At 40.5% G+C, this 498,903-nt stretch overlaps 6 protein-coding genes and 3 long non-coding RNA genes across 9 annotated transcripts; 6 read left to right on the forward strand and 3 right to left on the reverse strand.

Annotated features, from left to right (window-relative positions):
* Positions 1–953: 953 nt before the first annotated feature.
* On the forward strand, positions 954–83,615 carry LOC146374562 (gamma-aminobutyric acid receptor subunit pi). The gene is made up of 10 exons (XM_084947753.1): positions 954–1,362; positions 14,163–14,252; positions 54,444–54,556; positions 61,462–61,529; positions 64,894–65,111; positions 67,168–67,250; positions 75,716–75,853; positions 75,986–76,138; positions 78,020–78,210; positions 78,422–83,615. The coding sequence occupies exons 2-10, from the start codon at positions 14,200–14,202 to the stop codon at positions 78,785–78,787; spliced, it is 1,383 nt and encodes a 460-aa protein (XP_084803879.1). The 5' UTR covers positions 954–1,362; positions 14,163–14,199; the 3' UTR covers positions 78,788–83,615.
* A 47,837-nt stretch (positions 83,616–131,452) lies between these two features.
* Positions 131,453–304,832, forward strand: adgra1b (adhesion G protein-coupled receptor A1b). The gene is made up of 19 exons (XM_084948189.1): positions 131,453–132,209; positions 151,009–151,080; positions 166,881–166,952; positions 169,236–169,307; positions 169,488–169,559; positions 169,895–170,058; positions 179,308–179,521; positions 192,873–193,037; positions 196,151–196,370; positions 196,802–196,951; positions 198,677–198,838; positions 199,173–199,406; positions 246,653–246,863; positions 247,392–247,600; positions 274,934–275,061; positions 282,275–282,398; positions 290,631–290,776; positions 299,838–299,933; positions 300,292–304,832. The coding sequence occupies exons 1-19, from the start codon at positions 131,992–131,994 to the stop codon at positions 301,703–301,705; spliced, it is 4,143 nt and encodes a 1,380-aa protein (XP_084804315.1). The 5' UTR covers positions 131,453–131,991; the 3' UTR covers positions 301,706–304,832.
* LOC146374564 (uncharacterized) lies at positions 303,146–332,715 on the reverse strand. The gene is made up of 2 exons (XR_014801923.1): positions 332,637–332,715; positions 303,146–307,556 (listed from the first exon to the last, which is right to left on the reverse strand). It is a non-coding gene; the product is annotated as an uncharacterized LOC146374564 (long non-coding RNA).
* Positions 332,706–382,155, forward strand: kndc1 (kinase non-catalytic C-lobe domain containing 1). The gene is made up of 31 exons (XM_084948188.1): positions 332,706–333,145; positions 338,337–338,535; positions 341,643–341,701; positions 344,868–345,014; positions 346,167–346,284; positions 346,379–346,515; positions 348,015–348,644; positions 349,374–349,488; positions 349,692–349,763; positions 349,928–349,989; positions 350,099–350,257; positions 353,031–353,108; positions 353,262–353,349; positions 353,586–353,778; positions 360,706–361,409; positions 365,614–365,752; positions 367,229–367,488; positions 368,541–368,902; positions 369,748–369,841; positions 369,955–370,052; positions 370,139–370,323; positions 372,048–372,158; positions 372,304–372,451; positions 372,548–372,706; positions 372,856–373,062; positions 373,195–373,277; positions 374,965–375,118; positions 375,838–375,960; positions 376,333–376,392; positions 376,832–376,989; positions 378,909–382,155. Exons 1-31 carry the CDS (start codon positions 333,047–333,049, stop codon positions 379,135–379,137), a joined length of 5,430 nt encoding a protein of 1,809 aa, XP_084804314.1. The 5' UTR covers positions 332,706–333,046; the 3' UTR covers positions 379,138–382,155.
* Positions 356,178–357,617, reverse strand: LOC146374566 (uncharacterized). The gene is made up of 2 exons (XR_014801922.1): positions 357,070–357,617; positions 356,178–356,526 (listed from the first exon to the last, which is right to left on the reverse strand). It is a non-coding gene; the product is annotated as an uncharacterized LOC146374566 (long non-coding RNA).
* Positions 382,156–382,251: 96 nt separating the features above from the next.
* Positions 382,252–386,507, forward strand: vox (ventral homeobox). The gene is made up of 3 exons (XM_084948191.1): positions 382,252–385,492; positions 385,578–385,813; positions 385,927–386,507. Exons 1-3 carry the CDS (start codon positions 385,225–385,227, stop codon positions 386,179–386,181), a joined length of 759 nt encoding a protein of 252 aa, XP_084804317.1. The 5' UTR covers positions 382,252–385,224; the 3' UTR covers positions 386,182–386,507.
* A 1,292-nt stretch (positions 386,508–387,799) lies between these two features.
* ventx (VENT homeobox) lies at positions 387,800–388,743 on the forward strand. The gene is made up of 3 exons (XM_084949205.1): positions 387,800–387,953; positions 388,072–388,271; positions 388,507–388,743. The coding sequence occupies exons 1-3, from the start codon at positions 387,800–387,802 to the stop codon at positions 388,741–388,743; spliced, it is 591 nt and encodes a 196-aa protein (XP_084805331.1).
* A 32,925-nt stretch (positions 388,744–421,668) lies between these two features.
* On the reverse strand, positions 421,669–446,981 carry hs3st1l1 (heparan sulfate (glucosamine) 3-O-sulfotransferase 1-like1). Its single transcript, XM_084948827.1, has 2 exons — positions 446,672–446,981; positions 421,669–423,157 (listed from the first exon to the last, which is right to left on the reverse strand). The coding sequence occupies exon 2, from the start codon at positions 422,989–422,991 to the stop codon at positions 422,059–422,061; it is 933 nt and encodes a 310-aa protein (XP_084804953.1). The 5' UTR covers positions 422,992–423,157; positions 446,672–446,981; the 3' UTR covers positions 421,669–422,058.
* On the forward strand, positions 446,950–451,827 carry LOC146374570 (uncharacterized). Its single transcript, XR_014801981.1, has 2 exons — positions 446,950–447,035; positions 448,642–451,827. It is a non-coding gene; the product is annotated as an uncharacterized LOC146374570 (long non-coding RNA).
* The last annotated feature ends 47,076 nt before the right edge of the window (positions 451,828–498,903 follow it).

Genomic DNA, 498,903 nt, shown 5'->3' on the forward strand with positions numbered 1-498,903 from the left:
TTCATGTGTAGGTGCTGTCCATGGTACTGATTCAGTTGTCTCGGTGTTACTGTATTAAGACCTTGGACTGTTTGTGTTTAACAGTGAGGTGAGTGGTGTTAGTGACATCCATTAGAAGAATACACGCTATAAAAAAAAAACAAATTTTTTTGTAGTGTTTAAACATAAAAATTTAATTATTCAAAATGAATCCACTGTTGAGTTAAAAGTGCCCCCTATACCACTACCAAAACAATTGAATAAATACATGAACGTATCATGTTGTCTAGTCAGAGATCAGTCTCCCTGGAGGTGGAAGCCAACGATACAGCCACAGATGGAAGGGATTCACCGTCCTGCTTTTGCTTCAGCTGAATGGCTGTTTGCCAACAGAGGGGCTTAACCCTCTAACGCTTTGATGGTGGTCTTTGTCCTACTGCTATGGCACGCTGCTCTACCAAACACTGACCGAAGTTCAACAGTAATGGCGCACATGTGGGCTAAAATCGGATCAGTTGCTGCCTGACTGACCACCCCTCACTCCCCTTGGGGTGTTGTGGATGGAAGTGCTCCTGGGACACCCACGCTAAGCAAAGAGTTGCAGCCTGCGGGGTGGTTTTCCAGCTCCATCCATCAGAGGCCAACACCTTGGGACAACCTCCTCCATCTTCACTTGCAGCCTGCCAGCCTTCCATCCTAAATTCCGACAAGAGCTCATTTCCTTTGCCAGAAGCTGATTAGAAATAGTAACGACTGCACATGCTGCTAAAGCGCTTAACACACACTGACACTGTTATTGTCGCACGATTTCCTCAAAGTGCCACAACAGAAATAGAACTATATCTGAAATTGTGCATACAGTGTGCCAGTTCCATTTTTGGGCTATGATCTTTTTTCAACGATCTATAAATGCCTGGAGTTAATCTTGTGTCACGTCATAGCAAAAAAGCAAAACAAACAAACAAAAACCCCCACAAAGCGTTCAGTGTTTTAGTTGAGCCATACAATATCGCCTCCCCTTCATACACTACATGAAGGGCAACGCACAGCCGACAGCATCACGACCGGTCTTCTGGGATTCATCTTGGGCATCTTTGGAGACTCCAAATCAACTGCGAGTTCTTGGTGTGCGTCATTGCGCAGCAGCGCGTCCAGCCCATAGTTGGGAATCCGCTGACAGAGCACTACCAGTTGTTTGTGCGGGCATATGTACGCGCGGATCAGCAGGTGTTGTCTTTAAAAAAAAGAAAAGAAAAGAAAGAAATCTGGATGGAAGTCGCTGTTACAGCAACGCCAGTCTGAGGGGAAACTCGACCATTGCGGACCCTTATTCCCAGGATGCGCGGACATGCGTGAAATGCTCGCGGCCATCGGCAGGTGCAGGTAAAGTTCGAGCTGAACAATTTTTGTGTTTCTTTTCCTTAAAATGTTGTGGTTTAAAAAAAGAAAAATCTTTGTCTCGCCTGCATTTCGGGTGACGTCTCTTGTTTCGTTCCGTGCGTTTTTTCCCCTCACCAGCGCACCTCTGAATGGAGCGTGCCGAATAAAAGGCAGGCTGAGCACCAAAGTATGCTGACGATTTAAACTTTGATGTGCCGAGCGACCTCTTTACGCTCAGATGATATCTTAAACTATAAAGAAATTTCATCGATTCCACGCTTATCGCCAACAATGTTAGTTAACAGTCAAAAATATGGGCTGCCCGTGTATTTGTGTGTGTGTGTGAGTGTGTGTGTGCGCGCGTCTATATTCGTAAGCCTCTGGGCGTGTGTGCGTCTCCTTCCTAAATTATGGCGCTTTAAATTAATTCCGTCTGTATGCGCTCCTGGTGCACCAGTGCGCAAAGGATTCTCTTCCTTGATGTGGATGAGGGTTGAGAGGTTAACAAGTTTTTGTTTAACCACACGAACCTCTTAATCGTTCATTGATTTTTTTTGTTTGTTTATTTACCCCCTCCCCCCTTTAATTGTGTTCTGTTTTTATTAATAGAACAAACTGTAATCAAGCTCAACAGCCAAATGAGTTGAAGTTATCACAGTGACAAGAAGGTGAAGGGCCAGAAACATGAATGAATAACAGACACCTCAGGTAATGTAGCTGTGTCCTTAAATAAAGAGAGAGATGCTGGTAAATAGAAATGGTAAGAATTTATCAGCCACTGTGTACATCCATATCCCGGACGCACATTAGACACATCTTATCGAAATGGGTGTCTAATTTGGCCAGTCCTTAGCCAACAGCCTTCTGTTAGACAGAAACACTTAAGCTGTCAAGTCAAAAAAAAAAGAAAAAAGAAAAAGAAAAAAACCTTCCAGCAATGATATGATTCCACTGCGATAAAACGGTAATTAAAATCATGTTAATGCTCCATGAAGCCTTATGGTGAGTTTCCTCGAGTCCGCCTCTTAATTTCTCAAACTATATTTACCACAGTGATAATGTCTGTAATCAGAGGAACAAGCACAGATTGTACGGCACACTTAATTGGTATTTTTATTTATTTATTTTATTTCTTTGTCTATAAACTGCCAGCTGCCTTTTAGATTCAGCACTCACGTTGAAGGCCGGCCATCACAACAAGGCAGGGAAGGGAATGAGAGAGGAATGAGATTTACATAAACAGACTTGTGTAGAGATAATGGAAAGGCTCTCTGTTATCAACAAAACTCCAGAGCAGTGAAGTGGTATTTTCATTCCCTCTCAGATGGACAACTTGGAAGATTTTTTTTTTTTAAACTGCAGTCTCAAAACAGCAGTTTGAAGTGCTGGAGCTGATGTGCCTTATTGAGCATGTGACAGCAGGGTTTTTGTTTTCAGTTCTCTTTCGCTGTATTGATTTCCCCCGGCCTCTGTTTTTTTCTTTTACCTGATTATTGACTTCTTTCTGTGCTCTAGCAAGCTAAATGAGAGCATTACTGGAACTGGCGTGCTGTGATTCATCTCAATCATTTGGAGTACATCTCTCATACCAGGTGCAGACCGGATGATCCCATTTTTTCTTTTTTCCTCCTTTTTTTGGCACTGAGTTCAAAGCAACACTTTAGATTTTCCAGGTTCGTTTGCACCGCAGCTGTGCCACTCTCTGGTTCTCGTCTTATGGGAGTTTGCTTTGTGTCATCGTGTGTCATAAGTAATGTCATTAGTACTACAATAGACTTTCATGGCGTGCGTCACTCTGGTATTCTTGTGCTGTCACATTGTCTCGATGACTCGTCAGATCAGCTGGTTTCTTTCCTTCAGGGTTTTCTTTGTCTACACTTGACAGAAACAGGAGTAAACACCAGGGGTGGGGTCTGGGTAGAGCAGAAGCTCTCCAGCAGTCACACGCAGCACGTTTCAGTGGACTGTGACAGAGTCCAGCTCATTATAACTTGTCGGCATATCTTAGATTTAATCCATTGCTCTCTGTGCTCAACGTCAGCCGAAGGTTGTCTGCAGGTACCTGCATTCTGAAATATATTCTTTAAAACAGCTCATCCTTGAAATGAACTTTTAAACACTTATCTCAGGAGCCTGGTACACTAAAAGAAGCACAAAAGACACGAGTTGATAGAGGATGTAGAATACACAATTTTCTAAACACAACTGAGAGTCTTAAGTGTGATTTTAACTTTGAAGAAAAGATTTTTGTTTTTTAAAAAACAGCTCATACATTCTACCATCAGCGTTAGGGATTATATTACCTACAGATGTACTTGATACAGTGTGGACAGTGGCTCTGTTTTAAATGGTGTACTCACATACTTACAGCTCCTATTATGAGTGCATAAGTGCAGCCGCTCTATCAAGTATGACTACATGAAGTGCCTTAGGAGTACCAGGATGGTGTACTCACAATGGTAAAGAAATGAAGCGTGAAACACGCCCTCAGTGTTTGCTATATTGGTTATGTAGTGGAAAGGGAGGGGCCACCAACCAGTTTTTAGCCAGTGGAAGCAGTACGTGTGATTACTCGCTAGCTAGCTAATAGCTAGCACTGACATGTTTTTCAGGATTTGCAGACTAAAATCACACGTTCTGGTGTTTTCTATGTGTTAAATTGTCACTTTTTCATAGGATTTACTATGTGCATTAGAGGCACCAGTGTCATCCATCCTCTCTCTGCTGCTTATCTGCTCAGTGCAGAATTCACAGATACTCTGCAGTAAGTGCTCACCTCACCACTATGATTAATCAGGCAGTGAAATTCATATGCAGTGTACTAATGAAAGTATGTACATATATGTATGGTCTTTGTGTACTAGCATATTGTGCTGAAAGTGGATGGTGTACTTTTGAAAAACATCTTATTTAATTTTGTTTGTTTTAATTTTGTGAATGCAGGCACAGGCGTTTGAAAGCTCTTCTTCTTTTCATCAGAAGAAAACATTTTGTATTTCATTTTATCTCAAAAGTTTTATGAGTTTTTATAGTTAGATTTCAGTATTTCCAAATCAGTTCATATAGTTTTTTTTCATATAGCTTCATTGCTGGTTCTCTTTCCAAAAACACTTTTAGCAATACACACTCACCTGACATTTTATTAGGTACCCCTTGCTAGTACTGGCTTGGACCCTCGTTAACCTTCAGTCACTAGTTGCTGGAGATTTGTTGGCTGCACATCCATGACATGACTCCCCCATCCCACCGTGTCCCAAAGGTGCTCTATTGCATTGCATCTAGCAAATTTGGAGGTGATTTTAGGGCAGCGAACTCACTGTCATGTTCGAGAAACCAGTTAGAAATGATTTGAGCTTTAATATATGTGATACTCAGGTAGGCTGTGTCATATCAACAATGCTCAGCTGGACGTAAGGGCTTTAAAGTGTGCTAAGAAAATATCCCCCACACCATAACACCACCAGTAGCATATCAGAGCAGGCATTAGCAGCATTTTAGCTGTTCTTAGCTGACAGGAGTTGCACCTGGTGTGGTCTTCTGCTGCTTCAAAGTTTGATACAGTATGTTCTGCATTCAGAGAAGCTTTTCTGATTGTTGTTATTAAGTTACTTTTGCCTTCCTATGAACTTAAAGCAATCTGACCATTCTTCTGTGACCTCTGACATCAGCAAGGCTTTTTTGCTCATAAAACTGCCACACACGAGATATTTTCTCTTTTTCAGACCGTTCTCTGTAAAACCTAGATCAGCATGTCTACTTGTCTAAATGCACTGAGTTGATTCCATGTGATTAGTTGATCAGCTATTTGCATCAGTTGGATGGGTGTACATAATAAAGTAGTTGTTGAACGTATATTGAACAGCACTTTGTATTTTTTGAATGTATAGCATGTTTTTGGTGAAGACCTCTATCATTAACGGGTGGATATCTCTCCACTTGTTCTGTTTATGGACTAAAGATGGTGTTACTCAGTCACTGGCTGGAAACCAAACTTAGCCTAGCTGTTTATGAATACCTAATTGCTTATGCCCATGTATACGATTGGTGTACTACATTTTGGTTTCGTACTTATTCAGATATTCTTTTTCATTTTTTTAATGATGATCATACAAGTTTAAACCACACATTATTTATCACGTTTTTGTTCAACATCAACTTCCATTTTTAATGACTTCATCGTCCCTTCCCACTCTTCTTCATCATCCACACCTCTGTCATCACTGCTGTATTCGCAAGCCTGCACATTTCTCTCCATAGTGTGTGTTTAAGCAGCAATGTTGCTAGCTCAGCCTAATAATAATGCAGATTGAAGGACACAAGAGACCTCTATGGTATGATGAGAAGTAGAAGTCAAAACTTCTAAACCTGCAGATGAAAGGGGGGAGGAGAAGCTTCCACCTGGATAAAGTCCAAAGTCCCTAATGTTTCTCTGCGACATTGCCTTTCTGCATTTGAAATAGACAGAGGAGAAAATGAGACTGAGGGAATATCTTTTAGGAGGTCAGAAGTCCCTTTTTATGTAATGAAAGATGTTAGTTAAATTGTGGTAGGCACCTACAGTGACAACATCACTAAGACACTTTGATGAGAGATGAAACTGTTCCACCACACAGTGAAATGTTTTATCACTCTGCTCCATCACTCAGACATTAGCGATTCTTTTAGAGCTATTTTTGTTTTAATGTACTTGTGGAATCTGATTTTAAAAAGTGAGGCTCTGAAAAACATGGAGCTGGAGTCTGTGTGAGGACAGCACACTCTTTATTAGACTTTTGTTTCTAGAGTCGTAACGTAAGAGCTTGACGTGCCCAGCACATTGGATTCATGTTGGAGCAGCATTACATACATTTGACTTTAAATGTTCTCTTTTTTGCACCTAATCTTATGTATCATCTTGAAAGCTGTTGTTGTAGAGATAAAGCAGAAGTCCTTGATCTCTAGGGTACTGCCTATTGGCAACTTAAGGTGCTCATAAGCTGCCAAATTCATGAAGATTTTTGACCTTTTTAATTTCTTAGCAAATATATGTATGGTTATTGCAGGTTGAGATATATATCTGTCTGAACCTGTGATGAACTTTGCAGTTTGGGCATTTTGTCCTGCTTTTTTCAGCAGCGACTCATCCTGAAATGAAAAATGTGCCTGGCTATAACCTTCTCTGCAGCTTCCGTGAACTTCTAAAAACTTGGTTTGTTTTCTTCTGGTACATTGCTATTCCTGCATGAACCCCAACTTGCTCTGTCATATGTACCCAGGTGCTTAAGCAGGGCTGAGATTTATAAAACACATGTGCTTAAGCTACAAATGGGATTCTTGGAAAATGCATAAGCACGTATTTTAGTTTTATGTTTCTTAATAAATAGCTAGAGGAGCAAGTGTGACTGTATATTGGAAATTATTACAAATTTCCTACAACCCTGGTTTCAAAAATGTTGGGACACTGTGCAAAATGTATATAAAACATTGACTTTTATTGATTTCTATGTGTAATTAGCATTGACAAGGTGTAATGAATTGAGTTATTGGGATACATGTCAACACATAAAACAGCCAGTGACAAAAAAGGAGCATAAACACAGTATGACTTTTTAATTTTATAACCCTGCACGGTACACATACTCTCCATCATTTTTTAGGGGAATGAAATCAAGTTATGTTTTCAGAATTTTTATACTGGTTACTGCACTGTGTAAAATAAAATGGAGAATAAGGAAATATATATCCATGTAACTTAACATAGCCCACGACTTTATTTTTACTGTGTATATTGGTCTTTTTATAGGAAAAGAGTCTGAATTGTCATAGTAAAAAGGTACATGGCTTCATTGTTTACAAGTCTTTGCACTTAACAGCTCCCTTGATAACCAGTAACCAGTCAAGTTTTATAATAGTTACTTCAAATGCTTAGTGTCTTTGCCCCAGAAAAGGTTTTCAAAGCTCATAAAGAGGTCACAATCCTGCTGTTTTTGACCAAAGTTAAACAAGACATTACAGCTTCCCTGTCAACAGCTCGTCCCACCAGAGCACTAAAGAAATACCGTGCTAATTAATGTTGTAGATGCAGTAATGAGTAGAAATGCCTGCCACCACACAGTTAAAGTTGTACATTCATGACCCTGACCTTAACCCTAACCCAGTCCACTGATGCAGTGTACTACCAAAAAAATGTATTTTATTAAATGAATTGTTGGTAAGTTTCCTCACTAATGTTAAGAGCACTGCAAGAATTAAAAAGTGGGATTTCCTATATAGAGCAGTGCGCTATGAAAAGTTTGACATGTGACAGTAAAAATCAGTCGTATCAGTTCTTCTCACTGTCTCCTACTAAAGCACAGAAGTGATTTTAATACGCTTGCTGCTGTGCTTAGCTTTTTGTATAGTTGTCATGCTCACTACATTTCAGAAAGCTTTTAGATCATCAAGTACACTTCAATACATCCTAAATCACCTTATTGAGCCTTCAGTCATTATAGTCCCAACCTAGAAACTGTCGTCTGCTGCGCTGCCTTCCTCTTTTTTGAAGAACTTTCTGTGGGTGTCTTGAAGTGTGATACACATACAATAAACACAATAAACACAAAGCCTGCTCACATCCTAATAATGGCACTGTACCAAAATTGGCTATTCACATAGAGAGTGCTTACAGAACGGTCCACAGTGAATAAGAGTGAGTAATCAGTTTGCCGTTTAAAGTTGTCTGATAGGATAGACTACCTTGTTGGCGTAGATTTTTAATTCTCAGCCAACACCATCACATGCTTCACACACTTATAGTTAAGTTTTGTGAGCTAGCTTTCTTGTTTTGATGCACGTGTAGCATTTGCTCCATCCACAGTGAACAAGAAAGTGACGACTAGTTAGTGCAACATTATTTATACCAGATAGTGACTCTTTTATACTCTTGCAACTTTGATATTTATTGCAATTTAGTGCAACAACGAGGTGAAGCAAAATGTAAAATTAGAACAAGCAACACTGCCATGATTCACTAAATCACAGCTTTGAAGGATATAAATGAGAATAACTGGAGGAAGAGGAGAATTCGGTATAGACTAACAGCTTGGAGGCCACAAAGGTTGACATGCTATTGACTCATTCACTATGCCTGGAATAAGTACCTTGAAGAGCAACAAAGGAGAGAAAACCCTTGAATTAGATAAAGTGACTCAGTTCTGCCTGACTTATCTTCTTTTATTTGCTGCTGCCCTTTTCAAGTCGGCTCAAAATCAAATTGCAAACAGTCGGAGTCAGAGATGAAAGACAGGCATCACTTTGGGAAGCTGTTACCCATCATCCCACGTTAGGGTGTCCTTTATCATAGTAGTGACTGAGTTAAGGCCGATGTCAGACCAGTCTGATGGACAAACAGGCTGAAGAATTGCCATAACTGATTTGAGATGTGGGGCCAGGTCTACCTAACTTAAGGCATCAAGAACTCTTTGTCTTGTCTCTTAAAATAACAGGTAGGGAGATCTTTAGTACTTAAAGTGGCAGCCCTGTATGTTCACAGTTTCACATCTGTATGTGTTTTGGTACGAGGTTTTGTACTGTGTTGTTGCTGTGAAATAAGACTACAAACAGCCTGTCTGACAGTGTTGTGTCATTTGTTTACATTTGCCCAAAGATAAAAAAGTTATCCCCAGACAGTGACAGATGAGTCCAAATACACCTGCTGAGAAAACCAAAACAAATCATTCTGCAGTCGTATCATTTTCTGTCTGACCCAATACTTCTCCTCACTGAGTACGTGTGTGTGTAGAGCCACAGACAAAGTAAATCTCAGAAACATTTCATGATACACAAGTATAAACATTTGACATGACTGTTGTCGAAAATCTGACATTCATTTATTGTAATTCTTAAATCTGTTCTGGTAATAGGCAATGATCCTCATGTTGTTAGATGAGAAATGATGTCATTACATTAAACCACAGTCATTTCTACAGCAAAAAAGCTATTTTGTAACATTTTTAAATCTTTTATATAATAATGTGATTATCCTTTTATTGTAAGCTGAAATATTCAAAACCTCCAAGGCACTCTCTTTTCATTTATATTTAAAATGCCTTTATTCTCATGACATAACTATATTTAACCTATAAGTCCAACGTGTTCATCCGAAGCCTTCATCAGGGACAAGACAAGTGTCCATGAACATATTGAATTCTTTTCTATAGGTGTTTCACCAATAGAGGTAAATCCACCTTCAACTTCCACACAGGATGTGAGGTTTTTTTTTTTTTTTTTTTTTTACCAGTAAAAGGTCTTTATAAACAGGGGTGCACATAAGTGGTCATTCGCTGTCAAAATAAAAGACGCGTACCAGATAAGAAGTTGCAACGCGCGTTTGCGTCCATATAAAAGGCACTGTTTTTGTCTGCTAGAGTGGGATTTTCACGGCATATTCTGCACCACATCTCTGTGCGTTCATCATTTGTTTGACGCCAGCTCACCTCCTGCAACCACTTTTCCGAGAATACGCGCTTCTTTTGCGGTTCGGACTCCTTCTGACATTTCTTTGGAGGTGGAGGAACACCAAGTAATTGCTTAAAGGAACTTGCTTCTTCGACACCTTTAAGAGTTCTAAACAAGTATCTGTCCTCCTCCAGAAAATCTTATGTACGCAAACGCGCGTTGCAACTTCTTATCTGGTGCGCGTCTTTTATTTTGACAGCGAATGCACACCTTATGTGCACCCCTGTTTATAAAGGTCATTTCTACTGTAGGCCCTTTACCTTACAAGCTCAACACCTGTTGTTGTTGTTTGGTTATATAAAGAAATGAAATGTGAATGAATTGAATTAAAACGCCACCAGCAGGAGGACTCTTCCAAAAACCTGGACAAATTCAGTCAAAATCAGACAAGAAAATGATTTCCTTTACTGACCTATAATTTATAAATCCAAATTTCTTCCTTTTGGCTAAGGCTCGTTTGTATTTCCTTGTAGTCAGGGCTGGACTGGTAATCTGGCATTTTCAAGATGTAACGACGCACTTTGGGGCGATGAGCCGTCTTGAAGGGCTTCTATACAAGCACTTACAGAGGCCCATTTTAATTACTGACACTGGATTACCCAAATCAGACCTCTTAACTCAACCGCCCCGCTGTGCTCTCACGCACCTTTTGGAAAAAGTTTAGTGAGGAAGAAGTGGCTAAAAGGTGGAGCTGAAAAGCTGAGAGAAAACAATAAAAAACAAACTAATAATAGAATCCTCTCAAATGAGCTGACACGTTAACTGTCGGTGCTGCTGCACCAACAGTAGCACCAGCATCCAGAGGTGGGAAGTAAGTACAAATGCTTTGTTACTGTACTTAAGTAGAATTTTCAGCTATCTGTACTTTACTTATTTTTTATGTTTCTCCACGACATAACGTTTCAACAGCATTTCTATCATCTCAACAAACATCAGCACACACACAAACCCATCGTGTGTAGTCACACAGTGTGTTGTTACAGCTGCTGTGTTACTCAGGCAGAGAAACAAAAGAGAGGTAACTGCACTCAGAGATGGAGAAAGACAGGACAGGAAAGGAAGAAGAGAGGTTACATTTAAAGGTAATGACTGCTCAGTGATACCTGATAAACTGCAGATTTAAATGTGTGATGTCATAATTTATATAAATACATTTTTGTGTCATATTCATATAACAGAAGGTCCAGTTACCTGTGCATAAAAATGGATGGTAGAATTGTCCTTCAGGGAGCTACTTTTTACTTTCTTACTTTGAGTGCATTTCAGAGCCTGTACTTTTTCACTTTTACTTGAGTAAAGAAATTGATCAATACTTTTACTGGATTTTTTTTAACACACGTATCTGTACTTGTATCCTTTCCAAAGAGTACATCAAATGGAAGCGCTTCTTAAAACAACTTGAAGTGATCCTCTTTTGAAACAGTCCTATTTTTATAGAGTTCACTGCAAACAGGTTTCAAATAGGTATTCCTGGTTGGCTGAATAGCTTTCCAGGGTACAGTAAAGTACTCTAAGATACAGGCTGAACTGCTGTCAGGTGAGTGGGTATAATTTTGTATTTCAGTCTTCTATTATGTTGAAATTACTCTCCCACTAAGTCCACCAACTCTAATGGGCAGTAGTAGTTTGATTTGCAGCAATGTATATATTGTTTATTGCTGTGTAACAGTACACTGGTCCAAAACCGAGACACTCATATATCTGCGTATTATTTTTCTTTTAGCATAAATCAAAACTGTAATGATTTGACTTTATTATTATTGAATGGGGTTTCATAACTACCACATATAGAAAAAATCATTACATTTCAGTAAAATCATTACATTAAAATAATTGGTAAATTAAGATAATGTTTAACCTACTAATATATGGGAGAGAGAGAGAGAGAGAGAGAGAGAGAGAGACCAGAACAGAATGTGATAATTCAGCCCTTCAGCCATGACAAATGCATAACATATAACTATAAAATATGAAAACCAGCTCGAGGCAGATGGCTATCCCTCCTTGAACCCTGTTTTACCAGAATAATAATAATAATAATGGATTGTATTTATATAGCACTTTTCGAGACCCTCAAAGCGCTTTACAATTCCACTATTCATTCATTCTCACATTCACACACTGGTGGAGGCAAGCTACAGTCAAACCCGCAACCTTCCGATTACAAGACAAACTGCCAACTCTTGATCTTTTACTTTATGACCCTATTGTGTATATTTCTGTGTATTTATTGTTCATCTGCGATAGAACTTGAATAAATGGCAGTCTGTCAGAATCAGAAACCAAAAAACATTGAATGCTGAATGGGAATAGTAGGCGATAGCTGTAAAAAGGAAGTTCTGGACTGGAAATAGGGGGAAAGTTAACAGAATTTTTCTGTCATTTTTTTGAGGTTCTTTAATAGAAAAAATGTTTTAATCATAAATATACGTTGATTAGTATGCAATTATGTTTTTCAACAAATTGATGCATTCTCATGAACTTCGAGTTAATCCATTAAAAATACACAGGAGCAGCACCGGTTTGTCACGTCATCTTGAATACAGATGGATTGCCATTCTGTGTGTGTGTGGCTAGAGATAGTCTGCATATGAAGTACACCTCATGTTACACATGAAAATGTGCATAAACATAATTACACACATTATTACTCATTGTCAGCAAATTAGACATGTTTTCACACAGCTGACAATAATCTGGTTAAACAACAACAACAGCTGGTTATAAGCTTTTATTATGCCAGCTAATGGCTGAGAGCAGCTTGAATATATTTTCACATCATATGAGACTTTATTCGATAACAGTTCAACAATACTCGATCCACTTCCAAGAAGGTTTCACGAACAGCAGCTAACAGTTGCTAACAGCAACAAAAACAGCAGCTCCAACAGAAAAGTTCACGGGTATCAGACAGAAGTGAGCGTCACTGACTCGTTGACTCGTATTGATCTTTCCAAAGTTTTACAGCTTCCTCCTGAGTAAATAGATGTGAACAGATAAAAACGTTGGACAACGCGTTTAGTCATTTTAAAGCAAAAATCGAACTTGTTTTAATCATCACAATGACAATCAAATCTCAGTTTAATATTGCAAGATAGTTTAACTGCGTGCAAAGACAAGAAAGAAGATTTAAGTTCTAAAAATATATGTATGCCCACTTCAGAGCACATGCATTTTTACATCAACAGACCAGACTTATGTATGAGTCATAATGGAAAGAAGTGAGAGAGAATTTTAAACTTCACTGCATTTCTGTCAGCTTCAGTCGTGTCATCGAGAGCAGAGACAGGAAGTCGGCCATACTGTGTCTTCACCATGCTTTCTGCATTTATGACCAAAATTGCTGAATAAGTACACCTGTCCTCAGTGTCACTATGTGTGCAGAGAATAGGAGAAACCTAGTGCTCAATAATGTATCTCTGGATTCCCAGTTTCATATATTCATGTAGTATTCCCTTACTGTGTATGCATTATACATGTTTCACTGTAAAGCCTGTTGGGACTGAAGCATTTCTTACCTGCTTTAGAACTGTGTACCCTCTGCTATGCAATCCCTTACCTAAAAATGTAATGTTACCATCAACAGGATTTACTGTAGTTCAAGCTTGGACCAAAGTAAAGACACTTTTAACACCATAGCCACAGAAGTTTGCTTTCAACTTTACATTAAATATTTCCTTAGACCAACTTGCCATCTATGGCAAGTTGGGTCTCAGTTTTTTCTGGTCTCTGAAGGGTTTCTGTGCGCTTTTATCTTAAGAGAGAGAGAGAGGGAGTGCAGGAGGATATAAGAAATGAGAGGACATTGGAAATTGCTTTATTACTTTTCACCCAAGCTCAGCGCCAGACTTGGAGGTGAGGTGAAATCATTAACAGGAGGCCATTATGCTGCCGAGAGAATATCCGTAAGGCAGACCAGCACAGTTATTCACTACTGTGTGATTTAGAAATACATCAGGAAAGAGTGTCTTACATTTCAGTGTTTGAGGGAATCTATTAAAGATAACCAAGTGGCACAGAGAAACCACCGTTACCTGGGTGATAAAAACATGTGAGTAAAGAGAATATATGTATTTTTGGAACCTCAGACTTTAAACACTTGGAACAGGAAAAAGGGGCCACACATGTGCCCCTCTGTGCTGCCTGCCAGCTGGAAAGCAAAGCTCTAGAAGTCACTGATTCTGCACAAGTCCTGCCCTGCATCCTTGTTGAAATGCATAAAACTGTTTGGTCTTCAAAGCGCAGCACAATCTATATTTCCTGACTGCTATCATTACTTGCATCCCATTAAACGGCATGTTATTCTCCATTGTGTGCCCCTTTTCCAGATAAACTCCACTTGGCGTCTTCACTCCTCCAGCAGCCATGGCTCTCTCTGTATCTGGAGGAACCGTGTTCACTGTACTCCTCATTAGCAGGTAAGAAAGGACAACCACTGGGATCTACAGCCACAAAGTCATCAGCCATGTCAGATTCTAATTTCTAACAACACCAACGCTTTGTAGTCAATGAGCTCAGGAGGAGATACTTAGTCGCATCATTTTTGTGTAAACCATCAATACTCAATAACAACTCTTCATGCATCAGGCAAAAAGCATTGAAACTCCATGCCTACACTGATGACACTGCTGAGCAGAATCGATGAGGCAGCATCCAGCACCACATGGATGCAATTGGTGTTAAAATCCCTGCAGAGGTCATATGGTGAGAATGATGGGATGCTTTGGTGCACATTTGTATGCTGTTGGGAACCAAAGCCTCTGCTCTTCTTGCAGTTTATTCTCAAATTATGGAGTGCACTATGCACATTCTAGATAAGACAAACCCTCTGGCTCATACTGAAAACAGCTATAAGATATGCTCTGTATAGTGCAGCACTTCTTTTCACAAAAAGCTATGGGATTTTTGTGTTGTGGCAGGTTCCCGCCACCTAAGGGCCTCATTTATTAAACACTTCTAAAATATACATTTATATTAAAAATATAAGTCTGCTCAAAAGTCATAAATGGTGCACATAAAATAAAATAAATCAGATTTATACTATAAGACTACGAAGGCACTGTTCACTTGAGAAATCCCAGTATACCTGGAAGTGAAGTCCAGCTTTCTACACAACCTATCTAACCATAAAGAGCCAATGACAAGCCTATGTCATAGACTGTATATAAAAGATTGACTTGACTATGCTGAAATCACTGACTGGATTTGGATCGTTAGCATACTATGTTTATTTATTTATTTGTGTATTTGTAAGAGTAGTCAAAGTGCTAAGTTATAAGCTAATGCTAGTGTAAGCTAATGCTAGCAAACAAACTTCTTTTTAGCAAGGTACTATGAACTCTGTGGGGGCAACATGCACATACAGATACCTGCTAATTAATTTCAAGTAACACACTAGAACAATAGTAGAATGTCACTCACCAAAATGATCCAACGCAGGTTGAGAGGTCCAGTTCAATAACTCAACAGAAGTGAGGCCTAGCAGACAGCTGCTGGCTACATGTCAGTCTCCACCCTGTTTTTATGAAGAGGGAAATTACCATCTGATACTAAAATAACTCTTCCAGGTTGTAAATATGTCGGTTTAGTGGTGTGCAGATCGGATTCTTCTTCTGCCTGTCATAGTGGTACGAAATACGGCTGTATAAATGGCTCGCTCACTTGTGGAGTCATGTGTGGAGCTATTTCAGCTCCACAAACAGCCAAGACATGGTTTGTGACACATGCGGCAAGGCCACAAATCTTGTGAAACACAAACAAAAGTCAATTATAACACAGAATTTGGTGATGACTTGAGGAGGAGAGGGACAGGTACTACTAGGGTGAGATTAACATACACTATGGTGATGCATACACTACTTTTTAGTATGATTTTCCAAACACATTAAGTTTTCTACAAAGTATCGGTGTCGGATCAGTATTGCTGATTCAAAGCTGAAATGTACTTGGTATTGGATGAGAAAAGAAATCAGTGGTATCACACATCACTAGTTTCTTAGTTTAAGTTTGGCCTTTTAAGATGGCATTTCCACAGTGGCTTCATTTTAAGCCTTGGTGGATGCCGGCTGATATGCGCAGAAATGAGCTTATCAATGGTTCTTATAATCATTACTTTCTCTGGCAGTATCTGCGCATTAATCATGCAGCGTTATGCACAGTTGGTATCGCAACATTTACACATTCACAGCAATGAGGCTGATTGATTCACAATTTGACAGAACGATCTCTATAGTTAATGGTAGCCTGCTGGAATCTGCAAGTAAAAGTCTTGAGAGACACTCAGAATAAGAACAAGCCCGTTCGGTTTACATGAAAAGGAGGTGAAAGAGACTGAACCTATATTCATCTATACACTTCGATATTGATACAGTCGATGTCAAAGAAAGAGTTTCTTGAATCCACTTCGCTCATCCTGCATTTCAACAGCTGGACTGTGGACCCCCTCTACTCTCCTCTCTGGGGGCTATGAATGGGATGGTGAGACACCACTGGAAACTGGAAACTGTGCTACTGTTGGCTTAAGACAAAAAGAATAGGAAAGAGTGAAGACGTGTTAGGAGGCAGCGGGAGAAAAGGAAAAGCAGATGTGGAAATGAGAGTAGTGATTTTAAATGTAGTATAGTAGTAATATAACTGGTAAACGGAGAGAGGAGGCTGGTATTTTGGCAAAAAGGAAAGTAGAAATAATGTTTGCAGGGGATGTGGAAAAGGAAGCAAGGCCAGGAGCACTCAAGGTGGATCGAAGCTGTTCTACCATGGTGTAGATAAAAAGAGAAATGGAGTAGGAGGGATCTTGCAGGAAGAGTATATAAACAGCGTTGTGGAGGTGGAGAGTGTCAGACAGGATCATGAGTTTGAAGCTGGAAATCGAAGGGGTGATGTTTAATGCTGGCAGTATGTATGCCCAACAGGTTGGATGTCAGTTAGAAGAGAAAGAGGAATTTTGGAGGAAGTTAGGTGAAGTGTAGAAAGTGTCCCCAGGGGGGAAAGAGTGGCAATTGGAGGTGATTTCAATGGACATGTAGGTGAAAGGAACAGAGGTGACGATCACTGAGCGGCAGTATGGCTTCATGCCAGAGAAAGAGCGCTACAGATGTGATCTTTGTTTTGAAAATGATGATGGAGAAGTACAGGGGAGGTCAGGAGGAGCTTCAATGTATATGATAGGGTGCCAAAAGAGGATCTGTGATCACGTATATATGAGTCAGGAGTGGCTGAGAAGTATATGAGGTTGGCGTAGGACATGTATGATGACAGTGGTGAGGTGTGCAGTACCAGTGACAGATGGGTTTAAGGTGGGGCTGGGATTACATCAGGGATCAGCTTTGAGCATCTTCTTGTTTGCAGTGGTGATGGACAGGCTGGCAGATGAGGTCTGGCAGGAGTCTCTAAGGACTAAGGTGTAAGCAGATGATGTGATCTGTAATGCAAGTAGGGAGCAGGTGGGAGAAAGCCTGGAGAGGTGGAGGTATGCAGTGGAAAGAATAATGAAAATCAGAATGCATGCAAGGCAGGTGGAAAAGGAAACGTAGAAGCAGAAATATTGAAGGTTAATGAGTTTAAATAAGAGCAATGTTGTTGGACATGAGAGGTGAAGAAAAGTGTGCAGGGTGGAGCGGGTGGAAACAAGTGTCAGGGGTGATTTGTGACAGAAGGATAGTGGCAAGAGTGAAATGGATTTAGATGAAGGATGGTAGTAAGTCCTGCTATGATGGTTTGTAGATAGTGGCACTGACAAAAACACAGGAGGCAGAACTGAAGGTGGCAGAGGTGAAGGGAGGAAGAAAGTGACAAGATTTTTTTACCAGGAGTGACTAAAATGGACAGGATTAGAAATGAGTATATCAGAGGGGCAGCTCAGGTTGAGCAGCTTGGAGACAAAGTTGGAACCCTGAGATGGTTTGGACATGTGCAGAGGAGGGATAGTGCATATATTGGACACAGGATGCTGAAGAGGAAGGCCTCAGAGATGATTCACTGATGTAAAGAGGATGCTAGGGGTAAGGTGAGATGGAGCAAGGTGATCAGCTCTGAGGACCCTTAAAGGGAGCAGAAATTCAACAGGTGGGACAACCCTAAGTACAGTTGCAGTGGCTCAGTGTGGGGAAAAGAATCCCAACTCCAAAATTCCTAGCGTGAGCTCCAGTAGATTTTATAGTGTACAGGCTGTGATCAGCTGACCTGCTGCTCTTTGTGGATTTACAAAACTTAATGAACAACATGTCAACAATTTCACAAGCTGTCTTGGCTGGCTTCCATTTCCTACACTAGTAGTGTACTGTATATTGTCTCATACTAGACCGACAGCTGGTATAAAGGTTGAATTCAGTGAATTAATCTATCCGTAAGTACTAAAGCCACTATGCACCAGTCTGACGCAGTGCTTTATTATATATTCGTCACAGTACAGCAATCTAATCTCTTTATTCCATCCAAATACTGTATATTTTCTTGCAACATTTAAATAACACAATTATTAAATAATTATTAAATAATATTAAATAACACACTGGAAATACAGCAGCTGGATCTTAGACTAACAACACACTGTGCGACAAACTGCACTCAGTTTGTGTGTTTGTGTGTTTGCTGATAGAAACGCTACATTTGAAATTACCTGATGGTTAAAAAAACTTCCTTTATGCTCACACCTCTTCTGTAGTGCTAGCTAAATGCTAAATGGCCTGTATTTGTATAGCGCTTTACTAGTCCCTAAGGACCCCAAAGCGCTTTACACATTCAGTCATCCACCCATTCACACACTGGTGATGGCAAGCTACATTGTAGCCACAGCCGCCTTGGGGCGCACTGACAGAGGCGAGGCTGCTGGACACTGGTGCCACCGGACCCTCTGACCACCACCAGTAGGGACCGGGTTAAGTGTCTTGCCCAAGGACACAACGACCAAGACTGTCGGAGCCGGGGCTCGAACCGGCAACCTTACGATTACAAGATGAACTGCCAACTCTTGAGCCACAATCGCCAAGTACTGAAGCAACAACTTACAGACACCTGCACTCGTCCCTGCTTACTTTAACCGCTGAGTACTATAAATGATACAGATGAGTCAGAAGTAATAAGCCTGTATTAAAAATGTGAGGGGTAGAAAGTGCAGATATTTATGGAGTAATATATGGAGTAAAAGTAAAAAGTTGTCAGAAAAATAAATACTCAAGTAAAGTCCAGATACCTGAAAATTCTACTTTAGTACAGTAACAAAGTGTTTTTACTCACTTTCAGATCAGGTTTTATTTATTTTTTACGTTAACATAGCTAAACAAAGACAGTGACCATGTAAAATTAATGTGGTATCATGGCCACTGTGAACATGTAAACATGTGAGCCAAAGTACAGTCTCAACTTGGCTAACACTGAGTATACCAGAGAAGGCAGCTGCTGTAGCCTGACCTCTGGTGCAGAGCTTTGATGTTGAAACACACTATAAAAAGAGTCAGCCATCACTGACACCCATTCGAAACAATGAGAACGAGCTCAGCAAGCAGCTTTGTCCTGCTTTGGCTTGTGTTTGTGTTTGCAGAGGTGTTTCAGTGGAACAATGTGCTTCCCAAAATGAAACGATGGGCTGAAATTTCAGGCGTTTGATTTGTGTTTTGCAGCATTGTGTTTGCAAGACATATATGTAGGACAGTCGGCTCAGAGTACCAAAATGATGAACGATTCTTGTGTGTTAGTGTGGCTCTTGCTTTTAGAGGGAAAGTGCTGTGGGTCTGTTAGGTTGTTGCAGTTCCATCTCTTCTTTTTGATCATTTGGCAGACCTTTGCATTACTCGAGTGACAAATCCAACCTCTCTTTTTTGTTTTTAACTGCATTCATCTTGTGCTTCAGAGGCAAAGTTGTGTGAGTAATTTAACGATGAATAAAATTAATTTTGTTAAGAAAAGTACAAAATAAATACATCAGATAATATAAATTTACTTGATTATTATTTATTATTAAAACAATCAAAGATGTTCGCATGTCAGCTTATCTGCTAGCAATGGGTGCTCATGGGTGGGATGGTATGCCGATCAACTGATTGTCTCGTTGTCCCAAAAACCTGATCCAACTTTCTGAGTCAGGATCTAAACAAGATCCAGTCCAAATTTTAGATTGATGTTTTCCTAGTATGGACAACATGGAAGCTCAGCGTCCCATCAGCAAATCCTTTTAGTGCTCAGCTCTCACGGTTTAATAGACAAAGCAAAACCTCTTAAGACCCACAACTGAAGGCAAACCTTTATTACAGGTAACAAGCTGAAGCAGTTTGAGTCATGTAGGTCATACCGTCAGTTGGAATGATCTGTTTAGAGTCTAGAACATTTGGTGTTTTGCTTGTTGTTGAGGATGTGGTACACCACCAATGTAGCTGAGCCATAAGAGACATGCTTATTAATGCTTTACTGTCAGTCATGCCTCCTTTCATGTCCGTGTGGCACTTGGTGAAAATCCCGGCAGCGCTGGAGCATTGTTTTTCTCCTGAAGTAAAAAGAACAAAAGGAGGAATTGAAGAGGAGAGACTGAAGATCACAGCTGATCACAGCTGAACTTGTTATGAGTAGAAATAAATACAGATTGTGATCTGAGGCAGTCATCTGTAGCTTTGTTTGGCAAATTTACTGATTGTTAGTTAACTGTTGCAATGCTGCAGACAGCATATACATATGTAGAAGATGATCAGCATGCTACGTATAACATAGCCACCCCAGTTGAGAACAATTGTTTTCTTTTAAATTGCAGTTATTAGAGGGCTTAAGTTAGCACAAGAAACAAAACATTATCTTTTTAAGTTAAGCTTCTGAAATGGTTTACCCAACACAATGCCAAGCTCTTTAACTGAAACGAGTTTTTAAATGCAGAAATCTAATTTTTGTTGTTATCAACAAATTTTTAAATTACCTGTTTTAAAAAGCACCCTAGGAAAAACTGTAAAGCTAATCGTGATTTTTTGATTAAGATGTCAAATTACAGTGATTTACTTACAGCCCTGAACAGAAACATTAGTTTTAGTGGTTGAGGTTGATTCATTTCTGTCTTCTCAGGCAAACCTGAGAGCTTAAAATGGTATGAGCACTTGCTATTCATGTGGAAGGGTTTAGTCTAATAAGGACTGCAATCCACGGTAAAGCCAGTCCTTTATTTGATGAAGCAGCTTTAGATTAAAGGTTATATTTTTGATTTTGTAACCAGACGTAAATGTATTCCTCTGCAAGTCATTCAGCAACCCACATGTGCAAACACGAGCTCCAGCATCAAAGCGGCCAGGCTTGATTTCTCATTTAATCTGTTTCAATAGAGGCTTAATAATTTAAAGTAGCACCATAATACTGCATATAGGCACCAATGGTTTCTGTGCAATGGTTACAGAAAGGATGGCTAGAATTTTACTGAAACCTATTACAAGCAGATTAAAAGCTTACACTATGCTTTTCTTGCTTTAACTGGAGAGACATGACTTACTCCTGTATAGAAATCCATTCTATGTCAGCTTTATTGATTATGACTCGAGAGATTAGTGTATCCCTATGCTTGGATAATTACAGCACTGGACTGTCTCAAGGAAGACGCCACAAAAAGATACAGTGGTGAAGAAGTAATTGGCTTAAAGGAACATTGTATCATATATTTTGTTTTTCATTCACTGGAGAAACAAAGTATCATCCATTGAAAGAACTATATCATGTCTACTGTCAGAGGAGCTTTTGAGGTTGTGGATTAGAAGAAAAGTTGAATTGCAAAGGTTTGACTTGAGATTATCTCAGATCCAGGGACTGGACCTCAACAAGTGGGAAGAGTGATCTGTAGCTGTGCTGCCTCTGACAAGTTGATGCTCGAGGCTGCTCACTGATGTCACTTCATTGATGTCAAGAGTTACCAAAATATAACACCACTGATGTTTCAGAGCTGATGCCACGGCCGATTAGAGCTTGACTGAAAGACAACAAACACATATGGGCAGACCTTAGCTTTTATACCAAGTGTCTTAAAACTACAAGCAGAATGCTTAAACCTGAGCTGTTTCCTTGTTTTGTAATCAAAGAATTGGTAAAAGCAGAATCCGTCTGCAATTAGTGCAAACATTTCTTGTCCACAAATAAAAGGTGGCAGGTTTTCAAATAATAGGCTCATTTGCTAAATGGTGAGATTGCATGGCTTTGAAATATGCTCACTGATGTGAATTCTTTGCTCTATTTCAACTCAGCTATGTAAGTAAGGGTGTACTCACACTAGGTAATCTGTACCACGCCTGAGCACATTTGACCCCCAAGGGCCATTCGCTTTTACTAGTGCGATCTCAGCGTACCGTATGTGGGCACAGTTAGGAAAAGCTTGGCTACTTGGACAGGCCAGCCCAGGCGTGGTGGTTCAGTTGTACTCGAGCGTAGTACACAGCGTGTGACAGCTAACCATGCCCAAGCAAGGAGCTCATGCACTTCCTCGACAGCTGCCTCCAAGAAAATCACTGTGTTAAGTAATTAACAAATCTATAAAGCATGTGAGAGGACAGCATGTTGCCGTTTCCAAAAGTGGCCCTATTTAAGCAACAAAATTCATAAAATGAACCCCATTGTGCCCTCCAGAGAGCTTTTCAGAAGTGTGTGTGTGTGTGTGTGTATGTGTGCGTGACAGTGAGAGAGAGGAGTTGAAACCCTGAGACAAACTGAAGCATATTCAGGACTGGATCGTTAAGCACAGCGTTAGTGCAGAAGTGGAGAGGAGGGACAGTCATGCTCAGACATGGCAACTATTATTTTTGTGTGTGTGCATGTATATGTGTGTGTGTGTATGTGTGTTTGAGAGGGAGACAAAGAGGGGGATAAACAGATTAACAAAGAAGGCGCTAACAGAGAATATACAGGGAATATTAAAAAAACTCAGCTTCCTCTGAGTTAACTAATGAGGCTATTGAGTTCCACAAATATCACAAAATCCACTTTTCCTTTTCTTTTTTTAATAACAACAGCTGTTAGTAATTGTCTTGCCATGCAGAAGATGTTCTTTGAAATCCGTCATTTATCATTTTCTGCAGAAAAGCTGAACTTTAAACCAGTCTCTAAGTTTAACTGTAGGTCCTCTATCTTAAACAAGACATTCTCTCAGTATAGTTTCTGTGCCATTTCCATTTTCAGAGTGCTTTGTCATAAGCTGTTTTCATATACTCACTACAACCCTTAACTCAGATATTAGCAGAGTGGCTGCATATGAGAATGCAACTATGTCAGGTGTTTCAGTCACACCTGACACTAAACTGACTTTAACCTACCTAGTACAAAGGGCTGATGTCCGTTTGGGCTCATGTGAGACCTGAGCAGGTAACTTTGTGGATGATTCACGTATCCTACCTTCTTCATGCTATATACCTCTCGCCTAAACCAGAGTATTTCCAGGGATGAGAACAGGACAGTTTCCTGTGCTACGTGTGACAAAGGGCAGCTTTAAAAACAACACCTGATCTTTATTGTTCCAACATTGTTCAGAGGTAATATGCGAAACAGCAGACACCATCAGTACTGTTTTCTACTTCCTTTCTTACATTTTGCTAATTTTTGCTTTTTTTTTAAAAAATGTTTTTTTATTTTTATCACTTCAGGCTCAAGAATACTGTTTAAACCCCTCAGCAGCACATATGTACTTGCCTGCACTGTAGCAGACATTGGGGAGTGATGTACAAAAATTAATGAAACCACCTCTACTATGACTAAGGATATGAAAAGCTGCTTTGTGCTTTTGGTTGTTTCTACCACTGGTGCTTTCTCCAAGAAACAAAAATGTTTTGAAGAGCAATTTCAACTCTGTTCAGAATATTAATGCTACGCTGTGTATTTTATTTTAGATAATATATCCTCCTGGTAAAGCACCAGATTCATTTAGAAGATGCAGTATGATGAAGTTTAATAAAATTGCTGTGGTGGTTCTCTCGTGCATATAGAAAATCCAAATTTCCAGAGAGCCTTTTGACTGTAAATCATTAAACTCCATACATTTAGTTAGATCACTTATACCTGCCAGAAGCAATAATCTCTTTGCACAAGTGACCCCTATACAATGTTTAGTGGACATAATCTGTGGCAACCCACAACCACAACAATTTAAAACATTAAAATGTCAAAATAGATATACACTCAATAGCCAATGGCCACCAGGCACATCTGTTCAGCTACTCATTAAGCTAAATATCTGATGAGCCAGGTACATGGCAGCAGCTCGGTGTATTTATGTGTGTGGACATGGTCAAGGTGACCTGCTGAAGTTCAACCTCAGCATTGAAATGGGGGAGATGTGATTTAAGTGACTTTGAACATGGTATGGTTGTTGGTCCCAAACAGTCTGGTCTGAGTGTTTCAGAAACTGCTGATCTGCTTAGATTTTCCTGCATAACCCTCTCCAGGCTTCATGGACAATGGCTCAAAAGTGAGAAAATATCCAGTGAGCCGCAACTTTCTGGGTGAAAATGATGCCACAGATCAGAGAACAATGGTCAGACTGCTTCATGCTAATAGAAAGGCTACAGTTAGAACAGGTTCACCAAAATTGGACATGAGAAGACTGGAAAAAAAACTTTACCTGGTCTGATTTCTGCTGCAACACTGGATGATCAGAATTTAGCATAAAGAACACAAAAGCATGGATCCAAACTGCCCTGTATCAGTGGCTCAGGTTTTTGATGGTTCATTTGTTTTGGCATATTTTGGGTTCCTTTGTACCAACTGAACATATTTGAAACACTGCAGCATATACCTGAGTATTGTTGCTGACTATAACCAATCCTTTTTGGCCATCTTGTGATGACTGCTTCTAACGGGATAAAATATTGCATGTGTCTGTAGGGAAAATAACATATTATCTAAAGTTTCTAAAAGTTGAAAAGTTACTACGTTTTCCAAGAGTCTATCGCATAAAATGTAAAATTCAGCATCCCATATTTTATTGCACGTTATATCAACCCACCAACTTATGGCTTAAAACCTTTAAGCTACCATTCCAGCTACCATTTTTTGTCTATTTCTTGTGAATTCAGATAAGTGATTCAATTTCTAAGCAGGGAATTTAAAGAAGTATCTTTGCCTAAGCGCCTCTAAAGGTCCTCAAGGGTCCATCTCACATTACAGACTACTACAAAGCTGGCGCTACAGATAACATGCTTATTACCATGACAATGTTCTGTAGTCAGATTTGCAGTCATTCGTTTTAATCATCACGGATCTCATTTTTGCCTTCCTTTGAGCACTTAAAATCTTAGCAGTTGGTAAAAGAAGATTTAACAAAGAAGCATATTCCCTGCCTTGAGAGGGATAGTACTCTAGCTGATAGCTTATTCCATCGCACAACAGCTCGAAACTGAAGATCACAGAGGTTTTCTTTGGATCTCCCTCACCAACAAAATTTCTCCTCCTTTTTAAAAGCCTTTTGAAAATTGAATGCTTTGGTGGGTGTCTCATACAAAATAGGTTTATAGGTCTTACTTTCTGATGATCCTAGGATAACATTGAGAAGTAGCAGTGTAATTGAATCATTTGAGGGCTCAGAAGGTTCAAGATGAGGAGCTTCAAAAAAATTTTCTGGGTTTTTACAAGCTGGCAGAAGAACACATTACTCATAAAATATAACAAAATAATCAATTATTCACCAGCAACACTAAAAAAATCAAATAAATATTGAGTAAATATTAATGTAATAAATACTTTAAAAACCACCCTTTAAACTAGTGTTGCCTATTTTGTGAAAGCTAAAATGCAGACACAGAGTACACTCAGGATTTACCACAGTGTTGCTGCCTCCATGTGAATTAGGAAGGCAAGAGATCGCCTGATGGTTAGATATAGTTGATTAACTGATCATCAGCAAATGTGAACACCAGTGAGAAAAACTGAACAAGTATGGCTTGTTTGGAATGGCCTCTTCTCTCTAAAAAGAACATGGCAGCACCACTTAGGTTTGGCCAGTTGCATCTGCACAAACTCTAAGACATCTGGAACAATTTCCTTTGGACAGATGAGACTGCAGTGGAGATGTTTGGCCATAATGCATAGCACCACATCTAACCATATAGAGCATAGCATCACAAACACCTAATACCAATTGTCAAACACGGTGGTGGAAGGGTGATGATTTCGGCTTGTTTTGCAGCAACAGGGCCTGGTCACTTTGCTGAGTCGACCATCAACTCCTTTGTATCCCAAAGTATTTTAGAGTTAAATGTGACAGCTTGGGACAAAACTGGGTGATGCAGCAGGACAGTGATCCTAAGCACAGCAGCAAATCTACAACAGAACAGCTTAAAATGAAAAATGACCCATACGAAGTTCAAACTTCAGTGCACTTGAAATGTTGGGGACCCTAGAAGAGCTGTGCATAACAAATGCCAGCCAATATCAGTGAATGAATGAGTGGGCCAAAATTCCCGTGAGAGACTGATAATCATACAGAAAATAATTACTCTGATCTACTTCAACGTTATTGTTGATTAAAGTGGGTCTACATGATACCGGTTGGGATTCACGCGCTGCTTTTGCATTCTGCCTTAGATTTTGTTAAGTAAATAATGACACAGGGCAATATGTCATTAACGACTGTGGGAAAACACCCAGGAACTGTCAGCTATAGATAGGGACTTTACTTTTTTGGTTTTATGCTCCTGAGAAAGCAGTCCAAAATGAACAATACAAAAAAAAAAAAAGATTTGAATGTGTTGTTTAAAAATGAATTATAAAGTCAGTCTGCAGCTTCCACTGAATTTTTGCAGTATTAGTGGGGACTTTCTAGTTTTTCAGCATATTCTTATATCCTAATTTCACAAACAATTTTCATTAGCCGAAATATCTAAAACGAACTGTGTAATAACTGCCTAGCACTAATCACCAAACACACAAAGTTAGCATCGAACTACTGTACATAATAGAGCATTTAGCTGCTTAAGAGCCAGATATTTCCCTTGGGTGTTGGCAGAGGACGATATTAAAGCGAAAACAATCCTTTTGCATTCAAAAAGTCTTTAGAAATGTGACCGCAAATGAATGCCACTCTTTGTTATTCACTGTAATTAGTATTATTTAGCTTTGAAACAAATTGCAATTGGTTTATGCTCACAACAAAAATCAATTATAAATAAATCTTAAAATAATTTAGTGAGAGAAATACGGCAGCTATATTTTCTGAACTGCAGAGGGTGAGCTGCCCTTGATGGAAAAGAAACTGCTTCAGCGTGCGGTGGAATAGCTAGCACAGGGTTAAATATTATCCTTTTTTTCTGGGTGTTTTAATGAATGATCTGCAGGGTCTTTGAGTGCATTTAGAATCCTTAACATTGTTGCTGCTCTCTAGAAACTAACATAAATGGTGTTGTTCAGTTTTTTATCAAAATTTGTTGAGCTTCTTTTTGTTTGTTTGTTTGTTTGTTTTTTACCAGCGTAGAGGTACGATCTTGACAGGGTCACTGTGATATTGATTTCTAGGATGCCTTTGCCTCCCTTCTTCTAATAATTATATTGTTAGTGTTAATACTGTTAACATTTAGCATACAATGTATGTTTGAAGTCTGGCTCAACAGTGGTGCTATGGCTCTCTGCCCCATCCTGCATGAATCCTCAGCAAATCCCATACTAATTAATTTTATGGGTACAGTAAGTTGGAAATAAGTTGGTTCTCAGGCCAGGCAACAGACGCAATCTCTCCTCCCCAATAGGACATGCATGGAGCAACTTTCCCAGGAGGCACCTTGGAGGAATCGTATGTCCAAGCCATCTCAACTGGCCCCTTTCAATGTGGAAGAGTAAACTCATTTCTGCCGCTTTTACCTGCACTCTCATTATTCAATCATTACCCAGAGTTTATGACCATAGCTGAGGTGGGTACAGACTGATCCATAAACTGGCAGCTTTGCTTTTATGCTCTGCTCTTTTCACCACAGCAAGTTAGTGCAGAATCTGCATCATTGCTGACGCTGAGGTTGACTGAAAGTTTTGCTCCATGGCCTCCCCAAACTCCTCCTACACCCTACTTTTTTGCTGCAGCAACTACCAGAGCAACACTCCTGGCCTGGCAGTATCTGGTCATCTCTGGAGTCTTACAGGCTAACCAAGCCCAGTATAACTGTTCAGCACGATGGATCCCTTCATCTCGGATGTCCACTCAGTGTTTTGGGAATCATCACCATGACAGGCACCAACCACCTTGCAGCCACAGCTTGGTTCAGCTGCCTCAAGGATGGAGATGTGGAACATTGTCCATTCGAATTCGATGTCCCCAGCCTCTATTGTATTCTTTCGAAGTTCTGCATGTTCTCACAGACATTCAATTCAATTCAATTCAATTTTATTTATATAGCGCCAAATCACAACAAAAGTCACCTCAAGGTGCTTTATATTGTACAGTAGATACAGAGAAAAACCCAACAATCATATGACCCCCTATGAGCAAGCACTTTGGCAACAGTGGGAAGGAAAAACTCCCTTTAAACAGGAAGAAACCTCCGGCAGAACCAGGCTCAGGGAGGGGCGTGGCCATCTGCTGCGACCTGTTGGGGTGAGAGAAGGAAAGCAGGATAAAGACATGCTGTGGAAGAGAGACAGAGATTAATAACAAGTGTGATTCAATGCAGAGAGGTCTATTAACACATAGTGAGTGAGAAAGGTGACTGGAAAGGAGAAACTCAATGCATCATGGGAATCCCCCGGCAGCCTACACCTATTGCAGCATAACTAAGGGAGGATTCAGGGTCACCTGGTCCAGCCCTAACTATATGCTTTAGCAAAAAGGAAAGTTTTAAGCCTAATCTTGAAAGTAGAGATAGTGTCTGTCTCCCGAATCCAAACTGGAAGCTGATTCCACAGAAGAGGGGCCTGAAAACTGAAGGCTCTGCCTCCCATTCTACTTTTAAATACTCTAGGAACAACAAGTAGGCCTGCAGTGCGAGAGCGAAGTGCTCTAATAGGGTGATATGGTACTACAAGGTCATTAAGATAAGATGGGGCCTGATTATTTAAGACCTGGTATGTGAGGAGCAGGATTTTGAATTCAATTCTGGATTTAACAGGAAGCCAATGAAGGGAAGCCAAAACAGGAGAAATATGCTCTTTCTTTCTAGTCCCTGTCAGGACTCTTGCTGCAGCATTTTGGATTAACTGAAGGCTTTTCAGCAAGTTTTTTGGACATCTTGATAATAATGAATTGCAGTAGTACAGCCTGGAAGTAATAAATGCATGAACTAGTTTGGCCTCTGCCACACTTCCTCACCATATGCTTGGGTGCAAAAAGCCTGTCCAGCATCCCCTGCCATACTTACACAACCCCTATATCGCAGCTTGACTTTTAAGCAGCTTTTAATTTGAGAGTTAGCCATTGTGATGGGGGAGATTTAAATAGCTACGTGTGATAGAGCTTCAATTATTTTTCTTTTTGTCTTGATATGAGTAACGTTTTGCTCTGAAATACAATCAAAAACTTAATATACTAAATATACTTTTATTTGTGTTTTATTCTTTCATAGTTTTGATGCCCTACACACAAACAGAAACTCCTATTAGAGCATGATTGATTGATCTGAACACACATTCTTACATTAGATTAATTATTTGCCCTTTTATGAGACTGGATAAAAATATGAACTAGACTTCTCTATCCCTAGTTTGTGCATTGTTAACTGTACGGTGATGTTACTGTTTTACTGCAAAACCACTAATAATATCTTATAAATTTGCATGACTCCCCCTGACTTATATAAGATGACACTTTTGGTAGGAATTCATTAGCATGCTTGTTACTCTCTTTCATCTGGTGTTAAAAAGAAAACACAGCTAATTATACTGGTGATAGGATTTTTCAGGATGGTGTAATTTCCCACCTTTTTTCTTTTTTCTTTTTTAAACTCAGTAATGGCGTAACTCTGAAATGTCCAAGAAAAATTTCAGAGAATACTTAAAGATGGAGGGAGAAAATGTATCTGTGATGAGTTCCCATAATGAAAATCCAACTCGCTGAATGCAGTCTTGGCAGGATGGTGCCTTTCTGTCAACAACACATTTCAGTCCATTTGATCCAATTTAATTTAGCCTCTTAACAGCAGCAAAGATTTCACATCATTACATTTCACATTCTGCTCGCAGTTCAGCCTGTTGGAAGAATGTCATTTGTCTTCATGGCTAGTAGTTTTAAAAACACCTTTATAAAATTGAGTGAGTTAGTTCAATTCAAAGTTAGTTCAGCTGGCTTTTAAAACTCATAACAGTACATTGTGATGCAAAAAGTACTCACTTGATTTGCACGTACTTCATGTTTCTTGATGTTGTTACCTGCTGATTTCTTAGAGAAACCTATTAATCTTTTTCTCAGTAGGGAAGCTAAAAAATATGTAGAAGCATGTGAAACTCTTCCCTTCAACAGATGGTTAATAGATGAAATCAAAAAGACAAGACTGCGTATTTGGTTTTCTAATGTAAGTTCAAAACCAGACCAGTGCCTTCTCCCATCTAGTTGACATTTCAAACAGTATGTTCACAGAATGCTCTTCCAAATCGGTAAATACAGGAACCAGAAAGACTTGATGCATTATATTTAATTTCGAAACTGCAATCATTTGACTCATCCTCAAGTCATAAGCATACCAAGTAAACACTAATCCTCTGTGTGCATATGCTGCACAATGGCTTCTTCCTGCCTACTATGAAGGGATAATAAAAGCACAGGTAAAGATGTTCCAGGTTTACTTTCTTTCATAGTAAACCTATCAAAACTATGTTCACATACATAAATATTTGCTAAGCTGTTGTGCAGAACTGGAAAGTATTTCCCTTGCTCTTTTTCCTTGCATACGTCAAGCAAGGCACCTGTCATTCAGAAGGTAGAGCAGGTTGTCAACTAACTGGAAGGTTCTTGGTCTGTATTGAGCAAGATGGCGAACCCTGAGTTGCTCTTGATACAGTGTAAGATAGAAAGCACTTAGATATACACAAATGTGCTAGTTCATTAACCAAGTTGTGACAAACAGGAAGCTCAGCTTGGTTTCAGTCTGTTGTGCTGTCTCTTGGTTAGAAATCCAGAAATTTATATTCTTATATTCTAACACAGTGACAATCCAAGAGGGAAAGAAAATGGTGTCAATCCCACAGTTTCATTGAGCAGACAAAGCACTTCTCGTGAGTCACTATGTTGCTAGTATGGTTCTGACCAATCAGAACATGAACACAGGACCTCTGAAGTTGTCTGTGTAGGTTCTTAGTCATCCAAGTCATGGTAGTCTAAGGAGCTTGGAAAGAAAGCATCAGGACTTCTTTAAGTTTCTTGAAGAAATTTCATCACTCATCTGAGAAGCTTCTTCAATTCTAAAACCAAATGGTGGAGAGTCACTCTAGTTGGTGAGTGGATGTTAAATACCTGAGACTCCACCATTTCCTTTTGTCTTTTATGTTCTTCAAGCTGGTCTGCAGTAGGGCTGCCACGATTAGTCGACTAGTCCCAATTATGTCAACTATCGAAATCATCGATGGCTAATTTAATAGTCGACGCGTTGTTTGAAGCTTTGTAAGATCCTGAAAGATGCAGGAATAAGTAGGATTTCAAATAGGATTTGAGAGTGTAATAACGGACTGAAACAGAAGATGGCAGCAATGCATCTACAAGGACGCCAGCTGCCGTTAGACGCCAAAGAATAAAAAGGAAGCAGTTTTCGGTATCGTAGCTGTGTCCAAATTCAGGGGCCGCATCTTTCAGAGGCCGCATTTGTAGCCCGATTACCTGACAGTGACGCGATGAAGGTTGTCCCAATTTGAAGACTGCTTCAAATGCATCCTTCATTTCCCAGAATTTGAAGAATTCAAATGGGTCGGGTGTATCCTTTGTGGCCCAACCTGTCCCAAAATTCGAAGCGCGGCCCAGTCAATTCCAGTTTCCAACAATCACGGCAGCTACTTAGTTTCAATATTACTCTTATTACTCTTTCTGGGTAATAAAATAAACTTTTAAGATATTTTTAGGCGAGAATGTAGCTGTGTAAACTTCAAATATCTGCTTGGTTTATGAAGACATCACATATTTGCAAAAGTGGTCATTTTCGGAGAGATAAATGGCCTGTATTTGTATAACGCTTTACTAGTCCCTAAGGACCCCAAAGCGCTTTACACATTCAGTCATCCACCCATTCACACACTGGTGATGGCAAGCTACATTGTGGCCACAGCCGCCCTGGGGCGCACTGACAGAGGCGAGGCTGCCGGACACTGGCACCACCGGGCCCTCTGACCACCACCAGTAGGGAGCAGGTGAAGTGTCTTGCCCAAGGACACAACGACCGAGACTGTCCGAGCCGGGGGCTCGAACCGGCAACCTTCCGATTACAGGGTGAACTCCCAACTCTTGAGCCACGATTGCCCACGTTTTCGGAGAGATCTTTTACCCACCAGCCTGATAGCTAACCGGGAGGTTGAGGCTCACTAGAACCGACGAGAACAGCGAACTCCTGGCACATAGTTTTCAGACCCCTGCGGTCTTTCAATACTCAGGTTAAACATGATATATAATCAGAATCAGAATACTTTATTGATCCCTAGGGGAAATTATGTAAGTCACTTAGATAACTTAAAAATGTTATTGTTTGTCTTTTTTCAGTGTTTTATTTGTTCCTGAGTAATTTGGTTTGGCTGTGATTAAAGTTATACTTTTCACACAGCTGAATAAACGTCAAACATAAAACTGATTAAAGTGTGTGATGGTAGATAATTTACTCCAATGTTGTGTTATACATTAGCAAGCGAGGAGCAGACGGCTGAGTTTATTAAACTCCATCGAGACAGCTGGAGACGCAAATCTGAAGGTTAGACTGTCCAGTTTCACAGCCTCGCACTTACAGCTTTCTCAGTCTTCGAAGGACCTGGCCCACGTAGACCGCTAAGGCCTACGTAGGCCGAAGGATGCAGCCTATGAATTGGGACATAGTAGAAGACTCCTCCAAATGCTCCCTCCTTTTCCCCAGATTTGAAGGATGGGCTGGGTGTATCCTTCCTGGCCCGGGTGTATCCTTCCTGGCCCAACCTATCCCAGAATTCATAACAGAAAACTGATTAAACAGAAATTGGAATGTATGTGCTCGGTCTGCAACAACATTTGGGTAGGCGGTAGAGTGATCTATAGAATGCCTGGGCCTAAGGACTTCTTAAAGATAGTGACATTCTATAGCTTCATCTTAGAAGACAGTGTTAGTATTTGCATCAATCAGTATAAATACCACTATCTTGGATCGCCCCCACTGACATGACCGCTGTGGCTACCACATCCAATTCCACCGGTCAAACCTCCAACGGGCCCACTCCTGCTAAACAGGTGAAAATAGACTTAAGAGCGACAGGACTTGAATGTTGCATATAACTTACATGCATAACATAAAACAATCTTTAAGAAGATACTTTTTCATTTGATTCAATTTTATATGATGCAGAAAAATAGAATTGGGCTGAAAGGTCTATTGCTTTATAACGTATTCAGCTATGGTGTATCATGTTTTTAAAAAGTAACTAGGTAATAAAGTAACTAATTAATTTTGAAAGCAAATAATCAGCAAAGTAATTGGATTACATTCTTGGAGAAGTAATCAGTAATTAGTAACTAATTACTATTTTCAAGTAACTTGACCAAAACTGGTTATTTCACTATGCAGAAAATGTTCAGGTTGGACTTACGAACATGAGACTAACAGCAAAGCATCAGCGTTCCCTAAAGCTTGCTAGATTTGAGTCACATCAGGCTGTTTAATTACTCAAAAAATTCAAATGAAGACTGAAGTCCTCTTCATTCAAATTTTTTAGTTTACTGTTTAAATAGCCATGCAGGTAATTACCCCTTTAGGGAATAACTTTGCTATCGGTGATAAAATATGGGTGATACATTCCTTCTAGGCCACAGCTTGTACGTTAGAAGTAGGAAAAAAATCCACTGATTAAATACTGGATAATTTTTGATAGTGGTGGTGCTGTAAGCAATTAAATTCTGAATTTAAATATGTCAGAGGGCATTCAAAGGTGATATGGAAAAGTCTGACATGACACGTCTATTGTTGAAAATAAGAGCTTCTTTATATATATTTTTTAAATCCTGACTTTGAACATGTTAAAAAATGTTAGGACAGGGCTATGTTTGCCACTGTGTTGCATCAGTATTTCTTTTAACAGCACTCTCATGAATATAGGAATTGAGGAGACCTTTAGCTTTTTGAAAGCATCTTTGCTTCAAAATTTTAGCTGTTCAATAGTTCAGGGTCTACCTTGTCATCTCTTGGTTTTATGATGTGCCAATTAGTGATTAATGACAAATTGGATTATACGCTTGCATGTTTAGCACAGGAATGAGTTTGTTACATTGAAAGCACAAATATTCAAAAATATTTAGCTAATATAATAATTAATGAATAATAAAATAATAAATAATAAAATAATTAGCTAAATATTTAGCTTTTTCTCCAGTTGCAATTTTTTTTGTGGTGTTCGAGAATCCACAGTCTATGAGAGATAGCTGTCAGATTTTCAGGCTACAGTGTGAAGCAAATTTCTTCAGGTAAAATTTGAAATATTGACTGGTTAGAACACAGAACAGTTTTTCTACATCCTCTTAATTTAAGTTTTTTCATAACAGCTCAGCTGATCACTGTGCCAGACTATATCAGCTAAGTATCATTTGACAAATCTTATATAGGGTGCTGCAATTTATCCAGCCCACAGCTGCACATCTGCAAGCTGCTTTCCAACCCACCTGCACCCAGACTCCTCTTTTTCCTTTTATTTTTGAGGTAATTACTGCTAAATCTGTTTTCACTAATGCCGGCTTTGTTCTGCCTGAGGTCTCTCTGCTCTGTGCCTTATGCTTTCACATATGTGTGTTGATGTCCCAGAACAGGCAGATGCTGCAAAACATAAATGACAACAGATGGAATTAGTCTGTTTTTGATGATCTTATTTAAATTATATTATGTACCATAGATAATGCAGTCACCAAATTATTCAAATTAACACGTTAAAATATAAAATAAACAAATAAATTGAATTTCTTTTATTTTATATTTTGATGTAGTTCTTAAATTGTTCAATGAAACAGAGTGAAAAAGTGATTTACAAGTCATTACATTGTTTTTTGTTGTCTTTTTTTGACAACTTATACAGCACCTCAGGTTTTCAAAAACCTGATTAATATAATTGAATGAGCAAAGGAATTATCTTTTGGAATTAAAAATGTGCTACACGTTGGATCCAAATGCTAGACACAAAGAAAGGATTGTTAAGAGGGGTTAAAATGGGATTTTGTAGGTGGTGGAACATAGTAGTGCGGCAAAGGGCTGCAAAAAAATTACTTAGAGCTCTAGATGTCTGTGATTCATAATCTAACTTAACAGTGAGCCTGGAAACCATGCTCTGCACCAGTGCAGCACCATGCATTACTGTAAACTTAACAACAAAGATGCAAAGTAATCATTCTAACTGGACTGTTTTGGAATAGTTTTGGAAAACTATTTCTCTCCTGTCTCTCTTTTTCCATCTACGTGAGTTATTGCACAGTAACATTTTTTTTCCACCAGAAAATCCAGCTAGCTAGTTGCTGAAGTACCACAACTATATTGATTCTGCATGCAGAATCAAAAGAAAAATAAAAGGATACTTCAAGGGTAAAATTGGGATTGTGGGATGACAGCACCTGGAAGCAATACCAAGAAAAATTAACTTGCTTGATTATTTTTTTTAATAGCAATCAGATTTAATTAATGCTGGAAGACAGTTTTGTATCGTTCTGGCACACCCTGGTCTTTAGTCATTGCAATTCGTGATTAGGGGAGAGGCTGAAGGCAAAGTTGGGGAATCCAGTGGTAACAGAAATAAGGAGGGTTATAGAGGCTGGAGTTGGTGTGGGTGAGGAGTGAGGTAAAAAAAAAACAAAAAAAAAAAAACACTTCAGGCTGTGGAAGCTTAAAGTGGTTTGCAGGTGGGCATGGAAACACCACAGAGGCAGGTGAGGATCCTGGAGCATGAGAGAGAGGTTAGAAATAACTAACACTAGGACTGGAAAATCAATAGAAGCAGTATATGCCTTGAGTTTGTTACCACTGTGGTTTAAACTAAAATCTGGCAGAGAGTAGATGGAGGATCTGGGCACATATACCCCTCGCATATGAGTGGGTAAGCTGAGCGGCTCAGTGGGCTGATTATGGTGTACAAGATGGGCAGAGCTAGGACAAGACTAAAGGGACCATAATCACACTGGGAAGAAGAAAACACAAGGATATACTAGGGCGTCTTCCAGGACAGGCTGTTGGATAAGGTCACTTTACAGTTTTTCTCAAATGCTAAAACACATGTCACAAACGTTACCACCAGGTCCCCCAATGTCCAAACACAACACCCTTCTCTAAAGCTACATAAACACAACCACACCTTCCCACTGCAAAACTCAAACTCCCACACCAAGAGAGCAGCTCGAAGCTGTCAAAACTGTAAACACTATACACAGCATTACACACTACAGCAAAACAATTGAAAACACAATGCTCAATTTGTGAGAAGGTTCTTTGGTTCATAACTGCCAATGCATATTTTTATAAACTGTACAGTAACGGATCGTCATAGAACCCTGCAGAGGATTAGGCATTTAGATTTGTGAGTTTCACATGAAGACTATAAATCTATAAAAACATCCTGCATGTACGTACACTACTGTAACACAACTCAATGCAAAAACAGAATCTATCGCACACAACAGTACTCTCGGAAACATGATCAGGGTGTGAAGTCTTTTTTATTGTCTACACGGTCTTTTTACAGTATTACACACAGTCACTGTGCGGCATCATGTCGCCGAGCTGCATTGGGCCACATCACCTCATCCACATCACAGGCTATATTGTCCCTTGCTAGGCACCGCGGGAAAAACGCCCTGGAATGGCGAATCCATCCCTGGAAGGCCTCCACTGGGATGTCAGCACAGGCCAGCTCCATTGCCCGTACGAGGTTCTCTCTTGTGTATGGCTGTCTGTCATACACCTTCCATCTCCATGATGAGAAGAACTCCTCTATAGGGTTCAGGAAAGGGGAGTAGGGTGGCAGACAGACGTTTAAAAAGTGGTCACTGTTGGTGGTGAACCACTCTCTGATTTGGTGTGTTTTGTGGAAGCGGACGTTGTCCCAAATGATCACATACATGTGATGTGCTAGCCTAGGATGGTGTTGTTGACGGTCCAGGAGGATGTCTTTTAGCTCCTCTAGGAAGGTGAGGAGACGTTGGGTGTTGTAAGACCCAAGGACAGCATGCCGGTGGACAAGCCCCTCCGTACCCATAGCTGCACAAAGAGTAATATTACCCCCCCGTTGGCCAGGAACCTCAGTGATGGCTCTTTGGCCAATGATGTTACGGCCTCTTCGCCTTCGTTTCTGGAGGTTGAAGCCAGCCTCATCCAGGAAGAGGTACTCATGGGGTCTGGCCATCGCGTCCAACTGCATTATCCTCTGTGAACATGGAAAAGCGTACAGGTGTTCAGAACGGTCAATCAGGTAGCACAGTATTGTCCAGAAGTAATGTAGGCCACTAAGCAACACAGTATGTCCACTAACTGTACTGTGGACATGGATGTATACGTACTTGCACATACTCGTAACGTTGTTCTATGTGTCGCGCAGAGTTGCGCTCAAAGGGAACCCTGTAGACCTGTTTCATCCTCATCTGTTGGCGCCGGAGAACTCGGTCTATTGTGGACACGCTGACAGCATCAATGTTCTCAAAGTTTACATTATCTGCAATGACTTTGTCTCTGATCTCTCGGAGTCTAATGCAGTTGTTCTCACGGACCATATCTGCAATGAGGGTTTCTTGTGCCGCTGTGAATATGGCAACCCTCCCACCTCTATGTGGCATCCTTTCAGCTCTAAAGAAAGAAACATGTGTTGTCAATTGACTGATTTATATGTAAAACTACATGTAAAGTAACAGACCACTTTCACAGGCCTGTAAAACTGTAGTGTGACAAAGAAAGCAATAGCGTACTATACCTGTTGTGTTGTCTAAATGCCTTGATAATGGTGGCCACGGTGAACCTACTCAGGTTTGGATGTACTCTTCGTCCCGCTTCAGCCATTGTCATGCCATGGCCAATGACATGATCAATTACTGTTGCTCGCATATCATCTGTTATGATGGTGCGAGGTTGTCTTCTTCTCCCACCTGGACCTTCTCCTCTCTCTTGTTGGCCTCCTTCTCTTCCTCCTCTACTCCGAACTCCTCTTCTTCTTAGGTCTTCACCTCTTCCTCCTCTGATCTCAACCCCTCTTCCTCTTTGGCCTGCAGCTCTTCTCCTTCCGCACGCTCGAATGCCTTCATCCATTGTGATTGTTTGGCATCTTCACCAAACTATGCTTTTATAGGTGGGGTCACATCATTAGCAACGGGTGTCTTCAATTTTGAGTCGTTGTGTGTAGTGACTGACGCCAGGTGTGTTCCCTGTGTTCAAAGATTGGTGACTGTGGCAAGCATTTTGCATCACATGGGCTTTCATTTGAGAATATGAGCAGAGTTGTTTTGCAACATGTGTTTTAGCAAGGAAAAATGTGTTTAGATTTATGAGTACAGAGGGTTGTGTTTTGTGAATTGTGTCTTCATGTGACATGTGTTTATGGTACTGGAATATGGTGGCTACATTTAGTAAATGTGTTTAGACTACTGGTCATTTGGGTTACAGGATTGGCTTTTGTGTTTTAACATTTGAGAAAAACTGTAACATGATGATGAGCAGACAGCAGAGCTGTGAAGAATATAAAGCCAAAAAACAGACCAAATGTATCATAGAAATGTTGTTTTTTCTTCCAGTAGTTAATACGAAACTTGTAAACTAGATTGTTTCATAGGTTTCCTGTTTTTAAGGTTTGAGGCTACAAAACTATTTAAGGCAGTAAAAAGAGTATACATACATAAGTCATGCACTTAAATAAAGTCACGTGTTTCTGATGTCACATTTTTTTCTGAGATTCATATGACTTCAGTAGGCTTATGAAGACAGTAAGTGTTCTGCATTCGGCATCAGGGAGTTCTTCTATTCTCCCATGTGGAGAGGCTTAGGGAGCTGCCTAGGATAGCATGAAAGACAGAAACAGCTGCTTTTATCCACACAAGGCTGCGACATGAACTCAGGAGGGCTTTTTTTCTTCTTCGTGCCTCATTGCCTGCCTCTGCATCTCCAAGTCTGTAGTGGCTGAAGGGTCTGAGGAGGCCCAGAAAGTCCCTGATGAGCGAGGGAATAATCTCTGTATATGAAAGCAGCAGCTACTTTCCTCAAATCCCATTTCACAGTGCAAAAAAATGAATATTCTCTGCAAAAGAAGAAAAGACACTTAATGCAGCTCGACAGGCATAGCATCCAGCGTGAGTCTAACATTTCGAGCACACCTTGAGGATTCGGATAATGCCACATGTTTTACCTGTTTCCCCCAGCAGCATGTCAGAAGACAATGGATGCCTCTTTTCACTCAGAGCCTACTGTCAGCTCTTTATGTAGAGAATTTGAACCAGTTTTTATGGTTTTCCGATTTAGTCTGGTGCTATGAATTAAGGCGCAAATGCCATTAGCTGTCATTTGAATATGAATATGCTTAATTCTCTGACCCTGAAGGTCAGCTGAGGACCTGCTTTTTCTATGTGCCGAAAAATTTGAAGCAATCCATCAGTGGCGATATTCTGCCATGTTTTTTCAAGCTTTTAATCACCAAGTGTGATGAAATGCTTTGTAGTATTGGCTTGATTAATAGTACGAGAAAAGAAACTACGTAGTAACATGACATTGAGTCTGTGGTACTGAATGACAAATGGATAAAGTCGTCCCATGAAAATGTATGAAAGAAATCATTTCAATGGAGCTGCACCCTCGCCTCGTCAAATCCCACTTAGCTCAGCCGATTTGTACATAAATGAGGAATGAAGAATCCAATTGCTCCCTCTGCAAGTACAGAACACACATGTTGTTCTTCTTTGTGAGGCCTGAGCGATGTGGCACACCGATGGCCTTAGGGATTTCGGCAGCAGAGACGATGCCAACTGAGGGAGTCTGGGGAACAAGGAAGGGCATGAATCAATGAAATGAGAGTGAGACGCGTGTTTTTGAGTTGAGCATACTGCGGAGTGGGTGGGAGGATGGGAAAAAAAAGAATGAGAGGGGGGTCCACAGTGTATGTTACTCAGCTCTCTGCAGGGGTTATGTTCAACTGAATTAATCTGTTGTGAAATGTGCAAGTACTGCCTGGACTGATGCCTTGTGTGCCGCAGAGATGGGGAAGAAGAGAAAGAGGATGGGTGGGGAGAACTGTGGGGAGGCTCACTCATGAAACAGGATCTGAAAAGATGAAGTCACCCACAGGGTGGAAGAGGCCCTCATTCCAAACCACCCTGCTATCCATGCATTACTGAATCCATACCACTGGCACACATTAATAAGAAAATATGTCATGGTGGTGGAGTATTTTTATTTTTTTGGCAACAGGAACAAATCAGGAACCTACTAAAAATGAATTAACCAGCTATCTTGAGGACATTTTGGGTGGTATAGTATTAACACTAAGCAAGTCCAACGTTTACTGTAACGACTGCAAGTGGATAGGTAGGCGGGTTGGGCAACTGTCGCAGTTTTTCCTGTTTGGCTTCTCTCCTTTTTGAAATAGAGTCATTCTCCACTGTCATTTTTAGATGGATTAACAGTTGTAGGAATGCTTTTATTGCACATGCAGTAATATAATGAGCTGTTTTCAAGTCTAGTAATGTTATCTTCTTTTGGAAAGGGGGGTGGGTGGGAGGGGTTACACACAAGGCACAAGATACTGTGAAAAAAGCAGACACCTAAATACAGTACAGACTCTTTCAGTGGACATAAATAGATGCACATAAATTGGGTAATTATTTGTTTTCTCAATTTTGTTATTTTTATCATTTGGATTTCTGGGTTCAGGGCGACATTGATGATGATGAAGTCTCTCTGACAATCACCTGTTCACTGTCCTTAACATTTCCACCTCAGATGCGATCTGGCTTTAATAAAGTTAAAGTTACTCCTTTCCCCCCTTTGGGGAAAATGAATTGCCAATGCCAAGCTGCAGCAATCTGTAAGATACAGTAGTGGCTCTGTCATGATTTAGGGTAACATTTTAGCCACTGGTGTTGGTTATCTTGTTAAAATTGATGGAATTATGAACGCAGAGAAGTAGTGTCACATTTTTAACCACGATACAATACTATCTGGAAAATATGTGGTTGGAGGCAGGTGACGATATTCTGAAACACACTGACAGCGCAGTAAAAGCGTACCTGGACAGAAAAACACACACACATTATCAGTCATGGATTGGCCTCCCCAGAGCCCGGGCCTCAACATTGTTGAGGTAGTGTGGGATCATCTTGACAGAGAGCAGATCAAAAGGAAGCCAACATTCAAAGAAGAGCATTGAATGTCCTTCAAGGAACTTTCAAAACTAAGAACTGAGGGTCTATGAGCTACAGATACAGGGAGGGTGAGGATTGTCAGTGCCACAATCCACGATGAAACATGAAGCATCCGTGAATACATCAGGAAGAGGCCCTCTGAGATAAGCTGCTCCAAGAATGCCTCAGGCGATGAAGATAGATGAGTGATGAGGAGCAGGAGACACTATTATGGACAACCAAGCCGGCATGGGATGTATCATTGACAAATAGAGGAATTGGCTGACACCAAGCAATCCTACTGGTAGGAAAGACCATTTTAAAGGACAGTAAAGAGGCTCTGAACATAACAGTGCAAAAACAGGCCCTATAAGCACCGGATCCATAAAGGCAGAAATCTACCACAGCTAACAGGACCGGAGACACATTGTAGCTGGATGTAACATGCAAGCTGGGAGCATGAACACTAATTTGTGCCCCATATGAACAACATGTCCCCAAGTTCTGATAGAAGACGCCCCCAAAGGTGGTTGAGAACAACAGGGCTAAAGGTCCTATGGGTCTGTCTGAGTTCCAGACAGATAAGGAGCTGCTGGCCAACCAACCAGACATAGTGGTTGCAAAGAGCAGAAGACAGTAGTTGTGATAGATGTAATCTATGCAATCTATGCAATCTCAGTGGATAGTAACGTCAGGAAGAAGGTGCATGAGATAATAGAGAAGTATTAGGGACTGGAGCAGATGTGGAAGGTAAAGTCCAAAGTGGGCTCAGTGGTAGTAGGAGCATTAGGAGCTATAACCCTGAAACTGGAATTGTAACTCCAGCAGACATAAAGCACAACAATCGGAGGTCTCTGCCCAGAAGAAACTCGCTGGCCTCTGGTGATGCACTGACTTGCTTAAGTCATAAAGATACGGTTAGGTCCATAAACATTGGGACAGCGACAGCTTTTTTCTAATTTTGTTCTGTACATTACCACAATTAATTTTAAATGACACAACTCACAACTTTCAGCTTTAATTCAGGGGGTTGAACAAAATAATTGCATAAAACTAAGGAACTAAAGCATTTTTAAACACAATGCCTTCATTAAAGGGCTCAAAAGTAAGTGGATAAATTAAATAACGGAAATTAAAATGTTCATTTCTAATACTTGGTTGAAAACCCTTTGCTGGCAATAACAGCCTGTTTTGAACTCATGGATATCACCAGATGCTGGGTTTCCTGCTTTTTAATGCTCTGCCAGGCCTTTGCTGCTTCTGTCCAAAGTTTAGTCTTCAGCAGCTGAAATGCTCAATTGGGTTAAGATCAGGTGTCTGGCTTGGCCGTTCAAAGATATTCCACTTCTTTGCTTTAGTAAACTCCTGGGTTGCTTTGGCTGTATGTTTTGGGCCATTGTGCATCTGTATTTTGAAACACCACCCAACCAAGTTGACTGCGTTTAGCTGGATTTGAGTAGCCAGTATGTCTCTGAACACCTCAGAATTCATTCGGCTCCTTCTGTCCTGTGTCGCATCATTCGGCTAGAGGTTGAGCTTGGTTTCATCTGTCCAAAGAATGTTGTTCAAGAGCTTTGCAGGCTTGTTTTTGATGTTTTTTAGTGAAGTCCAATCTAGTCTTTCTGTTTTTGAGGCTTATGGGTGGCTTGGACCTTGCAGTGAACACTCTGTATTTACTTTAATTATGTCTTCTTGTAGACTTGGATATCAATACGCCCTTCCTACTGGAGAGGGTTGTTTACTTGGTTACATGTTGTGACCAAGTAAACAACCCTTCACACTTCATTCTGTGATTAATCCAACACTGTTGTCTTCCGTGGACGTCCAGGTCTTTGTGCATTGCTCAGTTCACCAGTGCTTTCTTTTTTCTTTGTCAGGATGTACCAAACTGTAGATTTTGCCACTCCTATTGGCAGTATTGTAGTAATTTCTCAAATGGTTTTTCACTGAATAATAATGTCACAATAATATCACTGAATAATCATAAAAACCCTTTTAATACTATATAAGCACAGTTTCCAGTTTTTGCATTTTCCTACAGAAATGCCATATGAAAATGTCATGCTCACTTTGTCGTTGTTTTCACTTGATATCTGACCAGCAGTTAGTTTAAGGAGGCAACACATTTTGAAAGCAATTTTCTGTTTGGAACTGGATTTTTTTTTTTTGAAACATTATAAGGTCATATTGTGGTTGCAATATGTAGGTTAATTGTGTTCTTCATGGTGTAACTCAGTCAGATTTGTTAATGCTGTGAGAGGGAGATAGGCAGAGAGATGAGGAGGGGAATAAAGAAATACGACTGAGAGAATAAGCAAACCAGAGCTGCTCTCATTACTGAGAACAGCAGCAGATTTTGATCATGACAAACAAGGACGGGCTGAACATTGCTTCCTCCTCTCGCTTTCCTTTCCACCAACTTCACAGAGGCAAGACATGATCATTTGTGACTGGCCAATTAGCACATTAGAAGGTGTTGTTTAGATTCATAGTGTCATGTGTCGGTGCTGATAATGTCGTCGCTACGTGTGTCATGACAGATAAAGCCCTCAGAAATCAGCTGCTCACTAGTGATGGGTCGTTCGCGAACGAAATGGCTCTTAGAGCCGGCTCTTTGACGTGAACGACCCGAGCCGGCTCCTTATCGCGAGCCGTCACGTGGGTTTTTTTTCTTTTTTCTTTCTCTCACCCTCTCTCTCGCACTTTTTTTCCGCTTCACTCTGCACGCGAGCCTTGTGCTTTACGCTGGGCAGAGGGGGGAGGAGCGGTAGTTACACTCAGTAGCACAGGAACAGAGCCAGAGGGAGAGAGAGAAAGAGAGCCAGGGACAACAACGTCACATTAGAAAGGTATAGTAATCATCCACAACTATTTTCGGTTGCAGATGATAAAGGATTCAGAAAGTTTATTCATGCGGGCCCATATGACAGAGAATATGCATCTTCTGTTTGTTTTCATATTTTAATTTATATTTAATTGTGTTGTGGTTTGCAGTGTTTTGTGTTGTTTTCACTTTAAATTTGTAAAAGGAAAAAGCTGAAAATTTTAATAGTTAAAAGTTGAAATGTGAATAGTTGATTTTTGTATTATATGATTTATTTATTACATTTTATGTGGAGTGAATAAATAAAAGTATATTTACGGTGGCCCCTAGAGACAAAGCACATACAAACTTCAAATCACGTACGAACTCTGAAGCAATTACAAACTCCAAAACACGTACAAACTCCAAAACACGTAAAAACTCCAAAACACGTACAAACTCCGAAGCACGTAAAAACTCAGAAGCACATAACAACTCAAAACACGTACAAAAGACAACAGAAGTGCTCCAGGATGCTGGGCGCAGTGTTGAGCTTTTGTTATCTTGTGGCTACACAAGCCAGCAAGTACCAACGACCGGATTTGGTGTGTGGTAATAACAGGTAAATGAACTTTTTTTTAAATTATTTGAATATATATGAGTGCCTGTGTATAAATACACAAACAATACACACATGCTTTCAATTGTGTAATTTAAGTGATCTAGTAGCTCTGCTTTGGAAGTTCAGTTCATGCTAGAAATGTGTTTTGGAGTTTGTACGTGTTTTGTCTCTAGGGGCCACTGCATATATTTATATATAAACATATATAAATAAAACCACTTTTTTTTTACATTAGTAATTCCTTTTGTGCATAATTTTATATTATTGTTTTTTTTTTTTTTGGTTTTTTTTTTGGGTTTTTTTTTGTGTCCCGTTTGGATCTTTAGCCATCAGAATTGTTGTCTTAAGGCCAAGAAAGATGCCAAGCGGATTTATTTTACCAAGTGGATCATCATGGCCTTGCCATATTGGTCCATTTGATTGACCTTTATTATAATTATGTATTTATTTTATTTTCGGTTGCTACAAACGGGACAGACGTGACTGGGGGATAGGACAGGGAGAAAGAATGAAAGAAAGAGAGGGAGAGAAAGAAAACCAAAGGGGAGAAGAGACGGTGAGAAGGGGGGGGGAAGAAAGGAAAAAACAAACAAACAAACAAACAAAACGCCTGGATCACCTGTATGGAGAAAAAAAACAGAAGAGAAAGCAAACAACAAAGAGCAACATACAGTTTTTCTCAAATGCTAAAACACATGTCACAAACGTTACCACCAGGTCCCCCAATGTCCAAACACAACACCCTTCTCTAAAGCTACATAAACACAACCACACCTTCCCACTGCAAAACTCAAACTCCCACACCAAGAGAGCAGCTCGAAGCTGTCAAAACTGTAAACACTATACACAGCATTACACACTACAGCAAAACAATTGAAAACACAATGCTCAATTTGTGAGAAGGTTCTTTGGTTCATAACTGCCAATGCATATTTTTATAAACTGTACAGTAACGGATCGTCATAGAACCCTGCAGAGGATTAGGCATTTAGATTTGTGAGTTTCACATGAAGACTATAAATCTATAAAAACATCCTGCATGTACGTACACTACTGTAACACAACTCAATGCAAAAACAGAATCTATCGCACACAACAGTACTCTCGGAAACATGATCAGGGTGTGAAGTCTTTTTTATTGTCTACACGGTCTTTTTACAGTATTACACACAGTCACTGTGCGGCATCATGTCGCCGAGCTGCATTGGGCCACATCACCTCATCCACATCACAGGCTATATTGTCCCTTGCGAGGCACCGCGGGAAAAATGCCCTGGAATGGCGAATCCATCCCTGGAAGGCCTCCACTGGGATGTCAGCACAGGCCAGCTCCATTGCCCGTACGAGGTTCTCTCTTGTGTATGGCTGTCTGTCATACACCTTCCATCTCCATGATGAGAAGAACTCCTCTATAGGGTTCAGGAAAGGGGAGTAGGGTGGCAGACAGACGTTTAAAAAGTGGTCACTGTTGGTGGTGAACCACTCTCTGATTTGGTGTGTTTTGTGGAAGCGGACGTTGTCCCAAATGATCACATACATGTGATGTGCTAGCCTAGGATGGTGTTGTTGACGGTCCAGGAGGATGTCTTTTAGCTCCTCTAGGAAGGTGAGGAGACGTTGGGTGTTGTAAGACCCAAGGACAGCATGCCGGTGGACAAGCCCCTCCGTACCCATAGCTGCACAAAGAGTAATATTACCCCCCCGTTGGCCAGGAACCTCAGTGATGGCTCTTTGATGTTACGGCCTCTTCGCCTTCGTTTCTGGAGGTTGAAGCCAGCCTCATCCAGGAAGAGGTACTCATGGGGTCTGGCCATCGCGTCCAACTGCATTATCCTCTGTGAACATGGAAAAGCGTACAGGTGTTCAGAACGGTCAATCAGGTAGCACAGTATTGTCCAGAAGTAATGTAGGCCACTAAGCAACACAGTATGTCCACTAACTGTACTGTGGACATGGATGTATACATACTTGCACATACTCGTAACGTTGTTCTATGTGTCGCGCAGAGTTGCGCTCAAAGGGAACCCTGTAGACCTGTTTCATCCTCATCTGTTGGCGCCGGAGAACTCGGTCTATTGTGGACACGCTGACAGCATCAATGTTCTCAAAGTTTACATTATCTGCAATGACTTTGTCTCTGATCTCTCGGAGTCTAATGCAGTTGTTCTCACGAACCATATCTGCAATGAGGGTTTCTTGTGCCGCTGTGAATATGGCAACCCTCCCACCTCTATGTGGCATCCTTTCAGCTCTAAAGAAAGAAACATGTGTTGTCAATTGACTGATTTATATGTAAAACTACATGTAAAGTAACAGACCACTTTCACAGGCCTGTAAAACTGTAGTGTGACAAAGAAAGCAATAGCGTACTATACCTGTTGTGTTGTCTAAATGCCTTGATAATGGTGGCCACGGTGAACCTACTCAGGTTTGGATGTACTCTTCGTCCCGCTTCAGCCATTGTCATGCCATGGCCAATGACATGATCAATTACTGTTGCTCGCATATCATCTGTTATGATGGTGCGAGGTTGTCTTCTTCTCCCACCTGGACCTTCTCCTCTCTCTTGTTGGCCTCCTTCTCTTCCTCCTCTACTCCGAACTCCTCTTCTTCTTAGGTCTTCACCTCTTCCTCCTCTGATCTCAACCCCTCTTCCTCTTTGGCCTGCAGCTCTTCTCCTTCCGCACGCTCGAATGCCTTCATCCATTGTGATTGTTTGGCATCTTCACCAAACTATGCTTTTATAGGTGGGGTCACATCATTAGCAACGGGTGTCTTCAATTTTGAGTCGTTGTGTGTAGTGACTGACGCCAGGTGTGTTCCCTGTGTTCAAAGATTGGTGACTGTGGCAAGCATTTTGCATCACATGGGCTTTCATTTGAGAATATGAGCAGAGTTGTTTTGCAACATGTGTTTTAGCAAGGAAAAATGTGTTTAGATTTATGAGTACAGAGGGTTGTGTTTTGTGAATTGTGTCTTCATGTGACATGTGTTTATGGTACTGGAATATGGTGGCTACATTTAGTAAATGTGTTTAGACTACTGGTCATTTGGGTGACAGGATTGGCTTTTGTGTTTTAACATTTGAGAAAAACTGTAATAAAAACAGCACCATCACAATAAACTAGCTAGCAGTAGATAACAGTAGATACTAAATAATAAACGATATTGTGCAGCACACAAGATAGACAGCGCACAATGTGCTTTGAGGCAGCAGCCAAGAAAGGTGTAGTCCGCGTCTGTGAACACCCGTGTGTACACCTGTGTGCATACCTGTGTGGATCAGCATGCTTGTATTCCAAAGGTTTCTCCATGTAACGATCTGCTAGGGAGTGTGGTGAGCCATAGCCCCGTCCACCAGGGTATGAAGCAGGTATGGAGGAGATCCAGGCCCCAGATATCCAGAGGCCCCAGAGTACAAGGACCCGAGGAGGACCACCAAAGGGGGGGGGAACCGTGCCACCCTCCTGGGAAGAGCTGAGTAGAGCCCCAAACGAGAGGTCACCCCGCAGCTACGGAGCAGAGGCCAGAGGGGGTTGCAGTGGCGTGCCCGCGGGCTCCGCCGGCAGCCAGCTGTGCCAGAGAGGACCGAGCTTCAGGCCCAGAGGCCTGAGGGCATCCCACCCCCCGGAAGGAGCCCAGCCGGGCCACAGGCGCCCGGCCCCGCCAATCGGCCACCAGGAGTGAGCCGGTATATGCATGAGCGCCCAGCCCCAGATGACATTTTATATTATTGTTAATAATAAATTAATTAAAGCAACAAAACAACCTGAAGAGCCGGTTCAGAGCCGAAAGAGCCGGCTCTTTTTAGTGAGCCGAACCGAAAGAGCCGGATCTCTAAAAAGAGCCGGAAATCCCATCACTACTGCTCACATGCAGTATTGATACTCATGTTGACATCCCTGAGTGAGCAGCTGAAGCGGTAACCTGCTTTTAGATACCACTGTCAGTGTCCATTACTTTGGTGCTTTTGCACTTCACTTTTCCATAAAGCACTTCTCCGTCAAACAGTGTTCTTTGAAATTCTCCATTCTTTTCTTGCTCTAACATTTATTCACTATGCTGAGTAATTTAATACCTTTTTATGAAGGAGTTTGTATCAACTTTGAAATAGCACATTCCGACTAGTCGGGATTCAGTTTATCATGATATTGATAGGGCCAGATAGCACAAGAACATTTCTTTGAATCTGTGCATATTAGAAACCATGAGGTGTGTGGTGCTTACCCCCGCATACCCTGGACAATACAGAGATGATTACGCCAGGACATTGTAAGCCACTTTTTCTTTCTTCTAATGTAGGACATAGCCAGAAAAAGGTTACATTGGATGCCGAAGCAATGGAGGTGCCTAAGTGAAGGCAGGATACAGGCCACTTGCTAGCTACAGTTTTACTGATAGCAACTGAATTTTGCTATTTTTACAGTGATGCAGCTCAGCTCAACTGGACATCACGTGGCCTTTGAAGTGGAGCAGTAGCAAGTTTAAGCTCACACTGCCTTAGATATTTACCCTCTTACATGCACCTCTGCCAGTTAATGTCCTGAAAAGTGGGAAGAGCTGCGATACACGTATAAAAACACATGTGGCTCCTAAAACTCAACCAATAAAAAAAATGTAAACAACCAAAAAAAAAACGTGTGTGTGTTTTTTTCCCCAAAATGGCCAAAAGGGCCACCATAGAAAATGGCTATAGACAGAAAAACAGATCCACACGTGCAGCCACCTCAAATAAAACCTGAAAGTGTTTAACTTGATGGAAGAAGCTCTGCTGGTACGTTCACCGTGACATATTAAGTGTTGGTGCTTCTGGGCTAATGTAGTAGCTCTACTTTTTTTTTACTTTGCCAGATCACCAAACATGGGCTAATGGATGCACAACACTTATAAGCAAAATATGTTGTTTTAAATTTATATTGCTGTATATACATATATATTAAAGCAAAGCTTAAAATTGGGACTTAGTATGGCAGACCCTCCTCTTCTTAGTTCTGGGTATTCAACATGTCATCCTGTTATTCTTGATAGGCAGCCCGGTCGGCAGGTGTGTTTGGTCTGTCAGCATGCGTTCTGGGAAAATGTGCATTCCACACACTGTGCTTTCATCTTGGGAGAGAGAAACCCTACAGTACATAAAGATGAGCGATGTTTGCTTGTTTGTTGGTGTGCGCGGTTGGTACTGCAACACACAGGCTCCTGTTTTTATGATAATGCTGCCTTGTACATAAAAAAACAAAGATTATTTGTAACCATTAGTGGCCTTGGTGATTCCTGGAGCATTCTAAAGATCTACCTTTGTTTTTTTTTCATTGTCAGGGCTCAGTGGATAGCGACTGTTTGGCAGGCTGGAGAGCTCAGGTCTCATCCCCGCCTGCAGATGAAGGTTTTAGACAGCCAAAAGTTAGAGTCTGGGGATTTATAGAGATGGATGGAGTGAAAGGAGCTGAGAGCTCTTAGCACACGTTCTGGTCAAAGAAGCTGTGTTTCATTCTTAGACTGTAAAACCCTGACGAACATCAAAGCTGGATAGCTCTGTCACTATCAGTAAGTGCAGTGCTATGGGACTCAGTATAATATATAATATAAAGGACTAGAAGTCTTATATTTTTTGTGTTTGGTGCATTTTTTAAACAATACAATTTTAAAAGATTTTCTTTAACAAATGTGGTCCATATCTTCAGTTTTATTTTATATTTTAACAGCTGTCCTCATCTGTGATATACTTTGAAAAAACAACAACCAAAAGAAAAAAGACATGAAAAAGCGCACACAGACACACTTGTGTAGATGCAAAGCCATTTGTAAAGATATCGAGGGACACACTGGGTGATACAGACTGATAATGCTGCATGCCAAAGGCAGAGTGCTGTCTCTACTGTCAGTGACGTGGCTTTCTCATGCAAGGATGTTTTAAGCTGAAACAACAGGGTACACGTCACAAGAGTGAGACATTATGCAGCATAGCAACAGTGTGCTGGGAGCGAGTTACCTCGCTGTCTAAGCTGATTTGACACAGTCAGTCAGTTTTCTGGGGAAGACTTTTTCTTGGCTATACAACAGTTGTAGCAAACCATCTTGCTCTTAAGCCATAAGGTGGACTCTAGTAAAAAAACCAAAAAAACCCAAAAACAAACTATTCTCTCAAAGGGGAAAAGGGTGATGACAAACAGTTTCCTTAGATAAGGATCTGGACACAGAGACAGGACACACAGTCACAAAATTACTGTGTTACTCTGTCAGAGCATTAAAAGTTACTCTATCTTTGTGAGACAGTGATGAGCTGTGCTGTTGGTCTACGACATTGGTCCAGATTAAATTATTCCTACAAACAATGAATGGATTAGACATATGTACGGAGGAGGATTAGGGCCACTGAAAAAAAAACGTGGGCACGTCTTTTTTTTTTCTTCTTTTCCAGAATTCTGAGAAAAAAGTCAAATTCTGATTTTTTTCATCAGAATAATTTTTTCTTAGATTTCTGAGATTAATTTCATCAAAATTATATTTTCTCAGAATTCTGTTTTTTCCCCAGTGGCCCTAATCCTCTTCCGTACATATGATTACACCCTGACTTTTATTTTTATATTTATTTGCAATTTGTGTAGTGGAATTCTTTGAGGGCAAGCAAGGCAAGCACTGATCGTTCCAGTGAAATCTAAAAATAAACGTCAATTTAAACCCAAGTGAAGCAATCTCTCCTTGTACACATCAATTAGCATTCTGTCCCATAATCTTCTTGCATTGCCTGTTTGAGCCTTCCTTTAAATTACTGCCATCTTGTCGCCATAGCCGGCTTTTGTCTATGGAAGCAGGCTTGATTCTGCTTGGCTTCAATTTCCATGAAATCTATAGTGGGTCTTGTTTTCATGGACACGACTGTGCCCCTTAAAAGTTGGGTGAGCTGGGCAAGCTGAGAGGCCAGCAGTTTTTTATGGTTCGTTGTGCAAGCATACTGTGGATAAACCTGTGGTTGGACAAGGAACAGATGAGAGACTACCATGTGGTGGCCACATGGTGGCCACCACATGCTATTGTATTTGTACATAGATACGGTCCTGCTAAAAATATTTCTTAATATTTTAATATTTTAATAATTCTTGCATTGAATAACTCAAAGTCAAGATTTGGATGATTTGCAGTTCAAAGTAACCCTTATTTATCTTATACTAGGTCTTGAGGAAGCACTTTAATTCAGCTTCTGTCTGAAACAAGCTATTTTAGCCTCTTTCTCCCTTCCTTAAGTTAATATTCTCCTGATTGGTTGCCCCTTGCAAACAGATCTTCCGCGCTCACAGCCAGAGCTGTGTGCCTGAGATAACCACATTAGGGCTATCAGCTCTCAATAATGTCAAAGACAGCCAAGAGGAGAAATAACAGATAGAAATTGAGTGGTTTCGAGCAGTCTGAGTCTGAGCTTTTGCCTCACTGGAATTACTTGAACATAGACTGAATTTTTAAAATTTTTTTTTTACCATTTTAGTGGTTTACAGTATATACAACAGGGAAAACACAATTAACCTAAAGCTACCACTTATTACATTTCTTATTCATTCACATAAAATATACCATATTACCTCAGATTCTGTCCTTCACTTAACATCAGTTACCAAAGGTAGCCGACCTGTTATAATTTCCTCCCTGTAATTAATTGTACCCTGTTAAAGATACTGGATTATGCTGTTTATACAAACTCAACCTCTTGCATTTCTTATAAATTAAAACCTTCAAGTTTTTTTTGTGGATACAAACCCTGCTTAATGAGACTTTTAGATGAAACATTGACCATATTTGTTGTGGAAAACAACAAACACGGGAAATGTTTTAAATGGCTGTTTTATTATTTGAACAATTGTTAAAGAGGTGGATTTGAGGCAGAAAAGAGATAACATTTAATCACATTATTACTTGCACCTGGTTAATGTATGTAAACACGTCATTTTAGCAGCAGGGGCTAATAACTTTAGAGACGAGGCACTACTGAACAGCCCTTCAGTTGTGGTTTTATGTAAAAGGCTTAACAAATATTTAATGGTTTTCCAGAAATTGGATACAGATAATTAAGCCCACAAGAGGATTAATCTCTCCACTGCCTCCATGACTTTTCATCATTATGGTTCAGAGTGTATGGAAGTATTGGATGAATTGCTTAAGGTCTGCATATTCCCCACAGGCTTTCATCTGGCCAAAATACCATTTTCAATTTAGCCTGACTGAATACATGCAAAAATGACACTGACATCAACTGCGGCTTGACTTTCGTGTTGAATGCAGATTTGGTGTGCTAGCATGAGCCGTGTTAAATTGCCCTTTGATAACAAGTTAAAACGATAATAAAGGCTTTTAACTCATGGTGCTGTCTCACAGAGATCTCATTCTTTTATCGCATGAAATACAATGATTAAGTCTCCTTACGCCTTACTTACAAGTAAACTAAGCTATAGTAGGTTTCATGTAGCGCTGCACTGCAAACAAGTTACATACACCTTGAGATGTTTTGATGATTTATATTCAAACCCATTCACAAACCTTATCAGAGGAGGGCTACAAGGTGGTGTACAGTACACCTGGTGCTGGGAGTGTAGTGTCAAGATGGGCATCTGGTGTGAAATGTTTGTCAAATATCTCTAAGAATGAAATGTCCACACTGGATCAGCGGGAGCTGGGCTACTTTAAAAAGGTTCATGGATGCAGTAAAAGAGGATATGCGGAGCGCTGGCATGACAGAAGAGATGCAAGGGACAGGGCGAAATGGAGGCAGATGATCGGCTGTGGCGACCTCTAAAGTGAGCAACCAAAAGAAGAAGAAGATTTAAACAAAGACACCACATAAACTGTGCCCAAAAGGGTTAGATATTGCTGGAAAAGCACACTTTTTTTAGGGGTCTGAATAGTATGGGAGCAGTTTCACTGGAAACACGGATCATTTTGATCCTAGTTCACTAAATTGTTTAGAATAAGAATACCAAGGTATAAGGATTTATTTACACTGTATTTTTAATACAGTGCCTCGTGAATGTGTTGATAGTGTAAGAAATCGAGCTCATTTTTCTTCACTATTGTATCTCTTCTTGTCACACGTTTGACTACCGCAGCGCACAAGTGACAGAGGGAACTCTGAAATGCTGCCAGGGCATGGAGATGAATGTTTTCTGCCTCTGCACATGGTCTGATCTGTCTTGCTTCAGTCCCTCTTACATCATTGCACGTGCCCTGGGGCTTTCTCTCTACAGAGCAGGCGTTCTGTATTTAGAGCCTGATTTATACACAAACACACATACCACTAGGGAAAGCGCAATGAGTGCCCCCCGCATCCCCCATCCCTGCTGCCACAATTGCCAGCAATATAATCATCTTCCCACACTTCACTGTGCGTTTAAGGATAAAAAGGAAAAAAAGAAAGGGAAAAAAACAACAACAACTTATGAAAGCAAATAGTAATTTCAAATTCGTAGGTGGATGGAAAAGTAGTTATGGCTGGTTTAACATTTTCTTGACCCATTCAGTTTAAAGAATTTTTTGTTTGTTTATTCATTTCTTGCATTTTTTTAAAACTTCCAACTCTCCATTTAAATCTTCTTTCTTTTACTCCCTCCCCGCATGGCTGGTAAGACTTGCTGTGGAACTCAATCAATACCCTGCAGACTCTGTGAACGCCAAAGAAGAATCCATCTGGTAAATGCACAACGGGAAGAGAAACGAAAAATAACTCTTATTTCTGCTTCTTTTTTTTTTTCCCTCTACCCCCCTCTGTCTGTCTTTGTTCTCAGGTTGTTAGAGAGCTCGTTGCTCAACGCAGAAGTGAAGGAAGGAGAGATTCTGCCTCCTACCATCCAGAGGCTGATGAAAGGATACAACAAGTACCTCAGGCCTTTCTTTGACAGTAAGGGAACTGCAGACACATGCAGCCATGGAAATGACAGAACACCCAGGGGAAATCTGCATTTGACAGAGAACGAGATGGGTTCATAATGCAATTTTGTGCTTGCGTGTCCCATCTCAGATAATATATGCTGACATACATACATTAAAATTTACGTCAGTTTAATTTAGCTTTGAAATTGGTGTGCTCCATTACTTTCTGCGTATAGGCATGGAGGTTTAACCATGTTATGAAGCCCTGAAAGCACATATACAAGACTTACTTTAACACATACAATACATGGTCTTATTTAGATTCCAGTTTCTACCAGGTGACCAATTTGTTTGCAATAGAGGAACAAACTCTGCCACAGTGTGTGCTTTCAGAAGAAGAACAATGTTATGTCATTCCCCGCAAATCCCTCGCTACAGTTATTGTTCTGAGCTCCGGGAATCCATCACAATGTGATTATGGTTTGTGTACTCGCTGTTTGATCTGTAATAACACCTTGGACTTTACCAAGGCGAATGCTATTCAGCGTAATCACCAGTCCTCCCGCCTGGAAGCACAAGCTTGGCACACGGTAATGGTAAAAGCGCTAGCAAAGGGACATATTCACACACCCACACACGCATATGCCTTTGCATTTCAGGCACTGCTGGAACCTCCATTAATTTTATTCATTCCTTTACATTTGCATTTTCTTTGCCACAAAAACAGTTAAAATTGGTTAAACTTTGCAAGGATTCACTTCTCATCTGGGCCAGATAACCTCAAGCACAGCCAGCAGGTCTGCACAATGCCGTCTGAGCGCTCATTTTTGGCGTTTGAAGTGGATTGCCTCCTTACTCAAAAACTAATAATCATCATTTCTAGCACATAAACACCCTTAAAGGAATAACTGAGCATTTTGAATAATCACTTTCTTGCCTGGATTTAAAGGAGAGCCACACTCTCTGTTCCTTTAATACTAAACTCCACAAGAAACACTTTTATACAGTAGATTTACATGCATCTCATTGGCACATACAGTATCTGCAGTATGACACCAGACTCATTTGTGTGTCTCTGAGGAAAAAAAATGACTGATAAGTAAAAGGGAAGGAGAATAGAAAGATGAAACACAGGAGAGCAGCAAAGTTACCCTGTCTTTGATGGTGAATCAGGGAGAATTAATTCCCTCAAGGAGGTTCACACTCGGCAGACTGCAGCTGGTGGATAGAAGTGGGGGTCTTTAGCATTTTTAAATATGCTGTCCTCCAATAACCTTACATTATATAACACAATGTTTTATTATGCAACACTATATATATGCCTGTGTCCTCAAAATACCCTTTTATGTCATCACACTCAGACACAATCTAGAAAAAGGTCAGAGAGAGAATTTTTTTAGCCCCACTTTTGCGTTCCACAACAGTTCAATATAAAGCAGAGAGGGTGTGACACACTGTTACTTATTTTTGAAGGCAGCTCTCAAGCAGTAGAAAGCTGCCGGTTCTGAGCGCAGCTGCTCCCGCCTTGCCTGGCTATGACGGATGAAGCTGTGGTCGATTATTTAGTTATTGTTTCAAGTTCAGCTGCTGTTGTCGTATGATAGCTACTGCTTGAAGTTAGGGTGCTTCCAAGACAGATGTGCTGCTAGCACAGCATAAAAATTAAGGAATACAGACCATTTTAATACAATTCTTAGTCAGCACCAATACACACACAATAACTTACAATTGCAGAAAAAAGTTCATGATTTTATATATTTATCTATAACCCTAATCAGTTAAATGGTTTCAAGGGAAAAAAAGCTATCCAAAACATATGCACATATATATATATATATATATATATATATATATATATATATATATATATATATATACATATACATACACATATACACACACAGCCACTGCCACTTCCTGGTTCCTTTCGAATACACTTTGTTTTGCTTTGCAGATCATTTTATTGGAAATTTTTAATGTTTTCCATTTCCTGTGTTTGTTTTGTTGATATTTTAATAGTTTTAAAGGTTATAAGAAAAAATAACTGGCCGTAAGTTAAAAAGTGATTCCCCCCCCCCAGGACACTTTCACTAGCCAAACCCAGGTGTGATTACCTGTTGAATCAAGAAAACACTTAAATAGAACCTGTCTGACAAAGTGAAGTAGGCTAAAAGATCTGAAAAAAACATCACAGAAACACAGCATGGCACGGTCTTAAGAAACTCAAGAACAGATGAGAAACAGTTACTCACATCTATCAGTCCGGAAAGGATTACAAAGCTATTTCTGAAGCTTTGGGACTGGCTTTGGGAATTACGTTGAAAGCCATTCTCCACAAAAGGAGAAGACTTGGAACAGGTGAGAATCTTCGCTGGAGTGTGGGCCTCCAAAAAATTACTCCAGGAACACATCAATGACTCATCCAGATGTCATAAAAGAACCCTGGGTAGCATTTACAGAACTGCAGGCCTTACTTGTTTCAGTTATGGTAAGTGTTCATCATTCAGCAAAAAGAAAGTGACTCTGCAAAAAAAACCACTGCTGACCAAAAATATCCCAACGGATTGGTTGGTCAAGATGTTTTTGGCAAATGTGGCAAAAACATCTCGACCATTCTCAAGACTTTTGGCAAAATATTCTCTTGACTGATGAGACAAAAGATGAACTTGTTAGAAAGCTTGAATCCTGTTACAGTTGTCGTAAAAGTAACTGTAAATGATAGAAACATCAATTCTGCTCTCTACCATAAAATCCTGACAGTAAATGTCCAGCCATTAGTCATGGCCTGAAGGTCAAGCCCATTTGGGCAGGATAATGATTTGAAACACACTAGCAAGTCTATCGTGAATGGCTCAAAAACATCCAAAACAAAGTTTTTAGAGTGGCCTAGTCAGAGTCTAGCCTTAAATCCATGCTCAAAACCTCTCAAATGTGGTTAAAATTAAATAAGTCTGTGAAGAAGAGTGGGCCAAAATTCCTCTACAGTGATATGAAAGACTCATTGCCAGTTGATAGCAAATGCTTGGTTGCAGTCTTGCTGCCAATAGTGGCACAAGCAGTTACCAGGTTTAGGGGGCATTTAGTTTCTCACATAGGGCCAGATAGGCTTGAATAGCATTATTCCCTTACTAAATGAAATCATCTTTTGAAATCTGCGTTTTGTATTTATTTTGGTCGTCTTTGTCAAATGTCTTAGGCTAAAAGTAAAAAACATCATCAAATCAAATTAGACCTGATAAAATGGGTACAAGTATGTGAGCCTTTGATTTTATCTCACGAATAAACATTTCTGGTTAATATTGATCAGGCCTCTAGCACATCACCTTAGAATAATTTTAAAGCAGTACATTCAAGTTTGGGTTTCCTCACATGAATGGTTTGCGTCAGAGCCTCTTGTCCAACTCCTGTTGGATTTAAGTGATTCTGGAGCTTCGAATCTTTGGTCTTCTTTAGCTGTATTTTGGTAGAACATCTTGTGTTCTGTGCACTGTTTTCTTTTCGCATTACCCACACTCTCTTAAAACTGAGATCATTTGTTTCCTGACATAATTTGATCTGATTCAAAATTCTTTGCTTCATCGGTGATGGTAGCCTTCTTGCCCTAGAGGCAGCCAAACAGCCCTGAAAAAATTATCCTCCCATCCCCGTGTTTTAGAGATGAGATGCTGTAAGGGTTTGATGATTTAATACAGTGAAATCCATTAGAACAAACAGTTGTAGAATGGTCTGCCCAAAAGCTGGCTGGATGTCTGCATGATGACAGCAAACTGCATACAGGCATCACTGGTCTTTTTGGAGATGGTTAGAGATGGTTTTCTAATATTTACAATTTTTTTGTTTGCAACAGTATCAATAATTATTTTTCTGAAGACCTGAGAAATCTATTTTGTTAATGCCATGATCACTACCTTAAAACTTGATAACCTTGCAAGCTTTTGCCACACTACTGTACCTTTGTATGATAAAGTAAGATAAGATAAGATAAGATAAGATAAAACTTTATTAATCCCTCGGGTGGGTTCCTCTGGGAAATTCGGTTTCCAAAAGCACAGCACCGACAGAAGTTACAGAGCATGAGCAGAATATTATATATATACACACACATATATAAATACAGAGACATATATAAATAAAATATACGAAGGGGATAAATAGAATAAATAGGAATAAAAATAAAAATACAAGTGAATTGCACATTTAAAGTATTGAGGTCTATTGCACCGTTGACTAATAACAAAAGTATTGCACAAAAGGTGTTGCACAGTGAATTGAAGAGGCACTACAGCTTAGTTGTCCCCCCCTCCTTTGTCCTCCTGTTTCCTCTCCCTCTCCCCTCCAGAGAGGAGTTAAACAGTTTGATGGCGTGTGGGACAAAGGAGTTTTTAAGTCTGTTGGTTCTTGTCTTTGGGAGAAGCAACCTGTCACTGAACAGACTCTTCTGGTTGTTAATGGCCGTGTGCAGAGGATGCCCAGCATTGTCCATAATGTCCAGCAGTTTTTTTAGTGTCCTTTTCTCTGCCACTGTCACCAGAGTGTCCAGCTTCATGCCGACCACAGAGCCAGCCTTCCTGATCAGTTTCTCCAGCCTGGATGAGTCCTTCTTTGCTGTGCTGCTCCACCAGCACACCACAGCATAGAAAAGTACTCCAGCAACCACTGACTGGTAAAACATCCTCAGGAGCTTCCTGCAGATGTTAAAGGACCTCAGCCTCCTGAGGAAGTACGGTCGGCTTTGGGCTTTTTTATACAGGTGCTTGTGTTGCTAAACTGCCTTGGTCATATAAAACAGTTGCCGTGGGACCCTCCTCCACCTGGATTCTGTGTGCCGTGTGCGTGAAAATTACAACTGGCACCAAAAACTCTACTTAACATTCTGCTGCAGTGAGGCTCCAGCATTGCCTTTAGATTTGCATCTCTTGTATGCCATGTTGCTGCTGTAACCCTTTAACCCTTGGATGCACAACCTACCAATACCTACACTCTTCCACGAGTGGGGTCAAAAATGACCCCAAATAGAAACAATGCATTTTGCTATAAACTCGGTTGTTATTCTTCAAAATCTTTAAAACAAAGAGTTGTAACATTCTCATATTTGAGGTATTCCTCATAAAACATGTTTGTGACATGAGGCCCTTTGCAGTTTTATTTATTTTTCCATTAATTTTAAGAAATTGCAGTTTTTGTATCACTTGTATCACTTTTGTATGCTTGCTCTGCATATACTGCAGAAGCTGGGCCTTCCCTTTGAAAGGCACAAGTTGTTCATCCACTGTAACACAATCACTGAGGATGAATTTCTGCCTGCAGTTAACCAGGAACAGGCCCCATATGTAGCGGAAAGCTGCCATGTGGTTTGTTTTCAGTCGGTAGGCTCTGGTCCTCTTGTCATCAAAGTGCAAGAAACTGCAAATATCTTTAAATCTTTGAATTGACATAGTGGCCTTGTACAATGGGTTATGCAGAGGACTCCCAAAAAGCACACCGACTGGTACATCCCAGTTCTTCTCACTTCCTGCAAGAAGAGTCAATCAAATGAAGGCCAGGAGCTTATGTTTGATTACATTTTTCCACTCTTTTCCCCTGTCTGTGGCTACTCTTCGTGCCTCCATGTTTGTGCATGTCAGCACCTCTTCTATTATATTATCAGACATGAACATCTTCCATGCATTTATTGGGGAGACAGTACTAAACCCAGGTGCAAGCCCTGGCCGACTAATTCAGAATATTGTGGCTAGAGCAGTAAGAGGGGCTCATTCTGTTAGACTCAATATCCATTTCCTCTTCAGAGGACTCATCAGAGGACTCCTCTGTATCTGACTGGCCTTGTTCAGTGTGTGTGGGGCGGGGCGGGGGGGGGGGGGGGGGGGGGGGGAGGGCAATAGTCTGGGTCCTCTATATCTTAGATGTCAGATTCTGAGTCAAAGCCTCCAATGGGCTCTTCATCCCATCCGTCCTGGATCATTTGTAGGGCCACAGGGATCCTAGCTGGCCTCATAGCAGCCATGTTACTTTAAATATATAAAAAAAAAAACATCAGAAAGGACAATGTTTGAAATGCACAGGAAACTATAAACAGGGCTGCACATAAATGGTCCGCAGGTGAGCATTTGCTGTCAAAATACAAGACGCGTAACAGATAAGAAGTTGGAACGCACGTTTGCGTATATAAGATGTTCTGGAGGAGGACAGACATTTGTTCAGAACTCTTAAAGATGTTGAAGAAGCAAGCTCCGTAAGCAATTACTTTGGTGTTCCTCCACCGCAAAAGAAGCGCGTATTCTCTGAATTTCCAGGAATACTTTTATTTTGACAGCGAATGCACACCTGCGGACCACTTATGTGCAGCCCTGTCTATAAATCGTGTATGTTACTGTGTAAAAATTAATTCTTGATCCATCAGAAGTGTAAGTGGGACAGTCAGAGTTGCTAAGAATGAAAGTTTCATAGACGATTCAAGAGGAACTGCTGTGATGTGAATGTTTCACAGCCAAAATTGTGAGAACTAAAGCCCAACTGTGGCTACAGCCACACTCCCAGTGGCAGCTGTGTCATCCCAAGGCTGCACTCATAATGAGCTCTTCAGTCTGTTTTGGCAGTGGTCACTGAGAGAGGTGCTAAACTCGCTCCTCTGGTTTTCTTTCTAAATTACTTGTGTCTGTGTAGACACAGCTGAGTGGGCAGTGACACTCACAGCACTCATAATGAGCTGAGGTCAACTTGAATATATAATAATGTGTCATGATACAGCTCAGCCTTTCTCCATGTGCCACAGAAAAAGTTATTTTCAAGCAAAACATAGACTTTGAAATAGTCTGTCTGTCAGTCTGCCAGATACACTATTAACAAAGATTAATGTAGACTAAAAGTGAAGGGAGTAAGCAGTGTGTGAACATAGAGCAGTATGTTTTTGAATGGTTTCTTCTTTTTTTCTAGATGGTCCGGTAACAGTGGGTATGAGTTTGGACATTGCCAGCATTGACACCATTTCAGAGATCAACATGGTAAGAGTATCACACTACTGAGTTCTGAAATGTAGATAAATACTGAAGACATCAAATATATAGAGCAAGATATATGGAATTATGTAGCAAAGAAAAAATTGAAAAAAAAAAGTCTAAATATGTCTTATATTTTAGATTCCTCAAAGTAGCCACCCTTTGCTTTGTTGGCAGTGCTGCAAACCCTTGGCCTTCTCTCAGTGAGCTTCATGATGTAGGCTGTATCCCAATTCAGGGTCTGCAGCCTTAAAATGCGGCCTTTAAGGCTGCAGACCTTGAATTGGGATACAGCCGTAGTCACCTGAAATGGTTTTCACTTCACAGGTGTGCCTTGTCAGGGTTCATTTGTGGAGTTTCTTGCCTTCTTAATGGGGAAGTCAGGTTGGCACAGCTGACAGCCCTATTTGACAACTATTAGAATTCGTATTATGGCAAGAACCAATCAGCTAAGTAAAGAGAAACCACAGTCCATCATTGCTTTAAGAACTAAAGGTCAGTCAGTCTGGGAATTTGCTAAAACTTTGAACGTGTCCCCAAGTGACACATTCAGTCAAAGTCAAAACATCAAGCACTACAACAAAACTGGCTGACATGAAGACTGCCCCAGGAAAGGAAGACCAAGAGTCACCTCTGCTTCTGAGGATAAATTCATCCGAGTCACCAGCCTCAGAAATCGCATCTCAGATTAGAGCCAAGCAGAGCTCCAGTAGCAGACACATCAACTGTTCAGAGGAGAATCAGGCCTTTATGGTCAAATAGCTGCTAAGACACTACGACTAAGGAAAAGCAACAAGCAGAAGAGATTTTTTTTTGGGCCAAGCAGTACTAGGAATGGATATCAGACAAGTGAAAATCTGTGCTTTGGTCTGATGAGTCCAGGTTTTAGATCTTTGGTTCCACCCACAGATAAGGTGATTGGATGGTCTCTACAAGCATGATTACCACCATGAAGCATGTAGGAGGAGGTGTGATGGTGTGATGGTGTGGGGTCTTGACACTGTTGGGGATTTATTCAAAACTGAAGGCACACTGAACCAGCATGTCTACCACAGCATCCTGCAGTGACATGCCATCCCATCCTGTTTGCGTTTAGTTGGACCATCATTAATTTTACAACAGGGCAATGACCCCAAACACACCTCCAGGCTGTGTAAGGGCTCTTTGACCACGAAGGAGAGTGATGGAGTGCTGCACCAGATGGCCTGGCCTCCACAGTCACCTGACCTAAACCCAGTCGAGATGGTTTGGGATGAGATGGATTGCAGGGTGAAGGCAAAAGGGTCAACAAGTGCTCAGCATCTCTGGGAACTCCTTCAAGACTGTTGGAAAACCATTTCAGGTGACGACCTCATGAAGCTTATCACAAGAATACCAAGAATGTGCAAAACAGTAATGAAAGCGAAGGGTGGCTATTTTGAAGAATCTAAAATATGTTTTCAGTTTCACACTTTTTTGTTTACTGCATAATTCCATATGTGTTCATTTATAGTTTTATAGTTGCCTTCAGTGAGAATCTACAATGTAAATAGTCATGAAAATAAAGAAAAACCATTACCAAACTTTTGACTGGTAGTATCGATACATTTCATGGGTCCCTAACTAATAAACCACGAAGGTTAAAACTGATTAAATGCAACAAGAAACTGTGCAATGCAGGAACTTTTTGTCATGTCAGAAAACATAATTTTTCCGAGTTTATTGATTAGTCTGTCTGTATTGTGAAATGTTTGAAAAAGCATCATACTTGTTAGCAGTTATGAAAAGTTTATTGCCTTTTCCCTCACTTCTTTTAACCTGATGTGTACACGTTTTTTTGTATGACCACCTTTATTCTTCAAAGCTGTCTGAACTTTCAAGCTTTCTCATAATTTCTATAAGTAGTCTTCTCGAATAGTTCTCCAAGCTTCCAGAACTACATTCAAAGCTTTTCTTTGGATGTCAGCTGCCTTTTATTCTGTTCTTTGTTAAGATGATCCCACACCGCTTCAATAATGTTGAGGTCCAGGATCTCAGGAGGCCAGTCCATGACTGATAGCTTTCCACTGTGTATTTTCTATACAAATATACTATGCTGCATTGGCCTTGAGTTTGGGATCATCGCACCGCTGAAAAATTAAGCTGTTGCCAATCAGATGCTTTCCAGATGGTATTACATGGTGGATCAAAATCTGATGGTATTTTTCTGCATTTACAATTCAATTAATTTGAAAAGATAGGGTTAAGTAGAGACACTCACTCTTGTATCCCTCTTCTAAACTCCTCCATACGTATTGCTGAAACTTTGAATTTGTATTCATCACTCTATTAGACCTGTTGTCACTTATTTTCAGCTCAGTTCTTGTATAATTGGCATACCTCAGCTTTTTCTCTCATGTTATCCTCCCTAAGAATTGCTTCTTGACGCCACTATTCTGTTAAGATAATTTATTTCTCTTCATCAAATAGTGTGGTGGAATAACTCTGAGGCCCTGTGTCAGGTCATTGCTGGACCTTTTTTTTATTGCTTCTTAAGGACACGGCTTTCAGTAAATGAAAAAGGCAGCCAAAACCCAGAAAACAACTTTGAAATACCTTTAGGAAGCCTAGTAAACTATTGCTTAAGACCACTTTAAAAAATTACCAGAAAGTCTAGCTCCTTGGAAGAAAAACTTAAAGAACTTTATGCACTTTATATTTTTGGATTGCATTTTGGAACTCACATATCTGAGGACATGTAAGGTCAACAGACATAGATAACCATCCTCATGCTGCACCTTCAATGAAGCAACTTAAAATTAAAAGTAGGGAAGACAGAATTTAAAACATATTTTCAAGAGTTAATCCATGTTTAAAAGAAAAATCTTTATCAAAAAACTAAGCTACAAAAGTTTCAGTATACTGGAAGTGCATACTCGTTTTGCTCTTATGAGATTGGACTTTCTTGACTAAGAGTGATCGACCAGCCTTAATTAAATAGTGAGTGCAACAATGACTTTCCTTTGGGAATGGTTAATTCCTGCAATGCTTGCTTTGTGAGAAAATTCTGCTTACAGCTAGCACGCAACACATGAAAATGGTTACATTGTCACACATGATGCAACAGTAAGACTTTGAAAAATAATGTCATGAAGAAAAAAAAAGTTCAGTGTGCTAAAAGAACAGAACAAACTTGAACAGAATTTGCTGATTTGAAGCAATGTTTTGAATTACTGCTGCTTGAGGCACAGAAGGGCTTTGGGCTATGTAAAAATTGCAAAAATTGTAAAAATACAACAACACTGAGCTCGGTTTGCAAAAACATGACTTGTCTGTCAGCACATTACTGACATGCTTTGTAAAAACAGTGTATCAGCTCTGCTAATGACCTGTTCGGGCCTCATTACTGCAGGACTACACGGCCACCATATTCCTCCGCCAGCGATGGACTGATGAGCGCTTGGTGTTTGAAGGCAACAAGAGCCTGAGCCTTGACGGGCGGCTAGTTGAGCTCCTCTGGGTCCCAGACACGTTTATTGTTGACTCCAAGAAATCCTTCCTCCATGACATCACTGTGGAGAACAGGCTGATCCGCATCTTTCCCAACGGGACTGTCCTTTACGCACTAAGGTGGGGTAACAAATAAAGATTGTGCGTTGATGGGCTTGTTCTGTTTATTGTTTTCTGCTTTGACAGACAATGAAAAGTAGTCCGGGGAATGGATAGGAACATTGGCTGAGGGAAGAAGCGTGGGTTGAATATGAGATAATGTGATTGCGAAGCAGGGAGTTTTGTCAATTCTATTACTTGTGTATTGGATTGTATGAGTATAGGATCATGTGATTTGGCAATACAACGAGCTGTGGGCTATCAATGCAACATAAGTCTTGTTAGTATCTGGGAAACAGATATTGTACTGTGTGCAAGGCTTAAGATCTGATGGGATCTTGGCAGGCTTCTCAAATTTGTATTACCTTTGCACTCATAGATACTGAGTCAAGCAGGCAGCTTTTTTAAAACTGTGGTGAGAGGGATTTAAACATCGTACTGTGTTACTGTCACATGCTGTAACCTCAACTCATCAACAGATTGAGGAGCTGTCCAGGATCTGGATTTGACTTCATTGACTCAGTGCTTTTGTTTTTTAAATTATTCTTCCATATACAGTTTATGCGGAAAGTATTCAGTGCTTCACTTCTTCCAGATTTGGTCATGTTACAGCCTTATTCCAAAATGGATTGAATGTATTTTTCACCTCACAATTCTACACACAATGCCCCATAATGTCAAAGTGGAAAAAAATTATTTCAAACTCATGCAAATTTATTGAAATAAATAAAAAAAACATGTACATAAATATTCACAGCCTTTGCTCAGTACTCTGTTGACCTCTGACAACAATATCCTCAAGTCTTTTTTCAGTATGACACTACAAGCTTTGAACACTTGCAGATTCATTCTTCTTTGCAGAACCTTGCAAACAGTGGATGGGGAGTTGGGGAGGTTGTTCAACAGGGGTTCAATTCTAGGCTCTGGCTGGGGCACTCAACAAGATTCACAGAGTGGTCCAGAAGCCATTCCTTTGTTATCTTGGCTGTGTGCTTCTGGTCATTGTCCTGTTGGAAGATAAACCCTCATCCCAGTCCGAGGTCCGGAGTGCTCTAAAGCAAGTTGCCATCGAGGATATCTCCATACATTGCTGCATTCCCTCAACCCTGACAAGTCTCTCAGTTCCTGATGCTGAAAAACATTTCTGCAGCATGATGCTTCCACCATCGTGCTTAACTCTCGGGATGGTATTGGCTAGGTGATGATCGCTGCCTGGTTTCCTCCAGAAATTATGTTTGGCATTCAGGCCAAAGAGTTCAGTATTGGTTTCAGCAGACCAGAGCATTTTGTTTCTCATGGTCTGGAAGTCCTTCAGGTACCTTTTGCAGACTCCAGGCTGGACTGTGCTCTGAAATGCACTGTCAACCATAGGACCTTATATGGACAGGTGTGTGCCTTTCCAAATCATGTCCAGTCAACTAAATCGACCACAGGTGGGGTATGTGGGTGTTATCTTATAGTAACCTGAGTTAGGTAGTCTCTCTTCACAGTCCATCCGTACACAGTACAGTATTTTAAACGTGAACATGAGTTGTGTTTCTTTTTTTTTTTTTTTTTTTTTAAAAACACGTGTCATCCTTAAGTACAGCGAAATTCAATTTCTTGACTTATTGTTGGGAATAAATAAGAGTTTCTCCAGTCTTCATGGACCTTTGCTTTCAATACAAAGAAGTGCTTACCGTCTACGCTTCAGTGTGGCAGAAAAAATGTGGAGGAGGATGGTGCTTCACAGTCAGAGAACACGACTAGTGAGAGTAAAACAAGCCAGAAAAGATAGTCAGGAGAGAAATGACCACCTTGGGGAATTGGAGCTGTGAAAAATGACAGAGTGAAGTGAGAAATATGAGGTGCTGGAGGAAAGGGACAGCTGTGGTAAATGTTTCAGTGCTGTGCCTGGAGGGAATACATGAGAAAGCACTGAGATGATTGTAGCCAAAGGTTAAGCAATTAAAGGAAAAGCTGATTTGAAAAGGATACTGTATGCCACTTTCATGCTTTCAAAGTCTCCAGGAATAACAAATATCATTTGCCGTTGGTAACCTTTTTCATGGACTTAAATAACATTTCTGTTGTCTAGGATTACCACCACTGTGGCTTGCAACATGGACCTGACCAAGTATCCCATGGACAAGCAGACCTGCACGCTACAACTGGAGAGCTGTAAGGCCACTTTATACTTAAAGAAAATCTGATCTTTGCTACCTGAAGCTGTGGCAGAGTTGTTGGTGGGTGGGCATAATTTCAAGTAAATCCAATCAAAACAAAGGATGAAATGGATCACTTTCATGTTCTGCATTGGTTGTGTGTGTGTGTTTGTAAAATTGCACGAATGTCATACATCATACATAAACTGGATTTACTTCAGTCTTGATGAAATGTTTCATAAAGGACATAACTGCTGCCGTGAAAAAAAAAGAAAAATACAGCTAGTGCCTCGGGTTACAACTGAACCACCTATAAAAACACTGCACAATGAAAATCAAGAAAATGCAAATTTAAAAAAAATGTAACGAGAGGAAAAACAGCCAGTGGCTGAGGTAGGGAGGGTGCTGTGGTCTGCAACAATGATTGCCTCAAGGTGCTTTTTTTTTGTACGGTAAAAACTCTGCAATATTAGAGCGAAAACCATAACAATGAGATTATCCCTTATGAGCAAGCACTTGTTGAAAGTAGGGAGAAGAAACTCCCTATTAACAAGAAGAAACCCCCAAAAGGGTTAGAGCAGTGGTTCTTAACCTTGTTGGAGGTACCGAACCCCACCAGTTTCATATGTGCAGTCACTGAACCCCTCTTTAGTGAAAAATAAAATATGATTTTTTTTTCAAATTCAAGACATAGATATGTTTTTTACTGGTGCACAAAATGAGCCGTGCATGTCAAGGCGGAGGCTCTGCCGAACCCCTGAGACTGACTCACCGAACCCCTAGGGTTCGATCGAACCCAGGTTAAGAACCACTGGGTTAGAGGATTATAACTGTCCAAACTAGTCATATTGTTAAGATGTCAGATACAGTGCTCCCGTCAATGCCGCTGTTTTGTTCATGGTGCTCTTTCGTAAAGATACACCAGAATAAATTACTAAGTTTTTGTGCAAATTCAACACGGAAGATCTGTAATCACTCATTTTGCTGCTTTCTTGGATATTCAGCTGCTAATCTGTTCTTTACATCACTACCACTCAAAACACTCAAACTCAAAACTGACATCATTACATGTGGCTTGGGTTGATATACAGCCATATTTCAACAACATCAGTTTTTTTTTTAATTGTGAACCAAAAAATTGACTCAGAAGCACTTTGTGGGCTAGGGTTTGGTCAAATGTACCATAAGAGAATGGTAAGAAAAATAGTAATAATAGGTGACATGAAAATAAAAATAACCATCACCCAGCTGTTGTTTAAGACCTACTTTTGGCTACTCATTGGCAGATTTGTACACCAGATGCCTTTCCTTATTGGTATAGTGACTTAGACATGTAAAACCTTTCTGGTTCAACCCAGAGAGGAGAGGCATACAGTATAATCCAAGCCAGTGGTAACATTGCTGTAAGTACATGAAGACTATTACAGCTAACAACTGTTCCTTGTGGTTGAGACACACTAAAGTTAGCAGAAGCATTGTAATGAGCAAAAATGGCAGACTGGGGCAGCTGTGCATTCTTTGTTTGAAAAAATAGCAATGGAAAAATATTTTCCATGGTGACATCAGTAATGTAAGAAAAGCCTGGACAGCTAAGACAGTATTTCATAGAGGAGCACTGTTTTAATAAGGGTCCATGTCCACATAAAGCACTTTTTGCACTTTTTGCACACAAATGCCTGTCACCTCATTTTTATAGCACTTCTCTTAAGCTCTCATTGTTGCTAGGTTACAAAATCCTTCTTTCTAAAAGTTTTCTTTTTCCACCATGAATTACTCTGTTGATATTGTAATTCGTGCCCTCTTTTTCAGCACTGTCAACGCTCAGCTTGATATGATTTGTATAGAAAATAGATGCCATCTTTGCACATAGACCCTAACATACTTTGGCAGAAAAGAAAGAGCTAAAAGAAAGCAAAAGTTACAAAAACATGGCATGACAACAGTTTGGCAGACATGATTAGTTGATCAAGATAAGATGAAAGATCCACATACTATCAGGGTTTCTCATTTAATTCATTTTTTGCACACTGTATTGTGCTATGAATTAAATGTTAAAAAAATAATTTTTCTCCATTTGTCTACCCTTAATAATGAAAAAGTAAAAACATCCCATTTCTTAACAGCGTTTCCAATTCAGAATCTCAGGGCAGGGCTGGATACAGTCCCAACTAGGGTTAGCTCTTAATCAGTGTTCCCTCTAATTTTTCATGTGTCTGAGCAAACACACAAACTCCCTGAGCAGTCCCTTGGACCACTGTGAGCAACAGCAGATGTGTGCACTTTGGTCACGCCAGCATCGACTCCATCCAAGTTACATGGTTTATTAAAATAATCAAATTACAGCATTTACATTTATGTTAGACTACTTTTAATTAACTGCTTTAGCCCACTTACAATGAAAATTTAAAAAAAAAAATCTTGTTCATGACCTGTGTAGTATGTTAACACTATTGGAAGTAAAAACAACTTGAACTCCAATTTTGAAAACACAACTTTCTTTCTTTTCTTTTTTTTAAATAAAGCTCTGACTTGTATTATGAGTATGAGTCTGTGGTCTGGGAGAGAGTCCTGTAACTCTCTGTCTGCAATATACAGTATATAATGACCAATGTTGGGCAATTAATTACATAGTTACTTCTTCAAAAAAAGTAACTGAGTTTTGCAAACAACAAAGTTTTTTTGCAGCTGTTTACCTAAAAATGCAGCCAAGGCGGTTTTTTAAATAAACATTTCAAACTATTTACAGAACAATCAGCTGTTCTGCATCAAATCTGATGCCACACAAATTATTTGTGCCACTCCAAAAAATAATTTCTGTCCACTATGTGATAAAGGAGAACAACAGCCTGATACCTGCAGGCCTGACAACAGGAGATTTATCACTCCTGTAACACTCAGCAGTCGCCTCATTGTTCTGACACACACAACAAAACTATTGACTACACTACACACTAACTGCACAAGATTTGCGCTAAACGTCTCAAGTCTCTTGCATCTCAAAAAACTTCTAAAACTTCCCCCCTTCCTAAACAATAAATGCCATGTTGGCATATCATTTTTTGATTGGTCGACATGGTACATTTTTCGACCAATAGGAAAGGGTGGGGGGTTTTGTGTTGTTTTTGCTCACAGGCTTTCCAGCGTTTTCCTTATAAAACGCCGTTTTTACCGTTTCTTCCCGCAGTAAATATAAACAACGATTGTATTCAGGAAGAAAACCAAACATTGCAGATATTTTTATCATAACTCTGGTTTTACGTGGCTTATCAACACAATTTAAAAACTGGTATAAAGTCCACACTTTTTCCGTCAGTTGTTCCGTCTGTCCTGCTCACATCTCCAATGGTTGTACACGTTGTCACTAACGTGGCTTCACTCCACATCAGCCACGCCGCTTTGCTAGCTAAAACACCGGTGTCGACTAGAGATGGCACGATACCACTTTTTTATGTCCGATACCGATACCGATATCATAAATTTGGATATCTGCCGATACCGATATGAATCCGATATAGTGTTTTTTAATCAATAAAACAGTTTTTTTTTTATATCTTGCTGCTTTTTGTATAAGTTCAAACTCAAGTTAAAAACAAACAAACACTAAAGCTATTCTGTTATACCTCTATGCAAAAAATGCACTGCACCCAAAATATTTCATAGTTCAACAATACTGATCAATCTAATAAATTTAAACCTACTCCATCCTCCCTATTCTGGTATTTTAAAGAGTACTTAGCAGAAATATTAAGCAACCTAACTAATAGGGTTCTAAAACTCCCAGCAAAAAAAAATAAATAAAAAAAAATAGGGAACAACCCCCCCACCCTCCACCTCATGATGCTTAATTGACATAATCAACTATAATTTGATGCAGTGTGGAAAAAAAAAAATACACAGAAATCAGTTATTTTTCAAGAATAATTAAATAGATTCAACATCTTTCTTCAACAAAATTGCAGACTGCACAGATGGTACCTTCCCAATGGAAAAAGTACTATAGCTTACTAGGGTATATTAGACTTAATAGTTACTATATACAGTAATGGACTTCTATACATTTTACATCAGATTAAAACTTTGGGTGTAAGATTCGGATAATTATTTATTAAAAGCTAGACATTTTAAATGAGAATAAGAAAGAAAAGTATGTCTTTGTGCCCCCCTTTTCCCTGTTCATGCCCTATCGGCCCCCCTGGCTAAACTTTGCTAGATCCGCCCCTGCGCAGTTACCAGCCGTCAGCTACGTAGAAAAGGATCCTGTTGTAGAAAGTAATATTAAATAAATTATAACAACAGCTTATCAAGCTTAAACGTGCTGCTGTTGTTCAGCCGCTGGTTTCCTCTTTCTGGCGGGAAGTGAGCAATAAACAAACAAGAGAGACGGACTTGCGACAGAAAAGCCGATCAGCTGATCATTGATCAGTTTCACTATTGAAGTAGCAGCAGGAGAGGGAGAGAGAAGAGGCAGCCGCTCCATATATCGGTTGTTAAGCTTAACGCGGGAATGCTTTACAAACATTCAGAGATGAACTTACACACTTGCTTTACTTCTCTCTGGGATAACTTCCTTGGAGATGAAATGCCGGATTGCTAGCGAGGCTACAAATACACACAGCTGCTCTATCACGTGACCCGTACTGCTGCATGTGCTACAGTTATGGGCCGAGTTACGCCATGTCGCAAGTTTTGCTAGGTGCTTTTTTGATATTTAATGGATCGGATTACATTTTTTTATATCCGATCCAGTAATTTACGTCAGTATCGGACCGATACCGATACGTAATATCGGATCGGTCCATCTCTAGTGACACATAAGGACGCTGTCATAGCCTGTCAACGATGTTGATTAGCGGTGTATATACGAATGTGAATCGCATCATTGTCTGGAGCACCCAGTCACCGGTCACTTACTGACTCACACTGCAGAATGAATTGTTAATGTATTTATTTTAATTGCAATTCAGGTTAGATTTTTTTGTGTGTGTGTGCAACGCAGATTTTATGTGCGCAGACACCGTGCCTGCAGTGCGCGATTGCGCGCGCCCGCAGCTTAGTGGCAGGGTACACCTGCCCTTTATCACAGTCTGTCACAGAGCTAAAACGCACAGACAATCATTCACACATATCATCAATTCAGAATCACCAGTTACTGGGGATTTTTTTCCCAGACAATATTTAAAATATAAAAATTAAAAATAAAAACAGGTGATGGTGCTGAAGATGTTAAATTATATCACTGGGAGTGACCGGAATAGATGAGATAAGAAATATTATATATGAGGGGCAGTCCAGGCTGAGTGGTTTGGGAACAAAATTAGAGAGGCAAGACTGAGATAGTTTGTAAATGTGCAAAGGAGGAATAGTGGATATATTTGAGAAAGGATGTTGAAGATGGAGCTGCCAGGCAGGACTAAAATAGGAAGACCACAGAGAGATTCATGGATGCAGTGAAGGAGGACACACAGAGGGTTGGTGTGACAGAGGTACCTAAATCATCAGCTCTCCACCACCGTGCTCGACAGCTGGTATCAGGTGTTTGTGCTGATATATTGCGTTTGGAAAGACAATACCAAAGTGAAGGCGCTTGATCGTAATGCACACCGACACATTTGTAGAAAACTAAAGGATATGGTTGTGATGTTGATGTGATGTTGCAAAGCTAAGCTGTGCTGTCAAGTTCTTTTTATTGAGAAGACGCTTTCTGCTGCCAACCCTTCCTAACAAGCCAGACTTGTTCGGTCTTTTTCTAATTATGCTGTCATGAACTTTAACATTTAATATGCCCATTGAGGCTTGTTAGTCTGGGCTATATTTGCTGATATGTCCGCTCCTGGGAAGATTGAAAGCTGTCTTGAATGTTTTCCACATGTGGATACATTTTCCCAGTGTAGAATGATGGACTTTGATTTTTTTGGAAATGGCCTTGTATCCCATTCCCAGACCAATGGGCAGCATGAATTGCTTTTTAAGATCACTGCCGATATCGTTCCTCTTTGGCATTGCATAACCCACAACTGACTGCTTCAGACCAATGAACTAACAAAACTTTTACTATTATAGACGTGGTGTTACTTGCTGAAGATCAGTTTGATCATGAACACCTGGCTGCTACTTTCCCTCTTAATTCTTGTGGAAACAGTACAGCTGTACTTAATTTTTCATACCCTGCTTCTGCACTTGAACTTAGCTTTTGTTAAATCATGACTCGGTGTAATATGTCCGGCTTTGTACTTCGTCTGAGGTTGCTAAGGACCAGATTTGTATTTATTATTATGGCCTGATACATAAAAAGCTGACAGGGGGTATACTTTCTTTTTCACCACGATCGCATGTCCATTCAGTAGAATTATTAAAGCAAACAGAATGAATCTAACAATAGCTGGAGTGCCACAGCAAAATTCATATAAATTCAAAGGGGCTTTTAATGCACAGTTTCAAGTTTATTCCCAAAATGTCAAACTATTCAGTTAGACTTTGAATAATCTTAAAGCCACAGTCATTATACTGCAGGGTCAGTTAGGGTCCCTCGAACCAAAACCATCTAATCCTACAAATCCTTTAAACTTAGCCTAATAACTGTAGAATGAAAACCTCTGCCACCACACTACAAAAATTCCTCGCTTTTTAAAAAGTGTACATTTTTCGTGACACGTTGCTGAAAATGGGAGACCATTTTTCCTAATTATGACACATTTTCATTGCCTTGTGCAGTAAATGGTTGGAAGAAAAAGCCTTCCTCACACCTCTCCACTATTTCCACCTGCTCATCTACTGTCTTTGCTTCCCAGCTTGCTTTTGCTCCATGCTATTAAATGACGGCAGCTGGGCTAAGCTAAGTCAGATCCCTGCCAGAAGCCCACCAGGACCTCAGTGCCAAATAAAACATTTAGCTGGTGCTCCAGTGCCACTTGACAGCAGGCATAAAGGCATCTGGAGGTTAACGTTAGGTAACTGAGAGGATGATGGATCATTCCTTCACCGCTTTAATAATTCCAGGCTAAATATCTGCATCTGTTTCCTTCTGTCTCTCTCTGTGTCTGTATGCCCCCCCCCCCTCCCCCTTTGCCATTTCGCTCTCATCGTGCTTCTCTATCTCTGCTGCTTTCTCTCCGTCTCTCTCTCTCTCCCCTCCTGTCCTCCTCTCCTTCAATCTCTATTTCCCGCTTGCTCGGTCTCTGTGTCTCTTTATGAAGATGTATATTCAAGGATTTATTTCTTTTAATGCTGTGCCAAAAGTGGATCCTCTGCACAGGAGGAGGCTTTAAAGAGAGCGTCGTTGTGGGAGGGTGCGGGGCATTTAAATTAAGATTGCGGTTAAATATTTTGCGCATTCTGACAGCAAAAAGAGTCAAAAGAAAGTGACGGTCTTTTGTAATCATGGCTGTAAGTCAAATTTTTGTGGGGACGCTTTCAAAAAAACACAACACTCTTGGCTGCTTGCTACAGGGCACTGAATGTAACTCTTTCCATGCTATTGCACAGCTTGCCACTGACCATCTGTGTCTCTTAATTTGTACAGTAACGTTAGGGCTTTAGGTCAGAAGAATAATGACTTCCTCTACCAAGAGAATTACAATGAAATATAAAAAGGTGAATTTATTGGATCTTTCAGGTTCAAAGTCACCACTGCCCTTCATTAGGAAAGCTATGCTTCTAGTATTGTGGCTCTGGTCAATAATACATGACTCCATATGGGTTTAAACAGAGAGAATTAATGAGCGTTTCATGCAAGGCAGATTACTGAGGTGCACACCAGCTTCTGCCAACAGCGTGTCTTCACGCTTTTGTTATTCTCTTGCTCCCTCTGCAGATAAATGAGAAAAATACACCTAAGAAGTTAAGCCTTATTAATCACACTTTATCCTTACTTTTTTCTTTTTTACACGAGAAACACTAGTTATTACTAACTGATACGATTACACATTGTTACATTGCTCTGTCAAAGGCGCAACCACACTTAACCGTGGCATCTTTGATCATATTAATTTTGCATGCCTTCTTTTTCCAAGCTTTATTTGGGTTATCTAGGCTCTCTAGGGCCCAGTGCAATATGCATGATTAGTCTGTTATGGTAAGAGGCAAGAGTTAATCTCTTCAGCAGGACCCTCCCCTCCACACACACACACACACACACACACATTTCAGCATAAGTGGCATCAGAGCTCATCAACCAGTTATTGCACAAATCATTAAACCGCTAACTGTTCCAGAGGAAAAAAAGTTTGTGTGTGTTTTTTACAACAACACTGATATTTAAAAAATTAAATTTCAATTCTGCCTAATGTATTATGATAATATCATTAATATCATAATAAATTGTGTAGCTGTTCTTGTTATATGCTTTTTGCTTGCAGACTCTCCCACTCCTTCCATGCACACAATCATTAAAGTTACAGATAAATTTCACTGATCAAATTAATTATTTTATCCTGTATAGTAATTAGAGCAGCTTTCTTCATTGTCATCTTTTCTTCTCTTCAGGGGGTTACAACATAAATGATGTTATGTTCTACTGGACCAGAGGAAATGAGTCTGTCAGTGGTTTAGACAGTCTCCAACTGGCTCAGTATACAGTAGAAGACCACTACACATCTGTCTCAGAGGCCATCTATGAAACTGGTAACAATGATAACCAAAACCATTGTTTAATTCTTTAAAAAGCAGTGTTTTGTTACTAAAGACTATCGTGCATTACATCAATACATGTAAATGTACTAAAATTTAGTGCACTTATTGTCTTTCTTCTTACAGGCCATTATCCCAGGCTTGTCTTCCACTTTGAGCTGAAGAGGAGCATTCTGTACTTCATCCTGGAGACCTATGTCCCCTCTAGCCTGCTGGTGGTCCTCTCATGGGTTTCCTTTTGGATTTCTTTGTCTTCTGTTCCAGCACGTATTTGCATAGGTATGGGATAATCCATTTTTCTGTTCATTCAGTCGTCAGAATCAGAATTAGAACATTTCTTTTTGAGCAAATGTCATATATTTTTACACTGCAACTTAAGCGTTATTATTGCTGCTGTGTCCTGCTCTCTGTCAGTCATCATAGTAAACCTAAAGTGACTGAGATGCAATCAAAGTGTAGATTTTCATCTTTAGTTAAGAAGTTAAATGCACCATCTGCTGATGAATTACAGAAATATTTCTGATGGGCTCAGATGTAACCGGACAAAATAAAATGCTTATTTTTAACACTGTGTTGAGTATTGTTTTGTAATGGTTGCCAACTGATGGACCTCACCAGAGGATTCACAAAGGGATTTCTCCTTTGTGATAGTTTTGACTTTTGGAATTTTCAGCTTTTACTCAGTGAAGCTGAGATCAGGGACTTACTGGTAGGTAGTGTTGATTTTGAGTTTGTGATTTTAGATGATCATTTCTTGAAGTTGTATCTAGTGGAAACATCTAAGCATAAATATTTCACTGGATTAGATCTGCCACTCCTCCAGGGATTGCAACACTAAGTTCTGAAAACAAAAACACAACTACAAGATATTCCACTCCATCGCCCATAGAATGGACAGTAAAGTGAATCTTTGATGATGCATTCTAATGTGTTCTCTGACTGTACATTGCACACTATTACTGACTATGTAGAAACTAAAGGACACATGAGAAACTTCCAGCAAGGCCACATTATTGTCATGGTCCGGGTCAGTGCTGGGTTTTCCAGCGTGCCGATGAATCACTGGGCAGAATCGCCACACCTCCTCTCGTTTGCTGCACCTGTGTGTAATCAGCTCCTTGCTGGAACATCAGCTAACCCTTCAGTTTCACAGATGTCTGGATTCCACCGACCCTACTCACAGCCACTGGTCTGCTCACTGTTTTCGGCGTTACTCACCTGCCTGCTTCCCCACCCAATTTTTCACAGTAAATGAACCTGGACTGGTTTAGTCTCACCCGGACCTTACTTCCCCCCCAAGCCTCGCCTCCACCTGTAAAATGACTCTGTGAGCGTAGCTCCGTAATCCTCCACCTTAGGGTGCCTGCTCTGGAAAATGCCTGGTGTCGGGTTCCCTGGCTGCTCCCCCATCCGGCTAAAGAGACTTTTTCCTTTTGGACTCTGCTGCCGCACTCGTAGTGTGACTCTTGTTTTATGTTTTCATGTTTTGTGACTATTGCTGAGATAGTTCTAGCCTAGTTAGTGCTTCGTAGTTCTGCTTTTGTTCATAGTGTCCAATAGTAATATTCTAGTATTGTATCTAGTAACACTGAAGTTTTTGCCTGCCATAGAGTGAGTTAATTCAGTTTCTTAGCCCCCTGAGTTTGTACCTCCGAGCCTCCATGTGGTGTCTGAGTCCTCTTCCCTGTATTGGCCGCCCAGTCGTGACAATCATTTGCTGTTACATTCATTGCACACAAAGGTCAGCAGTGAGATTACAAGGTGCAACTCAGTGCAGGGTTTGACTTGGATAATACTTATGGATTGTATTGTCCATTCAAATATCCCACCTCGTTTCACTTTTTTTTTTACAAAGTATGTCAGCATATTGCCAGGAAACACGAAAACCATCACCTGAGTTTCCATTGGTAAAACTGGTGCTATGAAGAGCAAAAGCTGGATTATTTTTGTATTTTTATTTTTTTGTTGAAATGCATTAGGTTATCAACATTTAGCTTTTTATTGGCATTTCTGCATTTACAACCAATAACTCCCGTTCAAAGCTGACCTTGGCCTGAGGCTAAGTTAAAAAAAAACAAAACAAAAAAACAGGTTTTCCATTTAGGTCTTTAGTGGTTCATCAAAGAATCCTACTTGACCACTGTTTGTGTTCTGTGCCAGGAGTGACCACAGTACTGACCATGACAACTCTGATGATGGGAGCCCGGACATCACTACCCAACGCCAACTGCTTCATCAAGGCCATCGATGTGTATTTGGGGATCTGCTTCAGCTTTATCTTCGGAGCACTTATTGAGTACGCCGTGGCCCACTTCTGCACCCTCACACACGCTGATGCACACATGCTCATGGTGAGATACTCCTGGATGTACTTACATTAACTGTTGATTGTTGTGGTCATTACTGTTGTCACAGTCGTTGTGTTCATCATGGTGGTCGCTGTCATTGTCACCGTCATCATCATGTCACCATGAGCATTTTGGGGTAAGTTGGATTTCTCGGATGTAAACGCATTGTGTTTTTGTTTTAATTCAAACCTAATTTTTCTTCTCTGTCTTGCAGTACGGCCACCGAATGCACGACTTTGATGATGAAATGAACGGCATCGTCACCACCATCTCCACTCACTCCAACAGGGCCAAGAGGCGCAAGGAGCCCGCTGCAACTTCTCCTTCAGTTCCCGCCTCAACAGAACTCGCTGTCAGGCCCTCTAGCCCCTCGGGCAGTGAGCCCAAGCCTGAGGCGGCACCTCCAGAGCACACCAACTGGTGCCTCACTGTTCTGGCCACCCTCCGCAAGATTCTGCGCGCCATACACTGTTGTCACGTGGAGAACCCCCACCATATAGACAACTACTCCAGAGTCACCTTTCCACTGTCTTTTGTCATTGTTAACCTACTCTACTGGACATATTATCTGTACTTTTAGCATTTGTTTAAGTGCTGCATATGTCCAGGAGAGTTTAAGATGGAGAGTGTTTGTAGACAACAAGTGTACCTTACTGTACATACGTCCAGTAAGTGTTATTCAGGTGTGTTCTGGGTTGAATGTGTAAAACTTCTACATTTGGACTAATGAGCGAGGTCGCATTGTCACATGGGATTGTTCTGGTGGAAAAAGGGAATGCTCATAATTGCAGCTCCATTTTAAATATTAATAAGTACTCAAACTATGACATTGCTTAAAATTTGATGGAGTTGGTTTTGATAAAAATTGGCCTACCTGACTATGACATGGTGATATTTTATAAATTCTGTCACGCTTTAATATTTATTTTAGGATGGAGCTGTAATTGAAGGCTTTATGACAGAATTCACCTGCGCTATTGAGTGAGAACAAATTCACATTCCACTTTGAGTCTCTTTTATGATGTATTGATCATTGATATTTTACAACTTCATCTCCTGTTTCTGCCTGCAGGCACAACATTTAGAGTGAAATAGCAAAAGTAACAGATGGCAGAAGAGGGCTGAAAACGACAGGCAAGGGAGGTGGAAAAATCACTACAATGGAGCATGTGTTGAGAAATATAAACCTCCAAAGGACGAGCTTTCTACTCATTGTTGAAAGCTCTCATTCTTCTGTGTCCTTCTGTGAGTTATTTTTAATTCACTGGAGTACTGTTTCTCCCAGCCTGCATTAGACCCTTTTTTCATTTCTATAAATGTAGTGGCCTTGGATACCTTCAGTTGTATTCTGGAAATCTGGCTATCGTGAACAGTTTAATGGCACTTGTCACGGTATGAATCTGTTCTATTTCATAAAGGGAAGCACACCTGCACACTCCAAGATATGGAAGTCCAAAGGGATCCATGTTAAATAAATAAATATCAATTACAAATGAAAATTCATGTTAACAAATAGAGTGAGATTTTATATATATGTGCTTGGCCTTTAGATGTAGAAATACTCTTAACTTTTGTTAAATCCCAGCCTAGAGTATGCTAGCCAGCTAACCAGCTAGATTAGCTTCTTAGTCTTCTCAGTCCAGATTGTTATTTTCTTTTTCATCAAATTGCCAGATTTTAGCGTGCTGACTAATCTTGTGAGTTCAAAAATAAAATAGGTGATTATTACAGTGATTTACTTTTAAACATATAACTGCCAGCTAGCAAGACTGTTGTAGGAACATAATTTCTATAGTCATGTGAAAAAAAAAAAAAAAAGAAACGTTCACAGGAGTCTTTACACAAAAGTGTTCTAGAGATAAATTCAAGGCCACCTGGAAGCTAAAGCTTGGCTGGAATTGGGTCATTGAACAGGACAATGATCACAAGATCACCAGCAAGTCTCCAGCAGAATGGCTGGAAAAGAAAAGAACCAACGTGTTTTGACTGCACAACATTCAAACTTGACTGAAATGCAGTAACGGCACCTTAAGAGAGCTGTAACGGAACTAAATCAATATTGTAAAGAAGAGTGGGTCAAAATTTCTCTGTAAGAGGCTGAAAAAAATTCATACTGAAAATTATTCTTTAATTTTTCACATGAATAATATGTCTTCTTCCACAGCAGTTTTAGTAAGAAAAAGTATTAATATCTAATGAAAAACTTAACATGAAATAAAGCGTCATTGAAAATGGCATCCTGTAAATCACGTTGTAGAACAAAACATTTCTTATAAATTATAGTTGCTTAATTTTAATAGTGTCTGAAATAATCTCATTAGATCATCTGTATACTTCAGTTTATTTGTATTATTATTTATTTATATTGGAGCTTTTGGGTTTCCATACTAACTGGCAGGCATAATGGAAAACACAGGTGTAAATATAAAGGACAGCAGACATATACCAGTACAGACAGGTACTATGTTACAGTGATAAATATATGCAGTATTTCTCTCTCTGGTTGGCTGGTAGTGTTTTCACTGTGGTTTTTCAATGGATCGGGCAGTTAAAGTGTTACAATTTTTAAGATGGATTTAAATATGAAATGGATAAAATATTTAAATAGGATGTTGTCATCTGAAAGTTATCTAAATGGAAAAATACATAGAAATGTTTGAGGTACTGTTGGGTCAGAAGTTTATATACACTCAACACTGGCATGGATGTCAAGGTAAGTTTGGGGTTTTAATCATTTGTTTGAACTGCTCTTTTTCCAGGGTGGAATGATTGTGTATATGATACATCTTTAATAACTTTAAAAAGCAAGACTTTTGTGCAGTAGCGTAAACCACAAATTTTCAATGGGGCTGAGATCAGAGTTTTTGAGAAGCTCATTCCAGATGTTCAGTGTTAGCCTGCTTTGTCCCATCCAAAACCTGTTTTGATGTGTGTTTGGGATCATTGTATTTCTGTTGTACATCCAGTTGTATCCAAGTTATAATCGTCTCCTCCTTCCTTTATTGTTCTATCCACTTTATGGAATGTATTAAGACACTTGGCAGCACAACAGCCCAAGAGCATGATGCTACCACCACCGTGCTTGGCTAGTAGTATAGTGCTCTTAGCTTTAAAAGTCTCACATTTTTTTTATTGTGGCTAAATAGCTCAATTTTTGTCTCACTTGACCATAAAACCTTTCTCTAGAAAGCATTTGTATGTGGGCAGCTGGAAAATTGGATGTGAGCTTTTGAGGCAGAGGCGTTTTTTTTCAGATAGCGCCCTCTTAGTCTGTGGTGATATCAAACTCACTTTACTGTCGATAGTAATGCTGGTGTTCCAGCGTTTCCAGTTCATTGCAAGCTTGTTTCTTAGTGGTTTATTAGTTGTTCCTAAACATCCTAACTAATTTACTCTCATTTAAAGGTGAAACTTTGGGCCTTCTTTCTGACCTTGGCAAATTAGTGAAACATTTGAACCTCCACTGATATAAAGTTGATTGACCTGACAATCTTGGAATCTGCAGTTTATAGAAATGGTGCCAAGAGACCTTCTTGACCAACTTGTGTAAATCTACAATTGTCTTTCTCAGATCTTCTCTGAGTTTCTTGGACTTCCCCATTTTCATGAGTACTGGTCAATTGAATGAGGGCTGTCAAAAAAAAAATCCTTTTTGTCAGTCATGATCACGAACGAGAAGTTAATAGGCCTTGGCCATGTCAAGTTAAAAGACATTGGAGAACCTTGAGCAGCACTTTGAATATTTGAATGCATGCTTTATATTTGAGCCTTTATGTATACGTTTGAGGCTGTGCAGATTTGCAAATTTACTGAATTTCCCGGAGGAACCCACCCGAGGGATTAATAAAGTTTTATCTAATCTATCTATCTAATCTAAATATCTAAAGAAATTCAAACACCCAATTCTTGTTTTTTTATTTTTTTTATTTTACAATCATTAAAGATGTTGTACAATCATCCCACCTTGGAAAAGACAAGTTCAAAGAAATCCTTAAAAACACAAAATGACCCTCATGAACATTATGAGTGCATGTAAACGACTGTACTCAACTGTGGAACTCTTCAGTTTTGTAAACTGTTAACTCTCAACTGTTTCAGTTGAGATGATACAGCACATTCTCTGTCAGCGTTGTGAACCAAAGAACCAAACACTTCAATTTAATTCAACCATTCCTCTTCGTTTCCCTTTAGTTCCCAAGAGATTTTTCAAGTTATGTCATGTTTGTTATTCATTGAAGAACTCTGAAATAGCATGAAGTTCATATTTCAGATAGAAAACAGGATTCAGTTGAATATCAGAGGTGCATGTTTATTTATTGCTGTACTCAGTATTGCTATGACATAATATCACTCATTTAATATGAAAACTGGTACAAGTTTCACCATGATACAAGTCTCAGAGGTTCCATTTCTAAGAACTACTTCTCAGTGTGCAGTGATGAGCTAAATTGTTCATATTTGAATGTGCTTCATTTTAGCTTCTACTTCTCCTTTTAACCATTTTTGAATATACCATCAACTACCAAACGTTTTGATTGATCTTTGTCTGATTATAATGCAAAAAGTAGGATATTTTTTTGTTTATGCTCTTCCTGCATGATTGTCAATCGTATCTTTTGTTTTTTGTTGGGGTTTTTCCGTTGCTTGATTTGTTTTGGTTCAACATGATAGAGAGGAATCATCACTAAAGAGTAAGAACAGGCTGTTTCATGAACAAGATGTATATTTTCATTTGATTTGGGCTCTCATCTGAGTTTAAAGTAAGAATCTGCTCAAACTTCTGTTTTCTTTTTCACTTTTTTTCAAATATTTGAAAGAAATGAATGATCTGTGACTGTGTTCTCTGGATGCACTGATCTGGGGGAAAGGTTAACATGATAAAACATAGACTGCCAGGTTTTATACAATATGGCACCGCAGTCATAGTTCTGATAGTAATCTTCTCAGTGAAAAGTACAAGAAATGAATGCCAATATGGAGCCAAAGAACCACAAAAGCAACCACTGAAGCATCTTGTCAGTGTGGACGCACAGAGTCGTGAGGTTGTCCTAAGGTATGGCTCCACAGTTGCAACTACAATGTAAATGCTTGTTTGCTCTAAATGGACGGCATTGTTGACGGTGAAGGTGCAAACAAGATCTTATGGACATGTTTGGAGCAACAGTTGGACTGCCCCCCCCCCCCTCCCTTTTCTGTCCTTTTGTGGGACCTGTCAATCTTCCAGGAGACACTGGCTATTATAACAGGCTCACAGTTCTTGGGACATCTTCATGTACAATCTATTTATACACTATAGTACCATGTTAATATAGACTTCAGTTTCCTTATTGTAAATAAATAGCAACACTATGCATGTTTAGTCTGTGTATGAATATGAATGATAGCAATAAAAAAAGAGGTTTAACGTGTTCATTGTTGACACTCTTTATACAACTATAGTAACTATAGTGTTGTGTATGACTATGGCATCATTAACCAACACAGCAGTCTGAAAGTCGCATCATTTTCCAGAATCAAAATTACAAATGCAGAATCAGAGGCCAGCTAGCCTTCAGACATGCAAATGTGTTTGTGTTGCAGATGTTTGGAATGCCCTCCAGCTCCCTTAGCTCTGACTCAGCAGAATACCGAGTGAGGTCGTCTCTCTCTCTCTCTCTCACACACACACAAACACACATTTCTTTAAAGGGGCGAATTCAGTAGGTTGCTTTTCTTTAAAGACATACCAAGGCACTTTGCTCTTTGGTGCTTCCAATTGGAAATTAACTGAATTTTTAAAACATTTTCATCATCTAGAGTAGAGAATTTGGGCAAACTATTAAATAAGTCTTCAACCAACTTTAAAAAAAAAAAGTCCAGATGCTTTTCTTTCCAAGCTCCTTAGACTATTAAATAAATTATTTTTTATTAAAAGGGTGAAGAAAAAAAGTATTTCTGTAGCAGAGTCCAGCTTTGGAGGACTGAGTGTATATGTTTGTGTTCTTTGTAAATCGAAAGACTATTTCATACATGCAATACGCTGTACTGCTTGTACCACAACAAATCTATTAGAAGTTAGAACTACAGTTGATGTAGATGTACACAGCTACTCACAAAAAATAAACATAAATGAGATCTAAACAGGGTCAAACCGGGCAAAAGTCTTTCATATACTGTTACAGTAATATTAAAATGAAGATTGGTGGATATTTTAAATATTTAACTTTATTTTCCTCAGGGCATGAATGATAGGATTGATTGTCTGACCTCAAGTTTTTATCTCTGTGCTGGCAGGTGTAAAATGCTCTAATGTTTCCAATATAAGTGTTCATAATCCTCACACTGTAAATCCTGATCCTCTACTGAATCAATCTCCCAGAATCTAGAAATCCCTTTAAAAGAGATCATGATGTGACGCATATCAAAAGTGCAGATTTGGGCCTCTCCGTGGCAGATGTTTTATGTTCTCTGATCGTGAATGACCTGCTCAGTGATGAGAGGGAGCTTGAATGCAGTCTTCTTAAATAACCCTGAACAATGCAGACTTGAGGCAGCTTGCATGTCCCCGTGTAGCATTCATCATGAATAGCGTTGCTTGCAGAGATAAAACTGATTGGATTTGACCTATCTGTGGCCCTGAAGATGAAAATCTGATCCAATCAAAGCTGACATGGCTTTGCAGTTGCACTTCAGCACTCAAGACTCATGGTTGCCAGCTTGACTCTGTTAGGCATTTTCTGCAGCTTCAGGTTCTCCTCCACCATTTATATATCGTGGGTTGCCACAGTGACACAGACTACATGTCTTCAGCAGGAAGTTCTCTAGAACATCTACAAGAAAAAAAGTCACGTCTTGGCTTTGACATATCCAGCAAAACATTATCACAACCTTCTAGCATGTACTGAGAATACTGAAAGATGTCAGAACAAGTGTGCTCCAAGCAGCATTCAGTCAACTAGCACCAACTAACAACACGAAGCATGCGGTCATATAAGTACATGCAGCACCATAATGCATTCACAAGAGCTGGTAAACAGCATGTTATAGTGAAGATGTGGAAACAGTAACTGGCTCTTATGATCCACTGTTTGATTCTCAGGAGACTGAGATGTTGTTTGAGCGTGAGCTAGCTAAAATAGTACAAGTCTATCAGTTTAATTGCATTTATGTAGTGACTAATCACAACAGCAGTCACCTCGTGGTCTACAGAGAAAACCCCAACAATCAAACAACCACCTTTGAGCAAGCACTTGGAGACAGTGGGAAGGACAAACTCCCTTTAAACAGGAAGAATCCTCCAGCAGAACCAGGATGGAGCAGCCTAACCAACCAATTAGGTTGATGACAGCAACATAAAAAACAAACAAACAGAGCACACAAAGAAATACTAGAAACAAGGATTTCACAACACTTACTCATCAAAGGGTTTTTCTATATTGCTCCTTTTATAGGCAAAAGAAGCGCATAGTGGTCGATCAAAAATAATGTTTAAATTAAAGGTTTTCTGATGAGAGTTCAGTTCCAGGTATTTGTTTTAATGCATCATACAAAATGCAAAATTAAGTTCATTTCAAGTTTCAAGTTAAGATCCATATCAGAGCTGAATAAGGATGCAAAGCGGGGGCTTATATTGTGATCAATAAGTTATCAAAGTTATGTTAAAGTGAAGTGATCCACCCACTGTTACATCCAATTTCAAAACAGCGTTGGGTGTAACAGTTCCAAAGTAAAATATTTTTGTCATCACATTATATTTTTCACTTTTCTACAGTAGATTGTATTTCAATACAGTGGATGAAGTAATTACATTACAGTTACAATTATGTTGTTACTTGTGTTAAACCAGTTTCTCAACTGGACAACAATCTCTGTAAAAATAACATCTTTCCTTACAGTCAGTGCATCTTTTTTTTAGGGTGGCTGTATGCCTCTCGGAACTATCGCTTATATCAGTGTAAAAACTGATAAGATGAGTCATAGTGTGAAGCCTGTTACCCTCCCCACAGGACCTGGAGCCTGAATCTGGACTGAATGCAGCTGAGAAGTGGAAGGTTATCACAACATCAAAACACATCTCAGGGTGGTAGATTCGAGGATGTAGCAGCCTGAGTGAGAGCAATACAGCATTTGTCTCGACAGAAAACTCCCACGGGAATATAAAATAATGTGTGCAATTGTTTTTCCTCACAGTCTGTGGAATATCAATAGTGGTCCAATCAGATGGAGGGTAGCAGGAGATAGAGGCTGCGAGTAATTGCAATCTAGCCGAGCAGATAAATGTCTAAAGGCGTTTGGGTTTACTGACAGAGAATTGAGCATGCATTTTAGAAGAATGCAGCGAATTCTGAACATTTTTGATGCAACAAGAATTCCTGCTTTGTCTTTAAGTCCAGCCACACTGGCCACTTTGTGCCTCTGCATCCAAAACCCTTTAAAGATCCACGTGGCTGCTTGAACGAGAAAGGTGTGACATGTCCGTCATTAACTAATTCTGTAAACAGTCACACTCTTTAACCTCCTCAAACCATGGCGTGTTCCGTTCTCCTGCCACCAGGGCGTGGTGCTCAATGTCGCCACGAGATGGCGGTATAGAACCACGATTAACCATCACACACATCCACTGCAGTGCAAGAAGAGCTGCACTGTGCAGCAAACCATAAAAAGATTGACTCGCATGTTGGTGCACTGAGAAATCGCTATTATAAAAATGTACTGACCCGCTCCCCTCTAATATTTTAAGCCAATTACATGTATGGAACTTTGTTGTTTTGCTGTTGTGCAGGTTTAGTGTTTGTGTCTTCAGGGAGCCGCAGGTTACAGTGACAAGAGAAGACATGATGCTCATTAAAATGGGGTTCAGCTTGTGTGACGGAATGGTTTAAGCAAATTATGAAGCTGAAAATATGACTGCAGCGTTAATAAGAATCTTAATGAATTGACAAGATTGATTGGTTTGACGTTGCTCGTTTATATTTTTTGATGTATAAAACTGAAATGAATCCTTCATAGAAAGAAAAGGACTGTCAAAATGCTGCTCCTGCTGCTGCAGTATTTACCCTTTATAAGAATTTCTTACTATGTTTATGAAATGAATAAGCTTGCATCCAGTTAATGAACTGATCACCATAATAAGCATCCTCATTGGTGTGATTGCTGATTGCTATGCAGTCGCAATTACGCTCATGTTGTCTTTTTGATTTTTTTTTTTTGCTAACCTGCAGCTCAAATTTTTCATTTTATTGATATGCATGCAATTTGATGCTGTTTGGTGCGTTTTCATGCATAAAATGTGCATAAATCTGCATTTTTCATGAGATATCCTGAAAATCACGAAGGCACTTTGCTGCTAATTCATATGCTAAACTGTGCACAGTCCTTTGCACGGTTCTGTTATCTATTTTTTTTTTTCAAATGATTTAATTAAATTCCCTGACACTCATGCATTAGTCACTGTATACTGCATGACTAATTTTAATAGTATCGCATACTGATTTGTACCTGGGCTTTCTATGATAACATATACAGTTTATTTAGAGTTAGATAATGCATTAAGGTCTTTGGAGGATCATTCAGTCTACTTACAGTTAGGTAAAAACACAAAAGACAAGTTTGAACCTTTGACGTCTATAGTGAAGGAATTTGAACCCATTATGGTTTTTGCTGAGATTGTTTACGACTGTTTCCCTTAGAGGGAAAGGTCACTGCAAATCATCACACACTTGTTTTGAGTGATCACTTTTATCCTGTGATGAAACATTTGTATCCTGTTGTGTGTGCTGGCTATAGATCAACATGTTAAACCCTTCTCTCTCCATCAACATTATCAAAACAACAAATGATTGAATATTCAGAGACATAATAGAAAAGGTCTTGGGAATATATTTTAGAAAAATGGTCTTTCATCCCTTCAAGAGAATTACAGCGACTTGAAGACTGGCCAACACTTCACTAAGACATGTTCAAGGGGAACAGTAACCCTTTGTCACCCATATTATTATCTTTTTAAATGCCCATAACTGGAACAAAATTATGCAAAGTTCCACTGACCACAATTGTAACTCACCACTGGCATTCAGTAAAAATCCAGTCTGAACCTGCTTATTACTGCACAGTGACGAGGTCTGGATGAGCTAATTATTAAGACGTATGGGTTATTATTATCATGATGTCTATAATTAGCTGTCTAAGGTTCACTTTCTAAGGTGGCCCCATCATTCTCACTGTACTGTACAAGAATATAGGCTACCACACACCAGTGGAATTTTTAAATGATCACCACTCCACACTCGTTGAAGTATTTGATGATACAACCGTGTGTAAAATAAAGTTTTCACAGGACTCTCTGCAGTCTCATAAAAAGCACACACCTTATGATTCAGCAGCTTGTAGAACAACCTTTAGCAGTAATAACTTGAAGTTCTTTATGACTTTAACCGTCTCCTACATCATTATTTACAACATTGATTTAGTTCATGGAGGTTTTGAAAAATTAGTTGACATCTGGGCTTTGACTGGATCATTGCAGGACCTTGATTGTTCTCTTTTTCAACCATTCTGTTGAAGATTTGATGTTATGCTTGGGATCATTGTCCTTGTTGCATCACCCAATGTGGGCCAAGCTGAATCTTTTGAACAGTTGGCCTCAAATTGGTCTTTGGTTCATGGTCAACTCAGTGACTGCAAGGCACCCAAATCACCCCATGGGGACCCCTGCTTTTCAGAAAGAAGAGGTTTTCTCCTAGCAATCCTTCCAAGCATAACATTTACTTACTTAAGGCCTGTATAGTCTGAGATGTAGCTGAGATGTGGATGTTTTATCTTTTTAAAATATATCTATAAACATTTCTTAAGAATTCCTGAGCATGCCAAGATTGTAGCATTGTGTTAACATACACCTGAATGCTTCAGCAAAACACTGCTTTTACAGGGGCAGTCACACATGCCGATGATCACTTAATTCAAGTGCATTAATTTGATTACTGCTACATATCCTCTTAATTCATATAGAAGCAGTAAGGATGTAGCCTGCTTAGTCTTTTAGAGTAAAGTATATACATGTTTTCTTGTGTGCTTTTACTGTAATGCATTGAAATCTATTGTAGAAATCAACTTCAGCTGCATCTGCAACTCAGTCAGTACCAAAAATCAGGTAAAGCATTATATAAAAAATAAATAAATCATAAATCAGCTTCTCAGTAAATACAGATGCAGTTTACCTGAAACGATTAAAAAATGCAAAACCAGAATCAATAATTCTTGCAGAGCAATCAATCAGTGAAAACTGCAATTTAAATATTACTGACTATATACGACCAAGTGCCTGACAATTAAGCTGAATTATACAAGAATATAAGGATTTTGACAGCGAGAGGGGGAAAACCAGCACGTTAGAATATAAATATAATTATTCACACAGTGATTAAATGAGACAGTAAAACAGAAATGAATTCCAAAATAGACCTGCTCAGGCACAAGTACCTGCTAACTGCTCTGTGCCGCAGCACTTGAACTAAAAATAACTTTCCTCACTTCTTGTGGTCCATTCCGTGTCAATCAGATTACCTTGCAATTTGCAAATTTGGACCATTGGGCCATTACCCTGCAAATTGAATTTCAATCAAACCTTTTAAGCGTTAGCTCACTATGTGTAACACACTCCCCTGTTGTTCATGGACTAAGCTCTCTGAATGGGGGAGTCTGAGGACTTATATAAGGTATATATGGAAGGTATGCAATTATTAAAGCCTGAGTTGATGGACATCCGTGTACAGGCTTGCTACCATAGCAAATAGGAAACTTGAGAAATCAATATTCATCCGTAGGACTGGGAGACTGTTCATCTTTTGTGCACTGTGTCCCAAACAGTACACTTTAAACATGGTGAAGGTTTCTCACATGAATCACAGATACCAGGAAAACAAACCAGATGACAACCACGTGGAGACAGTTTTTCAATTTTTCTTGTGATTTTCATACTTTTATAGCAAATATTACTAATCAGATTATTCATGTCTCTGTTCTTTGCATTAAACCCTGGCCGTTTCATTCTAGCATATTATTACAGTCTGTATTGAGTCTGTCATGACTTTGTCATTTAAAGTCACTTATGTAATCATGCTGTCAGCTCTGTGAGTGGCGACTAAAGTGTGTTTACGTCCAGACTTCTGGTATTATGCAAGCTCATGGTAGGTGGCAGTACGTTCACACAGCTCTACCTTGAGAGACAAAGCATTCATTTAGCCACCTTTCATTCGTGCAAATAAGGGACACGCAGAGTGGCTCCCTCTGGAAACAAACAAATGAATACTTTTAAACTAAACACTCTAAAAGATTTGTTAACTCCATGGATTCTTTTTCTCACCTCAAATCTAATATAAAAACAAAAAAACCAAAAAAAAAACAAAACACATAAGACGTTGGTGTGGTCTTTTTGTAATACAGGGGAAAACTTACAATGTGAAATTTGAAACAGACAGTGAGTGAATGTTCTTCACATGCACATGCAGGCCAGAGTGTTGCGAGTGCACCTGTCAATGCAAACAGTCCATATCCAAAAACAGAGCAGTCATAGGATGAGAAGATGAAGAAGATGGATGGATGTATGGAGGAACTAAAATGATGCTCTGATCCTCAAAAGGGCAAACAGAATGGAACCATCCCTTCTTATATGCACTGAAGGAAAGCATAGACATCATGGATGATGTGAACATGTGACATGAACAATCACAGTGAGAAAAGTTGCACAGTATCTGCAGGAGCTAAACAGAATACAGATGCCATTCACTGTGTTATTTACACTGTGATTTCCCTACTCTGGCAGGTCAAAGTGAGGAAAAAGCACAGCTGAACTGCACCCGATGCGGTTCCTCAACCGACTCAGTAATGCTATTTTTCTGTTATTATTATTTTTTTCCCCCACTAGATGAAAGATGAAAATGAAGCAGCGCTGCCACTTAAATACAAAGCCAAGAGCAGCCTGTCTTTATGCCGGACACATGAGCATTTCAAATTAGTCTGGAACCTCGTACTTGCGTTTTTAATCAACAAACTCAGACCAAAATCCGTCAATGCAACTGGACTGAGTTGGCCTACAACCAGTCAGAGCAACAAAGAGCTGCAAACCGGACACATGTAAACTGATTACAGCAGACAGAGATGTCAGTCTTTGCACCCACATTAGATAAAGGGGTGTAACTAGCATGGGCAAGGCTGAGTGGAATCCGTTTGAATGGGAGACACACTCTGGTAGAGCAAATGAAACAGAGCTCAGCCCCTATCACTTTTGTATTTCTTGTCTTATCTGCAGCCAACACCAAGACTCCCTGTGTAACACATTGGACTTGTCATAGCGCGAAATGTATTGGTGTAATTAAGAAAATTAATGACCACTTTCTCATATTCAGGTGACTCAGGGAGTCTTACTGCTGAACCCGGGTGCACAATTTGTACAGCTGTTGTGAATGTTATTAGCAATATGGGTGCTATGCTGCAAAAATGTTAAAATGTCTCCTCAAAAAAAAAAAAATCCAGTCAAATCAATTAAAGACATAGAAATAAGAGAAATCGTTAATTGTGATTTAGCAACTAAATTGAAATACAGTGTCTCTCTTGTACTGCAAACTCCCTCACATAAGCATATGAAATGATCAAAGTGATCGTATTCATGCAGCAATTACTAACACTTATATGATTTTAAAACATATTACAATATAACAATTCAAGCTCAAACTGGAACTTCTCTACTACTACTCTAGTAGTACTAGTACTAGAGTACTCTACTCTTCAGCTAAAATGACTTTCTGAGACTACTGAATACCATCAACCTGAAATCATCCTAAAAGAGTTACATTTCATACGTAACAATGAAAAGCTATACAGACTTAAAGGGAAAAATACAGAATACACAGTCAGACTGTGAGGAAGCCCTGCCAGGAACCCTAGAAGCTTAAAACAACTTGGTTTGTGGGGTTTGTTAAAAGTGCAGAATTTAAAAGTAGCTACCACCATGTTTTTGCCAGGGTAGGAGGACAGACTAACTGATGAAAGGCAAGCAGTACAACAACACACTAACACTGCAGTTTTTGCTCTTAATGTGTACTATAGATCATGTTTTTAATGGAAGCCATTTGAACATGCCTTGTGGTTTGCACAAATTCATTCTTCTGTCATTTGGATGAGTGATGAAATGTTTCTCCCGGTGAAAAACATTGTGTCCAGCTTGAACTAAATAAACTTTTTGGGGGGATTTCCTTATGTAACACAGTAACAAGACTTCCTAAATGAATTATACTAATGGACCAATTGGTTTGATTATAGGAGCACAGTGGTGTGTTTAAATGAGACAGAGACAGAAATGTGAATTTAAAGAATAAGCCAGCTTTAGTGAACCGAACCATAAGTTTGGCCGCCAAAGTTTAACGGTACTTACAATTATAAAAAAGAAAAATCACTAAAAACTAAAAAATACATAAAACTACCAGGATAAAGACTTGGCCAAGTGTTATTTCTCAGTTCTTAATAGTGGGTGTAACCAGGTAAACTGACATCTGAACCTTTCTAGAAAAAAACAGATTACTCAAATTCAATTTCCATTCAAATAAAAATCTCAAACAATTCACTTTTTGTAAATTGCAAAATAAAGACTGTTCCAAACATGCATCTGTTTACTCACTGAAACTACTTTTAGCTCAGAAAACTGCTGAAAGTAGCTGAAAGTAGCTGAACTTATTCACAGGAGGGTTTGTTGCAAGCTTATATCCAGTGCTTTTTCATCTCAAAACTTCAGTCTCTTATAACTCTCCTCCTCATGTCAGCAGGTAACTACACACACAACAACGCAGCAGACACAAGTAGGTGGGCGGGACACACACACTCTCTTTCCTGACCTCTATCATTTCTTACAGAGGTACCCTCATTTTATCTGGGTTATATCCTCCCCTCCTGCCCGTCCCTGGGCATCTGCAGTGTGGCACTGAGTCACATGACTTTAACATCTCCAACATAATTGCTATTTGGATTCTCAAACTCATTTAAAAGAGCTAATCAATGCCACACTAAGGCCTTGAAAAAGAGAATTTATCATCATTATCAGAGGATTGCCAAATTTTACATAATGCAATCTCTCAGCTTTGCATGCACTCTTTGAGAGCGATGAAGGGATAGTTCAGTATTTTGAAATTCATTAACCTGGATCTTTACGAGTTCAGGCTGTTCAGCCACAGTTCTCTTTACATCACTCAGTCCTTCATCACATGCTGCATCAGAGCTCATCTCATCATCTAGAGGAGTTTCCTCAAACCACCACAAATCTGAACTCTGAATTCTTTGGTCCAGGCAAGATGCCTGCTTCAGATGACATGTCAAGTTCAGGTGAGTTGTCACATTCAAGTGAGTTGTCATCTTAACATACACCCTGAATCACTTCCTCACCTTCCACTACTATAAGGGACTCAGTTGAAGGAGGATCAGGTGGAAGGGAAACTATTGACACTCTTTCTTGTTTGGATGAGTTTTGACTATCTCAGGTTCTGCAGCTGCTGATAGGAATCCACACAGGTCTGTCTGTACTGTCAGGTTTGACTGTCTCCAGCTTGCTTAAGGACTATGTAAACATCCTCTTCCCACGCAGCCTCAATGCAGCTTCACATTTTGTAGGAGGACTCTGTCTCCAGTTTGCAATGTTGAGTCAACCACTTGCCCACAAATCTGGCTTTGTTGGGACTTGCATTGTTTTATGCATTACTGGTGGCAACCCGGGACTCTTCCTAATCTTCAGAAGAGAAGACTCTTTGTACACTTATAAGCATGTACCAAAACTTGACCAAGACTTTCCAGTGGAGTTTATCTGACCAATTGAGTGTTCCCCAAGCATCTGGAGAAGAGCACGATTGAATCTCCCAAGCGGATTTCCTCTGGGATGGTAAGAGGTTGTATGTACTTTCTTCAAGCCAGTAAGTTCACAGATACACTTTGGTAGAGTCTGTGCTTGTTGGTTTGGAGTTGGTACCCCTAAGGCATATGATCAGTTATCACAAATACATTTAAGTTAAATATTAAACAAAAATAAGAATGCTTGCTTTTGTAACAGAATAAATACACAAAATTAGGCAATGATAAGGCTTCTCATAAAACACTAAATGCAAGAGGGTTTATCAACAAACAAAGCATTCATATTTGCCAAGTAAGGTTAAAATATGATGCTACAGATGATAATAAATTTTGGGAGCCAGAAGAGCCAGCTTTTCTTTGGGAGCCGTACCACAAGAGCCGGCTCTCTGAAAAGACCTGAACTTCCCATCACTAGTGGACGAAAAAGACAGTACCTGTTCTTGATGTAGTGGACTACAATAAGAACATGGGTGGTGTCTGACACTCTGATTGGATATTACAGTGCTCGCCACAAAATAATGAAGTGGTATAAGACTTTTTTCAAATGACTTCTTGGACATTGCCGTTATGAAGAGTTTTATTTTGCTCAAGGGGTCAGGAGTCAGGAGCAGGAGTCAGAAGCCAGGAACACAAAAAAGGCTCCAGGAGCAGCTTGCTAAAGAAATGTGGGGTGTTGGTGTTGGTGCTGCCTCAGTACGCCCACACTTACCTGCATGCCACGTTATTATGGCAGCAATGCTACACTACTCAGGAGGTACTGCAGGAGGTGCCAGGATATTGTCATCCAGCAGATGAAAATGCCAGTCTGTTGTAAGGCTTGCAATGTCCCTCTGTGCCTCTTATCCCCCAGAATATCTGCTTTTAACAGTGGCATGATGAGTAGCAATAAATGCTATAATTGTAAATATGTAAATAAAAAACTGAAGGTTTGGGTATTTCCATATTTGCTTTCTTTCTTGCATGTTAGAACTGTGAGTAAAGTGGCATGATGACCAGAAATAAATGGTAAAAGTGTGAATATGTCGTGTAGGGTTGGAATTTTAATAGATGATCTCCAGTGGGAGTCAAACACAATCCTTTGTTATAGTGTTATTTGAATAATAAACAATATATTTTTTAGGCATGTTACTAAAGTTAGATACTTTCTGTTATTCAGTAATTGAGATATTTCAACTTTCACAGATGGTGCCAAATTGAAAAACGCATAAATACATCTTTACTAAAACCTCTGTAACCTTGCTGTATTTCACTTCATTAGCATCAATCTTTGTACAGGTAATGTCCATATGTTTATTCATGATATTCTGGAGTTTCTCTAGCATATTTTCAAAGGGGTTACATGCTATAAAAAATGAAAAAATATTTAGACAAGGGGAAAAGAAATCAGGTTTTTGTGTGTTTGTGTGAGTAACATCTGCTGTAATATTTACACCTCTGATGAAATCTCACAAGCATTAGTTTCATTTTGAGATCAAGATTGTTTTCACATAGTTTGTTATTGCAGAGAAATACTCAATTCATGTTGGGCATGTCATTTTCGAGCAGGAACCTCAGAAATACCCTTGGGAATTGAGAGGTTAATCATCTCAGAAGCAGGAGGAAGGAGACGGTCCAGTATGTCATGTGTGCAGTACAAGTCAGACACAGAAGGGTCTTTAATAAGGATTTCAACACTGGCACACCATGTATCATAATCTGCCTCATGGCTGGGACGTGGACTCTTGCCTGAAAAACCTCTGAGTCTATGATGTGAAGCAAACTGGGGTGAGCTCTCATTGCTGAACACTACAACTGCTGGTGGATTGACATCAATTACGGATTTAGTACTGGATCCAGATGAGACTGGAAGAGTCTGTGAGGAGCTGAGCTCAATCGGGTTCTCAATGAAAACGGGAGAAGTAAGAGGCTTACTTGCATTATTTGTCACTGTCAAAATCATGGAGTCTAGAGGTGCTGCTGGTTGTCTTCAGAAAATTCAATAATCATGTGCTTATGGTAATCTGAATCAGGATCGTGCAAATAGCATTGATGGAGCCATAGTTCTGGAGAAAGGCGGAGACTTCCTCATCAGTTTCTAATCCTGTTAAACTAGCAACTACAGAACGGGGAATTCTGACAGATTCCTGTTGTATGACATCCATTTTTTTCCAGACTTCATGATTCAGATTTGGCACTTATGAAAACACGACAGAGACAGGAATGGGAATTTAAAGAATAAGCTGGCTTTAGTGAACAGAACCATAGATTTGACCACCACCGTTTTATGGTTCTCAGACACAATTATGAAAAAGAAAAAAATTCACAAAAAGTCCAGACGGGAAGGCTCGTCATCTAAATCAGTGGAGAAAGCGCCCACAGAAACAATCCAGGATACAAACAAAAATATAACATCTCATCACACAGGGTCAGAGGATTGATACCAGTATTAATTACGCTGTTCTAGATATTATCCACAACTTAGCTTTTTGTATACATCATATTTGACATAATTTTGTAATTAACATAACAGGTGGGCGGGACACACAGCAGCAGTCTGTATTCCCATTGGTCAAAACAAAGAGGAGGCTGTGTATTCTGATTGGTTGGACAGGCTGTCGCTCTTTCCTAAGCTCTGTCTTTTTTTTACAGATACCCTCATTTTATATTGGTTACACTAACCTGGTTTATTACGCGTGCATCATGAAATTATTATCTGTAGAGCTTTTGCAGTCAGTATTTCCTTTGCTTTATTTCCAGGTTTACCAAGTAGCAGCTTTTAAAAGCAAACAGCAAACAGGTTATTTAGCCTGGTGTTTTGCTTTGGTAGTTTAAGACAAAAATGGAGCTAAACAGTAACCTAATTTTAGACCGTGGTGAAAAGAAATCCTAGTACAGGTGTAACTGTCTGTTCTTTAGTGTCTGATGATTGTTTAATTATCTTGTAGCCTAGCCTGTAGAAGAGTGTGTCCCTCCATGGATATGAATATGCGTCCCCACAATCAACTGGGCTCCAAATGGGCTCCACAGTGCTGGGCAGTGAGCACAGGAGGGCCTGACTTGAGGGTGTCAGGCCCTCAGGCTGCCCTCTAGAAGTCTGTTTCTTATTCTTTGGTTAGAGACACTGACAGCAGTGTCCTGCTGGAGGTCATTCTGAGGCTCTGGCAGAAATTAGGAAACATTAGGAGGTAAAGTAGAGAATGTAGAGTCAACAATGACTGAGGCAGTCTTTCCAACATGAAGTTCAAGTTGCTGATTTCCTGTGTGGGAGCCTGGTGGAAAAAAGATGTCTCAAAGTGTTGTCAAAGCTGTACCATCCTCCATGAACCTGTACATTGTCATCCACAAACAAAAATACATGCACAGAAATCTTTTTAAAACGTAAACATCAAAAAAACTCTCAGCAGGGATTCAACTTCACTTTATGACGTCTGGGAAACTTATTTCCACATCATTTACTGAATGCATCACAGCATTCAGAGCCTTGATGGTCACAGACTATGCAGACCATACACTGAAAATGAATACATTTCCTTAGGCTTCTGCAGGAAAATCACATCCCAGCTTACGTCACTGCTGAAGATATGATCACTCCTGCACTGAGGGAGAGCAAAAACACACTCGGAGAACAGTGAATTACTCAGACACGTAGAGAGCATCCACCTCACACCTGAAAGTCTGTTTGTAATGAAGAATAAATGCTGAGATAAAACCTTTGTTTTGGCTCTATTTGAAGGCTTTGGCAGTTTGAATTGGAGGATTTTAATGAAAATGAAGCCTAAGACTAGAAAACTGACAAAAATTGCAGTAATTTGTAGAATTCTTGTCTTATGTTCATTTTCCATTTAAAGAAAACTGTGCTTTTTATGTGTTTTTGTTTCAGATGTATGCAGCAAACATCACTAATAAAATAACGGACGGTGACTTCCAACCCTACAATTATTAACAGTTAAACTACAGTGTTTCAATATTTCTGCAGAGAATGAAGATAACAATGAGGATGAAGTAAATGTATTAAATACATTTTCTGTTCAAAGCACAAAAACCTAGAGAACAAATGTATATGGGAGTCTTCTCCTTGAAACCACAGGTGGTTCCTATTGATATAAGCTAATGAATTTAAACCACAGTACGCCTCTCTCTCTCTGTTCATATACTGTCAGTAAACATAGCTCACCCAACAGCCTGTTCACTGCATTTCTCTCACTCTCTGACATCAATATGATAGTAATCCTTCAAATAAGGCCACATTTATTTAATTACACTTTGGATCTAAGTGTTTCAGGGATTCCCCGCACTGGTCTTCATAATCCACAGCAAAAATAATAATAAGTTGCTGTTTTTTTTTAAAGTAGGCATGTGTGAGTATCTGCTTATAATAAATATAAGTATTAGAAAAATTAACTTCTGTAAATACAAGACTCAGCCTGAGTACCACATGTAGCACTACAACGGAGGAGGTTTAAAAAGGAGGTTTTCCTTCCCACTGCCACTGTTGTTAAATTTCTTTAGCGAGGCTAAACTTCCTGTTAATGTTTATATATCAACAATAGTAACTGAGATGGGGAACTAACATAAATGGCATACACATCTGCTTCACACCCACTACAGCGGAAAATGCTATGCTACTTTGTTAGAGTGAAGATATCTGTTCGTAGCAGGACCTCAGTGCTTGTGTGTATTATTTTTGAAAGAATATTAATAAAAGGAACATCTACCTTTAAAATACAACAACAATGCTTTTTCCACTTTATAAATAATAATAAAAAAAAACATAATTTTGTTTGTTCTAATGAAACAGCGTCAGGCAGCTTTCATGTACTACAGTTAAACAGTCAGATAGATCAGTAGACTATTAGACTGTCATATGTGATGTCTCTAACTTTTATGTCTGATAAAATAAGAGGAACATGAAGAAAAAAAATGGTTATTATGGTGTGTCATATAATTGCACATATTATAAGCCTAATGTAACCTTAAGCTTTTAGATATTCTGCTATTACACCTACGAAACCACAGTACTGTAATTATAGTTCAAGTTTCATAAAAAATACGTTTGAGCACTGATTTAAACTTTCACAAGTATAAATATAATTACCAATATAACTGATCATTTTTGACCATTTTTACATTGTGCCTTGATGATGTAATACCATCACACAATAGGTCAGTTAAGCTGACCTATTGTTCACTGGATAAAACCTTAAACAGAATAGTATCCTATGCATTTTCTGGATATGGGTGTAAGAAACTGAAGAATTCCATCTTATACTTACACAAAAATGAAGAAAAATAATGCAATGTTAAGCTTGATGCTTCAAGCAAAACTCACTCAATCACAAAATATTTGTCGACGTTTTTTGGTGGAAAAATATCCATTATTGAATTCTGATCAAAATGTCTCAAATGCAACATTTGCAGGCTACAGGAGGCAAGAATGGAGGCAGAGAGCAGATCAGCAGGGGTCTCACCTCCTCAGGCTGGGTTATTTATTTGCTCAAAGCATAAGCAAACTAAGCAGTTCCCACAACAGCAGGGCAGCAAGGGCCCAACCTCTGCCCACATGTATACAGTTAGGAAGTATTTTGTACATTATCGACACAGCGCTGAATTCATCATTCTATCATACAATTTAAAAAAAAAAAATTTTAACTGTTTTTTATTTTCCCAAATCTCCTCACAGTAGGTAAATAGGACTATTATGGAACAGTACAGTGAATATAGTGAGCTCTCTTACAAATAGAATAGTTTTATTACGAACATGCAAATATAACTCAAATAACAAGAGAAAAGAAAAACTTAAAAACATCATGTTTTCATAAATATCTCTATGTCTACACAATGTTTATTACACGGCTTCTATTTTTAAGATACAGTTGACCTCATTGTTTGAATAAGAGTCCACCACAGATGATTCACAGTCAAATAATCAAGATGTGATTGATGTGCAGACTTTTACTTTTAGGCCTTTAATGCAGCAGTAACCTTCAGGTGCTGCTTGTTTGGGGGTCTTGCTACCTTCAGTTTTGTCTTCAGCAACTAAAAAGCATGCTTATTGGCTTAGTGGATGGAGATGAGGTGACTGGTTTGGCCATTGAAGAATATCCCATTTCTTTCCCTTAAGAAACTCTTGGGTTGCTTTTGTATTACACTTTGGGTTATTATCCAATAGCATTGTAAAGCTCTGTGTAATCAGTTTTGCAGCATTTGACTGAATCTGAGCAGAGAGTATAGTCCTGCATTCATCCTGCTGCTTCTATCAGGAGTCTCGTGATAGATTGGACTCCTGATAGACATCAAGTGCTCTAATGCAATTGTGAAAATAAAGTGTCCCCACTTTTTCTACAAATTGCTGATGAGACCCTTTGTGAGACTGTTACAAGAACTCCGAATATGGCAGTCATCCGAGTTCGCTGCATGCATGCAAACAAAGGAAGGGTTATCACAGACACTGCTGTGGTCGTCATGCCACCTTCACCCATTCAGTTCTACACAATCACCATCAGCAGTCTTATCAGATGCTGCTATTAGCACGAAATCTTCCCAAAAAGTGCTTTTCCGCTCCTTGTCATGTGCAGCTGCAACACAAGAATGAACGCCCTCGTATTCACCATCTCTCTCACCTTCTCACACAAAGAACACATGCATCTACCTCTGTCTGCCTCCCACTTTGCCCATCTGCGAGATCACTGCAGAATGGCAGTGTTTAGCCTGTATTGAGAGCCCCCGTGCAGGGTGTGCAAGAGTGAGCCCTTATCTGCCCTGAGATCTGTGCTTCTCCCTATGGCCTGCAAACACCATGTAATTGGGCTCCAATTGGAAGCAGGCTCTGAGCTTGTTTATGTAACAAGCGTTTTGTGTGATAACGCCACCGTGCTGTCTGTCGCTCTGCCTGGCTCTCTGCAGACTTCCATCCACGCCTCTCAGTAGGCAGTGCACACTGAACACAATATCAGTGCAGTCCAAAAAAGAGGGGCCACACTATCAAACAGATGCATAGCAACTTATGGAACGTTTGTATTATCAGGTAACTTTGAATCCACAGCTGGTTAATTTCAAGCTTGATGCATTTCTCTTTTCTATCGTTCTGCATGTTCTGTTATTAAAATGCACATTCTTTTAAAAGCATAATTAAACTGATCGTGCATAACATTATGAACATCTGCTTAATATTGTTTGTGCCCAATCTGACCAGGCCACCTTCTTCCACTGCTCAGATTGGGCACCCTGACTGGTCTGTGTGATATCCTCGCATCTGTGTTGTTCCTGGATCAACATAATAACGTTTGTCCAGGATTAACATTGCACCTGATTAATCACATTGTTATGATGTCATTGATGTGTGACTTGGAAAAACACCTGCTGTTGTCCACTCAGGAAAAAATCCAAAAAAGGGGGTGGTAATGGTTGGGGTTAGTGTTGGGGGTTAGGATGTGATTGCAGTTAGGGTTACAGGGCTATAGGGAGGATTTAGGGTTAAGGTTTGGTGTGTGGTGTGACGGTGTTTCCGTGTCACAAAGCCATGACATCACCACAGTGTGATTAAACACTTGCGGTGTTGAACCAGAACCAACTTTACTATAACACAAACACAACGAAGTCACATCTAGGGTTGCAGCTATTCAACCCCATATGCAACAAACTGTGATGCATCGTGTATTCTGTACGGAGCCCCGCAAGGGACGTGGGAGAAAAAAAAATTAAGATGAAGTTTTGCAAGATCTTGCAAAAGTAACTCGGGATCTTGCAAAACTTTTGCGATATCTTGCAAAATTAACTGCATCCTTCGCAGGTCGCATTTGAAGGCCAAGTCGGTGTATCCTTCGTGACCCAACCTATCCCAGAATTCAAAGCACGGCCCAGCCAATTTGTTTCCAACAATGGTGGCAGCTACTTAGTTTTAATATTATTCTTTCTGAGTCACAAAATTTACTTTTAAGATATTTTTCAGGCATGAATGTAGCTGTGTAAACTTCAAATATCTGCTCGGTTTATCAAGACATCACATATTTGCAAAAGTGCTCCGATGTTTTCAGAGACGTCTGTTACCCACCATCTCGAAGCTAACGTGAGGTCAAGGCCCACTACAGCCTAAGGGGACACTGCACTCCCGGGACATCGTGCCTCGACCTCCCGGTTGGCTTTGAGCTGGCGGCCTCCATAGGATGTGGCCAAAACATTTCATCTTTATTTTTTTTCTCCCATGTCCCTTGTGGGACTCCGTAATTTTGACACCTTTTTTATCAGAACCCGCAATAAATTTTTTAGTAGTTTAAGCTATAGTAGCTTAAACAGATCACACTGATCTACATGCTCCCCATGCAGATCAGTGAGCCTTGGCCACCCATGATCCTTTCACTGGTTCACCACTGTTCCTTTTGATAGATACTGACCACTGCAGACTGGAAATATCACCACAAGAACTGCAGTTTTGGAGACGCTCTGACCCAGTTCTCTAGCCATCATAATTTGGCCCTTGTTAGAGTTGCTCAAATTCTTACACTTGCCTGTTTTTCCTGCTTTATCAAATCAAATTGTAAGACAAAATACTCACTTGCTCTCTCACATATCCCACCGTCAATGTGATGAAGACATAATCAGTGTTATTCACTTCACCTGTCAGTGGTCATAAAACACTCTGTGTATAATGCGGTGTATTTTAGTGGAACGATTAATACCTGGCAGTGGATTTCAAGCCAGTGTCCAAGCGTTTGTTAAGCCCATGCCTCTCTGTATGTCTCTGAGCTGCTCTCTCTGCCTGTATTCTTTTGTGTCTGACCTCAGAGGTCTCACTGAGAGCCCATGATGAGTCATAGCTCAGTCTGGAGCCTCTGCATCACAGTAGGGAGTCGGGAATACAGAGCAGCTCTGGTGTTTCAACACACACAGATACACCCTCACTCAGGCACACGCATTTGCAGATGCATAAAGGTGGGCAAACCAACAGGGGAGCAGCAAACTCACAGGGAACGGTGCTGCACAAGTAACATGACCATGCATCTATGTGTGTATAAATATTCATGGAGAATGTGCCAGAGAAGTGTGTATGTGGGAATCAATCAGGTACTAACGTGAACACCTTTGAGAACCTTATGATCCATACCTTCAAATTAACAAAAAACATTCCCGGACACGCACACGCACGCGCTCACTCACACACAGACATTGTCATTTATAATAATACCTCCCTCATCCCAGGCAGCAGATTATCTTATTGTCTAGCCCTGATCCTGTAATATGCAGCACTGTGACGTTCCTGTGATCTTTTTCACTTTTGCGGGAATCGTCAAGAGCCCTCCACGTCCCTGATTAATTTCACTCTGCGCCGTGATTGAAATTCACGCTACCACCTAACGCACCGCTACATTCAGGCACTTTGCGCCGCTGTATTCCTTGCCATCTCTCGCCGCTCAGTGTTTGAGTTTCATCTCTCTGTGACTAAAGAGTGTGTTTTCCATTCTCCCACCCCTGCACCCCCTGAGACTGCAGCGGGATCTCATAAGAACAGCATTCTGTGATGTATATTTCAGCTACTTTCTTCAGAAAAACTCCCCTTTTTTCTTTTCTCCATCTTCCATCATGTCTTGCAGAGGCGGTTATGCAGTCATGACATCGACACCTGAAAATGTTTAGATGGGAAGCTCCTGGATCCTTTTTTTCACCCTCTTTTTTTAACAAGTTTTCAGCATTTCCCTGATCAGTGACTTGGGTTTGAGCTATGTGATATCAAACATCAGATGGGAATAAAGGATTGCACGGAGAAGATCACTCTCCAACTTAGCCAGGTGAGTCACACATGAGTTTAAATATCTCTGACCTCTAGTGGGTAAAACTGCAGAGATGAGTTATGGCTGAGACCTATTTTTTAAAAAAGCCACAAGTCCTGCAAAAACAATGTTGTGCATGAGTAATGCCAGTTAGTCAATTCCCATTTACAAAATAGGTCTAGTGCATTTAGACATTCTGAACCTCTGTTGTTACCATGAAACACAGCAAGGGGAGTGTTCAGAGAGGGGGAAGTTTGGTTTAAACTTTCTCTTTGGCTTCCAGTGTGTCCTTATTGTTTGCACATAAACACATGCAGACTGAGTTACGGACTTGTTTTGGATTTGAACTTTTATAAATGTGTTTGACTTGGAGAGTTTTAAAATCATGGTCAGAATTGAGGCAGCAGGCCACACACTCCAACAATTAAACTCATCAAATCAAATCATGCCCCTCATTCTTCAACAGTCCTGATGAGTAAATGTTTCTTCTTTTTTAACTCCTTGATACCAGTTTGTAACAAAAATGTCTGACTTCTGGTTAAGCTATAGTCCATTAATGTATCAACCTGTGCTTCACCTTCCAAGCAACGCACTGTAGCAGCACATGTACAGTGTATTAATCAGCTAACTGTGTTTGAATACTTTAATCTTTGAACACAGGCAGACTAACTGTTTCCTTCTGCCTACACTCTTTTTATTATGTAAGCAGTGACAGAAGGCACTGTTCATGTTTATATTACCAATTTATATTTACCAATATGACCATGGATCTTAACTTGTTTTGCATACCAATGTTATAGTCACGTTGGCATACCTAATGCAGAAATATATATTTATTTGTTTATTTAGAGTTTTTTCCATAAACAGAAACAGTCCTGAAGAAGGTCAATGTAAATTTTTGTTTGTCTTTAGATCACAAATAGTTTTTGGGCTGGTCCAGATAGCTGGTTGGATGGTTAGCAACATGGCTAATGCTAACAGCATTACAACATTACTACTGTACAAAGCAAGACAAGATCTTAAGAATGTCTGTCTAGCGCCAATGACACATTTTGGTAGTATATTAAGTTTACATGAAAATACTAAACTGTACAAGTGTCAGGCAGGTTTTGCTACTTACTGATCTGTAGATATAATGCCAGGTAACTCTGTATTGAAGCCCTTTAAATCTTGATCGTGTCTCTATCGTACAAATGCTTGTCACTGGCTAACTCTTGCTTGCTTTGTCCCATTTTCAGTTGCTCTCTCCTTTCCCTCCTTGTTGTTTTTCCTTTCAGTGATTGCATTTTCAAAGGTGTCTGTGTATTTGCCATGCCAGCTAAAAAAAAGATATCCACCGGTACCTCTGAAAAGTTTTTAGCACCTGTGTCTAACGGCTATCGGTTAGATCAGTGCTTCTGAACCACTGTGCCGCGGCACATAGGTGTGCCGGGAAAAATGATCAGGTGTGCCGTGGAAGATTATCTGGTTCCACCTGATTAGTACTCTAAGCGATCGGCATGAGTAACGGGCAGAACAACTACATTCTCTTCCACTAGAGGGCAGTACAACTACCTGCACTAATTAAATGGGTTGCCAACTACCAGTAAAACAGAAGAAGACAAAGAAGAAATTACACAATAGTCATGCTGCGAGCGAGACAACACAGCGCGTAATAGCAATAGATAAGTATTTGAAAAGAAAAAGCAGTCAATCTGACCTGGGTCCTGGAGAAAATTCCGACCCAGATGAATGATGGCCCTAGTATGAGTAGTGGTCAGAAGAAAGCAATAAAGGTGAACTGGGGACAAACCAAGCCAATTCCGCTATATCTGGTGCGCAGGGAAAAATGATCAATATGCTTTTTGTGGCATTTTTGTTTGGTGGTGTGCTGTGTGATTTTTCTAATGTGAAAAATGTGCTGTGGCTCCAAAAGGTTGGGAAACACTGAGCTAGATGACCACCCCTAACTTCGGCCATATCAGATAATAAACAGGCTAGTAACGGAAGCGGTGCTTGCCAGAAAACTGCTGCGGTATTGACTTCTGAAAATAGTTTACACCATTAGCGTAATGGGCTAAATGCTAATTTGCTGTAAACGGTAAACTGCTTCTGTAAACTGATTTGCTTGTGCATTTTTCTTTAGAAGTCTGATTTGGTGCAACAAAATCTGATTTCAAGTGCCTGGTGGTAGGCTAGTGAGAGCACTGAGATAAAAAAATTTTTAGGAAGCTGAAAATGCTGATTTTTTCAATAGCTATTACACGTAACGATAGGCTTCATAATAAAAAATTAAAGACAAAATGTTATTTAATTTAGTGCTGTATGAACTTGTGTGTGTGAATCAGTGTATGTTGGTTTTAGTACTCTATAACAGGAATGCAGAAATCCTACCAGATCTAACTGCTGGCGAGATATCAGACTTACCATCCAGAACTACTGCTATGATGACGCACAAGCTCAGGATTCTCACAGCAGGACTTGTGAAAAACCTGTAACCTGCTTTGGCTGCCTTCACTGTGATTTGATGCTGTGTGTCCAGCATTAATAACACTGAATATGGGCCAAAGGATTCGGGTAGTGCTAACCACCCAAAGAAAATAAATGCTGATATTCAAAATTGTTTAGGATGTGCGTAGTGATGCAACAGTTTAATGGATTAAAAGCCAGTCCTCTCTTTTTGCTCGTTAATTGTAAGATGACTTTAACAGCCAATGAACTCACCCCCCATCACCACTGTTAAAAAAGGAAAATAAAATTTCAGTACAACAGTAATTTTAGAACTAGTTCAGTATAAAATACATGAGTGTTGCTATTTTGAATCAAAGTTGTGTGCTTTTTGGTAAGTGCGTGGTAGGAGAAACAAAAATAGAGCAACTGGTGTTACTGTTTGTTTTATGTAACACAGAATGACTCATTAATGTGCAGTATGAGAATGACACAATGGAGCAAAGAGGGATTCAGATATAGGTTAGACAAGTTTCCAGCTGGCAGCGCTCCAGAACAGGTTGTGTTCTCCATTCAGAGTGACCAAGTCACAGCTATAAGCTCTTGGCCACTGCTGAACTGTTTCCACATGCAAGTTTTCTGAACTCATTTGTTTCTGAAAATGAACAAGTTTGTGTTATTCCTCTGGAATGACACCACATCCCAGGTTTGGGAGATGATTTAACTTTAATTCCCTTAAGCTTAATAATTCAATATTGTCCTTAAGACAAGCCTTTAACAATGGCAAAACAAGTGAAAATGGCTTTGTTATATATGCAAGTGCATGTATGAAATTTGCATAAATCCACTATTAAATTATCATGAATGTAAAGTAGAGAACTAAACTGCAGTGACTCACTCAACCTAACTGGAAACCGTCAAAGGTCGGAAGTCAAAAGACTATTCTGCAGTTTATCAAAGCAGCAAATGTTAGCTCAGAGACAGAGGAATAAAGAGACCAGTGAAAAAGTAGACAACAAATCAGCAACTAAAGTAGGATTTACACAGGTATTTGCAACAGTCTGGCTTTTCTGGGGCTTTATTCAGTGCTGTAGCAGCAGCATAACTTCCAAACTGAAATCTGTATGTCTGAGATGCAGCTTGACTGTCTGCTGGATATATATTGTTCAACTATGCTGGAATGTCCTTGCTGGATTTTCTACCAAAATAAAGTTTCTGTTCAAGAAGCACTTTTATTTGCAACGGGTCACCACAGTGCATAGATCTGCATACACAATTTTGCACAGGTTGCTGATGCAACCTTCGCAGGGATTAGTGTCTCCACCTGGTGTTATATGGAAGCTCTCTCGCGTGTTAGGTGAATGTGACCACTCAAATCATTTTATATGATCTTTTTATCGTATATAGTGACATTAGGAACAGATGGTTATGGTGATGGTTATGACCAGTGTTGGGGTCATCACACAAAGTAATGTATTACACATTACTCTTTAATTTTATTAAAATAATGTAATTAATTAATAATTAATTACTCACCTGAGAGAGTAATTTGTTGCACTACTCTTTGCATTAGTTTCTTCTTATACTGTAAAATAACCTGAAATGCATTGTCACCTAATTACCAGTTAAACCTTAGGCTAGAGACCCGTACAGCAACATAAATCCTGAACCTAATCAGGACTCACACAGGATCTTTCTTTTGTATTTACATATGAACACATAGCCGACAACACAAAGAAAACTTTAAAATGAGCCCAAACTCCAAAGAGATAATGAACAGATAGAAACGGGGGCAGCAAGCCAGACTGCTTATCCTCACTGTATTTGTAACCTGTTGAAGATCAGGCTCTGGCTGCTTGACTGGGGTCATCATGCAATCAGCTTTAACATCAGTTTGGGTTCTTACCATGCTGTCTGTGCAGATGCTTTCAAATAGCTGAAGTTCTGTTATTGCCATAATGTGGCCGTTTCTGTCGTGGATGCAGTTTGCACTTTACTGTCATGGCACAGTGGCCCGTGAAAATGGGATGGACTCAAGCGCAGATTCAAAACCGGAGGCTTGAAGTGCTGTGTAACAAAAAATCTTTATTCACAACGTCTGTAGTGGTAAGGAAACTAAAAACTCAGACTAAATTTAGTGCGGAACATAAACTAGACGTCTGAGGCAGGAAAGAGTAAAACAATAACTAAACTATGACAGATCACTGTGACGATGGGATGCAGGGACTGGGCGGAGGGAGCTATGGCAGACCAGGGCACTGAAACTGAGGAGAGAACTGTCAGAGTTCTCTCCAAAGAAAAGTTGCGAGTTAATCCAAGAATTATAGCATTGTGCCGCCTGATGTGCTTGCAGGTGGAGACTGTTTGGAGGGGAAGGCATGAGGCGGACGCACCTGAGCGCCACCCGCAATCACGCCTCGCCGCCTTAATGTCTGTGCTATCTATGCTGTTGTGTTGGTATGTGTCGGGCTGTGAGCTTTAACACCGGCTGTATGCGTACAGCAACCGTGTGTGAAAAGTGGTCAATAAAGATATGCTGAAAAGCGTGTTCATGGAAACATCGTCGGGTCTGCCGTGGTATGTTTACAATGGGACTTCTGCTCCTGAACCTCTGCGCACAGCGTCTGCAGATCGGGGCTGTACGAAGTCACTTTCATCTTTACGCAGGACTGTAAGCTGTCATCTGTGAGGCGTGAGCGGTGTTTGTTTTTAACATAGTTCACGATGGAGAATAGTTGCTGACATAATGTGGATCGGAAGATCCATAATTGGCCTACCTGGGGTTGAAAGTCTCGATAAATGCACGGCGTTTCGGCGGGTATACCGGCTTCCGCAAGTGTGACGCTTATTTTGAGCGATCAAAAAATAATAGAATATAATTTTATATTTATATTTCAATATCACAGTAATCTTCCAATTTAGAACTACAAGTTACAAAAGAACTAACATAAATAAAATACACTTCAGCTAATTACTTAAAACATACATTTTTTTCCCAAACCACGCGGAGCCGCACTAAAAGGACTAAAGAGCCGCATGTGGCTCCGGAGCCGCAGGTTGCCGTCTCCTGACCTAGGAATAATGATCAGACCTTGAAGTCACTATCTGTATGTTTTTGAGGGCTGGGAAAGTACACATGTGCACCATTTGTCCCGGAGTTTCAGATTAAAGAACTGTCAGCAGATGTTCAAAACCAGCCTCCGTTATGTACAAGGGTACCAAAAAAGTGCTCCCTGTCAAAGGATCAACAGTTGTACCGAGAGCAAATTGCCCCTGTCACGAGCCTTTGTACTTCCTGAGGTCCAAAAAGCTACTGTATCTCCTGAAAGTGTACTTCCCATAAAATAAGCATTCATTGTTTTCTGACTTTAAGTGGTGTTCCCATGAATCATGAGACACAAACTAAGGAGGGAAAAAAAGTCAAACCACTGAACCAAGCTCCACCAGAGGACTAGCTTTCAATCTAGCAGTCAAGTGTTTACTGCACAGAACCTCGTCTGTTTGATCCCATTGAATCATCAAGCGCTTGATTATGTTTAACTAAGAAGATTCTCCTTTTTAAGGAATAAGGCACACATTTCAAAAGATACTCAGAATGGTTGGGCGGTTTTTGATCAACCGAGTTTGGGGTTTCTTTTTTAAAATGAGTACCCTGTCAAAGATAGCATTTTTCTGCTTTTTCTCCCATAAATGGAAAGTGTAATACCGAAATATGCCAAGGTGAAGATCAAGGTAACTCACCTCAATAGAAGGTTTTTCACGGAATTTTGAATTCTCCAGATGTTATGCTCATACTCTTCAAATATTTAAGGGTAGCGAGGGCGAGCAACAGTATCCTTCACGCCTGTGTAGTTTTTAATTTATATAACGTTTCAAAATGGCTTCTTATAAGAGGCAGGCATAGAAAGGTGTGGAATGTCAAAGGGTTAAAAGAAAAAAAAAAAACACAGAGAAAGCAATTCTACACCACCTGAAATTCATATGCTGCCTTTGTTCCTGCAGAGAAGCTGTTACAATTGCCAGCGAAAGCAGCACGAAAGGGAGCAAGGACAAAGAGTGGCAACAGCAGCAGCAAAAGAGAGAGAGAAAAAGCTATGTTATTGAAATCTCTGATATCGCGTTTCATCTGAAGTAGCTGGTCCTTGTGTTGGGTTGAAGAAACTGGGGAAAGTGGGTTTTTATGGCATACCCCTGTAGTGTAATCAGGAGCGCTGGCTAAGCAGAAGTGACAGCAGCGGTTTGGGATTAGGGTCAGTAGCAGCACATGGCTTGCAGCTGAGAGAGAAAAAGGAAAAGGAGGGGGAGGCATTGTGTTTGCCAGTGGGTAGGGGCCAGCTGGTCGAGGGACCGCCTTGAGGTTTGAAAAAAAAGAAAAGATCCTAAAGTTTCAATGCTATCAGAAATAACACATCTGCAGCCAAGGCTGATTAACCACCTAGCCACCCAGAAAAACAAGGTTTCCTTTTTTTTTTTGACTCTCATGTAGGTCAATTAGCAGGTGTCAGAGGACTTCTTATAAAGTGAAAATTACGACAGGACCCTATTTCACCCTGGACTCTGCGCGACCTTGTGCTCATTAATGGTGCGCTGCAATCAAATGTTAGTGCCCCTCTGAGATTTGGGATAGTGTTCTACCCATAATAATGACGCCATGTAATGCAGCTGTAAACGCAAATGTTTGGCTCTCAGTGACACTTGTGATGGGTCTGAATCCATTTGCGGTCAGTTTATTTTGGTCCGGAAAAGTGCACAAATAGCAAATAAGAGCAAGCGGACCACTTTAGCTTTGATTGCATGCTGCCCCCTACACTGCTTTAATTACCCAGTAATGTCTTTTAGTGTTTATTCTTGGTATTTTGACTTTTTGTTAAGAATGTGACCACTCCATAAACCCTCTTCAGGACTAGTCGGGCCTGACCTTATCTCTGCTGCTACAGGGCAAGAAATGCTAGTTTGTTGCAGGGTTAACTCACACAGACAACCATTTACACTCGCATTCACACCTATGGGCAATTTAGAATTACCAAATAAGCTAACCCCACTATCTGCATGTCTTGACCAAATCTTAGATTTGAACCTGTGAAACAACAATGCTAACAACCACGCCACCGTGTTTAAAGACGTAACCAAAGAAGATTTAACATCCTGGAAGACTCTGAATGCATTCCCCTATTAGATCCTGAACAAGTACTTGAAATTCAGTGTGTGAAGTCTTTTTTTCAGTACAGAGGAATTAGACTTTACTGTAAAAACATGGAGACATGGAGTCTTTATTTGCAGTCAGTAGACCTGCAAATGGTTGGTGTTTGTGTTTTACCAAAGGAGAGTTTTCACATCATTTATGATACTTAAATTGGGTGCACAATGCTATACATCTTTAATATCAAGCACAGTCAGAGAGTCAGAGCATATGTGCTGGACAGGCGACCAACAAGAGGGCATTATCTCAACTCCCACTGTAATTTTGTCTGAAAAAACAGAGTGCACTTATACCATGACTTACTGTTTGGAAGAGGAATTCCTGTATAATTATATACACTTGGCTACCTTTATAGGCTACACAACAAATTCAAGCCTAAACAACTTACTTTAAACAACATCATGAACCCGTAACTAATCACAAACAGGCATGCATAGTATATTTATTTCTAGGTGCTGAAGTGGATTAATGACCTTACCACAACACACAATTCCATTTGTTTTATAGTTTTTGTGTGATATCAGGCACAAAAATGGTCTCTTTTTAGTTCCAAAGAGATGTATACGTGGGGGTTGAGTTATTTGCATTTGTTATATTTTTTAACTGCAGATAAATAATAAAAATTTTCACTTAAGTTACATATAAGATAAAGATTAGCTTCCAAAGCAAATCTGGTATTTGGTGTTTAAATTTGAACGGAAATCTTTGCAGCAGTTGATTTAAATTTAAATAATTTTGTAAAGTAATTAAACTTTTTGAGGAAATATATTAAAGGCAAATGATTAATGATGATTTTTTTTTTCAGTTTCAAAACTTACAGCTACTAAAACTACAGCATTGGTGTTATAGTGAAGCTGACACAAGTGCTCCCCCTGCTACAACTGCTGTCACTGCATCTGCTGAGGCTGTTGCTATGTGACTACTTTTTCAGTTACCAGGTCAGACAACTCAAGGCCTGTAAGTTAATATTTGTATTAATTTGTGGGAATATGAGAAAAACATTGAATGATTATGTTGACTTACCGCCACAGCAGTATGGAGATCTAAACATCCTGTCCAAACATTTTCTAACTGCTTTCAGTCCGAGCATTTCTGTCCATAGTAGGGTCACAGATAACTTCGCCCAGTGTGGGTGAAGCATCATTTGCTTCAGTACCACACATCATGGGCGTGGTTAAAATGTGCAGGCTCGTTTCATGCTGCTCTTAGAGCCTCACCCAAATCTTCCTCTGAAGAGGCAGAGTCATCCGTTAATCTGGCAGTGCTCTCTGAGACTTCTTGGTTGTTTCTGCAAGTCATTTCAGATCCAACTGCGGCATCATCTGTAGCAGCGTGAGCCAAAACCGTGGCACAATCTGAGGCTGATTCTTTAGTTGTTGTGGTGTTGCCTTCTCCTGCGGATTTCACCACTGGTGGCGACACTAAGGGTACATGAGATTATGTCACTGGATGACAAAACTTTAATCTCACTGCAGAAGTGTAAGCCAAAAAGCAATACACACAGAAAATCATTCACTCAAAACTGGTGGCATCACACGATTTACAGGTGCTCAAACACGGGTGTGTCAGCGCATCACTTGGTGTAGTTCTCCTTTGAGGATTCAGATGCAGCATCATCTCCAGCAGGCTGACAAACTTTATCTTGTCCTCATATGTTTCCACATCTGGGTACAGCTGCATTTGGAGACATATTTCATGCATATTTAAAACACCCACTTCCTGACTTACAGATGAGTTAAATTCGATTTTACATCCACAGTACAAGGACTACCTACCACCACCAGGTCATACAGACTTTTGAACTCAGTCGCTTTGCCTCTCTGAGGTGGGAATCCAGTCCCAGTCGGTACGCTTCAGACATCTAAAAAGCAGAGAATATATTTGAGAAGACTTTAAAAAAAATCAAAAACACACAGAGAAAAGGAAAATATCCTTTGATTTGTGCATTTCAGGACAGCATTGCAGACCTGGAGTCCACGTGAAAACTTCAGGAGATCTGACAGTGGAAGGCAAGAAGTAGAGATTAGAATGACTTCCTGCAAATGTTTGCATATTGATAAGAGTTATTGACATCAGATCAAATTATCCACAAGGAACCAAACGTAGCCGAAGTTAGAACACCAATCTGGAAACAAACCGGTATCCAACATGCTGTATGATGTAGCTTTGTTCCACCTCAGCAGCTTTTATAGTTTAGTGAGAATCTAGTTTAACTGTGAATGGTTGGACTTCCTGGTTTACCAGCATGATATTGCTGGGTTTAATATCTGATGCCAGCATTCTTCAGAGAGTTGAGCGCAGAAAACAGTTGCACGGACAAAGGAAAAACTAGACTCTGTTGTTCAAATATTTTCAAGCATGCACATTTGCACCCTAAATTAGCAGACGGTGCTTTGTGATAGACTGATGATACCTGCTATGTTATGGGTTTAATCTCATGAAGGGAGAGTGGTTTGTGGGGTAGCTTCTTTTCTAATATGTCTAAATCCGCGTGTAGCATTTCATGCCTAGCAATACTAGACAAGTGTGCCTTTTTGTTGAAAGTCCTCAAAGAACCGACCAATACTCAGAGGGTCACGCCCACTGATGTTTTTCAGCATGGTCAGCTGGAAAGAAAATATGAGACACTGAGCATGAAATAAAGCCAAATAACATTTAATGTTTATGATGAAGTGTGGTGGACAAGAATGACCCACCTTTCTGTTGGACTTCTGGAACTCATTGGCGATCTTGAATATCTTTATGGCCAAGAACTCTTAGGTACTTCTGCACTTAGCGACTTTGCTAAAGCAGCCATCAAAGCAGAACCGTGAAAACTGGTATTCATTAATTCTGCTGGACAAGTCCTAAGAGACATGGAGAAAACAGCTAGCTATAGTATATTCAGTCAGCACTTGATGACATGCAGGTATGAAATCAGTGAGGGGGAAAAGTATAAACCAAAGTATATCAGTTGTACTTTATCAGTTTTAAAAACATACATTGTCTCACAGCTCCCATTTGTCACAGAACTGTATAATTTTGTTTTTAGATCGCAAGCTTTTATTCACCCTTTTGATCATAAATCTAAATGTAGCCTGAGGCAGATTTCTCTTTATGTTTAACATTTTCTTTCTGTTTTCAACCTGTTCTCACAACTTTACTGGAATTTAATAGAGAAGCATTAATTGGTAATACTTAGTTTTGTAAAAACGTAAATATGGGAAGTCGAAGATAAGAAACAGTGCAAAATGACTTCTTCTTTACAGGCTACTGTCTACTATATAAAAACAGAAGCATACTTACACTAACCCTATGAAAAAGAAAACTTCAGCAGACAACAATCACTAAAGAATAGATATACATATCTCAGCATGCAGCGTAGGACAGGAACATTTTGCAGTCTGTAATATGTGAAAACATGTTGGTGTGCAGTGTCTCTCACCTATTTGATTTGAAGATCCTGACAGCTGCAGGTTTTGGTTTGCGAGGCTTGGAAATGACATGTTTTTGTCAAGGTTTGTAGTTTCAAGGTACTCGAAAGCAGCTTCACTGTGTTTTTTGCCTGAACAGATGAAACCAAAATAAAAGAGTTCTGACTGAGTTTCCAAGTATAAAAAACATTTGACACCATTTTGTTCCATTGCATTAAAAAGATGAAGTCTTGAATTTGAGTCAGAGTCCAAAGCACATGCATCGCTTTTAATTCAAAACAACTGAAAACAGAGGGGACACAGGAACAGCGATGCAGGCAGTGTTTGTTTAAATATTGGCAATTCTCATGAAGGGATAAGAAAAGTCTCATCATTTTGTCTTTCCTGTGCTCACTCTTAAATAAAACACTATATAGCAGTTCCTTAATTTTTTATACATTTAAGTTATACTCTGGGATGTTTTTTTTTTAAATTTGGCAAATGGTGCCTTCTAGTTTGGCATACATACTGTAATAATCAGTGCAGAATTTTAATGTTGTGTTCCATTGCTTTCTGAGTTGAGATATGCCAAAGCAAGCGCTTAGATCCTGCAGATCAGAGCATTTGAACGTCGACAACACACTTGAAAGGTCCTAAAGTTTGATTTATAGGGGTATGCCTACAGACTGTCGACTGCCGCAAACAACAGCCACTTTTATAGTTGCTAAATAAACGACGAAATAATCTTTTACCTTTTCTGTAATGCAGCAAATTCCAATTTTTGTGATTTATCAAACCCATTACCAGTGGAAACCTCCCTCTGTCATAGCTGTCACTCTATAAAACACAAAGACAAGTAACACCATGTAAAATTTCACATATTCAGCAAATGCCCACTGATAAATCCATCATGTGTAGCCACTAGGGTAACTCTCTCTCAGCTTCCAGTGAAATGAATCACCTTGTTCCTATTGTAGGACTGGAGCTGAGCTGCACAATGTAAACTAAACCAACTGTTCTAGCATCCACCAAGCTTTCTGTACCAGCGCTACATGTGTTGGAATGCAAACAAAAAAGCTGAACAAAAGTGCCCCATCCTTGCAGTAATTTAAGCACAAAGTTGTCATTACTTTTTACAGTAATGCATGAGCTGAGTTTCAGTTCCCTTGGTGCTAGCGAACAGTTATTTGACATGCCATTAAACTGGCAATAGTGACACTATCTTTGGTGTTGCTTTAAATGAAATCGGCAGTCGGGATTAAACGACAGCATCATACGCTTTCATTTTAAGCACCTTAAGACAAATCCACCCCCGTGTGTTCTGACCCAGAGAAACAAATCAGTCATCACTTCTGCGTTGGCTGTGTCACCCTCCACTGTTGCCATCTAGACAGCAATCTAAGTGAGATTTGGCAGCCGCTGGGCTACGCTTGCCTCACCTCGCTGAATCATGATGTGTGATATTTACATAGCCATAAAATCCCCTCCAGAAGTGAAATGCTCACTGCTTCCCCTAATTAAGCACAAGCAGACATAAACATAGACACAACTTCACACAGCGTAGGCACACATACGCACGAAGGATGCAACATTATACGTGCGTGACTTAACGCTCGCACAGGCACACAGGAATAGAAACTTTTCTGCATGCACACATGCAGAAAAAGACCAATTCACTTAATGTATTACTCGCATTGCTCTAGGCAAAGGGAAAGGTAGATATCAGAGTTAATAAGCATCGAGTTTTCCATCTGTCAGAATAAACAATAACATATTTAGATGAGATAGTTGTCTCCCCCGCTACTCTTTTCAGTCAAATACCTAATGTGAAATTGCTGATCAGTATAAATCCTGTAATATCACCTCTCAGATAATACTACCGGCCTGTCTGCTCACTTCATTAGTTGAGATTGAAGGCGTTTGGGGATTGTAAAAACAGGTTCAGTGCAATATTTATAAGCGGGAACAGTAAAGTGTTGAGAGAGCTATGATTTTACTGTCAAAGCTTGCAGTGAAATGCAGATTGCTGCACAAACACCTGATGCAGACACATTTACACACACACGCATACACATACACTCTACGAATAAGTCCAGTTGAAGAGCAGTCCACTCTAGATTAACTTGTCACTAAAGTTGAGGACTACAGTCCTCAGGGGTTGTCTTATCCCTGCACAGATTGGCCTGCTAGCTGCTCCTTGTTGTTTGGTGAGCTCTTATCTGCCACTTGGAGCTGTGGCAAGTCAGACTTGGATAAGAACACATTCCTGACATCGCCGACACTCAAAAAGAGTATTTGTGTTTAAAATGGCATTCAGTCTGAAAGCTTTAATTGTAGGGTAACAATTTTACAAAACAAGCTGAAAGGTATCTTTAGAATTTGCATATATACATTTACCAACCACTTTATTAGGTACACCTTTACAGCTGCTTCTTAATGCAAATATCTAATCAGCCAATCACATGGCAGCAACTCAATGCATTTAGGTAGACCCTTTTGAATCTGTGCCACAAGAATTAAAGCAGTTCTGAAGGCAAAAATGGGTCCAACATAATATAGATGGTAGCTAATAAAGGTATATCTAATAAAGTGTCCAGTGTTCATTACACATTTCACAGATTATATTTTTATTTTTCAAAAATTTACTTTTAAATTAATTTTTCTAAAAAAGCAGTTTTGATAATAATAATAATAATAATAATAAAAAAATGTTCTTTTTTAATAAAGCTTATAGTTAGTGTTCTCTTGACCACCTAAGACTTATGCGTATATTTATTTTCTTACTCCTTTTATATCTATTTATTAGCTTTTTTTGCACTGATGTAACCGGAGCTCGTCATCTTCCTCTCTGTATGCTGCACTGGATATCGCAGAGATGACAAAAAAGTTTACTTTGACTTTTTCAGGCAAACCCGAACCATCTCTTAGTGTTTCTTCTTCACTCTGTATTTAATTATTAGTAATTATTAAACTTTGTGTCTCTCTTCCATAATTTGCCTTTTGGCGTGTCGCTCTCTTCTCTTTCCCCTCTCCCCCCAGCCTTTAGCGGCTGATGACTGTCCCTCCCTTAGCCTGGATCTGCCAGAGGTTTCTTCCTGTTAAAAGAGAGATTTTCCTTCCCACTTTTGCCAAGTGCTTGCTCACAGTATAGGCTACTTTGACCCGTGCCAAATGTAGAAGCAGCCCCTGGTTTGAAAAACAGACTGAGAAGCCCATTGTAACCGTTCCTATCTTGGTGTTTTAAAACACCAGGAGGATCTTAACTCTGAAACCAAGGGACACTTCACACTCTTGTTGTAGTGACTTATCAGTCACATGGTATGGATGACCCATTCTTCATTCTTGCTATAATAGGGGACCGTTAATTACTGAGTGAACGCTGACTTTATATTCTTTAAGACTTAAAATTAGTACTTGAGCCCATAAACTCATCAGAGTGTTTACTGAGGTCTTATTGACAACTATACTATATAACTACTTTTTGCAACCAGAGGATTTGCCCACCACTGGCCATATAAAACATAGCAAGCTTAAGGCACCCACAGGCTTTACTTTTTCAAACCCAGAAGCTAAAAACTATCGTTTGTGTATTGATTGCTGATTGGAATCACTGCATTAAGACACCACAGAGTGGCTCATTCAGGAGTGAAGTACATCTCCTCGCTGCCCCAGGAGGCAACAGAGCCTGATGGCATGATAAAATACACCAGCGACCACTGAGCTGGAAAACTGTCAACTACGACCTTGGCTGAAACTGACAGGTGTCTAAAAGCACATGCATGACTGAAGCTTAGTAATAACTTTTCAATGAAGGATGTGCAGTAAAGGTCAAGCAGAATTTGCAATCTCATAAGCTGCAGAGCTGCACGGCAGGTGTGAAGTGTATATAAAAAATACAATTTAAAAAGGCTGACCCATTTTCCAGTGAAGGGAGCAGTGTAGCACGCACACACACAGATTGTAGTGCACTACAACAGTTTCTGTATGTTTATCAGTCTTCATTTAAGCTTGCTTGTAATTTAAGCTAAACAGACACATCATCAAGAAAGCGGTGGGGGTGAAAACATCTGAGGAAGGCTGTGTGAGATTTACATCCGCCCGTATCAGGACAGATTATAAAATTGCTTGAGATCTCATTTATTCAAACTTCTTGGATGGGTGATGACCGCAGCAATATTTCATTTTTGTAACTAATCATCAGCCTCTCTGAGAGACACAGCACACTTGTTTATCTGTGTGAGTCACAACACTCCCATCCACAGGATAGGAAATAAATAAGTCAATAAGGTAAATGTTAGTATGACTTGAGATAATTTCTTCAACTCTGTGGGGATCTTTGAAGCTGTTACAGCTGCAAGCGTAATTACGCCGACTGCAACAATGACAAGGTTGCCCTCAGGGGATACGTGGTGAAGTAGCTTGAGCTGTTGCTAATTGAAGAGGAGGTAAATATGAGTGCACCATAACAGCTTCTTCTTTAAATACATAATTGAGTTGAAGGGCGCTTTACCATTATTCCCATTACAGTTTTTATGTTGTAAATACTACGGGGTGATTTGATTTTGTAGCTGGTTTGTTTTTGCAGGAAATCTGACCTCAATCTGTCTTACAGTGACATCATCATTTAATAAACACATCTCGTTTCCTCTTTAGTGAAAATGGTTTTTCTTCGCACTAATCTTCCTGTCAAAATCTAACGGATGATCAGAGTCCGCCAGAGTAAAGTACGCCTGTAGGTTTTCTGAGCAGATCTGTGTAAATCTCGATAACTGATATGTTTGTAGTCATAAGCCTTGGTAAATAACTGAAATTCAAAACAAGGAATGTAAAAAAAGACTCTAGCTACAGCTTAGATTGTTTAAAAAAAAACAACCTAAATACCTCTTCCATTAAAATATTTTTGTTCACTGAAGCCATAAAAAACAACAACAACAACCCGTAAACAAACTGGAAAATGATGGTGACCCGTCAGCACGCTATGTTTCTGAATAACCAGTTTAGCTTAGCCAATTCCATAAGCCTGTGTGAAGGACCTCAGATAGAACTGTGTTTTGAAAAGAGGTAATCCAAGGCCTCAATACATCAATCATGTGGTATGGATGTATAGATAGCACTTAAATCAAAGGATACTAAATAAAGCCGATTCTCACCTCCTTACTGGCCAGTAGGTTCTACAATGTGAAGAAGAGAAGGAGAGCTTGTTTGTCTTAAGTACATTTAAAGGCTTGTTTATCTTAAACTATGCAACATGCCATAATAAACAAATAAAATAATTGTAAAATCTGTCCAAAAATAAACATTAATAGAGAGAAATGGGTGTATTACTGTTACAGTTCAAACAGTATTTTATTTCATTTTTTCATTACCTTTTTTTTAGGGTATCTGTGAATACTGGCTGCCTGTCTGACACCAGTGTAAAATCAATAAACTGTATTCATCACTGTAACCAAGAGACTCTGGGAAACAAATCTTTGTGTGTATGGCAACATCAAGCCAAATAAAAAATAAATTAAAATATAGCAAATAAATGCACTGACCAGTGTACACTTAATTATTTGAGGATAATAATAAGATAATAAATGACAGCAAATAAAAATAAATCAATAAATAAGGATGAGCAAATCGATTCCTGAGTGGTTAACTGTTGACACTTAGTCTCTAGTGGCATTCCAGGCTCCAGTTGCCTAGGTAACCCTCTCTAATGTATTTATCACCCTGTCATTTGTACTCTCACCTCAAGTTTAAATTGGGACCCGCCCACTTTACATTGCCAGAGGTTATTTCACCCTTCATTGGTTAAAGTTGTCAAATGTCTTTCACTTTCTATGATCTTTTTAAGCTTTTCAATATTGTTTAAAAAAACTGTCATGCAAATAAAGCACCTTTAAATTGAACTGAACTGAACTGAACATGTTTAAGTATCCTGAGGTCTATTAGTTCACTGTCGGTGTTACAGACAGTGTGTCAAAATGAAAATCTGTAGCATGCCTGAACTGATGTGTCTTTTTTTATTGGTTACTATACATATATGCTCATACTGACATGTCTGCAACATTATAAAATGTTCCAACGCCTATTGGTCAATATAATAACTATTAAATCACCTAATCTGGAAGAGATTAGATAACACGTAAAACCTTTGGCTTCGAACCTCTTTAAAACTAGTGATTATTTATCCAGACGTGTTACTTTTTTTTGTGCAATCCTTTTTAGTCATACATTTTCCACGCCTCCACAAAAAAGTAATTCTATGAACAATTCATTTTAGAAACACGAACATGAAAAGACAGCTTCATTGCTCTACAATTATCAAGAGAAATAGCATAATTTAACATCTTTAAGACGTAACTAGGAGTACAGGTTGTCAGAAAAAACCTAAGAAGTCAGCTTTATCATGACCCTAATTTGTCAGTGTCAGCAAGCTAAACCTGGTGTTCACATTCACAGTGTTTGTAAAGAGAGAAGCTGAGTGTTTTAGGCCATTCAAGGACAAATGTGGTTTAGTCTGGTAATGACGTTCAGCAGATGCAATTAGTTGTACATAGTCAAAGTACTTTTTTTCAGTGCTTACCAACCCATGACAGAAGCAACTGGCTGTTGTTTATCTGCTATGACTCATACGTCTGGACTAAAGTTTGTTTTTCTTTATAGTTTTCCTCTAATTGTGAGTTCTGTTTTTCTTTGTGGACTGAAGGCGGTAAGAGACTTGATTGGGATGTCACTAGCCCACTCTCTGGTCTGCTTAGCTCTGCGTTCTCAACACAATGACAGGATGCAGGCTGCAGGCAGTCTGGGCCAGGGCTTGCTGGCGTTTGGGGTACAGTGGTGACCAGTTACCCACAAATGAATATAAAGACTTTAGTCTCAAAGAGAGCCAGATGGAGAGAAAAGAGTTTATTTCGGTCCGTATTTAGATCCTGTGAATGTGCCTGTAAAAATTGAGTGGTCTGTTTATTTTTGAATGTCTTGAGAATTTTCTGATGTGAATTTTGTTGAATGAAAGGAGAAGGACTTTTCCCTTATTGAGCGTCTTGTTGAATTATTTTTTTCCCACTGGAGTTTCTGAGAATAGCTTGACCCTTTAGTGACTGACCAGCAGGCACATTAGACATGTCAAGCCCCTTTGAGGATAAATCCTGTTGTCTGCCCCCGTCTCCTTGGAGACTCAGGGGCAGCCAGTGCAGAGGTTCTTTCAAAAAGTATAATCTGAAAAAGCTTTCCTCTCCGAATTCTGGCTATTTGTCAAGTGAGAAATTTGGTCAAAGTGCATTGGCAAATTCTCTAAGGTGTGCTACCTGTTCGCTCGTGGAGGCCCATCGTTGCTCAGTGCTGTTTGCGGCCAGGGTTCAGACTCCGCAGAACCAGCTTTGTGAGTGACGCCGGGGAATTGGCGTCAACATTTTGCTTGGCGAGCTTCCAGTGTCATGAACTGGAGGGAGTGCGAGGGAAGGGAATGGAATGAGCAGGAGAAAAAAAAGAACGGGAAATAGAGCTAATATTTTTAACTCCTGCAATGCGTCACAGAGATATATGGCCCCATCTGCTGAAAATAAAGGCATCCAGAAAGAAAGGAACCCTCAGCCAGGATCTGATGTTATTCGGTGACATACAATTTGCCTCAGGTTATGATTCCATGATGTCTGTAAGAGGTAGTAAATATCTCCTTGTCTATTTTTGTAACTATATTTTTATTGCCTTTCTATGTATAGATACAAAAAGGGCCGAGATGCTGTGCATATGAGTGTGTTTAACTGCAAAGACTGTTGATTCAGCTGGAGCCTCCTGAACGCCTGACAGCCAAGTGACATCCTCCGTCACTGAGTGCCGGTGTGCAATCATGACTCAATAAGCCCAGGAAATCAAGGGAGAGCTGGAGAGTGAAAGAAACACACATTGGGACAGAGCAGAGTGAAGAGCAGTGGAGCAGAGGTTAGCCGGCCTCGGGGGTTTGTGGGCTCCAGAGCTGAGCTTCAACTTGCATACATCATGTTCCAAGACCTCCCTGGAGAGTACAGAATGTGTGAACATGAGAAACCCTTTGGGTGTGTTGGTTCGAACCTGGGTTAATCTTCTCTTCATAGGAGCGTATACACAAAGTCAAAACACTGAAGTGTGATTGGTCATAATAAGTTACTGTGTTCTAAAAATATCAACAAGGGAGTGTTGAGCATTATAAAACAAGGTTAAAAATCTTGACAAACCACAGTTATTGCACACCATAAACTGCACGCAAAAGATGGACATAGCACAGCGCCTTCTACTGGTATTCTTACTACTGGCCAGCAGGGGGCAACTCCTGAGGTTGCAAAATAATGTCAGCTCCCTTGTTCTATGACCTCAAAAACATATTCACTAGTTGGGCCTATGTCCTCATTTTAGGTTTGACAGCGTTTTAGTAGATAAAGTGAATGGCTTGGAAGTGAATTGAACTGCGGTTTGGGGAATGCCTCGAAGGCGACTGGTGGCGGCTCCCGGGCCTAGCATGTGACTGAGTCACGAATTTGGATTTTGCTGATCTTGCATGTTTCTTAACCCAAACAACCCTTTAGCCTTCCACCTGATTGGCAACCTATCCAGGGTGGATGGATGAATCAAACAACTTCCGATGCTTGGTAAATGTATTCATTGTGGGAAATAAAAACCTAGATAAACTCCTGGTAAATCTAACTTAAAGCACTAACCACATTCTGAATGGGAAATTACCTTTAAGAATGTTTAAATTCATATAGTTTACTGATCACAATATAAGCATTAATTTTGCTAACTAGCAGGTTTACAAATGAAACAGGTTTTGTGTCATTTTGTAGGTAAATTACAAGTCTAAAAATGGCATGAAATCAAACCATTACAACCTTTATGAACAGTTACTAAATTACAGTTTCACTACAGATCTCCAGCGTTGTACAGCAAAAATGACGCCGGTGCGTGACCTGTTGCTCTGTAAAAACTGAAGAGCTTGTTTTGCCAGAGACATCAGTACCCATCTGCTGAAGCAGCTCCTGCATTCACTCCTTCATTATTGCCAAATGTTGTCATGTTCTCTGAGGAGGACTAATTTTCCTGTGCAGAGTTTTTTTTTTTTCTTAAGGTTTATATGAGTCAGTCAGGAAGAAATATGTTTGCGTCAGACCTCCACCATTAAGGTCAATATTTTAACAAGGGCAGGGTACTGGCTCGTGACAGTTGTGCAATTAAGGTAATAAATTTTCTGCGTATTCCTGCGTTACACTGATGTAGTTATTTTAACAGTAAACTTATCCATGCAGTCTGGATATGCTGAAAGATTTATTTAACCAAAACCATGTCTACAATTTGCTGAGTGAAGGGAATTAATTGACATGAACAATAAAAATATTTGAGGATCTCGGCTTTGTGTTATCCAGGCCATAAATGTATCACTGTAAGGGTACGCACTGTAGCTGAGACATGGGACGATATCAACTGTAGATTAAAAATGTGGAGACAGACTGGTGAAAATTTCCTAAAAAAAAGAGAGCATTTAAACTCATACAGTTTTTGCAGGTGGCAACATCTTTAGCACTGTCTGTATTTTCCCAGGTTGATAAATCCCACCCATCTGGCATCTCATCTAGTCAAAATGAATAATTCACACCTGTGCACAAGTCTGTTTTTTACCTGTAGTTACTTTCTAAATACACAACATATGCTGAGTGCAGTGATCTGATTTAGCCTGGAGTACGCTCATCCACTTTGGTTGCTGTCAGTTTGGATATTTGTGTTGGGGGTTTGTGTACAAACCCACCGAGAGAAAAAACAAAGGCACCAAAAAAAGGAGAAAAAACTGGAGGTATGAAAGCTTCCTGCTTTTCAACCGAGCCCGTACGCTCGCTCTCTGCAAAGACTATCTCGCCTTTTCTCGTGGGAGCCCTCAGATTTAATGAGCTCAGCTGTTCAAGGCTATCTGCTGTTTAAGTTCTTCTGGGAATGCTCCATGTATGTTTTTCTTTTTCTCCCGGTGATGCCAGCCGTGCCCCTCCTCTTCATGCCCACAGGGCCGCCGCTTCCTCCCAAGTCTTTGCTGTGGCAGAGAGCTGGTGGAACATTCTGTGGGGAGGCTAAGCCACAAGAGCCAAATAAGAGGTTTTGACCAATTAGAGAGCATTTTGAGCTCAGGGTTCCGGTTTGGATGGCAAACTGAGCGGTTCACAAAAAAGTGTGAAAGCACTGAAGAAGTTGGACGCAGGTGAGGAGGAGAGGGGGAGGATGGGCTGAGGCCGCCGGCAGATCCTGACCATGAAATGCCAGTAAGAATGTGTCGCTAAAAAGCCCATCTATTCTCCCTCTTGGCAAACCATCCCCTTGTTGAGGGAGGGCTTAACTGGAGGGTTTTTTTTTTTTTGGTTAGCAGCATATGCTGTCTTGATTTCCTCCTATCCATCCGCTTTGATGCGGGTGGGAAACAGAAAAGAGATGTTTTTCGTATGAAGGCCATGTCAAGGATGAGTGGATTTGCAATGAATTAGGGCTGGTTAAAAAATAGAAGCACTTACTGAGTGCGCGCCGTCCTGCAACGGAGATGGAAGCCGGGCCTCGATACACTTGTGCCAAAGTGCCCAGCTGTAAGCCCCTCTCAGCACCGATGAAGAAGACGTCTCCGCAGCAGAGCCAAAGCGTGTCTTTTTAATAGAAGAGGAGGAAACGAGATAAAGAGACATCTACCGACAGGCGTGAAATATCTGCCGTGGGAGAGCTTCGGCTCTGACTCTGCGATGACCTATCTCACTACCGAGAACAAGTAGCAATTATGCTACAGAAAAGGGCATGATAGGGCAGGATGTGGGAGCCCTGCTTGTTGCCCCTTGCTATTCAAAGTTTACAGCCACTGAGGTCAGGGTTCAAATGCAAGACTCCCCTCAGGGCTGTTTTTAGATTCACGCCATCGCACAAAGCATCCTTGTTTGAAATTGAAATCTGAAATAGATTCTCTCTGATTCACAATGTGTTACTGCTTTTCTCTTTCCTATTCATTGTTTGTACTATACATAGAGGACAACCTGAGAACCAGTGTGTTAAACCCAGTCAGGTTATGCAACTTATGCTAACAACAAATCCATTTTGGTTAAGATCACGTCCTCCTCCTCACCCAATTTCCCCAAGAGGGCCCAGTATTGCTATCTAATTCTCATGCCCATAATTGGATCGCACTATTCATACCTATATATTTTTTCTTTCTATGTGTGTGTGCACATGTACATATCCTGGCCTTTCCCAGCTCTGCGAAATAGACAGTACTGCCCAATAGGTCAGATTACATGTAAAGGGCAGCAGGGAAATGTTTTCATTTCGCACTGCTGTGAAAAATGTCAATAGAAATAAATCTGTTTTTCTCAAATGTTTTAAAACAATTGGAAAAGCCACAGGAAGGAGTATCTTTATACCAAAGGATCAGCGTGATGTTTTGAAATATCACTTGTCTTTTTTTTAAGGAGGGACAGAGAGGAGCTCAAAGGAGCAAGTGAATTTTATGCACCCTGCTGGTAGATTGTTTTCAATATTTTGTTATTTACATGACTTGTTTTAAGACTGGGAATGCAGTTAAAAATTACTTGTGTTTCTTTTATTTCTCTGCCCTTTCCTTCCCTTTTTTCTCTTTTTCTGTCAGGAAATGTTCCCAGGATACCTCATCCTCTCATTGGGTCCCCCGCTCACGCAGCTGGGATTATGGAGAGAGGCTAGAATACTTATAAGGCCGAGTTCAGCGCTGCACCGCAGACAGAGTCGGACCGTGTCTCTCCGCCAATGCTGCTTGTCAAAGCAACAAAATAAAAACGGCGGTACGTCAGGCCTGTGCAGCTTTTATTTGTCTCTGACTTATTGTTGTGGATCGACAGACGGGAGCAGAGCGACCTCCATCAGCGCTAATGATGACAAATGAGCAGGCTGATGAAATTTCATGATGACCGTATTGAGATGTGAAAACAAGAGAGGAGTTTATGTGCAGAGATTTTTATGAGACTTCGGGGGAAAGAGTGATTACAAATGAATATACTCGACTTATTGTCCGCAGCCTCCCTTGAAAACAATATCATTGCGAAAGCTGTCATGTGCCCTGTTTGTAAATGAGGTGAAAACGACTGGAGCTCAAGCTCATTGTTGGCATCTGGTTTGTGGTGCTCTGCTTGTATTCTCGGGTGACGGAGAGTGAGAGAAAGCTGCGGAGGCAATAACAAATCCGCACTCTCATAAAAGGGCCTCCAAAGATTCATTCTAGACATCTCTGTTTAGGTCATTATACACGCTCCAAACTTTTACTCAAGTCTGCACCGTGCCGCGGTGGTTGGTGGTCAGTGGGTCCACCCAGTCGCTGCAGAAGCGCCGACATGCCAGCTCGCACCGCAGCGTCATCCATTCTCAAGTTTAAAAGTAGCCCTGGTTTCCCAAATCCTCTTGGCACCTTATTATAGTGAGTCTCAGTTTATTGCTGGTAAATTCATCCCAAGACCCTGTTTAACCAAGAAGGGAAACCAGATTGTTTGGTGTATAATATGTTATTAGATTTTCTACTGTTTTGTACTTCATGCTCTCTGCTTTGAATTACAATTCAACTCTGTGTCCTTATGTCCTGTTTCCCTCCCCTCATCTCTAATCCATCACAGCAGATGTCTGCCCCTGGGTTGGTTCTGCTGTAGGTTTCTTCCTGTTAAAAGGAAGTTTTTTCTTGCCACTGTTGCCAATTTCTTCCTTGTGGGGGTTATCTGTTTGTTGGGGTTTTCTTTGCATTATTGTAGGGTCTTACCTTATAATACAAAGCACCTTGAGGTGACTGTTGTTGTGTTTTGTGCACTATATAAATAAAATAAAATAAAATTGCATCCACGTATCAGCGTAGATGTGTGCCACTCTTGTCTCTAAGTGCTGCATATTCTTCTCCTTTGTTCTCACTCATATGATGAAGCACTCTAAAAAAATCCATGTATGACTTGATTCGACTTGACTTTTGTTGACTAAAATCCTCTGGGCTTTAAGCTGGTTAAAAGCCATGGGCTCATGTTGGTGTTAGTTGTGTCACAACAATACATGTCACAGGTGCCTAGTGCCCACTCGCATTTTCTCAGACTCCCACAAGCACATGGGAATATGGTAGGGAAAAAAAGATTGCTTGTTTATGCTGAATAGATGTGTGGACAGCTCATATTTGAGTCACAGACTCATGACCTCTTGGGATTTGGAAATGAACCTGCCACAGTTCTTTAGAACAAGTTTCTAATCAGTAATAATGGACAGCAATATGCATTAACTTTGCTTTTAAATGAATGGATTACGCATGCAAAAGACATCCATATTAAATACATTACACATAAAGACACATATTTGTAATAAATACAGAGGATTAGTGGGGACGCAGGTTCTGTCTTGTTATTTTTATGGAAGTATTCTTAAGGAATAGGATATTAGCATTAGAGAACTACGTGAAGGCACAAATTGCAGTTGTCCACCTAATGCCTTCAAAGACCCAATTATGTTGTTCCACTCATCCATGTTTACAGCTGAGTTGTGTTGATCTTTTTCCTTTTTTTGCCTGAACTAACGTCGATCATCTCGGCACTCTGGACTGACCTATAAACAAAAGCAAAAAAGAATCCTGCCCCCAAAAAAGAGCTTTTCAAGCCTCATTTTTAAGTCCTGGTGACATCAGTCCATCTGTACACGTTCATTTTCTTATTCAATTTAGGGCTGTTAGTGGGGCTGGAACCTGTCACCGCTCTCGAGGCAGGGTACACCCTAGACAGGTCTCCAGTCCGTCACCTGGCTTTCCTGGAAGAGCCAAACTCTTTCCAGGAAAGTTTGAGGCTTTGTTTTTCATTGAGGCAAGTGTGGCTGTACAACTGATTAATAAATCTTTGTTCCACTCTTTTCAGTCAGATGCAATAGTCCGTCCCGCTGCGCATTCACAAATACCAATTATTGTAGTTTTAAATTTGAACCCTTTAAAATGCTTCAAATATAATATAAATAGGTTTTGTGTGCTTGTGTGTGTCCAGAAGGTGGAGAAACTGAGTTTTGACCAAAGTAAGGAGATTTTGGTGCAGCACTTTCTTTATGACTGATTTCACTTGGTGTCAGCCAACAACCTCCACTAATCCAACTGGTTCGGGACATGCATTTTTCCCTTGTGAGGTTGCTGCCCGGTTGCAAACTGGTTTCCTTGTCTGTGAGACTGAGAAATTAAACAAAACAATTCAGTAAATGAGAATCTTGTAGTTTATATAACTTTTGTTTGACAGTTTGTTGGACTTGACTCAAGTGCAGACGTATGATTCCACGACTTTTCTGGGTATTGCCCTTAATGCAGGCCCCACAATTTTATTTTCTAAGTCATATAAATATTACATGACTGCTTTTCACATGCCCAAAGAACATTCGCTTTAAATTCACCTGTATGTTTAATTCAGGGATCATTTCAACCGTCGCTGTCTTACTTCCGGCCAAAACACAGATGGGGCATTATGGTACATTTTTATTACTCTTTCACACCCTTCAGATAACACCAGTATTAACGATTATGAAACTAGAAACCACCTGTCACATTTGCTTAAAGCTAAAACAACAATTTTTTTATGTGCAATATTCCATATTAACGGAACAAGTTTGAACACCTCCAGCCTTTATCCGAAAAGTCATGGACTAATAATGAGTGACTCTCATCCTGCTGTACCCTGGCCTCTTCAAGTTCAGCAGGTAAATATTTAGTGAGGACTGTGATTGCTTGCAGCCAGGGTCTATTCATCTCTGTCACAGAGTAGTAATGGAGAGCTGTGAACACTAATGTGCACGAGGGAAAACACAAGAACATGCTCTGCAGACAGACATGTTTGCGTTGCTTGACCAGGACTGACTCCATCCCTTCATTGTGCACTAATGAGGTTTTATTTCGAGTTAATACTGCAGCACTATTTTACAATAATGTTCAGCGGGATTTCATAGTTTCAATTAAAGTTGTTTGTGTCATTCAAAAGAGGCTGTTGGTGTGAAAATATAGCCGCTGCCAGACAGGAAAACCTTTATAGAACACACTCGAGTACATGGATCTGTTTTCCATTAAGAACATACAAGTAGCTCAGTGAACAGTCATGGCTTGCATCCAAGGAAAGGTTTCCTTAGGGTCTATTAAAGATGGATCACTTCAAATGTTGATGTCAGCTACATCAAGTGACTTTTCTTTGGCTTCCCCAGAGGTCAGCTGGTGGGTAAGATTCTCCTCTGCACTTAGAGGTATGAGGTAAATATACATCTGTGTAAACAAATGTGACTGACAGTCTGAGGCGGTGTCATGGGAGCACAAGGGCCTCCATATGTGGATAAACAGAGAAGGAAGGGTTGTGTCTTTCTCAGTATAGCATGCTCTCATGGAGAGAAAGGGAGTCCATGTTTGCCTGTCAAAACGGAAGAATAGGAAACACGGGCTGCTTGCAGGGTCAGTGGGAGCGGCTTCAAACCCTCCTTTGTGCTCTCGGGCCTGTGCCGGAGACAATGTGGATAATGAGGGAGGATTTTGGCCCAGGGTGCAATGCACATGGACACACAAACACACAGGGGAAGCACCTCACCCTGGCCCCGGGGAACCTAACTAGCCAGCTGTCTCAGCTTCTGTCCCCCTGGGGCCAAGCCCTCTGTACAGATTATGCCCCAGAAAGAGACGAGATTGATGTCACTGGATACATCGTGTGGGCTGTTCAAAGTCACTATTGCTTGATAAGAATAAGTGCACATTATAGGACAGATATTGGTCCACATTGTTTGCTTTCTGTCTCAAGAGGAATCAGATGACATCTTGGATGGAATAAAACAACAAACAAACTAGAATTCATCCAAGCTCATCAAAGTTAATCTAATTTCAAAGAAATGCCCCAGTTCACACTCTCTTTTAAGTACCTCTAAATCCTAAAACATAAAGACATTTAAAGTAGTCTTTTCTGTATTTACTCATTAATCATCTTCATGAGGCCAACAATGCGTTACTGTATCAACCTTCCAGCTCATATTCTTAATTTATTGCCATCAGTGAAATGAACGCCAGGTTTACAAGTGTGTCCTCTGCTCGTAAAATGCCAACATCTGCAGCAGCCTCTCACTGTAGCAAATCAAAGCCGAGCAATATGGAAACTAATGAGTTAAAAAAACAAGATTCTACTTTCCTTTAGGGGGCATGTAAAATAGTAGAACATCATGTTTCCCAAGATCACAATTCAAGACATTTCCCCCCCGAAAATGTGTGTTTCGCCTGTTCACCAGCGCTGTGGCTCATTTTCAGTTTGTGTACGGGTCACGGGAATTGGATACAAACCGGTTCCTTCGTCCCTGAGTGACTGAAGAGACTAAAACAAACAGCAGCACTTTTCATCAGGCAGTGTAAATGTTTGTGTTTGAGAAATCATGGGTCTAGAGGACCTCCGGAGACTCTCTGAGGTGGCAAAGGCGAGAAAATAGTTTAATTTAGCCCATCTGTGATCCCACTCATTGATTATTATTTGGATGAGAGGATGGGCTTCTTCCCCCTGTTGCTTTCAGTAAGCGCAATCCGAAAGAAAGAGAAGTCTTTTTCAGGACGTTATCTAACGGCCTCTTGTAGCAATGAGACGTTTATGAGCCCACACCGAAGCCTGTAAGGACTGGACGGGGAGGGACTTTCGGGACACTACATGCGCAACAAGTCCAAGGGCTCATAAACTGCGTGATGACAAAGAATGACAACACGGCATGCAGCGGTTCAAACAGAAGCACTTTAAATGGACCATGAAGGGAATATTTCTTGATTTCTCCACGCTGCCAGCCGAAAAGTTTGACTTTGAAAACGCACTTTTGGAAGTTTTCTCCAGAGCACATGACAGAAGCCGGTTTGTAAGACTGTTGTTCAGAAATGTCAGCATTTAAAACCCGCGATGTTTAACTTTATTCCTGGTTTAAAAGCAACAAAACATCGAAAGTATTCAGCTCATTACAGCACAGCAGGTGACGAGCGGGGTTTGGGATCTGGATTTCGGCTCAGGAACGGAGGAAACTTTATTGTAACGGGAGTCAATGTGAAATGGTCCCTGTTTGTCACAGAAGCTGGGACGACATCACTTGAAAATAGCGGGTTTCTTTCCTTTTTTTTTCTTTCTTCTTCTTATATTTTAAGTTATCTCAGTCCACAATGAGGGCGCTGACTTTATTGTGCGTAATAGTCCTGCTGTGCAAGTCGAGCCTGAGCAATAGAAACTGCCCGGATCTGATCATTGACAGCTGTCACTGCTCCGTTGAGAGGTCCAAGGAGTTGAGCAGGCAGCAGGTCCGAATCAAAGTTGTGTGCGACGACGTGGATCTGATGGACACCTTACAGCCCAGCTTCTTACCCAACAGGACCGTTTCGCTGTAAGTAGGAGCAGTCAAGACTTTCACGTCACTAATATAAAGCGCACACACGAGGTAGTGTGTGTTTGTGAGACTCAACATATAACGGATTATCAGGAAGAAAACAGTGTGGGAAAAGTGCAAAGATAATTTTATTTCCTCTATTTTCCAATTCATCTACGGGGTCCCCGGGCCCCTTTAGGGCGTCTGCCTGCATGAACAAGAGCGTTAAATGTTATAAATTGATTCCACACAGTTAAACAACTTTGACATAATTTACCAGTAAGTCATTTATCGAGTTGCAGAAGAATAGTACACATCAAAGAATAATGTTACCTTGTACTGTTACCATAAATATGTTGTGAAATATGTGGTTGGCAGCCAGCCTTTCTGCAACCTTATTACATTATTACCATTACTGCTCCCGCCCACCCAGCCCCACTGCATTAAGGATGCCACTGAAAGGTCACTAAACTTACCCACGATGCACTCTTCTAACAAAATGATTTAAAAAAAAGTTACACATCAGATTGGTTCCAGTTCAAAATCAGAGTGCTAGCAAAGTCGCTGAGGTAATCCCCACAGTCATGACGTATAATAAGTAAATAATAATGTATAATGTAGTGTACCTACGATTCTTCTTTATCTGCCAAACCTTGAATTAACCTTGTAGTAACTTGCAATTTAAAGAATCTCTTTGTTATGTCTCTTTGTCTGCAGTTTCTACACATGTTAGAGTGGTATGCATGGATCTAGAGCCCAACCAATAAAGGACTTTTAAGACTGATACCAGTACCAATAATTGGTCAATTCAATTCAATTCTGTTTCATTTAAATAGCACCAAATCACAACCTCAAGGTGCTTTATATTGTAAGGTAGATACTCTACAATAATACAGAGAAAACCCTTACAATCAAGCTACTCCAATCACAGTGACAGTGGGAAGGAAAAACTCCCTTTTAAACTTGAAGAACCATGCGGCAGAACCACCTCAGGGAGGGGGAGCCATCTGCTGTGATCAGATGGGGGTGTTTGGAGGAAGATAAAAATGAAATATTCCAACATATGAAAAGTAAACAGATTACAGCAGGTTATTGTGTTTACATTAGATAAACAAATAGTTAGCCAATACCCAATAATATCAGATCACTAATAAACTGGTTGGGGTCTACTTCTGGAAGGAGTCACTGGCTCAAAATAAATAGTTTAAAATATTCCCCTTCTCTCCAAAGCCAAAAATGCATTAACAAAGTTGTAAAGAATGGTTTAAGGTGTCAAGGGCTGCCCTGATCCAGTATTTGACACTGGCCAACATCATTAGACTGAATATAGAGAAAAAACGTGCCGTCTGATTCATTAGCTTTAACTATCATTTAAATATATATTCCATAACACAGCATAAAAAGTTCCATAGGTAAGGATGGCAAAACAGCCAACTGAAATGTATGACTCTTGTGTGCAAAGGATAAATAAAAGAAGGAGCAGTATTATTTATGGTCATGTTACTGTACAGGCTGTATTTCTTCATTCAGGGGAATAAAATACTTGTTCCACAGTTTGAGCATGATGTTTTCTCCACGGCGAATTAAGCAAAGTGCATGTTAACAATGAGTCAGTTTGTACACTCAAGCACATTTCACAGTTGACAAAGCTGTCAGTACTGCTTGCAGCACATAGTAGTAGTAGAGACAGAATATTGCCCATACCTTGATTTCAGTACACACGAAAAATCAGAAATCCACACTCTGTTGCTTTATTAGAATTAGCATGTAGTTCACCCAACAGGTTGGTTTTCAACCTGTAACATAATGTTAATACTCAAAGTGTTAGTCTATGAGATGAGTGGCTTTGAAATGAAATGCATCCAAGTGTTCCTCAAAACAATGTTTCTGTCTTCTACATGTTAGAAAGTGATGAAGATGCACCCCAGCCCCAGTCTGATCCGATGTTATAGAAATAAACCAAAAAACTTTCTTCTGTTATGCAGTGACTGATTTGCGAAGCATAAAGTTTTTTTGTTTTATGTTGTTTTGTTTTTTTGATTTTTTCCCCCTTATGAAAATAACTCATTAACCACAGTGGTGTTATGTACTCTGAATCCTGTAAAGGATTTATTATTATGAACTTCAAGTAAATAAATTCAGAACTTAAACAATACCATGTTCAAGAAAATTGCAAGACACTTTTTAAAATTAAATTAATATGTTCAAAATTCTGAATGTTATATTTTCAGTCAGTTTGCCAATTAAATAAAAGCCTCTTTATTGTCCTTTAAATGGTGCCACATCTGTAAGAAAAATGTGTTTGTGGGTTGAGCTGCAGAATTGAGTTTGTGGGTTACATCTATGAAAACCCAATGAAAAAGCAATGTCAGTGCCAAACAGCTTATTCTTCTATTAACTCTTGTTTTGAGCTTCTGATACCTCAACTGCAGTCAGGTTTGGTGCCTTAATAGCAGCACTGGTGAGCATGGACCCTGCTATAGCATCAGTTGGTGTCTGCTCCAAACACACCATGTTGGACTGATCTGGATAGGTCAACTTTCGGCTGATGTTCCACAAAAGCAAGTTACAGCATTATTTTTAGTGAGCCCTTATATCATCTCCAAACTGAAGGCCAAATTCCATATAACAGGGGACTATAACATGCCAGATACCAAAGGTGGAAAGTAACGAATTACATTTACTTGCGTTACTGTAATTGAGTAGTTTTTTTGTGTATTTGTACTTTTTAAAGTCATTTTCCAAGTCGGTAATTTTACTTTTACTTAAGTATATTTTTTAAAAAGTATTGTACTTCGCTACATTTTCAATCACACCCATTACTGAGTAAATTAAAAGAACAAACCAAAAAAACAACAACATTGCGCTTCGGAAATACTGCAGGGAATGATGGGTAGTAGAACAAATTAGCGTTGGGTCACGATAAAAATGGAGTCTGACATCGGTGGTACGGATCCAGCGAAAAAAGAAACCCCATCGAATTCTGCTGACCCTGAACTCGAAGAAACGGATGTGAACCCCTGGCCGTATTTAAGGGACCATTTCGGCTTCAAGTGCAAGAAAGGCAACAGCTTTATTATGCAGTGTAAGCTGTGTTTGCCCAGAGAGACCAAGTTAGCAGCTTTTAAAAATTCCACATCAAACCTGCGCAAGCATGTAGAGGTAAGTTAAATGAAACTTGTACATTTATTTTAGCAAAAAAGGCTGTGCTCAAGTTAATCACATTAAGTTAAGACATAAGCTGTTATTGGGCACGTTGTTGTCCACGCAACTTAAAATATTTTTACTTGATTGGTAAATTGCCAAAAGAAAATGTGTTCACTTTTCCTGTTTGTTAATAATAATAATTTATTTAAAAAAAAAAATTAGTTAAATTAGACAGAAGACAGAAGCGGCTACTTTCTTACTTAACCCACATATGTTCACACTGCAGGCAAAAGAATAACATGTGCTATGTGCAGAGGTGTTTTTTTCTGTTCTCAAACTGATCTCCCTGTTGGAGCTCAGTCTAGGGGGACTTATTTTTTTTCTCCTTATCTTTCCTCACGTGGTGCATTTTCCATCGTTATACCTCTCTGACCTGTCTTCCCCATGTGATGTTTGTGTAATGTATGTATGGTCGGAGGGTAAGATGACGCTGGCAAAGGTCGGCAACCTTAACCCAATTTCCTTCGGGGTCAACCTTCAGGATCAATAAAGTTTTATTGAATTGAATTGAATTGCTCCTCAAAATTAACAGAGCAGGGCCAAGTTTAAAAAATTAAAACACATTTTTATAGCAGCTGCCGTACAGCTCAATTCAGTACTTGTTCTCTTATTTGACAGTTTAAAACACATTCACATGTAAAAGAATTATATGGTTTTGACAGTCTGGTTGGTTGGTTTGGTGACCATTATCCATGTTGATGTATAGACTTGCAGTTTAACTGCCACTGCGCTTTAATTTGTAAAGTTTTTCTTTTAATTAAAAACAACTACTTTGAGATTTATCCCATTGTCTTTTTTGCACTACTCAGAAGAGGCTGTCCTCCTGCTGACAAAAAAGTAACTATGTAACTTTTACTCTGAGTAAATTTTAAATGAGCTACTTTTTACTTTTACTTGAGTAAATTTTTAGACAGGTAATTTTACTTGTACTTGAGTAAAATTTCAGCAAAGTAATAGTACTTTTACTTGAGTAAAATATTTTAGTACTCTTTCCACCTCTGCCAGATACAGGCTGCGAAGTTGGCGTCCCAAGAAGATGACGCTACAAGAAGACTGTTTCCTCACCCTGTCAGAACTGTAGGCAGTCTTCTACAGATTTGCAGACAAGGTTTCCAGGACAATATGGCCGACAGCTCTCTACCCAGACAATACAGAACAGAGTGCACGCAGCCAATCTGTGGTCTCAAAGGGTTGTCAAGAGGCCTGCTGCAGCTGCCCTTGACCGTCGGGCCCATTTGCGCTGGTGTCAGCAACATGCGCATTGGAACCTGAACATTTGGAGAAATATGTTCAGTGATCAGTCCAGATTCTGCCTACTGCAGTTGGATCAACATGTTGATTACTGCATAGCTTTTGGTGGCAGCATTGTGATGGTGATGTCACTGGAAAAACAAGGCTTGTTATCATTGGAAGCAACGTCAATGTTAAACGACATCAAAATTCGATTCTGCAGTTTTGGCAAACCCACTATCTCCACAGTCTGGGACCAAACTCTATCCTCCAAGCTTTGTATGGTTCTTCCAGAGCTATTGAGGCATCTGTTTGTTAAATGAATAAATAGTTAAATTGCCAATATGTCTCGATTCTTCAGATTTCAGTCATCCAGTCCAACAAAAGGCACCAGAGAAGACGGAGAACATTTGACAAGGTTTTCACGAACACAGCTCACATACTCAACACTGTTGCTCAATCCACAAATGCGTTTCCCTTTTCAATGTGGCACCATTAAAGGGGAAATAAACAGGCTTTCATCCTTAGTGCGTCATTGTCTTTCACCCACATCTGCAAACAGTGAAAAAGGCAACTTGTTACATTAAATGCTGGCATTTCAGCCAAAAAAATCCCTTTTTAAATATCCATCTCATATCACACAGTAAATGGTTTATTTTTTCTTCTTTCGCGTGGAGCCCAGTATTGTCCTTGTTGCAATCAGTTTCCAGAGTTAAGAGTTCAGCGATAATAAACAAATATAATTGCAGTAGTGCATTATTTGTCTTCATGTTGTTTTTAATATCTTAATTAAAAAAAAACAACTATAATAAAATGTTTGTGATTTACAGAAGTGTCAGCTGAAATTGATCTTCTTAATTGGTGCATGTTCTCACACGCTGAGCTCCTTGAAAGCCTGGTTGTTCTCCAGTTTGCCAGAGAGAAAAATGAGGGCATCTGTTTTGGGCTAAAGCCAAATCTGTAGTATCCTCCTCTGTGGACCTTTGCCACCATCATCATCCTTTCAGTTGAAAGACAGGAGGGATGTTTGTGGTGTCAAGAGGGAAGTGATCAGGATAGGGCAGTAGCTCCCTCCAAACCACTACAAGAACATGTCAGTCAAAGTGCTGGCAGGGAAACATTGGAGGAAGCGTGGCTGTAAAATAGCGGGTGGATTTTAGATTAATGCGCTTCTTCGCTGTAGATGGACAGGTTGTGATTAGCATGATCAAAGGATTGAGAAGTTTATATTGATCTGCATTGTCACTGTGAACAAATACTGGATGTCAGAGCATTTTATCTTTTAGTATTGCTATAAATATAATTCTGTATATTCTTTACCCCCCCCATTATATTCACTCCAGCTCTTTTCTTCCTTGCTGTTATTCCTTGGGGGCTTTTCTCGTCTGCCGAGGTGCTGTTTGTGCTCTACCCTCCTCTGAGTTCTGAGTACTTCTGCATGAATATTTCATTGCACACATAGCCTGTCCATATACGCCTGTGCATTAACTCACTGAACAACCTTGTGAGTGCACAACACATCGGATCAAGACATTCAGAGTGCTAAATGCCTTAAATGATATCACATTCAGATCCACAGAGAGCTGGATGTTAATCTAAAGAGATGTGACCAAAATGACCCTGATAAAACATGGTGTATCTACTATCTCATGCTGTGAGGAGTCATGCCAATCTCTTGGTCTTTCTGTCTCTTTCTACTGGCTTTTCTCATTCTTATCTCCACTGATATGGAAGATTTTTAAAAAGCAAAAGGTTCAGCTTTAGTGCACTCACCAGTATCAGTCATCAAAGCTTCAGAGGGTGCAATATTTTAGATCCCCAGCACTTCTATCTTCGCTGTTGCCAAGGACCTCTTTCCTCATGTTATCCGTGTGCTCAAGAACAACAACACGGGCATTGAGCTGCTGCGTATTGGAAACATTAACAGAATATAGAAGATGTAGCTGCAGGGACGTCAGGACTGCCATGTTTGTTTGTTGGAGCTTATTGTAGGAATTTGTTGGTTTTTAGGCAGAACTAACATTTGCTTCCTCGCTCCCACATCACAACTTGCTAGCTGCTATTTTAATAATCAAGAAAAAGTTGATTAATGCTCATATTTGGATTAGAGTGTGGTTTACAAGCTACATTCATAAACTGTAAAACTCAATTCAAAGCTAATTTTACCTGCTAATTAGGGGGTAAGGTCGTCACCATGCTAGAATTTCAAACTCGATATCAATACCCAGGAAAATACTCTTTATTTCTTCCATCCATCCGCTTCTCCTTTTCAGGGTCGCGGGGGGTGCTGGAGCATATCCCAGCTGTCACAGGGTGAGAGGCGGGGTACACCCTAACACACAGAGACAGACAACCATTCGCGCTCACATTCACACCTATGGGCAATTTAGATTAATCAATTAACCTATCCCCACAAGCTGCATGTCTTTGGATGGTGGGAGGAAGCCGGAGTACCCAGAGGGAACCCACGCAAACACAGGGAGAAAATGCAAATTCTACACAGAAAGACACCGGTCTGATGATGGAACTGAAATCAGGACCTTCTTGCTGTGAGATAACAGTGTAAACCACTGTGCCACCACACTGCCTTTTTGTTTCCTTCTTCTTTATTTTTTTAGCTCATGTAAATGTATTCAGTAACAGCCCTGTTCATTTCGAGTGCTTCTGGAGACCTGGCACCATATTTCATTGATGGTTAAGCAGGCTGCCACCATTTTCTGCCTAGGTGCTGGTAGATGTCTTCAATTTGGGTCTTTAAGGGAAGCAAAACTCTTTTTACACTCTAATAACTGTGCCTGTTAAATTCCATTTGCTACCTAGTTCCCACATAACTATTATGATTGTATTATTAGAAGGAGCTTGTTAACCGCTGTTTTAATGACAGCTCAACAGTTGGCTAATGAGGAGTAACTGCTAGAAGTGAAACAGTAACATTCTTGCTGTTTAATACTTAGGTGTTGCTGAAATAGGGGTTTTACTGACCACACAAAATTCTTCATAAAGACCAGGATGTTGGTCTCTAAGGTGATCTGCAAAGTTTGTGGTACTCCTGTTCATGTGTTCAGCTGGCGCTGGGAAATCTATTTTGCAAATCTTGGTCATGCCATATTTTAAAACGAGAGATTAGCCACAGTCAATCAAAAGTCATTGGCCAGTTATCAAGCAGTTTCTCAGGCTGCCCCCACCCCACCTTGTCAAATGTCATAAAGGCTTGAAAACGAGAATTCAGAAACCAGTGAGTGATGTCACGGTAGCTATTGTACACCCATCTGTGGTCAGCATATCTGAAGAAAACCTAACGTTGGTCCTTAACAAAATCTAAATGGGTGTAAATGAATGAATGAATAAATAAAAAAGTCACTATCTGTACAGTTGTGTTAAAGGGGGAAACTATGGAGGCCAAAACTTTTTTGTTCCTGTTCGTTAAAGTTCTTACGGTGGGCATTTTTATCAATAGAGTCGATAAGAATTGACATGCTTTTGGAGCCAGTCTCAAGTGACCACTCAAGTGCGGTTTTTGCCACTTCCATGTTGGCTTCATTTTACAGCCACAGAGGTGGCTGCTCTTTAAGGAAACTGCCAGTCTTCTTAATAAATAGTCATTACTCAATCTAGTTACCAGCAAATGCCAATGATATTATCAAGGTTTCTTCAGAGGCTACAGATATATCACTTAGAAGCTGGCCTTTACACCTGAAAATCTCTCTGACCGCAGTTGACGTTGTTCAGGTCTGATCAGTTCTGCTTTAGACAATAATGATTCAATGATCGAGAGTTCATGACCACTGGAGCAGTCGCTGTAAATCCTACTATAGCATGGAAAAACCAAGAATGTGTCAAAACCCAGACCTACTACCAAAAAATATTAAGTAAAGACAAATACAGTGTCTGCCAAGGATACTTCTTTGTGCTGCTCTCCCTGCCTCCTTCATACGCCGCTGAGCAAATACTAAAGTTACTTAAAGGGCCATAAATTTGAGAGAGCAGTGGAGGCCAGCTTAGAAGCATGTTGTCTTTACCCCGTTTTCTGACTAACTGTACAACAAGGTGATTAAAGCCCTGATGTGTGCTGCTTCTGTTGCAGTGTGTGATCCCAGTGGGAATCGTATTAGCTGTTCTATTTGTCTCACAGGAGCCTTGGCAGGCTTTTATCAGCCCTGTGTGCTAGATTATGAGCGTATGCCTGCCTCTGTGTGTGCACGAATCAGGGAGTCAGTGTATCCATTTGTGTGCATATGTAGGAGCCCTGTGCTTGCATATGTGTTTGTCACTCAGCTTCTTCACATTTTCTCCACTCACTCAACACAAGTCACTGATGCTATATGTCTATGTCTGTGGTGAGCCTAATAGTTAGAGACTGCTTAGGCTTCCAGTCACGTAGCTTCAGCATTTAGCAATGCCTGTAATCACAAAAAACTAACTTTTTTTCTATTGAACTTTTCCTTTAAGTAATTTCTCGTGATGTGGCCTTTTTCGTATCTAAATATTATTGCTGGTTAATATATAATTCGGTAAATGAACTTTTGAATTTTTAGCTTATAATATTGTAAACTCAAATCTCTGATCTCTGATCTCCAATCGCCTTTATGGCTCAATCAGACTAAAGTTAAAGTAGAATGTCACGCTTCTTATGAATACGAAAAAATTTTAATTGAATTTTTGTGGTGATCAGTTGGTTGTCCTGAGGTTGAGCGAGACTGACTGAAGTCACTCTGAGACTCAAAGGTTTGCAATTACCTGACTGACAGACTATCTACTTTATGAACACAGACTGTTTGCTGATATGTTGCAAACAGTCAATCTGAATCCGTCTGCAGTCACCAGTGCAGAGTGTAGAGCTGTTTATAAGGTAGTACACTAGAGGTGATGTAATCGGAGGTTATTGTTGTGCTGGTTCTGACAACTTATCAAATTATGAAGTCACATAATTAAAATCAACAAGACATTCCTAAAGGTTAATTCCAAATTTAAGATATGTAATATTTTGCCCTAACAAGAAGATGAAATATTGCTGTGCTGTTCAATAGCGAATAGGGCAAACCCAGCGAATAGGGCACTTTGCACAAAAAAGGAAAGCAAGCGAAGACTGCACTCTTCTCTCTGATTCACTCTGATCAGAATGAAGAGCATCTAAGGCATCTGAAAAACTATATAGTTGCATGCAATAGATAATAATAAAGATTATGATAAGAAATTACTTTTTTGGAATTCCCCAACTGAAGAACTCAACTAAACAGAACTTTCTCTTTTGTGAAAGATAAAGACAAGATAAGCTTCATTTTATTGCTTCATATTTAAGTCAAATCACAAGAATAACACAGAATAACACCTTACTTTATAACATTCTGTAAACACAAGTAAACAAATCTGACTAACTGATCTGCAACGGTAGAACGGTAGATTGTGTCTCAGTCAGATGACCTTCACCATCATTTAGAGACCATGTGAACATCTGTTGGTAGCTCCTAAAGCAATTTTCCATCCAAGGTCAATGTTAGTAGATGTGAAATATGTTATTTTGGTTAGCCCTGTCTAGTAACTTGATCTTCTAAAAAAACACTGGGTTTGGCTGTTTGAAGAGAAGTGGCTTGAATCCTCGAGGCCAGCAGATCTAAATGTTTGCCATAGTTTAGATTGTGATCTTTACTCCCTTTGCTCCTCATGATCGGTGTGTTGGATTACTTCCGTGGGAGCTATTTTCGTTTCTATTCCTCCATAATGATATAGCTGAATGTCTTTGCTCCAGCCAGACTGGTTTCTAGAGCACTGACTTTGTTCGGCCTCACAGAAATATCCCAGCTGTGGTGTGGAGGGAGATTAAGAGCAAGAGCTCCTGTTTAAAGGAAGAATTTTCTTTATATTTGGCTAGGAAATGGAAAATAGGTGCAGCTATTTATTGAAACATGTCCAGACATTAGGCAGCTTTCTTGTCATTTCTTGAAGTAGCTCTCCGGGCTCCTTTAAGGACATTCAAAGCTCTTTTTTAGATATTAGCTGCCTTTTTTCTGTTCTCTATCAGAATGATCCTAAACTGCCTCAGTTATGTGATTGATTAGTGTTCTACTTTGTGTTTTTCTGTCAGGTTTGCGTTTACAGAGGCAGCGTGTTTACAATCATTGTCACGTTTAAAATTAAGCCATAATAAAAAAAAAAAATCCAGAATGTTTTCATTTATTATTATTATTTATTACATGGTAGATTAGACTATAATTTTCTGTGTTTATAGTCGCATCACTTTTAACATTTTGACAAGATCCCAAACACCATTGGAATGAAATGCAGTTCTAAACAATGACAGAACCTTCAATTTGTTTTACAGATGACTGTAAACAAGCACTGTCGTACCTCTCTGCTGACGTCCTCCATACATACTGGTGACAGTCATCAGTTTTGCCTTTTACCCCTGTTTCCAGTTCTTAATAATGGCTCTTTGGCAGCCATCCTTCCACTGAGACTATTTCTAATAAGGCTTAGAAACAGTAGATGGATCAACTAAAGGTCCAGACACGTCTCTCGGGTCCCGTGTCAGGTCTTTGCTGGATTTTTTTTTACTTCTCAATGACATGACTTTTAGATACCGTTCTTAAGCTGTACATAGTTTTTCAGGTATGTCACTTTTTATCCTCAACTTGTTCATGTTCCTCAAATTTTTTAAGAGCTCATTGCACACCATGCTGAGATATGTTTTCAGCTAATGGCTCTTTGGGAATCACCTTGTTGGGAAAAGACAAAGCAACACACAACAAAAGCAATTTTATGCCTGTTAAACTGTGTTAATGGGAACAAATGATATGTTTTTGTAACAGGCTGCTAATAAGTGCCCAAAGAAACATTTAAAAACTGATTTCCTGTCTGATATGTGTAGACACAACACTTGCTTATCTGTTGAATCAGATGTCTTTTTATTCTTGAATTATTCCCAGGTTATGTCCAAAAACTTAAAAAGACCTTCAGAAAGTCTTGAGAACTATTACTCAGGACCACTTAAAAAAAAAAAAAATGGGGGTGGCTCAAGACTTTCGTACAGTACTCAGTTCTCATATTTCTCATCAAAACCTTGGCATTTTAATTTGAAAAATGACTCCAGTGTGTATCAGTTATCAAAATACTGTCACACAAATTTACTATCAATTAACTAATCAACTGTTTAACCTTCTGCAGTGCTTCAATCTTCCAATTTTACGCTCGCAAACTCAACATTCACACAAATGAATGCCCTATGCCATGTGGGAATTTTGTGAAAATGCAGCATTTACTAGATAAACTATACACATCTGGCTGTGGTTGGTGCTGGAACACAGTAAGCAATGACATAGACCATTTGCTGCAGCCCACAGAGACAATACTGAATCACTTCTCCTCGCTGAAAGCAGCTTATCCACAGAGAACATAATTGATAATGTAAATACAGAGTTGGATGGCTCCTCCACAAGTTTGTCATGGCCTGTTTACATAATGTTCAATTCTGTTTTTCCTGTGATTTCCTGGACGTTGCGCAGAGGCCTGAGATAGGCATGCAGGGGTCGGCAAGCAGGCACATCCACACAAATCCGCACACACATACATGCAGCATAACACAGCACAGGACACGCTTGAGTTTGCACAAACAGTGGCTGCCTGTCCCTGAGTGGGACGTCCGTCCGCAGAGGGAGGTGTAGGAACAGAATGGGAGACACTGGAGAAAACACAGCGACAGCAATGAGTGTCTCAGCTCGACCACCTTTACCCTGCCACATTGTTCATATGTGGCTTTAGAAAAGAAGCGCAGCAGTTTTGGCACAATTTATAGTGCTAGCATTTAGAAAAAGCTCAGGAAATACCAGAATCAACTCCACCTGGCCCTTCAAACTGTTTGAGCTCTTTGGTTATCTATCTGACTCAGCTTAAAGGATCAAATTTACAAATTTACTGCACCAATGAAATACTCTCTTTTGGTATTAAAATGCACAGGGTGCAGGTATTTTCATGACTGGGCTTGTTGTGCAGGTCTTTGTAGGAGTTTCAGTTTTAGAGTGGAAAATCAGAAAGGTCTGATAAAGCAATTCATTGCAAATTGCACTAAATTTAATGCATTTAACTTTAGATCATGTGTTATTTTTCTATGGAAGCCCGTTTCCGCCACTAAATAAAAACAAAACAGCTAGTATCCATAACTCGAAATTTCGAGAAAAGTAACTCGAAATTTCGAGAAATATGACTCAAAATTTCGAGAAATATGACTCAAAATTTCGAGTTACTTTTCTCAAAATTTCGAGTTAGCTCTGCCAATCAAAAATATACGTGAATGAGGTCGCTTTCTTGTTACCCGGAAGCATATGGCGCAGAAGAATGCGCACTCAAAAACGGATCCCAACAAATTGGCGCTTTCGCGAGTACGTTTGCTGATAGTAACACCATGTGATTCAGCTAATAACACAGGGATTTCATCATTTGTGAAGCCAGGCTGAAAACACTCAGCAATCTGTGCATTCACGACTGGATGTAATACCGGTAGCTTAGCTGTAGCATTTGTAGCTGAGGGCTTCAGCTTCCGGGTAACGAGGAAATGACGTCATTCACGTAGATTACTGATTAGCAGCGCTAACTCGAAATTTCGAGTTACTTTTCTCAAAATTTTGAGTTAATAAATCTAAATTTCGAGTTAATATGTCGAAATTTCGAGAAAGTAACTCGAAATTTCGAGAAAATAACTCGAAATTTTGAGTTATGGATCCTTTTTTTTTTTTTTAGTGGTGGAAACGGGCTTCCATATTTTTCACCGGGTGTGGCTGTGATAGTCGTCCCTAGAAATGCTGATATACTCAAAATGAGTGAGAACGAATTTGTATATAGTGGATAGCTCAAAGTTACACTGTAAAAAAAAAACTAACGTAATTTTCTGTGAGCATTTTATCCGTTTCTTTAACAGTTCCTGTAAGTAGTAGTTGTAATTGTGAACTTTAATTGTTATTTGTAACATTCAGTTATGGTTTAAAAATTAATCGAGAAAATTCCTTCATTTGAAAATGGCACATCATAAAATCTTCAATTTTCGTGATTTTCTTTCATGCACATATTACCATATTGAAATGACTGTCAAAATGCAAAAATGAATGGGACTCATACACTTCTAGGCTACGTCCACACGTACACGGGTATTTTTGAAAATGGAGATTTTCCGTTTTCGTTTTAAAAAATAATCCCGTCCACACGTAAAGGCAGAAATGAAGGCAGAAATGCTAGGAACATGCCAAAGCAACAGGTGGCGATATATTCCTAACCTGTAGAAATGTTGGCCAATCAGAAGTCTAGAAGCCTCAGTGGGAAATAGTAAACAAAGATGGGGCATAGAAGCAGAACCGAGTCGTATGTGTGGAGGGACAGTAACTGTGTGTGTATATGTAAGCATTTAAACACTGCAGAGAGTACAATTAACAGTAACAGTATTGTAGAAATTCATTTCACCGAAACAATAACGTGGCGCACAGTGTGACGTCAAAAAATGCGCACACCTTTGACGCTGCGTATTCTGCGTTTTTCTCATCCACAGTAAATGCAAAAACTGAGTTTTCAAAACTATCCACCCTGGCCAGAGCTTTTAAAAATCAACGTTTTCAGTGACCAAAAACACCGTTTACGTGTGGACGAAAGGTGCAAACGCATAGAAAAATCTGCGTTTTCAAAAATACCCGGGTACGTGTGGACGTAGCCCTAGACTGATCTCTGATGTCTAATGGGTTTTATAAAAAAGTCTTCCTAAAATGAGAGAATTGCTTGCATTATTGCACATAACACAGTAACAGCAAGTTCATCGACGCACAGATGGATAAGTATTTGATGGTAGATTATGTTTTGTGTTATTCTACACATCCTACAGATCAGCTGTTGCAGATTTCAGGTTTACACTATGGGATAGTTTGTAACAGCCCTTTTTCTACACAAATCCTGTGCTCCTCTGATTTATCCAGAACATAAGCAGCCCTCAGCAATTTCTAACAGAGAAGTTTGCATTAAAAAAAGACACGAAATTACCATTAAGTTGGCTCTCAGTGATCTAAATTGCCATTGCTGTTACTGGAGACTGTTTTATTTTGATTACTAGACTGCTTGTCCATTATCCAGTCTGCTTGTTTTGATTTGTGAATTTAGGTTTTTAGTAAATTAGCCCATTGTTAGTTGAGCTGATCACCCACAGAACATTTTTCCCCTTCAACCCATGAGTTAATTTGGCCCTACACTTTCTAATTGACTGATTTTGCCAAGCCCACATAAATCGCAAGCCTTTGAATTTCACCATGTCCCAAAACAGTAGACACAGGGCTCAAGTAATAACTACACTTGATGTAAAAAAAAACAAAACAGTTTTGTAAAAATAAAATAGCACAAAATAAAAGTGAGCTAAACAGGACGTTTTTGGCATGGGTAACATTTAAATTACGTTTTTACTGATAATTGAGGAATTAGTTCAGGTGAGATTTCAGTGCAGACAGATATTTGACAGCTGATTGGCAAATCTCATATAGGGCATGTTATTTACATTGCTGAGCAAGGTTAGCAACCCACCTCCATTCCAGCTCCTCCTCCTCTGCCATGTCTGACACAATCAGTGTCTTTTCTGTCATGTTAATGCTGCTCTGTTCTGTACCACCGACAAGGTGTGCTCTTCCTCCCACAAGCAGTGGCACATAGCAGATGGAAAAAAGTGGTACTGGCACAAATGTCATATATAACTACGGTTAACCATCTCTACTATGCAAAACATGCCCATGCTCCTCCTTATTCCATACCGACGCTGATCATCAGCTGGTGACAGTATGACTTCATGCGGGTGACGAGCAGCTTTGGCCTCAGTCTTGTAACACAAAATTCAGTGGACTGTCAAACGACAGTCGTTCGTACAGCAGATAAAATAGATTTTCACTTGTTGGCTGGAAATGAGAAGCCTACTGTTTACTTCCATGTGAAATCAGCTGTCATATCACTGTTTAAAGAATTACTGCAAATTTCAAATGATAAATGTGCCTGTGGTATCAGTGTCTAAAGTGCTTTGTGCAACAATGAAACGCTTGACAGCCATAGCAGCAATAACTGGATGGAGGGGCTTAGTGAAAAGTCTATTATCTCACCCGATTATTTCTATCTTTTTTGTGCATTCTTTGTCTCTTGTATTGGCTCTGCGGATTTTGTCCCGCCGGATCTTCCCACTAGTTCTCTGTCAAAAAAAAAAAAAAAAAGTCATTTTGGAAGTAATAGAGATACGATCTCCTTGGAAGTTTGCTATTGGGGGAGGCCCAAATATAAATACAAGCTTAGATGTTGACACAAATTTGCTGACACGAGTTTGCGTCCATCCTGGCCTTTTGCTGAGAGGGGACTTCCTGTCATCAGTTTAGCTTTTCCTGCCAAGACAACTGTGAGCAGAAAGAGGTGCTTTCCCCAAATATCACCCAGAAGCAAGCTTATTCAATTAAATGATACAATTCTCCAGTGCAAGTGCAAAAAATGGCAAGTGCAAAAATCATTTTTTAACCTTTCTGTCAAAAACAGAGAGAAATCTTTATAGAATTGTTTATTCTCATGACCAAAAAGACCAAATATTTATTTCCTGTTGTGAGTTCATGCCTAGTTTGCATGTCTGTTTGTGCCTTCACAAGAACATTTTCATTGTGCACACTCTGCACCCTGAGCAGTTTGGCCGGCGATTTGCCCGTTCAGCACAATGCATTGTGGGATCCCACTGCTTAATCCTGGGGTTAAAAATGAGCATGTAGCCATAACGAGAGCACTGTCGTCACAGAAGAAATCAACACCACATTCTAATTGGCCCTCTCTCCTTAAACCTGAGTGATCATTCACAGCCCATTGTGTTAAAAGAAGATGGGAAGGTAGTGGTGGAAGGTGATAAAAGGATCTGACCTTGTGCAAATCTGCCACTGTCTATCTGTCTGAGTGTGTGTGGGTAAGTGAGTGAAGTGGCCATTGGCTGACAAGAAGATACACAACATGCAAAGGAGAGCTCAAGGCAGCAGATCACATGGGTATGTACGTATCCACAGCATCACAGAGCGAGAGAGAGCAGCCCTGCAGCAGACGATTTAAGAGCTGGCTGGAGAAATCAATATTTTAGCAGATATAAAACCTTGAATCTCCATTGGAGTTGTATTTAAAATTATGTGAGTCTGGGCTGCAGAATAAGCGCTGCGTATATCATCATCCCCTCGACTCTTGCACCATAGCCTACAGCTATGTGTAAAGTTGCATCTGCATCCATGTGTCTGTAAGGGCAGAGAAAATACCTTTTTTTTTTTTTTTTTTACCCCAACAGTCCATATAAATACTATTACCTTTAATTACTCTAATTAAATGTGAATGAGAAAATTATGTGTATTAATTTCAATAAATGTATTACATTTATTGAAATTTTTACTTTCATTTTTTTAGTTTTTTGTTGCTTGACACTAATTAGCAGGTGTTTGCATTCATATAATGTGTAACGCAATTAATGCATTCATATTGTTCATGGAAGCTTGGTTAGCAAGTTTGCTAGCATTAGCTAATAACAAGGAACCCACCAATCTGTTGAAAACAAAAAGCCTCTTTAGCCACTAAACAAACCCACAAAACGACACAAAATACTAACGCAGAAGCAAAACTAATGGATGATCACATGGTGGCTGCCTTCGTCTTTAACTGTTACATAATAAACAGTGTCTCTCCTTTGAGCTCTGTTTGGGCTTTCATTTTTGCATCACTGCTGTTTTTTGTGCTGAGGTTAAAAGATATAAAGTAAAGGAGAAAGTCAACAACCTCTGTGATCTGAAACTACAAAATAAAATCACAATTCTCTGTTGGTTTTTAGCTACAAGCAATCCTCTTCACATAGACAGTTAGTGTAGTGAGTAGTAGTTTCTCATTTATAAAAGCTTTAATCTCCTTTGACTGTGTCTGTGTGGTTGGATATGATTGATTGGCACCAGGCTTCTGAACTGAGACACAAACCCTAGGTGTGGCGTGGCGGTGCAGTAGATAGCACTGTCTCACACTGCCAGGGAAGTGTTTGAACCCATTGGCCAGCCTGGGCCCTTTTGTGTGGAGTTTACATGTTCTCCCTGCCTGTCACCTCATGACCTCATGGGACAGTCTCCAACCCTGAATTGTCTAAATAGAAGAATAAAGGGATAATTGGTGCATTGTAACATGCATCATGTATTACCACCGTCTCGCTGTTTTAAGGAAATCTGAGCAAATCTGTATAATGAAAAAAACTCAAAAAGTTTTTATTCGCCAAAACATATTGTGCTCATGGAAGTCCGGCTTGAGAGAGAGATTTATTTCAGAGTGGAGCCCTGAACTACCTGTTCTTGTCTGTTGTATCGTTGTATTTCCAGCAGTAACTGGTTCAGAGGTGACTTTGTGTGGTCATGTTATTCTCGACAAACATAGCAAAAGTAATTACTGCAGCGGGCTTTGAGGAGACTCGGGCCCTTATCTGAAATGCCTCTCGCACCCGCAGCAGGCGCCCGAGCTTTACGTGGTCTAATAAGTCACTCTGGGTTTTGTTTTGTTTTTTCTACAGTAAAAAAACCACCTGATTACCTTGATATGCCCCATGTGTGTTTATTTGTTTTAGCTGTGCTCATTTCCGCGGATAGATAACAGAGGTTTAACAGAAATACCGCAAGTGTAGCGTGCGTTAAATTGGATTTTCCTACGTTTTCGCGACACGATAAGGTTGTGTGCGTGTGTTTGTGCTTTCAAGTACTCTCCGAGAAGTCCTGTCCAGGCGCTATTTTTCTATTTCCCCCAAACACATGCATCACTCAGAGAAACATAGTTTCTCATTTTACATCCAGCCCAGACATAATTCATCCCCAAAAAAGGGGGAAAAAAAGAGAAAAAGTAGTGATGGCTGTCATAGAAATAATCAAAACGGAGGCATTGCGTCTCTTCTGAATATTAATTCATCACTTAAAGATCCCTGCAGTGCATTTCATTGATTTGTTTGCTGTTGTGGTGTGAGCAATGGATGACTGAATTGTGCTGACCTGGCGTTTCCTTAAGCTTTTCTATTAGGCCGATATTTTGACATGAAGGAGTGCAGGACGGGGCGTGTGGGGGGTGGTGGATGGCTTGGATCATTACACATCTTAACCACAAATGGTCATAAACAAGTCCAAAACGTGGCTTGGATGAGTAATTTACAGCCGCAATCTCATCAGGCATAAATCCTTATCTCTTGCCAACATATTGACAGGCAGAGGATAAACAATTTATCAGCCATTTGAATAAGTAACCTCCCCCAGCTCTGTTTTTGTGATATTTACAAATGCGCCTCCCCTTACTTGCTCTGCATGCTCACCTCGACTTCTCTCTCTCTCTCATATCTTTTGCCCCTAAACAGAAACCTGAGTAACAACAAGATCTCTCTGCTGAGGAACGGCTCCTTCTATGGCTTGGCTGCCCTGGAAAAGCTGTGAGTACTTAAATCAAGCACTCTTTAATGTTTTGTCCTCCCCAGAGTCCTAATAGCTGTCATCGCAGCAGCAGTATTGCACTGTAGCTGGGAAAAGGCAAACAGGGGACATGGTGGGAATTAGGAGATCCTTGTCAGGTTTTACCCTGCAGGAGGCTTGCCAGTGTGTTTTTTTTTCTTTTACCTTCCAGCCCTTGCGCTTAACCACAATTGCCACAGTAAATGTCCTAAAAGCGATAATATATAGCATCATATTACGGACTAATGCAGTGTGAGATCAGGGTGCTCTGACAGTGTGACTGACTGTGGCGGGCCCGTGTCGATGACTCTCGCACCATATGCAATCTCCCAGAGGGCTGTATTCATACAGCCTGATGATGAGCTCCATGATAGCTCTTCCTGTGTCCCCCCCTGAAGTCAGCTATTGATTGCTTTCACCTCCGTGCAGCCCAGTGATAGCTGCTTTTCTACCTGATGGTGACACAGACACTGGCTGATGAGGAAATCAGAAAGGGGCTGAAATCACACAGAGCGGATGGCTTGATAACTTGCTCTGTTCAGTCAGTCATTCCCAGAGGTATGTGCATGTGAAAGCACACATATTAAGCTCACCACTCACGCCAAAACACACACACACGCGCACACAAACTACATCAGTGACTGCTGTGACTATTATTACAGTCAGTTTTGGCCCCCGTCTCCCCTGACTGCTGACTGACAGTTAAATTTAGATTGGAATAATGGCAGCGGTATAATTTTGCCTCTCTTTCACTTCTTTTTGGGTGGCTGTGTCGCCTGGTGACCTACAGGATGGTGTCACCTGTCTCTCCGGGCCTTATTAGTGCCATTAAATTGTCCGACTCTCTCTCCAGTTCCATTGGAGTGATGGAGATGATGATTGCGAGGCTTTTAAGGACATTCAGCCAAAGGTCTGTCGCGCCTGACCTTTTGGAGCAGCAGTTTGCGTGGCCTATCCCTTCCTTCACCTCACTCCCTTGGTTCAGTCTTTCCATTCTTCCTGCCACATGCAGCATTTGGCAGAGATACGCCTGTTGCTGGAAGCTGATGCCAAACCAGGTAGCCTCAGTGAGTTGAAAGTGGCGGCCAGCTGTTCCCTCGTCTGGCACAGCCGACTGACTGCCTTCCTGTACGGCTGGCTGACTGAATGGATCTGAGGATTGTGGAGAATTGGCAGCTGATTGACAAGCTTAATAAGGCATGTGTATATGTTTGCACCACTCTTGCTGCAGCTGCGCTCTCAATGTTCTTCAACAAACAGACCGTTTGGGGCAGGAATGGAAACTTGGATCCCACTGCAAGTTTTTTCTTTTTTTTAAATGAAACAGAAACTGATTTGCACATCTTTTCTTATTTAACGATGGCTCTAGATATGCAGATAATTTTAGTTTCATTCATTTTTATTCTGAGGCAATCTGTTTCCTTGCTAATTCAGTTTAGGCACAGACATAATAAGACAGACAAAATACTCTGTGAATGACGCACTGAAATCCAGCAAACATAGAAGGTGGAAGTTGGTAGAAGTTTTTAGTAGATTTGACGGTTTATTCTCTATATGCAGTTGTTATGTCCTGTGGACCACAGAAATAAAAAAAAGTGCTTCAAAATAACCCCCTGCACTGCACGCCGGTCTTTGCTTTGGTGTTGGTTCAATAAACAATAACTGTCAAGAATAACTGTCACTTTTTCATCCCTTTTTAACCTCTCTGCCATAAAAGGCTGAGGGGGTATTATCGTCACACCACCAGGCGGGTGGGTGGCGTGACACCCAAGTTTGTGAATGTGAGAACTCAAGAACGAGGAGACGTGGGATTTTGAAATTCGTTCCATGGGTGCATCTACTAAAAGTCTGAGATGAGTTTGAATCTCAGTGACGTTGACTTCAAGGTTAAGGTCAAGGTGAGAGTCCAAGTTTTCTGAAGATCTTGTGAACACCATAAATCGAGAAAGATGTCATGTATGATTTTCAAAGTGATACCATAGGTGTATCTACTAGGAGGCTGAGGGTAGCCTGGCAGCGTCCAGTAGTTTTTAAAATTGTGATTACATGAAACATTTCGCAGATTTTCATTTTAGTATGCGTGTGTTTGTGATATACTCTGTGAACAAATATATGGTACCAGATATATTATTGGCACAATATACTAAGCACACAATTTAATAATTTATTGATGGAAGATCTATATACTGATAAATTTACCAGAATACTGACTTATTAGATTATTTATTAGTTGTCAAATCTAAACAATATAAATTAGCAAAATGAAGAATATATTAAATAATATGTATACTGCAAAATTAATGATAAACATTGTGTTCTTATCCCCACAATGTTGCTGCCTGCTCTGCTGCAGTATTTTCTAAATTTTAAATGCTTTTATAGTGGCTTATTTCGATAACTTGATCGATAATCAGCTGCACCAAAAAGTTTAAATATTTGCACTGACAGTTAAAATGCATAACAAACACAAAAACACACTCAATTAAACTATCAAATGTATAACTTTATATGATTTGGGGATTTTGTATAAGATATTTGTATAAGTCATATGTACTTTAGCATTCACATTACCCCAGAACAGGAGTGTCCAACTCCAGGCCTCAAGGGCCGGTGTCCTGCATATTTTAGAGATCCCTGGATCAACACACCTGAATCAAATAATTAGTTAATTACCAGGACTCTGGAGAACTTCAAGACATGTTGAGGAGGTAATTTAGCCATTTAAATCACCTCTGTTGGATCACGGACACATCTAAAACCTGCAGGACACCGGCCCTTGAGGCCTGGAGTTGGACACCCCTGCCCTAGGCAGTGTTTATGCAAAATTACATCAAGATTGGTCCACTCATCTAGGAGTAGCTAGAGAACATGCAAACATATATTGTATTATTTTCAGAATCTTAGTTTAGTGCACTTGCTCTTTTGGACAAGCAGAGCAGAAAAGAAGCGCGTGAAAACTCGATGCACTCATATTTTTAGGTTTAGGCATCAGTTGAATGTTAATCAAATGTAGCACTTTTCATGAAAATCACTACAGTGGTTTTACAGTGGCGCTTGGGGAAAAGTTAGGTGCTCTGGAGACAAGGTTTGAGGAAACATTTTAATATTAATTTCACTCTGAACCAAATGAGCATTAACTTTTTCATCCGAGGTCATGGGGGAGCATTATTAGGCTTCCCAGTCCAATTCCGTGATGAGAGTATACTGTTTTGCTTGTAACTTACTAATCCTAGCTAGGGGCTGGACTCATATATATCATCATTATTGTTATCATCGTTGATGAATGATGGAATTTATATAGCACACTAAGCGACTTTATTAGTCCCCCATAGAAGTCTCTTTTGATGTGATTTGCTTGCCCCTGTAGGCCAGATAGAGTCCTTTTAATGGAGGGTTCCTGTATTGTGGGTGATGGCCTGAATCCCCCCCCCACACCCCCATATGGACACCAGCCCACTGCCGTCAGCCAAACTGGGTCCCACAGGAGCAAAGCAGAAACAAAGCCCATCACTGTTCTCTGGTCAGGACACTAAATCTAGCTTTTTCCACTTCATCATGTGTTTCCACCACAGAAGGCCTCGCTGTGCGAAGGGTCTGTCTGAAAGAGACGAGGCTGGCATATCCTTCTCATACTGATTACACTCATGAGCAAATGTTTTTATAGAAAGATTGCACTTAATTTGGAACTATTGCGGACATTATAATATTCTATTTACATTCTTTATGTAACATCTAGAGTCCAATGTAACAATCCAACAACAACTACAGAAAATAAATGATTCCTTAATGATAAGGTCGAGATTCTTCGAGCACACTTCTGTTGGCTTCAAGCATATTGTTGATTATAGGTGTCAGAGAGAGGAGTGGGTATTTTTGAGATCATGACAGTGGCTATGACAGCAGATTTATCCTTCGCAGACTGTCCAAATGTTTTCTTTACTGAAAGCAGAGGATCTTTTTTTTTTTTTTCCGTCTATTTGACCAAACATTATTTGTCTAGCCCTGAGGTGTTTAGAGGCAGGCCGTCAGACTGAGCGGACCACGGCTCAGGCCGGAGACAGTATCAGAATTCAGAGTAGCATCTGCAATTGCTCATCCTGAAAAGTGGATGTCAGAGGTGTGAGGCAGCGTCCTTTAAAAAGTTTCGCGAGTCCTGTTGTTCATACTGACAAAGTGACGTTTATTCAGTCTTCCCTGTGAACGCCTCTCCTTGGGAGGTGATTGATGATGGAGTGGCAAGGTCGCTGAAGGACACATCGCCCCGGCCGGTTGTGCATAAGAATGTGCGGCCGGGTAAAGTCCAGGGCTCCGAGTGAGGAGTGCAGGTCGGGAAATGCTCGATGATTATGCGATCATAAACCAGACTGACCCTGAGGTTTTCCTGCAAGGGTTAAAGGTTAAAAGAAGGGACAGCTGAAAAAATGAGAGCATTATTAGAATTCTTACAGTCCACATGCAGTTTAAAGAGAAAAAAAAGCCTAAGATTACATGTGTTAGTGTAAAAGAAAAAGAAAGAAAATCAAATATTCAAATGAACCTTTCCATTACTGATTGACAATTGAATAAGTTCATTTTGTTTTCTCATTAAGAACACTTAATAGATGGAGTGAAGCCATCTGATTAAAGACTCAGAACACATTTTTAGGTAGCGCCACAGCTACTTGTTCAATCTATTTCAATTTGTTAACCATTTATGTGTAATTATTACCAACTTAACTCATAATTGTATTTATCCTCCTTAGGTATACACTCTAGTTTTCATATAAGACAACACTGCAGGTGAACTTGGGCTTGCTAGTGCAGTGTTAGCTTGCTTTACATTTTCCAGATTTCCCCGTATCACACAAAAGCATTGCTATAACCCCCTCAACCCCCTTTGTTTACCTAAGAGAAGACGTGGAGTATGATCAAGCCTTAAATGGATCAAAGCGCACGCTTGAAATATGAATGCTTTTATTGTTATTTTAAAGGAGATCATTGCTGGGTCTCAGCTGAGGTAAAACATGTGAGGAGCATGGGTGTGACCGACTCACTGACCAAGTTTGGAGAAACAGAGGGGGAGACAGAAGAACAATCCGTCTCCCGCTCTGTTTTGGTAATCACAAATAACCGTCTCTCACGATTAAAACAAGCAGCAGATGAGGAGCGTAGACTTTCAGCACAGACTGGTTATAATATTCAGGTGTAACGTGGGAGTGTTGGGAGTTGTTGTTTGCTTTGTTGTGCTATGCTATTTAAAAAACCAGCAAGCAAGAGGGCATCAAAAGCGTCTCTTAAAAGAACTTCACACTCTCTTTGACCTTTTGTTTTGTTCTAATAGAAATCTCTCACACTGATGAGAGGGGTAGTTCCAAAATTGGATACCGATGCTGAGCTGTTAACAAAGAAATTTTCTTCACATTTCTGGGATCCTTAGAAGCATTTCCCCCAATCTGCTGTAAAACCGCCTTTGATGCTTTTGTGCAACTCTTTAATTTTAAGTGTTGCTTGACTAAAGGTTATTGTTTTGCAAATGTGACTGCTTTTACTGCTACTTTTCTTCTAGGTCAGAAGTGAAACCTGAAAAAATCCCGACAAATATTTCATTTGCACTGCCAATCGACCCGCTAGGAAGGAGCCTGCACTCCCTCAGTGCTTGAGAAATATTAAGTGGTGGCTTTTAAACCACCGATGTTTAAACTTTTCCCCCCAAAAACAAATATTCGCAGTTCATACAGATTATTTTTAGATTTACATGGGTCTACGGTTACTGTTTGAATAATTCGAATAAGAAGGTTGAATAATTAATTTGTGCCCACAGGTGCTGTGGTGCCTACTGTATGTAATATTTTATAATGCAAACACACACAGGGAAGTCCGCCGTTTTAAGCTCTGGCAACGGTAGCTAGAAACCTGTCACAATGCATACACATTCACTTTGTTTAATTGGACTGAACTGTCTGACTGTCTGCCTTTTTCCCCTTCTCAGTAAGCTTTCAACACGCATTTATTTACAATTCAATAGGTGGTTATCTGTCTCAGTGAGTGTTTGTTATAATTCAGTGGATGTGACCAGGCCTTCCCTCAAAGCACCTGCAAACTCACCCATGAATATTTAACATGTGAATAAATGGTTTTAATAAAAACACTATCCACATTACAATCAGGTCTGGTGCCAATATACTGTAGTTTAGCATTTAGTCAAGTTAATGACAGAGCCAGTTAGAGTTTTCATGGGGACAGCCTTTCATCCAGGTTTAGGTTTAGGGAAGGCTGGAGCCTAGTCTAGTTGAGATAAGGGGAAAGGCAGGGTACATATTGACACAGTTGGGTACCCACAATTATTGCAATTTTTGTTATTTTGCAACATGGAAAGTTTTGCGATTGAATGGGGTCGGTTACATAAATAGTTGAAAATCACACATCTGTTGCTGTCTGCATACACCGAAATTCACAGAAATATAACTATTAATGTAATAGTTATACAGAAATAGTTATATTTCTGTATAACTATTACATTTGTGTTCAGCAATCTTCATGTTCTTTGAGTTGAGTCCTCTCGAACTGGACTCACTGACAAAGACTGATGGCAACATGTTGGCGACCTTACACAATCTGTCTAACAGCCAATTAAACAAAAGTTTGCTCGGGTAACTTTATCTCAGGATGATGTTGCATGAGAGGAGCCCTCTTGTTCATAGTATTTCTAAAGTGTTTTTATTCTATAAAATGTTGATATTTGGTGTCCCTGCATTGATACAATATCACCACACAATTTGTCGTAACACTCAGACTGGACTCATTTGAGGCTAGATGTTGCTATCTTCTCCTCTCAGATTACAACATCACAAAAAAATAAGCGTAATCCACAAAATTGTCATCGAAATTATATCAGAAATTTGTTATCTTTTTAAACACACGCTTGAGTGTGTGATTTGATCTGAGGTGGATTTTTTTACACAGCCATATAAGGGAGGAGAGGGTGACTGTGAAGGCGGGATGTAGAAAGAAAAGGTAAAAGAAACAGTATAATTTTTTTTATCTGATATTTTTTTTAATTTGCTGAATACAAAGGGTAAGTGGCTACAATCCTCTGGAAACCATGAATTTGGTTTTTATGTGGCAAGTCATCCAACAGTTGCTAAGATATGTTCAAGTCCATAGATCCATTTTCTTAACTGCATATTAAATTCAAGGTCATAGGGATGCTTAAGCATAACCCAGCTGTCATAGGACAGGGGGCAGGTACATCTCCACAGGTTTACCACAGAGAGACAGACAATCATTCACATCTACAATTTAGAGTCACTAAAAGTCACTGAGACCAAACATCTTTGGACTTTTAAAGGAAGCCAGAATGCCTGGAAAAACCCATCCAGACACAGGGAGGTGATGAAAACACAGAAACGCCCCAGAACCTTCTTGCAGTAAGGCAAGAGTACTAACCACTGCTCGACCAATACAAAACCAGTTGGAATCACCTTAACAAGCAGCCAGTTTTAGTTTATTACTGATCTAAGAGAAATAATACCAACTGAATATCTAGTCTTTTTACCCTCTCAGTTCTTTCTTAGTTAAGGAAACTCCTCTTTTGTTACCTGTCAGCCTCTATCATCACTTTGTTTACCTACTCTGACAGTGGGGAGTTTTCTACAGTTATGGTTCAGTCACACTAGGATAAAAATAGGACAGCAACCTCCTTGAGACTTGAATAAAAAACACTGGTTGCAGAGAGAATGCACTGAATTTTTTCAGATTGGGTGACTTTCTGCTAGCAGCTGCAGCAAACAACTGATCGCCGAGATGATGAACGTGTAACACACTTAACTTCTGCATGACCACTTTCAATTGCAAGACAGTTACACAAATCACCTGGTGGGATGCAACCGGTCTCCAAATATTTGCAGTACCACAGACTGAACGCAGTCACTATCAGACAGATCAGACAGTCTGCACTGACGAGCGCAATTCGTCTGCGACACATCACTGTGCAAGACAGAACTCGAATGGTTGTATTCCGGTTTTATTGCTATATTAAACCGAGGTTTCTGGACACCTATGTGACTTTGCAGTTAAACTGCCATCCTGCAGCTACTGCATCACTGTTTGTGGAGGCATTTCAGTTCCAGATCTATGAGGATCTGGCTGGACTCTGAATGTAAGTAATTTCTGTGTATGTATACACACTAGATTTGCTTCATATGGCAACATTTATTCATAAACAGGTTGCATGTAATTGTTAATGTGGCCCCATTCAGTCACAAACTGATAGCAGACTGACCCCGTCTTATTGCCGTTTTATTGCTTGGCACACTTATTCACTCACACTAACTTGACACACAAAGCAACCATTTCAAAGGCAACAAACTTGTAAGTTAATTATACATGGTGTCAATACTTTCCCCTAGTGTGACGGTAGTGTTACTCTGGTCGTTCCACTGGCCACCATTGTAGCTACATGGGGAGAGTGATCAACAAAACTGGGATGCTCTTTCTGTTTTGGTTGAGCAATGAGGCCTTTATTTTCCTGCAAGATATTGTAGCTGATGGCAGACTGATTTGAATGGTGAAAATGAGTTTTAGTAGGAAGCAGTCAAAATGCAGGTGTTCTCATTATCCTAAGACCACTGGACTGTACAGCTGAGACTTCTATTACTAAGTAAAGATAAGTGAAAGAAAAAAAATCTGCTTGAACGTTTGGGAATCACTAAAATACAGTGTGCACAGCATTTTGAAATCCTTTGAACAGTTGAACTTTGTTTATTTATTTATTTCATTTTTTGGAATAAAATCGATGAAAAGGTTATAGAGTTATCCAAGTTGGTGCACTGTTAGTTAAACCATTAAACCATTTTTAACTCTACCCCATCTAGTCTTGCCTGCAGCATTATGTGTGGGAGTGCAGTATCTTTGTATCGTCACTATTCTGAATATTAGTCTTCTGTTCTCTAAAACCAAGATAGCCTCGCAAACACAAATGCTGAGACAATACCGCGCCACTGAGAAATACGATGCAAGTTCAGTTAATGAAAGCACGTTGTGGTCTCATTTCATTAACTGTGCACACAATCGAATACGTCATGCGGCATCACTTTCCATTTGGACGAGTGCCCAAGTAGCCATAGGAGGCTGCAGTTTTATTTGCTTATGTACTTCAAGTAGAATTTGACTTTCAGTGAAACTGATGGCGCTCTGATAATTCAATCAACACTGAGATTTATTTATCGGGACTACGCATGATTAAATAGGGCTTGCTTTTAAAGAGAAGGCAGTATTGTGTCTGGAGCATGTGTGTGGTGTGTTCTGCATGTGGAGATTTATCACAGCGACTGAATGCCTGTGCACACTTCATTAGTGTAACAGTGCGGTGCGGTAATCATTTGGATTCGTGGAGGAATCCACCCATTAGCGTCACATTGCAAACAGGCTGCTCTCCTCGGGATCACGCGCGTCAGGAGAACCTGAGCTGCCTAACATATACAGTCCAGTTTAAATTAATTGAGAAGCACTTCAGTAGCTTTTCAAACGTTAACCACAAATGGTGGAGTTTAAACTTAGGGTCGCTACTGCTACTCAAACAGGCAGGAGGGGAGTAGAAAATGGTTATTGTTTAAACACTCGTCTCATTTGAGCTACTCCAGCTGTATCTACAGCGGATATGTGGGGCAAGTCTCCCAAAGGTAGTTATCATTTGTTTGTGTGTCTTTGTGTGTGTGTGTGTGTGTGTGTGTGTGTGTGTGTGTGTGTGTGCGCGCGCGCGTGCGTCATAAATACTCAATAGTGGCCAGAGCTTTTGTTTACCTCAGCTGAAGAGAGAAGTGGGCTTTTATTTGAGTCGGGCTATTATCAGACTCACCACTTATATTCGATTTCCCCTTAAATATACTCTATAAGTATATTTAATGTGCTGAAGCTACTCCTTTTTTCACATTTTCTCCACTTTGCTGTTATATGCTGCAACTGTGTCCTGTTACTTTAGATTCAGAGCTTAGAGCCTGAGGTGGCATAATCTCTTTTCTTCCTTAGAAAACATTTGCTGAAAAACTGCAACTGTTTACGCAGGAAGTGTGGAGCTTTTTTTGTCAGTATACACTAATATGTAGATTAAATCAGTGTGAGATATTTTCCTTTCTACATTACAGCCATAATGTAGATTTTACTGAGTTTACAATATAAGTTATTATAGTTGTATTAGCTGTATTTTGTGTGGTTTCTCATTATGCTTGTACACATCTTCTTTATGTTCATAGTGCCCGTTTGAACAGGTCTCTGCTGCTGGTCACTTGCCTCACAGCTAGTTTTACAGAATTATGGAAGTTAATGGAGGTTTCCTAACTGGTGAGTTGCAGGCCAAGTTGCCTCACTGTGAGTGGATCTTGGATGGGTTACAAACATATGGCTTGACTTTGTCAAAAAAAAGAAAAAAAGGTCTGAGTGTTGGTTCTTGCTGTGTGCTGGAGTGGTTTTTCCACTATCAGAGACAGAAAAGAAACAAGTTCACCTCCTAATCTAAGTCAAAAATGACATGGAATATTTGGCACAGATGAGACAAAGAACGTTTCTTTTCAATCAGATTAAAAAATATATATATAAATTTATTACCAGGCTTAGGTACAATTATTTTAGAAAATTGTTTGAATCCTGCAGGGAGATCCTAAGTTGGACTGACCTGAATATTACATGCAGAGCTTATAATTCCTCCATAAAACTCTGGAGCTGTATACAAGTCCATATTTTTCCCTACATGTAAAGTCTAGTAAACATTGTATTGGACTAAATATTAGATCTAAAAGGTACAAATAAGTTTGATTTGATTTTAAGGAGCAATGAAAAGAAACTACTTGTGTTCAGCCCAGTACTAAAGAAAATGAGGTAATACATTAATTTAACAGATAAATCATTTCCTTATTTATTCAAGTTGACTGAAAAACAGATAATATACTCTGACTGGGTGCAGCGGTTCATTAAGACTTCAGGGTAGAACTGGCCTACCTTGAGTCCAGAGCTTTCAGCAACTGAAAGCATTTGGCACATCATGAAATGAGAACTATGACAAAGAACACCCTGGACTGCTGAGAAGCCTTAATCCTATATTAGGCAACCGTCGGGCAGTATTTGTCTTCCAAAAGTCGAGTGGCTGCTCTCATTAAATCTCAGATGTTAATGGAGTGTTGTTAACAGCAGAGGGGATGCTACACCGTGGTAAACATGTTGCTGCCATCAAACTGAAGACGAGCTAATAGTTCTTTTTTTAAATGGCTCTTTTTCTCAGTTTAAAGATTTGAGATGTTTTCCGTGTTCTTCTTTGAATGAAATATGTGTTTATGATATTTTCAAATAACTGCATTCTCTTTTTAATTTACATTTTACACAGTTTTATGACTTTTTCAGCATCGGTTATGTATTTTGAATGTGAAAGCTCTACATTTGTGGTTTGCTTTGCAAAACCATGGCCAGGCAGTCACTGATGGGTCACTGCATCTGCATGACTGGAGCTTTAGCAATTTCATTTCATAGTGACAGACACCAATTTCTAGCAACCACTTGCACCCGGTTGTGGAATACTCATTTTTCCGTAGTGGCCAGTAGTTGCCAGGCGATCTTTAACCAATTCTCTGGGCCTATGTGACTGAGCCTTGGTGAGAAACAAATGCTTTATTTTGGTGATAAATCTGGGGTACCTTCACTCAGTGTGTGTTGATTTTTTCTCCTCCAACTCCTGAACCCCTAAGCCCTAAACAGGATAAGCAGCTAAGAGAATAGATGGATGGAAAATAACCTTGAATGAAACTTAAGCTCTTCGATGTGTCGACTTTACTATAATGACTGAGAGCGAATGTAACTCAAGCCGCTGGGAACCAGTGATGTAAGTGACAGTAAACTCAGCAGGGGTCTCAAAGCTTGTAGCAGGGAAATTACCTTGGCAAAATTAGGAATGCTAAAAACAGGGTAGAAGACATTATTGCATTTTTTTCAGGGTCCTTAACCAACAACTACAAATCTTTCAAGCTTTACACTATGATGAATGAGGACATTATGTCAGGCTGTTAATCACAGAAAAGGATGCAAAACTCAATTTCAAATAACTTCCTCTGATTGTTCTGACTTTTGGCATCCATTCTGTTGCATTATGTAGCAGACTCCACCCGTCCTGAGCCAGTTAATGACACAGAATCATAATTTATAACATTTATTTGCAGATATTTGTTGGCTCAGGCCTGATGACCTTAAAAGGTTTTGCCTGTATTGTCATCTGTGGCTTTAAACGTGACTGTATACAGGAAACCACTAACACAAACAGGGCCACAGCTGGCATGGTCTGTGAAACCAGGACTACAACATCCTAACAGGACAATTATTCTCTTAATATCCAGAGGAAGTTCAGACACATGAGTACCTACTGTAGGAAATGTGTAATTACAAATCAGCCAATTGGTTGTTTTCTGTACTTTATTCTACTCAAATCACAGCAACAGTGATTTGCCTCAAGGTGCTTTAGATTATAAGGCAAAGACCCTTCAATGGTAGAAGGAAAACCCCCAAAATCAAATGAACTCCAGTGAACAAGCACTTGACAACAGTGGAAAGGAAAAACTCCCAGTTGGGCGTGAGGGGAAGAAAACAGGACAAAAGAAACATTGTGAAAGAGAGCCAGAGATGAATAATAACTAATAATTAAGTGGAGAGTCATGGATAAAGACAAAGAGAGTGAAAAGAGGTGAGTGAAGAAGAAATACTCTATCTCTAAGCTATATCATAAAGGCATAAACACTGAAGGCTCTGCCTCTAATTGTTTTAATTTAAATTAAAAGAATTAAAATTTAAATGCAATTCTTTTTTACTTTTAAAATTTATGACACTGGTTCTCAAATTCGGGTCCAAGACAGGAGTCAGCAAAATAATTTTCTCTTGATCATAAAAATGTGTTATATCCTGACTAAAATGAATATCTAGGTAGTGACCATTTATGACAGTCATCCATGTCCCTCATCCATCATCCACTTGCACTTCAACACAGAATACACATTATAAAAAAAGAAATTAAAAAATGGGGTAAAGTCATGTGGCCTAGTGTATTTTGGGGTATTTTTGATGTGAAAAAGATGAAATGTGACATTATGTTTGGATGCAAACTATAATGTGATATTTAGAATCCACACATGCCAGTATCATTTCCCAAATGTTGTCAGTACAAACAATGGCAGTAAGAAGCATAGTTTTGATAAAGCTTTATGTAGGATTATTATCACGTTGACCATCAGATCAACCTGCTGACATTGAAGGAGAGGTCAGAGGTCAAATGTGACATGATATTTTAAATCTTTATATGGTACTTTCTATGTGTTGACCATATACACCACACTTGTAATAATCATAGTTTCTAAGTTTTAATGCTTTTTGTCAATTTTGTCAAATTTCATCAGAATTCATTTGAAACTTTTTGAGCGATCCTGTTTACATATAATGACATAAAAACATGCTACCAAAAACATTACCTCCTTGGTGGAGGTAACAAGTAGGTATTTTTCTCAAATTAGTTATAATTTCATTCAGTAAGTTGATGGGTCATTAAAATAACAGCAGGAATGTTTTGCACCTATTAGCCAGTTAGGTAGCTGGTGAGAACAGGCAAAAATTTTACCTAGTCCACATCATCAAGTGATGACTGACCCATGCCAGGTTAATTGAGAAACTATGCAGGTGGTAATGTCGTATTTAGTTTTAGTGACAATACCATAAGAAGACCAAAGTGCACCACTGGACTAGAAAATTAGACACTTGAAAAGTCATAATGCTGTCAAGCTGAATCCAAATGCAATAAGATTACCCTCAGAAGTATATAATTGATATAAGCATGATTTAAAATGCATTTTTGTGTTTAACACTATGAATTAGAAATATCTCTCTGAAATATGCAGTTTTTACAGTGAGATTCGATCCAGTGGCATAAGAGTATTTATTGTGGTAAGATGGTATATGATACTACGTATATTTCATCAGTGTTGGGATTATAAGGGGTTTCTCTCATGAAACCTTCCTCCATTCCAAACCTGCTTTGTGTGGTGCTTTGTGGGATTTCACATTTCCCAATAACACTTGCAAAGTAACACATTTACTGTGCGTAGACTCACACACACAACAGTGATCTCTGCCCTTTGGTAGGGCACTCAGTCGATAAGGTGGAACATTTTGAACGTTCAGCAAATTCAGAGGCAGTAGAGCAGTGAGCTACACGACTGTTCGGGATAAAAGGAGGTGCTACAGGCGCAGTGGATGACCTTTTGACCTCAGGCCTGCATCAGCTCTTTTGTAGACTATCATACATAATCAAAGATAACTTTGGATGAGAGCGGAGATGAGAGCTAGCCGTTGGCTGACCCTGTTGGACTAGGAGGTTAGTCAGTCAGGAAAGGAACTTCAGTATTCTTCCTAGCGTGTGGTAGCCCCTTCCTGTGTGAATAACAAATCCTGGAGGATGTCCATACGAACTCTCATTAGTGAGTAAGAGGCATACAAAGCTGGCATGCTCAGATGATGACATGTGACATGATCACTCATATATGATGAAGAGCATATATTTTTGCATATAACACATAGTTTGGATGAAAGTCCGCTTGGAGAACTTGTTACAAAGTCTTAAGAGTACAGACCAGGCGTGTGTGTGTGTGGTTTGTGTGTGGGAGTGTTTTTTAGCATGGACCAAACAACAAGACACAGATCATTAACCCTAAACGAGACTCATTTTTCTGCTGCTAATGATGGCTTGTATCAGTATGACTAACTAATGGTTTAAATCAACTGAATTAACACCAGTTACTGTAAAACAGCCACAACCATAGGTTTTCTTTGAAGTCCACCAACAGTAGGGATATAGCCATCAACGCCTTCAACCTCTAAGGGGAAATCTGCATCATTGAATGGCTCCTATAAATCTTGCAAATCCATTCTGAGCTTTTTGCTCAAAAACTGTCCCATATGTCAAATAGAAGAGCTGAAGCGTTAATTCTATTTTCACTTTGGGATGATTATTGTGTCCTTTTGGTTTTATTTTGTTTCTTCTGGCTGACCCTGAGTTGACCTGACAGGTAATTTGCTAAAGTTTTAGTTGAGCTTTGTTGTTGCTCACATTTGGAAAAAGGCACTACCCTTCATCTCATTCTCATCACACTGGACATACAGTTCAGAGTCAAAGGAAACCAGGGACACAATTTCAGGAAGTTTTCTTTGGCCATCTGAGAAAACCGGAGAGGAGATTTTTCTGGAATCCAATTTTAGCATCGTCCGAGGTTTTGGGGTAGGCAGAGGGGGTGGATTAGAAGTCCTTGGCTGTAACCGCAACATGTGTGTTTTTGTCTCTTGGCTGGATGTGGTCTGGGTCTCCAGCATGCAGGAAATTGTCTGTGTCATCCAGCTAACAGGTGCTAGTTAACCCACAAATACTGTCTCAATTAGATGTCAATGTAAAATAGTAAATCTAATAGAAATTTACAAATAGCACAAATATTTAATTTAGGTTTTTTTTTCCATTTTAAATTCCTTGGCTGTTTAGTTCTTCTTGAAAGCTTAAAAAACACACAATTCTTTGCTTCAGTTCTAACTGCAAGCACGCTATTATAAGGTGAACTGGACTCTGCTGTGTGCACATTGTGAAAGAAACATGTTTTGCAGGATGGTGCTGGCTTATATGGTCAGATTTCTTTAAACCAAGCAAATTGAATCTCAGAAATAATCCCTAAACATCCATAGATAGATAGAGAGATAGACTCCTATCTGACTCTTTTTCTGTGTCTCTTTTCTCCAGGGACCTGAAGAATAATTTGATAAGTACAGTGGAGCCTGGGGCTTTCCGTGGTCTGCTAGCACTGAGGAGACTGTAAGTATGATGAAGCCTTGTAATAGCCTTCTCCAGGGGACGCGGGGAGAGTCTTTTGGCTTTAGAGACAACGAGAAAGAGTGTTTTAAAGTACAGAGTTGAAGAGTGGACTGAAGTGTTTAACTTAGGCAAAAGGCCTGCAGTACAGTTTTAGACATTCACAAACCTTCTGTGCCTGAGCAAAGCTAACTCAGGACACAGAGTTATGGGAAGAACAGAATAGCTGCAAGTTAGCAAACTGACTCCGAAAGCAGTCAGCTTCACAGGATAGTGTAGTTACAGTTTGCTAACAGTATCTACCATTGGAACACTCTTAACTGGACTGCTGCAACCCCTTGAGATGAGGATGAGGATTATGGGATTGACTGAGCTTGTGAGCCCCGGCACTCTGCTGGCATGCTAACTGCCACTGTCTGGTTTTAGGACCTTACCAGGTCTGAAAAATGCAACCTCAGATCATCAACAACACATGACATAACACCCTTACTGCTTCCATACCAGCAAGTGTGAGCACCTGTATAAATGCAGTGTGCTGAAGGTGTGTTAACACAATGCCAAGGAGAAAGGACATCAGTAATGATCTGAAAGAAGCAGTTGTTACTGCCCGTCAGGCCATTTCCAAGTACATCTCAGACTCTACAGACCTCACTTAGCATGCTATATGCTAAAACTCATTCATTCAAAAGGACTGAACAAGTCTGACTTGTTTGGAAGGGCTGGCATGAGGAAGCGTCTTCTCTTTAAAAAAGAACATAACAACACGACTTAGGTTTGCAAAGTTGCATCTGAACAAACCACAAGACTTCTGGAACAATGTCGTTTGGACAGATAAGACCAAAGTGGAGATTTTTGGCCACAAACTGCAATACCACAGTACCACATACCAAATGTACATATCAGCACAAGCACCACATACCAAATGTCAAGCACAGTAGTGGAGGGGTGATGATTTGGGCTTGTTTTGCAGCCACAGGACCTCGGCGGGCACCTTGCAGTCTTTGAGTCGACCACAAATTCCTCTGAATACCAAAGTTTTCTGGAGTCAAATGTGAGGTCATCTATATGACAGCTAAAGCGCTGCACAACAGCAAATCTACACCAGAATGGCTGAAAAAGCAAAGATTCAAGGTTTTGCAATGGCCCGGTCAGAACCCATACATCCTCAACCTTGACGTGCAGTGTCATGACCTTAAGAAAGCCATGCATAAATCATGGCCTGCAAACTGAAGCAACATTGTTAATGAAGAGTGGGCCAAAATTTCCTCCACAACAGTGTGAGAGACTGAAAGTCAAACAGAATGACTTCATATTGTTGCTGCTAAAAGTGGTTACTGCTACTGAAGCTACTGAATCATGGAGTGTACTTAGTCAGAAGGAGTATTTTTTCTTTTTACAATGCCTGTAAGTAAGACTATATATAGTCACCAGGGTGTATTTTATTGCCTGCAAGTAAATGTTCTGTGTATAAAAATTACATAGCAATTTTAAAAACTTTGAATGTTACTGCCTTACTAAGTTAAAAATGGCACTATGCTTACATCAAATGAATTCTTCTTTCCAATTTTCGATTAAAGTTATGCTTCTGTTAAAGTTACAGCAACATTTCAAATGTTTTACAGACTTAATTGGAAGCCAAATATTCAAAAAGCAAATGCAGTATTAAAGGTTAGCTTTCCTTTGTTTGTGGTTTTCGTTGATTTCTTCTCTTTGGGTAATTCTCTCAATGATTACCCTCATCCTTTCTACATATAGGCTTAGGGAGTGAGTGACATGATTGCAGCCTGATAGTTAGTGGGATCTGGGCTGGCAGGGATGCAAACAGTGAGTTAGCCGCGCTGATTCGGGGCGCGTGTGCGCAAGGCTCGGAGTGCAGCGGAGTGCTAATTTAAGTGCTCCCCAACTGGTGATTATTCGAGTGCTCTGCTTATTTTCCCACAGCTGCTCCAGCAAAGCAGCTCTTTAATTACAGAGTGAGAGGGCACGGAGCCACGGACGCGACAGCGCTCAGCCACTCGCACATGGAAGCCCAATGCGTTTGCACATGTTTGTGCATTTCGTGCTCTGTGTGCCAAAAATGGTTATGTGACGAGTAAAAGGTCAGGACAAATATTCCAGGAAGTTGAATAGGCTTTACAGCTGTTTAACTTCTCTGTTCAAGCAGCCATGAAAACAGACATATTGCTTTCCAGTTAGCTCCTGTTCCAACTCGTTCTGCACAGTAATATCAGCAAAATTCACCATATGAACAGAAGCATTTTTCTCTTTGCCTTTTTGTTCATATAGGGATCTGTCCAACAACAGGATTGGCTGCCTTTCCCCTGAAATGTTTCTCGATCTGGGTAACCTCTCGAAATTGTGAGTAATCCCCTAAAATTGGAAACATGTCTTGCATCTCTTTATGCTTTGTATTCACCAAATCTGTAGAGGATATGTTTGATATGGCTTCAGTAATGTATGAAAAAAAAAAACAGTAGTAAAGCCTTTTTGTATGTGAGGAGTGATCTGTTTCTCTCTCTGTGTTTTTCCCACAAACAGGAATTTATCTGGGAACATCTTCTCCACTCTGACCATGGGACTCTTCACACACCTAGCTGCTCTCAGAGTACTGTAAGAGAAACATACAAGTGTACAGTATAATGGCCTGATCCATTCAGTTTTCTACGTTTCACTTGTTTGTTGTAGTTTAGAGCATGGATGCAGTGGTAAAAGTCAGTTATTGGCTGTTTTCACTGCAGTTATTTTGGCTTGTCATAGGAAGAAAATGACATTAATAATAGCTATGCAGCACACACAGTAGGTTGGAAGTCTTGCCAATGAGTGACCATAATACATGCACTCAGCAACTAGACCAGTTTTTCCTGTTATGACATCAAATACGTGTTAGATGAATAAAGTCCAAACACAGGCGCATGGGTTGTAACAGTATGCTGTATTCTCACCAGGCACTTCAGCGCTGAGACTTTGTTCTGTGACTGTCAGCTGAAGTGGCTGCTCATCTGGGCTAAAAGCAACTCCGTAAAGATCGGCAATGACACGGTCTGCGTTTTCCCTACCCACCTCCACGGCCTGGAGTTTCGCAACCTACGCGAACCGCAGCTCAAATGTGGTAAGGATTTAGCTAATGGTGGTGGCCGGCATTTGCTGTCTCCTAAAACCGGTTTAAATGTTGGGGCTATTTAGAACAAAAGAACTTGGCTGTTGAAAGTTTTTAGCTTGCAAAATAAAATGACACTAAACACTAACCTGTTATTTATATAGGTCATATTAAACATGGCCAAAGTTTCACATAATGACATAATTGTATTTACAATTTCCCCGTGAGCCAAAACCTCAGACTACAGACTGCTCTGTTGCAGTTTCTTTCATGATGTATTTGACATGATACAGCCACTGGTAGCTGGTATAGGCTCCAGCCTCTCATGACCCTTATAAGGATAAGTGGAAGAGATGGATGGATGAAAGGATGGACAACAACTGGTTCACAGCAAAATCTCCAGTGTTAAATTAACACTAGAGAGTGTCTATATGGGTCCACACCTCTGAGTGTTAAATACAACACTGTTGAGTGTTAAATTAACACTTTTGACAGTGTTATATGTTTAAAAGTAACCTAGTCAGTTTTGAAGATTAACAATGGCTAACACTGAGCAGTGCTGATTTTCTAACACTGGAATATTTCTAACATTTTGAGTTATTTTCCAGTGTTAGAAAATCAGCACTGCTCAGTGTTAGCCATTGTTAATCTTCAAAACTGACTAGGTTACTTTTAAACATATAACACTGTCAAAAGTGTTAATTTAACACTCAACAGTGTTGTATTTAACACTCAGAGGTGTGGACCCATATAGACACTCTCTAGTGTTAATTTAACACTGGAGATTTTGCTGTGTTGCAAGGGAAATTTGCACATTATCTGACTGGTTGCAGTGGTCCCTGGAGGTTGCTGGAAGTCACTAGGTGAAACTGATTGCAAAGAGAATGCTAAACCAACATCCCCCCCGTGAATGCTGTATTTGCTGACAGCTTGACTGTAGTTTGCATGAAAGATGCCAACTTGACAGCAAACACTCACAAACTACTGGCTAAGATGTAGTAAAACCTGAGAAAGTATGGTGGAAGTTGGAAATGGAGAAAGTTTGCCCCACTAGGCACAATGTTTCCAGTTTGTGCTGCACTTTTCACAGTTTCACAAGAATAGGTAGCAAGTGTTTGTAGACAAGTTAGCCTGTGATTGTCACAACCAAAGCAACCACAAGGAAGTATTTTTTAACTGGTTGGGAATACAGATTTTTTGCTAGCAACTGTGTGAGTGAGTGGAGACTGGACGTCACTGACAACTCGCTAGAACTTTATTTTTAGCAATCTTTTCTGTCAACATCCAGAAACCACTCACCAACCAGTTGGGGAATGGACATTTTTCCCTTGGTACTGGCAGATCCCAGATGGTCATTGACCCGGTCTCTAGGCCTGTTCGGCTGGAACCTCAGAATTGTCACACGCTCAAAACGGCTGAAACATTAACGCCATGTGGTTTGTGGTCATTTCTGTTTGCAGCACCTCACTCTGCCCCAATTCATATAGTTTTTTTTCTACTCTTGGATATCTATGATGAAAATGATGGCTTGTCTTTAATATGGCCATCTCATGCACACAGCTTTGGCTAAAAGTTGACTTAAAACATTTACAACTTTACAGTGAGAGGAGCTAAAAAAAAAACCCACAAAGATATAAAAAAAAGAAATAAATATGTAAATGTCTTGTTTCTGGACAGGCTAATGGGACACTACGGCCCAGTAAAGGGTAAAAAAGAATTAGTTTGAACTTTTAAGGAGCTACTATTATTCAGTCCAAGGATAAAGTTATGAAAATAGAAATTAATATAGAACTGCAAACACTGCAAATTATGGCTGTATGATTATGATGTTTCATTCAAACACTTGACATTGTCAAATTGTTGTACTACGTGACTCAAAATTTTGCATCTTTTTTCATAACTTAAGAAAGTGAAGCAAAATATTATATAAATTCTAAGTGTACTTCATTTTCCAAGTAGCTGGAGAGTGCAGCAATGCTTTATTTGACGTAAATAAAACTGTGAGTCAGCAGTTTCCCACATTAGTTGTAGCACTGAATTTGTCCCCGCAAAATGATATCCAACAGTCCCCAAATAATGCTCAATTTAATTAGCACTTTTGTTAATTTCTTAATTAATTGAGTCCACCTGTCATCCCAGGCGTAAATGAGTTTTTCAGTCTCAGGCCAGAATGAAAGCCAGCAGGTCTCTGAGTTTTGTAATTGACTGTCTGACAGATGTTTACAGGGAGAAAATGTGTGAAACGTATTATTTTTGTCAGCGGGACACAATTTCATTGTTGATAATTATAAAGACAAAGCAGTGACAGCATATAGCTTAGTTTTTTATGGACGAGAGTTATCATATCTTTTTAGTACTTGCAAATTAACAAAAGTGAATTGAACCACATAACAAAGGGCACTTGGATGTGGCGCTGGAGCACCAAAGAAACCTCCTCCTATCTTCAAATCTACAACCAGAAATGTTCTGTACACCACAATCAAAGCGGTTACAAATGTTCACTCAAGCATTGTAAATACTCTGAGTGGCCATGCTATGCTGTGAGCTACCTGTTGAGCCCATCGCCATGATGACAGACAACTGCTGTGTTGCTGGTCTCCCCTGCCCGCTCCTTTCCACGTCTGCCTGCACACACTGTGAAACAAAGACCAGAAAGGGCAACAAAACAGATGTGGAGACACTGAAGTGAAACAAGTTTGCTTAAATAATGCTACACAAATAAAGGTAACGTTTTCTTTACTCTCTACAATCCAGATTGCACTCTGCTATTCTGATTTGAGGTCCACTTTTAGTCTCATTGGGTCATCATAAACGATGCATGATATGTTACATTATGAAATGTAATAATTTGGTTTACTTTAAACGATGTTTAAAGCAAAATCTAAAGAAAAAAGTTAATCTCAAACTTTGTATAAAGTTTCTTTTCACTACAGGAGAGTAAATACGATTTGAGGGAAAAAAGCAAAGTGAAAGACTAAACAAAGACATATTTCAGTTGTTGGGGTTAAACTGTGGAATGATGTTGACATCAATATAAAAATGGTTTTGGTCTTTAAAAGAATGCTAAAATATATTTTGGTGGGTTCCTTGTGATAATATTGTTGCTGCTGTCTGTTTCTTGTTGCTGTTATTTCATTTTCTACTTGGAAAGTAGGGTAGCTTTAATGATAAGAACATAGGCCAGGCATCTATACACATGTTCAGTGGTTCCTATATTAATTGTTTTGCACATTCTGTGTAGTCTGTGATGACTGAATGAATAAATAAATATCAATATATAAGAATTAGTTGATTTTCAGGTAATAAGGGCCTTATAAGAATTTCAGCTTATTCTGATAATGAGAAAAAAACTAACATATTTTTTATTTGGCTGTCTGACAGCTTTACATTTTCAGGTTTGCTTTTGGTGACTTCTCATAACAAGAACCTCTAATGTCATGAAAGCTGCATTTTCAAGTGTTTTACCCATGAAAACATGATTAAGTAGAGCTATTTGGATGATAGGTTTCCCCCTCCGCTGTTATCTCTCCACCTACTGTGAACTGTTTGACAAGCTTAACACGAGCCAGTGATTTAGTGCAAATTTGCTCGACAGAAAATTGCAGGCAAAGATTGCCTCATAAAGGTGTTTTTGTGTGGTCTGTGGCCTGTTAGGCACCGCTCGTTCATCTGTAAATCCGGCGTCGGTATCCCTAAAAGGAGGAAGGAGCTCCAAGATTTGCTCGTTTCTCTTTTCCTCAAATAATAATAAATGCTCTATTGTTTTCCCTGACTCACACACTGATGCCAAAGGACCTTCAGAAAAACCTGCTATTCACTCTGTAGAAGCCAGTGGTTGAAGGCTATAGTGTAACTGGAGCTGCAAAGTGCAAAAATGTCTACACAGAGAAAACTGATTGCATTGCATGCTGTTGGAGATTTTGTCTGGGGAGCTTGCTAAATTTGTGGAAAAGTCATTTTGGCATGCACGTTGGACTTTTAAAGACCAAATATGAGTTTAAAGGCTAAAAGATTAGGACAGATATGTTGTCTATCAGCAGTGGGTGCATCAAAGTGAGTTCTTTAAGCAGATAAAAATGCTCTCTTTACTGACTGGAAGCTGTTAGCAACAGCGAAGAAAAATCCACGAGTCTTTTCTTTCTTTTTCTTTCCTGAAAGACTGGTTACAGACAGGCAACCTCCCCCTGCCTGCCTCTGTCTCCCCTCCGTTCCTCTATCTCCCTGCTCCGTGCTGCTGTCCACAGGGGAATTGTATCTCATATGTGATAGAATCATCCTCCTCTTCTCCTTACATCTGGCTCGCACAGGGGATATTGCACTGGAATGAGAAAAATCATTGTTTAGTGCTGGTGTATGTCTGTGTGTGTATGTGTATATATAATGCAAAGGGGCATTACATTGGGATGCACTGTATGCACGATGTCAAATAGTTTGCAGAAGGAAAAAAAAAAACTAATGTAGCCCATGTGCAGAATACATATCTCTACCCTACAGTTTGCATTTTTGCAGTTGCATCCAGACACTGCAATGCAGACATTCTGGAGAAATTCTATGTAATCCTAACTGTATGTGTTTTTCATTTACGTAGAACAAGCCAAACCAATTACAGAGTAATTCTGCATAGTCAGTGGACAAAGAGCCATGAGTGGAATCCAGTGGCAAGACAGGAGGCACTGCTTTTAGGCCCTAAAGCATCCATCATGGAATTACAATGATAAAGTCCTGCTCTCAGGCATGCTTGGCTTCATACACTTGTCCACAGTACAACTCTATCTTACAGTACCTTATCCATTAACTTGTGTAGTGCTCTGAGAGTCATATTTTAAATGTCATTTGATGATTGCTGTTTTCATATGGCAACAGTTTGTAAAGGAATGTTTTCCAGCAATGTACATCCAAGTACGTGACTATCTCTCAGCACCTGATACCACATTCTTGCTATCAAGAAAAATGATGACCTGGAATATAATAAAATTCAAACATGGAATCAAAAGTATGCTTAAAATGAGATTATCCCCTCATTGTTTTTATGAAAATTTGTCACTGAGGACAAATTTATTTCTCTCTCCAACGGCTCCTGCCTGATGGTTTGCAGATGTTTACACCATACATTCCAGCAACAAGCTCTCACCCCTCCAGTGATACAGGTCGGGTGCTGCCTGCAAATGAGGGGGAACGGAAGAGTGCACGCGGCTTCCTTAGGAGATCAGGTGCTTCCTGTGTTGGGGTCAGGGCTGTCTGTTTGATGGACTCCTGGTTCTTTAACCCTGGTAGGAGGAGCACAACAGCCCAGACATAAAGTGCAAAACTAACGCAGCATGTTATACACTGCCCAACAAGACGCTGCTTTCTTTAGCGGTTTTTATTGCATGATGACACAGTAGTGCAACTGCACGGGTATCATGTCATTAAACTGAGTTTCACGTGCAGCACTACGTCTCTTAGCCTGTGGTGCGACTCCAATAATTTAATGATGCAAAAATATCATGAAATATACCTCAAGATAGTCTGTCATACAAGTCTTTGAAGTTCAGTCATGCACCTCTTTTAAAACCAGTTGCTTTGAGAAAGGGATAATGAAGTGACTATACAAACAGACAGTACGTGTTTGAGAATATCTGCGTGTTTTATTTTGTTTTATTTTTAGTGTGGATTTGAATCCAATTCAGTTGTGCATGAATACAGTAAATGTAGCAATAAAGAAAATAAATCCTCTAGGGGGGCAATGATCCATAACAAATGGGGGATATGGAGGTTGGTCTATACTTTAAAAATTGCTAAATTAAAGCGATTGCTCAAATAGCCGTGTGATGGACTGGTGGCCTGTCCAGGGTGTACCGCTCCTCTTGTGGACTGACAGTTGAGATAAGCTCCAGGCCCCTCCGCAACCATGAATTGGATAAGCAGTTAAGAAAATGGATGGATGGATGATTTCTTAAATTGATGAATTGAATTTGCATTTGAATGATGCAGCAGCAAGAGCTCTGAATGACTTGAACCAGGACACAACTCCTACTGACACAAAACGGCTGAAGCTTCTGTTGTCTCGCTCACTCTCTTTGACTTGGACATTCACATTTTAAGTGACTTCTACATTAAAATCTAGGGTAAAATCCCACTACAGCATGTCAGTCGAGTTGAATTTGAGGTCTGGACCTTACCATTGCAAGACATTGACCCTTTTGTTTTTGAGCCATTCTGTTGTAGACCTACTGCCGTGCTCAGGATCTTTGTCCTGTTGAGTGAGCCAGCTTCAGTTAAGCTTTAGCTGTCAGACGTATGGAAAAGAAATAGTAAAAACATAAAAGACTTGCATAAGATGTAGCCTACTTCATATAGTGAATCATATAAGGCTTATATGATTTACTCATGAAAGTGGCCACTTTCTCATTATTTTCATATATTGTTTTAGTAAGTATCCAAAACATACAAGTTTCATTTATATCATTTTTCAAGGGATCTTATATCTGTTTTCACTCTTGTATGCTTTTCATACAAGTTTCACATAAGACAGATACAAACTTTATAAAATGTATATATATCTTTTCCATATGGGACAGATGGCATCACATTTGACTCTAGAATACTTTGGTACACAGAGGAGTTCATGATTGGCTCAATGACTTGGTTTTTACCAAAAGTGGAGCTGTGCAGTATGTCCACAGATTTCCATCTTGGTGTCACTGCACCAAAGAACATTGTTCCAGAATTCTTGTGTATTGTTTAGATGCAACTTTGCCATACTAAGCTGCGCCATGATCTTTTTTAGAGAGGAGGTCAAGAAGAGCGGTCCAATAGTGAGTGTCTACAGCAATCTGTAAAACATGGTGGAAGCTGGGTGACGGCTGCATTTTAGCCAGTTGATGTTGTCTAAACCGATGGAGTTATGAACGCTGAAAAGTCCCATCAGATTTTGGTGCACCATGCAGTATAGTCTGAAAATTGTCTAATTGGCAATGGCTTCATTATATAGCATGAAAATGATCCCAATAAAGTGCCAGTGCAGTGAAAATACACCTGAACAGAAAACACATAATGAAACACTATCAGCACTACAGATTGGCCTGGGTTGAAGATCAAATTTAAACTTTCAAGATGATTAGAATCATACTAACTCGATTTTTACCTTTGGCTCTTCAGTTAGAGTCATCTTCCAGATCTTGGCATATCTGAATAACTTGTACTTACCTGCAATTGACAATCTGCAGTTTTTTAGAAATGGCTCCAACAGACCTTGTGTAAATCTACAATTTTCCTTCACTAAGGTTCTTGGACTTTCCCATTTTTCCGACCATTGGTGAATCCAATGAGTCCTGTCAAACAAGTAAATTTCGTGCTAGCAAAGAGAATCTTCCAGGTGTAGTCTTGAATGAAAAGTTAATTGACACTTTAGCACCTTCATCACCACTTATTAAAAGATTAAGATGACTGTCTGTATATATTTCAGTCTCTATGTATAGTTGTGTCCCTGTGTAAGTTAGAGAAATTCCAAAATAAAATCAAACATGAGCACCCAATTCTTATTTTTTAATCATTAAAGATGATGATTGCTGGAAAAATACCAGTTAAAGGAAATTGTTAGAACCTCCAAATTACCATTACATTCATGCACATGATGAGTGTATGGAAACTTTTGGCCACAACTGTATATTTCACATAGGATTTAAAAGAAGATGCATACATATAATCTGGTGCTAAGGCACTGCTAATTCAAAAGCATTGCACTGTTTTTTTTTTTCACAGACTCGGCTCCAGTGCACATGCCCCTAGTTCTTGCACATATAATTATGTCTCTGTCCCTGTCCCTGACTTCCTTTGGTTGTCCTACACACACTCCCAAACCCACAGCCAACAATTACATTTTGCTCTGACAGTGTCCAGTGGCCAAAGGCAAGCAGCCACACTCTGATCCTTGCCTCAAAGTGTTGTTTCAACAGTGTTAGCACCAGACTAGTCAACAGTCAATGGCCCCCATGCTGTTTCTGTTGTGTTTCATGCAGAGGAGATAGCAAAGCTTCATCTGCCACTACTGTCACAGAGTCTCGACAATCTAACAGGGTCATCAAGCAATTACACTGAGATATTGCCGTGGAGGAGGCAATATTAGTGACCAGTTTTTAAAGTCACTCTCAAAAGCATGTCACTTTTAATTATACACCTATGATTATAAACTACTTATGTAGAAAGCTGAGGTCAAGGCTCTGCTTGTGTTAATAGCTGTGATTGCCCTGTGGGTTCTATGTTACAATAAGTAATATTGCTAGCTACTCAAGGCTACTCAAGGGAAATGTCAACTTGTGAACTTAGACCTTTTGCTACCACCCAACATGGATCTTTCACTGTTTTCCTCTTTCAAACCAATTCATCGAGCAATAAAAAGGGTTTATGAGCCACAAATTGAATTGTGTGTCTGGTGCTTTCAGCATATATAACTTATTACAAAAGACACAATGCAGGCAAATTGCCTGCTTATGTTGCTCTTTGGAGCATGTGCAAGGAACGTGAATAAAAATAAAATACCTTGATTTTCTAATTATTACATTATGTTTATATTTACATGATTTTTTTAACTGGATTTTTTTTTATTCACAGATATTTTTTTATTGTTTCAAGCTCTGAGAGAGTTCCCAGTGTAGTGCACTGAGCTGTCAAGGCACCAATCCATGCCCTGCAAAATAGACAGCACTGATCTCCAAGGGTTCAGTATGATTAGAGACATTACACTGTGTTGTATATCATATTTCAACAGTATGCTTAGATCAATCATTTTTCCAAAATCAGGTCCATTTTCTGGCACTAGACTAAACACTCCTATGGCTTCTAATCTCTTCCCAGTTGTAGCCTTTTATCTTTGGCAAAAAAGCCTGTTGACCTGGCCAGCTGCTGGCACTATTGTCAGCTTCCTATGTGAAAATTTTAGGTGTCAAGGAGAGTCCAGGGGAGCACTCTAGGCTGTCACTTTATCAGCTCCTGTTGGTTTTGCTGAGCAACAGCAACAGTGTGTGAAGGATGGGGGAGGGGTGTGACCTTGACAAAAGGTTTCTGTGTGTTTATAATATTTTAAGGAGCATGCGTGTTTGGTTTTCCCGAGAAGAATGCTTGTGCTTGTGGTGGAATATGTGCAAAGACCTGATGCCTGATTTGAATCCATATGTGATGCGGAGTCTGAAAATCTCCATTCTGGCTTTTTTCCTGTCTCAAAGAAGCAAAAGGAAGCTTTACAAGATAACCATTCTGCTTTAAATCTTCTTCGTGTTCCAGATGGACCTTTGGAGATGCCCCTGTTTCAGCTTATCCCCTCCCGAAGGCAGCTTGTTTTCCATGGTGACCGCCTCCCCCTGCAGTGCACCGCTTCCTACTTGGACCCATCAGTGGAGCTGCTGTGGCGTCATAACGGGCACATTGTGACCACGCAGGAAGACCGAGGCATCTACGTGGAAGAAACCCTTATTCACGACTGCTGCCTGCTCACAAGGTGTGCACAGAGGATAGGGGAGTGCATCTAATGTCTGATTAGCTGTTGACTGCCCTGTTGCAATGACCCACATGCACACAGTCAGAGCCCAACTAAGCCCACGCAGTCAAAATCCACATACAAATATGCTGATGCATGAAGAGTTTCGTCAGAATATGCATGCGTTTACTCATGCAGCACAGCCACTTCCACGGGAACAGATGTAAAATATGCGTGCGGAAACACACACGTGCTCTCTCACTCACTCATAGAGGCTGTGATTTACCTTTTGTTATTACCGCCCTTGATAAGGATCTGAAAGGACAGGGCAAAATTGGCTTGGCACGGTGCCAACACCTCAGAGCAATCCGCGGCCCGTCTCTAGAGGTTGGCCGTCCAGCCGCTCCCCGAGCACTAGCTGTTTACACGCTAAGAGGAACAGATGCTGAATCATAATTGCAGTGATAAATTAAAGCAGCAACACTGGCTTTTGTGCATTTTTTAAAATGTTTATTTTTTGATATAAGACGTTGCCTCAAACCTCTGTCTTCTTCCCATCTTTGCTGCCTTAGCGTTGGCCTGCTTTGTGTCATGGGCGTGCTCATGCACTCCTCTGTTTGTGTGTTACAGTTAATGTTTTTGACATAATGCCGTGGCAACAGGGCTCAGACACAAGAACACATTGCTGCTGATTGCTTTAACTGTTGCCTTTTTCTTACTTGGCCTCTCTAACATAAATATTGATGGAGTGCTGACAGAAATATGTTTCCCTGTGTTAACGGGGCCAGAACGCCTCTTGTTGTGTGGTGTGTTTGGCAGCAGCAGCACCAGCTACTTTTCCGCTCCATTAGTGGAAAGGTATACCGTTTCCCCTGCTGCAAATACCACTGATAGTCAGTGGGGTTTATTTGCTTTTATTATGTAAAATTAACTCAGTGGTGAATAATCGTTCTCGGTGATCCCTGTGGTGGCATAATTAGATTAAAGGTAGTGTGGGTGCTTTTAGTGATGTATTGGTGTCTTTGTGTCTCAGTGGTGATGAATGTTTTAGGTTCATTTCAATCAAGGTGTTCACCGTTAGGGATCAATACAATACTTTGTCACTCTCTTCTCAGTGCTTACAGTCGTAACAGGGAAGTGCTACCAAATACTGGCACATTTCCAAGGTCCTTGAGCCTGAATAGTTTGACATCATCCTGCTTTATATGTTCTTAATTACAATTTAACAAGAAATATTGTACTTTTTTTTATCCGCTAAACACTATTTGGCGGCTCGTGCAGCTTGTATTGCAGATTAAGATTTTACATGCCAAATACTGTATAATCAGCTTAAAATTGTAATGCATTATGGATTTAACTACCTACTAGCATATTAACTAGTAAAATTAATCACCAGTCTTAAATGTTCCTTAAGCCTCATTTGTGGTCACCGCAACGGTTGACACTTGTGCCAATTGTGACATCATCACAGCCCTTTATTCATTTACACTGATGCTGGAGGCATACTGGACTTGGTGGGCTTCTAAATGATAGCTATAACAGCTCAGAATAAACCTCAGCATCAGCATCACTTTTCTTTTTTTAGAGTTTTCTCCAGAATGTCTCCTCTTTTTCAAGTTGTCCCTATGCCTCTGCATTGCTACAACACTGAAAACTGCAATAAAGATCGACCCTCAGACACTTGTTACCAACTGAACTGCATGTACATACACATAATCTAATATGCAGTAACTTTTTCTAATAGTGTAACAAAGGGGACAGTGGAAGTACTGCAATACTAAATTGTGTAGGTAGTGTAGGTTGTAATTCTTCAAGAAGTGAAGGGTGAGGGATACACTTAAAAGAAGAAGGATGCCCACATGCATTACACATGCAAGACATGACGCGGCGCAGCAAAAACTACATGTTGAGTATGGTGACTAGTGCAGCTGCTGCGATAGCTCAGTCCTGTCTTGTTGATAAAGATGGGAGCATCAGTTGGGTATTAAGTACAAACCCAATTGCGACAGGCTGGAAAAGTAAATGGCACTAAACAGTAACAGCTGGAGGAACATTTTGAAACTCATCAGCAATACTTTGGGGTATAAAAAGGGGGTCTTAGAGAGGCAGACATTCTTAGAATTAAAGATGGGCAGAGGTTCACCAGTCTGCAAAAAAACTACATCACAAAAGTGTGGCGCAATGGCATTAATTCAATTTAAGGCAGCACAGCATTAAAAAGTGGCATTATTCTATTATGGAAATCACAGCATGGGTTCATAAACTGTTACAGAAATCACAGTTTGTGTGCCATCCACAAATACAGGTTAAAGCTCTGTGATGCAAAGAAAAAGCCATATGGGAACATGATCCAGAAACACTACCGTGTTCTATGGGCTAAAGTTTGTTTAAATTGGACTTAGACAAAGTAGAAAACTGTTCTGTGGTCAGAAATCGGAATTTTGAAATTGTTTTTGAAGAGCCTGGAGAAGGAGCACCCCTATACCATTCTCTGATGGTATAGGGGTGAATTAGCAGCTATGAAATTGTCAGCTTGCACATCTGGAAAGGCACCATCAATGCTGAGCAGTTCTACAGGTTTAGAGCAGCACATGCGTCCATCCAGATGAGGTTTTTTTTTATAAGGGATGCCTTGCATATTTTAGCAAGACCATGCTAAACCTCATACTGAATCTATTAACTCAGAATGGCTTCATAGTAGAAGAGTCCAAATGCTGAACGGGCCTTTCTGCAGTTTTCACCAGCTGAAAACATTTGGCGCGTTATGACATGAAAAATATGATGAAGAAGATCCGGGACTGTTGAGCATATAGAAGTCCAGCTGCTGCTCTCCTCACATCCCAGACATTTATATACTGTTGTTAAAGAAAGAGGGAGTGCTATACACAGTGGTACACATGGCACATGACACAATCTAAATCACTGTTTCTTATATATGTGTAAACAAGCCAGGTGAGTAATGATATTGCAATATTTTTTCAAGCTAAAAATATGTGAATGATTTCTTTACAGCTGATGAATCTGCAGTTAAGTCCAGAAAGAATAATAATGTATAATCATTATTTTTTTTTTATAATAGTGAAGAGCATGTACTGATTTTTTTACAGATTTATCATATTTCAATATCTTATTTTCCACGTCCCCGATATTTTCGTTTTATTTTCAGTTTGATTGAATTGAATCTACAGTTTTGATCTCCAACTTTTGATTTGTGAGCTCAGATTAAGATCAGATTGACTATGGTTATTAAACATAATAACTATTAAACATAATAACTACACATTATTTGTATTCCCTATTCTTTGCAAACAGTAGCTTAAAGTAAAGAGTCTGAGTACAACTTTCACCATTTGATGTCATGAGAAAGAAAACTCACTGGAGACAGTGAGATTTAGGCTTGAAGTCACTCAGCCCTCATTATGCATATTCGGGGGTCCAAACACCTTATGTAACAAACCCTCTATTATGGTTGTGTACAGACTGGTGACGTCTGTCAGTGTCTCTTCCAGCCTTAGACTACATGAACCCATCTCCCTCTCCTCAAAACTTTGTCTTTCTTTTCCAGCACAGTATCCCGATGAATTTCCCAACACTCCCATTCTGATTAGGGCCCCATTTGCAATTACGCACCACTCTTATCCCAGTATACACAAATAATGTAATTTTCTACTCCAAGTGGAACCTATTTAGGTCATGTTTCTCTTGGCACCTGAGAGTGTCTCCCTCATGTAGAAAACCTACAAAAAGCAGACATTAGTTCCATAGCTGATGAGTGAATAACAGAGCTTGGGCCAACAAAAACAATCTGCTGTGCATGGGCTGAACTTCACCCTTCACCCTTTGCTGTATCTTAAAGTGGAGTGCTGAGAGAACAATGTGTGTGTGTGTGTGTGTGTGTGTGTGTGTGTGGGAGGGAGAGAGGGAGGGGGGGAAAATTAGTGCTTTGACTTCATCAGCCCTGCAAAAATTTTGTTAAAAAAAAGAAAAAGAAAAAACTTAACTGATGTTTTGACCTTTGACATGCCAGATGCAGTCGATGCTTATTTAAGCACAGTGGACAAGATATTAGTCATCGCAGGCCGTGTTGGTGTCGTTCACCTTGGATAAATGTCTTCTGAGTCAGTGAGCTTCGCCCTGCATGCCCCATCAGAGGGGAAAGACTGAATACACAGGATTTAGCGCGTAGCTTAAAGCCCTCATCTGGATTTGTTGCACAGCGTTGCAGCAGTGTGAGCAGAGATGCCAAAGCCTCAGTGAAGTGACCTCTTTGAAGGTGAACCCAAAATGTTTTGCAGCTATTTTCTCATCTAAATTCTGCTTTATCCTGCTTTAGGCAGTATCAGGCAGGCAGCCAGTGTAGACATTCAAAGCCTGACAGGGTGTTTTGCTTATTGAAACGGGCATAACATTATGAAAAGTGTTTGGTGTTTTTGTTTTCTGTTTTTTCTTTTTTGTATCTATCAGCTCCCTCTCATTTCATGCTGTGCCATGTCATCATGGCCTCTCATTTGCTAGAGCAGGTGGGCCGATAAGTGAAGCCATTTACATTGCTCACAGTGAATAGCAGCAAAGAAACGGGCCCCATGAGGCCTGGTGGTTCTGCGACGCGGGTCAAACTCCTGCTGAGTAATGGTGTCAGGCCAAACTCCCAGTGTTAGCTATGCTAGCAGCAGCAGTGGGATCAGCCTGTGATTCATGTTTCATTAATCAAACATTTCAGAGCCCTGTAGCTAGCAACAGCAGACACTTTGGATGTATCTTCCTTAATCCTCTCCATTTTTAATCAGGCTAATCTTACACAAAACCTGATGTGAAGGCAAAGAAGGCAAAGTGTTTGTAATGGTGATCTCTCTGAAAGCTCTTTTTCCATTTTGTTGCGCATAAACTTTAATTTCTTTCTGCTTTTACCAGCATCTCTTTCCTCTCTTATTGCATTCTGCAGTATTTTCCTTAAATTTCTGTCTCTGTTTCTTTTTTGGTAGCTTTTTTTTTCCTCCTTTGTTTTCCGCGCTGGATTTCGCCATTTGTTTACGAGCTTTTGTGCAGCGTCAGTTGATAAGGAGACCAAATGTGATTATGTCCACACATACTGTAGGGTTTTACCTCTGGGTTCATCACTTTACTGCTTGCCAGTTTCACTCAATAAAGAAAAAGAAAAGCTCTTAGTTACATTGGATGAAGTCAAACAACGATAACAGGAGGTGTAAATTATTTATAGTCCACATTATATAGTGTAGCGCATCGAGTGGTTTAAGACATGGAGCTAATTTCATGGAAGCTGCTACAGTGGGAGTAGTGAATCTGTGAATTATGCCACTGTGTGTGTGTGTGTGCATACCATGATTGCACACATATACTCGTTTAGGCATTTAAAAATTGACAAAATCAGTTGACGCAAATTCACAAACAATGCTGTTTTGGAACATTTCCTACATAGCTGAGTTGAGGTGGGACAGATTGAAACTTTACAGTCTCATAAGCAACATTGTGTAAACAAAGTGTTAAATATCAATGCACAAGCATAAATGTTCTTAATGAGTCCTTTGGGAGCTGCTCTACAATAGTGCAGTATTACTGAGGATGTAGGTCAGTGCTTTCTGCGGCTTGTGTGTGCCTCTGCCCTATTGATTTTCACTAAGTGGTGTGATTTCTTCATATGTTCATTATGTGAAAATGACCTTTTTTCCCCTCCCTGAAAACTAAACAGGCTGCTCCATGGTTTCCCTGCTCTTCTTTCTCTCTGTTTTTTTTTTTTTTTTTTTCTGGGTGCAGCAGCTCACCAGGGATGTTAGTGATCATCCCTCAGCAGAATATTTAGCAGCGAAGTTGTCGGGGGGAGGAGGAGGCGGAGGGAGGGAGGGAGAAGGAGAGGAAAAGGAGAGGTGAGGGTGGGAGGTTTTGTGTATGGGGGTGGGGGTATTTCCCTCTGTATTTCCCAGCATTCAGAGATTTGGCATTTGTTCAACAGTGATGTAACTGTCCCCTCTGCGCACTATTCATGTCTAGAGATAGAGAGAGAGAGAGACGCTCTAATTTAGAGGAACTGCTATCACACTGATCTGTTTTGGTTTGTGTGCTGCAGTGACACCTATTGTGTAAACATTCCTGATAGGGTTATTATTGACACCACACCAGCAGGGTTTTTTTTTACTTTTTTTTTTTTGTCTGTAAACACAATAGCTTGATTCTGATAAAACTTTATAGGGGTTTAGAGCAAGGTCATGTTAACAATCTGGTGAAATCTGGGTTATAGAGAACACACTAATAATGTGTTTATAAAATCGAAATTGTTAAAACTAGAAGACATAGTGAAATTACAGACTTTAACTATTATGTTTAGGGCGAAAAATAAAACACTACCTCTTAAGTTACAAAGTTTATTTGTATTGTGTTCAGAAAATGGGGACGGCAGAAAGAAGTTTTATTTTAAGCACCGGTTTGCTCGAACCACACAAAGGCAAATGTGTCCAACAGTCATAGGCATAAGAAACTGGAATTCTCTCAGTGATCATCTTAAGTGTTGTATAAATGTTTCTCAATTTAAAATCTGCTATAAGAATAAAATGATAAACCAATATGAAGAAGTTGAAAAGAATAGAATTTAATTGTAGAAAAATGATCCTTTTAGTTTGATATTTAGTGGTTTTGCTCATTGTTGAGTATATTGTTCTGTTTGCTTTGTTTTGTTTTGTTATGTGCAGAAAATTGTCATAGTGTAATTTTGGTTGCCTACTTGTATTATCACAGATAGGGGGCGGGTATCAATAAGAATTTATTCTTCTTCCTGCTCCTTTTCATGCATGGAAACAGTGTTACTTTAATTGAAAGGAAGGTTGTGTATGGGAATGCATTACTGCTGTACCATGTGTGAAACAAAAAAAAATAAAAATAAAAATAAAAATAAAATAAAATATCCACCAAGGCTCACCTGAGCAATTTAAGGATTTATTTGGCAAATTTTAAAAATAAGCCTTATAACTTGCTAACACATGAAAAGTACTGGAAAAAGATTCAAAATATCATGTCACATTTGACCTCTGACCTCTCCTTCAAGGTAAATAGATTGATCTGAATGTCAAAATGACATTAATACTATTAGAACTTTGTTTTATTGTCTATGTTGACATAATATGGGTATATAGGGAATGATATATTTACATTCTAAATATAATGTTTCATTACAACCTTGTTATGTTCGGCACATTAACAGGTTACAACCATTACAGTACATGTGCAATGTTCCTGAATAAGTGTTATTGTCTATTGGAAAACAAAATTTTCACATGTGTTTATTAGTAAACATGTAAATACATTTTTTTTAAAACAATTAAAGTGATGACATAAATAATTTGAAAAAACTAATGGTGGTTAGGACTGTTGTCTCACAGCAAGAAGGTCCTGAGTTCAATTCCGCCATCAGGCTGGGGTCTTTCTGTGTGGAGTTTGCATGTTCTCCCCATGTTTGTGTGGGTTCTCTGTGGGTACTCTGACTTCCTCCTACAGTCCAAAGACATGCAGTTTGTGGAAATAGGTTAATTGGAAACTCTAAATTGCCCATAGGTGTGAATGTAAGTGCGAATGGTTGTCTGTGTCTACGTGTTAGCCCTGCGACAGACTGGCGACCTGTCCAGGGTGCACCCTGACAAGGATAAGCGGAAGAGAAAGGATGGATGGATGGACTTGGTCCATTTTCTCAGAAATGTAACTACGTTTCAACTACTGCCACTGTGTGTTTCACTGTGCTCATTGTATTTAAATATATGTATCATTAAGGGGCCATGTCAACGATCGATAAATGTTCCACTAAAATCATCAGCCAGTTCGTCACCATTAAGTGTATAATGTATATTATAGTGCTTGTTCAAATATACATCCATTAAGCAAAAGAGAATTTCATTGCTTAACTTTTTTCACTGTATGTTTGTATGCCACACAGTGTTGGGTAAGTTACTTTAAAAAAGTAATTAATTACTAATTACTAATTACTTAGTCAATATTGTTTTTAAAATACTTATCTAATTACTGTGTCAGAAAAGTAACTTAATTACTCAATAAGTAATTTAACTAAATACTTTTTAAAATCCCTATAAACCTTGAGTGGACAAACAATAGAAATTAAACTCTTTAAATAATAAATACATTTTTTTAAAGACGGAGACTCTACAGTACGCAGCGGTAGCATCTCTTCCACAATATAGGCTGCAATCATTTTTTAAGCTCACCTTCAGACGCTTTCTGTGCTGCTGAAGTAAAATCACGTTTTGCCTGCTTAGCAGGAGTTGCCGTGGTTTTATCCATGGATGATGAACAAGGATCACTCAGAAGTGTTCGTCTATACTCTCGTGTCAGGCGCTTCAGTAGATTACTCGTGCTATTAACAGCGGCCGATAGTTTTTTCTCCCCAGGACATATTACTGTAATGTTCTTCTCTGCTTGTTTCAGAAAAGTGAAGAGACGGGAATATGTCCATTTCAAAAAACAGCCACTCGCTTCAACCGAGTCCAACATCTTCCGCTTTAGAATACGACTATGCAGCAAACTGGCGCGAAATGACGTGCAGCTGCACTACAGCGATGTTAAAGCGGCAGAGTTTACTTCTACGTTTAGAAGATAAATTATTGACATTAAATAATGATATTCAGCGAGTTTAATTATTTTACAATGTAACGCAAGTACATTGTAAGTAACTGTAATTAAAATACCTAAAAATGAACAATATTTAGTTACTCTACTTTTTCAGTGGAAAAGTAATTTAATTACAGTAACGCGTTACTTAGTAACGCATTACACCCAACACTGATGCCACATGCTTTATGGTTCATCTATACAAGTCAAAAATATTCACCTAACAAAATGCATGAAATTATGTGCTGGAAAATGTTGCAGGGTTTGAAATCTCTTTGTCTTAAGTACATTTATACAGTTATTTATCTGACATTAAATTTTTGATATATCCTAAATACAGTAAACTTGATTTCATGAGTTAATATATAAAATGATGTAAAACAATGTTGATATTGTATTAAACATCACAATTTGGAAATATCCAAAAATACTATATTTCATTAAAAGTAAAAAAAAAAAGTCAAAGTATAAATGCAAAGAATGACACCATTTACCAGGGCAGGGATTCTACTCACTACCATAGATTATACATTTGATACACTGTACATTAAATTAAACATTATAAAATTATTATTAATTTGTAATTCACTAATTACTTAATTCATTATAGATCACACTAGCGCTGCCTGGTTCGACTAATTTTTAGACACTATTGACAAAATTGTTTGATGATGAAAGACAGAAAAAAACTGGTATTTGGTCTCGAGCACAGCAGCTCCGCCTATTCAGCCCTTCTGCTTAGGATGGGTAGCCAATCAGAGGAAGGTAAACATAAAGGGAGGACAAGACAACGCCCTTCATATAGTGGATGATGATAGAGCTGCACAGAGGGTCTAAGATAAATAGAAATTAGGTTGAATTGTAAATCAAACAAAGCTACTCCCTTAAAACCAAAAAATGAAAGTGAAGCGTGAAATGAGTACAAAACGTCCTCTTTAAGTAAATACAACGGCATGAGCAACAGGAGCAGGTGATCCCAGTCATTAAAAGGTTCCTATGGAAACTGGAGGAGGTATTGGACAAGATGAAGTGCAGGATGGGAGAAGAGAGTTTTGGGTGAAATGAGGACGCTATCCTGTGCAAATTGTATATTACTTTTTTCACTCTAATACGCCACAGAAGAAGGTCTGGAATACTCGGGTCTCTTCGCATCTCCGTTGCTAAATCGATAAACAATTTACTAAACTTTGGGTTTACAGACAGCAAGAGTTTCCCGTTTCATTATCCTGGGTAAAAACAAAATGTAACCACCACAGAGTTTGATGAGTAATCTATGAATTACTGCAGCCTCCGTTTAATACAGGTCCTGTGCAAGTAGCCTGAGAAGCTTGACTTGATCTATGGATTTAGTCTTTCAAAATACCTCTTAATATTTTATCTATATTATCTGTTTATATTGGGTTTCCAGACACCATGTCCTCATTGTTGTATGCTGTGTAACTGTTGTACTGTGAAGACAGGCTTGACTGTGCCAAGAAGGTTTTAATGGAGAGCCCATCCAAAGTTTAACACAGCATCCTTTCTGTTCCACAGGGCTTCATTTCAGTTTAAGTGGGGCTGGAGAAGAGACATGGGGAGAGAGAGGGGGATTGAAAATGTGAGGTTTTTGTACTGTGTCAGACAGAATAAGCATGTAAAATCATCACAGTCATGTTGGGGAGTATGTTATTCCTGGAGTAAGGTTCAGTAAGGCATGCAAACATTCTTACTGTATATGTAAGAAGATCTGTCATAATGACAGTACAAGGCAAAAAATAGGTCCTTTTCAGACAACTGAAAATGTACTTTTGCTCACAAAATGCCACCACACATATTTACACTTGCACAAAAACAAAGAGCCAGGCACAGGCCTACACATTTGTTTTGTAGCCCAGAATGTCATCATCTCAGTCAAGCGTTCAAATCTGATTTAGGGTGTCTTAGAAAAGCAATCAGAAAGGAGAGCTTCAGTGGAACACAGAAGATGAAATCAGGACTCATTTTATTCATTTCCATATCTTGCTCACAGAAAGCCATTGGAGCAAAGTCATATGTTGGAAATGTTAACAGCATTCACTGAACTTCCTCCTCTTTCTAAACAAGTAGCAGTGGAGATGAGTTCACATGAAAGCACAACGTGTTTTCATTTGGAAACGTTACTGTATGATCGCATCACCTCTGTAGTAGATTCAGATCACAAAGTAGAAAGATTTCATTTCAGTAATAGCTCATTTAACTGATGAACTGATTTTGCATTTTAATGCATGTTCTCCTCATTTCAATTTATTTGCATTAGCAGTTCATATGTTAAACACAAGTCGGACTCTTGCTAGTTTACTATTATTTAAATATGTTTTGTGGTTCATTCACACCTATTTGTTTTTTGTTTCAAACAAAATTCACAGCTCTATGCAAATGTTTGCTTTTAGTGTGAAAATGAAACCCAGTGACAGCTTGTCAGCTGTCAAGTAACCAGTCTAATAAAGGATATGTTCAAGCAGCATGTGCCATATGTTTTTGTAAGATTTTTTGAAAACCACGCCAAATGGTACTGTATGTGCACAACTGTGGATTTGTCACTAATCAGGTAAAGTTAAATAAAATGTTAAGTATTCACTTGGCTAAGCTAACTGGAAAAAGAGAGAAATTACTGTACCTGCACTTCTTAAGCTTACTGACTACTTAATAAGCTAATTGCTTAATTTATACTTTTGCATTAGTCTATGCAGAGCCGATGACTGTAGCCTACACAAGAGGCAGACTATTGCCAGTGTTTATAATCTGTGTGGGCTGCATCAGTGGTGATGTGTAGTTATATTTCTAGGAAGGTACACCTCAGGTTATGGCACAGGGTTTCCAAAGGGTTTATGACACGGGGCCTTCATACCTGTGGTACAGATTTAACACAGAAGGATACGTACACATGCTTTAAGTTGTGGGATTTTATCGATGTGGACAGTAACTTCTTAAACTTTTTACTGCTTACTTTTCCAGCACATTTTTGGTCTTAGCTAATCTAAAATATAAGATGGCTTGTTTTTCAACCTTAAGTTTACTCTAAAAGCATGTGGGTTGTGTAAAACCCTCCATCACAAAGCTGCTAAGAACATTTTCAAAGTTTCTTCAATGCCTTAACAATTTGTGATAATCCTTTTATCGGATAGTCAAGCTATCTTTTATTTAGCTTAGCTTAGCACAAATACTAAAAGCTAGTATGCATTGATTCCTAGTTATTTCTGTAGATAACTAATTAAAATGGTACCTCTTTTATTTCATGTGTGGGAAATTTCAAAACTAATTCTACAGTTTGATGTGGTAATGAGTGGGCTTCTGAAGTGTAAAACTAACTTTATGAGCTATTCTGAGCTTTACTTATATGTCCACATCAATGCCAGTCTTTCTATTTGTTCTAGTAAACTGAAGAAAAAAAACTAACCAGGATTATATACATAAACTATATTGGTATTTTAACTAGTTATTTCACTTACATACTGTACTACGAATATCTGGTACTAAGATAATATTTCTTTCTTTTTGGTTGGTTGGGAAAGCAGAGAAGTTGTAGGTTTTTCATACTGTGTAGAAGATATTGTCCTGTTTTTGTTTTGCAGTATTAGGCTGGGATGTGTGAATATGTTTACATGTGTTGGTTGTTGGGATGGTTGTTTTGACTTTCTTGAAGTACATGCATGGAAGCCGGAAATGATTTTGCTAATAAGCATATTGAGACAAAAAGGATGACAGGGAGAAGGAGTGAGAGAAGCAGAAAAAAACGAAGGCATTTCATTTTTCGAAATAAATGCCTTCCTCACACCGTCTGATAAATGTTTTCTGGGATTACAGCTTTCGCACATCAGAGCCACTCAGCCACTAATCATCTTTACTCTGAAAGATTTTCGTTTCTTGTCCAGTCTGTCACTTCAGATTTTCCATGTCAGCTGTAATACTTTCCCATTTGTGCAGCATTGTTCCTTAAGTCGCATTTAAAAACTTTATGCAGCCGAGTGGGGGTATACAGTGGCATACTGTGTATTACGAACACATGCAGCTTAATTAACACACAAAAAAGGCATTAGGTTTTTACACAGACACAAAGCAAAGTGTATATTTGACTACAACTGGATTGTATTTGAAAATAAAACAGTTGGCATTTCTTAAGGAGGTAGAATTTCCATGGTGATTATTCCCGTTGCTTAGCCATCTCCAGCGGCTTTTCTGTTTTTTTATAACGAGTAAAATCCTCAAGATTAGTCGCGTTGGCAAATGGCCCTGCATTGGCTCTTTGTCACCGTTTCACCATTCTTTGTTTAATCAGGCATTTTCCATTGAGATAGGAATCGCTGTGACAAAGTAGGAAAGATAAGCATGAGTAATGATCATCTTAAGTCACAGCCAACGTTTTAAGCTACCACATACTTGTATATGGACAAAGGTCCCTTGAATGAATTAGATCGGGTGAACCACGCAAGCGCACACACATCTTTGCACTCTACAGACGTCTTAAGATGACCTTAACTCTTTATGCCTTTTGACTGACTTTAATCCTTAGTCTAATCCAAAAATAATTCAAAGCACCCTAAAATCAAGCCGCGAGAGAAAACTAATCCTAAAACTACATTTAACCCCAAATGTACGACTAGGCTCTAATTCGGTACTTCGAACTTCTCCTAAATCTCATAGGAAGAGGTTCACTGACACAACCCCCTCATGGATATGTCATTTTAAAAACACATTTTCATAGTTTTACGTGTCTTCTCTCTTCCTCCAGCGAGGTTATTCTCTCCAGCATCGATGTGCCCATTGCTGGAATCTGGGAGTGCCTGGTGACCAGTTCCCGTGGCAACACTTCTCAGCAAATGGAAATCGTGGTTCTGGAAACGTCAGCATCATACTGCCCTGCTGACAGAGTCACCAACAACAAGGGGGACTTCAGGTGAGTGACCTTGCAGCCACAGACAATGGCAGATTAGTTTTTCAGTTTTATTATACAGGCTGATTTGGAAAAAAAGGTCCTAAAATAATAGTAAATGTATTTTTGAGAGTTGGATAAGAAACCTGGTACATTTCATGTGTTTGTGCAGTTGTGGCTTGGTCAGGAACCACTTCTTCTCATACCCCATCACCAACATATTCTGACACATGCAGATACCCCTTCGATGTATGTTTCTCATGTGAGGAGGAAAAATAAACCCCAGCAATATCTGTATCTGGAGGCACTTACCTGCAACCAGAAGATTGCTGTCCAGAACATCTGCTTTTCCCACATTCATTTTTACTTGCATCACTTGCTTTTGCCTATATCTAGGGACAAAACTGGTTAGGTAAAGAATTGTGTTTTGTGTTAAAATACACCCTTCATAACCCATTAGCTGAATTTTGTTATCATTGGTATGAGCAAGAGTTCCCACCAATCATCACATACTCATTCTACAGTATTAGTACATGGGATTTACATTGGGATTTAGAATGACATGGTTGGAAACAGTCAGTCTCGCTCTTTTCAGAGATAATAAAATCCATCTTAACTGACACACTTATTACTGTAATAACCTATAATCTATAGCTTAACCAGCTTTTGCAGTTCTATTAACTGTTAACCTAGCTAGGTTAGTCCCAAAGGTTGATTCTGTTCATCTGGACGCAGCGTTTTCAGTGGGAGAAACGTTTCGTCACTCATCCAAGTGACTTCTGGAGTCTCAGCTGACTGCAGGTTTCCCCAGCCTTATAAACAGTACATTGCACAATAACTGAAACCAGTACACTGAATGAACAATGGGCTGTGAGGTCAGTTTCTTGATCAGTAATATGAAAATTGTCATAACCATTGATCAGCAACCACTGATCAAAGCCCACTGATCATTGATCAAAGACCATTGATCAATAAATAAATAATAAAAGTTCTAGTAAATATTATGTAAATAAACAATTTCCTTCAATCTGCCTGTACAATGTACTTTGGTCTTGCGCTTGGCATCAATGGACTGGTTTTCAAAGCTGAAACCAGGAAGTCTCCTGATATATAAAGCAATAGTTTAACCCCACTATTATATATTTCACAAGAAATGTTTCCAATTATAAAGTAGCATGTTATAAAAATTAATACTCTAATCACACAACTAACTCACTCTGTTGCTATCCCTCTATAGAGTGCCCAGTCAAGGTACTTAAGTCTGGTTTTAGGTAGTGTCGTGCTGCTTTTCGTTTCATCTTACAACTGGTGTGCCTTCCTCTAAGTTTGGCTCACTAGTACAGCAGAGTCTGGACAGTTCATATTATTTAATAATTGTTATGTGCGATAGAAAAACTCCTACACACATTATGGCTCATTGTAGTCCAGATTTATATCATGACTACAGAGAACAAGATGAATAACTAAAGTCTCACATAGACAGAAGAAAAACGCCACACATCTACTGTGCACTCCATTTTCGCTGTCCTCGACTCCATGTAACCACGTTAAAACTGTATTTGTTAACATACATGCACGCACACCCTCCACCTCTCTTCCCTTGTGGGTGTGCTGTTGTCGTGTACACTCTTTTGTAGCTGCTGTACTTTACAGCCCACTTCTAGTGCAGCAAGCACAGAGGCTTTGTTTCTGCTGGAGCATTGGAGTAATGGGCTGGAAAATGAGCCCCCTTTTTTGTTGGGGGCGAAATTAATGCCATTTATTACTAAGTAGCTGCTGCAGCAGCAGCAATGTGGATGACTAGAGGTGGGGGTAAAGAGAATGGGGTGGGGAGTAGTGTGATGGCAGGTCTCTACCCTCAGAACAGATTACTAGCCTCCTGAGAGCACTGCTCCTTTATTTTAATTTTGATGAAGTCAAAAGCGTTTGTTTTCACATTAAACATTTTTTCAGCTTATTTTCTGAAGTACAATGTGATGCTGCCTCTAGCATAAAACCACGAACATGAGACACATGCTCCTTCTTTGATTGTTGACAAATTGATCAACATGTGAGAACACAAGCCGCTCTGTCCTAAGGCTACAGAAACACAGACCTTTAATATACAGTGATGCCAAGTAACAAAACCTGGAGTTCTTTTGTTATCTGCGAAATACAGGCTAGTGTCCTAGACTGTGAATGTTTGGCTGCCTTTTTACACCCTAATGAGCTTTATTTTATTGAAACACTAACAGGCATTACCCAGAAAATGGAAATGATCCATTTGACTGTAAAATCACACTAGCCCCTATCATAGGTTGGTCAGTAGAGCAGCTCCAGGACTTGGTTCTTGATGACATTATTGAGAAAGTCTCATTTCTTGCTCCAGAGGAGTCTTCAGTGAACTTTGTATTACCGTAAGAACAACACTTAATTTGAATTTCCCTTTAGGAGTAACAGGCAAGAGCAGGTTTCTGCTTGAAATATAAATCCTTCACTGACATTCTCCATCTGCCACTGTGGTGCATATTTAAATGGGGTACGCAGGCGATTTTGTAACGCTCTTTCAATATGCTGTGGAAGTTACAAACAGTTCAGAACAGAGTAGAGGATGAGGTATCCTGACTTTCAGGCCCTTGCATGGGTCAAGCTGTGCCACTCCACAAAGCCAGCTTTTCCGAAGATCACCTTGAGAGTATTTATTCTGTTGTGCCTGAAAGAAACTAAAAATACCAAAAATAACTGTGACGACGTCACACGAGTTATTTTTTCACACATCTGGAGCCACAGGAGGTAAAAGTGGATGTCTTTGGATACTCAAATGTGGGATAAAGCCAGAGGAAACCATCACAAGCAGAGGGGAGAAGACATCAACACCTTTAAATGTCTTTTGTGATTAACAAAAAAAAATATTTCACTGCACCAAGTGAATAGACAATAAACTTCATTAATAAAGTTAGTAAATAAAATTAATTCAGAAGTCATTAATAAGACAGACGCATGTTTCACAGTCAAGAATCTGGGAGTCATCTGCAAAATAATTAAGCCTAGCTGTAAATCATTTATGCAAATTAATACTTTCCTAAGTACAGGGAGTATGAAATTGCCATCTGGTGCCGTTTGTGTAGATCCTGAGATTTCTGATATTTTTTTGGCAGGTGGCCAAAGACGCTGGCTGGCATCCTGGCCTTCCTACCCTGTGCTCCTGCCACCTTTGGCTCTGCCCCTCACCCATCTGGCAGCGCTCCTCACCCCTCGAGCCGGGCAGAAAAGAAGGCGTGGCGACGTTGCGACCGTGCTGGGCGGTGGGCTGAGGAGGACTATACTCAGTGCCCTTATGCCAGTGAACTGACCCGTGTGCTGCATGAGCTCACCCAGGTATCAGCATTAGTGCAGAACTAGTGCCGAGAACTGCTGGGAAACAGGATTCATTTATGGATTCTGTTTCTTTTTTTTAAATTGTCCATCAATCCTTATTTAGAAATTTTCCAGCTTACTCTTAACAGCAAGATTTCAAGTTCATATTCCCTGAAAACTACCAGTTGCTTTGATTCACCTGTAGCCTGCAGGTATTTCCAGATCTATGTATGAAACATTTATATGCAAGCTGTTTTAGTCTACTTCTGCTCAAAGGATTCCTGCATTAAAGTGACAAAGTTTGCAAAACTACACAAATTCTTGAAATTTTCATTCATTTTATTCATCTTATCAACTGTGCAATGTTTTTGTGGAATTATTATAACAAGCCGTCACGTTCGTCCTCTCTGAAAATTGTTGCATACTGCACAATATATTGATTTCTCTTCCAGATACCTATTAATACGACCAACGCTCAGCCTTTTGGACAGCAGTTGGTGGCCTTCACCAGCAGGGCGGCGCACTTCACCGATGTCATGGATGTCATTTATGTCACCCACCTGGTGGAGAGACTAACGAGGCTAGTGGAGAAACATAAAGATGTAAGAGGAAGCACAGAAATATACTACATCCAATGCATTTATAGTGGCATCATCCAATATTTTACAACTGAATTAAACAGAATCAACCCCCTAAGATGCTGTGTAAATGAACTGTAAAAGCAATTACAAGGTTTTGGAATAACCTGTACGTCTTTGCAACCAATGTGAGTGACTGCAAGCAACCTCCTGCAACCACTCACCAACTGGTTTTGGGAATACACGTTTTTCCTTGGCAAATGGTGGTTGCTGGGCTGCCACCAGCCGGTCTTTAGACTGCAGTCACTGGGGTCTTAATGACAGTTATTTAGCTTAAATCAGCCAGTCCTACTCTTGTCAAAGAGTGCTTATTAAAAGTGAAAACACATGTTGTTTCTAGGTCTCCATTGTAATATCTGACCCGTTTCACTCCCAGCCAGCTTATGCCATCGGCTCGTCTAACTGTCAGAAGAGGGACGTGATTTGCTAAGTAACTTTTCTGGGAACTCAGGACAGTAGGAGGGGAACCCTGCGAAACATATAATACCTGCAACGTGCTATTCTTGTCTACAGTGACAATTAGACAGCAGCTATTAGGCCTAAAGAGGAAGGTATTTTGTTTGTTGTTTCAATCAGGGTTGAATTTGCCAAGGTCGCCCCAGACAGCCTTAGACAATAGTTCTAATTGCAGTTCCTATTCTGATCTGTGCACATGTTCATTCATTCATTTTTCCATCACCCTAAGAAAGAATAAGGTTTTGTTTAATGCTCATCTAGAGGTTACCCTAAAGACTACACCATATCACATTACCCATCAGTTAGTTGCTCTTGCACTAGACAAGCAATATGACTGAAAAACCGAAAAACCAAGAAATGTCAGTGACTTGTCGATCACAGTGCAGGCCTTCTCTAAAGATACCCTACGTTATCAAGCTTTTTGACTCTAACAGGGACCATGATTTACTAATTGAACATGTATTTATTAAGACTTGCAACTAGCAATTAGGACCACATAACTGATGAACGTCTGCACAACCACTGCTCACCAGATCCCAACAAGAAACCACAGAAGCTTCCTTATAAGACACCGTAACATGTTTCTCACCTCATACAATACAATATCCCACTGGCCATTGTGGCACTGGACCTGAATGGGAATCATTGTTAAGATGCATCTCGTGTTTGGGCGAGTCATGTTTTTACCCTGAGTGAATTTCTTCAATGGGATTGTTATACTGGCATCACACTGAAGGTCAGGTTGTGCGAGGGGGAACAGTGCTGGGCTTAGTCAGTGAAAAGAATCAATATTAGCTCTCACTTGTGCAATTATTCAACACAGGTCACTCGGGAGGACATATTATTAGGAGATACTTAGAGTTTTATCATTCCTAAGACAATGGTGACGAGACCACCCTCATTCACGGAATAAAGAACAGCCCAATGAAGCAACAATAAAAAGTACACTAAGTAAATAGTGAACTGCCATCCTAAGGAAGCAATTATGCCCCATTGGAGCTCCTAATCTAAATTAAATCTCCCTGTAATGAATGAAGCCACCATTGCCTCCCTCACAATCCTGACTGCAGATTACAAATGTGCCTGTTGTTCTATGATTGATGTGCATGATGAGTCTGCTTCTTCCTTGCATGTGTGCGTGTGTGTGTGTGTGTGTGCTGTACACGTACAGTGCAGTTTGTGTTAGTGTGCGCGAGCAACCATTTGCATAAACATCTGCTTGTGCTTCCTCAGCTGGGGGGCTATATATCAGACATTGCCAGCAACATGATGCTGGTGGAGGAGCATATCCTGTGGATGGCACAGAATGAGGCCAGGGCGTGCACTCGAATCGTCCAGTGTGTGGAGCGAATTGCTGACCTGGCGCTGACTGGGGACAATCAGGCCATTTCTAAGGTATAGCTGGACTACAAAAAAAAATACTCACACTCAAGGCCACACTCAGGGCAAGGGTTGCTTATCGCGCTAAATGACGCAAAGCTTTCACTTTTTTCTCGTGGTTTAGAATAATGAGAAGTCAATTTGGCTTAAGTAGATAGTGAAAACAAAGCAAGCTAAAGATAATTTGCTTCCTTTCTTGGTTTCCTCTTCTATTTTTCCCTCCCCATTGTCATTGGGGATAAAAGCAGTGGCTAAATTAAAAAAATCTAAAATTGTCTTTCCTCCCCTTGCCGCTCTCCTACCCTTACCTCTCTCTCCCCACTCCTAAATCCTGGGATGCTCATCTTAGGTATCTGCTAACATAGCTCTGGAGGCCTTTCTGATCCGTCCGTCAAACTTCCACGGTTTGTGCTGCACAGCCCTTCGACAGTCCCCCTCAACTGCCACCTCATCCCGTCCTGACAGCCACTCCCACTCTGATAAGGACATGAGCAGAGAGCGTGATGCCGTGGGGGAATCGTTGCTCAGCTTCAAATGCCACACTGTCAACAACAGTGGCTCACCGGTCAGTCAGCTAAGCAAGGTAAGACGCAAGTTAATAAGCGGTGTGAAGCTTTCTAAAATAACGCCACTATCTTCTGCTGCTTGGACGTGTTAGCTAGGGGGGGAGGAAAAAATATTCTTTGACCGTTTCCCTTTCTCACTCCCAGCAAAACAAATTTCTAAACAGACATTCACTTTTGCAATTTTTGATTCTTAGTCCAAATACAGGAGTGAGAGAAGGAGGGAAGATGCTCTGAGAGAGGACAGAAATAAAATACGAAAACAGGAGTACAGTTTGTATACTAGCTCATGGGCACAATAAAATGAATTCCCTTGCACCACGCCTTTGAAGCATGTGAGAAAGATTACCTCCTGCCCTTAAGTCTGTTGTTGCCTATTTGTCCTGGCAATCTGACACCTTTGTTGGGGTTTGTTGGCGCGCTATAGATCATCTCGTTATAGGTGGGGTTGTGGTGGGAGCAGGGACTGCAAATAGGGCAGCAATTTGGGAGTCAGGGAATGCCGACCACTCCCCAGTGATGGATAAGGTGGCCTTGTGTACCTGTCACTTTAAATCAGCTGAAGCTCTACTACATCTCCAGTTGTGGTTGTCACAAATGAGAAATAGACGTGGGGCACTATACATCTGCAGACAGCAGGCAAAACACTCAACTCCCCTGGCACTGTAGTGTCATATTTGTGCAACATTTGTACAGTTTGCACCCTCTGGCTATTCAGTCCACGGATGAATTCACCAGTGTACGTGCGTGTGAACACACTGTGCATGTTAGTGTGCATGTTAGTGTTTATGAGCAGGAAAGAGCTCATGAGTGCGTGTTTGTCTTTAAATCTGCACGATTGTTTCATTTTCCCTTTTCTTCTTCGTCAAGTCTTTCAGGTTTTGTCAGCAATTACAGCACTTTGTTTGTAGCTCCAGGCTCTGTGTAGCTCGCACGCATGTATATCATTGTACAGCGGTGTCAAAGGTTTTCAGCACAAGTAGGTATGTTATAGGTTTCTTTTTTCTTTTTTTTTAAATCACCTGTCCACATACAAAGTGTAGCAAACGTAATACTGAGCTCTGGGATGTGTGAGGATCATACCAACTGTTGCAGTGATCCTTATTCAGCTACTGATGGAAGACCTTTTTCTTATGATTCATCTCAGCATTTCAAATGTTTCAAACTTTTGCTCGGCACTTTTTCTATCTCTGGAAACTGACCTAAATTAGCAGAGTCACAAAAAGGACAATACTGCTCTGGCAGAGGTCGACGAATGAGGAATTAACATTTATTTTCATTATGGACAAGTGATCTCACTGCCAGTACTTTCAGTTTTAAAAGGTTTTCTTACAGCAGAGTCCAAACAAAAAATAATATTTTATCTTCCCACTAAACAGTTGCAGCACTGTGTGACCTTGAGAAAAATACTTTAGCTCGAAGCTCGTATGTGATGTGTAAACTTCAAGGGTTCTTATCAGTGACTCATCTCAGCTAAGTGTTTCTTCAACAGCAGCACAGAAAAGGTTCATTATTAAGACAATCAACATTTCAATTACAGATTCACATAAGAAAACTGTTGTTAGCTGAATGTCAAAATAAGAAGGTGAACCTGATTTGACAGCAAGAAATCTTAATGACTGTCAAGTTAAACTCTATTGAAGTCATTGCACAACTCTATAAAATCATATCTTGCTTGCTAACAATGGAGTGCTCAGTGCTGCTACTGACAGCTGAAAACAATTGATTTTCATAGTCTCGACATGCTCCCAGTAAAAAGCCTTTTTTTGGTAAGTTATTTACTACAAGAAAGGGTAAAAGCATCCGTGTTATTGTTGGACTCTGTTAAACTGCATTTTTTCCAACATCTGAACTGTTAAGCCCGGGGCCTCTCACTGGTCTTACTGCTCTTCTCCTGTTGTTAACAGTAATGTCCACTGTACAAATCCCATAGGTTATCATTTAGCTAAATAGTATCTTTGTTTTGCAATGTAAAAAAGAGAAACAAACAAAAGTAGCTATATGCAACCTAGAGATGACTCTCTGCCAAACTCCTGTCACTAGGGAAAAGTGGTTTATTCCCCAACCAGCTGGCAAATGCTTGGTGGTGGTTGCTGGCTGTTTCTAAGTGGAATTGGTCACAAGGAGGCTGTTGTATTCAAAATGTCTTTGTGATGACTTTGGTCACTAGCAAATTGCTCCAGTTACCCATACTTTGCATGGAAAATGCTCATTTCATGTCCATACAGCATTACTACTCGGGGATTCTGACATTATCACCACATAGCTGGCATGAAGAAATCAAAATCCTTCAAACACAAATGCTAGGGCAGCCAAACATATGAAACTAAAGGTAGAGTGAATGTTATTTAATCTTAATTTAACAAGCCCCACTGAAGGGCCCCACATAGATGAAATACGTAGATTAAGGCCATGTCCACACTAATATGTTTTTGTTTGAAACTAAAGGTACAAACATTTTTTTCTCTCTGTTTTGGCCTCCCGTCCACACTGAGACGGCGTTTTCGTTCATGGAAAACACAGCTTTTTGAAAATGCTCTCCAAAGTGGATATATTTGAAAATGCAGTTTTTTGCGTCGCAGTGTGGACAGCGAACCTGGAGCCTTTTCGAAAACGATAACACATTTTAGTCATGTGATGCAGTCATGTGACCAATTAAACCAAGATAGCGGAGGGCCATTATACAGCAGTTGTTTTGTTTGCTGTCACTTTTGACAGCCCTATTAACGATTAATATCAGTTAGTACATGCTCCAGATAGCTTTTCTTCAAATTCTTTAATTCTCACTCGCTTTTGCAACTTTGTGCTTTTGTGTTACTCGCAGCAACAACTCCACCTCATTGTCAGTCCATTTAAAAAACTCGGCGCTTTTCCTCAACATTTTGCCGCAACGTTTCAAAGAGCCTGAAAGTAAATAAGCGGCAGACAGAAATGAGGCAGGTCGAATCTTCTTGCGTTTCACGCATGCGCAGTACTGGAACGCAAGCATTTTCAGCTGTTTCAATGTGGATGAACAACTCTGTGAAAACAACTGAAAACTCTAGTGTGGACACGGAGCTAGTGTGGACATGGAGCTAGTGTGGACACGGAGCTAGTGTAGACGTAGCCTAAAGCAGCACGAAGTAGCATGCCAATGTTTGAAGAGACAATTCTTTAGTCCAGTGTTGGGTGACTAAAAAACATGCTTTATTAGCCTAGACGAGAACATTTTAAAGAGATAGCTATAACAGCTTTATTTGTATTGTACATTTCATTATGTGTAAACTCAATAAGCTTAACAGAGAAGACAAAAACATAAAAACTAGTGCAGGTTATAACATCTTAAGGCAGCAAAAGCAGCACAAACAAAACAAAACAACAGCACCTATCAAATGTGCGCTTGAAAGAATAAAAAGGTTTTAATTTTGTTTGTGAATATGTGCAAAGTTTTAATTGATCTTAAGTCAGCAGGAAGTTTGTTCCACAGAACAGGACCACAATAATTGAAAGCACCTTCAGAAGGCCGACAGACTGACAGCTTTGTGAACTAAAGGAAGGATTTTAAAAGTAATTCTTCATTTTACTGGGAGCCACTGGGAGAGGTAACGTGTTTCCACCTACCTGTAAGGATTCTGGCTGCTGCATTTTGAAGTCATCCTAATGTCTCAGTTCCAAAAAGCTTTGAGACATCCAGCATTTAATGTCATCAATGCAGCTCGTTAATATGTGAAGAGAGGTTAGATCAGATTAGATGCTGATGTAAAATTCCAATTCTATACAGCCCCAAATTTAAAAAAAGGTGTTAGAATTAGTCTTAATACCCACAGGTGCAGATTTTCTGCAGATGTACTTCTCTTATTTTGCATTTTTATGTAATATTTATGAGGTGCATACAATTGTCAGTGTCAGATTTACCTTTAAATAGTTAATATATTTTGGTAATTCTGGCAGAAAAAATCTCTCCAAAGGTCAGTTTTTGGATGTGAGATGAAGAATGTTATATTATTTCCAACTCACTGAATGTGCAGAATGAATAAAGCGAGAACTCTCTGGGCGATTTACACTCGCACACCTGTGTTATGCCTTGTCTTGCTCTTTAAAGGCTCTGGGGTGTGAAGCAGCGCCCTAGTATGGATCACTTCAATGTTAATTGTAGGGTGGACCAGAGTGGCATCATTTGCATGTGAAATACTCTTTTCTAACTAACAGCACCTTGAAATCAGCCTGCATAGTATCTTTTTATTGGCCTCCTCTGGCCTTAACAGTCTGTCCAAGTTACTCTGTCCAGTTCGCAAGCATTCATGGCTTCTAACACAGCGATGAAGACTGCCTGTTGACTTACTGTCAAATAAAAATATAAAATATAAGCAACTTTATCTGTGGTCATAATATTTTAGTTCATTAGTATATTTGTAACAGATTTAATTAGAAGATCTGATGTTTTTTACACAGTGTGGACACCAGAAAGCGCCTGAAAACTGCACTCAATCGTTTTTCTAACCTTGATCACATGGTATCAAATTAGAGTCTTAAATTTAAAGCTTTACATAATCCTGCATTCAAATGAAACACAATCAAAGCATAGTGTGTAAATGTTGCTATGACAATAACTTAACTCAACATCATTCAGCTGAGATAAAGCTGCTAATTTGGAGTCTTGCACCAAGCTGCCTAAATCAGTGTTAAGTTGATGGATGAGAAAACAGAGGGATAAGCAATGCACACCAACTAATGCTTAAACAGATGCCTGTGATTAAAACCCAAAGCACAGTAGCAGACATAGTAACAGTTATCAGATATGACAATTGTCACTCTTAAGTGAGAGTGAAGGCCTGTTGTGTGAAAGTAAGCATACTTTTTTTTATCCAATGGGAACGTGACACAGTTGTGCAGAGTGTGAACTTGGTGTGGGCTCAACGCATTTAGTGTATCCAGAGCAGAGATAGAAATGCACATAATACACGCTTACGAACACACAATTCCCTATGAGTCATCAGTCAGCCTGTCTAACACTGCTCAGTTTAACAACACACTGTGAGGGCTACAATAGACACCTAGCACCACAGCTTGTTATCGAGCACAGCAGATACCCCTGAGATTAATACACACTGGAAAGGATTCACAGTCACTTGATAGTCACCAATTCAAGCTAGCTGGGACAATGTCTAAAATGTAAATTAAACCAATGATTGGAAGGATTAGAAAGCCATTGAAATGGTGTATTTGTTTGAAGATATAGAAGCACAAAACTGAGATAATGTGTTGCTTTTTGAAAAGTACACCTACTTTTGATTTGAGCTGGGAAAGGAAGATTTTGGAAACGTTTTAGGGACAATAAAACAGACGTGACATGTACACTGAAAGAAATCCATACCCTGTATTAAATGCTGTAGTTTGTTTCATTGTTTCTGACATGGATTCTTCCCTCTCAGCACCCCCATAAAAGCCTCAGACAACCAGTAGATTCAAACCACCACCATTACAACGAAGCAACAGCACTAACCACTGCACAACTGTCCATCAACAGTGATGCTGACGAATGCTTTGACTGTTCAGATGGTCCATACAAATAAGCTCACCATGCGACTCAATTGGCACAATTGACATGAAGATATTTATATATAAATTAAATAAACACATTTTAATATTACAAATAAATTGCCATCTATAATTAAATAAAGGACACTAAAAAGAGTCTGGTATCAGTTTTTTACTAACAGTAACAGTGACAGAGAACTGCCTTTGGAAGGGGCTCTAAAAGTGAGAAACAAGCCAAGACCTAAAAATCTGCACTTGTCCATAAACTCTTCCTTTTCCAGACTGTTTCCTTCACCATCATGTACCTGACTGAATGATCCCCTCTCTGTCTCACTCTGGCAGGAGCTCAGCACAGTTTAGAGCCATTTTGAGCCCAACTGGCCTTAGACACACAGCATATGGCCCTGCTGTGCCAACACCTTGCCAAAAAGTGGCATAATAAAACAGCCAACATGAAACATGTGATCCTCACTTAACTTTTTAAAGAGCTATTTTATTCTGTTTCTTTTTTGCCTTTTTTTTAAATAGTTATTCACCAACTGTTTGCAAACAGAAAAAAAGAGATATGTTATTGGATGTTTAAAAGAAACCACATATTTGTCACGTTTCGTGTCATTTTCTGTCAGAAACAAGACCTTGTGACAGAATAAGATATTCCATGTATTTCATATTGCACATCTGAAGCAGCTTAGAAGTTATTCCCTGAAAGCATGCTGTGATTTAATGAAGCACCCTGATGTTCACTCAGTGGCAGGTCAAATTTAGTGAGATTTATGTGAGAAAAGAAGAGGATCCAACACTGGCTGTGTAGAGGAACTTAAGAAGATTATAGGTTACTTAAAAACAAAACCAACACAGCATCAAAGTGTCTAAGTGAGCTAAGGCTCGCTGCAGGTATTTGGTCAAAAAGAAAAGCAGTGGGCAAGCTGTTTGGTCCAATGATGGTGCTAGTTGAAAAGGCAAAGGATCAACGGAATTACTGCATTTTATCCTGAAGGGAATCTGGGTGTCCAACGTAATCATTATTGAGGTATTCCAGGGAGGCTGGGATATCTCAATAAACATCATTGCCAGAATTTCACTGTTTTTTGTTGGTATGACATTGAGATTCTCATATTGAGTGTTGCTTATTGAACAAAACACCAACAATGTTCGAATCCCTGGGTGGACAAAGAAAGCAATCAGTTTCAGGTTACTGACTGTTCATTTATCGGAAGAAGATAAGCATGCACCCTCAAATCAGCCTGAATGTTGAGCACCGCATTTTAATGCTGACCTCATTATCCATTTAATTGGGTTTAGTGAACTAGGTGGGAGAATTACAATTTCATACTTGACATTTATATGTTTTCTTTATGATTCCCATTAGAATTGAATTCCATGTGCTCAAAATATGTCTACATGTGAATGAATATATGCACACATCCATCTACAGCCAGCGGCTTTTCTATACTTTCTTCAAATATGAGCTAATGTTAAGTAATGTGTGCTAACATTAGCTAACACATTCTTGCAGATTAGATTAGATAATATACTCACACTTACTTGAACTACAAAAATGGGTCTAAGGCTCTGGTTTCTATGCCAATTTACCTTGCAGTATCTTAAAATAATGCTTTAATGGGCTTTTATCAGCTAACTACAGAAACGATAGCAGTAGTGAAGCTAAAAGCTAAACTGCAGGCAGCCCGCATTATGTTTGTACCAAACAACAGAATAGATAAACAGCTATTCAATGACAACCAAGTAAAATTACCTTCATTTATGTTCTATATTTCATGTTTTTGAGGAGTCGGAATGTCCAAATCAGCTAATGGTTGGGGCGTGAAAGAGACTAGCTTTGGAAATTAGCTGTGCCCAAAGAACATGTGACCAAAACTGGCAAGGTGTGTGAGAAGAGAGCAAAAGGGAAAATCAGACATTAGGTCAAGGTTTTAAATCTGTTTTTTTCAAAACTTTTTCTGCTTCTTCTTCTTCTTCTGCTACGTCAAGTGGTTAAATGGAATAATGCCCTACAGTCTTCATTTATAACTCCTTGTGTCATCTAAAAGATGTTATCCCTTTCAGATTTAGTACAATTTATTTAAAAAAAAAAGTTTCATAAATTTTGTGGTGCAAGTTTTGTGGTGCAGAACTGCTTTCCCAACTCAAGTTTGGGAATCACTTGTTTTATGTGTTATTTATCAGCTGGCTTTGAACTCACTGACATACATTAATCATAAGCTCCAGAATTTACAGTAGCTGTGATGTTTCATTTTCATATCTGAAAAAAGGAGTTGTATTTAAATTAGAAATTAAACAAGCTTTTGAAGAAAAAAAAAAACCCTGACTGTTTTCGAGATCTTTTCAGCATCTTGCCTGATTACAGCATGCTTGCCAGTTGACCTCTGGTTGGTATCACACAGTTCCACTTTGTTTAGAACAGACTCTGAACTAATTATCCCTAAATTACACAAACATATGGCATCTTATCCTATTTCCCAAGTCAGTGGGCGTTATCCTTGAACTGAATTGCAGAGTGTATGGTTCACTGAGGATGACAGTTTGGGACAATATTTACCACTTTAGATCTCCTTCTTCCTTGTCATTGACAGGTAATTAGCGGAGGCCTTTAGGCTGAACGGGTGGAGTATTTGCACCTCCCTCTTCCCTCATATAGCCTTTCGTTGGTCTGCAGAGCTCCAGTGTTTTTTAATTATACCCACCCTGTTTTGCGTGGGTGGGTGTGTTTGTTAGTCTGTTTTTTTTTTCTTTTTTTTGTGTCTTCATGTGTGCGTTTGTGCTTTTTTTTTTTTTGGTGTGAGAGTGTGTTTGGATGCGTGCCCACCAGTCGCCCTCCAGGTGAAGACTCTATCTGGGGACTCTGTTGTAGGAGAATAGAGCCGCAGGGCTGCCGCGCAGAAAACGAATCCTCTGCGTGTCAGCACTGGCATCTGAGACCACCAAATATAACCCAGTTTGTCCTGATTCAGTAAACATGGAGCTTTACAAATGCGGATGCCTAATGTCTCAATAATTTGCTTCTAATTGGGATATGTTAGGGATGTGTTGTGTACACTTCCCTAATAAGCAATACAGGATTTCAAGTACTTAACTCCAACACGAACAGTGCAAGGACTCTTCATTAGCTCGTTGACCTGTGTCTCTTTGTACGGGGGCCACAGATTGAGGAAATCCTCCCGCCATATTTGACATGCAAACGACCGGAGGTTAATTGTATGGATGCTGAACTCTGTTAAGCACCAAAGCCAAATGGCAGCAGGCATTAACAGTTATTAAGTATTAAGGTTTTATTAGTTCATGTTATGCTTCACAATAGGGCGCGGGCGTGTTGTGCATGTGTGCTGGCTTGTGCGGACAGTGCACATGCATCCTTGCGTGTGTGTGTGTGTGTGTGTGTGTGTGTGTGTAGGCGAATGGATTTATACATGCTCCGGATTTTGTTTTTGTGCAAACTATTTGCAGCTCATACGGTATGTGTGTGGCTGAGTGTCCATGCAGATGCATTATTCTTCAGCATGAAGGCATATAGAATTTTTACTCCCTCCCAGAGGAATCACATCTTTTTCTCTCTTTGCAGCTCGGTGAAACAAACAGGCCTGTGATGCAGCAGTGAGAGGCCTTGAATGCTAAACACATCATAAGAGAGGAAGGCAGAGAGAGGAGGAGGAGGAGGAAGGCAGGAGGCAAACAGAGAACTGAAATTGGAAAAAAAAAAAAAAAGAACAAGACTGAGTGCAATACAGCCAAAAGTGACAAATGAAGGACTAGACACAGACAGGTGGACACATCCAGGAAATAGAGAGCAAGAAGTGAGAAGGAGAGACTTAGCAGGAAACAAGAGAGGGTGATACTAAGAACAGGAGAAAGAGAGAGGAGAAATTGTTCCATCAATGACTGGAGATCAGCACACCCGGGGGACTTCTATCCATTTCCACTGAATGAGAGACAGTGATTTATTTCCCTTTTTAGAAGAGCAGAGGAGCTGATCCTCTACTTCCTGTGTAGATTCTGTGCTGGACAAGTTGTCCCCAACTGAATCAATCAGCCCATCCCATCCCCTTAAAGTGCACTCTGGCAACATAAAGGTCATTTCTAACTTTTTTTGTTTTGCTTTTTTAAATTAGAGCCCACATAGCACCTTCACTTTCCTTACTGCCCCATCCAGTTTGTGCTTATACCCCATTACACTTTTTGCTGAATCTTCCAGGATACTCCTGTGTTTTGTGCTGTGCTTACCCAGCCTGTCTGTTGGCTGTGTTGTCCAATGCAGTGTTTTGCTGCTGCATAACAATGTGGGTTTTTTTTTTTCATCTCACTCTGCAGCATTGTGTAGAGATGAATGGAGGCATTTGCTCATCTCTGACTATCTCCCCCTTTTTTTTATACATTTAGCCAAGATCTCATTTTCTCTGTGGTGTGACACACTCTCATCAGGAAAGCTGTACCACATACAGACAGCTTTGTCCTGACAGCTTCTGTAGGAAAATGACAACTGGAAGTTTTAGGAAAATAAATCCAATGGAAAATAGGTCATTTTAAATTATATATTGTGTCTGCATCATAATATTGCTTCCTGTCAAAAAAGCCTATGTTTAAAGTATACTGCCCGTAGTCATACTGTAAACCTGCATCACTCTGGGGCTCCTCACATGAGTAGAGATGTTTCCCTGCGTGACATGAACTGACAAAGACTCAGTTGTAATCATGGTATATACTATAATTACTTTAAAAGATATATTAAATTCATGTTTAGGGTGATTTTGTGTATCCGGACCCTGCAAAATCTAAAAATAGTCTCGGGAAAACATCAGCGGTCATAAGAGCGCAGATGATGTCAGCTTTTGTTGTAACTTGTATACCATGCCAAGGATGACTTCACTTAGGCATAAGCCATTAACTAAGTGCTAAAGCATAGTGAGTCTGACCTACCACTGTTTGGATCAAGTATATGAAATAACCTTTTGTTAGGTTATTAAACACAAGCGGAAATGACTTGGTAGTTTTCCTTATATAGTTCAAGTTAAATTATTTTTTTTGCAATGCAGTAGTGGGAATCCACCATTTAATAAACTTCTGAAGCTTCACTTGGTGCAGGACACATGGTATTGAAGTGGGAATGTGGGGAACAAGACTCTACACTTGCTGGCATATTGTTCCGTCTTTAGCGTGTTGATTTGGTTATCAAGCCTTGTCCCATTGTTAGTGGTTTACAGGAGACATAAAGCTCAGAATAATTAAGAGACACAAGGATTTATTGGCGATGTAATCAAGTAGTCCATATTGAAAAAAAAAACCTCAAACAGAGAAACATGAGATCTTTGTTCATGCATTATCTTGTATCCTTGTATCCTGATCCTATAAAGCTACTGCCAGTGCACTGAAGACGAAGCAAATCTAACTGGAAAAACAGAGCTGTCACACCTATTTGAGCATCTTGTGATTTACAACAAGCTAACATTAGTTTTGCTGACATTGTATTGTAATTTTTCTGCAGCATCCGTAGTTGTCACAATTCACAAACACAGCATTTCATCTTGGATCACAGGAGCTTGTTCAGATAGCATCACTCAAACTTTGTCACCTTGAAATCCGTGTAAAGGCATGGAGTGCTTTCTTTGGGCTGTTATGAATATTTTGTGGCAGTTTCTAAAATTTAGTTACATTATACATGTTTACATACATACATGTATAATGTAACTAAATTTTAGAAACTGCCACAAAATATTCATAACAGACATTTTGTCCCCAATTATCCAAGTAAAATCCAAAATATTTTTTCTTCTCTCACATTGGATGAATCTGTTGCTGCCCTTGAACTATTTTCCTCTATTCGACTTGCTGCACTTGTTAAATTAAGCATCATCATTTTTTTATTATTATTATTTTGGCATTACTGGTACTGAAATGCTAGTTTCAGCATCTTTAGTTAAAGCAGATGCTTTTTCAAACAGACAAGTTCAACCTTAATCTGTGAATTTAAACACGTAGCTCCCCATTTTTCTTGTTGTGAGTAACACAGGTCAGTTGTACAGTTTCATATGTGGAAAGCCTAAATATCAGGGAAAAGCAAGTATTCTTGATCTTTCATGCATGCATGGAAAGCCAAAAGTAAGGGAGCGTAGCTGAATGACCACCCAACAGAACAGAGCTGTCATGGTGGTGGGTTGCAAAGCAGCTGGCAGAGTCAGCAGGCTAACACACCTTCGTTAGAATGCCCCATGTGAGATTTGCCAACAGGATGTGCAGAAGCATATCAGCAGAGTTTGAATACTCTATAACAGTAGTTTGTCCTGTGATAGACTACTGATCTGCCAGGGTGTACCACCTCTCACCTAGCGTGAGCTGAGATAGGCTCCAGGTGCCCCCCAATCTGGATGGATGGATGGAGCTTAGTTTGTTTAGAGACAGACACTATCTCTTCTTTTTAAGATTAGGCTTAAAACTTTCCTTTTTGCTAAAAGATATAGTTAGGGCTGGACCAGCTGACCCTGAATCCTCCCTCAGTTATGCTGCAATAGGCATAGGCTGCTGGGGGACTCCCATGATCCACTGAGTGTTTCTTCTTCAGTCACCTTTCTCACTCACTATGTGTTCATAGGCCTCTCTGCATTGAATCACACTTGTTATTAATCTCTGTCTCTCTTCCACAGCATGTCTTTATCCTGTCTGCTTCTCTCACCCCAAACAGTCGCGGATGATGGCCCCGCCTCTCCCTGAGCCTGTTTTTTTTTTCCCACTCTCGCCAAAGTGCTTTGCTCATAGGGGATTATATGATTGTTGGGCTTTTCTCTGAAGCTGAAGCTCACTTGTGAAAAGAATATTGCTAGTCAGTCATTTATCATAAATCAGTCTGTGATTTAACATTACAATTCAGCACATACAACAAGTATAACATAACATTAACTAAGTTAATCACAGACACAGAACAGACAAGGATCTCCAGCAACTTTCGCCAAAAATCAAAGTCAAAAAACTAATAATGGCAAGTGAACTGTGATGTGTTCAGTGACCTCTGAAAAATCACAGCATACTGTCATAAAAATGTACACACTAATCTGTTTTTAATCATGAAATAAAATGATGACTACCATGACAGGTAAGTCTCCTGCTGTTATTTCTTTTTACAAACTTTTATGAACTACCTTCTGGTTTTTATCCCAGTATAACTCTGAAAGTGAATGAGTCATACATTTCCTCCTCAAATACACAACTCACTCAGCCAGCACTAAGACTGGCCAATACTGGAAGCCTATTGTACTGGGCAGCTGCCAGCTGTCACCACAAATCTAAGGCAAAACAAAACAAAAAGCAAAAAATCCACCGTGTGGTTGAGCATACTCGAGTATTACATCACCCGATCACCTGAACAGTTTAAATGGCTTTCTCAACTTAGCGACAGCCGTTGACATTTCATCTCTGAAGCCAGTTAACTGTGTCTCCAGTTTGACATGACATTAAGTTATTATGGTGATCTCACGAGTTGGGCTACCTGCTCTGCTACAGTCAGATGGCATTCATCACCCAGTGCCCTGTCACTGGCACCCCTGGCAGTAATAAAGAAGCACGCTTTAGCACTGGCATTTTACAATCTAGACACCAGTAACCCGCTCGCATTTCATATTCGCATAGTTGTCTGATCTTTTGAACTTTGCCCCTTTATCTCTAGAACACACACACACACACATGCACGCACAGGCGCACACTTCTGAATATAAGACGTTTTGATTTTACACGAGACTCGTTGCAGGGGTTAAATAATACATAATTTTATTAATAATGTTAAACATCTCTTGTGTCAGGTGGCGTGCAGAATATTACAGCACTACTGCTCTGCTCTCTACGCACACTATGATGTCATTAATATTAATTGTTTCATGAATTGCTGTCATAATAGCAAAACAGCTCACAAAACCCGACGTGCATATTTTAACGCTTCCTCTCACTCCCTGCTGCTCTCTCGCCTCCTCCCTTTGTCCTTCTTTGTGGCTAAAAGCAGTAAAACACTCAGCCAACTAAGTTTGCCTCCCATGTGCTGGTTAATCTGGCCTGTCTAGCGTTATCTTCCACCTTTTGTTTCTGGTCCACAAATCAAAGCTCGATCGACTCCTATTTCTATCATCTCCTTTCTCCCCCCTGTCCTCCCCTCATGCCCCGCAGCAAGCGCCTCCTTCGCTAAGAAAAGTAGGGTGCAGCAGCAGGGAGTCCTTTGCAATTCTTCCGTGTCTCGTCTCATCAGCCCCACCACAACGCTGTGTTTCTCTCAGCCTGTTCCGTGCTGCTTTCATGTGGCATCCTGCACTTTGCGGATGTAATTAAATGTACGCTGATAGAGCATCAGGTTGCTGGTAAAGCTGGATGTCCAAGGTCAGGCTCTTAGTGTTTGACAGCTGTGCAGATAATATCAAGAGTAAACAATTGGCTGCAGACTTTTATAAGATATGTTTACTCATAAAATTCAGCTGTGGACCTATTGCAGCGTTTGAAATCCACATAAATCTTGCAACACATCAAAAAAAAAGCTTTTTTGGTCATCTGCACTCTTTCTTGCACTCAGCTGCTTGAACGCAGCTTTTTGCCATATGGTGATGTAAAGTGCTTGTTAAGAAGTGCTGAAATATGTGGACAGATGTTTTAGACATGTATGCTACGTGTGTTAGGGACAGCATGCCATATGCTGCTGAGTTGGTACTCACACAGTCTGTACCTGCGAGATTGGTGGGCACAGGCAGCGACGTCTTTCCTTTGATGAATGAAATCCAAATCTCTCCTCACCCTCATTTCTTATTTTCACTCCCCTTCACTGTCATTTTGAAGCGATCCCTCTTTTAGGATCTTTTTCTCTAACTTCCCCTCGCTTATATCAGCTCCATCCACATCGTGTTTTCTGTGATACCCTTGAAAAGAAGAGGTTTCGTTGAGGAGGGGGCCTTTTTTTCTAATTACTCTGTGGTGTGTTTGCATGTTGCACCATCTGTGAAGCTTCTGCTGTTCCCTCAGTTAGAATTCTTAGATCGACAAGATTGGAGTTTTACTGCACTGCCAGTGTTTGCTCAGATGGAGTCTGCTGCAAAAGCACCGACTTTCACAGCTTATAATTACAGTAAAACTGTGCTCCTCTCTCAACAGTGGGATATCACTCTCTCTCTGTATATTTCTCTCTAATTATTGTTATTCCTCATGTGGAAATAGTAGTTTTCACCCCCTATTGTATCTGTTACTGCACTGTGCAAAGCTGTAAATTTGGCATAGCAGTTACAAGTCCTCCCACAGTGTCCATAATTTTGGATTTAGTGAAACAATATAAGCTGCTTATTTTGGATGATGCACACACAGACGCAGAAACAAACACACGTACACGGGATCTAAGCCTCGTGGAACGCTATGTTTAGAAGTTATCCATGGGTCCTTAAGGGTGCCCATCACCAAAACTGTTTGGGTACCCCTTACACAAACTGAACGCTTAGCCATTTCTGGTTGGTTTAGTTGTGGTGCAAACTGTCAGTCGCAGTCTGATGCAGACTAAACAGTTATACTAGTGTTGATTGTTGTCCTAGAAAAATAATGTGTTTATATGAAAGCAAAGCAGCACCTTATTTCACACACTGTGTGCTTACACACCACTCCTTGATAATTAGTTATTATTAATCTCTGGCTTTCTTCCACAGTGTGTTTTTTATCCCGTGTCAATCCCCTCGTCCCTGACTGGTCGCAGCAGATACCTGCACCTCCCTGGGCCTGGTTCCGCTGAAGGTTTCTTCCTGTCAAAAGGGAGTTTGTCCTTCCCACTGTCACCAAGTGCTAGAGATTTCCCTGTATTAGGGTCCTTACAATATAAAGCAATATAAACAATATAGAGTGATTTGGTGTTGGATGAATAAAATTGAATTGAATATATATCAGCTACACATAATGTCACATTAGTTTTCTGTGCTATCCATTTTTTGCTGCTTATCCAACTCAGGGTCATGGTGGTCTGGAGATACCATAGGCCAGACCTTCCCAAAGTGTGGGGCCCGCCCCCTAGGGGGGGACGCAGAGCCATGGCAGGGGGGGCGCAGGATGAAAAGGGGGGAAAAAAAACAAAACGCTTGGACACTGCTAGCACGGGCGCCTACAGAAACGCAAAGCAGGAGATGAAGCATCGCTGAATATGTTTCCAAAGCAACTTCATTCTAAGCCAAAGACTAGAAAATATGGTGAAGCATATCTTCCCTTTGGCTTCACCTGCACAAGTGCCAAGGTAGGTCTCCCCTGCAGAATTGGTTTTCCCTTCGTCGGGAGCAGCACTGGGCTGTTCAAATCACGGACAAACAGTATCACACATTCTTGATTTTTAGTTCACAAACACTTCATGTAATGACTAACTATTCCTGACATTTTGGAGATGTACATACTATATTATACTTTATACAGTAAAGTTACAGCGGGATACAAATAATATCAGGCTGATCCTGCCACGATTTGTTCCCCTGGTTCAAATCACGGACAAACGTAGCATAAAAGAGTTAGTAGTTTATTTTCTTACTACCTGTAATTTATTGCAGAACTTGTATTTGCTTAATTGTTTGCTAAATGTTTGAGGTGTGAAATAAACCGCAATGGAGCAAAATATGGGTGTGTGTGGTTGGAGGATGTGTGCATGCGTGTGCGTGCGTGTGCATGCGCAAGTGCACGCGGGGGGGTGCAAACATTTTTCTTGTAAAACAAAGGGGGGGCCCAGCAAAAAAAGTTTGGGAACCACTGCCATAGGCCAAGAGGCAGGGTGCACCCTGGACAGGTATCACACATGTCAATTTAGAACCAATTAACCATTGGAGGAAGTCAGAGAAAACCCACACATATATGGGGAGAACCTCCAAGCACCACACAGAAATGCCCTGTGGGGGATATGAGCCCAGGACCTTTTTGTTCTGAGATAACAGTGCTAACCAGCACACTACACGTGTGCTGCTCTCTGTAAGTTGGTTGGCTTCTTCTTGAAAAGTAAAATTCTAGTGGCAAAAAAGTGAGAGTTGTTAGTTTTTTTTTTTTTTCAGTTGTTACATTTACCCTAGCTTGTGTTCACTGACAGTGATAGTCACATCGAGTGACGAAGTTGTAAAAACTCAATTTGCTTTGATAATGTTGTATGACAATAAAAAAAAAAACAAAAAAAGAACAAACCTCACATTTGCCAAACAAATATATGATTTGGATTTGTATCAGGTCACAATCAAAGCTAAAAGACAGAACTGTAACTCAAAATCACACTTTCCATTTTAATGATACAATAACAAGAAGAATGTCGGCAGTTTTTTTTTAGTTTCCTTTGACTGGACATCACCATTTGAATGTTTGTCTGAGATCTGTTAGATTTCCAAGAGTTTGTGTTCTCAGAAATGGAGTCTTTGAAAGATGCTTATACTTGTCAACCAACAGTTGCAAGTTCTTGATAGTGCTGAAAAAGAGCTGAGAATAAATCAAAGTCTAAACTCATGCCAAGATTACAATTTCAGAAGCTGGAATCAAATTGGTTCCGATCCCCTCTCTGGTACAATGACAGCTCCACTGTACTCTGTCCATTTAATGAGCTACTTGGGGGCCTGCTGACTTTTATTTACTTGCACTGCTGTGAGTCTAATTGTGATCGTAAATGAGCTAAGCATGAAAAACCATCTCTGCTTCAGGGGAAAGCAAACAAGTTGTAGGTAGAAAGTGCAGACTTGCTGGACAAGTGCTCCAAATACAACTGAATATCATGTCTGTGAAACACAATGCAATCTCCAATTTAATTGAGTTCAACCTGGCACTAAATTTAGTGCCAAGTTAGCACATGAGTAATTGTGGTGCACTTAAAATAAAGGTCTTATATACAGTAGATGCAGTAAAATATAGACACGCTTATACAACAATGCAAAAATGAACCCTTTGAGGAAGCACTGGTGAGGAAAACCACCACAGACAGGACCAGGCTTAGGAAGGGGAGCTATCTGCCTAGACTGGTTAGTATGAGGGGGGAGGGAGAGAGAAAAGAAAAGCTCTGAGAAATAGCAGGGGGGGAAAGTATCATAATAAACACTTGGCATCGTAATGATTTATAAGCTATGTTAAGTCAGATGGAGGCTCGAATGAGACCGGCATCATCTTTAAGTGGGTGAATTAAGCTTTTCAAAAGGTGCAGCTAGCTGTGATGCAGTAGTTTGTGGCTGCATAACAAACCCCCCCCCCCCCCCCCCCCCACCTAGTTTTCTTTGTAGGGCACATTTCAACCCTGTACCACCATACATTATACAGAGGGTGATGCTGCATCCAGTATCCACAATACATGTATTATTCTGTGCTATCACTACAGAAAGATGGAATCCTCCGTCCTCATTCACACTCACCTCTTGAGTTCACTGCTGCGCCTGCCCAACTGCTCCTTCTGCAGTCTACTTCTCCCACATACTCCTTCACAAACACCCTGTTATCACTTTGGAGTCAGACTCGGAATGCACATTAGCTGTCCTCCGCTGCATAAATACAAACCATTTGCTGTAGTTTTATTGTCCAGTTTAATTTATGCTTTCGGGGACTGCATCATGGTTATTCAGTCTGAGTGTAGATGGGGGGGAAGTGCAGAACACTGTGAATAGTCCATGGGTAGTGCATAGTCACACGATGGTGCATTTGGGGGTGTTGTTGCAACAGACTATGGGTTCACCTGTTCCCCTCTTTTTGGTTACTGGCCACGCTGTTGAGAGACTGTAATCATATTATTCTTCTCTGTACCAAAGTAAAGTTAGATACTGCTGTGCGATACTGGACATTTTGGTACCGATATCAATATTTTTACCAATAAAGCCAACTTATGTGGGGGAGAGCAATGATTTATGAGATGAAACATCATCAACTTGCAAATTTTAATGTGTTTTGAAACTGTGTGATTTGAAGCGCTGGAATGTAAATGTGCCTGTCTCTAAAGCATTTTGGGTCAGCTTCTGGTGTTCAAATGTTCTACAGACTATAAATAAAATAGTCAGTCAACATAAAAAGACATTTTTCGTAGAGCATGTTTGGAGTTAATTTTTTTCATTACCCAAAAGATTGTTTATTTTACACAATTCACTGGGTTACATACTCAAATTAGAGGATAGAAATAAAGTATCGGTCCACTACAACAGCAGCGTTGGCGTTGACCTCTAATGTTTGACATGTTAGACGGTTCCTAAATTCCACATTTGAACAACTATGCAGTGAATGGTGCAAAGCATGCATTCAGGCAGCTCAACCTGCCATTGTCACATACTTGTAAAGTTCCTTGCTCTCCTCACGTAATATACAGGTATGCAAGTTGCAACCATGTTTATGCTGCGTCTTCTCATCCATCCCTCATGTTCGGCTTCATAAAACCAAGATGGCAACATTAAAAATGCTAAAATAAAGGCTTCAGAATAGTTCATGAAACAATTACTGATCTGTATTTCCACATTATAAAATAGGTATTTGTGTTGCTATGTGGGGATATATAAGGTTTTATAGGTCTGTATTGTCAACTGCATATTACAGGGCAATGAATCTTAGGTGATATAGTTTAATGTAGATGTATGGTAAGAAGCATTTTAAGTAATTGTTTATTCTAGGGAGTAAATAAGTAAAATAAAAGACTGTTTCTCTTTCACTGTGTTACCTTTTATGTATTTCTATCCAGCTTCCAGTGATACTGGCTAGCATGCTAACTCTGTTTAGTCTAATAGCTACCTGCTGTAGATGTGGAGCAGGAGGGAACTGCATTAATTACAACAGAGAAGGCTGATCTTGTTCCACAGGACTGGAATGCTAATACCTTATCAGGCCCAGCACATATGACTGCAGTTGCAGAGGGCAGGCAAGGAAATACCTGAGGAGCTGTTCAAGGCTGTTTTCTGAGTGAGTGTGTGTGTGTGTGTGTGTGTGTGTGTGTGTGTGTGTGTGTGTGTGTGTGTGTGTGTGTGTGTGTGTGTGTGTGTGTTTGTGCACCTTATAGTGACTTTAGAATCGGACTAATGTCAGATGTCACAGCTGATTCTGATTCTGATTCACCCGGTTATTTGTGTTGTCTGGAAAATGTAAGCAAAACAAAAATGTTGGCTGGAACGATCACATTTTTTAAAATTTGATATGAAGGAAGATATCTTTCTTGTGCATGAGTTCATTTTTTTTGCTCCACCCCCAATTATTTCAAATCATAATCAAAATCTTTAAAACCCTTTTTAAATATATCAATGAATTTTTACTTTTACCATCCAAAAGGATTGATCAAATTGTAGCTATGCACTGTAGCATTTTATAAACTCGAGACTGTTTTTTTTTAGCAACAGATTTGGTATGCTAGTTAGATTAACTTGCTAATAAACTACTGTGTGTGTGTGTGTGTGTTCATACCTAAAAACCCGAGTGAGTAGTCAAGGCCTGTGGCACATGAATAAATTGTATTACAGTTTAGTTTGACAAACAATATGTGTTTTGGCCTTTTCTTGAGATTTCTATAAACTTTTTAAATTGATTATTGATGATTTTCAACCAGATGCCTGGTTAAAGTCTGCAGTTATCTTGGTCTGTCTCTTCCATGCATATACTCTTGACTACACCTAGTATAAGGTAGGACACTACTGCATTATAAAAGTTCATTCTATTCTTCAAAGAGAATAATTGAACCGAGTGCACAATATCTGCTAACAAGCCAGATCACAATCAGTGTCAGGCTATGGCCCACTGTGACTAACTTCTTTCTCATGCTAATTAAAGCCATCAAGGCACCGTAATTACCAAATTACAATGAATACACAGCAACTCGTATGGGTGACACCAGCACAGAAATATCAAACATCCTAAGCAGTTACCAGGGAATGGTTCTTTCATTCAAGTAAACAGAACAAAAGTTTAGAAAAAAATATCCTCATCCATTCTTCACAGGCACACCTGTCTGACTGTACTGTTAGAAAGAGGATGTGTAGAATTCTCTAATTATCCTTGCTGCTGTGAGCTTGTTCTTTCTGTTCATCCCTCTCTCACATGCATTGAAGTGTGCAACCTTTTCCCCAGCTGTGTAATCCAGTGTGGCGCTACTCTGTGCTCTCCTGAAGAGCATAAGCAACTCCCAGCCCCACTAATCCATACTGGAGCTCTCAACTCTTTCTATGCACGGCACCCGACACGAATCCTAAGACGAAGGATCATCTATGTGTATTTGCCAGAAGCTCGCCTCATCTCGTTAGCTGCCTCCCTTCCTTAGTGTTCATGCTGCCTGCAGCCATATTGTTCTGCCTCTGCGTAATGGCATATATGTAGGTGAAATGCAAGACAAATACTTTAGAGTTTCGAGTTAAAAATATGTTCCTGGTTGGTAAGGGAAGCACCCAGCCAAAAGTTCAACCACTTTTTACTATTGACAAGTAAGGATAGATAGCAAGCATTTGTAGTTTTTGGATATATGGCAGGCATGAGCTTTTTAGTGGCTCTTCTTCTCACCTGCAGCTCAATGAAGATCCTTTCACCAGAGGGTTTCAAGGAATTTTCATTGATTTTTCATCATAATTTGAGTGAAATGGCCTTTCAAATAGACCAGAATCAGAGGTGCCACAGTAGATTTGAGATGAAAACAATGACTTCTATGAAGTCTCCCAACAGAGAATACCCCAAAATGATTAATTAGTAATGATAATCACAAATCTGCAGGCTGTGATGTTCCCAAAGTCAGTTTATTGCTTTATTTATGATGTAAGAAAACTCCTGTGTGATGAGTTATTTAATGCTTGTAACTTATGGTTTAATAAAAGATGTTCAATTGAGTGTTGCTACGCCTTCAGGTTCTGTATTTGATAAAATAATCATTAACTGCATATACTGAATTTGAATTCAAGACTGAAAACCCGAATGAGCAATAATCTTGACATCCCTCAGCCTTCTCTCTTCTTCTGACCGCCCCCTATAACCGGGCAACTGAATTTTATCTATAGAGAAGCAGGTGCACAGTGTGTGCCTCGCCAAGAGATGCACATAGGTGCAGGAGTGAGACAGTCGTGTCTGATGTGTGGACCTGAGAGGTCCATCAGCTCACCCCTGGTTGCTTCAAGTTGACTGTTCGCAGTAGGCAAAAAGCTCAGATCCCTGAGAAATATCTATGGGCAGTCCACTGGCAGATCACCATGATGGACAGTACAACAAAGATGTCCCATCAAGTTTGAGTCTCAGTGTGTATGACGGTGTACCTGTCTGACAAAAAACCCTGATCTACTGCTGTCTTGTCTCTGTTTGGGGAATAATTAATAGTTATGAGTTATTCATGAAGCTCTCTTGTTTTCAGGATGGTTAAAGATTCTGCTTTTCAGTGGAGTTGCAGGTATTTAGTAGTTGCAGAGGAGAGACCTCAAACATAAAACTGATGAGCCATACCAGGAAGCTAAAAAGAGTTGTTGAAGCTGGATTGGGAAGAGAGGTGACATCAGTGAGGAGCAGTGTGGAGAAAGAGCACTACAGCTGTGATGTTTGCTTTGAGAATGTTGATGGAGAAGTACAGATAAGGTCAGGAAGAGCTTCAATGTATCTTGTGGATCTAGAGAAAGCATATGATAGGGTGCCAAGAGAGAAACAATAGTGCTGCATGAGGAAGTCGGGAGTGACAGATAGTTATGTGAGACTGGTGAAGGACACATATGAAGACAGCGAGACAGTGGTGAGGTGTGCGGTAGGAGTGACAGATGGGTTTCCAGTCTTGTTTGCAGTGCTGATGGTAAAGGTGACAGATGAGGACTCTGTGGTCTGTGATGTTTGCATTGTGCTCTGTAGTGAGAGGAGAGAGCAGGTGGAAGAGAGCTTCAAAAGGTGGAGGTATTCTCTGGAGAGAAGATGGATGGAAGTCGGTAGAAGCGAGAAAGAATACATGTGTCTGAATGAGAGGGACACGGGTCTAAAGGTGAATGTAGAAATAGACAGATAAGTTCAAATCCCTGGGGTCAGCCATCCAGAGCAACAGAAGAGAGTGAAGGCAGGGTGAAGTGGGTGAAGTCTCAAGAATGATATGTGACAGAAGGATAGCAGTGAACAGTGAAGGATTACAGCATGGTACTGAGACTTGTATGATGTAGGATGCAGTTCTGATGTATGATGGTGGCACTGACAAAATAAGTCATGGTGATCTCTGGAACATCTGGAAGTTGCATATTTTATGCAACTTCCTAAACACTGAAGTCCTGGGAAAATCTGGCCAGAACTTCAGCCAACACTGACAAGTTATTGTTTGTATATATAAGCTCATGTTACAATGTTTGTTTAAAATGATTAGCACACAAAGAAGGCTTACATTTGCCAGTGAGTACAAATCATTACGGAGAGCATACTGCATTTTTTAAGTATGTAGCATGGATTTGGGTGGGAATGTAGTCATTCTTCCCACTGCTAAGTTGTTCAAAATCTAGTCTTAGATGGGCAGATACATGACAGAGAGGTTATTTCAGCAATCTAGCTGAAATAGATTGGGAACAACAGTCTGGGAATGCAGTTTTGTTCCCAGCCGAATCGCCACTGGGTTCAAAGGTTGACCTGGAGTCAGTCTGTCGGCTTTTTACTTCAGTGTTGAGAAGGTTTCTTGTGTGAGAGTTGTGCATGATCTGTTTGGACTGAGGTTTGGCAGGTGTATCACACACACACACACACACACACACACACAGGTTTTAGGGGTCACAACAATCTAAATAATTCACCTCAAAGACCTGCAGAACAAGGTGTTTCTGACTGGAATGCAGTACCTCTCCTTTCTGAGCTGCTTCAACAGCGAGGCAGGCAGACAGTGAGATGTGTTTCTGTCCAGGCCACTGGACAGTGGCCCTTCATAATTCATGAGAGTTTGATAAGGAACTAAAAGCTTTCCCTTACTTAGACAAAAAGCAGGTGACAGAAAGGTAAAGAGAAAAGGGGCCAGATGGCTGAGAGGAAAGAGAGTCCATCAGGTGGAGAGATTAAGGTGTATAGAGCCAAGACACTGAAAGGCAGAGAAAAGGTGAGGGTAATTATAAGTGTGGAGGACTGAGAGGAAGAGACGAGGTAAGAAATAGAGACAGAGGTAGGCATAAATAAAGCATGAATGAAAGAGGGGGAGTGAGTGAATTTAAAGTTCTTTTTCTTTTCATTGAGCACACTCGGGTTGCCATTCCCACCACATATCCCGAGATGCTGTGTTGTGCCACAAGAGAATATAGGGAGAAAAATAGTCCACCACTGAGTCATCCTGCACAATAACCTGCATAAAACCTTTGACCAGCAATGACTCAAGAAGAAACACATTTTCTACAAGAGGAGCATTTCAGAAGGACATATCCATTCGAAAAAGATCTTCTCCAAGTGAATTTAAATAGGATGATTACCATGGACGACAGGTAGATAGATAGCCCTGAACACACTTCTGAATAATACAGAAATTGTGACGCCTCCTCCATCCCCCCCGAGCGCTCTGGTTTTTGCAGTTCTTTCTGGGCCTCTGTGTCCTTGGCTCTGCTTCAGTGGCAGTGTGCGATCATTAGAGCTCTTTGCTCCTGGCAGCCACACAGTGGTCCGAGGATCTGGCTGTTGTCTGAAAACCCCTGGAGGACAAAGCAGCAGCCAATCCCACTGGACTACAGGAGGAGAGGAGGTGTGAGCCACGCTCCTTTTGCAATGATTGGTGCATTGTTTCAAGGCGCTAGCTGCCTGGCAGATTGACTGAGTGGGATGCATTGAAAGAGGGTGATAGGAAGGGTAGAAGGTGAGCAGTGAGGGATTGAGGATAAGAGAAACAGACAGGAAAAAAAGCAAGCGGCTGCTGCCTGCTGCACTTTTAGACATTTCTTTGCAGTTGTATTTTGGAGTTTTGGAGAACATTTGATGAGATCTGGATAAATAGAGAGGTAATTTTCCACATGTAAATTTCACTTATTTAGAGATTGCATACATTTTTTTTTGTTTACACATATTCTTTTAGGAAAACATTTACACCTCCTTATTAATGTAGTTAACCAATCAGCCACACATTGACAAAAAAAATGCAGAAATAAAGTCAATTTCCACCTTACATATAACTGATTTTAGCATCACTGACTGCATCGTGATTATTAGACAGGCTTGTTTGATGATTTCTAAAACTGCTGATTGCCTTCACCGTTACAGTCTCTATGGTTTACATGGAATAATAAACAAAAAATAAATAAAACAAAGAAAAACTTAGCGAGTAGCAGTTCTGCTGATGAACTGCCACTGAGTTGTGTGATAAAAATGTGACCTAATTAACTAACTTAACTTTGATTCTACCACAGAGCATGAAACTACCGATGTAGGCATTATTGGAATCACATCTAACAGAGCTGACTTAAAACAGCCCAAAAAAGTCCATGTTAGGAAGCAAAAACACTCAAATTTCAACCAGGGGACCAGAGTCCAGCTCTCATCTGCAAGCATTTTAGTTTTTACTGTTAGGCAGGAAAAGCGGATTCAAAGAGTGCACACTTACCAAAAGCTGAAGGCTGGAAAATGTATCCCGCTCAGATGAATATCGAACTGCACTCACGCTGCAGATTTGGCATCAGCAGCACTGACTCTGTGGATCCCGTCTGGCGATGATGGTGATGGAATAATGCTGATTGTTTGTTTCTTACACTCTGGGCCACTTGATACAGGACAGTCATGCTTTAAATACCACGGCCTACATGAGTCTTTCTAGTAACCATGTTCAAACTCTATAGCACCAGTTTACCATCTTCCAGCGGGCAGAGCAACAGTTCCTGCCTTGACCTGCTTTTTGTCTTTGGAAACACCAAACACTGGGTTAAAACTCCCTTTCCTCTCAGAGCAAAGTCCTCTGTAAGGCTAGTTTACCAAACTAAGGATGATAGCTCAGGATGGCAGTGTTTGGACTTTTTAACTTGATGAAACAGGGTTGTGATAGCCACAGGCTCTCACCACTGTGACAGCGTGGGCACTTTGTGTGGAGCTGGACTGGCTATAATGCAGAACACCTGGTCAGTGTTTTGCAGGGTCACTTTAGTCCTACAGGCACACACCAAATCTTCCATTTATTTGCTTTGTTTTACACTTAAAACACACAGCTCATATATGCCCATACATTTCTTTACACTACAGGGTGGGCCATTTATATGGATACACCGTAATAAAATGGGAATGGTTGGTGATATTAAAGTCCTGTTTGTGGCACATTAGTACATGTGAGGGGGCAAACTCCTCAAGATGGGTGGTGACCATGGTGGCCATTTAGAAGTCGGCCATCTTGGATACAACTTTTGTTTTTTCAATAGGAAGAGGGCCATGTGACACATCAAACTTATTGGTAATGTTACAAGAAAAACAATGGTGTGCTTGGTTTCAACGTAACTTTATTCTTTCATGAGTTATTTACAAGTTTCTCTTTGTTCACAGCCATTGACATGTCGAAGAGGTTAACACGTGAGGAGCGGATCGAAATTGTGTTGATATCTGGTGAACGCAGTAACCGGGTCATTGCAGCAGATTTCAATGCAAGACACCCTACGAGACCACCCATCTCCCATGCTACAGTTAACAAACTGCTTGCTAAGTTTCGTGAAACTGGTTCAGTGTTGGATTTGCCAAAATGTGGATGCAAGAAACCCCACAGCGTAGCACTCGCCGCATGTCACTGGAGAGTGGCATTAGTCGAACATCCCTTCGGCGGATATTAGCTACTCACAAATGGCACCCTTACAAACTCCAGCCACTGCAGCATCTCAACGAGGATGACCCAGATCGGCGCACAGAATTTGCAGAATGGGCAAAACAAAAATTGGAACAGGACCCTCAGTTCACACAGAAGATTTTGTTCAGTGATGAGGCAAACTTTTATGTGAATGGTGAAGTTAACAAACTAAACCACCGCTATTGGTCTGACACTAACCCACATTGGATGGATCCCTCCAAGACTGTTGGAACAACAAAAGTGATGGTTTGGTGTGGTATATGGGGTACAACGATAGTGGGTCCATTCTTCATCAATGGAAACCTCAAGGCCACTGGATATTTGAAATTGCTACATGATGATGTGTTTCCCTCTTTATGCACTGAAGCTGGCACGTTCCCTGAGTTTTTCCAGCAAGATGGTGCACCACCACATTATGGGTGCCAGGTCCGAGCATTCCTAGATGAACAGTTTCCTGGAAAGTGGATTGGTCGTCGTGGACCAGTTGAATGTCCCCCAAGGTCTCCCGATGTGACCCCCTTAGACTTTTATCTTTGGGGTCATCTGAAGGCAATTGTCTATGGTGTGAAGATACGAGATGTGCAGCACCTGAAACTACGGATACTGGATGCCTGTGCTGGCATTTCTCCTGCGGTGTTGCTATCAGTGTGTGAAGAGTGGGAGAGGAGGGTTGCATTGACAATCCAACACAATGGGCAGCACATTGAACACATTTTATAAGTGGTCAGAAACTTGTAAATAACTCATGAAAGAATAAAGTTATGTTGAAACCAAGCACACCATTGTTTTTCTTGTGACATTACCAATAAGTTTGATGTGTCACATGGCCCTCCTCCTATTGAAAAAACAAAAGTTGTATCCAAGATGGCCGACTTCTAAATGGCCACCATGGTCACCACCCATCTTGAGGAGTTTGCCCCCTCACATATACTAATGTGCCACAAACAGGACTTTAATATCACCAACCATTCCTATTTTATTACGGTGTATCCATATAAATGGCCCACCCTGTACTTATACTAATCTTCACACTTTGGCATCTTTTTGTCATATATTTCAGTAAACATTTGTTAATTCCTCATGAGCTGGCAGTCTATCTCCTTTTCTTGTTGTCGTCTCTAGAGCTTTAATTTTCCTTTGACTATGCAGCAGATATCAGTGGAGATGGAAGAAGGTGAGTGTCAGCCAATGGTGTGAGCTTTACCTACTGGAGTACGTCTTTTGGTTGTTGTGTATGTTAGTGTGGAGGCACAGCGGAGTATCCCTTTCCGTCTTCACTCACATTGTTCAGCAGCATTTCTTTGGTTTGGGGGGTGGTTGTCAATATTCTGTTCACCTTTACGAGACCAGCAGCTGTAACCACGCTTACTTAAACTTCAGCATAACTGGAGGGTTGAAACAATGCTTTGACTTTGCGTTGTGTGGAATACGATGGGTGGCGCTTGTTTATCTTTTTCTCCGGCCATTCCTTATCTGGAAACAGAGCGTGTGTCAGTCATGGCTCACTACTCAAACACAGCACACTGGGAAATCTCATTAGCTGTCAATATTTCAACACTACCAAATAATCTAAGTAAACTAATACTGTGAATGTGTACCGGACATCAGTGAATTATTATTTTAGAGGCTACCCAGCTAGATTAGAGGGTCAGTTATTCTGTGATTTATACATTTAAGCAGTTAAAACGTTCAGTAAAGTATCTCTTACTCTTTTCATTATCACGCGCATCCAACGTTCATATGGTCGACACGTTTGCCAACCTACCTCAAAAATGTCGCTGACAAACTGGCAATGTTTCATTACTGCCACTGACTTTTATCTTACTGTCCCAGTCACACAGGATAAGGGACTGATGGGTGACCCCCTGGAAACCATGGTTGTTGGGGAAGAAAGTGTATTTGTTGACAGGTTGGCGAGTGATTACTGGAAGTTGCTACCAGTTGATAGGTGAAGTTGGTTGCTATGAGAAACAGTAAAAGTTGCAGCTTTTGCAATGTTTAAAATTCAGTAAGGCACAATCTTTACTAGGATTTTTATTATTTCCTGTTTGCGTTGCACTCTTCACACCTTCACTACCTCTCGCCCAGCAGCTGGCGACCATTTGCAGAGATGTCTGCATCTTCCCCGCAAACTATAGGCAACTGCAGCAATCCTTTAGTAATCAAAGAATTCACAAGGACAGTGCAGCACACTCTTTGTGTCCAATTTCACCTACGTAGCAACAGTGAAAAACCTCAAGCAACTACTGTTGCTGTGTGTCTGAGGCCTAAGAGAAGAGACTCTTGATCCACACACAGATAGCAAATTATGGAAATTATGGGAGGTGGAATAACTATATAAATTCTTAAACTCTGATGCACAGGCTTAAATCCAGAAAGAAATAATGCCATGCTCCATTGAGACTAGGATTAAGTTTTGTAGCTTGGATTAGCAACTAGATAGAGATGCAAGGCTTTATGTAATGGATTAAAAAAGTCCATAATGCAGTATTTTAATTCTCTACATGTTGTTTTGTGTCTTTATGGGGCAACAGACTATATGAAAATGACACAGCTATGTGACATGGAGAGCTCTTATTTCCTCATTCCTTAGGACATCTCCTGTCACATCCCATTATGATGCAGCAGCTTTGGGAATAGAAGAGGGCCTGACAGACTGAGATGAATTTAGATGTAGCGATCTTGTCTGGGATAAGCTTTAATAGATTACATTTTATGGTGATGTAGCCTGTCCCTTGTCGTGCAATGTGCACTTATCCTTTACACATGCATGGTCTCACATGCACAAACCCACAATCCCAAACAAACACGCACCTGCCCGCTCTCATCAACACTCTATGTGTCCCTATCACTCCCTCTCTGTCTATTACGCTGCTTCATCTCTGCACCGTTTGGCTCTCGCTCCCCACCTGTGTCTCCTCTCTGATGAGATTTAGAAGCTTCCTGAGTGACGTGTCCATTTGCCTTGACGTTAAGGAATCAGACGGGCTAACGCTAACGACACCCTAACTGCCTAGATTGAATATGCTGTTGTTCAGATTTGCCCTTGTCTCTTCACTCTATTTTTATCAGGACATCGCCCGGAGCGACCGGGTTGTTAGCAGCTAATGGTGGCAAAGCAACAAAAACCTGAAATTACATTTGGCACTGGGGATTTAATGGTTCAATAAAAATCCGTTTTTCCCACCACTGCCTACCTAGCCACCCACCCAGCCATCCCACCAACTACAATCTCTTTTTCACCACTCCAGTGGCCTCTGTCCACACCTCATGTGTGTAAAAGTGCACTCCAATAACACTCTAAATATGGACTCTTGATGTTTTTTTTGGCAGTGCTGCTATCTGCACGCCATATAGGTTTTAGGTTAAGAGAAATGGCTTCAAATGATGTGACTTTAACTTGTTGGAGCATTGATTTTCAACTTAGGTCCCATCTATCTTTTACTGTGAACTTATTGATATTGGTGAGTCCCATGCTAAATCCCGATGTGACCCAACCCTCCTCATGCTGCAACCTTAATCAATATTACTCTGATGAATGATTTCACATTAAGTAAGTGACTTCACTTTCTCATTGTTTTACTGCACCTGAGTGACCTTGATAAAAAAGAAATGGTCAAATCCCCGCTTCATAGTGATTGGATATATGTCAGCGCACAGCATGAATATGAATCACATTTAAAGAAAAAAGCTGGGCAACAGATTTGGTAGACAAAGGTACTCAGACTGTATCTCAGTTGTATCACATGAGCACATTTTCAACTTATTGTTTAAGCATTCATTTTAAATCCTTTTTTGCCTCCTGGGCAAAAACCTAGTGCTTCCTGATCCAGCCAATCATAATTTATTCATTAAAAGCTGTTATCTGATTATCTCCGTTAATCGGCGTTGCGTTCTTGTAAACAGAGCGTGAGGACAAAGACGAGATCCACCTGAACTTGTTTCCAGCTCCTCGGGCCTGCGGCGTGGGAGAAGAGCCAGCAAGATTTGGGCTGTGAGTGAGTGCGGCCATCGATTAAGAATTCATAATGTGAGAAGTAGGGTGGATAGGGCCCGTGTAACAAGGGATGCTAAACAAAACAACCCAAGCCAGTGCCAAACATGGAGCCAAGGCTCTTCTTGAGCCCATGAATAATGTAGCAGAGGAAAACATTTAATTCTGCTGTCGCACCACAACAGTAAACACACGATTAACATAATAACTCACAAACTCCTATACAAACCCCAGAGTGGGAGGTGTGTCCTTAGTGGTAGTGATAACTCTGACACTGCTTTGCAAATGAATTGGTGAAAGCAAACTTTTATATATGATATGAAAAAGAGGTTTATGTCTATTTCTCTTTGTTGGCCTTCCTTACAGACATTCAGTTTACTCTGCTTTGAAAAATCTATCCTCCAAATAGTATCTTTGTTCTATTTTTATCCTAATGCCCTCATTTTTATTCAGTCCGGTCCTTCTCATAGATTTCCTTATTCAGTACTTATTTGAATGGGATTTTCAAGGCAGCTCTTCTCACACTCCAACTGCGAGAGTTAGTTTGGTTATCATCACTAGGCGGTGGTGTGGCATCACTGAATTTCCCCATATTTATATAGGTCAATTAATGGGCAGACCCCATTTAATGAGCTTTAGCCCATTAAATGAGCTTTAGCCCATTAAATGGGGTCATATTTGGGGCAGGGCTGAATTCCTTGTCAGGGGTCCATATTTATGTGTTTAGATTTAGATTTTCTTATTGTGATATGAACTATGTGCAATGAAGCAAATGAATCCGAACTTTCAAAATGAATTAAAGTAGTTTTAAAAAACTATTCCTGGATCCTAAAACTGAGATGATGCTGAGTAAGGCGCTGTTTCCTTGTAACATGATGTTTCTTATTTCCTTTTATTTAAAATTTATATTTATATTTAGTTTTGTGTGAATCTGAATTCTCCATCTGTCTGTCACTTTGCTGCTGGATTACGTGAATTTCCCCAACAAAGGACAATAAAGGATATTTCAATTCTATTCTATTGTATTCTACATTTTAAATTACCTACAAAAACCTTATACAGTCTTTATTTTTAAACCTCTGTAAGCTGTGAGTCCTGGTTGTTTTAGTGATGCTCACGGTCTCTGTTCAAAGATCTGGTACAGACCTGTTTCCTGATATAAAATGAGACTCTTCTTTGAATCTATTAATAAGCAAATGTTTTAATGTCTGGGGTGTTTACTGTCATACAAAACTGCAGGATTTTGCAGTACTCCATGTCTTATTCCTGTTGGACTTCTGTTCTACTTCTAATCTGACAAAATATGCCTGCAGACTTCAGGTGAGAACAAAGAAACCTTTTAGCTGCAGGCAATGAATTTCAGTCAATATCCAAAACACAATCTTGACAGGTGGGAAATTACAGCAAATACCCCGTGAGCAGCTGCTCTGAAAACAACTGACATATTTGTTTATAGTACAATCACATAATACACAACAACTTAACAAAAGCAACATCAATATCAACAAAACAAATTAAAAAGAAACAAAAGTAAATAAATAAAATAACAAAACAAACAAACAAAACAAAAAAAAAACTTATGCTAAGCTAACACAGCTAATTTATTCCATAGTGAGGCTAGCTCATTACACAGTTCTCTTTCTTTAGAACTAACTGAACCTTCTTTTGTCATGTAAGAAGTTTTCTTGATGTCTGTTTATCAGAAATATCATCACATATCATCACAGAGAGATACGCACAGTTTGCCTCCCTTCAGCACCCAGAGTCCCGTTTTTTTCCATGTATGCTTAATCTTTTTTTCTCATTTGCATTATAATTCTCTCTCTTTTATCGATTAAAGTGTTTATAAGCCACAACTTTACAGCAGTCTGACCCAGTGACAAGTCAGACTGACAAGACTCACCAGTAATGATTACAATCTTTGACAAAAAGTTCATTGTTAATCGAGACTTTGTTGCTTCCTGCTATTTGTTGAAGTCTTTCTTCTCATTAAATACCTGCCTACCTAATACCAGGTATTAAATACCTGCAGCATCAGACAGCAACACTGCGACTCAGCTGCTCCTGGTGCTCCTGGCTCCCTGGCTCCTTTATTTCATTACTCACTGATTGTTTGAATGTCTCTTAGGGTGTAGGAAGTGGCTTCTGTAATCTTTAAAGTTAGGTAGTAGATGATATTGCGAATGTACCATGGCTCATTCTGTGAATTTCATATGTACGCAACATGAAGTGGCAGGAAAACGTAAAAGGTAAAATTGATCTATGTCTAAATGAGAAAATACTACCATTTTGACATATGAAGTTAGTAAGCTGTGTGTTCTTTGCAGCAAGTTAATGCTGTTCTGAAAAGGTGTTAGCAGAAGTGATAGGTAGGGAGGAAACATTTTCTAGGACTAGCCCATTAGCTTAAAGTACCATGAAGTGTTGAATGACTATTGCTGGAAAACGTCTAATTTTTTAAAAGCATTAAAAGTTGCAATTACTAAATCATTATATCACTGGAAAAATATTGCCTGATGTCAGGTGACTTTCTGAACCTGCTCAGGAGCCTCTGGCTTGTATGCACGGCGAATCATCTTACCTAGTTTTGCACTGACAAGAATCTCATTGATTGACAGCGCCTGTTTATGCTGAACTGTTTGGGGCATTTATCTGGATCCTGCAGCCCCAGGAGTGTACTTTGGCCTGGATTGGCAGCTTTGGAAGGAGCTTTAGTTGTAAATGAGAAGGCAGATGTGATACATTGTGGCCTTGAGGAAAGAGATGGATGGCAGTGTGTGTTAGGTTAAGTCTTGCAGATAGAAACCTAGGCTGGAGCCTCCCACGGGGAGCCAACAAAGGTCGATTGTGTTTGGGATGACATGACAAGTCAGTTGTGTGTAATCCTGTATACTCCTCTTTCTTTCCCCTGCCCTGGGACTGAGGACAGAGGACTACATGGAAGGTTAGTTTGTTGTTTGGCTGTGGAGCTGTGGAATAGCTGCAGTTATTGCTACATCATGTCAACAATACAATAATAATAAATCCTTTTGTGCATTATTTTTATGTTTTACAATAAAAATACAAATACTCGCCATCTGGTGTGCCAGTATAAACTAAGTGGATTAAACACGTAAGGAAGAAACATTATTGCAGCTGAAGAGTACTGCTTGCTCTTAGCATTAGCACTGCAACTTGAGCTGATAGCTGATAGAGTTGTCCATTGTCTATCGCACAATCTCCAGACTGTTAGCTGAGCTGCTGTACGTGGGTTCTGATAAAAAAAGAGAGCTCTGGATATCACACAAAACCAGACAGCCTTCAGCTAAAACTTCAGTATATCTCTTAAGACTGCATGCATGTCTATACATGTCATTTTTAAATGTATATTTTAGTTATTTAAATAACTAAGAGTGTGCTACTGTACTTTATTTTTGGTATTTCACAGAGTAAAAAGTATTTTACACAGTAAAATACATGCAGATATTTAAGTCTTCTCTGAACTTCATATTGGTTCTGTGGTTAAATGGATTTTGAGATCTTAACCTCAAAATATTGGCCATGCGGAATTAGATTTGATCACCCAGTGCTTCATGCATTGTGCGGATGAATGGCAGTTTAATGGAGTAAAAATGGGACAAACTGCAGGTGCCACAGCACCTGACGATATGCACACACGCATGACTGCGCACTCCGTATGCACGAAAGCATATCGCACAGGTTGCCACACATTGCTTTCATTTCTCACATCACATATTGCTGTCTGTCTTTTTTCTTCCTGACTCTCGCTCTCACTACTTAATCCCGGATGTGAGGCGAGAGGGTACCTGAGGTGCTTTAGCTGAGTGAAAATTACATTTACACTGACATGGAAAGGCAGGTCCATCCCTGGAGTGGAACTAACGTCTGGCTGGTGCTAGCCACCGTCGAGCATCCATTCTTATACAAAGCTCCCTGGAGGCTGCAGGTTTGCAGCTCACTTTTTTCAGGAGCTTGGTGGAGGGAGGTGTCACAGTCACCGCCAACATCTCAGTCAGCTGTTTTTTTTTTCATCATTTCACTAGCAGCCTTCCTATACTGAGTGGATGAGACAGAACCAGTGTACCATCTGCACATTTTGCTCCGTGTCTGATTTGCGTCTGATGAAACTAAACTGTCCCTTGACTCAGATTCTACTTCACGTGTGTAAGGATTAAGAGTCTTCCTAGCTGTGCGCCTACATTGCATTGATTTGGATTATTACGTGATAGGGAATAACAAAAATGACACACATGGTAAAATTTAAAAAAAAAAATCCAAGAATAACTTAAAGAAAACAAACAGAGAGAACTTTATTTTCAAAAAGCTGTAAACAATTTGGAAGTTATAGATTAATTTTGCAGAGAAGAGAAAAAAAGAATTAGATGACTGTTTCACTGAGTATCACCACCTTGAGAGAACATCTTAGTAATATTTTTTTCAAGAAAAAAAAAACATTGAAATATTTGCTATTGTTTCTAAAAAAAAGTGAAAAATGTGAAAGATAAAAGTGATGAACAGCTACTAATGGATTTTGTATTAAGCTTTGCAAACTAAAGTACCCAATTTGAATAATGCTTGACTTATTTGAAAAGCAACAAAATAAATAAATAAATATAGTGATCTTGGAAACAATCTATATAAGTGTCCTGCATATTTTTTCAGTTGCTGCTGAAAAGTACGAATTGTTTTTTCCACTCTTCAAGGACATGAAAATGAGTTCTTAAAGTAATGCGACTTGAAGGGAGGAGCATTAAGCAGCAAGTCAAATTGCTTTTTAAATGAATTTCAGGGCAAAGAAAGGAGTAGATCTTTTCTTCCTCTTCATCACTGCCACAATGGTCAATTCTCTCTGGGTAATGACACCTAGATGATAGTACTAACTTCTCCTGATGAGACCAATGGAGACAGGCTTCCTGAAAAGCGACCAATTAGCTCCAACCCCTGAGATCCATGTAGCTTAGATGCTGTGACATGGCGATGGTAGCTGGGGGCATGTGGCAAGCTCTTTAGTCTGATGGAGTTAAACATGGCCAGCTGTGGTGACCCTGAGGTTAAAGGATCACAGACAAATAGCTAGATAGTGTCTCTCTCATGACAAATGGAACAGCACCAATGAGCTTATTCGTGCCCCTCCTCTCCCTCCACCATTACCACAGTTGATCCTACTTCAGCCTGGCACTTGCAAAGTAGAGGCAAGAGTCGTGCCTCTTCACAGAAATGCCACACTGTACATCTATGCATACATTATGTTGTTTACTGTTGGTCCTGCAGGGTTCAAGGACCTCTCCCAATAAATTGCTCTCAAAAATATCCTTCTTGACTTTTGTAAGATAGAAGTTTCACTTGTCGTGAATGTCAGAATTTGATATCACTGTATGCATACACACGGGTGGGTGCATACACACAGCTAACTTTAGCTATGACAGAGTGTGGAGCTTTTAAAGAACTGCCACTTCCTCTGAGAAGAAGACCTGAGCTATAAATCATTTAGTGTGCTGTCCAATGTGGAACAGCTACAAAAATCAATCATACGCAATTGCTTCAAATCTCTGTCTTGGACTTTTTTAGAGGCTCTGCAGCTTGGACCAAGAGCTGCATTCTCAAACATATGTTAAAGAAGGCGATGAGACAAAGGTTAGCCGGTTGTTAACACCATTACATTGCTTGTTTCCTAATCAGGGTGAAAACAAATATCTGTGATGAATGACTTCTCTTCCCCTCCCGTCCTCATTCCCTGTCTCTCGGTGGTCAATGTGTACACTAAGTGGGATGGCTAATAAGTCCCCATTGGGCTGCATGGCTGGCTCCCAGCTAATCACTTTTTTAAACAGAATCTTCAAAGTGTGCCCTCTTGTCTGATGTTAATCTGGGCCAAGTGGAGGCTCTGTAGATTGATGGATGTAGGCAGTGGCTAGATTGGCTCAAGTAAGCTCTGCTCCATCCAAATCATCAGTCTGCCCATTTGAATAATGCGCTATGGGTGACAATGTAAAAGTTCTAACATTGACATTATTATGTGCAGCCATTAATTTTAGATAGTGATGGTGGACTTGGGTCAATGACAAGGAAAATGTTGCATTTATTTTTAAATGAAGGGTGCGCATGGAGAAAATGTGTCTCATTTATTTGTTAACGACTTACAAGACCAGACTATGGCACTGATCAGACTATGTGTTGAGTATATACTGAGACTCCCAACAGAGTTCCACTAACAAGAGCAAAATAAATGACTCCTGGGTAGGTTTTCTACACTGTGCAGTATTTTGTTATATGATCTGTTAACCTTTAAAGTAGTAGAGAATACGCCGTTAAGATTGCCTGTGTTTATTCAGTATGCTTACATGTTATATGACATAACAACAATTGTAAAAAAAAAAAAAAAAAAAGGCTTATTGGGGGAAGTGGGAGAAATATGATGACACCTTGAACTGTGCTGGCTCAGAAACCAGGACTCAAATCAGGTATTGTGGGTAGAGTTTAAGATGTTTCTTGTTCAAGTTCAACCACTGGCCTTTTTTTCTCTCCCCCACTTATAATTTCCTGTTTGCAGTTTCATAAAGGCCTCAACCCCACCCCAGAAAAATATCACATGAAGTTTTTAAACTGCACTGTGTAGGCAGAGACAATTCCCTGGATGATTGTTTCCAAGTTGCGTAGCACCACTTCCATGACAACATGGATCAGGGCGTATTTTGCTGCAGTTGTGCTAAAGAGGCAGCTTACTGACACCAGCTTATTAGCCTTGTTTAACACATTAAATGGCTGATGAATTGAGTGCAGATCCCCGGGGATTTCGTTTGCTCAAATTAAGCTCCAATCATCTTTCTTTTTCTCATCTTACTATGAGATGGCGCTGGAGAATTTGCTGTCGGTCTTTTCGCTGAAATGGTGGACCTGATTGAGAAACAGAAGCTTTCATCTCCGCTTCTTGAGACATATATGAGTCAATTTGCTTTGGTTCCACTGCATCATGTAGGAGTGGGGGGGGGGGGAATGGAACAGTGGATGGACTGTCATTGATTACAGCATGGGGAGGGGGGTCTGAACCACCAAAGTGAGCTGACTATGGTAATGCTTAAACAGATCGATTAAAGTGATGTGCATCTGAGGCACGAGTGCGCTTCAATAAATCCTCCTACCCTTGCTAAGAGTGTTGTGTTTTGGATTCTTCAGCGTGACCGAGACCGAGAGGCTTGTACAGCATAGCAAACAATATCTGTGAACAAAAATCAAAGTGTGCATAAAGACAAGCTACTGAAAATTGACTACTGCTTTGTATCATGTTAATTTAAAATATAAAGCAAAAATGAACTATTATATTTAAATTTAAACTAAATAATTCAAGTTTAGACTTTGTCTGTTTGTTGAACTGAGTTTATTTGTTTGTCTCTAAACCAAAAACCTACCAAAAAGCATGAATACAGAAACTGGGCAATGTCATAGCCCGACCAGGTGTTCTCTCTTATTTGGGACTGCATAGTTTTGTTTTGTAATTTGTCTCCATTCTCATTTATAGAGAAAATGTCCCACATTCTGATTGGCTCTATTTTAGAAACTTTTCAGAAGACAGAGAGGCTGGTTAAGATTAGCCTTTTCAATAAAGCATATAGTTAGGGCTGCTGTTGTGATTTGGCACCATATAAATAAAACTGAATAGAAAATCAAATTGAATGGTTATCCATCTATGTGTTAGCCCCATACATGCCAACCCTCCCGATTTTTCCGGGAGAATCCCGAATTTCAGTGTCCCTCCCAAAAATCTCTGGAGCCACCATTCTCCCGAATTTCTCCCGAGTATCTCCCAAATTCCACCCAGACAAGAAAATTGCTAAACCATCCTTAATTGGGCTGCCGTTTCCGGCCGGACAATAATAACCGCGACACCTCGAAGTCAAGCGCGGGGATGCTACTGGCTACTGCCCCCCCTGCCAAAAAAACAAAAACAAAAAACAGCCCTTTTGAATGTCTCCCTAATTCTGAGGTGTCAAGGTTGGCAACTCAGGGCGTACCCCGCCTCTCGCCCTATGACAGTCGATCCAGGCTCCATCCAGCCCCTTTATACCACCTCTCAGCATTAGTAATAGCTGAGAGGTTTCACATCTTGGCTGACATATATCAGTTCCCATTCCAGACCTAATTTAAGACAAACAAGGTCAAGTCGACGTTCTAAACAAGCCATTTTAGTCTCTTTGTGCTGGTCTCCACAGCCCAAACACATTTCCCATCTGTTCACACAAAGCGGTTGCAGCTGTTGGATGGATTCCAAGTGTTTCTGTTGAGGGCTGATCTTGTGGTTATCTAGGTAGCAAGTGAAATCCACTAACCCATGTTGGCTACTGTTAGAAGCCTCTTCAGAGAAGCAAGCTTCAAACATTTCAAAGCCCTGTCTTTTCAAAGGCATCTGCCTTAAATTGTTGACATTTTATTTCAAACTATTGTTTGAAGAGACTCACCCTTTACTGACTTTAAAATGCAGAGGCTAGATTTTTAATAAAGTCAGTGTGAGTAAGCACAGTGGGCAGAAGCCGAGCAGGTTTGGTGAATATGCCTACCTTTTTCTTCTTTTTTTGGCTTTTTTTGATCTGTTGATTCTAAAGATATTTCTGTTACACTTCTCATCTGTATTTTCATGTTTGAGGCGTGAAGGTCTGCGCTTGCTTCGTGGCCGAACAATCACAGATCTTCGTGTAGTCTGTGAAAGTCTATCAGACACATGGAGACAAAAGGGACATAATAATAATGAATGTTTTTAAAAATCTGGCCAAGGGATTGAATTGGTGATTTTGACCAGTGAGTTCATCATCACCCTGGTGAGCCAAAAATGGCCATCAAAGCCATTACAGTTTTATTTGGTTCAGCTGAAGGATTAGTGGGAAGGGATTAATATGGTGCAAGAGGGCAAAAATATACAGCACTTTCCTTCCCCTCTTCCTCTGCTTTCATTTCCCTCCCAGATCTGTTAGATTTGCCGTGCTGATGCCCAGGAGCATTTTCCAGGAGAGGAGCTTAAATGCAAAATGAGAGAGTAGGTCATTAAAGACAATCGCATCTCAGGACAATTCCATTAGCTTTAAATACATTATGGCTAAATGAAACCTTTTGCATTTTTATATAATGCTGTGTTGATTAACGAAAATGGCTCAGTAAACCAACAGTTAATACCTTTTTTAACCACGCAGCGACACCTGATTGTTCATAAATGTTATTATGGCACAAATGCTTTCATGAGGATTTGCCATTATGCATCCTTCGTCTTTACGTATTGAGCGAGCAATTTTATATCGTGTGTATATTTATAATTTACAGTTCACTGCCTTTATGCTTTGCCATTCAGCTGGAAGCAGTCGGATGGTTGCAATATCTACCACAGTCGCGGGACCACAGGAGCCCCAAAATGCTTTTTGGTTGCACATGAATGGATCCACTTGATCTCCAAAGCGTTATTTGTTCTATACAGCATGAGTTGTGTTTGCTGTGTGCAGATGGTGTTGACCTCTCTAGAATCTCACAACAGCTGGTGTGTGTAGGTGGGATCCAGGGAACCATAAGGCCCGGCACGCAACATCAGTGTAAGAGAAGTCCTAAAAGAGGCCAGTGCTACAGTGCGAGTGTTAAATTATGATTAATGAGCTCGCAGACCACTCCGTGTTGCATCACGCTCACAAGAAAATGGAATATTTAGACTTTCCTTGGGTTGATCAAATTATATGTAAAAAATTAATTATGTCCGCTTTTTAAAAAAAGAAAATCTTTGAAATACGGTTCGTGTCTGCCGCCGCCGGTCAGAGGATGGTTAATCATGTTCCCCGAGCGGAGGTCTGGAAGTCAGAAATCCCACTCTACCATGTTGTACTCGAGTTTTGCTGATGAATGACCCCGGTTCCCCACCGTCATACATATTCATGCATACCGATGTTGATGTAAAGGCACTTAGCACATGAAGCACTAGCTAGCCCTCCACTCTGTGGAGGAAACTTGTTAATTCACGCAGACTAATAAGCAGGTTTCCATGGAGACAAGATCAGAAATGGGAGGAGGCTCTGTGTGCCATCATATCTTACTGGATATTGCTATCAACTAATACAGACTATAGATCATGTAAGGGGAACATGATACATATGTTAAACTCGTGTGTCTACATAGGGATGTGTGCTAGCGTTACAGTGTTTGGATTCATGGTAGCATGAACATCAGTTGTGAAGGTTACACTTTCATTTTTCGTTTCATTATTTCATTACAATTGATTTGCAGAGTTCACCTCAGTCCCACGAACCGCAAACTGTTTGACGACGTGCATTTATGCGATCAATACTTGGCCCCGGCTTGCCAAAGCTGAGACTGTTGCCACGTGTACAAAAAAAAATAAAAAATCATCAGATGGCAGGTGGAAAGTAATTGTATAATTCAATCTGTGAAGCGCACACACACCAGTTCACATCCATTCCACCTGTGTGGCGGATCTTAAATTACAATCGAAAAAAGTCCCAAAGAGACTGCAATTGTTCTGCCCCCGTCTCTCCTCAAATGGAGATGTGCTTAATCATATTGTTCAAGTCAAATGCACCCTTTTCTGGGTAAATCTGCCTTTACAGCAGCAAGCTGCGACAATTGATATCACTGGAGCAATGTTGTTTCCAGGCTTCAGATGCAGCGTGCTTGAAATAAAGCTATCCGACAAGTGGAACAAAAGTGAGAAATCTATTAATGACTTCAAGCCTAAACATGACTTTAATTGTATAGCTGTCATGTCCTCTTTCACTGCTAGACTGCTGACCTGGAATAAGTGAAAGTAAATCTGGAAAAGAGTATAAAGTCAGAGGTTGTACATGTATTGAATTAAGGGGAACTCAGACATTTATCCACCGGGGCAGTCCGAACAGAGAGAGGACAGGACCCTTTGGCATAATCCAAAGTTATGAATCGGTTTCACATCTCAGGCAGTGCTAGCACACCCACTTTGTGTGATCGCCAGCTGTTATTGCTACACCGAATGACCGACCATTAATCTTGTCTCTGTAACCAGCAGGTGAATCTAAGTCAAGAAGCGAGAGCATAAGATACAGAAAGTGGTGACAGTAAAGCATGAGCCAGGTCAACTTCAAGAGGACTTTATGTATGTGTGTGGCAGTGCTGTGGTGGAGGTAGCGGTGGTCTTTGTTCTTACAGCTTTCACCAGTAACTAAAGCTGTGGCAGTGACATTATTATTATTGTCCTTTTACCCATTGGAAACATAAACAACAGCACAGATCAGTTACTTTCAGCAGTTTTCATCACTTTTTAAAAATGTCCTACTTCATGCTAATACTTAAACGTGAGCTAGCTAGTGTTAGCTACCTTTTAGCATTTGACTCTCCATGACACACAGGGATGTTGTAATAAACTGAGAGTCAAGGCTCCTTACTGCCTCAATTAAGCATCACTCGGTGCTAACTAAGTGTACTGACCTCCTTCAGATAATGTTTAGAAAAGTTCAAGCCTGCAGAGCATGTATCAAAATGATGATATGGTACTGCAATTCTACCACTTCTTGCCTTTCAGAAACAGTAAACTTCACACAGCGCAGCGATTTGCTCAGTGCTGATGTTTGCAAAGCCGAGCCCTTTCAGTTTGTCTGACAGCTTCACACATGCAAGTGTCTCCAAGGAAAAAGGTGGTGATTGTTTGGGGCTGTTCAGAGAAGTCCTTCTCATTGCTAACGCTGGTTTCAATTTCACTAATTAGGCATTTTTCACAAAATCCAAAATTCTGATTTATGCAGTCCATTGCCTATCGCTTCTTTAAGGATATCATTTAAATGTATTGTGAGATAGTAAGACAGTGAGCTTTGAACACAATGGCAAACTTGTCAGCAAGACACAGGCCGGTGCCAACCAAACTTGAGTTAAAGCAAATTCTAAATTTCAGCTCAATATTAAATTCAAGATTACTGTCAAGGCAAATAAGGAATTTATTATTTTATCAACCTGCTCCATAGAGGCAAAACTATATACTTTGGGTCTGAGCCTTCCAAAGCTACAAGCTCTACAATAGCCTTTTTATAGACTCCTTAAAGATTTGGAGCGATAGTCATTCCATTTTTAGACGTTTAAAACTAATTGGAGAAAGCAACATAGTTAAACTGATTATCCACAATACTTGAATGAAAATCCTTTGCAGTCTGTGACTGCCTGGAGTCACCCATGGGCATCACAAAATACTGCGTTGCCTCCCTTGAGATGCTCTGTCTGGCTTTTACCTTCAGCCACTGCTTGTGTTCGCATGTTTTTGCATTCAGTTGTGTCTTCAGTGAATAAAATGCATTCTCAGTTGAGGTCAGTTGAGGACTTGGCCATTTGAGAACATTCTCTTGGGTTGTTTTTTAAATGATGTTTTGGGTCATTATCTATCTGTACTTTGGAGTTCTGTTTCTTTACATTTTGCAGCGTTTGACTTTATACACTGTTTCCACATCATCGCTTCTTTTTGCAGAGCTGGGCAGGTTTTTCCAGTCCAAATCTGACCTTTCACTCTTTCAGCATTAATGTATAAATCCTCTTTAGAAACAGAAAAAAGCAAATCTTGACTTTTCTTAACTCTTTTTTCTTCTTCTTTTTTTTTATTACTAAGAAAAGAATTCTTCAGTTATCCACTTTATTGTGTCTTGTGGTTTTTTAGGCCTTTGTTGTTTAATTTTAAAAGCAAACATTGTAGTTTTGGCAACTCCTAAAGGTTCTATCGCCTCGCTGTTAGGTTTCTCGTGCATCCACAACACTTCAGATCACATATCAAGGGTTCCTGTCAAATACTACCAATGCAAATTCAATACTTGGAATGAACTCCATACCTTTTATCGCCTTTAATTTTTCAAGAAACAGCAGAACCTGGCTGTCAGCTCTCAAAAGTAAGAGCATATTTTTGTTAAAACCCTTAAAATTAAATTAAAGGTGAAAGTCTAGCTTCATTCCCATCCTGATTGCTTCATTTCAAATCTTTTGAGCTGAGCAGAGACAAAATTACACAAAGTGCCACCGTCCAAATATTTATGGGTCCGACTGTAGATGGGAGATGAGTCAGAGCAATGAATAATTCTTTTTTCTTAGTGTGCGCAAATTGCTTCTTATCATTGTGGTAGTGCATAAAAATGTTTTCTTTCAGAAGGCACTCTGTAGTGAGTTATCTTTGCTTTCATTAATAACGGGCACGTAGGCTACGCTGACGTGGCAATGACTGACTAATGCGACAAACTCTTACTGACCAGTGAAATTCAAATATTTGCATTAAAGCACTATGATGGAAATGTGAATTCCCCTTTTAAGGTTCTTTTATGGCTCTTTATCAGTCGCCTCGCAGCAAATTCATGAGTTTTATCCACCACATACTCATTAATTAATCTGTAATCCAAAACGGCCTTTCAGTCAGACAGTATTGTCCATCTGCTGCGGCCTCTTGAATGTTTTTGTTACGCCACTACACTGTGATGTGACAGTTTGAGTCAGAGCTGACTGAGGCGAGCGTGGCTGACAGCTGAAGCACAGCTCAGCCTCTCCAAAGACGCTGATTTCCTGCTTCATATCTGCTCAAATGCCCCCACCCAACCAACTAACCAACACAACACAATGACGCCACACAACTCATGTAGGGGGGGAAACAGATTCCTGTTGGCATGGCAACCGTGTGGGATTGTGTTTAATTTGTCTTGATAGGTAATGCTAACAACGCCACGGCGTAAAATTGCTCAAGAGCAAAACACATTTGAATCTCACGAGCAGCAGTCATTTGCTGTAGAGCCGTGTTTCCTTTTATTTGTATTTTCGGCGTCAGGAGATACAAGTGTGTTCAAATATTGAATAAGCTCTGGCAGCATCCTGTGTACAAGCTTTTTGTTTAAAGAGAAAAAAATGTTTCTGAGCAAACTGCGATTTATTTTCAGAATCACTCTAAAACATCAGGGGTAGAAACAATCCCCCTGAAGTCTCCTGATGTCTACCTATTTGTCATGGACACTGCGCCTTTGACCACGTCTGTGCTGACTGGACTGCCAATGATTATGAGAGAAAAAAAGAAACAGAAAAATTATGCAAGTCTCCCATCGTGCTTGTCAGCAGTTCTTCTTGGCTGAAGGCGAGCTCAGCAAGCTGCCCTTTGAGCTAAATCCATTCCATTCATACTTAATTTTCAAGTTTCCGCCTGCGCAAATAAATAACTGTATCGCTCCCACAGATATATCTACAAAGGCACAGAGCTGTGGCTCTTTCTAATTTTGGATCGCACACTAAAGTGGCTCTCCTAATTTTCCACCTCTTTTGTCTAAATAGCAATCGCTCCTGTAAAGTCAGGAATCTGTGTTTAAGCACGATGTTTATGCTGTGATTTGGTGGCCACCCCAGGTCAACCGCCGCTGTTGTGTTTTGCCCAGCAGGCTGTTTTGCAGCTTGGTGGTTCCATCAAGCAGGGCTGTGCATCAAGGAGCAGGCAGGAGGAGGCTGGAGGGAGGGAGGTGGACGAGCAAGGAACAGCTTGAAATAGGAGGTGACTGCTGACATTCACCTAACTGCCCTCTATAAGGAAAAGAATAAAAGAATAAGCAGGGGGGAGGCTAGAATGAGAGATGGAGGGGAGCGTGTGATTATGGTTACTAAGACTACAGCATGCTGCCCTGTTAAAAAAGGGAGGGGCTTGGAGGAAGGTCAGGCAGCTGAGGTACAACCAGCTAAATCAACTCTGAAGTGTGAGGTCCCCGGTGGCATTGGGGTTGAGGAAATGTAGCTGTTTAGGTTGCTCAGGAGGAACATAGATTGTTGCTGAGAATGGGACCTTACGCACGCCATGGCTTATGGCGCACACACACACACACCCCGGGCTGTAAATCACTTTGATACGCCACATAAAAAGGGATAAAAGATGTAGGAAGAGATGCAGAGACAAGTATACGAGATAAGGTTTCTTTTTTGAATTTGTGCGATTTGAAAACATTTCCCCTGGGGATGATGGGTCACTCGGAATCTTCGCTCACTGCATTCGAATAGCACGCCAGGGCCCGTGTTTAACACCACCTAGATCGTCACCTAGGCTGAAATCCTCCCTGACTCCATCCCTGATGTCTGTATCCTGTGACGTCTTGGAAACAGACGACCAAGCTTGAGCTGCTCACAGAAAGGAAATGATGCAACATAAATTTCAAGGCAAAGATCCTCTGTCTTTCTTCCTCTCCCTCCACACACACACACACACACACACACATGCACACACACACACACACACACACACACACACACACCCTGCAGGGTGAAAATCAACACATTTTCAAGAGTGAGTCAATGCAGAAACAAATAGCTAACAAAGCTGATGCTGCCGTGGTGTCTCGGACGTAAAAAGAACTGTGCTTAAGCACACAGCTGCTCTTTGGCACCCGTGTATATTTATTTTCTAGGATACAGAAGGAACCAGGACGATCAGGACAAAGCAGAATAAAAGGCTGGACAAACGCCACGGTTACTGTAATCAACATAATACTGGACAAGGAAGCTCTTGATTAACTCGATTAAGAAATTTGGCCATCTTCCTCCTCGGCATTGATTGGGCTGAACATCTGACTAAGCAGCTACCCATTAACTGTAAGGGCACTTTCCGTGCATCCACATTCATCTTGGGCAGGAAGCTTCCCTCCCCTTTAGGTTCAAAGTGCTGATCCTCTCACGCCAGGGAGGGTGAAGCGATTGAAAGCTGATTAAAAACAGACTGCATTCGGAAAGCAAGCCGCAAGCAAGATGCCGTCATTATACCTATTATGAAGGGGTATCATCAGCAGCCTTGTCATTAGCATCATTCTCCATCAGGGTCATCTGATGAATCAATGTGCGGGGTCAGTCATTTTGCTTCTTCCGAGAAATCTGTTCATGGCGCACAAATTCTGTTAATAACCCAAGGTGCTGGCTTCATTTGAAAGAACATTTTCTGTTGTAATCACTTCTTCACAACAACAACAAAGATGTCACCTTGTTTAATCGCTGCTTCACACTCTGATGAAGGTCCCTGACTAGAGAATTATCACTTTTCTGAATAAAATCACAGCTCAGATAATGTCAGCAAGCCTTTTCTTTTTAAACACGCGTTTGCTTAACTTTCCAAGCACGCTACACTTCCCTCTGCTGTATTTGTGCATGGCATGTAGAATTCATGAGCTGATGCAGATATATCAGTTGCGCAGAGTTAAGTGTGTGTGGCCACACATGCTGACAGTAGCACTTTGGAAGCCTTTTTTTCTGATTAAACTTGCTCTTTGGCAGCCTAAGTGCTGCCTGTCCTGTCCTAAATGCAGTCACTCACTGGTCCACACACCCTTGAGCAACATTTCTGTCCACCAGGATGTCAAGTTACTAAATCGTGAGCTTTGCCAAAGTTCCCGAAGCTGTAATCATGCCACTCTTGTGGGGCTGCTGGATCTTGATTGTAGCTCAGACTTTCTTGGACAGTATGGGCTACTTAGTTATTTGGTCAGAATATAAAATGATCTGCTTCAGGTCATAACAAATCAGAGGGAATGTGGATCTTGAATGCAACTCTGGTGGGGATTTTTTTTATTTTACAGGCAGGTTTACATTACAGTTTGGATTTACTTCTGCTTAAAGATGGCGAGAGTCTTCACTTTGGCATTCCCAAGCTGTGCCTCCCCCCCCCCCCCCCCCAAAAAAAAGAAATCTTGCCAGGGATGTTATTTGTGTTCTTTGGTGTTTACAGTTGCTAAAAAGAAGATAAAGTCAGACCGGTTGTCTCTTTAAATCAAGCTGCAGTGTTGATGTGCCCTCAAGCTGAAATGGTAAGAACCATTTCCACCTCTGCGGCAGGGAGCTTGACCAAATAGGCGCACTAGAGCGCTTCAAACGTGATTCTCATTCCCTTGGTCACTTTTGGTCTATGGTCGCCTCCACTCCCGGAGAGGAAAGGATTTTTTTTTTCAGTTTTTTTCTTCTTCTTTCTTTTTTTTTTAACATAGTTTTTTTTTCCCACAGCGCATCACCGACACATTATTTAATTTTTATTTTCTTCTCTCTCTCTTTCTTTTTTGTTCCATCCGCAGAACTCAGTGGCAGTCGCCTCAATCCATTTACCGCTGGCTGGTACGCCTATCTCTTCCTCGCCGTTGCAATCTGTTGATAACTCCACTTGCAAGCTGCAGTTTATTGTGTTTCGCAATGGGAAACTCTTCCCTTGCACCGGCAATTCGTCAAATCTCGCAGACGACGGGAAGCGTAGGAGCGTTTCAACACCAGTTGCTTTCACCAAATTAGGTAAGAGGAAATCCATTTTTATCATCATGCCTGTGATGTCAACGCCGTGCTGTATTTGCCGACACGGACATGCCTTACACACGCACACACACGCGGACATAGCCGTAGTCCATCAGTTTGCTCTGCGCAACATGTTGACACACCGCTCCCGTGCGTATTCCCGGAATAAATGAAAGAACTCTGTAGCGGTTTCATTTACTCTGATTAAAGAGAGCAGCGCGTGCTTCAGATCACCCTGCACACTCCGCTGCTGCATCATGTCCGAAAACACACCATGGTTTAGCAAAAATATTATTATTTTTTTGGTTCGATTTGAAATGAAAGTTAACTGCAACACTTCACACACCAGTCTATCACCTGCAGTCAGCTGTCTGACACTTGTCTAGCCTGTGTGCATGTGTGTGTGTATAGCGGCCGTGGGGTGGGGGTGGGGGGGTTCGTCCTCTCATGCCCATGCTTTTTTTGTGCCACAGCACTTACAGACTTTCCACATGATTTCCTTTACTGAATGTGTTGCTTTCCTTGCAGATGGGTGCAGCCTCGGGAGCGCCGTGCACTCTGTTACTATTGCTCTGAGGCACTTCGCGCTGGGTGTAGACCCCACCGCAGCCTATTGGGATTTTGACCTGCTGGATGGACACGGTGGCTGGAGGGCAGAGGGCTGCCACATAACAGGCTCCGGGGGCAACACGACCACCATTCATTGCACCCACCATAATAACTTTGCTGTGCTAATGGTGAGTAGTCTCCTGTGTGGTACCGGTGTCATTCATTTTTTTTTTTTTTTACCATGACCCCCCCCCCCCCCCTCCCCCCCACCACTACATAAATGCTTCCTCCACTGCTTAAGGCCTGTTATGGATCAAATGCATCTGTTTTCACCGTGGAATAGGCTGGAGTCACGTGTTTTAAGAAGGGACCTTTAAACGCTTCCTTTTATTGTTGCTCCTCTTCAGCAGAGGGAAAAGGATTTGTCAAATGCGTTACGGGGATTTATTGGCTTTGGAGTATGCGCTATGCTAAAAAAAAAAAAAAAAAAAAAAAAAAAAAAGGAAAAGAAAAAGAAAAGAAAAATTCTCCCCCCACCCCGTATCCTGGAAAGTTGCGGGTGTTGTATAGTCTGCCACCTTTTTTCCAAAAAGCAGCACAGCAGCTGAAATAGAAGCGATGCTCAAGAGAAGGAGCGCCTTGTCAGGAGCTATTCGCCTCCGAGCGCAAGTGGTGTGCTAATTGGTTGCAACCATCGCAGAGAGAAAAAAAAGAAAGAAAAAAAAAAGAAAAGAAATGTTGGACTGCAAAGCGTAGGATCGTTCATCTGTGTCGCTCAAGTTGGTCTAGACGCCGACGAGATGCCTTCTTCCGACGACGTCCCTCTGTTCGAATTGATTTCATGAGGATAATACCAAAAGCGCAATGGCATCGCATCGCCCAGTCGCTCCATAGAGCTGCTGCGCCTGGTCCGCTTTTTTGGATGAAAAGAAATCCTCCGGATGTTTACCGAAGAGTGGCATTCGTTAGACTGGGAGGTCAGTCCTCGGCAGAGCATGAAAAGTGTTGTGCTTGAGATGTCGGTGCTTTTCCGAGTTGCTTCTTTTTTGTCTTTCCTTTTATCTGCATATTTTATGAAGCCGCTGTTTAATTTGGTTGTTGTTCCGAGTGTGGAAATGAGCTGGATCGAGGATGGAGGAGAAAAAAGGAAGAAGAAGAACAGCCGCATAGGAATGGGGGAAAAAAGAGTGGGGCATGAGGGGGAAAGCGGCACATAAAAACGGCATGGGGTGGTGGTGGTGGAGAAGGGGTGGGGGGTGTTGCTCGAGGGGGGGAGTGGGGTGTCTGTGGAGAACACTGAGCTGTTGTCAGATGGAGAGCAGATGTCAGATTGTCATTGCACATGTATTCTCTATCAAACGCGAGGCTCGGGCAGGCGCACCGTCAGTGGGCACCTTGTGACTGTCAGAATAAACGCTAGATCGGCATTTTTATTATTATTATTATTTTGCTCAAATTTCCCGGCTGCAGATGAATGATTTGAACTTCAAGACACGTACGATAAGTAGCAGGTAGTCATAGCGATGGTAGAAAGCCGTGACGGGAATGTCCACATCGTGGTCTAATGTGAGCTTTCGCGCCGGGGATTGCGCGTCTAATAATGCAGTCACCACACCCGCCTGCTCTCTGCAGTGCCCAAGAAAGAAGGACCTTTTATTTACGGACTTGTGACATCATTCTCCTGATGGTCTCATCTAAAATACTGTACTATTGCAACAGGGATATTTATAGCCCAGGGTGGCTTCTGCAAGTACTAAACCTGTTGCATAATCTTTTGCATGTCAATCTGAGGGGAATTGCCAATTACAGCCCGACTGCAAGTTGACCATTTTTAATTTACAGTATTGGGGGGGGGGCTCCATCAGTGAAGCCACCGTTTGTGACTAATGCAGTAAAAGCACAGCGACCAGCTTAAGCTCAGCTCTTGCTTTTGGTGTTCTAAAGCAAAATCAGAGTAACAAGTTGAGCAGAGTTCCACATTTCAGCTGCTGTGGGTGAAGTTAAACAAGGTGATCGTGATGTGTTTTTTATTCTCTGGGTGTCAAGTCATGGCTTAGCCATCATGCTGGTGTCTTGCATAGCTGTATCACCTCCCTTACATCTGACCCCGAAATGCTTTTATATCAACTGTCTGCAGTGTGCAGTTGAAGTGTCTGTCAGGGTTAGCAAGAACATGCAGGGTGGGTGGATGTTGGACATTAAAATATCCCATTCCTGTTGATCTTGACTTTTTCTTTTCCATTGAGTTCTTGCTGTGTCTGTGTGTGGAGATGATTAGTCTACAAATAGCATGGCAGCCTAATACAATTGTCCCTGGGCACTGATGTTTGGAATATAAAAAGCACTCTAATGAGAATCTTTTTGACTTGGCTCAGAAGGAATTACACGGTAGAGAATATCCTCCCCTGGCTTTGTGATCAGAATGCCAAAGACATGACTTTTGGACAGGATCTGTGTGGAAAACCTCAACTGCAAGAGCCTCTGAGCTTTTGTTTGGGCAAATATTACACTCCTCCTTGCAATGGATTTTGAAAATTCAGTGTAGGTGTAACAAATGCCTTACTTTTTCTCTTTTTTTGACATTGGAAGGCAGGTGGCGCTGACCTGTTACATTCCAACTAGTGATACAAGTTGTTTCAGATGTGGGTCAGGTATTAAAAAAGACAGTCTCCCTCTATTTTGGGATTTTTTTCTTCCTCTCTTTCCTGCACTGAGCTGAAAAATGAAGCTGTTACAATGCAGCCGTTACAGATTTCAGCACCGGGGACAGTTCCCATGCATTTCTCTGTCTCCCTCCTTCTGTCCCGCCTCCTCCTCTTGCACCCCCCTTCCCCTCCCCCATCTGCCTCCTGCAAGCCTGTGTCTGTCTGACTGAAGGGAGGGCTGACTCACTCGTTTACAGCAATGCAGCCTCATCATCAGTCTTCATCACAGTGACAAGCCTCAACCCCACATTCCCAACAACCTTTTAACCCCTTCTACGAGACACACCCCTCTTCTGTAACCACGCTGAGTACGGTGTGCTGTCTCGGAGGTAGCAGGATTCATTTATTTATGCATGTATTTCCTGAGGAGATAATGTCGATGAAGGAGTTCATGCGTTTTACTGCTGCAGCGGTCTAGACTGTTTAATATGCAGGAGCAGACCTTTAGAACGAAAGAGAGACATGGTGTGGGTGGCTGGCTTTTGTAAGTATCCAATCATAACAAAGGGCCCAAGGCCGAGGTCCAATAAGGGAAGAGCTGTTTAGAGATATATCCCCATGCACTGTAAACAATATAACGAATATGTTAAGGGAAGTGGATTCCTATAGAGTGGTGGATCCTCTGTTTTATCCTCAAGTGAAACAGGAGACCTGTTGGTTAAACACGGCAGAGTCACATACAGTGTAAGGGTAAGTTTGTAGTACTGTTTAGTGTTTGCAGATGATGGCTTTAATGAGAAGATGATGACAGATGAAAGAGTCATGGTAGGCTGATTGTTTAGATCCTTTAGTTACAATACAATCTAACAAGTGCAGAATTTACCATTAAAGCCCAAACAGTATCGGTGGGTGATATTAACAGCTTTTTAAGAATGAGAAGCAAAAGAAGTTGACCAATGAAAGATTTGACAGATTGGCCGTGTTGTAGGCAGATCATGGATCTGGATGGAAAGCCATCCAGCTTTAATGTCAGTAACTCATATTGCTAAAAAAAAGTTTGATACATTGGCAGGTCAGAAGCAGAGAATCTGGGTACCAGGAATACCATGAACTAACATAATGAGATAAAAGTTCAAACTTAACCTAAGACACAGAGAACAACTGCTAACAAAATAAAACAGGAAAAAAGACAGAAGGGAACGGGATAACCCAGACCGACTGGACAGAGGAGATGCTAAAGGACAAAATCATAGAAGCGAGACAAGAGTGGGACAGAACACGAAAGGCAACTAACTAAATACTGTTTAACCAAGATACACAAGAGACTGCTGGAAGATATAAATTACAAGGCAAAATCTACACAATACAAGCTATGCTACATAAAAAGGGAGCAAAATTCAAACACAAGTGATTCTCAAATCCAAAAGGAATCACCATCCCACAAAAACTCAAAACCATGGGTCCAAGACCGAGGCACTGTTAAACTGTTAATACATCACTGTGACAGCAGCCGACTGAGGGAAAGCAAGTTTCAACTATTTTCTGTTATACAGAATTTGGCATTTTAGATCAGTGTTTCCCACAGTGGAGTAGCAAAGGTCATGAGTTGTAAGGAAACTATAAACTGCTTTTACACACAGGGTCACGAGTAAACAGTAAAAGCCTAGAAACACTGCTTTAATCTCTGATGATGGTATGTTGCGTTTATGAACTTGTATTTTTAATTCACTAGCTGGGCCCACATCCTCATTTAAGTTTGACAGCGTTTTAGTAGGTAAAAGTGAATGCTTTGATATGAATTGAGCTGCGGTTTGGGGAAGGCCTCGAAGAGGACTGGCGATGGCTCCCAGGCTTGGCAGATCCCCACGTACTAAATAGAAGTGAAGAAGTTGAAGAATGGAGAAGAAGAAGAGAGGGAGGGTGGGGCACGTAAACGAGAATGATCAGCTCGCAGAACTAGGGGAACGTATACAGATGACAGCCGGAAGGAGCGTGTTTGGAGGCGTGGTCCTGCTCCTGAAATTCTGATACATAATCTCCAAAATAAAATAAGGTAACTAAACGTCACACAGTAAAGTGGATTTTTCTCTAAAATGTTGTGGTGGTAAATGTTCAATCAAATTTACATACCACAGTAAAGTCTGGTACTGTGACAAAGTGCGGTGAAATATTTTAAATATCCTTAGTCAGTGGTTGGCAGATTAGCTGATCTCAGTGCCAGCCCATGTCACCAGCCTGTAGCTCAGCTGATCTCCTTATACACATTCAAAATGGTAAAGCTGTTTTAGCATTAGCCTGCTTACAGTTTCTGCTGCATCTGCAGACTGCTTTGCAACCCACCTCCATTCCAACTCCTTTAATGCTGTGTCTGAACTGTAATGGACCGTAGACTGAGATTTATTGTGTCATTCTAGCCTGAGTACCTCCCGTTTTAGGACACTTGCATAGATACTTTCAAAATGACCAAACAAACCATGATTCACTTGGCTGCTGCGCCTCCACCTTGAACCAAACCAGCCAAGACAGGATCCCATCTAGATAAATTAACTCTCACAGGCTGAGCCTTCTGCAAGCCCGATACTGCTGTGACATTACTGCTGACATCTGGTGCTGACCACCAGGTCCTGTCTCCTATAGAGAGGAAGAAAATATCTGTAGGGCACAATGTCCCTAAGAATCCATCCATTCATTGTCTTATCCTTATCCTAGGTGGAATACGGCTGCATTTCTCAAATATTAGATCAGATCATTGCATCAGCTTTGCTTTGGTCTAAGATTCATTCAGAAATGTGTACTGCCACCTGGATCACGATCGTTGTCTCTTAAAGGAAATAAAGGATGAAGTCAAAAGGAGGGAATAGGAGCGATACATTCAGAAATCCTTCTGCCCTTCTGCTTCATCTTAAAGATGCCAACTGGCTGTGTTCTAGAAAACATCATCAAAAGGGAGTTGTTTATTCAAATTCAATCCACATTTGGTGTTTTCGTCTTCGGCAATAATGGCTAATGCACACAGACTGTAAGTTGTGCTGGATACGTGTTGCTAATTGAAAATAACCTCCCGGCTACTTTCAGATCCTCTGTAGTTCAGAAACACTGTTTTCTTGTTCGGGTCTTATTTTCTCAGTCTGTTTTGTTTTTTTGTTTTTTCCAGCAGCACATAAGTTATGTGTCCTCATTAGTCCTTTGTCCACATCTGTGCTCAAGGCAGACATAATGAGACAACAAGCCAGCTTTCATTGTTCGCCCACAAGCGAGACCCAGCTCCTGCTTCCCTCGACTTTATCCTCACACCCTGGACTTTTCTATCTCCGAGACGTGTTCATGCTAAAGGAGCTTTGCTGTGTGTGTTTTAGGTGATGAAGGGATTTACAGTGGTAACGATGATGACCTGTTTAGATATGCAACCATGTCTCACAGCACTATGTTGATATTTTCTGTTGATAGGCATTGTTGTGGGAGGGGAAGAGGGATGATAGGCTATGATATCTACAGAGGGAAAGGGTGGCGATGCCTTGTGATGGCGTGTTAGATGACAGTGGATTGAAAAAAAGGTTTGTTTTGAGAAAACAGGCCACTTGACAATATACACTTTTTAATACGTACAATAGCCATGAACTAAATATCTCACATGCAGTAACTGTGGTTTTCAATTAGGCTATGTTGACATTCTTGTTGGGAGTTAAAGGAGAAGAAAAACACTTTTCTGGTCAGACACAGCTAAAATGTGGTTATCAAGTATTTAAGCTTAAATGATATACAATGTGTTAATTAGTGTCCTTAAGGTCCCTTTCATAACTGGCACTAATTTGTTAACTAACTTGTTTCCTTGGTGATCTGATCACAAGCAGACTCCTCTAAGTACCAATGCGCCAATGACACACAGAGGACACGCTGAGCTCAGACCACATTCGGAGGAAGTTTGGGCAACATATGGCCAATTCTTCTAGCAGTTTGCATGCGAATGAGTCCTTGACCACACAAAAAGATCACCCACTCAACTGATGTGCTTCTTGCTGTGGAAAAACAACAACACGTTTTGTTGATCGCTATAACAGGTTCAGTACGGACAACTATTATTAGTCATTTGTTGTACATGAATCTCATGGCCGATTGCGCAGCTAAAAATTAAGCCCTGTTAGTCACGGTTTGTGTTGACTCGTGATAGCTCCAGGTGACAGGACAAGAAGCCTGCTGTGCTGTGCCTGTAGAGCTGTTGTTGTCCTGCACATTGGGATTTGGGGTCGGCAAAAGAAAACAATGCATTTGCTATTTAACAGGATAAGATCTCATCACAATTGGCCACTTGAGACACATACGGAGACCGACATACACTATATTGCCAAAGTATTTGCTCGTCTGCCTTCACGGACATATAAACTGAAGTGACATCCCATTCTTAATCCGTAGGGTTTAATATGATGTTGGCCCACCCTTTCCAGTTATAACAGCTTTAACTCTTCTGGGAAGGCTTTCCACAAGATTTAGGAGCGTATTTATAGGATTTTTTTTACCATTCTTCCAGAAGTGTATTTGTGAGGTCAGACAGTGGTGTTGGACGAAAAGGCCACCATCTCCGCTCTAATTCATCAAGCATTAAGGGTTCTTTTCACTGGAACTAAGGGGCCTGAAAAACAACCCCATGCAATAAACCCCCTTCCACCAAACTTTACATTTGGCACAGTGTACTAAGACAAGTACCGTTTTCCTGGCAACCGCCAAACTCAGACTTATCCATCGGATGCAGCCGCTTGGACATGGAAACCCATTCCATGAAACTCTCCATGCACTGTTCTTGAGCTAATCTGAAGGCCACATCAAGTTTGAAGGTCTGTGGCGATTGATTCTGCAGAAAGTTGGCGACATCTGTACGCTACGTGCCTCACCATCCACTGACCCCACTCTGTGGTATTACGTGGTCAACCACTTCATGGCTGAGTTGCTGTTGTTCCCTGTGCTTTCACTTTGTTATAATACCACTAACAGTTGCCTGCTGAATATTTAGTAGCGAGGATTTTTCATGACTGGACTTGTTGCACAGGTGGCATCTTATCATAGTATATAAAGAATATAAAATATGATTCTACGAGCATGCAGTAGGCTGCACATAACCTGCTTAATGTGTGTTTGTGCTTCGCCGTAATTATACAGCTTAGGCTAATTCTTTGAGTAAATGATGATTATTTGCAGCTCACTAAGCATCATCTACCTTTCACCCTTCACCTCACTTACGCTTGTTCCAAACATGGCAGCTGGCAGACCAACTCTAATCCATCTCATTCTGAGGAGAGGCAACCATGCAGCTTCCTCACGGGCGGCTGGCTTAACCAGCTACGCTGAGGCTCGGGTTTGTGCTACACTCTGTGAACTTACTGCACTTACAGTCGAGTTTGACTTAACTTAATATTTAATAAATGCACTCGTGTTCCATTTGAAAGCATTAACTTAAATTTGATGTCGGGCACGGTTACTTTAACACATGAGGTTTGCCGTTTGTGTGTGTGTCTGTGTGTGCATCACTGCAGACTTTCTTTCTGTTGCTTCTGTTCTGATTTAAACTCTCTGTGTTTGCTGACTTGCTTTGGTGTGAAATGGGGAAAAAAAAGGGGGGCCGGCCCACCTCCACTCCCACAGCAGATTGCTGCTTGCCAATAAGCTGACATGTAATGCAGATTGTTTTCTTCCTGACTAATGAGTTCAGAGCTCACAGACCACCATTTATCTCAGACATCAACAGTTTTGCTCTGGCGTTTATACAGTAAGCCAATACTTGGCACTTTTTTTCCTTTTTAATGTGTGGCGCTCTGTATCGGACACTCTGTTTTTAATGCAGTGTGCCCCTCCTTTAGCCTGTATACAAATTGCATTGCTTTAACCTATTGTTATTCAAATTATGTATGCTCCTCAACCAGAGTGTATGAAAGATTATAATAGTGCTCCTGGCAGCAGAAAGGATTGTTGCACTTAATGTGTGCGCACGTCCGTTGTGTGCTAAGAAAGCTAATGGGATATTTGGTGGTCTCACTGTTTTGATGATGTTTATATGCAGTTACTCATTAACTGGCAGCCAAAACGGTGCTCAGAGTTTTACACACGGGCAAACTCGCTCGCTTGAAATATGAAACTGTCCTTGCTGACAAGCTGTCTTTATAAAAGATAACGATGCAGACGCATTTTGGTTTTATTTTCAAGTTGATGATTTTGGCACACATTTTCTCAAACAATTAGTGAGATATGAGCGCTTGAATGGGAATCAGTTCTTTTTTTTCTAGAAGTATTATGCAGACTTGAGTACATCTGACGTGCAAGTCCACGATTACTCACAAATGATTAAAATGAAACAGGTCTCGCTTGTCCTCTCGCATGCGATAGGGGCCATCTGACATAAATGATTCATGTACTAGGACACTGTTGGTGCACATAGTCGCATCCAAACAGTATTTGAGCTTAAAAAAAACTGAGCTGTTCACATCATAACATGGCATCTGATCTGAAACTGTCTTGGTCAAATGTCCCCACCTCCCCATCCCCTTTTACCAGCTGTTCCCTAGTCATCAGTGCGACCCTCTCTGAACCCGAGACAGCTTGGTAGAAATGAGGACATACCGTGTAAACAGCCTCTTTCTGTCTCTCTCTCTCTCGCCTCTGTTTGAGTTTCTGTCACTGGCTTTCAATTGGGTCGCTGTATTTGTGAACTGCATTTAACTAAACTGGACAGCGACTCATTTGCACAGTGCTGGACAGTCTAGACAAACACATTAAGTGCTTTTTTTTTTCCTCTATTAGGCCAGTGTAGACAGCACTTCTGCCCTGTGGCTGGCTAGATGTTTGGCTGGCTGACTATCTGCATGTCCACTTCTGTTGTCAGCCAAGACAACAGCAGCTCCCAGAATGCCATTGCTGCTGCTGCCGCCTGGCTGATCAGCAGCGATATATCCGAAAAGCCAAAGGGTTAAAGGTGAGAGGCATTTTCATAACAGACACGAGAAACGAAACTCTCGCAAGTTATTTTATATCCGGCCTCAACCAGTGACCTATGCCATATGACCTTACCTCTTTATTGTTTTTGGAAAAGCACATTAGTCTCATCAGCATGCAAGAACAGTACAGCCTGGCCCAGCAGTTGCATGTTTTCTGCGTGTGTGTGTGTGTGTGTGTGTACTGTAAGGGTGGAACTGCTGCTGCTTTTGCTGGTTTCTCTGCCGTAATTAGGGAGAATATATTGATCCAATGTGGCCCCCTGTGAGCTTCTATGTGGAAGATAAGCACAGCAGAAAATGAAACTTAAGTCATTTGAAGGGGTAGCGATAACATGGCAGACAAAGGGGTATATCTTTTCATAAAGTCTGTTAATGACCCTTCAGATTTCAGGGGTGGCACATATTTATGCAGATTTCCAGCTGTTCAATTGTTCCTTTTTTTCATTTTGACTTGAAATATGTGCTTCACCTGTGACAGAAAATTCCACACAAAGAGCAGTTAACATACAATTAACTGATAGCACACACCACAAAGCACACGATTTCATCCTCCATTATAAGTATTACAAATTTTGCCAAATCCTGACACCAAACCTCAGTGTTTTATACCGCAGCACCTGATGGCATGCTTCGAAATGCCATGCTTGCCCAAAGTGTAGTTTAACAGACTGTCTTGATACCATGAATGAGCACATCCGTAGTTCATTCAGACCACAAAGTCAAGCTCAGGTGGTGATTAGCTCAACTTTATGCTAGTAAATAACCTAATAATTATCCTTATTGCTGTTTTAGAGGAGCGGTGCTTCAAAGGATAGTTGCAGATTTCCGTCAGAATCTGCAGATTATACAGTACAAATAAAATGTTCACGTTTCTCCAACGTTGTCCTCCCAACAGTTTCACAGACATCTACACTGGATGGCCAGGAAGCGTTTGCGACGTCTTCTCGGGCGCTTCTCCGGCGCTGATAATTGGCGTCTGTCTTGTGTCAGTGACGTAAAAGATGGATTTAATGCGACCTGACCGTTCAAACAGCAGTCGCTTTCTAAAACATCGGATATGTATCGGATTCAGCACCACATACGAAAGTGACCCAGATCGGATTTGAAAATATCGGATTTGTGCCGTTCACACTGTCATACCATGATCGGATACGGGTCGCATAGGGTCAAAAAAATCGGATTTGATGCGCTTTCGCCTGCAGTGTGAACGTAGCCTTAGACGCTCAGAAACCTTGCGTTTATAAAGGAATATAACCTGAATGCAGTCAGCTGGCAATCAAGTCCTCTATTACAAAGACCCATGTCACAGACGACACAGGTTGATTGCAACAAGTTGCCAATCTGTTTGCATGTCTAACCGAGATGGCAATTATTTGCAAAGCTTTGACCAGTGATTGCAGTCAGTCTGAGGCAGATGGCAGTTTTCCGGAGAGAGGCAAACTGTGCAGTTGCGTTGCTGATCGAGAGTTCAACCTCTCAATCTCTCAGCAACTACTTGGTCACCTTAACTACTTGCAGTCTCCAAAAGCAGGCATGTTGATGCTCCAGTTTTTCTGGTATGCACACAAAAGGATGAATTCTAAAGGATTCCAAAACCCATACTTTCAAGTATAAATGCTAGACATCTAAATAACGGTCTTTTCATACACTTGTCCTAACAGAAATACTGAGTATCTCATAAATGCACTGTTTACTCCTGTTTACTTAGTGTCTAGCATTCATGGGAATTTGGTAAGAAAAATAAATAATAGTGAACAACGTCAGTCTCATGCTTGGCCTCATAGATCTTTGGTCACAAAAGGATGGCATCATAGAAAGAAAAACTATAGTGATGTTTGGTATCAATACTCAGCTGAATTTAAATGCATTCACTTAGCCATTGCAAATGCAACAGGTGTAAAGCACACCTTTGCATTTGCGGTTCATGTAGGTGCAGCAGCAGAATACGCAAAAGAGGTTGTTTAAAGTGGAATAGAAACCAGAGGGTGTGACGGTTAATAAATGCACCCTTATCTGGTCACATCAACGATCTCATCGCTCTGAAACAGCTGTGCCAATCTCAGTGACGCATGACGATGAGCGTGCAACAAATGGAGAAAAAAGCCTCTACAGGAAATTATACTGTTGTCTGGGTGGTGCAGAGAAGCACGACCTGAACACTGGCACCTCAAATCTGCAGGCAGAGGCAGAGGCAGGCCCTGCACAATAATGATAGGAGACGGCAAAATATGTCAACGTTGTAAATGCCCACGTTATACCATCCACGTTGGGGGGGGGGGGAACTGTCAGCTGCTCTAATCTGGAGTCTTCTGCCAAAACAACAGAATACCAAATCATACCAGACTAGTCAGATGTGTGCAGTATTGAGTAGGATTACTGTGCAGCAGCCTGCTGTTATTTACACATGATTTAATAAAGGTAAACAGTAGACTGTCGTGTGTAATGGCGCTGCACACTGGCATAACACTTCTCAAATCACAGGGTGCAGATTTGCCAGCATATGTGCCCTCAGATGGCTGCAGGGATTTAATGAACTGAGGGTGGAGCTTCTTCTTTTTTTTAAACAGCATAAAGCAGATGTGGACAACAAGTTACGGTAGAGTCACATGTATATTTATCAGTGCGCACAGAGCTCCAGACCTCCTGCTTCAAACATCATTTTCGGCAGTGTTATTTAAATAAACACACCTGCAGGCTGCTGAGTGATAAAAATGGTTTATTTCCACTTTGAGCTTTATGTTTCTCACAGCTCTGTATGCTCTGTTTAGATGCCTCCTCTCAATAAAATGGTCAAAATGGCAGCATGTTGATCCTGGGTTTTACGTTTATATATATATATATATATATATGTGTGTGTCAGTATATATATATATATATATATATATATATATATATATATATATATATATATATATATATATATATATATATATATATATATATATATATATATACACACACTTGTTTTTCCTGTCTTTTTCCTGTCTTTGCTAGTCAAATCAGCTTTTCACTCATCATTGCTGGTAGCCTCTTTCTTTGTGTAATAAGCATGTGTAAGACATACAGTATGTGCTTTTATCTGAGTACACTCCAACATGTGTACACCTGTCTTCTCAAATGGGAAATGAAATTTTAAATGAACTGGTTCTTATCTAGGACTATCCTGTTCTACCTGAGCTCTCAAAGTGCTTTATGCAACATTCCTTCACTCATTCATACAAGCACCTTGTTTTTCTAAGCTTTAGTGCTTTCTATTTAACATTCACACACACTGACACTCCAATGCATCCTCCCCAACAATATTTGGCATGAAGACTGGAGCAGCCAGGGCATGCAACAACTGCTGTGGTACGAAAAAATAGTGAATTATTGATCTGTGTGGTGACAGGCCTAATCTGAATAAAAATGTAGTGAAGTGTGCATTTTGTTTTCCTCAGGTAGTAATGTGTAGTAGCGTGACAGTTTTGCACTACCGCTGGAATGAGCTGGTGACGCTGATCGTGTTGGTAGTCTGGATCGGGCTATAAATGAAGTGACAATGTCACAGCTTTTTTTTATTGATCTGGGCAAAATTGGCAGTTTTTTCAAGCCATTTTCAGTAGATTCGATTGGTGATTTTCGACAGTGATTTTTCTGTCTCACTTACTTAGATCTCTCTCCACATTCATTCAGATAAGGCCTCGGTGCTCTTAACTGCCCAGAGGCATTACCAGAATAGTGGGGCTCTGGTATAGTATTTCTGTGATGCAGCAATACAAGAATGTTTGCATGAATATGGTCTAATTCTCTAAAGGGGAAAAAATTGCCCGTAGGGTATATCTCCAGTGTACCGTTGCCACGTGTTTGCATATGTCACAGTGGGTTAAGATATGTGCAAAAAGTATACAGCATGTTTGAGAGTATGTGTATCTGCAGCTGGGCCTTTGAATAGCTGCTTTCAGCCTTAAAGCTTGCTCAAAAATTTGCCTTTCCAAAATCCCATTCGAGTTGCTGAGCGATATGCTTTGGTATCAAAAGTGAAAACTAATCTAGGAGCTGAAATTCTGTCTTCATTCACTGTCCTGACACTTTGCCTTTGCCTTACAAATGGCCCAAACAAGATGCAAACATGTAAATTGCCATCAGAGGAGATGGAGTGTCAACTTAAGTGTAAATGGCACAGATAGCGCAACTGTCAGATAGTAAAATGGAACCGGGTTGAGATCACCGTGAGCTATCTGTAATCAGAAATGGAAGAAAATTGCTTTGCTGTGCGAGGAGGATGCATGGAATCGGAAAGAAACTAAGGGAAAAATCCAGCCAGACTTACAGTCCCTTCCTAGGCTGAAGGGGATAATGATTTACCTGGGTGTCCTTCTCTCTCCATCTGTCTCCGTGCTTTCTGTCTCTATAATGCCATCATTCTTCATCTCCTTATCCCTCCTATCGCAGCTCTTCATTGTGGTCCCTGCTACAAGCTGTTTTCTGTTAGATGCATCACATAACATATTCTCCGCACATTTTTTCTGTGCGAAGCTGACTGCTTTCACTCAAGAGCATCCCCCATCTGTTTTCTCCCTCAGCACCCCTGTCTCAGGGTGCTAAATGGCACCACAGTCAGAACCCACACCGGCAATGGTCAGTTTCACTTCCTGACCACGCCGAAAGCAGCAACTAAATAAAACCACGCTAAAGCCATTCATTTTCTCTTATGTTTAGGGGGGGTGGGGGCGTGATCCCTTACCTGCAAACATGCATTTTATTTGAAGAACCTGAGGTGGTAATGTGGTTTCTATGGCAATGAAAATAGAGTCATCAAAAGCCCAACATTACAGGGTTGCTTTTTATGTAGTCAGCCAGCACTAAAAAGGGATGATAGAGGTTTGCAGTGGAGACAGAGAGACAGTGAGAGAGAGCGCACATGAAAATGGTGGACAGCAACAGATGTCCGCGTGCAAGGCGAGCCTCTGTAAATGCTCCACCTCTGCCATGATAAGAACCACATAGGCACACCTAAGCCTATTTACGCGCTGAGACCTCTGTAGCAAGAGAGCGATGCATTCTGTTGAGAGAGAGGCTGTTTGTATTGTGCTGCTTGCAGAGACTGGATGTGCATCCCCCCTCTGTCGCGCCGTCTTTAAGCGTTAACAGTGCAGAACCTGTGGAGTCCTGGCCTCCTTCTCATCTATTGTTACAGGACAGAGAGAGAAAAAAAATGGCACGCTTTGGTTCAACGCGTCAACCTGCAAAGGAACGAGGTGTGGACCGGTGTAATGTATGCTCCCACTCAGTGTGCTGAACAGCGTGCCATCTCAGAGAGCTGAGATCAGAGCACGAGTGGGGTGTGCGTACGAGGGGCCGACGTTTTTCTTTCTGTGTGCCTAGTTTTGCCCTCATGTGGCTCTTTCATGTCCTCGCCTGTGACTATAAGCTTGTGTGTCTGTGTGCGTGCACATGTGAGCAGGCTTCCATTGAGCATTCTGTAGTGTGTAACCATTGTAAGATGAGTCACCCCTCTAAGACAACACCTACCAACCATCTCTCTCTGTCTCTCTGTCTCCGTCTCTTACACACACACACACACACACACACACACATCTAAAAATGATGAGAGACACGGGGAGCAGAGTTTCAGGCTTGCTCATACATTCACATTCAGAGAGAGAGAGACAGAGAGAGAAAGCAGTCTCGTTGCAGCCTCTTTGCTCCACATTTTAAAGCAATTCCTCTCAGATTTATTTTTATTGATTACGGTTCACAGAAGGAACAGATTCTCTCACATTTATTTCAGGAGCAGGGTTTGTGGCTGGAATCTAATAGCTAAACGGGTTGGTGTGATGGTTGTGTCCATGACCACACAGTCGGGTGATATTTATTCTTCTACTCCTATTTTCACATTTTTAGTTGGCAGTTACTGAAGCTACACAGCAAACAGCTGGTTTCTATATACGTAATATGGTTAATTTGTTTCAATACATTATGAAAATATGACATGTTTTGTTAGTATATTATAGATACAGCACAAGCAAGTATATAAGAAATATATATAGCAGTATGTACGGAGGCTCAGGGTGTAGCTTGTTTAAGTCCAGAGGCTGACCGAGTGGACTTAACCATCTGCTGTAATCACATGGGGGGAAATGTTTGGGTTATTTTTTTGTATTAAACCTAGTTATTGTCCCTGTGGTTTCCCTTTTGGAGTTCAGTCAGTGGCTGAGCTGTCTCTCATTTGGGTTGGGTCAGTTTGTTATGTTTTAACATTTTGTTGAGTGTAAATTTTGAGTACGGTTCTTGTTTTTAGTTGACTTCTTTTATGGGCCCACATTTTCTTAGAAATAGCTTATTTTGCTGAGTGTGTATTTCTTATATTATTTCTGTGTTTTTCTGGGTCTTTTTTGTTTTGATTTTTCGGTCGCAGCAGATGGATGCCCTTCGTTGAGCTCAGGTCTGCCTGAGGTTTTTCCTTCCCACTGTCACCAAAGTGCTTGCTCATTGGGGGTCCTTTTGTTTTCTCTGTATTATTTTAGGGTCTTTACCTGACAATATAAAGTGTTTTGAGTTAACTTTTGTTGTGATTTGGTGCTATATAAATAAAAGTGAAATGAATTATATAATAAAACCCACATTTTGGAAATGACACCTGTGCCTGCAGGTCCTTGGCTGCTTAGTCCCTGACAGTTGGACATTGCTGGCTGTTTGCTGTTTATATAGTGATGAGCTGAGGTCCCTCTTATCCCTCTTTGCTCCTCTTTACTGACAAACACGCAAAAAAAGGTTTTTCCTTGTTCCAGTTTCACCACAGTTGGGGTGGCTATGTGTGCGACTACAGTTAGTCTGCAAACTGTAAAACTGAAGCATCAATGGCGCCTCTTTTGGCATAAATCTATGCGTTTTCCAGCTAATTACATCCATTTCATGAACAAGGAGGTCTATTATGTTTGAGCAAATGAAACCTTAATTAACAAAACTGAATAAAAAATAGTTCATTGCATTGATGATTTTCATTTGGCTCTGGCTAAAAAGTTTTTATGTTTTTGGGGGCTCCAAACATTTCTGCATACGTCATGCTTCTGTGGTCTTACTTTAAGTTAAAGTGCCTCGTGCACGCTGGTGACACTACTGTGATTGCAAATAGACTTTCTGTGTGGCGTATGTGCTAATTGTGAGAGTGAATTGGTTTTTTTTTGTAATAATCATACAACCGTCCACATCTACCACCGTGTAAACTGTAGAGAAGGAAATATTTTGTGCAAAGGCCTGACAGACTTTGAATGCGTCACTTACTTTCTCGTGGCTGCGGCGCAGGAGGTAAAAGAGGTCGTTGATTAATCGCAGGGGTGGGCGGTTTAATCCCCGTCTCCTGCTGTCCACATATCAAATTGTCCTGTCCGCTGCTTCCAAACGTTGCATTGCAGCGGAGTGAGTGCAGACTGATGAGCGACAAATTTTCATACCTTGTGTCATGTGTACTGTGCATTCTAGACTGTGATTCATTCTCACAAACTGGCACACGAGCCTTTAGGAACAACGTGTCTTAAATCCCCGACTGTTGTAGTGGAGCTGCTCGGTAAACACCAGTCAGCTTGTGGTCAGATTGGGCCGCTACCAGTAGCCAAGTTAGCAGTATGAGAGCAAAATGAGGCATCACGCTCAGGAACTGTTGCTTGAATAAATAAAAGCTGCAGAGAGAGAAGGATTAGTGTAACTGCCCTATATTAAAAAGCAGTCTTCTCCCTGCTTTCACTTTTGTCTATATTGATTCATTCTGTTTGTAGCAGGCTTTGAGTATTCACATTTCTTTGTTCCACTTGGGGGCGGGGGGGATTTGGTGAATTATGAGCTTGTTCTCTGTTTGCAAGGTTGAACAGTGCACAAGGCTCGTTTATTCGATAGTCATGCTTTGAATATCTGCGCAGAACAGCGATTACAATAAGTTCTGTATAGGAATTTGAATAGCCTAAAGCTAAATACAACACTTCTAATCTCGGGCTCTGGAGAAATTAATGCTAATGAAACAATGCCCCCTTGATGTTTGAGGAGATAAATACAGCACCACTGATATGTGTGCGCATCAAACGACGGTGGGCTTCATTTTTTATTCCGAACAAGCGTCCTCATCAGCTCGTAATGCTTGTTGATTTGATGGATGCATGCTTGATTCCACGTGATTTGATTACTCGTTCCTCGCAGTGGGCCTCGTTAGAAACTGTTGAACATTCACCGGGCGAAGTGCCGATTACGAGCATGACCGTATCTCAAAGCTATGTGCTGAGTGACAGCCACAAGGTACCGGCCGAAACACTGATGACCCGCGTTAATGGTGCATGACCATTTTCCTGACAAGTCCGGAGGTCATTCTGTCCTGCCTGCTGTCCTGTGTGTGTGTGTGTGTCTCCCTCTCTCTCTGTTATTCAGTATGTATGGGCAAGCCAGAGGTTTGATTTGCACACTCGCTGAGGTTCTGTTCCAACATTGGCACGGCCACTCAAGGATGATAAAATACAGTGCTTGGATGGGAGCTGTGAGCCGCGAGCCCGCGGGCTGTTCACTAGAGGATTTTAATTTTGTTTTTTTCTCTCAGCTCTTGCCTCTTTCCCAAATTGTTTGTGCATTCTTGCATTCACCAGTGTGATTACAGCTGGGAATGGGCAAAGCTGTACAGTGATATGTGAAATTCTGTGCGGTCCAAATTTCTGTTACCATGATTAGTTACTCGTGTGATCCCCAAAAGGGATGAAGTTAAAAAAGAAACATAATTTTTTTTACAGTAAAACAAACAAACAAAAAAACAGATGTGTAGACAAATATAGCTTGTGGCTCTGCTCTTTACATACAAAACATACAAAGCTCGCTAAACTGTGTCACTCAATTAGAAATCACACCACTCTGTAAAAGACTTTGGCATACCCCTCCCCTGAAACTGATCATTCCTTATCTCCTTGAGGTGCACTTAGGGAATTGGAAGAGCCTTCATAAAGGCTAAGGTGGGGGGGGGGGTCTGTTGATTTCTGGGTCACATATGTAAAGAGGAGGTGAGGAAGCATAGCTTAATGAAATGAAATGTTTCTTCTTTTTTTTAGGGTTAAACCCTATTTCACCCCAGCCGCAAGGAAAGTTGACTTATTTTTTCCCATTTTATAGCGTTTAATGAACAAACACTTATGTGGACTTCATGAATATACCCAAAGAAGCTATCATTATCACTTTATTTTTTTCTATTACTGGTTGTTCTCTATAAATGGCCTTTTCTTTGTGTCTACAGGTTTTCACATTCTAAATCCATCCTCGAGCTGGTTCCTTGTTCATACATGCTGGAAAACTTAAAATCCACATGGCCTGTGCTCTTAAAATACTTTACTACTGTTTTCCCGCGAGTTAGATCAGAACTGACCAAAAAGAAAAGCAACCCCCCTTCCTCTTGGCATAATCTGCAGGAGCTGGATACTGTGGCATAATTAAAGTCAGTTTTAAAGGATGAAGAAAACAGCCTTCTTGGTTGTGTAACTGCTCTGGTCCTTAAATAACTGATATTTTCCGGCGTGTGAGCCGTATTTGTATTGTTTGTGTTTATGTTTTTTGACAACGTTTGCCGCCCTTGGCCAGGCGATATTTAAAAAACAAAAGAAATAAAAGACCTTAAAAATTTCTCAGCAGCCTTCAGCTGTTAAATAGAGGATATAATAAATAATAATAGTGCAAGTTGTGTTGTTCAGCATTATTCCCAATCCCCGGGATGAAACACGACACCGAGCTTATAAGGTCTCGCACATCAGCAGTGTACTTGTCCTAGTTATATTTTCCGGGCCTGATAACCTTGCATTGCGCTGTGCTGGATCGAGATTACGGATCAAGTTTAATTGAGTCTGGTAATCTGATTTTGGCACAGGGATGGAGGATCCTGGATTAAAGTTGTAACTACAACATAAACAGGGGATCAGGGGCCTCTTTAGCTGCAGAGGCTAGGGGACAATGGAGGCATGTTTAGATGTAACATGCCACTGCTAATCCAGCATAGGCTAAACTAAGCTGCCCTGTATGGTAATATAGTTGCCTGGCTGTAATGAATTGCACTGTCAGGGGAGGGAGGGGCTGGTCACATTGCCCTGCTGTACAGACACAGTAATAAAGTGGCCACAGTGCCGTGATGTAATATGATAGCAATAATGATAATAACTGGAGTTGAAGAATCACATTTGAAGCTCGCTGCTGCTGTCCCCAGATGACATCCCGCTATTGGCTTCTGCATGCAATGGTACAATAGGGAAGCGCTGTTTAGAGCACGCTGCGAGCTACACCAATAGCCTATCAGTCATCATGACAGCCAGGTCAACAAGGGAATTGCAACTTCACAGCCTGCATCTGTTGCACAGGACAGGAAGATCTATACATAACGTAAATATAGAGCATGTAAAACTCAGGAGTAGTAGACTTTGGGAGGCAAGGACGATAGAAAATTCTCTTTACGGTGTTACTAATAAATGAGAAAATGCCAAGTGACAGAAAAAAATGAAAAGAAGAGGTAAAAAACTTTATAGCCCTTGAGTCAATGCTCAGCACTGCATATTGTGCATTCACCCCACTGAAGTTATCTCTTCTGAATTGCTTCTGCAGTTTGCCCCCACACCACCCCAGGAGCATAAACACTGCTTCTAGAAGCCATATGAACAATTTGTTCTGGGCAGCCTGTAGTCTGCCTCGCCATTTTTCTCTGGGCTGATCCATCTGCTGAAGGGAGCGTCTCCCTTCATCCTTCTTCCTTTCTTTCCCTCTATTTTCTGTCTCTGCGTGCTCTCTGGGCTGTAAGGTCTTTTTTAACCTTTATTTGTCCACTGGAGGTTTCTGCTGAGCATGCATGTTCCGTTGCAGCTCTGCCCTTCTTCACATTCATACCCCGCCGCTGTATAGTCTATGCTGCCCTATAAAAATGGCAGTTCCTCTACTGTTGGCACCTTGCTCAAGGGTACCTCTGTTGTAGTTGTTGAAGAAGGGCTGTTACTTCACTTTCAGTCAGGCTATTTCCTTCTGCCAGCCGCCTCCTTCTCCTTTAGGCTACCGCTGTCCTTCTTTAGCTTGTCTGTGAGCCGCCAGCTCTTCTGCATAATGCTTGCTTGTTTACTTTTTCTATTCCCGACTGTAACCAAACGTTAACTCTTGCACTGTCGCATCACAGGACAGATGTTTGTAATGGTTGTAATTGATTTGTAATTAATTTTGGAAAATTCTCTGAGAAATGATGTTGCTAGTGTCTGATTTTTCCTGTGGGGCTGGAGATTATTGAACATTTTCATAGTAATATTTCAGCATTCTTCGAATATCTCGTTTAAGCATTTGATCCATTGAATATCTGAAAATACAAACACCCATTTTCCACATGGCGCGGTAAGTCTGCTTACTTTGGCAGTCTTAGAAACATTTTTATTTGGGTGTTTTTGATTGTGATTAATGAAGGATCAGAATTGCTGCAGATTAATTTACTGTATATCATCTAACTAAATTGTTGTTTCTGCTCTCGTTAATGTATTAACAATATGATTGCTCTCTTGGCAGTCATCACCAAAACTAAATGCCTTCTACGTATTAGGAATCTGACTTAAGATGCCCTGTGTGCAAATGCTATGTCTGCTGGTTAAGCTGTGTAGACCTTTGTTCAGCTTTGGAAGCACCTGATTTTAAGCTCCTCTGTCAACAGCGCAGCTTGGCGATGTTAGTCTGTCTTAGTTTAGCTGGCTGCTGGGAAAGGTACATTCTGCTGTTAGCGGGGCTTTGAGGCTAATAATCAATATCCAATTTGCATAACTAATACTATTTCTAAATGTGTTTCAAGTATCTTCACGTATGCTGCTGGAAGAAATGAGCAAATTAAGCAGGTTCTAAAATTGCTTGATTATTGACGTGGTGTTAATGGACAAATGTGTCACAATGGCAAAAGCTTGAAAAGATGCTGAAACTCTTTATAATGGCGTGCTGTAAAGGATTTGAAAATACACTAAAGGTAATGTTAAGTTGCAAGTCAGTAGATGTTTTTTAGCTATTATACCTCTGTGTTTATTTACACTGATCACTTCATATCAGATACACGTGGAGGTACGCTGGTTGTATTCTATAAGGGTTATATGTTATGTCCTATCCTATTTCCCTACAGACAGGGTCTGCTGGGATTTCATCCTGTTTGAAGGGGGTCTTTCCTTTCTGCTGTCACCAAGTGCTTGCTCAAAAAAGGGACCTTTGATTATTGGGGTTTTCTTTGTATTATTTTGGGTCTTTTCCTACATTTTAAAGTGCTTTGAGGTGACTGTCTTTGTGATTTGGCGATATACTAATAGAATTGAATTGAATATGTCCATCTGGGCCCAAGATGTTGGCAGCAGATCAACTGGGAAGTCAATCATGATGGAACCTTGCTGTATCAAGATTGTTATTATGCAAAGAAAGTGGGATGTTGAAGCTTAACACTTTGAGCTTTTTCTGTGTTTTTTACTGTTCCTGGACATGGACATGTCTTGTGGTCAGTGGGGATATTTCTTCACTGAAAAGTGGAATTGCCATTAGAGTCTCGGGGGGACTTTAGATTAGGTCCTGTGTAACATACACAATGAATGAATACCAGAACACAAGGTTCTCCAGCAGAACATTGCATTGTAAAAGACACAATCATTGTTATATGCATAACCTGTTTTTATGTTTAACTCATTCTCCCATAAAAACGGCATTCGACAACCTCCTCATATCTGTTATGATACGTTTTGGCACCTCGCTATGTATCAATAAAGAAGTGAATATGTTCCAGGTTTTGCTAAGTGTAGCTGCATAGAGAGCATCACTAACTTCAGATCCACATCCAGTCATTTTGTTCTATAACAAATATGACAGGCCTGGCTTTCGAGAGATAAAAAGAGTACTAGAATAAGGTACTGTATGATCAGTGTGTTACTCAAATACGTAATGGCAACATGCATATCATCTTGTGAATTTTGTGGGGGAAAAACAGCTCAGTAGCTGTTTATTTACTGGTTTGAGAAATGGTTAAAGACTCAGGAGGTAAGAGACTGACATGATATAGTAGTATAAGCCAAATGATGATGATGATGATAATGGCTCGCATGAGACTGTTTGACTTCCACCTAAAGCCTTTTAACAGGAGCTGCCCTTACTGTGACACGTGATGATTAGCATTGCATTTAACTCCTCAATATGTGTGGGCAGGTTTTTTCCAGTTTTTCCCAAATGCAGACTGATTTCAAAGAGAAATGTTTTTTTTTTAATTTTTCTTTTTAGTTGAAATTATGTTTGCATGGGGTTCATTTTCATGATCTAAACTCATATGAAGCGCTGTTTGCTTTTTAAGTATATAAATCAGCTTACTGAATTGGCGGCTTCATTTCAGGAGGATTTTGGATGCTTCGGGCCATGATTCTTTTCAGCACCATCAATTCATTGAGCTGTAATTAACACCAGTTTTGTCCTTCCATGACATCGCTTAAAGACGTCATTCAAACTTAATAATTCCATGAAAATCTGTAACTACCAAATTATGTGAACAAATTGGAAAGCGTTCTTCGTGTTGTATTTTCACCCATAAAGGCCACTTCCTCTCTGTTCTTTCTTTGCTCTGTATGTCTTTGCTCAGGTCTGATGGCAGACTTTCCTCCAGCTCTCCTTCCATGCCTGCGTCTTGTCATTACTGTCCAATCTCCAAGCTCCAAAGCCATATATGTCAAAGTCAGATCAGTTGTCACACTGTTGTATCTTCCACTGCTTTTCAGAGTTGTGAACAAACAGTTCTTTAAAAATGTCATGTTTTTTGTCATTGTCGCTCATAAACCTGCAGAGAGTCATCACCTGACTTTCAAGTTACAGTTAAGCTACAGCTCTATAGTGGAGTCTATAGAGGCAGGCAACTGCTTTTAGTGAAAACCTCCCATAAACCCACTACATGCATAGCACCAGATGGAGCAAGTTAGCTCCTAGCTAGTTAACATAGTGAGACATCTGTCAGCTGAAGAGATTTCTATTTCTATTTCTATTTTAACTCAGGCGTCTCCCTGAGTCCAAGGGCATGCTGACATCTTTTCTGGCATAATTGTGGTATAATTCACCATAATATTGTTCTTTGTGATTTTCAAACTAAATATAGTCCTTGATTACAGAGAGATGATGTCCATTTAGCAGATTAAAATGATCACCCACCGCTTCTTTTAGCCATTGCCAGTAAAGCTATGCGGAGCTACTGCCCAAAAAGGTTATAGCTGTACCAATAGATGGTTTATTCAACCACCTGCCAAGTATTTTTGGAAAGTGATTGGAAATAGAGCAGGGCGATATGGCCAAAAATATATATCACGATATATATTTGAAAATTTGCGATAACGATATAACTGACGATATAATTTCTGCGAGACAAAATACAACTCCACAACTTTACTAGAGCAAAAAAACACCATCCATTTATTTTACTTAAACAAGCAGCTGTTTTTTTTAATGTGCATTAAAGCTATATAAACATTTAACAGTGCAAATGCAAATTCCTTGCTGAAAGTTTAACCAAAAGGCATTTCCAGTAGAAATGGGCTGACATATCCTGAGCATAACCATGTATAATATCCACTGAGGTTAAAAAGAGGTGCTTTGCTACATTAAACTGCAGTGTGCCAAATAAAAAAGTCAAATATGTATTTTTCGGACCACAAGGTGCACGGGATTATTAGGCACATTAAGCGAAACAAAGCAGTCAGATAAATCAAACTTTATTCAACTCATTCTTCTTGCTTCCTCTACTTCTGTACCATTGATTCGTTAATGCTGTATTCTATCACAGCTGCTCTATTCCAATGTTGTTGCAGTATATTAATGACTAACCTCATATTGTGGATGGATTATCTCAGTTGTTCTCCTGACTGAAGTTTGGTCTGTTTAGAGCATCCTGGCATGCGATTGCATCTGTCTCTAACCATCAGGAACCTTCACGTTAACTTTTATCGAATGGAAAAGTGTTAGCGTTCATCCTCCAGCTTTTCTGTTTATGTTATGCTAACATAGCTGTGTCGCTAGCGATCACGTAGCACATCATTATATACCAGCTAGCCCAACTTCAGTAACCCTACAAACGTCACTGCTGTGTAGCTTCCTGTCTTCATTTATGTTGGAAGTGTCAATAAAGCGTATTCAAAAAAAAAAAAAAATTATGTTGGAAGTGATAGTAGAGCTGTACGTTAGATTTTTTTCAGAAATCTCTCAGTCAGAACATGCTATATCATGCTTAGGTAACTAGCAAAACTAGCGAGCTAACTTCCGCTAACTTCCTGCTAACTTCTAACTCTGTTAAATGTAATGAATTCTGTTTTCATGCCTGGGTGTTAAACATCATAGTTACACCTGGTAAAGCAGCAACGCTGATCGTTTTATTAAAGATGGAAGAATTTAGACAGTTTTTAACTCTCAGTGATGTTCGTTTGACTTCGGGACCTTAAAGGACGGAGTTTAGGACCCAGATTACTCCCAAATTTACGAGCACCTTAGTCCGACAAATACGGCAATAACGACGGCCCGCTTGCATGTTCTACAAAAAAAATGTGCTTTGTTGTGTATCTGACGGACAAACACCAAACCAGTTAAGTTGCACCATTTTTACAATCTAATTCTGGTTCATCCGTTTCACTCAACAATCTGCTTTCCCCATTCTCATTCTCCGTTATGCCATGCTTTTTCGTCAATGCGCATGCGCGTTCTACCCATATTCTATCGCGATAATTCATTTTCTTATCATTGCCCAGCATTGTACCGGTATTACCGTGAACGGTATAATATGGCCCAGCCCTAATTGGAAAGTTTTTTTAAACTTTTGTTCACGGTCTTCGTTAGAAAGACACCGAGAATTATCTTACAACATTTGAATGGTTGCTACACTGATGGTGTAATAAGTTAAATTCTGCAACGCTGCACCGCTTTCTCCTCTTATGTTCCATTTCTTGTGGGTCTTTAATATGACTGTAACAATAACAGGAAGATGGTTCACCCTGTCATCACCCGTTATCTATGTTTTGAAGGCATGGCGTTTTTCCAAACAGTTTACGAGGAAGATTTCTCAGATCGTTACGTGTAACAAATAGTCTGGTGTGTCAAAGCTGTTGCATCGTGCTGAGATGCATCACCTCTGCAGTCCTCCTGTGGGTGCACGGATGTCTCCCTGGTAGTCATAGTGATCATTGCCAGTTCCACATTTGATGATTTCACCATGGATCTCAAACATCAGATTCTGTGTCAGGCTGACCAAACTGTCATGCTGACTATGATCATTGGTTGCTTGGACCACAGCACACATAGAAACCATCAGTGGAAAAGCTTGCAATGTCCAAACCCATGCCACCAAGAGTATGCTGGTTATTTACTTTGGCATGTGGTGTTGTGCGCCATCAATACATTCCCCATGGTCAGACTATCAATGCTAATTTCTACTGTAATATCAAATCGCACATCATTGCTGCTCACTGCCTTCCCATCCACCAGATACAGGTGTTACTTCATCATCTTCCCTAAGATATAATAATTCAAGCTAAAAGATTGCTGTTTTGGAATATAACTAATATGCAGGTGGTCAGGAGAAGACCGAGAGAGATCCAACATAGCCGAAATGCTGGAAGCATTGTTTGCAGATCAGTGACTGCCTTGAAGAGAATTCATTTTGTTGTTGTTTTTTATAGGCGCAGTGGCACCTTGTAGCTGAAAAGAAAACACATTTAAAGGTTACATTGCAATTTGAAGCTTGAACAGATGACTTCCAGTCTTTCCCTTTGCCTCCTTAAACACACATGAAAAGCTTTATTAGATTGATCGATTGAGCCGTGTCTATCGCATCAACGTCCTGCCCTGCAAACCCTTCATTTTAACTCTGGCCACTGCATTACAGCTGTGTTTAAAATATGCTTCGTGCTGGTCGAGACCCCACAGAGGCCCCAACAGGCTCATCTGCGTCTAGACAACCAGGGAGAGAGAGAGGGAATATCCCACTTGGCTACTCATAGAGACAATGATGCAGTCAGACAGCGTGTCTGTGGATCACTCTCGCAGACACAACCTCACATTGAGCCGGCGGGTTATGGAGATAAGGTGTGCTTTATTTAGCAACGTCAAGAAGATGGAGCCTAAATCATGACGCCACCGTTGGCTCCACACCTGCCCGTGGCACAAAGCGAGGGCAGTCCAGCGCACGAGAGTCGAGTGGGCCGACTTTAAAGCTGTCTCTTTTATCTGTGCACAGCAGATCCGAACCGTTCACATGCAGCGATAAAATGGAAGCATTAAAAATGCGTCTGAAGTCTGGGAATTTTTTGTCGCCATGTGTGCCGCAAATATGGAAGAAGTTTGTCTTGCAGATTGTAAAACATATGTAAATAAATTTCCGAGCAAATCGACTGTGATGTTGATAAGGGCTTAATGAATGTGTGATAGCATTACCGTCTTTTAGAAACACAACAAATGACTTCTTTTTTCCCTCTTTCCTTTTTTTTCTGTTTGCCTGGCTCCTATCCATTTTTGTTTGGGTTTTCTTTTTATGTTGGCAGACAAGGATGCTATTGTTGCATTCAGTTGCTCCGGCTAAGTGACAGCTAAATGCCTGAAATGCAAAATGTAAATGCAGGAGGAAGAATGTTCCCTCGACAGGGTTGTTACTCTTTTATGCTGATTTGGACCGCATTCTAACTCAAAGACATTTCCTTGACATTCATTTATATTTTGGCTGCATATCTCGTCAGCGCAGCATACTATGCTTATGCATATAGAGAGCTCCTCATGCTGTGACTGTGCAGGCCTGGCTCTTGTTCTTGATAGTTTCTTTTTTTCTTTTTGGATACTGTGTTTATGATGACTTTTTGTCTGATCCCCATTATTTTCCTCTGTCTCTCTTTTTTTTCTGCCTCAGGATCTGAAGAAGGTGCTGTCTTTCCCCCCATACCCTGGGGAGTTTTTGCACCCGGTCGTGTATGCCTGCACGGCGGTCATGTTGCTCTGCCTCTTCGCCTCCATCATCACGTACATAGTGCACCACAGGTATGAAGAAAATCTCCACCTTGATTTTGTTTAAGTATGCATTTAGGCTTTAATCCCTCCCTGCACGTCTTGCCTCGATTTCTAAAATTGCAGCCATTAATTTCACTTCAACATCTGGACATTCAGGCAGACGCTTATGTAATCTCCTTATTTCCCGCCCTTTTACCTTCATGCTTGTTTTTGACTCTTCTGTCACAGATCCTGAGCTGACTGTGGTGTGAGTCAGATGCTTTAGGCTGGCATAAAGTACTGCAGCCTGTCTGACTAAGAGGATATAAAAACATATACACAAATGTGTGTATGTGTAGCTGTGTTTTAGACAGCTACGGCAGAGATATATGCGTCTAATGGATTTCTAAGGAGTACTTTTACCAGCTTTGTTCTTTTTATCCGGCATGGAGATGAGGGCAAAAAAATAAAAAAGTGGACCCTGTGGCTCTTGTGGTTTTGTACGGTGGCATCTGTCTGCTCATCTTAGTTTCATCTGCTGTGAATGCTGTTATTAAAGCAGGAGGGAGCTTGACTGGCATATTGTTTCAGCACAGCAATTCATCATCTGTTGTTCTTGTAGAGCATCACTCATTTTATCATATCCTTGGCATTAATGTGGTATTATTGTAATAGCTTTCCATCTATTTTCATATAAAGGAACTAAGAAATATCTCAAATGTCACATTTTCAAAAAATATTGTTTTATAACACAGTTAGCTGGTATATTCACAGTCAGATTTTTATTTTTGTTGTGTTTTTTTCTGTGGGTGGGGTCTCTGTTCTTACGGAGACTGAACTGAATTTATTAAACTATACGAAGGCGCAGAGGCTTTCGCAGTTTACATCCATCTGTGACACCTGGGATGGAGACAGGGTGGGTCCTTCTGCAGTCAGACAGTGATGACAGCATCTGGGGCTCCAAACAGCAGTATCACTTGCTGTCGTCTGGCACTGCAGTATTGACGTTTGAAGGAAAAATTGGAAATCGCCATAGAGGCAGGAGACTGAGATGTTGTGGTTTCGAGTGAAATGAAAAAAACAATTCCCAGATACTGGTGTGCATTTTGTAGTTTTTCCACAAAATGGAATTAGAGACAAAAAGAATCAATTCAAATTCATTTGAATTTCTCTTTGTGGTGTATAGTTAAGGACTGGATTTTTAAACCTGTATTTTGATTTTTGATTATTTAAGCTACCAGGGATCTACCAGGGGTCTTGTTTTTGGCATTTATCTCAGGGCTGGTTTTAGGTTCTCCATCACTTCATCAGAGATCAAAAATGAGCATAGGACTTTATGAGAGGCCCAGTAACTATGTTGTCAGGGGCACCTTGGCCCACAAGGTAAATCGGTCCTGGGTGAGGGGTCAGACTAAGTGTAATTCAAAATAGTCCTATGAAGACAACATCTTGGCACATATCAACATTGCCTGGTGAATGAATGTTGTGGCACTACCCCGAAGCAAGGGCTGGGAAAGGACTCTGCACATAATAAGCCACATGGGTCCAACCTGCTGTAGGCTCACCACTCGCAGGAAGCATAGCAGCAATCTGGGATACAGTTACAGGCAAAGGCAGAGACCGTGATAAGACCAGGAGAGACCATTTATTAGAAGGTCAGAAAGGAGCTGCGGTTCCTCTGCATCGAAAAGAGCTGAGGTGGTTCAGCACCTCACTGGGATGCCCAAGTGGTACCCAAGAGGCATATCCAACTGGGCACATGCAACTGTGAGGAAACACCAGGGAAGACCCAGGAAATGCTGGAGAGATTATGCATTGCAGCTGGCTAGGGATCACCCTCGTATTCCCCCAAGAAGAGCTGGAGGAGATAACCAGGGAGACACAGGCCTGTGCATCACTGCTTACTTTGCTTCCTCCCCAACATTGAAATGCAGCAAAAAATTGGTTGGAACTGCTGTTCCAATAAGGATGGTAGAGCATCATCGGGATTAAACGGTAGTTTAGAGATGTTGTGTTTACATTGATAACACAGCTATGATAATTCCAATAAACTGAACAAAACCAAGTAGACAGACATTCATTCATCAGAGAGTGCTTTTCGGAGCAAGAATGCAGAAATTCCAGATTAAACTAGAGTGAGAACAAGCCCATATTTAAGATATGATGCCAGAGCTTTTGTGGTGTCTGTCACACACAGGAGAGGGTTAGAGGGCTTTTCTTTCAACAGTGCTCACATTAACAAACTCCAACACCTCCTCCTCCTCCACACCTCCCTCCAGGTTCTCCCTAGTACTAAAACACATCTCTGTTTAGTAACACTTTACTTGTGTAGTATCACTCCAGCTGACTGACAGTATCCAAGCTGTGAAGCGTTGGGACCGTGTTAAATGGGCAGAATAGAATAGAGGCTGTCCAAAGGCAACGTGTGCAGTGGGCACGTTGAATCTGTCACATTCTCACTTCAGCTTACTAACACATACACACATGCATAAATATAGGAATACACTGTGTGCTTTAGTTCTTTCTCTGCTGGCAAGATAATAAGACAGAATATGTGATTAAGAGTGCATGTGATGTATGATGTATGAGCCAAGGAAGAACATAGTGGTGGGTATCACGTCTTTGAACCCCAAATCCTTTGAATCCAATTGATGAAATTTGAGTCAAAAGTGTTTACAGTCATGACTCAGTGAATATTCGAAAACACTGATATCATGCTGTTAGAGTCAGAGGAATACTTCAGTAATTTCCAGTTTATACAGTAACCATCCAGTTTATCTCTATAAACAGATATCTGCATATGAATTTGCATAATATGCATTTGTATCGAGACTTCTTTTGACCCAAAAGCTTTCTGCTTTCAGGTCCGCTAGTCTGCTTGTAGTCTTATCATATTTGAGCAGGCTTTGGTAAAGAGTCTGTGTGGAGTTCAAACAGCGATTTCATATTCCAATGCAATCTCAAAAGCGTCATTTAGGAGCATAGATGATGGGTCTCCAGTCAGCACAATCACAAGCCCTACCTGATTTAAATTTGGCTAATCCTCCCTTCAAGATCAGTCCTTGTGAATCTCAACTGATGCCGGTGTGAAAGTTGGTTTTTTTTTCTTTGTTTTTTCTTTGTTTTTCAGAATGCTTGTGTGTGCAGTCTGCAATTTCACCATAGACCTCAGACTTACAACTCAGGCCTCAAGGATCTCATTAGCGTTGTTTCCAGCTGGAGCAAGCAGTAGGAAAACTTTAAACCAGCTGCAACCCAGTGGTGAAGCTCACTAGTGAATTGAGTAGTGCACTCAGTAGATAAAAATATACATATTTTCTAAAGTTAATGGACACCAAAAGTGAATCACAAATATTGCACTCTGGACTCACATTTGTCGGGAAAATTAGTCCAAATGAATTCTATTGTTCCTCCAAGTGTGCTGGATGTGCAAATACACAACTGCTTGCTTATATATCATCTACAAATACATACATACACATTGCCAAAAGTATTCGCTCATCTGCCTACACATGCATATGAACAAGCTATAACAGCTTCAACTCTTCTGGGAAGGATTTTCACGAGGTTTAGGAGTGTTTACGGGAATTCTTGACCATTATTCCAGAAGCACATTCATGAGGTCAGATGCTGACAGATGAGAAGGACTGGCTCTCTGCTCTAATTCATCCCAAAGGTGTTCTGTTGGGTTGAGATGAAGACTCTGTTCAAGCCAGTCAGGTTCTGCCACACTAAACTTGCTCATCCGTGTCTTTATCCACCTTGCGCTGTGCACTGGTGCAAAGTCATGTTGGAACAGAAAGGAACCATCCCCAAACTGGTCCGACAAAGTTGAGTGCGTGATGTTGTCCAAAATGTCGTGGTATGCTGAAATATTAAGTTCTTTTGACTAGAACTAAGAGGCTGACCACAACTCCCGAAAAGCAACCCCACACAATAACCCTCCTCAACAAAATTTACATTTGGCACAGTGCGGTCCTGGCAACTGCCAAAGTCAGAATCATCCATCTGATCACCAGACGGAGAAACGTGCTTCATCACTCCGAGTATGGTGGTGGCATTCTTTACACGACTGCATTTGATACTTTCCATTGTGCTTGGTGATATAAGGCTTGGATGCAGCTGCTAGGTATTCTATGGAGCTTTCTATGCATTATTCTTGAGCGAATCTGAGGGCCACATGAAGTTTGAAGGTCTGTAGCATTTGATTCTGCAAAAAGCTGGCAACATCTGAACATTATGCACCTGAGCAGGTGGTCTACCACTTCATGGCTGAATGGCTGTTGTTGCCAATCACTTTCATAACTTTGTTATAATACCACTACCAGTTAACTGTGGAATATTCAGTAGTGAGGAACGACTCGCTGTACTCCTTGCATAGGTGGCATCTTATCAAGGTACCATGCTGGAGTTCACTGACCTCCTGAGAGCGATCCATTCTTTCACAGCAGCTGTCTGCATGCCTAAGTGTTTGATTTTATACACCTGTGGCCACGGAAGTAACTTGGCTAGGGGAGTGCATACTTGTGGTAGAGTAGTGTATGTGATATGCTACTGTTTCTGTGAGTTTGTCTTATTATAATATAATATGGTGGGCCACAGTTCATTGCACTGAACACAAATTATATTATTTTCATATATGAAATAGATTTCAACCATATAACCCAATGCCTTTGCCACGTTTCCTCTTTTTCCTCCATCATAATTAACATGCATTTCCATGCAGCGGGTACCATCTAACTGTGTAACGGTGCTGCAGCCTATAGTTTATGGAGCTTCAGCAGCATATTTGGAATGTGCTGCCACCAATAAAAAGACTTGGCTCAAACTACTATACTATACTATAATGTGTCATATTACACTGTCCATAGCTTTATTGTCCCTTACATTTGGCTGAGGACCGGACACAGGGTGAGAGAGCAGATGCAAAGTCAGGACAGTTTTATTCCCCCTTCACACTGGGAGATGGGGACATGGAGGGTTGCCAGGTTAATGTACTTGACCCAGTGAAAGCCCAGAGCAGAGCCTATGAAAACCTCCTTCAAGGGAGGCCTGAAGCCGGCCTGATTTATGGCCTCTTTGCTGGAAGGAGTTCAGTACCTGGACCGCAGGAGAGGCATCGACAACGGCTTTAATTCTCCCTCCCCTCACACAGAGCAGTGAAGCCCGGCCCCAGAAACACCTCATGGCTCACTGCTGAGCCACTGCTTCATCTACAGTTGGCTCACGTGCAGCTGGGGCTCTGCTCCTCCATTTTGGGGAGTGGAGATTTCCAGCACATGGTTATATAATTTCAAATGGTGACAGTGACTGTAAGGTTGAAGAGGCTGGAGCTGATGTAGGAAAGTAATTAAAAGAATAGATGGTCTAGTAATTCACGCAGTCCAACTAATGTGTTGGTAATGTCTGACCTATTCAGCTTATTTTCAGCTCGGTGAAAAGCGATGGTTTGGGTTACCATAAATGTGCTGCTGCACAGAGCGTGGCTGCTACCATATCTCACAAACAGATGCAGGGCTTAGATGAAAAATGTAAAAACTTCAACTGGCCAAACCAACTGGAGGCAATCTCCTTTTATTTCATCATCAAACCAGCTGATTGATTCTCATTTGTGTACATATGCTGCATGTATTGTACGCGAGAAGGTGGTGGAAAAAAGCTGTGTGGAAAGGATGTACATTGAATTCTTGTAAAAGAATCTGCAAATATCCCTTTGCCTGAGGTCCATCATTCTAAAATAAGCATTATGCATTTTGTAGCAAGGAATTAAATCACTCGTATCTTTTGATGACACAATATTCTGTCTTTCACTTTGTACATGCGGGGATCTTCTTTTTGAAAGGGCCGTTTTTGTTTTTTGGGGGGTTTTTTTTAATGCACTTTCCTTTTTTTATTGTCTCAAGACTTCAAACAGCATTGCTGTAAATAGCATTCTTCTAAAAGTTCAATCAGAATGAACTTAAAAGTAGCTGAACTGCTTTTTGCTATGTAGAAAATACTTGTAAAATGTGATTTTTGCAGTTCTTTCTGCTTTTAGCAAACAGTATTGATATAGTAAATGCAAAGAGATATATGTAGTTTTTTGCACTTCAATACTGAGTCTTCTTATAAAATAATATAATAGGGACATCATTTAATTCTTTTTTTTGATAACACAAATGTCATATATTTGAACATAGTTACATGATTATCTTTGGCTTTGTGTTATGGTGATCTCTATCAACAGATATCTTGCATATGAATATGCAGAGTATGTAGGCAAGATTTCTGGAATTTGAAGCTTTCCAGTTTCCATTTTTACTCCGCTTGTAGTCCATGTTCAGTTTCAGGAGGCTTTGGCTACATGTGTCTACATAAACAGTCTGAATGTCTTACAAGTATGAGCTTTTTATTAGCGTTAAAAGACTGATGAAGTACTGTTGTCACCCTGGCAGGCGGGTAGGCGATGTGGATATCTAAGTTTGCAAATGCGATAACTCGAGAACGAAGCGACGTAGGAGTTTCATTTTGGATACCATTGGTGTATCTACTTGGAGGCTGAGAGGTGCCACTGGCCACTGCCAGTATTTTTAGAGATGTATTTGCATTTGTAAACAGTGACTTTCTGGATAAACCAAGGCCCCAAAATATTGACTGTTGCAGGCTAAGTCAGCACAGTAGTTAATGGGTTTCCAGATTAATGTTACCTGGAAGCAACTATTGTTGTGATTTGGTGCTATATAAGTGAATAGCATTTAACTGAGGTGCATTTTTTCTAGTGTACCCTTGCAATACCCTTACTCATTGAGAATGAATGGTCCTGTGGTGCCACAACTGATCTTATGTGTATGGTTGATAATGATTGGCTGGGATAGTGCTTCCCAAGTTCTTCAAGAGAAATCTGGTAAAATTCTATGCTCCTCCATCTAAATGTGGAACTGTCTTCAGACAGAAATACAAATAGCTCACGATGTTTCTGCTAATAGTTTTATTTTTGTCATAAAAATGTAAATATCTGCTACTCAGCAGGTGTATTGGTAGTGAAGTATATAAAACTTTGTTTATACTACTCGGTTTCTATGGACAGCATTACCAGGTTTTACTGTTAATAGATATGGTAGGAGATAAATGATAAAGAAAACTGATGCTGACCTTTGTAAATAATACTGAAAGTAACACAATTTCAACCAAATTTACAAAAGGTAATCCACAAAACTCTTCACAGTATGATATTTATCACTATTTATCAACTAATTCTTTTTCTCTTGAACCTTTTTTTTGGCAGTGCAATCCGCATCAGTCGGAAGGGATGGCATATGCTGCTCAACTTCTGTTTCCACACAGCGCTGACCTTCGCTGTGTTTGCTGGCGGCATCAATCGAATCAAATACCCCATCATCTGTCAAGCAGTAAGTGCATTCCCTTTTCATTCGTCCCACTCTCAAAGCTTTTCAAAAAATTGATTGTGAATGTCTATTCAGGTGTCAGCAACCAGGCCACTGGGTGCAGTATGTGGATGTACAATAACCCTGCTTTGTGTGTCTTTCATGCTTCAGCTGCATGTATGGTCTGGTCACTCTTTTAGTAAAGTGGTGGCCCAGTGAGTGCGGATGATTCAGGCCTTCCCATCATAACTGCACTCAGTAGCAGGCTCTCTATTGTCTATCTTTGTCTCTTTCTTTTTGCCCAGGGGTTAGTGGTGGGCATTGTGGCACAAACATTGTGGATGTTTTAGAATATAAAAGATTTTCTGGACAATAGAATTTTGTACAAACATGCTTTTCTATGGAAATTTCAATGTTGCATTTACCACATCGCTTTTCATTAAAGGCACCCTGTCTGTGTACTTGAGATGCAACATGATTGTTGTGGATTGCGTGTCTGTCTTCATAAATAACCGCAAAAGCAGTTTCAAAGGATTTTTAAATTACTTTAGATGCATCCGCGCACAAATGAAATAAGCTCCAGGATTTTTACGTGTTTGAATAGTATTTGTATTTGCTTGATGAAACACTTGTTTGCTATGTTGCGCTCCTATCCGTGACAAGGCAGTAATGTGTTAAGTTTGTGTATGATGGTTTATGGTTCATGATTTGTGTTTTTCTCAACTTAACATTGCGCAGATTTTGTTTTTTTGCCGAGCTTGTGGGTTACTGTAAAAAATATTGTATGCATTATGGTCCCTGGATAAATTGAGGGCCCCTGCATGCTTAAAGTGTTTTCACTCCTCTGAGGCATTGGGAATCTTATAGTATAGGCATTCTTTAATTTGGTATATGGCGTGCTTATTAGATGAGTCCTGAAGCTCACATCATTGAAAGTGTTTTAGATTTAGAGTTCAGTCACTGCTCATGAGCTCGGGTCTTGCATGTCCCTGCCTGCAGGTACTGTAGCCCTTTTTATCCTCTACAGCCTTGATGAGGGTTGCATAGATTTAGGTAAATCATATGTGGTTAGCTGGACCAAAGACGGTGAGGCAGTTGAATGACAATGGAGACCATCACAGCAATCACTGAGCCTAGCTATAGATAGAGAAACAGGCCCTGGATAGCAGTGACTGCATTTTCATATTGAAATACTTGCATACAAATCTAAATAACACTTTCTACACTCTGGTACTCCACTTGAACTTAGAGTGTAGCTGTTTTTGACAGAGTTTGTAACTTGAATACAGAAAAAATACCTGAATAAAATCACATCAAAAATGAAATGCCTCAGTATCTACACAACAGATGTTCATGGTTCTAAGAGGGTCACCTAAAGAAATATACTGATTTGCTGAATTGAAATAATTAGGCACCATAACTTCCCTATCTGTGAATAATAAACACATACATACTTATTATATGCTGTAACTATAAAGCTAATACAGTACCGTGCAAAGTTCTTGAGCCACGCCTCGTTTCTTTATATTTTGCAATGAAAAAAGGGAAATGGGGGTAAAGAGACATGCAGTTTGTGAAATTCTAATGTGCTTTAAAGTCAATATTTAGTATGACCACCTTTGTTCTTCGCACAACTTGATCTCACTTGGGCAAGTTTTCTTGTAATTTCTTTGGATAGAGTGCAGGAATAGTTCTGCAGGCTTCTCGAAGGAAAGACAAAACCATCTGCCATGATCGGTTGGGGGTGAGGGGAAGGAGACAGGACAAAAGACACACTGTGGAAGAAAGCCAGAGCTTAGTACTAACTAATGATTAAATGCAAAGTGGTGTTTAAACACATAAAGAATGAAGAAGAGTGAGGGAAAAAGAAACCCTCAGTGCTCAATGGGAAGCCCCCAGTAACCAAGCCTTAATTCAACAAAATTAAGGGAGGATTCAGGGTCATCTAACTAAACAGTTTATCAAAAAGGAAAGTTTTGAACATAATCTTAAAAGTAGAGAGGGTGTCTGTCCCCTGAATCCAAACTGGGAGCTGGAGGCTCTGCCTGGCATTCTACTTTTACTTTATCATTTCTGTGTCATGCTGAAAAATAAAGCCATTACTAATTAGATGATTTCCAGATGGTTTTGCGTGGTGGATCCACATATCGCCACATTTCCCTCTGTGTTCAGAATTCCATTAGTTTTGATGAGAACCCAGACAGCACTGGCTAAAATGCAGCCAAAACAATGACAAAGCCTCCACCATGTTTTAGAGATGGCTGTAGACACTCACTGTTGTTCACTGGCCTCCTCCATACATCACTTTGTTTTTTTCGGATGGTCTCTTTAGGGATCGCCACAGTGGATCATCTGCCTCCATCTCACCCTGTTCTAACATCCTTCTGTTATACCAACCCCCTGCATGTCCTCCTTCTCCATACTGGCAAATCTTCTTTTTTCTTCCTGGCTCGAAGCTCCATATTAAACACTCTTTGTCCAATATATCAAACATCCCCCTCTCTAACTTTTACAGAAGCCCATGAAAAATATTAAATTAAAATGTCAACATATGTGAATTTGTAAAGAAGCTGGAAAAATCAAAGAGGCTCCTGACATAATTGCAGTGTTATTGAACTGGGTCTCTGATGTTTGTGATAGTTGACAGCGTCAGAAAGAATGAAAGTGAGAATAAAAAACAATATGTCTCTCCTTTAACTTTTTTACATGGTTAGAATACCATATGGTCCCTGTGGATTTCCTATCCATTTGATTGATAGCTTGACCGACCTCAGTAGTTAGCATGAAACATCAGCTGGAGCAGAGCATCTTCCACTGTCAGTTCACCTCAGCAGGGGGGCATTTACTGTATGTAGCCACAAAGAGATTGATGTACACCTCTTTTCTACTTCTCACTCACAGTTTAGACTGTCTTCAGTCACTACTTGTTTGGATCAGTTGGCCTCCGATGCTCCATTTTTTGTGTGCGCTATCACACATTTGGGACTCAACTCCTTCTGCTGTCACAAGCACTTTAGGTGGCCTCCTATTCCATAGTGTAACAACTCTACCTCTGCTGAAATATAGCCAGCTTTTCTTGAGTTGTCTAGCAGAAGGCTCGCTGACAGGCATGTCTTAAAAAAAGTCACCACTTGTGTCACGGCCGTCAAGTCTTCCCGTACGATGGTAACTGACACAAAATGGCTGGTATTTGTCCCTTTACTCTTAGAGAAATGGTGAAAGGGACACAAGAGTAACTTAACTAGTTTTTGTCTAGTGAAGCACATCAAATCATTTTTGATTACTTGACATAAAAAAACACCCACAGGGATAAGAAATTTAAATCTTCTATCATTTATTTTATGAATAAGGTGCAATTTAGATCAAGTTCAGAACTATTTGCACTGCTCAGATGCATAGTGGTTTAAAATTTGAGAAGAGAAGTGATGTAATGATGTACCCTTTGCAGATCTTAATGAACAGAGAATGTGGTTATCTTCTTCTAATGCTTATGAAGGCAAAGTTATATTTTCAAATAATACACAATTAGATTTTTAGCATGTAGCATAGCCTAATGTTGAAGGTTATCCATGCAGCAATGCAAGAACAAAGACATCTCTTAACAGAAGAACATGGTGGTCCTCACAGAAACATGAGCGACTTCACTATAAGAATTCAACTGTTATCTTTCGTTTCTGTGCCATTTACTCCCCATCTTCTTAAAAGCTGGATGAAATTTAGTTTCTGTACCACTGAGTGTATAGGTGGCTGGGAGACATTGACTTTTCAGCATTCAGTACAAGCTTCAGAGGAGAGAAGAATGAATGATGTTCAATCATATTGAGGAATGTGTCATCTGCATAAAAAATCATCTAAACTTAGTATGAGCTACATATTGTTCTATATGCTTTTGAGTTGTGGCATTGTAAACAAGCACTTTGGCTGGTGTGTCCATGTTTTGAGTTTTTCACTCGATTAGATACCCAAGCATTTTAAAATGTACTAAATTAAGCGTTTGTTGCAATAATCTGTTGCCTCCAAATGTTTTTTTCTCTTTTGTTAGGTTTGTCCTTGAATTGTACATCAGTGTTTAATGTTTTGAAAGGACAAGAAATAATGTTATTATTTTCAAAAACCTATTTCTTATTAGAAAAAGGTTGTTATTTGAATTCTACTTATGTAGCCACACACAATCTCCTGCTTTCCCGCAATATCAGTGCAGAGTTTTCTGATGGAGCTGTGCAATTTAGCTGACCTTGCCGCTGGTTTTTAACGTACTTACCTTTCATTCATTTATTCAACTTTGTCCTGGGGCCTTTGAATACTTTTTGATGCTCCTCCTTTACCTAATCACTGCTAGCAAAATCACTCTTGGCAGATTTGGGAAGGAGCCCAGATTGTCTTCAATCCCACTGGGATCGAGGCAGGCCCCACCAGACACAATTTGGGATAATTACAGGAATGCTTGAGGAGATGTGTGATCTCCCGATGCATATACACAGACAGATTCACACACGGATACACGCATTGCCTGCTAAATTCACTGTACCCTCCGATCACCCCGCCAACCTCCTTACGCACACACTTACCCCCCTTTCCCTTCCCAGGAGGAAAAATAAGTACATGCTCTCGCTCCAAACTAAGCAACTTCAAGGGGCTCTGAGTCTAGATTTGGCAGTTCTCGCAAGACTTCAAGCACGCACTCCCCACCCAGTCTTCACCCATCCCCCCTCCAACACCCCCCCACCTCCTCCTTTTCCTTCCACACCTGCATCCCATACTCGTCTGCCTGTTCTTCTATCTGTATGCCAGTCTTCAGTCGTGCACCGCTGCTCCACCCACTGTGGCACTGTCGCTATGCAGCATCCAATGTCTTTACAGCTTCAAAGTCAAAGTCATCTCTAATCTCAATTTCTATCTTTTCTTCAAACAAGGCTTGCTTTATCATTGATTTGAGCAACACCCTAGCTGTCACACTACATTTTCTGCTTGCCCGGGCTAAGCAGGAGAACAACATACAGTATACCACTGTTTCCAGTCGACTTACCTCATGTTACCTCAGACCATCAAAATTTGGATTACACATCGCAGATGATTGTTCACTGAGTATGACCGGCGTTAAATAACCTATTAATTTAGAAAAGAACTTGGCTAAGGATGACCTAGATCTGAAGTAACATCCAAGTGTCAGCTTAAAGATGCTATACAGAGGATTTCCCTAATTAGCACCGCACTGTGAAATTAGTTGTGATGGCAAAAGCTGTGAAAGCGAGAGAGAGAGAGAAGGCATTACATTATAGCAGTGATTTTGCTTTGTTTTTCCATTGGGTCTACTTTGACTGTTCCCAAGTTTCCCTGTACATAAATACTGTAGCTTGGAGTAGTCTGGTTACCCATGTACCAAAAATAATTTGGAAACAATATAACAAAGATGTGATAAAAGATAAAACACTTTAAAGTTAGTTTTTAATATCGCACTTTTAGTCTGTGCCAAATGTTTTAAAACAGATCATCTGGCAATATTAACTGAAATAAAAATGTAGTATAGAGTTCATTGAAAATTCTTAATCGATTGTTATTTTCCACATTTCTTTTCCCTCCAGAACTATGATAATGTTTATTCAAATTTCAAATCAGTTTTCAAGGACTAGGTTCTCTGAAAAAAATACTATGAAACTGATTATTGTGATTTCCAGTCAGAAGGTATAAAGAGCACACATGCTTTTCTAGACTTACAATATTATTGTTGCCTTATTAATAATAATAATAATGGATTGGATTTATATAGCGCTTTTCAAGGCGCCCAAAGCGCTTTACAATGCCACTATTCATTCACACACACTGGTGGAGGCAAGCTACAGTTGTAGCCACAGCTGCCCTGGGGCCCCTCTGGCCAACACCAGTAGGTGGTAGGGTAAAGTGTCTTGCCCAAGGACACAAGGACCAGGACAGAGAGCCCGGGGATCGAACCGGCAACCTTCCGGTTACAGATGTGCTTCCCAATCCCCAGAGCCATGGTCGCCCCACATTATTATTCTGCTTTTCCTCATTTTCTGTCATATATTTTATAACAGTCACCTTGAAGGGAAGGAAAAAAACAGATTTCTTGCCTTTACCGTCATCTAATACAAAAGAGTGTCTAATAAATTATTATAATTATAAAAAAATAAATACTCTCTAGTTTACATACAGTTCTGGTCAAAAGTTTTGCGGTCAGGAAATACAATGTGTGTGAAAATAAGTCTAAATCAGAAATGATTTATGATCATTTGTGATAAATGTTTCTATTAACCATTAATGGTGGTTTATGAGATGAAAAAACATGTTTATTTATTACTTTAGTTTTTCAACAAGACACTTATAGGATTAGTGAGAATACAAAAATGATGCTGATTCCTTATTAATTTAACATTAATTTCACATGATGCTTTTGTTTAGGAGCTAGTAGAATCCTGGGGCTCACTCTTGCACTGTGTACTGATACTGCAGAAGGACATGCTAGTGCTTTGACAAGTTGCTATTCTTCTTCCACTGACCACACATGTATGGAGGAAAGTAGCCGACAAATCAAAATCAAGCCACTCTTTTTTTTTTTGTGAAGTTTTAATTTTTTCATGTCTCACAAATATCTCCATATGAGATAAAAGAGGGACTTTGAGGAGACGGAAGCAGTGACTGTTTTAATGGGGACACATTGATCAGGCTTCCTGGGCTGCTTCCAGCTTCTGTTTTGTTAACTGTGTGATCATTGTGCTGCTGCTCACTGATCCGATTATTGACTGAAATTTTGTATTTACCCAGATTCTGTGCTAACAATGGCACATCAGGTGAAAGCACACACCAGCTCTGAATAGTAAAACATCAAATATCAAAATATTGCTGTGTTTTTTAGGAGTCAGGTCCCTCAAGTATATACCAGTCTAAATGATGCACCTTTCACAGACTCAATAACGAATACAGATGGTCACAAATAGCTCCAGTCACCAATGGTTACAGCTATAATTGTGACCACCTTCGGTTCTGAAAGACACCAGAAATTCTGCTTTATTATCAAAACAAATGTTAGCATAGGGTTTCTTTAAGCACACACACACACACACACACACACACACACACACACACACACACACACACACACTACTGGTCCACTGCGGCTTGTGTGTGATTTTTTTGAAAAACTGCCAGATGGGCAACTATAGCTGTGTCGCTTTATTATTGCTGACTTGTCTCAGCTGATGTAGACATTAAAGTTTTGTTGCCATTTGATTGATCGTGCAGTTGCAACAGCAAAACAATATTCAGGACATTAATCAGCCAGTAACAATCACAGGTCACGCTCCGTACGTTAATATGAGAACCCCCTCCTCCCCCATTAAAACCATATTTAAAGACACACTTCCCTTCTGTCTGTTCTTGGCACTAATGAAGCTCTGAAGAGTGTGGACTCTGAAGCTGTGATTGACTTACCACCCACTCTCTGCTCACTATAACCAGCTCAAGGACACTTCCAATTAGCATCTGGACTGGTAGCTCGAGTCCCTAGGCCTTTCGTGCTGGAGAGAAGCCATTTGATTGGGTACCTCAGGTTGCCAGTACATCATGAACGCACTGACAGTTGGAGAAAAGGCTCAGTGCATTTTAATCTTCTGTATCCATTCTCCTTTCTGTCTTTTTTTTGCAACTGTCATGTCTATGCTCTCTGTCTGTGAGCTAGCAAAGCTTTTAAACAAAGTTAGATTAGTTTCCCCATTCAAATATAATTCATGAATATTAAAACACGAGGAACGGAGATATGTGTACAGTGCATTTTTGGAAAAACAATCACACGCTGATAGTTGTCAACGTGACTGACATTTATATTCAGGTTTGTTATTCACGGTGCACACCTCATGTCCTCTAACTCAACTGATAAGGAGCTGCTCAGTATCCACCAGTATAACCTCACTATGCTGCTCTTATCCTAGACAACCTTGATGATTCAATAGCACTTTTTGAACCTGTCTTTCCGTCATTCTACTATTGTCTTTTAGTAGAGGATAACACAAAGCAGCCAGGTCTTTAAGGAAAACGTCTGTGGAGACACCCTTGGAGTGACATTGATGGTTATTTTCTCAAGAGGAGTGGCAGCTCATCCTGAACACTTTTCTTCTTTGAGTTACAGGGATATAATGAAGTCTGACATTTTTCACAGAGACACACTTTACAGTATTATGTATAAGCAAAAGTTCAGCAAAGTCAAAGAAGTAACTTGATGCACCCTCCGTCACCCAATCTCAGGTCGGGGTCGTGCTGCACTACTCGTCTTTGTCAACCATGCTGTGGCTCGGGGTGACGGCGAGGAACATTTATAAACAGGTGACCAAGAAGCCTCCACAGAGTCAAGACAGTGACCCGCCTCCGCGCCCTAAACAGCCCCTGTTGAGGTAAGCACAGATGTCCTCGCAACCCTTCCCAACCCTGAATGCCGCTCAACAGAAAGTTCATAAACATTTGTGCGCACATATGTGTTTGTGTGTGTGTGTGGTACTTTTCTTTGGTCTTTTTTGATTGCTTCATGTGTGCCTTTAGAGGCCAAGGACGGTTCACTGCGCAGTTATTTGCTTTCTTATTTCATTTTTTTGTATATACACAACTTGACTGAGGCTGAGATATACTGTCATAGTAGGTTTATGCATTCACATTTTGACGAAAGAAGTCTTCAGATGAGTAAAATGCAAATACAGCCATGGTCGATATACTCAGTTATAAGGGTCCTGCCCCAGACCCCTTGGTCCTATATTGTGTTGTCTATTTTATGTGTGGCGCACTATACATTGATTAGTCAAAGGAGCTTGCAAAGAAAAGCGTCTGGACTTCTTTAAGTTACTTGAAGACGTTTCACCTCTCATCCGAGAAGCTTCTTCAGTCCAGACGCTTTTCTTTGCAAGCTCCTTTGACTACGATGACCTGGATGACTGAGAACCTTCACAGATATACATTGATTAGCAATGTTGATTTGGTTTCTACTCATCTTTTTGTATGGAGTTTGAATGTTTTTCGCTGTGCCCTCATAGGTTTCCTCCAGGTGGTCCAGTTTCCTCCCACTGACTAAAAACACAACTATTGGCTTGACTGATGATTCTAAAGGGCCATGGATGTAAGGCCGATAAAGGGCTTAAACTATATAGAGTAAAACGCTGTATGAATGCGTGGTTAAATGTGACTGATCTTTGACTGATCAGCAAGGCTGGAAAAGCACTGTATAAATAGATTTATATTTACTCCCAATATTGTGTGACTTTGAGGATTTTGCACATTAGCTTTCACAGTTGTTAGAACAACAAAGTCACACCATAACATAAACTTGCTAACAGATGGAGGCAGTGGTAGACCAGGACTTTCACTTCGGAGTGAGAAGTAGTTTTTCACAAACAGTTTTTTCTTTCACTGGCTTTATAGGTGGAAAAAAACCTTTTGCCAGTTTCCCATTGTCAGCAGTACAGTGATTAGTAATAAACTATGGATAAGTACCTTCATGCACCTACTAAAGCTAACAGCTAACAATATGTGGCATATTTGTGATAAGCTAACTTTGCAGAGTTAGCAACATAGCATCCTCTATACCAGCGGTCCCCAACCTCCGGGCCTGTCTGTGAATCGTTCGGTACCGGGCCGTGAGAGTTGAGGCTCAGGTGTGAAATTTATGGTTTTCAGGGTTTTTATCGTTTTTTATCATTATGTTTTTAATCGGTTTTATCATTAACTCAGTTTCTCTGGGTCTTTCCCCGTCTGTTATGAATAAATCTTCCTTTTTTTGTTACCGGTACTGGTTTTATCCACGACACCTTAAAGGCCGGTCCGTGAAAATATTGTCGGACATAAACCGGTCAGTGGTGCAAAAAAGGTTGGAGACCGCTGCTTCACACCCTTTGAGTTGGTGGGATAATGAGTATTGCTAGCTTGACATGGAAACAGAATAAAATTCTTAGTGGCTTTTAAATAGCTAAATATGTGTTTGTCAGATTACTCAGCCATTCCCTTGGGCACGTGTGAGCTACGTGGACTTTACTGTGGAGTAAACTTTTGCATCTTTGTGTCTCACACTAGTTTAGGCTCAGGTGTTTCAGAGGGGAGCAACTGTCATGCAAGTGTTGCATAATTTATATGAAAATAAAACCCCAGTTGGTTTGCATTATTCAACATCAACAGCGAGATGGCTATCAAGACTTTCTGTTGATACACTTTGCATCACCTTATTGATTTCTCCCACATGTCTTGGGTGTTGAATAGTAAGGAGTGACTTTATGTGAAAACTGATAAACCACTGATTAGAGAACTTTAAATTCCTTGTAATCAGCCAATTTCCTGAAGAGAGACCACTTAAAATGGATAGAGGTTGTTGTTAGGGGTGACATTCAAGGTTAATATGAATATGTAGTATACCGTCAGTCATCAGCAGCTCTCAGTAGGGCATTTCCTGAATTTCCCCACTGAGCTTGTCTGGCTAATCAACTTGTCTGATATTTTCAGGACATTAAGAAACAGCCTCACTGAACTATAGCAGACTGACCAGAAAGTGTTTTGATCTGTTTGCTAGAATCATTGCAGTCACCGCTGCAGTCTTGTAATCTCTAGCCCAGAAACACGCTGGTGAATATCTAAGTGTATTTGTAATGTACTGTATTAATTGTAAAAACACGAAAATAAGGATCGTGACATAATTCATATAAACATTTAAAAAAGAAATTGACCTGTAACACTGCCTGTTATACTTCTTCATAATATTTATGTATATCAGGAATCACGGACAGTATGAACAACTGTGACAAACAAAAAGCAGGCAGTGTTACAGGTTAATCAATGGAGTTTCACCTAAGAGGCAAGGGTTTGGTTCCTATGTGAAGACAAGAGTCAGCATTGACTTGATTTGTTTAAAGCACCTGCAGCTCCCTTGTGTTGTCCTCGGGATTCCCATACACTTGTTTGCCATAGACCTAGGGGTCATTTTTGACCCGAGGACAACACAATGGTTAAGGTGATACAGAAACAGCTGCTTTCTGTTATAAGTTATAACATTATTGGCAAGTTGTTTAAATACTTAATTTTGAAATAACCATTCTTACTTAAAATACTTTGTTAAAGTAGTTTTATTGGATTAAAAAATACTATGTCTGCCGCTCCAAATGGCACGAGAATGCAGCATTGACTAAACTGAGTTGATAGCTGCAGTTCAGAATCTATGTAAATCAACACATTTGCAAACCTTCGTTAGCTGTTCATCAATAGGCATTTCAAAATAACCTGAGACATCATGTTTTGCCTTTTTATAGATTTTTTTATAGATTAGTGAAAACACAGTGTATGATGCATGCGGTACAACTTTTGGTTATTCTGTGTGAGCTTTCCTTCCACACTTCAAGGTTTAGTAAGTAAGAGGGAGTGCAGGTGAATGTGAGCAGGAGAAGGAAGGACAGAGAAGTAATTGACTAAAGCCCTTCACCATAGCATCACCTCCAGTGCTTTTACTAATTACCGCAGTCACCCAGGAGGTCACTGAGCCAGAAGCTTTATCAAAAATCTAAATGTATTTAGCTTTTTAACCCTTTAATTCCTCTTCACTTAGACACGCGCACATCAGATTAAATTTCTCCTATTTGTGTTGTTTTTTTTCCCCCTACTTCTTCGTTTTATTACTTTACTGCTTACGCCTAACATTTGGCACATTTAAGAGGATCATTTTTTGGACCCATGCGGCGCTCCTCCTCTGCGGTGAGAAGGTGCTGTGTGAGCTCTTCAGCACATTGCAACTGTGCTGCAGAAGCTGCTGGAGCTTCAATGAGAAATCCTGTTAGAGGAAGGTTTCAGAGCAGCAACAGAGAGGCAAACAGGGGGCAGACCGTAGCAAATGTATGTTTGTCATTTAATCTGTCATTTTCTTAAAGCCTGCTGGGAAATTTCGGTTGCATGAATTTTCTTGAACTTTTCAGAATATTTTGCAGGAGATACAGCAGACAACCCCAAACTAGAAAATGATTTGAACATGTGGAGCTGCACTGGATATGAACCCTGCTGCAACACCTTACGTGCTTTTAGAATCGCTGTCTGTGGGGTGGTTTAAAAGGATTATTATGACGAATATAGCATTCTCATGGGCATTTATTGCCCATACCACCCGAAACTAATATCTGGAAAATTTATAAAGGGGCAGATTCATATGTCTGACATTATTAAAATTCGAATCTCTCAATAACGTATTCCTGACGAGTCGCTGAAAGTCTGAGGATACGGACGCCACTAAGATAAGGATCCCCTCAACCTATAAGCAGCACTTTCCGTGCAAAGCAAATCCTCAGACACCTGCGTGATTCAGGGGTTTAATATGGAATGTTCTCGAGGCTCTCCCATCATGCACTGCTTGTGAATGAGATAATTTGTCTGGGGGCAGACGGGGGGATTGTGTGGCACAGCAGTCAAGTTGATCCACAGTGATTGACTGTAATGCTCCCCGTCAGACAGGCTCATGCAATGAGACTTAGCAGCTGGAGACAAATCAATTTCTCTCCCCTCCCAACAACCCACCTATTTCTCCTCATCTACCTCTTTTCCCGTCCTTCCACTCTTGACAGCATCTGATGGCATATCCAGCCGACCATTACACCGACCCCTGTCAAAAATCTGCCACACCATGTTGGACCGCACACCTTAAACGCCTCTGTTTTTGCTATTAACTAACAGCGATCCGGAGTGATGAGTGCTGATCTTTCCTCTAAAACATAACAGAGGATCCCTCCCATTATAGAATCTCCATCAAATGTCTGACAATTATTGATAAAAACTTCTTATACCAGACGTCGCTGTCAGTGATGTCAAAAAGAAAACTCACATAACAAGTGCAGTCATGTAAGTGTAAAATAACACTACATGTATAGCAGGAAACAAGGGAGAAATCTAAGGTAATGTATTATGTAATGTATTGTAATACTCATTTAAATCTTTTTTATAGTAGTTTAAATTTATTCATATTAATTAAGATGGACAAACAATTAAAATATACCCAGCACATGAGATGCTGCAGTGTGTTTTAAAGGGAAAAGGTCACCCATCAAGTCCCTAAATAACCCAAATAAATAGATAAACAAAAACAACTTTAATCTACTGTCTGTGTGTCATGTATAATTACCAGTTACAGTAATTTATGGTACCAAGAAGGCGTTAGTTATATTTCAGTGGGTACTTTGCTGAGAGGTCATGTTCTATATCTACTTGGTAAGCATCCATAGACCTAAAAATATCTCTGCTGCAAATAGCCTACAGTGAAACTCTAAAACTGAAACTGTGCGAAAAACTAGACATGACAGAAAACTATTTGTGACTTTAGAAAGGAAAATGTCCCAGCAATTATGATGGTGCTCAATACTCGACCTGAGGAAAACCACCGGGTAACAAATTAAGCGACTGTAGCCTTTGGCAGCTCACCTCTCTCAAATAGAGAAAAGAATACAATGCTCTTTGCAATTATATCCTCCATGTGTTTTGATTAGTGACATGAAATATAATTTACAAAATTTTACAATATTTGCAAAGTTTTGTAAAGTGTACATGTGCAAAACTGTTGTTTTGGAGACACACACATGGATCCTGCTGCTGTATGATGCTGCAGGTGATTAATGAACTGTTTAAAGAGCACTTTCACTCGCTGGGCCCACGTCCTCATTTGAGGTTTGACGGCGGTTTAGTAGATAAAGGTGAAGGGCTTGGACATGAATTAAGCTGCAGTTTGGGGAAGGCCTCGAAGGGGACTGGCGGCAGCTCCCGGGCGTGGCAGATCCCCGTGTACTAAATAGAAGTGAAGAAGTTAAAGAATTGAAAAGGGAAGGGAGGGTGGGGCAGGTAAACGAGAACTACGGCTTGTAGAACTGGGGGGACATATATAGATGAGAACCGGAAGGAGCGTGTTTGGGGGCGTGGTCCCGCTCCTGAAATTCAGATACTTTATCTCCAACAAAAAGTGATTCTTTGCCTTCATAAATATGAAGCAATAATTTTGAATAAACTGCAACTGAAATAAAATCAAATATTTGTTTATTCAAATAATTAATCATTAAGGAAAGTATGATTGGTATAAAGTGTATACCAGTCAACTTTATTTTTGTTTTTGACAAGATTTGGACCAGAATTTGATCAAATTCAACATTTGGGGCATAATTATTTTGAATGAGAAGACTACCACACATTTTTTAATAGATGTGAAGTTTCAGAGCAAAGTGAATCTGGCTACACTTAACCTACATAAAGTTGTGTTGTGATTTTTGGAGAAGTCTCTGCGTGTGCTTCTTTTAGGCTTTGAACAAAGTGATTTGCAGACTTTGTTCTGTCCTCTGTTAGTTTAATGATTAAGGAGGGATTTTAAGGCTTCCTCTTATTTGTGACAGTGTCTCAAAGCTGTTGTCACATGATAAAAGTAGCGAAAAATGTATCAGAAAATAAAATGGTATATGGAAGAACATCTTTCTTTGAAAAAGACTACTTGAAATTAATATAGACTGTTCAGAGTTTTTGCTTGAGTGTTGTCTAAGGAGCTTGGAAAGAAAAGCATCTGGACATGATAGGGTGGGGCTAGGTTTCACAATGAGCTCACCTGAAACCTTGGCTACACCCATTTTCACACCTTGGCTCATGTGATTAGGTAGAGGATCATTAGGGGTCCTTTTGTCCCTCTTGGGGGGTTACTCCCACTGGGTTTAAGTCTGGGACTCTCGACCATTTGACCCTAGAACTGAAGAAGCTTCTCAGATGAGAGGTGAAACGTCTTCAAGCAACTTAAAGAAGTCTAGACGCTTTTCTTTCCAAGCTCTTTAGACTACGATGACCTGGATGACTGAGAACCTTCACAGACATATTGCTTGAGTGTTATTTTGTGAGTTGTTTTTATTCTGTTTGTGATCCTTATGCTAAGCTGTGGTAGCTGGCACAGCTTTCTTTTGGCTGTGACATCAATCTTCGCATAAATCTTTGCATTTAACTCTTGGCAAGTAAGCTAATGAGTATATTTCCCAAAGTGTTGAACTGTCACTTCATTCAGCTTACTTTGCCCATTAAAGAGAATTCAGACCTGCAGGACTGTGGTTAATGGCAAATTTATGCCTTAATGTTCCATCCTCCAGCTTTACTCCAAAGCCCTTGCCCTCTGCTGGAGCTTAATATGACCATCAGTTGTCCCCAGCTGTGCTATGTATATCCTGGACAGGGTCCAGAGAAAGGACAGTGCACAGTCATAAAAACAGAAGATAGTGCATAAGCATAGGAACAAAAAGAGGAGTTGCTGTAGCTACTGACTAAAAGGCACTTTAGGGTCTATTTATATCAGATGATTGCTGTTCCTAAACTCACTCAAAAGCACAAGACTGCATACACAGCCATTTTGTTTGAGTTTGAAGGCTTTTTTAAAAGAGTAGATTGGCCAACAAAGAGGATGAGTGCATTCAAGGGGGGCAGGATTTTGTGTGCATATTCATATTAGAATGGGTGCATTAGCAAGAATTTTAATGCGGTAGACCTTTTCGAATAAAAACGAGGCAGCAAGTAGACTGAAATATATCACACGCTCTCAATACAGTTTCTGCATGTACTGTACATGTGCTTCACTTGGGACCACGTCTTAAGGAAACACATGCTGGCTTTCCTAGAAGGGATAAAAGGGGAATGAGGGTTATAAAGCGCTGGGTGCTTTAACATCTACTAGCTCTTCTCATTTATGCTTATCTAGCTGACGGGTGTGTAAATGGCTTTCTGCTGGAGCAGGGTCCCCCGGGAGAACCGTTCCACTCACACAGACAGTGACAGGCCAGTAATGTCCCCCCCGAAAACCCCCTGTCTTTGCCTCACCTCCAGCCACCCCTCACCGACCAGCCCAGACAAACATCTTGATTGTAATTGAATTTTCAGAACGGCTGCTGTGTGACGGAGTAACGATTGGAAGGGAGAGCGACAGAGAGAGAGAGAGCCACAGTAAGAAGGGGTGGAAGGGAGGAAACTGAGGATGAAGACGGAGGAAGATGGAGTGGTGGAAAGGTTAGAGTAATGACAGAGGCTAAGATTGAACAGGAAGGAAGAGGAAATAGCATACTGTTGTATAGCATGACAGTGGAGGGAAAGCCAAGGACAGGAAGCTGCTGGGGGATTAGCTTTGTTTCTGCGCCGAAGTCTTGATGGATCGTAATATACTGTTGCAATGCAAGTTTAATGGTTCACATACCTGCCGCGCGCATGCATAAGTGTAGCTGACATGTGAAGGATCAGGGAGAGGGAAAAAAAGCACCGAATAATCTGCGGTTAACATTAGAATATCATCCTTGAGAACATTTAATCCGACACAAAGTAAACAGAACTAAACATGGTAATACCTAGGGGCATAATGCACTGTTGTTAAGATCATACTTTATTAGTTCCGCTTCACATCTTTCTCCCATTGATATTATTGTTTGTTTGTTTTTTTTTCTCCAGCTAGCCTTATATAGTCTTGATTTAATTGGATAAACCGCCATTACATCAGCTATGTTGGCAAGTGAGGTCAGAGCTAATTCACTTAAAACACATGTTAAAATTAAAGGTAGTTCTGCTAAATTTCTTGGTGGCTTACAACATAACGCGAATGCTGTATTTCTGGGGTTGTTGCTATGAAAGCTAAAATAACTGCCACTTAGCTGTATAACTCTGTCCTTCATTGTTGTGTAGTGTTTTTTCATTTTGTCTATTAAGTGACCTGCACTCTTTATGATAATGAAAGCTGAAGTCGAGGATACAATCCGTTTTCTGTATGTCTGATAAGCCAGTTTTGATAAGTCCGCCATCCCTTTCCTATTAAATCCGCACTCTCTTTCCATATTCGGTGCTCTGATGAATAGCAGATGCCCTAAATGAGCACTGACAAGTTTATCGCCGGGAAAACAGATTTGTTTGTATAGGAAAATTTACACTTTGATTTGTGGCAAAGAAAACAAATTGTAGGTGGCGATTCCTCCCATGGAGTGTGGTCACAGGCACACCGACAAGTTCCAGTTACACATCATTGATCTTTGTTCATTCATTTATTTTAAGACACTCATAAAGCTGCATTCACCAGTGGCTCCATACTGTAGTGGTTAACACATTTGTCCCAAAACAGAAAAGCTTTCCCAAGAGGAGATACAAATTCTCAGGGGGTTGCTTGAGCGATGCCACATGGTGTTTAAAAGAAAAAGAAAAAAGCTGCCAAATCAAATGTGTGTGTCCATCTGCTGTGGTAACCAGTCCATTCACAGCACAAGTCAGCATCTTTCATCTGTCACCTTCTTTGACAGCTTTTTTAATCTTCCTGAAGTCTTATTTTGACAGTGTATTTTTATAATCCACATGTGTGACACAGGATTTGTAAATGTCTTTTCACTTCCAACTTTGATATTCTTGCCCTACTGACCCTGTCTCGCTCTCTCTTTTTGTTTTTACCCCCCCCCCATACCCTCAAAGATTTTATCTAGTCAGCGGTGGAGTGCCCCTCATCATCTGCGGGGTCACGGCAGCTGTCAATATAGACAACTATGGCAGCAGGGAGCAAGCGCTGTAGTAAGTCCTAGATTTGCTTCTTCCTGAGTCAGTCTATGATGATGTTTCACATTGTTATGCAAATAAAGAGTTTTTTTATGTTTTACTCCCAGAAATTAAATTTGATTTAATCTTCTTTAAACGCTGTTAGACGTGTGTATACATAGACACAAGCATACACTATCCTCGCTTTGTGCGCTTTAAGCTCCCTTTGGTGGATGTGTATTTCATTTAGTTACTCTCTTCTCAGTAAACACATAAAGATGATGTGACTTTATGAAGGTAACCATTTAATTACAAACAGAAAGTAAACTTTGAATTGTTCCGTATTTCTTAAGGTATTAATGTGCAGTGGTGTGTTTGTGTGTGTGTGTTGCAGCTGCTGGATGGCATGGGAGCCCAGTCTGGGAGCATTCTTTGGCCCCGTAGCTTTCATCGTCCTGGTCACATGCATCTACTTCCTCTGCACTTTCATCCAGCTACGGCGACACCCTGAAAAGAAGTACGAGCTCAAGCAACTGACGGAGGAGCAGCAGAGGCTGGCTGCTGTCGATGTGCCGACACACTGCCACCAGGGAGCCGAGCCTGGAGCCCTGGCTCCACCGCCCAGCGGGAGCCACTGCCCTGCCGGCTGCCCTGGCATTCCCATCAACCCCGCGCTGCTGGCCAACGAGCACTCCTTCAAGGCTCAGTTAAGAACAGCGGCCTTCACCCTTTTCCTCTTCCTGGCAACCTGGACTTTTGGGGCACTAGCTGTGTCACAGGGCCACTTCCTGGACATGATCTTCAGCTGCCTTTATGGTGCCTTCTCCGTCACCCTCGGCCTCTTCGTCCTCATCCATCACTGTGCCAAGCGGGACGATGTTTGGCATTGCTGGTGTTCCTGCTGTCCTGGACGAAGCGCCGACGCCTCCTCTGGTGCCCCCGCGACCGCTCAAACGCGGCCTAAAGTCAACGTGAACGGAGATACCCCCGGGCACGGCCACGGCCACAGCCACTGCCACCATGACTCACCTTGTCAGGCTAAAGCTCTAAGCTGTGGCCATGGCAGCTTAGCTCACTGTAAACACGCTGCCCTTCCTTCCTCACAAAATCACATGACGTGTCTAGCGCCAGTGACGCCGTGCTGTGCCGCGCTGCACAGCCAGCAGCTTATGGAAGAAGAGCCCGCGGCCACGCATGTGCTGCTGCACGCTGACCCGGAGGGTTACCGGCCGGGGATCCAGTTGCACCCCTGCCTAAAGAGCAGCGCCAGGACTAAAGGCCGACATCTCAGCCGCAGGGATGGGGCCGGTGCTTGTGGAGTGGGGAGTGAGAGGGAGTACGCCTATCACATCCCCTCTAGTGTGGATGGAGGCAGCGTGCACAGCTTACACACTGACAGCCCCCACAGCACACACGAGCGTCACGCCCACATCTGTCCACACCTGGCCCACGAAGGCCACCATGACGTGCATCACACATGCCACGCTGCTGCAGAGTCCCTGGCATGCCATAATCCCTGCCACAGGCACATCTGCTGTGCCAAGGCAGACCTTTTCCCTTCTCTGTGCCCGGCAGAAGCAGGAGACACGGGCGTCTTCCTGTGCGGCTGCGGCAAAGTGGCTGAGGAGGACCCCGTGGCAACACATCACCATTTGGAAATGCACGCCCCGCGCAGACAATCCTACCCTCAGAACCCACCCAATCAGAACGGGATTCTAAAGGGGAGCCTGCATGAGGGTCTCCTCTACACGTCAGACAGCACAGGAAATATACGCACTGGACCCTGGAAGAATGAAACTACTGTGTAGTGTGGGAAGACTGAGAAGAGGGGATGCAGGCAGCATTCCTGCTTCCCCTTCTAGGATAATAAAAAAACAAAGAATTGTATAACATTTTAAAACATCACAATCAGCGTGGGATATTTTTTTATTTTAATGTCCTCTTGATTTTATGTGTGCTGTTTTACTGTACAGAATTTCATTTGAACGCTCTCCAAGGGGGCATCCACTGACAGAAACCGAATTTCTTCCATCACAATGAATTTGTGAAAACGTGTGTCGCATGGCGCCTTCAGATGTAATCGAAGGTGTCGCCACTGTTCCATATTACTACAGATCTATCTCTCTCTATATATACAAGAAAATGAATGGTTGTACGTATGAATTTGTGTGTGTTAACGCTCAAAGGCAACACGCTGCAAGATATTTTTTACACTTTGAAACGCGTCAAATAGTCTCTGATGACAGTGAACCTCCAGTACTTAAAAGAACTTCTTGGCATCCATGTTTTAGACAACTAAACCAGCAGTTTTAGACTTCATGGGTATTTTTGCCATTCGGTCAAGCAACTGTGAATATCTACTAGAGTTTTCTAAAAAAAAGAAATATATATAAATATATATAAAGATACTGTTGCTTACAAGAGATGTGTGGATGCCAGTTAAGTTGTGAAAATTCAAAGCAACAGAAAAAGAGAAGTGAAATTAAGCATCCTCTTATCCAGGTCAGTATTGATCGTGCTGTCTATATGATGTCTTCACTGTTGTGTTTCTTTTTCTTTTCTGTTCTGGAGAGAATAACGGCACATCAGTAGCAACGGCATTGTGTGTAGAAAGTTACTGTCAGTGAGTCATTGGATCCATTGTGCCATAAAGAGCCAGGTCCTCACAGCAAAGTTCATTGCCAAACCGGTGTGCTGGTTTTTATTCCGTTCAGCTCAGTTTGCACACGCTTCATGTGACGGTATCACATCAGTTTATGTTTCTCTGTACAATCAATCTAGAAAAAAAAAAACAGCAACAACAATAACAGCAAGCTGCACCAACATAACTTTGGGAAACCAGCCCAGCGTCCTGCAATTTTCCCTCCTATTAAAATGCTAATAAAATATTTCAGACTCACCCGACATTGGCCGAAGCCAAAAAAATGATACATGGCAGAAACCAGAGCAAATTCGGCCCTGTTGTGTTTTATAAATTTATGATTTGTCTTATAAAAGCTCCAACGCATGCATGCTTATATGTAGCTGTGTTTTAATGGTGTAAATGAATGCCTCTCCACAGACATATCGTTTGACTTGACCCAATGCAGCTTGCCATGTGTCCTTTTTTGAAGCACTTGTGGATTATTTCACTTCTCAAAGAAATACAGTAATATTTGGCTCTTGTGACCTTCATGTTGCATCACTTTAAAAAGGACCCATTTTGCTCATTTACAGCTTCATAGTTTTTTTTTTTTAATCTTCAATCTTAGAGTCATCTTTGCAAGATTCATAGTTTTAATGAATCCTTCTTTATCTTATACCAGGCTTTAGTGCAGTTATTTCTGGGCAACTGCTTTAGCCCAGAACATCCAGTTTTCTCCTGATTGGTTGCCCTTCAGAAACAGCACGTGTGGCCAAAAGTAATAGCCAAAGCTGATACCCCCCTCACTGAATCAAACAGAGTCGACACTAGAAAAAAAAACATTTAGAGAGGTTTCAAGATTGCTTTTGACATTGTAACAATATATGTATTACAGAAAATAAGATAAAGCATAAGCTATCCCTTTATTCTTACATTTATTCAGGAGTCCAGTCAGTAAAATCATATGTCCTGCTTTGGTGACAGCTTTTGTCAGGACAGGTTACAGATGAAATGTGGATCATTTCTTTTTTTTTGTTTTTTTAAACCATGAAGGTCACCCTCTCTTTGAAAAATTGCCACTCGAAAGAGAAGCCAAAAGAGACTCTGTATTGATTTAGAAGCGCTTGTTTGTTTTATGAATGATGATATTTAATACAATGCTCCAGACAAAACAAATCATACATTTCATCAGACAAGCCAACACTTCATAAAAAAAACAACATCCAAAGCATAATCTCACAGCAAAGCCCACTCTAGCGAAACCACCTCAGCATGCGCACCACCTCTCTATCCTCTATCCATCTCGTGCACTTTTTGTCCGTGTATATAGAATTGGTTTCTGATGAATTATTTTTTATGAGATTTAAGATATTTAAGAATAAAATAAGTCTATGTAAAAGAAAGTTGTATGGGAAAAAACTGACCTCTCAGTGTTATAATGCTCAGTATCTGAGTTTAGAAATGTCCTTTTTGTTTTCAAATGCCTTTGTTTTTTTCTGTCGACTTCATAAAGTATGCAGACTCGCCGTGTGTTGTGAGACTTATCCTGTCATATCAGAAATAGAAATGCACTACCCATTATAACGTTTGGCCTGCCAGAATAGCATTTGTCACTTACGGTGTCGTTATAATAGAAGTGCTTGTTCAGACAGACCTGAATTAAGGAAAAAAATTCAGAGAAAGAAAGCAAAATATTAATGTGACAGTCCTTCTGGTTGAATGGCAAGGCTTTGAACAGTAAAGGAAGGCAATGGTAGACATCAAAGATGATGCATGAACCTCATAGCTTTGCACAGGGCCATTGGAGTTATTGCCAGGGACTGGGACAAAATGGGATGTTATGGGTTCAGCTTATGGGTTATAAAACATTGGCCCACAATTGATCATACAATACAAGCTCCTTTGAGCCACCTTGGATGCTAGCAGCCAGCGGCCCTGGCTTTATAGTTATTGGAAAGGGATTTGTAACAGTATCACAACGAAATCATCCCACATTAAACCGAGAGAACATCGGTCTAGGTTAATTGCTGTACAACATGTGCATTTGCTGGTGGTGTGTCTTAGGAGCAGCCCGAGCTTTTCAGTGTCTGTGAGACGGTGTGTTTGGTATCACAGGCCGCCATAGGCCACCTTCTCTGTCGCCATCAGTAACAGATGTACTGCCCCAAAGAAGCTAGCTGGCTTCGTTTCGGCTCACCAGGCGCCTGCTGGAATATTCACCTGTGGTACTGTGACAAAACCTAAAGCCAGTTTTCAATTTTTTCTACATTGACACAGATTCCAATAAATGTATTTTTTCACCATGCAACGGACGAGCGCGTCTTTGGCTTTGTGTTTGTGTGCCTGCCACCTGTGTGTATGTGTGTGAAAGTGCATTTAACATATGTGAAGATGAATCCAAGTGATCGCAAAAGCCTGTTTTTTCCCTCTTCTTCTTCTTCATAATTCTCTTTTATAACTTCTACCAGCGTGATGAAAATTGAGATGTCTTTTGGACTCACCATGGGGGAGGAATCAAGTGATAACAGGCTTGACTGCTGTTCCTGCTGCTGCTGCTGCTGTGCGAGGATGTGTATCTATGTGTGTGGTGCATGCCCAGACTTTTGTCCACATACATGCACAGGCATCTGCACATATCTTGCAGGAAATGAGACACTGTGTCTTCCGCGCATCACAAACGGCACCCTGATTTGACAGGCCGTGAAACGCCTGAGCACATTTAATATGCAGCTGGATTTTTTTTTCTTTTCCAAGGCCACACAGCTCTCTCTTCAGCCTCACAACCATCAGATTATTCGTGTGACTGAAAGCCATGTGAAATATCAAACCCCCCAATCTCCTTCTCTGTTGGCTGTGAGGACTCGGGCTTAACATGAGTACTGCAGGGTGTTATGAAAGGTGAGTAATGGATGTCTCGAGCCTCTATCTTTTAAGGAAACCAAATTATTTTGTGTGCTGCAGTGCCAAATGAGTAGCTGCCATCCTTGTATATGACGCTTGCCCGTGTCTTTGAATAAATAAGTATGTGTGTGTGTGTTTTTTTAAGTGCTCAACAAAGAGTCAATAAAGCACATGGATGATTCACCGTGAGGCTTGAAGACTGAAGGCCGTGGTAGGTGAGGCCATGGTGGTTTGGCAAAGGGAGAAATTGGCCCAGGGAGGCAGCTGTTTCATTAAAAATTAATCTGATTTTAGCAACACAGACGTGTATTTATGATACAATTAACAGTGTTTTAATTTCCTGTTGTAATAAATAGGCCTATAAGTAGGAGTATTAGCCAAAGAAGAAGAGCAGGAGATGTGAAGAGAAATGCTTATGTGCCCCTGCAAAGAAATACGCTTCATGTATGGTACGGAAACCATACATGCAGTACAATTAGATTTTACTGAGGGGCTTGTATCATGATGCAAGAACTGTACATATGAACAGGGGCATGATTTGTGAGTCTCTTTGTAAGCCTGTCTCTTAACACGTGTCAAAATTGCTGTTATCTTTTGCTATCTCTCATGTAGATCTAACAACGTATGGCACGTAAACAATGTTTCTCTGGTGTATAGAGACTTGTATTACTTTGTCTTACTTAATCAAGAATGTCTTTGATTTCTCTCAGACCATGTTATACCGTTTATATGCCTTTGGCTTCCTCCCTTACTCCCCACACGTTTAGTAGCTCTACCCCCCTCCTCCTCCTCCTCTTGTCTTGTCAGACAAGACTTGTGATAGAAAGCTGTGATCGTCATGCTAATGTTGTCCTTGGCTTAAATAACATGCTAGAGATTCGCGGGGTGGGGAGAGCGAGAGGGAGCAGCAGAGTGAAGGCGGGGTGGTGAGGAGGGGGCGGTGGATGGAGGGGAAAGCAGGACGGATAGTTTGAGGTTTATGAGAAGAAAGACACGGCGAGGGAGGTGGAGAGATCAAAGAGGAAGAAAAGACAGAAAGAGGTGGGCAAAACTTCTTATTAGATATCATCACTTGGTTTCTTGGAAGCTACATTTCTAATGGGTGTCCGTGAAATTTGTGTGTGTGTATGTGAGAGTGCATCTCAGGCTTGCTGCAGTGGAAGGTAATTTACTCCAGTGCCAACGTCACGACCACTGGTTTTACACATGCAAATCCGTTCATCTATCTGAACGGATATCTATAAACATCTATAAACACTGTAATGTAACCTATAAAGGTGGAGCTCCTCAGAATACAGTGAGTCCTGATGATATCACACTGATGTCACTATTTAAAATATGCACTTTTTATGAAAAGTCTGAACTATTACTGATGAAATGAATGTTTATAGTGAACCTCACCTATTCCAGAGAGTAATTTATGCAAAGCCTCCAGGTTGCATTAGTGGTAAATACATCATATGGCAAGAAGATACTCAATCTGTTCCTGATGTTTCTGGGAATGTTGTAAGATCTGAGGGTGACGTTTCAGATAATGACAGAAAAGAATGTTGTTCCAATAATTTAATAATTTACTATATACACTCATTGCCCACTTTGTTTGGTAAATGAGTTTGGTAAACCTTGCTAGTAAACCTTGTTTTGCCTTCAGAACTGTCCTAATCAGTTCTGAGGCATCACACAGTTTCAGTAACAATACTCAGATGTGGTGTTAAAACAATGCTCGGTTGGTACTAGGGGCCCAAAGTATGCCAGGAAAATATCCCCATACACCAATAAAACACCAACAACAGTTTTAACTGCTGAAACAAGGCAGGATGGATCTGAGTTGTTATGCCAAGTTTTGACATAGCCATCCAAATGTCACAGCAGAAATTAAGGCTCAGGCAACATTTTTCCTGTCTTCTGTTGTAGACTTTCCCGTTCTTAGTTAACAGGAGTGGCACATGTGGTCTTCTGCCCAACTGCTTGAAGGTTTGGGTTTGGTGTCTTCAGAGATGCTCTTCTGCATACTTTGGTTGTGATGAGTCTTTATTTGAGTTACTGTTTCCTTTAGCAAATCTACTCTGACCTTTAGCATCAACGTGGTCCAAAGAACTGCTGCTCACACGATATTTTTTCTCATTTCAGACATTCTGTAAAAAAAAAAGACAAGGCTGTGTTAAAATCCCAGTAGATTACAATTTGTGAAATACAAACACGCCACATTCGAACTCTCTTAAGTCACCTCGCTTCCCCATTCTGATGCTCAGTTTGAACTTTGGTAGCTTGTCTTGAACATGTCTACATGCTTAAACAATCCTGTTTTGCTGCTATGTGAGCTATGTATTCGCTCTTTGCCTTAACAAGCAGTTGAACAGGTACACCTAACAAGGTGGCCAGTGACTGTGTGAATCATTTTGTTAACGTTTAACTCCATTAAATTGCTGCTTATTCTATGCCTATGTATTTTTACTCTTTACTGTTTTCTTCCTGTTACTGTAGACGGTCTGTTTTACAATAGTTTTTATGCATTCTGTAGAGAATCTTTACACTGGGCTTTTTCATATTGGAGAAAGAGAGGACAGAAATCACAGGTCTATATAAGAAATGAATGATCAACCAATCACATTTAACCCTTTATTGTGCTGTTAATGTCATCCTGTCTTACTGGGACACCTAAAGAAATGTACCATCACTAATGTGTGTTTTCGCTACTTCTAGGAATTACTAGTTCTTATCATGCTATCACCAACACTTGCTATGAGTCACCTATGACGTGCTCATATCAGCAAAAATGAAAAAGAAAAAAAAAACCCATAGAAGCTTAACACAGACTGTCAGATTATCACTTTGTATGTGTTTAAGGATTCATCATGGTCCTGATGGATCCTATCTGTCTCATTTGTTTGTCCTCAATAACAGCAGCTGTGCTCTTTGCAAGAACAGATTGTTTGATTTCATCTCTTTACGTCTCTCTGGGTTGATGATTGCTTAATTTTTACTCTGTGCATACAAGAGCACAGCTTCAGTGTGATAAGAATACTCTGGACTTACAGGAGAAAGGCTAGCAGATATCTTAAGAACAAGCCGAAGCTCTGCATGAATGCAGCCACTTCGACATAAAGACAACTTTAGAACTAAAGGAGCACTGTGGCCTTTACAAAGTGTAATATTACATTTCTTTCATTGTTACTTGAGAAAACTGGTAAAGTTAGCCTCAGTCTCACTATTGTGTAACTTTTTTTTCCATACGTGTTTTTTTTCTATTCTTTTTGAGACAGAAATTTCAATTACTTTGTTTCTGTTCATGAAAGCAGGCCAGACTCACATTCACTGTTTATGTAGCTTTATTTCTGTCTCCACCATTCCTCTTTAACAGAAAACCAAAACAATACAAAACAGGCTTAAAAGCAACAATGTTGAACTGAGCAGTTACTACGCTACACCGGTTAGGCACAACAAATAATAACACAAAGAAAACAGAAAACCCCAACAATCATATGATCCCCTATGAACAAGTGATTTGGAGACAGTGGGAAGGAAAAACTCCCTTTTAACAGGAAGAAATCTCCAGCAAAATCAGGCTCAGGAAGGGGCAGACATCTGACGTGAACATTTGGGTTTAGGGGATTAACACAGGACCCAGAGATGAATAATAACTGATAATTAAATGGCATCCACATTGATGGCAGGACCCAAAGTTTCAGAACATTGCACAAAGCATCACACTGCATCCACTGGCTTGCCCTCTTCCTATAGTGCATCCTGCTGGTACCAGGTGTTCTCCAGATAAGCAATGCACTTTCACATAGCCATCCACGTGATGTAAAAGAAAGCATGATTCATCAGGCCTGGCCACCTTCTTCCTCTGCTCTGTGGTCCAGTTCTTCTGCTCATGTGCTCATTGTTGGCACTTTTGGCAGTGGACAGGAGTCAGAGTGGGCATTCTGACTGGTCTGCAGCCCCATGCACAGCAAACTGTGATGCACTGTGTATTCTGACAGCTTTCTGTCAAAACCAGCATGAACTTTTTTTTTGTCAATTTAACCTGCAATAGCTCATCTGTTGGACATGACCACAGGCCAGCCTTTGCTCCCCCCCATGCATCAGTGCGCTTTTGCGTTTGTCAAACTCGCTCAAATCCTCATGCCCATTTTTCCTGCTTGTAACACATCAACTTTGGGGACAAAATGTTCACTTGCTCCCTAATATATCCCACCCACTAATAGGTGCCAGGATGAAGGATAATCAGTGTTATTCATTTGTCTTTCAGTAATAATGTATTTATTACTTAATCCCAAGGTTATATAATATATAAAGGTTAATGTTGGTGCTCCAAGTGTGCATATAGTGACATATACGCATGTTAAGCATTGCTGCTGTGTCATCTTGCATTATTCCCTTGGAAGAACCAGCCTGCTACACTTACACAGACTTGTACTGTAGTTGTTTGCCTGGCGGGCACAGGATATGATGTGTGATAATGCAGTGCATAGGGCCTCCAAACATAGGAAAACAAAAACAGCTCTATTGGTTTACTTGCTTGTCATAGCTGTGTTTTGCCTCAGCATATGTCTCCCTATACAGAGGATGCCTTCCAGCCAATAGCTATCGCTCAGCTTCCCCAAAAAGACCTCTGAAGACTTACATCCCCCTCTAAGTACATAAAAGTAATGAACAAAAACCCCAACCTATTTTACTGAGCTCAACCCCATTCTGCTATTTCACAGTGGCTTACTGTCAACACATCCACACCTGAATTTCAGTCTGTGATGTGAAACTATGAGCTAGCTTCTTGTGCTAAAAAGAAAGAAAGAAAAGAATAGAAAAAAGGACTTTGACATCCGGTGAGTGACATGTCTGAATATTCCCTTTAACTTGTTTTCTCGACACAAGTATTGGCCCCTGCTGCGCTGCTGAATTTCTTTATGCATCAAATCCTTTGTTGGAATTGTGATGTGTGCCATCACAATGCCTAAGTCAGGTAAGTTTGAATATTACTGCGCTCTCTAACTCAAAGCTGCACTCTGGCTTTGGAGGGAGCCAAAAGCTGCCAATCTGTGTTGTTCTATGTATTTGACAACCCTTCCCCGTATCTCCCCTCCCACCCCCGCAGTCTCTCCTTGTTATTTATAGCTTCCTCTAATGATGACGCAACGCAGCACAACTGCAAGGGAGCAAAGCATCATGTGACGGTTTTAATGCAACAATCCGGTGGATTATGAGGGCCTAAGAGGCTGCCGTTGCAGTATGTAACATCAAGGCTCGTACAACAGCCAGGCAGACAGGGAGGGAGGGCTAGAACCAGCCAGCACCCTGCCCTCCCCTCCCCCCCAGCCCCTTCCCTCTCCCTTCTTTAGTGGAGAGAGAGGACAGGACAGCTGGGGACGGCATGGTGGGCCAAGGACCAGTGAGGATGGAGAGAGAGGATTGCAACAAGTAGATTATGCTACAGTAGGTGTTTGTTCTGGGTCTGTTAAACCCCACACAGCTGCCAATAACCAGTGTTCACTGCCGCTATAGGTCAAAAGGGATTTTTGATCCTGTAAACGGTAGATTCACTTGACAAACTTTGCAAAGAGAACGGAAACTGCAATGGAAAAATACACAGTACAATGTCATGTACCCACCCGTCTTCTCTTTTTTTTTTTTTTTTTTTTTTTTATTAAAATGTAAAGAGAAGTTGATTTAAATGAAAGAAAATACATATGGTTATATTTTCTGTTGTTACATGTTTAAATGTGGCTACTTTCTTGCCACAAAGTAACAAATAAATATAAATTGGTGGCATCTTAATATAGTGGTGGGCAGCAGGTTATTACTGTTAGTACTGTGGATTTCATATCGGCTTTTGGTCCTTAAATAATTATATTAATTTAAACAATTTATAAGTAATTACAATAATCAGATAAGAAATAAAAAAAGGGATTTTATTTTTTGTCCTTTTTCTGTTTTATGTGATTATTATTATATTTGATTATTATTTTGTTATTATTTATTATTTTATCATTTAATTCTTTTTATTATTTGATTTTTACTTTATTTGTTTTTAAATTAATATAGTGTTTTTGTTTTCTCTTTCATTTCATAAATTAAAAACAATGCTATTAATTTGTTGGTGGTTGATTGTTGGTTTTAGCAAACCCTGTCTGACTTAAAAAAAACTTTTTCAAACACAACTCAGGGTGACTAAAAATATGTAATATATATATATATATATATATATGCAATTGTAGCTGTGACAATGTGGAAAAGAAGCATGGAATAGTTGTGACAGTATCGTTGTTTTTTAACTGCATCGCTTATCTATTGTTCTGTTGGTGATTCATGCTTTTGCTCACTTCTTATCCAAATCGTAACTTTTCATCATACGTGAAAGTTTGTGTTTATCTTTTACAACACTTTTTCTTTCTCGTCTTTAATGACTTTGTTTCCCCTGCTTTCCCTCAGCAAGAATTTCTCTTTTCCGTAACCACCATTCGCCAACCACAATTAGCCAAGCTGCCCTGGGATTGCGCATCAGCCATGTGCTGCACATTGCTCTAGCTTAACCCACATCTTAAGCATTTTAGCCAACATAAAATCTGTTAATTTCTTTTGTCAGTTTCACAACCCTACCCTATGCTGTTTCACTTTTCTACAGTCTCCAACATGTGCATATTTATCTATGAGGTATGGTTTATGGTCTTAATTTTCCTTGCGTGGCAAGGGATTCAAATCCTGGCTTTGCCTGAGTACAATTTCTCATTTTAAACTCTACATTCCCTCAGTAGGAATTCAGTGCACTGACTGTATGCTCCAGAAAATCAATCTGTCACCAGTTTCATTTGTTTTCACCAGATGAGCTCTGGGAATCTCAGCCTGCAAATGTGCACTTGACTTGGAAAGGCTCTAAGCATATGGTCCAAGTGTGCAAATGTGACTTCTAAAATGGAGAAGCATTCAGAGGGCTCCTCTGGGTTCCCTTTCGGTGTGACAGAAATCAAAATCCTGGATAAAAGAAACATTGGGAGTTGGGAATAGCAACAGAAATGGCTACTCCTGTTCACCTACGATATGAAAACAGACAGTTATGTTAATGCATGACATAACATAGTTGGTAGTGGCTTTAAGTGTCAACAGCATGAACCGAGAGGTCTGATTTCATGCAGCCCTGCCTCCGGTTTCAGACTGAGGCTGTTTCCTGCTCTCAATACAGGAATGCCATCTAGTGGTTAAAATCAGTAAGTTTACATGTGGAAATGTATTGGAAAATAGCCCTTATGTACAACAGGTTAATAGGCAGGATAGTGCATGAGCTTTGTGTTAATGGCTGCAACACAGCTGCAGCATAACATAGCACAAATGCAACACTTCCCTGCCAGTCACATGGTATTAACTTGGCAAAGTGCACCAAAAAAATCTCTCAAGTTTGCCCTCCTAAGACAGCCTATTTAACAGATCTTTATTAAGTAAAAGATTAGCCAGCTGAAGTAAATAAGTGTTCAAGATGGAGGTAAAACGAAACGGTAGGGTGGGCTTGAACACCAGCCCCCAACCACATGCAAATGTATGCAGGAATAACTGCTTCCCTTCTCTCTTCCTGTGATGCGTAACCATGAGGCAAGTCTATGGGCGAAGTGCATAAATGTTTGTCCCGCTGTAACATATTGAGTTAGCTGCAGTTATTTAACCTGCACTCGTTGCAGAGATTGTGCCCCAACACTGTTTTTGTCTGCGAGGCCTGATGAATATGCATTTCTTCCCTCTCCCTGTCTTTAATGCCTAAGCGCTTCCTCAACCACACACACACAGTGATACATTTGTGCACAATACAAATCGTCATGCATATAGTGCTACTGACATACAGATAACTTTGCAAAATACCTATTAGAGCTCTCTACTTTAAAGATTAGGATGAAAACTTTCCTTTTTGAAAAAGCGTATATAACCGCGAACCCTTCCTTCATTATGCTGCAATAAGGTCTAAGCTGCTGTGGGCGGCTGAGTGTTTCTCCTTCACCCACCTTTTTTCACTGTGTGTTTCTACAGCAATCTGCATTTGATTTTTAGTTATTATTGATCTCTGGCTCTTTTCTACAGCATGTCTGTTGTCCTGTCACCCTTGCATTATAAAATGCCTTGAGGTGACTGCTGTTGGAATTTGGAGCTATATAAATAAAATTGAATTGAATTTATAATGTAAGATTTTTCTTGATGATGAAAATACTAATTAAAAGTGTAATAGTAAGTAAACAGCCAGATATGCCAAAAAGATCACCAAGAGAACAGAACACATAAATGCGTCATCAAATGCACAATTGTGTTTTTAAACAGAAAAATAAAAGGAAAGTAGATGATAGATGTGTTACATAATTAACTGAGTGGAATGATAAGTTGAAATGGAGGAAACAGTCAAATATGGGTCTCCAAAAAGTTGATTCTGTTCATCTGGACGTAGCGTTTTGTGGGAGAAACGTTTCGTCACTCATCCAAGTGACTTCTTCAGTCTCAGCTGACTGCAGGTTTCCCCAATCTTATAAACAGCGTCATTAGGACGCTACAACACAGAGCGAACACCATCCCCACTGACGCAGCGGCCAGGGAGGCAGAAGAACGGCACATCAAGAAGGCCCTGAGTAAATGTGGTTATCCCAGCTGGACTTTTGTCAAAGCTGGAAAGACACCTAAAGAAAGCTCCAGCCGATCGAGGAGAGAAGGACAACCGCTGCCCAAGCGAAAACCTGTAGTGATCCCATATGTGTCAGGAGTATTGGAGCAGTTGAGACGCATTTTTTCTAAACACCGGGTCTCTGTGGCATTTAAACCCCAAAACACGCTGCGCCAAAAACTGGTCCACCCCAAGGATCTGGTCCCCCGACACAAACAGAGTAACATAGTGTACGCTGTTAAGTGCCAGGAGGATTGCCAGGATTTATACATAGGGGAAACCAAACAACCTCTGGTGAAGCGGATGGCACAACACAGAAGAGCTACCTCGTCAGGCCAGTACTCTGCAGTCTATTTACACCTACAGGCCAGTGGACACTCTTTCAATGATGAGGATGTACACATCCTGGACAGGGAGGAACGCTGGTTTGAGCGTGGAGTAAAGGAGGCCATTTACGTGAAAAGGGAAAGACCATCTCTGAATCGAGGAGGGGGCCTAAGGGTACATCTTTCGCCATCTTACAATGCTGTGATTGCAGCCATTCCCCAACTCTCTGTGAATGGTACTCATGGCCATTGATCAGTGGTCTTTGATCAGTGGGTTTTGGTCAGTGATTGTTTCTCTATATATTGTGAACTCACACTGAATGTAGGTGGGTTAGCTATCAGTTAGCTATGACCAGAAGACAAAAAGACTACACATCCAAGCCAAATGGTGGAACAGATAGTTTAGATCAGTGGTGTCCAACATGAGGCCTGTGGGCCAGAATTTGCCATCAAAGACAGCCTAATGGATAGCTTTAATAAAATATGAAGGAATTTCTGTATCTTGCTGATACAGAACTTCCAATTGACCATTCAGACTACATCATATTAAATAAGTAATGTATTTCTGTAATTTTACTGCTTATAATGTATCCCTAAAGAGTTATGCTGACAGATTTATTTGATTTACTACAATAGCATTTCTTTTTTATGTCGAAAAACCGAGACTCACTGTTGAAACTACACTTCTTATTCTTATATTAAAATATCTCAGGGATTAAATGTGTAGGTGAGTTTCACTGGTCCTGCCCACATCAGATCAAAGTGGGCTGTGTGTGGCCCTCGTTGTAAAGTGAATTTGACATTCCTGGTTTAGAGGAAGAATTGAACAGACAAATCTGAGTGTGGTTTATTGCTGTTGTTGCTGACTTAACTTGTGTTTCGAGTCAATGGGTAAAATGAAATTTATCTTTCAAGATGTCAGCGCCCCGACATTAAAATTGTGTGGGGAAAAATAAATACTAATAAATTAGTTTTGCATGTTTTTAAGAATTGTGCAAAGCACACATACACATATTTAACAGTTAGAATTTGAAATGAGCAATTGCAATCTTATTTTATTTGAGATAAAATGTTTATTCCATCTGGCTAATTGCACTGCCCTCAGCTCCACCATCTGTTACCCAGGTGAGGCAGAAGGACTCTCCTCCACACGTCGGCATCCTGTCCAGGTGAGTAACTCTCGTGCTCGTGCAGTAAACACAGTTTCCATTTATTTTCTTGTGATTCTGAATCCTCCTGATATTACTCCAGGTCTACCCACACAACACTTGTCATGCTAAATAAAATTGAAAGAGGTACAAGGAGTACACAGTTGCCTAGTAGCAAATGTTTTACTGTGGGCTTTGTGTGTGTTCAAAGTGTTTGTGTAGTTCCCAAAATACTGGCCAAAGGGACCAAACATGTTCCTTTTTCATTTTTTATAATGAGGTAGTGGAAAAACAGATGCCAGTGTTTGCTTGTTCCGGGGTGGGGGTGGGGGGGGGGGGGGGTGGGGTGGTGGGGGGGGGGGTGGTGGTGAAGGTGAAAGCAGGGCGGGCCTTTTGGGAGTGCTAAAGAGACTTGGGGGTAAAGCTTCAACTTAAAGACACTGCAAATAACAAATACTACCAGGAAGCTGTTATTTACAACAAGCTGCAACTATTGTTCCTTCTGTTTTAGATCTATACTGGGAGGAAATGGATTTTGTGATTTTAATGAGATTTTTTTATTATCCTTTATCCATCAAAGTAAAAACGTTTTTGCACACTTCTGTGAATTTCTGTGAACAATAGTGCCCGGTAGAGTGTTCACAATGCTGAGGGATCTAGGACTCAACAGCCGTCTGTGTGCATGTGTGCATGGGTGTTGGACTTCCTCACCGGCAGAACTCAGGTGGTGAGGATGGGTAGGTGCGTCTCCGACAGCATCACCATCAGCACGGGAGCGCCAAAGGGGTGTGTCCTCTCACCACAGCTCTACTCCCTCTACACTTCAGACTGTGTGGGCACCCATGGCTCCAATACCATTGTGAAGTTTGCTGATGACACAGTGGTGTTGGGCGCCATCTCCAACAACAATAAGGCGGTCTACATGGATGAAGTGAAGAATCTGGCATCGTGGTGCCAGCATAACCACCTCCAGCTGAACGTCGGCAAGACCAAGGAGCTGAGCTGGTAGTGGACTTCAGAAGGAGTCAGCACAGAGACTACAAGCCCATTATTATTTCACTAGCTGGGACCACATCCTTGGTAACGATGGGCGATGAGGGAGTATGAACTGGTGCTGCGGTTTGGGGAAGGCCTCGAAGGGGACTGGCGACGGCTCCCGGCCCGGGAAGATCCCCATGTACTAACAAGAAGTGAATGAAGGAAAGGGAGAGAGGAAAAGAGAGGGAAAATGGGGGGGAAGTGTGGGGCATGAAAATGAGAAGAGCAGGTATTGGTGAAGGGGGGCTTTTATAGCCTGAGGCTGGAGGGGGCGTGAAGGAGGAGTGGTTCCGCTCCTGAAATTCAGATGATATCTCCACTAATGGAGCTCAAGTGGAGAGGGTGCAGTCCTTCAAGTATCTCGGTGTCCACATCTCCTCAGACCTGACATAGTCTGCCCACATTCAGGTCCAGTCCAAAAAGGCTGGGCAGTGCCTGTACCACCTACGACAACTGAGGAAGTTCAGGGTCTCTCCAGGGATCCTCAGGACTTTCCACATTCTCATATCATCCTGATCCTTCTGGCTTCACAACAACACAAGACACTTTAACACCCTACCCATGCAATGTACACAAGCTGTAAATTTTCAGATTGCTTTATTTTATTTTATCTTTATTTATATAATGTATATAACTCACCCACTTGCTGCACATAATGTCCTCTTTGTATATACTCATTCACTGTATATAAAGTTCTGTCTCTCTTTTTTGCACAGTCGAGGAGCGTATCAGGTCACATTTCACTGCGTGTTATATCTGTATAACTATGCATGTGACAAATTAAGAATCTTAAATCTTCTTCTTTCAGCTGCTCTCTTTAGGGGTCACCACAGTGGACCATCTGCCTCCATTTGACCTCGTCTCCTTGTCCTCCTCTGCCACGCCAATGCTCTGCCTGTCCTCCTTCACTACATCCATCAAGCTTCTCTGTGGTCATCCTCCTTCGTTTTTCTCCTGCCTGGGAGCAACATCTTCAGCATTCTTTGTCCAGTATATCCAGTATCCTTCCACTGCACGTGTCCAAACCTGTCCTAGAACCAGGTTTTGACTTTTTGGGCTGCTTAGGGGTTTTGTAGTTTTATTTTTTGATAAGCACGTCATGGTCCTGGGTCAGTTTACGTAGTCTTTTAAGTTTTTTGAGACACTGCTTTGTGTATTTCTAGTGTATTAGCTTTTGTTCTTAGTTCCCAGTAACTTAAGAGTTTAATTCCTCCCTTTGTAGTCCTCCCTGCTGTGTCAGGTCACCTGTATTAAGTTTATTCATGTGTCAGTGTCTTCCCTGTTCAGTTATCACTCTTCCTGTGTTTGTTGTTCTGTGTGTGTTGCCTTTAGTTTTGCTTCCTGTGTCTCATCTTCTGTGATTTCATTCACCGGTGTCTCATCCTGCCCAGCTGTCTCCACTTCCCATAATCAACGTCCTGTGTATATATTGTCTCAGTCTCCCTTTTTCCTTTGTCATAGTGTCAGTTCAGTTTTCCTTCATGTCTTGCAGCTCCAGGATTAGGTCTCAGAGTCTGCTTAGTTTTCAGTTTCTTTCTGTACCTTTTTTTTTTCCTCACTTTGGATTTTCTTCAAATCAACCTAAAATGGCTAACCTTTTGCTAATAAATTTTCCCCTTGAATTTGTTATTTTTTAATGTTTATAGGTCTTCATTCCCTTAACTGATACAAGTTGCTTTTAACTTAGTTCCATGCCTTTAGTTCTGTGCTCTTGCTCTCGTGACCTTTAGGTTCCTTCTGTCAGGGTCCTGGGTCTGGGCGGCCCAGGATCCCTGGGCAGTCATGGACTGGTGACATATGTATTTTTGGTGTTGCTGCTGTTCTTTCTCCGTGCTTGTGTGTGTATGAACACTGGTTTGAAGGCGCCTTCGGGCCTGGTGGGTGTGGCCCTGCTGGGGAACTGGCCACACCCGAAGCCACGCACCTGCTGCTGATCAGGCCTCGTCGGGGGAGCTACTTAAGAGAGTCTTGGAGCTCCCACCAGCGCGGGATCATTGTTTGAGACTTCATGTTAGTCATCCAGTTTAGGTTTTGTTGTTAAGTGCATGCCTGCCATTGTTTAGTGTCCTGACAGCTGCCGCTATTGTTTCCCGCAGGAGGAACGTGGAAGGCCTGAGGAGCAGCGAGCACCGGGAGTGCAGACACGGGAGCAGAGAGCACTAGGAGGACACGACACGGGAGTCTGGGGAAAACACGGGGATTTATTGTTGTTTTGTACCACACTGTAAATAAATGCACTGTTCGCACACAGAGCACCGCGCCTGGGTCCTCCTTCCCTACACCCCCCACGGTCTGCCATGCCAAACCGTGACACCTTCTCTCTTTTTTTATACAGGATTTGGTAAAACTCCTTTTGTTTATGCTGTTATGGTTTTGCTCCTGTTGTCTGTGCCTTTGGGTCCCTGACGGCTTTAGATGATGGGTTGGGTTTTTTCCCCCCTTTTGTATTCCAATTCTGTCCTTTCAATCTTGTCTCCATGTTTGTCCATGTTCTGTGTCAAGCTTGTATGTCTTTGTCAGTGTTAGTTATTTTTTCTATATGATTTTGACAGTCTCTTGTCACCAGTGCTTTGGTTAGTCCTAGTTCTCTGTCTCGTCATTAGTCTCAGCAGTTCTGCCACCTGTTGCCTGTTCCTTGTTATCTTATGTTTGTATATATTGTCATTTTAGGCTCTCTTGGCTCTTTGTCACATTCTACCTCCCTGCTCATGTTTTCTCCTGAAAGATTCCTAGCTGTAAATGATTTTTTTCCTGACCTGCTTTACGTTTATTTTGTAAGAGCTCAACAATAAAACTACCTTTTAGTTTGTAACTTGTTTCCAAGTCTTGCATTTCGTTTCCAACTTGTGCCTGCCACACAAACCGACAGGACACAAACCATCTCAGCCTTGCTTCTTTAACTTTGTCTCCAAACTGCTCAACATAAAGTTGTCTCTCTTGTGAATTTGTTTCTGATCTTGTCCATTCTGGTCACTCACACACATCAAATCAAACTGTTGTCTTTTTGTCAGTGCCATCATCTCCAAACAACACATCACAGCAGGTCTCACTACCATCTTCCTTTTCACTCTTGCTGCTATCCTTCTATCACTAATCACCCAACACTCGTCTCTACCACTCTCCTTTACCACTCATCTTCTTTGTTTGTTGGTTTGGATAAACAGATCACTACAACTTCTCCTTGCGTGTCCATCTTTCTACCAGTCTCCCTCATATTCACATTCTTCTACTGACTGTTATATTTTTGCACACTTGTTTATGTTTATGCTTTTATTTCTACTGACCATCTACATAGTTTTACATAAATTCTGATATAACGCTAAGACTTGGATATGGACAGTCACATATTACTATAACAAAGTTTTACGTAACAGATACAATGGTAAGAAATTATGTCTTTGCAATGACCTTGTTCACTGCATCAACTCGTCATAAAATGTGATCTGATATTTTTGTAACTCAGGTATGCAGACGTGGTGTGCTTATTAAACGGAGACATTTATAATTGAATATGCTCAATAAATATTCACTGACTGGCCACAGGTGTAACGACTCTGTGACAGGCCCTGGTACAGAAGCTTAAACTAGGCTACCACAAGCCCAAATCAGATTCAACCTTACTAAAGCAACATGAAGACAACTGTTAAGTTTATAAGCATTTAACAAAAGACAGAACGCCATTAATCGTAGGTTCTCACAAACTGACTGGATGGGGTCATTGTGTAATAAGCACACTCGTCATTCAACAGTCGTTTCAAGATCAAGGTCAGGAAGTACAAGAATACATCTTGGTTATGCATCTGGACACACCATCTACCATGATACCTTGGGTCATGGTGTTGGTATCATGTTTTTTTTTACGTACATCGGGTTATGAAACCCAGAGTTTATATAACTGTAAACTCTCAGGTTAGCACTGGACGTCAGCTAGAAGTGATAAACCAAGTGGTGTTGGCTTCACCACAGAACCTTGGGAATTGATTATTCCCTTGATCATGGTGATAGTGACTTTTCCACCACACCACAGGGTCAGTGTTATCGCCTTGTAGCAAAAGTTTGAATCCATTCGAATATTCTCCCGTGTCTGTTTAGTTGCTCCTGCTTCCTCTCACAGCCCAATGACATGTTAGGTGATTCTAAATTGGCCGTTGGTGTGAATGGTTGGCTATATGTCTGTGTTAGCCTTCAGATAGACTGGCAACCTGTTCAGCGTGCACCACACACACCTTTGCTAGTTTGAATAGACCAAAATTTAACTGTGACCCTGAATTATATTGGAAGAAGAGGATGGATGAAGGTGAACTTTACAGGCTCAAAGTTATAATGTTGGTTTTACTGTTATTCAGTTCTTGGATGATGTTTTTATGCTGCTATGCAGACCCAGTTACACATACGCATACAAGGACACACAGCACTAAATATGTAGTGCTATGTGTCCTGGAAAAATTCAACCTTTGTAGCACTTTTATAAACTAATAGTGTTTAGACGCACATCCATCACCATGTCCTGCCATGAATACCATACCTGTTTATGATTTGTGCATGATATACGTTAGGGACAGCTATCGCAACCACTTAGCTAACAAGTGGTGCTTTTTTCCCTTCCAGAACAAAACCCAAAGTTTTTACTTTCTCAATGATTATCTGCTTGTCATTTAACAGATTTTATTAGGTGATTAATGTAACTTTAACTTCAAAAAAATACTGTCTTTGGCCTACTTTTCAACATTTCCATCTGACTCATTTTAAGATAAGGTTCTGGTAAATGAGATCATTAATATGCATGGTAGGCTACATAATTATACCATGCTAAAATGCTGAGACTAAAGCTGCATGCCTCAAGAAAACAGTCACAATCCTCAGCTGATGACCCTTGAGGAAGAATAATGAAACAGAATTATTACTGCATCAGAAAATAACCCTATTTTGATCTTTAAGTTACAGTTAGAGGCCATCACAATTTAAGTGATAGATCTTATAAGCGAGAACGAAAGCACAACCTGGTTGAACTAACCATTCATGTTCCAAGTCAAAGCTACTGTTCGGATTTCAGGTGAGCCAGCAGAGCTCTTGACTTCTATAATTTTACTGTCATTGATATATGATATGATGTAAATAAAAGAGTATAAAGATTCAACATTTGCATGTGGCTGGAAGTCAATATTACATATAGTTCAACATACTGCTCTTGCTCATTTAAACACAACACTTTGCTACACTTCCTGCATACCTCAGCACCTCCAAAAGCTTTCTTGCCATTTTCCCAAGTCAGATATTCTCAGAGGAGCTTCCCTGCTGAGACACAGCCACACTTTAAAGCTTCATACCAGAACTGAAGACTATAGCAACTTTTGACATCTCTGTGACACATCTGTAAATATTCACCATTTCCAGAAGAGGCTGGCAAGTTTCCACATGCTTGACATTCTATGTCCATCATGGATTTCCTCTGAAACAATGCTTCCCAGACTTCATAGGTCAACTATCAGCCTTGGATACAAACAGGATCCCAAATATGGGTCACAGCTTTCTTTTTCTATTCTTTTCTACAACAAATGTTTTCATGCATAAGGATTTCAAATGGGAACTATCATTTTACATGTCTAGTATGTTTACTGACTTCAGTAAATTAGCTAAATTTTGCATATCTATTAAAATACTTAAACAATATTAGAATAAATCATTCGTTTTTGGTGGCACAAGCCATGAGTGCATGCATTTGAGGATTTGGGCAGGTTTGAGCTGAAAAGTAGCTCTAGCTTGTAGCTTGCATATGAGCAACCGTGTGTCATGATTAGTGTGGAGAATGACTTCCTACCTGGTGTAATTTCTTACTTTTTGTGAAAATGTTAGCTTGAACACTTTAGCATTTAGCTAACAGTCATTATTTCTTAGCACTTTTCTATAAGTTGACATTCTGTCACTGTCCTTGTTTATTATTACTTGGAATCTCCTGCTCACCTTCCCCACTTTATATGTAAAGTAATTTAGTTTTCTAGGTTTGTAGTATTTGCAGGCTTCCCAACACGTTAGGTAACATCCCATCCCATCTTTTATCAGTTTGGTTCCGACTTAAAAGTGCAAACAGGCCAAAAGTATTTCCTCTTTCTCGCCCATTCTGACAGCTATACCCAAATAAGGAAGTTGGAAAAGAAGTACATCTGAGCCTGAAATATGAAAATAGACAAAACTGAGCAGTGATAATACTCTAAGATGACTTCAGATTATAACATCGGGCTCATCTCTGCCAAGCGCTGCCTCGCTGTAAATGATTCAGTTGTTCCCAGCAGCAAGGAGTTCTGCAGTGTTTCCACATTAGGAGCTAATCCTTTTGAAGATGAAATACCTTCTGAATGTATCTCTCACTTGGCTACAGCACAGTGCCAACAAGGATCAAATAGGCTGCTTTGTTCTCAAGTAATAAGTCATTGAGGGGATATGCCAGAATATGTATGATCACATTAATTGCGTGGCTGCTAAAGTAAAAGTACTTCCCTCTATTATCTCAACATGCCACAGTACTGAGCAGTCAACAGTTCTAATAGTGGTTCCCCTCTGCCTGGCCAAAGAGGCCCTTCTATCACCGCTCAGCAGCCACGGGGCACCGCCGGCATAATAGCAATCTCATTCACCACCACCCAGAGCTCAGCTGGCAACCCAAACAGGCTTTCCATCATGACTGGGACACGGCACAAGATGATATTTAAATGGAGTGGACAATTAAGATGGATCAGGGTGTCTCAGAAAGTATTGGGCTAAAACAAATATGCAAGGGGGTGCATTTGTAATAACAATGAGAGAAGGGTTGCATTGCTAATTTGTTTTGACAGGGAAATGACTAACAAAAAAAAAATATGTGCAACATTACATTTAGATATTATATACTGTAGTTCTTTAAAAATGCTTCAACAATAATTCTTTATAAATAACAGAAAAATGCATTTCTGATTGGCTTGTAAATGAAATGCTATTGCTGCTTTTTTTCTTTCATTTTTTTTCCAAAATGCAAACTTTCGCTTTAAAATAGATGACTGCAGAGAGTCACTATACCACAGACATGTTGGTTTTCAGGAGGCAGAAGTGACCCTCTCTGGATGAGACCTTGGTTAGCAGACTGGATCTGTAGTATGTTAGGGGGCAAGGCACAGACATACATATTTGCTACAGTGCTGCATAACAGAATAAATAATGTAAGGTGTATAAAACCCCTGTGATTTGTGTATATAGACTGTTCCACGGACCCCCTCTAACCGCTGCTAAGATGGTACATTCCTCCCATCCTTTGTTTTGTGTTTGGGCTGGTTCACCGTGATAGCGCTGGTGGAGCTGGGCTGTTGTACTGAACATGTGTCGTGCGTGTGCGTGAATGATAAGTAAGTGCCTTGTATTTGTTTGTTCTATGGTTGTAACTTATCATATACTTGCCTATGTACATTGTGTGATGCTTTTATAGAGTTTCCAGCGGTTTGTGTAGCCACGAGACACTGTATATTCACGCTGATTTGACCAAAATGGCGCCACCCTTGGGAACTGAGCTGCCCAAAGTAAAGATGGAGTCTATCCCTGTGCAGCAGCCCATTTGTGTCCACCAGGGGGTGGTGTTTAGTCATTTCTGTTCAACCCTTTCTGTATTATTTAGACCAGTTTGGTTGACTTTAATTGTTTGCTAATTGTAATTTCTGTTATTTTACAGAACCACACACACATACATATACTCACACGAATTCACTTCTGGAGATGTTTTGTATTAAAGGAACCCTAATTATCATTGCTGTGGACCCTCTCTTTCATCATATAAGTCACCTGTGCCTTCTGACCGAGGATAGGAAAATCCTGCTGTAATTTGCCAGTTTATTAAGCACACACATGTCCAGTTCAAGTGGTCCTTCGAGCCGGAGTAATTACAGCTTTTCCTAACATGGCGACATCCCGATATGATGAAGAACAACAAGGTGCCCGGCCCAGGAGACCACATAGGGCTCCAAGATATCTGGATGACTTCATCTGGACCTATCCCCCACAGCCGACTAACCCAGTTCCACCGAATACTAACGCAGCTACTCCAATACACCAAACCGCTGGCATCGACGGCTCACCAGAGATGGAGAGAATAAGGAGAATGGAGCAGTGTGTTACTCAGGTACAGGAGCAGATGAGGGAGATACAGAGCGCTATACAAGTGTCTTTGAACTTTGGCCAAAGAACCCCCCAAGTACAGTTACAAACCCAGGTCCGGAGCCACAGTATGCCTTTACTAACTGTGGATAATAATCCTACACAAGCTCCTCCTATGGGCGGACTGGAAAACATCCCTCCCATATCTCCAGTAATACCTGGCCCTCAGTTTCATACTGTACAGCAGACCTCCCCTTCCACAGCTCATCATGTTGATAACCCTCAAATATTACAGTCAACAGCTCCTACTCTCCCTGTTAACCGACCTATTCCTCAGCCCCCTCTATACGTCCACTCTTCTATGCCATCAGCTGCTCAGCCAACACCAGTGGTACCCCGGTCTGCATTTACAGCAACAGATCAGCCACATCCTCCCTGGTATCAACAAAGAGACCTGAATTGGCCGTCATCAACCCCACAGTGGTCTGTGCCACACAGTGCTGCTCAGTTTAGTATCCCTGGCACTATGCAGTACCCTGTCACGCTGCCGCCTGGCATGCCCTCTCCAGGTTATCCGCCTTGGACTTCAGGCCCACCTCTCAGTCAGCCATACGTTACACCAGTGCTGCCACCTGCTGTTAGCTCACAGTATACCTATCAGCATCCTGCTCCAGCTGCACCGCCACCTGTCAGTTCACAGCATGATGTAATTCAGAGCAGCCCACAACACTCCTCATCTCTGCTTTCCTCTCAGAGACCGAACTTGATGGAGATCGCTATTTCCTCTTCTTATGGCATCCCTAAACCCAATCTGATCCGCTTCACCACAGGAAAAGAGAGTGATTTCCTGCTACTGAAGAAAGGTCTGGACGGAGTTTTGGGACCACACCCACATCTGTCTGAGGATTACAAATTCCAAGTACTGCTGGATCATCTAAAGTTTCCTCCTGCGTTTCAGCTTGCAAAGAGGTATGTGCATGACCCTATGCCCTTCACTAAAGCAATGCAGGCTCTACAGCAGCGCTATGGACAACCACGCCAATTAGTCCAAGGTGAAATTAACAACATTTTGAGAGCTCCTACAGTGAAAGCTGGAGATGCACAGGGGTTTGAAGACTTTGCTCTATCAGTTAGTAGTTTGGTGGGACTACTAAACTCCATGGAAGGAGCTGCTAAGAGCGAACTAGAGTGTGGCTCCCATGTGGACAGGCTTTTGAGTAAACTCCCCTTCTCCTATCAAGACAGTTTTGCTGAATATTGTCTTGCAAAGGGCATCTTGCGGAGTGACTCAGCTAATACCTATACTCTCCCTGACTTTGCACAGTGGTTGGAGAGGAAGTCACAGGCCATACAGATATCACGAAGGGCTACAGAAAGCTACATATCTGATAAACCCCGCTCAGATCGTAGAGACAAGTCATCACGACCATTAAAGACATCCTCATCAGTCTACTATGGCACTGACAAGCCTACAACACCGACGGCTAATACTACTTCAGCCCCTACTGACAGTAAAGAACCTATGAAAGGGAAGAAAAGAGAGAAATTTAAGCCCTACTGCCCCTTCTGTAGCAGTACAGAACATTACTTGAGTTCCTGTTCTGACTTCAGTAAGCTGAGTACTACACAGATTATTACGTGGATTAATGACAATAAGAGATGCTGGAGATGTGGTCGGAGTCACCAGCCTGACAGTTGCAATCTGAAGAAACCTTGTGCCACCTGTGGAGAACAACACCTGCAGATCCTTCATGAAGCTGCCTCCAGCTCAAACAAGAGTATCCTGACATTGAGTACAGCCTCCAGCATGGTGTATTTGGACCAAGTCACTCATTCAGGTAGAGTCATGCTTAAAGTGGTCCCAGTTACCCTCCACAATAATGGGCGATCTCTGTCCACCTACGCCATTCTTGACGATGGATCAGAGCGGACTATTGTTCTATCTGCAGCAGTTCATTACCTGCAATTAAATATCACAGAGGAGTCCCTCAAACTACGAACCATCAGGCAGGAGGTGTCAGAGTTACAAGGCACATCCGTTTCTTTTGAACTAAGTGCACCCAGCTCTCCCCAAATCAAACATCACATCGGACGTGTTTTTACTGCTAAAGAACTTAATCTGGCAAAACAATCCTGTCCAGTGGACATACTCCGTCAGAGATATCCACATCTGGCCGACGTTCCCATCAAAGCATTTAAGGATGTGCAGCCTATACTTCTTATAGGCTCAGATAATGTCCAGCTCATCACCCCTCTGTCACCTGTCAAAGTTGGTCCACTAGGCAGCCCTGTTGCTGTCAACACTAACCTCGGTTGGGCCATCCAGGGACCGGCTACCTTTCTACATCTACCTACTGAAGCTTCATGTCTGCACACATCCCTGTTACCAACTCCCTCTCAAGCGCTAAGACAGAACGTTGAGAAGCTGTGGCAGTTAGATGTGCTCCCCTTTCAATCAGAGAAAGAGGTAACTCGCTCTAAACAAGACAAAGAGGCACTGGAGTTACTGCAGAAAACCACAGAACGTGTACAGGTGGATGGAATAGCTCGCTATGCTACTCCTCTGCTCCGCCGCAGAGACTCCACTAAACTACGAACTGACCATGACGCAGTGATGGCTCTCCTTCGGTCCACAGAGAAGCGCCTGATTAAAGATCCTGATCTAGCGGCTGTGTACAATGCAGAAATACACAAACTGGAACAAGCAGGTTATGTAAGAAAGCTCACTCCTGAAGAGGCAAACCGCACAGATGAATCTTGGTTCATTCCCCATCATATTGTGCATCATAACAATAAGCCTAGGATAGTTTTCAACTGTTCCTTCCAATACAGGCAAGACTGCCTTAATGATCAGCTGCTACCAGGTCCAACTCTCGGTCCATCCTTAATAGGTGTCCTGTTGAGATTTAGGGAGCACCCTGTTGCTGTGAGTGGGGACATACGAGGTATGTTCCATCAGGTGCGGCTTCTTCCGCATGACCGGCCCCTGCTGAGATTCGTGTGGAGAGATATGGAAAGAGATCGGAGCCCGGACATTTATGAGTGGTGTGTCCTGCCCTTTGGAACCACATGCAGCCCCTGTTGTGCCACGTATGCCCTTCAGCGCCATGTGCAGGATCAAAGATGGCAATGAACAAGTACTAGACTCCGTGCTGCGCTCATTTTATGTCGATAACTGTTTGCAATCTCTGCCCTTTGCTTTTCAGGCACGGCCACTTGTCGATAACATCAGAGAGTTTCTATCTACTGGTGGTTTCGAAATCCGACAGTGGGCCAGTAACTACCCAGAGGCCATTGCTCATCTCCTCTCTGAAGCAAAGTCCCCTACCTGCGAGCTGTGGTTGACTGAACACCAACCAGATCCCCAAGAACCAACCTTAGGCTTGGCATGGCACTGCTCCACAGACCAGATCGCCTACAGATGTCGGCCAGTGGTTCCTCAGGAGTCAACCATGAGAAACATCTACAGCATCCTCGCCTCTCAATACGACCCACTGGGTTTCATCATCCCCTTCACGACCCGGGCAAAGGTTATTGTTCAACGTCTGTGGCAGAACGACAGGAACTGGGATGATCCCATCGAGGGCGAGTTACTCCAGCGCTGGCAAGAGTGGGTGAGTGAGCTACAGTATCTACCAGAAATCTGTCTGCCTAGATGCTACACAGCCCCAGCAACCCAAGAGGGAACTTTCCAGCTGCATGTATTCTGTGATGCTTACGGAGCAGTGGCATATTTGAGATTTAAATCGGCAGAACATGAGGTCCACACTGCCTTTATCATGGCCAGATCACGTGTAGCCCCCCGCAAGAAACTGTCGATTCCCCGTTTGGAGCTGTGTGTTGTACTGGCTGGGGCACAACTGTCTAGACTCCTCCTCAGTGAGCTTACTCTGCCCATTAGTGAGACTACTTTATGGACCGATTCTACCACTGTGTTGAACTGGATCCAGTCCGAGTCCTGCCACTATAAAGTGTTTGTAGGTACTCGTATTGCCGAAATACAGGAGCTGACTGGGGCCGCCAACTGGAGGTATGTCCCCTCGGCTTTGAACCCAGCAGATGACATCACCCGGGGAAAACCATTACGTGAGCTGTCAAAACCTAGCCAGTGGATGGATGGGCCCCCCTTCCTGAGACAAGCATCCGAGCAGTGGCCAGCACGACCTACTGTGAGTACAGACACTGAAGATAATACTGAGTTAAAGAAATCAGCTTTCTGTGCCTATGTCACTACAGATTTGGCACAGTCTGATCCTGCATACAACACCTGGGCTGATTTGGTGCAGACCACCTACCTGTCTTCCCACGGGGCGGTTGTCCTCCCTATGTCAGCGGCACAACGACTAGAGACAGAAGTTCAAATTCTCAAACAGGCACAACAAGACAGCTTCCCTGTTGAAGTACACACACTTAAATCTGGGAAAGAGGTGTACAAAGACAGCAGACTGAGCAACCTTTCTCCCGAATATGACAGTCAGCTTGGCCTCATACGAGTAGGTGGACGTCTCCGGCGAGCAGAGCAGATGGATGTTGACACTCTGCATCCTATCGTGTTGTCACCAGACCATCCTACTACTCAGCTCATCATCAAAGACTATGATACACGTCTCCTGCATCCTGGCCCAGAACGTGTCTTTGCCGAATTGAGACGCAGGTATTGGATTTTAAGAGGCAGACAGGCCATAAGGAAGCATCAGTATCGCTGTTTGGAGTGTAAGAAGTGGAGAGCCAAGCCTGTTTCACCGAAGATGTCTGATCTCCCTGCTACCCGCTTGCGATTAAATCAGCCGCCATTCTGGTCCACAGGAATTGACTGTTTTGGCCCTTTCACTATAAAGATAGGCAGGAGACAAGAGAAACGGTGGGGCATTATATTTAAATGCCTTACGACCCGCTGCATTCACCTCGACCTTCTCACTGGTATGGACACTGACTCCTTTCTCATGGCTCTGCGCAGATTTATTGCTCGAAGAGGAAAACCCTTTGAAATACTGAGTGATCAGGGCACCAATTTCAGAGGAGGAGACAGAGAGCTGCAGGAGGCATTCAAAGTGATGGAGCCAAGACTGCAGGAGAAGCTCAGTGAACAGAGCATCACTTTCCACTTCAACCCTCCGCATGCTCCACATTTTGGGGGAGCCTGGGAACGGGAGATCCGTTCAGTCAAATCTGCACTTCAAGTTGCTCTCAAAGGTCAAGCGGTGCCAGAGGATTTGTTGCTTACTGTTCTTATTGAAGTAGAGGGCATACTTAATTCCAAGCCACTGGGATACGTTTCCTCAGACATTGCAGATGTTGATCCGATCACGCCAAATATGTTGCTCATGGGGCGGCGCGATGCTTCCCTTCCCCAGGCAGTTTATGGCACCAGAGAAGAACTTGGAAGGCGAAAATGGCGTCACAGCCAAGTCATAGCGGACCAGTTCTGGACTCAGTTCATTCAGCGCTACCTGCCTGGACTGCAGCCTCGCCAGAAGTGGAACCAGACTACTCCACCTTTGAGAGTGGGACAGACTGTCATGGTGGTGGACTATCAGCTCCCACGGGCTTCCTGGCCCGTAGGACAGGTAACACAAGTGTTTCCCAGCCCGGATGGACAGGTGCGAGTAGCTGAAGTCGCCATTGGGGAACATAAATACCAACGGCCTGTGTCAAAACTTATCACTTTACCTGAACTGTCAGCTGAATGTCCTTAGTTATATTCACATGGGGTTTTTTTAATGTTTACTAATGTGCTATACACATTAGGGGGCGGCTGTATAAAACCCCTGTGATTTGTGTATATAGACTGTTCCACGGACCCCCTCTAACCGCTGCTAAGATGGTACATTCCTCCCATCCTTTGTTTTGTGTTTGCGCTGGTTCACCGTGATAGCGCTGGTGGAGCTGGGCTGTTGTACTGAACATGTGTCGTGCATGTGCGTGAATGATAAGTAAGTGCCTTGTATTTGTTTGTTCTATGGTTGTAACTTATCATATACTTGCCTATGTACATTGTGTGATGCTTTTATAGAGTTTCCAGCGGTTTGTGTAGCCACGAGACACTGTATATTCACGCTGATTTGACCAAAATGGCGCCACCCTTGGGAACTGAGCTGCCCAAAGTAAAGATGGAGTCTATCCCTGTGCAGCAGCCCATTTGTGTCCACCAGGGGGTGGTGTTTAGTCATTTCTGTTCAACCCTTTCTGTATTATTTAGACCAGTTTGGTTGACTTTAATTGTTTGCTAATTGTAATTTCTGTTATTTTACAGAACCACACACACATACATATACTCACACGAATTCACTTCTGGAGATGTTTTGTATTAAAGGAACCCTAATTATCATTGCTGTGGACCCTCTCTTTCATCATATAAGTCACCTGTGCCTTCTGACCGAGGATAGGAAAATCCTGCTGTAATTTGCCAGTTTATTAAGCACACACATGTCCAGTTCATAAGGTTTCCACTTGGAAAAACTGAAGAAAAAAACTTTCTTGATGGTGTTAATGTCACAGCAAATCGTGTTATTTGTTAAACTGTCTAACGATTCCCCAGAAGACACCACAAACCCAATGATGCGGTCCAGTTCAGAGACTCATATGACTCAAGCAGAGGTGGGTGAGTGGATCCAAATATCGATAGTAGCAATACCAATGCTGGTAATGGATTTTTTCCTAGAAAAGAGCAATATTCTTTAAACATGCACTAAAAAATGTCTAAAGCTTTTTGTGTTGACTGTCTTATAACACATATTCATATTTAGCCTATAGAACATTTAAACAATAGAAGTTGACCCAAACTGCTTTAGAGACAGACACATTTCCAAAACCTGGTTTTAAAATACATAAAAAGCTGAAAGGTGTGTTTTGTTGTGTTAACTAATTATTGTGGAAAGTAAAAAGTCATAGTGATTTAGTGCTCATTAAAAAGTGTTCAGAATTTCTAAATTCATCTCATTAATCATTACATACTGCTCTTTCCTACATGAACTGCCTTTAGACACTATCCGTAGAGAGCATGCTTTTCTCTCTGCCAGCCTGTAAACATATTTTTAATGCTGCTAAACTTGGGCATTTTAACAAGAGTCCATGGAGAGCCCTGTTTGGAGCCAGCTTGCCACTCCAGGAACTGCAGTTTCTGGCACTTCCATGTTGGTTTTTATTTTTCAGCCCCAGTGGTTGCTACTTGATAATAAACTTAGGATTACATTTACTTTGGTATAAAAGAAATGTCATGCAAGTCATGCAAATATTGCAAAATTTGTATTTTTGTCTATAATTTAAGGTGTCTGCTGTGGACTATTCTGTCAGTTATTTTAATAAATACTGCATTTCTTTGCTTTAGTGTTCACTTAGAGAACAGGAGATTTCGAGGGATGTTTTGGCAAGTATTGTATGAAGAATAGAACATTTTATTCTTGACTATCTAATAGATTGAGTTAGCCAACTAAAAGCTTCATTTGAACATTTTAACTATAACACAGGTTCTCATCAGTGGACTGAGCTTTGATCAGTTTCAGAATATTAAATTTCAAAGTGACTTTTGGGCAAAGATAGATGAGAAGCCCTGTTCATTTCTCAATCAAAGTAGCAATTAATACAAAGAAGAAATGCTGCTGAGAATGTTGCCTTCTTACTTTTGAATGAAACTAAGAGATCATTTCAGATACAAAAACCAGAAGAATGTGAAGAATATTACACATTTTGATCCAATCACTCTCACGGAAGAAAAAAAAAGTAATCTAAACCTTCCTAAGTTCCTAAACACATTATGATGGTATAATAATAAATGTCAGCTTTGCAGACTGACAGGACTTTAGAGAATTTGTTGAGGGCATAGTTCATATTCAATTAAGAAATGAGTATGTAGCCAGTATGGTAGAATAAATAAGTCTACGTACACGCTAGTTCGTACAAAGCCAGATCATTGGAATTAGAAGAGATAATAAGGACTAAGTGATGAATATGACTCACTCAAGCTGCACTGTGAACGGAGGCGTGAAGCCAACTGTAGCATGCAGGCAGCAGTACTCTCCGCTCTGCCAGCACTGGGAAAAGGGAGGATTCAGAGATCCGCAGCTCATGACCGCCTTCAGTGTGTGTAGCCTGATTTTTGTGGTGTTACCGATAGCCTTAAACACCTCCAGCAGCATCACTCTGCTGTGGACGGTCGCTTAGGAAGCATCGATTATTCGGCGTCGTTTCTTGTCAGGATTGTCCTGCAGTGACCACCGACTGACTGCTGGACTGCAGCGAGCATTTGAACCCCCACCAGTGGTGCCCAGCTTACCCCGAGAGCTCAGACATGCCATCTTTGTCGACTGGAAACGTTGCGGTGTGCTCCGAAATTCGCTTTACTACTTGAGGGAATCAAAGTTGGTGCAATGGAGACTTCCGGGAATGATGCGGCGGACGCGTACTTAAGAAAAGCCGAAGACAGAGATTACGATCTTGAGCATCTGCCTCCACTGCTGGAGGATGAGGTGAGAGGGAGCGGGGTTTTTAAAAGGAAGAAGTTATAACTAAACATTGGCGTTTGTTTGTTTTAAAAAGATACCGGTGTCGATTGCTTGGAGCATCCAAATGATATGAAACAGCCTCTTTTTGTGTTTCCTAGAAAGCTGCTGGTTGAAATTCTTAATCCTCTTAGTGGTTAAAGTCAGCCAGAGAAACGTTCTTAGGGCCTTAACGTTTAAGATCATTTAATTGTGTTTAAGACAAACAAGGGATCAGAATCGACTTGCTCACTGTTTAAATGTGAGTAAAAGTCAAAATGTACTCCAGAAATAATTTTAATACCTAGACTTAAAATGTTTCAGGTTTTATCTGCAAAACAGTCTAGTATATTTAGAGTAACCCATTTCCTGCCAGGGTAGCAGAAAATACATCTGGAAGAGAATGGGTGGAGAAGGGTTTGGGGTTGTGGATGGAATTTAATATACTTGTTGACTTTTTTTTTTCTTTTTTGGACACACTGGGTTATGTTGCATATCTGACATATCTGTTTAAGGTAATCTCTCTGCTCTATGGTGTGGAAGATAAAAAACAACTTTTGGAAATTCACATTAAACCAAATTCTCAATACTTTATATAATAGTACAAGAGAGCCTTCCTAAAGAGTGCTTCCAAAGAGCTCCCATTGGGAATGATAGGGGATGCCCACCTTATGTGTAAAATAAAATAGGGTTCCAAATTTAAACCATCAGCAGTCTTTAGTGTTTCTTTGTTAAATTGAATAAATTTTTTGTATTTTATTTATTTTTTAAACAGAGTTTCAAATGATGCATGATGAAGGAATACCATGTTCTGAGGATTTTGTTTGTTGCTGTTATGAGCACTTCTTCAAGTGCCAGAATTGAAAATTGTCCTCCTCTCCCTCAAGTACGTTGTCTCTGTGTGCATCTTTACACCATAATACAGGAGAACAAGCCCTCTCCTTTGCCTTTCCTCCCATTACTGCAGTGCAAAGACATGCACCACACCAAGAGCCTCACCAGAACCTTGAAACTCAGAGGCAAACTTATATAGGACAGCACATTTAACTTGAGGGGGGTGAGAGAAACTAACGTTCCCCTGCACTGTTCTCAAGGGAAACTGTCTATTTATGGGGCGGCTGCTGCTGCTGCTGCTTGAAGTGGGACTTTTCTGCCCTGTAATTTGGCTCTACCCCACTCGATCACATCAGTATGCTTTGTTCGCAATCTGTTGCAACTCTGCTGCACCTACAAGACAGTCGTAAATCAAAACAGAGAGGCCCTTCTTGTGCAATCAAAGATAAAGCAGTGATTGTCAGTGAGAGCAGAGCTGTAGATTATCAGAGAACAGAAGCGTTAAGACCTTCGGAGTTAGAGAAAAATGAAGCTGCTGTGATATAAATACTGTCATGAAAGAAGAAAAAAAATCGTCCATGGTTGTTAAAGTGCTAGATATAGTGTGACAATCACTTCTTTATGACACCGCCTCCACGCACACACACGCACTCGTTCTCCACTTCCAGTCTTCTGCCTGAGTTAAGGCCAGCTTTTGTGTCCACTTGCAAACTGTAGAGAAGTTCCTGTAATAATCAGACCGCAGCATTATGCTTAATGCTTCATGGAATCTGTGAGATCACTGCGTCTGCTGGGGTAAATGGGGCCAGTGGAACACAGACGATGCAGTGTGTTGCTACAGGTCTGTAGATTCACTTCATGGAATTAAGCGTGCAGGATGCTATATTATACCAGATATTTTCAGCTGTTAGCGCTAATGAATGAATGAATGAAGGCAAACATATCTTGTAAAGCCTTCAACTTTATATTATGTAGCGTCTTAGTTACAGTCATTTGTAAGTTCGAGTTATCTTTTTCAGTGTTAATCAAGGCATGAGTCAGTTTCCAAGTAAAGACCCGTAGGGGCATATAAACACTGAACATGTTTACTTGGCAAAGATTTAGTTCCTCATAAAAATGAGACTTATATTGTAATTATTACAATGAGTGTCAGAGTGTCCGTTTTTATTACAGTCAAAGTCAAATGTAGTCAACGTTTGTGACGGTGAAGTCAAGCCTGGAAGCATTTTTGTGGCTAACAAGCTGTGCCAGGCTCCTGCAGATACATCCTGAGACAGAGACCGGACACTCAAAGATTCAAACTGAATTTCTCAGAGACATCTGCAACAGGAAAACCTTTTTAAAAATCTTTATTCCTGGGGTAAAGTCAGCAAACTTTTTAAAGTAACCCTTTAAATGCTTAAACTAACAGAAAACAATGCCTCACAAGATGTCAGCTGAATGGTAAGAAGACTGGTACCTACAGTACCAACAGGAAATGTGTCATTCTGGCTTAAAAGCTACTTTTCAATTCAACATCATGTTTTGGTTATTGCTCCTTAATGTTAATGCATCACTCTTACCTACATGAAGGACCTGTTGAGGTGGGAAAGTTCACATTGAATCTGACTTTAAGATGTATAAGGTAACATCAAAGTTTGGAAGCCAGCCACGATCCATTATGAAGAGTTGAATATGCTCTGTATGTCCTAATGATGTCAAGGTAATCTTTAAAATAAGATTCACCAGCCGACGAGCTGAATCCAACCTGTGAATCAAATTAATGTAGCTCCTAATATAGTCCAATTTTTTTTAATTTTGATTGGTTTTAAGTCTAGGGTTCCATTTCTATAAAACACAGTTGTCAAAGTATATAATAAATTAAAGACTAATATGTATAGGAAGTACAATAGAGACCATAAAAGAATGACAAGGGGTTGAATTTCAAAACCTGCCATGTCTCTGCTACACAAAGCCAAACATTGTGAAAGAAAATAAAATATTAAATGGCTGCTTTATGAGTCTCCTTTCTTTCCAAACGTCTGTGAAGCTTCTCAGTCATCCAGGTCATCGTAGTCTAAGGAGCTTGGAAAGCAAAGCGTCTGGACTTCTTTAAGTTGCTTGAAGACGTTTCACCTCTCATCCGAGAAGCTTCTTCAGTTCTAGGGTCAAATGGTGGCGAGTCCCAGATTTTAGCTATGTAGCCAGTGTATCAGAAAAACTCAGGAGAGTCTTCTCCAAGCACGACATCCCAGTATACTTCAGACCCAGCAACACACTCAGACAGAAACGGGTTCATCCCAAAGACAAAACTCCTAAACACAAACTTAACAATGTGGTGTATGCTGTACAGTGCAGCGAGGAATGCCCAGACCTCCACATTGGAGAGACCAAACAGCTACTTCAAAAAAGTATGGCAAAACATAGAAGAACCACCTCCACGGGACAAGACTCGGTGGTCCATCTGCATCTAAAGGACAAAGGTCACTCTTTCGAGGATGTCAATGAACATATTTTGGACAAAGAAGACAGATGGTTTGAAAGAGGAGTAAAAGAAGCCATTTACGTCCACTGTGAGCGACCATCTTTGAACAGAGGCGGTGGTTTACGACACCAACTGTCTGCCATCTATAATCCAGTTTTGAGATCCCTTCCCAGACGCCATAACGCCCACTCACATCCTGGGCCATCTGACCTCAGGAAATCACATGATAGGGTGGGGCCAGGTCTCACAATGAGCTCACCTGAAACCCTGGCTGATTGTGACCTACACCCATTTTCACACCTTGGCTCATGTGATTAGGTAGATGATCATTAGGGGGCCTTTGTCCCTCTTGGTGTGTTACTCCCACAGAGCTTAAATCTGGGACTCTCCACCATTTGACCTTAGAACTGAAGAAGCTTCTCGGATATATATATTTATCCGAGATATTATATTTATCCATATTTCATGGTCCAAAAATCATCTGTCATGAATTAAATAAGATTTAGATGCAAAAGCAAACATATCTTTATGTGTTACTTACATTAATCGATTGATGGATCAGTTAATATATCATAATATCCTTAGGAAGTGTTGTGCACAACCACTGAGAAACTAAATACTAATACAGAACCATATTTTTTATACACCAGTTTAAAAATTACCATACACATTGGTCCTATAAATGCCATGCATTATCAAAATATCTGGTATATTGCATCTTTTATGCTGTCTCCTTTTTCCTTCCACCATTCACCCCCAACCAGTTGCAGCAGATGGCTTCCCCTCCCCGTGCCTGGTTCTTCCTGTTAAAAGAGAGGTTTTCCGTCCCACTGTCTCCAAATTGTTTGCAAGAGATTGTGTGACTGTTGGCGTTTTTTTCCCCAATAATTTTAGTTATTTGATATTAAGATGACAGAAAGCTTCAAAAGAGACTGCAACATCCATCATTTGTAGCTTCAACTACAAATGTGCCCTTCTCTATGAAGCCATAATCACTCAGAGCAAAAAGTTCAAATTTTTGCAGCAGTGTGTTGATTTGCATTTTACAGAGACCATAAAACAAAACCAAATCTGTCTCTGCTGTACTGTAAGTTGTATCCATGCTGTCCAACACCTTTTAGCTTTTGCAATAACACTTTTCATTTGAACTGTAATGCTTCCTCTGCTGCTGTTGCCTCCACATGGCCGCTGTGCTATGATGCACATGAGTCACTTTCACTCCAGCATCAACCTGTTGGATCAAGGTCCTCAAGGGATTAGGTAGAACTTCAGTCTCTGCCGTACCCCCTGTTCAGCAGGAAGTAATGGAGTCAGAGCTTTTAACGTCTACTTTGCATGCTCTCTATTTACATTTTAATAAAGCCGTTTCACATGAGTTGGCTGACTGAAATGCAGTTGAGAGCAAGAGGCTGTTTGATGGTGCATTTAGGTGCTCATGAGGGGAAAAGGAAGATGTGAAAGCCCTTCTTAAACTAGTTGAATCATTAAATTATAACTGCATGGATGTGCATTAATGTGGATCGCCAGGAGTTACTTGGAAGCTCAGTTTTTTCTGTCTATGCGGGTTCGGTGCCCGTTATTGAAGATAGCTGTTGCGTTTTGCCCTCTTGTGTCCCAAGCTACAAGCTAATAGAAAATGCGACCAAATGTTAAATAAAAAAAAGGGCAAAGAGCTCTTTATTAATATTTGCCTTCACACACACTGTATTAAATGGGAGCATTGGAGCAAATAGTGTTCCTTCAAAGTGTTCATTGTTGAAGAAATTCGAAAGGCAAGCCCTTATCCCTAACCTTAACTACATATAAACAAATCAGGCTTCCACTGTGGATCTTATTTAGTGTACATACCCACGGTTGTGTGTATTTGTGTTTTGTCCACAGGAAAATGTTTCTCTGGCAGACATCCTTTCTTTGCGGGACAGCTGTCTGTCTGAGGAGGAGGTGTGGGCAGTGTGTGCAGAGTGTGTTCTGGCCCTGCAGAGCATCAGACCCTCCCACCTCTTCCACACACTGTGCATAACACCAGACACTTTGGCCTTCAACGCCCATGGGAATGTTTGCTTCATGGAGCAGCTCAGTGGTGAGTCTATAGCTCAGGCTTGTGTCCTGTGTTCCTTTTTTAGACATTAACCACCTTTGTATATGCTAATTACAGGCAGTTGTTATTGTTTCTGACTATTTTCAGGGCATTTTTCATATATATAGAATTTTACTTGTCACTTGTTAGTGAAGCTGAGCGCTGAAGCTCACACATGCTAAAGGGAGAAATCAGTTTTATACTTTGAATATAGCAGATCAGATCAGAGCTACAGATTGTGCTTAAATTCCAGCTCGAGCTTTTTTTTCTGACATACAGAGAACAGGCGCCTTTTCCTCCCCTTTAGTGATTTGTTGCCCTGATCTGTATCACTTTCAATTTGCAAATTTCTGCCTGAAAATACTCTGTTAGTGTCTCACTGGATGCGTCGCGCTTTGCTGAGGTCGGCAGGTCTGCCCTGATTTGCACAGACAACATCTTTTACCCCATCACAGGGCTGCAAGGCCCAGTGACATTAAATGAAAATACTCTGTGAGCAACTATTAAGCCTCACCTCTTCTATTCTTCTTGTCTCCTTTGCATCTCATCACATATATGAGCGCTTGCACTGCAGCGTGCACATACTCCTTCAGAAATTGATAAGCATTGATTAGATCAACAGGGTTGCCAGGGGGATTGTTGTTGTGGTAACAGCGTGGATAGCCTAGCAGCACTCGGCCCGCTCACACTCGCAAACACTTCACAGCCGCCGTGGCATCCGTTAAAGTGGTTGCATCCATTTTTAATTTCCACGCATCTCTTCAGTCAGTAATAGAGACGCTTTGAAGTGATGTCTTGATTACTCTGTCAGCTGAAATTCTTCGCAGTCTCGTTTGTTGCCATGCTTTATTGGATTGTGTTCAGTCCGTTGGCTATGATTCACACTGCGAGAAGAGAAAGAAACCGCAGTGCTCACATTACCCTTCTTGCGTTAGTTCTACTGAATAGAATTCATCTATATCGTTCATCAGTGCTTCCCAGCTTTCCTTGCTGCACGGCTCCCTATTGATTCCTTTTAATTGAACTGTTTGTCAGATCGCAGTGCAATTTCAAGCAGACACATGGTGTATTGGTCAATCCCATGCCCACACACACAAACAAACGGGCTCTAACGCCTGTATCACAGAGTGACCTTGAGGGGCTTTGATGACGGGTCTCAGTGGGAACAACAGTTGCAGCGACACTTTAATGCTGTTTATTTCAGATGATTTACTATTGCGGTAATATCAGGAAGGTAATTGGATGTCATGGTGGGTGTTTTGGCAGCGTTTGCATTGCCAGAGCAGAGACACGCTAACAAAATGTGCTCTAATGGTTTTTTTATACAGCGATGACCAAGAAAAGCCGCGATTTTTCCCACAAGGTTTCACATCGCAAGCTGTTCAGTTTGTGATGAAACGGTGCCGGCTGTGCGCTGTGGGAAATACGATCAGCACATTTGGAAAGCGTGATGAATCTCTGGTATTGCTTGGCTCATGCTACCTGTTGTGTTAAAATGCTGTAGGCATACATGACTCTCCAAGCTCCCACCATCACCCTGGAGGCAACTGCGTCACTGACAACGGCTGTCTTTTTTTTTTTTTGTTACTCGCCTTTGTTGCCCATTTCACTGTGTTTCAATATGTCCTGACTACAAAGAGTTTAAATGTCTTGTCCTTTTTTCTTTTCTTTTTTTTTTGCTCCTGTCTGCCCTTTTATCTTTCATGTTTGATTGAATATTGAGCTTTTTTGAGAGGAGGTGAAAAAATAAATAAATAAATAAATTATATATATATATATATATATATATAAACAAAATACAGTGAGAGAAAGAAAGGAAACTAGAAAAGGAAGAGAGAAGGATGACGACCAGATAAAAGAAAAGGAGAGTGGGGTAGGCAGGGTTTGTGGAAATGAACGGTGATGAGAGATTGGATCAAAATGTCAAAGGAAGAGAGAAGGCTAACAAGGTAAGGGAGGGACTGATGTTGTTGACATATTGTTGAAATTCCAAAATAATTATTAGAAAAGGGGATAAAGGATGAAGAAATTAAAGAAAAGACACGAGGAGGGGAGAGAAGAGGGAGGATGATATGGAACAAAGGAAGAGAGAAAGAGGAGATGAAAATAGGTAGGTGTAGGAGATGAAAGACAAGGGGAGATGAAAAAGCAAAGTATGAGAAAAGGGGTGACAAAAAGAGAGGTGAGGAAAGAGCAATTTAAAAGAAACGGAAGGAGTAAAATGAAAAAAGATGGGGAAAGAAAAACAAGCAGAGAGTAGAGAGAAGGAAAGACAAGGAGGGGAATGATGAAAGCAAAAGGAAGAAAAAGATGAGTGAGTGAAAGAACAAAAGAGGAGAGGAGTCAAAAAGTTTAAGAGGTCTGGAGAGGAGATTGGAAATAGAGTAAGGAAGACACAGGAGAGGAGAGAGAAGGAAAGGCAAGATGAGGGGAGAAGAAGAAAGCATACAGGTGAGTCAAGGCTTGAGAACAAAAAATCAGGTGAAGTTAAACATAACTTTAAAAAAAAGGATGAGTTTAAAGAGGTGATAGAAAAGGAGGTGAAAGGGGAGAAAAGCACAGAAATTCACACTGACCTCTGAACACCAGGAAGAGATAGCCTAGCTCTAGCAGACAAGCCCCCAAATTGTCCTGACCCACTTTATTCCCCTTCTGCCTTTTCCATCTTTTCCTGAGCTCACTCGAGGGAGTGGATGTTACATTCGTAGTGATGTTTTCGTGCATCTGGATGTCCAGTCTAAGCGTCAACCTATTTCAGGAGGACAAAGTGAAGAATGCAGAGCTGCTCCTCTGTGCCTGCTTCCCTGCTCTGATCAGCAGATTGCTCATGTCTTGTTTGCCTGGGATTATCTCTGACACACACATTAGGCAAATGAAGGGAAGCGTCTGCACTAGCCCACTGGACCGTTGTGGTTTAGCGTGCTGGGTGCATATTTCTCTGATTTGCATCTCATTATAGGATATGCTTAGCAAGTAGGTTACAGTACAGAACTGACATGACTGTACGTCTGAGTATTTACATCAAATGGCCTGTTTGTTCCCCACTTTGATGAAATGATGATGTTTGCATGCTTAATGGTGCAGTTAATTGGTATGCTTTCAACCTGCAGACGATCCAGAAGGCTCCTTTGTGCCGCCTGAGTTTGACAACACGGGCAGCACGTTTGAGGTGAGAAATGCTGAATCTTCTTACTCGATGTGGTCAAAGGGACAGTGCAGTCATTCACCCCTGGGAGTTTCTCAATACAGCACACAGTCGGGGGCACCTTGGTGATGTTTGCTGAAAGAGAGGAGAGTGTTGTTTGTTCTCTGCTCTCACCTTAAACTCCATGCAAGACAGCAGCCATTCAGTTATATCCCCACCTCTGTCACCTCGAGCTGTGAAACAGTTATATTTGTGTACTTTCTAATTCCAAAATAGTTTATATTTTTATCATTTTCACAATGAATTCTATCTGTATGTCTGTAAAACAGCTGTTATTCATTTGAGCACACACAATTCAATAAATGAAACCATTTATTTCCAAAGTGACAGCTGTGCGTTACATCTCTGAAGCTTTAAACTGAATCCATTTCTATCCATGGTTTGATACATCACATAGAGACTGAGATGTGGAAATCACTATAGATTCTGGCCAAGTCAGTGACATTCATTTTATTGATTATATGCTATTTAGAAATATTCTGCAAATAGTCATACAGACTAATGTGTATTTACTTACGGCAAGAAGGTTGTGTTTTTGGTAGCATTTACGTGCATGGCATTCTGTGTGTACACACGATCGCTCGAACGGTTGTGAATGAATTCTGATAAAACTTTGTGGGGAAACTAGGAATCAACTAAACTAGGATTCTTACATACTGAAGTGAAATGGACCAAAACTGATTGATTGATTGATTGATAATACTTTATTCATCCCGAGGGAAATTGGGTTAAGGCTGCCAGCCGTACCAGTGCCATCTTACCCTTCCGACCATACATGCATTACACAAACATCACATGGGGAAGACAGGTCAGAGAGGTATAACAATGGAAAATGCACAACATGAGGAAAGACCATACCAAATCTGTTAAGTAATGTCAACATATAAAAAGCACTGTATAAAAATTTTAGATGTCATGTTATATTTGACCTTTGACCGCTCCTTCAAGGTCAGTAGATTGAATTGAATGTCAAAGTCCTAACTATGTTTCTTAATGTAATTATTTCCATTAAGAACATAAAGGCACATAGGGAATGATGTATGGTGATCCTAAATAGCGTGTTATTTTATTATGACTGTGTTACAGCACATACATAACAACTTGAATACATGTGCGATGTTCCTAAATAATGATTATTTGCACAAATTTCAACAGTGTAAAAATGGTTTGGCAGGAACTAAAACAAAACAACTGATTACATGTTCATGTCTATGGCAATGTCATGCATACAGTTTGTGCAGCTGTAAATTTAACACCAGAATATAAAGTGTGGATTCATTATGCAATGCACAGGTTTGCATACCTGACATACTTTCAGCTGAGAATCTACACTGACACATTATTGTTATTGTTCAGAGTAAATTATCAGTGATCTAGGCAGGTGTAAACAAAACCACTTTTATGAAAAAAGTCCGACTTCCCAGCCATAGTCGAGGTTTTTTTGTTTTTGCACCTTGTAGCCGCTGTGCAGATTAACAATGTGCCATTGAGCAAACTGTACAGATGAATATCATTTATTATTAATCACTGTGTATGTTGATATTTCATCACAGTTACGTTTCAGGCAGGCGCACTTTGAGAAAAGCCTTTTTAAATATTTTAAATGCGTGTGTGCTATCTGCGATTTTTAACCAAATAGCAGGTTACACACCATTTTGCCACTTTTGATTACTCATATACGCACGGTCAATTTCACTGCAGTTGAAGAGATCTGCTGTGAATCCTGCCCTGCATTACACTTGACTACATTATTCTGAGAGGTGTTTCTAATTTGTTTTCCTCCCCATTTACATTCACGGGCGGTGCGAAATGTCAGAGACACCTGAATATAAAGCAGTTCAGTCTACACCACCACTAAGTGTGACCTCACTGCTAAAACATTAACACCTACATCTGTGTCAGCAAGAACTTTGCAGTATATTATGTACACTATAACAGAAGAGTTGTATCGGATTACATTATATTCATTTTGGATGGGTGGATTAGCAAATGCTTCTTTGCTTTGAGTCAGTCTGAAGTGCAGAAATCAGCCTCACAGCTCATGCCTGATACACGGTCTGACCTCTTTTAACTGACTATAATCCCAGACCTCAGTGATTCACTTGGCTGGTACACAGTATCATCATGACTAACACAAACTGTGTCCACAGCTATGAAAATAAGCTTACAGTTTAATTCAACCCAAATTTCCCTTTAACATTCAGCAGTCTAAATCTTAAAACAGACTGGATCGAGTTGTTCTTCTGACTAATGCGTTTAAGCACAAGCCTCTTTATCTACGAATTTGCATACTTTTCATTGTAAGGTGCTTGCAGCTCCAGGTGTAAACATGTCTGAGTACTCTCCTCTGCACATTTATCTTTGTTCCTGCTGCAATTCTTTTAAAAGTAAGTCTGCATTTCTCTCACTGGGCTTAATAAATGTTCATCTCCATTATGTATCCTTTTTCGCTGTGGCTGAGTGCAGCTGTGTAACCATTCTATTCATCTTTATAGACTTCTCTGTACATCTATGTCTGCTGTATTATGGATACAGCACTGAAAAAACGTTATTGTCAGGAAACAGACAAATGCCTTTCATGCAACTGAATTCTAAAGCTTTCTGCTTCCTCCGTAGAAATGCAGAATTCAAATGTGAAAGTCGCACTCTGCCACTGAGCGGTGCGACTTTTCTCACCACCGCATGAATACATTTGCAGCAGACTTATGTAACTGGATTTCAAAGTAAACTGTGCATGCTAATTTTTTGCAGTTTTTCTAAAGAACTTCTTCTTCTTGCACATTTGTTTACCACATAAGTATGGGTCGAGCCCACTTCAACTGTTGGGAGCAATAGTTATGCGTAGGTCATGAACTCCGGAGCACCTGGTTCATATCCACTGCTGTCTCAGGGCTGACCATAATATCCACCGTCAGTGAAGCAAAGCAACACAAAAGCTCCGTCATAAATATGCCTACATGGCAGCGATGCATAGCAATTATGGCCTATAAAGTCGTTACGGGATAGAGTGTTATTTTGAGCTTTTCTAAACTCGTTCATGGATTCAGATCTCTGTGTGTACTGTAAATTCACAGCTGCAGCTGCTTTGTGATAATGACAGTGTTGTCTCCCTGTCTGCCCCCGGCTACAGGGCCATGTTTATTCTCTGGGCTCTACGCTTTCTGCCGCACTGAACTTTGTCATCGAGCCAGAGCTGGAGGCAGATCTGGGAGAAGAAATCCAGAGGCTGCTGGAGCAGATGCAGGAGGAGAAGCCTGAGGACCGGCCGCTCCTGCAGGTACAAAAAAAACCTGCTGACTCTTTATTACTGTTAGAATGATTTATAGAAAGCTGCGTGGTTTAAACTGCATGAGACAGCTGTGGAATAATTAGAGGTCTCGCTTCAGAAGGCGTTTTGTCCTGGGATCACACTAAAATCATTATAACTTTCACACAAATGGGAAAATTGGGTGATTTGCCTTTTTGACATGTAGTGAGACAGGAAAATATGGTTAAATATGAAATGTGTTGTGTTGAACAAATAGGAAAAGAACTGAAAAGCAATATCTCGTCATGATCTAATACGATGGATAATGATTGGCCAATAGCAATGTGTAGCCTGTACCGATGCTTTCCTCACATATATCAAGCCAAACAGTACATCCCAGCAGAACACGGAATCACTATTGCTTTACAGTCAGAACAAATATATGGATACTGTGATTACTGTAGTATTAAATCATGTCTGCTTTTCAACTATTAGACAAACTGACAGTCCATATTACTCCAGTCAGTCCGTGCTCTTGAGCAGCATCAAGTGGAAATAATGTGTCACTGCAAGTTTTGCATTTCACTGTCAGCCTCTTACAAGATAAACCTCAAAGAAAAAGAAAAACAGAAGTAAAATTGCTCATTCTAAGTGAAAAAAGGTGTTATATGATTGTAATATGTACTATAACTTTATGAGAACCCTCTCAGAAGTCTGCGTATAAGCATACAGAATAAGGCTCATGAAGAGCTCATGGTAACAAAATCGCAAAAAACCCCAGCAACTAGTCAATAATTCTGAGCAGTCATCCCTCCAGAAACAGCTAATTGGAAGAGGTTGCCAAAACAAAAGCCTTTAGATGGTTCACCCAGGCAAAAGTCCAAATCTAGAGATAAACAACAGATTTCAAAAAGGAAAAAAGGAGATTAAACACTGAAAATATATACAAAACTGCATAAACAGATAAAAAGTCCAAAAATGCTCTACAGCTCTAACATAGATGCCAATAATCCAGTGAATATCCACGCAGTGAAACACTGTGTATGTATGTGATGTATTAAAAAAATATGTAGGAGTAATACATTTATTCACAACTACTTGAAAAAGCAGCACATACACACGGTACTATGTATGTGTTTTCTGTTCATGTGTTGCAAACCTGCAAGTGTAACACTCCCACAGGACATCCTGTCTCTGGCTGAAGGACGGCTGTCCTGCACCTCCTCTGCAGCTGTGTGCCGCAAACTCTCCTCAGTTGGACGACGCGTGCTCTCCATTGAATCGGTTTCAAACTTTCAAGGTTATCATGTTCATCACGTGTATTCAAACAGATCGCCCCTTAGTCTCTTCCGTGATTTCTCCTGCTGTTATTTTCTTTCTTTTGGCATCCACAGATGGGCAGGAGAGCTCCTGGGAGGCGAGATGGCAGCATTCCAAACCTAAATGTCTTCTTAAAAGACTGAGCTCAGATGACAACACCAAAGATCAGCATGACAGTTCTGTTAAAACAAATGGTCTGTCCAGGCAGCAGGTATGGAGCAAGTTTTTAAAAATGTAGCAAGCAGCTGGAGGAAGAAATATTTTTAAAAACCTGTACTGCCAGCAAACAGCTTTTCCAGAATGTTATTGGTACCTTTTCAAAGTCGTTTCATAATTGAAATATATGTTTTATTTCATTTTCTGACTGTGTGCTAAATGAGCTAGTGATGCAACATCATGTCAGAAAAGTTATTGGCAGATTTAAGCAACATGTTAACACATTCCTTAAAGGAATCATATACAGTATTTAACTGTGTTTGCAAGGAGTAGAATATTACTATACAACTTTCTTTACAAGATTTCATTTACATTGTTGTTAGAATTTCAAAAACAACTTCTACTGTATATACCCCTATTAGATTACCAGAGTTTGTACAATCATAAAGAGCTTGAAAGTCAATATTTGGTATGATCACCTTTATTCTTCAACACAGCTTGAACTCTCTTAGGCAGCTTTCTTGGAATTTCTTTAAGTAATCTTCAGGAATATTTCTCCAGGCTTCATGAAGGACAGTCAGAGCTCTTCTTTTGGATGTTGGCTGACTTTTATTCTATTCTCCGTCACGATGATCCCACACTGCTTCGAAAATGCTACAGTCCATGACAAAGCCGCCACCGTGTTTTACAAATGACATTCACTGTTGTACCTCTCTCCAGACCTCCTCTGTGCATATTGACAATGATTTGAACCAAAATAATCCATAAAACCTGTTTCCACAGATTTTCAGTGCAGTTCTTGTATTATTTGGCATACCTCAGCATTTTCTCCTCGTTTCCCTTGCTTAGAATGATTTCTTGACAGTTTCTTGATCATCTGAAGGGTATCTCTCAGATCTTAGCTGGATTTGCTCCAGTTTCTGAAGGACATGACTTTTAGATAGTGTTCATCTGCTGCCATAGATAATTTTTTAGCTCTGTCTTTTCTTTTTTTCCTCCTCTTGTCCAATTACCTGAAATTTCTTTAAGGACAGACTGCAGGACCGACCTTCAGAAAGCCTGAATAACTATTGCTCAAGAAAACTTAAAAATACAAGAAAGTCTGACTGCTTGAAAGCAAAACATAAAGAAATGTAGAGTGGCTTAAGATCTTTGGGGAGTGCTGTATATTTGCACTGATGCTCATATTAAGCTTGGCAAAAGTTTCAAATCATAGGGACCTAATTTCTATCAGTAATCCCTAAAAGCTCGGGCTTCAGATGCTCCAAACTCTTTGGCCATATTTGTATCCATAGATCTGTGTGATGTCAGAGAGAATATCTTCATATGGTCACCTTAGGCACAAAACTCCAGAATACAATATAAAATTGTAAAGCATAACAATATCAAGAAAAAAACTATGGAGTTGAAAAAGGGCAGAATTGAGATTTTTGTTCTTTCCATTTCAGTTTGCTCAGTTATCTAAACTGTGGTTTCTGTTTTACCATCTAGACAATTAAGTTTATTTTTTGCCTTCAAAACAGCTGAAACAATGATAATGTTCTCAATCTGCAGCTGTGTGGGGGCTGGGATTCCACTCTCTGGGCTGAGGACATGGAGGGCAGTGAAAGAGACAGCTTGATCCTGACAGATGAGATGGATTGCCGTTCTCACAACAGCTCCCCAGTGAGGAGGAGAGCGCAGCAGAGGCTGAACAGAGTGAGGGGGGCCCTTAACCGCTCCTGTTCTGTCCCGGACTCCAACAACCCCCCCTGCTTCTCCCCTCCAAGTCACGGAGACATCAGTATACCAGTTTCAGACCTCACTGAGATAGGAGCAGACGAGCACTTGAGCTGCAAGTCTGTGTGGAGTAACAGACTTCAGAGATTCAGCCGGGGAAAGTCCTGTGAGACGTACCCACACTGTAACAGTGAGGACTGCTGGGAAATGTCCAGAGAAACTGAGGATGCTGCCGAGACTGAACACACCAATATTCAAGAGTGCCACGAAAGTCAGTGTGAGGAGTGCGCCCAGGACTTCGTACAGGACTTCGTGCAGGAAGTACAGGACTCCTCGTCCTGTACTTCCCTGAACATGGAACAGGACTCTTCTGAAGACCAGATTTCACTAAACCACAGCCTATACATTCCTAATAACTACATGACCAAAAGCATGCTGTTCCTGAATGAAGAATCTCAGGATGAGGTTAGCCATTGCCAGACAGCCTTTAAATTTATGGCTCTATGCTCACATCACATATTTTCTTGCAGTTAAATCTAAAAAAAGAGAAACAACAGAGGTCTCAGGTGAAGGCTGAAGTGGGCTCAACTTTTTTGTATCCTCTCAAAAAAGCTTTGAGTTGGCAGTTTTAGAGGAATAAGAAGGGAAGAGCTGGTTTCATTTCATAGTCTTTAACTGCATTGCATGACCTATGTCAGTAGAGGATCTTTGCTCAGCATGTTAAGATGGCTGAAAAGCTTTGGTGAAAAATGCTTGAGTGGAAGATGATGATGATAATTTAAGATTGTTGAGCTTTCACCATGCAACTAGCCAAGGAGGAGATTGCTAAGATTATTAGGGAATAAAAAAAAGTCCAGAGTACTTCGCACCTTCTAAAAAAAAAAAAAAGTGGAGAGAGATACAGTAATGTAAAACTGGTACCTGATTTCAGATTTTTGCAAATAATTAATCCTCTTTGAAACAGCTTAGTCAGATGAAAAGCTCACCCACACATTTCTCACACCTGCAAAACCATAAAATTAGAGTCAAGTGACAGAGTAATCACATAGGTACTCAGCAGCAATAGAAGCATTAAAAAATAGATTGGAATTGCTCCAGTTAGAGTTAATTAGGCCTTCTGAGGGAGCATCTGAAACTCTTTAATCTGTAACACATTCCCTTTTTAAGATTTGTTTGTTCTTGTTTTCTTTCCAGTGGATCTCTCTAAGAGAGTTGCTTGCTCGTTGTGGACGGAGGCTGACAGTTAATGAGCTGTGGGCTCTGTGTTACACCTGCCTAACCTCACTGCAGAGCTACATTGACTTTCCAGGTGATTTTACCCACTGTGTTCACAAAACCAGGAAGAAACTATCCCTGCAACAGCAGTTTTCTCTTCATTTTAGAGCTAGTGCTTACAATAGACTGGTAGAAAGTTCCAAAGCGGAGAGAAAAAACTGACTAGAAATGCAAATTACGTTACACGGTTCTAGCTCACAATTCTTCTGTGCAGCTGATTTCTCTCTTTTCTGTTAGCCTATTTATGCCTGGACACGGTGCATGTGGGCTGCAAGGGAGAAGTGCTTTTTTTGAAACCTAAAAACATAGGTAGGTACTTCTTAGTCATCTGCTGTTGTGTTTTTCATGTTTTTTGGGGAGGGATTTGCAATCTCTAGTTGTATACTCTCAAAATACTCACTGAAAATGCACTCTTATCCAACTTGTATGAGTATATGTTGACTTTAGGAACTAACTGTAAGTGTTCTTTGCAGGATCTAGAGATGAATTTTATCTTGCTCCTGAATATCAAGAGCATGGAATTGTAACAGAGAAGGTCGGTCTGTCAGAACTGCTTTCATTAATTTTTAAAGCGAAATTTTAAATAATTTATTTCAAATTAACCCCCACCCCGCTTCTTTTTGTTCTCGTCTGTCTTTGCTCAGGTTTGCGTGTATGGGGTTGCTGCCATTCTCTGGGCCACAGCCAAGTTCAATTTATCACCTAATCAAAAACTGGCGATGCCTCGGAAATTAAAGAGACTGCTCCTGGAGATGGCTAAGAGGACGCCTATCGAGCGACCTACCATCGACATGGCTAAAAAAGTATCATAACCCATTATTGTTATTATAATTTTTTTAAAAACATGAATTGTCACTTTAATCTAACACTATGAGTTGCTAGTTTTTCTCTAATGAAAGTCTTTATGTGGTTGTCAAAGCAAATTATCTGTGGGGCTCTATGCCTGACACTGCCAGACAAGAAAACTCTTTATCACTAGCTGGCTGTTACTCTGTTTTCTTCTTTGAACACATACAAAGGCATCACAGTCTTTTACTACATTAGCTTCAAATTAACTATCACAGTGCTTTTTGAATTCCTGAAATTTCTGACAAGAATGTTTCCAGCTAGTGATATTTTTGTAATCAGAAAGTTATTGTAAAAATACAACATGACAATTTGATTTCAGTATTTGTGCTTTTTTTTTTTTTGTTACAAATGAAAATTGGGTTGTAAAACTTAAATTTAGAACAAACACGTTGGCATGTTCAACAGAAGCCTGGAGTTATCTTACAAAGGTAGGGGGGAATGCTTATATTTATAGAATAGAATTAATGACTTTTTTTAAGCGTTTAAAATGCAGTACAGAATTCCCAGTGCCATTTTAGAGGCCACGGGGAGTCTTTACTGTTGTTAGTTTAAGAGCACTACTGAAGATTTCAGAACAATACTACAGACTTTTTGATTTTTGATAGCAAAGAGCCACAGCAGCAGCATGATTCCATTGATATCATGGTTTCCTCGTGACCTTTGCTGTTGCACAAATTATTTTTTCCGTATTTCTGGCCCCTGTAGTCTCTAGAAGACTTGGAGGCTTTTGTAAAGCTTAGGGCATTGAATATTTCCACTTATGAGCAAATAAAAAATGTCAGACTATGCAACTGTGGCTTCAGTACTAATTAGCATATGTTAACATGCTAAACAGGTTTGTCGGGTTTTGAGTTTTATGGTCAGATATAAAGTCATGGTAAAAAAAAAAAAAAAACAATGTATCCCATCTTTAAATTCTAATGTTTTATTTATCAGGACATAATAAAAAAAAAAAGATCTGATCCTTACCAGGACTTAAAGTTAGTAAAATACAACAGATAAATTGCAGAAGCAGTATGTGAAAAACTACCAAACCAAATGATTCAATAGCTTGTAGAACTAACTTTATCAGAACCTGGAGTCTTTGTTTCATAAAAGACTTTATGACACTCTCGCGTCATTGTGGAGGATTTTGGCCCACTTGTCTTTCTGCTTTATTTTATAGAGGGGTTGATTTTATTGAGGTTTAAAGCCATTCATTCACCACAGCATTTCAATCAGGTTGAGGTCTCAACTTTGACTGCACCATTGCAACACCTTGTTATTTTCTTTTACAGCTATTCTGTTCTAGATTTTCCTGGCATCATTGTCCTGTTGCTTGACCTAATTTCAGCAAAAACTTTCAGCTGTGCTGCCATGTTCTATCTATAGTGAAAGGCTGGTTGCATTAAGAGATCTGACATTTGATTGGACAATCAAGTGTCAGTAATGAAAATAAAAAACAAAAAAGGGTCAAGCAGTTCAGCCCTTCTTTCCTCCAGGGCATTGTGTTATCACATTACAATGATTCAGACCACCAAACTGACAGAACCTCTGCTTTTACAGAAGTGGTCATACTTATTTATAATCAGTTTAATAAATGCAGTTGATTTGCAACACCCATTTGATACTGTATGCCCCCATGCATTCAGTACTATCCATCCATCCTTTCATCTTCTTCTGCTTATCCGTGGCCGGGTAGCAAGGGCAGCAGCCTAAGCAGAGAAGCCCAGACCTCCCTCTCCTCAGCCACCTCCTACAGCTTGTCCGGGGAAACACCAAGGCGTTCCCAGGGAGATATAATCTGTCCAGCGTGTCCTGGGTTTGCCCCGGGTCCTCCACCCGGTGGGACATCCCATGAAGACCTCACCCAGGAGCCGCCCAGGAAGCATCCTTGTCAGATGCCCAAGCCACCTCAACTGGCTCCTTTTGATGTGGAGGAGCGGCAGCTCTACTCTGAGCCTTTGCCAGATGGGAGAAGTCAGCCACCCTTCAGAGGAAGCTCATTTCCACCGCTTGTATCCGCGATCTCGTTCTTTCAGTCACTACCCACAGCTCATGATCATAGGTGAGGGTAGGGATGTGGATCGACCAGTAAATTGAGAGCTTTGCTTTTACACTCAGCTCTCTTTTTAGTACTAATGACATGTTTATGTAAAATGCTAAAATGTAATAGAGTTATTCAAGCACCAAATACAAAGCAAATACAAGCAAAAATGTATCTATCATTTATCATACATTTATTTCTAACTTATGTTAGAATACTAAACTATGAAGTGAACATGGTAAACGTTGCTTTCACACTGCCCATTTTTTAATACTTTTATTCATCATAGACTTTCTATTCTATCACTGATTTGTGTATTCTAATGACACTTTTTTTAATCATTTTCCAGTCATTTATTATAAAATGCACTTTGCATTACACTTTCTTGTTTGCAAAGTTTTCTATAAATAAAGCCCATTTTGATTTTGTTTATCACTGTGCAGATATCACAACTTCAAAGAGAAGCATCTTTGCTTAGAGTAATCTCTTTTTTTCCCTTGTCATTATGTCAACAAAGAACTCTGTGACGAATGCCATAATTTACTGTTACTGTTACCCTGTCAATCATTTTAAAAAGGTTGCTGCGTGTTTTTTTAACCCTTGAGCTATTTCAGGAGAGAATTAGTTCTGACATTATCCATATCGGTGTATGAAGTGCCTTGTATTGCTATCACACTTACTCTCATGTGGATCTGTTCCAGAGCTGTTGTGACTACTTATCACGCCAGGGGACAAATGCTGAGACTGTCTGGAACAACCTCATCAGCAGAGTTCACCCGGTAAACCTTTTTTCACCACAGATATATTAATGCTATTGTACCTGTGTATTAGTAAAGTGTCAGTGTCAGCTTCTTGTGGTCAGTGTCGGTTGTGTTTTGTGTCACTGAATAGTCAGTTCTGGTTGTCATGAACATATTGTATTTTCTTTTCAGCCAACCTTAAAATTCTCAGATGCAGAAGATTTGACGACCACTGAAACATGCCAAAATTCATGTGAAGAGTCTGCTGAAAACAACAGTGGTATGGCAGCTTTACTTAAGTAGGGATGACCCTCGTGCAATACATTTTACTTTAACATGTACAATATTTTACATATCCTAAATGTATGAAATATTAGTAAGCCCCCTCTGAAACAAACCAATAAAAATGTATTTGGTCTCATTAATTTGAATCAGAATTAAAGCTGATGGTATTTTGTACATTGCACGAGACAATATCACTGATATTGTAAATGGCACTGTGGTAACTGTGTGTAGGCTTTGTCCCCATGGCCACTGAGAGCCGACTGGCTCCTGTGCCTGGCCCTGTTCCCCACAGCTATCCAGTCAATCAGGAACTCCAGCTCCCAGAGGCCTTCACTTCCACCGCCACACACTTCACCCCCATCATCCTGACCAGTGAAGGAGGTTTAGAGGGGGGGGACCAGCATTTTTCAAATGACACTGACGGGTAGGAATACAAAAGTGATATTACGGCTTTACATTATATTAAACAACGATGATCAATCTATTTGTAAAACAAAGGTTTCAGAACCATTTTTGTAAATACACGAATTTTTCCTGAGAGTTAGATGGGAGGCTGGTTAGCCTAGCTTAGCACAAAGGCTAAAATCAGAAGAAAAACAGCTAGGGTGGTTCTCTTTAAAGATAAAGGCCTAAAATTGGGCCGTACTAGCAAACACTTTTTAAAGCAATCAAATCATTTTGATAGTATAAACCAAAATACGGTGTACATTTTAGGACATCGTCAGGTCTCAAGAAAAAAGTTGTCAGGTATCAGACAAAAAATTGTCAGGTCTCAGTTCTCAAAAAAAAAAGTTGACAGGTATCAGACAAAAAATTGTCAGGTCTCAGTTCTCAAAAAAAAAAGTTGTCAGGTATCAGACAAAAAATTGTCAGGTCTCAGTTCTCAAAAAAAAAAGTTGTCAGGTATCAGACAAAAAAATGTCAGGTCTCAGTTCTCAAAAAAAAAGTTGTCAGGTATCAGACAAAAAAATGTCAGGTCTCAGTTCTCAAGAAAAAAAGTTGTCAGGTATCAGACAAAAATTGTCAGGCCTCAGTTCTCAAAAAAAAAAAGTTGTCATGTATCAGACAAAAAATTGTCAGGTCTCAGTTCTCAAAAAAAAAAGTTGTCAGGTATCAGACAAAAAAATGTCAGGTCTCAGTTCTAAAAAAAAAAAGTTGTCAGGTATCAGACAAAAAAATGTCAGGTCTCAGTTCTCAAAAAAAAAAGTTGTCAGGTATCAGACAAAAAAATGTCAGGTCTCAGTTCTCAAAAAAAAAGTTGTCAGGTATCAGACAAAAAAATGTCAGGTCTCAGTTCTCAAGAAAAAAGTTGTCAGGTATCAGACAAAAATTGTCAGGTCTCAGTTCTCAAAAAAAAAAAAGTTGTCAGGTATCAGACAAAAAAATGTCAGGTCTCAGTTCTCAAAAAAAAAAGTTGTCAGGTATCAGACAAAAAAATGTCAGGTCTCAGTTCTAAAAAAAAAAGTTGTCAGGTATCAGACAAAAAAATGTCAGGTCTCAGTTCTCAAAAAAAAAGTTGTCAGGTATCAGAACACAAGGTACCAGAGAGAAAATCTTCCTGCAGGTGGCGGTGTTGTCATGTCCCACCCGAATTGATTTCCAAATACGTCATCAACGTGTGACAGTGGGAGAGCGTAAGGTCATTGACCTCACCGGAGTTTTACCGCGGTTCAGGCTCCTAACGACACAAGGTAAGTTTAACTTTTGTTCATATTTTTGCAACAGTTGTGTTATATTAAGTTGCGGTTTTGTTGTGAAAGTTACATATCAGAGAAGGAAAGCTAGTTTTGTACGAAACCAAATCAGTACTATTTTTGTCTGGCTAATTCATTCTAGCTAGCGACAGTGGTGAAATGTGATTTTTTTGTTTTTTATTCGGAGATGTTTCTGTTTTATTAGGAGACTGTCTCACCCCAACATCGTCAGACTCATGGCAGTTGCCCGCACTGAGTCCTGCTTTTTGTTGGCAGCTGAATACATTCATGGCGCAACCCTGCAGCAAGTGCTTCACACAGACAGCTGCTACTCTAATAGTCTGTGTTGTTGAAGGATTCAGCACTTCTTATGTTTTTTTTAATCCATTTTTAGACAGCGATGAGATCGGCTACACACTCCACAGAAGCCCAGAGTTACTGTTAATATCAAAAATATAATGCTGTCCTTTGAGATTTTAACATTTAAGACTGTGAGTTTAATGGATCTAAAACTGTTTAAATCTCTTCAGCCTGGTAACATGGAAACTTTAAAAACAGCAGCAGAAGGTTTCAGTAGTGTAGTATAATTTGTTCTTTTTATTTAATAATAATCCATATTATGTATAACAGCTACATTCACCCTGGAGAGAAACTAGTGAGGGAGAACCAAGCTCAGGACCAAGCTGGGTTTCCTGGGTCCAGAGGTTTGGAGAAACTTCTTCCCTTTCTTTCATCACAGCTGTCCTGTGCCAGAAGTTCTGTTGACCCACTGAAAGAGGCATCATTTAAGAAACACCAGGAACACTGAAGCTCATCGCATTGATCAAGCAGGACTCATGATCTTCACCAGCAGCTCCCTCACAGGGAAATCTTCAGCACTCCTCCGTAGGCCCGCCCCAGAAGATGGATAAACCCAGCATTTCATGAACACTGTGATGGAGACCTTTGGTTTGTGTAATGTTATAAATACTCGGATACTCCCCAGAGGCTCCGGACTTTTACATAAAGATATTATATTCAGTCCTGTAGAAAGTTATATATTTAAAAAGATATGATCCTCTCTGGTTACTCTGGTATGAATAACTCTGAATCACTTTATGGTAAATAACACACTATCTGCAAAAAACTGTGACCTTTGACCTTCATCAGGTTTTATTTAATTGTGTTAGAGAAACTCAAACGTGCTCTTTATACAGCTGAGTACATCAAGTGTTTAAAACGGAAGCTGTGCAGGTCTGAGATAAAAACTGAGGTCCTGTTAATGCTGATATATAGTGACACAGTTACAGGGGTGATTAATCCTTTTGTTTTTTTGTCTTTAACTTTATCAATAAAGCTGCAGCTTTCACTACAGCACATGTGGTACTTTAACCTTTGTATTGTTTTCATCAGTTCATTTTGCAGTTAACATGTGAACATGTTGGATGATCTGTCTGCTGTCACTGGGTGGTGCTGAGGTCTGAATCTGAGGGCAGCTCCTGTAATCACAAAGAGAACAGAACCATCAAACTCAAATATAAATTTTATCCCTCAAAATTGAAATAAAGCTGATTCTTCTGTCCTCACACACTCAGGATCTGAAGTTCTTCTCTTACATTTTTTTCAGTATTACAGTACACTACAGTACTTTAATCCATAGTTCCTGATTAATGAGGAGCTACAAGGTACAAGCTTTTTTTTTTCTTTTTTTTTTAAAGTTATTGTCTTTACAGATGTGGCAAGAGACTGAAAACATGCTGTTGTTTGCACATATTTAATATTCAGCTCTGCACAGGAGCTGAAGCAGGATGCAGCCTGTTGCTTTTACAGTATAATGCTTGTAATAAAAGTACAGTAACAGTAATTAGTGACTGAGTAGCCCGGAGCGTTTCTCTTGATTTCTTTAGTCGGTGTAAATTCATTCACCTGCACAGATTAGCTAAACGAACCCTGACAGCCGAGTCCTCATCTTAGCTAGCTAGGTCTCAGGACCGAGCTAAGGACGGTAGTTACGGATTAGCTGACAAACACGTTTAACTTACCGAAAAAGTGCAGCAGGGCCTCGGGTCCTTCTGTCGGGTAGTCCAGTTTACTGAAGAACACCTCAGGCTGTCAGGTTAAAACACTCGGTCGTGTTTTCGTAGCGTAAACGCTGGCCCTCCTCTCAGAGCCTACGTTCTATCTGCTATTCCCGAACAGAGATACGCAAGTTTCTCCGTGACTGCAGCTGCCAGTCAAAGCTGTTATGATGACGTTTCACCCCAATTTAACATCACCGCGGTAGGAATTAGAATCAAACTTATGGGAGAGGAGACCCCTTGAACATCAATCAGCGTGATGAGAACTATTGATAACAAAAGAAAGAATCTTTGGAAAAAAATTATCTGAGGAGAATAAATTTATTTTAGTCTGACCCCAGTCCCATCCGCTAACATGGAGGAGGCGGGGTTTATGACGTATATACTGCAGCCAGACACCAGGGGGCGATAGAGACGTTTTGGCTTCATTTTTGGGGAGCTGTCGTGTCGTCCATCTTTTATACAGTCATTGGGTGGGACATGACAACACCGCCACCTGCAGGAAGATTTTCTCTCTGTCTGGTACCTTGTGTTCTGATACCTGACAACTTTTTTTTTTGAGAACTGAGACCTGACATTTTTTTGTCTGATACCTGACAACTTTTTTCTTGAGAACTGAGACCTGACATTTTTTTGTCTGATACCTGACAACTTTTTTTTTTGAGAACTGAGACCTGACATTTTTTTGTCTGATACCTGACAACTTTTTTCTTGAGAACTGAGACCTGACATTTTTTTGTCTGATACCTGACAACTTTTTCTTTTGAGAACTGAGACCTGACAATTTTTTGTCTGATACCTGACAACTTTTTTTTTGAGAACTGAGACCTGACATTTTTTTGTCTGATACCTGACAACTTTTTTTTTTGAGAACTGAGACCTGACATTTTTTTGTCTGATACCTGACAACTTTTTTTTTTTTGAGAACTGAGACCTGACAATTTTTTGTCTGATACCTGACAACTTTTTTTTTGAGAACTGAGACCTGACAATTTTTTGTCTGATACCTGACAACTTTTTTTTTTGAGAACTGAGACCTGACATTTTTTTGTCTGATACCTGACAACTTTTTTCTTGAGACCTGACGATGTCCTAAAATGTACACCGTACCAAAATGTCAAAACCACAAGCTGTAATTTCACGTTGACCTTTACATGTTTCAAATTCTTATTACGTATAGTTACTTGTTGTCATTGTCATGGTCATAAAAATGTTTGTAAATGATCTGGCAATGAAAACAAAAGTCACTTGTTGATCACTTGACACACCAGCTCTGGTTTTGGGAGCCTGGATCACATAAAAGCAGAAAAATTTCTGAGGCACTCTGTTGATTAGAAATATAAAAATATTGTGGCGAGCTCAGACAAGGAGGAGACAGAGGTGTCGTTTGGTCTTGCTTCCCGCGAGTTAGCCAGGGAGCACAGCCATTTATTAGCATTCAACAGAAGCACAACAACAACAAAAAAAAGGCGCTCTCTCCACCCAGAAACACACAGTCGCAGAGAGAGAGCGTCACCTGTAACCATGGCAACATAACCATAACAACAGAACATAGCTGTCAAACCCCAAACAGCCCTGACCTGCTACATAGCCCCCAGCTAAGGGGTCAGTCGTCCCCGACAACTCCATTACCCAACACAAAGTCCTGCAAATGTCCAGGTGTCTTCTTTCACCGAACAGGCCGATCTCGACCAGCAGGGGAAGAGTCACTCAGATCAGAACATGGGGTGCCACCAGCATCCCCTGCCACGGCGGCTGCTGGAGCGGGCGGGCGGTATGGTAAGTCTGTCCTGGTGCAACACCACCATGCGCCCTGGGCCCGGCATGCGGATCCGGTACACCACTTCTGTTAGCCGCACCACGACCTCCGCCGGCCCTTGCCAGTGACTGCACAGCCTGGGGGACACTCCTCTCTTGCGAACCGGGCAGTACACCCAAACCTTGTCGCCAGGCATGAAAGCTCCCCTCGGCACCTGGTGTCGAAGGCTCTTTTCTGTTGTACTCCGGCGCTGGCCTGGGCCTGGCGGGTGTAGTCATGAACCACCGCTCCCTCCGCCTCCTGTAGCAGTCCATGGCCACCAACATGCGCCGGTTCCCTGACTCGGTGACGGGGAAAGGCCCTAGGACGTCCACTCCCACTCTCTCCATCGGGGCCCCCACCAGGTACTGCTGCAGGGGGGCAGTGGAGCGTTGAGTGGGGCCCTTCCGTGCCGTGCAGGTGTCACAGCAGTGCACATGAAGTTCCACATCCCATCGACAACCAGGCCAGTAGAACTGTCCTCTGAGACGGCTGAGAGTTTTGGCATTCCCATAGTGGCCGGCCCCCACCGAGCCGTGGACAAGCTCGAGCACCTGCGACCGCAGCGACCGAGGCACCAACAGCTGCAGGAGATCCTTGCCCTGACCGGGGGCCCGCCGTCTCCGGTATAGGAGGCCGTCGTGGGTCTCCAGATTGTTGTACTGGGAGTGGTAGGCCTTCACTTCGAGCCCCTGTCCCGACACCCCCGTCCAACCTGGGCGTTTTGCCGCCTCCAGCCAGGCCCCCACCTGAACCAATGTCGCGTCAGCCTCCTGCTCCCGCTTCAGCTGCTGCGTGGTCAACGGGAGCCATCCCCCTCCGCTGGCTGTGGCCTGAGCAGTAGCCATGCCCAGTGCCTCCTGGGCCCGCTCCTCCTGTCATTTCAAGAGGGGCAGCCGGTTTGGGCACAGACGGATGGGTTGAGCAGAGCCAGTGTCGATGGTGTGCTGAACCAGCCGCGTCTGCCTGCAGTCTTTGTCACTAGCGGCAATGATGTCCACATTCTCGTCCAGGAGGCACCTCAGCCACTGGCGCTGGTCAAACGGTGAGACCTACGCTGCTGCGCTGCCACAGGTCATCAACAGCTTGGGTTGTCTCAGTCGAGGGAGGTTTGTTGGGCGTAGAGGCTGGGGCTGAGGCGAGTAGAGATGGTCTAGAGCCACCAGCGTCCGAAGTCTGTTGTTGAGCGGCAGCTGCCTGAACCCGCTACAATATTTTAAAAAATGATATAAAATAGTTGCAGAAAAGTCTTCATCAGGTCTGAGACAAGCCTTCTCTGATTTGTAAACAATAACTTCTCCTAGAGTCACACTGAGGAAAACAGCCTGGGGACTGTAGTGTAGCCAAAGTTATTGCAGCTATGTAAATGGTTGAATTTACAGTCTTGTCATCTTTCAATTGTTTTGTTTTTTTGGGGTTTTTTTTTTAAGATGGGGACCTGGTCTGTGACCACTTGCAGGCAGTTGCCATCTGTAAAGCAATACTGTTGCGATATAACATGGTGACAAGACAGCAATAGCATGCAGTCAACACATTGCTCTATGTATTAAACAAACATATACATTTTCTGTTGGTATTAGTGTCTTACAGGCACATATATAAAAATATATCAACAAATAGTAACATTTCACTTCTCTAATCTTGGTAAGCCAGTGAATGAAAATATTTTCCATGAATGCTGAGACGGTTTGGTAAAGGATATAGCTATGATCCATCAAAAAGTAAACAAAAAAAACATTTACAATAAATGTTAAGCACCTAATACCTATGAGAAATGATTTGATTGACTGTCTATTTTACAGGACTGTGGATGGATTCACCAAAGGCAGGGATCAAATTGTGAAAAGCAGCCTCGATTTCACTCCACCCTCTGAGTACCAACTTCCTCCACAAACTGAACCCAATCTCCGTACTCAGGAGACAGTTAAAACTACATCTTTTACAACTTCTAGCAGCAAGATGTTGGTCGACTCCCCTTCTGCTCTCCCTGATATATCTTATCTCGAAGTCTCTGTTTCTCTGCCATTATCCACTAACCTCAATGGTTGTGGTATTTTTAATAATTACCTCTTTCGGCAGGACCCCGCAACAGGGCATCTTTCTCTAGTGCCTGTGCAGGTCAAGGCTCCCGAGTCTGTCCTCGGGTTGGATATAAATCTCTCCTTGGTCCCTCAGCCTTTGCAGGGGCTAATCACAGTTCCAGAGAGCACTGATGGTTCGTTTATTGACTGTCTGAATGTGCCTGTTAGGCCTGGACCACAGGAGTATGAACCACCATCATCACATTTTAGTGGAAGCTCAGTCATTTCCGACTCCTGCATGGAGCACAGTGTGCTTGGAGCATACAAGGTCCAAACAAATCCAAGAACACGAGGTGAGAACCAGTCTGCTCGAACATCCAGCTCCCCAAACGTCCACCCTGCCTTAAAGGAGGTGATCGATCTGTTGAAGGGGGAGTTTTCCCTTGATGGATATTTGGACAATGGGCATGAGGACATTGCCATGGGTATGTATCTACAGATAGTTATATTTATATCTGTGGGTAGGCATTGGATTTCATAAGAATTTAAAGGATTCCGATTCCATAATTGATATTACTTTTTGGTTTGATTCCTTATCGATTTATGTTGAGTTCTCATTGGCTCCGCTTTGAGAGTCACGACTCTAAGTAGTATATCAGAGACATTACTTTTGTGCACATTAATTGCATACTCTGTGGTAAATTATTTTCGCATGTTAGAGGTATTTCTCCTATTTGCTGCGATCAGTGTTGGGGTCATTATTCCAAAAAAGTAGCCTAACGTTTTGAACATATTACACAGAACACTTTTCTTAAAAGTAACACACTACTCTTCGATCTTAAATATGATCAACCTATCTCTAATAATCGGCTATGTACCACAGGCCTTCAAGCTGGCTGTAGTTAAACCTTTACTCAAAAAGCCATCTCTAGACCCAGCAGTCTTAGCTAATTATAGGCCAATCTCCAACCTTCCTTTCATATCAAAAATCCTTGAAAGAGTAGTTGTCAAACAGCTAACAGATCATCTGCAGAGGAATGGTTTATTTGAAGAGTTTCAGTCAGGTTTCAGAGCTCATCACAGCACAGAAACAGCTTTAGTGAAGGTTACAAATGATCTTCTTATGGCCTCTGACAGTGGACTCATCTCTGTGCTTGTCCTGCTAGACCTCAGTGCAGCGTTCGATACTGTTGACCATAATATCCTATTAGAGCGATTAGAACATGCTGTAGGTATTACAGGTACTGCACTGCAGTGGTTTGTATCATATCTATCTAATAGACTCCAATTTGTGTATGTAAATGGAGAGTCCTCTTCACACACTGAGGTTAATTATGGAGTTCCACAGGGTTCAGTGCTAGGACCAATTCTGTTTACATTATACATGCTTCCCTTAGGCAGCATCATTAGAAGACATAGCATACATTTTCACTGCTATGCAGATGACACCCAGCTCTATCTGTCCATGAAGCCAGATAACACACACCAATTAGTTAAACTGCAGGAATGTCTTAAAGACATAAAGACCTGGATGGCCGCTAACTTTCTGCTTCTTAATTCAGATAAAACTGAGGTTATTGTACTCGGCCCTGAAAATCTTAGAAATATGGTATCTAACCAGATTCATACTCTGGATGGCATTACCTTGGCCTCCAGTAACGCTGTGAGGAACCTTGGAGTCATTTTTGACCAGGACATGTCCTTCAACGCACATATTAAACAAATATGTAAGACTGCTTTCTTCCATTTGCGCAACATCTCTAAAATTAGAAATATCCTGTCTCAGAGTGACGCTGAAAAACTAGTTCATGCATTTATTACTTCCAGGCTGGACTACTGTAATTCATTATTATCAGGATGTCCAAAAAACTCACTGAAAAGCCTTCAGCTAATCCAAAATGCTGCAGCAAGAGTACTGACAGGGACTAGAAGGAGAGAGCATATTTCTCCTGTTTTGGCTTCCCTTCATTGGCTTCCTGTTAAGTCCAGAATTGAATTCAAAATCCTGCTCCTCACATACAAGGTCTTAAATAATCAGGCCCCATCTTATCTTAATGACCTTGTAGTACCATATCACCCTATTAGAGCACTTCGCTCTCGCTCTGCAGACCTACTTGTTGTTCCTAGAGTATTTAAAAGTAGAATGGGAGGCAGAGCCTTCAGTTTTCAGGCCCCTCTTCTGTGGAACCAGCTTCCAGTTTGGATTCGGGAGACAGAAACTATCTCTACTTTTAAGATTAGGCTTAAAACTTTCCTTTTTGCTAAAGCATATAGTTAGGGCTGGACCAGGTGACCCTAAATCCTCCCTTAGTTATGCTGCAATAGACGTAGGCTGCCGGGGGATTCCCATGATGCATTGAGTTTTTCCTTTCCAGTCACCTTTCTCACTCACTATGTATTAATAGACCTCTCTGCATTGAATCATATCTGTTATTAACCTCTGTCTCTCTTCCGCAGCATGTCTTTTATCCTGTCTTCCTTCTCTCACCCCAACCGGTCGCAGCAGATGGCCGCCCCTCCCTGAGCCTGGTTCTGCCGGAGGTTTCTTCCTGTTAAAAGGGAGTTTTTCCTTCCCACTGTCGCCAAAGTGCTTGCTCATAGGGGGTCATATGATTGTTGGGTTTTTCTCTGTATCTATGAAGCGCCTTGAGGCGACTTTTGTTGTGATTTGGCGCTATATAAATAAAATTGAATTGAATTGAATTGAATACGTTACTTAATTACTCCCAAGGGAAAGTCGTTATACTACTCGTTACATTACTTTTACATTTCTTTCTTCGGTTTGTTACCTGTTGAAGTTCAGGGTCTGGTTATGACTGAGTATTAGGGCCACATTAAGAAAAAAAATATTGTTAATCGTTTTGAGAATAGAACTTAGAACTTTTTTATTGTCAATGTACATTTGCTTGCACACTGAAATTTGGAAGCAATACCACAAAGGTGTGAAAGTAAAGAAAACAATATACAAGAAAGAAGAAGAACAGATAAGAACACCATGTCGAAATTTTGCAATTAAAGTCAAGAAGAGAAAAAGAGGGGAAAAAAAGTCAAAATGTGGAGATTGCCATTGTTGTTTCACAACAAACTGCCACCTTTGCTATACCCTTTAGAAAATGCCTTGTGTAGATGAGTTAGTGAAACAAATCTATCAGCCGTCTTGTGATATAACATACATCCTCTTTATTTATACGTGCATTATGCTGCTAATGCAACTTCAGTTCAGCTCTTTGCAAGCCCCTGTAAAGACAGCATGCTAATGCTAAGCAATAAAAATAAAAGTAATGTCTAGATCCACGCTGCAGACTGTTTGTAGCTCAAGTGCAAGTGGAAATGATAAGCGGGATTGATAGGCAAGCAGACAAACAATTCCAATGAATTGGATTACTGTGATCAATTTCTCTACAGAACCCAGGTCTGGAGACTCATCCTTATCCGTGGATATTATAGTCAATCCAAAACAGATTGCAAAAGTAAGGGTTATACAGCAGGGAGAAACACTGAAGTAGCTAATTTCCTTTTATCAATCTTTTTAGACTAATAAATGGAAAAATATAATAGCACACAGTCTGGCTTCTCCACCGTATGTGCAAACTTTGTAAGACTAATGCAATCATAATCATAACATTAGCAGTTGAATTATATCAATAAATAATAGAAGAATATATATACAGTGCTTTATTAACAGCTAATTAACAGTCAAACAACACCCAGCTTAATTTGACAGGGTAAAATCCATTCTTTGGTAGTCCACTCATAATAACATAAAAACCTCAACTGATTTAAATTTGGTAGATCTCTTCTTCAGAGTTTTCTCTTTGTGCACACTGGGACTTTTCCCAGCATTGCTATTACTTCTTCACTCTATGGAAGTCCCCTTCTGATCACTTTGAGTAAGTCAAACTATAACCCAGAGACCAAATGCAAGTTTGTTCCATGCCAACACAGCACTCCAGTCCCAAAGGGTGCTTCATCGAGTCAGGAGTGCGACCGGAAGCATGCATGTTCTGTTTTGCTTTTGCACTTTGTGATCACACAGTGTACAATGTTCCTACATTTACTTGGCAAACATGTAACACTGTTGCTTCCTTTAGTTGCCTATATTCTGGGAATACTAGATACACTATTTGGACAGAAGTATTGGGCCACATCTTTGAATTCAGGGGCTTTTTGCCACAGTTATGTAAAAATCAAGCATGTAGCCATGCAGTCGGCCTATACATACATCTATGAAAGAATTAGTCGTTCTGAAGAGTACACTGAATTCTGCTGTTATAGGATGCCACTATTACAATTATTATTGCAAAGTGGAATGGCAAGTCAGCCAGAAAGCACCACATAAAGTTACAGAGCGGGGGGGGGGGTCGCCAATTGCTGAGGGGAATAGTGCATAAAAACGCTAGAGCTAACTCAATAACTGTAGAGTTCTAGACCTCCTCTGGCATTACCATCAACACAAAAGCTGTGTGCCAGGAACTTCATGACATAGGTTTCTATGGCTGCAGTTCCTGTAGTTGTAATGTGGAGGTGGCCCACTACTTTTGCCCATATAGGGTAGACTTCAGTGCTATAAGGAATAGATGCCCCGAAGTCTAAGATTGTAATGTTCTATTAATGCCAGTTTGCATTTTTATTGCACTGATTTTCTTTTTCAGACATATTCATTTGAAAATCTGCTTTTCATTTTCCGAGGGGAGTTCATCTTCTCTTTGAGGGACCTCCAATACCAGGCGTTTGCCAGCATCGTGAAGGAGAGATTCACTGATCTCTACTGGGAAGATGACTTACTGGGCGTATTGCATTGCTTGGTAAACTGCAGTACTTCCACACTGTAAGCATTTTTTTCCTCATATCTTTTATCTTTTTAAACAGTGGTTTTGGTTCGGGGGTTTTTTTGTTTGCTTGTTTTTTCTTGTAAAGACAGTGCCTGTTGTTTAAGCTAATGAAGTGAGGCATAAATAAACTAATATTAACTCCTTATATAAAGGCTTTTAAATGCTTTAAAGTAAAACATATCTAATAACAACACAGTATTATTAATTGATGTTGCTTAGAAATAAAAAAAAAAGTCACCTTGAGATCATGTGACTAGTGTAATATGAATAAACACGGTTTCTGAATGTTATCTTGCAGATTATTCATACAGATACAGATAATACAGATAATATTGCATATCATGATTTTATTTTGATGTAGTTTAATTTGAAGACATCACCTTGGCCTCTGGTAAACTCTTATAGGCATGTTTCCCAAAGTTTTAAATTAGGACCATTATGGAAATAACTGGCAAAATACAGACCCTATTAATTGATTTATAATAGACAGTTAGATTTCTAATTTAAGATAAAGCCATGTGGCAGGAGAAGGGAGGTAGCTTATTTACATGTGCAACGGTGCAGAGTACAAAGATGTTGGAATAAGTTATGGGATGGAGTGCTGATTAACGATGACATCTTCTCCTCTGCACGCTTTCACATTCAAAGCCAGCATTAAAAAGAAACAAACCTTCTTTTGCAAACCTCGCCAACCACATTAGCAGCTCCTATGGTAATAGCTATGTGGTAAGTTTTTCGGTACAAGTGCTATGTCAACACATTTAAAGCTCTTTCTGCATTGTTACTGATATACTGACAATTAGCCTTGGGCATCGGGTAGACTTAAGTGTATGGATGAATGCATGCATGTATTTAAACATAAGATAGAGACGAACACGGAGGCGAGCCTGTCACTTCTTTCAGACGTCTTGTCATCCAGGTGTTGCTCATGCTCTTGTGCTCAGGGCAATATGACAGACCCTTTAATCTGCTCTGGTAGAGAGACGACACAGCTTTGTAGAGAGATAGACGTGTTTTTCCTCTGGCTGTGGGCTCGTTCACAGGGCTCAGCTGTGAAGGGTTTCTCCACTGTTCCTCCACTGCTTCAGTTTCTCTGAAGGGATTGAGGGACTTGAGTGGTCTGTTTTGGCACAGTATTAATTGTGCGGCTCAGTTGGTGTAATTTGCAAGTGCATAATGTTACTGATAAGCTCCAAGATGTTCAGTGGCTGCCTTGTTTCATTCTTTGCGAGTTTTCCATTGGAGCCAGTATTCTAGTACATTATTGATTAAAGTAGCAAATCCGTTGTGAAGTTGAGTGCTGTATGTGTTTTGCATTGTTGACTGTTTCAGTTATTATCATCACCATGTGTGTTTTCTCTGAATTGCCTATTACCTGCTTACTTGAATGCATGTCATTGGCAATATTCCCCTAATTAGTGCTAATTATTATTTGCTTTGAACATGCTGTGTGTTTTCTGTGCCCTGTGCAGCAGCTCTAATGATCAGCCTCCATCAAAGGCTGTGAAAAGGGCAACCGTTACCCCATTCTCGATAGCCGCTGTCAGGAGAGGGAAGAGAGAAGTTTGCCTGAACAGCTGTCTTGATCTGAATGGAAACTTCCGCCCGTCCAGTCCTGTTGCTGGGGATTTTTGGGAAGAAACCAAGGCCCAGTCCTGTCATGCAGAAAATAGGACTGTACTCGAGGATGTCAGATTGAGTTCAGAGCAAAATCAGCACTGCATCAGTGAAGGTAGGAGAAAGATTTGGTTGTTGACCTCTATCTCTTTTTTATTGGAGAGTTCTCACAGTCGGTTATATTTTGCATCCGTTTCTGAAATGCATAGGCTGAACTGGATGAACAAGTCAAATAAAAGTGCTCCCTCTCAGGCTCTGAGCATCACCTGTTTGAGCCCGCAGACTGAGGTTTTCATCTTCAGCTGTGAGTGATTGAGCCAGCCATGATTTCCTTTGAGATATATTTAAATTCAGCATATAATCTGATTTTAAAAATGGCATGTGAGGAAGATGGGATTGTTTAAGTTACAAACCTGCTCCCATAAATAGATTAGGGATTAGGAGACATTACTGCTGCTTACAGGAAATGTTGCTTTTTCACTTGCTCAAGTACAAGTAAAATAAACTTGTAACTAAGTACTATGTGCAAGTGCTGCATTGTAACACAGTACAAGCGCAGTACTTTTTTTTTTCTTCTTAACTAAGTAGATGAAGGGATTTGATATTCATGCAGATTCTGTCCTGTTTTTAGATATCAAACTCCACCCTCTCTGTGATGTTTTGGTATATTTCTATCGCCTTGGCTGCTGACTGCAGTCATGAGGGCCATTGCCGGCTGTTGGATGCTGTTCTTAAGTTTGCGGCTCATTCAGAAGGGTCCAAGGCGTGCTAGCAAACTTGCAAAGGCTTTTTTTTTCTTCTCCCTTTTCTCTGAAACTCATTCCCGGTCAGTGACTTTCCCACAAACACACACTTGGGTCTGTTTTTGTCATTACTGAAATATGTTAGACATGGGCTGTCTTGATTACAGACAGGCTCTGAACAGATACTTGAAATTAAAAAAAAAGGATAGTGACTGAACTGTGAATTGCTTTAAGGGCATCTGTTAAACAGTAAGTGCATTGTGCAGCCACGAGAGGGTTAGCAACAAACACCCTCAGTGCCACCCTTGGATCTCTCCCTCTCTCTCTCTGTCTCTCTGTTTACTTCACAAATCCAGTTTGCCTTTTTTATACTCTCCATGTGATCCAATCCCCCTCTCTCTCTCTCCTCTGTCTTTATTTACAGTTCCAGGCGTGAACGCTGACAGTTCAGACTTGGGGGTCATGGAAGGAAGAGGTCATTCAGTGGGGGGCAGCGATGAAAGCCCCTCTGAAGCTGAGGTTCTATCAGAGAGAGAGGAAAGGCTTACAGGAGCCCACGATGAGCAGATGAGCCCAGACTGCTCCGAGGACATGGAGGACAGCGACTCCGTGGCGTCTGAGCGGCTTCTCTCCTCCGGTTTCAGAGCAGAGGGTCTTGGCCTCATTTCGAGCCCGGACTGGGCCTTGGCCTTCTTCGGCGAAGAGTGCTTTAGTCCCGATGTGATCCAGTATGCAGGGAATCTGGGACAGCACACAGGATCGCCATGTCTGGACGTGAAAGCACAGGTGGGTAAAGCTACGATGGCCACCGCCTCTGAATCATCCCTGACCTTAACCCTGAGCGTTTGAACGAACGGGAGATGCCATGATTTATTTATCAGTTTTCATGCCGCTTACATTAAATGTGTATGTATTAAATGTTATGCAATTTCAATGGATTATTCTATAAATTCATGTAAATGCAAATGTTTTATCGCTTATTTAAGGCATTTGAAAAAAACTAATAAATACAGTCTTCTGTGCCCTGAGCCGAGATAAGTTATTTCCATCAAAATATCCTCTGAAGTTAAAGTTTAAATCGTTTTGGTTGTGCTGCTTGAGGTTGAAATCGAGTGCTTCTCTGTTTCATTTAGCTCCTCACCTGGTCGAGTTTTTTGATTAAGCGTGGGACTTATTTTCCTATCTGTAATGAAGTGGGGCACGGTCAGGCTTTGGGGTAAATAGGACGAGAACATGTGGGGGACTTTAGGGTAATTGGCATATTATTCTCTCCAAACTGGATCTGAATATTAATATGTTGAACTTAGCCCTCAGCAGAGAAAGTTATTATCATTTGCAAAAGAATATTAATGAATCATCCTTGTGTTTGAGCGCTTTGATGGCACCACTGCTCCTTCTGAAGGTTTGCGTGAAAGCTAATAAACGTACCTTAAGAGCTGCGATGCTGCGACTTCTTACTCAGTTCACTTCAAAAGAGCTGTTGCTTTCTGTTGCCACGGTGAAGAGAGGACAAAAAAAAAAAAAAACACTGGCCCATACACACTTAAAACGCCCGACGGCTTCTTTCAGCAGAAGGCATGTGGTGCAGTTTTAGGGCCTTTGTATGATTCTGTGTGATTTCCTTTGAACAGGAACTGCAGCAGCAGCTTGTAATTGAAACAAGGAATCTAAAGAAAACAAGAAATTTCTACCAGAAGTTGATTCAACAAGAGAGGAAAAACAAAGGTTGGGTGCTCGTTTTAACACGCCGCAGGAGTATGAAAATGGCAAAATGCTGTGTTTCTGATACAGCATGTAAAGACTGTGTGTGTGTATTGTACCTTTATTGTATTCCAAAGGTCCTGAGAGCAAGCCAATGCTCTTTAAACTCAAGTCACAGCTCGAGGAACTCAGGTCCAAAGTAGCCTTCTTGGATAGTGTGAAGAAATACCTCGAGGTACAGAAGCTTACCCAAAAATCTTATGCATCATACTTAACAACCCAGTTTTTGTAAGCTTGATAGAATTTCTTTCATTTCCACAGATTCTCAGTGTGGACCAGTGGGGCTTGGAGCTTTCGTTGCTCCCCTCTTTGGCTGTCTGTGAACTCGAGTCGTTGGACCTCGAGTCCTCAGAGGACATTTCAGTCTTGAGTTTTGGTACCAGCAAAGGGAAGAGCACTCTGCAGGCTGGATCTTCTCTGGGCCTCATGGCATACCTCTACGCCAGGTACATTTGATTAAGGGTCGATTTTCTTTTCTTTCTTTTTTTTCTAGTCAAGTTTTACAGTGCTGTGATCCAGGTCATAGGCTGAGTTATTTAACCTTCCGTCTGCTTTTTATGTGTCCAACAAAGGGATTTTACAGAGTCAAAAGAGTGTATTCACTTACAACGGGAAACTTAAGAATATATTTGATGTTTCATTGATGTGTTTTTTCTAAAATAAGGCCTTTATTACAGCTGAAATTTTTTATTTGCAGGGTATTTTTTCTCAGTAATGCTGACTAATTGTAAGGATGTCAGCATACTACACTTATATACTATATTGGCTGATAGGCAGCATACCTGCTAAACTTGAGGGCTTAAAAATTTGAACTAGGTACGAAACATTTGATCAAAAGGTGCAATTAGTTGAAACTGGAAGTGCAGTTTTTCTCTGGTTTGCATTCTGGTTGGCTGTGAAGTCACGCTCCACAGTAATCAGCTGAGCTCACGTCCAGCCCTCAGCTGACGGCTCAGGTGATCCCCTTTTATTACCTCTAGGTGATATTATTGTAATTTATTATATTTTTGTTTGAGCCAATAAAGACTACACAAACTACAGCTTGTCCAAAAACTCAGAAGCCAGACTTTCCTCTATTTTAGCTTCGCTTCACTGGTTACTGGTTAATTGATTTGGGGATTTTTTTCTGTGAAATTTAAGGCCCTTTCTGGGCTCACACCAAGCTGTGTTTCAGCTCTCCTGACACCGTTTGCTCGTAACCTGAGGTCCTCAGCCGAAGCTCTTCTGGTCGTCCTGCAGTCTCAGCTGAGGTCCGAGAGCGATGGGGCTTCTTCTGTCAGGGCATGCGCGCTTTGAAGCGGTTTCCCTCCTTCCTGCATTTTTCGAGTTACCAGTTGTCTGATTGTTGTGACGATCATTTAAATGAGCAGCGTTATTGCACTGGGTGGGACATGTAACCGTATCGTCAGTGGAATTAACCTCAAACAGCATCAGCTATAAGATCTACAATAGCTTCTTAGCGCGGTCAGATAGCATTTGCAGTTTTTCTTCCATCTTTTTGTCTTTCTGCTGTCTTCTCCTGTGCTTAAGAAACTTTTAAGGCTCTCAAACATCATCCTCCACACATCAAACTGTTTCCCCTTAGATCCCTCCAAGATTTTGGGGGCTTTATTGCCAGTAGTACAACTTACAGACAATTTTGGCATTTTTTTGTCCTCAACAATTGGCTCACAGATAAGTAGCTTTTAATTTGCCTTAAAGTCAAAGTGCAGGTTCAGCTAAACACAGGGGGTCTTTATAAATTCCCATTTGTCTGGCGGCTCACATGAGACCCACCACCACTGGCAATGTTGTGATTTTAGTGACGTCACTGCTCCCTCACGTTGAAAGGAGTCGTTAAAGTAGCTTAGGGCACCTCGGAAGGATCTCTCCCTAAAATGCTTTGTGAAATTTACACATCTGTGTGGGAAAAGATCCAGATGTTGGACATGTAGGGTAACTCACATATAGCAGGAAGTTGCTTCAGAGTTCCTTCAACTTCACCTCTTGTATGTTATATTTGCCGGGTCTGGACGGTTTGCGAATGTTTTTATTTTGCATCTGTTCTACATATCGTGTTTCTTTTTTTTTTTCTTTTTTTTCTTTTTTTTCTTTTTTTCTATTTATCATGTTTCTAATAATGCCTTGTGCTGATTTCTAATTAGTGTCTCTATGATTGTTTTCATCACAGAAATGCAGCTGTGGAGGGCTACATCCAGCAGTTCCTGTATACGTATCGTTTCTTCTGCACTCCTGAGCAGTTACTACAGTTCATAATGAATAAATTCATCTGTGCTGTAAGGTAAAGTACAACCAGCAGCTCAGGACGACAGAGGAACAGCTCTGAGCAGTGTGCAGTTCCAATTCTTCCAATAAATGACTAATCAAAATGTGGAACACGGTATGAAACACGTTACATGTGGGTTTTATTTCTTTTCCCATTTCAGGGAGGGACCTGATTTGTCAGGAGACAGTGAAAAGGTTTTCCATCGGAGTTTGCACTTGCTTCACTTCTGGATAACAGACTGCAGAACAGTGGACTTTGTGCCTAACTCCAGCCTCGTGGACGTGTTAGAAAAGTTCCTTAATACTGAGGTAGCCAGATATGTACACACTGTGTACAGCGCCATTCCTTTGAATGAAAAAAAACAAAAACAATGTTCAAATATTCTCCATTTAATGCTTACACAGGTGATTCCTGTAGACAGCCAAGGGGAAGCCTTGCTTATTGGTCTTCACAGCCCGCTGAGTATGAGTGCAGCAAGCTATCTGACAGGGAGCCTAATCAGCTTTGACGAAGTCGATGACTCTGGGTGTTTGCATTCATCTACTGAAGATCTTGGGAAAAAGGTCAATATTTACATTCTTGTTGTTGAGCCAAATTTCATCTTGATCTATTTTCCAATAAGATCAGATCCCTTAACAAGAAGTCTACCAGAAGTCTTTATTGCCCTAAACATGGCTTCCCAGATTTCCAAGCCTCTGTGTGAACTTTGCAGTGGAGGATCTCGCGAGTGGTGGAGCCCTCTGCATCCATGTCTAAAGAGAAGGCCTTCTCCATTGCTGTGGCTCTGCCCATGCCTTGTCACCGCTCCCTGATGGATGAGCTCTCCAGCACTTGCTTGCACAATGAAGAACGACTGCCCTTCAGCCAAAATGAGTACAGTGCACAGCACATAGCCCAACAGCTCACGCTCCTGCAGCAGGTAGCACACCATTTATGTGACTGGTACACCACCTAATGTTGTTATCATTTCAAGCCACTAGAGGGAGCCGTGTCTCTAAGAATTCACCAGCTTGTCATGTTGCATCTTGTATTTGTAACTCTTGTAATGCAGGAAATGTTCCAAGGATGCCATCCAGTTCATTTACTCAACTCCAGAATACAAGGAGTCAGGGACAAAGTCTCAACCCCGAACAAGTGAGTACAAAAGCTATAAAGCCTGCATTAGAGAGCCTCTGAAAGCCTCTGAAATAGCTTTCACAGCACCTTGGCAAACGATCAGAGGTCTCTGGCCCTCTATTATGAAAGGATTTTTAGGTGCAGAGCATTTGAATGTTTATGCACAATCACCCACAGCTGCTCAATTGTGCTGAGAAGTGTTGCCTGTGAAGGTCGCAGTGTATGATTAACATCATTTTCATACCCCATCAAACATTCAGTGACCTGTATAGAAAAACTGTTCAGCGTCCCCACTCACAGATTCACTTCATTTCTTTCTCTGCTGTTTCTTCCAGTCTTTATGCAGAGTGTGTTCCATATACAAACACCTGTTTGTACTTCTTCTCTGCACAGTACATGAAATACTAAAATTATCATATATCTATTTAACCATATGCATACTGAAGATTTTACTTATAAAGTTTCCATCAACACCTAGGTCTGCTCTACATTCTACTTATTGGAAGGTTGGTAGTTCGCTAACTGGCTACTACAATCTTTGGCAAGAAACTGAACCGCAACTTGCTCCTGATGAGTTCATCAGAGTGTGAATGTGTGGGAAGCACACAGACTTTGGACGAGGGAGTTGGCAGGTTAAAGACAATTTAGTTGTGATACTGAGCTCAAACTAAACTGCCTAATCTTCACTGGCTCATTTTCCAGAATACACCTTTAGGTCCACATATCCTCCAGTGTCAAAAGTCTTTGGATCCACCTTGGACAATACTTTACTGCACACAATAGTGTTTCACTTTCAGTCTGCTTCCACCCACATTTCTACAGCTTTTCCTTTTGCTTTAGGAAGAAGGGTAAATAAAAGATTAAATGACAGAAAACTTCCTGTTTTTCATATCTGCTATGGAATTTTTTTTACAGTCCATCCATGGCAAGAATTATTTTCTGCGAATTAACAAATTCTTCATTTTTATAAATACAACACACTTTCAGCAATGAGCTACCGAGACATTTTCTGCAATTACACATTTACGACGGAAAAAAACCTGTTTAGTTAAATGTTTTTACACTGACAGAAAGAGGAGTTTCACTGGTGTGGCCCACTTAATATCACAGTGGGCAGTATGTGGCCCACCATGAAAAATGAGTTTGACATCCCTGAACTAGACTCTGTGAAACAGTTTAAATCACAACTCTAAACCCACCTGTAGCAATCATTTCTGTGGGCTCTCACAACGCTTGACCTGAGCGTTCATCACAGTTAAACTTTGACTGAATGGTGTGCATGTGGCTAGTTCTGCTTTTATAGTCGAACAGAGTTTAAAGAAAGTCAAGATTTTAGATTTTAGTGAGTTTAAATTTGGCAGAAAAACGCTGTTACTGCTTTACAAAAGACACAAACAAAGAGGAGCTATGAATAATTGTGGGCTTCACTGTATATCAAATGTAAATTGTGCAGTTATGTCTTGTAGTGTGTGGGTGGGACGACTCTTCAGGTGACATCTAGAAAAACATGAAAGGTCCAGGTGAATGCCAGATAAACAAAGTATAATATTTTCCACAAGTGGAAGTACCCATCACAGCTTCCCTGGAAAAATACAAAATTTGAAAATGTAAAGATGTTCTTTAATACATGGGATTTTTGGTGGGCGCTTACTTAGAGCCATAAAATCCAGTGAAGATTTTCCGACATCTCACTCTCTCCTAACAGAAATGTGTCGCAGCATATTCCACCAGCAGAGGGGAGCAGTGGGCTGGCACGTGAGGGGCCAGCTTCAGAGAGCTACCTTCAGCGGCTGCTCACGTACGCTGATAGTGTCACTAACTGGATCTCTGCTGAAATAGTCATCTGCGACTCTGTCAAGGTGAGAGGACCCATAACTCGGTGGGAGTTTATTCCCCGGTGAGAATAAAAGGGAGTCATCGCTGTCACAGCGCGGGCTTTGATTTCTCGCGTGAACTCTGGTGTCAGTCACAGGCTGAAAGTAGCTTCTTTATTTAACTGTTTAATAAGTCTCACAAAAAGCTGAGCAAACCAATGAGAATACATCTTGAGAACACACTAGATGTTCAGCTGTTTTAGGACTTATCCGTGCACTTTGGAGCATTTTTCACACCGTTATGACAAATACTCTGACTATTTAAAGAGCACTTAAACTATCTTTGCACTTCCTCACCTCAGATTTACCTCATTCTTTCAGTTATTTGTGTTGCTTATGATTTCTATGACAAGGACAACAGCTTTCATTGCTTCCCAAAAAAGCAGCTCCTGGACAAATGTGGATTCACTTCTACTGATTTAAGCTGTCCTCATAAAGGAGCTTCAAGTGCAGCTCTCAGATGAACACTTTCCACACACGTTAAATAATTTTCACATTGATATCTTTTTCAAGAAAGCAGATGAGTAATAGATAAAACATAGTGTCCACAAAGCACTTTGACATGTAACATTTTTCATATATTGCCAGTGTACGTGTGTATTAATGCAGCCCGAGAGAGCTGCGTGATTTTAGCATTTTGCTTTGTCTGCCTTTTTTTTGTTTTGTTTATTTTTGTTTCTCTTGCAATCTCTCCTCCCCTGCAGAAACAAGTTGCTCTGCTGACCAAGTATCTGTGGATAGGAAAGCACTGCTACGAATCGAGGAACTTTGCCACGGCCATGCAGGTCCTCGGAGGTCTGGAGAACGTGATTGTCAGGCAATTACCGGTAAGGCTCCGTGGCAATGCTTTCCTCCTCACACAAGTTTGTGCAATAACTTGCTGCCCCTCAAGCTAAATGTTTCCCTCTACTGCGAGAGAGTTTGGATGGCGTTTAATTAGTTTCACAAATAAAAAAATTCAAATTAATCTATTCAAATAAGATGTAGGAAGAACAAACACAGCGAGGAAGAATGTGCCCCCCATCCCCCCCACTCTGAAAAGCAGTGATTAAAAACAACAATAAAAAAAACAGAGTTGGGGAAAATAGGAGAAATTTCCATATATCCATCTGCAGGGAGGTGACATTCACTGAGTGTTGCTATATGGAAGCTGCTGGTTTGGTAATGATTAATAAAACTACTGTTGCCTTTGCCAACAGGCGTGGAAACATCTGTCGTCCAAGGTGTGTGAGATCCTGGAGGAGCTACGAGCTGTGCAGGTGTGTGCGTGTGTGTGTGTTTGAGCATGAGCACACACGGATGGTGTTTGTAACTGAAGGCTCGGATGGCCACATATTGTGAAACTGGGCTGCAGGGCAAACAAATCAATAGAAAAACAGCTTCGAGCTACTTTCCCGGGTGTCGTGTGCTTACAGCTGGTTCTCCTGCTCCAAGTTGCTCAAAAAAACCCAAAAAACCTGACACATTACACAAAATGAAACACTTGCCGACTTCTCTATTTTAGCTGTAATAGTTTGTAGGATAAATTGCGTGGCCTATTGACTATGAAATGTCCAAAGGGTTGACTTTTTTTTTTTTAATCTTCTGAGGCTCTCGCTATCACCTCTGCACTGGACTCCATCAAGTATCTTTGACCTGATTTTCTCTGCCAGTAAGAGCTTATTTATTCACTGTGTGGATGTATTGTTTCCTAAACAGGTTTTTCTGAAGAGTGATGATCTGTGTCTTATGGGAGGTGAACATACAACAAAGAAGCCCACGCTGCCCTCAGCCCACATCCTGGCTATGCACGTGCAGCAGCTAGAGATCGGAGCTTTCACTCTCACCACCGGGGCTTACAAATGGACCAAACTGAGGTACGCTGTGTCTGATGTATGGTGTAGTATTTATGGTACTATCTTGCTAGCCTGCTCACCTTTGGATTTTTATCGTAAATAATAAAAACAGTGTCGGATGTGAGGCATGACCACTGAATGCCCCCCTCCCCCCCACACGCACTCTACTTCTGTAGGTAGCCTGAGCTTCTTATATAATATTACGCAACAGTATATTTCTAACTAACTAGGCAGCACATTCAGGTTCTCTTGACAGGTACTTTCTTTAAAGATAGAACATGTTTTGGGGTCAACTTGAAAGAAGTCAAATGTAAAGTGTCAGATGTGACATATTTGCGATATTAATATCCCCATATGTCAGTGTAATCTCCTAAATTTTGCAATGCAAACAAAGGCAGAAAAATTTTAAGTGCAATTTAAAGATAAAAGACACGTTATTAAAGTTTGACCTTATTTAACCTTGAAGAAAACCTCTGAGGTCTGAAGTCATGTGATATGTAGAATCCCAACATACATAATTCCCTACTTGTCTACATGTTGTGTTACAAACAATGGCAGTAAAACAGATAGTTTTAAAAAGCTCTGCATAGCATTTCTATCACTTTGACTTTCTCAGTCTACTGACCTTGAAGGAGAGGTCAGAGGTCAAACACAATATCTTAAGTCTTCATGCAATACTTTCTATATGATGACAATACACACCACAGTTGTAAAAGTCATAGTAGTTCTAAGTTATATGACTTTCTGTCAATCTTCGACCAATAGGGTTAGGGTAAATCACTAAGTTGACCTTGAAGATCTTGGTGACCTCACTTTACACCACTACAAGGTTTTATCAGAAGTCATTCAAAACTTGTTGAGCTGTTGTGTTTAGAGACAGAATGAAACACACGCTCACAGAAGCTGCCAAATAACATGAGCACCTTGGCGAAGGTAAAAATTAAAATAGTGGTGAGGTAACACTTGGCAAAACACATTAAGTGAAAGTATGCTTTTGTTACTACTGATGATAAAACGTTCCTTCTGTCTCATTTCATAGATGCTAATATGGAGTAATATAACAGCAAGCATGGCTAATTATGTGTACACACATTAGAAAAACACACATGCCAACACATTCTGAGCAGTCATCATGAGGACTGCTAACTAATGACTGCCAGTAACAAACGGCAAGTTGTGTCGGTCGAATATTTGTTGAAACGTGGAATCAAAGTGATGACAAGCAGCCAAAGTCCTACATGTGCATAATCCTCCTCCTTATCAAGATCCCCACAAAAATATCACTGGGAATCATAAAGTGCGTGAAAAACACCTCTGTCATTATACTGCATGCTGGAATTTACACTAATGTCAGAGTTAAAGGAGTGATGCTGTTCAAACATGCATACAGCCAGTAAAGTTAGCTTGCTACCTGTCCCTGGAGTAACCTAAAGTATGAATAGTTAGTGCCATTAACTTAAAATGAGCTCAGGCCTCATATTCTGTGAATCAATCTACAACAAACTCAGCCAGCAGGAAGCATTTTCCTGTGTCCTTCTCCTTCGTTCCAATATGGGTGACCAGATGCTGAGGTCACAACACGTGGCGGCTGGATGGTAATGGCACAGCTGTTGAATTCGAGGTGTCGGTTAGGGTAGCGCTAGCACCAGATGGCGCCTGTGGGATGGCGTTTGATTGGAAGAAAAGGTTTCGGGCCAGATGCTGAGAGGTGATGCAGTGTAGCCAGATGCTGGGGTCACGAGCATGTCTAGCAGAGACAGCTGGTTACTGTGGACCCTGGGCTATCCCTGCTCTCTAAACCAGGTCGCAGGCAAAGCTAAGAATGCTGCTTACAAGAAAAAAACACCACCTAGGTATTCTTATAATGGTGTCACTGTTACTTTGTTGTGTCTCCCCATTTCATGTTGTGCTCATCCTCATCGTTCCGTCACTGGTTGTAGGAGCATAGCAAAGGTTGTGAGTCAGGTCCATGCCTTCCAAGAGGCCGTGTACCCTTACAGCCCAGACCGGGACCTGCAGGGCTACCTTCGCCGCCGCATCGCCCGGTTCACCACCTCGGACATCCACCTCTTGGCCACCAACAGCGATGCCAACTTCCAGCAGTCGAGCGAGCGCCAGACACGGAGGATCCAGGACACACTGAGGAGGGTTAAGGCCACCTTCCAGTGAGACATGCTTTCACAGCCCGGCGTTAGAGGTCAACACCTGGATATGTACGAGCCCAAAGTGAGGCGCCATGCCCAGACCACAGTGCGCAGACACTCCCTGGTCCCAGACTGGAAAATATTTTCTGATATCAATTGACTGTTTGTCAAAAACACCTTAACTTTAGTCAGTAATATAGAATCTGAGGTGAACTTGGCTCACAGCTCTGTGTATGAACAGGTTCTGCTGTTGTTCCCACATGCTTGATTTTCATGTTAGCATTTTTTTCCTATAAACCAACAGGAGTAGTGGGTAATTTTTTCTTCCTCAGCTAATACTGACATTCTTCTTCTGTAATTTAGCTGTTAAAACCTGTATGTAAGCATATCTGGACTAAACATGGCAGCTGTACAATGCTTGTCCAACACCAAGATCGGATTAAAAAAGTAAGTTACTGTGCAAGGGCCTAAAACACAAAAAGCCAAAGGTTCTTTATATAGCAGTGTAGTAATATGATCAATTATAAGATATTTAAAATATGCACCATTAAGCAAAATATCAGCTGATATGTGAGGAGCCTTAAGGGGAACTTCCAAAATGACCTTTTTTGGCACCTTTTGGAAGCATTGAAGCATTTGTAAAGGTTTTATTTCTGCAAATATTTTTGTTTTATACAGAAGAACATTAGAAATCCTCTCACTAGTTTCCTCATACCAGTAGCTTGGTGTTCACTTAAATCTCCCGACAACTAACTAACTGACTGTCACCAATTCTTAACTCTTAATTTAGCGCCGTCGTGAGGTCAACAGGTTTGTTTCATTAATACTTCAGCTCTGGATGTCACACGTATTAAGTCCCGGGGCACATACGGCATAATTTGATCTTCAATGAGTACAATTTTCACGTCATAACCTTTTATTAAAAAAAAGCTTTTCCACACTAAGTAAAGCTGTCATCATCCTTTAATTACAATTTACAGATAACAGCAGATCTATGAAGTCGAAAAAAGCTTTTGTAACTTGTGGTTCTTTTATGATTCAAATAATTTTTCTAGATATAAAACTGCTTTTTCATTTTCTGATACATTTTTACTACAGTGGAGTTATGCTAGCACTGCATGAACACACCAGGAATACTAGTGCATTTTAATAAAAGCAGAAAGAAGAAGTCATTAATGAATTCACAGCAATTTCTATACTTTGGACTGCAGTGGAGCCTCTGGCAGCAAGTTCTGGTTGCATGCTTGACATTTCTGCTTTGAGTTTAGAGCAGACTAATAAAATAAATCTAACTCAAATTTAGCAACACATTAAACTTTGAGCGTAAAATGTGGCTTGCAAACTTTAACACTAGCAGCAGTGTCATTGTGAGCATGTTGGACTGCTGACGTTAGCATTTAGCACAAAGCACCGATGTGTTGTGATTGTTATAAGAACTGGACGCTGGATTCAAAGACAGTTCCTCCTCAGCAGCAATTAACATGCCTGTCAGCCCATAAGAGAAAAAGACACTATTTTCAGGTAAATGATGTCGTCGTGTCACTTCTTTGGGATTTTTATTTTAACCAGAACTGCTCTGGCTACAGTGTTAATCAAACTGCCTGGACTTGGTCATAAATTCTCTTCATTATGATTTTTATTGATCTAAGCTCGATGATTAAACCACAAAGACGGTCTCCGCAGTTTCAATCTTTTAATAGGTACAGTAAGAAAATGCTGCTGTAGTTGAGCGCTCAGTGATGCCAACGACATCAAAAAGTTTCAGAATCTCTGGAAAGCAGTGAGCACTGAGCGGGAACTTTTTGCTGTTTCGATTGACACGACATTTAATTTAGACGCTGTTAATATCATTGGAAATGCAGTTCCTCAAAATGTTCTCGGTTCCTTGGAACTTGTGGGAGATCCAAGTTCTGTTCTGAAGGGAATTCATATGGTTTTCTACACAAACATGACTGAAATAACTGTGAAAACATAATGAAAGAGAGAACTGTGATTCTGCACAAATAGCAGTCACAATGTAAAGTGAATGCGAGATTATTGACTGTTTGTCAATAATTATTTCAGCTGATATTGTGCGTACACAGTGCATATTCCAAAATGATTAAAGGCCCGCGTTTCATTATATCACCACACAGCAAAACCTGCAGAGCATGAGTAATTGCATCAGAGGAAAGTAGTAGAGGTAAATAGGTTGCAAACTTTGAATCCAGCCATGTCAGTCATTAAAGCACGATTATTTCTTTTTCTTTTTTCCTTTTTAAAGTTCAACACAGAGGTGGTACGAGATTAAGTGGCACAGTTTGGCTCCAGTTGTCCCCGCAGAGGGAAGGCTCGCTTCAGATCCAAAAATGTGTTTCTGATTGATCACCTTATTTTTTTGTATGAAAAATCCTTTCTATCTATTATGAGATTTCTCTTATTCAGTATTGCAGCGGGCCCATCCACTGCTCCTTCACAGTCAGCAGATCTCAACCTAATTGAGGGGACATTGCAGTCTGATGCATTCTCCAAAACACCAAAAGAGGGGATGGTCTTTGGGGGAATGGTTTTCCATCCCTCCAGTAGCTTTCCAGACACCTGAAAAATCAATGCCAAGGAGCACTGAAGATATTCCTGTGACACATGGTGGGTGAACACCTTTCTAAAACACTTGATGTTGTGTTTCCTCTCGCTGGTCACAAGCCTATAGCTTCTATTTGTTTACCAATTAGGATTTGAAATAAGAATTACATGACTAGATTGATAAATTAAAATATAATAATCCCATTTAAACAGCGCCATGTGTAGTAATTGCATTCATTAAGAATAGCGTGTGGTGAAATGCAAAAAGACACGCTCACAGTCGTGACAAAAACTTGCCATTACTGAGCAAATGATGGAACATAATGAGATGTCGGCATGCAAAATGTTACTCGAGGAATGATGTTCAGCCTGTGTCTGCTGTCTGTTCTCGCACTCGGTGAAACCCAGCGTGGAGATGGAATGTGACGTGCTATGACGATTTGCTTAATATGGCCAAATAAATGAGATTTTATAAACCTTCTCTTGCCAGAGCTCATTATTGTCAGACAACATCCGTGATAGATTGGCCATATGGCAGGTTAGAGTGCTGTTGTATCAGGCAGAGAATGTGAGCTGTTGCTTGGGTTTCCCTCTTCCTGCAGTTTACAGGATTAAAATGTCATTTATAGTGTGGGGAGTTATATTATGATGGCTACACTAAGTTTTAAGCTGGTGTAAACCTTCTGACCACAATCTGCTTTTACATTTTTATATTACTCACCAAGCAAGCGTGCCTATCTGCACTGCACATACTGTAAATCATACTGATAACAGCCGTCATTTCAGCCATTTTTTGATCTTAGTAAAAGCTAATATGTGAGATGAATGTGCAGAAATCAGACGACTGTAGAAGTAAAGCTCAGTTTTCCCTCCAACTAGGTGTTTCATATAAATATGAAATGACTGTACACAGCACTGAAATAACTCCTAAAAAACTAAATGTTTCATGTTTTGTGCTCCATTAATTTTGGCAGAAAGTCATTCACTGGCAAATCAGTTTTTAGTATGCTATCCTGCAAACCGGAGGGCACTGAAATTCCATTTTAATCCTCTTTTTTAGGCACAAATATTCAGATATTTATGAGCATCCTTTGTGATGAACTGTGTCCTACAGCTGTTGTCTCTGACATCTCGTATGGACGTCTGGGGATATCGGAAACATGTCATCCGTTCAAAGCAATTCTAATATAAGCTCAGTGGGATTTTAAGCATGCAAGAGACTGTGGTGGAGTGTAAGACTGTTGAGGCATAATTTAGGGGTGCTCAGACTTCATACATCTGCTTTACATTTAACTGAAAAAAATTCTCACTTTTTACTCTATTTAGGATTTTCCAGTAAAAAAAAATCCCAGTAATAGGATATATGGTTCAGTAATACACTGCAGACAGGAGCCCACCTATTGCCCACTGGGTAATTGGGCAATAGAGTGTGTCATGGATAGTTAAACAGTTATCCCACCAGTGATCCAGGGTCTGATGACTAAAGGCTTCATTTAAACCAGAAGGTCCTAAATGCTTTGCCTTTATTTCCTGTGTGAGTTTTTTTAAACAAAGATTGATGCTCCAGCTGCTCAAGAATAAACTAAACCAGCTGAGCGACTTTATCCAAGCTAGTGACCCACTAAGAAAAAAAATGAATACAGTCAGTGCGGCTGTTGCTCTGAGACACACAGAGGCAGAGCTCTCAGGGAGACAGAGCTGAGGAAACAGGCTCAGTGTGCAGGCGACGTCCCGGGCCTTTTTCATTGTTATCTGACGCGATCGGGGCGCATCTTCAAAGCTGAGGAGATAAAGAGACCCCAAAGACTGAATGGACTCCTGCCTTCACAACGACAGATTGCCGATAAAGGAGACAACTAGGACCAGCCTCTTATCTGCTTTGTTATATAACTAAACGATCAGTTTAGCGGCATTGTCACCGAGCTGCTGCCTGTGGAGATATCTCAGCAGAGAGCCAGTCCCACAGGTTAGGCGCTTTCTCTCGGAAAGCTGTCTGTCTGGTTATTTGGCACCTAGCTGACATGACGCAGGACTGTCATTGTTCAACTACTAGATAGTAGACTACACCAGCGAGTAAAAGCTTATCCTACTGGAAAGCGTTTGGATAGTAAGCACCCTTTAGAAGTACTTATTTTTATATTTAATATCTATGTGTGGGGATCAGTTGAATTCTTTTCTCTGGGCCTGTTCGCCCTCTCCACAGCTTCCTCGCAGCTTGTTTTGGCATATTTGCATGTGAACGAGGCGACAATCGGCCTTAATTGTGTTGCTACTGTAATGCCTTTGATCTGTAATGTTTGAAGTGCCTGTGCCAAACGCTGGTTCTTGGGTAACTGGCGCCAGCGCTGGCCGGGGTATCAAACACATGTCAATATGAAACCACTGGAGACATTGTGTTCTCCATCTGATTGCAGTGGGAGCTTGAGGGTTACAGGCACAAATGTGACGAGAGCGTTAGAAATGGCTCCCCAAATTTAGGTGCTGCCCACACCAACTTGTTTGTTAAATGTTGCTTTCTGCCTGGTTACTATCAGACGTCTCTTAGGGAATTATTGTTTACGCTTCCATCTTGTTAGCAAACTGGATAAGCAGGGAGCTCAGAGGCCCAGCCTGTGATTTCAAATGGAACTGTCATGAGAAATTGAGCAAATACACCTTTCCTCCTTAACAAAGCACCATAACTGTTTATGTTTTGCGCGTAAAATTGTCAGAAACAGCTACTAAGTATAACTGAAAATGTACACAATTTGTTTTAACAGTGTTTCCATTTTTATTACTTTATATCGTTTATATGCATGTTTTCATTTTCTTCAGAAACTACTTAACTGAAAGTAATAAAGGCCCACTTACACAAATATCAGTATCGAAATATACTTGAGTGCAGAATAATTATAATGTGCGTAATATAATTATCACTAAAGTGTGGGAAGCGGTTTGGGTTAACTGTCATAATTTAGAGAATTGGGCAACTTCAGATTCCACGTGCTGTAAAAGTAATAAAAAAGGGTTCCAAAATGTAACAATGTTTAATCACCTAAAGTGAAAGTTGCTAAAGCTCATACACTGTGAATCCTGACTTAATGAATCTAATGGTATTATCTAAAAGGAAAACTGAGCTGTAGCTTAGTCTACTGTCTGCACGCGCAGCAACCTGATTTAGCGCCAAAATACCTGTTAGAAACAACATGGGTCCTTTAATGTTTGTTTTTTTCAGTTGAAATATTAACAAAAGATCATCCATGTAAGCAACTATATTTATACAAGTAGCAAATGCTGAAATATAATTTTGAGCGAGGCTCTTAATTTCACTTTCAGTTCAGAGAAATGCATGGACTCAAAAGTTTCCACAGACTAGACGGCGCCAGGTCTTGACACACTCACAGGATATGTAAAGTCATTATCCCACAATCATTGGAATCGATCAGGCATTAACAAGGGACCCTACATATGCAAATGCGATTAGGGGCTGACCCCCCTATAAAAGCCGACCGTGGCCAGCACAGACCCTCTCAAACTTGGCGGATTTACATGTCACAGCTCCACTGTGAACATGGTGAAATACTTTTCGGTGGACTGGCTGGCCCAGAACCATCACAATACCATTCAGGGGCACTGTGCTGACATGGACACGACCCTTACCTGCAAACCTCACATTCCCTGCATGGTGCAGCCAAGCCCACCGCCCATTGGCAAAGGTTACCTGCAGATAAAGTCCAAAGCAGTTAAACGCTTCGAACACTTGGGGCCAGCGGAGAGCTGCGGGGCCGAGGACTCAACACTGTGCTCGCCACTGGATTCATCAAACTGCACCTCACCGAGTAAGTACCCAACATCTCCTGGCTTTAAACAGCATAGTCGAGCTTTACGCAGAAGAGGAGTTTGTAACGGTTTTCCTTCTTTTAGTTTGTGACGTCAGCGAGTACCTCTGCGGGTATGAGAGCGACCCGGCTTCCCCGGATAGGCTCTCCGTGGACGAGGGGAACGAGGGGAGAAAAGACGCGGGACCCCAACGCCGAGTTCGCACAAAGTTTTCGTCCGAGCAGATCAAAAAACTGGAACGGATATTCATCAAACAGAAATATTTGGATGCCGGGGAGAGAGAGAAGACGGCACAGAAGCTGAACCTCACAGTAACTCAGGTGAGACGCGCCAGTAAACTCTTTTACATTTGGGTTTATGAAGACGCAGACATCTCCAATTTGCTCAGTGCTGCGGATGCTGACTGAACTGTTTTTGTTTTTTCTTGTGTCAGGTGAGGACCTGGTTTCAGAACCGAAGGATGAAGCTGAAACGGGAAGTCCAGGACTATCTCACTCCCCCAGTCCCGCCGGTCATTTTTCAGCCTCTGCCTCCGGTTCAGTACCACAGCATGGCCGGACATCTACCCCATTACTCTCCTACGGGCCATCCCTTTTACCCATTACCTGTCCCGCAGCTGCTCCACCATCAGCACATGCCTCCTCACTACCCTCATCGAACAATGATACACCACCCACATTTCTACTGAGGAACTGTCACTTTAGAGACTTCTCTTTACCCAAATGAGCCGAAGATGTGCAATCAAAGTTTTTTTTTTTATTTGTGTGATTTTAAATATCTGTATACAATGAAAACATTTTGTATGTAATTAAAGAAACATCTATTTATTTTAATAAATGTATCCCTTAAGCTTCAGCAGTTGACTTCTTTGTTTTTTCTATCTCTGTCCAGATTATAAGGATTGAGCTGATGATCTTTATTGCAGTATTAGTTCCACATAAATAGCTCATCCTGTCTTTCATCATAAAGGAGGGCGGGTCTGGAAGGACTCAATGACAAAAAGGGGCTAAAGGTCACATCACATCACTGTATCTCCTCTGATTTGACCATATACACAAATAACAATAGATTACAAAGGTCAAATTTATAACAAAAGAACCCCCCCCCATTCATACTTACTTTAACCCTCCTCTGTAATTAAAGACTGAACATGTTTGTCCCCACTACTGCACTTCAAACGCAAGGTAAAGGGGAGATCATGGTTAACAATTAGTCCTAATTAGGCCTTACACTTACCACTGGGGCTCCGACCTGGCTCCAGAGAGTCTGGAGCTTTGTATGGCCAAGGGATCTGGAGGTTAAAACCTGATTGTGTGATGACATCTGGAGATAGTGAGCTCGATTCGAAACTAGTCTGAGATAATTAAATGAGGGGGTCGAGGGCTCCTCTTTAAACTCGTAAATTTACGACAGTTTTTTTCTCTTTTTGACATTTCAATTCATAACCCATGTTGTGTAAGAACGAAGGAATTCACTGGTTGATATGAACGTGGTATAAATGCTCAAATGTTTTGAATTAAGCTCGGCAAAAATGCAAAACAACAACCTGCAGGTTCCCTGCTGTGTGAGGTTTCAAGCTGGCCCGAGGCAAACATCTCAGTCAGCAAAGATCAAAGAAACTTTCTCACTTTCTGTCGATGTTCTCTGACTAAGGTCACACACACACTCACCCGGTCCCACCCTGACAAAGGCATCATCACCAGGTTGCTCAATGCGCATACAACATGCGCTAAAGAGCCGCCTACACCCTTGATCACCTGAAAAAATATAACAATATATATATATATATATATATATATATATATATATATATATATATATATATATATATATTGTTATATATATATTGTTATATATACACACACACAATTGTGTGTGTGTGTGTGTGTTGATGGTTGATAAGTTGATGGTGGTGGTGGTGGTGGGTAGTTGATGGAAACATTGCGTAACTGTATGGATCTTTCTTCTTGACCGAAGGCGGTTAAACAAGTCACACCTCCCACATTTATAGTTATTCTCATCGCATTTAGTGGCGGATACAGACATGATACTCTTTATGCAGACATCATTCAGTTTGAAATGCCAGGTAAATGAGAGTCAGACTCAGTGGCGCCAGGGCATCCCAGCACGACCTGAGAAAAAGTAGAATCCTGCCTCTATTAACCTCAATTACAACCGCCATCAAGTCCCCATTGTTCCTGTGAGATCGCTTTGCATATGCAAACAAAGAAGTGTGCCCCTCCTATATAGCGGCCAAGAGTCATCCATACAAACACATACTGCTTCAACCGCTGCTTCTATCCACTATGGCTAACTTTTCTGTTGAGTGCCTTGCCAGGAGTTATTATGAGGAGATGACTCCACGGACAAAGGAAGCCGCGCTTCATTCGAGAGATCTCAGTGAAATGGTGGAATTTACAAAGGAATCAAGAAGTCGATACTCTGCAACATCGCCAAACAGTAAGTTCATTGATAAACCTTTTGTTTTAAGAGCTGCCGTTGATAGGGCCTTTGTGTGCGTATTGATTTTTTTACTGAATGAATTCAACTTCTCATCTCCCCCCCCCCACCCCCCCAGACAGTTGCGACAACTCTTCTGGGTCCGAGAGCGAAGTGGGAGATGACAGCGAAGGGGAGGCCACCCAGCAGAGGAGACTCAGGACCAAGTTCACATCCGAACAAGTTAGCAAACTGGAGCATACTTTCAGCAAGCAGAAATACCTGGGTGCTACGCAGCGGAGGAAAATCGCCGAGGAGCTGAATCTTTCTGAAACCCAAGTATGTTACATGCATGCTTTCCTCAAGGCCTCCTCAGTGGCACTGCAAAGCTTTCCACAAGCACAAGCTGACAAAGACTTTTATTACTATGTTGCCATCTAGTTACCCGATGTAATTCAGTGTAAATCTGTTTCAAAGACTATATAAACATCATAAATATACTATATAAAAAGTCCCTTTGCTTTGTGTTTGTGCGTAAAGGATAGTACCTTATGGCCTTTTTTGCATCTCACAGGTGAAAACGTGGTTCCAGAACAGGAGGATGAAACTAAAAAGGGAGGTCCAGGACAGAAGGACGGAGTTCCTGACAGTGCAGACCTCTCTTCTGCCCCCGATGCTGTTTCAGCACCCATTCCTCACCGGACAGCTCCCCGCCAGCTGCGGCTTCTACCCGCAACTGCACCCGCTCCCCGCACCTCTGCATCATCACCCCTCCCACCGCGTTCTTCTGCCGCCGCCAAACTACTTCTGAGCTCCCCAGAACTTTTATCCCCAAAATTCCTGTCTAGAATCTAGATATTCCTCCCTCATTGCTCTCTCTAAAAGAGAGATTTTAAAAGTTGTGAATATAATTGCTTTTATTATGTCTGAAGCACTGCACTGGGTATGTTTTGATGTTGTAAGTATCATTCAAATAATGGAAATAAACTTGCTGCAAGTTTTTATGGTTTATGGCAAAAATAAAACAGAATTAAAGTCTTTAAACTGCTTGTGATGGGCGTTTTTTTTTTTTTTTCTGTTTTCGACTTCAGATTCATAGATCATCATTTTACATGCGCACACTTAAACAAGTAAAACACAACCCACGACCTTAAAAATTCACATAGATTTTGGGCAAATTTATGTAACATTTTAGAAGAATGTAAAATCATGAATAAAAGTTTGTAAATGAGAAGAGAGGTTAAAGGTTTGGCTAAACCCTGATAGATATTCGGGGGAGGGGTGAGACAGTGTGTCGTGTAGAAGCTGTTGTTTTCAGTTTGGATGAAAAGCACACAATAACAAAATGGTTGAATGTCACACAATTCAACCATCCTGTGTGTTGCCATTTATTGCAACAGGAACAAAGTGTGCAGTTCAGTGCGCTTCTCCTCATACTGCAGTGTTTCTATCAGTGCCCCTCTCTCACTCCCCTTCTCTCCTGGTTTCCCAGCCTTGACAAGCAGCTGGGCAGTTTTCTAACATCCTCGTTGATACAGAACATGTAGCGGCATGAATCGTGTAACAACAGTGACAGGCCCGTCTGTCTTCTCCGTCTTGTAAATGCAACGATGTGAAGTTGTTGTCCCCTGCTTTTGCCGCTGGCATTGCTCCACGCTGAGCCTGTCCTCCGCTGGTTGTAGATTTTACTTGTTCAAAGGGATATCAGAGCGGATCTAACCGCGAGATCATTGAGCTTCATTGAGATCTATTGTATGACCATTCAGCTGTTCGCACTTACTTGAAAGACAGAGGGAAGGCGCCACTGAGTCTGCCAAAGGTGTATATTGGCTCACCTTAAAGTCATTAGTTGGCTCCAGCTAAATACAGTTAGGTCCATAAGTATTTGGACAGGGGCAGTTTTTTGCAGTTTGGCCTCTGTACGTCACCACAGTGGATTTGAAATCAGGCAATCAAAATGTGATTGAAGTGCAGACTTTGAGCTTTAAGGCAGAACTGTTCAAGAATGACATAGTTTTTTTGTCCACAGGACCCCATTTCTAGAGGTTCAGAACTCATGGGACCAACTAACATCATTTTAAATATGTGACGATGTGTTTCATACATGGATGAAGATGCTTTGGAGTCTGTAACTGCCTGAAGTCTGTCCATGGACATCACTGAATGCTGTTTTTTCTTCCTTCATATGCTCGGCTATTGGCCTTCGCTGCAGTTGTTTCTGTGGCTTCAGTTTTGTCTTCAGTAACTAAAAAGCATGATCTGTTGGACTGAGATCAGGTGGTTGACTTAATTGTTGGAGAATATTAAATATTTATTTGCATTAAGAAACTCGTGAGTTGCTTTTGCAGTAATCTTTGGGCTTTTATCCATTTACTGCTGTCTGATTCGTTTAGCAGTATTTGCTTGTATCTGAGCAGAGACTATAGCCCTTCAGAATAAACACCAGTGGCAGCCCTATGTCATAACAATGTGTTCACCATGTTGAACAGATGGTGTGCTTCCAATCATGAGCCACGTCCATTTTCTTCTCTATACTTTGCTAATAATGGGAAGTTAATCTCTCCTGACCTTTGAGATGTTTTCTGGTAAACTCTAATCTATAATCTAACATCTGAACTCTAGAATCTACTCCTCATATTTAAAAGAAACTCCTGGTGATCAGACACGTGATGTATGTGGATTATTGGTTGGCTCTACATTCAGCAGCACACAGGATTTTCTTAGTTATTTGGCAGGGCCTAAAGCCAGCGCACACAAACAATCACCAAAGAAAATAAATGCTGTCATTTCCCACCAGGAGGCACAATTATGAAAAAAGAGATGATTAGACCTGCAAGCATCAGTAACTAGAATAATGAGAAGGACACATTCATTTAAAGGCTTACTGGACCACTATTTATGCTGTGCCTCTGTTCAGTCCTCCAGACAGAGGAAAGCCTCGGTCTGCAGCATTAGCAGGGATAGTTCCTAGTTGAGACATCAACATCAATCAAGCATCCATTGTGAGAGGGCAAAGATGTGGTGAATTAAATGACAATGAGTGTTTCCCTGATACCTTTTGAAAAAGGTGAGTAAGTAGGTGAAGAGGTGTCAACAGTGGCTGCAGATAGACTGATAGGAGTCCTATTAATACATTTATCCAAGAACTCCAGCTAATTTTGCCTACTTCCCTAAACCTACACAAGAAACAGCTACTTTTACACTAAAAGAACAACTTTTTACTAATGATATGTGCTTGACACAAGATTTAAAAATGTGAGACCAGTAGTTATCAACCTTTCTGGTTTGTAACCCCTTTGAAAAATACCAAGGGTTCATAATTATTAGTTTTTAAGTCAAGCTTTAAAAAAAGGTCAAAATGTTTCATTTAATTTGCTTTAAGTTTGAGGCCAAGGAGGTGAAATCTATCATTATTACAGTTCTTCACAGCTTAACACATTCCAAAATAAAAGCAAAAACGTTTGATGCACATATTTAAAAAAAAAAAAACCCTCTTATATGCTTAATTATGTCATGACCCCCAGATTTTGACTCTCATGAATGGCACCAACCCCTAGAAATCATATTTTTTGCCTTTTAAAGTTTACTACATTTACAGTGAAGTGTCTGTGTGATGCTGTGGGTGGCATTTAGATGGCATGGTCTGGCTCCATCAGCCCCAGCACTTTACAGGGCAGCACTACAGCGAATCGATTCAGTGCCGTTATGCTACGAGCAAACATTCCTCTCTGATGGATGAGCTCGCTTCCATCCACTGAATAAGAAGGGCCGTTCAGCAGTTTGATTAGCATGAATTGGCTGTGGCCTTCGCATTCTACAGATCTCCACTGCGGCGAGCGCCTATAGGAGATTTTTGATTGACACATTAGACAGTTCTCTCCGCTGCCAGCATCAATACACGCAATGACAGAAAATATTTTGGCATAATCAATGCCTGGGAGCACTAAAACTATTCTGTTACCACTTGGTCAAATGACACTTTCAGCCCTTTTTGGCTTGTGACCTCTTACAAAAAAGTAATAAAAAGCACTATAGTTATAGCTAGAGTAAAGAGCAACCCTCCTCCATCAAAATCTTTCAGGTTATTTTATTAAAATATCCACTTTCTCATGTCTCTGAGGAAATCCCCGTACGAGTTTCTTCTCTTTCTCCCTGCTCATTTGATCTATCTCAGACTTGGCAGGTATATTGTTAGAGACCAGACTGTTAATTATTTTACGGCGCCTTTGATTTTTATGACCCTTTTAGTGGGCCTGTGAACCACTGCACTACACCACCTAATTGTATTTATAGTCAAAACAAGTTCCACCTCAACCAGAGAAATGCTATTTTGCTTTTATTTTGCTACCTTTTAATGTTTTGAAGAGTGAAAATGTAACTTTAAAAAAGCAAAAATGATGGAAAGATTTATAAAAAGCACAAAAAAGGTCCTCTTTTGTCGCATGAAATCAGCAATACTGAGATTTTATGAGCACTGTTTCTCATATCATTTGTGCCACAAAAAACACGACTAGTTATTATTATGTAAAAGTCTGTACTGTATGATTAAGTGTCCAATACCACAAAAACTTACAGTGCATACAAATACTTCAAATCCAGTGTTTAATGGCTCAACTTTCTTTATTCAGCAAATATTCAGGGCAAACACACATGAACAATAATGTCACAGAAATGCAATAAAACACATATGATTAAGATCAAATTTGCGCTTTAATAAATAAATCAATAATAATCAGAGGGGCATAAAAATACCTGCATCCAGTGTATCACAGTCTGTGCTTTTCTTTGTAAGCCCAAGACAGGCTGGAATTCCAATGTATGTGTGTGTGAGAGTGAGTGTGCGAATGCACACTTTGAGGTCAGCTGTCATGCGGAGAAGATGATGAAATGGCTGTCTGCCTGGTGGAATACCTCTGCAGCCCCATTTTCCCATGCCTTATGCCTCTTTAAAGTTAAATCTCAAAGAAGTATGTGCATAGGAAAAAGGAACAGCGAGTGCAACAAGCCCCACTGCCCCGATTCTGGACACTGGAACCTGGAGGGCAGGGATGACAAAAGGCATAGAGATGCATGACTGGATGCACAACACAAGAAATGACTCTTATATTCTTCTCCTGTCTGACTGGCTAAAATTGCATTACGTCCAGGTATTAAAAATACTGTAATATCGAAATAAAATGCACATACAGCAGTCACACGCTTTATAGTTGCCAAGATGTAGTTTTAATTAAAGGATTAAGTTTATAAAATGCGTGGAAGGCGTGAAGAGGACTTACCCCGTATAGATCTCCATGCATGTCTCCCAGGAAAGCACCTCCTGTTGGCCATTTATCCCTCCACAGGGACCTTGAAGATGTTTAACAAAGACAGAGTAGCTGTTGTGCGTGCTCACTCAGCACTTCTCCTCCCTCTTTGGTTTCAAGCCATGGCAACACATCTGGAAGATGCCTGTAGACACTGAGAAAAAAAAAACCAAACAAATTCTACAGTACAGTGGCATACAAAGGTTGGTTTCTTCTGCAAAAATACTTTGTCTTGTTTTGCTCCAAATCTTTCAGCTACGAGTGAACTTGTTACAGTTATTATCTCCTATCTGACACAAGCTGGACGCCAGAAGCAGCTCACGGAAGAAGGGAAATATTCAGGACGCCCTGTTCCTGATGGTGGAAAAGTTTCTTATCTGTTCAGGGTTTTTTTTTTTTCGTTCTCTTTCCCTCTCCCAGAAGAGAGGCCCCCGTGCTTTTTAGAACTCAAGGTCTCTAGACAAGGACTCTCAGGGTGTGCTGAAGTGAGACACTGACGCACACACACACACGTGCACAGGTTGTGTGGTGTGTAGCTGAGGGAGTGTTATGGCATGTCAAGGCCGGTGCACCGGGCTGAAGATGAAACTGCTCTCTTTTCTCTGAACCACTGTGTTTGCAGCGCTTGTGGGCAGCAGTCGTATATCACACGTTTTGGTAAAGAAAGATCTATCTTTAAATGAGCACCCTGGACCAGCTGAGGTCACCTCACATCCCAACGTAGCTGGAAAAAAAATGTCTGGTAAAAATGCCGCTAATGAGCACTGAAAGTTACTTAGAAGCATCATACATCTCAGTGTGGAGTCTCAGCCTTGTTGAGTGTGTATGACGTTTTTAATAGAGCATAAATTTGTGTTGACCCAACTCAGTGTTTGAGGAAGCTGATATGCCGCATAGCGACAGGAGTCATTTATCTTGCAGCGTTAAATCCACTCTTTTTCTTTCATGGCTCTGAATCACGTCTTCAAATCATCAGCTATGTTCTGATGTGGAGAGGATTCTTTTTTCTCTTTCTCTCTCTCTCTCTTTCTCTTTATATTTTATGTATTTAAGTTGTATAAATTTGATGTCATGAGAAGTTAATGAGTCCACAGTGCCGTGCACATCAAAGGTCTGGACATTTGATTGAGACTAACCAATTACTTTGCTTCTTGTTTTCTTGGTAGCAGCTGAGGAATCTATATTCATCAAAATGGATATAGATAAATCATTAAGAAATACATTAGTACAACAATAAATCAATGGCTTTTTCTGATGAAAGGGTTTGCATGGCGGGGCATTTGGTTAGCACCGTTGCATCACAGCTCCTGGAGTAAAGCGAAGCTTTCAATGGGTTTGTTCTTCAGTCCAGAGATATAGCAGTTAGATTCTAAACTCACCATAAGTTTGGCTGAGAGTTTGAATGATTATCTGTATCTCTGTGTTGACTCTGTGATTGGCTGATGACCCTTTTCAGGCTGTACCCTGCCCCAGCACAGATAGGCCCTAGTAGGATAAGCAGTTAAGAAAAACAGATCAATGATATTTGGTGTTTTATAAACTAGTGTTCACAAAAAACAAAAACAACAAAAACATTTTGATCATCTTTACTTGAACTGTGCAGATATTATGTTCTAATATGTTTTTGCCACAAGAAAACAGACTGACGACCCGTCCAGGGTGTACCCCACCGCTAACTCTATAGTGGCTGGGACAGGCTGAACCCCACCCATGACCCTGATAAGGATAAGTGGAAGTAACACACATTTCTGGCACAACTTCACCGACTTCCAAGGTGCATGGAGAAGATAAGGATCTAACTACACAGAGACTCCAGCAACACTTAAAAGTAATGAGAAAAAACTTTGTTAAGTGACCTTTTTCACTTTTTTTGTCACTTAATAAAGTTGTTTCTCATTATTTTTCAGGATAAGTGGAAGAGAATGAAAGGATGGATGGATGTTTTAGCCACATCCAAGTTCTGAAACTGTTTCTAACTGGTCAGACACATTAATCCTCCACACCACCACTTGGTGGCAGCAGTCTCAAACGTTGACTGGCAGCAGCCTGAGGTCACTGTAAGTATATAATGCAATAGTGTCTATTTGTTTTAAAGCAAATAACTTATAGGTAAGGGTTACAGTATATACAGTGCAAGGAGTCATACTGCACTGAGATGAACTGAGAGGTGCTGGTAGCTCAGCCCTTTTGTCTGTTTTTTTTTGGGGGGGGTGAGATTACCACAACAGCATTCAGTCAAGGTCAGACGGGCTGTGGAGTATTAGTGCTCTGATTGTCAAATATGCAGTTAAAAGTTTCTCTTATCAATATGTGCCTTACTTGCAGTGATTTAAGGTACAGGATCCTCTACTTAAAAGGCTTTTCAAACAAGGCAAACAAGTGTACTCTATACTCCAGCAGTTCCCTCTACATCAACATGTCAAACTCATTCCCACCATGTCTCACGAGGGCCTGCATGCTTTTAATTGGGTGTACTTTAACATGCGGCTTTTAAAATCCACTCTTGTTTTCTTCGTCTTCTTTTTTTCCCCTTTCTTGCAGAGTGTTCCGTTTGAGAAGAGCGAATTTGCAGAGTTAAGCAGAAATGTCTCACTCTGCAGAAAAAAGGCAACAAAAGCTGCTTGTTCATCTAAACATATCTGCCACGGAGCAGGAGCGGGTTCTCTCAGAAGGCGAAACGAGGTTTTACATTTTGACACTTCGACAGGGTTAGAGTATGATGTTTCCAGAATCACAACACAACAAACACCTGTAGTTGTCTTTAAGCTTAAATTGGCAATTTGGGAAATCCATCATGTTCATTAGGGGAAAACAGAGGTTAGGTGCACTCTGTAAACACAGTGCTTGTCTCAAAAATACTACCTACTGTGCAGTTTTTATGTCTTTGTAGGAAAAAATACAAATTACTTCTAGATGTACACTACTGTAAGCATGTGCATCATAAAATAAACTATTATCATGCTTTAGTCAGGTGTCTCTAGTCAGACGGGAAAGTTGTCTTTAAGCAAGATTCAAGTGATTACTTTATAACAGGATCTGTGACTAAGGGACTAATTCCCCTGTCATTATATTGAATTTCATTGTATTTTATTTGAAATTACAATGTACTTTTACATTCTGTAAGTAATTTTCAGTACTGCATATGTAATTGTAATTCCCACTTAATTTCATGCTAATTTTGTGGAAAAACAAGAAATACTTCGCCTTGTTACATCCTAGGTAGACTGTACTTTCTGAGGCAAGGGCAGTATTATGGAGTGACTTAGCCTTGTCTAACTTCCAGCTATTTAATAGGGAAGGAGAAACTCCTTTCTTCTATTTCCTTTTCAAAGTTATGTTTGAACAGTGATTGTGAAAGAAAGAAAATACGTTAGATTTCACTCCGTCATTATAAGCTCACATAAGCCTGCAGGCTTTGACTGTATTTTGTTTTTTTCTTTTATTTGGTGAGGGACAACAGTCTGCTTTTACATTGCTAAAATAAAGGGATGAGTAGAACAGCCATCATAATGAACATAATGAATATAAAAATGTTTTAGCTACCCTCTCCAGTGCAAACATTCCTCCGTCTAACCTCACAATACAAGAAAAGAAGGCCGCTGCTTCCCTGAGCAAAGACCAAAACATCACCATATTACTAGCTGTCAAGGAGAGGTGCACTGTTGTTCTAAACACAACAGATTATCACACAAAAATGACTACACTCCTATGAAGCCTTAAAACGAGACCCCACAAGCATCTACAAAAACAAAGTCATCAGTTACCTACAACAGCTTGTAAAGGATAAAATCACTGACCACCCTGTATACCACCATCTGCCCAGGGGATGCTATACCCTGTATGTATGGTGTTCCAAAGAACTGCAAAGAAGGACCCCCATTCATACCCATTGTAAGCAGTATAAAGTCAGCCACCTACGACATTTCCAAGCACCTCGCCACCATGCTACTGCCCCTTGTGGGGAACGCACCACATCATATCAAAAACCCCACCGACTTCACCAACATGGTCCAGAGACTTACACTGGATCCATAGTGTCCTTTGATGTGGTGTCACTCTCCACTTGCATACCTACAGCTGAGGCTGCCTTACCACCACATATTTTAAATGCAAAGAGGGTTTCTACAGACAAAAACCATGGTGTCACCTATTGTGGCCAACCTTTAGATGGAAGAAGTGGAAAGTAAAGGACTTGGCTCTTTTAAAGGGACAGCACCTAGCCACTGGTACAGATACGTGGATACAAGGATTTCACATCAAAATCAAAACCCAAGAAGGAGAAGCCTTCACTGTTCACATCAACTCAGTGGATAGAAACATAAATTCACCAGGGAAGACACAAAGGATAATAGTTTGCTGTTTCTGGACTGAGCTGTGCACATTTAGGGAAATGGAAACCTTAACACTGAAGTTTACTGGAAGCCCGCACACATGGACCAGTACCCACTCTTTGATTCCCACCACCCTGTGGAACACAAACTTGGGGTATCAGGACCCTGTAACACTGGGCAGAAAACACTCCTTCTAAGCCAGAAGGGAAAGAAATGAAACACAAACACACACACACACACACACACACACACACACACACACACACACGTAAAGAAAGCTCTTTTGGGCTTTCATCAAATCAGCAAAGATGCACAGTTCAGGTCAGACACCAACTAGGAAGAATCCAGAGTCCAGCTGATTTTGGAGAACCCCTGACTTTTAAATTTGCACAACCACTAAGTCAGCATGGTAAGAGATTCATCTGATAAAGTGAGACTATAGCTTCACTGAAACAAAACAAAAAGTGTACATTTCAACTATCTTAAGTAGATATGATATCACATCAACTCTGGGCACATTAAGGCTCCTTTTTCAATCAAAAAAAGCATGGTTGACTGGAAACTCCAGCAGATGTTTGCCTGCTGGAAGAATTCAAAAGTTACAGGAACATTTTACTGGGAGAATGCAACAGAGTGTAGCAATATATATAAGAAAAGGTCCATTAGTGTAAAAAATCAGTGCGGTACACATCAGCATCAGAGTTGAGACGCTTCTCTGAGCCGCCCAGTAATTCTGATAGCTTGTCAGTCCGACTCAGGATTTTCTTTGGACAAATAAAATTGACAGAGTGCTCATTTCAGTTTATTTTCAGGTTACTGCACTCTCTGAAAACTCATTACCATCTCATGACTCACTTCACAATATTGTTCTAAAACTGCAATTTTAGAGACGTTCGTTACTCTTTTGTGTGTGTGAGTTGTTATGTCATTTGTCAGAATTAGTTCAGAGTTAGCCTTGGGCTATGCTACTTTTTTCTTTTCTCTGTCTTTCTTTTATTTTTAATACATCATTTTTAGCTTGGGGAAAATGTTCTCTGTAATTTGGCCCTGTAGTCAAGGATATTAACACAAAACAGATGAAAAATACTGTATAATGTGACAAAAACATGCCAATGGAAGGAGAAAAAGATATACGGTATATAAAAATTGAAAGGAATAAAACTGAAAAGGCTGTGAAGTATTTAGTGTTTAGATATTTTTACATTGGAAAGCATTGCTCTTGTTTTTTTCTTCTCCAGTATTCTAATTCTGATTCTGATGAAATTTAAAACAAAAAAGTTGTTTTTAAACAGAATGAAGACCATCTTTCAGCTGCTCCCTTAGTTCAGAGGTCACCGCACCAACTGTGGATCTGCATCTTTTTGATTGGGTGCAGATTTTGACACCAGATTCTCTTCACGAGGCAACCTTCACAATCACTTGGGCTTGCGATGCCCTTTGACTGGGTATGTGTCTCCTCGCAGGCTTACACCACAGAGTCACCAGCAAACCACCAAACATTTATGGTTACTGAATGAATATCTACAAATAACAAACCCCACTTAAAATCCCCTTTTTACTAAACTTACACATTTCTGCTAAATATAATCATAAAAACAGCCATTAAGAAAACATTTTCCTCTGTGTGAGTTTTACTGCAAATGCTGATTAAAAGAAAATCCAATCTTTAGGGGAAAAAGATATTTTGTTCAAACAAAACAAAATTTAATTAAATCAAAAGCAAAGGAAATGTCTGTAGTCCCAGTTACCGACAATTTGGTCACCTTTCCCCCAGTACAAGGATGAGGAAGTGGGCAAAAATGTTTTAGATCAATAACGGCAAAACAAAAAACTAAAACTAACCCAGATTTTTTAAGAGGAATTCTTTTGAAGAAAAAATCAAGTGAAACAAATAAAGTCACTGTGGCAACTGTTAAACTGAAGTCAATTCAACCCTATTTTATGCAAAAATTCAACCCTATTACAAAAGGCGATTATCTAACTTTTACACAACAGGGTTTGCTTTACTAGCAGCAAAACATTAAAAAAATGATTTAAAAATTAAATATCTGAGACTTTTTTTCAGCCAGGATACAGATACTTGCTGGACCTCTCCTATTACCTGTCAACTTCAGAACAAGTGTAATAACGTCATACACTCTCCTGGACAAACACTTGCTTGCCTTGTTTTTGGTTAAAGCCCAGAAGCTTTGTTGTAATTAAGTAGCACCATGCTGAATTAATTCACAGTGATGTCTGTGTTGAAGCGCACTTGTTCAAGGTCGGAATGCTTTCAGTAGCGAAGCCCAAAAATCTGCTTCGGTCTGAAAATGTGTAATTTTCGTGAGACTGATACTCCCTCTTCCCTTTGCATCTCTCAACAGTTAGCAAATTTTAACTTCTCCTCCCATCATTTCCCCGTGCTGTGCTTTGGTGCATGATGCTGGAGACACAGTGAAACAGATGGGGACAGGGAGGGTGGGGGGACTTAGTGCCCCCCCCAAATGGGGCCCAATCTGCATCAGGAGCAGGGACTGACAGAATAAGGCCACAGGGTGGAGAGACAAGCACTGCAACCAGATCCTCCTGGGAGTTGGGCCACCACGAAGCCACCTGGTTCCCAATAGGGGGCTTGTGAGTTCAAGCATCCATGGCCAAAAGTTCTCCACGCCAGCTCTTCTCTTCTGTTCTACATAGGTGTGTTTGTGCCTGACAGGAGGAGGAGGAGGAGGAAGTTGATGAAGGATGAAGAGGGGAGGGAAGGAATGGTCAAGGATAAGAATGAGCAGGAGGCAAAATGCACTTCTGAGCCCTGGCTGTGAACATTTTCACTGCAGACCCTAATCTGACATTTAAATAAGTGTCTCCTGCTTAATTTTACTGCTTCTATGTTTTGTAAATTGCCTCTGCAGGTGTGTGTTTGTAGTAGGTAATGGAAACCAGACGCTGTTTGACCGCTAGCCTTTTTTTTCCTCTACGATTCCTAATTCATAAGCTAATGCCGTTCAAGGCTGGAGATAACGCTGCCTACCACAAACCATCCCCCCCCCCCCTCTCTCTCTCTGGCTGTTTACTGGCTCTGACAGGGTTGCTGACAGAGAGAGCAGAACTCTAAACATGAGCTCTGTTTGGTGGAGGCTTCTTCTTCCTTTTGTTCTCTCCATTCATGAGCCGTTCATTCCCCCATTTCTCCTGGAAATATTGCTGTAAAAATCTAGATATTTTACATCAGTGGACATGATGCAATTAAAAAGTTAGACAAGCAGTAAAAAGGGACACTGATAGTGCTTCATGTCACCACTGTGATACCTTTGGGCTCACTGCCACCAATAACAGTGATTCCTATGAAATTAAATTCAACTATCAATTTGAAATGACGTCCTCTTTGTGTCCTTGTGACTTGCACTTTTCTCTCCCAGTCTCTTCCTGCCTGTCTTCCTCTCTTTCTCTCTCCCTGAAGGTGGCTCAATCAGATGACAACAGTGGCTGTCTGCCGTTGTCACAAGACATTTCAATTTGGCGGCCCTCCCACGAGTCCGGGCACATTACCACTTCAAAAGGCTGCGAGTCCCCAGGTCGCTCCCAGTGAGGCTGGCCTAGTACACGCCCCAACCACCACCACCCCCACCCCACTCCAACCTGCTGTTCAGCAATGCTGATGAGGGCCCAGGCCCCGCTGGGCACGCTTGTCTCTCCAATCTAAACAAGATTCTGTGAAGGAGGAGCGGGAGGATGCTTTGTTATTCCTCAGAATAGAACGATGTCTTTATTCAGGTTAGGCGGGTGCTTAACAGTTCAGCCAAAGACACATTAACTTTTAGGCTAACAAACAAATTTATTATATGTTGACTTGAGTTGTAACTCATGTAGCATTTTCATATATGTTTTCCATCTATGTGGATTTATATGTACCAGGTAAACCTTAAACTCATTGAACCTTAAAGGAGGGAGGCGAAGAAAAACTCAAAAGATAAAAAAGGGTGAATCTGGTGAGCAGTGGAAGCAAAATGATTTTTATGCTAATCATCATAACAAAAAGTAAACAAAGAAATTATTTGTGATTTTTGCTAACTAAAATCAGGCTCTCATTCAGGAATTTCTCTTAATGAGCTAATCAGCCCACAAAACCAGCTCCCCAGGTCCACAGACCAGTGATCACACGAACTCCACCTGCCCTTCAGGATGGTTTTGTTGTTCTGCTTCAGCTGCGGCACCTTGTCTGTGTATTCAGAGATGATTAAAGACCCACAGTCACTGACAACCAGTGCTGGAAGGAGATCCCTAAGACAGCTGGCAAAAACTGACAGCTTTTCTCAGAGTCAAAAACAAAAGTTCAAATTAAAATCACCTAAAAACTACATTAAGCTTTGGGCTCCACACCCTGATAAAATATGTACCCATCATATTGTATGGCTGCTTGTTTCTCTAAAGACAGAGGTAAGAAGTGCAAAGTTAACACAGCCTACAATAATCACAACTTCTAATATGCTAATGTATCAATTTTTTACTCTTTATTTAGAGTCCTATTAATTCATACCACTTTCAAAATATTACTGGTTTTTTCTATTAGTGTCCTATAGAAATGACAAAAGTTATACATTTCCACATCCTGTTCATGTACCTTAAAAGGAATGGAGTAGATTTTAAATTTTTTTTTAAATATATATTTAAAGATTCAAAATTTCTGTATGAGTTTATGCACTTCTCTCGATTTAATCATTAGTTATTATTCATCTCTTCCTCTGTTTCACAGTGTGTCTTCTCTTCTGTCTTCCTCCCATCACCCTCAACCGGTCACAGCAGCCAGCCGCCCATCAGTTCTGCTGGAGGTTTCTTCCTGTTAAAAGGGAGTTTTTTCCTTCCCACTGTTGCCAAGTGCTGGCTGATAGGGGGTGGTCTGCATTTTTGTAGGCTTTTTACCTTACAATATAAAGTGCCTTGAAGCGACTGTTGTTGTGATTTGGTGTTATATAAACTGAACTGAACTGAATTAAATTGATTTCGGCTTATTCCACAAGGGCTGGTAGGGGATGGTCACCGATCCAATACAGGCTCGGTTAGATAGATAAGGCAGGCTACAAGAGGTGTGCAAACATTTCCTGTAAGTTATATGAATACCTTATTATTGTTTTTAAATGTGAGTGCTTTAATATAACCAAGGATAGTGGAAGACTGAGGTTTTGGGTTGGTTGAAAAAAGCAACTACAGTCATCTGAATAGTCTTGCAGATTAATTGCAGGGCTATTTTTGCACCGTTGATGTTCTCTAACCATCTGTCACCTTGTTTTTAATTAAAATTTGAGACACGGATCTTTGTCTCTTTGTCAGTGCAGGTTGTATCATCTGTTGTTATCATTTTGCATTTTCTTTAAACCATACAGTGATTTTTCTCATTGCCCCGTGTTTCTTAATGAACGCACATGCACGCAGAATCTTTAACCGCTGACAACAGCCATTAACTGGCATTCTGTCTAATAGCATCCATAATGGATCAAGCTCATGTTTTTTAAGTTATTGTACGCAGCTCTCCATTTACACGTCAAAGTGAGATTCTTTTTTGATGAGTTGTTTATTTAGTGAAGCCCATTTAGTGGCACGGACACACTAAGCACTGCTAAGGGTCTCACTTATGTAATGGTCTTGTTGTTTTGGAGACAGGATATCAGAAATCTATTTTACCATATTCCCCTTTTTGCCTTTGTCAACACACTGTCGGTGTTAATCTGGATCAGCGAAAGTCACACTGGCACATTTGCGTGCATGAGTCCTCACTTGAGTTGTTTTTCTCAAAGGTGAGCCTGCAGGCCATAACACTCCCTGTACTGAAACTGAAGACATCAGCCAAGACCCTAAAGTGTAATATAAGATATAAATGACTGGAGGTATTACCTGTAGCACAAAGACATGAAGTGAAGAAGTAGCTCCCTCAACGCAGTGAGAAGACTGATTTGAGTGATACTTCTGTTGTTCCACTCTGTACGTTTTTGTTTTGCTCTTTAAATGAGCACGTGCTGCTTCTCTTGTAATGTTGCAGAGAGGGTAATAAAGCCTCGCAGTGACTAAATCAGACATTACAGAGCTTGGCAGGGAGCTGACAGTGAGTGAAACGGCACTATTTTCTGAGCTGACTGACACTCGGCGCTGCCATGCAGCACCACCACTTTAATGTTGCGCACTGCTGTTGAACGGTTCTGTAGGGTTTGATCGGGGTTAATGGCACGTTAATATGGCAATGAAAGATCAACCTCTGCTGAATGAAATATTTAGTGTTTACACGTCCTTCAACCGTGCCCTCTCTGGGCTTTTGACTTGGCTGCTGCAGGTCTTCTAAATCAGTGAGTGAACTGAGTCCCGAGGTCCTTTTCCTCCAGGTGTAGGCGTGTGAAATGAAATGCAGCATAACACTGTTAAGAAAGCCTGAAAACTGAGATTAGTTGTTACTTGACTTGTGTGTATAAAAAAGAAAAACATGCTTCAACATAAATTGGATTAAAATGGGATTTCAGCCAAAATGGTGAAAGCTCATTTACATCCTGCTACAGAAGGCCTGCAGGTAAAACTATGCTGTGTGACCATATTCAGGAACAATGTTGCCTTTGCAACAATAATGCAAGTCTGACAAGTCATTTCTGGAAGGTGAGGCATTTGCTGTTCTTATGAGTGCGTGGCCCGCCGTGGGCAGCTGTGTAGCCCAGCCATGCTTCCAGGAAATTTGTTTTATCCCCCCAAAATAGCAGTAACTGTCTTATTTGTCATATATTTTACATGTTGACAGCTTTCGTCCCATATCGGGCATTTTCTGTTGATGCACTCTAAGATCAAAACATGACTAATGAATTGTGTAGTTGTACAGCTGATGAATTATCTTCTTATATGCTAGTTGTCATTTCAACATCACAAAGATGATAATTTAAACGATTAAAATGCCTCAAACAAAGCACACACAGTCCCTGCGTCGGTGCTGATCAGGAAGGACAAACATTTTGTTCTCTTTTCACTGATGATCATGGGACAGAAAGGCAAAGTTGTACCACATTGTTGATAATTTTGATTCATAGCATTCTCTTTTTTTTTTTTAACCTTTGCATCACTGAATGCTAAAAATGTCAACATTGCTTCTTTTGTAGAACGTTCCTCTGGTCCACTGTGTGTGTAACTCCTGTTGCAAGAAAACTGTATGTTCACACAAACCTGTTTTTATATCCCCACTGAGTCCCCACTTATTGACCTAATGCATTCAGTGCCAGTGCCCTCACAGCTTAATCATTAACCGAACCTTAGCCCCTGACCTAATTCCCAAAAAGCAGTCTAGACTCACAAGGACCTCAACTTGCGTCATCACAGTATTCCAGCTAGTTCCGTAAAATCAACAACAACTAAATGTGCTGACTTTAGGTAGGTATAAAAAGTAGGAACCAACCTAGATCTGTGATAGAAATGGAAATGTGAAGCTCTGCAGGGCTTTGCCTTTCTATATCCAGCTTTATGCAGTGCCCGTGCTGTGCAGGGGTTGCAAAGGGGAGATGTGAGGGTCGTCGGGTTGTTTCTAGTTTTAGACATGTCTCCTGCTTCCTCTCTCTCCCTCCCTCCCTCCCTCGCCTCCTCTATATGTGAATGTCTCACTCCAAGTGAGGTGTGATCTCTCTCCCTCTCTTTCTCGCTCGGTTTTTGTACTGCGCCCTGGCAGGACTGACGATCAGACGCGGGTATGGGAAAGCAGGTTTGTGGCCTTGCGCCGTGGGGGCTCTCACCTCCTAGCTCTCCCTTCCTTTTCCTCCCACCTCCTTCTCTACCCTCTGGTCGACTGATAAGAGTCACATGAAAGACCTTCCTTTCCTCGGGTGGTGGGAACTCTGATGATAAGGTGGGCGATGTGGCAGCTGCTGGGCCTTCTCCAGGGAACAGGGAGTTCTCAGACTCCTCTGATACTGTTGTGCAGAGGGAATGAAGGTTGCAGGGCATGTGTTTGCGTGTGTTCACTGAGCATTTGTGTGCGTGCGTTAGTTTGAAACCCTGAATAAATGTGGCATTTTTCTCATGCAGCAATGTCACAGCTTGACAGACAAAAAAAAACTTCCCTCAAGTTTCATTCAAACAAATGTTAGCTCCCAAAATACTTTAACCTCAGACTGCCTGCTGCATCCTTGAGTATCTTACAGTGGCAGCACAACACTGTGTATCTGATGAAGGTTAACCAAAACAGAGTTCACGATGGCCCTTCATGCCTCGACCTTGACTTGCTGTAGCCCTCAGTGGTTCCGGGAAGAGCGCTGAAATGCACTGTGAAGGAAAACGAGTGCTTAGCTCACGTATATTTTTCTCAAGTCATACGAACAGTCAGAGTAATTACTCAAGTCAGAGTGAGTGATAAATCACTTTCAGACATATTCTGCCTCAAAGATTTGCCCTTGAATAACTGTGTGGCTTTGAGGGCTAATAATTTTTTTTTTTTAAGTTGTCAGTGATTCTTTTTATAGTCTTATTAACAAAAATATAGACCGTGTCATGGGAGGCTACTCATTAATCTGATCTCTTATCTTGAGAAAATTAAAGTCGCAGAATACAAAAGCTGGCGTGAGAACTCATGAAGTGAGAGAACACATATCGTCAACCTCTGTGCTCGCGTCCCCGAGTGCGTCTCAGCCCAGCTGGAATATCAAATTTAACGTGATTCTGCCGGCTTTACCTCTATTTTCCAAGGTTGTTGTCTGTGTAAAGGGAGGGTAATGAGCTGTCAATCAAATGACCAGGGTTTGATTCATGGGTAGCTTCCATGGAGGACAGAGTTATTTCTCCAGTGAAACCTGAAATGCACTGACAGCTGATGAAAGAAACAAACAGCCACATTTGCATCACTGTATTGTTTTGAGTGTGTGTGTGTGTGTGCGTGCATCCGTATGTGTGTGTGTGTGCGTGAGCTGCCATCACCTATTCAGTTTGACAGAAAATGTGATTATCGCTTCCTCTCCTGTGGTTTACCGTAGGGAAAGAGAGACGAGATGTGCGTGCACGGTTGGGCGGCGGCTCACGCAAAGTCTGTGGTCATCTTCATACCCTGCTCTCAGCTGGATGCGCCTTATGTGTCCCTGACACTTTCTCTCATTATTAGATACACCGCTTCCTGCTGGGGGAGGCCAGGTGTTGGTGATGCTGTCACGCACAAACCTCCTGTCAAGGTGCCTCGTGCTCATGTTCTCACAGCGCACAGCCACACACAGGTTGTTTTAGAGGCGGACAGATGTAATATATTTATCAGCTCCTCACTGCTACACGGAGGAGGTGTTAGATTGCGGTCTGGAGAAGAGGAACTCAAAACTTCAGGATCCACTTTTCAGCTAATAGCTGTCCGGTCTGTGTGAAATATCAAGATGATGACGACAGGTGTAAAGTGGCTGTTCGCTTTTCCTAGACCAGCACAATAAAGAGTGCTGCACATAGAGAAAGTCCCTCTGCTGTGTCATCTAATGCTCCTGCCTTTCACCAGAAAAAAAAGTGCTCCTTCCCACTGGAGTAAAGAAAAAATTGAAGTAAAGGCTCAAATTCAATTACATTAAAACAATCTTAGCTTTCATCTTGCATTTTAATTCAACTTGTGTAGTTAATAAAGATAACCAATTACAGCAAGTAATGTCAAAACAATTGTGCAGATAAACAGAAACAAAAATGATTAATAGCAGAAGTAATGACCTGTCACCTGCCTGCAACATCATTATAAAATAGATCTTCTAGCTGCATAACATATTCAGGGCCCTGTTGCTGCTGTTAAGTGGATACCATATCCGTGATCACAAATATTTGATATTCTGTTATTCTACCCTGTGGAAGCACGAGTCTGACTCTTATGAATTCATCATTACCAACTTGCGAAGCAGAAAATAATAAAAATGACAAAGACATTTTATTAGAATAATCAAAGTATGTTGCTCAGAAAAAACTGGAGCTTACACTGGCTGTATACTATACTTTAAGCTCCTTTTCTGAGCATTTATAGTTTTCCGTAGTTCTGGTATCGGTCCACAAAAAAGCATTTACTGCTGATAATATTGTAGGTGTAAGTGCTCTACCCTTATGTTATAGTCAAGCCCCAATACTTAGGTTACGTCCACACTAATGCGTTTTCGTTTGAAAACACATCATTTTCTCTCCGTTTTGGCCTCCCGTCCACACTGAGACGGCGTTTTCCTCAAGGAAAAATGCAGCGTTTTGAAAACGCTCTTGAAAACGCATACATTTCAAAACGGAGCTGTGTGGACACTCGAAAAACGCAGACTTTCTAAAACGATGAGCATTTTAGGCTACGTCCACACGTACACGGGTATTTTTGAAAACGGAGATTTTCGTTTTCGTTTTAAAAAATAATCCCGTCCACACGTAAAGGCAGAAATGAAGGAAAACGCTGCTAGGAACATGCCAAAGCAACAGGTGGCGATATATTCCTAACCGTGTAGAAATGTTGGCCAATCAGAAGTCTAGAAGCCTGGGTGGGAAATAGTAAACAAGGATGGGGCATAGAAGCAGAACCGAGTTGTATGTGTGGAGGGACAGTAACTGTGTGTGTGTATATGTAAGCATTTAAACACTGCAGAGAGTACAACAGTAACAGTATTGTAGAAATTCATTTCACCGAAACAATAACGTGGTGCACAATGTGACGTCAAAAAAGGCGCACGCCTTTGACGCTGCGTTTTCTCCGTTTTTCTCGTCCACACGTAAATGCAAAAATGGAGTTTTCAAAAAATATCCACCCTGGCCGGAGTTTTTAAAAATCTCCGTTTTCAGTGACCAAAAACGCCGTTTACGTGTGGACAAAAGGTGCAAACGCATAGAAAAATCTGCGTTTTCAAAAATACCCGGGTACGTGTGGACGTAGCCTTAGTCATGTGATGCAGTCATGTAACCAATTAAATAAAGATAGCGGAGGGCTTTATACAGCAGTTGTTTTGATTGCTCTCAATTTTGACAGCCCTAAAATAGATTAATATCAGTTTGTAAATGCTCCAGATATTCTTTAATTCTCACTCGCTTTTGCGCATGTGCAGGACTAGAATGTAAGCGTTTTGGGCCGTTTCAATGTGGACGCACAACTCTGTGAAAACGACTGAAAACGCTAGTGTGGACGCCGTTTTCAAATCTACGTTGCCTTAGACACAAACTAGAGGTGGGTAGATTGATCCAAATGTCGACAGTATCGATACCAACACTGGTATTGGTAGTGGATCAATACTAGTGTGAAAGGATCAATACTTTGTTTCTGTCCTCTATGTTCAGTACATAGCCTACTGAATTGTTATTTACTTATTTACTGGAAATGAAAAAAATCTACCTCAAACATGAACCCTTTTGTGTTGACTATTTTATTTATCACCTTTAGAACATTTAAACCAAAGTAGATGTAAAGTCCTTTAAAGACAGGTACATTTAGATTCCAGCCCACAACCCCTGAAAAAAAAAACCCAACTAAAAGGTGTGTTTTTCATTGTGCTAACTGATTATTGTTGATTTAGTGGTCTTTAAAACGTGTTCAGAATTTGCAAATTGATCATGACTCATGTCACATGTCATGACACACTGCTTTCACTAAAGTATCAGCATTGATGTCGGGCCTGTATTTACTTGGTATAAGATCGATACCAAAAGCATCGCACTGCACTAACACAAACTGAGGAAGATTTGCGGTCTAAGAACAGTTGTTGCCTTTAATTCTTGTTCACTCTTTTCTCTGGCTGTTATTATTTAGATTAAGTACTAGTACTATCACTACTACTGCTGGTGTCATAAGTAGTACTGTATGTGTTTTTTTCACAATTTTTTATATATTTTTCGAGGTTGATCTTAAAAGAGAAGTGACTGCACTGAGCTGTTGTAGGTTTTTGCTGTTCTACCTCTTTGACATGGACCAATCAGATCTTTGTGTATAGTTTGTTTTTACTCAACCATGCTAACCATGAAACTCACAGGTGTTGTCCTATCGGCTTGACTGAAATCCTTAAATATAATAACTAAAATCATGTTTTGATTACATAAAAATAATTAGAGGACTTTTAACCGAAGCAAAACCAATCAGGAAAAGTGCTGTTAGAACATAATTCAGTTAATTCATGGTATAATACTTGAAAATATAGGTTTGTGTGCTGTCCAAGTATTTAATCAAACCTGTCCATGGAATGAGTAAAAAACTGCAGAGGAAAAGTTGGCAGCTTAGATTTAGAAGCTCTACAATCCACTAATTTCATTAAAGTCGCTCTCTATTATCTTTTTTCAGTATTTCACCTCAAATTTGCATATCTCTTCTTCAGGACTCATTCTCAACCTTTTCCCATTAACCTTTTTTAAGTTATTTTCCACCAAGGTTCAGGTTAATGCTTATCCTGTTTAATTATTTCAAATTGTGGGCCAAAATCTGAGATTGTAATTATAGTTTATCGATTATCTCATATTTATTAATTGCACAGCTCCCCAATGCCAAAAAGCCTTTCTAATTATAAAAATTCTGGTGAAAATCCTCTCCTCTATTTAGAAAAGGCAACATATCTGAATTACTGTGAGCCAAGGTGATCTTTGGAGAGAACATCCAGATAGGCAAATAACTAATTTTTTTTTTCCCATTAGAGTGCTTTTACGTGATCGATTTATTAAAAACACACACATGTGAAAAGCAGTTTGGGCATAATGCACGGTAGGAACAAACAGGCAAAATAAACCACCAAGTAACAAACCTTTTTAATGTGAAGTTCTTGCAAACACCTAAATGTGGACAGATGTCCGCACAGGCTACACAAGTGACTCTCACCACCTGTGCTCTGTTTCTAGAATCAGACAAGCCGAGTCACCTGATTAACTTTGATAGGAAAAAGGCATAACAGTTTTTACAGCTTGTTTTCCAGAGGATAGTCATTCATAATTTCGATTAATGAAAATCACCTTTATTTTTGGTTGTGCTTTCCCACTGCAAATATCTTTCTCCGTCTAATTCCCAGGATGTGAGCCGCATATTTAGTTGAACGTTTGGCAGCTGACATAGCAATAAAAGAGCTTCCAAAAAAGAAAAAAGAAATCACAGTTTATAATTCTTTATTAGCATTAGTATTCTATTCCATCTTATTTTTATCTGATTTCAAAAAATAAGAATCTCATTAATTCACCTGCATGTTTAATAAAACATGTGCATGAGACAAATGAAGCATCATGAATCCAGAGTAATAGCTTTAAAATGGCTCATAAGTGAGTGCTGTCAAACATTTATTGTTACGGGCAACATTTCTTTCATTACTTCTGCTCCTACTACAATAACAAATAACTGTATGAATGTGCTAATTAGAGTACGATATCATCTCGCAAGATTTAGTGAATTTCGAGTAACCTTTGGCTACTTTCTGTTGAACAGATTGTAAGTGATGCATTCTTGCAAAACTAGTCCTGAGATGACCTTCGCTGTCTTCATAAAAGTTCAAATCCAGACATATATGTGGCTTTTAAGGTTAGAACGTGCTTTTTAATGACAGTTGTTTATGGCCTATTTAATTACAATCGGGTTAACAGTGGATTTGAAGCCAGGGACTGACTCATCTAATCACAACTTCAAAGCAGAATAATTTAGCAGTGGTCACTGAGGACTGGGCGCTGAGCAGTGGTGTGATAAATAAAAGGGGCTCGCCGGTGCCCTCTGTGCCCTTAAAGAGAAGCTGTCTCTCTGTGCACATCCACAGGCCAGCAATTACAGCTGACTGTTAGCTGCTTCTCTTTTTCTGCTCTATCGACATGTCAGCGCCCAACTCTGGGAGGACTGAGGATGAAAGAAGAGGCAGTGGAGACAGCAGCAGGAAATAGTAGCAGAGTTGGGATGAATTCACTTTTGGTGCAGTCACAAGGGACGTGGATATTTTGCACTATTTACCACTTACTGCACAGGATGTTCACAGAGACAAATTTGGCCAGCCCATCCAATATATTGCCAAATACTTTATAGATGATTGCTTTACAGTTAGAATTATAATTTAAAAGAATACACAATGGACAAAAAAATAAAAAGTCCTTTTCCCCTCACAGATCACTTGCATCTACCAACTGAGGTGAACACTTGACAGATTTATGAGCGCTCTGTTCAAGCTGCCCTTTTTACTAGCAGCTCTGTCCCTGAAAGTGTCTGTGGATGCTTCTGGTCGATTGAATTTAAAGTGTAGTATACACAGCTTTATCATCTAAAGTGTGTGTTTGTTTTCGATTATCTCCACAGCCATTCATTGTAAAAACCTGTCACAGTTTAGGAATTTCGAGACTCAAACTTTTTTTTCTTCTTATGACGACTGGAGAAGACTGGGGAGTAAGTGTGAAACTGTACGTTGCAACAATTGGGTTTTTATATTCCACAGAAAAGAAGGTCATAATCTTGGACTCAGACTTCTTTCCCTTCACAGAGAGCCGAGCTTTGCCTATAAATAATCCTCACACCCATTCGCTAAGACTGCTTGACGCCTTGCAATTGAAAAACAGCTGCGAGGAGAAACAATTCTTTCTCCTCGTTTCCTTTTTGTTTCTCTTTAATTGACTTTTTAACAAGGCTGTGTTCAAGTTGACCAGCTACACGCCTCCGTTCCAAACTACCACTCACACACACATATATACACTTCTGTTATTGGCTGTGGTTGGAAACTCATTAAAACCCTTTGTGTATGCGTGTGCAAAATGCTCCCAATTTCTGAATCAATGAGCTATATGCAGAGGAGCATAAATGAACAACATGGTTATATGCATGATAATGGCAACCCCTCGCTTTCTGTCAGGGGAGGTCAAACTGAATAATGCATCTGACTGAAATGAAAACACCCTCTAGGGTGTATGTGGAGTAAATTATTTCAAGCTATTGTTATTAAGTCCTAGTGAGAACCTGTACGAGGACCATCATTTGGAATGGTAATCAACCAATCACTGATTTGTTTGAACGTCCACACTAAGGTTTTCACTTACCGGGTCCAGGCTGGAGCACTACTTTATTATACCACAAGGACAACAACAACATAAAGTCACGTGTTTCCATGGGACTCCATCCTTGCAATAACTTCACGTAATCGTTTTCTAAATGACTTTATCAGTGTCTCACGTGGTTGTGGAGGAATTTGGCCCATTGCTTTACAGTGTGACCTCAGTGCATTGGTGTTTGTGGGCATTCATTTTTGTACAGCTCTCTTAAGCATTCTTGATTCTTCTCTTTTTCAGCCATTCCTTTGCAGATTTACTGCCGTGCTTTGGATTGTTTTGCTGTTACCATGACCGAATGACCCAACATTTATCTCTAGAATATTTTGGTATACAAATATATGCACATGCAGGGTTCCCGGGTCCTGTGGCTGCACCCAGCCTAAATCATCTCCCCTCCATGTCTGTGCTTGACAAATAGTATGAGATGTTTATGCTGATATGCTGTGTTTGGTTTTCACCGAAAATGGCACTGTGCACCAGGGCCAGACATCTTTGCTTTGGTGTCGTCTGTCCACACGACATTCCTCCAGAAGTCTTGTTCATATTCAACTTTGGAAACCTGAGCTTTGCTGACATTTTCTTTTAAGAGGCTTTCTGTTGTCCAAAAAAAAGCCATACTTGTTTTCTAATCATGCTGTCATAAACTTTAACGTGCTAGCTGAGGCCTGCAGAGTGAGATGCAGGTTTTCTGCAGGTTCTCTGAGCATTGCAGTCTGATTTCAGGGGTGAATTTGCCGGGATGACTCCTGGGAAAACCAGGAGATTGTGTAACACAGGAATGCTCCAGACCAGCAAACTGCAAACGCTTTTTTAAAAGTGTTTACACTTGTTGATGATTAATTAACCAAGTGCATTTGATTAGCAGTGATTGGCTGCTACTTACCCTCTTAATATGTATGGAAATTGTATGGGTGTATTTAGTTTTTCACGTGATCTGTATAAATCTTATGAAAACTTTCTTTTTCACATGACTGTGTATGGCAGAGACTACTGGTTTGAAATACGGTTTTAAATATATCTTAATATGTATCCACTATATGTTTATCTTCTAAATTAATATGAAAGATACATAAAAAAAAACAATGCTACAAACATCTGATATCAAGTAATGTTGTGACTACATAAGAGATTTATTTTTCCTCAAAAAGTATCTTTGTAAGACAAGTATCTCCAAGTATCTTTGCGTCTTTGGAAAGCAAACCCATTGCTGACCTTGGAACAGCAAATTCAACCAACCAATGATCCATAATGGCAATGGCTCATAAGAAAACTGACCACAAATGTAATTTTTTTTCTAATAAAGCAATTACATATTAGAAACAAGGCTAAAAAGTTTAGCTTCTTAACTTGAAGTTTTTCTCTTAATCTAAAATGAACCATTTGCCAGTGTAACTTCTTGCTCATGCCAAACAATGCTACACTAAAGCAAAATACCTCTGCATGCACTACAGCGTATTTTCTGATGTATTTAATTTGATTTCAGCCAGTTTTTAAAAGATGCATAAGAAATAAAAGAATAGCAGCTTTTCTGTTAGTTTGGTGTCACCAAAAAGAATCAGCAGATAAAAAACAAACAAACAAAAACAAATGTTCATAATTCTAACAAGCCAGAAATCCGACCAGCACCAGCTAACTGGACGCAGTACGTGGCTGCTCTGATACCGAGTGATGCCAAAGGCACCCGAGAGGCGAAAGCTCAAACGTTTGCCAATCCAACCGTCTGTAGATCACTCGCTCACTGCTTTCGAGGAGACAGTTTTATATTGCACAGCAGGAAGAGAAGATTTCACACCAGTCGCCAAAATGAACAGCAGTTTTGAATATCATAAATGTGTCCCAGCCGCAGAGGAGCGACGGAAGTTTCGTCCCTGCTGTAGCTCCACTTTGTGGTGTTGTCTGATAAGAGAAGGCTAAGTATTGTGCCTGCTGGAGGTTCCATTAAGTAGAAACTTCAAACTACATTTGAATGACTGTTTATTGCTTTAATTATGCTGGAGCTGCATGTCATTTTGAATTGTTTATATGTTTTTTTTCTTTTTTAAATGCAGCCAGATTAACCAGTAGAACAAAAGTATCATAATGGAAACACACTAATGATAAATTAGCTGAAAGCGTTGCATCTCTGTGTCCCTCAGATGTTTAGCAAGTGCTGCTAGGTTTGATGCCAGCTTTATAAATAAAAATAATTTTGGGAATCATTCTCAAGTAGTGAAAATAAGGTTGTTTATATCCTTTTAGCTTCCCTCTCCTTCCATTTGGCTTATTTACCTGTTTGAGCTGCCACAAGGCTGCTGGATTAGCAACCGCCCCAAGGGGTAGGCTGTTCACTTTATATGGTTTCCTCTCAAGTCTGTGCTATGCCTTTGAACACTCTTTATCTTCACATCTCTGCACTCGCCTGCAAATGGAGCACCACACAGGGGCTTCTTTGATATGAATTAGCAATAGGAAGGTGCCCGAGTCACTTGCGAAGCATACTTAATTTGTACAACACAAATTAATGTTCTAAAAATAATACTCTCGCACACCCTTTAAGGGGGCTCAAGGAGAGCTTGAAACAATAAGACTCAGACAGTGATGAGGTGCGACATTGAAAAATTAGCAGAGTCAAAATGTCACCTTCCCCCCTGAAGTGCCACAGCCAGGCAACCAAAAGAACAGAGGAAGAAGATGAATGAACGAGAGAGGCGCTGAGCATCTAACGTTAGCTGGAATCCCAGCTGACCAAAAAAAGGGAGTCAAAAAAAAAAAAGACTGACAGACTTCAAGGGAACTCGGGAGACCTTGCTGTTTTAGTGGGTCCCTCTTGCCCACTAAAGCAGGATGGCTAGAAATAGCAATTGTGTGACACTTGGCTCCTGCGGGCCCCGGGTGCTGTGAGCCAGCAGTGAAATGTGATGCTCGCTGCCATGCCTTTGCACTCCAACTGTTGTTGTTGTTTGGCTGCAGCAGAATCAGAGCGGGGACTCGGGGTTCTACTGTACACCCAAAGGAGAGTAGATGTCATATTCCAGAGTGAAATGCCTTCTGGCACTGTTCCGCCAGCCCTTGATTTGAATAGACAAGAGCTTCTGGGGAGGATTGAGGGATAAAAGAGGCTGAGGGAGGAAAGTGACTGGAGCCTCAAGAACAGACACACAGTCTATACGCTGCATCAGCAGTCAGACATATGGAGAAACGGAGCGCTGAGTGTGAAGTGACACTAAAAGAGACTCTGTCTTATTAAGTTAGCTAGAAAACTGAAAATACAATGTTAAGGGAGTTTGTTTACAGCTTTATGGAGTTTTTTTCTACTCTATCTCTCTATATAATACTTACTTCTCCTGAATGATAAAATAACTTTATGTTTATATTACAGCTTTATTTTTGTGTCCATCCTGCATGGCTATAGGCTATAATGCATACTGCAACACCCATCGCTAGACTAAAGAGGCCAGTTAGGTATCAAATTGAATGAATTTAGCATAAAATACTTTGGATGCTAAAAATGCTAAAAACTAGACATGTGACACGACTCGGTCACAGTTGATATGTTACATGCAGTTGGGAAAGATTCCTACCTGTTTATCACTCTGTTGCTCCATTTCCTGTTTTTGTTTTTTTTTTTATCTCATTTGTCATTACTGGCATTAGCAAATTTAAATACTGAGAAAATAAAACATTAGTGGAACATACTTGGGCTTTTTCTAGATTAAACTGGTTTATTATGTATACAGAGACAAAACTAATATAGCTCATACAATATTCTCATAATAAATTCTAACTCATGGCTCTGTGAAGGTCCCACTGACGGCTTTGCAGACCATCCTCTAGATGTTGTAGCTGTTAGCGGTCACCAGGGGGCAGTCTCACAAATAGCTGGTTTATGGGCAACTCTCGCTTGTGCTCCAGCCATCGGAAAAGACTGTTGTTGCCATGCAGTATTTTTGTTACTTTCTTCTTTTAAATCACTGATATTTCTTTGTGCTTCTCCCGTTAATGGTAAGCTTTGCTGTTGCTCTCTTCTATGTTACGGTGTTGTGCCAAAAAGAGATTTCTAGTAGTAGTTACAAGATTGCCTGAATTTGAACATATCTCTAATGAGTGATATCAAGTCATGACTTATATCTCCTTTGTTTATCCAGGTAAAACGTGTTAACTACAGTTTTACCAAGATAAGTGGCCAAAGAGACCAAAATACTTGAGAAACTGGGCATCTCTTTATTTGAGATAGAACCCCTTTATCTAAAATCCTGTTGAGTACTGCTTATTTATCGATATTAGCAAAGATATTGCCAAAGAAAACACATAAGCATTGGAAATCACTTTTTATGAGTGTTACTTTGTGTCACGACACCAGCTCACTTTTCAAACAATCAACATTCAACCTACGCATAGCCGTCCACATCAAGCTGTAGTCCTCCAAGTACCCAGCGTGTTTGCATTGTTGCATACCTCTTTGTGTAGACAAATGCCTATGCAAAAAGGACACAAACTCATAACACTTCACACTGCTTCTTCTTTATGCTTGCAGATGTGTTGCTATTAGCTGCAGCAACAAGTACGAATGGTACCTCCAGCAATAATATATGGAAGAAGGTAGGGATACTCTTAGAAATGTAATGTTACATAAATGTAGCAGGAACGCTACCAGGGCTCAAAGAGTAAGGAGACACTGTTCTGGCAGGTTAGCAGTGCTGGCAGAAGTCTTCTTTTCTTGCAGGAATATAGTGATGCAGATCTGTTGTCGTTATATATCAGCCTACACATTGAACAGAATTTTAATTTGATGCCACAGTGGGTTAGTTGTACCGATCACTTTCTGTCGTACATCAATGCGACAGAAATATCTGTTTATATCTGACTCCATAGCCTAAAGCTATTGGTGTAACTAACTAGTAAGCTACCTGAGTATGTTTAACTATGTTGAGGGTGTATGGGACCTGATTCACATGAACAGAGACTGTTTTAATGGCAAAGCTGGAGAAAAGCTGGTGCAAAAGGATGCCAGTCAAGAGTAACAGTGAAACATTGCACCAGTGACTCATCTGTCTCCTCCAAACCAGGAAGAGGTCAACTTTCACAACACTGGAAGGAACATTGGTGTGTGTGGACTTGGCATGTGTGCTTCTCTTGCCACCTCACGCGCTTGCACTGGCAGTATTTACAATGCGATGTGCACTCTTAGACCTGAGCGCACTTAAGTTGTTTTTTTTTTTTAGTATCCTTTTCATTCTATCGCCTCAAAGGATTAATCAGAGGCTTTTAAAATCCAGCTGCAAATAAGCAGACATGTCTCCTTCTCCTCCCTTTGACCTGTATGCAGCAGACCTTCCTTCCCTTCCCCTTTAGTAAAGACTGCCATGGGAGCACATCAAACACATGCCCTCTACACCCGAGGCAATGAAAAACAAATCAACAAACAAATGAATAAGTAATCACAAGGGGGGGGGGGAATAAAAAACACAAGGAACCTTTAAAATATGTGTGAAAAAATGCATTTTTCTGCACAGTTCTTCTGTTTCTGAGCCTTTTGTGTTTGCGATAATCCAGCGTGTATTTTGGGAAACATGCTGGCTCCCTGATCTCATTAGATTTATGTTCATTGTTCTTTTCCTGATCTAAGAAGATGTAAAAAGGCTTTAGTGGGTTGATTTTATGTACGGCAATGTTGAATGCACAGTGTTCATCATTCCCTACAGGCTTTTTGCATTTGAGCCAGCAATATAGGAGTGAAAACACCTTTTTTTGATGTTGGGTTATGTCTTTGCATGAACAGTTGAATATAGTAGAGGGTTTCTTTCATCCTGTGAAAGAGCTCTGTACCTTGATGTTTTCGAAATAGCTTCGCTGTGATAAGATTTCAGAGGGATCATCCAGATGGTCACACCTATGCGCACAGCTGTGTGAAAGAGCTGTAAATTTAATAGAGAAATAAGAGCAATGGAGCTCATTCAACTGGCAGCGAGGTTATTTTTGAAGTCCTATAAAAACGCTGTAATATCATTAAGACTGTAAACCATTCAGTGTGCATTTAATTATTTCTAGAGATACTTCAAATGGCACAGTGTTCAAAAGTTAAAAAAAAAAAAGAAGAAACCAACTCTGCTTGTTACTGAGCTGCAGCCAGATTTACTGACCCATGCTGTTTGTAGCTTGTGCATATCTGCTGAGCCATGTCAATCAACTCCTAATGTGCATTAGGTTCTGCTTCTAATGTAAACATGGAGGTCATTAATTCACATCAAGGACACCTCTGTAATAGACTTTTATCACGCAAATACAGCGGCTGCTAGTTTGCAAACAGCTTAGCAAGCTACAAGCGTTCCTTGTGCTTTGATTTGATGCTAAGTGCTTCATCAATCACAATCCCAGACAGATCATTAGAGGCTTCTAGGATGACAAGACCAGCCAAAACATCTACAGCAGATTGCCCCAGACCACCCCTCAAACCTTTAATTACGCCCGACGTTGGCAGATATCAAAGACATGCAGTGATAAGTGACTCACTCAATAGTAGCCATTACTTAAAGAAACTTGTTAGTGTCAGAGTTTTAAATGACTTGCACTGTGTCGGCGTCCCCCAAAAAACCTGTGTGTTTCTGTATAACAGAAAAGGTAATGCTCGAAGTGGCTCATCGAGGCGATTACTTGCTCCACAGCACAGTGCCGTTTTTAATAACAGAGATCCAGCTCAATTGTTTCGGGCTTCAGATTTAAGTGGTGGACTTTGCATCCAGATGGTTGCCGCGCTGACGCCCCTGTCAGCGTGGGTTAGAGCCACAAAGATAATGCCAACCAAGAGTTGCATCGCAGCTTGTTAAAGGTAAATTTCTTAGCATAGCTCACCCTGACATTTGGCACAGATGTTTAATTTCCCTCAGAGTGAGCTGCTGCAGCTTTCACGATTGGCTAACCTTTTATCTACTGCAACGCTCGTTTCAAACTTTGAGCTTTTCAAATTCTCAGCTGTAGTTTGTGTTTAGTGCTAATTAGGAAATATTTTCATGCTAAAATACTAGCATCCGATTGGCTGTGACACAAGTATCATGCTCTTAATATGATTTAATACCTCAGTAACAGTTATTATAGTTTTCTATGTTCATGTTATTATTATATGGAGAGTATTTGTCATTGAGAGTATATGTTCTTTTAACCGTTTGTCAAATTTTTATTTTTATTCTAGTTAAGTAAAATGTGTTTCCACAGCTTGTTTGAGTTTTTAGCTTAGCTTTAGTTTAACTTTCAGCATCTAAGTGTTTAATGAGTTGCCGGTTTCATATAACACATATAGTAGAGCTTATTCATGTTTATGTTGTTCATTTATATACATATGTATATTTACTTATCTAAAATTTTCATCTCACTTAGCATATTTGCTTTCAAAAAACCAACATGGCTGAAGCCGAGTGCTCCATACACCTTTTTGGGGTATAATTTTGGCTGTGATCATATTTTATGTGGTTAATATGCTGCACAAAGATGAGTACCAGGTAACCATCATACTCAGGCCAGTGGTAAAGGGCTCAAGGATAATATATTCTGTTCAAGGATAACACAATGAATGCTAGCAGGTCAGTGGTGGTTTCTACCATTTCTACAGTAAGAATGATTAAAAATGATAAATTTGACACGTCAGTACTATTTTCTAATTTTCCTAACATCTACACGCCCCATGACATAACCAAGACAAGATGAAAACTGGATTCTCCTACACAAAAAATGTGCACTCACAGCTTAAAAATATTGTAAGCTCATTCTTACAGAACTCGATGTAAGAGTCACATTTTTACATTTGTTGAAAAAACATGAAAAAAAAGAAAATCTTTTCCTTAAACAACCTTTGCTCAACTCCTCTGCTTCGGGGTCTGAGAATTTGACAGCTACAGATGCACTATGCAGCTCCCAGCAAGCACACTAAGTAAACTTTGCCTCAAACAAATAAAGGGTATAAAAGGACTTTGTTCAGTATGCACTCACATTGCGAGCAAAGCATGCCCTTTTGTCCTTCTTGCCCACCTGTCTAATGGAAACACTGCGCTGTGCCAGTGTAACACCTTGGGAATGATTGCTTACGTGCGCGCTTGTGTTTGTGTGTGCCAGGCTGCTTGTGCTGTAGGACAGTTCGTTATCACTCAGATGAGCGGCTGGGTGATACATACCCAAGCAGACAGGCGTTGGCCAGGGTCACGGGGTGACTGTCACCTGCGTGTGTGCCGAGAGACTAGATCCTAAAGAGATCATGTCCAGACACATTTCCTTCCACCGGGTCCTCCGTCAGTTACTCTGGGGTCCAAGTGCCCCCTGGCGAGCAGAAGCGAGAAAAGTCCCTGAGCGAGATGAGCTAGGGCTGATTTTTATTTAGCACTTTGTCATCAAACCAAACTTGGCTATACACAGAATTTTCCTGCCTAATTATAATTTAAAACCCCAGATGGCCCACGAACTACACTACTAATATAAATATTCAGCATATTTCTATATAGCCCACAGCTTCACACCACCACCCCCACCCCTGCTCCGTTCTGGATATAGATCCAGCATAGCATCAATGACTTGTTTGCCTCGGGAGAGTTGTAGTGCTTATTCCAGCAGACAGAGCAAGGAGATCACATGAATATCAGATCCCGGCGGAGCTGTAGCTTTGGCTGCTGTTTAAAGCCCAATCAATGAAAGAAACATGACCCGCGTCTGTCTGTTGTGCATAGGACGACAAGCTGTTTCTTGGAAGACCGCATGATGTGCATGATTCAGGAAAGGGAGAAAATAGGAAAAGGATCCGCAATGGATACAGTATCCTTCGTAAAAGATTTACAGCACTGTTAGGCATATAATTTAATGACTGCACTTTACACCTGAGCAAATTGTTGAACAGCGGCAAAACGCAACAGAAGCTCTGTGGATTTTAGCTTGCTGACTATGAAGATCCGACTTATTTAGCTGCAGGCACAGGCTGCATTCAATGTCCAGAGCTATTAGTGATTCTTGTACTACTAAAGCGCTGCTCCGGGGTACCCATTTCCTTGCATTAATGTCTACCTTCCACCACAGCAAATCAAAGGCTTATCTAATGCCTTTGCCTATCTTAGCATACTCTCTAAATATCACAGGTTAAAAGGCTAAGGGGCTATACTATACGATGGTCAGAATGAAACGGAGAACATGCCATTTTTTGTACATTTCAAAGCAGAACAATTTATTATCAAGAACAAGAATATCAAAGGAGAGGGGGGAAAAAACTTCATCAGTTTCATAAACTTGTTTTCACTGAAATTTCACCACTTAACACTTCCAGCACAGAGAGAATGACTTATTAAGCTTGAAGGCTCTTCTTTTTAATCTTACGCCTGTAGTTACAGTTTTTCACATTTTTTGTCGTTATCGTGTAAATATAGAACTCCTCTGCTGAAACCAGAGATTACAACAGTAGTTATTAAGAGGCTATTCAAAAGTTTTTAAACGTCCTTAAAGTGCTTCATAGCCTCCCGCATTTTTTAAAATGTTTTGTCCTCGTCACAGACAAGATAGTGGCTCTGTTAAGAATGCGAACTGGGGTTTTTATTGCCAGTCGAAGGTGCGCTTCACCAGCCTGAAGAAGGTGCGGTTGTGTTCTTGAAGGTAGGAGCGGAGCTGCTGGAGCACAGTGCTGTTAACAGCAGGATGAGGTCGTCCCTTAGACTCGTGCAGACAGCGCTCTCGGCCATCACTGCGGATGCAGTAAAACCCCTTGGTCTGATTGAAGTAGAAGTTGGTGGATACTATCCTGGGTGGCAAGTTAAGGAAGCGCTCCACCCTCTGAAGCTCTGGGAGGGGATCACGGATCAGAGCGTCACCGTCTACTATGTGTATCTGTTCTAAGGGAAAGTGGCGCAGCCAGTTGCGCATGTGGACGTCGTACAGGCTCCTCTGAATGGCCTTGTACCTCATATTCAGCGCTCCGTTGCGCACTAGCAGGTTTTCAATGGCTTGAACCGGCTTGTGGTTCTCCAGCCGGTTAAAGTACACCTGGGTGTAGTCGGAGATGACCCGCTCAGCTGGGTCTCGCAAGATCAGCAGCAGCTTAATGGAAGAGTTCATGGCACAGATACGTTCGGGTGCAAGGGCTGAAGTGAAATAGCCTGGAGTTTTCTCTATTGTGATCTGGTGTGGGTAAGAGTAGGGCATTAACTCACGGTACCACTCAAAGCCCTTGGCGTAGTTCTCATCCCAGTCAAAGAAGTGCACCTCGGTGGCGGCGGCCGCCACTTCAGGGTGTATGTCCAGCATCTCCAACAGCGCTCTTGTGCCACCTTTGCGTACCCCAATAATGATACTATGTGGGGCTCGTTTGCTTGTTCCCGGGGGTGGAGATGTGGTTACATCTCCAGAGACATTCGCTAGTAGGCCGGTGTCAAGGTCCACGGTGTCCAGTGTAATCCCAAATCCTGCCTCAGGTGGGGCAGCGTATGTCTGAAGAACCAGGAGAAAGGCTGATGCCAGAAAACAGGCCATGGTGATGGACTGAAGTGGAGACTTGCAAAGAGTCAGTAAGAAAGAAGGCTGTGGCTTAGCTGTGGACCAAAGCTGACTTTCCGAACTCAGTGGTGCTAAGAAATGCAGTCTTTGTCTGCCATTGAATATGAATTGGAGACAGAGGACGAATTGGTCTGCGGCACATCTGCAGGGAAGAACAAAGAAAAAAAAGAGAAAGAAGAAAGGGCTTTTAGGTTTCAGGCATATAATGAAGAATGAATGTCTGTATTATACTGAAATGGCACCTTTCTCATTCCCATGAAAAAGCAATCCAGCCATAAATACAATCCACGTCTGTTATAAGTGTATGATCTCAAAAGGATAATCTCAATTCATCTTTCTTTGAGTCTCTTTTAATTCTCCCTCTTCCCATCTGCTTTCTGTTCTCACTCTATAAAGTCACTTTCAATTGATACTGTAATTTCTCGGTGGGAAAACATTTAGCCAGACAGCTCATCAGAAAATGTGTCTGAAATATGCAACTGAGTCTGAAGGCCAAAAGATGAGGCCAGAGTTCTTTGTCTTCATTCAGCAGGTCAAAATCCACACCTGTATCAATACGCATCTACCCACAGTGCTGAAACCAAGAAACTGTAAAGACAAATTTATTGCCGGAAATCAGATGAGTTCCCACTCTAGGTGGCTTTGATTTTCTATACGAGCCGAGAAAGATCGATACCAGAGCAGTGAAATCCAGCAAACAACAAGGAGAAGGATTTAGGGTGTTAGGTTTGACTTATAATCTTGCCGAGGAGCCCTTCAAAAGCATGGGAAAATTGAATGTCGCTGCCTCGTCTTTTTTAACTTTTGATCCTTTCTATAAGGCCTTTTAAATATTTTAATATTCGCCTTGTTTTTCTTGCCTTCAACAAGCACTAGTCAAATGGTGCGCCTCAACTTCAGCACGAAAAAAGGGAAAAAAACATCTCTGTAGCAATAAATGTATACATATATATATATATTTAACGCCATGGAATTAATTGAAATGGCAAAAGTCTTCAGATATTTTTCACGAGGAAAGGCAGTCGAGAGAGCTGCTGCTTACTCTGTGCTAGTCAAAACAACAGGGACGGGCTATGCAAACATCCAGATTCAACAGAAAAGGTCACGGTAAGGCAATCCAAACAAGCACACATATTCCCATCCTGGGAACACATGGCTGCACACACACAAACTCGCACACACACACACACACACACACACACACACACATTATTTCAAATGCCTACAGTAGACAATTTTTTCCCTACCTCGTCACTCATAATGTAGACCACAAATGGGTTTCTTTCAAATGCAATGTAAAAACTGGGTGTTTCTGTGGAAGTAACTTCGTCACCTTTTGCACGTTTCAGCACACTGGGGATAATTTCCCTCCCGACTAAGACGCTGAATTCCTGGCTCACAGTCTGTAGATGCCATTTACTGTAATTACATCTATTGGGGTTTTCAAGGAGGAAAGGATATTTTTTTAAATAAATTTGATCTTTCATTTCTTTGATAACAGCAGGGAGGCTGCCTGTTTCGGCAGTTATTTTTCTCAGCAATCTTTTCCTTCCAAGCCCCCCACCCCCACCACCAATATATATATATATATATTTAGAGAAAATCACACACTCAGTAATTTATTTTATGTTTAAAGAAAGGCTGAAAACAGTCCTTTCCCTACCTAATTTATGCACCAAGCCAGCAGTGTGAAACAACGATCAGCTTGACTCCAGAATGATCAGCCATTACAATAATTTAAGATAAGTTTGTGGGACACGCTCATTCCGGACTGATGAAAGTATGAAAGTGTAATCTTTGCATAGAAACTGTCAACACATTGTGAGGGGATCATAGATTTGTGAGGCGCGCATAGACGATCTAAATCTGCGCACTTGAGTTGTTTTTAGCGGGCCAACTGTTATCATTAATCCTCTGCTTGCAGAAATGCTCAGCCTTCAGCACAATTTAATCACAGAAGCCGTCTCTTAATTAAGTGAAGAGTGTAACTACCAACGCGCAGAGCACATTTCTGCGGTGTCACCAGTGGCTTTCTCTCACCTTACAGAGTCTTTCAACCATATAAAGCCTGTGACACATGCCTCCCCCTCCCCAGTTACACATTATGATCTGTGGTCTGAGTGTGGGACTGGGCCCGTGTTCTGAACGCGGGAGAGCTGACCTGCCCTACAGGAGCGGGGATGGTGCGAGGAGGCACTTATGTGCTGTGACAGCCTCGCCTGCCTGTCAGCGTTTCCCTGGCAGAGACCTGCCAAGTCCAATGCTAACAGCCAGGCAGCCAGACGAGCTTTCTGTCTCATCCAATTCCCCCCACACCTCTCACAGTACAGCACCACCTGGAAGGAGCCATTGTTTCGCATTCCACCGGGCCTTATTGCTTTATTCTGCACTTGATGTGTATCTTTCCAGCTTTTCAATCGGCACATGGCAACCACAATATCTGGCAGACCACTTAACCAAGAATATATCCGCTGAAGACTGCAGGAACCAGTGGAAGGTTATACAGCACAGGCTGGCAGGGGATAACTATGGCCACACTGAGTTTTGTGTGCAGGATATAGCATCTGTTTGGTGTCTCATTGCTGCTTCACAGCATCAGAACCTAGATTCAGATTGTAGAACTGGATACATTTTTGCTTGAACACTCAAAAAAAAATTCTGCCTAAATTGCTGACTTTAAATAATTTAATTGCATATACATTTTTTGTAACTTTGTTCTATAATGTCAAATGTTAAACTGAACAGAATATGCTCAAATGCACAGTCACCTCAAGGTGCTTTATTTTGTAAGGTAAAGACCCTACAATAACTGGAATAAAAATACACCCCAGCAACCACATGACCCCCTATGAGCAAGTACTTGATGACAGTGGGAAGGAAAAACTCCCTTTCAACAGGAAAAAACCTCCATGAGAGGATCAGGGATGGGCAACCATCTGCCACAACAAAAATAAATGTTTCATTTTTTACATTTTAGTTACATTTTACTCAAACTCATTGCTTCATTTTTATTGAGGGTGAAAAATCCAATTTTTTCAGTGTAGAGTTTTAATGTTTTCCTCTGGCTAACCTTCTTCAGGCACTCTAAAGGCATAACAGTGCCGCCAGGCCACGGATGTCAAGGCGGTGGAAATGCTTTTAAACCTGTTCTGTTGTTTGCATTTTTCATCTTGAACCAGACATATCCTGATTTGCTGTGCTAAATAGACACTGGCACCATTCTGACCTAAGCCATGACGTGACCATCTTTAATCCTTTAGCACTGCAGCGCTACTCCTTAACCTAATGATACCATACATAAGAACGATCCCAGTGGCAATGAGGCATAATAAATTTCCAGAAAAGAAAAAAGTAACATTTAATACTTAATATTCCCAGATAGCCAGAATTAAGGTATCGCACTATCAGTGCATTACTAATATGAACCATTAATACCTCATGAATTAGAGTCAATCCCTCCCTCTCTTTCAAAATGGTGAGACATTTTTAATTAGATTGGGGTGGGGGGCAGCTTTGGACGGGAAGCAACGACCACACTTTTACTGAATTAGTTTTACATGCATTAGCTCTGTGAGTGTCCACTCGTGCTGAAGATGTCTCCCTGCCCTGCACACTGGGATATTCTCCATCCTCTTTTTGACCCTGATTATGTATAAGTGGGTATGGAAATTGAACTCGGTAAAGTCGGAGGCACAGTTGCTGAGATAACAAAAATCTAAAACTCTGCACCACACTCGCCACTCGAACCCATAATTCTGAGCCTCCACACACACGCGTACACACACACGTACGAGAGCTGCCCTTCGCTGACCATTATCCAGACTTTAAAACTATTCTGGCACCGGAGCAAAAGTGCAGCGTACCACCTGAGCAGACAGCTCCACCAACAGTTCTGCACAATTCATTATATCCCACCGGGCTAAGAGGAGGGCTCCACAGGTTCCAGGCACCACGGGAAGCCAGGTTCCCACTAATTAACCCAAACAGCCGCCTCTATACATCTACAGCGAAAAAAAAAAAAGCCTCATTCATATTCAACAGGCCCCCCTGCCATTAACTGTGGCAGGCAGCAGGTATTGCACAGGGTTCTTTGTTTTTTTAACGGCTGCTCATTAGAGACGTTAGTACAAAATAATTATTACTGCAATAAAGCTTGATTACAAAGGGTGGCTTTTGCTATTAAACGGATTCAAGTGAGGAAGTTAAAATTAATCAATATTACTATCCATTTTTCTTGTGTGGTCACACATTTTAAATCATTTAGCACCACAAGTAAACATAAACACACAGATTGTTTTACTTGTTTGATCTAAGCATAAGAATCTGCCGTTGCTCTTATCTACCGCTTGTTTATTTGACTTCATTCCATCTCACACGCTTGCGTCTCCACTTCGCTGTCGTCCAGCGTTGTTAGACGATCCCGTGTGAGAGGCTCTGACCCGTCCGTCCAGTCACTTTGGACACAGAAACACATGCACTTTCACTCTGTTTTTGTTTTGCACTTTCCCACTTCCTTTCCTCACCCATCCTTCAGAAACCACTACAATATATTTTTTCCCACCCACCCACATCCAAACTGGAACTCTGAAACTTCACTCCCACACGCAGGACTGATTTTAAATTATGGATGCATTTTGGTTCGCAGTGGGATTCCTGGCTCACTTGATTAATTTCTATTGCAACAACTTCAGGCTTCAGCTACGTACCGAGGACAAAGACAGAGCTTTTCTTTCTTTCTCAATCTAAACTACATAGATGCAGTATAAACAGACGGCATGAAAGCCAGCAGAGCTTTAAGAAACTCACACATTTAGTTTCTCATATGTAAAATCCTTAACTTCCAACCCTGTGCTGCATCAGCATGCAAAAGGGTTTTGAAGGGACACCTTGAGCCCTGTGAAGCATTCCAATCCCTGTTCAAAGCTAGCTTCATCATGATGTGAACAAATAATGAGTATCCCCCCTCTGTTTACAATAATGGTATATTACAGCTGTTAACTGGTGAGTATAAGAGAAGAAGGCTGTGGGGTAGCTTGAGAACACAGTGTTGCCACTTTTAATCTCCAGGCTGGTAAAGAAAATATAATCGGGGAAGAGCAATGCTTTCTTCTCATTAGAAAGCCAACAGATGTGCCCTACGCAAGGCATTTAACCCCTGACTAGGAGAGAGAGAGTTTGAGCCTATTGTGATGTTGGTATTACCCAAGGTTAATGTGGAGGCGTGTTCACATGGAGCTGTTAGTATTGGGTGATTGTTGTCATATGTGCTCTTTTCCACAGCTCATTCAATAACTAGAATAAAATAAGAAGAGGATGATGAATCCGTTTTCATCAGGTCTTTCTGAGAAGACAGTTTGTGGTGATTATGACAGTTTCAACAGAAGCCTTCAAAAAGGAGGATTTGTTGCAGCACTGCTTTACATATAACATATATGCATTAATTTGGGCTAGATGTACCTATCAAAGTGACATTTGGCAGTGGCAAAAGCATCAGAGTAATCCTCTCCTTTGGGGCCACCTGCTGGTAAAGTATCTCTAAGTTATATCATAAGAACTGAGCACTTCCTGTGTTCCAAAGGATCAACACAAGAAAAAAGAAGAAAGAAACTTTCACTGATCATGGTCAAGGAAAGACTTCAACACCCTCTCTAAGCCTTTACTCCTGTAGCCACAGCTGCTGATATAATGAGAAAATCTAATGTCTATTTGGGCTGTGACCAACCTTCCCTCGAAAACTAACCCCACACTGAACAGTAGGAGAGTTTGAAACACTAAGCTAACCTTCGTGATTGTGTCTGCTTGTTGCATGCATCCCTTTCATAATGAAAGTGGTTTCGATGAAATAAGACCCTGGAAGAGTACACTTTTTGAAAGACAAACATAAAAAAGCCTGACTGGTGTTTGGTAGAAATGCATGTTTACAAGCCGCAATGCTTGTGAAAGGATGTACTTTGGACACATGAAACTGTTTTGTTTTTTCTCTCTTCTGGTAAAACATATCAGCTCTGTATTCTCAGTGGGAAAATTAAGCTCTGTAAATCAGATTACAAAAGTACTCTTTGGTTCTTTTTTTTTTTTTTTTTACCTTTTCTTCAGTCTCTCTTCACGTTCAGGAACAAAGAGCACACGGTGCTCTCATTATTTTTCCCATGCCAGCCTATGTAGGTGTGTTTTAAACCCTTTTTCTCTCTGATTTCTGTGCCAGCCTTGACTTGTTTTCTGAGTGAACTCACAAGGTTTCTGCCTGGTTTAGTGTTGATGCAGGGCAACTGCCTGATTCAACAGTGTTTCAAACTTAAGTGTAATGTATTCAGTTCATAAAAAAATGCACATTTTAAAGCTATATTAATGGCAGCCTTGGAATGCCATGTTAATTTAATTCTTGCTTAACTTTCAATCTTTAAATCAGGCCCTGGAAGTGTGATAAAATGCCACAACTATGACAAACTATTGATGCAGACAACTCAGCAGCATTTTACAAACACTGATGCTGGAGAAACAATATTTCCCTGTTTTGAGAGGACTGCAGCTCTGATGGGAAGCAGTATCGAGCTATTTTTGGAGCGCATGAGTAAGACAATGACCTAATCCACACCCACATGTCAGCAAAGGCATTCATTAACAGAGGATGTAATCTGTCATTTGCTTTTACACTCAAACGCATGTGGCCTCAGGCCCTAATTACAGTCTTTTATCTGTGATTTTCTATAAGTTGAGTTAAACTTTCTCTGTATAGCAGTCGTTTCAGCTTTTTTTTTCCACCCGTAGAGTGGTTCAGTGTGCAACGTAAGCTCTTCCAATTACCAATCCTTCTGCCCACTGCCATCTGTGCACACGAACATGAGCCACCCAACTTGACGAAGGCCTGCGCCACATAAACAAATGTATGTTTCTGCTAGATTGGCAACGTTTGAATAAGGATCTTTATCGACAAACAACGCATCGTAGCATTTTATATAAAATGCTGTTGCTTTTCCCGATTGCCCGGGTCAAACAATGCCGTGGAGCACTGTCATTTCGCCATGGCAACACCCCTCCAGTTACCCAGCCTAAATGCACCATTGTTCAACTGCCATGGGATTGCTCTCGCAGTCCCGCAGTCCCGCAGTCTTCGGCCCAGGCCTCCTCCAGTTTAGCCCTGACATTTGTCAATGCTCTGAGATTTATTTCAAGCACCAACTGACATTGTCTGGATTCCCAGAAGGCATTTTCACAGATAAAATAGGCTGACTTGTTCATCACCCTTGGATGAGTGGAGGCAACCAATCCCAGGAACACTGACTCACTCAGGAAAGTGTTCCGCGGTCCGTCAGAAACAACAACAGACTATGAGAAGGAATTCAATCAGAGTGTGGCCTGATGATCCTCATTCAGCCTGCCACTTCTGATAAAGCACCTATGCTTTCCACAGAATCAAGCTCCCCGCTCCGCAATAGCCTCCTCATCTCACGAAGATAAAGCTAATTTTGCTGTGCCCCAATTTAATGCTGCTGTAATTCTTTTCCCATCACACCTTTTTCCTGCTTCTCACAATGAGTCTGATCTTCTCTGTGTAAAGTAATTGATCTGCGGTTCATCGCAGAGGGAACACTGCGAAATGCCGACTTAATCAAAACAAACGCACCGGCTCCGTGCTCCCTTCGTGGGTCTAAGTCTGCGGAACGCCAGCGCTTTCGCCCCCAGTCACGCAGGCATCCTGCAAACACCAATATACACATACATTATGGATGAATTACTTCATCAAATAAAAAGCAGGCCATCTTGTAATGAACAGCGAGGATACTCTTAATCTTTGATGAGGCCGATGTGATGAATAGTTTAATGAAAAAAAACTACGGCAAGGCCTGCCGGGTACTGACGATGATATCAAAGCTCTGATGAGTAAAGTGAGAAAAATGTGCAACGTTTAGAGAATTTTATGATTTTTTTTCCGTACCGTTGTTTATTAAATGGCATCAATCTTACAGCTCATACACAGCATTACAGAATACACTGAACGTAATCCTACCTTGCCAAGTGTTGAGTTATGCAGAGAGTAAACTGTACTCGAGGGCAAAGCGCGTAATACATATTAACTAAGGTGTACACACACACACACACACACACTAGGGGCATGCTGTTTTCCTCCAAGAGGTCAACTTATATCTTGTGTTTATTTTCCCACACTACAGCTGGTGTGTGCAGTTGGAAAACCTTTCACGATCTGGCACAGCAGCGTTCTATTGGAAGGCACACGCCACGGATCTGCCAGTGTTTTCCCGCCATCACAAATATGTATTCAGTACTGCAGAACTCGAGGTTTAGTATTTGGACCTTCTGTGATTTGCTGTTGGCTGCCAAGCGCTGGAGTGATTCAACACCAGGCAGCAGTTAGCAAGCTAATAATAACACATTTATCTTAAAACCATTTAGCACAGAGGTGTCCTGCAGTCACTTGCATCCAAGCATTATGCAGTTAGATGTGTCAGTAGTGGTTACACTGGGATATCACTGGCGTATGTGCAGTAAATAAACAAGCAGAAGCGCACTCTGGAAACACAGTGAGCACAAATAAAGCATGCTCAGGTAGGAATTCAATGTATCCCATAAGAGGCAATAAAAATAGACACCTGACAATTAGCAAACTGTGATGGAGTTCAGCAAAGTCAGGGAGCAGCGGTCAGCTCAACTGGCTCGGCTATCATATTAGTGCAGAGCCAGGATCGTCTTGATTTGTTTGTGCAGTACGTGTGAATGACGAATCAGTCAAGCGTGACTGAGAGATACGGAGATGGGAAATGCAAGGAGCATCAGATTGGCGGTGACAGACGCCCATTTCTGGGATGTCGCTTTAACCGCAGTGAAGGACCTTGAACTTGAACTTTCACGGTATCGAGCTACCTCATCTGCATAAGTAATTCAAGTTGTCGCCTCAAATGCGGCTCACGGATCGTAACACAATCGGATGGATCAGACGGTGTGGGCTGAGACGGTGCTAAGTTTAAAACCTGCTAAGTCATCCTTTTTACCGACTCTATCAGACACAAAACCTTTAAGAGAGGCAAAATCAGACTTGATGTAGTCATTCCTTCTGTTCATACTGCACACTAAGTGTTTCTTCAGTCTATTTTCTGTGTACGGGCATATTCCAGTTTTTGCTTTTTTAATTAATGATAGGCATAAAAAAATACTCTTCCCTCCTCCCCCAAGAATACAAAACAAGTATTTTTCAAAGTTGCATTGTTCATCACTTTGAGTTCATTTGAAGTGCAGTGGAGAAGCATCTCTTAACTTCCAGAATAAACAGGACGACTGGTTAGAGCAACTCTGTTGTAATCTTCAGTATCATTTAAAATGTGGCATGCCTAGTTCATATTGCATTTAAATATATATATTAAGATTCAGGCAAGATTTTGTTTATTAACTGCAAAATAACATATGCTCTTGGATTAAGGCACAAGGTTTCGACTAACCTTTGCTTTTATAATGAGTCAATTGGTTAAATATATTATCTCAATGGACGTCATCATGTCAATACCTTATGTTTATGCAAACCCCTGAATGCTGTATTTAATAGAACAGAATGCAAATCTTCATATTTAAACACATGGTATATAACAAATTATACTGCAGTTGTTCATTAATTAAGCAACTGAAAGGCATCAGTTATACAAACAACCCCCAGTTACTTTTCTATCAATAAACATCATCCATATATACAAATTTATAAAAGTACTCTAAAAAAGACCATCAATTTCCCACATGCGACTCAGCATCATTTATTGAGCGAAGTTTGTGACTGTGCATACTGGCACCTCAGAGGCAAATAAAACCAGTTGCCTCTGCGCTCAACTTTGAGCAACATCCTTGTAATTTCCTGGTTGCAGGGCAAACTAGATCGTAAGAGAAGTGTTTATCTATAATAACAATCTCCAGCTCCATTTCCCCGTGCACGGCCCCCTGCTTCTCTGGCAGGGGTGTGCTTCAGAGGCCTGACTGGGCAGAGATGAGGGAGGACATAAACCACCATAGCTCCGCTCGGCTGTCGTTCGTTCTATCATTGTATGTTTACTGCGTTTGCCTTCGCACCGCTCCACACCGTTGCCCGTGAAGCACCGAGCTGCTTTTTTAGCGTAACCTCTGCAAAATCTTCCCCGTGCATGAGAGCAGACGAAAACTCCAGCGCCAGTTGGGCTCCACACGCACTTTTAAGCTGAGATTCCTCCACCAGTGAGGCACCGTTTACAGACATTTTCAAGGAAGGCTAACCACAAGTATTGGCAGCCTCTGTTACTTTATACTCTTTCTGCTCTTGTTCTTTTTTGAGAACACAACACTGGCACCGGTTTGAATGCAATCTCACCGTACACTTTCTTGTGTTCAGCCTGCATAGCAGGAAGGGATCCAGCATCGGTTCAAATCACCAGAGCATGCAACCACTGAAATGAGGTGTGGGTTAAAAAGAAAAGAAAAGAAAAAAAATATGTTATTGAAAAAAAACCCACTCTTTGCTTTAACTGAACTTAATGTGTGTGGAAAGAAAACCAGAGTAGGTGATGTACAAGACTTCAGGCTCATTTTAATGGCTGTAAGAAACCTGTCTGCAACTTAATGAAAATATCTGTGCATGTGTAGTCCTGGGTGTGTGACAGAATCAGGTTAAGAAGATAGAGGGAATAAAACGTGTCACTTCAGCGGGGTGACTTTCATAGGAGAGCAGAGCTTTGTCTTCTGCTGGTGTGTCGCTAAACCCACAAGCTAATGTAAGAACCCCCGGTAAAGCTAATGAGTGTGCAATATTATTTTTTATTTCCCTCCCAAAAGAGCTTAAGCACTCTGTATTTTACCGCTTTAAAAATCACCACGGCACACGGTGAAATGAAGCCCGGCGCAAAGATTAATCAACTTCAACTACGAGACGGGCCTTATCGGAGCCACATTACCGCCTGTAGTATGATGACGATGACTCGCTGTCAATTTCATCTGCGCCCCCTTGTTGAGCCGTTCTTCATGAATAAGACATCATCACCACCCCCCACCACCCCAGCCTTTTGGCCATTCCCCTTTGGCTTATTGCTCGTACCACCGCCTCCACGGTCCTGTAAAAACCAACTGAAGTGTTTATGGGAGATAAGAGGCAAAGGAGGTCGCAGGCCCAATAACTCCTTTTATCACCCCACGTTCTGCAGCAAGGCCCGTTTTATGGGCGAATGTGCTGAAGACGAATTCTTAATTAGAGAAGTTTGTGGACCCAGCATCAGAGGCCTAATGGGGGAATAAAAAGAATCAGAGAAAGGGCATCTGCAAGATTACTTGTTGGCTTGCTTTGTTACTGTGTCATGTAGCGAAGATTGGAAAACAGCCTCGGTTTGTTCTCTAAGCAATAGCAATGAAAAAGGCCTTTTAAAAATGTTTGCTTGGGTGCGAATGTTATGTTCGTCTGAGTCCATTCGAAATTAGTTCAGGTTATTGATTTTTTTCGGGGCTTATCTTTATTAAAGGAGCCTGCCTTGTCAATGGAATTATGCCTCTGCCATTAAGGTGAGCTGATTCTATTTCCCATTATTGTAAATTCCTGCCCAGACTTGAAATGGCTTAGGTTAATGGGAAACACAATGTTTTGTCCTAAGCTTATCTCGCTAGTCAAGAAGTTTGAAAGAAATAACATATAGAACTTTACTTCCTGTGCATTTAAAAGTCGATGCCACCCGGGGTTGTCATGAATATTTTAGTTTTATTTTACTTTACCATAATTCCTGTTAAATGTTGTCCCCTTGAATTCCGTAGATTAGGGCCATAAAACGATTGGTTCAGTTAGATGTTATATGGGACATATAGATATTTTAAAAATACAAGGTTTTATTAAACAGATATTTTTTGGGTGTTCCTAGTGATTCTTTCACACGGTGATTATGCATCGACTACATCGTTATGAATAGTACATGTAATACCACCAGCATGATGTAATCAATAAGGTCTCCACATATCCCTTGGCCTTTAACTTAATGAGGACCGGCTAGCTGCAAGGCTGCCTTTAATCTGTGTGTGAATGTGCCGCTTTTTCTTTTCCCTCTGTTTAACTTCCGCACACCTGCATGTGAGGATGAGCTTTTAAAAATCTTTAGTCATTTTATTCTAATATCATGAAGTGCCACTTTTGACAAATATGAACAGCCTGCAATGGAAGGAAACTCAAATTTTAATTAGCCAACTTGGCAGACATGTTTCACCAGAGCAGACCAGACCAGATAATGACTAGGACCCTGTGATCCCAGTCGTCTGCGTATTAACTGAGGAAAAAAGGAGAAATTTAATTAATCATTTTCCCAGAATAGGGAAAAGGGATTGCATAATTTTAAAACTCCATAATTATCTCAACTCCACAGCAACAATGAAGCAAGGATAAATACACAAGAATTACGATCTCTGAGCAGGATGGGGGTGAAATGAAATGCCTCAGTTGGAAAGTGGCATTCGTTTTATTGGGGGTCTCTTTCTATTGGATTCTATTCAAAGTAAATACGAGAATTGGGAGCATTTCTGTGGTTCGCCCCATAGAATTGACAACTAAATTTAGCAAACAGTGGAACATTAGTTGAGAGTTGTGGTGCAATCCTCCGTCGTATTCGCTCATCAACTTGTGCCGTACAGCCTAGATTAACCATCTTTCACTTCATTTAGATGGAGGATTGTTTGGGGGTTTGCCTGATTATATCTGTCTCGAGCACAGACCAAGCTTCTATTGGTATTTAACAAAGATTAGCTTTAAATTGATGATTAACCTTTGTAATCCTGTGTGCATATTGGAAATGGCTTGCTTGTCTTTACCACAGCCACAAAAAAGAGATGCTGCATTATCATTCAGGGAAAATTGAGGCTGGGAAAGCAAATGAGGCAGAGTGTTATCTGCCTGGTGTTTGGCTGGATAATGAAGACAAATCTTCAGACTAGAGAGCCATCTTATAATGAATCCAAACAGATGAATTCTTTTGACTTCTTAGCATGCATCTTTTAATAAAACTTCACTCTGACCCTGACAAGCAATTGCCACCCGTATGCTGCAGAGAAGCAGGATTTACTTGTGGGAATGTGTGGATACCATTGTTTAGATGGCTCTATTAGGGAGTAATCAGACATTAAATGAGTAATTTCTCCATATTTAACTCCAACCGGGGAGGTAATGGTTTAATTTGCTGGGCAATGAGTTTTCCTATGTGGAGTACTTCTTGCATTAAATTACACTGCAATACAACTGCATCTGTTGCTCTGGAAATTATCAATGCACAGATACACCCCTACAGACTACTCTAACCCACAAAACAAATTTAATCTCTAGTGACTTCAGCCATCCAAAGATATAAAAATCAAACCCAAGCTAGTGGTTTTCTGCAGGAGCTCTCAAACCTTCTTGGGGGCAAGGAGCCCTCACAGGGCACATAAACCTTACATAATCCTAATGTCAATTTAATGAGTTTGGGCTTAACATCACTTGTTGATGTGAACTTACTCAAATAATCTTTCTACGCTTGCTAGCTAGCTTCCAAATAAGCCAAGCTATGCAGCTTTGTAGCATCCTTACAGAGGTTGGTAATTTCATGACACACTGACATGATTTGTCACAATCGTATTAGTCTATATTGCGCGAGAGGGAGTTTTTTTTAGCTTGGTATAAATGTTCCCTTACAGCATATATGCACTAGGGTTGTAAAAAAATACTCAGATACTAATCCAGACTAAAAATTAATATCATATTAGATGCTCATTTGCAACAGCATCATCTGCACCTCCTCCAGTTTACACATTATTACAACCCCACCCACCACTAGGAGCTGAACATAGTATATTCACAATATGGAGCAAACCTCTGTGAGGAATTTCAAGAGGTCAGCAGAGTCCCCACTTTAAAAACACTTAAGTATTTAAGTAATGCCAGCTCACACATTAACATTTAACTATTAACAATTACCTGATGACCACATCAGCCTGCTGTTAACATTAAGGCTAACAGCCAAATGATAACGTTGGAGCTAATCTAAGCAAAGGTTTTCAGTCTTTCCTTACTATAACATTAATAAAGAGTGTTTATTTAACAGTATGATGCGTTTTTTGTGGCTAAAATGTTTTATATTGCACTATTTAGTATAACACCAAAAAACAAGCAGATTGTTCAAAACTCAAAAGATGGATCCCAGTGGCGTCTGTCAATTTATTCGACTATTGCTAATTAATTTAATTTCAGATTTTCAACTCTCCCTCAAAGCTGAACCAAAAGAATTCATCCTCAGATTGAGTGTCATTTCAGACAATGACTGAAACCACCAGCTCTGTATTCTGACACATGCAGAATGAGAATTGGTAAGTTCTTTGAAACCCTGAATGCCAACATCAAATGCCCTCGCTAATCCTCGCAGTATTCCACAACTGTGGACCCTACTGCAGTTAACTGAAGAGGATATGATGTAAAGAAGAAGCCATGTGCTGAAAAGTCATTCTCAAGGTGAGAGCCAAACTCTGTCCAGTTTTTATTGAGTCGAGATAGCCTCGAGTTAAATCCTGTTAAATGGCACAGTTTTTAATCACACGCTCACTCTTTAAACCAAAGAATAGATCTGCTTTGAAATGAAAATAATAATAATTAAAAATACCCTCCATGTGCACTGTATAATAAATGCTCCACTCTACAAATTTGTACAAATCTGTTTGGCAGCTACTAAAATGTGAGTGACTGTGTAGAAAAATGCCAGGAGCCAAAGTATGCATACAAAATGAACATATGTTTAGCATACATGCCATTAAATATTTACCTGACACTAAAGCGAAGCCTTTTTTAGTGGGTTAATTTACAGTGATGCATGAATATTGATTACAATATACAATTTCAGTGACATGCATTGCAAATCGTCCTCTTTACATAAACACACTGGTAACAAAAACAAAAATAAAGCTTTTTCAAGCATTTCAGGCTGCATGTAATTATTTTTAATCCCATTTTATGTAATATTTTGGCTTGTTTATCTAGATGGGAAAAAATTGAAAGCAAATATAAAAAATAATCACCATTATCCTCTTACACCCTAAGTTATCGCTGACTGATCAAACAATCAAAACATAATGAACATCTGTTACACACATACTGTAGATTTGTGGGAAAGAAGCAAATGCTGTAATTACAAGATTAGAAGGAGTGTACAAATGTGCTGTGAAGTGAAATGGAAAATCTGAAAAAGAATATGGATAAATTAAGAAGAAGCTCATGTGAATCTCTCCAATAGTTGAGTGAAATTAGAATTATCCATACAGATTACATCTTTATATCCCCAGATAATGATACGGCACATTCACTAGTCACTGTGGATTTTCATTTCAGGGTTGGAGAGCACTCTGACACTGAAATGTTACAGTGGCAGTGTTACAGAAAAGGGGCTAGGACATGGCCTTAGGGTTCAGAAACTAATGCAGAGCCAATTACCAAACACACAACATACACAGCGCATAAGTAAGAATACATGAGTACATTTAGGACAATCAATAGTCAAACATTAGCAGTTTTTAATGGAATTTCTGCTCTTAGAAAACAATGAAATTCTTTCAGCTTCTACAGTGACTGACCCCAAAAATAGAAATGTAAGTCTGTTCAATAGTCCTGTTTTATATGCATTGTTCTGGATACTTAACCTGTTCCACTCTTGAGTTTCCTGTAGTGAAACCAGGTCACATCTTTTATTTAAAATGCAACAAGCTGCCATTTTTAAGGTTGTATGGCACCATCAATAAAAGGGCTGCACAGCAATGCTATGATAAAAAATAAATGCATGTAGCATTGTTGTGTTTTATATGGGTTGAGTCACATTTGGGAATTTGTACTGGCAGGTTATTCTCCTATTTTAGAGTTGTGATCAGGAATCAACATTTGGCGTAAGCAGTGTAAAAACCTTCATTATTATTACATGATATGTTTCTAATTAATTCATCTATCCATTCTCTTCCGCTTCTGTCAGGGTCACGGGGGGGCTGGAGCCTATCTCCACTAACTGCATGTATTTGGACTTGCAGTACTTAAAATCTCTCTGAAAAAAGTCATTTAAAAATGTTAGCATTATGTTGTCACTGAAATGTTAGATTTGGTGCTGAGTTGTCTACAGCTGTTACATTAGCTTAAGCATCTATGTAGCATTTTCCATTGCAAACATTTCAGCCTGTGGAACATTCATTTCACAGCAGCATTGCTAGCTCTTTCAAACAAAATGGTAATGTTTATTTCAGATTAACAGCACAAACTACCTCCATACTGCCTTTCTTATCAATTATTTGGAGCGACACGATTGTAGCAGCTAATACGCTAATACGCTGTGCTTTTCGAGTTTTGGTAGCAAATAGCTTATATGTAGTGACATCCTTATTCTCACCATAGCCACAAATAGTGCATCACAGAACCAACACTGAAAAACTTTGTGCATATATCTGAAAATTCAGCTGCTTCAAGTCAGCTACAGTACTTTTGTGCCAGTGTCATCAAAATGTAATCCTTGTCAACTGCTATCAGCTACTTACAGCATTATAAATTGTACTATACAGAGTTCAACAAATATTTTTTTTATATATTTTTGTAGAAGTATTATTAACATAGAGACATATAAATCTAAACCTTAAAGTTAAGTGTTTACTGAGGTGTAATTAACTAGGAATTTCCAATTTATTAACACATTTTAAATATATTTCCTTCTGAAATACGTAATAAGCCTGATAAGTTTTTGTTTGTTTGTTTTTCTGTTGGTTAAGTGTTAGGGTGTTTGATTAACTATGTTTTCTTATAAAACTGGAGCTAGTTATCAATGATTAAGTTGCACTGTAGTAGAATAATTGTGCTGCAACTAATAACCACTTTTAAATGGTCAATGTATTGCCTATATATTTATAATTATTTATACATTCAATTTACAAAAATATTCACCTCAAGAGTTTTTATATTATATAGAGCAATTGATTCATTATTGATTAGTATTAAAAATCTGTTAATTGTTAATTAAACATAATAGTGAAAAAGCACAAATATTTTTTCTAGGGTGGAAAAATAAAAAGAGCATGTTACCTTTTACCGTTTGCCTGTAAAATAATAATAATAATAAAAACCCAAAACACTTTATTATCTTTCCTTTGTGACATGGCTTTTATTAATAGCCTTTCAGATTTGTGTTGCACAATAGACTGTGAGTTGCTCGTTTTGAAAGGTTCACAGTCCCCAGCCCCATTATATTCAATTAGCCATCCAATAAAGGACAGAGAATGAACCAGATATGGGAGCAATATTTATTTGGCTAAAAAAGGTACTCCAAAACCACACATAAATGATATTGAAAATTAAAAAGCAGGCTTTCAGTACAAGTACAAATGCATGTTGCATTACACTGCAATGTGTTTCACCCTGCTGATATAAGACTACAAATCACAATAAATAATTGTTTTTAAATGTACAAGCACTGAATCCTTGCTTTTGAATTGTGTCATAATTGTGACTATTTTCAGATTCAGCTTCATATAGCTCAGTAACTACACCTCGTGTCACCCCTTTGCCTTTAAGTCAGAAAAAGAAAAACAGAATCTTTCAAGGTTCAATTTCAAGTTTGAGATGAGCAGTGTTCCCTCTGGAGGTGGAAAAAAACGAGAGGTACTCATCTGGGCTTTCTCTTTTCCAGAACACAAGATGAACAGTCTCGTTCAGCACCATGGACAGCTCCCCACATTACCTTGAGAGATTGCTGCTAAACTCTTCGCCAGTAAGCACAAGTGAGACATTATTAATACTGGTCAGATAGCTTTCTACTGGGCCACGCTGTGCCGAGCCACTGTTAAATACTCAACAGTGTGTCATTATTTTCATCTCCTCTCCGCTTAACTTTGAAAACATCCTCTGAGCTGCCTTCGTTAGGTGTTTGACCTTCCAACAATAAATCTAAATCGGTGTCTCTAAAGATCAAATTTCATATTTAGACTAACCCAGATCTTCGCCTTTGGAACAAATGTCAAGTGTTGCTTCTGGTGGTGACAAGAGCGCAAGTCAGTAGGACCGACCAATGCTTGACATTTTGTTCTCATGAGTATTCATTTGTTCCTTTAAAATTACAACCAGTGATGTGAAAAGAAAAGGAAACGTGGACAAATGCAGAAAATGTATTCCTTAGGAGTAATGATGATGTCCACACTGACAGACGACTAACAGCTCAGCAGACTTCTTTGAAAATGTGGACCATAAGGTAGTCTTTGTGTGAATTCCTTCGTTAGCTCCCCAGATTACTTTAAAATCTCTAAATTAATGGTAAAACGTTGCGATGCAGGAAATCGTTTCATTAAAATGTGAAATAATCTGCACTCAGGTCACTAGACGCACACTGGAACCGTGTCACAAACAGAAAAGCTCACCACTACACAGCCACAGGCGCACACACCCACACGTCGACGCGTCCACACAAAATAAATTGATACGTATGGAAAAGGCATCTGAATCAAAGCAAGACTCACTCTACATGACAGGGTTGTGCTCCCTCCAAAGCAACACAAGACTGACAAATATGACAAGATATTCAAACTATGAGTGCGCGCGCACACACACACACACACACACACACACACACATATATATATATATGTGTGTGTGTGTGTGTGTATGCAAGAAACAGAGCAAAAACTTAATGAATAAATGACTTGTCCCATCATCAAGTGGAATGATAAATCTGCTTCATAACACTCGCCATTGATGAGGGTGTCTGGTTTTCTTGAACCCCTTGATGAAAAAGTGGCTCGTGAAATCTGTTCACTACAAGGTGTCGCTGCCCTCTGCTGTCTCTTCTTTCATCCGCTCTCACCCTGTCCTATTATTTCAGAATTGCAGTAAATTAAGCGGGAAAAAGCCTGTTGTCTGATTCTCTCATCTGCGTGCCTTTAATAAGGCTTCCCCAACGGCAGAGTTCAGACTCTGAAGCTTTTGATAATGAAGACAAAGCTCTCATGTGCCTGGAAAAGACTTTTTATGTTGTTGATACGCATGTTGGATATGTTGGATATGTTGGATAGATATATATGGTGCTCATCATGTGGACCAAGGTTTGCAGCATGGATCTCTGCCTGCTGCACGCTCATGAATTATGGAATCCAGCACAAATATGCAAATCTAAGCATTAGCCTAGTTATGGCCCTGTACTGTAAGTTACAGTGACTTATCTATTATGTATGAACCAAGGATTGGAGTGAAGAGGTCCTGGCAGCCAGCTTCACGGCCCTCTCTCAGTTACTCATTTTCACATCATGAAAGAACATGAATAGCAGGGGAAGTAGCTCCAAATTGTTAACTTTCTGCAGCTCAGCATCTCCAAAGACTTGGGAGAATTAGAACTTGCTTCCATGCTCAATTGCCAAGCTACTTAAAATAACAATGGCTTCCAGAGGATTTGGAGGCCTGGAAGATATGTAGGGAATAAGCATGAAGTTGTTGCTAATCCTCTAATTTCCCCCCACAAGGCTGATATGAAATGCTAGTCTGATCAGTAATCAGTCCACGGGTGAGGCAGACAGGGGATCCAGCCAATTCTACAGACACACACACACATAAATCAGCCTCTGTATGACATTACCATCACAATGCTGGATGAGTGATTGTACTTGGGTGACCTAATCACAGGGGTGTAAATATCCAAAATCAAAAAGCCAGCAGAACTGAGAATTCACTAGGTCAAGAGGCTCAGTTTTGAAATCATGTGCATATTATATCAGGCTGAGAGCATGACGAGCGATGTCCTACGGCTCCAAGATGAACACAGTGATCATTAGGCAGGATCAAAGTCAATCACAAAGCACATGATAGCTGACAACTTCTATTTAACTGGGTGCAGGGAAATAATGATGCCTGGGTCTTGTAAATCTTATCACTAGCAAGTCACTCCATTCACGATGCTAACAAGAATAAACCACTCCTTCACTGCCCCATATCAGTCAGGAAAACAGCCTTCAATATTTCTTAAAAAATAAAGTTATACCTCAGTTTAATTTATGTATTTTATATTATATTCTTTTTCACAACAACACAACTTTTTGGGCCTAATTGGAGACAGAGAGCTTCAGGCCCCTGGGTAGGAAGAAAGCAGGCTAACTGATGACTAAGAGCAACCACTGACAGGAGTTGGCCTTATGAACTCTTAGCTGCACTACATAGATAAAAGATTGTTTCTTACTCTTTCCACATTGGGAACTTTAGAAGATTCATTGTGCCTTGGAGTCTGTATTTCACTTTGAAAGTAGCAACCACCGAGCTCGGCTGGCTAGCTTGCTATAGCTAGCTCAGCATGCTAACAATCGCAGCAATTCTCTCTAGAAATGTCTTTTCATGCATGTTATGTTCACACCTTCAGAGTTTCTGGCGGCTCCTTATCACTCTGTGATGTTTTTCTCACATTGTACCAAGGAGACTAGTTAGCACCTGTCATAACTGTGCAGTGGGGAGTTCTGCAACCTCTTAACTCAGCCTGTAATTCCAGGATGCAAATCACAGGAAGTAGCTAATATGCAAATGTATTCAGCAGTGCTGAGAGTGCTCAAATCACAGGTGCTACAAAGCAATGGCCAACAATACCTCCAATCTGGTTACCTGCCTGTGCAATATGATAGGGCTATCACCTTTCATAGTGGATACAAAGCCACATATGTCAGTGTGTGTCTCGACAGCTATGTATCCGTTCTGCTCCACACGGAACGGGTACACTGCTGGGGACTGAAGGAAGTGCAGCTTTAAATCTGAAGTTATTTAGATGGGCAGTATCTATTGTGGCTAAAAACTGTTGCTGTTACACTTAGTGTGAAGCGACATAGTTACAGAAAATAATCTGAATTACACTCTCCACTAACAGTCATTGCTGTATAATTAGCACACCAATTCAGGCATATTTCTGACAGAGCGGCATTTTGAAGCCTTTTTCAAGCCATTTTATGACAATTGAAACAGTTAAGACTTTGGGTCACGGTCAAGGTTAACGGTGCGATCGTAGCTCAAGAGTTGGCAGTTCGTCTTGTAATCGGAAGGTTGCCGGTTCGAGCCCCGGCCCCCGACAGTCTTGGTCATTGTGTCCTTGGGCAAGACACTTCACCTGTTGCCTACTGGTGGTGGTCAGAGGCCCAGAGGGCCCAGTGGCGCCAGTGTCTGGCAGCCTCGCCTCTGTCAGTGCGCCCCAGGGCAGCTATGGTTACAATGTAGCTTGCCGTCACCAGTGTGTGTGAATGACTGAATGTAGTGTAAAGCGCTTTGCGGTCCTTAGGGACTAAGTAAAGCGCAATACAAATACAGGCCATTTAACAAACATGCATTTCATATGATATTGTCCTGGCCAGTCTGGCCATTACACAAGCATAAATTCCATGACTTAAAAATAGAGGATGTCACCATACAGTACAAGAAATGTCGATTAAAAATATTGTTTTTGTCACAATTGTTCACAAATAAAAATAAACAATATGGATAAATAGTTTAATGGTTTCATTGACATTTGACTTTGATACAGAGTTTAGAGCCTTCAGGCTGAATTGTGCCAATTTAAAAGCATTTAAAAAAAATGTGTTTCATAAAAGTTGGATCTCTTGAGGGAAAACCTACATCCTCCCACAACCACACACACACAAACACATAAAAGCCAAACCCTGGATTTCATTTGCATTTTTAACAAAAGTCTCATATGCCTCAGCTAATAGTTTTCATCCTTTAATTCAGCAAACATAACCTCATCAAATATTAACTCTACGCTCGTGTTATTTTTTATTGCTCTTGATTAGCAAAACTTGAGGAGGAGAAAATTCACTTCTGTTTTATTGTTCTTCTCTTCCTCCACCCCACCCACCCCTCGTCCCCCGCTTTCCTCAAGTGGAGCCAACTGGATAAACTCCATCAAACACAAAAAAGAAAAAAAAATGTAATAACAGGCAATTGAAACTGTTTCTCTCCCACCTCCTCCTCCTTCTTCTATGCTTACCACACGAACCCCTCACGCTGTGGTGTAAAAAACAACTGACCCTGCGTGTTTGTCCACTCCTACACCACAGAGACACCTTTTGTTTTCTCTGCGGATTTAGAAATCATAACCGCCTCCCTATCTCACCATTGTCTTTACAACCTAACTCGTACACGCTTACTGTCAAGATGATCTCATAGACCGCCCGGCTTCACTGCTTTCTGCAATACTTACACGTTTGGTTCGAGCATAGGATGAAGCAAACAAAATATCGGTTCTGGCTTAGCAACAGATGCACAGTCACCACATTCATGTTGATTAGTCGGGTATGAAAATAATGAGGGTGACCCCTTTTTCATGTCGACCTTTTGCCCTTTAATTCCAATTTTCTAGCCAGCTTACAGAGAACTCATTGTGTAGCATTTTCACCATTTCCATACATTTGCCTCTTGATTAATAAATGTACATCTAGAAAGTTTTTTTGCACGTGCTCACTATGTATTTCAAATAAAATCTTTAAAAGGGGGATTTTCAGTGGGAAAAAAATAACAAAAAGACTACAGCACATCTCAATATAATGAGCAGTCTACACCCAAAAAGTAATTGTCAGAACATTAACACCACCACATTACTTTCCAGAGCATGGTTATGTAGCCTAAAGATTGAACCTATTTTAAATACAGAGCAATTAAAGCCCACTTGAAGCAAAAGAGATGGGACAGGGTTTCAGCTGGGGAAAAAAAGCCATTATGTTTCATTTGAATTTCATCACAGAACTTATTCCACTCAAACAACGGTTTATGCCTTGGAGGAAATCCTGCTGCTGGAAGCACCAGCTCACATAAGCCAACACCCACATGCTCATAATCAAAGGTGAATTGCACAGCCCATGGCAATTTGCATCCTGTGACGTTATAGTATGTGGCTGCTGGAATTTCACTTGCTTTGGTTGTGATAGCAGATACAGGAGATGAAATGATGCCGAAGAAGGAAACAATGTCACATCAAGGCTACGTTTCCCGAGTACAGGAGAGGGGTAATTATCATTAGCTGCTCTTGTCTGATTGAGTTTACACGGCGACTCTTTAAAATGGAATATAAGAGCTTTCAGTTTCAATCTGGAGCTGGAGGGGGGGGGGGGGGAGTTCTGCAAACGTCTCTGTTTGAGTTCGCATTTTAATCCCTTAAAAAGAAAAAAGAAAAACACTAACTTCGCAAATTTTGCCCCAAACTTTTAATGTGTTAGAAGTGTTATTGGAAAGCTTACTTTAAATGTCAAAGCCCACAGGGTTTAGAAAAGACGGTGTTCCCGTGAGCGCCTAAAGTTAATTTATTGGATGCAGCGTTTATTTTTTTTAATTAGTTTGATCAATACTCTATTAAAAAGAATTTAAATGTGAGGTCCAGAAAAACGACGAGGCACCTATTTCACATGAGTGACTAATCATATTTCAAAATGTCAGAGGATCGGCTCGCTGCGAGGCGATAACTGGATTTGTTCGAGCTTGACAACTGAGAAATGAATCACCCGTGAATTGAAAAGAATAAAAATTCAATTAAAAAAAGCAGCATCCTTTTCTCAGACGCTAGGAGATTCAAGTGTTGCATGAAAGCGTAACGCATGTGTGTGAGCTGCTGAGAAGCAGTGTGTCCTCAAAGTAAGGGGAAATCTTGAGAGAAAATCCGGTTACCTCGCACGAGGGGGGTTCGTGGGGGATCTCAGCGCGCCTCTTTGGATTTGGGTTGATCTCAGGAGCGGAGGATGGAGACGAAGCCGAACCAGGGCGCGCACTTTTGCGCTCGGCAGGTCCGCACGGGAGAAAAGCGTCCGCCTGTGCTCTCGGCCACTCTCATCACTGATTCACTGGAAAGCGACACCAGTGCAGGAACGCAGTCCTTGTTTATTCAAAGTGGAGAACTCGACTCCGGTCTCCTGCTCACGTAGACGAACCCCGTGGATAGAAACGCGGGCAGAGTTGTGCCCGAGCCACTGCTTTGCGTAGCAGACAGGAGGGAGCGGGGAGGAGCCGTCTGCCGTCAGATGATCAGGGAAAGGTGCTCTCCTCACTGATGCTCTGCAATCCTGAGCTTTAAGGGAGAGCTTCAGCTCAGACCCGAACACAATAGCCTCCCACCCTAATCGTATTTATTATCTATTATTCGTTTTATTCTTTCTGTTTTGTCAGACTTGTGCCTTTCTGTGACTATAGAAGATTGGGTTTGCCTAATAAACAATAGGCTTTACCATTATACATGCCTAAAGAAGACAGAGCAGTGATATTAAACTGTTATATGACTCTATATTAGTACCTTGAACAAACAGCAGATATGCTGGACATATTATACTTCCGACAGAAAAATTCGACCAATGCCATCACACTATTCACCCTATCACATTATTATGAGAAATGTGCCCAAGACAAAGCACTAAAGGAGCGTTTCTTGAAAGCCTTGGCACCAGACTTAACAGTAGACTGATTTACAATCTATACACGAGGCCTTTTCTTTCTTTTCTTGATTAAAGTCTTGGTTCTGTTAGAAAAGAAGGGTGATGAGTTGTCTAGTCACACTCGAAATCAGACATGTTTATAGCCGCTCCAAATGGCCATCCTGGCACAGGGAGAAGCCAGATTTCATGGGTGATCATTTAAATATGGAGACGAAGGCGCACATTTTCAGACAGTGTCTCTTGGAAGACAGTCAAAGAGCTGGATTTCATTGTTCAAATTAAAACTACCCTAAATATGAGTGAAATTGTAAAAAGGGGGGAGGGGTAATGTTGTTGCCTTTGGAAATTTAAAGAAACAGATCTTCTTATCTAGAGTTTAAAAGAAGGAGAAAAGAAGCTTGCCCCTTACTTGAACCTAAGTGTTCATATTTATTATTAAGTATTACATTTAGATGTCTCATGGTGGATGTACAGTACTGTGCAAAAAGCACCACTAATTTTTTTTTTTTGCTAGGAAAATAGAATATAGGTGCAGCAATTTACTGAAAAATGTAAAAATTGTACAAACATAAATTACAAAAAGAGATTCTAACAAGCTTGAAAGTCAATATTTGACATGGTTACAATCATTCCTCAACACAGCCTGAACTCTCTTAGGCAATTTTTTTAAAAACGTCTTCAGGAATAGCTCTCCAGGCTTCTTGAAGTACATTCAAATCTCTTCTTTGGATTGTGGCTTTGGATGTTGGCTGTTCTCTAACCACATGACCATTGACTGCTTCAATTATGTCGAGGTGACTGACTGGACATGTTCCATTGTGTGTTTCTATCCAAGTATGGATTTACTGCATTGGCACTGTGCTTGGGATCATTGTCATGCTGAAGAATGAAGCTCTTGCCAATCAGACTCTTTCCAGATGGTTCTGAATGGTGGATAAGAATCCGACAGTGTATTTCTACATTTATAATTCCATCAATTTTGACAAGATCCCCAAATCCACTGGCAAATCATGACATAGTTTCCACTGTGTTTTTACAGATGGGTGTAGATATGTACATTTCTTCTGACCTCCTCAATGCATGTTGACAACAATTTGAACCCAAATTTCGCATTTGGTTTCATCACTCCATAAGACCTATCACCACTTTGACAGTCCAGTTCTTGTGTAATTTGGCATAGCTCAGCCTTTTCTTCCTGTTTCCCTTCTTTAGGAACGTCTTCCTGACGACCACCCTTCCTCTGAATCCATTTCTAACAAGGCTTTCTGCAAACAGTTGATGGATCAACTGAAGGCTCGGGTGCATCTCTCAGGTCCTGTGTCAGGTCTTTAGTGGACTTTGTTTCTATTTTCTATTGTTTCTTCCTTCCTATTGTTCCTACTTCTTAAAGACATGACTTCCAGATACTATCCATCTGCTCCAGATAGTTTGCCACTTCTTCTTTTGTCCACCACCATTTCTTTTGTGAGTTAGGTGTCTCTTTCCTGCATGAATGATTCATAGGTCAGTGTTAAGTGATTCAACAAACAATGTCCAAAAAAAAAGAAAGAAAAACTTTTAAAGACTTTCAGAAACACAGGAGAACTATTGCTTAAGACAACATAAAAAATTACAAGAAAGTCTGGCTCACTGGAAGCTAATTACAGTAATGAAGACTCAAGACTTTTGCACAATACTGTATACTTCTGCAGAGATGAACATAGAAAATTCTGCAGACCTGCACATTAAGAAAAATGATTGGTTGATTAAGCTTTTGCTGCACCTCGGCTTTCAAGCTACTGCACATATTCTTTTCAATGACCAGCAGTCCTCATGTCATCAGTAAAAACATGCAAACATATAATCCCAGCCTATGAATAAGAGGAAAAAATAAACAATCGGTGCCTAATAATAAGACAACGGCTCACCAGAGTGTTTAGTTTAGTGTTTGTTTGTTTTTTTCTGATTTGAGAAAGCCCCGCCTAACACGTCACTCCAAAAACTCATGAGTGCTCAAATGGGTCGACTCGAGTCATTTTCGCACTCATCAAAAAGTTCAGCGACCCCTCATGCTCCCATGGATGGGCATACATGCAGAAACCACTCACTTCAGTAAATGTTGAATGCTTCATTATAGACACCTGAGTGTGCGGAAGAAATGTGAAAAGGAAGCAAATTGTGTTCATCCTTTGCTTTTCTACATTATTGTTATTATCAGACACCATAGGCGACTCAAAAATATACCATATTTTTTTTCCCACCAGTAATTCAAGCTTTTCCCTATAAGACGTCATACATAACAGCATTAGAATGTCTGTGCTGTTGTGGTTACTGCTATTCTCTTGCTCTTCATGAAATATTTCCACATGTTACGGATGTCTCATATTACTGATATTTCCCTTTACAGGAAACATTTAGCCCGCCCTCCCCATCCCTTGTTTTAAAGCATCTGATTTTAACCTAGAACCTTTTCTAACCTCATTTACATGAGAACATAGCCAAATCAGTCAATCTCTCACCCTCTTTTTAACATCTGCACGAACAAGTCTAAAAACAGGCTCGCCATTTCACAGCTGGGACATAATGTCTGCAAAAGACAAAGCTCTTTTTACAAAGAAAGGGTCAGATATGCCCGGGAGCATCATGAGAATCCAAAATCCCCATCCATAATTGAAGTGTATGTGTGTGTCTAACATCCCCATTTACTACACTTCCTACAGAAAGCTGTCTCAGAATCCTGGCTGTTGTAGCTGGATTCCTAAAATGAGAGCCAATGCCCGGGCAAGTGAAGGGCGCATTTATATTTCAATAGCTCAGTCAACCTTTAGAGAGAGGGGGAGCGAGGGGAAGACAGAGATCATATTTGAGTGCTTAAAATGTATGGTGTTTGTAGGACAAAGGACGGCGGCTGTATGTAGATTTTAATACAGAGAAACGGGGACGCTGAACAAGTCGCAGCCTAGTCAGCACCAATGAAGCTGACGTGGGAGTCTGACTCGGAAAAAAAGTCACTTTTAGCTCTAATTGAGCACAAAAGAGAACTTTCAAGCGATGGGGTAACAGTTTGGAGGAGTGGAAACTAAAATTCTGTCCTTCTTAATAAAATATAGTGTTGTGCTAGATAAAAAAAAAATGTTGGGAAATGGGAAATCTAGGACCCCCCAAGGGGTTCTGACCCTACTTTGAGGAGTACTGGAGTGTAAAAGATGGGAATAGTTTCAGGCTGCACTTTGTGGAGTGCCGATGTATTTGATAATTTATCAGGCGCGTGAGCAGAGCTGCAGTGATTACCTACAGCCCACAGCCAGCCAGACACCTTAAGTCACGAGGTCTCAAGTTCAAAATGAACTTTTCACGCTGACTCAATAATATTTTGGTAGATAAAGGCAATATTTCAAAGTCATATTTAATTTTAAATTTTTAGAGGAGACTCGCACGTTAAATCTGCAGAGCAAGCTATTATTTATTGAAAGGGGATTTTGTAATTGTTGTAGTAGTTTCACTGGTATTTTAACCACTTCCCCACCCTGGATGGCTTATATGTGACACCTCTGTATATGTAGCTCCTCTGCTGCTCCTGTGTTTTTATGTCATTTGAATGTGCAGCGTTTGTCATTGTTGTCTGTTGTGTAATCTCTTTTTTTTCTTCTCCATTTCACAGCCAGAGAGCTGCATTGGTGCTGTTCAGACTTGTCCCATCATGGCCTGGAAAAGGCTCCCGCTGATGAAATTTTCATTGAGCAGATGAAGCGTGAGCGTAGTTTCATAATTCCCCAGTGAGTTGCATCAGCTCGTACTGATATCGTTCTATCAAGACCCACTAAAAGCAGATCTGATGTCTTGATAGCCAGGGGAACTTATTCTGTTTGAGAGGGGGGGATCCTTCACATTGCTGGGGATTTGGACTACACATGATTGAGATGTTATTTTGGTTAGAAGTGACAGTTTCTCGTTCAGATCATTTCATTGTGCCTCAACCACCAACACAACAACGCTTTCTGGTTGATGTGACTAACTGATGTCCAACTTTGAAGACGCAACAGGCTGGTATCTGTCAAGAGCAGGTGCATATTTTAATAGCAATTGTTTCTTTAAAAAGAGCATAATGGTGGGATCCATCTTCTGCTACCTCGGGGTTTTTAATCCCCCGCTGCTCCTTTATGTATAGTATTTACTTGTGAAATCCTCTAGCAGTGTGTTTAAAATTTAATGCTGATTCAAACCTGCAGAGATGCTTGAGATTTATAGTTGGCTCGGGCACACATCAAGATGTTAGTTTGTTTAGGGACGCGATAGAGATACCAATGAGTCGTTTTGCCCTATTTCCTTTTTTTTTTTTTTAAACTATTTTCAAAATTAGAGCATCTTTTTACAACACTTTGAGCATGTTCAGTAAATTAAACAGTGGAGTAAAAACAATGCTGTGTTTTTAGTGCTTTTGGCATCATGTGCCTTTTCAAACTGTTACCAGTGTTGATTTAAAACTCTGGATGTCAATAGAAGCACTTGGTCGACACTGAGCCAGTCTTATTTTTCTTTGCATTTCATGTTTATGGAAGCTGGAGCGTCATTCTTCCTCAGTATTTGGACAAAAAGGCTTCAGATTATTTTTTTTACCTTAGTGGCAACAAGGAGCCAATCAGTAGACCACAGATTTTCCTTTTTATTCCTCTACATTTTTATACAGTATGTATAAAAACTTTAAAAATAAAAACAACACTAATAAAAATGTAATTAAAATGATGTATCTCAGTTTAATTCTACAGTCAAAATCATGGAATTACACTTTACTATATTTATTTGCTCCGAGTAACCCATGGCCCAACTGCACACAAGATAGCTGTCACTGGCAAAGATGTCTCAGCATATTGACAGTATGCTGAGATATCAACAAAAGGGCAAAAACAGAGCTGTTTTCAGAAAATGTCTTCTTTTTTTTGGTACTACACTGGTTATGAAAAATTTATTTAGTGTTATCTCATTTGGAGAATGTACTGCAGTGTCATACGGTTGACTTTTAACCATGTATGTCCACTGGCACTGCTGACAAGCACAAAAGACTGTGAAGGCTCAGTGAGAAACTGAAACACCTAGGTCATCTATGTTCATTAAAAAAACAACAACAAAAAAAGCATGTAATCAGCTACTTCTTGACATGGCACGTTATCTTTCTGGAAGCAACCGTCAGAAGATAGATACACGGACATGGTCAGCAACAATACTAAGGTTCCCCCACACCACTATTACACGACCACCCTGAACCATTTCTATACGAATCCATAGTTTTATGTTCTTTATACCTAATTCTGGCCCGATGTCACAGCAGAAATCAAGACTCATCAGACCAGGCAACATTTTTCCAGCCCTCTACCGTCCAATTTTGGTAAATTTAGCAGAACTCCAACACAAATAAAGAATTTCATTCTGTCTCCTATTTTTCTGATATTAAAAGTGAAGTAGCAAGAAAGAAAACCAAACTTTGATTAGTATAGCTTTAATCTGTGACTCCTGGGATTAATTTGCATCTGTCAGCGTTTATTGCTTTTTTATGGAAATGAACTCACGCTAAACCTTGGTTAATGCTTATCTTGAACCCAAAGAGCTTGGATATTTTGAAATAACTCACACCTCCATTATGAGTCCAACTCCAGTCTTGGGTCTTACTATGAATTTCTACGAGAGAAAAAAGGCAACTCTCCAGGTCAGTCATTGTGATTGTTCACTGCTACACACTGAGTATGAAGGGAACAACTCTGTGAGCTGGAGCCACCTCCTAGCGTGAGGTGACTCAATCACCATGGTGACAGGGGAGGCCAAACCATCAGTCCCTTGCTTGGTGCTGAAATGTTTTATTTGCCTGGCAAAGAATGGGATGGAGAGCTTTGACCTCCCACCTGGCTTTTCATTCACCCACGACTGATGATTCAAAATGCCCAGAGCCCTGATTATCCAGTGAACAAAGCCAAATCACGCAGGAGACTGAAGTGTTGACCTATGCACGAGGTATATTTGAAGCCACGTGTTTCACCGGAGGAGCTGAAGATGCATCAAAATTGATTACAGAGCTGTGACTATGACTTCAAAATAACTGGGCGATAGATTTGAACTGGTTAGAAGCTCTTAAAAGCTATTTAAAAATAAACACTTAGCTTGAAGAGAAGATGCCACTTTCACATCAGTGAAGATAAAGAAATAGCTTAGCCTTGCTTAGCCTCAGCATAAATCCTGAAGACAGTTGGCAAACAACAAAAAACGCAAAACAAATGAAGTGTTGTTTTTACTTTTTTGTGTATTAGCTATGAAGATTTGGAGTTACCTGTAGATTCTGTTGGCTTTATATGGAGTAAAGCCAACATTCAGCATGATCCCATCTCCATATGTCAATGCAAGTTAAGAGGCCGCTTGCTATAGCTTCATATTTACCATCCAGACATGGCATTTAGGCCTCCCGCTTTACTCTCAGCAAGCAGGCAAAGGGATGCATGTAGAACCTGCTTTCAAAAATGTCAGTAGCATAAAGTATAGTTTTTAACACTCATCTGTATAGTAAAAAATACCACTTATATGTCCAGACTAAAAATACAGAGGGTGGTTACTTTAGGGCCCAATCACATAGGGCTAGAGACCAATTGGCAACAGCCTGTTGAAATGGAAAATAATGTGTATTCCCAGCTGATCGGAAAGGGGTTGAATGAAGTTTCTTGTTGTTGCAAGGTTAAATCAATCACCTTGAGGGATACCGTGCGGTACTGAACACCTGCTTGTGATTTACCTTGATTGCCAGTAGATGGGCGTGGTAAGTGGTAGTAGTTTGTACTGACGATGCAGACTTGTGAGCAAATACTCGCTAACTACTGGCTAAGCAATTTTTAAACTGTGAAAAGTGAGCAAACTGACACATTTTGCCTTCAAAGTAGTTTGTAGTACCTTTTCACATGTTGGTTTCAGCAATGAAGCACTTTTAATCTGGAGGTGAATAGACCATGTTTCTGGTTTGCGTAGCACTTTTTCAAGTTTAGCTTGGCTAGTTAGCTAGTGTCCACACTAATCTGCTAGCAAGCAAAGCATAACAAGGAGGATTTGGGAGCAGCCCCATCTTTACAACTAGAAACAAATGGAAACTTCCAGTCAGGGAATAGAAGTGACCAGGGGCTACTGACTGACCTTTAGATCTGTGTGACTGAGGCCTTAGCCTAGCAAAACACTTTAACTTACTCAAACCCCATCATAAGTAATACTTTGTAGGATTGTTGTGGTTTTATAACTGTTTTCTGTCTGAATTAAACAGTATTAAATTGTTAAATAGGGAGTTTTTGGCTGCTGTTTTGTTTTGTGAATAGAGATAGCTTAGCTTTCTTGTTGCTAACCAGTTCCTACTGTAGCTTGATATTTGCTCCACAGATATAGCAGTGGTGCTTCTAAGCAAGCAGTTAAAATGAGCATATTTCCTAAAAGGTCTCATAACTCCTAACAATTGCAAATACTTGTTTTTTGTTCTATCTATGTAAATAAGTATCTGAAAGGCTGAAGTTAACATTTTTATATATTACTACTGAAGAACATCTCAGTGTTCAGACTGTGCAGATTTGTTTTGCTACTTAAGGATAAACAACATTATAAACAAGTCTTTGTTTTGGAAAAAGAAGAGATGTCTGGCTTTAAATGATTCACTTTTTGCGTGACAGAAACCATTTCCAAGCTCTCATTTTCTCTTTGTGTCCAGCAGCAAGGATAAATCCGAGGATCAGCCAAGCTAATTTGGAGCAGGTGATGTGGGAAAGTTATAATTGTGCTTTTGTTCACACATTCACAGCTGACAATGTACCACCTGCCACTGTGTGAATCGCACGCTGATAAGACACTGCCTGTACTTGCCATGTAGTTTTCACCTAGAATTAGTTACACATTACATATATGGTACTATTAATATAACAATTCAGAGATACTTTGCAAATAGACTCATTAGACGTTAGGAACTCGATCTTTGCTAATAGTGGCATATTAAATGTCTTGGGACTAAGCATATTTAAATATCAGACTGTAAATTCAAGCTATCAAGATATTTGAAATCTGAAATTAGAGCCTTTGCGGTGTAGAAGTGTATCATTTCACTATAATATGAAATGTGGCCTAACTACTGGAGTTTGTTATCCTTGGCTTGGTGCCGTTTAGAGAGTCAACCTCTGGGAAGGTTTTAGATCACTTTCAGATGAGCATGAGCTTTCCACACAGTGGCAGGCAGTGAGATCAGATGACCACACATCTCCACACAAGTTTAAGTCATTTACAGCAGCATATTCAGCTTCTCCATGAGCCCCAGTTTGTGTGCTATTTTTAGACATGTTATTTGGAAGTGACTAAAGTGAACAGCTTCCCTGTCAATCAAGCCTTAAAAAAACACACAAAAAAAAAACATAAAATGTCTTCCTTGATTGAAATTGATTAGGCCTACAACTTGAATTAAACAGAGCTGCACGTTCCTGAACTTATCACCTGCGCAGCTTCTTGACAAAAGCAGTGGCGCCAAAAGGTATTTTGTTTCTCATCTTAAAAACATACATCCTTCAGCATATTTCTGTTTCACACCTTGGCTCCTTGGGAAAAAAAAAGGACACTTCATCAACAATAAACAGGCTGACAGGAGTATGATGTAGGCCCACTGAGAGCAAATTCGACAGGGCTACACCAAACATTTCCCTCCTGACTTATTAGCATCCTGAAAAGTAGGTCAATCAAAGGAGGAGGGGAGAGGCATGTTAAGAAAAGCACATAGTGCTGGAAATGCTTGCGGGCAACGTAATAGTGAAATCGCGAAACAAAACAAGAAAAAAAAACATTTGCATTTCAGAAGCACTTTTATCATGATAACAAAATTCTAAATGATCAGAAATGTTGTATTTGTAGAACAGTTTGATAGACAAGCTGCAGGGGCGTTTTCACCTTTACATTAGTAATTTCTCATTAGTGTAACATCTTTGTTTTCAACTCACTGAGGTTTTTTACATGCTAATTGCCAATTAATTCATGTAGGAGCCTTCCAAAAGACTCATTCCCTACAGTGTCTATACTTTGGGTTTTTTTGGTTTTTCCACAGTTGTTGCCAAGCTCTCAGTAGGGCATGGTACATCCGCCTTAAAGCCAACCAGGCATTATTGCTTAGATTTGTTTCGTTATTTCATTACATGATGACATTTAAACAGCTATTTTTGCAATCAGGCGAAAAAGTGTAAATTTACAGAGAAAATTCAACATTAGGAAAAGCAAATTGATAATAAATGAGTCGGAGCTGAAAGATGTCATATGTTTACAGTATAAGAAAAGAATAAGGGATCAGGTGTGCTATTTAAAAGGAAAGAGCATCATTAAAGAGAGCTAATGCTGTACATTGTGACATTTTGCTAACGGTGACAGTACTGTCGCTTCCGTTTGATTAGAAGCCCGTTTGAAGTTTGATGCCCATAAAAGTTTTCTGCATTAATAACGGTAGACATGATGTCAGCTGCCGCAAACGACAAATGGTAAGGATAAAGAGAAAGGAAGCGGGAGAGTGGATAAAAGGCCTAAATACACATAAAAAAAGACCCAGTGAATACATTTACTGCAGGAAGTTGGAACTGAGAGTACAGCAGATTGCATGTGTAAGCACTTGCTCACATTTGTCTTTTGTTTACATAGTGTATAACTATTTTATGCAGAGGATCTAAATATTTAATGACATGTAAAGGCTTCTTTCTGGATATGATGTGTTTGCATATTTATTTGCTTTTAAGGCTCAGCAAACAACTGTGTTGATGGCTCACAGATTCAGTAAAGTTGTGATTATGGGAAAGTATTGGCCTCTGCAAATGCACTAGTTGTACATTTATCACTCATTTCACTGGGTCTATAACTCACTCTGTGGCCCGTAATTTGACAACACAATGCACAACACCATAATGCAAATGCGCGTATGCAAAGGCTTTTGATGGATTTGTCTTATAATATGCATACAATATCCTAATTATTCTGGCTGCTGGAAGGGCAGGATTGCCAGAGAAATGCAAAGCTAAGTCATATCGATAGTAAAGCTTTGCCTCGGGTTAACTTTTTTCCTCCTTGTCTTTTGTGGTCAAATTGTTCTCGTGCTGGAGCTTGGAGCTGTCCACGCTCACTTTGATCACTTCACCAAATCACCAAACATGATAGGTTTGTCCTGCATTCAGCTCTGCCCTCATCCCTGGAAATAAAAGAAGCACAAAAAGAGGTAGGGTAGTACATTTAAGAGGGGGAAAAAATCACATCTTTGCCTTTTCTCTGACAGATCTTTGAAGTTATTTGTGTCCTCAGGCAAAGCCAAAGTACCAAGTGTGATAGCTTTTTATTCGTTGTAAGATTTAGTTTTTGTTTTGTTTCTTTTCGCAACTTTTTTATTCAGCACAGCATATTTTAGATACACTGATGGCAGCTGAGCCTCAGGGAGTTAGAGCTCGTCTGCGTGCCAAGTGCATCCTTTAGGGTCTCTAGGTTATACCAGTAAAGATCAAAATAACACTGAGCAAAAAGCCAGTGAAGGGATGAAGGAACATGGCAAAGCCTCTTGACTGTCCTGCTCACAGGGTTTGTTTGTTTTTTTTGTTTATTCTTTGTAGACTTATTTTGTCTCTAAAGTCTATCAATTTTAGACACAAGTTTCTTGACTATTTGTTGTAGAAAACCTCCAAACCTTTTGTTAGGTTTGACTAATATCATAGAACTTCGCACTGGAAGCTTTAAGCTGTTTGTTCTCTCTGCATTGCATGAGTTTTTCTTTTAGAAATATCCACACCGGTGCTTAATATCAGACAATCATGACGATGAAGCAAGATAATGTAGTAATCAGATAACAAATCAGTTAGTCAGGTTGCCAAGATAGAGTGGGAATTACTTGGTGTCCATGTAAAACTCTGACTTTCAGCTGGTAAAAGGGGCGATTTTAGCCCATTTTTGGGGGTGCTTCAGCACCCCCAAAAATGAATCAAAGCACCCCCAAAGATTTCTTACTTTTTTTGACAATATTTGCTGTTTGTGTGACACACTACTAAAATTATAAAAAGCATACAGTACTGTACTTGTTTAAGACGTAACATTTTAACAACAAAAGTATAGATAACCCCCCCCCTCCCAAAATGGTTTGTTCCAGCTCGCCTCTCCCCCGCTCTGGCTCTAGCACTCTTGCTGCCAGAGCGATGGTGGCTGAGACGCAGCGGAGCGGAGGTGTAAGTGCCTGCCTTAAAACAGGACATATTAGCTGCATTTAACCTTCAGTTACTCTTTATATAGTTAGGTAGGAGTCACACCATGTTTCTTTTTAGCTGAAAAACATTACACCAGGTAACCTGCAGTGTTGAGAACGTGTTTTCCGACAATGTTTGCTACCCTACAATCCGTCCTGCTCTGTAGTAAATTCAGCGACATTTGACCGTCCTGTTGCTCCCATTGAAATGTATATAGCCTATTTAAAATCTAAAACTTTAAATTGTCCGCAGCCTACTGTTGGTACCACTGTCCTGTTTGAAATGGATACTAATAGCTAACTGACTGAATGCCCATTAACCTTATAACTCCTGTTGTGTGTGTGTGTGTGTACAGAGAGACAGCCAGGTTCATAATGGATATAAGGAAGTTTTTTCACAAAAAGGAGCCACATTCAGGTAAAAGTGTAAGATCAAATGATCCGTCAATCAAGAATAACGTTGGATCAGTGTTTCAATGTTTATGTCTTTTATTAGATGTTCATGTGGTTTGGTTATTTGCCTTATGGTTGAAAGTACACTGAGAGAGGACTTTTTGTTAGTGATCTTAATGTAATTTTTTTCATATTAATGTAATTTTTCATCTAATTGAATACAATCTATTTGTGTATGATTGTCAGTCCAAAGAGGGAGAGAGAAAGAGGGGAATGTGAGGAGAAAGTACAAGGTCAGAAAGAACCAGGTAAGAAAACAGACAGGGAACAGTGACAGGCACAACAGAAACTGTTAAACTGACAAAGAGGGAAAAAAACTAATTTTACTCAACACAATCAGAAAGTTGTGTCCTCCCTATATTAAAGCTGCTATACAGAATCTGCAAAACAAACTGGGTTGAAACATTTTTGACCCTCTTTAACAACATTCCAACATAACATTATAATGGATTGGGGAGATTAAAATTAATGATATATTTTTATGTGGTTCAGCCACAACTCTACTAAAACCTCAGCCAGTAATAGGTAGGCCAACTTTTGGACCGTCCAGTTGTCTGTATGACTGCCGCAGTACGTACATCACATTTGCGCACTATCAGAAAGTGCCAAACAGCCCTGGTGGAGTGAGGAGCTGTAAAGAGAAGCAGATGCTCTGTTTATATTCTAAACATGTTTTAAGCTTGTTTCAAAGATTCTGTACAGCAGCTTTAAATGTTTTCCAAAAGCACACATACACTTATCAGTGTTTCTCAAACTTTTTACAGTGTGTACCACCTGATAAAAATGTCAAGCTCTCCTAAGTACCACTATGAAAGCATGAAAGTCATAAATCTTACAACACAAAATTATTATTATTAAATTAGTAAAATTAGTGTCTGCAAGAAAGATTTTTTTCATACATTGTATACATTCTACCACAGGCAAAGTTGCCTCCAATTTTATAGTTTTTATTAATATTTTGTAATAATTTATTTGTAATAATTTATTCTGTTTTGGGAGTGTTTTTTTATGTATCTGTATTATATTATAAATGCACATTAAAAGAGAATCTCTGTCCAAAAAATGCACTCAGTTTACTTTTTACTCAGTATGAGTATCATTCATTATTCTCCCGCAGTAATTAAGGTTAGGATGTGTATTTTTTTCTATTCCAATCCATTCTTCTTTGGCAGCATTTAAATAACCTTGATGTGTTTTGCTTTTCTTTCACAAATGTGGGGATTAAATTGTGTTAAAATGTACAAAACAGTGATGTCATGTTTTGTGACGAGGACCCAGGCACAGAGAGACTTGATGAATTTAAGAATCTTATGATTTAATAAAGAAATTTGCAGACTTGGACAGAGATGGTAAAATTATGATGACTGATAACGGAGACGAAGACAACAGACGACGAGGACAGGGAGGAACAGGGGTTTAAATGCACCAAAGTGACAGTCAGAGAGAACTCGGGACAACATTTAAGGATGCAGGGACTGACAGAGACAGGTTTATCTTGCCTGGCTGGGCAGCTTTCTGGGTGCTCAGCACCCCCAAAGCTCTGATCCTAGAATCACCCCTGGCTGGTAATCTATAAATAGATAAAACATTTGTTTTCACTCTGGTTTTTGTTTACCTCTGCAACATCCATCCATCCATTCGCTTCCGCTTCTCCTTTTCAGGGTCGCAGGGGGCGCTGGAGCCTATCCCAGCTGTCATAGGGCGAGAGGCGGGGTACACCCTAGACAGGTCGCCAGTCTGTCGCAGGGCCAACACACAGGGACAGACAACCATTCGCGCTCACATTCATTCGCACATTCACACCTAATGGCAATTTGGATTTTCCAATTAACCTATCCCCACAAGCTGCATGTCTTTGGACGGTGGGAGGAAGCCGGAGTACCCGGAGGGAACCCACGCAGACACGGGGAGAACTCCGGCCTGATGTTGGAATTGAACTCAGGACCTTCTTGCTGTGCGGCAATAGTGCTAACCACCGTGGCACCGTGCTGCCTTCCTCTGCAACATATTTGGCTAAATTCCGCCATCAATGTGCTGACTTTCTTAACATGGCAGTGCTTAGCTGGTAATGTTAAAATGTTCACCATCAGACCAATAATATACTAACAATTCAAAGGGGTTTCTTATTTTACATTGGGTTTCACACTTTAGGTACCATGGACAGCGATAGAACTTGATCTAATGGTGGTGAAAATCTTTCATTAAAAACCAAAAATTGTTTGGCAATTACAAGAAAGGTCACAAGAACAACAAGTTCAGGAATGTTCAAGAATGTCAAACTCATTTTTACATTGTGGGCCACATATTGATCTCCAATGAAACAACATTTTCTGATAGTTTTACTACACATTTAGCTGAGATGTCTTAATACTGTTAGTATTTTTTAGTTTTTCTGCATGCTAAGGAAGTGCTCCTTGGGCATAAACTGTAAGGAATAAATTTACATTTATTTACTTATTTATTTTTAATTGATATTGAGTTAATCTAGCATTAACTATGAACAGTTAATTGACTTATTTTGTCCAGGAATGATATGCACACAGTAATCTGTTGTCCTGATGGATTGGTAAATAAAAAACTGTACATATCTGTGAATGTGAACGAAGAAACATTGACATTTGTATGTTTGTGAATGATCATGATTGAACTAGCAGGGATTTTAGATCAAATGTCTCATAATTAGCTTGTAAACACAGTTTTGGTTAAATATCATCTCAGCAGGGGGACTCACAACAAATACAGTTTTAATCAGCTGATCAGTTATAATCGAACCCATCCTGTGCTATCAACTTAAGAACGCGCTTCATACTCTACAAACCTTCCAATCTAGGTTGTTTACAGCAGTTTGATCAACTATTTCCCCAGGCTGAAAAAAAAAAACCCTTCAGAGCTTTAAAGCGTATTGAGATTTTGGCTTTTATGTGTCTCAGTGTGTTATTTATAATCAAAGTTCAAAGGCATTTATTGAACATACGAGTATAAATTCTATCTTCATCAAGGTTGAGTGCAGTTCTGATCAGCACTGAGACTGTGTATAGAGAAGATTTTTAAATGAATGTTAAATATGCCACTTTATAATACCTGAAACGAACCTGTAACCTATGACATAACCGCAAACCCCTGTGAACCCTACACCGTAACCTACCGCATAACCTGACCTGCACCTCCTGAGATATTTAACTACATATCGGGTTGATGCAGCCCACATATGTTGTGATTGTTCAGTTCAGCACTGTAATGCACTTCTGGGTATTTTTTCACCACAGTTTTTGAATTTATCAGTGAGAGAATAATGATCATCGCCTCAGTATAAGGACTTATAATCACAGCATTAATATAAGGATTAGCAAATGGTAGCAAATTCCTAGAGTGAGATTGCTGAAACCATAATGTACAAAGCAGTATAAATACTAGAGGGACAAATATACGTATCCCCTAAACAAACTGACCACAACAAAGAGCAGGACCCAGGATTTTATTTTTTTCTTTTGGCTGGCACAGTCAATCATGTGATTCACCAGCACAAGCATAAATGCTGGCTATGATTTCGGCCACTTACGTAGGTTACTTCATAGGCATACACAGAGATTCTCCACAGAAGAGGGAGTCTTTGCACAGACCCCTAAACAGCTCAGTCATGTTGCACTTTAAAGTGCCTTTAGTAGAAGTTTAAAGTGTTTTGCAGGTGTTTTTGTGTCACTGAGAATCTTTTTTGGGTGTCGGCTGTGCAAGCATTTGCTTGGCTCGGCTCTCTGGATGACCCAGCCCTTCTTTAAACAGCCAAGCGTGAATTACTGAAAAGGCCTGTGTGTGTAAAGTGACAGTTAGAGAGCAATCATATTCTTTTGTGGTCACAGACAGCTGAAGATATCACAGTGAAGTATTCATTCTTCTTAGACACCTTTGAAGTACGCTCGAGGGGTGCAAGTATAGTTGGTACATTATGATGTGAGGTCACAGGTACGCTCCCAGACTGAAGACAAAATTCAGACCCAAGCCGACTGTAACAAACTCAGAGACACAGGAACTCTAACACTACAGCTTAATTAAAAGAGCAGATAAAATGAGAGGCATCCTGAATATGCTTTTTTTTTTTCATTTTTAATATTAATCAATATTTAACACTGAAGATCTGCCAAAGTGTGTCTTTAATTTCAATGTTGCATAGCAACCCTGAACTACAAAGGGGCACAAATGGCCAAATCATCTTCAGAGACATGTAAGACACTGCAAAACACAAACAACTATATAAAGTGACCATATCTCAGAGACAAGAAGCACACAAATTTCAATATTAAAATTGTATATTTACAATAAAAAACACAATTTTACAAATGAAAACGTCTCAAGTCACAGATTCAAGAGATTTTGTTTTCCTGTCAAAGCACAACATGTTTCACTTTGTACTTTGAGCTATCAAACCAATGTGCATGTGGTGGAAAACTTCAGCCTGCTTTGCAACCAGATCTCATAAAAAAGAAATCATGATGCTATTAGAATGGCGCTGGAGGAAAACTGTCATTGTGTTCTAAAAACTAGATGTGATGCACCATGTTCAGTTAAGAATAAGATTGACGGCATGCATCATGATATTCATGATATACGGCGTTTGTCACAAACTTGTATGATTGACAAAACATGCATGTGCTGTGGTAAGTCAGATTGAGAGGGCAACTGGAATTTACCAGTTGTTTTGTGCCTGCTGAAACGCTGAGTCTCCTTTCCCACAAAACCGACTCCCACAGTTTATAATCCACTTGATTAGAGAGTGATTGTTCCCTGAACTACAAAAAAATCAAAAACAATCTCAGTTACCACCCTGTTGTATAACTGTAAGTGCTATTGACTTAGCTAAATCAGTGACGTGTTTATTACTAAAATTAGACTCAAAAAGCCTCAGTCAACTGCTTTTCTTCTTACTTCAACTTCATCCTCTTGTAATCGTGTACTCCTTCACATTAGAAGAAATATAGCATTTTAACAATTTCTTTACCTCACTCCAGTCCACTGCCATTCGGGCTTCTTCCCACAGCTGGCTGAGGCCAAGTTCCACAAAGATGAAACTTTGAATCAATGAAAAAAAGAAATCATGTTCAGTATACCTTCCCCCAGCTTATCACGTCATTAATTAATGGGGAACTTAACAAAGAAACACTGTAATGAAGTTACAGAAAATAATTAATGCTCGCTTAAGCCTTCATTCATTTTTAGCAATTAGGATTCTTTGATTAAAAAGTGGTGTGGCTTGTCATTTACTGTGCAAAGAAGTTGGGCAATTAATTTTTTTTAATGTCAAAAATATAGACGTTCTAGTGCGCGTGTCAAACAGCATTAATATTATGAACGTTATTACTGTTGTTGTTGTTGCCGTTTCCTTTTCAAAGAATGCTTCTAATACAACCACAGAAAAGCTCGCCGTAAGCGTAAGGAAGGACATCAAAGAGGATGTAGCAATCATGCAGATAGGCTAGAAACATGTTTCAAGCTCAGTGCGCTTCTTCAGGCACCAGGGGCGATGAAAAGGGACGCTATGAATATGTAACGAAGAAGAAGAAAATGGGCGAATGTGACGCAAACTGACCAGGAACAGATCACATGAAAATATAATTTATGTACATTCATATGATTGTGTGATATTACTTATCGTCTAACACAGTGTTTGTGAGGCTCTGGAGGAAAATGGCTAACAGCAGAAAAAGGTGAAAGACATATACAATACCAAGAAAAGAAGATGCGTCTGCCATTTTGGTGCTTAACATCAAAAATCCGTTCAGCTCATTCCCTACAGCAGATCACGGTTGTAGGGGTTTGTTTATGAGCAGAATTCCAATTCTGCAAACACAAGTAGGTATTCTAGGAAGTGATTCATGCATTGAGTTTTTCCTTTCCAGTCACCTTTCTCACTCACTATGTATTAATAGACCTCTCTGCATTGAATCATATCTGTTATTAACCTCTGTCTCTCTTCCACAGCATGTCTTTATCCTGTCTTCCTTCTCTCACCCCAACCGGTCGCAGCAGATGGCCCCGCCCCTCCCTGAGCCTGGTTCTGCCGGAGGTTTCTTCCTGTTAAAAGGGAGTTTTTCCTTCCCACTGTTGCCAAAGTGCTTGCTCATAGGGGGTCATATGATTGTTGGGTTTTTCTCTGTATCTATGAAGCGCCTTGAGGCGACTTTTGTTGTGATTTGGCGCTATATAAATAAAATTGAATTGAATTGAATTGAATTCACAAGGGTATTATTAATACTACTCTAATATTCAACAGTGCATGTTTTCAGGGCAAACATTGAATTTTACCCATAAATTGTAGGTAAGGACACCGAATAGCATTACAACACTCTTTTCCGCCTTAAGGAGGGAAGTAAAAGGCTGGTATAACATGGTGTTACAATGCTTACAAATCACTCGTAAGCTGTAAGTTTTTACCCATAAAAGCCACTGCTGAGATTGACCAATCCCTGATGTTTATGAAGCCAGTGTCATTTACAGTTCATAGTTTTATAAAATGTAAATACAGGACATTAACTAGTTTTTGTCAAACAGCACTTTGTTGTGTCCGATTTAGGGCTTGAGTTTATGAAAATAAGAAGGTAAAAAATGTAGGAGGAACAGCATTTATTTGATTCAAAGCTTATGTATGTATGTGTCCTTCCACCAAAATGTTATTACTGCTCGATGTGTGAAAGGAACGCAAGCAAATGCGCTGCACACTGCATACTTTCTGGTGTACTCGTGAACAAAAGGCTTATTCAAACAGCAAAGATTCAAAAGCCTGTTCACTTTGACCGCAAACAATTTGATGCTGCTCATGCAAACACCCACACAGTCAAATTCAAATTAACAGGTGCCAATAGCCCCTCAGGCTATCTGCGGGCGTTTCAGAGTCCACCTGTGCAGAGCAGCTAGGTTGTGAACTCTACGTGACACCAACGTGTGAATGCGCCGCGGCATTCATCCCTGAATAATTTGTGGGCTGCCAGCTCAACTGGGCTAAATAGTCTCCTAGCCCTTCGGAGAGGCACTTTGCTCTGCAATCTCAACTGGTCCACATTTCATGCATCTGGGGCTGCTATGATGAAAGAAAAAAGACAGTGCATGTGTTTAATAAATTATACGCCGCTCTTTGGGTGTTTTCCAAACCATTTGGTTTGACTGATATATACACATATGCTGGGCTTATTCAAATATTGGTCATTGTAAACATTGCACGTATCATCAGCAGCAGGAACATCATCTGTTTATGCTCCCACTGAAAGAAAAACTTCTCTGAGTGGAATAAATGATATGCCGTTTGTAAATATTAGTCTTTGGATCCTGTATTTTGTGATTCAGACTAATAGTACATGCCTTAGGAAAAAAGACTAATATCTTGACATATACACCTCGGCTCTAAAAATTGGACTTGCTAAGGAATGTCTTTGTTTTTGAAAGAAAAAACTTTTTTTTAATGAAAATAATCAGAAATTTCAATACCAATTCATATTTAATTGAACTGGTCAATCATAAATTACTTTATATTTTTAATGGAATGTCAGCATAGTAATATAAAGGCCAAAATTAAGGACTCGTTCCTGTGTTCCACTGGCACATTACATCAAACATTACGTTTTGATTGTAGTCTCAAAGTCCCCCCGAAATCTATCTATAGAGTGTCCATTCAGCAAAGATACAAGCTGCATATTGTAGAACATCTTTGGATCTTTGACAACTGCTGGTCTGGAATAGCATTAACTGCTTACGCAGCAAAACAGAAACCATTATCAAACAATTATTTTGCCTAATGAGATATTACTACACAAGGAAGTCTTAGTTAGAGCTTTGTGTTGCTCTGCAGAGAAAGCGATGCACACTGCTTTATAATACCTCTAGTACTTGGGTAACTTCTTGCATGGAATACCATTCATTTCTTATAGCAGCACAAGATGAACCATTACCAAAAGATTAAGGTGCCTAATGAGATATTACTCCATAGTAAAGTATAATCAGAGCTGAGTTCATTTCCACCACGTAAGCCTATACATCACAAAGATGTAAAGTGTTGTTGCTTTTATACTTTGTGAATTGTAGCACATCCATTGCCGATGCTTTCTCCACTGATATTACTGATCCATGCTTGACTAAGTAGGAACAATGGGATTATCAATTAAAAAGGGTCTCACCCACCTGTCTGGATGCCTGATCAGCCTGGGCCATCTGCAGGCTTAAGCAGTCTCACAGATAGATCTTCTGGTGAGCCAAAGCTTAGAGGAAAATGTTGGGTTCACAGCCCATTTAACCCAATATTAACATAAATCATTGTGGGATAAACACCTCTACTAGGCAGAATTGCAATAGAGCTCACCAGTCTGTGGTTTCCCACTACGCTACTTCCATATGTTTTTTCATTTTTCTGTATTATTGATGCATTTCTGTAATTCAGAAGAAACTTTTAGTCTTTTTTTTAGTTAATGAGCAACAATAGAGCTCAAAGTTTTACACAACTTTTGTCTAGAACTTAACATCCAATAGAATCCACTGTTTCATTTCTTTGAGGCTTAAACTAGTAGTTTATATCGCTCGGTCGCTTTCCATTTTAGATAGCATATATAACACACATACACTTGAGCAAATGAGCACCAGTTTAATTGCTTTGAACATTACAATCAGCATTCACTATGAATGCATTTCAAAAAAATGAATTTAGGAAAACAGGGATCTCTTGCTAACATCATAGAGGCACCCAGCAAATGAAATTTGACGCTGTATGACCTCAAGGAATGTTAGAGATAGATGGTTTAAATACCAGGCATATATTGTGCATTTACTCCCCATAGTGTTCGAGATATTACACATACCAAATGCCCATCATGCTCAGCAGATACTGTGACATTCACTTCAGTTCATTTCAATTCTATTTTATTTCTATAGTGCCAAATCACAACAACAGTCACCTCAAGATGTTTTGTTTTGTAAGGTAAAGACCCTACAGTAAAAGAGAGACAATCAGACAACCCCCTATAAGCAAGCATTTTGTGACAGTGGGAAGGAAAAACTCCCTTTTAACCCTTTAACACACAGGTGTTGAACTCCAGGCCTCGAGGGTCGGTGTCCTGCAGGTTTTAGATGTGTCCTTGATCCAACACGACTGTCTTGAAGTTCTCCAGAGGCCTGGTAATGAACTAATCATGTGATTCAGGTGTATTGACCCAGTGTGAGATCTAAAACCTGCAGGACACCGGCCCTTGAGGCCTGGAGTTCAACACCCCTGCTTTAATGCGACCTGGACTAAGGACAAAAGACATACTGTGGAAGAGAGCCAGAGATTAAGAAAAAATAATGAATAAATGCAGAGCGGTGTTTAAATATTGCATAATGGGAAGCCCCCAGCAACCTAGACCTATTGTAGCATAACTAAGGTGGGGTTCAGGGTCACCTGGTCCAGCCCTAACTATAAGCTTTAACACACTTGTGTTTTATAGAAAAAAAATAGCCTGTAAAATGTGTTTCTTAGGTGAGTGCATTTTTCCAATTATGAGTGTCACAGTGCCTATAAGTCAGAAACACTTATAAACACCATCTTATCCTTCTTGTTTTTCGAGATGTAAACTTTTACATCACTCAGACTTTTACATAACTTCACTCAGATAACGGAAATGATTTTTCTGTTATCTGAGTGAAGTGTTGAATTATTCATGTCTGAAATATTGTAAATGACAATAGATTCCATAAAAGCTTGCAGGCTTGTATTGTCTTTCCAAGAAGCAAGAATAACCAAGGACAAGTCGTGCTTTTGCAGCCACTGGGCAGTCTGTGTCACGGGTGTGACAGCTACAGTGACACAGGAATGGTTTGTCCTTTCTTCCTGAGTGACAAACATGATTTGGGTTTGAATTGCAAACATGTGTGTCCTGAAGTTTGTTCTAGGCTGTTTCAGCAAGTGCCACAGAGATATACTATTTGCATGTGGTTGGAATAAAATGGATTTGTGCATCACAGGTGTATGACATGTTTACATTTATTGAAACCATTCAACCATCCATAAATCTTCTTTGTCATTCATCCAAGTTTGCACGGAGGCTTGATCCTCTCCCAGCTGACACAAAAACATGGTGTACACCTTCTTCAATCCAGTTTTGAACATAAAGATTTAATAATATAAATTTGCGTTCTTCTTCCTGTTTTTGCAGAAGCTTTTTCCAGGAGTTCCTTCCACATTACTGGCTCAGATCTGGAGGGGGCTTGTCTATTTAAAAACACCAGATTCTGTTATAGATCAGACATTGCTGACTTATTCCAACAGTCCTATATTAACAGAAAGATGGATAGTGAAATACCTAGCGAGGCTAGCCTTAGCCAAAGCTACTTGTAGCTTCTCCTTCCAAATTCATGCAAACCAATGCTATTGTGATAGGTGAGCCAACAAAATGTGTACCTTGCCTTGCACCTAATGATCCATGACATTTAAAAACGCACTACGAACAAAAGTATTGGGTCACGCCTTGAATTCTGTGTCATGCAGTCTCCTTTTACACAATTCTAAAGAGGTCACTGAATGTGGTACTGCAATAGCATGGCACCATTGCAACAAGTTTGTGAAATTACTTGCCTACTACAGATTCTATGGAAGCATTTAGGAACCGCACCAAAAAAGCCACAGAGTGGCAGATCACATAAAGTTACACCGAGAGTTGAAATCCTGAAGTGCATAGTGCTTAAGAGTCACCCTCTCAGTAATTCCTAAGCTTTTTAAACCTCCACTGTCATTAACATCAGCACAAAACTGTGCACCAGCAACTGGCATGGCTTTCCAAGGACAAGCAGCTCTTGTAGGTGGCCTCCTACTTTTTCCATGTAGGCTGTGTAGATATAGCTAATGTATATACATATGCATATATATATAGATTGAGAATGTAGTTCTTATTGGCTATGTACAAATGGCATACATACTAAATAAACATATCCTAAAAATAACGCAAAGATCCTTTGTCATAATATTTTAAATTCAAACGAAATGGGTTTATTACTGTAAACCAAAATAATTTCATCCTCCAGTTCAAAACAGAAAGTTTAGAGAAGGCTTCTCTTTCTTCGGTGGGAGTCAGCGTTATCAACAATAGGCAAGATGCCTGCAGGGTGAATTATAGTCTGTGAAACAGCTTCATTGAAGCACACATGCTGTTAAAATCTCTGAGCTGTTCAATCTAGAGAATTAATCACTGTTGTTGTACAACATAATACAGCTCATTCTGATGATCCCCGGCATATTTCCTCACATCATCTTCTGGACCCACCAGCTGGCCATCTATAGCTCGGTGGAACTGCCTGCCTTGCTCTAAAACACAGAAGAGGTCAATGCATTCAACTCCACAGTTTTCTTATTGCTCTACCCTAAAAAAAACTTCAAATCCTGAAGCTAATTTATTCATATTCTCAATTTCTTCCTGGCCTCCCTTTGAAAACGGAGAAGGGGGCGACGACAGAACTGCCGTATTCTCCTCTTTGAAAATCTTCCATTAAAAATGAATGGTCCTCTGATTTGGTGAAAAGGAGGCTGGGATTGGGATCGTCTCCCAGACACAGATGGGCAGAGTGAATCCATAATGGGTCCAAGTTAAATATCTGCTACTCCCCCTTTTTTCTATTTTAGGCATTTCTTAGAAAGAGCATATATGCTCAGCAAAGCCTCAGTGGTTAATGGTTTAGAAACGTGGTTGCTTAGCTTTAATTGTGGTTGGCATGTAATAGATGAGACTGCAACAGCTTATTCTTCTGTGTCCCTTCAATACTAAAAAAAATGTCCCGTGACTGAGTTAACGTCAGTCAGATTAAAATCTTTTAACAACGCTTCATTTCAGCACTGTGTGACAAGCCAGCAGATCAGAGAGTTAGAATTGTCACAAGATTGTGCTTTGATTAATTCTGCTTTGTTCAAAGAGTCACATAAAAAAGTTTATACTCATTCCAAATTGGTAGTGTGTAACCTAGAGAAGATAGAATAGAATAGAATAGAATAGAATAGAATATTTTTTTAATTGTGCCACAAGGGGTAATTTGGTTGTAACAGCAGCAAGAAAAACACATATACAAACAAACAGGACACAGAGCAGAAACACACAAAAAATATTTTTACATATTTACATCAAGGACAATAGTTACCAAAAACAGAGTACTGTACAGTTATTAAAATTAAATAAAATTAAATACAGATAAGAGGCAAACCCAGGTTGTAGTGTGTAAATCAACACTGTGTTGACATAAGGTAACAAGTAACCTGCTTCAAGTAGGTTTTTATTCACCAGTTTCCTTTCCTCCATTCGAAAGAGGCAGTACAAGTAAAAGTAAAACATCTGCTGCAAGTTACAAATTCTTAAAAGCATTTGACACCCTTAAAATTAATTATATAAAAAACATAGTCTAGGTTTAGATGATGACAGTGCTTTATATTGTTTCCTTGAGTCCCTTTTTAAGAGAACTCATTGTGATTGCAAGGCAGACATCACCAATAATGGCGTTCCACAGGGATCTCTCCTTGTTCCATTACTTTTTATACGAGTGATGAATAACATAAAAATTGAGACATCCTTGATCATTAATTTTAATGCAGATAATTTTATGTGCTGCTTGTTCAAGCTCAGGCTCGGAATTAATGATTTCCAGATACCTCTTTCTAACCATACACCTATTGTTCCATATTAACAAAATTGTATTTTCTACAGCTTTGGGTAGAAAAAAACAAAACAACAATAACTATTGTTGGTTTGTAAACTGGGCTCTCATTTATGTATTTATCTCTGTGTTCCTCTCACTGATTTCCACCAATTAAGATCCAGGTTAATCTTAAATCCGAATCTGATGATGCACCAGACCACTGTCAGTCACATGTAGTCACACCACAGACCACAGGGTTTGTTTGTTTTTTTCAAAACTATATCTCCATTGATTATTTAGGAGATAAATATGTATTGATGGCACTTTTCTGTCACAGGTAGTCTGACTATAACTATGACAGTCTTGTAGCCACAGGCACTCAAATCTATGGTGTCTCTGCAAAAGAAAAAAAAACACTGTAAGAGTTCCTCAGTATGATTATGAATGTATAGGATGTTCTTCCTACTATGTGCACTCACCGAGCATAGAGACATAATGACAATGACATCAGGCTAAAGTTTATTTATAGGTGTGAATAAGTAATAAATTCTGAAGATTTAATGATCTGTGCATTGTAATGGATGGAGGATTCCTGGTCAGTAAAGGTCCAAACCCCTGCCTGCATCAGGACTAGAGCAGAATGCCAAACAAGAATGGTAGACTGAGGATGCTGGTGTTTTGATCAGTGTTTTTGAGTGTATGTGTGTGTGCGTGTGGCGCTTGGGAGTGGTCCTAAGATCACAAGCTGAAGGATGCAAGCAAAACACATCTTTAATTCCAACACTGTTTATCTTTCCTCCTTTTAGAAGTGCAAAAATCTGAAAAATGTGAAGCGATTCAGCAATAATTTTGCTGAGATTCAGTTGATACACGGTGGAAAAGGCTTTCAGTAAATCCTGAAAACAATCTTCAACACCCTCAGAGAAGAGTATTTACATCAAAGCGGTATCAATAAATCCTCACTGAGACTAATTTCCTACAGGTTAAGCTTGTGTTTGTCCCTGGCAAGCTTTGTAAAGAAGGCACAAGGAAGGGTAAATCACACAGAGAAGTAAACCATGTCCAAGTGTTTTAGATATTAAGCAATTTTTATAATCTATTTACTTCATGCTGGGGAAACATACATACAATGCAGCAGCAGAATAAACATAACAATCCTTGTTCTTTTTCTATACAGCCAGCAATAAGTAGGGAATCCAAGGGAGGAAGCCTCTGTGCCTGTAACTGGATTTACTCTGCATTTGCATGAGCCTTTTCCACACTACATTAGGCAGAAAGTGGAGATAGGCCTAATAATGTGAGCCCCTTCTTTTACTACAGTGATGAGCTAATTTCAGCCATTACCCTTGAGAAATCTTTTTTTATTACCTTTAGGGAGAGTTTGCTGAGCAGGCATGCTCTTATTCACATTCAGCGTTCTGTTGAAGGATTCAAACACTTTGACTCCTGGCAACTAACCAGTGAAAGCACAATGTGGTGACTAACAGAGGGCTGAACTCTTTCCTAGTATTTAAAAATAATATCTTACATCACTAATATTTGAGCTACAGCTACATTTATAATACAGTAAATTATAATTACAATGCAGTAAAATTGTGTTTCATATAAAATTTGAATGATATTTGTTACATTTGTTGTTTTGAGTCTTTTGAGACCTTATAAGCATCATTTTGGATTATTTGGTTTATTTTGGTTTTATTTCATTCTCCAATTTAAATGATAAATTATAACAAATGGTTTCTATATTCTGAACATTAGAGTAGACCATGTTATTGCCATAGCTGGACTTTACTTTTTCTTGTTTTGGATGGTCCCTTTCCGCGTCCATCTGCCTGCCTCCATCTCACTGCCTCCATCTCACCCTATATTCCTTGCATCCTCCTCTCTCCCAACAACCCCCTGCATGTCCTCTTCCACTACATCCATGAATCTTCTCTGTGGTCTTCCTCTTTTCCTCCTGCCTGACAGCTCTGTGTTCCACAGGAGGCTATATCTACTATTCCCTCCACTGCACATATCCATTATCTCTAACTTCGTTTTTAAACCACTCAACCTGAGCTGTCCTTCTAATGTACACATTTCTCTCCAGAGTGTACCTCCACTTCCCGAGGCTCTTTTCCACTGTTCCACAGTTTTGTTTTGTTTTTGCAGTTTCTCCAGTTATTGCATACAGGGAGTGCAGAATTATTAGGCAAATGAGTATTTTGTCCACATCATCCTCTTCATGCATGTTGTCTTACTCCAAGCTGTATAGGCTTGAAAGCCTACTACCAATTAAGCATATTAGGTGATGTGCATCTCTGTAATGAGAAGGGGTGTGGTCTAATGACATCAACACCCTATATCAGGTGTGCATAATTATTAGGCAACTTCGATATATTAGGTATTTTTGAGGAATAATTTTATTATTGAACAACAACCATGTTCTCAATGAACCCAAAAAACTCATTAATATCAAAGCTGAATGTTTTTGGAAGTAGTTTGTAGTTTGTTTTTAGTTTTAGCTATTTTAGGGGGATATCTGTGTGTGCAGGTGACTATTACTGTGCATAATTATTAGGCAACTTAAAAAAAACAAATATATACCCATTTCAATTATTTATTTTTACCAGTGAAACCAATATAACATCTCCACATTCACAAATATACATTTCTGACATTCAAAGACAAAACAAAAACAAATCAGCGACCAATATAGCCACCTTTCTTTGCAAGGACACTCAAAAGCCTGCCATCCATGGATTCTGTCAGTGTTTTGATCTGTTCACCATCAACATTGCGTGCAGCAGCAACCACAGCCTCCCAGACACTGTTCAGAGAGGTGTACTGGTTTCCCTCCTTGTAAATCTCACATTTGATGATGGACCACAGGTTCTCAATGGGGTCTAGATCAGGTGAACAAGGAGGCCATGTCATTAGTTTTTCTTCTTTTATACCCTTTCTTGCCAGCCACGCTGTGGAGTACTTGGACGCGTGTGATGGAGCATTGTCCTGCATGAAAATCATGTTTTTCTTGAAGGATGCAGACTTCTTCCTGTACCACTGCTTGAAGAAGGTGTCTTCCAGAAACTGGCAGTAGGACTGGGAGTTGAGCTTGACTCCATCCTCAACCCGAAAAGGCCCCACAAGCTCATCTTTGATGATACCAGCCCAAACCAGTACTCCACCTCCACCTTGCTGGCGTCTGAGTCGGACTGGAGCTCTCTGCCCTTTACCAATCCAGCCACGGGCCCATCCATCTGGCCCATCAAGACTCACTCTCATTTCATCAGTCCATAAAACCTTAGAAAAATCAGTCTTGAGATATTTCTTGGCCCAGTCTTGACGTTTCAGCTTGTGTGTCTTGTTCAGTGGTGGTCGTCTTTCAGCCTTTCTTACCTTGGCCATGTCTCTGAGTATTGCACACCTTGTGCTTTTGGGCACTCCAGTGATGTTGCAGCTCTGAAATATGGCCAAACTGGTGACAAGTGGCATGTTGGCAGCTGCACGCTTGACTTTTCTCAGTTCATGGGCAGTTATTTTGCGCCTTGGTTTTTCCACACGCTTCTTGCGACCCTGTTGACTATTTTGAATGAAACGCTTGATTGTTCGATGATCACGCTTCAGAAGCTTTGCAATTTTGAGACTGCTGCATCCCTCTGCAAGATATCTCACTATTTTTGACTTTTCTGAGCCTGTCAAGTCCTTCTTTTGACCCATTTTGCCAAAGGAAAGGAAGTTGCCTAATAATTATGCACACCTGATATAGGGTGTTGATGTCATTAGACCACACCCCTTCTCATTACAGAGATGCACATCACCTAATATGCTTAATTGGTAGTAGGCTTTCGAGCCTATACAGCTTGGAGTAAGACAACATGCATGAAGAGGATGATGTGGACAAAATACTCATTTGCCTAATAATTCTGCACTCCCTGTATTTGTCAGCTCATTGCATGTGTAGCTGAGATATAATATACTGAGTGTGAACTAAGTATATAATGAGATCCTGAGACATACTTATCTTTATTCACTGTGTGCAACGTTAAGCTAATGTTTAATAATAACGTCATTAAATACCATCTGTTACAGCTAATGGAAATCAATAGTTTTGGAGTTTTTATAGTTGAAATCCTTCATCTATCACTAACCACCTTGTGAAAGTCTTCACTTGATACAGCTCTATTTTGGCAGCATTAGTTTTAGGAAGTAGAGGTGGGGGTGATGTAATCATTACCAGAGCATGTCGGCAATTTTAGTCCCGTCTGAATCTGCCATGACAGTAATTTTTATGGACTGCTAATGCTCTCACCAGTAGAAATTCTGCCCACTTAACCTGCTATACGATACCCAGTGAAGAATTACCTGAGGAAATACAGCCCAGTTCAACGTGACATCTCTGAGATTGTTGCCAAATATTGGGTCATTTCCTTTGGGAAGGCACTTCTTGTGTATGGTAGTGGACCATCTGCTCAAATTGCATGTGGCAGCAGGGTTTTTCCTAAAAAGAGCATTGACCCAGGGTCTCAAATCTACTCAGTCTGTGACTTTTTCTGCTTGTCGTTCTCTTCAAATTGCACATCTGATGATTTAGTGGCCATTGTCCTGCAAACAGACTTTAAACCTTTAGCATGTTTAAACAGCTAACACAATTGCATATCAGAGCCCAAATGTGCTCTATGAGTCTCTGTGATAAAGCACATAAAAGTGGAACTTAATATTCCTTAGGCCTATTAGTTTTTTTCACTTTTCACTTTTTTTTATTATTATTATTCTCTGAAGAAAAAGACTAACTTGAGAAATTTTAATGACTCTAGACAGCAATTTCATCAAGATGAAGTCAAAGCAGGCAGGGTGCTTTTAACAGGTTTGAAGCTGTTTAATCTCACAATGCTTGCCACAGAAAGTACTGCAGTAAACAGATATCCTTGTTAGTGAAAATTCCATTACTTTCTATTTTCTCACCTTAATTTTATGTGTCACTAAAAGGCCCAGAAGAGGCCTCACAAATAGTGAGGACAGCTTAATGCCGGTCAAATTGAGAGACAAAGATGTAATTATTCCACCTAAACTGCAAACTGCCGTTGAATTAAAGTCATAATAGGCAATAGCTGTTGAAGAAGCCTTCATGTCACACATTTATATCAGATAAACACAGCGTGAAACAGTTCTGGAGAGGCTGGTGTTGTTTATCGGTATCTCTTCTGGAAGGCTGTGTGTCTGCAGCAATAGAATTATAGCCATTCTTCTTATTTCAGTCAATAAAACACATTCACTTGGTGATCAGGTTTATAACACTCTAATAAAATGGCATCACGCGGACATTTTTACGGGTTTGAATCTTTTGTATAGATCTCTGCCTCAGAGATCTGCCTCAGAGATCTCAGTGGCATCGGTTCTCTTTATCCTGTATGTGCAATGGGATATTTTATTTTGCACATGTTAATGTTTTGATGATGCATAAAGTAACGCAACAAAATTCCAATAAACAATCTTTGCTACATTAACAGTCGCACGAGTCTGCTTGTTTTCCACTGTTCGATTTGTGCAAGAACAGCATAACAGAAAACAGGAAATTACTTTTTCTCCTATTGCATAAAATGTCCAAAGTTGTGAGAGTTTCTCGGGGTGCTGTGCAGTGGCTGCAAAATTCACTTTCTTTATATCTTATATATTTTCTTTATATTACTTTCTTTTATAAAGAACATACATATCATAGCAAATTCCACAGAGGAAACTGAGCTGGTAACAATATCCTCTGTGGTGTTTTTGCTACAGCAGGTTCACCAATACCACTGAAAAGAGATTACTATGAAAACTACACTATTATCAAAACAGCACCAATAATATTTTAATCAAACTGCCATAATTCATATTTAAACATGTCAAGAGTAATGGTTTGTTTTTATTACCTAGGAGGTTAGTTATCCTTTTTTGGGGTAGATTTTGAGTGCGGGCGTGTCATTCTGCTCGAAAACTTTTGAATGAATTCTGATCAAACTTTGTAGGGGTGTAGAGCAAGGTCGCGTTAACGATCCATTAAAATTTGGCTTACATCCACCGTGCTCTGCAAGGTCAACTTAATGATTTGTTGGTCAAAAATGGACAAAAAGCCTTATAACTTAGAAACTAGGATTCTTATAGCTGTGGTTTGTGTTGTCAACATGTAGAAGGCACCATGTCAAGATTTAAAATATCATGTCACATTTGACCCCTGACCTCTCCTTCAAGGTCAATAGATTGATATGAAGGTTACGTGATAATCGTAATAATAATGCTATACAGAGTTATTTTAAGAAAATATTGTCCAGAGAAAGGGAGTGAGCTGCCTGTATGACGGTTAGTTAGAAATATACTGTGTTAATATAATAATATATAATAAGTTTGAGTTATGCATGTCCAGTTATTTACAAATCAGTCACTATCATCCATGATCTACTCCTACATAATGTTTGTGTAGTCAGAGTAAACATCTGTCATGCACACTCTTATCTGATCTTATCTTTACTGCACTGCAAACATCAAGTGTATTTATAAAGACCAAACAAAACAAAATGAATATATATAGGCCTACTTGTTGTTCCTAGAGTATTTAAAAGTAGAATGGGAGGCAGAGCCTTCAGTTTTCAGGCCCCTCTTCTGTGGAACCAGCTTCCAGTTTGGATTCGGGAGACAGAAACTATCTCTACTTTTAAGATTAGGCTTAAAACTTTCCTTTTTGCTAAAGCATATAGTTAGGGCTGGACCAGGTGACCCTGAATCCTCCCTTAGTTATGCTGCAATAGACGTAGGCTGCCGGGGGATTCCCAAGATGCATTGAGTTTTTCCTTTCCAGTCACCTTTCTCACTCACTATGTATTAATAGACCTCTCTGCATTGAATCATATCTGTTATTAACCTCTGTCTCTCTTCCACAGCATGTCTTTTATCCTGTCTTCCTTCTCTCACCCCAACCGGTCGCAGCAGATTGCCCCGCCCCTCCCTGAGCCTGGTTCTGCCGGAGGTTTCTTCCTGTTAAAAGGGAGTTTTTCCTTCCCACTGTCGCCAAAGTGCTTGCTCATAGGGGGTCATATGATTGTTGGGTTTTTCTCTGTATCTATGAAGCGCCTTGAGGCGACTTTTGTTGTGATTTGGCGCTATATAAATAAAATTGAATTGAATTGAATTGAATATATCAAATACATTACTATTAACTTAAAAGTAAATACTGCTCACAGAGTTAGCTTGTGCTCTTATTTTAATTTCTTATTTTCATCGGCTTGTCTATAAGTCCGTGTGTGTGGGGAGGGGGGGGGGGGGAACTTTAACATTGAACTGCTGTCAATGACGAGTTGAATTTTAATGTTGAATGTTAGATTTTGGCTGCCATGTGATTCCTGGTAAACCATTTTACAAGTAATCACACACCAGTCAAATAAATCATTTCTTTATTTACTTCAGTTCCTTGTGTTATTTATTCAATCTGGGTTCTGTGAAACTGCATTGCTCATTGGTGGGATAAATCAAGTTTTCGGAATCTAAAATGTATTTTCCCATTATTGCAGCTTTATGGGCCATGCTGAATTCTCTACCTTTGTTGTTAAGATTGCGGAAGTCACACACAACATGACATTTAGACATACTGATGGATATAGTGAAACTTTTACAAAAACATCGTTCTTTTCAGGAATCACAGTAAAACTTCCAGGACTGGATTCTAAACACAGAAATTAGTTTCCTGCAATATGGATCCCTACACCTGGAACACTTGTTCAGTCATGCAGTGGCACAGAAATCTATTTCTTATGCGAGGATGGTGTCTAATTTTCTAATTGGCATTTTTTTCCCTCATAGTTTCTGCAATGATCTGCAAATGATTTTTTGGATGGGGGGGCTTTTCATGTGGACATTGCAGTCGGTCAGAGACCGGGATGTACTGGACGATTCGAGCTCTCATGCGTCATTAGCTCCTCTCCTGATTAAACAGAGCTCTACCCAGCCCTTTTTTGTGTGTATCAAAACAGTTACACCCATTTATCTAATACGGGTCGGGTTTGGTTTGACGACTGTAATGACCAAACTGAATGCGTGACCCCATCAGGACCCATAATGTTTTGTATTCTTCTCCCTTATTCCTCTTATTTGCTCTTTTATATTAGCATTCCCCCTTTTCTTTTATTCCAGGTCCTTCACTTCCTCTCCCTCCTGTGCTTCCTGCCTGTGTGATTACCTGCCCTAATGTGCTGCACCTGTGTCTAATTGTCTCCCCTCCTCTGTGTATATAAGCTGTGTGTGTGTGTGCATTCCCCTTATCCTCTGCCAGATCATCTTTGTCATGTACTTAGCTTTCCAGCACTGGTTTTCTCGTGTTAGAATTCCCATGTGCTCGACCTTAATGTGTTTACTAGCTTTTGTCTCAGCCTGTTCCATCTGGTTGTATTTGCCCAGCTGGATTGACTTTGTGTGTATTGCTGTCCTTCAGGAAAAACTGCCAACTTTCACCTGGTCTTAAAAAGTTTTGCATTCAGGTTCTTTCTTTCACTTTCTCTCAGGTTGTCGTGCTGAGATTTGATTAGGTTTTATCGTCCCTGTGACGATGGCGCTTTTTAAAGCAAGAGAGTAAGCTGGTTTAACTATAGGGAAGCTGTGCTTTTTAGTAATTGTGCTGTGGACCAAATCTGTCGGTCTTACATTTTTAGGCAACAGCTGTACTTTCAGTATTCTGACGGTGAAAGATAGTGCTGCACCATAATTCAGAGTAATTTGATCTGATTACAGTTTTTAGACGCTTGCAGGCGGCTGTCTGCTCTCATGCAGCAATTCCATTTCACTCAAAACTTCCTGGGCAAAATTAAATAAATAAGTAATAGGCTTATAATAGTTCAGGGTTGATTCCTAACAACACAAGACTGCTACTGTGCATGCTGTCCTTTTATTGTGGGTGTTTACATGAGATGCCACGCTGTATGTGTAGGAGAAAACCTGAAACGCCCGGTTTTACTGCCAGTTATGTCTGAGCCTGATGCATTCTCAGCAGCCATCCAGTTACATAACTGACAAGCAGATCATGATTGATGTATTTTCACCTCTACCTAATATGCCAAGTCATACTGAAACCCCGAATCTCCCCTGAGTTTAAACATGCTGAGCGCTGCAGTCTGAGGTTATTCAAAGCGAGTCAGGCGTCTTGTTTTATCAGTTGATAATTGGCATAGAGATGGCATCATTTGGTTTTCTAAATGCAAATATATATGTATATATACTTATATTAGGCACTATAGCAGCAGGGTGGCAAACACAGTGGGCTTCAGCCATTTGAATATTAAAAACAAAACATGATCAGAGTAGAGCGTTAGGAGCTTTAGATTCTAAATGCAAGTACAAGATGAAATGCGGGCAGGACAAGGACGCCTCGTTGCCTAAAACACGGGACAAGACAAAACATGATCAGAACAGCAGATGCTAAATTGGACTCCAATCCCCACTGAGCATAACAGCTCTGCACCACAGTACAATTAGAGTTATCCCAAGACCACTGGGAGGTAAAAGGCAATTCCATACTTTTATTCCGTCCTGTGCTATAAGGGTGGTAGATTCTTATTAGATCCAGATTATGAAGCGACACTCGTGTTATTAAACTTTATCGACAGTTCTCCCTGGTAATATGAGAGCTTGCTTATCCACTGCAGCATGCACTGGAGGAGGACCAGAAGCACGGGGGTATAAGGGATAAATATTTAGCTTTCTGAGTTTACACAGTTTATTGAAGATTATGAGTTTGAGAGAGCAAACACTTTGTATGTGAGGTTATGTTTTACGCCATCCTCCTGATTAAACTCCACCGATCCACCTCTCAGTGGCCTCAAGTGCACACACGTGGTGTGAATTCCTGTGATGTCATAATTACTCTGTACGACTCCAAATACGTTTCGCCAGCGGTGTATACGTGCAGATAATCCTGTGGTATTTGACTAATATATGAGGAGAATAAATTTGTCATTCATTAGCACAAACACTCCGGCAGTATTAACTGGATACACACACATCCTCAAAGGAATCAGACTGCAGCAACTCAGATGATGTAAATTGATTTTTTTTTTTTTTTTTTTTTTGCTCGGTGGAAAATAAATCTTAGGTTGTTTTAACCCCATAAGTAACAGGCACCATTCATCTGTGTCACTTATATTCCCACTGAATTACTGACACGATTATCTCCACTGCTCAGATTGCCAACGTTATCTGTTAAAGGTCTCTCACAGCCAGAGCGATTGACTCATGATGTGATGAGAGCGCTAATCTATTACAGGCTTCTAGGTTATAAAGGTATTTTTCCTTTTTTAAAAAAATGTTGAGATATTTTATTCACAAATCTTTCCTTATTTTGGCAAACAAACACGTAAATAGATCAGCTCTACTGTCCTACTTGTGCTCCATCTATATTTGAAGTCACAGTGGAGACTTCAAAACTCCATCAGTCATAAATTTCCACAGTTCACTTAAGTGGCCCAAAGAAGTCAGAGGTCACGCTCGTTTGTGAATATTTAACAACTCCATTTAAAAAGAGGAGCTGAGCAGGAGTGCCATGCAGAAACAGTTACTCCTAATTACTGAGGCATTTCTTGTCTCATTTTCATTTTATGGGTATTTTCTGAACCCGACCTCACTGCCCATTAACTTCTGACCCTGGTCACTGGTCATAAAATATTTTTTTTGTTCTTCCAAGATTTCAAAAACAATAATAAACCAATCAGCTGAGTGACCTTTAAAAGAGTCTTATCATTAAGAAGTAATACATTAAAAAAGATAATTACTGTCTGTCTCCTATGTTGAAGAAAGCCATTAAAAAGAGTCTAAAAAGAATCTATTGCACATTAGCACAGGTAGGTTTGTCATATTTTAGCCTGTTTGTTTTGAGTTTTTATTTGCTCACAGCTTTGTGATTTTGATTTGTTCTCATAGTTTCCATTAAATACAATGCCAACAGCAAGAGGCAGTTGCTTTCATCTATACGATTTTAATAACCCCGCTGCACAGAAGCTTTCCAACACCAAACAGCAGATAGAATTTAACACTTTGTTGGTGAACATACACACAGCAGCCACAGAGAGCCTGGTTTGTGTTTGTCTACAGCCTTTTAGTGCTCTCATTGGTGATGTTGTTGATGTTAATGTTCATCTGTGCCAGCTACCAGTGTTAACAGGCAACAAATAACATGTTTCTGAACAGGGATGTCCATCCTGGGACAGGATGATTATGGGGTTTAAATTCCGGTCAGCCACATCAGGGGAATAGATCGGGAATGGCGACACCTCCAGATTAAAGTGATCAGGGAAGGTGGTACTGTGATTAGCTACAAACTGCGCACTTTTGAAGCTCTGAGGAAGAAAACAGTTCCTGGTCAAACTGTGATCCATCATTGATAATCCTGACCACCTTCTGCACCACTTGCTGGATATGCAGAGAAGCAAATTCTCTAATGGCTCGGTCACACTACAGTAAAAATATGAATCTATCTTTAACTAGGAACAATTGTGGTTGCTCAGTGATTTTATTTATTTAGTTTTTGGGAGATTATTTCAAGTAGTCAGTTTGACCGCCCAAAATCTGAGCATGCAAATCTCATATCCTCTAGGAGGTTGCCAGACATGGGCCATGTTGCCATTTTGCAGTTAAATCTAACTGCATTTGTAGATGAATTTCAGTTTCAAATCCACGAGGTTCTGATAGGAGTCTTTAAGTATACTAGTAGGGCTGCATGAAACTTGGTGCAGCTGAGAATTTTAAGGAAGGCACATTTAACTACTAACAATTTAAAACCATTAGAAATCCAATAGGAACAGTGAATTCAAATCAAATCAAATCACTTTTATAGTCACGTCACATGTGCAGGTACACTGGTACAGTACATGTGAGTGAAATTCTTGTGTGCGAGCTTCACAAGCAACAGAGTTGTGCAAAAATACAATAATGTAAAACAAGCAAAATATAAGAATGACTAAATCTGAGACTAATAAATATATGTGCAATATATAATAGTATATGCATTACTGGATGTGTATACTAAATATGTTTTTCTACGTGTGTGTGTGTGTGTGTGTGTGTGTGTGTATACATATTTTACAAATTAAATAGAGTAAACAATAAAATAAAATATATAAAAATTCTAACACAGTCTTCAGCTATTTATGTTGATCATTATACATAAATTTTCTGTTAATTTTATAACTTTCATCTGCCTATAAATCTTAAACCTGTTTCTAACTGTAAACGTAGAAATTAAGGTGGAAATGCCTCAAAAGGCAACACTTTACCTCTAAGGAATGAACAGCCACACCTGCCGTTCACAGCTCCTTTTATGTCCATCATTTTTCTTTGGATGTAGCATACAAATGTCCAGAAAGACTCACCACTCCCTCTATCATCTGTTGTGAACGTCTTTCACCTTCAGCCAACAAGATCACTGCGCATGGTCACAACACCAACCAACATTTTTTATTTGTGTGTTTTTGTTAATAGCATTACAGAATGATTCAGCTCTGCTGCCACCAGCACAGACACAGGAAATCTTTTACACCACATGCTATCACTGTCTGTAATACAATATATTTCTCTAGCAGAGACCCATCTGCCAGATGATGTTATTATTATGATTATTATTATCATCATTTCAACTGCTGAAACAAAAGAAATTTCCCAAATATGAGATACAAAAAATGTTTTTTTGTCTTAATATGTTTACTTACTGCAAAATAAGACCTCTCCTCTTAACCATAAATCCGCCTGATCTTTATTTATTGTCAACCCACTGAAGGGACTCTGTATACAGTGCATAGTGATATATCCCCTCAGATCAACATTATCATTCCATACAACTGCTACTCCTACCGACTTGCCTATGAACTCATTAATATTTATGTCAGCAAGACTCTAAGCACCGTGTCAAATCCTGCCAGATATCACAGGCAGAAGAATGAAGAAGTCCTGCTGCTTTCAGTATCTCATGATTTTACCTTGTAAAGACACTGATTAGGAGAGATACGGGGGAGATGAGCCTTTGATGCCACTACTCTACAAATGCATCATTAGCTGTAGAATTTGGAGGAGTTGAGCAGGAATGCAGAGGATATTTACAAGGGGAATGAAAAGCATAAAGGAAATCCAATTGTTTTGTGTAACCGTATGTGGGTTTTCTATTGCCAGGGCAAAATAGTTTCCTCCCATTCTGTGCTGTTCTGTTACAGCAAATAATAACTGTCAAGAAAGTCTCATTATTTTTCTGTCTTGCCTTGATCTTATAGATTTGAGGCAAATTAGGTCTGAAAATGTGTCTCGTTGAAACCAAGACTGGCTTTTATAACATTACACTTTAGTCGCATCCGGCCAATTTGATTCCCTTTATAATGTGTTTAACTGGCAGGTATGATAGATTTAGGGTGATAAATGCAGGAATAAAGGATTAAAACCTGGATCGTCTTGTACAAGTTAGTCGCACATATCAACATTTGATCCTGCAAGAAATTAAGCAGTTTTAAAGTTATACAAATACATTTTATACAAACAAAATGCATCATTTAGTTTGCTAAAATATAGCATTATTTACCTTTCATTTAAATGTGAAACGTTACAGATATTATGCGCACTAACCTTTCCAGGAGCTATCTGTCCACTCTCGTCCTCATTTTACCCTTCTTACAGTTGAGGAAACAAAAGATTTGATCCCCTATTGAATTGTAACTTTGGGGTCATGTCATGACCTTAATGTGCTTCTTCTTTAGCCACTCCTTCATTGCCTTAGAGGTCTGTTTTGGATCATGTCATGCTTGAAGACCCATCTGTGACCCATCTTCAATGTTCTGACTGAGGGATGGACGATCTTGTCCAAGATGGTGCACTATACCCTCATCAGAAAATCAGCCCCATAGCATGTTTCCACCTCCAAGCTTCACAGTGTGGATGCTGTTCTTTGAATCATTTTTCTTCTTCCAAACACAGCAGGTCAAGTTGGGGCTTGATTTTTGTTTTGTTTTTTTTGTTGACCACAGCACTTTCTCCCAAGCCTTCTCTGTATCATTTACACTAGGTGTTCATTGGCAAACTTGAGATAGGTCTGCACACGTGATGTGCCTTCTTGAGCAGGGGACCTTGTAGGCGTGGCAAGATTTCAGACCATTACAGTGTCAATATAAGTATCATGTAAGTGATACTAAGTATCATGTACAATTTTTGTATCGAATTTTATGCTTGTAATTAATGTGTTAAATGTTTTTGAATAAGCCTCATTTAAGTGGCCTGCAGTCATCTGTGTTTTATTTAGTGTGAGTTCTGTTATGTGTGTGAAATCATGCTGTAGTATATCAGAACAGAGTCTAGGGTTGAATTATTCACAGATACAATACCTGAAACAACAAATCAGTTATTTTGTGTGATGCTTTTATGTATTTTTAATTGAAATACGTTACACTCTGTCTTTTAACCTTATCATTTTTCTTCTAGCACTCTTTAAAAAATGAAACGTGCCAGATGCAGTGTGCTAATCACACTATCCATTTTCCACGTCATACTACACATCTGATTCCACGATATCACATTTGATTTAAAACATTTTCTTCTCGTGTTTGAGCCATCAGGACCTGATGACTCGGAGATCCATCTCTGGGACGTGCTATCCAGGAGATTTAAAGAATAGCATTTTTGTAGATCCATGTTTGGAAACTGCTTTAAAGTCAAACCTAAAGATTTTTTTTTTTTTAAAGGAAAAAAGGGAAAACCTTTCCATTCTCTCTCCAGCTGATTGTGCTGAAAACGATCCATGTCCTAGATCCTGCCAACACTGTTTTGTTCTTTGATGACTTTGAACACAAAGGGGAAACTTGTCCAGTGTTTGAAATGCTAGACATGACTTTACACACACTGCTAAAGGAGCAACATTGCCACCCACCTTCTCTTCAGGAGATAAAACCCAAGACAGAGCAGGTATGCGGATTTGATCAGCGAGCAATATCTACTGAAATATACATTGATGGGAGAGGCCAACCAATATGTGGACAATAAAAGTCAGCCTTCATTTCTTCCTCTGTCCCTCCAGCTGCTCCAAAGACTGCTGGCATCATTCACACAAATATTAAACCAGCAATAATATCATGTTGGTAAACCAGATAGTCCAGCTCTTAAGAGTCAAACTTGGCTCAGTCATCAAAGCTGCTGGTGTTGAGCACAGCTCCATCGTGCAGCCTGGTTTGGTTGTTACTTTTGGTCTTCTGTGGGTAATCTGATCGGTTGCCAACATCATTTATATGTAAAACTTTGCAAAAAAAAAAGGATTCAAAATACCCATTCTTGCCTTCCACACTGAGGTATCCTGATGTTGTTCTGGGTCTTTTAGTATCAGAGGCAATAGATATGTGATCTATCTATGCTTAGCCAGTATTCACTGTTGATATACATCAAGCCTAAATGTATATAAATGCTTGGGAAATATAGCCCAAGTTGCACTCAGTGTTAGCCACTGGCTTATCAGTGGAAGAATAGAAAAACACTGTAAAGCTACAGTTAAAAGGCACTATGTAAGTGCAGACCTTTTACAAGTATCCAGGCTCATAGCAGGCAAGAGGCAGGGTGCACTCTGAGTTCAGTCCACCACAGTGATCTTCTAAAAATCCTTGGATTTAATTTAGCATCACTGATGGTGTACTGTTGTATTTTCTGTCTGGCATTCTCTTCCAAGATGAACAGTTCAAATTTCCACTCTGATCTTACATAGATCAGGGCTAAATTATTGCATATTAATTTTTTAATGGATCTCAAATGCGTTGTCTGCTTTTTAGATGCCTGCAATTACAGGGTTGGGACTGGATTCCCACCTCAGAGAGACAATGCAACCAAGTTCAACAATCTGTTTGACCTGGTGATGGTAGGTAGTCTTTGTACTGTGGATGTAACATCTAATTTCATTCATCTGTAAGTCAGGAAGTGGGTGTTTTTAGATATATATGAAATGTGTTTCCAATTCCAGCTGTACCCAGATATGAGGAGAAGTTTATCAGATTGTTGAGGAAATAGCTACTTACCTCTACGACTTTAACCACATGGACAGAGAGAGTTTTCAAATATATTTTTCTGTGTATGCTGACCTTTCATCCACATGCAGACACTTTTATTTCACTGAAATTTGGCATTTTGGAAGATTCCTTACAGTGTGCAGAAGCATTGCTGTCTGGATGAAAACTAACAGTATTTCTGATGCACCAAAGAGGACAGCTGTCAGTAAGTTATCATGCTTTTTGTGCATTTTACTTAAATACAAAGGAGAATGATTTATTAGATAAAATGTTCAGCTAGTTGACTTCATATTGATTTTTGCGCTTATTCTTTCACTCACTCATTTCTCGTCATTCCTCACACTGACACAAACTGAGGCACCCTATGAGTGTGTCAACAAAGGTGGCATCAGCAGCAAAGGAAACATCTCTGTCACCTCCATCCGCACTGATGAAGAGACACATAATGATAATGGTCCTTCAGCTGCCACGGCTTCGCTTGACAAAGCATCCAGCAACTGAAAGCTTACCTGCTGTTCACATAACTGACAGAGTTTCAGGCAGTGGCTGGAGAAGTGCACAAAGGAGGTCACTGAAAAGGATCAGAAGATTTCTCAGCAAGATCTTTAAGATATATGTGCTGCTGTGAGTGTACGTGTTGAAAAAGTCAATGTGCGACCTACCAAATAACCGGTGGAGTTGTAGCAGTGGTGAAAGTGGCAAAGAAAGTGGCACTGGAGGTTGTAGCTTTAACAGTACAAGAATCCATCAGTCTTATTTTGAAATTTATTACTTTGATAATTGTGAAAAAAAATGCCTTTATGCCGTCACTGGACCATTAGTGTTGCAAAACAAGCTGAGTGTTTAGGGCAGCATGAAGACTGAGGTTTTTTAACCTATAATCTGCCCGTCCAGCAATGTAACAGATAAAATACACATTTGCGAGTGTCACAAAATTATTAGTTTGAGATAATTTATGTAAAATATTATGTTTGGCACATGATAGTTATGCAGTGATACGTGTGTATTAAAAAAAAAAAAAGATGAATAAGAGACAAATTGGAGTCCCAAAACTAGATGTCAGTGACTTTGTTTCTTACCTATTCTTGAGTTTCTTTAAATTGTGGCTTGATGTGTTGCTTTTTAAGCCTACTTCTCTTTGTCTGACAGGTTCTGTTTAATCGATTTCTTGATTCAACAGGTCTGGCAGTAATCAGGCCTGGGTGTAGCTGGTGAAATTGAACTCAGCTTTCCAAAAAATGTGGTTAATCACAGTTAATTTGTGTTTTAAAAAGGAGCGCATTTACTTTTTCACACAGGCCAGGTAGGTTTGGATAGCTTTTTTTAATTAAATAAAATAATCATTTAAAAACTACATTTTGTAGTTATCATTATCTTTGACTAATACTTGTTGAAACATTTACATTTGAAAAATGTGCAAAAAAAAAAAGAAGAAGAAATTAATAAGGGGGTAAACACTCGGTAAAGCAGCAGGCTGTCCACTGATCACAGACCCTGTGGTTTGAGCCCTTGCTCCCCAGTTCACCTGTTGAAGTCTTTTCCATGCAAGACACTGACGGCCTAAAAATGAGGTCAGCAGTGTTGCAGTCATCACTCAAAAAAGCAATCTATCACAAATTATACGTTCATGCTTTATGTTACTTACCTCCACCTCAGAGAAAGTAAAGGCTTGGGTCAGGATACACTCAGCTTTAACATCACCCTGGGTTGTTTGCTAGCATTGTGTTAGCTTGCTGTCTTTGCTGATGCTTCCAAAGAGCTTTGTGTTAGCAGTATAATGCAAGTATATCATCATGCTTTTGTCTTTCCACACAATAAAAATCAATGAAACATCCATATGGCAACTTTTCAAAAGTCGTATTGAACTCTAACACATAATGTGACTAAAGTAACATGTTACTTTGGAACACAGTACACCCAACACTGGAGGCCAGCACCTGGTCACTTGCATCACTGTGTGAAAGTGAGTGAAGTGAAAGAGAGAGCTTGCATTGAATAGAAACCCTATAGTTTGTAGTGAATACTGTCCATTTAGAAACACGAGATACAACTTTCAGGTTGAGGGGGGCAAAAAAGAATAAAGTTGGGAAATAGAATGCATGGAAAAGCAGCAGCACCTCAAACTGAAAGAAAGCGTACCTCTGAAGCTCTGATCAAATGTTCCCAGAACTGTGTACATCTGATAAAGGGGCTCACTGACTCTGCAGCACTCACACACCACATACTGCAAAGAAAGACTGCCTTTCTCTGCAGGATGCAGTCATAAAAAAAGGCCATATTTCATCGGCTGAGGGTATTGACTGTGTAGGCTTGTCTTCACACATGATCAGTAGCGATGTATAATGTCTGCTCTCCTCCAGTCTTAATAATGAGCACCGACCACAGCCAAATTCTCATTTTGTTTGGCTTTGAAAGAATAACAAGGTTGTTAGTTTCAAAGGTTACATTGATTAATATCCCTTCTCGCCCATCAATGGATGAGTAATTCTTGGTAATGGAACATGCTCGAACAATCGATCGGGATTCATGGAAGTGATGAAAAAGTATCTGGCTGATATGAGATAAATGAATTAAAGGACAATCACAGGGGGCCCAACGAGCCGCTGCCTTTTCTAGATGTCTTGACTTGACGGAGCAGAAACAGATGTAACGTTAAAAAAACAAAATGCACACACACACACACACACACACACACACACACACACACACACTAGCAGTTGCTATTTTTTGCCCCAAATGTAGAAAATCTACACAGCTAATTCTTCCATACAGCTTGATGTGCAAAATTCTACTGTACGTGGGCAGCTTGCATCCAGCCCACATCCTGCTTGTGGACAGATTTATAATGAGTCATTTGATTTGTAGCCAGAAGTGATTATACATATGGTAGATAATGCCCACTGCACCTTTAGATAAACCCTCTACTACACATTAAATTCTGCTTTATGAAGCGTGTTTTGTTGCATGCTAAAAAAGAAACCGGGCTTTCGCATTATTTTAAAGAAGCCTAAAACAGAACATTCCCTTCTGGAATCCATGTCACATCCCTCTTGAGGTGAGGAGGAGATGCCATTCTGATCACCAGTTCCCCCCACCCCCCCCCCCACCCCCCCTCCCCCAATTCACCGCTCCAGTCTATCTCTGTGACTGAGGCAGACACCAATGGAGGGGCCAGATGGTGCGTGTTTCACTTGTTTTGCCGTTGTGCCGCAGTTATTTATTCGCCACACAGGCAGCGGCAGCGGCAGCGGCGGGGCCCCCTCGACGAAAGCTTTTGTTTTCGGAGCTTGAAAGGAAGAGAGGAGGCGAAGAGGCAGGGAGCGAGCGGGAGACAAAAACAAATGTCCCTATTAGGTTATCACCTCAGCTCCTGAGGAAGAACTCTCTACTCTTGTCGTGTGTATGTGTGCGTGTTGTGCTGGCGTGGGTGTGTGCCCCCCCATTGCCAGGGACAGAAAACAGAGGTTTGATATCTCAATATCACTGGTATTAGCCTGAGAAAGAAGCCATGGATCATTTTAATGCCATCCAGTGTACAGGAAGCCCAGAGTAGCAGATCGATGATACATGTCCCCCAGCCACCCATGACACCTACCAACCACAGACACACACATCCCTCCACCCTGCCAGGCCTTTTTACCCTGTCTCACACACACACACACACACACACACACACACACACACACACACACACACACACACACACACACACACTCCCCTCCCATATTCACTCAATAAACTGTGAGAAAAAGCAATATCTCTCTTGAAGGCAGAGAATATGATTAAAGCTCTTTGCGCTTCCGTTATCATCCCATGAGCTGTTAACAGCAAGCAAAACGAAGCAAAGTGAATTACCTCTAGCTGTCGCATGTAGCCTGCAGACCCACAGTCAAGGGCCCATATAATGTTCAAAGCATAGTTGACACTTATAATGATGGATAGGAGTCAAGAAAACCGAAACCAGCGCCAGTGGAAAAATTTTGACCATATTTTCACTGTTTTCACTCAGAAGTTAAAGACGAACAGGAAAACGAAAAAATTCTATACTGCTACTGAATCTTTACATTGAGTGTTGAGAAGCCGTATGCTGCCCTTACTCACATTCATGAAATCACATGTTTCCTCTACCTGTACCATTTTCAAATTAAAAGTCTAAAAACTTATCGGCAAGCTTTTAATTTAGGACATCTGCAAGAAAAGTTTTAAAATACCAAAAGACTGGAAGCAATAAATATACTTTTAATTAAAAAAAACACATTTCTTTTCTTTAAAAGAAAAGAAGAAGAAGAAGAAAAAGCCTCGTGCTGATGGAATTAGTGCTGTAAAAATGGAGAATTCTAATCTTGCCTCCTCTTAGGTTTTAATTGTAAGCAGACTTTGTTTATTCATGCTTTTACTTGAATATTAGCTCTCAAGTATGCGGAGAATAAGCATTAATTTAATTTTTTTTATTAGACAGAACTCAGCATCTTCTTGTGTATTTTCAACAAGATCAAATAACCTGACATTATGTTTTAAAAAAGAGTTTGAGCCACTCTCTCAAGAAACTGAAAACAAAATCAAGCATCCATCATAAAATATTTACTATACTTATACTGTATGCCTTTAGTTATATTGCTATGGTAACTGTGCTGGGCCTTAACTTTGAACATTAAAACTATATCAAAAATGGGATAATTTATACTTTCTCTCATGCTGATTTTGGAAAAGCATGATTAATTAGTGTAACACATTACTTTAGCACTTCACTGCATCTATTTCAACACCGAATCAAATGAAAAAATTGGATATTACTGCATATTTTGCTGACAACAAACCACTCAGAGCGCTGTGGTCAAAAGATTGTGGCTTTCTTAAAATCCTGAAATGAGATTTGTATCTAGTCGAGATATTTTTGGCTGCTTTGATTCAAAACTTTTTATAATTACTTTCTGCTACTTTTTTCATAACCGTGTGCTATAGTTACTCTTCTTGCTTATTTTTTATTCCTTTCAGTCACTTTTTATAACCCCAGTTTAATCTAAATACACTGATGTTACCAGGAAATTAATATAATGGATCGAAATAAGTATGATTGGATCTGCTTCACCATTAAATAGTGATGTTAATGGGTCACTTTACTTAAATTACTAAGATGATAAAGAGTCATTTCGATCACAACGTAGATGTAGCAGAAGTCGTTTCCTTTGTACGAACAGATTTGACCTGCCTGAGATTCTTGGCAGGGAAAAGCCTTTGCTAAGCAAAAAGAACATTAGAGCAGTACATTGCAGTTTTTCAGCAAACATACAGGCAAAGAACTGGCCATCTGGAACAATGTGCTCTGGACAGATGAATAAAGGTTAGAGTTGTTTGGCCACAGTGACATGTTTGGCACAGACCAACAACAGTTTTTCAGAAGAGCCTCAAACCAACTGGCAAGCATGGTGAGGGGGGTGTGGATCAGTGTCATGGATTCCACTATAAATTCTGTATCATTGTGTTTCTTCTTTGTGTTTCTTCAGCCATCACGTATAATACAATAAGCACAGGTAGCATTAGCAGTAAACAAAGCCTACAATCTGTGTATTGAGTAGTGACTGAGGACCTGTTGATCTGGATGTTACCGTTTTAAAGTCACTCATCCAAGTGACTTTGTCTGAGCTGACAGAAAGTCAGTGTGACTTCCAGTTTGATTATTAATATGTTGATATTAGCACCTTTGTACAGAGTTTAGTTTCAGTTTCAGAGTTAGAGTTCAGTATATAAGTTTTCCTTTTGTGTCTCCCTCTGTCGTTTCCTCGTATTAAGGTTTCAGTTGTGTCTGAGTTTCTCTGTTTACTTGTTTCCTATTTTAGTTTGCTTGTTAGTTGTCTCCCGTGCTTTGCGTTTAGTGTTACTCGCCCTGTGTCGTTATTCTAATTAGTTTCATCTGTGCCTCCCCAGCTATGTCTCATTCCTTGCTTAGCCCTCTGTATGTGTGTTTATAGCCCCTATATCACTTTATCCTTTCTCAGGGCATCTATTGTGTGCCTGTATATTTTAAATTCTGTTTTCCTTCGCCTCTGGACTTTGGTGACTTCTGAAGATTCTGTACCAGTTGTAGTAAAAGGCTCACTTTTAATTATTCTGTCTGTTACAGAATCATGCATTTAGTTCCTAAGCTGGGAACCCTTGTCAAACAGTGACCTAGGATAAGAAGTATAAGCTATCCATAAACTATATGAAATGCTCGATACTTTAATTGAAGTCACCATGTAATACAGCCGACATCCTTCCTCCCAGAGGATAGGTGTCGTTTGTCTCTTTTTTAATGTGGGAATGACCTTTGTTTATTTAATATCTTCAGGGAAAACACCTCTTTGTAAATATTTATTAAAAACCTCAGGTAATAATAGATATCTTTTATATTTAGAAATAAATATAAATAGTTTCCATATATATGGATGGAAAGTTCACCAATTTCTTTTAATAAATCTGTTTGAACATCTGGTTTCACAATTTGACATCCAAAATGTTGCCAACGTCAGAAAAAAATGTTTTAATTAGAACCTTTACTATCAAACATAACTGGGAATTTTAGATGTTTTGTACCATCTTGTAATGGATTTAAAATTATTATTTTTTTAACCTTATTTACTTGTATTTTAAGGTTTTAACACCCTAATGCAAATAGTCATGCTTACTCAAAATAAAGACAAATAAAAGCCACTTTAGATTCGGTTCCTTTCATACACTTGTCTCCTTTTAGCATTATTCCAAAGCAGATGGACAGGACCGGTATTATTAGCTTGCTCAGAGTGTTCATTATCACCTCTGGTTACGTGCAAAGTGTAAATGGTTATTCCTGTTTTACGATCTTGTGGTGTGTTGAGCCACTGAACGCTTTGCTGACTTTAAAAAGGCAGCAATGTCAGACCAAACATTTAGTCATTCAGAACATATCATTTACTTTGTTAATCTCACCTAGACTGTTTTTATGGGGCGGGCTGGAAAGAAAAAACACTGTGATTAGAAAATGTTCACTGCGACCTCTTGAAAAGTCAGAGATTCAGCAATCCCTCAAAGTTACCATTACAGTTCACCATTACACAAAATTTCATCTGCTCTGGTCGCCGTGCTAATCGGAAGCAATGAGACGAGAGGGAGACTCTGATGAGGAAGAAAATGAGATATAAGGACGAAGTAAAAAAGATGAAGTCAATTGTGAGTATGAGACTGATTGGAGGTGGCTATCTGATCCTTGTCGGTCTTCCTCTTTGATTGCACCTTGTCATCGTGCCTCAGATCTGCGTTTTTGAAGTCGATGGATAATATAATGGTTTACTTTGTGATCAGCACTGAATGTAGGAAGCGACGGATGTAGAGAGGTCTTGTCAAAGCTCGGGAAAGATTTGCATTAGAAGTAGTGAGGAGGCTAAAACTGATTCAGTGGCTGCAACAGCTCCCATGTGAATGGAAAGGCAGTGTGTTGATAAATTAAGCCAAATAAATTAGGACGGGGACTCATTTTGTGCCAGACTGACAATTAAAGATGCCTTGGGATTCACCCAGTGATAACATCCATCTTCTCTTTTACTCCATTAAACAGGCAGCAATCAAGGAGATTGACACAATGAGTGCTTATGAAAAAAGATCACATCACATGTCTACTTGAACTAATGTTCAATTATCTAGTTTCCTCTGTCTACTATGGAAAAATACTTTGGAAGTTTAGGACATAGGTTGACAGATGACTTATACGGGAAGATTGATACCACTCTTAAATCTCATTAACCAATTATAAAAAAAAAAATGTTTTTGCACTTTTATTTATTTAGTTATTCATTTTGTTTTGATATTTTTCCATACTAAATTTGAAGCATGAACAGATCAAAAAGTTTGAGGGGAGGGAGCAGGAACTCTGGAAACACACATGGTCTTTGAATCACGGGCATCTTTCATAAAAGCCATTTGTATACTCTTCTTACATGCACATTGCTGATGATGCCAGCATACTGCTTCACTAGTGATTGCTGCTTTCAATTTGCTGATGAACTTGATGAAATTAAAGTGAAATAAGGCCTAATATTTAAGATGACATCTTGCACAGTGCAGACGTCTTGAAACAGGATCCAGGTCACGTAAGGTCAGAAGTGCGATGCCTAATGCCAGGGCCTTAGATATCAAACAACCGCTTCAAACTGATGTTTTACACAGTTCTTACATCACACTGCTTCCACTTTCACCTTCATAAACGACAGCCAAAGTTTAAAGGAGAAATGATGCCAGGTTAAGAATGCCCATCAACTCATTTCCAAATTTATATTTTTATTTGATATTTATTCATTGGGCCCTGGTGTAGCCCATCAGTGCACAGTCCAGCGTCTGAAACAAGCTGTTTTATATCTCTGACAGCCTCTTACTAACAAAAGATGTGAAGAGCAGGTAGGTGGAGCTTCTGCATTCACAGCTGGAGCTGTGTGCCTCAGATGATCACAGAGATTTTGGATTTCTGCTCTCAAAGACATCATATAGAGCCCAAAGAAGAAGATGAAAATTTTCAGTAATGGAGCATTTAGAGCAGTCTGTAGCCCAAGCTTTAGACTCAGAGGTATTACTTGTGCAAACACTAAACAGTTTGCATATCATGCAAACAGATCCACAGAAGACACCATTGCCATAGCCCTCCACTCTGTGCTGAGCCACCTAGACCAGTGGCAAAGCTATGTGCAGATGCTCTTTGTGGACTACAGCTCAGCCTTCAATATAATCATCCAACTGGTCACTCTTGGCCTCCCCCTTCTCACATGTGCCTGGATAAAATACTTTTTTACAAACTGGCTCCAGACTGTGAGACTCAGACCTCATGTCTCCTCCACTCACACGCTGAGCACTGGCTCCCCACAGGCCTGTGTGCTTAACCCCCCTTATGTATTGTCTCTATAGCCACTACTGCAGTTCAAGCCCACATCATCAACCTCATCATGAAGTTTGCTGATGACACCATGGTAGTCGGACTCATCTCAAAGGGAGACGAGGCAGCCTACAGGGAGGAAGTCCTGAAGTTGGCAGCATGGTGTTCAGAGAACAACCTGCCACTGAACACCAAGAAAACCAAAGAGGTCATTGTCGACTTCAGGAGGCACAGCACTGACTTAGCCCCCCTATACATCAATGGGGAGTGTGTCAAGAGGGTCCACACCTTCCGGCTCCTTGGCGTCCTCATCTCTGCTGACATCTCCTGGACAGACAACATCACAGCGGTTATCAAGAAGGCCCAACAGCGGCTGCACTTCCTGAGGGTTCTCAGGAAGTACCAGCTGGATTCCAACCTGCTGCTGACCGTCTACCGCTCATCCATAGAGAACCTGCTGACATACTGCATCACAGTATGGTACGGTAGATACACTAAGGCGAATAGAGTGAGGCTTCAGAGAGCAGTCAGCGCAGCACAGAAGATCATCGGCTGCCCTCCCTGATGGACATCTATTCCTCCCACTGCCTCAGCAGAGAAACAAACATTACCGAGGTCAGTTCCCACGCTGAGAACTAATTTTAACCTGTTCAACCTGCTTCAACCTGCTTCCCTCAGGGAACCGCTACAGGTGCATCAGCACAAAGACTCAAGAACAGTTTCTTTCCAAAAGTCATAACCAGCCTGAACTCACACATGCACTCGTAACACAGTTCCACCCCTCATTCCAAGGACTTCCCACTATAAACCACCACTGTGCAATACTTAATTTTACATGCAATAACCCAAACTGTAAATCTCTATAGTGACACTAAAGGCATTCTATTCAATTCTACCCTCAATATCAGAAACCTTAAAACTGTTTAATATGAGCAACAGTGATAGTAATATATGTAATATATGACAGAAAGTACAGTAGCATAACAGCTCCTGTTTAAATCTAGCTTATTTTAAGGGATACTCTACCAATTTTATGCACAGAGTATGTTTTGCACTTCTTATGAAAGCAAAAAGTTGTATAAAGTCTTTGGTGGATCCAGAGGGAGTTCCGTGAAGTCTGCTATATCCTCAAGCAATGTCACTTAGCATTTGAGGGTCTGAAGACAAGTTTTAAAATGGAAAAGATCTAAGGGTGTGGAATTAGACAGAAGAGGGCTTTCCAGATCATCGTAGCCTGCTCCTTAATTCTGCTAAAGGCAAAGAGGCCTGAGGCTATGTTAGCCACTACTAGCATTACACGCCTAAAAGTCTGATCAAACTGACTGAGTTAATGTACGTAAAAGAGGAAGAAGTAACATCAGCAGTGTTACAGTGTTACATCAGTGTTACAGCTCCACAAGGTTAAATCAGCGTACTAATCTTTTAAGCATTGAGACCAACCAGTGCTTCTTTTTGTGTGTGAGGATAATGTTAGCCTTTGCGGAGGACAGAAAAAAGTTGAAACTGATCAATGCAACTTTAGGTTAAATTAGGCCAAACTGATAGGATTATAACAGTGGGACTCAAACAAACATCAACTGAAAAATCAAAGCTGTTGCCGTTTTGTAATGCAACAGATTTCACACCTACTCTCCCTCCATGGAGTAGAACTGACTACGCAGAAGCTGCCAGACATGTTGACAATGATCTCTTTTTAAAATGATGATTTAGTGCTGCCTTTAGCAAGCTAGAAATGCAAGAAAAGGAAGAAAGCAATACTCTAGATGTTGTACCTTTTTCCCTTGTGGAAAAGTGTGTTCTTATCCAAGAAGTCTAAAGGTAGTATTTACCAGATTTTGTCAGCCTGCATCATCAGCTCAGTCCACTAGGAAGGCATGTGGCGTGGCCCTCGAGGGTGTCCAGACATAGGTGTTTATTCAGCATGAAATGAGGTGAAGCCTAAAAATACATGGGGGTCATGAGGGCAGCTGGGCAGGGTTAAATGGTTGGCCCTCCATTCAAAGAGCCACAGAATGAAGAGCGCCGCCTCATTAGCAGCCTGATACGGAAGCAGGTCCATCTGGAATAGCGGGAAGAGCAACGGGAGAGACTGGGACTCAGCACAGAGGGAGAGGGGTCAAAAATAGCTGAAAAATGAACAGACTGACCGCAGTGCACATACACACACAGACACACACAAGAACAGAGAGAAAAAAGACAAAGAAAGTGATAAGAAGCTCAGACACACTCATTTTCAGTAACTCGAGCACATTTGCACATAGAACATAGGCAAT

The sequence above is a fragment of the Perissodus microlepis genome, chromosome 13 (assembly GCF_051167445.1).
Source record: "Perissodus microlepis isolate ML-2025 ecotype Zambia chromosome 13, ASM5116744v1, whole genome shotgun sequence".
In the NCBI taxonomy this organism is placed as follows: domain Eukaryota; kingdom Metazoa; phylum Chordata; class Actinopteri; order Cichliformes; family Cichlidae; genus Perissodus; species Perissodus microlepis.

What these genes read in the sequence shown, in the direction of transcription:
- LOC146374562 (XM_084947753.1), top strand. Translation starts at nt 14,200, where the DNA reads ATGGCTCTCTCTGTATCTGGAGGAACCGTGTTCACTGTACTCCTCATT. An exon ending in ACTGTACTCCTCATTAGCAG is followed by an intron (nt 14,253 to 54,443) that starts GTAAGAAAGGAC and finishes CTTTGTTCTCAG; the next exon opens with GTTGTTAGAGAGCTCGTTGC. An exon ending in CTGATGCACACATGCTCATG is followed by an intron (nt 78,211 to 78,421) that starts GTGAGATACTCC and finishes TCTGTCTTGCAG; the next exon opens with TACGGCCACCGAATGCACGA.
- adgra1b (XM_084948189.1), top strand. Translation starts at nt 131,992, where the DNA reads ATGAGGGCGCTGACTTTATTGTGCGTAATAGTCCTGCTGTGCAAGTCG. An exon ending in CTGGGTAACCTCTCGAAATT is followed by an intron (nt 169,308 to 169,487) that starts GTGAGTAATCCC and finishes TCCCACAAACAG; the next exon opens with GAATTTATCTGGGAACATCT. An exon ending in ACGTACATAGTGCACCACAG is followed by an intron (nt 275,062 to 282,274) that starts GTATGAAGAAAA and finishes TTTTTTTGGCAG; the next exon opens with TGCAATCCGCATCAGTCGGA.
- kndc1 (XM_084948188.1), top strand. Translation starts at nt 333,047, where the DNA reads ATGGAGACTTCCGGGAATGATGCGGCGGACGCGTACTTAAGAAAAGCC. An exon ending in TTTGAAACCTAAAAACATAG is followed by an intron (nt 349,764 to 349,927) that starts GTAGGTACTTCT and finishes TGTTCTTTGCAG; the next exon opens with GATCTAGAGATGAATTTTAT. An exon ending in AAAAGTTCCTTAATACTGAG is followed by an intron (nt 372,452 to 372,547) that starts GTAGCCAGATAT and finishes ATGCTTACACAG; the next exon opens with GTGATTCCTGTAGACAGCCA.
- vox (XM_084948191.1), top strand. Translation starts at nt 385,225, where the DNA reads ATGGTGAAATACTTTTCGGTGGACTGGCTGGCCCAGAACCATCACAAT. An exon ending in ATCAAACTGCACCTCACCGA is followed by an intron (nt 385,493 to 385,577) that starts GTAAGTACCCAA and finishes TCCTTCTTTTAG; the next exon opens with TTTGTGACGTCAGCGAGTAC. An exon ending in TGAACCTCACAGTAACTCAG is followed by an intron (nt 385,814 to 385,926) that starts GTGAGACGCGCC and finishes TTCTTGTGTCAG; the next exon opens with GTGAGGACCTGGTTTCAGAA.
- ventx (XM_084949205.1), top strand. Translation starts at nt 387,800, where the DNA reads ATGGCTAACTTTTCTGTTGAGTGCCTTGCCAGGAGTTATTATGAGGAG. An exon ending in CTCTGCAACATCGCCAAACA is followed by an intron (nt 387,954 to 388,071) that starts GTAAGTTCATTG and finishes CCACCCCCCCAG; the next exon opens with ACAGTTGCGACAACTCTTCT. An exon ending in TGAATCTTTCTGAAACCCAA is followed by an intron (nt 388,272 to 388,506) that starts GTATGTTACATG and finishes TGCATCTCACAG; the next exon opens with GTGAAAACGTGGTTCCAGAA.
- hs3st1l1 (XM_084948827.1), bottom strand. Translation starts at nt 422,991, where the DNA reads ATGGCCTGTTTTCTGGCATCAGCCTTTCTCCTGGTTCTTCAGACATAC.